Raw genomic sequence first — 568,979 nt, 5'->3', positions numbered from 1 at the left:
GACAGCAGTGAAAAAGCCGAAGCCCAAGTCTACAGGTTCCTGGGAGAATGTGTCACAGGGCAGCATCCTGGGAATCGCACTACAATATCCTGCTAGGGGCGATGGGGAGAGCACCCAGAGGACCCTGAGTCCTGTCTCCCTCATCATCTGTGGAGCATCCTAGCCTCACACTCCCCCGAGGTTGGTGGGCCGGGATGACGGATGCAAAGCTCAGAGAGGGGCAAAAGAGATAGCAGATGGGGAGCAGTCTAGCCCAGATACAAATTCCTGAAAGTAGATGAAATAAGCCATGAAATTCCAAAATCACCCAGCCAAGATCCCAAGGATTGGGGTCATTTTTAACTCGCCCCCTCCTTCCCAAAGCACGGATTAGTCACAGGTCTCTGGGAGACTACTCCTTGCCCGTTTGAATGAGTCTCAAATTTGCCTTTTCATTCTAACCTTTGGAATTATTAAACTATTATTGAGAGATGGATACCAGATGATGAGTTGATGTTATGTTTATATTTCCAAATATAAATTTCACAGAGGCAAACAGATGGGAAAGGATTTCAGTTAGCTACTTTTTTTTTTTTTTTGTAAATGGACTTATTTCATTAAAAGTTAACTCTTTCCATCTCTTCCAACCTCTCCCCTTTCTGTCTCTCTTCCTGTCCCTCCTCTGTCACCCCTCTGTCCCAGGGTCCTTCTTTCCCCAGAGTCTGGAGCCAGACCCCCTCCTGGGCAGAGCAGCTTTACCAGAATAGCTGACAGGGACCAAAGGTGGGTCCTCTTTCTCTTTCCCCTTTATTCCCCCTTCTTCCCTACACATGGCCTGACATTAAGCAGAAAGTAATTTCTGTGCTACAGCTGGAGACAGAATCTCAGCTCAGGTGAGCTGCCCTATGGTTGCCATCTGATGAGAGCCAGTTACACCCTTCTCCTGGCCTGTTTTTTCAGCTGAGGCACCACACAGTGGGTTGAATGGGTCCTTGTTGCTCATGAATGGGAGAAATATTTGTAGGGAAATAATGACCCAGTAACAGCCGTACCATCATTTCTAGGCAATTTCATGGTAAGTGGCCCTTTGGAGTAGGCTGGTGCTAGAAGCTACCATGCCCTCGTTTCCTGCTTCATGGCTCCTGCTGGGTCCCTGCAGGGTCTAGTCCGCTCTGAACAAAGTGACCAGAAGGCCCAAGTTGGACAAAATCTGTGCATTTCTCATCCCATTTTCTTTCCGCCACCTTGGCTTATTTTTATGCTCCTTTTCTTTGTAAAATAACCTTTGTCTGCTTATTATCATTACCACAAGGAATAACACACAGTTCAGGACCTCGGTTGCCTATAGTCTTGAGGGGAGGTGGACTTGTGTGACTTGTTGATCCAGGTCTCCTCCAAATAACATCATTCAACCCACTGTCTTATGTCACAGTCAGGATTCCTCCAGATGTAAGGGACAGAGACTCCATCTAAGCTGGCCAAAGCAAAGATACTCATCATCGCACTGAGAGCATCTAGGACTAGGCTGTCTTCAGAGAAGACTTGATCTGGCTTCTCAAAAATGTTCCTAGGACCAGGTTTCTCTTTCTGTAACTTTCAACTCTACTTCTGTGTTGGTTCTGTTTTCAGACATGCTTCCTTCCTCAGTTGGCAGTAAGCACAGTAGCTCCAGCTTCATACCCAGCCATACTCACCTCCCTCTCTCCAGAAATCTGAGAGAAATCCCACTCTGTTCTCTGGGCTCTACTTGGACCTTATGTTTATCCCTGAACCAATCATTGTGGTCAGGGGGAGGAGTTGCTTTGATTGGCTGGATCTGGGTTATATGCTCTATCTGGAGCTGTGGATTAAGTGTGAGGGGAAAAGCTATAACTTCAAATGAAAATTCATTCATTAGCAAAAAAAGAAGGGGGGGATGGGAAGCAAAAAGTGAGCGCTTACTACATGTTTGAGGGATTGTCTCATATTTGCTCTTGGGTCAATTTGAGCTGCAGCCTACTTCTCTAACCTTGCCCCAACTCTTGACCTGGACCTTCTTTGCTGCTGGTCATTGTCAGAAACTCTAGGATGGCTGGTCTTTGTCCTTTGTTGCCCAAAGCTCTATTGAGTAAAGACTTTTTGTGTATAGCAGCTTTTCACTGAGGATTTGGGGACCAGGGGATGGTATGCGCAGTGTTATAAGAAGCTTTCAGAGATTGCAGATTCTCAGATTTGAGGGTGTATCAGAATAACCTGGAAGTCTTGTTAAATCAGAGATTGCCGGACCCCACTTCCAGAGTGTAAACAAAAATATGTTGAGTTCCTGTGTGTTAGGCACTGAGGCTACAGTGGTGGCCTGCTCCAAAATTTCTCTAGCTTTGCACTGCAAAGCAATTTGATTCCTTGTTGCCCAAACTTTTCTCATCTCAGTTCTATCCAGGGGGCCCTCACTCTTCATTGCCAGAGAAGCCCAGGAAGTCACTTTCCTCAACAAAAGAATCAATTTGTACTCTCTGGTGGAGGTCAACTGATGCAAACTGCAGCCAGCTTCTGTGATAATATTTTATTTATTTGCCTGTGGCATTGGCAAACAGGAATGTTGGGAAGTACGGTGCTGGAGGTATTCATTAGGCATAGCTTCAGAGGCATGAGAAAGGGAGTAGCGTCTACTAGGAAGGGCTGTCCTACTCCAGTCTAAGCATAGTGGAAAGAGAGTGACTTTACCTCCAGACCTATTAGCTGTGGGACCTGAGAGCATCACTCATCTACCGTGAGTTTCCAATCCCTTATCCACAAAATTGAGAGAATAATACTGTGTTTACTATAGGATTGTAGTGAAGATGAAATGAGACCCCAGAAGATTTATTTATACCTTTTTCTCTCTACCACCAATCTGTCCCCAAGTCCTGTCAGTTTTACCTCCTGAATGCCTCAAATCCTTTTATGTCTACTTCTACCATCACCTCCACTGTGGTTCTGTCCATTGTCCTGTCTCTCCATGACAATAGCTGTCTTCTAAGTGATCTTCCAGCATTCATTTCTGGCCCCTCCAGTCCATTCTCTATAGCAGGCTGAGTAGATTTTAAGATATGCCCCAGACAACTGGTGACAAAGATCAAATATCTACTTGAACAAACTTTAGTCAGGCTACCCTGAGCCCTCTCCCTCCCTCCCAGCCTTGCTGGGCCTGCATGACCAGTTTTAACAATAATTCTGTTGCGTCAGTTTAGGATAATATCATGCAAGATATCTAATCCTGTTCTTCATCCCCTTTCTTTGATGTAAAGGTTCCTTGGCCTACCTTTAGCAAGAATCCTGTTAAGTCATATTAGCAAGAATCCCCCTATCCTCAATGTGTCCTTTTAGAAATTTTCCTTCCACTGACTCTGCTTGTTGGCTACAAATCTCCATTTGTCCATTTGAATTTGGAGTTGAACCTGATCTTTCTCCCCTATTGCTCCAGCCGTCACACTCATGGCAATAGTTCTGAATAAAATCTTCCTTGCTGTTTCAACAAGTATCAGGATAATTTTTTCTTTAATGCTGGCTGCTTTTAGACTCTGTTCCTTGGAGTCTTTGCTGATATTCTTCTGTTTTCTTGGGCTGCTCTTTCTCCCCTCTCTCTAAAGCCTGCGCATCCCTCAGATCTCACCTTCCTTGTCACTTTCTCAGGAGACTTTCCTCAACCCAGTAGAATGCATAGGTTCCAGTATATTGCCTTCTTAGCATTGGTTATGATTTGTAATTATGTGTTTGTGTAATTATGTTGATTAACGTGGCTCTATATAACCCTTTTGTATGCTCCTTGAGGGTAGAGAGATCGTGTCTGTTTTGCTCATGATTCTTATCTCTAGCCCTTTAACACAGTATCTGGCACATAGTAGGTGTTCCATAAATGTTTGTTATTGAAAGAATGAATGAAAGAATACAAGAAAGTGCACAGTATAAAAAAGGTGCTCTATAAATCATTTTTCCTAGTCTCCAGCCATGGTGATCATTGTGAGCACTGTTTTGGGAGACAGAATCTTCAGTGGCCTATTTCAATCTACTGCAAGCCTTCCTGGGGGGAAACCCTGGGTCATACCCTTGGAGGTGCCAGGGAAGTTGAGAGAGTTTAGGTGGCCCTCCTGAAACCCCCCCTTATGATTTACTCCTCAGTGTCTGGAACAGTGCCTGGACCTGGTGAACTCAGATAAATGATCTTGGAATTGACCCACCTACTGACCTGTTCCGGTAGTTCCCAGAATACTGATAATCCCCTTGGGACAAATGGTCTTTTGGATGGGTGTTCATGGAGCTGGCACTAGTTCTCATTCTGCCCTGGTGGCTGCTGGCCTACCAAAAGATGCCCTGTTGGAGATAAAATTCATGAGGGGCTTTACTAGGTGCCTAGTACTATAAAACAGGGAAATAACAATATAAACTCAGAAAGATTTCCTAACTATTTCTATTACTGCTATCTGTTTTCCTGTAGTATTTCTTGGTAGAACCAGGGGCAGGGGTAGCAGGGAGGGAGAAGATACAGCAAGAAAACAGGGAACTAGGTGTCTGTTCCAGGACCTGAGCCCACTTCTACCTCCTTCCATTTTCTCCCTTCCCTTAGTGTCAAGCTTTTGGAGACTACTTCCTGCCCCCCATCCTTGCCTTCCACCCTCTCCTCATCTCTTTGTGCTTTTATCCCTGCCAGGACTGTGCAACTGCTCTCCTAAGGTTTCCAATGACCGTCTTATTTGTGAATCATGCAGATGTGTCTGGGCCCTAACTTGTGCTCCCTAAATATTTGAACACTGTTCTCCTTTTCTTCCTCTTTCTCTTGGTAGCTATGATGGCACCTTGCTCTTTTGGCTGGTCTCTTGCCTCTCCTCATTCTGTTTTTTTTTTACTTGTATCTATGTTTCTCCCAGACAAAAACTCTTTGCCTGCTTCATGGTTGTATACAGTCTGTGACATAGTGTCTGCATGCAGTAGGCATGAATATTTGTTAAATGAAAGAACAAGTGATTTCCTAAAGCTTTGTCATAACTAGACTACCAAAGAGATTAAGAATAAGAACACTGAAGACTGCCTCAGTTCAAATCCTGGCTCAGACACTGACTATCTGTGTGACCTTGTCCAAGGTACTTAACCTCTCTATGCCCTGATTTCATTACAGTATTTAAAAACTGTTTCTTGCCTCATAGGATTGCTTTGAAGGTTAAGTAAGTTAATGTTCATATACCTGACATAAAGCAGGTGAGTAAATGCCATATAAACAGAGTAACTTATTCTACTCCTGTTTTTTCTTTTTAAGATTTTATTTATTTATTTATTTATTTATTTATTTATTTGAGACACAGAGAGAGGCAGAGATATAGGTAGAGGGAGAAGCAGGCTCCCCATGGGGAGGCTGATGCAGGACTTGATCTCAGGGCCCCAGGATCACGCCCTGAGTTGAAGGCAGATGCTCAACCACTGAGCCACTCAGGCGTCCCACTTATTCTACTTTATGACCAAACATAGATAATCGGTCCGTCAAGCATCTAAGTCTTGATTTCATCTCGGGTTGTGATCTCAGGATCATGAGATTAAGCCCTGTGTCTCATTCCACACACAGTGTGGAGTCTGCTTGAGATTCTTTCCCTCTACCCTTCCCTTACTCTCTATCTCAAAAAAAAAAAAAAAAAAAAGATTACATCAAGGCAAGAGATGTAAAAGCCTGTCCTTGGCAAACAGGGACATATGGTCACCATACATGTAAGGACTCATTAAGTAAATAGGTAATCTTTACATCTTTGTTGATTTTGTGATTCCTGTTCATTGTTTTTAGAGCAAGAGAGGAGCAGAGGGAGAGGAAAAGAGAGAATCTTAAGTGAGCTCCATGCCCAGCATGGAGCCCCATGCAGGGCATGACCTCACGATCTTGAGACCATGACCTGAACCAAAATCAAGAGTCAGACACTTATCAACTGAGCCACCCAGGTGCCCCTTTCTTGTTCATTTTTTCTAGTGTTTAACAATAAAGTCTTCCAACCGTAAAAGCCTATGTGCTTATCTTTAGGGACAATAGAGAAAAAGGAAGCATAGGGGAGACTGTGTCATAAGGGATACAGTTGGTAGGACAGCATCAAAGAAACAGAAATGAATTGGGCTGTGGGTGGGTGTAGGAAAAAAGGGGAGTCTTCCCATATCCCCCTGAAGCAGTGGGCTTGACAGATGGAAGGTGCATGTGGTTTTCTTTCTTTTTTTTTTTTTTTTTGCATGTGGTTTTCTTATAGGTGGTATGATTTCCAAGGGTCCAGCCTTCCCTGGATCCTTGTCCGTGGGAAGTATGTGTGAGCACAGCCTCTGCGGATCCTCCTTGACATGCAGTTGCTGTCTGCTCATGACATTTGCTGTTTTCTCTCAAATTGTTTCAGAAACATGTGGTTCCATTTGCTTCCCCAACAGGGAGTGTTTTTTCATTACCTTAAAGTAGTTGTTTTTATGAACTGGGATAAATACCTGGTGGGCAGGAGTTTTATCTCATGGTCATTCCAATTTGAATTCCATTATTTCTCTTGCTTACCTGGGGAGGGGAAAAATATACTTTCTAAACACAGTTTTCCTTTTTCTGATTTCCCAGACAGATGTGCCATTGGATAATAGCACCTCTACAGCTGGTTGCATCTGCCTAGAATACCAGTGGCAGGAGGTTCTGGTGGTGACCATGGTGCTCCAGGGGTGGGAGAAGCATCACTCCTTATCTTGAAATACTGAATGAAGCCTGTCAGTCTGGGAAGGTGCCATTCAGAGATGTGTACCATCTCCTTGCTCATGCCCTTTTCTTCTGGGGTGGGAGCAGAGGTGGTAGTGGGGAGAAGGAAAAGATAAGAGAATGAACTAACATTTAGCAGTACTTCCTATGTGCCAGGCAGGTATCCTTTTTCATTTAAGTCTCAGAATAACCTTAGCATATAGATATTTGTCTTTCTAGTTCATAGATAAGAAAGGTAGGATTCAAAGAGTAAAAATAATGCACTAAAGATATATCAGTGGTAGACAGCAATTTGAATCTGCTTCTATATGATTCCAAACCCCATGTCTTTTATATTATGTCTCCGAAGTCCTGAGAAGGGTGAGAATTTGCTCAGTATCACACAGCCAGCCTATGAGCAGGTTATGTCTTTCTAGCCTCCCAAAGCGAGGGAGAAGCAGGGCTAGACAAAACATGTTGGTTATACTCTTAATTAACATAGGAGAGGGAAGGAGACTTGAAGAAGTTTTTGTCATGATTCCATCTTTTGTTCATTCAACAAATATATATATATATATATATATATATATATATATATATATATATATATATATAATGCTTACTAAGTGTTAGGCACAGAATAACAACTTATATGAAGAATGTAGTAGAAAAGTCAGGCTTGACATTATGTGCAGGAATTGAGCTCAGTTTTGGATGTGTTGAATTTAAGATAAGGTTTTTCATTAGGCCTTTGTATATATCTGCCTGGGGAAAATGTGGAAGGAATGTAGATATCAGGGGTGCCTGGGTGATTCAGTTGGTTGTGTTCAATTCATGATTTCAGCTCATGTCATGATCTTGGGGTCATGAGATCAAGCCCCACTGTTGGCTGTGCATTCTGTGTAGAGTCTGTTTGAGATTCCCTCTCTCCGTCTCTGCTTCTTCCTCCACTCTCTTTCTCTAAAAAAAAGAAAAGAAAAAAGAAATTTAGATTTGAGATTGATCTTCAAGTAGTTGGTGGTTATACCATTAGCAATGAGTGAAATAATTCAGGTTATATGAAAGAGAAGAACATTAAGAAAATAATATCAGGTAATCCCTATGTTTCAAAGGGCAAACAAAATGAAGAGTCTATAGTATAGAGAAGGTTAGGAAGGGACTGTCCAGGCATATAGACAGAGAAGTGGGAAAGAGTGATGAATTTAGTTAGATTTTTTCCCACTTCTTATTTAAAAATCAACCTATTGTGGTGTAATTTACATACAACTGGCACACCCATTTTGAGTGTATAGCTTTTAGACAGATGCCACCATCAGATGTTACCACCTCAGCAGCCGGCAGGCAGTTATGGTTAAGTTTTGACAAATATATAAAATACATACAAATATACACAGTCTAGATATAGAACATTTCCATCGTATTAAAGTTCCCTTATGCCCCTCCCCTGTTATACCCATGCACTGCCTGCTCTAGGCCACCACTGATCTTGTTTCTAACCCCATAGATTAGTTTTACTTATTCTAGAATTTCATATCAATGAAATCGCCCAATACATAGTCTTTCGTATTTTGCTTTGTCAATGTCATTGCATGGTTCAGTAGCTTGTTCCTTTTTATTTCTTGGTAAAATTTCACTGAATGAATATACCACAAGTAGTTTATTCACTCATCTGTTGATGGACATATGTGCTATTTCTAGTTTAAGACTATTATGAATGGAGCTTCTGTGAACATTTTGTGTATATGTTTTTTTCATTTTTCTTGGTAAATTTCTAGGAGTGGAATTGGTTGGTCAAATATTAAGTGTATATTTAAGAGAAACTGCCTAACCTCTTTCCAAAGTGGTTATACCATTTTACACTCTCATCAGTAATATATGAGATTTCCAGATACTCTATATTCTCACCATACTTGATATAATTACCATTTTAAAATTTCAGTCATTCTAGTAGGTATGTGGTTGTATCTAATTCTGGTTTTATTTTATTTATTTATTTTTTAAAAAAGATTTTATTTATTCATGAGAGACACACAGAGAGACACAGAGACATAAGCAGAGGGAGAAACAGGCTCCCTGCAGGGAGCCTGATATGAGACTCCATCCCAGGACCTGGGGATCATGACCTGAGCCAAAGGCAGATGCTCAACCACTGAGCCACGCAGGTGCCCCCTAATTCTAATTTTAATTTGCATATATCTGTTGTATCAATCTGATGATTTTTTTAATAAATTAATTTTTTATTGGTGTTCAATTTACCAACATACAGAATAACACCCAGTGCTCATCCCGTCAAGTGCCCCCTCAGTGCCTGTCACCCATTCACCCCCACCCCCCGCCCTCCTCCCCTTTCACCACTCAATCTGATGATTGAATATATTGTTGTATACTTGTTGCCATTCTTTGAGTCTATTTAGTTCCATTTGTGTATATGTCCATCCTTATTGCAATATCATATTGTATTGATTATTGTATTTGTCGTAATCTTGTAATAAATCTTTAAGTTAAGTTACATAAGTTATTTTTTTTTTCAAAATGGTTTTGACCATTCAAGGTCCCTTGAACTTCCACATACATTTTTGTTTTCTTGTCTTTTCTTTTTTTTTTTTTAAGATTTTATATATTTGAGAGAGAGAGAGACAGTGTGCTAGCATGAGTGGGGGGAGGAGCAGAGGGAAAGGAGTAGAGGGAGAGGGAGAAGCAGGCTCCTTCCTGAGTGGGGAGGTTGACATCGGGCTCGATTCTAGGACTCCAGGATCATGGCCTGAACTAAAAGCAGATGCTTAACTGACTAAGCCACCCATGTGCACCCCTGTTTTTTTGTTTTTTGTTTTTATTGTAGGCTCCATGCCTAGTGTGGAGCCTAATGTGGGGCTTGAACCTAAGACCCTGAGATCAAGACCTGAGCTGACATCAAGAGTCGTACCTTAACTGACTGAGACGCCCAGGTGTCCCCACATAAATTTTAAGATTTAAGCTTGTCAATGTGTACAAAATAGACTGCTAGGATTTTTGCTATAACTATGCTGGGAAGAGTTACTTTGGGAAGAGTTGACATCTTAATAATATTCTGTATTCCCATCTATTTTTTTAAGGTGTTTAAACATTTCTTTCACCTTGGGGCACCTGGGTGGCTTAGTTGGTTGAGGGGCTGACTCTTTTTTTTTAATAATAAATTTATTTTTTTATTGGTGTTCAATTTGCCAACATACAGAATAATACCCAGTGCTCATCCCGTCAAGTGCCCCCCTCAGTTGGGGCTGACTCTTGATTTCAGCCTGGGTTGTGAACACAAGTGCCAAGTTGAGCTCCACACTGGGCATGGAGCCTACTTAAAAAAAATTCTCTCACTAATGTTTTCTAGTTTTATCACATACGTTTTCCATATTTCGTTAAATTTATTCCTAAGTATTTTATATTTTGATGCACTTTTATTATGTGCCTTTGTTTTTCATGTTTCTTGCTTGGAGTTTCTTCTGTGAACTTAAAATTTTCATAAAATTTGGAAAAATTTTTGTCATTATTTCTTCAAATATTTCTTATGACTTCTCTTCTTTCCTTTAGGATCCACTTGTACATATTATAATAGGTTATTTGAAATTATCTCACAGCTCATTAATGATCTGGTCATTTTTTTTTCCCCCAGATGCTCAATCTTTCCTTTACTTTCTTGACTATATAGAATATATATTTTTTAACAAAGATTTATTTATTTTTTAGAGAGAAACAGAGAGCGAGTATGGCAGGAGTAGGGCCAGAGGGAGAGGGAGAGAATCCCAAGCAGATTCCCTGCTGAGTGCAGGGCTTGATCTCATGACCCTGAGATCATGATCTGGACTAAAATCAAGAGTTAGATGCTTAACCAGTTGAGCCACCCAAGTACCCCTGGAATATAGTTTTAATTACTTATCTTTGTTTTTTGATTCTATCATGTCATTTCCAGGTCAGTTTTGATTGATTGTATTTTTTTCTTCATTATAGATTATATTTTACTGCTTATCTGCATGTCTTGTGGTTCTTTTTTTGTCTTGTGATTTTGGCCTGAATTCCAGACATTATTCATTTTACCTTGGATGCTGGATATTTTTATATTCCTATAAATATACTTGAGTATTGTTCTTGGACATAGTTAAGTTACTTGGAAACTGGTCCTTTTGAGGTTTGCTTTCTAAATCATGGCCAGAACTGCTTATTGTTTTAGGCCAATTGCCCCCTACTTGAATATCCTTCTGAATACTCTACCTAATAACCGATAAATTATGAGGTTTTCAAGGTTTGTTGGTAGGCAAACACTGAGGATCTTCCCCTTTACTCCTTTCAGGTATTTTTTTTCCTTCGGCTTTGGATATTTTCCTCACTTCAGTGTGCGATCAGCACTCAAGTTGAAGACTCGAGAGAGAGAGAGAGAGAGAGAGCCTCTGCAGCTCTCTAGAGTTCTCTCTGTGTGCAACTCTTTCATCTCTAATGCCCTTCCATGTGAACTCTAGCTGACTTGGCCTCTTTGGACTACCGGCATGATCTTCTAAACCAAGGGGGACTTTTTGGCTCTGGCTGGGTTGCCATAGGGCTCCTCTTGCTTGTTTCCTCTCTCTTAGGGATCACTGCTTGTGCTCCCTGATAGCTAAGGTCTGAAAACTATTATTTCATATATTTTGTCTGTTGTTTTAGTTGTTTCAGGTAGGAGAGTAAATTTTGTCCCTGTTATACACAATCATGTCATCTGTAAATACAGAAAGTTTTCTTTCTTCCTTTGCATCCTGTATATGTGTTATCTCTTTCCCCCAACACCCCCTCCCCTTACCTTATTGTTGTGTTAGGAACTCTATTATAATCTTAAGTAGAGCTGGAAAAAGCAAACTGTCTTGCCTTGATCTTGATCTTGAGAAAGGAAAGAATTCAGTCTTTTATCATTAAGTATAATGGTAGCTCTAAGTTTTTTGTAGGTGTTTTTTTGGGCCCCAAATTTTTCTTCTATTCCTAGTTTACTAAGAGCCTCATAATGAATGGATGTTGAATTTTATGAAATGATTTTTCTGCATCAGTTGAGATGATAACTTTTTCTCCTTTATTCTCTTAATGTGGTAAATTACAGTGATCAATTATCACTAAATCAATCTTGCAGTCCTGAGATAAACTCTACTTGATCATGATGTATTATCCCCTTAAAAGTTTCATATATATATATATCCCCATAAAAGTTTCAATATATATATTCCATTTACTAATATATTTTTTAAAGATTTTATTTATTTATTCATGAGAGACACACAGAGAGAGAGAGAGAGAGGCAGAGACACAGGCAGGGGGAGAAGCAGGCTCCATGCAGGGAGCCCAATGCCGGATTCAATCCTGGATTCTCTCATGAATAAATAAATAAAATCTTAAAAAACGAAAAATACTCTATCTACTGGGGTGCCTGGGTGGCTCAGTGGTTGAGCATTTGCCTTTGGCTCAGGTCGTGATCCTGGAGTCCTGGGATTGAGTCCTGCATCAGGCTCCCACAGGGAGCCTGCTTCTCCCTTTGCTTATATTTCTGCCTCTGTCTGTGTCTCTCATGAATAAATAAATAAAATCTTTTAAAAAATTCAATGTACTTAATAAAGGGCTATTCAGATTTTCTGTTTCTTATGCGACAGCCTTGGTAATTTGTCTTTCAAGGAATTTGTATACTTCATATCTCCTCCTCCCCAGCTTTATTGAAGTGTAATTGACAAATAAAATGATAAGATATTTAAATAATCTCTTTTTAATATTAATAGAATTTGTAGTGGTTTCTTCTATTATTCTTGATTCTAGCAATTTGTGCTTTTCTTTTTTCTTGTTTTTTTTTTAATTTTTATTTTATTTATTTATGATAGGCACACAGAGAGAGAGAGGGGCAGAGACATAGGCAGAGGGAGAAGCAGGCTCCATGCATCGGGAGCCCGATGTGGGATTTGATCCTGGGTCTCCAGGATCAAGCCCTGGGCCAAAGGCAGGCGCCAAACCGCTGCGCCACCCAGGGATCCCTTTTTTCTTGTTTTTATCTATGTACAGATTAGTTAGCTTTGGCTGCATTGCCAAGTCCTACAAACTCAATGACTTACACCACTTATTTATTGCATATTTATGGCTTTGTGACTAGGTTCTAACAGCTCAGATCTGGGCTGTGGATTGTATTCAGTCTGCTCCATGTGTTTTTTATTCTGGGGCTTAGGCTGGTAGAGAAGTGGTGACTATGGGCATCCACTTCACATGGCTGAGGGGTGGAGTGCAAAGGGCAGCGAAAAAGTCTTTTTTTTTTTTGGAACTGACCACATTGTTAGTTCAATTTATGTGTCATTGACCAATACAAGTCTTGTAGCCAAGCCCAAAGTAAAGTGGGGAAGAGAAGTATGCTCTGCCCACAGCGACCCATGGCAAGCAGGAAGAGAAGAAAATTTTGAGCAAATAATACATTCTGCCGAAGGAATGTCACAGAATCCAAGGAAAGAGAGTAATTATCAGGGTAAAGTGCTTAAATGTCAAATAAAAAAGATAAGAATACCAATTATTCTTTGAATTTCATTAATTAGTTTGGTTATAGACATTTTTGTGAATAGTGGTAGTCAGAGCCAGGTTAAAAGAGAAACAGAAGTCACAAGAAAATAGAAGAAAGAAAACAATTAGTGAACAATTAGTTTCTACATTTTCTAGAAACTTAGCTTAAAAGGAAATGACGAAAATATTGTCATACCTAGTGAGGAATATAGAACCTGGAGATGTGTGAGGTGTTTAATTGCTAATACTTGCACACGCTTAGAGGCTGAGTGAAAGAGGCTGGTAAAGAAAGGAGAATGGAAGATATCAGTATGTCAGTTATTACTGTATTGCCTCTCTACTCCAAATATACCCTGCACTGCCTGCTCTGTGGTAGTAGAACTAGACCCTGCACAAAATTTCTTTTTTGCCAACCGGCACAATGTTAAACTTTGTTAATAAAGGGTGCTGAAGGGACACTGGGAGAAAAGAGCTTTTCTTCTTGGTTTCCATGTGCTTCTCTTGACAGGCCCCTGCAGCTAAACAACAGCAGTGTATGGTGGCCAGCTGCAAGTGTGGCAACGAGCCACACACGGTGGCCAGCAGCACATGCCCCTCTCTGGGGACAGCTTCTCTCAGCATACCAGACTGTGGCTTCCTTACAGGTGTTTTCCCAGCAAGCACCTGACCGAGGATGCCCTTTGGTACCCCAGATAGCTTTCTGGGCGGTGTGTGGTGGCCTCAGCAAGTTCTGCAGCACAGGCTCTCTATGTAGATAGATGGCTTCTTTGGGTTCCCAGAGGGGGGCTTCTTGCTGAGTTCTATTGGCCCACTATCTCAGTCAGCCCATATGTCATCCCTTTGGAACATAGGTTAGGCCCCTAGGGGCTGGGGCCTTTCCCCGATTTATTTCTTTTCTGGATACTCTGTTTCAGCCACAGAGGTGGAGATTGCTCCCCATATTGGGCAATGTGTCTTTTATAGAGTTCTCTCTTTCCTTTTGGAAGGCAATTCCCTGGCATAATTAATAATTATACTAAAATTTACCTGATCAAATGAGGGTGTGGTTTCTGTCTCCTGAGTAGACTGACTAATACACCAATAAAAGAAGGGAATAGAAATGTCAGAGATGGAGAGGACACAGGTGGAAAGGCTGACTCTGAACAGGGAGTGCAACATCCTTCAAGCCTGGAGACTGTAGGAGGGATTCATGATGGGTAATCTGATTATATTTATGAGAAAAGGGGGGATGAGAAGCTGAGGGAGTTCCTGGCTTCGATTTTCTCAGTGAAGTGGGAGGAAGGCTATCTGATGAGGGGTTGAGGAGAATAAGGCAGGTTTGTAATAGCCCTTGATGAATTGCAAAAGACTAATTTGTGCTGGAGTATACAGTTTTCTCTACCAGGACTCGAAAATCCAGCCTTAAAAGCAGGGCAGGCAACTGTAGAACTGACTCAGGGTCAGAACTTCCCAGAAATTGTGCGTGGAAGGAAAAAGGAGCAAAGGTATTGAGGAGGCTAAAGAGAAATCAACCAAGTTATTGGCCGGAGGTCAAGCTTGGATATAGGAGGATCAAGCCCTGGTGTTGAGGGGGAGGGAAGAGAAACTGTAAGGCCATAACAGGATGAAAGGGCTGGAACTCAATAAGGTCAAGGAGGGAAGAAGTAGGAGGAATAGAAAAGAGTTGGCAAGATTCTGGTCCAAGTGGGATGTTGAAGTTTAATTTGGGAGAGGTGGAGCTGTGCTAGTAATGGTCCAGTTGCAGCCTTGAAAAGTAGAGTACGTTATTTGAAGTGATCAGGACAAAGTTGGGGGAGGCTTGGGTGCCAGATGGTTTGGCCTCAGCAATTTGTTTCAGGATGGTGGTGGGAGTTAATGTAGCAGTGAGTAGGGAGAGACCCCATCTGGTGGGGGCCCGGGTCGATGATAGCAGCAGGTGAGGGCAATGAGGCATGCAGCTTGAGCAGGGCTTTAACTGAGAGTAGAAAAGTGATAGCACGGCCCTGGCAAGGGATGCTGGGAGACTGCTGACTCCAGGTGCACCCTTCTTGGCTGGAAGAAACTGGAACTCGTGGGAGGAAGAGCTGCCTCCCTGCAAGAAGGCTGCAAGGAAAGCAGTGTCCTTGGGGTAAGGCCAAGGTTTAGTTACAGTGAGGAGGAGGATATAGTGAGAGTTCTTGGACGGTGTTGTGAATGTAGCACTTGTTTGTAGTGGAATGAGGGCTACCAAGAGCATAGCGGAAATCTTTCAAAAGGAAAACAGCGGCACGAAGTGGGAGAGGACGAGGGTGTTAAATGGTCCAGGAAAGGGACTCAAAATACAACAACTGAATTGTCATACTTGTATCACAGTACATGGTAGGCACATCAGAAGTGCTCAATTAATATATCTGAGTAATTGAATTAATCAATGAATAAATAAAGTCTCTTTCTTTTTTTTTTCTTTTTGCATTGTTTACTTTGGTTCTCAGGGATTTGGCTTCTCCACTTGTTTACTGGGAATGCTGCTGCTTTTATTCCCCTAGTTCTGAAGTTTATAGCAGTTCCCTCTCCAAAGCCCCAATCTTTTCCATCTGGCGGAGTGGGTGTCTTATTATTCCATCCCATTTCACCCTAGGAGGGTAGGGAAAGTCAGGGTTGAATCTTCTTCAGGCTGCAACTTGGAAGAAATGAGTTCAGAGAGCAAAGTGTTCATCCACTATTAAAGATTAAAATTTACAGTAAGACAGGGAATGAAATAGCTGTGCTCCCCTCCCCCGCAACCCATTCCAGCCTGTTCCTGCCCCCTCCCCCCAAGCAGCCCCAAAAAGGTGCATGGGGGACCCCTGGAGAGCAGCTGTCCAATGCAGGCTGTGGATGGCCAGGCTCTGCACAAGGCAGCCTCCAGCAGGTGGGGGTGTGGAGTTACAGAAGGCTGGCAGTCTTGCGTGGACCAGGAAGGCAGAGATGCCTTGTGGCTGCAACCTTCTCATTTGGACTCGGGCTGGAGCAGCTCTTCAGAGGAATGAGGGTTTTGGAGTTGCACACACAAGCTTGGGAGATGGCTCTGCTACCCCCTCATTTCCTAGTAATCACTCCATGTTGCCTCGGTAGAGGGGCAGAAAGCAACAGGAGAGAGGTACTCTCTGCCTCTTTTACCTCTTTGTCCTCAAGCTCTGAGTCCTGAGGTCTTGATGGTGGGGATGTAACCTAATGGGGAATGCACAAGGTTTGTGGTTTCTACGTCCCAGTGGCTCCACATTCCAGCTGTGCACATAGGTACTTCCAGACCTCTTTGAGTGGGTGATTAAGGTGTCTGCCCACCTTCTTCTTAAGCTTTTGTCCTGAAATATAGGTGAAAGCCTTGGAAGGCTGAAGGCTGTACAAATACGTATTTATTATTAATGATTAATGGGTAGTTAGGAGCAAAAATATATTCCTTGATCTATTCCAGAGGAGGAAAGAGGAACTCTAGGGAAGGTATGGGCAGAAGACGTTCCTATTTGCAGAAGTGCTGACTTTCTGACTATGTGTTTTAATCTTTGTGAGGTCGTAGAGCCGAGAGGTAAGAATGCCAATTTGCCACAGAACACTGGAGTAGGGTGCAAACACTCGGAAAACAGAGACCACAAAAATAAACTTCCATCTGTTAAGCGTCTACTATATTCCAGACACATTACATGTGTTGTTTGGTTATTTAATTTTAAAAAAAGATTTTATTTACTTATTTGAGAGAGAGAGAGACTGGAAAAGAGAGAGAGAAAGAGGGAAGGAGAGAACATGAGCAGGGGGAGGGGCAGGGGAGACAGAGAGGCAGACTCCTCACTGAGCAGGGAGCCCAGCATAGGGCTGGATTCCCGGACCCTGGGATCCCATGACCTGAGCCGAAGGCAGATGCTCAACCAACTGAGCCACCCAGGTGTCCTATATGTGTTGTTTAATATAATCATCACAACAGTTCGATAGGATAGGTGTAGTTACCTATCTACCTAGAAATGGAACCTTAGAATCTAGGAGGTTAAGTACTAGCAGAGAGTTACCCTGATAAAAAGCAGTGGCAGGACTTGAACCCAGGCCTATTTGGCTCTAAACCCCAGGCCTTTCCTGCTGTAATGTATGGACTTCTCCTTGATTAAACCTCCAAAAACCTTTCTAAGGACCTGTCCTAAGCTAGTTACTTAAGAACCACTCAGGGAACTTGCTGAAATGCATATTCTTTTTTTCTTTTAAGATTTATTTATTTATTTTAGAAAAGAGGGGAGGGGCAGGGGAGAGGGAGAGAGAATCTTAAGCAGACTCTGTGCTGAGCATGGAGCCCAACTTGGGGCTTGATCTCATCACCCTGAGATCACAACCTGAGCCCAAATCAAGAGTTGGCCACATAACTGAATGAACTCTAGGGGGGGCAACATTGGTAGCTGAATCCCAAGGCAGCTCTGCATATCTCTTGGACATTTCGCCTGATTCTAGTCCTCATCTATCTACCATGTTGGCTGGGGCAGGGGGGGAACACAAGTGGACTCTAATCCTTTGCCATCAGCCTCTTCTGCTCCTCCTGCCCCTCCCATTCGTACACTGTAATTCCCAATAGTTGCAATCTGATAGTGGTGGCGGACATGGTGGCGGTGGGGATGTTGACTGCATTCGTAGTGTCTGGGTAGGCCAAGCCAAATGCCCCCATTATACCGGAAATGAAGAGATTTCAACTGTACGAACAAAGTGGCAGAGCCATAAATCACTTACTCACTGACTTGCTCGCTCATTCTTTTAACCTCTCTTGAACACATTCTCTGTGCCAAGCACCGGGTGAGCCACTGGAGAACTAGAAGTTTTTGAAAAGGTCCCTAAATATATAAACACTGCCTTAGAGGAAACTCTCAAACTAATTACTAACATTTATCAAGCACTTTTGATGGGTCAGACACTGATTTAAGTGCTTTTTATGTATTACCATATTTAATCATTTAAATTAACTCTATTAGGCAGGTACTATTTTACTTGTCATTTCAAAGATGAGGAAATTGAGGCACATGGAGGTTAAGTAACCTGTTCAAGGTCACCCAGCTATGAAATGAAGTGAAATCAGAGCCCAGGCAAATCTAGCTCTAGAGTCTACACGACAGTACTTCTTAGACTAGAGGAGAGACAGCTAAACACATAATTATAATGCAATGTGATGAGTACTCGCTAGAACTACTGGGAGCTTTTGACATTATTGAAGGGCAAGGCCCAAAGCCTTTTCAGATTTCCAATCCTGTTAATGCCACTGTAGTATATAACTTCTCCCCCATAAAATGCTGTAAAGTACAACTAAGATTTTTAAGTGATGCTTCCAGATTCTTAATAAAAGATTAAAGTAATTTATAAAGCTATTTTCTGGCTAAGAACCATCCCTTTCTTGGACTGCTTCACTCACTCAACATTTATATCACAAGCTGATAGCTTTTCTTTGGGCAGTACATTCTTCAAAAAAAAAAAAAAAGTTTTTATAACAAGTAGAGGCCAACCAAGTCAGGTTGCTTTAGGAAGGCTTGGAGGTGCGTGAGGGCTCAGCTCACTCATGGTCTCAGCTACTCTTCTGTGGGTACCTCACAGCAAGCGGAATCAAGTGTATGCTTCAGGAAAATGACAAATCACTGCAAGTTTGTACGTTTGGGATCCTTTGGGAACTGCTGAAACTACCAATCTTACATCCTCGAGTGCTCAGGGGATATTGACTGGAGTCCCAGGAGCTAGCAGAGTTAGTTAGCCTAACTCTGCTTGGAAAAGACAAGGAAAGCCTCAAGGGGTAAATCAGAGTTGAGTGGGGCTTGAGAGATGCATTGACATTCATCAGGCTGGCCAAGGAAGGGTATTCTAGTAAATAAAGGAAGGATTAGTTTCAAGGATCTGGGGGGAAGGGTCAGCTATCTGGGCCTTTGAGGATTTTTCTTGAGGGTAGAATCAAAGTGGGACTTTTCTACTTCGTGGAATATTGTAATAAGAAGTTGTACCTTCTCTCATGAGTGTTTTCTCTCTTTCAAGCTTTATTAAGGTATAATTCGCATACAATAAACCACACATAAAGTTTACAAATTTTATAAGTTTTAAACATATTTGTGAAGCCCTTGCCACAGTCAAGATAGTGAACATATCCATCACTCCTAGAAGTTTCCTTGTGATTCTTTGTACTCCTTCTTTCCCACCCTTTCTTGCCTCTTCTGCTCCCTGCCTTCAGCAACTACTGATCTGCTGTCACTATAGGTCAGTTTGTATTTTCTAGAATTTTCTATAAATGAAATCATACAAAATGTGCTTTTTTTTTTTACATGTAGTTCTTTCACTTCTTTCACTTAGCATAATTACTTTGAGATTCATCTATATTATGTGTACAAGACTTCATTCATTTATGTAATACTCCATTGTATGGGGACATCTAGGGGCTCAGATGGTTAAGCATCTGCCTTTGGCTCAGGTCGTGATCCCAGGTCCTGAGATCAAGGCCTGCATTGGGCTCCTTGCTCAGTGGGGAGTCTGCTTCTCCCTCTCCCTCTGCCCCTCCCCTACTTTGTGCTTTCACTCTCTCAAATAAATAAAATCTTTTAAAAAATACTTCATTATACAGATGTCTCACCATTTATTTTTCCATTCTGCTAATAATGGGTGTGTGGGTTGTTTCCAGTTTTTGACTATTACAAGTTAAGTTGCTATAAGCATTCTTATATGAGTCTTTTATGGACTTATTCTGTCTTTTCTTTTGGGCAAATATCTTGTAATATGGTAGGAATATGTTTACTAAAAAAACCCAAAAAAACCCCCCAAAAAACCCACAAAACCCTGCCAGTTTCCTAAATGGTTGAACCATGAAAGTTACACTTGTTCCACATCCTCGCCAACACTTGTATGGCCATCTTTTGAATTTTATAAATTCTAATAGACATGTAGTGGTACCTCATTGTGGTTTTAAAATTGCATTTCTCTAATGACTAATTATGTTGAGATCTTCTCATGTACTATTTATTTTCCATCTGTTTTCTTTGTTGAAATGTCTGCTCAGATCATTAGCCCACTTAAAAAATTGGTTGCTTGCAATGTTAAGTTTTTAGAGTCTGTTATGTATTCTGGACACAAGTCTTCTATCAGATACATGTTTCACAAAGAGTTTCTCCAAGTGTATGGCTTGTTATTTCATTCTCTTAACAGTGTCTTTCATAGAACAAAAACGCTAATTTTGATGAAGTTCAGTTTATCAACTTGTTTTCCTGTATGGATTGTGATTTTAGTGCCATGTCTAAGAAACATTTGCTTGACCCAAGTTCACAGAAGTCTTCTATGTTTTCTTTTAGAAGTCTTAGGTTTTTTTTTTTTTAATTGAGATATAGCTCGCCTACTCTTTAAAAGTGCACATTTCAGTGTTTTTTAGAATATTCACAGTTATGCAACCATCACCAGTATCTAATTCTGGAACATTTTCATCACCTCCTCAAAAAACCCTGTACCCAGGAGGCAGCCATTCTCCATTTCTCCCTCCTTCCAGACCCTGGCAACCACTGCTCTACTTTCTGTCTCGACGGATTTGTCTATTCTGGATATTTCACATAAAATTGAATCATAGAATATATGGCCTTCTGTGTATAACTTATTCATTTAGCATAATGTTCTCAAAGTTCATCCAGGTGGAAGCATTTATTAGTACTTCAATCCATTTTGTGGTTGAGTAATATTCCATTGTATGGGTATACTCTATCTGGGTTATCTATTCATCAATTGATGGACTTTGGATTCTTTACATTTTTTGGCTCTTATGAATAATGCTGGTATGAACATTCGAGAATGAGGTGTTGTATGGATATATGTTTTCAAGTCTCTTGGGTATATAGCCTAGGGGGTGGAATTACTGAGTTATATGGTAACTCTATGTTTAAACTTTCTGAGGAACTGCCAGACTGTTTTCCAAGGCAGCTGTGGTATTTTACATTCATACCAGCAATACATGAAAGTTCTAATTTCTCCACATCCTCTCCAATACTTTGTTATTGTTGTTGTTGTTGTTTTTCTTTTTTCTTTTTTAAGTATAATCATCCTAGTGGGTGCAAAGTAGTATGCCATTTTGGCTTTGATTTTTATTTTCTTAATGACTAATGTTTTTGAACATCTTTTCATGTGTATATTGACTATTTTCTTCAGAGAAATGTCTATTCAGATTCTTTGCCCATTTTTAACTGGCTTATTGGTTTTTTAAAGAGATTTTTTAATTTATTTCACAGACAGAAAGCAAGAGAGTACAAGAGGTGGGGGTACGGCAGAGGGAGGGGGAGAGGCAAGCTCTCTGCTGAGCAGGGATCCCGACATAGGGCTCTACCCCAGGAACCTGGGATCATGACCTGATCCAAAGGCAGACATTCAATTGACTGAGCCACCAAGGCACCTGGGTTACTATTATTTTTATTGAGTTATAAGAGTTCTTTATTTTTCTGGATACTGGTCTCTTATGACATATATGATTAGTAAATAGCCCATTTTGTAGATTGTCTTTTCACTTAGTGGGGAAGGTCGAGGTTTTCACCATTAAGTATGACCTTAGCTGTAGGTTGTGTAGATATTCTTTAACAAGTTGAGGAAGTTCCTCTATTCATAGATTACTAAGAATTTTCATTGTGAATTAGTGTTGGATTTTGTCAAATGCGTTTTCTGTGTCTATAGATATGATCATGTGATTTTTCTTTTTCAGCCTATTGATGTAATGGATTACATTAATTGATTTTTAAATGTTGAACCAAGTTTGTATACTTAGGACAAATCCCACTTGGTCATGTGCGTGATTTTTTAAATACACTGTTGGATTTGATTTGCTAATATTTTTTTGAGGATATACTTCAAAGTTTTTAATTTTGATGAATTACAATTTGTGTATTTTTTTCTCTTTTTGTTTGTATTCATTTACTTTTTAAACAAAACACATGAATCATCAAGTATTCTCATTAAGGACAACATATAACAAAACCCTATATCTCAATTTCATGTTATAGCAGTATAACAGGTAGAATTGACATGAGACAATGAGGGCGACTGTTAGCCACTGACTTTGAGCATCGAGCACCTACTACTCCAGGAAAGTAACTCTTCAGGAATTCCTCTAATTCTTGAGTCTTGAGTAGCTTTCCTCCAGAAGGGGTGAAGAGACAGCTGCCAAAAGGAAGTTACTCTCTGGGCAGTAAATGTTGCTTCAAGGGTGAGTGAGAGTGAGGATTAAAGGATCAGGATAAGAAGGAACTTTGGAGTCAGATTGTTGAGCATCCCAGCTGGGTTTTTGGGACCAGATGCTGAATGAAATTAGGAGCACAAAAGGAGATTAATATCTGTGAAAGGAAGAGCAGGAAGCAAGGCTGGCCAGGAGGAGATCTTAACCCACCATACAGACCTGACCAAACCTCTGCTAGTCCCAGACGGTGCTCTGGAGCAAAATTGCTTGTTAGAACAGCTCATGTCAGTGGGAAAGGGCCAGGCCTGTGTCCCACAATCTTGCTCAGCCATTGGCTGGGGTCACTGCCGTGAAGAGCATAACAGCGACTTGAAAGCTGACAGGTCCCTCTGAAGGAATTAATTGCTGGAGGCAACTAGAACCAACACTTTTTGGGGGCAGTAGAGCAGGGAGTCCTATACTGAAGGGGTGACAGTAAGTATCCATGTATGCCATACATACAGATCTGAGGTTCAAATCCCAGCAATGTGTGCCCCCAGGCAAGCACTCTGACTCAATTTCCTCATCACCCTTGCAGGGTTGTGGGAGGTTTAAAGAATATAAGGGTGAACAGAGTGCCTGATGCAGTATGGGCACTTCATAAGTTCTCTCCCTCTCCCCCAGATGGTAACTAGCCAAGGGCACATCCTGTTCCATGGACCTGTTCCCACTCTGCGGTTTATAAACTTTGTTTTTTCTCATTTTCCACTAGGAGATCAAGCCCCTGTGACAGTTTCCTGACTCTCTGGACTCCCTGCCTCTGTGTCCAGGGCCTGACTTATTCCTCTCCTGCCTTTCTCAGGCTGGAAACTCAAAGACCTCCATGGTTGTGGGCTCTGTCATGCGGGGACCCCTGGATGATGTTAGCATGAGGTGGGGGTAATGCTTCCTGGAATGCACCAGAAGCAAGCACTTTGCACCATCTCTTCCAGCTGTCCACGAGTGCACTTTACTGAGGATTCTGTAAGAGGAAACCATCGTGTTCCTCTTTCTAAGTGCCTCGTTAGAAGCCTGAGGACAGGCTCCCCCTGCCTCACTTAAGGCGTCTACCTGGGAGGTGAGGCTGCGTCTGCATGGGAAAGAGACTTATCCTGGGAGGGCTGCTCCCCTTAATCGGGGTACCCTGACTTTAGGGACACAGGTCTTCCGGGTCCGGTTACTTTCCATGTGTCTGTAACTGGGCCCAGTTTACTGGGGAGTCTCTACTCTTTGGAGGATAAACACAGAGCAGTTTTATGTCTTCCAGTAACTGCCCCCGGCTACGCTGTGCCAGATCTCTCTTTCCTGCTGGGGAGCAGCTCCCTTAACGACGTCTTGGTCAGCTTCCATAACTTTCCAGCCACTTTCCGTTACTACAACAGTCTCGTTCCGGTAATTAAGGCTCAAGCTTTTACATTTTAAAAACTTCCATTGCACACTTGCTTCAGAGCTCTTCACCCCCCTCCTCTCCAGCTAGTGCTGGGCCCGGGCTGCATGGGATTATTGATGGGAAGGGGCCTGGCTTGAAGGCAGTCCACCCACCTCCTCCTGGAGGACTTAGCATCTCAGCTTGAGGCTGGGAGGTGGGATGGGGAGAAGGGGCCTCTGTGTGTGACTTACGAGGGTACAGGAGGTGTCTCATGTCCTTTACCTCTTCCTGGTTCTTCCAAATTCTGTTAGCTGCCAGCGGGGTCCCCTGGCTCCCTCCAAGGCTGAGGACCGCCCTCCCCTGAGCCTGCCACCTCCCAGCCATACCTCCCTTTGTCCTCACCAGTGGTACAGGTTTCCACTGACTCCATCCTCTGGCCTAGGCACCCAATTTGCATTCAGCAGGAACCTGGGCAGAGCTTCAGCTCCTACCTTTGAGCAGACTTCTGTGCATCTTCACGTGGAGCCACAGGGCCTGCTGGAGTAGCTGCGGCCTTCGAGGGTCACACAGACCTGAAACAGGAGAGCTGCCCCCGTTTTCCCCACTCGTGCTGTGCCAAGTCCCTTGGAGCCCTGCTGGGTGGGCCACTTCTGTGAGCCTCCTGCTTTCAGAACCTCCAGGCCTGCGGAGGGTACTAGGCTTTCCGTTCAAGTATAATCCCAGACCTCAGGTACAAATGTCAATGTTCTGCTTTTCTCTCCCTCTGTGGTGGGTGTGGGGCAGAAACGGGTGCTCAGTGGCTGTCCCAGGCTTCCAGGATCTTTGACAAGGGCTCTGTGCCTGTGAGGCATTGTGGGGTTAGTGTGCCCTCTTTCCCTTGCATCAGGGCAGGTAGGCACCCTGCCTGCCTTCACCACACTGGGAGGGAGGCCTAGCCTCCGGTTGATTTGAGGCTCCTTAACTGTGCGTGGAGGAGGTTGGCTCCACCTGCTGGTGGCTTGCTGGTCGCTCTCGGGGGTGATCTGGCTCCTCTCTGGATCTTCAAGTCTAGGTGGGAAGACAGGTGAGGATTTGCCCCATTGTGTACCAGAATATCTTGTCTCTTCTCTAAACTTTGTCAAAGTTGTTCTTCCTCCTGGGAGGATTCCTTGGTTAAATCCCACGCCTCTCCTGGGTCCTCCCTCAGCACTCGGCCAGTTCACACACATGTGAGCCACTGGGGTTTAATTCATGTCTTGACCAGTTTTCATGTGTCACAGGGGTAGTCGGTGTTCACTGAGCTCTTGACATGTGCCATCTCCTGTTCCAGGCATGTCCCAGCCTTTATCTTGTTCAGCCATCAGGCCACCATCCAAGGAGTTTAGTGCTGTTATTGTGCCCACTTTACAGATGAGAAGACTCAACAAACACGTTAAATAGCTTCTCTAAGATTTATGGCCAGAAAGTGATGTCAACAGGCAATCGAAACTCCAAGCTCAAGCCTCTAGATACTCCATTCTGCCTGCTGGGTTTGATACGATTCCACCTTCCTTACCCTTCCTCACCCCCAAAGCCCTAAAGTGAGTACTTGCAAACCAGTGTGAAGTAATTCTGGAGTAAGTTGGTTTGGACGAACAGAATCCTCCCAGTGGGGCTGGTTTGAGAGCCGAAGCAGCTGTGGGGAGGCTGTGATTGAGTCGTAAGAAGGCCGAGCTCTGTGTTCCTGCTGAATGGTCAGAAGGTGAAGCATTTCATCACAGTCCTCCTCGAACACTTGTAGATTAATTTGTTCCTGGGGAGGCCTGGGGTCTTGGTCACATATCCAGGAGAGTTCACCTGAGCATTTCTTTCCACCTGGAAAATGAGACTCGCTGTTGTCTGTGGAGCACATTTCCTTCCGTTGTCTCCTGGCTGCTTGTAACCACTCTGAATAGAAAGGTATTATCATCACCCTCATTTTATGGGCAAGAAAACTGGGGCACAGATGTGAGAGGCTTGCCTGAGGTTACACAGCTTCTAGGCACTGAAACTGGGACCCGGAAGTGAATCTCCTGTGTCGGTTCTGTCACACTGCAGGTTGATACTTGGTGCCCTACACCCAATGCCCTCGAGCTCCTGCCCCCTTGTTGTAGGCCCTGCTCACCATGGGTCTTTCCTTCCCTCCCCATTAGCCATGTCCATGCCCCTTGCTCCTATCTCTTCTAACCTCCTCTCACTGGCCTCACCCTAACCCTCCCTGCCTCTCCCAGGGCCTGGAAGCACCTCTTTAGGTAGGGGGACCCGGTCCTGAAACCTCTGATTGAGACCCCCAGCCCCTAGAGGGGCTGCTCACTGCCTTTATCGGCCCTGGTTGCAGTGGATGTTATTTATTGTCAGAGAAATGTGTCTCCAAATAAAACAGAAAATGAACAAATAACCACAGTGACAGAGCTGTAAAGAAACCCTGCCGGCTTGCTCACTTGAAGAAAAACCTGCACAACTAATTAACCCGGGCAGGCCTCCGTGGTGTTTGGAAACAAGCTTGGAATTAATACTGCCCTTCTCAGCTGCTGGAGCCAGCCTCTAAATCTTTACTGGGCAGTAGAAAGAGAGAGACACAGAGAGTTCTAGAGACAGACAGAGACCAAGATGGACGTGGGGACAGAAAATCAGAGCAAGATAAGTACAGTTATTCATCTGCCTCCATACCCATATAGATCATCTTAGCTAGACTTTGGAGGCTAGTAAGACAGACAGACACACTGCATTTCTTCTTAAAGTATGAGGTAAGAGGAGAAAATAGAGCCTTTGTCTAGCTCAGAGCACATCTTGTTTCTAGACCACCGAAGTCAGAAATCAGAAGCTTCTGGGCTGGATGGGGCTTATGAGCGGTCATCTGATTCAGTGGTTTTAGTTATTTTTAGCAGCAAAACCCTTTTTTGAAATGAAGTCACCCACAGAAGTGCCATTTGTAAAGCCGCTAAAAGCAGAGCAGGCCATTGGAGTTTGTGGCCTCTAGCTGCCCCCGCTCCTACTCTCCACAGGGCCCTCAGGACTCTGGAGAGACCTCTGGGAAACTAAAGCTGCCTTAGCCTCTATGTGGCAGAGCTCTGGAATGTCCCTGGTTCTTCACTGGATTTAGGTTTAGCCTGATTTGAAGTCACCAGAATGGACAGTATGGCAGGGAAGAGCCACCTGGTGAAGGAGGTGGGTGACGCAATGGGACCTCTACTCTCTTGCCCATGAACCTGTTGGGTTCTTGAACTCTGATGTTTCCTTTCCCCCAGGGACCTTTGTTGCCAGGAGCTGGGGAATTGGCTTGTAGAATTAACTTTGTGAGTCATTACCTGACCCCGATTTGGCCTCAGGGAGGCTCTGTATAACTCCACGTGGAGTTCAGGAAGGGGAACCAAGAGTATGAGATGGATGCCTCCTTTCTCAAGAATACAGATGGCAGCCAGAGGGGACTTCCCAAGAGACCATTCAGGGATGCGCTGTAGGGATGACTGGTGATGTATAGGGAAATTGTACTTCATATATATTTTTTTTTTCCCTCATTGAGGAAGGAGAGGCCATGGCCTTAGGCTGGAAACCATCCATTCAGGTGTCTCTGTGGGGGTTTGTTTGGTTTTCTCTATGGGGTTTGCCACTTGTTTCTGGAGGTCTCAGCATTAAGAGGGGAAAACCCCCACGGCCAGGTGGAAGATGCCTTCCTTGGAGTCAGTAGTGGGTGAGGGAGAAGGATGAGACAGTGAGACTGGGCACTGTGTTTGGAGCCTTCCCATCTCCAATTAACCCTGAGTGCCCTTGGCTCAGGCCTAGACAACAAGGGGGCACAGTAAGGAGGAGAAAACACAAATCAAGAAGTAATGCTTTTTTTGAAGGAGAAATTATAAATTGCAATTTAATCACATAATCACTTTGACACTCTCAAGCAAGCTAATTTCTTCCCTTGCCTCATTTCATCCACTCGGTGAGATGAATCTTAATGAATAATGTCCTATGAATATTTAATTTTTGATCAATTTGAATTTTCTCTAGCATACCTGCTAGAGACATAAATCAGCTCCTATTTTACCCAGCAGAGTGAATTTGGATAGCGGTCTGGGTGGATCTCTGTCCATGGCCACAGAAGTGGTTTGCCTGAAGGCTTGGGGTTCTGGTTTACTACCATCTCAATATCATGATTTGATGTTTCTGGATGCCTTCCCTAAGCTGGGTTCTCTATACCACCCTACTAGCAGATGCCTGAAGCCAGTGACTGTCCAAGCACACAAGATGGATCTGCAAATGACTTTCTACAGGCGCTCCCTCTTGTACTATCCTTTTTCTTCAGACACTTAAAAGAAGCCTCCCTCCTGATACTGACTTTATCCTTCCTGGCCCTCAGGGACAAGTGTTATCATTCAAAAGACAGATATCTAGAGAGGCGACATTAGGAGAAGTATCATTCTCAGCTGTTTGGGAAGGCTTCTTTCACGAGATAATACTTGATAATTGTATGGTGCTTTATAGTTTGCAAAGTGACTTCGTGTGCATCTTTTCTTTTCATGTGTTAACACATCCCTGTGTTTAACCTCTCTTTTCTAACTGTGAGGTGAGGGAATGGGGCTGGGGAGAGATCTTTCTTATCGGGTCAGAAGGATAAGTACAGGATTCACATCCCGGAAAGACTGCTAAGTTAAAAACCAGAAAAATGGGTCCAAACTGAGCTGTCTACACAAAGGAAAGATTGAGTATTTGGGACTGGAATCTGGAAGAAGCAAGAGGAGTATCCTTAACAGGCAAGCTGGAGGTGGGCTCAATAATGAATCAATGACAGTGATGGCACTTTTTGAGGAAATAAGTGCTCAAGGGGATAAGTAACATGTTTGAAATGTATTTTGAATGTATATCCATATCCTGAAAATTTTGTTTTCCTTAAGCTCTCCACCCAAGAAAGCAATGAGTTTCAGTGCTTCAGGAAGGGCAGGAACCACCTAGAACAAAGAGGTCATTGTTTAGCTTTAAATCTCAGTGACCACTTCCTGTCTTTGAGTCCATTAGGACCAAATAGTCTTAAAAGTAAGGTTTCATATACAAGGAATACAAATTTATCTTTTAATTGTCAATATTTGCTTCTATTGCACTATGAGGTTGTGCTCTCTGGTCCCTCTGAGAAGACCCTGAAGAAGGAGAAGATCCCATGCCTATGATGTGGCCCTTTGTGGTAGTTTAAAAATAGGTCCACAAGGGATCCCTGGGTGGTGCAGCGGTTTGGCGCCTGCCTTTGGCCCAGGGCGCGATCCTGGAGACCCGGGATAGAGTCCCACATCGGGCTCCCTGCATGGAGCCTGCTTCTCCCTCTGCCTGTGTCTCTGCCTCTCCCTCTCTCTCTCTGTGACTATCATAAATAAATAAAAATAAAAAAAAATATGTCCACAAATGCTTTCATACTCTCCTTAGGAAGTAGAGCCTAATTCCTCTCCATGTGAGTGAGGACTGGTCTTGGGGACTTATTTCTAACAAATGGAATAAAGTGAAAATAACGATGTGTGAGTTTTCGGAGAGTAGGTCATAAAAGACATTATGTCTTTCTCCTTGCTCTTCTCTCAGAGCAATTACTTGCTCTGAGAGAAGCCAGCTTCCATGTTGTGACCATACTCAAGTAGTCTATGGAGAGGTCTATGTTGTGAGGATCTGAAGCCTTCTGCCAATAGTCATGAAAGTGAGCCATCTTGGAAGTAGATCTCCAATTTACAACGTGAAACTGAAGTGCAGTCAAGCCTTCAGTGACTGCAATTCCTGCTGACATCTTGATTGCCATTTCAAAAAAGACCCTTAAGCAGACCACCCAGCTAAGCCATTTTAGCTTTTTGACCTACAGAAACTGTAAGATAATAAATATTTGTTGCTTTAAGCCCCAGTTTTGAAGTAATTTGTTACAAAGCAATACATAAAAATGTATCCTTTATCTGAGTCTGGAAAGGGTAAGAGGAATCTTCATAGGTTTTATTGAATCGGATCTGGGCACCAGAGCTGTTGTGGTTCCTACCATGGCAGGCACACTGGAGCATCTGCTGAAGCCCTGACTTTGGAGAAGGCTGAGATAGCTAGCAGTGTTAGGAGATGAGGTAGTGGTAGCAATGGCTGGGACTATCCATTGAGCATTGACTGGGTAGGGGAGGCAAGTAGGGCCAAGCAAATCTGGGGAGACTCATATACTGGGTCTAATACACTGGATTCCTGTTCCTTAGTTCTACACTTCCCAATAGGATAAAGTCTCCAGAAGCACAATTAAGCATATTATATGGAAATAGAGCTACAAATGTTTTGCTTATCTTGATGATAGTGTGAATAGAATGGAGACAATTGTTTTTGTTAAAATAATAAATTCCCATTGCAAAAATATGAAAACAATAAGGAAAAAGACAAAAGCAAGCATCACCTAACAATCCTGATCCAGAGAGAAATCTGTTATATAACTTAATTTTTCACACCCATTCCTTATGTTGACATTTTCCCTTGCCAATAAATATAATTATACTTATCTTTCCATCATATATAATGGACTAGATGTTCCATGAAACTCCTTCAGGGACAGTATGCCCCAAGTGATGGAATATATATATTTCCTCCCCCTTTAAAAATGCATGAATCCATGGCTGAATTGGCACAAAATAAAGGGAATTTCTTAGAGATTAAAAATAACAACAAAAAACCCCCACCCCATAAAATCCTAAAAGCCAAACCCCCAAGACCCCTGAGTCTAAAAGAGTGAAGTATAGAACTAGTTTTTGTCTTGAAGCTTATTTGGGATTTAATAGGTAATATGGGCCATATACATGACAGATGGGAGTTGGAGCCCAGAGCCCAAGCAGACTGGATTCTCACACAAAGCTGGGATCCCAGAAGGGTGAAACTCCCAGTAGGTGAAATAAAAACAAAACAAAACAAAGCAAAAACCCCCCACATTCCACAGAAAAAGATGGTTGGTGAAGAAATTTGCTTGTCATCCTTGATGCTAATGGAAAGAAAGAAAAAAAATGAAGATAAATGTTTTCTTGGAGAAACCTGAATTCATTCAGAGCCCCGTGTTGAAAATTTGAAGTGTCTTGGATTGGTGAGATACCCAGGGCTTGAAAAGAACATATTTTAAAACTTGGCTTCAGAGAATTCCACAGAAAAAGTTACAAGGGGGATGGAATTCACAATCAACATTCAATAGACACATGAGGAAATAAACTATCCTGAATGAGACTCAGTATAAACAACAAATTCCTTGAAGACTATAATGACCTGTATATATTCAATTTAGAGTATGAAGTACATATATTTAATATTTTATGAAATAAGAGTATTGGAAGTATAATGAGGGACCAAAAGGCTATCAGGATAACCTAATCAATGTAAAAGAGAACAAACTACAACTTTTAGAAAATAAAAATATGTAATCATTAAAATGAACAACTCAATGGATGTGATAAATTAGATACAGCTGGAGCAAGAATTAGTGATCTGGAAGTTTCTCTGAAGAATGACCTAGAATATAATAGACAAAGAGATGAAAGAGATAGGAGATATAAGGGACAGAGTGAGGAAATACAACATGCATTTAATTGAAATCCCAAAGGATGGGCCGAGAGAATGGAAGTATTAAAAAAGATAATGACCAAAAAATTTCCAATACTGATGAGACACACCACTTCTTAGTTTCAACAAGCTCAGTGAGTCCAAAACAGGATAAAGGCCAAGAAGCCCCCATTTTGTAGAAAAATAGGAGAACACTGGTGACAAAGAGAGAATCCTAAAAATAGAGAGAAAAGATAGATTACCTACAAAGTAATGAGCATTTGACCCATGGCTTATTTTTCAACAGCGTCTACAGAAGCCAGAAGACTATGGAATGATAACTTTGAAGGGCTAAGTGGAAATATGCTATAGTTCTACCCACAATGAAATGATCTCTTAAACCTGAAGGCAAAATAAAGACAATTAAAAAATTGTCTTAAGAACAAAAGTGATACAACTGACTACCAAGACACACTTACTGAAGGAACTTCCACAGATATATATCAGGAAGAAGAAAAATGATCCCTGTAGGTTTGAAGCACAAGAATGAATGGTGGAAACATAAAATGGAAAATGCATAAATAAATATTGATTACATACAATAATAATAGCAATCTAACTTGTTGGGTGAAAAATCAAGTTAGAACTAAAATCATGGACAGAAGAGTGCAAATTGATCATATGTGGATAGAAATTGAAAGTAGGAAAAATGCAACTTTCCCTTTGTTTAAGGGATACATACATGTGTGATAAAATGACGAAAGAAAGGAAAGGAAAGGAATAATTAGCACAAAATTTGGGATAGTGGGTTACTGAAGGTGGATTAGATAGGGCATGTAGGAGGCTCTGAAGATGTTGTGAATATCCTACTGCCTTTTTTCCCTTTTTTTTTTGGAGGCAGTTAAGAATACTATGTACATTTATTTCAACAAACTTTTTTCTTTGAGTATTGTTGACATGTGGTGTTACAGTGGTTTCAGGCATATTACATGACTTTCATTTCTTAAGATAGGTGTTGGATATTTGGCAGTATATTTTTTGTTATCATTCTTTATTTTTTTATTTTTATTTTTATTTTTTTAAAATTTTTATTTATTTATTTATGATAGTCACAGAGAGAGAGAGAGAGAGAGAGAGAGAGGCAGAGACACAGGCACAGGGAGAAGAAGCAGGCCCCATGCACCAGGAGCCCGACGTGGGATTCGACCCCGGGTCTCCAGGATCGCGCCCTGGGCCAAAGGCAGGTGCTAAACCGCTGCACCACCCAGGGATCCCCTTTATTTTTTTTTAAAGATTTTATTTATTTATTTATGAGAGACACGGAGAGAGAAAGGCAGAGACACAGGCTGAGGGAGAAGCAGGCTCCCCGCAAGGACCCCAATGTGAGACTTGATCCTGGATCCCAGGATCATGCCCTGATGCTTAACCGCTGACCACCCAGGCCCCTTATCATAATTCTTTAAATGTAAATATCTATTATACATAAGTTTTGGAATAATTGTAAATTATGTTGTGATGACCATTGTTCTAATATGTCTCTTTTCATGCACCTTAAGGCAAATTCCTGGAAAGGAGGTTTTGAGGAAAAAGGTGAGTACAGCAAGTTTTCTTTGAAACTTCTTGCCGATTACTCCTCCTGACTCCCCTGCAAAAGGGTGCACCAACTTATACTTCTACCAGCCTTTGCATAAAGGGCCCATTTCCCCACACCCTAGGGTCACCACTTTCTGTGCCCTTTTTAAAAAATACACTCTTATCATCTATGTCAGCATGGTGATCTGAGTGTCTCTAATGAGATCGGATTGGGATGAAGAGTTTATGAAGTCGGTGGAAACGTAATCCCATTTTATAGATAATGCAATTGAGAATCAGTGAGGTTGAGCGACTTGTGCAGGCTCATGCTGTGAGCCAGGCTCCAGACTGCATGCTCAGTTCAGTGATCCTTTTACTACCTCTCACTGGCAGTCCAACTCCATGGAGCAGTCTGGTGCTTTGCACAAAAGTATTCCCGAGTTCAATCAAGCTAGGAGAGAAGGCAGGAAGAATGTGCTTTGTGGGGTGCTCATGGAGACAGCAGAGTAGGGCTAGGGGAGAGGAATTGTCAGCATTCCTTTTTTTTTTTTTTTTTTTTTAAGATTTTACTTATTTGAGAGAGAGAGTGCGTGCATGTGCACAAGCAGGCAGACAGGCAAAAGGAGAGGGAGGAGCAGGCTCCCCAAGCGGGAAGCCCAACATGGGGCTCCATCCCAGGACCCCAGGATTCTGACCTGAGCTGAAAGCAGATGCTTAACCGACTGAGCCATCCAGGCGCCCCAATTGTCAGCATTTCTAGCTTCAAATTGGAGGCCCACTGCCCTCCTTGGTCCTTGCTCCTTAAGCCCCTGATTATAAACTTTGGAGACAGAGGGCTGGAGGCCTATTTAATCAGCCCAGTGTCTGGCACATGGAAAATGCTCACTAAATATTTGCTGGCTCTTGAATAAACTGTGGTTGATATTTTTGTCACAAAATGTGGAGAGAGGCCTGTCCCTTTGGCTCAACCAAGCTTTCTTTCTCGCATGAGGTGAGTCTGAGCCAGGGCAGAAAAAGGGACGAGTTGACCTTCCAAGGTCCCTTCCTGCTGGAAAGACGCGGATTGGCAGCCAGCAGTGCTGCAGTGAGCCATCCCCACCCCCAGCTCCCTCCAAGGTGCCTTGGCTCCAAGTGATTAGCAGGGAGATTGGCAGGCGGTAGTGGCAACGGGAGTTTAATGTTCTGGAAACCCTGTCTTTTTCTCTTTCTCGGAGGTTTTCCCTGGTGAGACAGGGAAAGGTTTTGCAGCTTAACAGGCAGTTAGGGATGGGGCCTGGGAGTTTTGCCATCGGAGACTGGAATTTATCACCGTGACCCCAAGCCCAGGCAAGGCTGCATTTGTGGGGGAGAAGTGGCAGACTTGGGGTAGGGGACTGCTGTCCTGCTCTGGGGGCATTGTCCTGTTATAGCATTGAGACCCTGCCATGACCCTGAGATCTGACCAGCTCTCCATCCCTGGGGCCCACTCAGCCCAAGGCAGGCCAGGGTACTTTTGGCTCATGGCTTCTGGTTACAGCAAATGGGATCACTTGGTCCTGCTGCTCTAAGCTGGTAGCTAACATCCCCTGGTGGGGCCTAAGTCCTTGTGGCCATTAAAGAGGACTTGGTGTAAATCCAAGAGCCGACAGGCCTGTGTCAACACCCTGCCTCAGTTCTTTCATACAAGCTGGTTGATACTGGGGAAGCATATCTTCCTAGGACCCTCCCTGGTTTTCATCTGAAAATAGGAGCAACAATAACTGTCCTTAATAATAAAATGAAAATGAAATGGGGATGCCTGGGTGGCTCAGTGATTGAGCGCCTGCTTTTGGCTCAGGGCATGGAGTCCTGGGATCGAGTCCCGCATTGGGCTTCCTGCATGGAGCCTGCTTCTCCCTCTGCCTGTGTCTCTGCTTCTCTCTGTGTGTCTCTCATGAATAAATAAAATAAAAAAAATCTTTAAAAAATAATAAAATGAAATGAAGTGGCATATACACGTGGCGAGCACGCTTCCTGCACCCTAGAGAGGCGGGCGAGAGGAGTGGTAAAGATCACAGCTTGGAATCCGATTTTCTGGGGTCAAAGCTGACCGACAACTCCTAGCTGTGGGAACTAGATCAAGTACCTTAGGCTCTCTCTGCCTCAGTTCCTTGCCCTGTAAGAGGGGGATGATGATGACACACCCTTCTAGGATCCCTGTGATAATTAGATGAGTGGACAGACACAAGACATTAAGTTCTCCTGGCATGTAGTAAGCACAATACAAATTGTCTATTTTGACCAAGTCCCCTTCTCCTCCCCCCTCCCCCTTCCTTCCTGTCCCCATGTTGTTTGCTAGGCTATAAGATCTGATTAGTGTCTTGGTTTTCTGATCTCTAATGGGTGCTTCTTGGAGTCACCCTTCTTGTCTGGGGCCCAAGCAGCTGACCCAGTCTCACCATATCCTTCTATTCAGGATTGGAGGCTGTTCCTGGTTTCCTTTCATTCTTTCCTAGCCAGTGCTGCCAGGCTCCCAGCAGGCCCCAAGGCTAAGTCCATCCAGGAGACAGTGGGGTCTCCCTGAGTTGGCTTTTGTCTCTCACGGCGCAGGGGCAGGCAAGGACCAAGAGCTTTCTGGTCTTCAGTCCATCTTTCCATCCATACACTTGTCCTTGCTAAGTATAGGAATCATTTCCAGGGACCTCATGTTTTTGCAAGGCAGCCCACCTCATTGCTGAAGAGCTCTAATGAATAACAACAAAACACATAATAATAATAGCAACTTTCATCTATTGAGTCTTACTATGAGTCTTACCATATGTCAGGTTGCTATACATACATCATCTCTAATTTTTACAGAAACCCGGAAGATTAGGCTTTATTATCTGCATTTTACAGATGTGGAAAATGAGGCCTAGAGCAGTGATTTGCTATGAGGTGCAGCCTGGAGGTAAACGTGGTTTGCTTACATTCAAAGTCAGCGCTGTGCCACCTGCACGGAACTGCTGTAATGGGCTGGATCTGCCTGTCTCTTTTGTCGCTGGAGGAGGCAATACACAATCTGTCTTTCCTCTTGCACATGTTTGCCTTTAATATATTTGAGAAAGCTGTCATTTCATTTTTAAGTTTCATCTTCAGGCTCAATATCTTCGACTATTTGTTAGATCATATGGCATTGTTTCTGGGCATCTCAACATCTTGGCTTTCCTCTTGTGGACATGCTTGGTTGTCAACGTCTTCATGATGTGTTGTATTCTATGTCCCAGACTCAGAGCTTTAGGTATTATGAGTCTCTTTTTGGCAAGGTACTGCTTTGATTTAAGAGCACAGGCTTTGCAGTCAGGCTGCCCCAGGTTCAAACACTGGCTCTGCCCCATTTCTCAGCTGTGGGATTGTGGCAGATTGTAGTTTCCAAAGGTGGTTGCCACGACATGTGGTGCTTGTTGTGCCATACGCATGTTCATCTGGCAATGCAACAACACTCTTCTCATTGAGTGGTGGTGTCCATGCTCCTTCCCCTTGAAACTGGGCAGAACTCTGTGACCGCCATGACCAGTACAACATGGTAGAAAGGCACTGTGTGGCTTGGGAGGCTAGGTCATTAAAATGCCACGCACTTTCATCTGTTCTCTTTGGAACTCAGTCCATTCTCTGAAGAAGCTCCAACTGACCCAAGTGGAAAGACCACGTGGAGAGGCCACATGCAAGTATTTTGGCTAATAGCCCAGTTGAAGTCCCAGCCTATATATAGCCAGCATCAACCACTGGACATGTACCTGTTGGGAAGAGACTTTAGGATGACTCTATCCATCCCTAGCCACCATCTGCCTGCAGCCTCATGAGTGTCCTCAAGCAAGTGTCACCCAGGTGAGCCCTGTCAACCCCCAGAATAAAATTACTGTTGGAAGACACTAAGTTTAGGGGTGACTCATTATGTGGCAACAAGCAGAATGGTGATCTTTAGCTTCATTCAATCTCCCTCGGCTTTAGTTTCTTCTATTTGTGAAATGAGGACCATGAAATCGACCTTAGGGGATTAGCATGAGAATTGAAAGACAATGGATTTAAAATATTTAGCACGTGCTTGCCGCATAATAACTGGGCAACAAATAATTACTTATGATTAATGATGTCATGAGTGAGACAGAAAAAGGGGACCTGACTGAAATCTGAGAACCAGGGAGAGAGAGAAGATTGGGGAACTTGCAATGGGGCAACCTCGAGAGAAGAAGGGAGTCAAGGTTCCGAATGACCAGTGAGTGGTGACAAGATACAGGCAGCATGTGGCGTGGAGGAGACCAGCTCAGTGTGGGAGGCTTTCCTCCTGGGCATGCACAGTATGTGTGAAACAGCAGCATTAAGACTGGAGGTGAGAGGCAAGACCTTGGTGGCACCTGGAGCTGGTTGCTGGGAGGATGTGGGCAGGACGCAGAAACCTTTCCCTGAATGACTGAGCAGAGTTGGGGATTTGCCCCACAGCAAACCTCAACGGGGACAAAGGCTTATGGGAGTATCTCAGACATTTGAGGTCACAGATGGCAAAGTCAATAGGCTGACAAGGTGGGGCGCCAGGGAGGATGCTGGTTAAAGTCATGTGCACAGTGTTTTTGCAGCTTGGGCCCCCTGCATCAGAGGGGCGGACAGGTACAGCCTGCTAGAGCAAGTGTCTGAAAGATTCAGGCAGCCGCAAACTCTTAAATCTTAAAAAGCAAAACTAACCTCCAACCCCTGGAAAGCCCACCACTGCAAAACCCCATACTCTACCCCCACAAAGAGTACATATGCTAGTTGAAAAATTATATAAGAAGCAAAAAGAGCAAAATAAAAATTGCCCACATTCTTACAGCCCAGAGATGACCTCGGTTTGCATATTGGTGTGCACGTCGCCTCCCAGTCGGTGTACCAAAGTAGAACCATACTGTGCATTGGTTGGCAACTTGTTTTTATCACCTGATGATGTGCCCTGGACAGCTTTCCACGTCAAGAAACATGCATCCGCAGTTTTGAGCTTCTCAAATTGGGGACATGTAGCAGTCTGCTGGGGGTTCTAGGAAGCCGCAGGAAAACTGTGGTTCATCACTCTAGGGCATCGCTTTTACTCAGTGATACATCACTTAAATATTATTTTTACATTAAAACAAACCCAGATACAGCATGGAGGAGAGTACAACATTTGCATGGATTTTTAGAAGCTACAAGACTTCAAAGAATTATCCTGCTTGCCTCATTTTTCTGCACCACCGTTTTTATGGCAGATGGCATTAATTTATGAGGATCAGTTGAATGAGCTGAGGAAGGGGAGGGAGAAGTGATGTGACAAATTCAGGGGCAATAGGGCTCCCAAGGCCCTTCCTCGAGGCACTTGCCTGATAGGCAGTGAGATGATCGTAGCCATGTGGGTATCTTCATCTCATGGCTTGGACTCTAGAGCCTGGGTCTGAGTGGATGGCCTAATTTCAATCTATATGACCCCTAACCTCCCCTTCCTGACCTGATGAGAAGTTGAAAGCTGGGGTACATCAGGGTAGGGATAATGTGGCTATATGTGACATGGTCCTCAGAACCAACCCAACAACTTCAGATGGGGTCTGAACTGTGTGCAACTCTGCTATTTCTGTCTCAGCTTTGCTATTAACAAATTAATGCGATCATAGACAATTTCTTTAACCTCTCTCTGCTTCAGTTTTGTTGTCATCCATAAACTAGTGATAAAAGTAGCATCTCATAGGGTTGTTCAGGGCATTAAATGAGTAAAGCACGATACTTGGAATATCACTTGGGACATAGTAAGTGCTCAATATATGCTCATCATTATTATTATGTAATCTATGATTGCATAAGCTTCTCATGGTAAATGTGTCCCACTCTGGTTTCAGAGTGAGCTTGTGCCTAATTAAAACTCTTGGGTCTTTTTCACTGGACTTGTTTTTTTTTTTTTTTTTTTTTTTAAAGATTTTATTTATTTATTCATGATAGTCACAGAGAGAGAGAGAGGCAGAGACACAGGCAGAGGGAGAAGCAGGCTCCATGCACCGGGAGCCCGACGTGGGATTCGATCCCGGGTCTCCAGGATCGCGCCCTGGGCCAAAGGCAGGCGCCAAACCGCTGCGCCACCCAGGGATCCCTCACTGGACTTGTTATCAAGCTTGTATTCTCGGCACCATTATTAGTTTTTAATTACACAGCTTATTGATGTTCATTTTCTTGATTCTGGCCTATTGTTGTCTCCCCTGGTAGTTACCTAACAACTAAGTCATCCTTTCCAAAAGCCTGGCTTTTGGGTTCTAATGACATTTATAATTTTATCATCCCATTTTACAGATGACAAAATTGAGGGAAGATAATTCTTTTTTTTTTTTTTTTTTTTTTTTTTTTTTTGAGGGAAGATAATTCTTATCGAGTGTGTCCTTTGTGCCAGACATTGGGATAGCTGCTTTGCATAGAGCATCTCAGTTAATCTCCAGAACAATCTACAGATGTGGAATTTATTATTCATTTTAACAGATGCAGAAAATGCAGCTCAGAATGGTTAGGCAGGTTGCCCAACGTTACCCGGTTGGTTCAGGTTTTTCCCCTAGATCATCAGTGTTTTGGGTCCTCTGTAAATTTGAACAATATGCTTCTATTCAAGCTGTTGAAGTTTATAGGACAAAGCTAAGGACAGAGACAAATCACTGGAGAATCTCTTCTAGGTAGATCTATAACTCTCATGTCAATTCCTGAATCAATACTCTTTGTTTAGGATCCTTCAATCACTGAAATTGGAATCAGTTACTGCTATTGGAAACTGAGGTCTAGAGCTTCTTAAGAAGTCATAAGGAAACCTCCTTCCATCACATCTTTAAAGGAAGGGCCCTCATTGTCTTGGCAATTTCCTTGTCCTCTCTCAGCTGGAGTCTGGATGCTTATTATAGAGTCACGTGTCCCAAATCAATCCCAGAACATGTTCCTTTTCAAGCTTAGTGTGAGCAGCTTTCTGGAGCATCCTGGAAACAGTATCTACCTGTATTTACCCTTGCTGTGATTAAAGCTGACAGCTGGAACACCAGGAGCCAGATTGTAGGCATAGGATGGCTGACGAGAGGGAAGAGGATCAATAGCAGTTACTCAACCCAAAGAAACCAGCTCCTTCTTCCCTACTCTCAGTGTAGACTTTTTTTTAAAATAATAAATTTATTTTTTATTGGTGTTCAATTTGCCAACATACAGAATAACACCCAGTGCTCATCCCATCAAGTGCCCCCCTCAGTGCCCATCACCCATTCACCCCCACCCCCCTCCCTCCTCCCCTTCCACCACCCCTAGTTCATTTCCCAGAGTTAGGAGTCTTCATATTCTGTCTCCCTTTCCGATATTTCCTACCCATTTCTTCTCCCTTCCCTTCTATTCCCTCTCACTATTATTTATATTCCCCAAATGAATGAGACCATATAATGTTTGTCCTTCTCCGATTGACTTATTTCACTCAGCATAATACCTTCCAGTTCCATCCACGTTGAAGCAAATGGTGGGGATTTGTTGTTTCTAATGGCTGAGGAATATTCCATTGTATACATAAACCACATCTTCTTTATCCATTCATCTTTCGAGGGACACCGAGGCTCCTTCCACAGTTTGGCTTTTGTGGACATTGCTGCTAGAAACATCGGGGTGCAGGTGTCCTGGCGTTTCATTGCATCTGCATCTTTGGGGTAAATCCCCCAGTGCAATTGCTGGGTCATAGGCAGGTCTATTTTTAGCTCTTTGAACCTCCACGCAGTTTTCCAGAGTGGCTGTACCAGTTCACATTCCCACCAACAGTGTAAGAGGGTTCCCTTTTCTCTGCATCCTCTCCAACATTTGTGGTTTCCTGCCTTGTTAATTTTCCCCATTCGCACTGGTGTGAGGTGGGATCTCATTGTGGTTTGGATTTGTATTTCCTTGATGGCAAGTGATGCAGAGCATTTTCCCATGTGCATGTTGGCCATGTCTATGTCTTCCTCTGTGAGATTTCTCTTCATGTCTTTTGCCCATTTCATGATTGGATTGTTTGTTTCTTTGCTGTTGAGTTTAATAAGTTCTTTATAGATCTTGGAAACTAGCCCTTTATCTGATACGTCATTTGCAAATATCTTCTCCCATCCTGTAGGGTGTCTTTCAGTTTTGTTGACTGTATCCTTTGCTGTGCAAAAGCTTCTTATCTTGATGAAGTCCCAATAGTTCATTTTTGCTTTTGTTTCTTTTGCCTTCGTGGATGTATCTTGCAAGAAGTTACTGTGGCCGAGTTCAAAAAGGGTGTTGCCTGTGTTCTCCTCTAGGATTTTGATGGAATTTTGTCTCACATTTAGATCTTTCATCCATTTTGAGTTTATCTTTGTGTATGGTGAAAGAGAGTGGTCTAGTTTAATTCTTCTGCATGTGGATGTCCAATTTCCCCAGCACCATTTATTGAAGAGACTGTCTTTCTTCCAGTGGATAGTCTTTCCTTCTTTATCGAATATTAGTTGACCATAAAGTTCAGGGTCCACTTCTGGGTTCTCTATTCTGTTCCATTGATGTATGTGTCTTTTTTTGTGCCAGTACCACATTGTCTTGATGACCACAGCTTTGTAGTACAACCTGAAATCTGGCATTGTGATGCCCCCAGATATGGTTTTCTTTTTTAAAATTCCCCTGGCTATTCGGGGTCTTTTCTGATTCCACACAAATCTTAAAATAATTTGTTCTAACTCTCTGAAGAAAGTCCATAGTATTTTGATAGGGATTGCATTAAACATGTAAATTGCCCTGGGTAACATTGACATTTTCACAATATTAATTCTGCCAATCCATGAGCATGGAATATTTTTCCATCTCTTTGTGTCTTCCTCAATTTCTTTCAGAAGTGTTCTGTAGTTTTTAGGGTATAGATCCTTTACCTCTTTAGTTAGGTTTATTCCCAGGTATCTTATGCTTTTGGGTGCAATTGTAAATGGGATTGACTCCTTAATTTCTCTTTCTTCAGTCTCATTGTTAGTGTATAGAAATGCTACTGACTTCTGGGCATTGATTTTGTATCCTGCCACACTGCCAAATTGCTGTATGAGTTCTAGCAATCTTAGGGTGGAGGGTTTTGGGTTTTCTATGTACAGTATCATGTCATCGGCGAAGAGGGAGAGTTTGGCTTCTTCTTTGCCAATTTGAATGCCTTTAATGTCTTTTTGTTGTCTGATTGCTGAGGCTAGGACTTCCAGTACTATCTTGAATAGCAGTGGTGAGAGTGGACATCCCTGTCTTGTTCCTGATCTTAGGGGAAAGGCTCCCAGTGCTTCCCCATTGAGAATTATATTTGCTGTGGGTTTTTCGTAGATGGCTTTTTTTTTTTTTTTTTTAAGGTAGATGGCTTTTAAGATGTTGAGGAATGTTCCGTCTATCCCTACACTCTGAAGAGTTTTGATCAGGAATGGATGCTGTATTTTGTCAAATGCTTTCTCTGCATCTATTGAGAGGATCCTATGGTTCTTGGTTTTTCTCTTGCTGATATGATGAATCACATTGATTGTTTTACGAGTGTTGAACCAGCCTTGTGTCCCGGGAATACATCTACTTGGTCATGGTGAATAATTTTCTTAATGTACTGTTGGATCCTATTGGCTAGTATCTTGTTGAGAATTTTGCATCCACGTTCATCAGGGATATTGGTCTATAATTCTCCTTTTTGGTGGGATCTTTGGTTTTGGATTTAAGGTGATGCTGGCCTCATAGAACGAATTTGGAAGTACTCCATCTCTTTCTATCTTTCCAAACAGCTTTAGTAGAATAGGTATGGTTTCTTCTTTAAACGTTTGATAGAATTCCCCAGGGAAGCCATCTGGCCCTGGACTTTTGTGTCTTGGGAGGTTTTTGACGACTGCTTCAATTTCCTCCCTGGTTATTGGCCTGTTCAGGTTTTCTATTTCTTCCTGATCCAGTTTTGGTAATTTGTGGCTTTCCAGAAATGTGTCCATTTCTTCTAGATTGCCTAATTTATTGGCGTATAGCTGTTCATAATATGCTTTTAAAATCGTTTGTATTTCCTTGGTGTTGGTAGTGATCTTTCCTTTCTCATTCATGATTTTATTAATTTGAGTCTTCTCTCTCTTCTTTTTAATAAGGCTGGCTAATGGTTTATCTATCTTATTAATTCTTTCAAAGAACCAACTCCTGGTTTTGTTGATCTGTTCCACAGTTCTTTTGGTCTCGATTTCGTTGAGTTCTGCTCGAATCTTTATTAACTCTCTTCTTCTGCTGGGTGTAGGATATATTTGCTGTTTTTTCTCTAGCTCCTTTAGGTGTAAGGTTAGCTTTTGTATTTGAGTTCTTTCCAGTGTTTGGAGGGATGCTTGTATTGTGATGTATTTCCCCTCAGGACTGCTTTTGCTGCATCCCAAAGATTTTGAACAGTTGTATCTTCATTCTCATTAGTTTCCATGAATCTTTTTAATTCTTCCTTAATTTCCTGGTTGACCCTTTCATCTTTTAGCAAGATGGTCCTTAACCTCCATGTGTTTGAGGTCCTTCCAAACTTCTTGTTGTGATTTAGTTCTAATTTCAAGGCATTATGGCCTGAGAATATGCAGGGCACAATCCCAATCTTTTGGTATTGGTTAAGACCTGATTTGTGGCCCAGTGTATGGTCTATTCTGGAGAAAGTTCCATGTGCACTTGAGAAGAATGTGTATTCAGTTGAGTTTGGATGTAAAGTTCTGTAGATATCTGTGAAATCCATCTGGTCCAGGGTATCATTTAAGCTCTTGTTTCTTTGGAGATGTTGTGTTTAGAAGACCTATCGAGTGTAGAAAGTGCTAGATTGAAGTCACCAAGTATAAGTGCATTATTATCTAAGTATGTCTTAACTTTGGTTATTAATTGATATATTTGGCAGCTCCCACATTTGGGGCATATGTATTGATGATTGTTAAGTCCTCCTGTTGGATAGATCATTTAAGTATGATATAGTGTCCCTCTTCATCTCTCACGACAGTCTTCGGGGTAAATTTTAGCTTATCTGATATAAGGATGGCTACCCCTGCTTTCTTTTGAGGACCATTTGAATGGTAAATGGTTCTCCAACCTTTTATTTTCAGGCTGTAGCTGTCCTTCTCTCTAAAATGAGTCTCTTGTAGACAGCAAATTGATGGGTCCTGCTTTTTTTTTTTTTTCTGCTTTTTTATCCAGTCTGACACCCTGTGCCTTTTGATGGGGTCATTAAGCCCATTCACGTTCAGAGTTGAAACTATTGAAAGATATGAGTTTAGTGTCATCATGATATGTATTCAGTCCCTGTTTTTGTGGATTGTTCCATTGGACTTCTTCTTAAAGGGGAATTTTGAGAGTCCCCCTTAAAATTTCTTGAAGAGCTGGTTTGGAGGTCACATATTCTTTCAGTTCCTGCCTGTCTTGGAAGCTCTTTATCTCTCCTTCCATTTTGAATGAGAGCCTTGCTGGATAAAGTATTCTTGGTTGCATGTTCTTCTCATTTAGAACCCTGAATATATCCTGCCGGCCCTTTCTGGCCTGCCAGGTCTCTGTGGAGATGTCTGCTGTTACCCTAATACTCCTCCCCATAAAAGTCAGGGATTTCTTGTCTCTTGCTGTTTTAAGGATCTTCTCTTTATCTTTGGAATTTGCAAGCTTAACTATTAAATGTCGAGGTGTTGAATGGTTTTTATTGATTTTAGGGGGGATCTCTCTATTTCCTGGATCTGAATACTTATTTCCCTTCCCAGATTAGGAAAGTTTTCAGCTATGATTTGTTCAAATACATATTCTGGACCTCTGTCCCTTTTGGCGCCCTTGGGAACCCCAATTAAATGTATGTTTTTCTTCCTCAGACTGTCATTTATTTCCCTTAATCTATCCTTATGGTCTTTTAATTGTTTGTATCTTTTTTCCTCAGTTTCCCTCTTTGCCATCAACTTGTCTTCTATGTCACTCACTCGTTCTTCCACCTCGCTAACCCTCATCGTTAGGACTTCTAGTTTGGATTGCATCTCATTCAATTGATTTTTAATTTCTGCCTGATTGGATCTAAATTCTGCAGTCATGAAGTCTCTTGAGTCCTTTATGCTTTTTTCTAGAGCCACCAGTAGCTGTATAATAGTGCTTCTGAATTGGCTTTCTGACATTGAATTGTAATCCAAATTTTGTAACTCTGTGGGAGAGAGGACTGTTTCTGATTCTTTCTTTTGAGGTGAGGTTTTCCTTCTAGTCATTTTGCTCAGTGCAGAGTGGCCAAAAACAAGTTGTATTGGGAAAAGGAGAAAAAGAGAGGAGAGAAAGAAGGAAAGAAAAGAGAAAAAGAAAAAAGAAAAAAGGAAGAAAAAAAAGAGAGAAGAGAAAGAGAAAGAAAAAGAAAAAGAAAAAGAAAGAAAGGAAAAAAGGGGTGGGGGAAGCAAACAGAAATAAAAACAAAAAACAAACAAACAAAACACACACACACACACACACACACACACACAAAAACACGGGGGAGTATCCTCAGATTCTGTATACTGTAAGTCCCTGGACTTCCCCTGGAACTTTCCAGTGCTGCTTGGTCAATAACTTGTTTTTCCCCTGTCCGTCTAGCTGGTCTTCTGGGGGAGGGGCCTGCTGTGCTGATATTCAGGTGTTAGCAGTGGGGGGAGCTGCTCTGCCCCCTGCCTGGTGCAGGGCTCAGTGGGGGTTGTTTACCCCGTGAGGCCCCAGAAGGAACAACCACGGTGGCGGCGGCAGCTCTGCAGCCCTGGAGTCAGCTCCCGCAGTGACTATGGAGCTCTCCGTCTGTAGGGGCCTGGATGCTCTGGGGGCGGGGCCGCTGATCTGCTCAGCTCGGGGCAGGAGCGTCCTTGCTGTCCTGGGCCCTCCCGGCCTCTGCCTGTCCCAGGGTGAGGCTGGATCCTGGGCTGTGTCCCAGCGCCCTGTGCTCCCGGCCTGCGCTGGTGGATTTGCGCTCCCGCCACTCAGCCCCCTCCGCAGAGCCGCCACCCGAGCCCCTCCGAGCTCCTACGGGTCCCGCCGTGCGGGCTGCAGCCCTTTAGGGAGCTCGGCCGTGAGGTGTAGCGCACTCTCCCCAGGGTGCAGGTCCCTGTTAGTGTCCCCGGGAGCCTGAGGGCATCCCCGCCCTCCTGGGTCCTGCTCTAACTCCCTGCGAGCCCCTTTCCACCCGGGAAGGTTGGTGCAGCTCCTGCTTCTCCAGGACCGGGCTCTCCTGTCCTGGGGGCACTTGCCCCGGCCTTAGCCTGGCTCCTCGCGGGGCCCCTCCCCCTTGGATGCCTTTTGTTTCTTTATTTCTTCCCCGCCCCCCCCCCCCACCTTCCTACCTTGATAGAAGCATGAACTCTTCTCACTGTAGCATTCCAGCTGGTCTCTCTCTCTCTTTTTTTTTTAATATTTTATTTTTATTTTATTTTATTTTTTTATTGGTGTTCAATTTACTAACATATAGAATAACCCCCAGTGCCCGTCACCCATTCACTCCCACCCCCCCCCCCCCCCCGCCCTCCTCGCCTTCTACCACCTCTAGTTCTTTTCCCAGAGTTAGCAGTCTTTACGTTCTGTCTCCCTTTCTGATATTTCCCACACATTTCTTCTCCCTTCCCTTATATTCCCTTTCACTATTATTTATATTCCCCAATGAATGAGAACATATAATGTTTGTCCTTCTCCGACTGACTTACTTCACTCACCAGCTGGTCTCTCTTTAAATCTCAGGCCGAATTCATAGATTTTCAGGATGGTTTGAAGGTTATCTAGGTAATTTGGTGGGGACAGGTGATTTGGGGACCCTACTTTTCTGCAATCTTGCCCCTCCCTCCACCCTCAGTGTAGACTTGACAGGAGAATAGTTAAGTCAAAAGAAGAGGAGGGGGATTTGTCCAGTGAAAATTTCTTCCAGGATGGTCTCTGCTCCATTTTGAGTAGAAAGAAGCAGTGGGGTAGGTGGTGGCATGGAGGCTGTGCCCATGGGTTCTGGGGCTCTGCCTGGGGGCCCAGGGGCCGTGGCATGAATTGTGCTTTTCTCTAGGCACTAGTGATGAGGAAATAGCATGGTCTACATCCTGGATACCCTGATGAACCCTCTGGTCCACATCCATTGGAGAAACCTCGAGAAGAATGAGGGAAGGGGAGTTGGGAGGGTACCCCTAATCCCTGCCCAGAGAATGAGGGGTCCCCAAACTCCCCCATTCCCATCTCGGTGGCTTCACTGAGGCAGACACAGTACAGAGGAACGTTTGGACCTGGAATAACCTTGATCTTTGACCTCTTCCATTTGAACCTCCTGGATGTGGGACAAGTAGGGTAGCAACCCTGTGTTTTCCGTTTCTGTCCTTCGCATAGCTGCTCAAATCCCTCCAGGTCTCCTCTTCCACTGAGAAGAAAATCTAAAGTGCCTGCCATGAACCCTAGGACCCTGCATACTTTGGCCTCTGCCTTGCTCCAGCCTTCCTGCCCACAGCAGCCTCCATGCTGTGTTGTGAACATGCTCCTGCCTCAGGGTCTTCACACTTTCTGTTCCCTCTCTCTTAGGATTACCAGATTTAGCAACTGAGAATGCAGGGTGCCCTGTTAACATTGAATTTCAGATAAACAATGAATCATTTTTAGTTAAGTATGCCCTGCATGAAATTTGTTTATCTGAATTTCAAATGTGGCGGGGCATCTTGTACTTTATTGGGCAATCCTAGGAGCTCTCTGGAATGCTGTGCCATCAGATACTTCCTTCAGGCCTGCTCACGTTCCCAGAGACCTTGCCTTTCTGTTCCATGTAACTGTAGCATCCCCATCAATCCATTCTTGTGTCCCACTTCATCTCCCCCAAAGCTCTGACCATTATCTGGTGTGATGTTGTTTATTTATTCATTTGTCTGTTGACTTTGCATCTCCCAGGCACAGGCAAGCTCCATGAAAGCAGGAATGTATGTCTTCACCCTAGTCTCTTCAGTCTCTTGGCTCAATGGAGCTCCATAATCACTTGCTGAGTGATTCAGTGATGTCTTATCTTGGCTCACCCTTTGTGGCCCTGTTGACCTTTCTGATCTCATTTTAGGCCACTCTCCTCCCCGTGGGGCACTGGCCACACTGGCCTTCTCTTTGGTCCTCAGACTTGCCAAGCCCATTCCTGCCTCAGGCCTTGGGACCTGCTCCTAGACTCAAGCCTTCTCTGCTGTCTGGATGGCTGTTCCTTCTCTACTCGAGGACTCAGAGAGGACTTCCCTGACTTCTCCTTGCAAAGTAGCCCTCTGATCCTACACTTTCATTCCCACGACTATGCTTTATTTCCTTTAAAACTCTTTTTTTTTTTTTAATATTTTATTTATTTATTCATGAGAATACACAGAGAGGAGAGAGAGAGGCAGAGACACAGGCAGAGAGAAGCAGGCTCCATGCAGGGAGCCTGATGTGGGACTCGATCCCGGGTCTCCAGGATCACGCCCTGAGCTGTAGGCGGCGCTAAACCGCTGAGCCACTGGGGCTGCCCCCCTTTAAAACTCTTATTGTTCTAGGAAATTGTGTGTTGAGTGATCGGTTGGTTTCTGTCTTGTGTCTCCAGCACACAAGAAGGTCAGCTCTGTAGAGACGTCAGCTATGTGTGACTCATCTATCCCTGTGTCCCCAGCACCCAGCCTCATGCCTGGCATATAACATGGACCATAAATATATATTGACTGGGTGAGTGAAGAAGTGACTTTGGAGAGGGCAATATACCCTGCCTTGCAGGAGCGTTGGGAACTGCAGTGATGGGTAGGACGAGACCAGGAACCAGCCTGAGAGGGTTTCCTCCAGGAACCTGGAGTGTGCTTCCTGCCACCATGACTGCTTGTGTTTGGCTGGCCCAACTGATCAGGGGTAAGGAAGTCTAAAGGGAGTCTATTTAGCTTTCTGCTTGTTGGTGGTTGCTGGTTCTCTCAGCCTTGGTGGCAATTAGAAGAGACCATATCCTTCCCACTGGAAGGTCTCTTTCAGGCTCAGAGAAGAGAGTGTCTCCTCCGGGCATTTTCCTTTCTTCCTTTGCCACTTGCTGTAGATGGTGACCAGGCCCAAGGGGATGGTGATATCCTGGTGACCTTGGAGGCTGCTGTGGAAGCTGGCAGCCTGGGTCCCTGAATGGTGGAGGAGGACCCTAACATCCTCCCTGGGCTGTCACATGAGAAGGAAGCTGGCTCCTTGTGTTTTCAATCACTGAACTTTGGGGGTTGTTACCAAAGCGTAGCCTAGCTAATTAATACATGGTTGTAGCCACTGTGTCTACTGTATACAAAGTGCTTGATGCATCTATTGTTGTTGAGCTCCCTGGTGAGGGAGATGTTTATTCCTGCAAGTGGAACAGAATTGTATTAATTAACTAAACAGAACCAGCTGTCTTCCCTGATTTGCGTGGATAGTGCTCCTGTCTGCAAGGTCATCAAATTCCCTCTGTCTGGGTTTAGCAGGGACAAACATGTCAAGTGTTGTCCCTTGAGGCACAAGCAAAAAAGAATTGGCGGAAAAAAATTTGCAAGTGTCCCTGTAGTCATGCAAAGGCAGCTTATAATGGTCTCCCACTCCCTCTGCATTGCCCTGAAGACACCTCGGAGGTGGATGCTATGGCTGCACCTATAAAAAAAAGATCCCCATGTCGAAGCCGAGGACTCTTGATGAAAATTCTCAGCATGTTTGTTGCTGGATCTTCCTGGATGAACTGTTTTCTTTTTTGATGGGTGCCTCCACTTTCAGACTGGTTTTCCAGCTCTTCTGTGTTGAATGACCCTTGGAATTTCTTTAGCCTGAGGTTTAGATGCACACTCTTAACTCAGTTTTCTTGAAGAGTTTTTGCATAAGGCTTGACAGTTTTCTTCATGTAGAGCTTTCATCTCCCCTTACAATGGACCTTGATCTTGCCTCTACTGCTATTACTACATGCAGGTGTAGACAAATCCTTCTTTCTGTAGTTCAACCCAGAATGATTGTGGGTTTTTTTCTCCGAGAAATTTTGCTTTGACATTAAGGAAACAAGTAAATTTAAGAACATAGACCATAACAAGTTTAGAGACTATTGGTTTCCTGGTGGGCACAACTTACAGTCTCCCAGTTCAGAGATGAATCACCCAACATCTATTTATTGGGCTCCTATGAGGCATTGCACAGGGCACAGGGCATTCAATGAAGAGTGTGCAGATTTTGGCCTCAAAGAACTCTTGGTACATACAAGCACCAAATGTTTTACAATGTAACATGATAAATGCAATATTGGAGAGACATAGCAGGTGGGATTTTTCAACACAATTAAAGAAGCCCCAAATTCCTTCCTCTACTAGTGCCATCTGGGGAGAACTGCCCCCAAATCTCCCTTTCCAGTTTTGGGGCACCACATTTTCTTTGCCATGCATTGCAGGAGAGAAGAGATTGCAGAAGGAGTTATTGTCTCTTGTACCAAAGGCAGCCTTACATGTTAGATTTTAGGGACAGTCCTTCATTTATGTATTATTATCTTTTCAAATAAATATGATTTGGCCAATGCATAACTCCATGTGACTTAATCTGCATACCTTTATAGGGCTTTGCTTATAAACAAATATAATAAATCAGAAAAAAAATCCCTTGAGTAGACTATAGCCTCCTTTCCAATTTGGAAAATATGGCTGCTTCTTTAAGGGAACAACGGGTGGAAAGTAGCCCCTACCCTGGATATCAGCTTGCTTCTGAGGAATCTGTGCCTCGTGCTGTATCTAGCAGTTCCCAAAGTGCTTGGACTTCAGGTCCCCTTGGGAAGAGCACCGGGTGTTCTCATTCATCAATGTTCCTCCTACAGGAGCAGGAAGGAGCCCTAGTCAACTCCAGAAGGCACACTTCCCTTCAGAGAACCTTACTGAAAACACCAGTCTTTGCTTTCTTGATCCAACTCTGGGCCAAAGGAAAGATCAGAGAAAGAGAAACAAAAGGCCCTGGGGATGGAGGAAGGGAGGAGGTGAAGGTGGGGTGACACTGTGGGGTGACACCGCAGAGGATGGCTGCTGCCCTTGTGTTTTCGTGTGGGCAAGTGGGTTCATGAAAGTCACAGAGCAAAAGAAGTGGTGTTCCCCTCTGTGTTGGCTTCTGGCATTATCTGTCTCTGATTCTGCTACTGAGTCTGTCTTCTTCTTTCTTTTTTTAAAGATTTTATTTCTGAGAAAGAGAGAGAGAGAGAGAGATAATGAGCATGTGCATGAGTCAGGGGAGGAGCAGAGGGAGAGGGAGAGGTAAACTCCTTGCTGAACGGGGAACCTGACTCTGGTCTTGATCCTAGGACCCTGAGATCATGACCTGAGCAGAAGTCTGATGCTTAACCAACTGAGCCACCCAGGCAGCCCCCCCCCCACCCCTTATTCTGGCTCCCAGTAGCTTCTTGGAGGGAACTATAGATGATTTGTGCTGGGGAAGGTAGATGCTCCCCATGGATCTCCTTTATTCCTGAACTAGAGTCCCCTAGGAATAGATTCTAAAAATTTGCTCTCAACCACATGTGAGGATGGGAAGGAAAAAGAATCGGCAGTAAGTTATCCCCCCCATTCTATTCTGATAGGGACACTGAGAAGGCCTCTCCCCCTGGTACCCCTCCTCCATCTACAGACACAAGCCCCAGTGGAAACACCTGGGTTTAGAGCATAGGCTCTGGACTTGCATTTTAAGCCTGCTGCTTAACAGTGAAGGGCTTCACTTTTCAGATATCTGTTTTCCTCCTCTGTGTAATGAAAATGTGTAAACCATGTCTCTGAATAGCAGAGTGTTGTGTCAAGTGGTGGCTCATGAAGTGAGGTAGGTGACAGAGTGAGTAAAAATCTGGGGATCCTCTCCAGACCAGGCCAGTCTTCCGGGTCTCCCATCTTCCCCGGGGCCCTAGAAGTAAACCAGGTATGGGGAGACCTTCTGCACCCCTTATGGGATTCTCCCTCTCTTCTATGGGAGTCTTGCCTCCAAATCTCCATTCCCTGTTCACATCTATGCAGACACTCCTCTCTGACTTTGGTGCATTGTCCACCTGGTCTGTTAGGATATTCCTGACTTGTGGCCCACTATGGCCACTGCTTATGCTTTGTGACTTGCTCTGAGTGTCTGAGAAAAGCAATCTCCTGCTACTCTGTGTTCCTGTAGTGCTTTGTAGGGGCCTCTGCTGTTGTCTGATCAAGTCTAGTTCCAGCTGTTTCCTGCATTCCTGTCTTTCTCATTAGACTGTGAGCTCTTACAAGTCAAGGGCCATATTTTCTGACTCAGAGCCAAAAACATAGGTTTGCTTCAGTGTCTTCATTTTCATGGTTGAGTTTTAAAGGGCTCAGAGAGGAGGGCTTGATGCCACTCCCGTGGTACAGAGGAAGGGTGGGTTGGGAGTGAGTGGGAAGGAGATAGCAGTAATGTCTCTCTGGCTTTTCAAATACCTGGAGGTAAGGAGAGGAAGTGGCATGGGAGCCCCCTGGGTCACGCTTAAGGCTCTGTAACTTGCTCAGCAACATGCATCCACAGGAGGGAGGGATTCTCCGTGAGATGAATAATGGACTGGAGCTAGAAGACTTGGATTCAGATTCCACTTCTGTTCATTTACTGATGGTGGCATTGGCCATGTCAACCATTCTGAGCCTTTGTGTCCTGCTCTGGGGAAAAAAAATCTACTTGCATCATGGTTTCATAGCAAAAATGGTGCGCTGTTTACCAAATCCTGTCTCCTTTCCTCCTTAGCTTCTTTCCTCCCTTGGAAGTATATGGGGCCATGTTGACTGAGTTCTGACCCTGGGTGTGGGTGGAACCAATATTTCCACATGCAGGCCAGACTCACAGAAACTTCTTGCATGATCATGCATACTCCTTTTCCCTGTCTGAGCTCCAGAAGTGAAGGGCTTGGAGGTTTGAGGGCCTAGCAATCCACAGGATGAAAGAGGTCTGGGCCCCCAATGTCTATGCAGGAGGGAGTTTCCCCTCCTCTCTGCCATCTGCATGGAACAGTAATGAGAATGAGAAATACTTTCATTATGTTGAAGCCACTGAAATTTTGGGATCATGCATTATGGCGGTTAGTGTACTTTTTGACAAGGTGTAAACTGACCAAAGTTCTGCAGAAACCTAATGTTATCATGGCTTTTATTCTAGAAAGGCTTTTGAAAACATGGCTTGGGACATCCCCCCAGGCTTTATATGGTCCTTGTCTCTTCTGAAGGATAGAGAGGGACCAAGGGAGACTCTTGGAAAATATCGAATGGTCTAACTGCATGTTGGTGTGCATGCCTGGGTGCCCAGACTCTGTCCTGGAAGGGGAGTCCTGATTGACTATCACCCTTGGAGGAGCAGGTCCATCTCAGAATAGACTCTGGGCTGCAGTGGCCAGCACAAGGGCTGTCATGTGAGCCTGGGGCCAGCTGGCTGAGTGTTAGCTGCCTGAGGGCTGAGCACTCCAGAGCTAAAAAAAGGAGGTGAATTGAGTCCATTGTCAACAAGCTCCTGAAGACCTTGTTGACCTCGTGAGCCACCCAGAACCCTGTTCCCTTCCTACGTGCCTACACTGGATTCTTAACCATGGTCTTCTAATCTGGCCCAGGAGAGGCCTGATACTCCTGATACACTCTGTAGACGTTGACTTGTCCTATAATCTAGGCAGGTGTAGTGAGGTGTAATATGGATGGGAGCAGACAGTCTCCAGAGCTATTTCTGCAAGAAAGACATGAATAATCAAGGAGCCACACTCCTGACTTACAGAAAGGAGAAGGAAGGGAAAAGGATGGGACTCGCTTTATTGATTACTAGTCTTGGGACAGACACTTTATCTGCATTACCTCTTTGAATCCTTACAGTAGCTCTGAGATAGGGATCATTTTTCCCTCTGTTACAGATGGAGAAACTGAGGCACAGGGAAGTAGAGTAAGCTTCCCAGGATCGTACAGCTAGTAATTATTAGAGGCAGCATTCAAACACCAGTCTCTCTGACAGAGCTGTGCCCTTGACACTGCTCCCTGCAGCCTTCCCAGCAGGGTTGAGTACAGTCCTGTCTTCCAGGTCGGGCTGAGACAAGGGACCCATGGTTCTGTTCTGGGTTTCCTCATGATGTTGGCCCTTCTCACTAGCACGTCTGCCTCCTGAGATTGGGAGAAACTCCTTTCTGTGAGCTTGTGAGGCTTCTGATCAATGGGTAGAAGCTGCCAGGAAAAGGGAATGGGGAGGGGGACGATGGGTGTTGGGGAGGAAGAAGGGGAGAAAGGGTGAGGGGAGAGGAAGAAAAGGAGGGGAGGAAGAAGCTGAGAAAAGCAACCATGGAAAGGAAGGGAAGGGCAAAGGGAAGGAGGTAGAGATGGCCTCCCTGCAGGTTTTCATCTTGGGTTGGGTGTTCTTATCATGGGGGGAGGGTGGCAGACTGCCCGGGGGTGTCTGGGTGTCTTTCAGTGCCTGACAGTCTATGAGGACTTGGTCCTTCTTCAGTACCGATCTGGTTTTCAGGTTGGCCTGCCCCAGGCATTGAGAACAGTTTCAACTATTTTCAGTTGAGCAATTGATCATTGAAAACCTAGCCCCCAGTGAGTCCCCTCTGGGAGCTGCACGAGCCATGTGTTCGACTCCAACCTATTTCTTGGGGTGTGTGCAGGATGTGTCAAGGAGAACACACTAGATGCACCTGACCTGGGAGACTGGTTACGGATGGAAACTACCAAGTGGTTTCTAGCATCTCTGCTGGGCCATTTAGACCGCTGCCCTGAGCGACGCCCTGCATAAAGCTCTATTTGTCTTTTTCCACCTGTCATTCCATTAACACTTGCATCTAACACCCCAGACTCTCATCAGCAGCCAGCACCACTTCTTTGGTCCTGACTGGGAGGTAACAATGCATCAATGCATTCAAAAGCAGGTTGCTTCTCAGTGGCAGGCCTTTGGCTTGGGGGAGCTCTGGGCTGGGTGGGGGAACAGCTGGAGTCCTCCCCAGCTCCCCATGCAGCAGCCTCTCTGCCAGCTTTCCCAGAGTCTATCCATGGGGCTGAGTTCCAGGGAAGGCAGTGAGGGCTCTGACTAGTGGCTGGTGGAGAAGATGCACTTTCTTTCTTTATTAAAAATATTATTTATTTATTTATTTATTTATTTATTTATTTATTTATTCATGAGAGACACAGAGAGAGGCAGAGACAGAAGCAGGCTCCCTGCAGGGAGCCCAATGCAGGACTCGATCCCAGGACCCAGGGATCATGACCTGAGCCCAAGGCAGACGCTCAGCCACTGAGCCCCCTGGGTGTCCTGAAGATGCACTGTCTGTATTTTCCTCAGACTCAGAGTGAAGTAAGAGTGAGCAGTGGCTGAGTCTCAGGTGGTGACCTGAAGATGAGCTTGGGTGCTGACATCAGAGAGGGAAAAAATCCTCAGGCAGAGTCTCATTAAGCCTTCTTACATGAGAATTCCCCTGTTGTGGAAAATTGAGATTCTTCATGGTGTTTTGAAGTTAATCTGTTAGAACCACTTGTTTATTTTACTTTCAAAATACCATCCCCTCCCTTTTTGAACAGAAAGTAATGGCTTTAATTCTGTCCCTAATTTTGAGAGGCTCTGCTGAGTCTTTTTCACCGGTTGAATTATAACAAGACCAGTGAGGTCATAGTCCGTGGATTAATTATAGTGAGGCTGGTGAGAAAATTTTACCTCCTTTGATAAACCCAGCTCAGCGACTTTAAGTGAACAATTTTCTACAGCAAACGTTGCAACACACGTTGTGTCCTTTAGCATACTTTAACAGGCTCCTGATTATAAGCCAACCGTCCTTAGAACTCTTACATGGTTCAATATTATAGGAAAGTTCTTCACCTTTTTTCATAGAGAGACTGAGATGGAGATTCAATTTTGTGATGACAAGATACACAGAAAGTATGAATTTAACCTACATTTTGTATCTGATATGTAAACACCTTCTAACCTTTTTCACATAAGCCCAGGCTCATGCTAACCCTAGTTTTGCATCCACAAAGCACTCGAGTCAATAGCTTCTGGACTTGATGGTTTTTTTTCATTAGGTGCCATTTAATCAAAGCTGAATAAAAGGCTTTGGGCTTATTTGTTTTATATATATATAACAAATATATATAATCTATATATGTAAATATATATTTATATAATATATATTTATATAATATATAAATATATATATATTTGTTGTATGTATTTGGTAAGCAAGCTACTCTGGCATAGAATGGGGTACAATTGGAAAAAAACTGGAAGGAAGACAAGTAGTGAGGCAGCTGTCTTCAGATTTGATCCTCTCCTGTGTACCCCCTGAGACCTTATGAATACAGAGGCCCCCCTTGCAAGGGAGCAAAGCCTGGAGACCATGGAAGTGTAGCATCCTAGAACAAGAAGGGGCAGTATGGTGGTCTTTGCTTGATCCTTGTCTGGTATGTGATTTTGTCTGAACCGTATTCTAGTGGAACTCCCTATGAGTATAGCACCCACCCTGGGGCCTGGTACACAGTAGGTACTAAATAAATATCAAACGATTAGATGGATCAGTAGTAGGCAGTCCCTCTGGGTAGAGGCAGAACCACTATATCCCACACTGCCTGTGTTGTCTGGGCCCTAGAGAATGGATCTCTTCCCTCCTTTTATGTGGATTTTCTACTTGTAACCAGCTATGACTCTTGCCAATTGGTGCCCTCCCTGTGTGCTCTGGGCCCAGAACATGGATCGACAGTGGGACAAGTAGGAGCAGGCTGCTCCCAAATCCTCCAGGCTGATTATTCTGAAGGTGGAGCAGTAGCTGGATGACAGGCTGGATAGACTCTAGCTGTGATCTGTTGGCCATTTCTTAGACTGAAGAGCTCAAAGCATTGTCCTCTACCGTTGCTTCCATGTGTCCTCCTGATGGCCCAGGGAAAGGCAAGAAAGTTCGATTTCCTGAGACCAAGAGTTGGCAAACTTTTCCTGTAAAGAACCATATAGCAAACATTTTAAGTTGTGTGGGCCGTGATGTGTGTCACGACCGCTCAATTCTGCCATTGTAGTGCCATTGCAGCATGAAAGCAGATGTGATTGGTAAACAGATGAGTGTGGTTGTGTTCTCATAAAGCTTTATTCAGATTTATCCATGGGCCATATCTCACTCTAGACTGCAAGGTCCACAAAGCAGGGAGTGTATCTGTTTTGTCTTGAGAGGGACTGTACTGTCGTGCTTAAGAGCATCGTCTGGGATCAGACAGTCTGGGTTCAAATTCTGTTCTGCTACCTCCTAGCTGAATGACCATGGGCAAGTTGCTTAATTTCTCTGTACCTCAGTGTCTCATCTGTAAAACGAGGCTAATAAGAGTGTCTACCTCACTCTACCTCACTGGGCTATTGTGAGAATGAAATGAGATGACGTATGCAAAGTGCTTAGAATAGTGCCCCCACACAAGCAGCCATTATCAGTGGGGTCTCCGATGCTTATCCCAGTGTCTGGCACAGTGAAGTTGCTCAATACATATTTAGGTCATGAACCTGAGGCTCAGAAGGGAAAAACATCTTGTGTGATGTCTCAGAGTGACGTGGGAGTGGCACCACGTCATGAAGCCCCATGGCTGACTCCCAGATTTCCATCCTGTTTTCTGGAAGTCTTCAGTGGCATGACACATTCTTGTCACGAAGACTTCGGATTAGTTACAGTCTCACCATTCTCTCTGGGACATTTTTTTTATAGGCTCATTACCTTCACTCTCCTAACCCTGTAAACCATCTTCCCTGAGTGACGAGGGCTAGGGAGAAAACTTCCACTTCTAGGGTGTTCTGTGTGGTATATGTGTGTCTCTGCTTTCCCAAGGTCTGACACAGTAGTGGCGACAGGGAGGTAGGATGAGGTCTGGGTGATGGCATGGTAAAGAGAACAGAGAGGTGCGTGGTACAAGAAGGGGAAGCCTCACACTACGCTGAGGGCTTGCTGTCTCACCTGTTTTGCCTCCCAAATTGTCTGGACTGGGGGTTCTGGGTGAGGACTTCCACTTGTGAAATGATGGATTTCGCACCCTAGTTAGCATTCAGGGGCTCACCAGCTTCACACCTTAGTAGCTGGTGATGGTCTCCCCACCCCCTGCCATCTCAGTTGCTGTCTGTTCAATACCCCCATCCCTCTCCTCAGCCATCACAGCCAGAGGGAGGAAAAGTGAGGTGGAGGCCCCTCTCTTCCCCTAGAGGCTGGCCTTTCCTGGGCCTGAGTACACTGGGGAAGCCTCAGGCAGCTGACAGATCAGGGAAAGGTGAGGCAAGGGAAGCTGCCAAGGGAAGAACTCAGTTTTGCAGGGCAGTGGGATCTATTTCTAGAGGTGAAAATGTGTGAATGCTCAGCACCCAAGGGAGGGGCTTGGGTGAGCTCATGGAGGCTGCATGAGAATGTCGCTGGGAGAAACTCTCCCAGGGAGGACTCCCCAGTATGCGGCGCAGGCCCCTGTGCCCACTCTTGGCACCCATGAAGGCACAGGCCCTCCGTCTCTCCACTGTAGACGTGCCTGCTCACTCGCCCCAGGTAGGGGCTCAGAGAAACACCCTGTCCTTGCAGTCCCCTGCATCAGGTGTTAACAAGGTTCCCTGCTCTCTCTTCTCTGCAGGGAGCTGACCCACCCTCACTCTCAGAGGTCACCAAAAATGGGCCAGGGAGCAAACTGACTCATTATAGTTGGGCCGTAGTTTGTCCATTCTCCTGGCAGCCGAATGTTTCCACATACAGGGAGGCCTACTGGCCAAATGTCTCCCTTGTGATCTTCTTAAAAACTTTGTACCCTTGGGATCCCTGGGTGGCGCAGCGGTTTGGCGCCTGCCTTTGGCCCAGGGCGCGATCCTGGAGACCCGGGATCGAATCCCACATCAGGCTCCTGGTGCATGGAGCCTGCTTCTCCCTCTGCCTGTGTCTCTGCCTCTCTCTCTCTCTCTCTCTATGTGACTATCATAAATAAATAAAAATTAAAAAAAAAAAAAAAAAAAAACTTTGTACCCTTAATGTGTCACTTGCCTCACCCTGGTCCCAGGCCTCCTCCTGCGTAAACCTGCGTAATGAAGGTGCCATGCAGCAAAATGCCAGCTGAGCAGCTGGAAGGCCATGGGGACGTGTGGAGCAGGACTGCCACAAGGGGGGAGGGCGGACAGCTCTTTTGCTTTGGTTTGGGGTTGCATGAGGTCAGTGTGACCAGGGCCAGCTGACCTCCCCAAGATCTGGCCACTATTACTTCTTTGATTCTTCCCTAGATCTCAAAAGAGCAATGCATTGGCAAAGGAAGAGCCTATAGTGGGGAGTGGGGCTTTGAAGATAGGGACTATGAATTTGGGGTTTGCTGGAAAAAGAAAATGACTTTATTTTGCTCCTGGGTGCCCTGACAGCTTGACTGTTAGCTCTTTAGGTCTCTCTGTTCTCCGCTGCCAGCAGAGCCTCTCAGTAGGAGGTCACTAGACGTCATATGGGCTTCAGAAGTCAGTGAACTCCTGGGCACATAGCATGTGCTTCTGGGTGTTTGTGTATTTTCTTGGGGAGAGGCCTGAGCTGTGGTCAGATTTTCAGAGACATTAGTGGTATTAATGGAGTTAAGAAGCACTGATTATTTGTCCATTGAAGCAGAAAATTGTTCTGGGGAAGTTTGCTGGGGGAGTTCCTTATCTAAGGACACAGTGTTGTCATTGAAGATGAGTGGACATAAGGGACAGAAGCCAGGGGACTCATTCGAGCCATCTGGCTTATATCCCTGGGCCTCAGGAGAACTTTCACTGTGGGGTATCTGAGAGTTCTTGTGACACTCACCTTTCCCTAAATGTATATTAGTTTTATCCTTTGTCTCTTTGTTGCAAAAACAAAACAAAAAAACATCAGTCCACGTCAAGAGAATGAGAAAAGAAGCCACAGACTGGGAGAAAAACACTGGCCAAAGACACATTTGATAAGGACTGTTACTCAAAATATACACAGAACTTGGAAAATTCAATGATCAGAAAATGAACAACCTGATTAAAAAAACAGGTAAAAGACCTGGACAGATAAATTACCAAAGACAGAGGCAAACAGGCATACGAAAGATGCTCCTCACCACACGTCATCAGGGAAGTGCAAGTGAAAACAACTGCGAGATAGGACTTCACGCCCATTAGAGTGGCCAAAACTCAGGACACCGACAGCACCAAATGCTGGCGAGGACGAAGAGCAGCGGGAGCTCCCATTCATTGCTGGTGAGAAGGCGAAATGCCACAGACACTTTGGAAGACACTTTGACAGTTCTTACAGAATTAAACACGCTCTTGCTATTCAGGCCGGCAATCGTGCTCCTTGGTCTTTGCCCAAAAGAACCGAAAACTCGTGTCCACACGGAAACCTGCTCACAGATGTTTATAGCAGCTCTATGAACAGCTGCCGGAAGCTTGGAAGCAACCGAGCTGTCCTCCCTGAGGTGAGTGGGTACATAGGCCGGGGCACATCCAGGCAACGGAATGTCGTTCGGGGCTAAGGAGAAGCGAGCTACCAGGCCATGGGAGGGCATGGAGGAAACTAGAGTGCTTGTTACTAAGTGAAAGAGCCAATCTGAAAAGGCTGCATACTGTGTGATTCCAACTCTATGACATTCTGGAAGAGGCGAAGCTGTAGAGACAGTGAAAAGATCAGTGGTCGCCAGGAATTAGGGGAGCAGCTTTTCAAGGCTGCATATTTTCCTAAGGGATGGGATGCGTGGGGTGGAAGCAGAGGTTCTGTGCTGTCCTCAGGTGGGTTGGGGTCCCCAGGGGGAGATCTGTGACCACAGGTAGCGAGCGGTGGGCCTTTTCTTCCCTGCAGAGGGAGAGTGGAAAGACAGGAAGGGGGACTGGCCCAGGACAGCGCTGTATGAGATTGCAGAGACTAGCAAGGGGCCCCTAGAATAACAGCAGGGTGCCTTGCTACCAATCGAGGGCTTTCCTCACGACAGGTGCTTTGCTACATGCCATATAGATATTGCGTATCTGGGACTTACAGCCTTGTGGTAGTCAGCGCTGATACAAAAGATATTCAAAAACTGGTATGACATGGGCATTGCCCCAATGGAATAGAAGTGGCTGGAACGGCGACAGGAGGCCCCTGTGTGCTAGACACTGAGCCTTTAGTTGCTGGATTGGGAGGAGGTCTGGGCCATCCTGGGAAGGGGCCAAGATCATGGTGGGGAGAACACTTGGACAGTTTTGGGGGAGGCTCGACCAGGGGTTCCTAACTTTAGCCTGCTTTGGAATCACCTGGAAGGCTTGTGAAAACGTAGATTACCAGGGCCCATCTCTGGATTTTCTGATTCAGTAGGCCTGCAGGGGAGCCCGGGACATGTGTTTCTCATAAGTGCCCAGGCGACACGGATGCTGCTCGTCTAGAAACTGCACTTTTAAGAACCACTGCTCTTTACCAAATATTTCAGTTTTTTTTGTTTATTTATTTTTATTTTTTAAATTTTTAAAAATTATTTATTTATTTATTTATTATTTATTTATTTATTTAAAAAAGATTTTATTTATTTATGCATGAGAGACACATTGAGAGGCAGAGGGAGAAGAAGGCTCCCTGTGGGGAGCCTGATGTGGGACTCGAGCCCAGATCTCAGGATCATGCCTTCTGCTGAAGGCTGACACTCAACCATTGAGCCCCCCAGGCGCCCCCCAAATATTTCAGTATTTTAATACCTAGCACAGCTATAGCTAACTACCAGGCCTGGGGAGGGGGGTGGCAGGGATGAGAATTAGTCTCACCTCCCTTTACAGATGGGCAGACAAAGGCTTGGAGGTGTGATCCTATGACCTGTGGATGACGTGGCAGCCCTGACTCCAGGGTGCCCCACTCCAAAGAGTGGGCTCCCTTCCCAATTCTGCAGGGTCAGCATCCTCAGGGCAAGCAGCAGGCCGGGCAAGAGGCAGGCTGGAGCTGGAGCCAGAAGCTTGTCGGGCCCACCCTCCAGGGGCCTGGGCATGCCCTCCACCAGCCCCGGGCAGCCTGGTGCTCTCTTCCCCAGGGCCCCAGCTTCCCTGGCAGCAGCTGTGGAGTCAAGGAATTACACTAAGCTGTGATGCCTCCTTGCAAGCCTGTTCCAGGACGGCTGTGACGGCCTCCAGAGAAGGCAACAGGCACGTGGTGTGCAGGCAACAGCCTCCCGAGCCCCTGCTCAGCACAGCAGCTGCTCAGAGGTAGCGTGGGCTGTAGCGGCTCCGGGAGAGCCCATTAGGAGCCACAACACTGTGAAAAGCACAGCAGAAACGCCCCATTAAATCTGATGGGGGACTGCTTAACAATGGGACCTGCCCCAGGACTCCTAGCTCTGCTCCAGCTGACCCAGTCTCCAGTCTCCAGCTGACCCAGCTCTCCCTCGCCACCCCTGCAGTGCCTTCCCAAAGGAGCTTTGGGCCTGAGCACCTGGGGGACTCCGGCTACAGCTGGCAGGAGTATGGCTGGGAGGCAGTGGTGAGAGTCCGGGGAGTGGGGAGCAGGGGAACCAGGTGTGCTGTTTGATGTGGGTCATGATGTTGATGGTGATGCAGGGTCCTCTGAGCAAGATAGGCCTTGGCTCCAGATCTGGCACTTCAGAGGGTCCCACTCTGGCCCTCTTCTAGTGGTAACCCTTCCCAAAGGGCAAGGAGTCCTGTGTGATTCCTGGGATCTGGGAACCTGGAATTCCTGTCCGAACGGCCCCAAGCTGACTTTCAGGGCCGGTGGCCATGCCAGGATACCCTTTGAAGATGGCCTGTGTCATTGCGGGTGTGGACAGGGCTTGGACATGTGGGCTGGTGGTCCGTGTGTGTATGTGTGTGTGTGTGTGTGTGTGTGTGTGTGAGGCCCCTGAGGGGTGAGACAGGACCCAGTGTGGGCCGAGGTAGAACCAGCCTGGGGCCAGAAGTCACCCCTCCCCATAGCTCCGTGGCCAGAGCAGAACTCCAAGGAGACTGAGAATTTGAGTGGTAACTTTCCAGGCTCACGATGGTGCCATTGTCAAGGATGGAGTATGTTGTCTCTCACAGTTGTCAGCTTGGTTCCTAATGTTTAAGTCTTGCTCTCGGCCCTGGGAATGTGAGGGGGGCCCAAGCCAAGGTGGCGATGGGAGCAGGCTCCGGAGGCCTCCCTGAAGTAGGATGAGCACTGCTTTCAGCCACTAGACATAGCATGAGGGATGGGGCGGATGTGGACAGCACTCTGAGCTCATCATCTCATGAGTGTGATGAAGACAAGGGTGCTGGCAGGCTGCCAGGAGCCCAGGGAAGGGCTGAGTGGATGACCCCCATCCCTGGACCTTCGACTGTGGCCTTGACCTCGCTCTTGACTCACTAGTCTCCTCCCTTATAATCTGGTACTTTTGTGTCCTCCTCATTCTCCCCTGTGTGGCCCCCACACCCACCCCGCGCACTGGTACCATAAGTAGCATGGTGATGTTCAGAGGGAACAGGCCACCATCCTGAGGGTCCCCTGCCATCACAGAGACCTCTGTTGGACTTGGTGGGCTTAAGAGTCGTGCTGCTGGAGGATTTATTTAGGAGATGAGGGAGGCAGGAGAGTCCACATCTGTGATTTCCAAAGGGGCTCGCAGCGGGCAAACAGGGAAGGAGAGCAGGGAGCACAACTAGGCCTTTCTGCTTCTGTCAGAGACCAGATGTTCCTTTAGAGGACTTCTCTGGATGGCGATCTCTCTCTGCATCTCTCCTGTCTATCTCTCTATGGCTCTCTGTCTCTGTCTCACCTCTCTGTCTCTCTTTGGAGCCAGATATGGAGTTTTAACATATTTAAATACACATTTAATATATTTAAAAGGTAATACATGGCCTACTGTATTCTAGGCTGCATGCCGTGCTAGCACCTTATTTATTCCTCCTGAGAGCCCCGTGAAGCCCTATCCCCATCTTATCAGTGGGGAAAACCGAGACTTTCCAAATTGAAGCAGCCAGCAGAAGGTCACATAGCTCACAAACTGTGGAGTTGGGCCCTATGTCCATGCACTTGATTTTGAGTTTTCTGTGTCTGTGCTGTTTCCACTGAAGGAGGATTATCCCTAGGTGCTTTCTTATTTTTTATTTTTTTCCATCAGAAACTTGGTGCTTTTTTTTTTTATTCTTCTTCTCAATCAGGAAAGAGAAATGCTGCCTCAAGTGTTTGTTTATCTCTCTCCAGCAGCGCTCCCAGGGGTCCTGGGCCTGGCTCCGACAGCGGTGGGAGCCACACACCGCTCTTGCCCCGCCGCCTGCACACGTGGGGGCCCATCTGCTCCAGCGTCTCGGCGCCCCCCCCCCCCCCCCAGGCTGCTGTCTGCCGCCTGGGTGTGCCCGGCAGTCAGGCTGCACAGGCCTCCTTTGACAAAGTGACAGAAGCTGTAAAAACAGCTGTTTGACATCCCCTGCTGCTTTTTCAAACCAAACAACCAACAAAGAGATTGAATGAAATGCAGAAAATACCCTGTTTTCATGTGGATGAAGATATTTTTACTTGGAGAACATTTGTTTTTCCTCTGCCTTGCTCTCTTCCCTATTTATCCACAGGCTCATTTCCCTTCTTCCCTACTCCTTGCCTCTATCCTTTCCTTCTTCCTTCCCTCCCTACCTTCTCCCTTCCTTTTTTCCTTCCATTAAAAAAACAAATCTAACTGCTTCTATTTCTGTGTCTTTTTTTTTTCCATCTAATTTTTCTTCTCTCCAAGGACAGTCTTTAACTATTTCTCTTTGTTCTTCATTTTTCACATTGCCTGTGACTTGTCTGTTAATCCACCTCTCAGCTTTGGGTACACAGCTTCTCCACATGTACTGTCATATGAATTTCAGTGTTAGTTTTATGCCATCCCAGGTGTCTTTAGTTAATCCAAGGTGAAGGAAGGGGACTCTAGAACAAAATGAACCCACCTCTTTCACCCCCACACCATCTTTTAACTTAGATAAATGAAAGTATGCGTAAAAGCACAGGGGGTCCAGCAGCAAGGGGCAGCCCCCTCCTGCCACTTCCAGGGTCTCCACCTCCAGGAAGCAGGCGAGTGACTCTCATTGTTAGTCTTTACCTTTGGGACCGTGGTCCCCACTATGGGTCCCTCATGTTTCAAATGTACAAGTCCTGTCCAACCAGCTGCTCTTTTGCACAAATTCTCTTTCCTTCCAGTGAGAGGAATTCCAGATTTCAAGGTACCTGCAAGCAGAAATAAGTAAACCACAAGCACTCAGCTGAGGCCTCAAATGTAGCTTGACCACGCTTTAACTGAAGAGACAAACCTTTACACCCTGTGGCCAACCTTGGTCCTTGGAATCACTGGGCCCTTCTTCTGGATTCCAGGTCTTTCCTCGTAAGCAGGTTTTCTGCCCTTCTGGAGTCCTTTCAGATTCCCTTGGACATTTTCTCCTATGTCCATGGTGTCTGTTAAATTCCCCCAGGGCCATGTTCCCCAACCCTCGTCCCCCTTGTTCTCTTCAGTTGTTAGCTTCCTGGTGGCCCATTGTAATGTATTCTCTGTGCCTCCTCATCCATTGTTCTAGATTTCTAAGAAATTTCCTTTCTCCTCTCCTTTTTTACTCCTTATTATCCTAACCATGAAGCTCCCATGGTTCATCTCAGAATTGGCATTCTGGAGTTACCTAGGTCACTGTGTGCATAAGATGGCTTTGAGTCTGCAATGGAGCATAGATACCCAGAGTTGTCTAGAAGGATGGTCGTAGACACCTGGTGGGCATGCATCTTAGTCCTGTGGATTCCTTACCCTGTGGGGATGGGCATCACCAGGAGGAGAAGTGGGCGTCAGGGAGCTCTAAACTGGCCAATGGCAGAGGCCTGGTTATCCTGGTTTAGGGCTGGGACTGTATATACCTCCTACTGAACCCAGAAATTTGATTTACCCTACATCTATCACTCTGGGATTTGCTGACTTCCTATTCCGGGAGACGTGCCTGTCGGGAGAAGTCAGGGGCAGAACCTTGACCAAAGTGGGATGGAAGACCTGCAAACTTTCTTTTATCACCTTTCTGATTCCAGCCAAGAATGTGTCATGTTTCCAAAACACACTCAGCAACAATGTGTTAGGTCTATTCTAGTTTCTGCATTGATTCACAGTGAATAAAAATTAAGTTGGTACTAAATTTTACGGACTCTTAAAAAAAAAGTTTCTCCTTTTTGAGCTTTAACTAGACAGTGCCTGTGGGAGCCAAAGGCCACTTTTAATTAGCATCTTACTACTGCAGAGAGAGGAACCCTGATAATTGCCCAACACCCCACATCGCGACCTTCCCTTACCCTGCAACATGCCTCCAAGTATCCATCTTTTAGGGCTCCCTTCAAGATTCATTTTCATTATAAAGCCATCCCTAGCCTCACTTCTCTGACTTTCCCGTTGTGTGCCCAAATATGACGTCACCCACCTGCACCCCTATCCCTGGTTGCCTGGTGTTTAGTGATGACCTTTCCATGAATACATTCTTTCTTGCTGGTAGGTTCTCCAGATCAGTAACTTGAGGGTAGGCAAAACGTCTCAAGTGGTTCTCACCAATCATGTGACTTTCCTATTTTAATGGGCTCCCAGGTATGAACGAAGGAGACGTGGGAGGTAGAGAGCTAAGAAGTGGTTACTCATATCACTTCCATGGTGTGGAGGGAGACGGTCTCTGGGGTGATGGTTCTCAAGCTTTAGTGATCCTCAGACTCACGGAGTAGCTTGTAGAAAGTGCAGATGCCCAGCTGTATTGCTCCAGGGTCCCTCAACTCCACCCCCGGGGGATTCTGATACAGCCCAAGATTGCAGCCAACTCTCCCAGGCCATGACTTGGAGAACCGAGTCCAGAGACAGGAAATACCACATAAGTTTTTAAAAATTGTTTCTCTTTTCTTTTCTTTTCTAAGAAAAAGAAGTTTCCAAATGAACGTTGAGAAAATAAAAATGAATTACGTTCTGAGAACATAGCCAGAGACACACACGTACCAATATCAGTTGTAACTAACAAAAATACTTGTAAATGTCAGATGCAAAATTGGCTATTTAATTCGAGCTGGTAGGCTTGATTCATTAATAATTAATCCTAGGTTTATCTTCAGCTCTGGCCTGTTTGCATTTGACCTTCCTACGTGTCTTCCAGATCTCTATTGTTTCTATAGCTTTGCTCATTAACTTGGACTTTTACAGTCCTGAGGAAGGCACTCTGACTCCCTGGGTCAGGCTTCCTCACTTTGGGCTTCCGGCACCCTGTCCTGCTTTCCTCCTGCTGTCTGAGTGCCTGTCTTGACATGTAGGACTATCCTCTCACTCTTACTGCTTTATTCAGGGCATAAGAGGCAGAATTAAACATTTTAAATGGTATCATAATTCTTACAGTTATTTAAAAATCCAAAGTATAACGTAAACCAATACTGTATGGCTTATTCCGCCTCCCAATTGACTTAAAATAGCCTTTAAATGTTGGAGATAAGATTAGAAAGCCATCATCTGAAAGGGGAAAAAAAGAGGATGAGTTCAGAATACACATAACTAACCTGCTCTGAGTTTGTCAATGTATTTCCAGCCAGTTTAGACAAATTTGAAAATCTCAAGAAACAAGGATGTCTCCCACGTCTTCCCAAATTAAAATGTGATGTGAAGAAAAGTCATATAATTAATTGTAACATGTTTAAGATGATGTTGTCAAACAGGAGGTTGGGTACTGTCTTGAGTCCAGATAAAAAGGAAGGAACCCCAAATAAAACTTTTCTCAGCACCTGCACCTGCACCTGCTATCCCATGTCCTTTGTAGGCATGTTCTTAGAATAGAGAAGGGATATATTCAAATAGAGCATATATTCCAGAATAGGACAACATTTCTAATAGAAAATTTCAAATTTCAGTTCTAACCTTGGCTTCTTAGCCTGGCCCGGTGGGACTTAATCGGTTTATATTTTGTCTCAGATTTCCTGTTCCTTACTAGTAACTTCTTTTCTGAGACTGGCCTTTGAAACTAGTCTCAACTTAAAAAGTTGAATTCATAGAAATAGGGAGTAGAGGAGTGGTGGTTGCCAGGGGCTGGGAAGTGGGGAAAACAGGGAGAGGTTGGTCAAAGGGTATCAACTTCCAGTTGGAAGATGAATACATTCTGAGGATCTAAGGTAGAGCGTGGTGACTACAGCTGTATCCTTGAAATTTGCTGTGTGAATAGATCTTTAGCATTCTCACCAGGAAAGAGGGAAAAAAGGAACTATGGGAGGTGGTGGATGTGTTCATTAACTTGGTCGTGAGAATCATTTCACGACGTATACACATCAATCATTGTGGTATACATTTTATTTATTCATTTATTTATTTATTTAATAATAAATTTATTTTTTATTGGTGTTCAATTTGCCAACATACAGAATAACACCCAGTGCTCATCCCGTCAAGTGCCCCCCTCAGTGCCCGTCACCCATTCACCCCCACCCCCCGCCCTCTTCCCCTTCCACCACCCCTAGTTCGTTTCCCAGAGTTAGGAGTCTTTACGTTCTGTCTCCCTTTTTGATATTTTGTGTTATACATTTTAAATACATTGCAACTTTATTTGTTAATGGCACCTCACTGAAGTTTGTGCCCTCAGAAGTAGAACTTCAGTATCTCCTAAGATCTTCAGCTGCCTTCTCTCTGTTCCTCACTCACCATGTGAAGATGCCTTCCTTGGAGTCTCTCTCTCTCTTTCTTTTTAAAGATTTATTTATTTATTTATGACAGACATAGAGGCAGAGACACAGGAGGATGGAGAAGCAGGCTCCATGCTGGGAGCCCGACGTGGGACTCGATCCCGGGACTCCAGAATCACGCTCTGGGCCAAAGGCAGGCGCTAAACCGCTGAGCCACCCAGGGATTCCCATCCTTGGAGTCTCTTGACAAGAAGGCAGGGTGGACAGCTTCTTTTTTTTTTTTTTCAGTTCCAGAAATGCAAACGTATTGAGAGCTGAAAATGTCCTTGTGCCCCCCAAGCAGGGTTACTTGAAGACCCCCATTTGGAAGCAGGTGTTGACCACAGCTCAGGACGAACAGCCATCTACTGATCTCTGTACCATCAGTCATTACCGGTTTACAGACACTGAGGAACTTGTATGTCTAATCAGAAGAAGAGAAGCAAAGGGGACACTGCCAGACAGATAATAAAATAATAGCAAGTAGCATGTCTAAGGTCACACAGCTAGTAAATAGCATAACTGAGATTCTAACTCTGTCTGATTTTTGACCAGTATGTTGTACTCTCTTCTGTGTAGTGCAGAGCAGAGAAGCCGACTTCAGGTTGTGACAAGCCAGGGATTAACCGCTCTGGACGCTGGGTTTAGGACACCGTGACCAATCTAGGCCCTGAGGGACGCTGGGCTGCTGCTGCTGCTGCTGCTGCAACACTCCTTGTCTGGCCAGCTTGGGTCCTAAAACCCAAGGAGGCTTGAGGCCACAGCTGGAGGACAGTGCCTGGGGCCAATCTAGGAAGGATACGAGCTGGCAGCCTCTTCATTCCTTCACTTCGCTTTAACTTTGTCCATAGCAGTTGCTTCTTCCATGTGTGTAATTTGATTGACTAAAATGAGAGTTCGAAATCCCAGGACAATGCGGAAATGTCTATAAAGCAGGGTCTGAGGGATGACAGTAGAAGAGGAGGAGGCACACTAGGGGACTCGTCTTGAAGCTATTTTTGTGCAGCAAGTCCTGGCTTTACTTCAAGATGGTCTGTCTGGGGTAGCTTGAGGGTTGATGGACATTAGGGGAGACTAAATTTCTTCCCTTGAGCCATTCCCTGGTGGGACACTGGTGTGAGCTGGAAGCGGTTGTTTTGAACGTGTTAGCAAGTTCAGCTATATCCGTGAGTGAGCAGTGTGATGGTGTCCTTGTGTCCTGAGAAACACAGAACAATCAGAGTCCTGGTGCTTGCCTTCTGAGAAGGGCACGGCTAGCATGTCTGAAATCTCTACCCAGCTGGAGAATCAAACAGGGGGAGCTTGGGAATCTGCACTCAGGGATGGGAATGTGCTTAGTGATCAAGAGTGGATAAAATTCCATTAGAGGTAAATGTTGTCAGACAGCAGGCTGGAAAGATATATTTTAAGCTGAGAAATTACTTAATAAATTCAGACCAACACTCTGTGACATTTCCCACAAGACTTTAATGCTGTTTACAAATTCCAGAGAACACCCTGAGTCGTTTCTGGCATGGGCTTATGATTTATTTCAAAGGAAAATGGGACCAGAGTGTGTGGGTTTGTGTTTAATGTGAAAAGGGATTTGGAGATGAAAAGTCAACTGGCATGAAAGATTGCAGGGCAAATGCAAAGTAGCAGAGCAAGTGGGTGGCCTTGGAGCATGTAATAGGGTATTGAGAAAGGAAGGGGCCTCTCACCATTCCAGCGCTAACCAAATAGTTCCATTCGCACAGGCCAATAATGCATTTAAAGAGGATGAGTTAGGAGGCGATGCTAGATCCAGGGTTTCAGAAGCACTTCAGTCCAAAGACGTTCACATCAAGCACAGGCAGAGCTTCTGCCCCAGGGAGGAGGCCAGTTACGGTTCAGTATCCACAAAAGTCAACATTTAGAGGACATGCCCTTCATCTGCAGTAAGATGGGTTTCAGTGAGACCGAAGGAAGGTGTTCCTAGAGAAAACACAACCTTAGTCTTATAGACTAAGAGCATGAAGGGAGATCTGGGGGCAAAATTTTCACATCTGATACTCTGAGTCTCTTGGAAACAGAGGGATGGATTAGGTGACCTTGTGGTTGAATCTTCATGTGGTACAGAGACCACATGGGGGTTGGGGAAGGGGACATATCCCCAGTGAACCATGGGAGTGGTTCAGGGAATAGTGAGTTCAAGAGCTAGGGGATGAGGGAGGCAGCAATGTGGGGCCAGATTGGCAGGATGGGACAAAGTGAAGAAGGATCTTCTCTTTTCCTTTCTGCCTCTCCCCATTTCCCCAGGAAGCTCCCAGTCCCATTCATCTTGCTTGCCATGGTGTATGTGGTTTGAATGGGAAACGAGGACAATGACATTCCCCATCTCTCTTGAAAAAAAAATGACATTCCATTTGGTTTTGGAAAATACACAATATTCCACTTATAAAATATTCAATCACTGTCATTAATCCTCCTGGCTGGGCTGGCCCTGGCCCACTTCGGCTTGTGCTGTAGACTTTGGCTGTGGCCACAGGCCCAGGAACCTCTCAGGTTTCTCTGTGTGGAAAATATAATTAGAGGAGTGAGTGTCCTCTGTTCCTTTGAGCCTGAGCTCTCTAGAGCAGGGGTCTGGGTCTGCTGGGGCTTGTAGAGCAATCTCTAGGTTTATAGGCAAAGGGCTCCCATTGACCCTCAGCCTCCGTGATAGGCTGAAAATTTATAGAGAAGTTCTAGGCCTCCACAAGTTAATTCCTCTTAATGCAACCAAGGGCACCAGCTCCAAAAGTTCTAGCCCACTGTCCAAAGCTCAAATGCCATAAGAGGTTGGCAATTCTCTTCCCTGTCCTGTGCTGGCCTGACTGTTCTTTTTTCTTCCTATTCAAGCTTATCTCTCTCCCCTTCCTCTTCTCCTGTCTTTTCCTATTGTTTCAGTTTTATGTATTTATTTATTAAATCACAGAATCCCAAAATGTCAGAACTAGAAGAAGCTTTGGGAACCACCTTGTCCTGTCCCTTTCTTTGGTGGGGGAGAAAACTCAGGCCCAGAAAGGGGACGTTAGCAGATGTTTTCCCCAAAGTGGTGAAGCACCCACTGCTTCTGGGCTCATGGGCTGTGAAGCACTGCTCGCCATGCTGCCCATGGCCTGGTTTCTCGAGGATTCTCCTGACAGGCTCACACTCAGATGACAAACCGAAGCCCCAGGATGGGGGCCAGGTGGCAGAGGGTCATTCAGTTCTAGCTCCCATGACAATGTTTTCTATGTATCACTGTGCTCTCTGCTAAAGGAATCTTCTTGCCCAAGCCTCATTTTCCTGCCCAGACTCTTAGATCTCTGCGTGTTCGTTTCTTGTGCTTCCAGGGTTCTCCTGGCTTCAGATCTCTGGCTGTCCTAGGATACAACCTCTAAGATCTCCTCTAGGATCCTACTTTCTACTCTGGGCTGAGGGCTCTGTGCTTTTGCCCCTCCCAGCCCCTGGGACACCCTCTTCTCTCCCCACTCACTCTACCTGCCTGAGACATTGCTCAAACTCTGCCAGAGTTCCAGATTGACCTGGATTTGGTGTTTGGCGAATGTTCCTTGCAAGTTTTTTTGGGAGGGAGCTTCAAGCTTTGAAGAGTAGGAAGATTCATCTCTGGGGGGGAAACCAGCTGCCAGGTAAGGGTGGCACTTTGGTCTACCTGACTGTCCTCTGAGCCTAAGCCCTGAGCCCAAGGGAAAAAAACATGGCAATTTCTTGCTGCTGGAATGTTCCATTTGCTGCTGGAGAGACTGTCTGGCCCAGATTGGGAGGAATCTGTGGGTAACTGTCTTTAGTACTCAGCTGCTGGCACCAGACTCCAGCTAAGGGTGGGGATGTGTCCCTTGGGGCAGGCTAGACAGATATCCTGGTGCTCACCCTCTCCCTACTCTTTCAACATCAGGTCCCTCCAAAGTCTACCCAGGCCCAGGGATTGGGGCCAGCCCAGAATCACAGAGTTGGGAGGCCTTACACCTTATCAATTCCTTCATGGCTAGATAAGGAAACTGAAGTCACCCCAAGTCCTGCAATTCGTTGGCGATACAGCCAGAGAACAAGTGAGGGCCTCTGCTCTCCAGGATATAAGGGGTCATTGGCAGCATTACATCCATATTGTTTCCCAACATCTCCCAGATGTCAGTGGAAATCACCTCATCATCCAGGGTGAAGAGGTTCCTGTACAGTGCTCTGAGACCAGACATCTCAGTCCTACTTGGTTGTGGTATTGCTTGGAGGGGTGCTGAAGGACTGGACAGATACTGGCCTCAGTGATCTGGGCTCCGGACCTGCACTGCCATGACCTTTCTGGGGTAGCTCTTTCCCTTTCTCTATTTCTGGATCTCCATTACCACAAGGGTATGAATAAGAAATGGTCAGTTATACCACAGTGGCTAGAAATTACAAAGTTTTTTCAGTTATGAAAAGGAAAGTTGCTTTTTCTTTTGCCTGCCTATAAAGTTGCTTGGGGATGAGGAAGGGGAGGGGGTGGCTTGGAGGGGTGAAGGGCCTGCCCCCAGTGTTCCTGATATTTGTCTGGTTCTGTTTTTCTTCTGTTCCTTTTGGCATTGTAATTCCATGATTCTAAAATGAAACATTCTGTTTGCCAATAACCTTTCTAATGAAGGGGTTGACCTAGTGGCCCCAAGCAAAAAATAAATCATAGAAGCTGTTTGACTCTGCATCTGTTGGAGGAGAGTGGCTGGAATCCATGATCCACTTGGGTTTCTTCAACTGAAGTGGCCCACCTGCCAGCAGGCCTCCCTCAAGGCCTGGTCAGCCAGCCCCTGGAGAGTCACATGTCATTTCAAAACATTCCAACAGGAATAAAGCTAAAGCTAAATAAGCCATAGCAGCTGGGACATAGCTTTTCTCTTCTCACAGAAAGATGATAGTCTGTCCTGGCTTTGTACTCATATAGTGGGCAGCAGCCTCTTAAAACATCCCTCCATCTCCAAGATTTCCCTAAATGATGAAGGGGACAATCCATGTGATCTTGCTAACAAGGGCTATGGATTGGTAGAATGAGGGCAGAGCCAGACCTTCCACAACAAACATTTTCCTTCTGGAAGCAGCCCTTGTCCTAACATTGGCTCTGGGCTTCCTGTGATGCCTGTTCATAAATGATTCAGGCCCCACTTTTTGCAGAGCATTAAAGCTCTCTCTCTCCTACCATCGCTAAGGAGCAAAAACAGCAGCCCGATGCTGGGATTTAATACCCAGTAGAGCTTTCAGGTTCAAGAATAATAAGCCAGCACCGTAAACAGCCACACAAATCCCACACGCAGCCAGTGATGGTTGCCTGCTTGGCCAGGGCTTGGGGGAGGTGGAGGAGAGGAGAGAAAGTGGGGCTCTGGACCCATTTGGGGGCTTCTTGGGGAAGGGTATCATGCTCTTTTCAGGGGTGCAGTGGAGAGGGTGGCCTTGCTAGGCTCCTGAGAAGCAGTTATCTTGTTCTCTGAGAAACTAGGACCTGCTGATCTGATCACTTCTCTGGAAGGCCAGATACTTCCCCAGGACTGGTGGCCCCAAGGCCAGGCCACTGAGGACCTTTGTTACTATTCCACTTCTCCCTGTTTGAGGGGGAAGCAGTGTGAGTTCTTCTAGGCCTGGACAGATGCTCCCACTGCCCACAAGGAGGCCCAAATCCTGTCTCCCTGGCTCCTGCTAGTCTGCAGGGCTGGCTCGGAACTTGCTGACTGAGCTCAAGTCACATAGCTTTTGAATACCACAGCTGGACATAGAAGATGGGTGTCCCGCATCTTTTATAGTCCAGTGGCTGAATGCAGAGTCCGGCCACCATTTAGCAGGTGGGAGACAGGCTCTTAGCCTTCCTGCACTTCAGTCTCATCATCCAAGCAGGGATAGGTGGAAGTACTCACTTCTAAAGTTGTGGTGAGGATTGCAGGAGACGAATGTGTGTTGGGAGCTTAGAACAGGGTTCCTGGCACACAGTAAGCACCCAATAAGTTCTGAGTGTTGTTATCATGGCTCAATGCAATGCAATGCAGCAGATGTTTAATGAGCACACCTATGATGTGTCTCTGGACCAGACATTGTATTAGGTGCTTCCCTGTGTATTCCTCTTCTGCACCCCCACGGTGCCTTGAAAGGTATTAGGCATAAAGCAGCTGAACAGTAAATGCTTTCTGATTGATTTCTGCCATATGGGTTGGGGGCGGGTCCCCAAAGAGCTCTTCTGTCTGTCATTGAGAATGTCCTATTCGCCAGTCTTTCTTTTCCTCTCTGCTGCACTTGATTTTGGAAGAACCAACGGGTACATGATGGGACAGAAACTTGGTTCTGAGACCCAGGTGACCTGGGGGGGGCGGGGTCTGTGTTAGGTTCTACATGAACTTTGATCTGATTAGGTTACTTCCATCTTTGGGCCTCAGAAGGTTGGCTTTGAGGACATCTCAGGTCCCTTACATGCTTTGATTCCTAGGGAGGGTGAGTGGCAAGAGAGGGGAGACCTTGCCATCCTGCTGAACTTCTAGCACTTGGATCTCACTTTGGAGCTCGGCTTCTGTTTTAATATATTTTCAGCTGGAAGGTAGTGGAAGTGGATATAGGAAACTATTTGTTGTATGGGTAATGTCTCTACTCCTAACCAGGGCTGAGCCTGTGCTGGCTGCACTCAGCAATGACCCCTTTCCTTTTGTAACCCCAGCCCAAGTCAAGGAAGGATTCTGTGAATATATGTGTGTATTTGTGTGTGAACTTATGGAAAAGTCTGTTTCTGAGTTGGCCATTGACCTTTGGCTACAACTATTGGAAGGGAAGACACTACCAGTTTGTTCAGGGCTTCTAATTTAAACTTTACTGAAGTTTTAAAATTGATCAGTTTGTTGGATTGCCTTGCTGGGACCCTGCTATGTGTGTGTGTGGGGGGGTAGTGGTGGAAGGAGCAGTCAAACTATATGCTTTGTCTTGGCAAATCGAGGGATGCAGCCTAGCTCAGTCCTGGAAGTTGGGTGGAAAAATCAGGGCAGAAAGGGATGTTGCTGAGGTGAGAGGGGTGGAGGGGACTCTTCATCCTAGACTTTCCCTTCCGATGTGTTGCCGTAGAGAGAAGAAGCAGAGCCAAAGCAAAGCTCTCCAGGAATTAGTTGTGAGACCCTTCAGGGGCAATCTTTACCCAGAAGACAGGTGTTGGAATCACATGACAAGACAGGGAGGGCATTCCAAGTCTTTCTTGGAATTTGGGATACACTGTGTGACCTAATTTCTCCTCCAGCTCCTTTGGGAATTAGTGATTTTCAGTTCTCCTGGAGATACTTCTTACAGAAAAGAGATCTGCTCTGACTCTTTGAATTAGCTGCTACTAAATCTGAGGTTGAAAAGAGAGTGGAATACTCTGGCCAAGAGTCAGAGAAGAACATGGAAAGAGAAGGGGTGGGGGAACCCTCCTACTTTTCTCTGAGGGGAGGAGTAGCTGGAGGGGGGGGCAGCTGGGCCCTCTTACCTCCTCAGCCTGGATGTGCACTTCCTTCTAAGACCATATATCCCAAAGGGTGCACAGAAAGACACTGCTTTTAAGAGGTGCCTTGCACTTGCCGTAAACATGCTAAGGAGTTGGCAGGGCAAAGTCCCACAGGGGAGGTCTGTGAGGGGGGCTCTCATTGGGATCCTGATGTTCTGTCACATGTCTGGAGTCCACCTTGTCCCAGCAGGTGGGGCCTGGGATGCGAGCCTTCCTTTTGCCCTTTGCAGGGACTCTAGGACTGCAAAAGTTAGACGGAGGACAGTGAAATCCGAGAAATTTGTGAGTAGGCGAAGGGAGCTGGGGCTGGAGCATTTAGAGCAGCTGACCCAGGGTGCATTCTGAGCCAACCAGAGGAACGGTCAGCTCCAAGGCTAGGCTGTAGCCCCAGAGAAGCTTCTCTTCTCTGGGAAGCCTTCCAGAGGCCCTTAGCTTGTCTCCCTCTCGCCCCGCCTTGTACAGCCACACATCCCCCATCTCAGTCCTTACCATGTTATATGGAAATGACTTGTTGGCACCTTGTCTCCCTGTCTAGGTGGTGGTGTCCTTGAGGAGCCCTGTCTCCCTTCTGTGCTTCTGTGCCTGGCAGGTCTCAGGGGTGCAATAAATGTTGCTTAGTTAATCAGACTAAGAGTACCGGCATGTAGCAGGCACAGCACAAACCCGGCTTCCTTCCATTCTGCACATTGGCATGGTTGGCTTTTGACCTTGAGCACAAACATTGCTCATGTGAAGATGTGAGCCCTTCCAGCCCATGCCAGCTTCCACCTGCTCCTGCCAGCCCACGCAATCCCCCAGCCTGTGCTCAGGGACTGGGTGCTGCCATGGGATGGCCTAGCAGCCGAGCATACCTATGATCCAAGTATAAAATCTAAGGCCTAGAGAGACGGTTGGGGGCCATCCACTCTGGGATGCTGTCCCTGCAGCCGTGCCCCCTCATTACCATGCATCGCAGAGAGTTGGCCGTGGAGTCCCGCTCTCCAGCACCCTTCCTCTTGCAAACCCGGGCTTACATGGAGCAAGGCAGAGCTACTAGGCTAAGAAATTATCTCTGCTTCCTGCCAAGGAAGGAAGGCAGGAGCAGGAGTTCTTCCTTGGGGGCAAATTATTTAATCACTCCCCTTTCCCCTTGAATCAATGCAACTAATGAACATCTTTGCCTCTTCCTCCTTTCCTGTCTGCCCTCCCCTTCTCCCATCAGCCTCTTATTATTCACATTCATTTCTTCTTCTTGCTTTTGCCTGCATCCTCAGTGACCTCACCTAGGGAGGGCTGGTCCACATGGCAAGCCTGCGCTTCTTTTCCTCTGCTCCACTTCTGTCCCCGACCCTTGCCTCTTCCCACTCTGCACCATCAGCCTGTTCTGGGCTGATCTCAGCTTCTGAGTGCTGGAAAGGCCAAGGACCTGTGAGTGTCACCTGAGGAAAGGCCCTTGCACTGCCTCTGAGAGGGAGCAGTCAGAACCAGGAGGCAGGGCCGGGCGGAGGGAGAGGGGAACAGCAGAGTCATTTGTCATGGCTAAATGGGAATTTATTGCTATAATCCCAGGGCTAGAGAAAAGCTTCAGCAAGGCTGGCAAAGGGAACAGGAGCTTCAACAATTGCTCGAAAAATAAGCTACATCCCCAGTCAACCTATTGGCTGATGGTTCTTACTTCCAAGGTATAGTAACGCTGGGTCCCCTGGCAGCTCTGGGGCTTGGGTACCCTGAGGTCAGACGGCATGAAGAACCCGGGTGCCCCTGCAACCGCTGTTCTTTGACAGCCCTGCAGATTTTTGCTCTGGGTGGTTGCCGGCCTTGGGTCCAAATAGGAGTTCTTCTGCTTGCTTTCTTCCCGTCCTGTGAGACTGGGGCGAACCCTCCCTTGACACTGTGCTTACTGACAGCTCAATCCACAAACCTGGCTTACTAAGCACCTTGCTCTTCCTTTGGTACTGTAGGTGATGCAAAAGAGGATGGTGTGTCCCCACCCCTCAAACTGCTTGTCATCTAGTTGAGGAGAGAAGTCTAGCACAAGGACTGGGGCTATGTGCTGAGTATGCACAAACAGGGATTTGGAGAAGAGAGAGCTCTGGGTGAGCAAGCAGTCAACCAGTCAACTCGCTTTCCTTAAGTAGGTACAACAATTTACAAAGTATACAAAAATTCACCTCATTTTCGCATTTTAACTCTTTTTAAAAAAATTTAAAAAAATTTTATTTGAGAGAGAGAGAGAGATCACAGAGAGAGAGGGGGAAGGAGAAGCAAACTCACAGCTGAGTGGAGATCCCGATGCAAGACTTGACCCCAGGACCCCGAGATCTTGACTTGAACTAAGGGCAGATGCTTAATCGACTGAGCCACCCAGGCACCCCCGGCATTTTTAAGTTTACGCCATCAATCATTATTTCACCATATGAAAGGTGGGGCCAATCACGGCTGAGAAAATTTAAGCTATGAAGTGACTTGAACACCTCTCTTCTGGCTTCGGGTTCTCTACTCCTCTCATTACACTCTGTCAAGGATTTAGAGACGGGGGAGAAGGCTCAAGGTAAATAGGATCTAGCTTAGTGAAGAGTAAAGGAAATGAAAATTCAAGGAGGAGAAATAATGCGAGCAGGAAGTACGCTTGGCACGTAGCAGAGGCTTTAGGGTGTCACATGAATGAATAAACATACAAATGAATTCAAGAATGCCCCACAAGTGGGGACAGCGAGGCGATGGAGAGGGGAGCAGCAAAGTCAGTTGTCATGGCCAAGTGGAAATCTATTGCTGCAATGCCAGGACTAGAGAAAGTTTCACTAGGGTGCAACATGTGTGCGGGTGGCAGGACAGTGAGGGAGCAGGGTGGGTGAGCTGGTGTGGGGTGGTTAGGTCATGGACGGAGGGCTGGGGGTCAGGCGGAGGAGTTTGGCTTGATGTGAGAGGCCCAGAGAAAGCCACTGCATTCTGGAAGAAGGGCATCTCCCCTGGAGGCAAGAGAGCTGTGCTCTGTATATTCCACGCCCAGCAGCACAGCCCACCCAAGTGTGCAGCAGCACGGAGGGCAGAGTCCCTCACCGAATTACAGGATGATGGCCTGGGCCCAGGTCTGTAGCTTCTGGACCTTGGGCAGTTCTAACAACTGCTCTAAACTTCAGCTTCTCTGCTCCTTCAGAGCTCAGCTGACACATTACTTCCCTGATATTCTGATTAAGTCAGGCCTTCTGTCACAGATTTTCAGGGCAACCTCTATTTGTCCCTTGTGGCACCTGTCACCACTCTAACTAGTTGTCTAATGTCTGTGGGTCCAGGACAGGGGCTGTGCCTGTCGTGTTCAGTGTTGAATCCCTAGCTCCGAGCATGGAACTGGGAATGGTTCTGAAGAAATACTGGCTTAATGAATGAATGGATTTGTCAGATGGGGGTAGTAACATGAACTCGCAGAGCAATTAGGGGGTCAGAGGTCGTCTCATAAATTCTTTGTAAAGCAGGAGATAAACGGGAGAGATGATTGTCATTTGGGACCTGGATAAAGATCATGCCGTGAGTCAGGCGCAGGGGTGGGGACAGGGGTGAGGCTCAGTGCCAGCCATCCAGGGTGATGTCGGGGAGAGGGGTACAGAATGCCAGGGATATTTGGAAGAGAGAGGGACAAAGCTCAGGGCTCGGCTCTCCAGACATAGAATGAAGGAGAGGAAAGAACTCTTGAAGTTTCCAGCCAGAGAGATTCAGGGAATGAAAACTGTCCCTTAAGGCAATGGCGAGGCAAGCCAGGCGAGGCCCCCCCACCGCACTTTCTCTAGGGCCCTGTTGGCTTCCCGCAGCATCTCTCCAGAGTCTTGTCTGTCTTCCCTTCCTGCCCTATCTCTGGTTCTTTATAACTGGGTGTTTCTGTGTCTCCATTCACAGTTTTAGTCTTTGGCTCCTCCCTGCCTCTGACCCCAGCCAGCACCTTCTCTTCTTGATTTTTCTTCCTCTGCCTTTAGATCCCTTTGGCCCTCCCTGTCTTCACTGCTATTCTCTACTTACTGCCTTTCTCCACCATCCTGGATGCTACCTGGGACCTTCCAGGTGGGTCAAGAGTGACATTGTGGATTTCTCAGATTTCTTGTGGTTGCTCCCTCAGCCTGTCCAGCCACCTGATTCAGTCTCCCCTCAGTTCTTCCTGCCTGAATTCCGAGACGAGGCAGGCACCTTCTGATGGGTGAAACAGGCCCCAACACGGACAAGCTCTTGGTCTCTTGTATCCTTTTCAAAGTTTTCCCTTTCCACATGGAGCAAGCCCAAGGATCTCCCACCGCTGGGACTCAGCCCGTCCCTCCTCCCCTTAGAATGCCCTGTGTCCCCTTATCTGCTCTTGCCTCCCTCCTTCCTCCTAACCTGATAATGAGGCAAATATCTCACTTTCTCTTTGTGCCTTCATTTAACGCCCTGTACATTTGTCCTCATATCAAATGCCTGTCTAGAGAACTGTCAGGAGACTTGGCCCCAGCTGGTGTCACCCTCTGTCGGTCCAACCCAGTGTCATACAAAAGTAGGCTCCTCATAAACACTTTTTTCCCCCTTAGGATTAAGAATCTTTCTCTCTTTAAAATTTTTTTTTTATTGGACTTCAATTTGCCAACATATAGCATAACACCCAGTGCTCATCCCGCCAAGCGCCCCCCCTCAGTGCCCATCACCCAGTCACCCCAACCCCCTGCTCACCTCCCCTTCCACTACCCCTTGTTCATTTCCTGGAGTTAGGTGTCTCTCATGTTTTGTCACCCTCACTGATATTTTCACTTATTTTCTCTCCTTTCCCCTTTATTCCCTCTCACTATTTTTTATATTCCCCAAATGAATGAGACCATATAATGTGTGTCCTTCTCCGATTGACTCATTTCACTCAGCATAATACCCTCCAGTTCCACCCACGTTGAAGCAAATGGTGGGTATTTGTCGTTTCTAATGGCTGAGGAATATTCCATTGTATACATAGACCACAGCTTCTTTATCCATCCGTCTTTCGATGGACACCGAGGCTCCTTCCACAGTTTGGCTATTGTGGACATTGCTGCTGGAAACATCGGGGCGCAGGTGTCCCGGCGTTTCACTGCATCTGTATCTTTGGGGTAAATCCCCAGCAGTGCAAACACTTTTTTCATGATGTTGCTGATGTGGGTGATGATAAGTAAGATGAGTCCTGGCAATGTTTCCGGAACCATGCCTGGCACATAATAGGTATTCAATAACCATTAGTAGATTCTTAATCTGAATGATAATGTTAATTGCTTCTCTAGACTCCTTTTGTGAATACAAATAATGGAAACCGACTCAGAGGAGCTTAAGGTAGAAGGAGACTGGTTCTTTCTTTTTTTTTTTTTTTAAAGATTTTATTTATTTATTAATGAGAGACAGAGAGAGAGAGAGAGGCAGAGACACAGGCAGAGGGAGAAGCAGGCTCCACGCAGGGAGCCTGACGTGGGACTCGATCCTGGGTCTCCAGGCCCTGGGGTGAAGGCAGTGCTAAACCTCTGAGCCACCTGGGCTGCCCAGGAGACTGGTTCTACGGGGTGTAGATGATCCTAGACCCTTGCAAGGGTGAGACATGTACCTGGGCTTCGTTGGAGCCAAGGAGGCAGGAGCTGAAGAACTGTGAAGGTCATCCAGCTAGATGGTCTCATCTCTCCCTGGGCCACTATTCTCTTCTCTTTCCCTGAGATGAGTTTCCTCCGCCCTTCTGCACAGATGGCAGGATAGGGCCACCCTGTCTTGGCATTAGTCATCTCTCTAAGCTCCAGGGCCACCAACCTGTGGTCCAGTCCTTCATGCTCATGTTTGTAGAAGAGGAATGTGATCATCCCAGTGAGGTTAAGCCCCCCTGACCCCTTGGCTGTGGACGGAAGCAGGATCACATTCCACAAACAGGCACAGAAATGCTTCCGTCCAGAGTGACAGGAGCGCTTCTCAAAGGGATGGTATGTGTTGGTGAGGGGTGATGGTGGTGATGGAGATAGGGCCCAAACATCTCTTGCATGAAAGAGAGAAAGAATGAAGTCAGATCTGATATACCCATGTCTATCAACCTGAGCTCTCACAGCCAACTACCTCGGACTTGTGTGTCTCAGTTGGGGGCCACTCCATGAAGCTGAGCCCCCAAATGGTTGCCGGATGCGGCTCATCCAAAGTGAGAAAGGCAGCACCAGAGCATACCTGGATGCTTCACTCCGGAGGACCTTTAGGTCCGGTCTGCTGTGTCTGCCCTCCACTCATTTCCTGTCTACTCCCAGGAAGGGAGATTTATAAACCTAGCCAAGCCTGAGTGGCAGCCCCTTCACAGAAGCTGATTACACAGGCTAAAGCTCTTCAGCTCCTGGAGAAGATAAAGAGAGGCATCGTCCCACCCTGGCTGTGGCGATGGATGAGTTTGACCTTCTGCAAATGATTACTTTGGTTCAGATAAGGAGCCCAAGTGGCTGGCAGACCAGCAGATTCCTATAATCTCTTTCCTAAGATTTGAGCTTAAACAACTTCAATCACCCTCTGCATCACCCCCCACCTCTTGCAATATCTACTTTGTGATCTCCTCTGAGAAGAGACAAATGTTTGGGCTTTTTGGCAGGTTCCGGATGCTCTGGAAGCACTGGATGCTGGGAAAAAGCAAAGTCCACCTAGCAATGGAGTTTTGTGGTTAAGAATTCAGGCCTGGGATCCCTGAGTGGCTCAGCAGTTTAGTGCTTGCCTTCGGCCCAGGACATAATCCTGGAGTCCCAGGATCGAGTCCTGCATCAGATTCCCTGTATGGAGCCTACTTCTCCCTCTGTGTGTGCCTCTGCCTCTCTCTCTCTCTCTCATGAATAAATAAATAAAATCTTAAAAAAAAAAAAAGAATTCAGGCCTGGCATAGACAGAGCAGGGTTGGCATCCTGGTTGGTTGCCCAATTGTTAGTATTTTCATGATTATCTTTTAAATTTATATTTAAAAAAGTCACGGGCAATCTAAGGACCATGTGGATCTCTTTACATTTATTTTATAGTCTAGTTTTTTTAAAAAAACATTTTATTTATTTATTCATGAGAGACACACAGAGAGAGGAAGAGACATAGGCAGAGGGGGAAGCAGGCTCTATGCAGGAAGCCTTATGTGGGACTTGATCCCAGGACCCAGGATCACGCCGAGCTGAAAGCAGATGCTCAACCACTGAGCCATCCAGGTGCCTCTGGTTTTGTTTTTCTTCTGAATTATATTTTGAGGGAATGTCATAATCTTTTCAGTGCCTTGGGCCTTTAAATTCTGGCTCCTTCATTTATTAAATGTTACCTGCATCAAGTAAGTAAATAGACTACTTGTATATCAATCCCATGGGGTTATTTCTGAGGATAAAATAGAATAATCCATGTGAGCCCCTAGCCCAGCTCCTGGAACATAATAAGCACCCTTTAAATTATAGCTATTGTATGATATATATGTATATATTTACATATATATGTGTATATATATCATGTAATATATATATATATATATATATATATCCAACAGCAACGACATGGGTGGAGCTAGAGAGTACAATGCTAAGTGAAATAAGTCAGTCACAGAAAGACAAATACCATATGATTTCACTCATATGTGGAACTTAAGAAACAAAACAAATGAACAAAGGGAAAAGAGAGAGAGAGAGAGAGGTAAACCACAGAACAGACTCTTAACCATTGAGAACAAGCTGATGGTTATCAGGAGTGAGGGGGGTGGAGGGTAGGTGAGATAGGCCATGAAGATTAAAGAGGGCACTTGTGATGAGCACCAGGTGACGTATGGACGTATGGAATCACCATACTGTACTCCTGAAACTAATATAACACAGTATGTCAATTAACTGCAATTAAAATAAAAACTTAAAAACAAATACAAATAAATTGTGATTATTATCACTGTTTCATAAAGTGACCATCAGCTCTGAGAAGTGTTTTTAAAAATATGGGCTTGAAGTTGGCGGTATCCTGATGAGAATGACTGTGGGTGTGGCCCATGCGGGCCGTGCCCCAGGCTCGTCCTGAAGAACTGTTGCTTGGTAGAGAGTACCAGACATTTGGGGGGTGGGGAGTCAGGCTGGGGCAGTAGAAGCAGGGATGGGGGGCCATCCTGCTTTTTATTTTCTTTATTGCTTTTTATTTATTACATATCCTGCTGAAGTATTTTCCCAATACTTCAACATCTAGAAAAGTATGCTGACAATCAAGCCCTAACATCTTATATCCCCCTTGGACTGAACCTTTCCTACACAACTTCTCTCATCGTTTTAGGATTCAGATGGTACATGTCATTCCATCTATTCCCCTGTGGTCCTCTGGACCTGGCTTGAGATTTAGGAATCTCTTTGTTGGAGTTGGAATTTCCTCCCTCATTCGTCATCATTTGGTTCTTGTTTTACTCTGTCAAGGAAGTTATTTCTCAAATCTACCCTAAGGACTGGGGTTCTCTGTGTGTCTCCTGAGATTATAGGGTATTGGAAAGCATTCTAGATTCTTTGCTACCTCTTGATAAGGGAATTGTTTGATTGACTGATTCATCCATCTATTTATTCATTCACTCATTCATTCATTCAGCTATTTTTGAGCATTTACAAGATCTGGGCTCTGTGCCAGGTAATGGGCTTTCATGAGACACCTAATCTACCCTGACCCATTGAGCAGCTGCCAGGAAAGGAGGTCTGACACTGAAATCTTTCCTCCCTAGGTGGGAACGTTGGTGTTCCCGTTCCTCTTCATTCTTGTTCCTAAAGTCACTGGCTGACTCTTTAATTGAATAGTTTGCGCACAGAGTAAATTTTCTTAATATTTTCAGTGCCTGCCTGGCTTTTCCGGCAGAGGATAGTATCCGTTTGTGTGCTAATCGGCTTTCCAGGATCATCCACATTCTCCAGCTTCTCAAATGAAACTTGACCTGGACCCTCTTGGGTAAATAGGATCCTGGAATTTGCATAAATGATTAAATCTGGCCTTTTAAATTGGGCCAGGGTGCTTCCCTCTGGCTCTGTGCCCCCTCCTTGTGGGGAGTGGCGCTATGACCCAGGGAAGGGTCGGGTCTTTGCCCCCAGGCTGGTGGGAGCGGGCACAGGGTGGTCAGAAGTTAGCTGGTGTAGAGCTCTGACTTTAGAGCTCAATCCCAGCTCTGCCATTGTGAGCTATAAAGCCGGGGCGGGTTTCCAGAATTCATGCTCACTCATCTCGTCCATAAGATGGGGCTTGTAGCTTTAAATTGTGTAAGAATGAAAGCAGGGAATGCAGGTAAAGCAATGAAAACGGTGTTTGAGCCAGAGAAGAGAGCACTTGGTAAGTGAAGACAACAGCCACAGCAGTTGCTACTTTCGCGGAGGAGGAGGCAGGGGCGGCCTGGAAACTGCACTAGGGTCTTGGGGTTTGTTGGCAGGTCCAGGGAGGTAGCCACCTCCCGCTGCAGGTGGGAAGGAAGGAAGGAAGGAAAAGCTGCGTTTATTAAGACAGCCACAGGCCTGGGTGTGTTCTGCGCTTTCTCACCTGACTTGCACACCTCCCCGAGGCCTTAGGCATTGCAGTCTCCCCTGAGCCAGAAGGAGCCTGCCCTGCACCGGACCCTGTAGCTTGCTCCAGGGCCACACGGCCAGGAAGCAGGGGGCGGCAGTGACCAGCTGCTTATACGCCAGCAGAAGAAACAAGAAGGGTAGCTACATTGGTGGCCTCTTTGGGTTTTGGCCCCACACACGTATCATCTGCCTCCACTGCCCAAGGTGTTAGTCCCCAAGTTTACAGGTAAGGACAAAAGGCTCTGGAAAGCAGAGGGCCTGGTGGATGGCAGGACAGGAGCGAGGTTGGATCTGCCTGCTAGGCTGCAGCTCCCTCCCGAGTGGCTGGAATTGCGCTGCTCTGCTGCGAGTGGCCTCTGTGACCTTGGGCAGGTCACTTGACTCATGTACACTGCAGCCTCCTTTCCTGTACAAGACGACAGCCACCCTGCTGTCTCTTAGAGCTGCCGGGAGGCTCAAACGATGTAAAGGATGTGAGAGGTCTTTATAAACTGGAAAGCTCTAGACTTGGAGGGGTTATTATCCTCACTCCACAGAACCTCCCACAGGCCGCCTTTCATCCGCCCCCCCCCGCCCCCCACTGCCTCGTGCTGTCGCCTGGCTTCGGTGCTTCCCAAGCCTGCAGGATCGGCTTGCTGCCTCCTGGTACCAGAGGGGAAGGTCCTCCTACCCCTACAGTCCCAGCACCTCCCCTCAGGCTCTCAGAGCACCTGGGACGGCTGAGGCTTGAGCAGGTGTCTCCAGCCCTCGGGGGCCGTGCTCGAGCAGCCTCTGCCCTCTCGGGCCTGTGAACCCCTTCCCAGGCTGGGGATCTGCTGTGCTCCCCAGAGGTCCTCGTCCCCAGTGGACAACAGACTTCCATCTAGTAGCTTCCCCGCCTGAGGCTCTCAGACTTTCCATTTTCAATTGCTTTCAATTGAAGGCTCAGAGGAAACAATCTCCCACGGGTTAGAGACTCCTTTTAACTGGGTTCCTGCAGCCTCCTCTCTCAATCTCTCTCTCTCTCTCTTTCTCTCCTCTTGCCACCCTTGCCCTTCTTAATCTGAGAAATAGGCCTCTCCCCGCTCGTCCTCAATGTGACTGCATCCAGTAGCTGGGGGTTCACTTAACCCTTCTTTTTTTTTTTTTTTTTTTTATTGGAGTTCAATTTGCCAACATATAGCATAACACCCAGTGCTCATCCCACCGAGTGCCCCCCTCAGTGCCCGTCACCCAGTCACCCCAACCCCCTGCCCACCTCCCTTTCCATCACCCCTTGTTCGTTTCTCAGAGTTAGGAGTCTCTCATGTTCTGTCTTAATCCTTCTAATTGGATTGTCTCCCTTGGGACACCTGACGGCACAGCCGTGAAAGCCTGTCACCATGACCTTGTCCACCCTGTCATCCCTCAGAGGAACATGGAGGGCAGAGTGGTAGCGTTTACTCAGGGGCTCTTGGTGGGTCAGCCCCTTCCATCCCTGGGGGATCTCAGTGGGATGTGGTGGCAAGGGTAGGGAGGTGGAGCAGCAGAGGTGGTCAGATTTTTCTCGTTTGATAAGATCCGATTCACTGAGTGCAAGCCTCATTCCAAAGTGACCAAAGGGAGAAATGGGACACTTGGCCACACTCCTCTCGTTCTGGAATATTCTATGTACGATGACTATCCGGAGGCACAAGCCTGGGATAAAATGATCCTGGGAGTTTACCTTCCCCTGAAACTGTTTTGTGCTTGTCTGAGTCCAGTTTCTAAGCTGGGGAGAGGTTCCTAGGTACCTCGCAGGTTTTTGGCACTCGGGATACGTTAAACACCTGTTATTGTCAGCTGGAGCACAAAGCTGCATGACATTCCACTCTCCTACCTGCGCCCGTGATCAAAAAGATGAAGCAAATGAGATGCTCTTCCCCTTGCCCAGGGATGACCTCGTGGCCACGAGCGGTGTCATCGCCATCTCTCTAAAACGGATGGGAGACCAATGTTACTGGAGGAGTGAAGAGTTTGCTGTTCAGGCTCAGTTGCAAATGTGACAGTGAGACATTTCCAGAACCGAAGCCTTCTTTCTTGCTGCCTCCAGGGTGGGAGGCTGATTCCCTACCCAGGGTGGGGAAGGCAGAAGAAGTTTCCTTCAGCTTTTTGAAAAAAAGGATCGGGCTCTGCCATGGCCCCTGCTCCTCCAGACCACGAGCGGGTCAGTGGGGCGAGCACAGAGGAAGCTCCCGCCCGCCCTGGGGCTGTAGGGGCACAGCCTGCTGCAGGACCTCATTCCAGTTGGCTCACTTATTTATACGTAAAGCGGAGAGCTTTGGGGGGTGGGACTGTTGGTGGCAGGTTTGCCTCTCCCCTTGTCTCCAGTAACCGAGGGCTGGGTATACACTTGCCTACCCGACATCGTGAGATAAAAGCCCGCAGTTAAGGAGGATGGTCTGGTGAGTATGCCCTGCCTCAGCCTCCTTTACCCCTGAGCACATATTTTGTCCCCCCTCCCCACCCCCGCCCAACGAGGCCAGTGAAATATTCCAGCAGCCCCTACAGTCCTCTCCCTTGGGGAGTTCTGGCCAACACATCCTCCCTACCTTCTTATACCTCCAGAGATGTTTTAATTCTCTTTATGGTCAGTGTCTGGGGGGCGGGGAGGGGGCGCCTGGCCAACCCGCCCTTGATTCTGCTCAGACCACAGATTTCTCACCTGGCTGGGTCCGCTCAGGAATTCTAACCCCTGTATTGTAGGCCCTGACTCCCGTCTTCCCTCCCGAGACTAGTGCCAACCTGTTTGTAGCCCTGGTTTGTTCTGACCCTCCTCTTCCATGCCCTGAACCCAAGAAGAGCCATCCTTGTCCTGCTCTCTTGGCCCTGGCCTCCCAGGTTCCCAGGAAGGTTTAAGCTTTGTTGTCCTATTCAGATTGCTCTTCTTCCTGCCACTGAGGACCCCGTGTAGCCAGGGTGCGCTGCGGGCCTTGATGGAGTGGGGCTGGGCTGGGCGGGGGTGGGGTGGGGTGGGCGCTGCCTTCCCAAGGGCTGGTGCTCTGCTGCCCCCTGGGGGCGTGCATGCCACAGGCTAACCCGTGAGACCTGGAGTTTCCACATCCAGGGTAAACCAAAGGCGGGCTCTGCAGTCAACGTTATTCTTTACACACGTCCCTAGCCTCCCCCCACACCCCCTTCTGCTGCTGCTGCTTCTGAGCCCACAGATGTTTCCTCCAGCAGAGCCCCTGCAGAAGCCAGGTGAGACAGTCGTGGCTCTCCTTCCAGCTCAGAGGTGGGGTCTAGGGACACAAGGCTGGTTCCTTCCGACCTGCCAGATCCTTTTGTCTAGGGAGAAAGCAATCGTTGTAGATTTGCTCCAGGCTGGGCTCCGCTAGAACAAACACACATGTGCATATTAACACCCACATGCCAAAAATTCGATTTCGGCAAACAACCAGACCCTGCTAATTAAAATGTCTAATCCATTTAAATGAATGCAACAATTAACTAACCAGACCGTAATTGTGTGATTTGAATACTCGTCCTTTTCATTCCCATCTAGCTGGCAGGAAGACTTATTTCCTGGGTGGGGTCCAAACCCCATGATCTTTGAAATGAATTTCATTTCTGGGCTTCCCTCTACAGAGCACCTCACCCCTCACGCCTCACCCGTCACCTCACCTAGCGACGCTGGCCCCTACTGTCAGGAAGCTTGGGCCTAGTGGCTTACTTCTGTGTTAAACCCTGCTGATGGAGAGACATCTCGGGTCAGATTTATCCTTTCCCTGGAATGCTCCCTGTCTGCAAGTGCCTCTCCTGGAATTTCTGCTGGGGATGGGAAGATTTGGGGCTGTGATAGTCTCTGCAGTTTCCAGTTTCCTGTTAGCGTCAGGGCCAGAGAGAAAAAGAGAGAGAGAGAATCAAAGAGACAAAAAGAGACTTAGCGGCCGAGGCACAGGAAAAGAGAGAAGGACATCCTTTGCCCACACAATTTGAGGATACAAAAGATAAACATCAGAGACATATTGTGCCATCACCTGCATGTAGACCTAAGGGCTCCCACCTGCCATGTGTCCCTGGTCTGCTCTTCACTTCCTGACTTGCATCTTGAAACATTTATTGAGTGTGTACATGTAAGGCCCCTAGGTGGTCGCTGGAAAGAGATAAAACAGGAACATAAATAAGTATAAATAAACAGAGGAGGTACCATGAGAGAGGTAGGCAGCAACACTGCAGCCGTGGCCCAGAATGGCCACCTGGAAGGGCATGGAGGGTTGTGGTGCACACCTGGACGGAAGCAGGGGCCAGGGCACCTGAAGAGGTATTTGTATAGCACGAGTGCTGTTTTTACTGCGATTCCGGGGACAGACCTAGATTTTTAGGGGCTTGAAGCCTTTAGTGATGGAAAGGTTATTTAAGGAAAACAAAACAAAACAAAACAAAATTGTGAATAAGGAATTAGTCATAAAATCAAATATTTATTTCAAATAAGAAAATAGATCATAGTAAATTGTATATTTTAAAAGCTGACAATACCACAAACACCACAAGCCCCAGAAAAATAACGGAGTCAAAAAAATGGATTAGCTGCCTGGCATACCTCTTACAGTACTTTCTCCATGCATTTTTTTTTTTTTTTTTGGTTGCATAGTCTTTGATGCTCCTTCATATGACAACAGTTTTCAAGTGTGGGTTTTTAAAAGAGAGAATAAAGAGAGGATCCTGTCTTTCTTCTGACCCAGAGGATCAAAATTTGTCATAAATGCTAGTTGGGATTCATAACACAAGGCCACACACACACATGTGCTTGTTTCTGAGTTAATGCTACAGGTCAGTGCAGCACAACTTTGGAATTGGGATAAATTCAGTGTGAGGAGGCACGAGCACATTTACCACACCTTGGCCATCTGGCTCTGCCCCCATGTCATGGCGCTGTGACTTGGCGCAGTGGCTGGAAAGCGTACTCCCTGACTCTTTTCTAAGCAGTAACTTAATTAAATGTAAGACTGTGAACTAGTCAAATGTAACTAACCCAACTGAAAGCTTTCCCAGTTCAATGCGGCCCGAGCTGGATGCCATGGCCACTCTGGCACCATTGCGGTGAAGGGCTGTGTAATGAAGGGAGGCTGGAATGGAAAGAGATAACGCGTTTGACATTTGAGTTAAAATATATTACTTTAGAAAGTTTCATCAAAACATAAGATCATGTAAATACATTGCCAGGGTCTCTCCTGGAGCCTCTAGGGGTCTAAGAAGTGAAGGGCCTTGATACGTAAGGCTGCATTGTTTTATCATAAAGTTATCCCTGCTTAGATTACTAACTTATTTAGGAAAGTGATGGAAATTGCTAGAAATATTCATCGTTCCCTGCTTACCTGTCAGGGCTGAAGAGAGAAAGTGTTGCACAGTCATGAAGGGTACACATTTTGGAGTTGGTGGTTCTGGGTTCAAGTTCTGATCCTGCAGTTGAGGAGTTCTGTGACCTCGGGCAAACCACCTACACCCCAGCTTTCTCATTTGGAAAAAAGAGGTAAGAGTAGAATTGACATGCTGGATAAATGTGACAAGGCCTGTAAAGCATGGGATAGCCATTGGTCACACTGGCTGGTTTTTATTTTTCAGAAGGAGGAGAGGTACCTTCCAGCTTCTGGGATGGCAGAGTGAGGGTGCATGGGAGAGTTCCCTAAAGGAGGGACATCTGAGTGGAGCCTTAAAGTTCTGGGACCAAAACATTTGAAATGGGGATGCACATTACCCTGGAAACGTGTCCAGTTTGGCTGGAGTACAGGTGAGTTTTACAATGGGGGCTGAGAGGGGCCAGAGATGCTAGACTTTATTTCCCACAGTTTGACACGATCAGATCTATGATTCTGAAACACACTGCATGCGGAGAATGAGACCTGTGGAACTTGTTGAGACAGTCCAAGCAGGACGTGGAGGACTGAACCGGGTGGTGTTGGAGGTTCCCACGCGCAGATACACAGCTGCATGGACCCATGAACACATCAAGCATAGCAGGCCCCGTGATGATGGCAGGGTGAGCCCAAACATCTCCGAATCATTTATCCTGCTCTCTGCTGGGGCTCAACAAAGAGGAGACCAGACTGGCAGGGCTGTTGCTGGTGCTAGATGGAAGCTGTGCCCTTTCAGGCATGCGCCACACCCTTGCATGACAGAAGCCTGCTCTCTGGGCCTGGAGGGTCACTGCTAGCGCTGGCTGCAGCTGGCTGACTTGTCTTCACATCTGAGTAGGCTCTTTCTGGGAGCTGGTGGGAGCTGCCAGTGAGCGCTGCCTTCCAGCAGGCTGATGGGCAGTGCAATTTATTTTATGCTGAAATGACATCCTGACAACAACACCTCTCGCAGAGGACAATTTGGTCTCTGTAATTGCTAGCCTGGAGGCAGGGAGAGCGGTCCCTCTCACCTCTCAACACCTGCCAGAGGAGCACGGATAGCATCAATAGGTCCTTTTGGAAAAGGAGACTCAGAGCCCCCTCTCTTATCCACCAGCCTGGAGCCTCAACCAGCAATCTTGTGTGGTGGCTCTTCCATACAGGCAAGCAGTCAGGGGCCCAAGCATTAGCCAGCCCGGAAGTGGCATTTTGCCCAAAGGTTTCTACCTCATTTGGATCTAGCACTGTTCTGGAAGTCTTTGCCCATTGATTCAGAAGACTGTTGCAAACCCGATAAATCATTAATGGTCATTCTTACACATCCATTTGCAAGATCCAGAAAATGGAGGCACAGCTTGCTTCAGATCAGGCAAAATGGAATTTATTTATTTATTTATTATTTTTTTTATTTATTTGATTTTTATTTTTTTATAATAAATTTATTATTTATTGGTGTTCAATTTACCAACATACAGAATAACACCCAGTGCTCATCCCGTCAAGTGCCCCCCTCAGTGCCCGTCACCCAGTCACCCCCACCCCCTGCCCTCCTGCCCTTCCACCACCCCTAGTTTGTTTCCCAGAGTTAGGAGTCTTTATGTTCTGTCTCCCTTTCTGATATTTCCCACACATTTCTTCTCCCTTCCCTTATATTCCCTTTCACTATTATTTATATTCCCCAAATGAATGAGAACATATAATGTTTGTCCTTCTCTGATTGACTTACTTCACTCAGCATAATACCCTCCAGTTCCATCCACGTTGAAGCAAATGGTGGGTATTTGTCATTTCTAACGGCTGAGGAATATTCCATTGTATACATACACCACATCTTCGTTATCCATTCATCTTTTGATGGGCACCAAGGCTCCTTCCACAGTTTGACTATTGTGGACATTGCTGCTAGAAATATCGGGGTGCAGGTGTCCCGGCATTTCATTGCATCTGTATCTTTGGGGTAAATCCCCAGCAGTGCAATTGCTGGGTCGTAAGGCAGGTCTATTTTTTTTAACTCTTTGAGGAACCTCCACACAGTTTTCCAGAGTGGCTGCACCAGTTCACATTCCCACCTGTTGGTGCAGGAGGGTTCCCCTTTCTTCACATCCTCTCCAACATTTGTGGTTTCCTGCCTTGCTAATTTTCCCCATTCGCACTGGTGTGAGGTGGGATCTCATTGTGGTTTGGATTTGTATTTCCCTGATGGCAAGTGATGCAGAGCATTTTCTCATGTGCTTGTTGGCCATGTCTATGTCTTCCTCTGTGAGATTTCTCTTCATGTCTTTTGCCCATTTCATGATTGGATTGTTTGTTTCTTTGCTGTTGAGTTTAATAAGTTCTTTATAGATCTTGGAAACTAACCCTTTATCTGATACGTCATTTGCAAGTATCTTCTCCCATTCTGTAGGTTGTCTTTGAGTTTTGTTGACTGTATCCTTTGCTGTGCAGAAGCTTCTTATCTTGATGAAGTCCCAATAGTTCATTTTTGCTTTTGTTTCTTTTGTCTTCGTGGATGTATCTTGCAAGAAGTTACTGTGGCTGAGTTCAAAAAGGGTGTTGCCTGTGTTCTCCTCTAGGATTTTGATGGAATCTTGTCTCACATTTAGATCTTTCATCCCCAAAATGGAATTTAGATTATAGATTACACTTCTCACAAGAAACCCGCCTCCTCTCATTTGCCTATATTTGTATCTTTATCCCAGTTGCCTGCCACCTAATATAGTTTTTGGCATATCGGTTAGTATTAATTTGCTGACTGATTGCATTCTGAGATGAATAATAATTTGGACCAGGTAATTTAATTTCTATTATTTTATTATGGGAAGGAGGAGAGAAGGCTAGTATATGTCTTCATTCATCCCACAGATATTTACTGAGTGCTCACCGTGTTCTAGGCACCATACTATGTACAGGACATAGAACAGCAAACAGGCAACAGCTCCTGCCTCAAGGAGCTATGGTTTCATGGAAGATATATAAGTACTTAACACACCACTTTTGGGGAAGTAACTTGTGCTATGGGAACACATTCTGTGAGCACTTAACCCAGACAAAGGGTGCAGGGTGTGGTGGTCAGGGAAGGCTTAGCAGAGATCTTGATGTCTCTCTCACTTGGGACCTGAGGGAAGTGTGGGAGTCAGTCAGTCAGGTGAACAGGTAGTAGAGAGATGCAGATGAGACAAGTCCATGGTCCATGGCACTATGGAGCAGATGCTGGTCTAGAAGAAAAGTTGGCCAAAGAGAAGAGGTAATTGTAATAGTGTGTAAATCTTGGGATTGGGAGAAAGACAGTATTTAAGGAAGCTTTCATCACGTAAGTGTTTCTGGAGCAAACAACTGAACTGACTCCACGTAGCTCAAGATGAAGACCATCATGGTTTCTCACAGAATCAAAGGAAAACCTGTACAACCAGGGTGGTTCCAGGGTGCTCACTAGCAGAGCCTCCTCGATCTTGTTGGCATGACAATGAATGCTACAAGCTCCAAACCCCAGGTCTCCACGTGCTGCTCTTCAACTTCAGGGGAGGGAAACTCTGATTGGCCAGATTGGGTCAGGTGTCTCTACCTTTGGACCAATCAGGCATGGGCAGGGAAGGGGAGGATGGGTAGACATGGTCAATTTTACCTTGACCCTGCGATGCCTACATTCAGTTCTGTTTTTTGTTTTGTTTTGTTTATTGCAAATAGGGATGGAGGACATTTCACTAAGAGAAGGTGCAGCAGCAAAGTAGGAAATTTAGGAAGGTTTCCTAATGTATCCACTTTACTGGGATGGGAAAGGTCTGGTATTTATTTGCACAGGCCATGGGTTTCTTTTTTTCCACGCCTGCTATCTCCACTCATGAATGGATCTCACACAACCAGCTCTAGGACCTTTAGACTCTGGTATGTCCTTCAGTGTCTCTGACAAATTCGAGGAATCTGGAGTCCCGAGAATTTTCCAAGGCTATGACTTAAGGGCTTGGGGTAGGGCGTTCAGGGACAGAAAGGTATTTTGGAAGTGTGGGGCCGTAGAGAAACTCTGTAGACAACTGGGGAGACGGGTTATAGAGAAATGTGCTTCTTTCCTAAGTCTAATTTGGGTTTATCCAAGTGAATAATTTCTCAGGCAGCCAGGAGGAGCCGCAGGTCCCATGAGACCAGGGCTGCTCAGAATTCAAGCTGTAGTTCTGACAGCTTCAACTTGGAATCAAGCTCAGCATTCCGGCCTATGAGATCCTTCACTTGCTTCACTCTCTCCTCTAGGTCCAGGGCAGGATTCCCAGAGGCTGAGAACATTGCTCTGCTGTGTCTTTGCAGACTCGTGTAAGGGGCAGATGAGTATTTAGCCACTTACACCCTCTTTACCTGCTTACCAGGCAAATTGCTGAATACACCCTGGCCAGGGAGTAAGAAGGAGTCAGACTCTGAACAAACATCTTTGCTTGGAGAGGACTCCATCCAGCCCCTTCCTCCTGGTGTCCTGGGCTATGGACCAGTCTCATCTAATCCTCTTCTCACCTCTTCACCTGGCTAACTGCCTTACTTCCCAAGAGCACTTGGCCAGTTGGGTGGGCAATTGTTCTCAGCCTCATAGACAACCGACCTAGAAGGCTTCTCCAATATCTGTTAGTGCATCCTTTAATTTTATAGAAAAGGAAGTTGTGCCCAGAGAGGGGATGAGACTTGCCCAAGGTCAATCAGATATTATGTAACAGAACTGGGGCCAGAACTAAGACCTCTCAAAGCCATTTGAGCTATCACTTATGTTGCTTCTCACACCTCACCCTTCTGAATGTGCTGAGACCCCAGAGCCAGATTTCCCTCTTGCTGTCAATTTCCCTAAGGGTCAGAGTTGTTCTCAAGTCAGCTCCAGGGGTAAGGAATAACTCTTGAACTTACCTCTCTTCCATAAAGCATTTGTCCTTGGATAAGGACATCTTGGGTCCAAGAGTCAGACCCAGGCTTTGGTAAGAAAGGATCACTTAATCCAAGGACATGCATGCTTCTTAGAGATTTATCACCAATTTACAAAGCCCCTAGTTCCAGGCTCTGATTGGCCCTGAGAACAAGTATCCTGTTAGCAGAAGACCCCTCATCATCTCTAAACTACAGGAGAGAGCAAAAGGAACTGAACTGGGTGACAGGGTGGTAGTGGTGGTGGGGGTGGTTAGACCACTTGTCAGCTTGCAGACTTTGTGCTCTGGACAATTTTATATGGACAGGGTGATGACAGCAGTGGTCCAGACCCCTAGAGATCTTCTAGTCATCCAGGGATGTTGTGATATATTCAAGGCCAGAAGTTTTGCCTGCCTATCAGAGCCAACAGCCCTTTCAGATGAGAGAAGATGTGAGCCGATCAACTTTTTCCCTTTTCTTTCAGGTACAGCTTCTTCAGGACTTGAAATGCCAATGTCACAGCTCAAGAAATAATGATTTTATTACTTCTTTGGAGAGTGGTATGATATTTTTCTCTTTTTTTGGTAGAGGGGAAGGAGGAATGATCAAAAGGAGAGAGAAAAGACTTTTGGAACTATTTTAGAATAAAAATCTTAAAAAAAAAAAAAAAAAGGGATGCCTGGGTGGCTTAGCGGGTTTAGCACCTGCCTTCGGCCCAGGGCGTGATCTTGGAGTCCTAGAATCGAGTCCCATGTTGGGAGCCTGCTTCTCCCTCTGCCTGTGTCTCTGCGCCTCTTTCTCTCTCTCTCTCTCTCTCTCTCTGTGTGTGTTTCTTATGAATAAATAAATGAAAACCTAAAAAAAAAAAGAAACTATTTTAGTTGGTGCATTTTGTGTGTGTGTGCATGCATGTGTCTGTGTGTGGCCATGTGTGTGTGCTTACTCGAAGGCAGCTCAGGATGAACAGCAACCTTCAATATCCAGAGCTATACCTTGCTTAATCTTCACTGGTAGATTCTGGGTATTTGGTAAATAGAGCATCTCTCAGGCATGGTGTTAAGCCCCACTTGAGGGCCAAACTGGGTATCTCTTTACTGTAGTAACAAATATGACAATGATTTACTAGAGGGAAAAATGACAAAATCCAATCCTTCCTGAAAAAGATTATAGCTCACAGGTACTGGGCAAGTACTCAATGGTACACATTCTTATAAGCCCTACACACACTAAGGATTCACTCATTTAATCCTTCTCTTGATTCTGGGTAGGTAATTTTGTTTTCTTCATTGTATGAATCACGAAGAAACCAAGGCACTGAGGGGTTAGGTAACTTGTCCAAGTCACACTGGTGGCAAGAGGTGGAACCAGGAATTAAACTCTGCTGTTTGGTTCCAGGTCCTTCCTAGCTCTTAGCTGTCATATGATATTACTACTACTACTACTACTACTACTACTACTACTTTTCTTTCTCGTTCTTCTTTTCTTTCTTCTTTTTTTGATACTTCTCCTTAAGGCCCATGTCTGAATAATTGTTCTGATACTTACTGCTATAGAATCTGAAATCTGTGCGGTTAACTCAATATCTATTTGGGGATGACTGTCAGGGAGAAGACTGCCCTAGATACATCTCAAACCACCACCCAACTATGCTGTTTCTAGGAGATTTGACCACTACTACTAGCCACCCACTTGCCTCCCCCAAAGTCTATAAAATACAGGTCATTCTCACTTGCAGATAGGTCATGACTAATTCAGTGCTAGTTTCCCTCCACACCAGTCCACACTGTGCAGTGGCCCTGGCAAAGCTGAACAGTCTCCGGTGATGGGGACCTTACTGTCTCACATAGCTGCTCTTTGCATCTTTGGATAATTGTGATCCAATTGTGTGTTGAGGATGGGGGCTGGCATCTGCCTTACTGAGGCTCCTGTCCACTGGTGGAACACATCTGGGCCCTCAACCACAAGCAACCTTTTAAAAATTTGAAACAAGCACTACCTATACCCAGAATCTTCTCTTTCCCACATGACACCTTCTCATTTTCTCCTATGACAGAGCTACAGGACCAACCTAGCCTCTCAATAGCTTGTCCACATTCCTGTTAATGAATCACTGAGATGCAGCCTGGTAAGAACAAAGCATAGCAGGGTAGTCCCTCCCCTCCTTGCAGAGATTCAATTAAAGAAGCTTCAGGTGAGAGTCACTTCATCCCAGGCTACTTAAAGGGCTTATGACTGATAATCTCAGGCATCAGAGGAAGTATTTGCAGTTTCACACTGGATTCATTTGAAGATCTTTAAAAAATACTAGAAACTCTTATTTAATTGGTCTGATAATGCTGCTTAGGTATTAGGATTTTTAAAAGTCTCCAGATATTCTAGCGTATGGCCAAGATTGAAAACCTGGTCTTACTAAGGCCATGCTGGAATGTAATTTTTATGAGAACAAGGACTTGGTCTCTCTGGTTTCCTGCTATGTTCCCAGCAACAACAAAGGTGTCTGGCACATAGAAGATCTTGTTCAGGAAGCATTTGTTGATGAATGAGTGAATCCTTTGCACGTTGCTGAATGTTTGCTTATCATTTCATCAATTGTCCCCGATAAAGTGATGATTGAAGAGCATTGAGAGAACTATCTCTGCCTTGGACAGTGAGGGATGGAGTTCGCTGTGTCTGGTTCCCAGCCAACACGCAGTTAAAATTGTCTAAGTAGGACAGAACAAAGCTTGCTGGCACATGGAAAGGGCTCTTGGGTCAGTGAGCTCTTGTGAAGGAGGCTGGGTTGAGAATATGGTGACAACTCAGTGTTTAATTAACATGGCTCTAGAGGGATCTGGAGCAGGATTTAATGGAGACTAATATTACCCATAGACTGGGGAAAGCATCAGCTCAGATCAAAGGGAGCATCTGGAGACATGGAATAAGGCCTTATTGAGAAGAAGTAGGCAAGAGATCTTGTTTCACTGGCTGGGGATTTTGTGAAGCATTTGAGACATCTGAACTCTGAAAGACACGGCGAGTGCCTGCTGTCAGGTTGCCACTGTGCCGAAGGGTCTGGGGCTCTCCCTGCATACAGGATGCTGCCTCCTTGGAGACATGAGGGAGCTCATCCCCACCCTCCCCTTCCAACTTATGTTCAGGGTGAGCATATGGAGGTTCCCAGGGGGAAGAACCCATGTAGAGGGAAGGACACTGAATACAAGAAGAAGGAGGCTAAACTGAGAACATGAGTGTGATAGGGGCACTGGGTTCAGGAGTCATGGAGTAGGAAGGATCTGGTAAGGAGGAGCTTTCTGATGGGCAGGAATTGTGTGAATATTATAAAGAAAGGAAGGGATGTGTATAGATAGAGAGGACTTGAATGTGTGTTTAAGGTGGGTAAGATGGAAGGTTCAGAGCTTTCTTTTGGTAACAGGGAGGTAAACTGATAAAGTGTACCTTATCTCATTTAATCCTCACAATTCCCCTAAAAGGTAGAGAGTTTCAACCCTACTTTATAGATGAGCATGCTGAGTCTCACAGAGAATAAGTGACTTGCCAATAGTCACCAAACCAAGTAAGTGGAGACTTGGATTGCCTGTCTCTGAAGCTTTAGTTTGCAGAGGAAAAACATAGATGGATGGAGAGGGCTCAAAATTCAAATCTCAATGTTTAAAGAAGCTAGTTTATATTGATATAAGTAATATAGTATAATTGATGTAATATGAGTAATATCTTCCTTCTAATTTCCCAATCTATGTAGAAAAAACAGACTATCAGGAGGCTGTGAATTATATGCAGGTATGAATCACCTTCTAAGTTCTTGCCTTCCAGGCTCCCTTAAGATGGGACACTCCTCTCAACAGTTAGGACAAATCCTCCCAAAGCTGAAGGACTGGGACAGAGATTCCAGGGTATTAGTATCCCAGTCCCCTTCCTCTCCTTCCATCTGGAATGTGAAGCATTATAGGCAATTATTATAGTAGAGAGAGCCCAGGTCCAGGAGACATGACATCTAAACTCAAGGCTCGCCTCTGCCATTGTCTCTGCTGCACTTTTCCCTCTCTCTTCTGGTTGAGAGAGTCCCTCTTTCCTGTAGGGTACTCATACTAAGTGGTTTTTATGGAGCTGTGCCATGGCCATTGTCTGTAAGGGTCCCTATAATTCGGAGCTGCTGCTGACTGTCTTTCCAATCAAGTGTAGAGAAGAAGAGAGAATTCTGACAGGGGCACCTGAGTGGCTCAGTTGGTTGGGTATCTGCTTTGGGCTCAGGTCATGATCCTGGAATCCTGGGACTGAGTCCCATGTCGGGCTCCCTGCTCAATGGAGAGTCTGCTTCTCCCTATCCCTCTGCCCCTCCTATCTGCTTGAGCTCTCTCTCTCTTTCTCTCAAATAAATAAATATTCTTAAAAAAAAAAATAGAATTCTGACAATCATGCTTGAGCACCTGGATCCTGCTGTGCTGGATTCTGTAAATTTCTGTCATGAGATTCCATGAACACCAGATTTTCTGCAAAGATAGCCCCAGCAACCTCTTCCGTCTCTGTGTGCATGTTTCTTTGCAGCGTAATGTTGTCTCCTGTTATAGACAGAGTCTATTTGCCCTCTCTTTGAGTCTGGGTTGGCTTTGTAGCTTGTTTGGGCCAATGGAATGTGGCAGAGTGCTTTCCAAGCTTTGGTCTTAAGTGGCCCTGCACCTTCAGCTCTCAACCTTCTCAAACCTTGAGACTATTGTGCTGTGAATAAGCCTGGTCTAGCTCCTAGAGCATGAGAAAACGCACAGAGAGGCCCAGCCAACCCAGCCATCTCAGCAGAGCCCAGGCCAGCCTGCCAGCTGAATGAAGCTGCAGTGAGTGGCGGAAGAACCACCTACTAACTCACAGAGTTATGAGAAATGATGAATTGTTATTGTTTTAAGTCACTACATTGGGGAGTGGTTTGTTATGCAAAAATAGATATCTGATTCATGAAAATACAGTCACCAGCTCGTTATGTGACTTGTGCATCAATTGTAGTTTTTTATTTCATGTAAAGCAAAATTAGCTTTTGCTAATTTGATCTGTATAATAATTTATCTAAAAGATATTGGGCCATCAGGAGGGCTGAAGTATCAAGATCAAAGCTACTCAGCCAGAAATGTACTCTTAAATTAGATACCCTCCATCAGGATCCCTGACATGGCTGTGCCAGGAGGTCAATTGTACCAGTAATACCAGAGGGAACATCCCTTACTACCTGCTGGTTTCTTTGTATCATTAGCTCCTGATTCAAAGTCCAGAGTGGGTGCTTCTGATAGATCAACTCTAGGTCACGCATCTATATCCAGGCTATGGGGAGTCTGGGAAACTAAGTGTCTGTTATTTCCGCTGTTACAATGGGAGGCAGACTCATAAGAAGGTGGATTTTTCCAAATGTAGGAAGTGGTCCAAAAAGAATGACCTATGTCCTTTACAGTTCACCTCTTTTCCAGATCAACGTACACTCTTCTTTCTATATTTGTACTTCTAAAAGAAAAAGACCCTAAGGTAATTCCGGTATTGCTTTACCCCAAACAGCTTATTTCCTCCCCAAATTCTCATCAGATAGTATGCCCAGCTTCAAGCTAAGGATCCCTATAAAGAAGATATGGTCCATATATACAATGGAATATTTCTCACCCATCAGAAAGGATAAATATCGACCATTTACATTGATGTGGATGGAACTGGAGGGTATTATGCTGAGTGAAGTAAGTCAATCAAAGAAAGACATAGGATTTCACTCATACGTGGAATATAAAAACATACTTTAGTTTTGCTTGATATCTATTGCTCCACTAGCACTGGCATGAATTTGCATTAATATTATGTAATTTACAGAATAAATTGTGAACCTGATCACAACAAACATACACTATATGAAAAAGTGGGGGGGAAGGGTGAAGAAAAGAAAGTCACATAAGTTAAAATGTATAAATATGTGCATAATACAACATAGAAGATGATTCACATAGATACTTCTAGCCTTGCTTGTACTATAGTTGAAATTCAGTTTCTTTATGGATTGTATTTAAATTTTCCTCCTGCATTAACTTGCCCATGTTTCTTTTTGTTTTCATTCAGTACTCAGTCCAAGTTCTTAAATATTGGTAGGGGATGCAAATATTCATTTTTTTGAGGGATTTTATCCTTAAGTGGTTTTTTAAGTGGTTTTTATATGCACTGAGTTGCAACGATTTGTCCAGCAATCTATATTACTATTGCAAATAGAAGTACCGTAAGTTGCCTTATGGTATCTCTTGTGTTCAATTCATACTTCTTCCAGACTCAATGTGTTACAGCAATATTATTTCCCTTTGATGATCTAGAGCAAGTACTCTAAGCAACATAGTAATCCCATTTTTTTAGCCTGTTCATTCAGAGGGATTAAGAACCACAAATGGCTAAGTTAGAGCCTCAAATTTCAATTCAGTGAGCTATTTGTAGTTTCCTGGTAGGCATGTTCTTCTTTGGATGCTAAAATTTATTTCTTTTTCTTTTTAAAATTTAAATTCAATTTGTCAACATATAACACCCAGTGCTCATCATATCACGTGCCCTCCTTAATGCCTGTCACCCCATGCCCCCCATCTCCCCTTCAGCAACCCTCAGTTTGTTTCCCAGAATTAAGAATCTCTCATGGTTTGCTTTCTCTTGATTTTTCCCCATTAAGTTTCCCTTCCTTTCCTTATGGTCCTTTCCCTATTTTTTATATTCCACCTAGGAGTGAAACCATATGTCTCTCTTTGATTGACTTACTTCACTCAGCATAATACCCTCCAGTTCCATCCACATCAATGTAAATGGTCGATATTTATCCTTTCTGATGGCTGAGGAATATTCCATTGTATATATATGGACCATATCTTCTTTATCCAGTCATCTGTTGAAGGGCATCTCAGCTCCCTCCACAGTCTGGCTATTGTGGACATTGCTGCTGTGAACATTGGGGTGTGCCACTGTTTTCCAGAGTGGCTGCACCCACTTGTATTCCCACCAACATTATAAGAGGGTTCCCCTTTCTCCACATCCTTGCTAGCATTTGCTGTTTCTTGTCTTGTTAACCTTAGCCATTCTCACCAGTGTAAAGTGGCATCTCATGTGGTTTTGATTTGTATTTCCCTGATGGCAAGTGATGCAGAGCATTTTCTCATGTGTCTGTTGGCCATGTGTATGTCTTCTTTGGAGAAATGCCTGTTCAAGTCTCCTTCCCATTTCTTGACTGGACTGTTTGTTTTTCTGGATGTTGAGTTTGATAAATTCTTTATAGATCTTGGGTACCAGCCCTTTATCTGATATGTCATTTGCAAATATCTTCTCCCATCTGTAGGTTGCTTTTAGTTTTCTTGACTATTTACTTTGCTGTGCAGAAGTTTGCTTTTTTTTTCATCTTGATAAAGTCCCAAGAGTTCATTTTTGCTTTTGTTTCTCTTGCCTTTAGAGATGTGTCTTGCAAGAAGTTGCTGCAGCTGAGGTAAAAAAGGCTGCTGCCTGTGTTCTCCTCTAGGATTTTTTTTTAAAGATTTTTATTTTATTTATTCATGAGAGACAGAGAGAGAGAGAGAGAGAGAGAGAGAGGCAGAAACACAGGCAGAGGGAAAAGTAGGCTCCATGCAAGGAACCCGATGCGGGACTCGATCCCGGGACTCCAGCATCACACCCTGGGCCGAAGGCAGACACTAAACCGCTGAGCCACCCAGGGATCCCCTCCTCTAGGATTTTGATGGATTCCTGTCTCACATTTAGGTCTTTCATCCATTTTGAGTGTATCTTTGTGTCTGGTGTAAGAGAATGGTCTAGTGTCATTCTTTTGCATGTGGCTGTCTGATTTTCCCAATGACATTTATTAAAGAGACTGTCCTTTTTCCTGTGGATATTCTTTCCTACTTTGTTGAAGATTAGTTGACCATAGAGTTGAGGGTCCATTTCTGGGTTCTCTATTCTGTTCCATTGATCTGTGTGTCTGTTTTTGTGCCAATACCATACTGTCTTGATGATCACTGCCTTGTAATATAGTTTGAAGTCAGGCATTGTGTTGCCCCCATCTTTGTTTCCCCCTCCAACATTTGCCTGGCTATTTGGGGTCTTTTCTGGTTCTGCTCAAATCTTAGGATTATTTGTTCCAACTCTGAAAATTGTTTATAGTATTTTGATAGGTATTGCATTGAATGTGTAGATTGCTCTAAGTAACAGAGACATTTTCACAATATTTGTTCTTCTAATCCATGAGCATGGAATGTTTTTCCATCTCTTCATGTCTTCCTCAATTTCTTTCATGAGTGTTCTATAGTTTTTAGATCACAGATCCTTTACCTCTTTGGTTAGGTTTATTCCTAGGTATCTTATAGTTTTTTGGTACAATTGTAAATGGGATTGCTTCCTTAATTTCTCTTTCTTCAATCTCATTGTTAGTGTATAGGAATGCCATTGATTTCTGGGCATTGATTTTGTATCCTGCCACATTGCTGAATTGCTATATTAGTTTTAGCAATTTTGGGGTGGAGTCTTTTGGGTTTTCTAGGATGCTAAAATTTCTAAGTATGCAATACCTGGAGTCATAAAGATTGGAAGCATAAACTTAGCTAACATATTTAGTGTGATAGTGCCATCCCCACATCCACCCCCTTGGTTTTTAGACTTATGATTTCTAGGCATGTAAGAAGTATGTTGCCTCATCCTGTATACTTCATGGCACCTCAGCTATGCAAGTGAGTTGAGTGAGGAGTAGCATATATTAGGAACAGGCATATTAGGAATATAACTTCACAAAACTCACTTGTACCATTAAGACTTTTTTGAGCCTGGTCATGCTTATATCATTTCCATAGATAACAGTGTGTTGGTGGGCCTGCCTGATTTATAGTTGGGTGGTTTAGGTAACATCCAGTCCAGTTCAGGGTTGGTAGCTCAGGTTGCATGATTATCTGGTGTCTAGTGGCCATGCATTCAACGAAGGCCTAGTAGCAAGCTAAGAGATGTTTCTTAAAAGGATAATAGTAACTTTACAAAGTTCCTAATAGGACCTTGCTTTCTCCAAAACCTCAAGGACCTATTCCATAATTCTAGCCCTGCTTCAAATGCCATACAACATCTTGATCTTCCAAAGACACCTCAAGTAGCATTAAATCTTGCAAATGATAGGGACCAACTAAAGAGATGCTTACATTGCAACCTGAACTAATTAGAGAACGTTTTCTTCCTCTGAACTCTATTAGAAGCTTGTAGCCTTCTGGTCTCCTGGCAAATGAACTGGAGCAGTAGTCAAAATGTAATATATGTTGCTTCTAAAATGCAAAGAGACATTTGAAATATTATGCCAGTTTTCTTGATTTTAAGAGGAACATGGTAGGAAAACTTGTCTTCTTTTATTTTAGAGGAAATAACTGTAGTCCACCTTCTCCCCTATAATAGAAGTCACCTATAATTTCACATTTTTCCCCTCATATCTCTGGTATATATGTATCTCACTAGGGCATCTAGTGAACCATTACTTCTTGCTGTTCATATCCTGTCATGTCAACATTCCTGTGGATGTATGATGATCAAGTTCTCAGGAAACTAATTTGTGGTACATGTCTGAGGGTCAGCAAACTCCTACAGCCAGATTGTGTTGAGGCTTGTCCTGACCAGGTGAACTTCAGGTGTTCTATGCTTAAGAAGAGAGAAAAATATATTTGCTGGATAGTATGTTGTTTTGTTTCAGTAGAAAGACTACATCTGAAGGTCTGATTATAACTAGAACTACCATTTGATTGTTTATAATTATTCATGGCCATTTGTGAAGGTCCAGCTGTCTTCTGAATTGGCCAAACTGGCCAGTTAAATTGGAATGTAAGAGAAATCACTACCTCTGCATCTTTCAGATATTTAAGGGTAATACTAAATCTCTGTGAATATTTTATCGAGGAAAGCTTGCATTTTATTTACCATTTGGCAGTGGGAGGAAACTCCAGGTGATTCTATTTGACTCTTCTCAACCAGGAGCCTTCATTCCCTTGCCTCTAGTAAAAGAACCTGTGTGAGGGTGCTGCTGGTCACTCAATATGTCTATTCTAGCCATCTGCTCAGGAACTGGGTAAATGATCAAGGGTTTGGGCTTGAGGTCCCAGTAGGCCTACCATGAGGTAGACTTAGGTAAAACTCCATTTATTGCCTGTCACCCATTGGTACCTGCTCTGACACCACAATAGTGTTGTGGTGAATAGTGAATCTTCAGATTTTGCTATTCTCATAGAGCCAAGCCAGTGTCTAGTAATCTTGGAAGGAATTCTAGGTATTTCCCTTTCCCTAGTATACAGATCCTCTGGAGCTGGTTGCAGGGCAGTTTGGGATCTTTTCTGGGGAAAAGATTTATAGTTATTATAACTGCAGGTTTCTTACTCAAGGGTACTTAGCTTCCCCTTCATACATGGAAAACTGAATCTGTGAACTGACTTAGGTATGAGGATTGGGTGAGGGACCACATAGCATTAGGATATTAGGTTTCAGTAATGGAAAATCTTGACTGGCTTAAACAATAAAAAGATACATCTCATATAATGAGAAGTCTGAAGGCATGGTTGGTTAATTCAACAGCTCAAAATGTCATTAAGGACTTGGATTCTTTACATTTCTTTGCTCTGCCCTTCTCAGCATATTGGTTTATTTCCCTTCATGGCTGCAAGTTGTCTGCCACCCTGGCTGCCAGAACCATATACATCAGGTAATGTTTAAGAGAAGAGGGACCCTTCCTTATAATTTGTTTTTTGGAGTAAGGAATCTGCTTTCAGAAACCTCAGACTTCTGTTAGAAAGGAGGAAGCAGGGTGATTCATAAAAGGGTGTTGGGTGAGATATTAACAAGTTTTGCTATAGAGTGCAACTCTCATCATGATGGCATAAGTCAAGCCTCCATTTATTAAGTCTGTCAAATCAAAATAAGGACCTTATTGGTGTGTCCATCTCTGTTTCTTTTGGGATACCATAAGCTGCCATATAATGATCCCTATGGGTCAGACTATTCTGATTATTGGGCTGACCAGCTGCCTATTGTGATAGCCAAACTCACTATGGCTGGCAATTAGTGCTGTTCCCAAGCCTGTGTTGCTTATGACATCCAATCCAATTGAAATTGTGCATCTCATTTCCAACTACAGCTTTTCTCCATCAGTATCCTTAGCTGACATAACAACTGCTCTGGCTTTTCATAAAGATGCTGGCACTCCCTTAACAATGTATTTACCATTGTCTTGACAAAAGAAGAGTGTTTTCAGTTCTCTTGGGAGGCATAGTTAGGAGATGAGTAAACAATCATAATAAATATACTCCAACATTCCTATCTTCCTTGGTCTTCAAATTTACTCCAAGTTATACCTTGTAATTTCTGGCATCTCAACTACATTTAGTATGGAACACAAATGAGTCCAGGTTTCTGTCAACCTACCCAGCAAACAGTTAAACTGACTTCTAGATGCTGAAGCTAGTACATCAAATGCAGAGTCACTGGCAGATGCCACCATATCAGTAAACTCAGCTGACCTAAAATTATAGTTTTCCCTTGTTGGTGTAGCACTTTTAGAATCTACTCTCCAGGTTTCTGCTAATATCAATGATCAAAGACACATACTTTTGTCTGTAGTGTTTTCCCTTCATATATTAGATGTGGACTTCATCCCCTTTCCCTGCCTTCCCCCTACCCTGTCCCAGGGACATGTTGAGATCTAACTATAGTTGTTGGTGTGGAGACAATGAGGGGAAGAGGGGGTTGAGGATAGAGAGAACTAACTGGGTTCCCCTTGCAAAGTAACACCCTCATGTTAGATCATTGGGATTTTTAAATAAGGAAGAAGTAGATAGATGAGAAGAAAAGGAGGGGCTGCTTTGGCTGACAAGAGAGATAAGAATCAATGAAGTTTAGAAATTCAATGCTCTCTGAGTTATCTGAATCTTCCCATAAATCTCTGTTTCAATTCCCAAGTCTACCTGCTTTCTGATCAATGTTCTAATTTTCACCAAAGCAATAATGCAAGGCTGCAAATTCAATTAATCTTGTAATTCAACAACCTGCAGGATAAAACTTTGAGCTTGATTTTTGTCTATTTCAATATTGTGGCTGTGAACAAAAGAGATTATTCTAGTATAGTCATAGAAAATCCTTGGTTTTCATTTTTTTTGTCTTGGACTGAGAACTTAGGAATTTTGGGTTTTTTTTTTGTTGTTGTTCTTTCTTTTAAAAAAATTCACCTAACACTATTAGAAGTAAGCATTTCATCTTCAGATCTTGAATTTCTCATGCTTTTGATTTTTAATTTTATTTATTTATTTATTTATTTATTTATTTATTTATTTATTTAGAGGTTTGCAGTTTTATTAAGAAAACAAAAACATAACCCATACAAAAAGGAGAGTTCTGTTCCTATGATGGCACGCAGTGTGGGCATGGGGGGGAGGGGCTCTGAGTCCTCCAACAGCCCTGCCCGAGTCTCTGCGCCAGCTAGGAGTCCTGCTGCTGGATGAAGGGGTTGGGGATGGCCACCATGCCGTCCTGTGGGCAGATGAGCAGCACGGATGTGTCTGAACCGAGACCAAAAGATTGGGATCGTCCCCTGCGTATTCTCAGACCATATGCCTTGAAATTAGAACTAAATCACAACAAGAAGTTTGGAAGGACTTCAAACACGTGGAGGTTAAGGACCATCTTGCTAATTTTATTTTTTTTTAAAGATTTTATTTATTCATGAGAGACACAGAGAGAGGGAGAGGCAGAGACATAGGCAGAGGGAGAAGCAGGCTCCATGCAGGGAGCCCGATGTGGGCCTTGATTCCAGGACCTCGGGAATCACGACCTGAGCCAAAGGTAGACGCTGAAACACAGAGCCACTCAGGTGCCCTTCTCATGCTCCTTATATTGTTCTTTTTATATCCTAAACCTTGACTTCAATAGGTATAGGTGACTACAGAAAAAAACATAATGGTTTTCTCTATTGTTTACCATGTTTTGGGAGAGTCACACCTCTTAATCCTAGCTAAATTTTCACTACAATCAATCCTGAGCATGCCCCAGACCATCCCTGATTCCTGCTAATTTCTGAAGGGTCTGTTTCTACCCAACTCTTGGTACCATTTTTGACATTAGCCAAGGTTTTTACTTGCAAACAACAGAAAGAGACCATGGCTAAGTCAGGGAGGAAAAAAAAGGTTGATGAAAAGGATATTGGATAGTTCACTGAATCATTATAATCATTGTTATAAAACAATGTCCAAAATCATGTCTTTAGGGCTAAAATCTTTTTCTGTCCCCTTTCCATTGAATCACTATCCCACAATCATTATATCATGATATGGAGCAGGAGAGTCTGGTTGGCAAAAGATTAGGTCAAGTGCCTATGCCCTTGGCTACAAAAGAAGCATAGGGAGTAATAATCTGGCATTTTAACTTCTATAGTGGGAGATGGGCTCTACACCCTGCCTAGACTCTGAGGGCCAGAAATTCCCCCAATAAAAGAAGGAACTGGATTGCTAAACAGCCCGAGCAAATGGTAAATGTCAGTTAGCTCCCACTGAGTCACTCTTTTCTGTGTGTGTCAGTTTCTTCATCTGTAGAAGAAAGGATTTGGCATAGATGGTCCTAAAGGTTGCTCCAGGATCTATCATTCTGTGGCGTGGACATTCCCCTTTGTCCTCTGTGGAGTAGGAAATCCCAGATCAGACTGTTCCAGTGAAAGGCAATGAGTCCTTGTACTACTCTAGTCACAGGTGGGAGGGGGTGGGGACAGAGGGTTGTTGGCTTGAGACGGGCTGTCTGAGGAGGTGAAGGCCATGTTATGCCCAAGATTGTGAATCTGAGAAACCATCAAGGAGCCGACACCGATGCAAGCTCGAGTTTGGGTCCAAGTATACAGGACACAGCGGAACAGGGACTTGGATCCCGAAGTGGGTTACAGCTGGGTTTTTTATGGGCTGGTCTAGGGGATTTTCAGAAGGGGGGAGGAATTTCTCAAGTTCTGTTTACACTCTGATATGGGGCTTAAGGGCATTGAGCTCTGTTCTCATTCTAATATGGGACTTTCTACCATGGGCCTGGGCTCTGTTGTCTTTCTGATATGGGATTACCTGCCCGAGGACATTGAGGACATTCTGCAGTTTTTCCCCCGTAAAGTTCAGCTCTTATTCACAGGGGCCTATCTTAAGATGGCTATACTTGTGCTAATGCTAAACTTGAGGTGGAATGGCCTTGATTTTTCTCAGCCTCCACAGGCCCCACTCCCAGGCTCCTGGCAGCTGTGAGGCTGAGCCCTCTTGCAGCTGTGTTTGCAGCAGGTTTACACTGGTGCAGAAAATAGAAGCAGTGTCAGGCCAGGACTGTGAGTGATCCAGAGAACAAAGTCATTTTTCAAGACACTGCCCTGTTTGAACACTGGGTGTTGAGGTGACAGATTTTGTAGACACAGTATAGGAAAAAAATCCACTACCTTGAGTGATTTTGAAGCCTCTAGGAATATTTGGCGAGGGTGAACAGTTGGTTTCCTGCATTTTCTCTTTAATCAATTGCTTCTTTAAGAAGTGGCTGTGTGAAGGCAGAGTGCTGTGTATTTCCTACCCCCTCCCTTTGGCTCCCTTTCCAGCGCGCTGATTTTTCAATACGAAAAGGCAAAACTTTCTCCACAATCCCCGAAATGGTGCCTGCATATTAAAAATACACCAGCGTTCTTTGCTGTTTGCCTGCGGATTTGTTTCATTTCATACCTCACTGAAGGCTTCTCTCTGTTCAGAACGCGCTGTACCCAGTTGGGGGGGTGGGACTTGAGAGAGCATCCCTTGTTTTCTTAGCAAACTCTGAGAAGTGTTGAAATTGAAGTTTGAGCTTTGAGTGAACAGAAACCTGAGGACTTGAGGAGGAATTTTAATTGCCTGGAGCTTTGATTCTGGCCTAGCCTACACCTGAGGGTGGAATCCATGAGTCGCTTCCCAAAAGCTGGGCACTGGGGTACAGGGGCTGAATGACCACCACCTTCGTGCCCATGTCCAGCTGGGGTGCAGATGCACATCTGGGCCACCTAAACACGTGGGGCAGAGATCTGCATAATTGAATATGAGACCCCACAGCAGAAACCACACCATTTCCCATTACATCTGTTTATCACCTCTAGTAAGTTAAACTGTGTCCCCACCCCCACCCGCCCCTAAAATTTATATTCACCCAGAACTTCATAATGTGACCTTACTTGGAAATAGAATCTTCGCAGATATAATTAGGGATTAAGGATCCAATCATTTCAGATGAAATCATGCTGGAGTTAGGGTGGGCATGAAATCCAGTGACTGGTGTCCTTACTAGAAGAGGGGGGATGCAGAGAGACAGAAAACGGCTGTGTCAAGTTGGAAGCAGAGATTGTAGTGATGAGCCTGCAAGTCAGGGGATGTCGAGGATTGCTGGCAGCCATCCATGTCTGGAAGAGAGGCACAGAACAGTCCTCCCTTGAAGCCTCCAGGAGGAACCAAACCTGCTTGCATCTCAATTTTTGGATCTCAGGCTTCCCATACTGTGAGTGAAGAAATTTCTGCTATTTTAAGCCCCTTGTTGGAGGTGATTTGTGATGGTGGCCCTAAGAAGTCCATGTTTAACCTATTGAATGTCCCTTGCCATTTGCCCTTGGCGCATAATATCCTGCAAAACTTCTCTCTCAGTTTCAGTTCCCATGTCATATCCTTAGTGAGCTTCCCTGAATTTTTTTTTTTGAATTTTATTTATTTATTCATGAGAGACACACAGAGAGAGAGGCAGAGACACAGGCAGAGGGAGAAGCGGGCTCCCTGTGGGGAGCCCGATGCGGGACTGGATCCCGGGACCGCGGGATTGTGTCCTTAGCTGAGGGCAGATGCTCGACCGCTGAGCCACCCAGCCCCCCCACCCAAATCTTCATTAAAAATTCCCCACTTCCTTCTGTGCTTCCACAGCCCCAGCACTACCTTCGTTCCCTCTCGAGGCTCAGCGATTGTACCAGCCAGCCTGTCCCCCCAGCCTTGACCATGGGCGGGTCTCCGCATCTCCATCTCCATAATGCCCGGCAGGGTGACATCGTGAACACTTGCAGGTGCGCATGGAGGCCAGATGGACGGGAGCGGTGGGGGCGTCCTCTGAGGGAGGGCGGCGGTGCTCCCACTGCTGCTAGCCTTCTGGAGAGGGGCAGCTCATCCCTGTGATCCTTCTCTCCCTCCCCTGTGTGCTCTCCTGCCCTTCTGATGTCACCTTTGTCCTCCCCGGAGGGCAGGACACTTAGCTGCCTGCCCGGAACACCTTGCTGCCTGTGTGTTAGTGGCTAACCTTGCTGCCCCCTGCTCCTGGTTTGAGGCCAGGCTCTTTCCAGGGTCATCCATACTCATGAGGGACACAAGCCTCTCGCTGAGGGAGTGTGTGTGTGTGTGTGTGTGTGTGTGTATTGGGGGTAGGTGGAAGCATGACCTACTGGCTCAACCAAGAACAGAGAGATGGAAGGTAGGAAGGACGACATAGGCCACCCCTGGGGAGGGGGCGGTCTAGGTTGGCTGTCTCTCCCTCTGTATTATGCCCCCGCTTCCTCCCCCATCTCAACTCCATTCCTACCAATCACCAACTGATCTGGATCATTGGGTAGAAGGAAAACTCTTTGTCCTCGTTGGGTTATTGTGTTTTATTGTTGTTGTTACTGCAAGACAAAATCCCGGGAATTTGGCAGAATTAAGCCAGTGTCTCTTCTTTACATTTTTAAACAAAACAAAGAAAGGGAAGGAGAGGTTGTGTTCAGAAAGTGAGATGGTGAGAGCAGTGGCACCTGTGTGAGCCGAACTGCCCGGGTGCCCCCGGGATGCTGTGGTCTCCCCTGCAGTGGTGACCTGAGGCCTCGGGTGGGCCCACGAAGAGTTTGGCCAGAGTGGCTGAGCACATGACAGGGCCGGGGAGAGCCAGCGGTCCTCTCCAGTGCTGGAGACTGTGTATCCTCACAGAGTGCTCTCCACCAGCGTACCCCAGGGACCTCGCCACCCGCGGATGCTGGGGAAGTGGCTGAGGGTGGCAGTGACCCGCCAGGACCATGAGGATTCCAGCTCTGAGGCCACACAGTCTGAGGCTGAGGATGTTTTATGAGGGAGGCTTTAATTCCCTGATTCCAGCTCCCTCTGGACTCTCTGGAAGGTTCTGGTCATTTTATTTCATTTCTAAATCACCAGATTGTCCTTCTCCTTGAGCAAATGGTCCTGGGACTTAAAGGGAGCCACTTTGGTGGAGCCATTAATCACTGAAGCCTGGCGGGGTCTTGCGGGGAGCTCTTCTCGCCTTGCCTCTTCCGCCTCATGCATGTTCTCTTGCCCTTGACCTGTCCTGTTCCATCATGAGAGACACAAAGAGGATTTCACTCTGAGAGGGGACCAGGACTCATGTGGACAAGGCTTTTGGGGGGAGGGACAGACTGAGGGAAAGACTGGCTCGACCAGTCCTGCATTCATTTGTTTACTCATTCTCTATTGAGTACATGCCTCGGACCCGGCTCTGTCTATGTGGGAATAGCCCTGAACAACATACACATGAATCTGCCCTCAAGGTGCTTGTGTTCTCGTTTCAGCCAGATCCAGACAGTTGTGCTGAACAGAGGCAGAGAGTGAGGCAGGGGGTTGCACGCCGGGTGGCCACACATAGGAGTCTTCATCACTGGACACCCCTGCCTCTCCGAGGGGTGGCCTGGGGCTTGGAGGATGTTGCTAAACGTCTATCACTTTACCTCTACTTTTTCCTCTACTCGAAGTCAGTTGGGTGAGGATGAGGCTGGAAGGCAGCATGAGCAATTACACCTGTCTGTGTCGGCAGGTCACAGGGAAAGGGGACCCAGGGCTGGAGGGAAATGTGAGTGTGCGTGTTTTATCTGTGTGACAGGGACAGATCCTTCAGAGCAATGGGAAGCCTTTTTATTTTAGCATTTGTTTTCTCTGGTCTGAGGTTCCCACTAGATGTGGAAGATTCTGGTTGGATTAGAGAGGTGGAATCCTCTGCCAAGTGAGCTCTGAGACCAAGTTCCTGGATAAGGGTGACTGCATTTGCCTTATCTGTTAGAGAGGGCCAGGGACCAGTCTCACCCAGCCTCGAGGGGGCAGACTGGGAGAGCTGCCCAGAAATGGGAGGAGACTAAGGGAGGTCAGGAGGGTGGGCCTGGGGGCAGGGGGTTTCGCCTATCCCTGGGGTGGGAGGAGGCTGATGGAGCCACGGATATGGAGTCAGAAAGGACTCATCCCTAAGTGGGCTTAGGGGTCTGGCTCCCCCGCATCCACCTTCTCGGGGGGGCCGGTGTGCCCAGCCCCTCACCATCAAGCAGCAGCCCAATGAGGTGTCATTGGGACTGGCGGGGGGAGTCTCAGGCCAAGGGGATGAAGCAGGAGCTGCCAGGCTGTGGGGCCTGAGGGACCACCCCAGAGCGACCACTGGAGTGGCAAGGCTACAGGTCAGGGGTCTTTAGGGAGACTGCACCCCTTGTCTGAACCCCAGGGACCCCTGCCTGGCAATCTGACGATGGCAGCATCTGCTGGAGCTGCTGCATGGCCGTCTCAGATCTGGGCGGGAGCCCCTCTGCAAACAAGCTCCTGGACTCCTCGACTCCGAAAAAAGGGCCTGGATATGATCTGTGATCTGCAGCCTTAAAAAGAAAAAAAAGGGGAGAGGGATCCCTGGGTGGCTCAGCAGTTTAGCGTCTGCCTTTGGCCCAGGGCGTGTTCCTGGAGTCCCCAGATCCAGTCCTGCATCGGGCTCCCTGCATGGAGCCTGCTTCTCCCTCTGCCTGTGTCTCTGCCTCTCTCTCTGTCTCTGTGTCTCTCATGAATAAATAAATAAAAAATCTTAAAAAAAAAAAAAAAAAGAAGCTGTGGCCACTCACACCGCTGTCTTCCTTCTCTCTTATTTTAGCCACCCCCAAATCCCCAGTACTGCCGATTCTGGGGCATTTTGAAGCTCCTGTGGTATAAATCAGGTTGGTTTTCAGCTTCCCTCACGACGCGCAGTAAGCTGGATGTCTCGAGTCTGTCAAGTTCATTATCCTTTGCCCATCCACTTTGCCGCTTCCAAAATTTTATTGCTGTTTTCTCCTTTCCCATTCTGCCTTGCCCTTGTGGGTTTATGCCTCTGTAAACAATCCCGTTGTGGTACTTCAGTGGAGTGTGGGGAGAAAGTGAAATTAGATGTGTGCACTCAGTTTACCACTTTTGCCAGGAAAATCAGGCCATTTACTTTTATAATTTAAAGAAACACCTTTTCAGTTTCCTGTGGTGGCAAGGCTTCAGTTGCGTGGTGCAGGCTGCGTGCTAGCAGAGAAGAGCTGCTCGTGGCCCTGTCTTGATGGTCCATTGGTCACTGTCCCGGGCCCAGCATCTTCTCCCCGTCCTGATACTGCCCCCGTCAATCACTTTCCTTCCACTTGTCGTACTTCATCATTTTCCCTAGTCCTCTGTGTCACTTTTTCCACTTAAATGGCCTTGGGCCCTCGTCAAGATACTTCCAATCCATCAAGAAAAGAGAAAAAAGAAAAAACATTGTTTTTTTTTTTTTTTTTTAACTTGGCACCTAGGTAGGCTCTATGGGTATGGGAATAGGATTTTCTGAATCCCAAATTGGGATTTTTTTTGTTATGGTCCCACATGAAAAAGATTGTTTGGCTGATATAGTTTAAACATGAAAGTTTTCAAAATTCAAGGGTCACCAGGACAGAATGCTTGAAATCTGATTTGTCCCATACATTCTGGGATGTTGTCATTGCATCTTGGGGGAAAAGTGAGGAAACCTTTATTTCTCCAGGGGCATTTGGTCCAATTACATTGGGAAGATGGAAATACTTCCAAAAACAATACCAGGTACTTTGACCATGGCCAAGTAAGTAATAGGAAGTGCCCCCAGAAACTTGAGAAAAGGGAAATTCTGGATGTGTGGGGCTGGTCAAAAAGGGGAAGGCTTCCAGAAGACATGTTTTAAGGATGGGCCTGAAAAACTGCCCAGAGATGTCCCAAGCCGGTTCTGTGGTGAAGAACTTGGGAGTGGGCCTGAGGAAAGCATGGTCTTGTTGTCAACTCTTCCTCTATCACCTTTCCCCTCCATCAGTCACCTCTGCCATCAGACTGTGTGGGCCTAAGGGTAATTCCTCCTCAACCTTAAAACTTTGTCTCATTTGGGATTAGGCTTAGCTATAAGTAGCAGAGATTCAAAATAACTATGGTTAAAAAATGAGAGTTATTTCTTTCTTACTTAGCAAGAGTCCATAGGGATATAGTTTAGGTCTGGTAGGGAGATTCTCTTCTATGAAATCCTCAGTGATGTGGGTTCTTTCCAGCCCTCTGTGGTTCTCATCCCAGTGGACCAAGATGGAGGTTAGTGCTTCAGCCATCACATCCGCATTCCAGGCAGGAGTAGAATAGAGAAGGATAGAATAAAGAAGAACGAGGAACAAAGGAGGATTACAAGCCATCTTGTAAGGGAGGTTCCCCGAAGCTGCTACATGTCACTTTTGTTTCTGTCTGTTAGGCAGAATCTAGTCAAGTGCAAAATACATTGGTATCTACAGCCTTTATTCTTCGTAGCCAGTTGTCACTATGGAAGAGGGGATACTGGAACAACTAGGGATCGTGGCTACACTGTCATCACCCATTGCTCTCAGTCCGCATTTGGCCACTTCGTCCATTTGTCATTCTGTCTTTAGTGCTTTCCTCCATCCATTCATCTTTTTCTACATGGCCACCATCACTCAGAACCGATGGGGGGTCAGAGCTGCAAGAAAACGAAAAGTCTGGTCTCCTTGTAGAGTTGAAGAAATGAAGGTCAGGGAAGGACCATGACTTTGTCTAAGGTCAGTCACACTGCTGAGCAGTTGCAGAATCGTCCTCAGATCACCAACAGAAACATATTTCCAGATGGAACTGCAGGAGCAAGATGGAAATAAAATGCTCCAAGCCAATCAGTTAGCCAGGGATGCCTTCCGGGCGGGGTGAGGACTGGAATGATTGTGGAGAATGAGAAAGTGACCCAGAAGGGAGGAGAACATTCATGAGAGGAAATGGCCTAGACAAAGCCAGAGTCAAGTTAGAGCACTTGTTGGAGCCTGTGAGCTTGAACAAAATGGAGGGTATGTTGTCAGCTACCACGAAAAATTAAATGGTGACTTGAGATATGGGGTAGTTGAACATTGGCTGGCTGGATTTTGAACTGTACCCAAGAGCTTGGAATCACTAAAGAAATAACGACCATTTCAGGCTTTTAGGCTTAGCGGAACCTGGTTCAGTACCATCTCCATCCACCTGTCTCTGCCCTGTCACAGTTTCCTTCTCCCCGTTTTAATGTCTTGTTTGTTTCCTCTCTCGCCTCTGGCAGCAGCTTTAATGCCTACAAAGTATTTCCTGTAATCCTCTTAATAACTACTGATGGGTTTCCAACTCTGAACCCGAACACATCTCCAATCTCCACACCTCTGAGATTCATGTTCTCTTAGCCTCCTTCCTGTACTTTAGGGAAACAGAGTCCAGGCTGGTTTTTCCCTGCCCGGGTACCCAAGATGGTGGTGGACATGGAGGAAGCTGGATAGTTGCCCAGTCCTCTACGAAGGGGCTCGAGACACGTGCTCACTCCAAAGCTCCTGTGGACCAAGAGCCTGTCCTGCTCCCTTGAAATCCACCAGCTCTGAAGTTTATGATGAATTCCCTGTCCCTACTCCCAAAGGTAGCTGCCACGGAGACAGGTTAAAAGCCTGTATTTATGGCAAGTGACACTTTCTGAACAAGATGTTGATTAAGGAGCACGTTGGGTTCTTACTGTTCCACAAGCTCCAGAGGCTGAGCAGTGAATGTGAAGACTGTGCATGGGTCAGGGCACCAACAGTTGCCTAAGCCTGGAGGCTGTTGGGGTGGCTGGGGTCAAGGGGACCTTACAGGGCTGTGCCGAAGTTTGCTCATACTGGCGGATGGTTAAATGTCCAGGAATATTACAAGCTGCTGGTTACATTGTTGGTTGCTTGAAACTGGCCACAGTGGGAGTATTTGCACCTCCAAAATGGGCAGACACTATGAATTGGGGTTGTAGGTCCTCCTCCTCTGTGAGAGAACTGGTTTACTGGCACTCCACTGGGTTACCCTTGCTTGGGGCACTTTGTAGGGAGGGTGGCAGCTGTGTGAGATCCTTGAGGCTTTGCCAGGGTTCTGGCCAGACTGGAGAGATTTCTGATCTGGTTGGGAAGAATTGTTCCACCTGGGGGTGGGAGGCTGATATTGGAAGAGGAGCAGAAAAGTGAATTAATTTTTTTCTTTTTAAAAAATTTTTTGCTTTTTTTGATTTTTAATATATTTTTATGGAAGTTCAATTTGCCAACATATAGTATGACACCCAGTGCTCATCCTGTCAACTGCCCTCATCAGTGCCCGTCACCCAGTCAGGAAAAGTAAATTAAAATAAACTTCATTGTGCCAAGTGAGGCAGAGCTGTGGCTGAGTTTCTTACCTAGTTCAGAACCCGGACAGTGGGCAAATGCATCACAGTGACTTTGTTTCTTCACCGTGAAAAAAATTAGTTTGCATATTCTTCGCAGTCAGCACATTCCTCTCTTGGTTATCTAATCTACTAACATCTTTGCTTCCTTAATGCTCATTTTCTTTGCAAACTCAAAGAGTAGCTTTGTAATCACAAACCCCAATATATATATGTCTAAACATGTTTTGACTACTGTTTAACAGCAGGCTGACAGCTGTGTAGCTCCTGCCAACATGCATAGTGCTGCAAAGGGCTGAATCATGTCCAGTTATCAGTGTGAACCAGAAGAAGAAAATATCTAATGCGTGGAGCAAATACTCAAATGCATCTGGTCAGCCTCGCCTTTTGCTGGCTGAAGACCCTTCTTTTTTTATTATTTATTTATTTATTTATTATTATATTTTTTATTTTTAAAGATTTTATTTATTTATTCATGAGGGACACACAGAGAGAGACGGAGACAGAAGCAGGTTCCTTGCAGGGAGCCCAGTGCAGGACTCAATCCCAGGACTCCAGGATCACTCCCTGAGCCGAATGAAGCCCCTCCTTATGAGCATGAGGTGAAAGTCACTTCTGCACCCTCAAGTGAATGTCTTGGCTTTAATTGAACATTAAGTCATAGGGGGCCTCTTGAGTTAACACAGGGCATTAAGATCAAGCACTGCAGACTATTTTCGATGTATAGCTATTACAGTGCACACTCAAACACACAGAGAGAACATAGATCCTCACAGACACGTGGAGGGAAGCCCTGGAGAGTCAGTATAGGAGAGAACCACCCAGAGCTATGAGTCTAACTGCTGAAAACAGACCCAAGGAAAGTAATGTAATTGCCATTAACCAGAGAGAATGGCCCAGCTGATGGATGCCAGTGACGTGTGAAGGCTTGATAATCGCCTGTTCATCCTGGGATGAATGTGATGCTCTCGTTCCTCTGCAAAGTATTTATTTGCACGAGATTAGATTTGACTGGGGAATGCTTCTCCCTTTTTTAAATTATTAACGTCTAATAAAAGGTTATAGCCAAATTCCCTGACAACCTCACATGTGAAAATAAAACCATCATTTTTATGCAGCTGCCATGCATTTTCCCTTCACAATTGAGGGATTCAGAAAAAGGGAAAAAAGAATAGGGGGTATAGTCAGCTCACAGAGGGTGTTTCTTTCTGCATTGGCATCCTCCCCCTTGGGGGTTTGTTCTTTTTTTGGCAGGGGGCTTTCTACTTTCCAGCCTTTCTCCATTTATAAACACAGGATTATGGCTCTTTCCCATCGTGTTCATCTCAGAGCTTGTCCCCACGTTCAGTCAGGGCTGCCATTGTGGTTAATTCTGAAGGAGGGGCCTTTGGATGGAGATGAGTTTGTGGTTTGGAGGCAGTGTGTCAATCAGCCAGTCTGTCAGTCAGTCAACAAGTCTTTATTTATCTCAGTGGGTGCAGAGCTGCCTATTAGGTGGTTGGGACATGTGGTCTCCTTGCCTGCAGTTTCTCCCCCTCACACCATCCTACGCACAACTGTCTCATTAACTCTTTCTCAGACACAGTTCTGATCCTGTTGAACTCTTGCTCAAACACTCTTGGTGGGTCCCCGTTTCCTTCAGGGAAAAATAAATCCGTGCAGCTTAGCCTACCATTCTGGGGTACCCATTGTCAGAGCTTTAACTTGCCTCTGGTAAGCTTCTTCCACCCCGACACTCTGACAGTACTTTATTCATACCTCCTTTCTGGCATGTCCATTTTTACCTTGTCATTCAGCAATTCATGAGGCAGAAGGGAAGTGAGGAGCATAGAATCCCAGCTTTGCTCCTTACCACTTATGTCAACTCTCTGAGTCTCAATTCCTTCACACCTAAAATGGAGAGAATTTTAATACCTATTTTGTGGATAACTGCAAAGATTAAATGGCTTAATTTAGATCAAGTACCTGAAATATGGTCCGGTACATAGTAAGTACCACGGAAATGTTAACTGTTATTATTTGAAAAAAATATATATACATGTATATTATTTTGCAATGGCTTGGAATTCAGTAAAATTTATCTACACATGAGGTGAGACTGTTTCTAACTCTAAAAGTCTGTAATAACAAGGCAGACATATAGAATTTAATATTTACGCGGTATTCCTTCATCCATGATTCGATTTCACCAATATTCACTGAGAGAACCTCATATAACAAGCAGTGTCTCATTTTAATTCTTGACATAACTATTATGTTCTCCATCTTCAAACATGAAATACTGAAATACAGAGAGGTTCAAGGATATTCTCAGGGAAACTCAGCTTGGATGGACTGGAACCAGAGTCTTCCGACTTCAACCACATCTAGTTTTTACTGCTGCTCTCAGTCTCTGATTCATTAAGAAGACCTATGTTTCTAATTCTGAGACATCTGGATCCCCAAGGAAGGATCCTCTTCCTTGCCACAGTGGTCAGCAAGGACCTGGTGCATCCTGAGAACCTTAATCACTTTCCATAAACACAGACCCATGATCTCAGATCTTACAGAGTGAAAATTTAGACTTAGACTAAAGTCTATAAGGAACTATGGTGGGCTGTGTATGGCCAATTTGCTCTTCAACTCATTGCCAGGAACATTGTAGGCCAGATTTTTCTGTTTCTTCCTCCCAGGTGGCAAAAGAACGCATAAACTCCAGGAACACTCTCAGTCTTCTCTAGGAGTCTAATGAAAATTAATTAGGGAGGCATATCTACTGCAGAAATCCCCAAACAAAACAATGATGTATTGTCTAATCATGCATGTCAAAGCCAAATAGAAATGTTTTGGAATCATTAGCAATTTTGAATGATCTGACCCACTCCTCTCCTCCACTTAGTTTGGAAATAGAGCATGTGGTTTTCTAGGTGTTCAGCCCTCAACTCCCAAATGCATTTACTTTTGCCTTATAGGATACCCTTCCCCCACCATTGTCTGTCCAGGTATTGGTTTGGGATGTCTCTGCCTGATGCATGTACTCCACAGTGTGGCTTATGTCAGTGTGCTTGATGCAACATGGAAGTTCCTGGAAGGCAGAGCCTGTATTCCTGTAATTCTTTCTGTAAGTGGCCCAGCACAGTGCCAACTGAAGTATGGGACTTAAAGCTTTGATGGTGATGGCAATTAGCATGTCTTTGTCTGGAGCAAATTAAATTTTCTCAATTATTCAGGCCTGGACTCCTAAGGTTTTGATGATCTGGGTTCTTGTTCAGATCCCAAACTCATTAGTTGTGTGTCTCAGTCAGGGTCCTGGCAAGAAACAGTAGGCACATTCAAAAGTCAATGAACAAGGTTTAAAGAAAGAGTATGTACAGGTTTAAGGTAAAACAACCAGAGAGGATGAAGCACTGCGAGGCCAGCAACAGCAGGGAAACTGCTACCTGCCTCAGAACCTGGAGAGGACTGTAACTATTACTGGGGAGAGGGCTACCGGGTAGCGCCAATGGCTGTAAGACAGAGGAATATAGCCACTGCCAAACCATGAACAGAATATGGTTTGCTCATAAAATCCCAGTTTCTTTCTTCTCCCACCCTCTGTTTTCTTACCATTTCTTCTCATTGGCCCAAACTAATAGAAAGCCAGAGGGTAGGGAGCCTACTGATGCAGTCCCCAGGTGAAGAGTGGATCTGGGGTGAGTGGGGAAAAAAACTGACACTATCCAGTCCACCGTGCAACCTTAGATAAGTTCCTTAAAGATTCTTTGACTCTCAGTTTTTAATTTGTAAAATAAGGATAATTATCTTACCTAGCCATAGGGCTGTTGAATGTAAGAACCATGAGGCATTATACAAATGGTTGGGGTTGTGATCATTTTTTAAACTTGCTTAGCTGGCTTTTATTTCATTGGTATGCATCCATTTGACCAAAGACAGGCCATGGGGGATATACATCCAAAGAAAAGAGAAGGCTCTAGCTGGCCCACCCAGCGGGCCAGGGGTCGTGGAAGGACCCAGGCCTTTCCATGCTGTTGTCTCCATAGAGTAGGACAGAAATCTCAAATTTGTTCTTGATTCATAGTGAAGTGATCTTTTTTTCTGACTGCAATTTTTTCAGGTTTATGGAGCACATAAAGACCTACAAAGGCAGCCTTTTGATGTAGTTATGCAGCTATAAACTTATACAGCTGTAATAATTGCATTTTAATGATTTCTTTATATTGCCAAAATTGGTAGAGTTAATGATCATGTCAACTGGATGAAGAAAAGAATGCTCTTTGCAGCCAATCCCCTTTTTATCCTCTCAGGCTCTCTTGAGCATATAGAAAGTTTACCACTCAGTCAGGATGTTTCCTGACTCCCCTCTATCCACAGCTAATGGACCCTCAATTGATAACCACGGAACCTCCCAAGTTCTTCTTGGAAAGGCGTCCATTTGATACATATATTTAGTTTGCCCTTGTTTCGTGAGCAAACTTCCTCACCTCTCTCTCCAAAAGGAGCCAGGCTGGCACATTGTCTATTCCTCTTCCTCTGGCTGCTATAGTTTCTCTGCACAGTAGTTTTCCACTTCAGGCTTCATTACTGGAGAAAGATCTGGGAAATAAAAGGGTTTGGGGCTGCTGTGTGCACGTGTGCCTTTTATTTAATCATGTCCCAAGTGCTGAGAAAAAAGTCCCTCTGAGATCAGAGCTGGATGAAAGATCCTGATTTTAGCTGGAGGGGAAAGGGGGAGCTAAAAATCAGCTTCACTGAAAATTCTCATAAAATGTGCAAAATCCTGAAACTGAAAGTTCTGCAGTGCAGAGGCACTCCCATGCAATGTAAACAGGGTCAGTTAGAGCCTCTTGGAGCTGGGCTGAGGTGGGGGCCACTGTCAGTCAAGCTAATGTTGGGCTTGGGATGGGGGTGGAGGGAACTGACCCTCAAAATAGAGATCGCTTTGGGCAAGACTAGAAAATAAATAATCCCCTTCCTCCCACCTTTCCCATCTGCTTCTGGCAAAGAGGAAAAGGAAGCCAGTTAACCGCCTCCTTGGTTTGACGTGTAGTGCTGAAATTCTGGACAGCTCCCCTGGGGCGGGTTGTTGGGGGGTGGCTGTCGACTTGATTATTCGTGAAAGTGATGGTGGTGGTGGTGGGGTCAGTAAGTGGGGTCACAAAAGAGGCTGTGAGGAGGAAGTGAGGGGTGAGTATTTTGAGCAGAGCATAACCAAAGCTGGTTGATGGTCAATAAATAACTATTGACCGACTTGATCATTTAAATTGGTTTTGCAATGAGTCAGTGCCAACAGACTTCCTCATTGCCTTATGTTTTGTTGAGGCTGATCTGAAAAGGAGATTTCATGCCCTGAACACTCACCAACAAATGGTGCAGAGAAGAATCAAGGGAGCAGTCAGTGTGGCAGGGGAGGCCAGCCTGGTATGAAACATTTGCCAGAGCAGTTTTATAAAATGGTAAGTCCTTGAGAATACCTGAGAGTTGGCTGCAAAATGGCTCTGGATAGGGAGAGAATCTCTCCCATTCCAAGAGCTATCCACACAAAGACCTTATTTCTGTATCCTCCCCTCTCCCCTACCTCCTCCTGCAGAGATATGAAGGGATAAAAATCCTCCAGGCAGATTTGCCTCTGGCCTCCAACTTTGAATTGGGCTGTGAGGAAGAAGAATAGAATGAAGGAAAGACTCTTGTCATGAGCATTTTGGCCTTAGTTTGAGTCTGAATAATTTATTCCTAGAAGTATAACTTAGGAAGACTTCTATTTCCACCCTGGAAATAGCTCTTCCTTTATTCCACCTGAAATAACATCTGAAAACAGCAGGGTCAATGTGCAGCTTTAGGAAGTTAGCACTTCATGACTAGAGGTTTACCAGGTGATATTGTACCTTGGTGTGAATTGATCCAATTTTTAAATTCTGACAATAACGTGAGATCAGCAACATTGGAAGAGGAAGAAGCTGATACAGAGAAATGGTAAGGATGGACAAAATTTGGTAGCCTTGGAGCACTTGTTTTTGGAGGAAATCTTAGAGGAGGATTTCTTTTTTTCTTGAGGATAAGGATAAGAGTGCCAGGAGGTGAAGGAACTAAAGAGATGCTTCATCTATCTACTTTGGCGATTTTCTTTTTTTTTTTTTTTTAAGATTTATTTATTCATTCAGAGAGAGCGAGAGAGAGGCAGAGACACAGGCAGAGGAAGAAGCAGGCCCCATGCCGGAAGCCCGACGTGGGACTCAATCCCGGGTCTTCAGGATCTCACACCCCAAGCCGCAGGCAGTGCTAAACCTCTGCGCCACCAGGGCTGCCCCTACTTTGGCAATTTTCATCATTCCAGGTCAGTGATAGCCCCCTTTCCTCAAGTGAACTCTGGTTACTCTGTTACTCTTCATATGACATATTGCATTCTGATTTGTCAGTAAGCAGGTTCATCCCATATGTTACAGCAATATGACCAAGGGTTAGGGTACAGTTAGAGGGTTCTAGGTTACAGATGTGGACAACTGATTGACCATAAAACAAATAACATTGTGGTATTGAGCTTCATGGTTTTCACAAAAATCTGTGAAGAAGACAGGAGAGGACCAGGAATCTAAGGCTCATGGAAGGGTGCCAACTCTCCTGTGGACACTCAGTGCTTAAGTGGTGGAGCCAAGAATTTGGATGCTCAGTACTCTCCTATACCACAGTGTCAATAGTTGAGATGGAAATACCTCTCTTATTGAACATCTTTCAGTATAATCTTGCTTATCAGGGGAATGAACAAAGTGGCTTTGGAAGTACTCTGTCTCTGTGTTGTTAATTATTCAAGGCAATATACTCAGAAGGACGCAGAATTCTGAGAATGTAATTGTTGAAAATCCCCAAGAACCCCACACACTATAGTTGTTTGGCCACTCAGGTTCTTTCCAGTTCAGAACTGTAGCCATTAGGCTACTTCTTCAAGTATACATGACTGAGAATCAATGGTGATGAGGTCCCTTCCATTATATTTCCCTCACTTTGCAGAGCCTCAGGCATAATAAATGTGGTGAAAATGCATGCCAGATGAAAATTAGGACTATCTCTACTAATACACCTTCTTCCCTTAACCTCTGCCAATATAGGAAGAGGTCTAAAAATAAAGTGAAGGAATGGGTGACTTAATTCAGATATAAACTTGAGAAAGTCTCCCTCTCTTTGTGTGCTTTTCTAGCTGCTGGTTCTTTTTTGGCTTGCCTTGTGGCCATACAGCTATTCTAAACCCCTGGTCATTCCTATGAGTCTCTTGGAAGTAGTTTTCTTGAAATGTACTTCTTGATTTTCACAAAATTAGAAAGTCCTCATTAAGTTATACCAACATTCATCTATCCAGTCAGGCATCTATCTTTCTGTCCATCCAACAGATACTCAGTACTCACTCAGAAAATCAGTGTGTCAGGTGCAGTGAGAGACCCAAAGGCATATAAAATACAGTCTTTGTATTAGTTAGGGTCCAAGCCAAAAAATAGAAAGACCACCTTAAATATTTACAATAGAGAGAGTTTAGTATAAGAAACTGATGACAGTAGAATTGAAAAGCCAAACAGGAGATGGTATGACAACACAGAAATTAGTAACACTTAGAAGATACTACTGGTTCTAGGCTGGAGAGACAAAGGTGTATGATATGTTACCAGAGCCCAGGTATTGGGTCACACTAGAAGGAAGCTGGAACCATGGTGAATATGTTCAGTAGGAGCTTGAACCAGGGTGGATGTGTCTAGTGGGAGCTAGAGTCATGGAAGAGTCACAGTTATGGCAGAGGTACTACTGAAAGCAAAGAGGAAAAGGGAGAGATCCTTTGGCTTCTCCCTTCCTATTGTCCTCCACTCTCAATTGGCTGAACCCAGCCAGAAGCCTAGAAGATGCAACCTTAAGGGGCCAATTTTCCTTTCCTATACAGAATAGAGCAAAAGAAGGGTGAGGAATGAATCTAAGGTGAGGGGAGGAAGGGTGAGGAAGTGTGAGAAATGGGTAAATGGATGTAGTACCAGCACAGCCTCAGGACTGAGGTGTGGGGAAGGAGAGTCCAGGATCTATTTCACTCAGACTCTAGTTAAATGTCTGATTTTATTTTTTATTTTTTTTTAATTTATTTTTTATTGGTGTTCAATTTACTAACATACAGAATAACACCCAGTGCCCGTCACCCATTCACTCCCACCCCCCGCCCTCCTCCCCTTCTACCACCCCTAGTTCGTTTCCCAGAGTTAGCAGTCTTTACGTTCTGTTTTAGAATGAATTTAAGAAGGAAACTAGAACTTTGGTAAAATATCCTAGTGATTCTTTTAGGAATCTAGTAAAAGACGGAATACTTTTCCCAAAATTACTGCTTTGTAGAAGGACTAACTGTGATTAGGGACATTTGGGTCAAATGTAAATACATCATCCTGGTGCCTCTTTGACCAGCAAATGGTTGTTTATGATGCCAAATCATCAGTTAGTGTTCCAAGCTCCATGCATTCCCCATTCCAGTCAAACCAAATAAGTCATGCTCTTTCACATCATCTTGCCTTGGCTAGAGCTGTTCCCTCTGCCTGAAGAGTTCTTGTCTCTCTTTTCTACTTGGAGAATTCTTACACCTCCTTTGGTAACCAGCTGAAATGTCACATCTTTTGTGAAGATACCTTGTATCCTACCTCTCCGTTCCCTGCCCCCAGCGTTTTCTTCATATCTCCGTTATTGCACCTGAAATAATAATGTGTATTGGTGGTTAAGTTGTTTGTATGTCTGTCTCTTCCATTAGTCAATAATTCATGGGGTACAGGGGCAAAATCTTAATTATTGCCCATCCACACACAAGTAAAGCACAACATCTGGCACAAAATCATCAATAAATATTAGTTGAGAGATTGAGTGTATTATTGCATATGTCCAAAAGCATATAGATAGATAAATAAAACATCTGTTCTCTGAAAGCCTCAACCTCCTGCTCCTCCCCCCAGGGGTGATAGTTATCAATTATTGAAGTGACTGGAATGGTTGACTAACTGTATCTCCAGCCCTGGCTTTCCCCTGCATGAGAACATAGATATCCCTTTGCAAAGAAGTCCCTAGAGGAGTTGAGTCTGAGGACTGTGAACAGCTATTGGAGCTTTTATTTTTTGATGTTTTATAAATGTGTCTTCTCAGCCCAGCCCAGCCCAACACGACAAGGGAGAGCTCTTGTCTGTTTTGAACAACTCAGACAGCTTTTATAGCTTGATCATTTGAGTGAATTTCTAGATATAGAAAACAGGATCTTTTCTCCCTTCCTCCTTCATATTTTATCCTTTATTTTTGTCTGCCAAGTGAAAGGCCTCTGCCCTGCACCTAGCCATGTCTAGACCTTTGAGGTCTTGGCCTGGTCTAGGGAAAAAACACTATCAGGTTGTTTCTATCAGGGCACCTGACCCTCTTTCTTAGCTTACTTTCCTTTTTTTTTTTTTTTAGCTTATTGACTGACTCAGGCTACTCCATGGCTCCCATGACTGAGGGGGCAGTGGGTCTGGTTAGGAACTTCCTGTTGTTCAGGTAAAATGATAATATCAACAAGGGCTAATATTTTTCCTCTTATATGTACCAATCTTTTCCTTTTTCATCTTTGATATTTCCCCAGGTATTTCTGTAGAACTAAAAGGTAACCATCAGCTCCTTTATGGTGAACAAAGTGAGGCCAGGACATAGTTGGAGGTAGTGGGCAAAACCTGAAGTTGAGCTGGGGGTCCTGAGTCCCAGCCCTCAATGTCACCTGAGTCTATGGAGAAGATAAAAATATATACAGAGTGGTCTCAGGTACTATCAGGTGAGAAACTGGGTTCTTGACACGAGACTGTTGAGGGCACCTTATGTCAGCTGGTGACAGTGGGGGGGCTGGGGTCCCTCTGAGGTTTCTGCTAAGCTCCCCCAATCCCCTGTACTTCCTCTTGCCTGCCAGTGAGAGAAGAAGATGAGCAGTGAAGGGAATATTTTCTTTGGGACCAACAGCAGAATTTCAATGAATTTTGGTCTCATTTGCTTTTGTGGCCTCAAGCAAATTACTTAATCTATCTAAAAGTTGGATTTCTTACCTGTAAAGGAAGAAAATTTCTGCCTAAAGGCTGTCTTGAGGATTAAATGAGGTGGGGAGTTTAGCCATGTGCTTGGCACATAGTAAATACCCAACTGAAAGTATTTATGACTATAAAGAATTTTTAAAAGATTTTTTATTTATTTATTCATGACAGACACACACACAGAGGCAGAGACACAGGCAGAGGGAGAAGCAGGCTCCATACAGGGAGCCTGATGTGGGACTCAATCCCAGATCTCCAGGATCACACCCCGGGTAGAAGGCGGTGCTAAACTGCTGGGCCACCAGGGCTGCCCTATAAAGATTTTTATTACACAGGCCTACTCTACTCCCTCTTACTCGTCCCTTGCCTGGCCCTCAGATTTAGGGCTGGGCTGTCCTCTTGGCCATCCTAGGCCTCTCAAGGGAAGGGAAGCCTCTTCTGAGCCCAAATCCACAGATTTCTTCCTGTGTTTTCACTCTCAGCTCCTCTCTTATGTGTTCCCAGTTCCCACATGCAGGGAGATACCCTTCTAAAGAGGTTAGAAGGAGAAGGTCTCAGGGATGAAGAGGGGGAGGGGGGGTCAGATGAGCTCTGTGAACAATGGCAAGTGAGGGGCAAGGGCTGATCTAATCCAAAGGAAGGAGAAGCCCAGGATCCACCCTTTGGAAATCACTGTGTGTATGGGGTAGGGAGTGAGGGGAGCAGTAGTTAGGATGCTACATGGTATTTTCCAGTTAACTTGAATCCAGCAATTGCACTACTAGGTATTTAGTCAAAGAATACAAAAATACTAATTTGAAGGGATGCATGTACCTGATGTTTATAGCCTCATTATCAACATTAGCCAATTATGGAAATAGCCCAAGTGTCCATCAACTAGTGAATGGGTAAAGATGATGTGGTATATATTCAATGGAATATTACTCAGCCATCAAAAAGAATGAAATCTTGCCCTCTGCAGCAACTTGAATGGAACTAGAGAGTATAATGCTAAGTGAAACAAGTTAGTAAAAAGACCAATACCTATTATTTCACTCATGGTGGAATTTATTTTTTTAATGATTTTTTTTAATTTTTATTTATTTATGATAGTCAGAGAGAGAGAGAGAGGCAGAGACACAAGCAGAGGGAGAAGCAGGCTCCATGCACCGGGAGCCCGACATGGGATTCGATCCCGGGTCTCCAGGATCGCGCCCTGGGCCAAAGGCAGGCGCCAAACCGCTGCGCCACCCAGGGATCCCCATGGTGGAATTTAATAGACAAACCAAATGAGCAAAGGGAGAAAAAAATAGAGAGAGGCAAACCAAGAAACAGATTCTTAACTATGGAGAATAAACTGATGGTTTCCAGAGGGGTGGTAGGTGGGGGGTGGGTGAAATGGGTGATGAAGATTAAGGAGGGCACTTACTGTGATGCACACCAGGTGATGTAAAAAAGTACTGAATCACTAAATTGTACACCTGAAGCTGATATTACACTGTATCTTAACTATACTGGAATTTAAATAAAAACTTGGTCGTATCCTGTCTTTCTGCCCAGCATGAAGCATTGGGCCTGACATCAGAGCCTCTTCTCCCTATGTCACCCTAGCCCCAGCATGTGCCAATCAGTTCTGCTTCTCATGTCACGAATTCGCCTCACTTATGCCTTATTAGAAATCTACCTCACACTCTAATGTTTTCAAGAGTACTTGCCCTGCCTAGTGTCTGGCTCGTCGTAGGATCCCAGGCACTGGCTCATTGTTGTTCTCTCACACTGGGGGGTTCAAGGTGGTAGTGGTTGCCCTCCCTTCATGCAATTTCCTGGGCAGGACTCCCAGATTTAGGACTTACTCTTTTGTCCCAATACCCCTCTTTGCTTTTATTCCTGGGGTGGTTGGAGCTGATCTTTGCTTCTGAGTAGGGCTGACTTTCGCCACTGTCAGGGAAGATTGGATATGTTTGCTTACAGACGTTTTCAGGCCATTTAATGAATGGGTCCATGTAAATATGGGTGGCAAATGGCTGGTGGGGAAGTGGGGAGGAGACAGAGGGCCATTTCCTCACCCTCACTGAAAGGTTTGGAGATTCCTGCAGACATGAATTCTCCTCCTTTTTCTATTTTGGTCCTCAACTTCCCTTTCTCACAGTCATTTCCTCTTTCCTCCTCTACTTCCTGCAATGACTGGGTGGCTCTCAAAATATCAGTTGTCTTCAGGGATGTCTGCAGCTGGAGGAGACTTGCTTCTTATGAGCTCTGGACCGTGCTCTTGCAGGTTACTACAGATGTAGTAACCAGGATACCCCTGATCTATTGTTTTGACCCAGGTGCCAGCCAGGGTCAGGGGAAATGGCAGGGTTGCCCCTTGAAGGGCTGGGTGGAGCCACATATTTGCAAGCTGAAGGCTCATGTTCCAGGGAGCTGGTGCACTGGTCCTCTGGGAATGAGGTGACAGAGGTGTCAGGTTTGGGGCTGTATTTATATTGGCAATGGATATGGTTGGGGTAAGTCACAGGCTGACCCATTACATGGCAGTGTCCACAGTTCCCCAATGTCATGCTGCTCAAGATACACTAACATCCTTTGTCTTTTTATAATGCTGCATATTTCACTGCAAGAGATATTCAGCAAGTGATGAGAACTCACCTGTCAGTCCACCCCACTCTAGAAAGATCCAAGTTATCAGTCTATTTCTAAATATATTGGACCCCTCTCTTCATCATGCCCTCAAAATTTGTGTTAATCTAACTAGAGCCATGGCCCATAGGAAGCTTCCACTAAAATTTAATTTGAAATTCAACTCAAATCCATCCAGGATTAAAAATCTGAGTCTGTGAGCAAGACCCTGCAGTGAACTTGCATCTTGTCTGGGCCCATGAAGGAAGGCAGATTACAATAGAACAAAAGAGTGGATCCCACTGGGCCCAGACACTCTTTGGTCTGGGATACTCTTAATAGTTCAGGACTTGAGCCACATCTTGGGACCCAGGGTGACCCTACAGTCTTGGATAGACCCTGGGTTAGACCTATCCACCAGATAGGGCTGGTCCAAAGGAAAGAGTTGCTGTGACTAAGTACCTGAGTAGTAAGTAGGGAGTCATGGCCCAAGGGAGCAGTTAGCATGAGTAAGGGTATGGGACCAGGGAGGAGGCAGGTCTGATGAGGGGCATCCTGACAGGTGAGCTTAGCAGTCAAGCAAGGAATCTAGCTCATGTGATTCTTGGAGGTCAGATAAGCGTGCTGTTGTCATTAAGTACATTTTCTCCATACTGTTTTTTAATGGCATTTATTTATAATATTCTTCTCTCAAAGTCGATCTCATATGGCTTTATTGTATGGATGCTACTAAAATAATTCTTGAGCTTTCAGTCATTGATGTAAAATGAACAATATAAAGTAAGGCTGCAAAACTCCTGTAAATAGATACGCCGAACCAGAATTCTACGTTCCTGCAATCTTAATTTTGATACAATTTCACACTTACAGAAAAGTTGTTATCTTTTTGCCCCATTTGCTCTATTTTGCAATCAGGTACTTTTGAAAGCAGGAGGCAACACTGTAGCCATCCGGCTTGGGGAAGGGGTGCCAGTCTTAAGAGGACGTGCAACCACAGGTGTGGTGGCCCTGGAGAGATAGGGGACAGACCCAGTCAACAGAGCTTCAGAAAATATGCTCAAGTGGCCCCTGAAGCAATCTTCCAGAGGAACTGGGCTGCATAAAGCCCAGTTTGGCCACTTCTGTTGTGTCATTCTGGGTCAGCTGCTGAGCCTCTAGGAACCACCCTTCCCTCCTTGGCAAATGGGGAAATTCATGTCTACTTCAGATTTCCTGTGAGGATGGAATGAGCTTTTGTGTGGAAAGTATTTTACAGGGTTTGACATATAGTTAGTGCCCCATAAGTGGCAGTTTTTAGTAATCATGATGATGATGATGATGATGATGATTACAGTAAGAGGAATATCTCCTGAGGTTGAAGTTTGGAGTCAGAGGCCTAGTCCAGCTGGACTCCACGGGTGAGGCCAGCTGTGGGGCCTGCAGTGGCAGGGAGGGAGTGCATGGACCTACATCCCAGGCAGGACTCATGCTTCCCTGGGCATCATCGGGGGACTGCTAGCCTGGAGAGGACCGAGTGAGGGATTCTTCTGCATGAGAAACTGAGTTCCTCTGGTAAAACTCCGGGGGTTGGGCATCTTGGGTAAGGAGAGATGAGAACTGACAGCAGAGGATGCCCCTCCCTTGACCTGGGGAAGTATGAATGGAATCTTTGAGATGCCGGAAGCCCTCCTACATGGTAAGTTCAAAGAACAGAAAGTGTCTCACTTCTCTGAGGATTCCAAACAGACTTTGCAAAAATGTAATTAAGTTCCAAGTCCCTGGAAATCAATCATGCTCCCAGGAACTAATACCTTGGCTTGTTGATTAGAAGTGAGGGGAGCCAGGGGCAATTACTCTCTGATGAGGGAATTTCTTCACTCAGAGATCCAAGGGCTCAGAAAGCCAAGGCCAGGGAGCTGGGGGCTTGGGAGGGGTAGAGGTGACAGGCAGCTACTGGGTTACACATGACCTGTTTCTTTGGGCTGAAGTTCTCCATTGGCTGTAAAGTCCACCTCCTGATCTGCACTTGAGTCTCAGGAGCTTCTCTTCATACTGGGGGAAGCTGAGCAGAAAACATGACTGGGTCCCAGGGCTCAAGGAGGCCATCAGTCATGGCTTAGGCCATTCTCCTACTGCCAGGCAGAGTGAGGTCAAGTGGGAAGATGGGGTACCTGCTGGTTAGCCACCCTTGCACGGAGGTTCCAAGATTCTCAGCTCTGCTCTGGGCACTGGGCCTGGTGCTTTCTCCCAAGTGTTGATGAGCTTCCTCCTGGAAGGAAGTAACACTGACCAGGATGTCAGGAACCCTGGGGCCCGGCTAGAGTTATACCTCTCACCAGCTCCGTGACTGGAGCAGCGAGCCCTCTGGCCTGAGTTCAGCCCCTGTGGAATCAGACCACGCAATCTATAAGGTCCCCCCAGCTTGCACCCCCATCTCCCAGACTCCCTGTTGCAAGAGAGGTAATGAAGTGCAGCCTGGTGGGTGAGAGGCAGGGTGGATACAGGGAGGAAAGGAGGAGAGGGAGCATAGGGAGATAGTTTAGACACAGAAGGGATGATGGATGAGAGGTGGAGGATGGTGCACAGCTTTGTCTGCTGACAAAGCAACACTGGCTCTGCTCCTGAGAAGTGTGGAGGGCTTCGAGGACCGTGGTGGGGGGCCTGATTCAGCCCAGCTGGGTTTCTCCCAAACTAGACAACCAGGCCCAGTTGGCAGTCCAGTCTCAGTTCTCCAATACCCTGGCCAGCTTAGCGCATGGTCCTGGGCACACATAGGGGCTGAGGATGGAGGAGGCTGGGGGCAGCCAGAAAGTCTTTCAGAAGTACCCGTCTCAGTGTCTTTCCCTCCATGTGTGCTCCAGACTCACAGACTCCCAGCCCAGTGAGTGACAGCAGCCGGGCAGCCCAAGGCAGGGAGGGGCTGAGGGTCGGAGGCGACACCGACCCCGGTGTCATTGAAGCCTCCACCTATGAGCCGAAGGCCTGCTCTCCGGGCCGGAACCTGGAGGGGAGGGCACGGCCCTGAGCTCCTGTGAGAAAGCAACTGGAGACACTTTCGAGTCCTTGTTATAAAAATGTAGAAAGAAAAATAATTCCTTCTACCTTGATGGCTGTCATTTCCAGCTTGGCCTTCACCAGGCAGGATGCAGAGACAGCAGCCCCCACGTCTGATAGTTCTCTTTCAGGGGCTTCCCACAAAACCATTGGCTAGAAATTCCCCCCCTCACAGGCCAAGTAGCTGGAGGTGTCCTGCTGGAATGGCTGGCCCAGAGGAGCAACTTTGGAATAATATGGACTTGGGTGCAAATTCCAGATCATCTCCTTATTAGCAGAGTGACTTAAAGCTGGAGACTCATTTTCTTCCTCTGTTAAATGGGGGCAAAAAGAAATCTTCCTCATAAAGGCTGTGAGGATTAAAGGGATCATCCACGGAAGGAGCTTTGCACAGCACCTAGTTCATGCTGCTGTTACTACTACTACTACATTGTTATGGTTATTAAAGTTCCTGTCAGAGCCAGGCCTAAAATCCAGTTCACCTTTACTGTAGGACAGGTGTCATCTGGAAACTTCATCTTGACCGGATTGAGTTGCTCCGGGTTCCCTGGCCTGGTTGGGGTCCTCCAGAGGCAGGGCATTGGCTAACATGAATGTTGTGGTTTCAAGCTCCGGAACAGCTCTGCTGGTGTCTGTCCTCACACCATCTACCAGTAGATGGTAGACAGTGTCTGCCCCCGCTGCTTCCATTTCCCTTCTTCTCAGACCCTTACCTAAGAGGCCTAAAGGTCTTCTGACCGCCTTTGCCTCAAAGGGCAGCTCCAGGAATGGAGTCCCTGGGCCTTGAGCTTCCCTCTCCACACCCAGGGCTTCTCTCCTGCCCTGGTGTTTGGACTGCACCATCAGGGGCTGTTTGCTTTCCCAAACCCAGCTGCTAATGGCTAATTTTCCATGAATCATAATCGCTTTACCCCATTAGGCAGGATAATTAAGATTGGATGGGGGCCTGTTTGCTCAGCATACAGAGAGGTGCCGGTGGCTGTCCCGGGCTCTCCCCCAGTGCCACCCACAGCTTCAGCTGCCTCCTCCCCTGACACCTGGGTCATCCAGACTCTGGGATGGGCTGCACGTCCACAGCCCCTGGGCGGGGCCTTCAGGTAATTCCGCTGGACGTCACCGAGCCCTGGTTGCAGGAGACGAGCTGCCTGTGCGCCAGGGTCTGCGCTATGCACATGACATTTAGTCCTCCCAACAGCCTGACAGTGTCACTGCTCTTATGAATCCCAATTTGCAGATGAGAAAGCCAAGGCCGTAGGAGGTTAATAAAGTGCTCAAAGTCACACTGAGGAGGAACCAGAGCCAGGATTTGAATTCTGGCAGCCTGCTCCAGAGCCTAGGTTCTTCCCTGCCTCTCCCTGGTCCGTGTGTGGAAAGGACACACGGTTTTCCTTCTTTCCCACTTTCTTCTCCATTCTCCCGCATTGTATTTTTATTTAGAGACCCAGGCAGAGGAAGCCCGGGTGGCTCAGCAGTTTAGCGCCGCCTTGAGCCCAGGGCGTGATCCTGGAGACCCGGGATTGAGTCCTATGTCGGACTCCCTGCATGGAGCCTGCTTCTCCCTCTGCCTGTGTCTCTGCCTCGCTCTCTCTGTATCTCATGAATAAATAAATAAAATCTTAAAAATAAAAAAGAAAGAAACACCCAGGCAGCTCCCGCATTGCAGGCCATGGCGCTGGAATCTTGGTTGGCAATGAGCAGAAGGTTACAGATCCCCTGGCTTTCTGGCTACAGATCCCCTGAAGACAATTAAGTGCAGAGAACTCAAAATGTGGAAGGAAAAAGAATCCTGCATCATGAAACCAAATAGAAATCATTCAAGGTGTCTGTTGTTTTTGGATTATCCAGGAGTGTGGATAATCAAGAGTTGGTTGTATTTTTATGCACAATTTAATCTGCAGCTTCCAAACAACTACTGCAGTACAATTTTGGACAACAAATTAGTTTCAGATGAAGGACTCTTGCTCCTGCTTGAAAAACATTCTTCATTTCAAATTATTCTAGCTGCCAGCCATGGGGGCTGACAAGAAAGTAGAGAATTAAGCTGTTGATCCAAATCTGGGCTCTCCATTGTCAGTCATTTGCTCATCACAGATCTTCCCCTTCAGAGGACGTCCTGAAGGAGGTGGGAGAGGAGCTGGCCCAGCATTATGGCGGGCTTCAAAGCTCTGTGAGAGCCTTCCTTGCACCCTGCTGGAGGTCTTTTGCTTCTTTGACAAGCCCTCAGCCGATCCTAGGAATGGGGCCAGCTCCAAGGGGCCTGTGAGCGGCTGGGATGGAGCCGTAGCTTGTCCTCAGGGCCAAGCTCCCTGGCAGGAGACCACACTGGGAGGGCACGGCTGCCTGCTGCAGTCTCCTCATCCCCCTGGCAGCCGGCCGCAACCAGTGGAAGGTGTGCAGCTACACTTGTGAACACAGCCTAACATACAGAGATGAGTCACTATGCTGCACACCTGGAGATCACGTAACAGTGTTTATCAACCACAATAATAAAAAAATTAAAACCATGAAACAATAGACAAAAAGAAAGCGGAAGGTACAGTGGCATACCCTGCAAGGCAGGCTGGGTGCCAGTGTTCTGTGGACCTGGTCTGATTTAAGTATCTCTGTTACATTACCAGAAGAGGGTACACCTGCCTTACAGGTGGGGAGACTGAGGTGTGCAGAGGTTGCCACTTTTCTGGGGCCGCATGACTCACAAGTGATCTTCTAGGGATTGGAACTCTGACCCTGTGCCAGAATCAGTGTTCTTTCACTTATTCTGGGCTACCACTTGCTGTTTAGACCTGCCATTTGGTCTCCATTTGGAAGGGAAGGGCTTCCTTTAGATCTAGCTCCAGGCAAAATTGGAATTCCTCCTTTCCTGAATTGGACTTCCACATGAAGTCCCACATCACAGGTGTCCCTTAGCTTCCTAGAAGGGAAGGAAATCACATCAGAAATGTTACAGAACCATCTTCAAAAGAAGATGAAATCGGCCGTGTGACTTTGAAGTGTGGAGTTATGGTTCTATTGTTTTGCGGTAGTACAAAAAAAAATCTCAAAACTTCCATCAAATTAGAAAATCCAAAGAAGAAAGAGTGTTTTGGTGTTAGTTGGCAGATCACCTTCAATACTAGCACATCTACCCAGTTGGCACTCTGCCCTTCTGCCCATGGGGACTTATTCTTTCACAATAGCAAACATCATAATAGCAAACACATGTAGCACTCACAGTGTGTCAGGAACTCTTCTAGGCGCCTTTGCTTCAGAGCTTACTTGGCCTCTACAAGAAGCATACGAGGTAAGCATATCATCCCCACTTTATAGATGAGGAACGTCAAACACAGAGCGGCCAGGTAGCTTGTTCAAGGACATGCAGGAAGTAAGAGGCAAAAGTGGGATTTGAACTTGGGAGGGCTGGTTCCAGAAATTGCTCTTAATCATGCCCATATAGACTCTTCCACAGTTTTGCATCGCTCAGTGCACACATTCCTTACTCTTCCTTTGGCAGTGTGCTCTGCTGCATGCGGTACTTCTGCTGTGATCTCTTGCTTGGTTCTCTGGGCCCCTAGGAGTCATGCGAGGTCTGCCCTCAGTGTCTCTCCCCGGAGACAGCTCGTGCATTGATGGAGCTCCATAGCACTGGAGGCCTTGGTTTTTCCTTCTCGCTGCATGGGGCCCAGTGCTGCATTTTGCAAGAATCTTGCATATTTGCTTCTCCACTCAGGAGGAACATTTGCTTATTTGATAAATGCATATTGGCTGTACACTCTGTGCTGGCACCAGCCTAAGTGCTGAGAAGTGTGGGAGCAACAGAAAGCCCACTGGGGAACTCTCCCTCTGTTCCACCCTCCACCCAACTCCATCCTTACCCACGAGGCAAGGACAACTGAAGATTCCAAGAAGCCTTGGATGGAAAAGCCATCACACCAGGGCTGCCAAGAAGGGGTGTGGGAAGGGGAGAGCAGTGGGACAGTCCAGATAATGACCCTCAGGCCTTTTGATGAAAAGAGCCCCAGCTCTGGTCAGATACTGTGCTCCTAGAGGGTGGGCTCCAAATCGAAATCATTTCTGGCTCCCCCTCTTGTGTCTGACGCAAAGTAGATCTTGAGGAAATGCATTTTGGTGGTGGTGGTGGTGGTGGTTTTTAGCTTTATTTGGAGTACAATCGACATATAATATTTCATTAGTTTCAGTGTAGAACATGGTGATTTGACAATTCTATACGTTATGAAATGCTCGCCCAGATGTGGTTGGCATCTGTCGCCACGCAGAGTAGTAATTCCTGTTTGGATGGGCAAAGCCGCACCATGGCCATTGTTTGGTGCTGGTTACAGGGAGGGGTGTCCAGGATTTCTCAGTGAGGCTGGGGCTTGTGTCAGCGAGAGTCCCCAAGAGAAAACGAATTTATTCCAGGTGGCTCTAAAGGGGACGTTTTACAGAGGTGTGGGCAGGGCGAAGGGAAGAAACAGAATGGTGAGGCCGCCTAAGGCTGGAGAGACCAGGTGGACGGAGCCGTGCCCCCTGGGAAACTGTGTGAAGGGGACCACCCTGGTGGAGCCACAGTCAGGCCAGGGGTTGGAGCTAGACCCTCGGCCCTCGGGCCAGCAGGGAGCCGGGAGGACACGCCCCCCACATCTCTCAGCTCTCAGTTCCCTCTTTCCTTACAAAGTCCGCCAGCACCTCCCATGGGCACACCTGCTGGGAGCAGGGAGGGAGCTTGGGCGACGCAGTCCCGGGGCCAGCCTTCTGGGGCCCAGCAGAGCAGAAAACCATGTGGAGCAGAGCATGGTCCTTCCTGTCCCTGCCCACTAGCTTCTTTCTCCCTTGCAGGAGCCAGATGCTTGTGCGGGAGGAGCAGCCAAGCACCTGATGAGGGGCAGCTGTGCTCTGGCTCTCGCTCGCTCCCCCTCCTTTCCTCCACCTCTCCTATCTCACTCCTTTTCTCTCTTTCTCCATGTAGAGGCCCCGCTTGTCCTTGGCTGCTTTTAGGCATCCGGACTGCTTGCCTTCTCCTCCCTGCCCTCCACTCCATCCTTCCTCCCGCCGGAAGAACCTTAGCTGCTGGGTGGGCCGCCCAGAGCCAGTGGCTGCCCCTGAGCCCAGGTGGGAGGCCGCTGCAGGGAGGCAGTGTAACTGCATGCTCAGGCCCTGCGGCTTCGCGTCCCATTCCCCCATAGCAAGTCCCCAGAGCTTCTCTGGGAAGCAGGTAGCCCGCAGTGCAGCCCTGCCCCCTGGATCCTGGCCCTGCCTGTTCCCTGCGAGAAGCAGGAAAACTGACAGTCCTGTGTGTCTACACTTTGCTCCGAGATTTTTTTAAGGATGGAGTCAGGGTAAGGACTGTGGCCCTGAGGCTGGTGTGGCTGGCCCCGGCTCTAACAGCAGACTGGGAGCAGAAGACCCCTGCGCTCCTGCGGCCAGCTCAGCGGGCTCACAAATGCCTTGCTTCTTGCTCATTCAGTGAATGCTCTTCGGGGGCCCAGCTACATGCCTGGCCTGGGCTAGGAGTCAGAGATGGCTGGTGCTCGTGACCGTCAGGGTCGCTGGCTGGCTCCTATGGTGCAGTCTGCCCACCTGGCTCCAGTCCTGTGCGATCCAGGCAAGCTCTTCCATTGTCAGGTGAGGGCCGCGTGGGCCACCTGCCACATTTTGTGATGTGGACAAATAGGGGGAGGGGCGTATTTCCTGGAACTCTTGTTACTGTGGACGAGCCACCTCGTGTCTCCCTCAAATTTCTCTATCTGGGTGGAAGGCACACCCAGCAACCTTTCCTCTGAGGGGTCACGGCTGTCACAGCCCACGTGCTCCTAATGCAGCTGGCAGGGGTGATGCCCCGCCTCCCTGCAGGCACGTGACCTTGGTTGACCAATCGGGGCGCCCCATCCCTCCAGCACGATTCGTCTACAGGTGGGCCGGGAACCCCACGATGATCAGTGGGTCCCCCCCAACCTGCCCTCCTTAGTTTTCTCCATTTCAGTGACAATTCCATCCTTCCGGCTGCTCCGAGAAGGGATTTGGGGTCCTTTTTGACACTCTCTGTCAGTCCACGTACACCAAGGCCTTTCAACACACCTCCCACATCCTACCGGCGCCTCCAGTGTAGCCCAAGCCCCCGTGGTCTCGCCCAGGTGTTAACCGCAGTTTCCTCATTGGTAGCATCGTGGCAGTTCTCGCCTCCTGCAGTCAGGCCTCAGCACAGCAGCCAGAATTAGGCTCTTAAGGTGTAAGTCAGAGAGTGTCATTACTCTGTCCCAAGCCTTTCGGTGACAGCCTATTTCTCTCTATAAAGCCATACATTAAGTGTCCCTCCAACCCTTCAGTGACAACCGATTTCTCTCTCTCCGAGGCCATCCATGAAATGTCCCTTCCTCTTGTTATTTATCAGACCCAGGCCTCACTACTGTCCTCTTGATCACTCTGCCCTAGTGATTCTGGCCCCTTTCCTGTTTCTCCACTGTGCCAGGCACCCCTCTTCTCTGGACCTCAGCTGACATGCTCTCCCTTCAGGCGTTTGCCTTGCTCACTGTCCTGCCTCCTTCAGATCAAGGGCCACATTCTCAGTGAGGCCACCTCTGGCCCTCCCTCCAGCTTGATGACAAACCACCTGGTGCTCCTAGTCTCCTCCCATTTCCTCTGCAATTATCACCATATACTTCACCTACTTATCTTGTCATTTTTTATTTCTCCCCACCCTCCTTCCAAAAGAGTATCTATTCCAAAGGGCATGAGATTTACATTTGTTTTATTTGTGGCCATGCCCCTGAGCCTGATGGTAATAGGCATTGACTAAATCCCTGTTAAATGAGTACATAGACTTGATATATTGGTCCTGGGAGGAGGGTGTCTCCCCCTCTGCATGGTTGGCCCTTAGAATACAGGCTTGGTGCTGTTCCCTCTCCCACCACGTGGAGAGAGCCTCCCTGGGAGTGTGGCCCACATGCACAAAGGGCAGAGGTGAAGACACCAAGTCCTGAAGACACTATTTGAGTCCTTGGATGCAGCCATGTCTCCACCAGATGCAGCCCACTCCTGCCTGGGCTTCCCAGTTCCCTGGAACCTCCTCTTTGGCTTGGCTAGTTTGAGAGAGGGTTGATCATTTGCAACAGAACAAACCCTGAACAAGAAAGTCTGGCTCCTGGGGACTGTGCTGACTTGGCCAAGTGGAATGGCGAGCTGGTCATAGAGGTGAGTACTGGTGTTTGTTCTACTGAGTTCCCTCTGCCAGATAGGCAAGGCACAGTATTCCAACTAGGAGAGAAATCTGAGCATAGGAGCTGTGTTTCCCCTGCTCTGCCCCTTGCAGACCTACTGAAGCAGACCTTGTCTACCTGGGACTCAGGGCCATATGGGAAAGATGATTCAGACTGGTAGTCCCCACCTGATTCCAGACCTCCTCAGATCACTGTAAGTGGCATCAGGAAAGGGGTGACCTAGGCACTTGAAATGGATTTGACCATGGTATCTGAAACCCTAGGCCAGAATCTTGGCTCTGCCGTTTACCTTGGGCAAGTCTCCATGTCCCTGTGGCCTCCATTTCCATCTGTAAAGTGAGAAGGTTGAAATAAATTCCTCTTAAAGTTCCTTTCAGCATGACCCTCAGTGGGGGCAGTAGAACATTATGGTTAAGTATGCAGATTCTGGGGTCAGACCGCCTGAGGTCAGTAGAGCTGAGTTCTACTTACTAGTTCTATTTACTAGTAGAACTCAGTTCTACTTACTGTAACGCCTCACCTCTGAGCCTCATATTAAAATGGGAATAGGGATACCTGGGTGGACTCTTGATTTTGGCTTAAGTCATGGTGTCAAGGGCATGGGATCAAGCCCTGTGTCAGGTTCCATACTCAGCTCGGAGTCTGCTTGAGATTCTCTCTCCTTCTATCTCTACCACGCCCCCCTCCACGCCCTGCTTGTATGTGCAGGTGTGCACTCTCTCTCCCTCTCTCTCTAAATAAATAAATAAAATCTTAATAAAAATAAAAACAAAAATGGGAATCATCATAGTACCTACCTCATGGGGTGAAGAACTAAATGAGTAGAACATATAGTTCTAGGTACATACTAAGTCTTCAGAAATATTCGCTGCTATATTATTATTATTTACCATTTTGCTATTCTTGGAAAGATTTTGCCTGAATCCTGAAGTGATTTCTGCTCTCATCTTTAAGGTTGACCCCCTCCAAAGGCAGGGCCCTCCCCCCAGGTTTGTAGCTGCCATGCTTGTTCGTGAGCAAGGACCATGCTCTCTCTCCTTCTGCAGAGACCAGAGGCAGCAAAAGTGCCTCAAGGGCCAGGAGTCAGCTTCCCCTTCTAACTGGAGGCTGGGGCTGACATCACTCACTTAATTTGGAGAATTTCCACAGCACTTTTAGCATATTTTGCTTGGGCTAGCTTATTTACGCCAACCGTATATCTTATCATTGTCATAAATTTTTATTCCTATGGACGTGTCTAAACTTATCGGTTGAAATAACATAATTTACATGCTGCTTAGTATGCAGATTAGGTTAATATGTTTCTGTAAATTCACCACCAGGCCTGTGCCTCACCCTCTCCCTCCAGGACTTCAACCTGATTTGAATATTGCACTTGATTGTGAGGGGGGCAGTGGGGTGACACACCTGAGTCACAAGCCACCCCTAGACAGCTGAGCACCTCACTGCCTGTGCCCACAGCTCGCATGGCATATAGCTTCTCCCAGCGGAGGCCTCCCTCCTTGTGTATTGCTCTTGCAGACACTCCATGTGAAAGTTTAGGAGCCATCAGGAACCAGGTGCACTCTTTTCTATCTTAGGCTGCATCCTGAGACAAGAATGTCAGTGCCAGTGAGACCAAGGGGTGATGAGCCTAGGAAGCACTGGCAGGTACAGAGGAAAGAAGCTGATGCCAGGTGTTATTGGGCAGGTTACCACTGTAGGCAAGCAGGCTCAGTCCGCTGAGACTGTTGGAGATGGTTTTGAACATGTCTCAGACTTGTCCCACAAAAGGGAGAGGGAGCAGCGGTACTGGCCTTGGCTGACAGCTGTTTCCAGAGGCAATGATTCCAGTGCAGCTGGCCTGCTCTATGTGCAGGTCAAGAGAAGCTTTCAGGGAGAGTGGTAGGTACCCACCGAAGAACACTATTGGCTTTTACCTGAATAATGAGGGTCAGTGAGGGGTACAGTTTTGTTCAGTTTCGTGCTCAATAAGTGCCTGTTGAGTGGATGACTGTAAGGCTGGTCAAGTTTCTCCCATGAGCCTCTAATAGCCTTCTGGATCTCACTACTTTCCATGGTCTAGAGAGATCATCCCCAGCAGGTGATGGGGAGTCAGAGTCTCTGCTTTAGAACAAGGACCCATCAAGCTGTTTGCCATGATGCTTTGGCTACTTCTCTGACTTAGTAGAATCTGTGATTCTCTCTGGCTTTGCTATTGTCTGGAGACCTTTAAAGACATTCTGTTGCTCTACTCCCAGATTCTGATTCAATTGGTATAGGGTGTGCCTATGACATGGGTAGTTTTAAAGATCATTGGAGGATTCTAAAGCATACCTGGAGGTTGAGAACTATAATTCTATGCTCCTGCTTTAACTAACTCTTGTTTACTGGGACTTAAAGTCAGCTCTTTTGTCAAACCCCAAAGAAAATTAATTTTTTTTCCAAAGAAAATTCTTAAGTCATATGCAGATGTTTGAAAAATACCACCAATTAGAAGAGAATATTTGGCATAGTATTATATTTAATAGAAGCAACCAAATGGAATATCATGCAGCCAGAATAAATGATTTTGTAGCTAGTATAGTAACCCAGAAAAAGGCCTCTGAGAGACAATTCGGTTAAAAAAAGCAGAATGCCAACTTGTGTCTACATTATAAGTGGAACTATGTAGAATTATGCATGCATATAAATAAAGCACCACAGGGCACCAAAGAAAAATGAGAGCGCTTGCTGTATTAGTTTAATAGGATAGTAGATGATGCTTCTTTTTGAATCTTTTCTTGTAGTAAGCGACAGAAACAAAAAAAATTGGCAGTGTTGCTCCAAGCACACAGCCAGATCCCCTGACTCTCTGGGAGGGTTCCTTAGGCTTTTTTTTTTTTTTTTTTTTTACCATCTCTGTGATGCTGGAATCAACCTCTGGACTTGTTGGAGAACCTCTTCTTTGCCTATTAAGTGCTTACCATATGCCTGAACGATGCTACTGCAGGCTGGGGGATATATAAATCAGCCATTGCTCTGCAGGCACTCACTGTAAAGAGGGAGAAACTGACATAAGAACAAACATTCCAACAATTTTAAGACAATGTCAAGAGTATGATAATAGTGGTATGAACAAAGTTCTGCATAAGCTCAGATAAATTTGCTTCAAAGCAACCTAGGAAGGTAGAAAAGAGGGAATGACATTTGATCTTGGTCTTGAAGTATAAGTAGGAGTTTGCCAGGTGGACAACAGATGGGTGTAGGGTGGGGTGGGGAGGAACAGGAATTCCAAACAATGTATAGGGAGGGGCAAAGACTTACAAAAGCATAGAATGTTTAGCAAATGCAAATAGCTAGGTTTAAGGTGGAACCTATTCATTTATCAATTTATTCAACAAGTAATAATTGAATATTTTTTGTTTCAAACACTGGGCCAGGTAGACATTGGGGGCACCAAGATTATCAGTGTTAGCTCTGCCTCAAACACTGATCATAATAACAGCAGATATTTTTTGAATGCTTATTATGCATTAACTTACATATTCCTCCTAACAGTTGTATGAGTGGGCACCACTCTTATTTCCTTTACAAATGATGAAATTGAAACGGAGAGAGTTTCAAGGACTTGTCCATGGCCACACATTTATCACACAGTGTAGCTCCTGGCACTTACAGTCCAGCAGAAGAAACAAAGAGGCATGATTACAAAGCAGGGTGATGAGTCTAGGATGGAAACAGAGGGGGGCCTGGAAGAGGTCAAGGAAGACTTTTGGGAGAAGGGAACTGCTGAGCCCTGGCGGATGTGGCAGACGTGGAATGTGGAGGTGTGGGGAAGAAAGAAATAGGCCTTATGACAATAGATGATAGAGCTGGTAAGGTTGGTTGGGGTCACTTTATGAAAAGTGCTTGAACACCCTGCTAGGGAGCTGAGACTTCATTCTATAAGCAATGGCGACCTAACAAGCCTCTTTGTTCTCTTGTTAATCAGGAGGCTGAGTCACTTCGGGAATGATTCAGCCACACCAACCATGAACTCTCAATGACTTGGGCTAATGAGGAGAAAAATGGCATGGATGATCTAAAAATAATGGACAACAGCATGAACCTCAGCCTGCTATGGAGGGCGCCAGGTCACGATGTGCTGCCCTGGGGGAAGCAGCTGATTTGCTTCATTCCTTAAAGCCCTTATGATGGCTTATGTTAAATCTGCTCATTCTGGAGAGCACCTGTGGCCATTATGCCAGTCTCAGTATCACAGGGGGCTGAGAGAAGAAACTCCCTCTAGCTAACAGTAGATAGAGCCCTGCATATGCTGGTGTTCGCCACTACCTCATTGCTAGGACATCCATGGGGATCTGGAAGGGTGGAAGTGAGTTCACTGTCCCTCCAGGGGTTGAGATTGCTGGGATGGCTGGATCAGAGAGAAGCTTAGAAAAGCTCTGGCTTTGGAAGGGAGGGTGCTGAGTGATTTAATGCTGCAAGCTGCCTGGAACAGCCAATTGAAAAAGCTATAAAAGTCAGAGCAGCACAGGAAGCATTGACCCTGAGACCACATACCTGGAGGGGAGATTTTTTCCACACTTTGTATTGTGATAATGCAGAGGTATTCTGTGAGTAGAATCCAGGGGGCCATCAAGTCTATGTTCAGGTGGCTGTAAAGGAAGGGGTTTTGATCCTGCCCTGAGAAAGCTGCCTTGGGGCCCAGGCAGAGAGCACATTACTGCATTAGAACCTTCAGTAGTTAAGAGAAAGTTCTTGGTTGAATTGAGAAAGGGACCTATAAATATTGTAGCATCCTGACTAGCTGTGCTTCCTTTTGTGCTAGATACAGGCCTGGAAGCATAGGCCCAGACCACGTGAGGTGGAGACCTAGCTCTGCTGCTAACTTAGGGAGTCACATCATCTCTGCACCATTTCCTTCACTGTGAAGTGAGAGGGTCACGTTGAATGACATCTCAGCCTCCCCCACTCTCAATGGTCTCTCCCTTGAGGATGCCATTTTGTGGATAGAGAAATGAGAGACTATTAATATAGGCCACAAAAGTGCAAATTTGCTCACAACAGAGAGTTTCAGAGAGCTGGGGTGCCCAGGAAGGTTGGAATGGTCTTCCCTGGGTGGGAGGAATAAGGAGCTATATTGTCTACAGAGGATTTTAAGGCAATTAACGAGAACAAGGAGAAGTTAATCTGAGTTTTGTGGTTGCCATGCACCGACAATTCCAAGTAATGTCAGTGATAAAGTACTCCTCCTCACCGGGGTGGACCAGTCCCACCACATACCCCTCTTTCGTATGCCACTGGTTAGCTGTAGAGTTCTCTGTGTTCTTTCAATTTCTCTGACCGCAGAAGGAGAGAATCTTGCCAAGGTGTTAACTCTTCTGTTCCTACCTAGTAGCACTGATCTGTGTCTGGTAAAGAAGAGTGATGAGTTACTCTGGCTCACCCTTTTAGCAAGGCGGGTGTGCTCCATACAGTAGTGGCATTTGTCTACAGGGCTGGCATGGTACCAAGGAAGCGGGGACAATGAAAATGGAGAGACCGGAACACGGAGTAAGCTGTGGAATGGGTTGGGTGTATGGCTTAGGAAGACAAGTCCTGAATATGTGGGCTGTGGACAGTGTGGGGACAGCTCCTTGAAGGACAGGTCAGGCTGGACTTGTGGTGCCTGAGAACAGAGCCCAGGTGCATCTCCATTTTGGTCTCTTAGATCCTTGGCACTTAGGCCCTTTCCTGGAGATTTTTCTTTGGTACGTTTCAGATGGATTTCCTAGAAATGACCTGTTCTGCATTCCTCAGGTCACACCACCCACCATCTTTCTTTGGATTGGATTTCCTCCCCACCCCATCCTGGTGTCTGGAACATGAAAGGACTCTGGCCAAGGTGGGGACTTGCATGTCGTGCATGATGCCCACCCTTCTGCAGCTGTGGTCCTCATGGTGCTCGACCTTCTGCATGATGGCGTTGCTTCGGGATGTGTCCACACTTTAGAAGGAGACCTTCTTGAGAACAGTAGAATGATCTGTATATATTCTCTGGGAGCTGAATGGTCTTCTCTGGAGAGGACCAGAGGGGTCCCCAGAAAACTCTCAGTGTGGTAGGGAGTGGGGGCTGGAGAAGGGATGTGGAACCTAAAGGGAGAGATCTTTGCCACATGAAATAAGAAGTTGTTGCTTTGTTTTTGTTTTGTTTGTTTGCAAAGGGAGAGCCCAGTTAGAAGCAACTACATTTACAACCAACCCAACCCAATCCAAACCAATCCATGAGGATCAAGTTCTGGTTTCTCACAGATTTGCAATTTTCTAAATTTTGTCTTTTACCTACCTACTGGACATGTGTTCCCACTTGCTAATTGTTATCCCAAGATGGTTCCTTTATTCTGGCAGGAACAGAAAAAGGAAGGGACAGCTTTCACTGTCCCTTTGTTTTATTTCTTTGGCCCTTTCTTTCCTGGTGATGAAAGCCACATGTGCTTACTATAGACAGTTTAGGAAATGAATATTCCAGATAGAAATAACCACTTCCAAGGCGGAATAAGATGGCAGAAGAGTAGGGTCCCCAAGTCACCTGTCCCCACCAACTTACCTAGATAACTTTCAAATCATCCTGAAAACCTACGAATTCGGCCTGAGATTTAAAGAGAGAACAGCTGGAATGCTACAGTGAGAAGAGTTTGCGCTTCTATCAAGGTAGGAAGACGGAAAAAGATAAAGAAATAAAAAAGCTTTAAAAAAAAAAAAAAAAAAAAAAAAAAAAAAAAGGGATCCCTGGGTGGCGCAGCGGTTTGGCGCCTGCCTTTGGCCCAGGGCGCGATCCTGCAGACCCGGGATCGAATCCCATGTCGGGCTCCCGGTGCATGGAGCCTGCTTCTCCCTCTGCCTGTGTCTCTGCCTCTCTCTCTCTCTGTGACTATCATAAATAAATAAAAATTAAAAAAAAAAAAAAAAAAAAGAAATAAAAAAGCATCCAGTGGGGAGGGGCTCCCGCAAGGAGCCGGGCTAAGGGGGGGCGGTGAGAGCCCCCAGGACAGGAAAGCCCAGGCCCGGAGAAGCAGGAGCTTCACCAACCTTCACGGAGGCGCTGCAGGGAGCTCGGGCAGGATCCCAGGAGGGGCGAGCATGCCCTCAGGCTCCCAGGGGCACTAACAGAGGAAGTGCGCCCCGGGGGAGAGTGCTCCACACCCCGCAGCCCAGCTCCCTAAAGGGCTTCAGCGGATGTCCTGCAGGGCCTGGGAGCAGCTCCGCGGCAGCTCCGCGCGGACTGGGCTGCGCGGCCCGAGAGCGGGATTCCAGAGGCGCATGCCCCGGAGCCCAGGGTGCTGGGGGACACAGCCCGGGATCCGGTGCTCCCCCCGGGACAGGCGGAGGCTGGGAGGACATAGGGCAGCGAGGATGCTCCTGCCGCCGGGCAGCCCCGAGCTGTGCAGATCTGCGCCTCCCTCCCCGGAGCATCCAGGCCCCTGCAGACTGGGAGCTGCGGTAGTTACTGCGGGAGCTGACTCCAGGGCTGGAGAGCTGGCTGCCGCCACTGTTGTTCCTCCTTGTGTCACCTTGTACCTGGGAATGAACAGGGGCCTCACAGGATAAACAGCTCCCACTGAGCCCTGCACCTGGTAGGGGGCTGGGCAGCTCCGCCAGGTGCACACACCTGAGAATCAGCACAGCAGGCCCCTCCCCCAGAAGACCAGCTAGAAGGACAGGGGAAAAGCAAGTTATTGACCAAGCAGCACTGGAAAGTTCCAGGGGAAGTCGAGGGATTTACAGTATATAGAATCAGAGGATGCTCCCCCTTGTTTTTTGTTTTCTGTTTGTTCCCCGACCTCTTCCCCCCCCCCCCCTTTTTTCTCTTTTATTCCTTTTTCCAGTACAACTTGTTTTTGGCCACTCTGCACTGAGCAAAATGACTAGAAGGAAAGCTCACCACAAAAGAAAGAATCAGAAACAGTCCTCTCTCCCACAGAGTTACAAAATTTGGATTACAATTCAATGTCAGAAAGCCAATTCAGAAGCACAATTATAAAGCTACTGGTGGCTCTAGAAAAAAGCATAAAGGATTCAAGAGACTTCATGACTGCGGAATTTAGATCTAATCAGGCCGAAATTAAAAATCAATTAAATGAGATGCAATCCAAACTGGATGTCCTAATGACGGGGGTTAATGAGGTAGAAGAACGAGTGAGTGACATGGAAGACAAGTTGATGGCAAGGAAGGAAACTGAGGAAAAAAGAGAAAAACAATGAAAAGATCATGAGGATAGGTTAAGGGAAATAAATGACAGCCTCAGAAGGAAAAATCTACGTTTAATTGGGGTTCCTGAGGGCGCCGAAAGGGTCAGAGGTCCAGAAAGTGTATTTGAACAAATCATAGCTGAGAACTTCCCTAACTTGGGGAGGGAAACAGGCATTCAGATCCAGGAGATAGAGAGATCTCCCCCTAAAATCAATAAAAACCTCTAAACACCTTGACATTTAATAGTGAAACTTGCAAATTCCAAAGATAAAGAGAAGATCCTTAAAGCAGCAAGAGACAAGAAATCCATAACCTTTACGGAAGAAGTATTAGGATAATAGCAGACCTCTCCACAGAGACCTGGCAGGCCAGAAAGGGCTGGCAAGATATATTCAGGGTCCTAAATGAGAAGAGCTTGCAGCCAAGAATACTTTATCCAGCAAGGCTCTCGTTCAAAATAGAGAGATAAAGAGCTTCCAAGATAGTCAGAAACTGAAAGAATATGTGACCACAAAACAGGCTCTGCAAGAAATATTGGGGGGGCCCTGTAAAAGAAAGAAGAAGTCCAAGGAAACAATCCACAAAACAGGGACTGAATAGGTATTACGATGACACTAAATTCATCTTTCAATAGTAACTCTGAGCGTGAATGGGCTTAATGACCCCATCAAAAGGTGCAGGGTTTCAGACTGGATAAAAAGCAAGACCCATCTATTTCCTGTTTACAAGAGACTCATTTTAGACATAAGGACACCTACAGACTGAAAATAAAAGGTTGGAGAACCATTTACCATTCAAATGGTCCTCAAAAGAAAGCAGGGGTAGCCATCCTTATATCAGATAAATTAAAGTTTATCCCAAAGACTGTAGTAAGAGGAACACTATATCATACTTAAAGGATCTATCCAACAAGAGGACCTAACAATCATGAATATTTATGCCCTGAATGTGGGAGCTGCCAAGTGTATCGAACAATTAATAACCAAAGTTAAGACATACTTAGATAATAATACACTTATACTTGGTGACCTGAATATAGCACTTTCTACAATTGACAGGTCTTCTAAGCACAGTATCTCCAAAGAAACAAGAGCTTTAAATGATACACTGGCCCAGATGGATTTCACAGGTACTTACAGAGCTTTATGTCCAAACGCAACTGAATACACATTCTTCTCAAGTGCACATGGAACTTTATGCAGAATAGACCACACACTGGGTCACAAATCAGGTCTTAACCAATACCAAAAGATTGGGATCGTCCCCTGCATATTTTCAGACCATAATGCTTTGAAACTAGAACTAAATCACAACAAGAAGTTTGGAAGGACCTCAAACACGTGGAGGTTAAGGACCGTCCTGCTAAAAGATGAAAGGGTCAACCAGGAAATTAAGGAAGAATTAAAAAGATTCATGGAAACTAATGAGAATGAAAATACAACCGTTCAAAATCTTTGGGATACAGCAAAAGCAGTCCTGAGGGGGAAATACATCGCAATACAAGCATCCATCCAAACACTGGAAAGAACTCAAATACAAAAGCTAACCTTGCACCTAAAGGAGCTAGAGAAAAAACAGCAAATAGATCCTACACCCAGCAGGAGAAAAGAATTAATAAAGATTCTAGCAGAACTCAATGAAATAGAGACCAGAAGAACTGTGGAACAGATTAACAAAACCAGGAGTTGGTTTTTTGAAATAATTAATAAGATAGATAAACCATTAGCCAGCATTATTAAAAAGAAGAGACAAAAGACTCAAATTAATAAAATCATGAATGAGAAAGGAGAGATCACTACCAATACCATGGAAATACAAATGATTTTTAAAACTTATTATGAGCAGCTATACGCCAATAAATTAGGCAATCTAGAAGAAATGGCCGCATTTCTGGAAAACCACAAACTACCAAAACTGGAACAGGAAGAAATAGAAAACCTGAACAGGCCAATAACCAGGGAGGAAATTGAAGCAGTCATCAAAACCTCCCAAAACACAAAAGTCTAGGGCCAGATGGCTTCCCAGGGGAATTCTATCAAACGTTTAAAGAAGAAACCATACCTATTCTACTAAAGCTGTTCAGAAAGATAGAAAGAGATGGAGTACTTCCAAACTCGTTCTATGAGGCCAGCATCACCTTAATTCCAAAACCAGACAAAGACCCCACCAAAACGGAGAATTATAGACCAATATCCCTGATGAACATGGATGCAAAAATTCTCAACAAGATACAAGCCAATAGGATCCAACAATACATTAAGAAGATTATTCACCATGACCAAGTGGGATTTATCCCCGGGATGCAAGGCTGGTTCAACACTCGTAAAACAATCAATGTGATTGATCATATCAGCAAGAGAAAAAACAAGAACCCTAGGATCCTCTCAATAGATGCCAGAAAGCATTTGACAAAATACAGCATCCATTCTTGATCAAAACTCTTCAGGGTGTAGGGATAGAGGGAACATTCCTCAGCATCTTAAAAGCCATCTACAAAAAGCCCACAGCAAATATCATTCTCAATGGGGAAACACAGGGAGACTTTCCCCTAAGATCAGGAACGAGACAGGGATGTCCACTCTCACCCCTGCTATTCAACATAGTACTGGAAGTCCTAGCCTCAGCAGTCAGGCAACAAAAAGAAATAAAAGGCATTCAAATTGGCAAAGAAGAAATCAAACTCTCCCTGTGCAGATGACATGATACTGTACCTAGAAAACCCAACAGACTCCACCCCAAGATTGCTAGAACTCATACAGCAATTTGGCAGTGTGGCAGGATACAAAATCAATGCCCAGAAGTCAGTGGCATTTCTATACACTAACAACGAGACTGAAGAAAGAGAAATTAAGGAGTCAATCCCACTTACAACTGCACCCAAAAGCATAAGATACCTAGGGATAAACCTAACCAAAGATGTAAAGGATCTATACCCTAAAAACTACAGAACACTTCTGAAAGAAATCGAGGAAGACACAAAGAGATGGAAAAATATTCCATGCTCATGTATTGGCAGAATTAATATTGTGAAAATGTCAACGTTACCCAGGGCAATTTAAACATTTAATGCAATCCCTATCAAAATACCATGGGCTTTTTTCAGAGAGTTGGAACAAATCATCTTAAGATTTGTGTGGAATCAGAAAAGACCTGAATAGCCAGGGGAATTTTAAAAAAGAAAACCATATCTGGGGGCATCACAATGCCAGATTTCAGGTTGTACTACAAAGCTGTGGTCATCAAGACAGTGTGGTACTGGCACAAAAACACACACATAGATCAATGGAACAGAATAGAGAATCCAGGAGTGGACCCTCAACTTTATGGTCAACTAATATTCAACAAAGCAGGATAGACTATCCACTGGAAAAAGGACAGTCTTTTCAATAAATGATGCTGGGGAAGATGGACATCCACATGCAGAAGAATTAAACTAGACCATTCTCTTACACCATACACAAAGATAAACTCAAAATGGATGAAAGGTCTAAATGTGACACAAGATTCCATCCAAATCCTAGAGGAGAACACAGGCGACACCCTTTTTGAACTTGGCCACAGTAACTTCTTGCAAGATACATCCATGGAGGCAAGAGAAACAAAAGCAAAAATGAATTATTGGGACTTACTCAAGATAAGAAGCTTCTGCACAGCAAAGGATACAGTCAACAAAACTCAAAGACAACCTACAGGATGGGAGAGGATATTTGCAAATGACGTATCAGATAAAGGGCTGGTCTCCAAGATCTCTAAAGAACTTATTAAACTCAACAGCAAAGAAACAAACAATCCAGTCATGAAATGGACAAAAGACATGAACAGAAATCTCACAGAGGAAGACATAGACATGGCCAACATGCACATGAGAAAATGCTCCACATCACTGGCCATTAGGGAAATTCAAATCAAAACCACAATGAGGGATCCCTGGGTGGCGCAGCGGTTTAGCGCCTGCCTTTGGCCCAGGGCGTGATCCTGGAGACCCGGGATCGAATCCCACCTCAGTCTCCCGGTGCATGGAGCCTGCTTCTCCCTCTGCCTATGTCTCTGCCTCTCTCTCTTTGTGTGTGTGACTATCATAAATAAATAAAAATAAAAAAAAAACACAATGAGATCCCACCTCACATCAGTGAGAATGGGGAAAATCAACAAGGCAGGAAACCACAAATGTTGGAGAGGATATGGAGAAAGGGGAACCCTCTTGCACGTTGGTGGGAATGTGAACTGGTGCAGCCACTCTGGAAAACTGTGTGGAGGTTCCTCAAAGAGTTAAAAATAGAACTGCCCAAGGACCCAGCAATTGCACTGCTGGGGATTTACCCCAAAGATACAGATGCAGTGAAACGCCAGGATCCTTGTACCCCGATGTTTCTAGCAGCAATGTCCACAATAGCCAAACTGTGGAAGGAGCCTTGGTGTCCATCGAAAGATGAATGGATAAAGGAGATGTGGTTTATGTATACAATGGAATATTACTCAGCCATTAGAAATGACAAATACCCACCATTTGCTTCCATGTGGAGGGACCTGGAGGGTATTATGCTGAGTGAAATAAGTCAATCGGAAAATGATTAAATGATTATATGGTTTCATTCATTTGGGGAATATAAAAATTAGTGAAAGGGAATAAAGGGAAAGGAGAGAAAATGAGTGACAATATCAGTGAGGGTGACAAAACATGAAAGACTCCTAACTCTGGGCAATGAACAAGCGGTAGTGGAAAGGGAGGTGGGCGGGGGTTAGGGTAACTGGATAATGGGCACTGAGGGGGGCACTTGGCAGGATGAGCATTGGGTGTTATGTGATATGTTGGCAAATTGAACTCTAATAATAAAAAAATAAAATAAATGCAATGGAAACTAAAAAAATAAAATAAAATAAAATAAAATAACCACTTCCTGTGAATCCCATCACCAGAGATGACATTGTCAGCCTGCTGCTGTAGTTTCAAAAGTTCTGTTTGTGGGGGCATGCTTGCTCTGTCAAATTCAGGCTTTTACTGGAGGCCCCTGTGGCTCTGGCCGTCTCTGGACCTGTTGGAAGGGAGGTTTACCATTCTGGTCCAAGCTCTGCCCCAGCCCAGAAGAAGCTGGTGTCTCTTCCTCAGCTGATTCCCTGAGGGTCTGGGATGTTGTGCTTGTTCTGCTTCCCTGGCCTCTGTACTTTAGCCTCTGGAGCTGTGTCCTTCCATTTCCTCAAATGCTTTTCCTGGCTTACAGTTGGCAATCTTCACATACAATACAAAATTTCTTCATTTCACGCTCATTTTATCCACAGATATAGATTTAAAACAGCACACAGTATTATCATGTTGTGGTGGATATTTACAATTTCTTTGGGCTGCTTAGCAAGCAATACTCACATTTCAGTTTTAGAGCCCACACCCCCACCCCACTGGCAGACCACTTTCTCTGGTCAGACCACTCAGTGGCTCTGACCACTGTCTCCTTCCCAGCCTAGGGATGAGCAGGAAGCCAGACTATGATGTTGCTTCAGTGGCTCTCCTACGTACTACTGTCTTTCATGTTTACTCTTGAGGGAGCCATGCTAAGGATCTAGGAACAGTTCAGACCTTAGTTATAGTGTTGGCAGAGCCTTTGAGATTTGGCACTTAGCCATGTTGGTTTTGAGCATCCCTAGGTTTCAGTGGCCGGTGGTGGCAGAGATGCTGTTCTGCCCGGTGAGGTCTACAGAGTGACCTGGGTCATTTCTGCTGGCCATCCTGGGTTTTGGACATCTGACGGAGCCTGGTTCCCCAGTTTTTTTGCTTCTGTGAGTTATGATATTCTTCTAAAATAATTCATTTTCTCTTAACATTAGCCAGACTGCTTATAACAAAGAACCATAACTTACACCATTGGATTTTTGTCTTAAAGATTTAAATGCTACTTAGTACCTCGCAACATACTAATTTGAATTTCTGTTATTTGTTACCTCTGCTTCCCCTGGCCACATAAGTGGGGGAGAGAGAGGGGAAGAGGGATGGAGGGCATGAAAATAAAATTGTACTAGTGTTTCCCTGGTTCTACCCTTAGGTGCAGTAGTAGGAGAACTCCAATCATTCCTTCCAAGAAGGTCCTCCACAATGTATGCTAGGCTCCTCACTGCCTGGCACTCATCTCCGCATCTCCTCTGTGTCTATCCTGGAGGCCTCTGGGGGCTCTTGCAATTCTTTTTCCTTCCATTCCCATCTGTCTTTGAGCTGCCTGACTTCCTCAAACCATGTTCACTAAGCAGCTATTCAGACTGGTTCTTCTCTTTGAGGAAACTTAGCTATTTCTGCTACTGTCCTGAGCTATAATCTGGACCTCAGGAATGGCCATGCACTCAGGGGTAACCTCATGGGCAAGTGCCATTGACAATCTCATTCTGGAGCCTAGGTTTTTCTTCTTTTCCCTCCAGGTCTGCTCGTCTCCAGGGAAATTATTTTTGAGTCTCATGATCTTCTCTCAGGTCACACCCCATATGATCTGGCCCAGCGCCATGGAGAGAGAAGGCTAAGAAAGGTGTGATGAGGAACCACATCTGTGTGCTGCATTGGAGCTAAGGAGACAGCAGGAGATAAGCAGACAGGCCCACACAGATGCTGCAGAAAAGCCAGTCCATGTTAAGGATGATGGCCCAGAAAGATCCTGCTTCAGGCCAGAGTGGGAGCAACAATATATTTTCTTCAAAGCTTGTGGGTCTTATAAGATCTCTAGGAACTCAAAAACCGGCAGACAGAGAAGCAGTGTCCTCAACACTTAGTGAAGGTTTGAGCCAAGAGTGCAGAAATGAATAGCTCTGGGTTGGGGGTGCGGGTGGGAGGTGTGGCATGGAACTAGGACAGATAGATTTTTTTTTTCTCAAACCATATCTGTATTCTAGGTATTCCAAGTCTAAATAGTCCATGGTTAAGAAAGTTTGGGAATTATGGAATTCTAAATCTCTCTTTTGGAGATTTATGATTCATTTTACCATATTAAAGGTTCTGAGCTGAGTGGCCAAAGGGTGTCTCTCCTTCTATGGTTGCGCCCCCCCACCCTAGCACCCTATGATCTGAAATTTTCTGAAATGGTACAAATCCAACCATTTCACTTTTAGTACATTATACAATGTGCCATATCATTTTATAGACCTTAGCAAATTAAATAACATTATTTTTGCTCTGCTCAAAAAAAAAAAAAGGTTCTGAGTCCTATAATTACAAACAAAACAAAAATCTGTTTAGCAGGAAAATAAATAAGATAATCTAGGTAGAAGACATTTTCTTTTCTCTTTTTAATTACCTGTTTCAATTTGATGAGTATTTAGAGGCAGCCAGCTAAGTCATAAAATTGTTTTTTTAAAATTCTGATTATCTTATAATTCTAAAAGAGTGCATATAATGCGTACAGGTGGCTTTAAAATAGTGCTAAAATATCCTACAAAACAGAATATTACCAATCCTTCTAAAGCATGGCCGTGTCCCCCTCCTGGTTCATATTTCCTCTCCTTTATCCAGAAGTAACTCCAACTAGAATTTGATCGCTTTTGTATGTATCCACAAATAATATATCCTTTAGTCTCACCTGTTTGAAATATCGCACCAATTTGGAATCATTCTTTTTATAACCTTCTGTAATCTATGCTGATGTGTTCTATAATTAATTCATTTTCATAGTCATGCAATATTTCACAAGCTATGTATCCATTTCCATAGAACATTTGGGGGTATTTCCATTTTTTTTTCTTTTTTGTTACTAAAAACAACACTGTTGTGACCTTTGTCTTACTTTCCCCTGTGGGTATGAGCAAGTTTCTCTACCATATGTCCCTCAGTGTGGGTATTACTAGGTCAAAGGAGGAATGTGTGCCATTGACTTTCCTAGAAACTCTTTTCCAGAGTGGTTGTACCCATTTACACTCTGCTATTTACATATTAAGTAGCATTTGTATTTCAGAAGTTTTATTTGTTTACAATCTGGTGGGTGTAAAACACCTTATTTTAGTTTTATTTGCATTTCCTGTATTTGCCACTCAAACGCCCCCTATTCCAATCTTCTCACATGCATGCGTGACCTGGGAGACAGGTACCATCACAGTTAAAGTCCGTGTGTTGTGAGTTATTACATAGCCTTTGTAACTGAAAGATAAAGATACACATTATATAATTCACAGTTCTTCATTATAGACATTCCACTTAGTGGAAAAGGAGTTTGGGGGTGGACTATTAAAGCAAACATAGTTCATACAGGAAGCCTGGAGGACCAAGCTCAGGGAAAGGGCCAGAAGCCAGGAAAGACCAGTAGGAAACACAGAATGATTCACCCCCACAGGACCTGTCTGGTTATGAATCACTGCTGTTTACACAGGCCACTGCTGCCCAGGGATGTGCAAAGCTAATGCTGCCCCTGGAGTTCCAACAACTCAATTTCTTCTCTATTTTATGTCAGCAAATTTTGGCATATCAAATTCATTTATTATAAACCATCGCTGAGTTCAGATTTCAGTCAATCAAGCAAATTGTTAGAGACATTCCTACCTACTAAAGCAAATGCATTAAACACAGATTCTCGGCTAAGCGTGCTTGTATTGATAAATTCTGTCTTATTTAAAGTCATATACTGTCCTCAGAATACACACTCATACATTATTTCCTCGGCTTCCTGTAAATGAGCAAAACATGCAAGTCTCTGGTGTGTATAAGCTATGACCTCTTGCACGAAATTTTTATTGAGATCTACTCCTAGTTATGAATCTGGAAATAAGAAGTATGTGTGGGGTAAGTTCTAAGGAGCACAAGAACCCCTTGAAAGGCAACTGTCTCAGGTGAGGTTATTGCAAGGTTGTCTGGTCTCCTTGGGCAAGAGATAAGCAAGCAAGGGAGGCTCAGGGGATGTTAAGTGGTTTAATTTCTTAGATTCTTCCAAGCCCACCAAAATGTTTCTGTTCAGAATCTCAGGATTTACTCCTTTGTATAGTCAAGTCCTGATTTTTACATAGGAGAACTGGCAAAGCTATGAATTAAACTTGTATTGTCATTCTGCAACAGGCACAATGACATTTAGAATCTTATTTTCAGCCGTATCTGCTCTGTGGCTATAAGGATTAGGAGATAATTTTAGATCCGCCATAGACACTCTCTAGTTCTCTGACCATGGCTTATGCTGAAAATTTAAATCTTTAAATTTATCATTTTCTTTGTGTAAGCTCTCCAGTGTCATCAGAAATAGCTAGCTTTCTGGTGGTTCTTTCCCTGGCTTTAGATAGCTTCCTCACCGTGTATACTGATCAGTACTCTTTTGAATGCTGGAGAGAGGGAGGCCTGTAGATCTCTGGAGTTCTCTGTGTAGCATTCTCTTCTTTGGTCCCCTGTCCCGCTAATTCCATCTGCATTGACCTGCTTGGTCTTCCAGCTTTACCTTCTGACCTCAGGGCTAATTCTTTGGGTTGGCCTGGATGCTCTTTCCCTGTGCTATATACAGCATGGAAACTCGAGTCAGTGAGCGTAGGTGATTGTAGACTTCGTCTCCTTTGTTTCCCTTGTCTCAGGGTCCCTGTCCTTTGTTATATGATGTGCAGTCTCTTGGCAACGTTGTTTTTCTTGCAGTTTGTCATTTTGGGGTTGTTTTTGGTAAGATGGTAAATCTAGTCCCTGTTACTCCATCTTGATTGGGAGAGGAAAGCTGCCAGCTTTATTTTGGTTGTCGTTTTCACCACTTTCCATCTCTCTGTATGCTCATATTAGATTTTATTTCTTCATCTAGTCCAATAGTCTTTATATTTCCCTTTTTACTGGACAATATAGTTTATTTACACTTAATGTTATTACTGACATAAGTTAATTCAAACTTACCATTTATTTTATGCTTCCTATTTTCCTCCAATATTGTTTTTTTCTCTCTCCATTTTTTACTTTCTTTTGGATTGGATTTTTAAAAACTTTATATTTTCAATCTCCACAAATTTGGACATTATACATTCTACTTCTATTATCTGAATGATCACTCTTAAAATTATAATGTGTGTCCTTACTCTGTCAAGGTACAATGTTAGTAACTTCATGCTTTCTTTTTATTTTTCATTTTTGATAAACAGTTATTTCATATTCTGTCCAATATCTGAATTCTTTATAGGTTTAATTTATGTAGTTAGATTGTGAGATCATGCTCATTAGAGCTTAATTGTGAAAGTTCTCTGAGCCTAGGTTTAATACATATTACTCTGGAGAGAATTTACATTTGGTATACTCAATATGGGATTATGATTGATCAGAGACCTCTTTAAATTTTTGGATTTTTAAAAGACTTTTCAGATAGAGTGAATTCCACTTATTCTCCATGAGTTGGTGTGTCAAGGGAGACCTTTTTTAAAGAATTTCTTTCTTTAGTCAGTCTCAAGACTCTGACAGGCAAACTTCCTTTTGTCTCCCTTTGCGGGGTTATTTTTCCTGGTTTAACTTTTCTTTTCTTTTTTTTTTTAATTTTTATTTATTTATGATAGTCACACAGAGAGAGGCAGAGACACAGGCAGAGGGAGAAGCAGGCTCCATGCACCGGGAGCCTGACGTGGGATTCGATCCCGGGTCTCCAGGATCGCGCCCTGGGCCAAAGGCAGGCGCTAAACCGCTGTGCCACCCAGGGATCCCTGGTTTAACTTTTCAAGAAGGGGATCAGTTTGTCAGGGGCTCCAATTAATCCAAGGGTCTCAGATTTACCCTCACGCTTTATGCAGGCCGAGGTCTTTCTCCAGGGAAGCTTCATTATAAAGGAAGCTCCAGGTAGCTGGGATAACCAGCCGTCCTCAGGGCAGGTGGCTTCTTAACACTCACCTCTCTGAGTTGGTGTTTTTGTCTCCTTTGTGGCTTATGAGGATTTTTTTTTTTTTTTTGTATTGTCATGTCACTTCTGCTATGCATTATACATTTAAAAAGATATTTAGAAATATTTCATACAGTCTTCTTGGTTTCTTTGTAGCTGATGGTTCCTTAAGATATCTCATCTGAAATATTGCCATAAATAGAAAACAGAGTCTTCATTTTATTTCCTACTCAACTTCTAATATCCCCCAGAATACTTTCCTGTTGACAGATGCTGTGCTCTGGCAAGCTAGATTTTAGTTCAGTTTAAGGAGGAACTTTTTGAATGTCAAGAAGATGAAGTATGCCAAGGAGGTGATAAGTTCCCTGGAGGTTTTAAAGTACAGACATGATCCTTTAATTGGTCATTTTGGAGAGCAATTTATGTACCATGGACAGAAGAATGGAGAGATAAAAATTGTTAAAACTCACAATTCTTTCATACTGGTAGTAGTCCTGACGGTGGTAGGTAACAGATAATGGTGGTGGTAATAGTGGTAGAAACTACTAACTAATGAGTATCTATTGGATATGTGGCATACATTATGCTGGAAACTTATATGAATTGTTGTCTCCTTTTTACCTTATAACAATCTTATTGTGGTAGGTATTATTATCCCTAATGTACAGAAGGGGAAAGTGAGGTCGTAAAAAAATTAATTTCCTAAGGTCACATGTTAAATGATTCAGCCAGGGATAAATTTTGAGTCAGTTGGCTTCAAAGCCAAGGTGTTTTCCTCAATATCATGCTGTGGATGGTCCCTGCAATAGGACAGTAGAGAGGGATAAGGCTGTCATAACCACCTCCCAGGGGTAGTTGTGCAAATTCTTTCCTGCTCTAGCTTTAAGCTTGTCCATATTTTTCGGCTTAATTCCCCACCATTCAGATTTTCAATTGCTGTTTGAAAGGGAGAATTATATACAACCCCCAAATCAATTTTGGCTAAAAAAGAAGAGCTTCCAAGTACATGCCACTAGGGGATCACATAATGGCATCACTTTGATTTTTACTGCAAATGCTTAGGGATAAACACGGTAGTAAATATGCTATCCTGTTTAGCAATTTAAATATTCTCAGCAAGCTCATTAGGTCCTGTCACATCCACACATACGGCTGCTCCTTGTGTGGGAGTGATACTCCCAACCCGACAACCTGTTCTTCCCAAAGACAGATGTTACTGGATAAGGGCTTGGTGGATGCTCCTCACCCTGGAGAAGAATGTTGAGAGGCAACCCTTTGAAGAGTTATGGATAGTGCCATCGCAGTAAAGAGCCTGACTTTATTTCTGATACTTGACTGCTGACAACTTCTTAAAGCCTGCTTGCCTTTCTCTTTCTGTCCCATATCTGGACAAGCTTATGAGAAAACCCCTCAAGCCTGGGCCCTCACCCCAGTCCCATCTCATAATCACCATAAAACCCCAACCCGCTTGTCCTTGTCCTTCATTTTTCTCTTTCAATCATTTTGGCCTTTTAGAAGGCTATCTTGGTCTTCCCAGAGAGTCTCACTATGTAAGCAATGAAACTTTTTATATTCTTTTTGCCTGTGTGTATATAGCGTCATCGATCTTGACACCTAGAACTGAATTTTGTGTAAGGATATTTATTCTCTGTGGGGTGATCACAGTACTTGGGAAGGGGAATATTGAACAAAAAATGACAAGGACCTGGGTCTTGGATGCTTGACTGTCTGTGCCAGCCACTGATAACTCTGCAGTGTTCCTGAAAGCAAGATATAGAGAGGGCAAAATTAAGCAAATGCCCCAGTTTTATCACTACAAGGCTTTGGTACCAAACCCCTGTATGGTCCTCTAGTCACATGTACAACTCCTTTTGCCTAGATTGGAGGTAGCTTAGTACCAAGAATAAAGACAGATTGATTTTCTGAGACTCTTCCTCCAGAAATCATACTCAAATATCCCCATCAATTTATTGAGAGGATATTGGCCAGCAAAAAGTAGCTTGATATGATATTCATCTCATGCCTACAACTTTTCTTCTCCTCTGCCCTTTCAGGATGTGGGAACTCTTAGGCCCAAGTATATTCTGAGACCATGTATTAATCTGGGATTATTGGAAATGAGAGAGGGTGTGGAAAAAGGGGAGAAATGGATGAGCATTTTCAAGCAAGAGCTTGGCACTGACCTCCTTAACTATCTGGTCTCCTGGGAAGAGAGAGTGGTGGTGATGGAGGAAGGGTTGGAGGGGGTGGAGAGAGAGAAAAGGAGCAGGAGGAAGAGGAGGAAAAGAGAACAGAAGAGAGAAGAGAGGAGAGAGAAGGTTGAACAGAACCCTAGACTATGACATCAGAATGAAAGTCCTTGACTGTGTACAGTCCCAAGCAGTCCTCCTTCTGGTGTTAAAAAGATGGATGGTAGACATAGGGACAGGATGCATTACCTAGTACACAGTAAATGAGTGGGACTTTTCTAAATTCCATCATGCCAGAATGATAAGCTTATGAAATTAGAGAAAGTAAATTTTAGGATAGTTTTATTTATTCCTTTCTAGTCTGGATGCCTTTTTGTTTATTTTTCCTTTTTAAAAAAATGATTTTAGGGATCCCTGGGTGGCGCAGCGGTTTAGCGCCTGCCTTTGGCCCAGGGCGTGATCCTGGTAGACCCAGGATCGAATCCCACGTCGGGCTTCCGGTGCTTGGAGCCTGCTTCTCCCTCTGCCTATGTCTCTGCCTCTCTCTCTCTCTCTCTCTGTGACTATCATAAAAAAATAAAAAAAAAAAAATTAAAAAAAAAATGATTTTATTTATTCATGAGAGACACACACAGAGAGGCAGAGACACAGGCAGAGGGAGAAGCAGGCTCCTGGAGGGGAGCCCGATGTGGAACTCGATCCTGGGACTCTGGGGCTATGCCTTGGGCCAAAGGCAGATGCTCAACCACTGAGCCACTCAGGCGTCCCTTATTTATTTTTCCTAATTGCACCTTGATACTAGCTTCAGTACAATGTTGAATAGGAGTAAGGAGAGCAGACATTCTAGCCTTGTTCCTGATCTTAGGAGAAAAGCATTCAGTTTTTCAATGTTTAATATTATGTTAGCTCTTGGCTTCCCATATATTCCCATCCTTTACGAGGCTGAGAAAGTTCCCTTCTATTCTAATTTTACATAAATTTTGTATCCTGAAGGAGTATTTTAAATTTTGGCAAATGATGTTTCTATAACTTTTGAGATAATTCTATGATTTTTTAATAGACTGTTGGTGTGATTATACTGATTTTTTAATTTCTTTTAGTTTTTCAAGATTTTGTTTATTTATTCATGAGAGAGACACACAGAGAGAAGCAGAGACGTAGACAGAGGGAGAAACAGACTCCATGCAGGGAGCCCGACGTGGGACTCAATCCCGGGACTCCAGGATCACACGCTAAACTGCTGAGCCAACCAGGGATCCCCTACTGATTGATTGTTGTTGTTTTTTTTTTTAACTGATTGATTTTTAATGTTAAACTGATTTTACAATTCTGGGGATAAACTCCACTTGGTTATGATGTGTTGGTCTTTTTATATATTGCTGGATTCAATTTGCTTAAATTTTGTTAAGGATTTTTGCATTTATATTCATGTTGGAAAGTAGTTTGTACTTAGTTTTCTTTGAATAACCAATTGGTTTTGGGATGAGGGTAATGCTGGAGTCAGAATGAGTTGAGAGTGTCCCCTCAATTTTTATTTTGTGCAAGAGTTTATGCAAAATAGGTATTATAAGTTTTAAAAAAATTTTTTGGGAGATTTCACCAGTAAAATTATTCATGCCCAGAGTTTTCTTTATGGAGAGGGTTTTACAAACAAATTTCTTTCATATAGGCAGAACTATTCAAGCTATTTATTCCTGAACAAGTTTTGATAACCTGTATCTTTAAAGGAATTTACCCATTTTATCTAAGTTGTAGTTATTGGCATAATTTTTCATAATATTTTCTTTTTAATGTCTGTAAGATCTGTAGTTATGTCCCTTCTCTCATTCCTGATATGGGCAATTTGTTCTCTCTTTCCCTTCCCCCCATCAGTCTGCCTGGGTTATCATTTTTATTGATATTTTTAAAAATGTTTATCCTTAAAAAATATTTTATTTATTTATTTGAGAGAGAGGAAGAGTATGAGCAGAGGGAGGGGCAGAGGGAGAGGGAGAAGCAGACTCCTTGCTGAGCAGAGAGCATGATACGGGGCTGAATTCCAGGATCCTGGGATCATGACCTGAACCGAAGGCAGATGCTTAGCTGACTGAGTCACCCAGGCACCCACTTTTATTAATATTTTAAAATAAACCTTTAGTTTTGTTGTTTTTCTCCATTTTTTTTGAAGATTTATTTATTTGAGGCAGGGAGGGGCAGAGGGAGAGGGAGAGAGAGTCTTAAGCAGACTCCGTGCTGACTGCAGAGTCCATCATAGGGCTCAATCTTATGACCCCAAGATCATGACCTGAGGCAGAACCAAGAGTTGGACACTTAACTAACTGCACCAACCCAAGTGCCCCTTTCTCTCATATTTTTCTGTTTTGCATTTCATTGATTTCTGTTATCTTTATTATTTATTTCTTAATGCTTACTTTAGATTTTATTTTTCTAGTTTCTTAAAGTGGAAGCTTAGGTCATTGATTTTAAACCATCCTATTCTTTAATACAAGGTTTTCTATGCTAAGAATTACCCTTCATGCCCTGCTTTAGTTTCAAAAAAAGAAATTTTGATATATTGTGTTTTCATTTTTCTCAGGGAAAATATTTTCTGATTTCCCTTGTGATTTATTCTTTGGCTTATAGGTTGTTTAGAAGTGAGTTGTTTAGTTTCCAAATATTTGGTTATTTTCCATATATCTTTCTGTTGTTGATATCTACTTTAATTCTCATTGTGGTCAGAGAACGTTCTTCACCCTGCCCAAGAAGTGAACTAGCCAACAGTCTCTGTGCGTGGGCAGGAGGCACTAAGGAACTCATCATTGTGTTCAGAGAAGCAAAGCCCCACAGGGAAAAGTTGTTGGCCCTAGCCTGTCTTTAGGTGAAGGCATGAAGCAATAGGGAGATGCTATAATCTATAGGCAAATCTCTAACATTTTCCTCCCCTTGCTTCCAATGAAACAAAAAGTTTTCCTTAAAGGTAAGAGACTAAGTCAACTTTTCCCACAGCACCTGGCAAATTGTGTTTAGCTGAGAGTGTGGCATTCAGCCAGAACTTCTGAATATAAATATGCCAGTCATTTTCTCCCCATGCCATCTTATTGTCAGAAAACCTGCCCATCCACAGCCTGGAAGGGGTGGCTCTAATTATCATGTATCTCTCTATATATAATAATCTGGTTGTGCTAATGTAGTCACCTGGCCCTAGCTGAGCTAATAAATAGCTCTTTGCAGGGAATATGGAATGGACTACATAGATGGAACCATTAATATAAGGGAGCCGAGCTGCAAGATTTCTCTTAGTGGTGGTGGTGGGACAAGGCCACCATTTCAGGGCATTCAGGACAGACCATGCAAAAGGGGTGAAGGAGTACAGAAACTGGTCTGGATAGAGAGAAAGATGGGGAAAATAACATGGAAGATTTGGGAGACATGAGGTTTGGGGTGGAGAAAGGATGGAGAATGAGAACACATCAACTCCCCATTTCCTATAAGGCCCATTGTCATTTTTTAAAAACAATTCTATTGTGTGATATTCCCCTGGGTCCTTAAAATAAATTCCAATATATTCAAGTTAGCTAAAATGAACGTCTCTTCCTTGCAACCAAAATGCCCCTAAAACATCTGGTTTACTTAGCTTCTTTAACTCCAGTATGATGGCTGGAATAATTAGCCTGAACTACCGGCCCCTTCTTCAGAAACTGGCTGGGAAGAGTCCCCTGTGAGACAAAGACCAGCTTCTACTGGAACTCGTGTTTGGTTGATAATGATTCATGGTGTCAATTAGGAAATGTGACTGTGGCTGTTGCTGCTTACGTTCTGGTCTCCTCATGTTTGTCTGGTCTCACAAGGCAGCTGGCATCAGGAATTGCCAATGGCTTTGAGGACTGCAGCAATGTCTCCCTGCTCCCTGGTTATAGTTCTGGAAGGGCCATTAATTTCCTCTAGGGTAATGCCTGAATCTCACACTGCAGTGCTTAAGGAGCCAGAGAGTAGTCACCTAACATGAGGATAAAAATGTAGAAAATATGCTCAGCATCCCTTGAGTCAGATTTAACTTTAATGCTCTTTATCCCAGGTGGTTCCCATTAATTTGCATGTATTTATTGAGCATCTACTGTGCATCAATTATCTCATCTCTCTGTTCCCTATTTGCTCCTCTTCTGACTGTTATTTCTTAATTTACGTTCCAAGAACCTTTTCTTCTCCAATACTCCCTTGGGTTACTGACTCATTTCTCTGTTTTATTGCTGAACTTTCTCAAAGAGCCATCCAGTTGCTATCTCTACTTCCTTAACCTTTTCACTAACTCCATATCTCTGTGCCATCTATCTTCTCCTTTCCCCAAGATACAATTTGGTTCTCTGAATTTCCCTGTATCATCACAACAAATGCTTTTCTTAAGTTAGCTGAAGTGATTTTCAGTTCCTTATATATAAACAGTTTCTAAAACATTCTCATTTCCTCAGTTTAACTCTCTGACCTCTATATGACAGCTGGTGTAATCTGATTCAGGGTATCTTCTCTTCAAGCATCCAAAGGACTGGAGATATCTCTGGCAAAGACCCAGGAGACCTAGGAAAATCCAAATCTTCCTAGCCTTAGCCACATCTCTGTTGATGTTCATGAAGTGGCTGTGCACACACAGCAAATGGAAAACCATGAGCCCCTGTGTTATTGGTTGGGCTAAGGCTTAATACCTTACCATAGGAATTTTTGGTAAAATCAGTTGGAACTTGAAGCTTAAGCTCCAGCTCAAGGAGAATCTATCTGCAACCTGTCTTCAAGCTTGAGTAGGCAGTGGTTCAGTTACTGATCCTGAAACTGGAAGCAGAAGAGAGGATCAGCCAGAGGCTTGAAATCTGACAGTGAGATCAGCATTTAATTGATTTTCTGCTGGCAGACCTTACTTCCCATAGAATGATTAGAGTGAATTACTTATAAAAATTATTTTTCTTTAGGATGTGGAGACTTACTGGTAGGTAATGTGGAGGAACATAATTAATCCCTTAACAAAATTTGATGTTCACTACCTATTAACCTTAGCCCATTTGTAGTATGCACACAGCTGTATCAAACCCTTTATTTGCATTTCACTTACTGTTGCCCCAATCAAATAATTTTTCTCAAAGTAATTTGGTATATAATTGTTATGCTATTAATTCACAAAACTGTTATATTGTTCATTCATTCAGCAAATATTTATTAAGCCAGGCAGTAGAGATGAAAAGTGAATCCTTAAGGCAACATCCCTAGTCTAAGGAGCTCACAGTTTATGAGTTAGAGGAGAAGGTGGGAAACAACAGATTTAGAAGCAGGTAAGCACCATGAGGTGTTTGTGAAAGAAGTCTCAATAAGTAGACAAGGAGAGAACAAAGGAGAGAGGCTCAGAGAGGCTGGGTCCACTTCCTGGTTCCCCCTTTCTTGTTCATCTGCAGCCCAGTAAAGTCTCTTTTGACTTTGTCAGTCAAAATCAGGGCCGTTTTGGCTGAGCTCCCCAGCCTTTTATGTTTGTTTGTTTATGTTTAACAAACAGCCCCTGATAACAGTGCTGGAAAGGTCCAAGAAGACATTTGGTTAATCTCCCAATTTTAGGAGTTGGAGGCCCAGAGGGAGAAAGGCATTTGTTCAGTGTGACCAGCTAGCCAGTATCACAGCAGGCCTAGAACAGAGCATTGACCAAATCCTGCACTGTCTGTATTGAAGTACTGCGCTGTCTGTATTGATCTTAAAGATCTCCTAGTTCAACCCCCTCAGCTATAGGATAGGGAAACAGTACCACCCAAGGAACAACTAGATCAAAGTCACAGAGTTGGTCAAAGACAGGACCTAGATCCCTGGCCTCCCAGCCCAGTCACCCTCTCACTGATGCACCTGCCCCAGGCATCCTCACATCCAGCTTGAGAATCTCCAGTTGCTTTCTGGAAGACATGTCCCATAGTCTCCAGCTAAAGATAGGCTCTTCACTGGCCATAGTAGTATTTCCTGGCATTTTATTTCCAGACTTCTCTCTCTACTCTCCTTTGGGTGTCAAGTCCCCTGGTCAAATCCTGGAGCTCTTGTCCTTCTCTGCTCTCCAACTAGTAAGCTTTCTATAGCTTCCCGCTTCTCTTGATCTTGACCATGTCCTCCTTAGTTTGATCTAGTTAGATTCTCTAGTCAGCTTCCCTCACCCCTTGGCTGCTTCCCCTCCAACCCCCATTTCTCAGACAGTCAGTCCCTGCCTTTCCAGTAGCAACTTCTTCCCTAGACATGGTCATTAGCCCCTTCCAGGTCCTCTGAACTTGTTCTGTGATACAGAGCCTCTGGTGGGCTGGTCAAGCCTATGTATCCTTTCTCACAGTAATGCTACTTTATTTTATTTTATTCACTTTTTAAATTTTTGCCATGATTCATAATTTAATGGCCATGCTTGTCTTGGTCTCTTATTTCTGCTGCTTATGAGATCACTGCTCTGGGGTCAGGGTTTTCTGCTCAAAGGCATGGATATGCAGGAGCCTTTCTGCTGAGCACATGTTCACCAGCCCATGGTTCTGAAGCAGTGTCTTCACCTTGAACTTGGCTGAACCATCAGAACTTGGAGTGGGGCATGCAACAGTTGAGAGTAGTGTCCTCTGCTTCCATGGATACTGCCTCCAGGTCCCACTGAAGTTTCTCCTGAAGGTACTTGATTCTGTTCCATTCCATCAGCCCAGCTAGATGGAACCCCAGCTCTAGCCCCAGTGATTTTAAATGTATTAACCAAAATACATAGAACAAGAAAGGAAATCCATTATTTTGAAAAACATGTAAACATTTATCAAAACATAAAAAACCCAAATTTGTGATGTAGGAATATATGTACTTTTTTGGCCAATGTGTTAAATGATAAGATCTGATGGTGAGTCCAATGACTTTCATAACGTTGAAGTAGTGTTAAGCACAAATGATATAGCAAGATGTCTCTAACAGTTGTAATGTGGTATGAAATCATCTGTACTCTTCATTATGGACAAATTCACAGGTATATACTGCTGTAATTTGTTGCCTACATTCATAATTGAATGCTAAATTTGTTAGAATTTAGTAAAAAATGAAGACATAATATTTTTCTCATACAAGTTCATGGATCCCCTGAGTATTTATGCACAAACCCATTGGCCATTGTGGACTTTAGGTCAAGAAATCCTGTCCTAGATGATCCCATGGCTTCAAATGCTGTGTAGATATTGCCTAAATTTCTATCCCCAGACCGCAATATCACTTTGGATGTCTCATAGAAACCCATAAAACTTCACATGTCAAAAAATAAATTTTTGATCTTATCCCCCCCCAAACAGCTTCTCATTTTTTTTCTCCTTTCAATAAATATCATCTCTGTCCTCCTGGAATTCATTCTCTACACTTTATTTTTCACTTTACTTCTATTTATAAATCATTCCATTATACGTTTACTCACCAAATATTTAGTCAGCACTTACTATATGTCAACCAGTGTTATGGGCATTGGGATTCAGCAATGTTTAAGGTGACTTGTTGCTCTCATGGACTTATAAGACATTGTTGCGAGGCATGGTCAATAAATAAGAGAATATAGTGGGTATGGTATATGACATATTAGGTATCAATAAGTGACTTAAGATATTATACTTCCAAAATGTTTCTTTGGTTCTGCTGCTTCTTTCCATATCCACTACCATCCCTTCAGTCTCAGCCACTTTAGATTCTTGCTTGCAATAGTTTCCTAACTATAGTCTGTTAGGACTATAGTCTGCCAGGCCTGTTCTGGTCCATTCTTTTTCACTGTATAGCAGCCAAAGTGAGGAAGGGCCATGTCCTTCCATTGCTGAAACCCTTCAGTGACTTTCTACCACACTTAGAATAAATCAGACTCCTCACCTGGAGGGTCCTGTGTGATCAGGCCCTCAGCTACCCATTTTCTTCCTCTCTTACCAATTCCCCACCAGTTCTGTTTGACCCTCCTCACCTTGCAGTTCATTACAGGCATCAGTTTCCTGCCTCAGGACCTTTGTCTGGCTTTAAGCCCGGCTGGCTCCAAATCACCTTTCAGATCTTAAACTAGTTCATCTTTATCCAAGATGCCACCTCCTTAGAGAGCCCGTTCCTAGCCCCTCAATCTCAATTAGGTTTCTCTCTCATTCTTTCTTAGAGCAACTTTTTTTCCTTTATATACCAAGCCACTAGTTATATTATTTCATATATATTCAAGTGTTTCTTTGATATCTCTTTCTTCCACTACATCAGAAGTTTCAAGAAAGCAAGAATCTTGTCTATTTTGCTCACCAGCTGCATAATAGTTCCTGGCATATCGTTAGTGCTTAACAAATGTGTAGCTGTTGAATGAGTTATGAATTACTATACATTCATCTCTGACATCTGCCCCTAAACTCATCACATATTCCAGGTTCATGCTTCCTCTTTTATCCATGGGCATATTAAAAGCTCTATCTATACTTAAATAATCCCCAACCTAATCAGATACAGTTATTCTCAAATTCATATATCCATCCATCCATTCAACCACTTAACCATTATTTATTGAGCACCTTCTAATTGCAAGGCATCATGCCAGGCAGTATATAAGATTGAAAGATGAATAAGACATGGTCCTTATCCTTAAGATATTTGCCACCTAGAAGAGGATTTAAGAAGTTGCCCAATAGTCATAGTGGAAATATAGATGCTTTGTCACATGGTCAGCATAGTCAGTCACCACTGACAAAGGTGTAAAAAAGGTAGATAATTCTTCCAACTAAAGATTTCCGGAAATCTCTCATGGAGAAAGTGGCATATGAGCTGGATCTTGAAAGATGGGCAGGATTAGATAACAAAAGGTGATAAAGGAGGCATCCCAGATGAAGTAAACTTACTGTACATATAGTAAATAACATGCAGAAGTAGAAAAACACAAGTGCGTCATGGGATCTATGAGTGGTCTATAGCCTACCTTACCTGCAGGGAAGCTATGGAAGGCAAGGATGGGGTGTGTGACTTTTTTTTTTTTCATTTTGTTCTTTATTTGATACCTAATGGGGAGTCAGCAAAGATTATTGGACAGAATAATAAAATATGCATTAGGAGGGAGCACTGGAAAGACCTAATTGCCTGTGTGATTTTAAGTTAGGTTGATTTTCCTTATTCAACTAAAAGATAAACAAAACACGGGGGCAGGAAGAGTGCAGGGAAGAAAGATACCTGTGTGGTTAGAGTGGATGGGGAAATCCTTGTGGAGCAAGTAGGACATCCCTTTGCCTTCCACCTGGGACAGTAATTCATTGACATTAAAGGAACCAAACTCAAAGTTCAATAGCCACACTTGTCCTTAGACTGAGGGGCATGGACTCCACAGCTGTATTAGTCTGCTTAGGCTGCCATAACAAAATACCACCAACTGGGTGGCTTAAACAACAGAAACTTACTTTCTCCTAATTCTGGAGGCTGGGAAGTTCAAGATCAAGGTGCTGAGTGATTGCTTCCTGGTGATCATCCTGGCTTGCAGACAGCAACTTCATACTGTCTTTCCTTGGTGCATGTACATGGAGGGAGAAAGACCTGTCTCTCTTATAAGAGAGTCTGCCAATCCTAAGACCCTAAGTTTATAACCTAATCTAAGTTTAAGTACTTTCTAAAAGTTCAAATTCCAAGTACAGTCATACTGGGAATTTAGGGCTTCAAAATATGAATTTTAGGGGTACATAATTCAGTCCATAGTATGGAGCAAATCAGCCCTCACATCCTTTAGAATCAAAGACCATGCAGTCTTCTAATTCAGTGATTTTCAAGTTATATTTCAAGGAGAACTAGACATTTCAAATAGCACCTTCTGGGGACCCCTCTAAAGGGACAAAAGATAAGTAGATTCTACCCATTTTATATATTGGGCCTCCACATAGGATTTCCTCTAAAGGAAGGGTTATTCTGCTAAAAGAATATTAAAAACATTTGGTCTAGTTTGATGACTTCATTTTACCAGAGGAAGAGAGGATCTTCTGATTATTCAGAAAAATAAAGAGACTTGCTCACAGTCACGTGACAAGGTAGAGACAAATTCTAGTAGCCAATAAGCACAACTAGAACTCTGAACATGGACTCCTTGTCCAGTGTTTTGTCCATGTCCCTTATAGATTCCTCCAGGTTCAAGAGGAGAAGCCATGGATGTCCTCATTGTAGGCATGACTAATAGTATAGAATGGTTGCTTACTGAAGATCCTGTCCAGAAAACTACAGAGGTCACTGATCTTTTATCTCTTCTTCCCTCCCTACTTGGTCTGCATGCCCAGGTTTGTATAATGACAGGAATTATAGACTATTAAATAATTTAGATGTTTTTCCTAAACAAGTGTGCCCAGAAAATTTTTGCCATAGATGTCTAAGTGTTGCTCTAATTTGAATCAGTCAGCCACACACAGAAGAATCAGAAGAGGTAAATGGTTTCCTCTCTGGAGATGGGAGAGACAAATCCTTGCCATATAGGGAGAGATTGATGTACTGAAGTTTGTCAGATCAGCTCTAATCCTTCAAGGAGCCAAAGACCCATAATGAAGACAAAGATCAAAGCTTTTGAGGCAAAGGAAGAACCTATCCAGGCTCCTTCTGAGCTCAGAATGCCCAGACTTGGGATGCAAAAGTCATTTTTGTAGAAAAAAGAATTGATTTTAAAAAATCTATTTCTCTTGTGGCTAAAGAAGAGCGTGAGAGGGTGGCAGAGAGCTCCATGCATGACTCCTCTTGGTCCCTGGAGTAAAGGCCCCTCACTTTGCCTTATCCACAAAGATGTATTAACCAAAGCTGCTTGCTGCCACTTTAAGATACAGGCCATCCAGATAGCCAAATGCTTTCCCTTGGACCATATCCCTTTTATTATTCACACATCATCCTTCAGGTTATAGCTTAAATGTTTCTATCTTCTCAGAAAGACATTTCCTGACCACTCTGCCTCCCCCATTATTATTCTCAACATGAAGCTTTTCCTCTCCTTCAGAGCACTTAACCCAAGGTATAATTATATATTTATATGTTTGGCATTTGCCTTTCCCAGACTCTAAGCTCCACTTGGGCTGTGATAAACATCAGTGTATTATGGGTGCTTGATCAGTGTCTGGCACATCATAAGCACTCAGTGAATATTTATTGAATGAACAAGTGGTTTATTTCTACTAATGTGGAAGTTTTGTTGTTTTGTTTTGTTGAGGACCAACTGCCTGTATCTTTATGTTACATTCAATAATCTTGGTAACTGTGGATTTTCAGCCTAGAGCCAAGAAAATGAAGGAGTGTGAGAAATGATTTTAGTCTGTCATTGTTCAATGAAAGATCAGATCTTGAATGGAACTTTCTGTGACAATTTCATTCATTTAGTCTTTCAGCAAATGTTTATTGATCAAGTACTATATGATTTGCACTGTAAAAGTGCAAGCATATAGCATGAATGAGATAGAAACAGTCTCTGACCTAATGCAGCAGATAGAAAAAAAGTCAACAAAAATGAGCAAGATTGTTGAGAGCATAAGCAGGATGGTGAGCTGAGGAATGATGAGGGAAACTACATTGAGAAGTGGCTGAAAAAGTCTGCTCTATACCAAAGCCTGGGTGTTGAGAATGCACTAGCCATGCAAAACAGACAGAGGGAACAGCAAATTCAAGAGTCTGAAGGTGGGGATTGGCCTAGCATGTTGAAGGGACAGAAAGGGAGACAAGGATGGCCAGAGTACAGTAAGCAAGGAGGAGCATGGACTGAAATAAGATTGGCCACGAAGAGCTCCAAAAACCATAATTGGTTTAGATTTTATAATAAGAGCAACAGGAAGCCTTTGGAAGTTTTTAAACAGAGGAGTGGCATGCTTCGGTTTACATTTTAGAAAGAGTGTAGATTGGACTAGAGAAGGGCAAGATAGATCCAAAGAGACAAGTGAGTCTATTGCAGTAGTTAAAGCAGAGATGGGTGCTTGACCTTGGGTGATGGCAGTAGGAATGAAGAGAAGTGGGCGCGAGATTTATTTGGAGGTAGAAGTGACAGGTCTCAGTGATGAACTGCGGATGGGAGAGAGGGAGAAATTGAGGATGATTCTACTATGACAAATAGCCTTTTCCTTGAAATCATGCATCTTTTCAATTTGCTACTGACTTGACCCACCCTGATTTTCATCATTATAAACCATTAAGACTTTCACTATTCCCTCCTTGACATCACTTAAGCTCCATATTTAGTATCTTAATTCAGTAATGTACAATCTGTATGGCTCATATCTTGATCTTCACAGCTCATTGAATCTCTTTAAAAGGTCTGCAACACACATGAATTAAACATGGTGGACAAAGTGAGAGAAACTCTAAGTGGTAGACATCCCTGCTCTCTTAGCCACTTGTTCTGAGCAGAATCCAGGTGGAGTTCCTGACTGAAAGGCAATGCTGATGGTCACTGTCTCAGCAAGTATTTTCAGGAAAGTTGGGGAAAGTCAAGTGTCTTAATGAGAAAAGGATATGGGGAAATGAAAGAGGGAGAAAGAGACAAAGTCTCAAATACCAGGGCTGCCAATTAAGCATCTTGACCAACTTGAGATACTGGGCCAAATGAGATGACCAGTACTTCCTTAAGCCCAGCAGTGTTTGCGTGCAGACACAGAGCCAAAGAAGAAGGGAAAGATGGAGCTGGGTAGGGAGAAATGAAGCTGGTAATGAGAATAACAGTGGCCACTATTTACTCAAGTCTTACTGTTTGTCATGCAACATGCTAAGACCTTCAGGCAATTTGTACTGTTTAATCCTCACAACCACCCCTTTAAGGATGATCTCCATTTTACAGATAAAAAAACCCCTGAGACTCAAGGAGGTTTAGGTAACTTCCTTACAAATAACAAATAACTGATAGAGTAAGGATTTAAACCCAGATTGGTGTGACTGCAAAGCCTGTGTGTACTTACTACACTACCTTTTTAAACAGAGAAACACTAGATGGAAGGCAGAGGAGGGACAGATGGAGAGAGGGAGAAAGAGCCTAGGAGAACAAATGCACTTGATCTTGCAAAAAAGTAGTTGACTAAAATGAAGGAGAATCTAACCTGAAGGAAAAAAAGTAGATTAGTATATGACATGAGAGTGGATCAAATCTTATGAAATTTCTAGAGATGGATATGGTGTGTTAGCAGCCTCCCACTCTATTTCCCTGCTGGCTATAGGCTCATAATTTCTGCCTTTATTGCTGTTTCTGCTCCCAGCCATGAAACTCTCTATTTTGAGAAGAGCCAATAGCCCCTGACTTCCCTGATCCAGACCAAAGCCTACCCTGAGAATGGAGGGGTTGGGGAAGAGAGCTGTATGAACCTTGATTCCTGAGTGAAGGAAATTCATGCTAGATGAAAGACCCCAAAGGAGAAGACCCCTCTAATTAGCTGAGATTTATAATGTGGCACAAAAACTGCTCATATTAGATTTTGTTTTCCCTGCTCTTGCTCCAGGTTTTCAAAGAAATTCCATTAGTATCCTTGTGGCTCCTGGATCCAGAGGACATTCCAGGAAAAAGCTATTTTACTATTCAAAGAAAGAAGATTGGAATAATTAAAAACTCATATCATCTGCATCTATGTCTTGGGTACACTGCACTTGGTCTATTTAAAAAAAATATTTTATTTATTTATTTAACAGAGATTGAGAGAGAGAGGGAGAACAAACAGGGGGAGTGGCAGGAGAGAGGGAGAGAAGTAGGCTCCCTGCTCAGCCCATGTGGGGCTCTATGCCAGAACCCCGGCATCATGACCTAAGCCAAAAGCAGATGCTTAACCAACTGAGCCACCCAGGTGCCCCTGCGCTCAATCTATTAACAAGTATTTATTGAGACCCAACTAGATGGCATTTTATTGATTAGTCTATTGTATAATCATTAGTACAATTATATTGATGTACCACACCCTGTACTAGATAACAGAGCTATACAAATGAAAATGACAGATATAGATCCTGTCCTCATAAAGCTTAGAGTAGATAGATATTGAATAAGAAATAAGTTGTAAGTGCACTTATAGTACAGGGGATATATAAGTATTCTGATATTCTAGCATCAGACCTCAGTTTGTGCCTTTAAGCAGCTCTTTGACCTTCGGTGAATAATTTTTAATCACAGTGAGCTTTAGTTTCTTCATCTGCAAAATGAAGACCATTCATTCATGCAATACATATTTATTGAACAGTTCTAAAATTACTTTAGCCAAAATGACAAGAAAAGACCTTGCCGCAGATGGTGTTTAAGCCGGGTTCTGAAGACCTCTAATGTGAAGGTATCAGTCATGTAGAGGTTGGTGGTGGGGGAAGGTATTTCAGAAGAAGGGAATGTGCTTGCAAAGGCTGTGAAGTAGGATTGAGCATAACCCCATCCGACATGACTAACAGAGTACTATGAACTGCTAATATGAGAGTGATTTATTATTGTTTTGTCCTCAACATTTTTAGATATGGTTATTATCTGAATCTCAATCCCTACCTAAATGAGTTTCCTTTATAACTATTGAGGGAACATCTGGAATATTTAGAGAATATAAAATGGTGGCTAGCCAAGTGCCAAGTGGTGAGACTCAGAAAGAATGTGGAGGATTAGGGGGTGGGGCAGTGTAGGAGGGATAGGTGCATCCTCTTTGTCATGGAGTTAGATACACAAATGGTGAGTGTGATCTGGGGTAGAGATGCCCCAAGCAATGGAAATCATGGATGCTGAGCTGTAATCTGCAGCCTCACCTTTCTCTATTTTTAAACCTGGTGGAAAGGCCATATTGTTGCAATGGTTTGGTCTCCCTCTGGAGCCACTGGCCTTGGGAAGAGCCCTTGTGGGGCAATAGGGGAGCAGAGACTGGATCTGGAAAGAAGTATGAGGGAGAAAGAGAAGAATCGAGAGGGCCAAAGGAGCCCTAAGTAAATAGGAGTTGGCCCAAGTGGTTAGACTTGTCATCATTAGAACCCAAGCTTTCTCTGCTTCCTGCCTTCCCCAAAGCTCTCAGACTGTAGATAACATGGTTCACAGACCTAGCCGTTTAATTCTGGCTTCATTTCAACTCCAAGATTTGATTTTTTGCTATAATCTATATTGGGGACCATATGGGCATCTCATGCCCACAAACAAATAAATACAAATGAAAACAAATCAGCTGAAAATATGTTCTCTCTGTCCCTTGCAGGCTGAGCCCTGGTGGCAACAACTGCAGAGGAGGTGAAGGGGCCCCCACACAGCTGCCCAACTGGCTGTCCCCAAGATCCTGACACAGTGGCATCTTGAATTACACTGACACTTCTTTTGAAGGCACCTCCTCCACCCAAAGTGGCTTTCTCACTTCTGGGAGGAGGCCAGAAAGCTGCAGTCTTTGTTGCCATATCAGGGATTTAAGCTTATCTCAAGAATGTTGAGAGTTTCCCCTTCCAGCAGCATGTGGCTCAATTGCCTGGGGAGGAAGTAGCAGATCCTTCTCATTTCCATTAGAACAGAACCTCTGTGGTAGATGCAGTGGCCCTGTCTTTGGTGAGTGAAGTTGTGCAGAGAGGGGGAGGAGGCAGGTTTAAGGTTAATAAATGAACTGTTAGTTCTCAGTAAAGAAAATCTCAATTCACAGATGAGCCAAGGTAGGAGGGAACCTTCCTGACATAGATTAGACATAAAAACAGACAATTCAGGTAAGAGTGGAATCAGATTTCCTACAAAACTGTAATTGGAGAACTGTTTACTTATTCATGTTATTGCCTGGATTCAAAGAGATGACTTTGAAATTAACCCACACTACTTAAGGAGCACCTACTACTTGTCAAGTACTCTTCATGCTAAGTTTCTTTTGCTAGGGTTATGCTGTTTTTTCCTCTAGAGCATGATTAGCAAACTATAGCCCTTGGGCCTAAACCAGCTACCTATGTTGTTAATAAAGTTTTATTGAAATCCAGTCATGCCCATTCATTTGCCTGTTATTTATACCTGTTTTCACACTGCACTGGTGGAGTTGAGTTGTGTGGCCAGGACTGAATGGCCTGCAGAATGGAAAATAATTATGATTTTGCCTTTTACAGAAAAATTTGCTGTTTGCTTTCAAGGTTTTTTTAAAATTTATTTATTTCTTCATGAGAGAAAAGAGAGAGAGAGGCAGAGACATAGACAGAGGGAGAAGCAGGTTCCCTGTAGGGAGCCTGATGTGAGACTCGATCCTGGGACCCTGGGGTCACAACCTGAGCTGAAGGCAGATGTTCCACCACTGAGCCACCCATGTGTCCTTCAAGTTTTATATTCTGACAAAGAATTTTCCAGTGAGATGATAGATGGGGAGTGGTGGGAAGGAAGGGAGAAGGGAAGTGATATGTGTTGGATGAAACATTGGCATAGTAGTTCAGGACATAAGTCCTGGAGCCAAACATACCTGGGTTCAAATTCCAGCTCTGTCAACTATTAGCTGTGGGTTTGGGGCATGTACCTCAGATTTCACATCTGTGAAATGACTCTGACAATTGTAGTTATCTCATAGGGTGGTTATCAGGATTGGGGTGGTTAATGTAAGCACTGCCTAATGCAAAATGAATGCTCCACAGAGAGAAGCTATTATTTTTATTACTAATCCTATGGTCCAGGCAGTAGGCTAAACATGTCATGTATGTTGGCTCAGTTAATCATTGCACCTTTCTATGAGGTGGGTATCATCCTTTCTACTCTACAGGGAGGGATCTGTAGCATAGAATGCTGCTTTGGGTCACAGGACTCATGGATGGCAAAGTAGTTGGTGTGAACCTACATCTTGTGGGTACCTCAGGAAGCAAAATGAGGGAATAGCTGGGGAGACAGGTAGGGGTTGGGGAGAGACAAACCACCCTTCAGCTTTTACTATCGTCAGTTCCAGCTCCTGGAGGAAACCAAGAAGATGCTTCCTGAATAGGTGCAGAGATGCTTCTCAGGGGGTGAGGGCAGAGTGCACCCCCTCAACCTATGAAGGAAATAGGTCTCTGAGTATTTCCTTTTGAGAAACTGAGCAGTCACGGCCAGAGCTCTGGAAACCCTTGTGTCAGGGAGTTGACAATGTCTGCTCTGGGATATGGGATGGAATTGCAAAGTTTCCTCCATTTCCTGTCACCCTCACCTTTAATGTCTACCCACAGCTTTCTCATGTCATCCTGGGACCGGAAGTGCTTAGGTTGGGAGGTGGAGGGCAGAGCTGAAATGAGGATGATGTCTGACAATCACAATAGAATAGAGCCAGGGAGGGGAGGGTGGTGAAGCTACCAGATGGTATCTTGAAGCCAAATCATACATATTTTAAAGCAAACTCCAGAAGCTTTATTCGGTTACCTGGGTCTATTGATGTCACTTGGACTGGATCAATATATCTTCCCAGAGAATTCAGAGGAGAAAAATCTATGTGGGGTCTGTTCTGTAGGGAGAGCATGTTGGTGGCAGAGTGACAGCTCCGTGACAAGAGTACTGAGTACTCAGGAACTGATGTTCATGCCATCTCCCTGGCAGGAGCTTGCCCCTACCCTCCAGATGGGGCAAGTGGTATGAGTGGAGAGAGTAAACAAGTGGAGGCTGTCATACATTCACACACAAAAGGATCCAGCATTTATTGTACTCCTGTGGTATGTCAGGTTGCACACTGGACACTACATCAGGACTGTGCTTAGGGGACAGGCTTGGATTTGCTTTGCCTATGGAGTAGGCTCTGAGAGAGACCCCACTGCCATGGACACTGGCACAGCAGGAGTGTGTAGCTCACTCCTTCATCTGCTGCCTTGGTGATGCTTTGTGGGAGGATGGCCAGGATGTATTGCTTCTCTAGAACCAGCCCCTCACCCATTCCTGGGGTACACAAGGTGACCATGCCTGAAGCTTGAGTCACGGGGGTTGTTCAGTCTCACATTATTTTCTTCTGTCTGCTTGTTCTTCATGTTCTGTTTGTTTGTTTTTTTCCCCCCTTTTGTTTTGTTTATGTATCCACAAATGGGAGGGCTTCATTAAGCTAATTAAAAAGGCACAAGGGAAAAAGCATGACAGAAAATCACTTGGGCTTTCCTAAGTGACACAGAGGATGCACAGGCTCTGCTGTCCTTTCCCTGTCTGAGCTGCTTCTGGTCCTGTGACTGTAGGGTAGAGGTTGGGGGTGGTGGAGAGGCAGCAGGAAGGGAAATGAAGACCTTTCTCAAGTAGCTGAGCTAAAGCCGAGACTGTCTGGCCCTATGGCAGTCACCACAACCCCACACTCTTCCTCCTCCTCCTCCTCCTCTTCGTTCTTCACACCATATCCTAGTAAGCCACAAAACTTACAGTCTCAATTGCTGGTGTGCTTTTGGAGAAGCATGGTCATGTAGAGCTGCTGCTTCAGGACCTTCCTAAAGGGGGATGGCATAGATTCCTTGACCAAGGAATGCACACCTGGGCATTTGGATAGGTCTTTCTTTCTTCTATGTAGTTCATATCCTTCTTGTTGCTCAAGGCCATAGATCTCTTGGAGGGGAAGAACGGATATTTGGCATCATGTTAATTGATCTTGCTTGGAAACAACTCTGGAGGGCTTCTCCAGCCTGAGAATATCCTCCATTCCTCATATGACTTTGTCTCACAGTAGTTTATGGTTTATTTTGCAACCTCATATAAACGCAGAACTCTGTATTGGATCCTGTGTTCTTGTTTTGGGACATCTGGAGGCAGGGAGAGTGTGGGCTCAGGGCTGACATGGAGACGTTATCCTGCCTCTTGGTGGCTGAGGACATTCACGTATTTTCTTTCAATTTAAGGCTCCTCCTGGAGAGAATGACCACTCCTTGACTTCCAATCTTTCCCTCCCACCTGCCTTTAGAGCACCAACTCCCCAGTATTTGACTCCAGGGGAAGGCAGTTTCTGGAGTTCCTCTCCATCCATGAAGCAGCTTATACCTTCTCCAGGCCTATGCAAGCCAGACTGCCAGAGAACTGCTCCCAGCATGATTGATTAGTTAAAATATGGCAAGTCCAAGACTCAAAATCCTCAGCCTGTCTTGGTGGTTGAGAGAGAGAGAGAGAGAGAGAAAATATCTGAAATATAAATTGCTTTGTGCTCTTTAAAATAAAATATTCAAACATTGGGTGTTACAGTATAATTCTTTTTCAACATTTTATGATTTTATTATGGAAAATCTAAAACATACATTAAAATTGAAGGAATTTTACAGTGAACACCTATATATCCACTACTCAGATTCTATATTTAGCACTGTACTATACTTGTCTCATCAAATTATCTATCTCTCCATTCTACTATCTATTCATCAAACCATTTTGGTTCCTACCCGAGCTCCCAGACCAAGTGAATCAGGAACTCCAGAGGTGGGCCCAACAATCTACATTGTAACAAACCTGATGGTTCTGATGCTTGTTCAAATTTAAAAACCACTTAAACTTTTTGATGCATTTCAAAATAAATTGGAGATATTGGTACACTTCCTCTTAAATACTTTATTCAATAAATATTTATTGAGCACTTACCAGGTGCAAGGTACTATTCTTAATGCTAGGGATATATTTTCTCAGAGCCTGATAGACTCAAGATAACTATCATTAAGTTGAGAGAGACAGTAGGCAGGAGGAAAGAGAAGAGGGAAGGAGGGAGAGAGAGGCATGTGAGCAGGAAGGTAAGTAAGCAACGCAGAGTTGAAAACTTTTCATGTGATTATTGACACATGTAACTGGCTAGTAATGGACTAGAAGCAAATAGAACAGAGAAGCCTGCTAAGTTTTTTAGGGACTTGTGCTATTAAGAGATTTCACAGTGTTTGCCCAGTAAGATTTAGGAATTTGTTGCAGATGAGGGATTGCGGTGCATCTTTTATCCTTTCCTTTTCACTGGGAATGATTACTGCAGTTACATGGTCTTGTTCTATCGCTGCGTGTGGCACAGGGGCTGCTCTCCAAGGTACTGACTGACCCAGCATGAAGCAACCCTAACTGATGGGTAGACATTTGGGGCTCCTGGGCAAAATTTCAGAAATAACCTCCTTGCACTTTCTAAAATATCAACTGCTTTCCTTATTCCATCAATATAAGAAGGAAAAGGAAAGAGAGAGGGAACAAGAGAGTGAGAGCCCCAAAGTGTGTTTCATGGTGCTTTTTTGTTGCTTCACACTGAGTCAAGCAAATAATTAGACCTAGGTAAACAGAATTATCAGAGTCAGTGAGTAGCGTTCCTCTAAATTTAAAGGGTTTAGCTGAATCGATTTTGATATGTAACTGACACTTTGTGACACTTTAGAACAGTGATTCTTATGATTCTTAAAGTGTGATCTCTGGATTAATGGCATCAACACTACCTAGGAACCAGCTATAAATGCAAATTCTCAGTCCTTACCCCAGACCAACTGAACCAGAAACTCTGGAAGTGGACCCCAAATATCTGTGTTTTAAACCCTCCAGGTAATTTTGGTGCTTGCTAAAGTTTCAGAACCTCTGTATTTAGACCAGTTGTTTTCAAAGTTGGCTGCACATTAGAATAACCTGGAGCTTTGTAAAATATTGAAGCCAGGTCCCATCCCCACCCTCCAAAAATTGAATCAGATTTTGTGGGAATGATGTTCAGGCTTTACTGTGTTTAAAATTTCCACAGGTGGGGTGCCTGGTTGGCTCAGTCAGTAGAGCATGCAACTCTCAATCTCAGGGTCATGAGTTCAAGCCCCATGTTGGGCATAGAGCCAACTTAAAAAAAATAATAAAAATTTAAAACTTACACAGGTGATTCTAATTTATAGCCAGTGTTAGATCATTGCCTTAAAAGTTTAGAGAACACATAGAGGTAGCTGCTGAGTCAATAGGAAATGACAACTCCCAACACTATGACTTCTAGCTATCAGTTTTATGTTTCTGGGCCCTGAGGCCTTTCTGGGTTTCCTTGAAGACAAACTAGGCCATCATAGTCACACAAATACATCTCATTGATATGAAGTAAGAGAATACTAACGACATTTGCATAACATTGATATAAAGGTGGAGTTTTACTACTTTTGATTATAAGACCTAACCTGTGGCATTATTTAGATTAACACTGTCATATTATAGCCCTTTGTTGAGGTCGTCACATTTTGATTGGTCTCTGATTTTCCCTCCCCACTGTCCTCCTTGATTTCCTGATTCTGGATGGAATCACAGGGAGTCACAGTCATGTAGAATAGAAATCATGAAAACAAAAGAAGCAGAAACTTTTCTAAGCCATCTTGAGTAGTGAGAATGGGGAGCTCTCAATACATTATCTCTCGCATCTCTTGTGGTAGATGAAGATAGTGGGACAGGCTGAAAAGAAGAAAAGATAGTATGTACAGCTGTGGTTTATAAACTGTAAAGTATTCTAGAAACTTAAGGCAGTATTATGTTTTTCTTCTTAAATTAATAATTATGCAGGTGGGCATCATTGTAGTGTGGTCTGGTTTTAGAGGTATCTTAATATGGTACATTGAATGAATCATCTTAGTAGCATTTCTGCAAAAACAGAGTTTGGGATTTCTGTGGACTCAGTTGAAGGTTTAATATGTGAGAATAATCAGGGCTTCATCTCCTAGTCTCTTCTCTGAGTTTTATAAAATGACCCAGTTCTGAGGCCCTATAATACCTTATCAGATTACATCTATTTTTAAGGACACCATAAAATGGTATCTTAGAAGGAATTAGGACAGGATGGGGCCATTTTGGGGGCAATACAGCTAAAATGCCTTTCATCTGTCTTATTTGTTTTTCCCTTAAGTCCCAGAGACACTTTTAATCAATGTTTTAGAAACTGGATGTCATTTGAAGAAGTTAAGATTTCAATCATAGCAGGAGTGATGTTGGAAAAAAATTTTAAATAAATTCACTTCATTTCACTTTGAACAGATGCCAAAATGTATCTCTTCATTCTAGAGTAAAGCTATTTGAAAGACGTTGAAAACAAACTCCTTTCCAAAGTTTCTTCTAGTCTCCATGCTATTCCCCTGCATTATTTACCATGATGAACACCCAAAATAGCATTAGTCTGGCAAATATAGGGCATGGGACAGGAGCTGGAGTTGGGAAAGTAATTACCCAACCCATCATGGAAGCTGTGCCTGAGTTAGAAAAGAAAGTTGAGCTCCTTCAACTTTGGGCATCATTCAAATTGGAAGGGATTTCAGATCATTTAATCTTATAGGCTTTGGATCACTTAGAAGAAGTTAGATGCTAGCTTGGCAGTATAATAATTTTTTCTGCACTACTGCAGAATGCAATGGAGAGAGAAGGTGATAGAGGCAGTATAGATGATATCAAATATTGATTTTTTTTTTAAAGATTGGTTCTTGACATCATTGTGAAAAAAGATTTTGTCCTTTCCATTATCCTTATTCCATGCTTTTTGTTCCCTTTTTGTATCCTCTATCCCGGGGCCAGGAGTACAATGAGGCAAGCATGGTGCCTAGGGTAAAAAATGTAAGGAAGAATCACTCACCCACACACCCAGCATTTACATACTAGTGGCCCTGTGTTTCTTCCCTATCATATCATCAGGAAAACCATCTGATAAACTAATTTATGACAGTGTTGGAAGCATACTGAACTACTCACTCTCAAGAATATGTGTGTGTCTAAAGTGGAATTTCTGGAAAGGCAATATTTCACCTAAAGAAAGGTCCTTTTCAGTCTTAGCTTATAAACAAAAAATTTGAAATCAAAATCTTGATTATCAGATTATTGACAATAATCAACAGGTGAATCAATAAAGAAAATGTTATATAAAATAGAATATTATTCAGCCTTAAAAAATGAAGGAAACCCTGCCATTTAGGACCACATGAATGGGGGATATTATGCTAAGACAAAGCAGGATAAATACTACATGATACTACTCATTCAAGGAATCTTAAATAGTCAAATTTATAGAAGCAGGGATTGGAATAGTGGTTACCAGGGGATGGGAGGAGGGGGAAATGGGAAGGTATTAATTAGATAGTATCAAAGTTCAGTTACCCAATATTCAGATTCATAAGTTCTAGAGACATATTGTACAGTGCCTACAGTAACAACACTATATTCTTAAAAATTTAGTAAGAGGGTAGATCTTACAATAAGTGTTCTTTTCACAAAATAAATAAAGAAGGCTGGAAGAAACTTTTGAAGGTGATGGATATGTATATGGCATAGATCATGGTGATAGTTTCATGAGTTTATGCTTTTCTCCAAGCTCATCCAGTTGTATACATTAAATATGTATAGCTTATTGCATGTCATTCATGCCTATTTAATATAATATGGAACAATAAGGGATTCCATTGACTAAAGGGAAGAATTCATGGAGGTAATGGAAGATGAAGTTGAAAAGAAATGTTGGGGTCAAATTATGAAGGGCTCTGAATAAAGGCTTCAGGTCCTGGAGATTATTACAACTGAGTTGAGAGTGTTTGATCTGAGGAAGATGGGAAAGGTCCCATTCACCTGTATGCTTTCCTTTGGCCCATTAGAGTTTAACTCGAGTTTCCCATTAGAGATGAACACATTCATAATAACATGTCCTGAGGGTTGGACAGCCCCTGAACATAAGTATTTATTTACACTTTAGTTTAAACTAAACTGGTGCAAACTAGTAACCTAGTTTAGCATAAACAGGTAACCTTGTGTAAACTAGTAACCTAGTTTAATGTAATCTAGTGTAAAATAGTAAATTAGTTTAGTGTAACCTGGCAACATAGCATAAACTAATAACCTAGTTTAGGGTGGCTTAGTAACATAGCACAAACTAGTAACCTAGTTTAGAGTAATCTAGTAACCTAGCATAAACTAATGAATTAGCTAGGGTAACCTAATAACCTAGCATAAACTAGTAAGCTAGTATAGCATAAACTAGTAAATTAGTGTGAATTAGTTACCTAATAAACTAGTAAACCAGTGTAAAATAAACTAGTTTACTAGGCAAATGGCCATGTTCCTTGTAATAACTCTTGAAAATGAGGCATTTGGGGTTATATTTATAGAAGGAGGCACTGTCCTTTTATAAATATGGATAAAGAATGGCAGACTTTAAGAGCATTCTCCAGTATGATACTTGGGCAGCAGACTATGATCAAAAAAGAAAATGGTAACAACACAGGAGGTAACCATGAGATAATGGACATCAATGATGATAACTTATAATTCATAAATCAATTTTACTTCCATTATTTCATTTTATCCTCATAACGGCTTCAAGAGGGAGCTGAGACAGTGATTACTTTTATAACAAGCATAGTGAACTTCTCAGACTTTCATGCCCTGAAGATCACCAGGTCTCTGCCAGAACTCAAGCATTCTTTTTGCCACCCTGCAAAACTCACCTATTTCACACTCTTCCAAAGGCCAGTCCTTCAGGGATTTAAAACTTCGGTTCTTCTATTAAATGCTATCATATTTTTGAGATTGTGACTCTTGAAGCCATGAACATTGACAGATCTGTGAGTGACAAAATCAAGGCAGATCAGCTTGTCCTAGTCTTGACCTTCCATCTTTGAATTTCTATATATGTTCCATTTGTCAGATTTTGAGAATAAATGGAGTAGAAAAAAGGAATATGAGTAGTTATAGAGGTTGAAAAAGTATTATTGTTTTATGTAAAATATGGAATATTTATTATTATGATTATTGTTTAGACATGCTTAGGCACTTACAGGGAGAGGACTGAGCCAAACCATTGTGAGTTTGTATTGTGCAGTTATTTTTCTTTTTAAGAATTTATTTATTAATGAGAGACACAGAGAGAGGCAGAGACATAGACAGAGGCAGAGAGAGAAGCAGGCTCCATGCATTGAGCCCGACTCAATCCCAACTCAATCCAGGATCATGCCCTGGGCTGAAGGCAGACGCTTAACTGCTGAGCCACCCAGGCGTCCCTATTGTGCAGTTATTAATACTGCATGATTGATATGCTCATTACACCTAAACCTTGGGCAACTAATTTCCTACTAATTTCCCAATTTCCACTTTATTTTTCTTCCCACAGAGACTCTTGCTTCCTGGGTCTGGAACCTGGAGCTGGAAACAAATGCTTGGGGACCTTACTGCACCCCCAAGGGAGATGTCTGGTAGCCTGGAGTTGGTGTGGCAGAAAAGAAGGCCCTTTGTTAGACTCATCCTTGGACTCTGGGAGGCAGAGAGGGAGGGACCTGCCAACATAGAGCCAAACAGTAACTCACCTATACAGTAATGTAGTTGACAGCACTTGTGCCTTGTTATCTCACCAAGTCTTCAGGACAACCTGAAGAGGCAAGCAGGGCAGACAGCACTGTGAGGACACTGGGGCTGAGAGAAACAAAGTGCGTCTCCTGAAGTTACCTGGCTGGAGAGCATTGAGGCTGGTATATGACCTCAGAGCACACAAGGCTAGATCCAGTGTTTTAGCTATATCACCCTGCTTTCTAGGAAATGGAAATTTTCCATACTTAGAGACCACTCTTGTAAATTTCAACTGCCATGACCATTTCTATTTAAAACATTGGTGGGGTGAACCCTTAGTTCTAAGCTTGAAGACCCAGGTCTGGTGTCACCATGTCCAGAAGCTCTTCTTAATTTCAACCTCTCAGCTTGGATTTAGGTACCTTTCCACTGGGCATCTTTACCTCAATGATAGCATTTACTACTTTTTTGTTTACTTATGACTTGTTTGCTTATTTGGTCTCAGCTGCTAAGATGTGAGTTACTCTGGATATGGGTCTTATTCATTGGCTCTCCAGGTGCCTAAAATATAGTTGGTGGGCTTTGAACTGAATGTCTTTGCCTGAATTCTTTGTCTCTGCATGGAGTTAGTGTCTTTCTTTCTCTCTTGACATTTTCATGTCTCCTACTCCCTACTCTCTGGAAAGGATCTTACACTCTCCTCACCCTGAGATATGAGTGATTGAGAAGCTGATGCAGAATTCTTCCTTGTGGTATCTACATTTTAATAATCAACTGGCACCACCATTGTAGAATTTTCAGCATGGGAAATCCTGGTGGTATTGTCTCATTGTGTGGAGAGAAGGCTGCTGTTCCTTGATATACCACTGCAATGCAAAGTGACCAGGTAAAGGGAGAAGGGCCTGTCTGTGAGACCATTGGTCTCTCATCTGTGAGAGCATGTGACTGCACCTGTTGGAACATGATGTGTGTGTCTGTGTGAGTATATGCATACATTTGTATACCCTTGAGCTCCTAAAACCAGAGAAAAAGAGAGTATGAAACATATACAGTCTATTTCTTCCCAGAGACAGAGCCAGCGAAGGAAAGACCTGAGAGGGAAGAAGACTAATATAGTTGGAGCTGGTCACCTTCTTCTGTCTCCTCATCCTCTGTCCCTTCTCCCTTCTGATACATCTGGGAAGATGGGCCAGTACTTGTGTCTGTCTGGAATATAGCAATGCCTTAATCAGATCACCATTAGGCTCTTGAGTGGGTTACCAAACTTGTACAGTATAGATGGCAACATGGGCACAGAGCAGGCTGGAGGATGGGACTGAGATAGAATCAAGGGCAGAGAACACAGCATGCCATTTGTCTACTCTCTAAAACACCATGAAATTTTAATGCCCACAAATGTGTGCTCAGGTCACTCATTCAGAGGTCATTCTTTGAGTCACAGGCACATTTCTTCATCATTGGTTCAACAACCATTTGGTGCATGCCTCCTCCCTACCAGATTCTGGGCAGGATGCTACATGGGGTAGATGGCCCCAAACCCCTCCCAGGACATCATTGGCACCTCCCTTTCTGACACTGTTCTCAGCTTTGTTTAAATTATAAGCTTCCAAGGGCAGGATCTAGATTCTTTTTTTTTTTTTTTTAATTTAAGTTCGATTTGGCAACATATAACAACCAGTGCTTATCCCATCAAGTGCCCTCTTCAGTGCCTGTCACCCAGTCACCCATCCCAACTTCTGCAACTTCCCCTTCTGCAACCTTTTGTTTGTTTCCCAGAGTCAGGAGTTTCTTGTGGTCTGTCTTCCTCTTTAATTTTTCCCCACTCAGTTTCCCTTCTCTCCTTTATAGTTCATCTCACTATTTCTTATATTCCACGTATGAGTGAAACAATATGATGATTGTTTCTCTGATTGACTTATTTCACTCACCATTATACCCTCCAGTTCCATCCGCATAGAAGCAAATGGTCGGTATTCTTTCTTTCTGATGGCCATTGTGTATATAGACCACATCTTCTTTATCCATTCATCTTTCGATGGACACCGAGGCTCCTTCCACAGTTTGGCTATTGTGGACATTGCTGCTATGAACATTGGGGTGCAGGTGTCCTGTTGTTTCACTGCATCTGTATCTTTGGGATAAATCCTCAGCAGTGCAATTGCTGGGACGTAGGGCAGATCTATTTTTAACTCTTTGAGGAACCTCCACACTGTTTTCCAGAGTGGCTGCACCAGTTCACAGTCCCACCAACAGTGCAAGAGGGTTTCCCTTTCTCCGCATCCTCTCCAACATTTGTTGTTTCCTGTCTTGTTAATTTTCACCATTCTCACTGGTGTGAGGTGGTATCTCATTGTGGTTCTGATTTGTATTTCGGATCTAGATTCAAATCATCTCTGCCTCTCTCCAAATATCTTGTACTATACTTTGCCCATAGGTCTTAGACACACATTTCTTGAACAAGTAAATAAGTAAATTAATGAATGGCTTGCAAGATATGACCTCTACATTTAAGAAGTTGACAATCTATTAAGGTAGAAAATAATAAAAGACTTCCAGGATCTCTTCCAATTTTGTGATTATGTTTTTATGAAATATCTGTGATATAATGCAGAATGTAACACATTGCATATGTATATTATCACAGGAAGAAGAAACTTGGCTTTAGATTCAACCCACTATTCAGTATCAGCTCTTCATCCAATAGCATCCCAGGCACTTCTGAATTATTGCCTCACTTCATCTTGACAATACTCTTATTCAGAATGCAATATGGCTTAATGATAACAGTAGATACTGTTTATCAAGAATTGCTCTGTGCGGCTTCCTGCATGGAGCCAACTTCTCCCTCTATGTCTCTGCCTCCCTCTCTCTGTGTCTCTCATGAATAAATAAATAAAATCTTAAAAAAAAAAAAAAAGAATTGCTCTGTGCCAGGCACTATGCTAAACTCTGTGTATGAATGATCTCATTTAATCCCCACAACAAGCCTATAACTAGGATATTATTTTTCTATTTTAGTGGAAACAGAGGCCAATGGGGAATAAACAACATGTCCAAGAGACATGGAGTTAGTTCCTGGCTGCCCTGGGGCTTGAATCCCATCTGTTTGATATCAGCATTTGGACTTTTAATCACTTTGGTTGGGATGCATAGGGCTCTGGGGACACATCATGTCTTTGATGCCCAGCCCATCACTTTGTAGCTGTGTGATCTTGGGAAGCTCAGGCTCTCTGAGCTGCAATTCCCTCATTGGTAAAGCAGGAATAGTAACCACTACCTTAGGAGATTGCTTTCAGGATTCAGTGAGATAATATATGTACATGTCTGTCACATAGTAGGTGTCAATGCCTGTTAGTCCTTGTCTTTTAAAAAATAAGGTAACTTAAAAAATGGACCGGCAAAGCACTTGTCCTTCAAACCCATCCTGTTGCATCACTGTTCCCTGCCCCTGGCCAGATTCTATAGGTTTTTCAGTCACTTTCAGATATTAGAAGTTTTATTTTCAGGTATTAAAAAGGCCAGGTGGATCTAAATCAATACTTTCATTTCACATCCAATTTAAGCTTTTCTCTTTCTTCCCAACTTGGGACCTCTCTGTGTGCTCGTTAGTCAGCAGTGGAGTGAGGGTGGGTGTTTATTTCTTTAAGCTCCTCTTCCATCCCATCCCAACTACTGGCCTTGCCTAGCACTCCTTCAGGGCTGGATGGAAGAGGCATAGAAGGAAGGGCACATTGGTTTCTATTGGCATTGCTGTAATACGGTAACAAGGTCCTCTGTGTTCTCTTTGGGTGCCCAAATGCTGGCCCTTTCCCTTCTGAGGTGCTTCTATGGGTTATTTAAAATATTTTCCTCATAATCCTCCAACAACTAGAGTCTCTGGATGCCTCTCATTTCCTTCTCCAACATCACCTACCAACCTTTCTGCTGGGGTCTCTTTATCCAGCAGGCAGTCCTCTAGGGCAGGTCCATCTCAGGACAGCTCTTGTCCAGCTCCTGCTGCAACATTCAGTTATCCCAGGGAGAGTTCCACCAGATGCAGAATGCTCAGACTTTCTCCACTGGCAGTCAGCCTGCCCCTGGCCTTCCAACTTTCCAGGTGAGGATCAGATACCAGTCTCCAATCTTCATGCATCTCAAGCTCCCCAGGATACAGTTCAGATTCTCCAGAAACTCATGCCCTTTGCTCCAGTCTCATGGAGGGGCACAGGGCCCCTTCCTAGTCCATCTGGCTTCCAGTGAATATCCTCAATTAGCCTTCACCCTTTTCTTGTGTATGAGATTGAGGTGGGTGGTGGGGTGTAGGTCCCACATTGAATATCCTTTTTTCCTGGTAAGCCTTACAGATGAGATGCATCTAAGCACCCTTTTTTAGAATGTCTACACAGTAAATTGTCATTTTTCTCAGCTTTAGGACCTCAGCCCAAACTCTAAGATGATAAAAAAATTCAATAATGTACTGTTACAATTCTCTCACTCTCCTATGTACAGTGCATGTAGTTTTCAAAGTCAAATGGTAACACAAGGGGAATAACAGAAAGGGGCAGTTGCCTCTCCTTTCCATCCTGTCTCTTTGGCTCTTTTCCCAAAAGCAACTGTTTCCAACTTTTTCTGCTATTTATTTTGATCATCATGTCCTTGCTTCTAAATGACACACATTTATAAAAATCATTTCAGGAATTATCCATTGTCTTCCTCATGCCAGAGAAAGGAATTTAAATCTTTCACTATCCGCTCCCCCCCACCAATATTTCCTTTTCTCTGCCTTCCTAATATAGTTCTCTAACATTTTTTTATTAAACAATATATCTGTTGTTCCTATGTAAATGTTAACATTTAAGTCACATATTGTACTGATTATATTTCTGCTCTTGAATAACTTTTTTGTTTTCCTTGGAATCTATCTCTACTCATTTTAGTTGTTTGCTTGATGTGTGATATGTGAATACTTCCAACTCCTTGACAAAACGATAACTCTTCTCCACAAAGTTGAACACATGAGGTCATCTGTCTCTTCTGGGTTTGGGGGGGGAAAACCATCCACAGGAGCCTTCAGCTATTCTGTTCTCTCTGCTCTGGATGCTCCCTGGGACCCCACTACACTGCTATCATCTTGGGATTTTCCTTCACTATCATCATGCCTTTCAACTCTGGTAGATAGTGATTTGATATCTTTCTCTTCCATGGCTTATATTTTATTTTCATTTTGGTTTCATGTATCTTCAGGAGCTTCCTGAGAAACGTTCATGGTAGATAATTTTTTTTTTCAGACCGTGTTGGAAATGTTAGAATAAGAAAGTTTGACTGGGTATTAAACTGTAGGTTAGAAGACATTTTTTTTTTCCTCTCAGAACTTTAAAGGTATTGGCTTGTTGTTTCCTAGCTTCCAACATTTTCAATGATAAATCTAATACTATTTTCATATCTGATTTTTAAAATGTCTATTTCTCCCCTGTGGTTCTTCTCTTATCTTTGTTATCCTGAAATTTCACAATCATGCGTCTTAATATGGCTCCTTTATTTTAAAAATATTTTTAATTTTTATTTTAAATTAAGGTATAATTGACATGTAGCATTTTATTCATTTTATGTCAACATATGGCTCTTTTAGAATTTGTTATGAGAGGTATGCTGTAAGTACTCTCATTCTTTCTCTGGTATTTTTATTAGCTGGATATTGGACCTCTAATTGATCCCCATCCCCCCACCCCTTGTTTTTTTAAAAAGTTTCCATCTCAACTTCTTGTTTTACCATCTGGAAGGTATCTTCACCTTTTTCCTTTTCAGTAGTCTATTAAGATTTTTTTATTTATGCTTTGATATTTTTAATTTATAAAAATTCTTTTATTGTACTCTGTCATTTTTTATAGTACTCTGCTTTTGTTCCATGGATGAAATATCTTCTGTTTTAGGAAATTACATTAAAAATTTTTTATCTTATTTTTTACATTGCTTCCTTTAAATTTACTGTTTTTATTTGTTTCTTTGGATTCTGTCTTCTTAGTATTTAGATATTCAGTTAATTTGTCTTTTCAGGTGAAAAGTCCTGCCTTCAAGTGCGCCCAAATCTGAAGGGTTTGGGCTTCCTCGATGAATAAACTTGGCTTACACAGGGCGGTAGAAATGTAGTTTCATGGCATCTTAGACCGGGAATGGTTCTGGGGCTCTGGATCACTTCTATAGACTTTTGAATATCCTTCTGGCGTACTCCCCCCATACACACCTGCTTCCAGAGCTACCTGGAGGCTGCCTATTCTTGGGTCTTTTGGTGGTTTTGTGCTGGTGTCTCAACTTTATTTCCTCAGAAATGCAGCCTTTATGTGCCGTATTTTATTAGGCAGTGCAATTACAGGGATACAGAAATGAGGAGAAATGGGGGTAAAGCAGGGAAAGAGGGGGAGCCTATGCAAAAGTGTATTACTGTGCTGGCCCCCACTTGGTTCAAGAGCAACTAATTCCTTAATCTTACAGGACTGGCTTTCAAATATGAACAAATGTGCTTTGGTACAATCTATCTGAGGTTAGGGAAAGAGAATAATTTATCCCCTAGTCCCTTGCTCCTACTGGCCAAAAGTTTACTTCATAGGAAGTTAGCTTTCTTGTTGTTCTGAGTCATTTAGAATGGGCACTGAACAAGCCCCATAGTGTCAGCAGGAGAGTTCTAGGGCAACAGCATGAGGAGTGCAGTGCAGATGTGAGATCAGGGGCTGCTGGATTGTCTTGGCATGAATTTGCTTGGGTCCCATGCACAGGCAGTCATACCCATTGGATGGAGAGGAACACATGGCAAAAGGCAAGGCCAATGCACACAAATAAGAGACATTGGATACAAGTGGGGATTAGCTCACCCCTCATTGGATTCCTTACCACAAGAATTTACATTTCCAAGAGCTCTGAAATCAGCTCTTTCCTATCTATATTCCAGTTTCTAAAATTATGGTGATATTTTTCATTTGCTCTGATCTCTACTTCCATGGTTTTCGTCCATGTGAATTTATACTTAAAAAATATATTTTTTTAGTCATTTAAAAAATTTTGAGTTTTGATGGGGCTCCTGGGTGGCTCAGTTAGTTAAGCAACTGCCTTCAGCTCAGGTCATGATCCTGGAGTCCTGGGATGGAGGACTTGGGCTCTCTGCACAGTGGGGAGCCTGCTTCTCCCTCTGCCCCTTTACCCCACTTGTGCTCTCTCTCTCTCAAATAAATAAATATTTTTTTTTTAAAAAGAAATTTTGAGTTTTGAGAACAAACCTGTATGTTTATTCTGTCATGAATCAATGTCCATCGTTACGTATGTGGAATGATTTATAGGGGCACCTTGGTCTCTTCTCCACTCCTCCATTTACTCTGACACTCAAAGTTCCATATAGTATGAAAGTAATCCTTTCGTCTATGAGTTTTCTTGATCAGCAGCTCCCTTATAGAAGGGAGGATCTCTTTAAGAGATGGGAGAGGATGCTAGAAGGCATTCTGAGACAGTGTACCTTAGCTAGATCTCAGGGTCCCATATGATTTCCATGGGAGAAAATGGGATGTGGGGGCAGGTAAGACTTTCTAGGCATAATGAAGAGTAAGGAGTAAAGATGGAGAAGTGGGAAGGAGCACAGTGTGTTCAGAGACTGGCAAGTAGCTTTGATTGACTGGTATTTGGGGTTTTGTAGGATATAGAGTTGGAAAGTGTGCTTTCTGAAGCCCTTGGATGCCAGGTTAAGGAATTGGGACTTGGTTATGTATGCAGTATGAGTGTTTGAGCAGTGAGTGATCCAATCCTATCAATGCTTTGTGAGGATTAACCCATCTGTTGGGCTGGGATGCCAAGGAAGGAAGATCCAGAAACTGTGCACAACTTGAGGAATGTTGTGAAGAATTGGAAGAGAAATTGGGGGACAGACCTGGAAGATCCCCAAAGAGGCATTAAAGTTTTGCCAACCAGTGCTAACACTCAGGGCTAGACTGCACATGCTCCCTTCATATGGCCAACTGTTTCTCATCCTTCAAAAGTCACTTCAATGGTCACATATTCCAGGGTGCTTTCCCTAGGCTGAGTCAGGGGTCCCTCTTGGGCACTGCCATAGTCCCTAGGTTTGGATCCACCTAACACTTCTTATGTTATTCTGTAAGAATTTAACTTGTCTGAAATCTCTTTGTGCACAAGGTGTCTGCTTTATTTAACTGTGTGTCCTCAGAGATTAGCACAGAGTTTTGCCTACAGCAAATGCTCAATAAATGCTTGTTGAATTAATGAGTAAGTCTAGGGGTGCCCTGTTAAATTGTATTTGCAGACTTTGTCTGGCAATGGTCAGCAACCTGTGAGGAGAAGCAGAGGAAGAAGACAGAGGAGTTAGGCCAAGATCAAGGAGCTGGCATGGTGGTTCTGAGAATAGCAAGGCATCAAAGGTCTAGGATGTTGGTGATGAGGGCTGTAGGCAGCACCAAAATACTCTCAATAGGGTATCACTTCACAAATGTCAGAATGGCTAGTATCAAAAAGACAAAGAAATAACAAGTATTAATGATAATGTGAAGAAAAGAGAACCCTCATACACTATTGGTGGGAGTGCAAATCGGTGTAGCCATTGTGGAAAACAGTATGGAGGTTTCTCAAAAAATTAAAAATAGCAACACTGTATGATCCAGAAATTCCACTTCTGGATATTTATCCAAAGAAAATGAAAACACTAATTCAAAAATATATATGCACCCTTATTGAACAATGACAAAGTTATGGAAAGAACCTAAGTGTCCATCAATGGATGAATGATAAAGAAAATGTGGTACGTATATACAAGGAATACTACTAAGCCATAAAAAAGAATGAAATTTTGCTATTTGCAACAATATGAATGAAACTTGGGGGGTATTATGCTAAATGGAATAAGTCAGACAGAGAAGGACAAATGCAGTATGACTTCACTTATATATGGATTCTAAAAGACAAAACAACCAATCATCAAAACAAAACTTACAGATACAGAGAATAGATTGGTGGTTGCCAGAAGGGAGAAGGTGGGAGAAATGGGTGAAGGAGCATAAGAGGTACAAACTTCAAGTTATAAAATAAGTCATGATGTAACATAAAGCATGGTGACTATAGTCAAAAGCATTGCATTGCAAATATGGAATTTGCTAAGAAAGTAAATCTTAAAAGTTCTCATCACAAGGGGTGCCTGGGTGGCTCAGTGGTTGAGCATCTGCCTTTGGCTCAGGTCATAATCCAGTGTCCTGAGATCAAGTCCTACATTGGCCTCCCCACAGGGAGCCTGCTTCTCCCTCTGCCTGTGTCTCTGCCTCTCTCTGTGTCTCTCTTGAATAAATAAATAAAATCTTTAAAAAAGTTCTCATCACAAGAAAAACATTTTTTTTGTAATTTTGCATGGTGACAGATGGTAACTAGACTTATTATGGTGACCACTTCATGGTGTATACAAATCTCCAGTCATTATGTTGTACACCTGAAACTAATGTAACGTATGCCAATTATACTTCAATAAGAAAATAAACTTCATAGAACTCAGGATGGATCAAGAAGTATCCCTTGGAAACAAATGATAGCTGTAGTTATCAATTGCATTTATTGATCACAAGGGAGTATTTCTATTTCTTGTGCTATGAGCCTCATGGCAATCATCTGAGGTATGAAGGACTTGTGTTATTACACTCATTCTGCAGTGAATCCTTTGAGACTCAATTGACAGAGGGATACTAAATTCCAGAGGCAGAACTCAAACTCATGCATCCAGCCTCTCATCCCAGGCTGTTTCAGCTTCGACACACACACTCCTGACACACATACACTTGGCAGATGCATGAATGAGCACACACAAGCTTGCACTCACTTGTAGAAGTGCACCCAGAAACGTAGACCCTAAAACTGGAGGCTGTAACAGTGAAGTTCATTGTGGGTCTTCCAAAAACTCATATCTCTAGGGCTATCAGGCTGCATAAGCTGCCAGAAAAGGAGGGGGAAGAAAATCAAAGAATCTCTTTGACAGCTCCCATTAAGTGAAATATGAGGTGAGACAGAACGAAATAAAATTGAGAATGAAACGACAGGGTTTTTCTATCTGACCGAAAACATTTGAAAGCCATTGGTCTGATTGCTACCCATTCATCACCTGCCTCAGCTGGTGCAGACCCTCTCTGCAGGTCCCTTCTTCATGCTCACCAGGGAGAAAATATCTTTTGAAAAGGGGATGCCCCTGCCAAGTCAGCTCAGAAAAGCACTTCATGTTGTGGGGAGACTTCAGGCCTCCTAGATGCACTAACTTCCCATCTCCTAGCACTGAGGTCTTATTTCAGCATGCCCTGTTCCCAGAACATCTCCTCTTTCTAGTTCCTATTTCCTACACAGTCTCTACATTCCCAGAGAAATCTTCATTCCCAGCATGTCCCCCCATTCTAGAATATTCAATAATCAGCAGCAGTCCATTCCTTAGATCACCTTCATTTCCAGATCATCCCAAATTCCCATTTCTCCCCTTCTTAACTCAGGCTCGCAGGACAGTCCTTCAGCCTCAGAATCTAGAACTCAATTCAAGGAGCACAGCATGGAGCTCCCAGGTTACTCTCCCTGTCCCTTGTCCATTGGAGTGGAGCCCTGGTTTGTAGGGACTTTGGTGAATTTCCTAGTAACCACAGCCTCTTCTCCCAAGCCAGTCTCCTCCCTTTGCCTCACTTGCCCTTAGGTGAGTGAGAACTACAGAGTAGTTTGCAGAACTAGGGTACAAGGAACTCTAAGGTCAATGAGAATTAAAAAAAAAAAATTATTGTTAGAAGAAATATATTTATTTATTTTTTTCTATAAATTTATTTTTTATTGGTATTCAATTGGTCAATGAGAATTAAAACAAGTCCAAGCAAGTCAGCTCACGCCTCACGGAGGGCTTTCCAGCTCTTCTCTAATGCTTTATTTCAGTGTGAGCCTATGAAGAGGCTTGATATGCATTCTCTGTCTTCTCCACCCCCTGCCTGCCTGTTAGGGACAGGAGGCATCGGCACTTCCCACTAGGGCTAGAGAGGGGAATTGACTTCCCTGCCTCCAGCTTCACATTTCAATCCATGCTTTTCCTATCAATTCTAATCTGCTTCCTGGCACCATTTTTGTTCCACTGATTAGCAACTAAAAAAACCCATACTGGACCTATAGATCCCCTTCCATGTATCACTAAATAGTCACTCTTCCCTCTCCTGTACTTACTATCAAAGGACTAGCTGTTACCCTCCTCTCTTGTGCGCTAGACCTAGGGATCTAACTTGGAGGGTAATAACTCTTATCTTTGAGGGTTGAGAGAATGTATGTGAAAGTGCTGAGCTTGTGACACCCTGAGACCTGTCTTCCAGTCACCCCACTGGCTGTTTGTGCCAGCCCCACCCCAGCCAGGGGGATCCCTGCCTTCAACACTTGGCTTGATCTCTCCCCTTGTTGGGATATTCCTCTAGGTTTTCAAGATGCACAAAATAGTCAGTATGAGAATAAAGAGAACATGATAGGAGTTGGACTGTAAGAAAAGGACTCATCATCCTTCATGACCATTGTTTTTTTTAAATATTAAATCATTTATTGATTACACATAATGGATGATACACAAGCTTTAATCCCATATATAATTTTATCTGATACCATAATTCAATTTAGATATATTGCATAGGATGTGCCGACAATCATAATAACCAAATAAACTCCAGGACTTTGCTTGGATGACCCTTTTAATGGTGAACTCCAGGTCACAACACATTAACTGTCAGTTCAACCACACCAAGGTTTGTGGTTTCTGTGCCCAAGTAGGTTGCAAATAAATTTCGAATGGAACCTGGCATCACCCTGAAGGAATTCTAACTTCACACTGTTGGGGTAGTTTACCAAGATGGCTTCAGAGTACACTAACTTTACACAGCACATTTAAAAAAAGACACATTTATTCAGTGTCATGATCAGACTATTACATTTAGCAATCAACAGCATGGGTGCAAAAAAAAAGATTTACATTAAAACCCTTTGTTGGAATGCTTTACACTTTCCACAGAACAGAAACTAAAATAACCTGTTATACAATTAGTCACAAATACAATCCTCGAGTTTTTTGCCCATACACATGAGTATTGTCTAAAACATATCTTCTTTGTAGCAGCTAGGCCCTGCCACCGCTGTGCTTGGCTGAGTTCACAGATCTGTTGTAACCTGTAACTTCCCTGTCACTTCTCTGGCCCTCCTCTCCTGCTAAGCTTTGTTTCCTGGCAGTAATTAAAACCTTCTGCCACTGCCACAGCTGCTGCTGCTGGAACCGCCATAGCCACCTTGGTTTCGTGGTTTGGCAAAGTATTGGCCTCCACCACCATAGGGGCCAGAGCTTCTGCCTCCAAAATTTCCTCCTTTCATGGGTCCAAAATTTGAAGATTGATTGTTGTAATTGCCAAAATCGTTATAGCTTCCGCCACCTCCAAAGTTGCTTCCGTCATTACCAAATCCATTTTAGCCATCCCCACTGCCACCGACCGTATCTAACAGCACCTCGACTGCCACTGAAGCCACCTTGACCACTGAAGTTCCCTCCACGACCAAAGTTGTCATTCCCACCAAAACCACCTCCACGACCACCACCAAAGTTTCCAGAACCACTTCGTCCTCTTTGGCTGGACCAAGCACTAGCCATCTCTTGCTTCGATAGGGCTTTCCTTACTTCACAGTTGTGGCCATTCACAGTATGTATTTTTGAATGACAATCTTGTCTACAGAGTCGTGGTCGTCAAAGGTCACAAAAGCAAAACCTCTCTTTTTGCCACTGCCTTGGTCAGTCATGATCTCAATCACTTCAATTTTCCCATACTGTTCAAAATAACCTCTTGGGTGATGTTCTTCTGTGTCTTCTTTAATGCCACCAACAAAAATCTTTTTCACAGTTCAGTGGGCACCAGGTCTTGAGAATCTTCTCTTGAGACAGCCCTCTTTGGTTCCACGACTCTTCCATCCACCTTGTGTGGCCTTGCATTCATGGCTGCATCCACCTCCTTCACGGTGGCCTACGTGAGAACCCAAAGCCTCTGGAGCGCCTGGTGTTGGGGTCTCTCATTACCACACAGTCCGTAAGCGTCCCCCATTGCTCAAAATGGCTCCTCAGACTCTCATTGGTTGTTTCAAAGCTCAAACCTCCGATGAAGAGCTTCTGCAGCTGCTCAGGCTCTTTGGGAGACTCTGACTTAGACGGGACGGCGGTGGGAGGGGAGACTTTAACAATGTTAACTTGGCGGTTTCCAGGGGCAGAAAGGAGTAATCTAACAAACGTCCTTCATGTTCATTGTTAGGACAAAGGTTCATTCCCTCGTTGAACAAATATTAATTGAGCACTTACTGCAGCCTGGCAGTGAGCAGGATGCTCATAGGAACTGTTTGGTATAATCCTGTTCACAAGACAATCCTGAGTCGTCAAGATTTCCCAGTTTGTCAGCCTGACAGTTAAGACTATTTTCTTCCTATCCGTATAAACTCATTTTCTTTCCTTTTTTTTTTTTTTAAAGATTTTATTTATTTATTCATGAGAGAGAGAGAGATAAAGGCAGAGACACACAGGCAGAGGGAGAAGCAGGCTCCAGGCAGGGAGCCCGACCTGGGACTCGATCCCAGGTCTCCAGGATCATACCCCAGGCTGAAGGTGGCGCTAAACCGCTGAGCCACCCGGGCTGCCCTAAACTCATTTTCTTCTCAATTCAGAGGTTCACTTTTCTCTATCCAGTAATACACACAATCCTATAAATGGCCCCCTGCTTCACCTCCAAAGCCTAATTTCTGAGCAGCAGAGAGAAAAGCAAAGCTGCCACCAACTGAAACCTCCACACTGAAAACCCATTCCTTGTAAGCTCTTGTTCAGGGATTCTCTAGAAGGCTGGGTGGTGGGTGCTTTCCACCGGGGCCACCAGATTTGCATGCTCTCCGAAGGCAGGAAGAAAAGAGGGAAGGAAGAAGGGTAGGAAGGAAGAAGGGAAGGAAGGAGGGAAGGAAGAGGGAAGGAAGGAAGGAAAGGGGACTTTTATTCCTGACCCAGGCTGGGCTGTTGCTAGATCTCTCTCCACTCTCTTAATTATAATTCTATAATAAATTTTCCAGGGCATGAAGGTGCTCAGAGCACTTGGCTTTGCTTTTCTATAATAGTGTTTCATTTATCTTTCCTGTCTGAGGTGAGTATCTGTTGATCCAAGTTGATAACAATAGGGGAGCTGTTATTGATATGGTGAAGGGTGCGTCATCCATCCAGATGCTTGGGAGCTTAGTCTTGGGGACAGCTCCTGGACGATGGGGAGGAAAGAACCAAGTGGACGGTGTGGGTGATGGGTTGGGTGGAATTCTTAGTTACTCAGTCCATTAGCTGTGGCCACAACCCTTGGCGCCTGTCACTTTCCATTTGTTTTCCCTTTGTCTCTAGTCAATTCATATTACTCTGCCTCCCTATCCAAGCGTGATGTTACCTGGTACCATTCCAATTCCAAACCTGCCTGCATATTAATCTTGACAATGCACCTGTGGTTTCACTCATTCATACTTCAGCTGCTAATCCAAACGGTGCCATCTGTGCGAGGTATTGGCTCGTTTGTATCCAAAAAAAAGGGTTTGGAGCAAGGCACACACTTCCATTGACCACTGGCTGTGAGCAGTTCATTAGGTAATTGATATGCAGGTGAGGGAGGCCACAAAATCGGTGCTATGGGTCATGGGACTTTTACCTTTTGTGGCTACGAGGCTCCTCAGTTACCCTAAGGGAAGTGTGTCTGTGTGTATTTTCTCATTCGGGCATGTTTTCCAAGTGCTCGCCTTGTGCCAGGGAGGTATTCAGAGAAGACATGGATCTGGCACCTGCCAGATCAAGCCAAAGAAGCCCCGGGTATGCCCAGGCACCTGCTGCTGAACTCCGGTCCCCCGGGCTCTGGGGGTGGTAGCCAGGGACCGGCTCAGTGCCGTGCATACTCTGCAGCCCCACGGCCCCTGTGACCCAGTCTGTGGCCTGCCACATGCTCCCCAGTGGCTGATGGGCCTGCAGACCCCTGGTGTCTGCCTGTGCTTTCCCCTCCACCTCTTGCCTTCACCCCTGCCCAGCTGGAGCCACGCAGCTGCAGACCCCAGGGTTCTCAAAGCCCCTGCCCTGCTGCTTGCAGTCTGCAGGCTCAGCAAGGCTGCATTGTGAGAAGTGTATTTTTAGCTGCCCTAGGCCCCATACCTATTTTTAGCACCCAGCAGAGGGCTGTGGCTTGGCAGTGCTCCATGGGAGGGCTGGCCATAGGCTCCTGACCCGCAGGCTGCTCTGCCGAGTTGGCTTAGCTTCAGGTGGGATTACTCGCAGTAGTAAATTCTGGGTTTTGGAGCTTAGGCTTCACCAAGGTGGTGGTGCTCACCATTCAGGAGAGTTCGTTTCCCTGCCCAGGATTTGAAACCCTCTGATGTCATAATGCTCCAAGTCTGAGGAATGAAAGAGGAGGCCAGGCTAGCAGGAAATATTGAAGGGCCAAGAAGAGGGACAACGGGAGACATGAAGACCCAGACAGAAAGAGACCCAGAGGACCCAGAGGACCCAGAGGACCCAGAGGAGAGGGAGGGGGAAACACAGAGACAAACTGACAAAGACCGAAGCAGAGGAGGGTTTGGTGAGGGCTATGTGGGGACAGAGACACAGGCCAAAGGGTGGCAACAGAAAAAGAGAGCGATGAGGACAGACGACGCAGTCCCAACAGCTCAGGCTTGTGGATCCAGGCAAGGGGTGCTGTTCTGAAGTCCTTGGACTCATGCCGCCTGTCGGGGTTCACACCCGCAATACCAAGGCTGTTGTGATCATGTTTCGGGGGCCCCAAATGGTTAAGCAACTGGCCGGGGATTGCTCGGAAGGTGCCGTGCAGCCAGGCCCCAGGCCATGCCTGACCTCAGGGAGCCCAGCTCAGTCAGTACGTCCCTTGGGTGGGACAGGCGGGAGCAGATGAGGATGGAGGACTGAAGGGTGCCCACATCACTGTCACAGTGGGCTGAGCACCTGGAGGCCCATACCTGGTCCTTTCCCGGGGACAGTGGCTCTCTGAAATGGGGGCCATCCATCCAGGGGTTGGGGCTGAATTACAGCACCTCCCCCAAGCGTGTGTCACATGGACAGGGTCCCTGTGCTACTGCCGAGGCTGCCCGCAGGCTTCCTGATGCCATGACCACAGCCCAGCCCTTTCCCTCTGTGGAATCCCACCGCCCACTGTGGCGTTAAGGTCAAGGAACCGTCAGTTTCTCTGAGGACAGAGGTCGAGGCTCAGGACAGAGTGACATTATCGCTTTGGATTGTCATTCACACCCTGACCTAACACTGCCCACTACTCTTCTCTGGAACCGGGTGGTTTCTCAGCCCCCGCCAAGGGTACAGATGATAAATACCGTGCATGGACAAGAATTATTCTTGTTAATGATCTCCACCTCAGAAAACCTCAGCCCCTGATGGAGACCCAGTTCATATTCCTACATTTGTTGAGACTTCAAACAACAGAAGCAACAAGAAAGCCATTTCCAACAACAAGGGCCTGCCTGTGTAGACAGCAATCATAAGTCATTCTTCCATTCCTGGTTTCTGCCCTCCCCGCCCCTGCACAGTCAGCTATCCCCGTAAATCTCCTGAGCAGGTAGAGATTTATACAGGAGCCTGTCTGTGGGGCCCCTGGCGACCTCTGACACCTTCAGGAAGAGAACCGTAGGAATCACTATATTTTATTACGTATATTTATTATGTTATATTATATTATATTCTTAAATCAGAATATATGGATAGGCAGGTTGGTGCTTCGTGGTATACTGTCATCGGGGAGGCAGAGAGTGGAGACCTGACTGTCCACGGATTGGAAGGCATGTTGGAAAAGGGGGAACATGGGGATCATTTGTGAGGTCTGTTGGGCTGGCAAAACAACTCTGTCACTTATTGCTATGGTGGGGCCTTTTGTAGGATCGCTGCCACTGTGAAGAGGTGCAGATGCCTTCTAGAACACCTGCCTTTAGGGATGTGATAGAGTGCATGGAGAGGCAGGAACTGTGAATTCATCGGCACAGTGAACAAGTTATTGAAATAGTAAATCACTTCCATACTAGTGGGTTGGTAAATAGTACAAGTGGTTGAGACCAGAAGCATCTGTGTGATGTTGCTTGGGGATGTGGCCAGATTAGTGGGTAATGAGGTCTGGGAACAGAGGATAGCAAATATAGGGGACTCCCAGCAGCTGCTGAGCAAACTGAGATTGTGGGGGTGTACTGAACTCCTCCTCCAGAGGGGCCCGGCATCAATGGGACACTGGAACAGGTGCAGGGTGGCCAGGGTTAGTGGCAGCCTTGTCAGGGGGCCCCGGGACAAGCGTCTGAACCTGGCCACATGGAAGCCCTGGCATCAGATGCATACGCAGCCAGGGTGTGACTTCTGCAGAGAGCTCCCAACAGGGACCTGACAAGCAGTTGAACAGGAAAATCGTGGGAAGAGTTTGATCTAGCCCCTATAGCTAATCATAGGCAGAGAGGTTCTCCACATAGCCAGGGAGGATGCCCCAAACAGAAGATCACGCTGACAATTTTCAAAACACTTGTATCAAGCGGTAGGCAGTTTTAGTTAGAGGACAACAGGGAATAGATTTAAAATGTTTAAGTTTCTATATTAACTTATGTGTTGATTTATATTATTAAACGTTCTGAAGGCTACCCTTGCCCAGATACATAGACACAGCCTCGGTACTCTGAGCTGCAAGAGCCAGCAGGCCACTGGGAATGGGGGCGGGGGTACAGGCAGTCACAGTTCCAGGGGCTGTGGAAGGTCTGCGGGAACACTCTGGAGCAGGACACTGTGTGCCTGGGGCACGAGGGAGCAGGCACTTGACCCAGGACACCTCCCCACTCTCAGAACATTGGGACCCTTGGGGCCTGCCAGCGACTGTGCCAGACACTTGGCCCTCAAGGGCCCTTTGCCATCTGAGAGGGCAGAGCCGTCTCTGGATGCCCGCAAGGCTGGGACGCTTGGAGAGCGCGGGTGCCGCCACAGCCCCCGGAAAGGAGAAACGGGAAGACGGAGTAATTAATAGTTTCTTGTGGCTGATTCCTGACGCGACCGCGAGGTTGATGGTGCCGCAGTCTATTACCGACTTCATTACATTTATTTGCCTGCCAGGTGCCTGCCCTTTCTCTTGTCCGATCCTGTCATGGATAAATACTCCGGTGGCTCAGCTGGTCCCCCCTCGTCCCACTGCCGTGCACAGAGGGCTGGTGGAGGACCCCTGAGCAGGAGCTGTGGTCTGGCCCCGGTGAGCCAGCAGGGACAACAAGCCGGGTGGTCCTTCCCAGGCTGCCTTTCCCACCAGCACTGTGAGATGGCACTCAAAGCAGAATTCAAGGGGGCTTTCGCATACCTGTGGGGTTTTGCCTTAAATCCAAAGTGAACTAGATCATGGGGGCTGAAGACTGACTCCAGGCCTGGGAGATGGTGGAGCAAGCAATATATCATGACAATCATGAAATTGCAGACTTGGAAAGGATCAGAGAGGTCGCTTCCTCTGGCCACCCCTCCAAACCTCGAGTCCCTTCTGCACAAGACATTGCCAAGACTACACTTGGACTCCTCCGGTGACAGGGAACTCATTACTCCAGAGGCAGCTCATTCCATCCTCCGACAGCTCTGACTAAGTCCAAAATCTGTTCCCTTTCACTTCAAACTTGTAGTCTCAGTACTTTCGATTGAGCCAATAAGTTAAAAAAAACTAAAAACTGATTGATCGTCCATAAATTTCATCATATATTTGAAGAGAAAGATTTTGTTGTCACTGAAGTTTTCTCTTAAGTCTGGCTAAACGTCCTCAACTTCTTCAACAATTCTTCAGATGATGTAAATTATGTCTCTTTAAATCTGTCGCTCCCAGAATTGACCAGATACTGCAAGTGCAAAGCAGGGCGGGGCTACCACCTCCCTTGTGTTCAACATCATGCTTCTAATAATCAGATCAGCTATTAGGTCAGCCACATTACTTGGTTAATGAGCCTTTTTGAGACTTACATGTAGGCCAATAATAAATAATACACTGTAAGATGTGCCAATTTATGGAGCCAGGAAATACCCTAATGACATTGGTAAGGATGGTATTGTACGTAACAGATACTGATGGCAGACAAACAAACCCCAGAAAGCTCTGCCAATTTAACTAGGAGATTGTGGCACAGTAAACTGACCACTGACCCCACTGAAAAAATTTTCAATGATTTTTAAAACATATTAATTAATTCATCAATTGATCATGTTTAAGAGAATGATTTTAAGAGTGTGTTGAATCTGTTGAAACCAAAAATAACAGGTAACTTGCTTACTATCAGGACAATCTCCCAAATAATAAGCTATTAAACGCATTTTAACATACAATAATTGTGCATAGAATAACAAAGCAATTAATTAACATTTAATGTAATTCATAGTAAATTAGATAGTGAGACTTATTAAATGTCAATTAGCCATATTAACCACTGACACCAAAGTTATTCAACATGCTAATGCTAATTAATTTCTTATTTCTTTCAAGCTTAATGACAACAAAAATGTGCCTTACATATTTAGAGATTCTTAAAGTCACCAGCCTGGCAACAATGAGGATGGCTGTCTGCGTGGAAGTTTGGGAAAAGAGATTGGAGAACGGTACAAAGGGTTGTATTCTGGGTGGTCCCAGGGACCCGTGAGGGAATAGGAGGGTTATGAAGAGAAAGGGGCAGAGACTGAATATGCCTTGATGAGTAGCTTTCTGCTAGGGCAAAGCCCACTCTCCATGGGGCCCTCTGAGAGCTCCCGTGAAATAATAAGCACAGGGCCATGCTCTAGAGATGCAAAAGAGCGTGGCACTGTCCCCACCTCCAAAGGCTTACGGAATAGCTCAGCAGTGAGGAAAGTGCTAGGGTAGAGAAAGGCATGAGGTCGGTATAGGCACATGGAAAAGACAGTAAATCCAGTCAGCATAGGGTCACGCCAAGGTGATGATGCACACATTCAGATAAGAAGAATGGGTAGGCATCAAGCTGACCAACTAAACGTCTTTTAGGCAGAAGAAACAGCTTGTAGCATAGCCTGCATGGGAAAGCCAGCAAGTGGTGTGATGGAGAGTGTGGAGGGAGGAGGAGGAAGAGAGGGTTGGATATTGAGAGGAGAGAATGCAGAGGTGAGCAGGGAATAGATTATCAAAGGGCCTCGAAAGTCTTGGTAAAGGGTGGGACACCGCTTGGTAAGGGTCTTGGTAAGGGGTGGGACACACATATGTTCGTGTGCCTTCACCAAAGTGACTGAGGGCCCCCAACTCAGTTCTGGATTCTGGACTGACAGTTGTAGTTGGTTGGCAGGATTTGGCCGTCAGCACAATGAGTAGAGGGATTCTTCCAGAATTTGTGGCCCTTCTTCATGTAAGGAAATGGTCTTCAGGAGGCCCATCTGTTAGAGGTGTCTTGGATGACCAAAACACGCTCATAGGAAAGGTGTAGGAAAAGACTAGGGCACACTGTATGAGAACAACACACGAACTTTGATGCAAGTCTTGGATCTTCTATTTACAGACTGTGACACTGGGCCAATTTCTTAAGCTCTTCCTTATCTGTAAAATAGGAGACTGGGCAAGGCTATTAACTGAGCAAGATTAGATGTATGTAAGTGCCAGGCCTGTGGCAGTAATACACCAGTAGCTGTTAGTTTTCTGCTCCATAACCCTCTAACATTCAGAAATCACACGATATAAACATCAATAGTTATCTACATTCGTAACAGGAAAACTGTACAATCGCATCTTCAAATAGTTGAAGACAATAATTCTTCATGACAGGCTCTCCAGATCCTTACTATGCTGAGTGTCTTCTTCTGAATAATTTCTAGATGGTAATTGCTCCTTCCAAAATAGTCTTGGCTGGAACTGGACCAAGGTCTGGATGGAATCTGAGCAGCCCAGAGCACAGCTGGGCTGTCACAGCCTATGTTCCAGGTCCCATAAACCTTCTGAACAGCTACATCTGACTGGAGGTTCACACAGACTTTGGTCAAGTTTAACAGTCTCCCTCACCGTCCCTCCCCCACCTCCACATCTTGCTCATTTAACCTACCAAACTGCCAGGTCTTGGGGAGAGGCTCAATCTTGTTTAGTCCTGGCTACAGCTCAACACCATCACACAGTATTGGGATCTGATGTAAATGTGGTCAATGTGGTGTAGTGCAAAGAGAATCTGTCTTGGAATCAGTTGGATCTGGGTTCAAAGAACGTCGACTTTGAAATCCACTGGGAATGAAACCACAGGCAATTCAGGTAACATCTCTGAACCTTAGCTTTGCCGTCTGTAAAATAATAACAGTAGGGTTGTTGTGAGAATGAAAAGGTTCTGGATGGAAAATGTCTGGCACAAGTAGGCATTTGAGAAGTCTTTATCTTTCTCTGTACTCTGCCCTGGGCTCTGGGATACAAAGATAAGCGAAACAGGCCTGATTTTTAAAATGTACACAGTGATAGAAGAAGAAGAGAATTGTGGGTTTGACATATAAGTTCTCAGCATCTGATGAACAAATGAATATTTCTTCCATCAATTCAGATATACCAAATCTTATACTTACACAATTAATTTTGAAGAAATCTCAAAGCGGGACATTACTATTTATCTGGTTAAATTGATCTAATTGTTTTTAACCATTGTTCCAGCCCATTAGAATATTTTTAGAGCCTTTATTCTATCACAAAATATATTATATATTGTACTCAGCTTTGTGTCACTTGAAGGTCTGGTGTCTCATCTCATGTATTGACAAACATGATGCCCAGGATGGCATAGAGACACCTGTGAGACACCTGTGGCAGCCCACTAGTGACTTCCCTCCAGGGTGTTCCTCTGTGCCTAGGATATCTAGGCATTGAAAAAGCTCCTGAAATAAAACTCTACAGATGTTGACAGAAGTCACTTGGGTGGGGGGCGGGGGGGGGGCAGCCTGGTGTGGGGCCAAGCAGCCATAACTCCTTTGAAGCAGTGACAGCTCTTAGTCAGCATCCTGGTTAAACCATGAGTCAAAGGGGCCAAACATGTGACACTCCATCCCCATCAACTTGCAGAGCACTCTGAATTCTTCTTCCTCTTCTGATCTACCTGCTACACTCCTTCCAGAGGGATCCATGATTTAATTGGCTGTAATATTTACCTGTTTAAAACCCTTCTGGGGTGAGTTGCTTGAAACATGAACTCCAAGCTCCTGAGCACAGTACAAAGTCCCTCCTCCATGGTTTAGCTCTTGTGTATTTCTTGACCCTTTCTCCTGACACCCCATTCTTCATAATCCAAGCTTTAAATATTTTTTTAAATTTTATTTATTTATGATAGTCACAGAGAGAGACAGAGAGAGAGAGAGAGGCAGAGACATAGGCAGAGGGAGAAGCAGGCTCCATGCAGGGAGCCTGACGTGGGATTCGACCCTGGGTCTCCAGGATCGCGCCCTGGGCCAAAGGCAGGCGCTAAACCGCTGCGCCACCCAGGGATCCCGATCCAAGCTTTAAATATCCTTAATTAGTCCTACTCACCAGCATATATCTCAATATTCCACCGCCGTACTTTTGCTCACACCATTCTTTGTGTAGGGGATACCTTCCCCTCTTCCTGCCCCCTCTGCCTTGTCTATGCTTCTCGATCTTCCAGATCAGAGATCAGCTCCTTTGTCCTACAGCCTGCATCCAGGACTGATTAGGGGGCCCTTCTGGGCTCTCCTAGACTCCTAAGCATAATCTATTACCGAATCACTTAGTACAGAGACGCTGATCATTTGTCCAACTAGACTCATGGCACCTTGAGTGGAAAGATCAAATATTGGTTATCAGAGAATTGCCAGCCGTATCTGAGGACCTGATATATGGTCAACATGCAATAAAAGATCATTAAAGCAGTGTGTGTGTGTGTGTGTGTGTGTGTATTCTCAGAGCATTTCTACTAAGTCCTAATGACTTCCCTAAGAGTTAGAATAGAGAGCATTTTTAGGTAGAAACTGAGGCTAGGTCTGTCAGGTGGGATTTGAGTCTAACTTGACTTATCAGCCCATAACTTCTACCAATAGCAGCAGAGCCTTCATGTGTCTATAACATCTAGACCAAATATATTTGTGGCCCTGGCTTTCCTCGGAAAACTCAGGCATTGTTTTGTAGAGAGAAGTCGAATTTATCCCAGGATATAAACGACAAATCACTGAGCTTATCTCTGGCAAGGGTGTTCCCACCCCAATGGAGTGTTCCTGGTGACCCTCTGCTTGATTCTACTGGAACACATCGTTATTGGTAAGATTTCAAACATTCCAGCAACTGGCACAAGAAGGACCAATGAGAAATGACTGAGAGAAATTCTGGGTAGTCTCAAGGCACTGGTCACATGCTAGGTCTCAAGGTCAGGAACACATTGGAGGACTGACAAGGGGGGTGTAAAGGATGAACAGGCTGAAGGAGAGAACCCTCATATATGGCCTTTGAGAGCAGAATCAAAGGTTACACCTGCCACCTGACAGGCTTACAGAGAAGCTGGGCTACAGACGCAAACTCACACCTGTTCGATCTAGCATGTACCTCCATCTCTTAAGGATACTGAGCATAAATAACTGTCCCTCTCTGGAACGACGGTGCCAGAAATCTCTCATGCTGACAGAATATTTATGAGGTGGCTTCTTGGATCTTCAAGGCAGACTTTGAGCTCAAGTTCTTTCCCATGGCAGAACTTTTGATTATGGCCTGGGGCTACATCCAGCTTTGTCACTGGAGGCAGCTGTAGTCCTTTTCGTCCCCTGGTTTCCTGTCAACAAGGAACAGGAGGCCGCCTGGGGACAGCTGGCCATCATCTTCTTGTAGGAAGCAGAGTTCAGGGCCTGTGGACCCCCAGCCAAGAAAGTGCAAATGCTCAGCTTTGTTTGGAGGGTGCCCAGCAGAAATGGAGTCTGCAAGAGAGCTAGGCAAAGAGAACACAGGACAAAGCCATGTATGGATGATCCAAAACCAAGGGAATGATATGGGACATTACGTATCTTCAGGCTGGCACAGGCTCCTCAGAGACTGGCTCTAAGGTGAAGACAGATTGTGGAGAAAAGCTTCCCTGCCCTCCATCTCTGCTCCCCATATCCATGAACTTAGTGGTTGCCCAACTCTCTGGTCTCCTATGAAGTGAGTCATCTTCAGGTGTCATAATTCAGGTGTTAATCTGCTGAATTTGTCCCAGCAGGAGGCATTGCTGGGAACTTAAAAGATACGCCAGCAGCACACAGGGAGGCAGCTGGAGTGGGAGCTTCCCATAGTCAGCCTTCGGCCTTGCTCCCCACCCTCTGAGCTAACTGTCAGAGACTATGCCCTCCCTGTATACCTGTTCCCCCCTGTCTTGGCTCAGCCCTTTATGGCTGCCTTCCTCTCCTGGCTCCTGCCACCACCCCCAAAACCTGAAAATGGATGGGGGCTTCCTGGTCAGAACCCGGAGAGCTCCAAGCCCAGCCAGCTTCTTTATAAGGTCAACTGCTTCTGCTTCTGGGTTGGCATTCCTACTTCATGGGGTTCCTAGACTGTGCCTTTGCTACCTCCTGCCCCTGCTTATCAAGGCACAGGGTGAGGGTTTCCTTTGTTCCCCACTCCTAGTTAGAAGGGGCCCATGGGGCCCAGGAAGCAGTGGCATTTCACAGTTAAGGAAAGAATCTTCCATCTTGTTTGTGTTTATTCATTCCCTCTCTCTCACTATTTACTGCCTCACTCTGCCTTTGTTTCCCTGATAAGCATGGTTCACAACCTCTAGATTCTTCCAGTCATAGGCTGAGTGTGAAATGTACTGATATGGTTTTGGAAGGGATGGGAAGATGTGGAGGGTACAGTCATGGCTTGACCTGTTGAAACACTCCCCAGGGACCTGACAAATGGGTGAGTGACCCTGATTCCTTCTTAAGGGCCCCTCCCTTAAGTTCACATAATCCCAAAGCAAAGCATGTGGCACCTCCTAAGTTGGGAACACATGTGTGGATATAGAAAGATGTTAAGGAGAGGGAAGGAAAAGTGGTAGTGAGACAAGGATTTCCAGGACGCAGTGGGTCTAACTGAAAATGCCTTTGGGCAAGTGGAGGAATGAGAAGGAATGTTGGGGGATCCCTGGGTGGCGCAGCGGTTTGGCGCCTGTCTTTGGCTCAGGGCACGATCCTGGAGACCCAGGATCGAATCCCACGTCAGGCTCCCGGTGCATGGAGCCTGCTTCTCCCTCTGCTTGTGTCTCTGCCTCTCTCTCTCTCTCTCTCTGTGTGACTATCATAAATAAATAAATAAATAAATTAAAAAAAAAAAAAAAAAAGAGAAGGAATGTTGGTGGGCAGGGGGCAACGGAGACCTGAGCCCTTGGGATGCTATTACTGGTCCTGGTCTTGCCTAATATTTATTGGCCCCCCTCAGCTGGGGCTCCAGAGCCTAAGACATAGAGAGAGAGAGAGAGAGAGGCAGAGACACAAGAGGAGGGAGAAGCAGGCTCCATGCCGGGAGCCCGACATGGAACTTGATCCCAGGACCCCAGGATCGTGCCCTGGGCCAAAGGCAGGCGCTAAACCACTGAGCCACCCAGGGATCCCCCCTACTGTTACCTTCTGATAAACAGTGCAGTCTTTCTCATCTAGTTTGTGATATAATTGATAACCTACTGGTTTCAGGTGTGCAACCTAATGATTTGATGTATGTATAACAAAATGGTTAGACAACAAATTAACAATCATTACCATAATGTCTTTTCTTTTTTTTACACTAATCTTTGCGTTCTTACTTTTATTTTTGAAAAGATTCCCGAAAAGAGGTAAAGGATGTGTGTGAGGCAGGATCAGCCAAAGCCTCTGCTGTTGTTGATGGCTACCTGAAGGGCTTCTTCCACTCTTTCCATCGTAGGATATTTAGGAAGGTAGAGGACACTAATACAGGTCTGTGCTCTTATGGGATCTTTTTCATTCACATTTTCAGGACAGCAGAATGTTATTTTCATGTTCTTTAAGCCTTTAACTTGAATTCTGTCAGTTCCTGTAAGAAACACAAGGAACTTTTTCTTTTCCTCCAAAGTCAACTTGTGTAAAGCCTTCCAAAACATCACTATGGTGAGATGTTAATTACCATATCCTTCTTCATAATGTGCATTCTTTTCAAATGTTTCCCAGTCATAATCTGTATTTCCAATAACCACATCCTTTAGTTCTTCGGGATGGAAAAATTCAATACTATCCTTGTCACACACTTTGTAAAATCCTCTTTGAAATTCCTCATAAACTGCCTTCACAGAGATGTTGAAGATGTAATTCACATACTTAGAAACATAGTCTCTCTTGTTGGTCTGGTCAACAATGATGCCACTTCCATTAGGGATTAAGTCTACATCATTTTTGTCCCAGTGCACATTAAAATAGATTAAAAATACTTCTCCAAAGTCATCACCTTCATCATCCAGAAGTGTCTGCAAACTCTTTCCCAAAACAGGACTAAGTTCTTTTAAGTCTTCCAGTGATGGAGTCCGGTCCAAAAGTTTCTTAAACAGGGCAAGTGGGAAAGGGATGTTGGCAACATTGAAATTGATTAAGGAAAATCCACACAGAACACCAAAGAAGAAGTATCTCTTCTCAAATTTAGGTGTGACGGGAAACCACATGTAGGAAGCATCCTCAGGGTATGTGAACATCCCATATTCTGGCCGGGTCATCTCCTCAAACACACAGTGGAAAAACTCTACCTTGACTCCTCCAGAGTCATGTCCAATTTCTTCACTAAATGATACCATTAACTCCCTCCTTAGATCTTCATTCTCAAATTGATTTAGGTGATTCAAAACATCCTCAATCAAGTGACTCCTTCTGACTGTTAGATTAAAAGTGGGCAGCAAAGCTAATTCGGACCCTCCTTGTTCCATAATTCCAGCCAACCGCATGCAAGCTCTAAATTTCTTCTCCTGTATTTTTAAAAGTGAATCTGCATACAGTAGTTTGATTTTTGACAGAATATTAAAGATAAATGTAAAATGACTGAATATGACAGGATACTGAGTGCCAACTGAAGTGTCCATACTTACGGAGTTAAACTTTCCAAGAGGATCTTCTATATGCATCCCCATAAAAATCAAGCCAGTGCGTAAGCTCGTTTACTTTGAAAGTATTTTCAGGCAGTTGACACTTAGCCTGGTTTACCCTATACAGCTTTTTTATTTTTATTTTTATTTTTTTTAATTTTTTTTTCCCTATACAGCTTTTTCAGTATTTCTAAGAGAGCCTTAACATGATAATTGTTCTCAGAGCTTTCAGTCCAGTCATGCAGCTGAGCAGTGACGGCTCTTTTAAACATCTGGACCGGCCTGATGAATGCAGCTTCCTGCAGAGAGGCCCAGTACTCCTCCAGAACCCCTAAAGATTGGTCACTCATTGCACAAATAGCCTCTGCAAACGGAACCACCAGGTTCTCCCAGTTGTTACGTTCGGGTAAATCCTTACACATGCTCACCACCCAGTATCTCCCATAATCCTCACAAGGACCACTGAGGAAGGCACCATTATGCCTACTGGCTGAGGGCTCAGCTCAAGAGGGGAGGAATGGAGGTGGTCTTAAGAAATAGGGTGATGATAACAAGCCTCCTACCTGTGTGCACACTTTGAGGTTCACAAGGCACTTTCATATCTTCTTCTTTCATACTCATGACCACTGTGGGAGACAGGAAAGGAGTGGCCATGCTCCTTTTACAGACCTCACATGCTTTTCTCAAATGCCCACTGTTGGATGCAGGGGAGGAGTTGCTTCTCTCTGGATCTGTGGTTTAGAGGGTGTTCTCCGCAGAGTAGACAGGGTAAACCCTATAGCAGAGAATCAGAGAGCGCAGGGCCTGAAACCTCAGACTGCTGCTGGGGCCTCATGTCCCCAAGAAGCCTGGGAACTTGAAGGAGTTCGTGTATTGAAACGAAGGTGTGGAAATAGAGCCCTCACATCCCTTCTAGCAGCGACGGCCTGAGATCCTGAGCAGACCTAGAAGATAAAGTGCTTCACCAGAGGAACCTTGGCTGGTAGTGGCTGTGGGAGGACGTGAGTGACAGCCTTTGGAACTTGGTGCAATATTTCTCCCACTGTGCCATGCTGTTCCCTGAATGGTTGGGGGTCATTTTACCGGACAAGGCCTCATGTCCTTTGGATAGTGATTTTTTTTATCTTTATAGGGCCAGCTTTAGTTACTCTGCTCTTTCCTTTATTCCTTCTTCTCCTTATCTGCTGCAACTGCCTCCATAGGCATACAGAGTCCTGGTGATGATCCAGCTGGCCTCAAGCCCTTTCTAGGCTGCCCCAGCAGGCATCCTTCCCAGGCAGGCTGTGGGGCCCTGGTCCTGAGAGAACTCACAGATGCTGGCACTGTGACCCAGGGCCAACCCATGGACAGCCCCAGTCAATACTGGAATCCGAGTGTGGGTCTTAAAGAAGGACTCGCTTCTGCCAGCCCTGCCTCCCCCCCTCCACTGCTAGTAAGCCTCACGACTGGAGCTTTCAGGGTCTTACAGATGCACATTCACTATGGTCAGAGATTTCTAAAGGATTTTCTTGCTTTGTGTTTGTTTCTGCTTATCATTACTGGGTTTTAAGACTCCAGATGTCTTCAGGGCTCAACCCTTGATTGTAAGTGGGAGCAAAGTAAAAATGAGCCCAAGTACTTGGGGAGGACAGGTGGCAATTAAAGATTAAGATGAGTAAATGGGGAAAACAGACACCATACCCTCTTGCCAGGACAAAATTAAACATCTGCCTTGCCAGATGACTCTTGCGGTGTCCCAGAGAAGAGGGAGCAGAGCAGGCCGGAGAGGGGATGCTTTGTTATTAATAGTACTTCTCTAATGGTTTCCAGTGAATTCTCAGGGCTTTTCAGGAAGGCAATCTACAAATTGTGATAATCACATTCTTGCTTTTCAATAGTTACTACTTTTATCTACCTTGGTAAAATTTTTAACATTTCAGTGACTGTTTCCGTATCTGTAGAATGGGCATGATAATGGTACACCCCAAATGGTACCAACAACCAAAGGGCTATTATGTGAATTAAGTGAAAACCCAAGAAGCACTGGAAGCAGTGCCTGGAGTATACTGAGTGTGCAATAAAATTTTAGTTATTTTTGTTATTATTCGGACATCATGTCTTATTTAATCAGGTAGGGCTATCCAAGCAGCAATAAATAATAGTGGAACTTTCACTTTGTTTCTGAAACAAACAGGGGCTCCATCTAATCAATCAACTATTATGTTGACTATTAGCATGAGTAAATCTATTACTGGATCTCCCTTGGGTCTGTCTTCCATCCTCTGGAGCACATGTGACTAACCAAGGCCTCCTGTGTCCTCACCACCTCTTGCTCATATGGACTAGTCAGCATGATGTCATTCACGTAATGGATCGATGTGATGTTCTGTGGGATGACCAGATGTTTCAGTTCTCCTTAGACTAGATTATGACAGAAGGTAGTAGAGCAAAATAGCCGAGGGGCAAACCTGAAAATGAAATGAATGTAATCTGTTCCATGTGAGCGTGAACTGTTTTTGGTTAGGACGGAAAAGAATACATTTGTCAAGTCAGGGGGAGCACACTGTGTGCCTGAGATGCTACATTTGACATGGCAGCGGGGACTGGGACTCCCGCTTGGTTGAGACTGTGGGAGTCCATAGTCATGCTCCAGAATATATCCAGTTTCTACGGGAGTCAGACTAGAGAACTACATAAAGATACGAAAGGGACTTCCAGCCCCTGTTTGGCCAAAAAGGGGATAATCATAGACTTCCACTTAGTCTTTCTGTGATGTTAGCTTTTGCCCCACAGGCCAAGGACCCACTGTGGTGTTTACATCAACTGCTGGTCACACCAATCCTGATTATACATTAGAGAACAGGGAAATGACCACAGTTGGGTCCACAGACCCAGTGGACGGCTAGAAGCAGACTTTGATCAGGCCACAGTTATTACCCGGCTCCTCCGTGCCCCCACTCTTACAGGAAGCAGGAGGAAGGTGTAGGTCTGGGTGTCAATGTTAACTTGGACCTAGTGTCCGATAGTCCTCAAAATGGGTATTTATCTTTTTCCAGTGTGCAGATACTCAAGTGACGTCTGTGGATCCCTTTGGGGAGCCTTTACAGCATATACCTGCCATAGTGATTCAGGTTCCTTCGTCCTGGGGACCCAGCCATCATCAGAAGATTTCCAGATCTGAAAATAGGCTCTGCAAGGGATCATGACTTTTTATTGGAGCAACTGACCTCCTTCTCCTGATAATATATTCTTGCCTTCTTCTGACTGCATATTTTAAGCAGAGCCCTTATTGGCTGCCCATCTGTTTTGCCCTGAGGAACACCGTATTCTGTTAACCATCTCCATAATTCTCTACAGGTCAGGATCTCTTGGCTGTCACCCTGACTTTGCCAGTCATTACAGTAATTGCAACTTTCTGGCTTCTGGTAGTTAAAGGCTGTCGCCTGACTGCTATTGCTAGGATTGAGCATACTGGGAGGGCATCATCCTCATTGCCAATCAGCCAAGCTCTGTCACCATGTCTCCTACCATTAACCCTGGCCTGCAGAGAAGCCACAGCTGAACTGGAGTGATTCAGGCACCCTCTCATCAGTGCCCTCCCGATGGCCTGAGCCTCCCAAGTCACATAATCCTTAACTGGGTCTTCTGGCCTCACTTCCCTAAGCCTTTTATCCTTGTCCCCATCTGCCACAGCAATTTATGCATTTCAAATTTGCTCAGCATGGGCCTTCACTTTTCTCTAAGCTTCTAAGATCCACCCTGGTAGATAGTTCGTCCATTTCCTGGAGTCCTTACAAGGGTGCTAAATTTTATTTTATAAGAGAGTGTCCCAAAGTTAATGAATCCTGGTTTATCAAGTCCTGGGTCCTCTTGAACATGTATCCTACAAATGCAGTCCTGTGGGTACTTCCTTGGCTCATGACTGAATGCGTTAGCTAATTCTTATAGCTGCTTCAGAATGCAATCTCTTTCTTCCCCTTTTGGGTTCAGCTCTTCCCTAGTTTGTCATGCTGAGATTTGCCCCTAGTTATCAAAATGGCAGCTAGAAGGAGGTAGGGACAGCTCCTGAAGTGTTGCCCTGTTTCCTTGTATGAGAGAGGCCTCTGCAGTATCTTTCCATGTGGACCAAGTCCCAGCTCTTAATAGGGAAAGGTCTAGGGGAGGCTGCAGGACACAGTCCTCTCAGGTCTCCACCCAGATGCCCCATCCCATTTTTTAGGATCTTAGGTTTTTCTAGTAAGGGCCTTAACCTGAGCATAACAGAATCCCCTTGGCTGAGCCATTAAATCATTTCAGTGTTGAAAGCTCCATGACTCTCACTATGAGATACCAGGTTGTGTCTACTCTTCCACTGCAAGAGATAAAGGGGCCCTATCAAAAAAAAAAAGGTCCTGGTTTTCAAACTTAATAGTAAGTTGCACAGATGCGTTGTATGCTGCTCTAGGACATCAATGCAGCTTTGTATTAACCAGCCAAACCCATTGTCCTTGTATGTTTTGTTCCCCATACCCTTTAAATACTGGGATGTTCCCTCCCCCAGAATGTTTTCCCAAGTCACCACTGTAAAATTTTTATCAACAAAACCACTGACTTGTGCCAGGGACTTACCCATGGCTCAGCTACCACCCAACAGGATCCTCCCTTCCCGTGAGCAGAGAATGATCCAATCTCTGAGCCCCATCTCTGCCCCAGTTCTCTTAGGCGACTTTTGGAATCAGCTGCATCATTTGGGTGCCAAAACAGGCTGAGAAGTCCAAGAGGTTAATTGGAGGTATGCCCGTGAAAGGCAGAGACCTAAAGTCAGCAGGGAAATCCAAACCAAGATGCATAGCTGACACCATAAAACAGGGCGGGAAGGAGGCAGATTGGCTGAGAAGAGCCTGGGACTGCGCGGCCACTCCGACAGACTTGGCCAGTGCAGTGGGAGATCCAGTGCACATTGTTCCTGAAGGAGCCCCACGCTGGGCAGAAATGGCCAAGCCTGGGCACTCCCTCTGTGCTGAATGACCAGCTGCTCACTGCCCAGGGAGAGCTTGACCTTGGCTCAGACACTGAAGCAGCCTGCAGGTGCTATACCGGAAGGCTGTCGTCTGCTCTCAGGGGTGCCCCCCAGCTACCACAACTATGACTTAACAAAATCCCCAATTCGTCTCTGTGAATATGGAAGCAGACATGTGCATAAAGATCTACAAATAGGGGCATCTGACTCTTGGCTTCAGCTCAGGTCACGATCTCAGGGTTGTGAGTTTGAGCCCCACTACTCCCCCCAAACCCCGACTGTGGGGCTCTGGCCTAGGAGGGAGTCTGCTTGAGAGTCTCTCTCTTCCTCTCCCTCTGCTTCTACCCCTGTTCTCACATGCCCCCTTTCTCTAAAATAAGATACATAAATAAAATCTTTAAAAGAAAGGATCTGCAAATATACCACCAGGTACACAACAGAAGTTACCTCTCAGGGATGGAGTAATAGTGGGAGAGATGAAGGAAACACTTTCACATTTTATTCCATATATTTCTGTCTCGATTTAATTTTTATAATAATTTATTCTCCTAATAATAACTTGTGCGATGAAAAATAAATATAAACGTAACCTCTGGGGCCCTTTAAATCCTTTTTCTTAAATTCAGCTTTCACTTGTATTAACATCTCTCCTTTGCTTTTTTTAATTGGCACTTACTGGACATATCTTCACCAACCCTTTTACTTTTAATCTTTCTGAGCTGTTTTGTTTGAGGTATTTCTCTTGAGTTTAAATATTTTAAAGATTTATTTATTTATTTGAGAGGTGGGGAGGATAAGAAAAGGGAGGAAAGGGCAGAAGAAGAGAGACAATCCTGAGGTAGACTCCCTGCCTCGTGTGGAGCCTGACCCTGAGATCATGACTGGAGTGGAAACCAAGAGTCAGCAGTTTAATGACTAAGCCACCCAGGCACCCTGAGTTTAAATATTTTAAATTCAACTTGAGATGTTTTTGTCTTTTGAAAGCAATTTTTTAAATCTATGTATTTCTATTTTGGTGACATCTATCATTTTGTTTTATGCTACAGCACTTAGGCTCCTGTTTGTCCACAACAGAAATAGAACCTAACATAGCAGAAAAGGTACATATTGTCCTGACTGGGAAGATCAGGAACAGGCTTGGAGGACAAGCAGGAACTATGGAAGGTAGGACAGAGCTGAGATCATGAGGGCATGCCCCGGGGACATGCAAGGACACTGCAGCTGGACCTTTCTTACTGCCACCCCCAAACTGCCCTGTTTCTGGTCACTTTGACTGCATAGCCATTGCATGGCTGCCATTGCTGTAGAAACTTTGTGCCACTCCTCAACTTTCAGAGCCACAGATGGGAGCATCAGACTGGCTGAGCCCAAGATTCAAGGCTGGCTGATACCAGGGAGAGAGGGATCTGACACCTCAGCTTTTAACCTAGGAGCCAGAGCCCAGCCAGATGCTGAGCAGTCAGGAAAAACGAACATCCACCGTGTATGCATTAGTTGTTTATGACTTCTTTTCCTCTCTTTTGGTATTCTTTATTTTCCCCTTTGCTTTTAAAAAAAAAAAATCATCTCTGGTGTCTAAGAGCATAGGTACCACGTTGAATACTCTTATTAAATTTCTGAAAATTATCTTTTAATTTTTTTTTTTTTTACTTTTTACTTTTGCATTTCACTGAATGTTTTGAGTCAACAACAAAACTAAGTTTGGGTGCCCCCTGTTTAAGACTAAAGTTCTAACAATCTTACTCTTTCCCCCATTCATTTCACCATGCCTGCCATGGTCATCTTTATTCCTCTTGCTATCATCTCTTTGCCCTTGCATTCTGGGAGAAATTCTGGGAGTTTCTCAAATTTGTCCTTCTAATTACTGACTCTGCTTTCTACTAGGGAAAAAAATTCTTTTTACTACCTCCAAGGTATATTATATTTTCATTACTTTACTGTGTAGTGATTTCTGTTCAAAATTTCTGTTCTGTGCAAAATGTCAGATCATTTCTGGAACTTTTCCTCTGGGTCCTGTAGTATATCATTTTCAGAGATGTAGAAGCAGAGTGACTAAATGTTTGGTTGTGGCACAAATATTTGGATATGGCAATGGTAGCTTTTAATTTTCTGTCCCATTGAAAAGATCATTAAGTCTTATATAATTACAAATTAAATGTAGTCCTAAATCATTAATTTTCTTTCACAAATGGCTTAATGTACATTTGATAGTTTTATCACATTTCTAACAGAAAAATAATGGATCTACTTTTGCCTTGTCCTCCCCACCCTGCACCTGGGTCTCAGAGCTCTGCATGTGTTCACCAGCATGCCTTTATGTGTCTTCTGGATGATGTTCCTTTTTTCTTGTACCTTGGGCTCCCTATCAGACATGCACTCCTGCTCACCTTGAGCAAAGCAAGGTCTTTCAAACAGTTTATATCATCTCCACTTTGTAAGTGTATCAGACTATCAGTCTACATTCTATAACAAATAACTCCAAAATATCAGTTTAACATAATAAAAAATCATTTTTCACCCACCTCCCAGTATTGGTTTTGGGAAGTAGGGCAAAGGGCTAGTTCCCCTACTCCCATTTCATGTCTCCACCCTCCTCTATACTTTTAGGACCCTCTCTTTTCAATTGGAGGATAGAGAAAGTGCACAGAGGATTGTACTTGGGAGGTTTATATGAGCCAGTCCTGGAGGTAGCCCAATCACTGCTCATATTCCACTGACCAAAACTCAGGCATGTGGGTGCACCCAACTGTAAGGAAGGCTGTAAAATACAGTCTATCTTTGGGTCCAGGAAGAAGTGAGGAGCACCAGCAGGCTCTGCCACATGAGGCAAAGTCCCCATGTGTTGTGAGATTAAACTCAGAAAGGGTTTTTCATTCCCATTCTGCTTGTCTCTTAGAAAACAGAGATTCCCTTCAGGTCCTGCCATTCAGTCATCCATCAGGCTTCATTTTCAACGTTATTAATTTTCATCATTATCTATTTCATTTTATTTTATATTAAAGATTGGTTTATTTATTTATTTATTTTACAGAGAGCAGAGGAATGAGGCAGAGGGAGAGGGAGAGGCTTAAGCAGATTCCCCACTGAAAGTGGAGCCCAACTCCGGGCTCAATCTCATGACCCCGAGATCACAACTTGAGCCAAAACCAAGAGTCAGATATTCAACTGTGCCATCCAGGTACCTCTCTGTGGGTATTTTAGTGGGCAAGTTGATAAAGACTTCATTGGGAAATGTTAGTCAGGTACAGTTTTAAACTGGAATGTTGCCTTGAATCCTTCTTGGTAGATGTTTTATTTTATGTTGTTTTGTTTTGGACCTAAATGAAGGACTATACATTTATTTCCCTTAAGGTTCATTTTGTTATGGGTAGACCATCACTTGAACCTGTAAAGAGTTCTTTGTTTCATAATACTATCCCCATGGATAACATTGGAGTTCCCTCAGGAGATTTCTATTCATATACCCAGATCATTCTTTTTTGGGCAGATGGAGGTGAGAGAGTGAGGTAGAGGGGGCTGGTCTCTCTTACATGTCTTAGTGACAGATTGACAAAAGTGTGGTAGCTCCTCCGCCTTATAACTCAGCTAGCCCCTGCCCTTTCCTGCAGAGTTCGTTTGCTTGGTGACATTGCTAAAAGACTGGGAAGAAAGAAGGAGCCCCAGACAAGGAAAGAAGCATGAGAATATTGGTCACTGTGCCATTAAAGACCAGACTGCATCCCATCTCCCTCCTTCTTTCTACCCCTGGCTGCTCCAAGGTCAAGTTGTTGAGAGTATTTATTCATCTCTGCTTAGATGGGAAAGACCTGATAGGCTCTGGTTGGACAATGAGTCCTCACCTGATAGGCTCACCTGGTCCTATCAGGTCCTCACCTGATAGGTTCTGGTTGGACAATGAGTGCATTTAACTTGGAAAGCCAGGGCTAGATATGATGGCTAATTCTATGTGTCAACTTGGTTTGGCTGTGGAACCTGGATATTTAGTCAAATACTGGCTTAAAGGTTTCAGTGAAGGTACTTTCTGGATGAGATTAACACTTCAACATTAGACTGTGGGTAAAGCTGATGATCCTCCATAATGTGCTAAGTCTCATCTAATCAGTTGAAGGTCTTAAGAGGAAAAAGATTAACTTTTTCCCTAAGGAAGAAGGAATTCCATGAGCAGACTGCCTTTGGATTCTAGCTACATCAAATTCTTCTCTGGGTCTCTAGCCTGCTGGTCAACCCTGCACACTTTGGACTTCTCAGCTTCCATGATCACATGAGCCAACTCCTCAGTCTTTCTCTCTCATCTATCTATCCAACTATCATCTGTCTATCTATCTGTCATCTATCTATCTCTTATTGGTTCTGTTTCTTGGAGACAAAGATGAGTCCTGTTTTTCTTTAAATCTCCCATGGCCCAACCTTCTCCTCCTCATTTGTGTTATCACCCTGAACCTTTGTGATGTGTCAGAAATTGCAGAGTGTTTATATCCATTATATAATTTATTCTTCACAATAGTCCTATGAGATAGATATTATTATTATCCTCATTCTGCAGATAAGGAAATTGTGGTGCAGGGAGGAAAGATGATTTGCCCAAGGTCATGTAGCTACTGAGTAAAAAAATAATTTTCGGGATCCCTGGGTGGCGCAGCGGTTTAGCGCCTGCCTTTGGCCCAGGGCGCGATCCTGGATACCCGGGATCGAATCCCACGTCGGGCTCCCGGTGCATGGAGCCTGCTTCTCCCTCTGCCTATGTCTCTGCCTCTCTCTCTCTCTGTATGACTATAATAAATAAATAAAAATTAAAAAAAAATAATAATTTTCAAACTTGAAATGTATAACTCCAAAGCCCTCATTAAATAATCACAACACTGTAATATCTATTAGAAACCCTATTGCATAGGAATTATACAAATCAAAATTTAACATGCAGTGACCTCTAGAAGCTGAATGTCCATCAGGGTCACAGGTTTGGAAAACATCATGGACACAGAGAAGCTAATGTAGCTAAGGGTAAAGAGCAGTCTATGGAGTTGGTCAGATCTGGGGTCAAGTTCCCGCTTTATTACATTTACTGTCTGTATGAACGTGGGCAACTTTCTTAACCTCCATGTTCTCAGCTTCTTCTTTGGTAAAATGGAAACAACACTACTTACCATGATTTATTGAGGATTTATTGAGATAAAGTAAGCAAAATACATGTTTTTAGTAATCAGTGAATAACTTCTAAATAAACAAAAGCTATTTTTTTTAAAAGGACAGTTGAAACATGGAAAGCAAAAGCCATAGATGGACAAAACTAAATTGCCAGGAACACAATGTCCATATCTGCTTCTGCTTTTGAGGTTTATGGTCAGTGACTCACTCAATTTGCTTGCTGCCAGATTTTCAGCAGTGCCTAGATGAGCACCAAGGCAAGAGAGAGGAAGCAGCAGTCAGACAAAGTTGTTTTGACTCTTCAAGTGGTAGTGTTCTTGGTACTATATTGTCACTTTGTCCTAAAGTCTGGCTCTAAAGTCACATTCTAGATAACCCTCTCATTGCCTCATGCTTTATAGCTTTGACTCTCAATGAAAGGAGGGGAAGAAAACATCTCTGAAAAGTCGGTGTTTCCTGTTGCTGTAAATCTTTGGGGAGACCTATAAGAAGGATGATCTAGAGGATAGATGAATGACCCCTAAAAGACCTATCTGCTGAAGGGCGATAATGTTTTTTGCACTATCAAAGACCTTACTAAAGGATTCTAAACACTTGACTTCATTAAAATCTCACCACCAATTTTACTCTATCCTGGAGCTGCTAATGAAGAAGAAGAGTCATTTGCCAACTTGAACCAATGTAAACTACCCTGGCTCCCCCTGGAGAAGATGCACGTGGCTGTGTCAGCTGGGTTGCCTTACTGAAGATCCAGTCTCATAATCAAAATCTCTGTAATTCAGTCTCAATTACTCCATGGTGTCCCACCACATCAGCCAGCTGCAAAGATAGCCCTGCATTTGGTGAATTACCCATTTCTCTCCAAAGAATCACACTAAAAGAATTTGACTCCATTTACCATATGTTGCTTTTTTCTTTTTTCCTGAGAAGTGATTTCCAAATGGTACCTACTCCTTTCTCCTGCAGCCCTGAGGACCCAGTCAGAGACCAAAGAGGAAAACACTGGCAGAAATCTCCATGTTTATAGATGAAAATCTTTGCACCTGAGTAAGTATCTCAGTGACCAGAATAGGGTTGGGGTGGGAATATTCACCTCATTCCCTGACCTGTGAGTAATCTATTAAGTGTCTGGAGATTTTGAACTTTGGCTGATTTCTTTGGGTTGGTGGCTCTTCCAAAAGGACAGGACCATAATTTTAGCTTTGATAGGCAGTGGTGGACATTAAGTGTATTTTTTGTTTGTTTGTTGTTTTCCCAAAGGTGTTGGAGAGCAGCCAAGACTAGGGTCTTAGGAAAACCTTAAGAATTTCTTTTTCCTCTCTCAACCTGACTGGTTTCACCAAAAGGTCAGGAGTATATCAGATCTACAGCTGGATACAGCATGCTCCCCACCAACACCCCCCAGCCCCCCAAAAGCCATAGAATATATTAGGCCAAGTTTAGCTAGTAGATCTCAAGGGAAGAAGCATGCACTAGGACTCAGAGGTACTGAGTGAGTTTCAGACCCTATCTATAAAATGGGGAAGGCTATAGTGGCCTCACAGAATTGTGAGGAAGAAATGAGATACACTTTGTGAAATGTGCTTTGTAAATGCTAACATACTTAACAAATACGGGTTATTTTTGGTTAAAATGAAATATTGGACCAAAGCTTTATTTGCTATACTCCTCATCATCTCTTGATCCAGGCGCTTAGGGCAAATCTCTTGGCCCTAACGTCAAATGTCAGAAAAGGTCCCCATTGTGCTCTGTGACTTGCAAAACAAATTCTTCAAGTAAAAAGGAAAAAAAAAAAAAAAAGGAAAAAAAAGCATTCTTTTTCTGTATCCAGAGTCTGCATGGAGAACAGTGATAAATCCAATTAGTAGATGTATAAAGCTTTTTCAGTTTAAAAATAAATTTTTAAGATTTTTTTTTACGTGTGCCTCACAATAATACTTGGAAGGTGCTTTAAGACAGCGACATGCCTATTTGATAAACAAGGAGGTAGGACTCAGAATCATGCAGCATTTAAGTGATATATCCAGGACCTGAATGCAAGTCTTCTCACCACACATCCCAGTCTTGCTGGTACTGTCCCCCAGACTATACTGAACAGAAGGGTTTGCACGAATCAGTCCCACTGTGTCAGGAAAATCACCTGGAGAGCTCATAACTAATGTTTTCCTACCCAAGAGTCACATTAAAAGGTAAACAAATTCTATTCTCAGGGAACTTACATCAAATATACAAGACTAGGTTCTATCCAACAAGGGTCTCCATAAAACTATGGTCTCAGATTATATTTGTTGTTGATGGTGATGATTATCACTGTGTTGGAAAAGGAACTGGATAAAGTTAGGGCCTTTCTGGAGGAAGTGGCCCTTCAAATTTAAGAAGAGTGGGTAAAGTGACAAATACTCTGTAATACAGGTTGACTAAGATTCAAAGGAAGGGACTGAGAGTAGAGACAAAACAGCATGTGTTTACCTGCTCTACAGCCTATGGATTTTTCTATTCCTCTCTACGTGTAACATAAACTTGAAATAGACCCAATAACTATAAGCTAATATTTACATAATGTGCTAGTACATAATGTGCTTGCAAAGCACTTTGATTTTTTATTATTTTCCAAAATTTAATCTTCATGGCAATTTTGCCAAGTAGTATCTTCATCTGGGTTTCCAGAAATCTGAGATGAAGGTTTATGCAATACTAATTTATTAGGTCATGCAAGTGCAGGGAGCAGGAGTGAGGGAAAATGGGAGCTAACCAGGGAAAGAGTGAATACCAATATATGGCTGCATTACTGGGCTGTCCCTGCTGCATGTGACTGATTGATTTCATGGTGCAGCTCTCCGAGAAGCTACATAAATTATATCTTAGGATCGTCAATCTGGAAAGAAATGGGAGTCTATCCACTGATTCCTTTCTCCTCTAAAATTTTCCCCTTGAAGCATTATTCACCCACACTTTTGGGTTTCAAAGGTGAGGGTGCCAAGCAGGAACCTACAGCATGCTAAGTCTTGAGGACAACTAGAAAACCCTGTGACAAGAGGCAAGCTGCTCTAGGTGCAGGCATAAGTTGAGATACTGTAGGGTAGCATTTACTTGAAGTCAGTAAAACCTCATGCAGAGCTGGTTATCACAGTAAGGACTGAAAGAAGAGACAGGAGATAAGACCCCAGAGGATCTGGAGTGGTACATGCAGGGTATCTGATACAGTCCACCCATTGTGCTGCTCAGCTCATTCATTCCTGTCTGGCTGCCATTATACAATACAGAGCCACACTCAGGGCCATCCCTGAAGGGGGCCATGCTGTGGCAGTGGTGTTTTTTCAGTTGGCTCCAAACTATTGTGTTGAATCATCTGTGAACTTGGCTGTTCTTTCCTCCTCCATCAGCTGTTATAAGGAAAACCCCCATGACGCCACAGGTTTGAGCTGAGGAAAGGACATCTGTGCATTAGAGGTAGGTGACAAGGAACTCTGGACCACACATCCATGTGATTTATTTAGGCCTTTTGAGCCTACTTGGGCCTGATCCCTAAAAACCTAATTTCTGTTAGACAACTGATTGTTAACTGTGCTCACCCAACTTCATGTCTTGGTGGATATGATCCTTTTCAGTTCATGATGGGTAATTCAGATCCCATAATTACTTGGTATTCCATGGTCAGGCATTTGGTTTCTGCTAGGACCCAGTAGCTTACCAGGGGCTATTTTTTAAATAAAGTTTCCTTGCTGCAAACTTCTGGCCTTTTTTCAGAACCTTAGGTTCAGCACTTTAATGCTTCTATTGAAGCTTGCCGACACAACCTTGTCCACATGGATAGCGGATCTGCTGAGTCATATACCCCCCTGGCAGGGAGGTTATTCTGCCACTGGGGTTGCTGCAGAGCTCTCTAGTTGCTGGCCCTATTTGAAACTGGCAGCCTGCTGAGTCATTTGAAATTTTGGTTAGAGCATTATTCCCTAGTGTAGCATATTCTATCCTAAAAGCCAAAGAAGTCTATCAACACTGTGCCTTTTTCTTAATGATAGGAGGTGCAAAAGTGCAGTAACTTGACCTTTATCTTAGAGGGAATGTCCTGATATGCCCTAAACTATTGGACTCATAAAACTTTACCAATAGGTCAGGCCTTTGAATCTTCCTGTGGTTTATCCCTTACCTTTTAGTATGCTCATGTCTTACCAGGCATCTAGAGTAGTTGCCCCTTCCTGCTCTGTGAGTCCAGATAGTAAGATATCATTAATAATGGAGCATAATACTGTTCTGTGGAATTTTATGATGATCAAGATCTCAGTGGGTTATACTGTGATGGAGAGTTAACATAGCCCTGGAGAAAGACAACTAATGCATATTGCTGTCTCCATCATATGCAGATAACTGATTTCATCCTCTTATTGATAGGGATTGAGAACTAAGTTTTTGCCAGTGCAATAGCTGCATAGCAAGTGCCAAAGGCTGTGTTAGTCTGCCTCAATAAAGACATCAGATCCAGCACAGCGACTATGACAGGAGCTGCCACTTACTTATGCACCACCATCAAAGGCCTATATTCACCTATTTTTTTCAGGGACCACCCTGGTTCATTAAATGAAGATATGATGAGCCCATTGCCCTGACAGCTTTTAAATCTTGGTTGAAGGTGTTAACCTCTGAATTTCTCTTAGACTATTCCTCTGATTACTATTTAGGTCAGTGCAGAAGGTGGGGAGTCAGTCAATTTCATAGGCTTTCACTTGGCCATTACTAGCACAATGACCCTTACTTAATAGCCAGGGAATCATTGGGAGGACTCTGCCAGCTTCTAAGTACATCTTTTTTTTTCCCCTTTTATTTTATTTTTTATTTTTTTAATAATAAATTTATTTTTTATTGGTGTTCAATTTGCCAACATACAGAATAACACCCAGTGCTCATCCCATCAAGTGCCCACCTCAGTGCCCGTCACCCAGTCACCCCCACCCCCCACCCACCTCCCCTTCCACCACCCAGTTCGTTTCCCAGAGTTAGGAGTCTTCCATGTTCTGTCTCCCTTTCTGATATTTCCTACTTATTTTTTCTCCTTTCCCCTTTATTCCCTTTCACTATTATTTATATTCCCCAAATGAATGAGACCATACAATGTTTGTCCTTCTCCGATTGAGCTTCTAAGTACATCTTTCCAATCATACTCTTAGAGGCCAGGGATCTAGTCATAGAGTGGGTCTGCAGCCATAGGGGACCTATTGTGAGATGGACTAGAGCCAGGATTATCTTTATTACCAGGCCTCCATGAATTCTCCTTCTAATTAGGACTATAATGATATTTCAGGTGCGATGAGTCGGTGTAAGAACCCATATAGAAAAATTCTTAAGAAGTCAGAATATTTCCCTTCCCCTGGTGCACACATACCCTAGAAAAGAGCCACATGTTCTTACTGGGAAGGCTCAGAGGAATATCCGCCATATATACTTGAGCTGGCATTGAGGGTCCTTACTTTAGGAGACCCAGTCTCATTTTCAATCAGTGGGCTGTGTCTGCATACTGTCTTTGATCAAAAATTAAGTAGGGACCATGATTTTCCATTTTGGTGTCTGGATGATTGCCAGCAGTCTTCTGCTCAACAACCCTTGAACATTTTTTTTTTTTTTTTTTTTAGCACATAAGTTAAGAAATACTATACAGAACTCTAGGAGCACAGCCATTGCCTGGTGGTGTGCTGCAGTCAGCTCATATCAGTTCACAAGAACAAATTGTGCATATCTCTTCCCAACCTGATGTTGAATGAAGTCAGAATGATAGCTTGAAAATGATCATTATAGGAATACTTGCACCATGGAAATTGGCAAATGTTAAGGTAAGGTTTGTCTATTTTTTTCAGAGAGCTGCTCATTAAACATTTATCAATCTTTTACCACCATTGCCAGAGATCCCTAATGTTCAAAGCACCCCGATTTCTACTCTGGCCTCACTACCCATTACAATAATTACATCCACCATGCCTCTGATGGTTAAGTGCGGCCCCCTAGCCTTCACCTTTCCTTTATCCTATCAAATCCATTGATGCTAGGAATTGGGTTTCATAGGTTCTGTGGCAGTTCTCCCATCAGCTATTTCAGCTCACAGAGGAAAGTCACCACCATTAAATTTCTCAAAGATGCTAGTGCATGTCTCATCTGAGTGTTCCTTACTGCCTTAGTGAAAGGGCTCTCCTCTGGGCCATCCTGGAGGACATGGTTAGGAGGTAGATTCTCAGGTTTGATAAAGTACATCCATTCATATCCCTGCTTTCTTGGTCTTTTCTTCAATATCACATGAAGGAAATTCTAAGACCTCCACCTAATTCACTGTAGATGAAGTGAAGATGAAGTGTAGATGAAGATCATTATTACGTCTGAGTCAAGAAGTCATCCCAACAGATTGTGCAGTTGGGCTCTGTCCTTTTCAGAATATAGTGAAGATCATCTAAGTCAAAAAATATTTCATATTTAGTCTATTTGCTGCCCTCCCACCAAGATCCATTTCTACACACTTTATCCTGTTTGTTGCCTGTAATTCCTTCAGCCTATAAGTGACCTCCTCCCAGACCAGAGACTGTACTTCACTGCTTGATCTGTGTTTCAGTGTGATCCTGGTGATTTCCCTGGAGGTTTGAAAGATAGCTGAAGATTTTGAAGAGAAGAGTCATCTTGCAAAGCATCATCCTTGTCTCCAGGCAAGAAGAGTTTACTCTTCCCCAGCAGTGAAATTAGAGGGCTCAAGATTCTCAGGCTTATCCACTCAAAAGCCCCCAATAGGTTTCATGACCCCTTTCTTTTCCTGCCTGAGTCTTGACTCTAATGTAAGAGAGTAGAGGTTGGACATGTATTCTTCTTGACAGTTATAGCACCAGTACAATGAGATCCTGGGCTTTATACTCAGTATCATGTGTCCTGAAGCTTTAGGAGATGAGAGTCTCCCTAAAGCTACCTTGCAGGGCCTCTAGCTTTCACATTATGCTTTGACTTGGTAATTAGCTTCCCCAATCCTATCATTTTCTTTATTGTCAAGGTTTCCAAGGTAGTGAACAAAAGCAAGGTCACTCCACCTAATTATCAATGCTCATATACCTTTTAAGTACCACAGCCATCATATTCAGTGTCTCATCCTACACATCATCTCAAAATAAAATAAAATCTTAGTGTTTTTATACCATTATAGGCTATAGGCTATCACCACCTTCCCCACTATTGGCAACAGGAGCAATTGTCATCAGATCGAGTGATCTACCTTCAAAATCCCATTCTGGGGAGTCTGCTTTCTAGGATCTGCCTTCTATTCTGGGTACCAGCTGTCTTAGCCTGGGTTAAGAAAACAGAAATTGAAAACAGGAAATAGAGACTGATGAAAAGTTTCATGTGCTTTTGCTTTGTTAGAAAGTACAATCCTAGGGAGCAGGAATGAGATCAAAGGGGTGAAGCAGGGAACAGAATGGTTACTGTGAGGCTGTGTCATCAGATCATTTATGCATTATGCCAAGCTCAGTATTTGATACATGGGAAGCTCTTGAATAAAGTTAATTCCCACCCCTTTCCAGCTGCTTTTAAATGTAACTGATTACTAGACTGCACAAGATCATCCTTCAAGAAGTTATGTAGACAACATCTTAACAACATTCATCCAGGGATATACCTGGGGAAGAACTTTCCCATGGATACCAACTTCTGTTTTTCCCTTAGGGGTACTTACTCCCCTACAATTCTGGGTTGCATATGTGTGTGTACTGAGCAGGGTCCTGAGATGTTTCACACCATAATGTCAACACGAGACCCCTAAGATAGGAGGCCATATTTGTGAAAGAGGGAGGCAAGGCACCATCAGGTCATGTCTGTGTGAAGTCATGCAGAGTTCATGTAAAGCTGGAGGCTTCTTTGGCAGATGAGATAAGAGACAGGTAAGGCCACGTGGTGCCTATGAGTGTCTGATACAAGTAGGCAGACTAGACTATCAGATCCTTGAAGGCAGAGACCATGTCTTTACTCATCTCAGAATATCATGTTACCTAACATGATTTCTGGTACTGGGTTTTATTGATCAGTAAATATCTGTTAATGTCAACTAAATGACTGGTGTTCTTTTCCTCATTTTTCCAGTTGTACTGTATATAATTGACATACATCACTGTATAGGTGTAAGGTGTACAGCATAAATGGTTTGACTTAAATATTGTGAAATGATTGCAATAAGTTTAGTTAGCATCCATCAGCTCATATGGATACAATAAAATGAAAAAGCAAAGAAAAGGAAAACACATTTTTCCTTGCGATGAGAATTTTTTTCATCTTATAGATGCAGAAAACAAGGCTCAGGTGGGGCTGCCCACTTCTCTGAACCCAGCACACCTGGCAAATAGGGGCATGGAGGCATGAATTCCAGATTTCCTCATACTGAGCTGAAGGTAATCAGCTTTCAATCTGTCCCTCAGTGGCTATTCTTTGGGGGATAGAATACCATTCATTTTTTTTCAAGTCAGCTCCTCCTGGAACTCCACTTATGCAACTCAAATAAGCATCAGAAGGTAAATTGGCAACCAGCCATTGTTTCACACACTGATTTCCAAAAGCACAAGACTGTCCCAATCGTAAGAACTGATAGCAAACACAATGAACTTTAGCTCAGTGCCTACAAACCAAGGAAGCCCTGAGATGACTGTTTATGTGACCTCCAAACAGGGTGGTCTACAGGGGGTTGCTGACTTTGTGCCCCTCCCTCACCACCTTTTGGATACCTGGCTGATCTCTTTTTCTTCTCTTTGCAGGTGGCCAAACCACAGACTCCTCCCTCTTCTTCCTGGCCTCATGAGCATTAATCAACTTCAACCTTCCCCAAGACCTGGTCAAGGAGAAGCAGCAACCTTCTTAGTAAACTCAAACTGTCATTGGAGTTGAAAAATGAGTCCACAGAGGCTTGAATCATCCAAACTTCCCAGCTTGCTGAGTGCAGGGAAGGAAAGAGGACACGAGTCAGGGAGATAGTACCCCCCAGGACAGGTCTCTGTGGATGGAGCAGGGGAGGCTGCTGTCTTCTACTTTCTCCTTCCTCCTTCATCCCCTTAGCGTTCCCCTTGTGACAGCACCATGCAGTAGAATGAGGCTATTTAACTGTCTTTCTCTAGCAAGATGATTTGGTATATGATCTATGTTGCAACACACTTCTCTTTGCAGCAAGTGATATTTGAATGGTGTTTTCCAAGTTGGATTGCACAGTACCATGAGTAGAAACATTTTCCAAAGCCCCCACTTTCTTCTCCTGTTTTGGGAGCTACATCCTGTGTAGATGCCCAGCAGATTCCATTTTGCCCACTCACTGGTCCCCTCCACTTGTATGAAATCTCCATCAGATAATGGGCTTTTACTCCTGTAACCCACATGATAGTTACAGGTTAAATATTTGCATACAGGTACAGCATGCAAGATCACATTACAATATTTGGAATCTATACTTGCAACTATTTAAATGACCAGGATGCTGACTAACCTCTCTCGACATACCTTCCTATCTTCAATCCCTAAAGCCCTTTCACCAAGTAGCTGATACTAATCACTGCTTTTTAAAGAGTTTTTGAAGGGTAGGGCAGGGTGCAAAGTGTTTTACAGATAGTATGTCATTTCATCCTACTCAGTAGGTTGTTTTTTATCAGTTACAAGAAGACATTTAAAACCCAGAGAGGCTGAATGATTTTGTGCTATGTCGTTTACTCAGTAAGTGGCAAGATCAAACTTGAATTCAAGTCTGCAGATCTTGTATCCCATTCCCTTTCCACACCACAACTCTTAGCTTTTAGACAAATTAATAAATGAACAAATAGTAATTGAGCACCTGCCATGTGCCAGGCTCTGAGCTAGGAACTTCACAGAGTATTCTCATCCACCTGAAGACAATCTTGTTTCTTGTTTTATAGGGGAAGAAAATGAAGTCCTGGTTTGTCAGCTATGGACAGACCTGGGATTTGAATTCTGTTTGACTATAAGACTTTTCTTTCTTTCTCTCTATCCCTCCCCTGCCTCCATCCCTTCCTTCCCCAATTAATCTGTATCAATTTTGCTAAGGTTAGAATCTCATCTTACCCTTCTTAACATAACAGATCATTTATGCATTATACCGAGCTCAGTATTTGACACATGGGAAGCTCTTGAATAAAGTTAATTCCCACCCCTCTCCACCCTCAAATCACCTAAAGAACTTCTATCACACTTCCGTTCCTTGGTGAGTAGAAAGGGACAGCTCTTTTTTAGCTATGCTGGGGGTAGAGATTCTGTCTCTCCAGCTTGGTTGGTGTTTCCTTCTGCCCAGAGAGCTGTGCCTTGCAGATGGTCTAGTTTGACCCTTTCAGGGACACCTAGGAGAATTGAGGCACCCTGTCAGCACTGGGGCTCCTTTCTGTTAGTTTCTTTTTCTTTTTTTTTTCTGTTAGTTTCTAAAGAATTAATGAAAAGGGAAATTTTGCAAGATCCTAACACAGGCTTTGTTTTCCCTTCTTTCTTGTTTTGTAAAGGAAGGCCCCTGCTGGCTTTTTAAGCCCAAGGAAAACTTAACAAACACTTGCTGCAAACCACCTTGCTGCCCCCCCCCCCCCCCCCCCGCATTATATAGCCTCCCCCACTTCGGAGATTTGCCTTCCAATCCCTGCAAAGGAGCAGCAGAGGAGGTAGGATATGGAGTCTCATTAAGTTTCTTTGCTGTGCCAGTCGTCTTTCCCAGAGAGGGATTGTAATGCTCTCTTTGTAATACTCAGCCCCTCTCACAAGTTGGCAGCTTCTTTCTCTTAACTTATATTCTTGGCTAAGAATGTGTTCAAAGGGATTTTAGAAAAGCCTCCCCAAATACCTGTTTACTGACTTTCTGAGAGCATTTCTGAGATGGCACAAGGATGTGGCGGCTCTGAAGTTGGCTTCCTTTTGCTAATGAGTCTCAGGCTGAGCGCTCCCTGGCACTCAGCAATGCGGATGAGGAGGGCACCTCTGCACCACTTCCTTTGCTCTGGACTAACCCTCACTCTCTGTCCTGTCCTGTCCCCACTGGAACTGGCGGTGTCTGCTCAAGCCTGAGGCCAGGTGCTTCCCCTGAGAGTCCTGCTTAGCTCGGGATGCAGTGTGTATCTTCACACTCAACTTTGGAGCCTCAAGAGCTCTTTGTCTCATCCGCAGGTCATTTCTGACTTGCCACTCCCCCAGGTCTGGTACTATTTTATATATCTTTGAAATAAGAGCATGATGAGGTCTTTTCTAGTGTAGGTCTCTTGAGTTCTAAGATCGCTCTATATTGATGAATTTTATGATGTCAAGTGTTGGACCCTATTCTTGGGATTTCCCCTGGAATAATAAAATAATATAGCTCAGGTACCGTTCCAAGTGCTTCATTCATTTAATCCTATAATTGCCCTGTGAAGTAGGTACTATTATTTTTCTATATTTAAGATAAAGAAGCTGAGACACCAAGAGATTAAGTTACTCTCCCAGTGCCACTTAAACTAGGAAATGGTAGAGTTAGGATTATAATCTGGTCTCTCTCATACTCCTAACCATGCATTAAACTTCTCTGAGCAAGTGGGCACCTGAGGTTAAACTGAACAGCAGACCCTGTACAACCCTCTCTTCTCTCCCATCAAAATCCTCAGTTCTCCTCACTCCCATTGCAGTTTCCTCCAGACCAGAGCAACTCCCTGTACAGTCACAACCATACTACTCCCTCTGCCATTCTATATTTGCTCACCTGCCATCTCTATCCTTGAATCCCTTCCTCCTCTACCCCAATTGAAATCCCACCTTACTTTCCTTTCAAAATCATTCTTCAGTCTTATTTATCCCAGGAAGATACCCTTGTCTTACCCAATTCTTCACATCTCCTGATTCAATTTCATTTACGGCTCTCCTTGGGGTGAGAGTCGGGGTGGAATACACTGAAAATTTCTATGTAGATGACACTGGAGTTCTCACATAGAGAATCTTGATCCAAGGTGGAATATTCTCCTTAAGGTCCCAGGAGTCTATTTTTCTGTCACCTCATTCACTGTGTCATTTTGCTGAGCAGGGCACTGCATTAGGGTCGTGGGAGGCTAAGATAATAAGGTGCAGTCTTTGTCCTAGACGTACTTGCAGACTAGTATTGGGTTGATAGCATATGTACATAAATAATTGCTGTACAAAGAAGTGAGTGGTCAGTGTCTCAATAGAAACATCAAGTGATTCAGGGTCCTAAGATGGGAGAGATCACTTAGCTGATAACAGGGAAGGAAGGCCTGTTATTCAAATGCCATTTGGCATTTGAATTTGACGTTGAGGGATATGCTCATTTTGCAGACAAGGTTTCAAGGCTAAGGGGCAATATAAAAATAGCAATGCATCAGGAATATTTGGGATTGGATAAAGGAATCTGTGTGAAGTAAACATGAGAAATGAGACCGGAAATTAAATTGTGGTCAAAATGGAAAGAATCTTACATATTAGAGAGTATATTTAAAAAATATCATAGCTTTCAGAGAATAAAGAGTTGAGTTTAAATAGTGCATGCAATCGGGAGCCTTTGTAGGTTTTTAAAGTGGAGAGGGAAATTAATAACAATTAACTCTGATAGCCATGTATAAGAGTTGAGGTGCTACATAGCTGTTATAGAGACCAACAGGCCTTTGTAGAAACAGAAGAAAAGGTTATGGCAGTAGGAATGGACAGGAAAGGATGAACGTGAGAGATATTTCATTGGTGGATTAAATGAGATTTTATATCTGACTAGATGAAAAAATGGAAGAAGTAAAAATGAATTTAGGACAATAACAGAAATAAGAAAGTAGGGGGAAATGTGGATTTTGGTAGATGGGGCGAAGGAGAAGACTGATAAGGAGATCAGTTGGGACACGTTGGGTTTGAAGAGCTGAAAGTTCCTTTGGTGAAGTTGTTAGTATGCTATTTGGCATTTGGAGAAGTTGGAGCAGCATAGGTCTGGTGGTCCCTGGCAGAGAGAAGTACTCAGAGCCATTAAGAATTTGAGTCTCTGCTGCTACCTCCTACCCAAGCCAAGGGCAGGTTTGCCCATGTACAGATATTTCCTGATTTTCTTCTCATTCAGGCAAAAGCCCACTTGGTCCACAAGCATGACTGTCTTGGGTTTCTGCCTCAATTTAAAAATGTATCTTTTCTTCCCAGGGCAAGCCTGACCTTTCTGCCGCAATCCTGGACCACAGGGGAAGAAGCTCTGGATGGGGATACCAATACCTGGCCTTTCTTCCAGCTCTCATTCACATTATTTTTCTTAACCTTACTAACAGATCGATTTTTCAATGTGTTAGAAAGAAAGAAAATGCTTCTCCAAACTCCTTTCTATTCATTAACTAAATCCAGAACCCCTGCCCCTTCATCAGAAAAGTTTAGAATCAGGAACATCCACTTGCCTCTCCATGGACATTGCTGATCCTGACACTGATTAGAATGAGTGAGAGCCTTCCTCTTTGAGCTGTTGTCCCATAATAAAGCAAATGTTGTATGGATTTTCCAAACATGCTCAGTTTTGAGTAAATCTTTAACAAGTGTGCATCCTTGCTGAGTACTACTCATTCCTCTACATTTGTACAAGAGTCTTTCTACATTTTTGGCACCTTTGAGGAGCGTCAATGAATTGTCTACAAGTTGAGGAGAAACCAGGATGGGAAAGAAAGAAGAAGGATAGAAGAAAAAAACTTACTTATTTTCCTTTCACAGTAACATTTGAGAATTAGTCATCATCCATGAGGAACACTCACAGATATGAGTTCTCTTGATCCTCAATCCATGAGGAAAAAATATCAGTTTAGTCCAAAAGCATTTACTGAGCCAGGCAATCAAAAGCTCAGAAAACATAAAAGCAAATAAGACACCAAATGAGATCCATAAAGAGCTCATATTCTCAGTAGGGAAGACAGATATGTAAAAAAAGGTAGGATCCCAGGACATACATAAAATAGTCCAAGTATGTACAAGGTCTAGAACCAGAGCAAAGACTCATCTCTAGGTGGAGTCCATAGAGGATGGGGTTCTCAGTAAGATTTGAAAACAGAAAAGAAAAATTAGAGGAAATTCCAGGCAGAAGACACAGAACTGCAAAGCTATATAACAGCATGATATGGTTACAGGATTATGAGGAGTCTTATCTTGCTGGGGAAAAGTTCAGTGGAAATGCTTCAGGATAGGTAAGAAGCGGATGTGGTCTACATAGGAGCTAACTATAATCCCACAAAGAACCTTGTAGACCACTAAATAGCTTGACTTTTTCCTAAAGGTTAAAAAAGACAGCAAAAGATTCTTTAAAAGAACCTAAATTTACATGTGTAGGCTCTAGAAGAAAAATATAAGTTCAGTTTGGGACATATTAAATTTGAAACTCCTATCTAAATTAGTTAAATTTAGATATATGTAAACTGAAATAGCCAATAAGAACATATAGGATTGGAACCAAGGGGATGGTTTGGAGAGGAGATACAGATGGGGGAATCGTCACATAGTGTAGCTAAAGCCGGAGTAGAGGATGAGATCCCCCAAGGAGACTATGTGGAGTCAAAGACAGAGCTCAGGACAGCACCTGGGGAATATTAGCATTCAAAGGGTCGCTGAGAAAGGTAGAGAAAGAGAGGCCCATGGGAGAGATCAGAAAGAGATGTCCTAAATATTAGAGGATGATATAGATAGAGTGGGGTCAGGAAAGTCCAGGCATATTCCAAGAAAAGGTAGGGTCCTCAGAGTTGGCTGTAGAGAGGTCAAGCAAATTATGGACTGGAAAGAGTCCCCTGGATTTATACAATGTAAGAATCTATCAGTGGAAGAATCAGTCTCAGGAGAGGACAGGTGGGTGAAAGCCCAACTGAAAGATGAGAACATGGAGGTAACAATTGAACTCTACTTTTTAAAAACCATAATTGTGAAGAGAGACGGAGATGGGGGAAACATTGAATCAAAGGGAGTTATTATTTAAGATATGAGAGACTTGAACATGTCATGTTTGTGCAACCACAGGAAGGAGCCATTCTGAAAAGATAAGAGGAAAATACGAGAAAGAGGAGCTAGCTGAAGGAACAAGTTTCCGGGTCCCCAAGACAGCAAGAGAATGTGGGTTAGCATAAGACCCAGAGCACAAAAGTTATGGCCTTAGGCAGGAGGAAGGGCAGGTCTTCTTCCTAAAGAGGTGGAAAAGGGGGAAGGACATTAACAAGACAAGTAGTGGAAGTGGAGGGAGAAACAAGAAAGAAAATGAAATCGATTGTTTTGAGGCTAACAGGAGCTGATGGGTGAAATCACATTACAACTTTTTAAAAAAATATTTGATTTATTTATTCATGAGACACACACACACACACACACACAGAGAGAGAGAGAGAGAGAGAGAGAGGCAGAGACACGGCAGAGGGAGAAGCAGGCTCCATGTAGGGAGCCCAATGTGGGACTCGATCCCAGGACCCCAGGATCATACCCTGGGCCAAAGGCACGTGCCAAACTGCTGAGCCACCCAGGGATCCCATATTACAACGTTTTGACCCAGCATCACTGTGGGAAATCTCTGTACAACAAAAGCAGCCCAAGCTCTGGCTAGTAGCCCACACATATGACAAAGCCAAATCCTGTGGTCAAAGAATATGGATAATTCTTGGAGGTGGCATTACGAAGATATTTCCAATAATGGAAAAGTGCTTCAAAAGGAAAGCACAGAAGGCTTCCAAGTAGAAGCTGGTTTGGCAATTACTGTGTAGGTGGATGCATCTCCTGACTCCTCCCTGATCTCCTGTAGGGCTTAGTTAAAAACTAACCCTGGTTAAACATGCTCCCCAAAACCCAGTTGGCACAATCAGACACTTCATGGATGGATAATAGAAAGTATCCCACCACACACTGCAGCTGATCCTTGGCCTTGACACACTTCCCATTCCCAGTGTAGGCCCTATCCAGAGATCAAGTCTGCAAATACTGAGCAATGAATTAAGCACAACCAGAGGATGTCTCAATTTATATTGATTTCCTTCCCCAAAAGTAAGGGGGGTTCTGAATCCTCCTGAAAACTAACTGTACCAATTCCAAGCAAGGGTGAAGTTAGTTTGACTTTACTGCCCTTTGTTTCTCTTTCTTTTTTCTTTCTTTTCTTCTTCCTTCCTTCTTTCTTTCTTTCTTTCTTTCTTTCTTTCTTTCTTTCTTTCTTCTCCTTCTCCTTCCTTTCTTTCTTTCTTTCTTTCTTTCTTTTTTCTTTCTTTCTTTCTTTCTTTCTTTCTTTCTTTCTTTCTTTCTTCTTCTCCTTCTCCTTTCTTTCTTTCTTTCTTTCTTTCTTTCTTTCTTTCTTTCTTTCTTTCTTCTTTTCTTTTCTTTTTTGGCAGCTAGACTCTTTTCTCCTTCAGGCATGACACCTCCTGATCTCTACCCTTCACCTGCTGTAAAAACTCACTTTCGGTATAGAATCTGAAATTTCATGTGGTCATTCACACCTTAGTATAAACATAAGGGACTCTGTTTACTCTCTAGAAGGCATGGTCACACAAAGACTTTTAATTATAATAAAAGCTTTGATCTCTGTTAGAAGTGTTGCACTTAAAGAAGCAGGAGAGAGATGGCTTTGGAGACTGAACCTTTCTTAGCACATAAGCACTCTTCTATGTTTATCCCTGATTTTGCATGTATCTGTGGCTTCTACCTGTAGTGGGGCAAATGGAGGTCACTGGGGTCACCATACCCCGGTGTAAACCATGAAGACTCAGGCTCTGTGACCACTGCCCTTGTTCTAACCTCTTAAATCTTCCAGAACTAGGACAGGGCACTCAGGTCCTCCTCTGGGGTGACAGCCCAGCAGTGGCCAAAACTTTTGAAGATTTTTCTCTCTGGCATCCTGCTAGTTTTCCTTCTTAGTGCTTTGTCAACAGAAAATGGATATAATATAGCATAAATACTGGGACACAAAGGTAGCAAAAAAAGCATCATGTTATTGCCTTCTCCCAAACCCTGATGACCACAACTCGTCTGTCCCCTTATGGAAGTTAGTGCAGTTGGGTGCTCTTGCTCTTTAACAGTACCCAAGCATCTCTGGATGCCTGCGATTCAGGCGCGTTTGGGCAGTGGCTTTGTGTAGGCTATTTCACTCAAGCTTCATCTTCAGGAAAACAACTATGTCTTAGGAAAGTCCTATATCTCTAACCTTGTTCCATGCAAAGGAACCTGTATAGCAAAGGATGAAAAATTGGAGCTGACACCATATGGATTATTTACATGGATAAAATCCCATCAGGTTGCTCATGATATACCACAAATGCTTGCCATTCTGCTGCTCTGGTCCTAGAAAAGCCAATTGCACTTACCGCAGTAATCAGTTGCCCCTGAGAACATGGCTCCTTTAAATTTTCAGACTATATTGAAAAGAGCTCTGGGTCCAGCCCCTGGGATGTTGTGAGTCAGCATCCCTAGGATAAAGGTTTCACCAAACATCAGAAGTAGAATCTTGGTTAAACCGAAACTACTTCACTCCTAAATATTACTTATCTCTCTGTCCCTAAAAGGGACTCTGGCACTAGGAAAGCCAAGGATGATAGGGAGCTTGTGCCCAAAGCAGGGAACTGAGGAAAAGACACTCACAGCAACATTTATTGAGTATTTTTTTCCTGTTTATATAAGCAACATAAGTGATATATGCCCACTAAGGAAATTTTGGAAATGAAGAAAGGCATAAAGAAGAAAATTAAAATTACTCATCATTCCATCTACCCAAAATATTATGGTGTACTTCCTACCAAGCCCTTTGTATTTTTTACGAAAAGGGAGCATATCACATACAGTTTTAATGACCTGATTTTTGCACTTTACATATTATCATGAATGCAGCTAGTTTGATTAGAAAGTCTCAAATTCTTCAAGGTATGAGCAGAATATTTTTATTTTTCCAATCATTGTTGCTACCGTGCTATGTCAAATTTCCTCCTCCCACTGGAGAGAAGACTCCCTTGACAACAGCTCAATCTGATTCTATAACTTTCAGTCATATCCAATTATTAAAACAGTTTCATTTTGGTCATTAAGCCTACTATTCCTCATTTAAAAAATTTCAATCTCATATTTGACTGATTCAAATCTCTCTTCAGATCTCCTATCCCTGAGTGGGAAAAATCAGAGAGGGACAGAGCATGAGAGACTCCTAACTCTGGGTAATGAGCAAGGGGTAGTGGAAGGGGAGGTGAATGGGGGGATGGGGTGACTGGTTGATGGGCACTGAGGGGGGCACATGACAGGATGAGCACTGGGGGTTATACTGGATGTTGGCAAATCCAACTCCAATAAAAAAATATACAAAAAAAAACAAAACAAAACAACAGATCTCCTATCCGCAAGTCCAGGGACTGGCTAGACTTGCAGTTTGTACTGGAAAGGACAAGACGGGGCAGAGGGTTTGGCTGTTTCTCTTGCATCCCCTCTCTCTTCCCTACCCTGGCCCCTCCTATATAGGGATGTGCAAGGAAGAAAAGGGAAAAGAAATACCTCTTTTTGTGACTGCCAGTGGGAAATTGCTGCCCCTTCCTGTTGGTTGACATCACTATTCTAGATCTTTGTCATTGGGTCCATATTGATGACAGGGGACTCAACAAGTCTTATTGATGAGGCACCTGTCCCCATGGAACTCCTTTCTACAAATTCAGCATACCTACCATGCTTATATGCCTCCCATGGTCTTCCACGTGGGGCCTAAATGTCTGGAGGGCACTCAGGGAGATCATCCTTGACCCCTCATCAGTTGGCCGTACCATCATACTTCCCTTTGCCCCCAGCACTCTCCTCCCAGCACAGCAGAACCTAAGAACCAGCTGTCAGACCCTCCTTCTTGTATATGCCCTCAACACTTATAAAGCATCCTCGTGAGAAGCCCCCTTTCAGCTCAAAGATGATGATAAAGTTGCATTTCTCCATTTCTTCTTTCATGGGCAGATAAACAGAGAATAAACTCTTCACAAACACTGTACTCCTTAAAAAGGTGACTTTATTTTATATCTCCATGATAAAAAGCCAACAAATCAGTTCTACTTTTCTCAAAATGTAATTGTTTTATTTTCAATGGCTCTCTGTTTCTGCTGTAAACTGCACTATTCTCAAGGCTCAATCAGGACCATCCTATTACAGTCTCACTTTGCAACATCTTTTCAGAGCTGTGTTTCAGTCCATCATATGGATTTCAATATTGTTAAAAATGTCATTGCCTCTATTTTTATATTATAAACAATACTGTAATGAACATTTTTGCTCTTATTTCATATAATTTTCTTAGGATTATAGCTAACAATTAATTAAGCACATATTGTGTGCTGGTATTTTGTTAAGGACTGTTCAAGCATTATCTTATTTTGCCCTCATAGGATATAAGTACCATCGCTAGATTGATAGACATACAGAGTTCATTCATTGATGCAATAATAGTACCGAGCTCCTACAAATGTCAGGCACTGTTCCCAGTGTTCTCATTCATTTCTACCTGCCCTGACAATGATGTGCTGCATCAGCCCTGAAATTTGCCACGTGGTAGTAGTGGCTGCATGAAAGCAGAGGAGGGCAACCTCCCCACACAGACTAAACAAATCCTTAGGATGCCCACACATTGGGCTCAGGCCCCAGGTGCTCCCTTTTTTTTCCAAGAATAGAGTAAAAAGTACAGGCTATGTCAAAAGTCATCAGGACAAGGACCAGGATCTCCTTGTGTTGTGTCAAGGCCCTTGAAGGGTCAGAGAAGTATAAGCATCCTCCAAGGTTCTGGAAATAGCAGCAGTTGCTATGCATGCACAAAAAAAGGATTAATGATCCTGGGTCTGGTCATCATCCAATCTTCCAAAGGGCCAGCAGGACAGATTGTTGGATAGAGATAGAGCTTTATTTTTAGATAGAGACCAGGAGAGTTTTATCTTCCAATCACTGTTTAAGTGAAGAAGGAAACTGAGTTTTGGAATTTCTCTCCTTTCTCCTGTCCCTAGGACAAGATGATATAAGGCTCTAAAAGTAGCATTCACATCACCTGAGGTGTGACCCATACTTCCTGGGGCATGGGGCATGGGAAAGGTCCCCTAGGGCATCTGAGCTCTTGGAGCCTGGTTAGTATCAGGTTGATCACAGGTGTGGCAGGGGAGAGACAGAGTGGGAGGAATGGAATATGTCCCTGATGCTTTGGGTGATCTCTCCTTCTGAGCTACCCAATACCAATGGAAAGAAGCAGGATTGGGATAAAAGGCAGATGTCACAGTGGTTAACGACTTGGGCATATAGTCGTGTGACTCAAGTTTGAATCTCAGTCCCCCTCTGCCTACCACTTAGACTTGGATGTGGCTCTAAGCAAGAGAAAGCAAAATGATCGCGGGTTAATAGGGGTGAATTTTTCTGCACCAGAGGGAGGCAGTGCAAGGTTGATGAGCCTTCTCAGGAGTGTCCTATGGGGCTCAGATTCCTTTCATCTTCCTGATGCAGTTTTCATTCTTGGGCTTGCAGACTTGATGCTGCAGCTCCAGCCTTCATGTCCATGTTTCTGGCAGGAAGAACAGATGAGGGGCATGTCTCTTTAGCAAATGCATCTGGGAGACTTACCCAGGAACTTTGATTTACACCTCATGGGCCAGACTCTCTCATTTCAAGGGAAAAAGTAGGAAAGACAACATTCTAGCCTTCTACTTTTGTAGAGGAAGGCAAAGGTTGTAAATGTCTTCTTATCTGTGTGACCTATAGAATCAATTCTGTTCACGCATCTGTAAAACAGGGATGATGTTGCCTACCTCATGGGGTTCTTTTGAGGGATTAATTGAGATAATGTGTGATAAGTCCATAGTCCCTGGCATGTCACAAGCTCTCTACAAACTTTTTCAAAAAAAGAAATAGTATGCTAGACCTTTGTTCATAGAGCATGGAGAGAAAGAAATATAAAATTCAGAATAGCATCACAGCCTCTCACTGTAGAATTTCTTACCTAGCTGAGAACTCAGCTGAAGTCTGGGAATTTGTATTGATAACATCTCCTGATGACAGCTGGCAGGGTTCAAGAGGCTACCAGCAATCTTGATCCTCCAGCAGTGATAGTTACTCAACATGGAAAGAATATTTAAGAATGCACTCTATTTGGCATGATGTTTGTGACGATCTGCCTTCCTGTCATAATTGTGTCCTGGAAGGGCTGTGGGCAAAGAGAAATTTGGTTAATGCCTTCAGATGGGAATTGGTGGGTCTGCATATGTGGCCTTGCTCTGCCACGTACTATCATTGTGACCTTGGGGTGAAGTTTGCAGGATTTCAGTTTATCCATCTATCATTTGGGGATAAGACAACTCTTGCCCACCTCAGATTTTGGAGAGCAAATGGCAAAATACATATTTTTAAAAAGGCTTTATAAAATGTAGGTGTACAAATAAAATGCCAGCTTTCAAACATGGGGGTGGCAGGCATGTGTTGAAGAAGGGTGGGGAGCCTTGGTGGCTGTCATCTGTGAGAGACTCTCTTCTGCATTAATACGTCCATCGGGAGCAGTACAACCACTCCCATTTACTCTTGATGTGGGGACCTGGGCCCACAACAGGCAAAATACCCAGTGGATGGTCTGTGTCCTCCTGCTCCTCCCAAGCTGTGACCACCCCTGCCGCGAGGACACTTAGGCTCTCCACCTCTTTGCAGCCATCAGACCCAGCTCCGGGCGCCCCCCGAGAGGACAAGATGCTTACAGTGCAGGCAGGAAAAGTCCACTGTTGAGCTCCAGCACATGCTGGTCACTATACTGGGTACTCTGTACCTTTTATGTAGTTTAGGTTTTAATACCGGCTTTTCAGATGCATATTATATATATAAATGAACCTCAAAAAAGTTAAGCAGCTCACCCATGGTTACACAGCTGGTGAGCGGATGGAGAAGGTGTGACATCTAGCTCTTTAGCCAAAGAGATCATAGAACATCAACTGGAGGACGGTTTGCCCAGTGGCATCATTTTAGAGATGATGGCTCTAAGGGGTGGAGCAGTGAGGTGACTTGCCCAAGGTCACACGATGGTGTCAACAGGACTCACCCCGGATGGCAGATCTCCGAATGGACACACTGAGCCTTTCCCTGCTGGGCGGATGTGCAGCTCTGCTGCTGGCGTCTCAGGCCCCTGCCGCAGGGTGGGAACGTGGTATCAGGCTGTTGGGGTCGCTTCTCTGGCTGAGACCAGACCTGGAGGCTCTGCAGCAGGGGGTACGGCTCCCACCCAACTGAATATTGACAGAGCCTCTTCTGCTTCCCTTGAAAAATCATCTTGGAGAGGCCCCTAGCAGCCTGGCTTCAGCTCTCTGTGAGGATCTGGGGGGAGGAGGTGGAGAGAGGGGAACAGAAGAGAAATGGAAAGCGGGAGAGAGCAAAACAAGGCAACGGAAAAAAATCGATGCCTCATTGCAAGCAGGTGGGAGCTGCGGTTGTGATGAATATTTACCGAGCAGTGGTCTAATGATTTTAGAAATGTTTTTCCGACTGTACTGAGCGCTTGTGGGATTGTTTTTCAAGAAATAAAATACATTAAAGCTCAGTCATTAAGAGCTTAGAGGAGGAGGGAGCGCAGGCTCCAAGCCCATTAGCACACCCTGTAGTTAAGTAAGGGCCTCATTCCTAATGCATTTTTAATTTATTCTGTTTTGTAAAATCAAACTTTAAACTGCTCCTTGTACCATCAAATCTGCAGGCATCTCCCGAGCCCGTCCCCAGCAGCAGAGCTCTAGTGAGCTGCGGGGTGGTCACAGCTGAGCCCACGTCCAAGCACCCTCCAGCCCTGAGCTTCTGGGTTGTTCCGCCCAGCTCGGCTCCTTGGGGGAGCCCTGCCCTGTCCCCCAGCCCCAGGGCGATGGCCACTGGACCCAGGAGGGCTTCAGGTGGAAGCTAGAGCCTGTGTTTCTTTTGCAGAAAATCTATAGGCATAGGAAGAAAGTGAGGCACAGAGGCAGGGATTCACCTTTTCTGAGAACTTGGGAATCCCGGGAGAGCCTCCCTCCCCGAAGTTAGAGACAGGGGCCTGCACCGCGCGGGCATGAGATGCAGTAGCTCCTGTGATCCTCTCCTCAGTGCTTGGGGAATGGGCATTCACTTCCTGTCACACAGATGGGAGAACACGGCTGAGCATGGCCGGGCCACTTGTTCAGGGATAGGCAGTCTGATAACAGACGACAGGGAGGCTGCCTACAGAGCCAGGCTGAGGGGAGACTGGAGAAGGGACCGTAAGATGGCCTACAAGGGTCCTGCTCCAGAGCGAATCTGGACCTGGATCTAACACTTGCTTTGCCTTCTAAAGATGGGAAGCTTCTTGCCTAAGGTGCAGCTTGCCAAGGTGATCCAGGCTCTCCTTTCTATCCTCATTCCCTATCTAGTCTCGTTCTATAAATCTGCCCCCTTGGGGCCCCTGGGTGGCTCAGTGGTTGAGCGTCTGCCTTTGGCCCAGGGCGTTATCCTGGAGTCCTGAGATTGAGTCCCACGTTGGGCTGCCCACATGGAGCCAGCTTCTCCCTCTGCCTGTGTCTCGGCCTCTGTCTCTGTGTCTCTCATGAATAAATAAATAAAATCTTTAAAAAAAAATCTGCCCCCTCTTTCCTTTCTCTGCTCCAACATTTCCTTATTAGAGAGCTCTTCCCCGACTTGCACACAAAAGAGCCTCCCCTGCTCCCTGCACCCCGCCCCCTCCAAGGATCTCTGTCCCTTTATCCTGCTGCAGGTTTCTCCATGGCACTTTTTTCACCAGACATATCATATTTCTACTTGTTTATTTACTAAGTTGCAGTCTCCCCTAGGAGACTGTAAGCTCTGCATGGGCAAGGATTTCACCTTTTTGGTTTCATTCAGAATAGTGTCTGGCATATAGTAGCTGCTCAGTACATAATTGCTGAATGAATAGATGAACTTCCTAACTCTGGGACCTGTCTCCCACTAACTCTGATTGCCTGGTGGTGACAGTAACTGATCTGTATGGCTTGAGAAAGTCGTGCAGGAAATTGCTATTTCTAAGGAAAAACACTCCGAAAGTAGAGTTATAGATTCTCTGGATCTACAAGACACCTCAAAGATTGCTCAAACCAATTCTCTCATTTTAGGGATGAGTAAGCCACCCAGAGAGGAAAAGTGATGAGCCCAAAGTCACACAGCTTGTCAGCTTAGGTCTTGATAAGCCTGATTGGATTCTCTTTTCACACACCAGGCAAGCCATTGCCGAGGTCGAGACCCTGATGTCTGATGGTTCCTGAGGCATTTTTGGAGATCTGTGCATCTTCCCCTTTGTGGAAAGCCTGGATCAGTTCTACAGTCAAGCTAGGTTATCCGTTAGGGCAGGTGAGGGGCTGAAGCCCTTGCTGCACCAGGCAGAGAGAGCCCAGCTGTGTGGCTGAATGCTTGTTTCTCAGGTCTGCTTGCTAACCCCCCTAAGGGAGCCCACATGCTGGGCTGGCTGTGACCCCCCCCAAGGCAGCCCACATGCCAGGCTGGCTGGTGCAGCAGGAAGCCACCTCCTTGGCCTGGCACCTGAGGCTCAGGGAAGGACCCCTTACTCCATACCTGATTTTCCACAAAGCCTGAACATCCTCTAACACAATGCCAAGCTTGTGATAACCATGATGAGAGAAAGGCAAGTTTTCTGGGACAGGGAGGACCGCCCTGACCTGAAGCCACTCAAAGGGATGAATGACTGGTAGGAGATCACACACCAATTCCTTAGGAAGTGGCAGGTAAGCACGTTGGTGGTGCAGGGGTGGTAGGACGCTTCTCTCCCACTGTGTCTCTGCTGCACACTCCAGGCCTGCAGTGTTCTCTCTTCCTGCCTCCCCAGGTAGAGTCACTGCTCTGTGTCCTATCCCCACCTTTGGCTCCTGACTTGGGGACTGGGAGATGTCTGATTACTTCACAGAAGTCACTTCTCTGGGAAGAGATTTCTGGATTTGCAATGAACCATGAGGAAAAACACCTTTTTTTTTTTTTTTTTAAACTGTATTTATTTATTCATGAGAGACACACAGAGAGAGGCAGAGGGAGAAGCAGGCTCCCTGCGGGGAGCCCGATGCAGGACTTGATCCCTGGACCCCAGCATCTCGACCTGAGCCGAGGGCAGATGCTCAACCACTGAGTCCCCCAGGAGCCCAAGGAAAAAACACCTTTGTTAAATATCTGCCTGTATCCATTATGGCAGCTGCTTTTATGCGGTTTTTCAACCACAGAGGATGGAAGAGATGATCGCCATGAATGGGTGAGCAGCCCTAGCTTCAGAATGGTACAGACACTTGAGCTGGTGGACACACACCCGGTCAATCCCGGCCGCTCTGACCATTGAGCAAAAGGACTGCTTTTTGGACCAAAGTGACTGCACATCACACTCAGTGGGTGGTGCGCTGGCCGAGCAGAGCCGCCCCATCTTGGGGACGTCCCTCTGGGAACCGTCCCGGTGACTATCCTTCAAGTCCCCTGAGAGGAGCCCTGCTAAGCAAATCCTCTGAAGCACAAGCAGTTCCTGTGCCCAGCTTGCTTCTGTCGTGGTGATTCATGAAGCCAGCTTAGGGTCCAATATAACTGCCCTCCAATCTGGGGAAGATGCGTACTAATGGGTCAGATGACCAGGTCTAACTTAATTGTGTTTTTAATCTTTATTACTGGAGAGAAGGCAGTGGACAGGCCCTCAGGGATTCTTGTCCACACACCAGGAAATGAACACCAGCCTCGGCAGGGCCAAGTCTGGTGCCTGCTGGCTGCCATCTCCCTCTCTGGTGCCACCTGGACTTTTCTCCTGGGTTAGTGCAAGAAGCCTCCTCCTCACCTTTTGTGAAAAAAATCTTTCTATTTCTCTTGATAGCCTTACCCCTCCTCTACCTTTGGTATTTTTCAGCTTGGCTCTCACTTTATTTTCAGGACACCGATACCAACAAATCACTTTTTCTGATTTCCATGGCAACCTGCTGCACACAAGTTTATTGAGAAAATAACCCACAAGTGCATAATGTTGGTGGTAATTGGGTGGGGGGAATGGCTCCACTGGGAGCTGGGCAGGCCAGCTGGGTAAGGCAGGCTTTTAGAAAGTTAGGCCCTGGGCTCAGGAATAGCCTTATAAGTTCAATCACTTTGCCAGAGGAGGAAAATCATAAATTTGGGGAAATGCAGGGATAGTAGAGACAACTGGGGCAGAATAACTAAAGGATATAGTATAAGAATGAGCTGAGAAGTGCTGAGGTCTGGTGGGGAGAAGGTATGAGAGGCTGGGGTACTCAATGAGATCAAAAAGAAAGTTCTTGATGAACCCAGCTCAAACTGGGAAGCAATAATAGAACACCCAGGTCCGGTAAGTCCATCTCTAAATCAGCTTATCTGTTTCCTGCCTCTGTGTGACATTACCTGTAACTCCGCATAGCCAGCCAGATTCCCCTCTATCCTGAGAGAGTACTGAGGATGGGAATTTCCTGGGATCACAAGAAACTATCTGGTGTTTTTCATGAGGAAATGAAGGCCCACACAGATAAAGTGATTTGTATTTTATTTTATTTTATTTTATTTTATTTTTTTTTTAATTTTTATTTATTTATGATAGTCACACAGAGAGAGAGAGAGAGAGAGGCAGAGACACAGGCAGAAGGAGAAGCAGGCTCCATGCACCGGGAGCCCGACGTGGGATTCGATCCCGGGTCTCCAGGATCGCGCCCTGGGCCAAAGGCAGGCGCCAAACCGCTGCGCCACCCAGGGATCCCGTGATTTGTATTTTAAAGAACTTTCCTGTGGCAAAGATGGATCTGGAGTCTGGATTTCTGAACTTTAAGTTCAGATACATTTAATAAATGCATCCACCCACTCACCTATCCATCCATCCATCCACCATCCAACAATCTTTTCCTAAACTTAAAGAGCTAGAGATCTAATGTACCCTGAACCAAGATTAGATGGTTGTTTTATAACCGGCACTAAATTACATTCATAATCTCCTGGCCACTTACTCAGTATGAGCCCAGGGAACCTTCCAAAAGGACCTTCTCTCCATAAAAGGGTGGATGAATAACCAAATGTGATGTGTCCATATTATGGAATATTACTTGAATGGAGTACTGACGTGTGCTACGATAACAAGGAATCTCGAAGGCATTATACTAAGTGAAATAAGACACAAAAGATCATATATTGTACCACTCTGTTTATATGAAATATCCAGAATAGGTAAATCCATAGAGATAGATGCAGATTGATGATTGCCAGGGGCTGATGGGAGGGGACAATGGGAAGTGGTTGTTTAGTGGTTACAGAGTTTTCTTTTGGGTGATAAAAGACATTTTGGAACTTGATATAGAAGGTGATTGCACAACATTGTGAATATACTGACTGCCACTGAAGCATCCACTTTAAAATGGTAAATTTTAAGTGAATTTTACCTCTATAAAAAAAAAGGACTTTCCTTCAAGTCCTGGAGTGGGGTGGAGGGTAGGAGAAGGGAGTGCATCCACCAGGCCATAACCAGAAAGCTCCGGGCCTCATGAATGGATGGATTTTCCTACAGAAAGAGCACCCTAAAATTAGAAAGGTCTGTCTAAGGAGTCTTGACACCTATGGGCCCCATGGCCCCTAGCTGGAGGATTTGGTGGGCTGTTCCCATCAAGGGGCAGGGCTCCCTCTGCAGCCTCACCAATTGAGCTAAGTGAGGAGAGGCCACAGACCTTGAATTTAAATTCAGAAATCCGAATTTTAAAACTCTCAACAGCTTTCGTTGCTGTCACTACTTTTAATAGATTTTTATCTCTTATGCAGTCAATTATTATCATTGTCACCAGCACATGGGGGAAATTTCAACATGCCTGTTAAAAATGTCAAGTTTATTAGACACTCCCTCAAAGCTTAGTTAATTTTGTTGTTTTGTTCTTTCCTCCCCCTTAATTTAATTTAATTTATTTATTTCTTGGTTGTGCATGCATGGTTTGTCCAAACATACGGACTAGGTTTTCTCCACTGGTTTTAAAATACTTTAATTCTGCAGGGGCTTGTCCCTGGAAGGAGTGCAAGGGTACAGGGCAGTGTCTCCCTGCATGGAGGGGATGGAGGGGAGGGCATATCTCTGGTTCTGCCCAGGATGCCACCTGCTGGGCCTACCTCTGGAGAGAACTGTTTTTCTCTCTCTAGTCAATATGAACTGTAAGACTCTTGGCCTTGGGATTTGGATTTCCATTTTCTTTCTATTTGGGAGAAATTACTTCCCTTTGCTGACAAATTATCTTCTCAAGAGAATTCAAATGGGTCATTATTGACTTTGGACTTCCAAAGAGGCTCTCTGTTTAATGTCTACATTCACACTCATTTTGGATGGTGACAGTGACTTCTTCCTCATTCTCCTTGCTTTTCCTGGTACGGAGGGGTTTTTTTGCTGTTCATTTTGTTTTGTTTTGTTTTACAAACAAAAACATCAAAAACAACAACAACAACAACAAAACCCTGAGAGTGAAGAGACTCAAGAAATGCTGTTTCTTCTTGCTTTGGTTTAAATGCCAAAGGGAGTATTAAATACTTCTGGAACCCAGATGACCAGCCAGGCTAGTGCAGCCACAGAAGAAGGTCTGTTCGTTGGTCAGCTGCCACACCTGTAACCACGTTACCAGCCAAGGTCAGAGAGACCTGGGGGTGCACCAGGCACCTCCCTCTCAAGGCACTTAACATCTGCCCTGTGCAGAGTCAATAGTTCTGAAAGTGCTTGGCATCCTGCAGGAGCCACACAATCTGTACTGCACTGGTGTGGAGGATCAAACTCTCAAGACAAGCTTTTGGAGAGGAAATTGGTGACTTTAAGATGATTCATGAAATGCCAATTCTCTAGTTTGGAAAAATATTTGGAGATCATGATTTCCCTTCTATTGTGTGTGTGCATGTGTTCGTTCTAATGTTCTTTTCTCCTATCTTAAGTTAGAGGCATAGATAATTTATTTTCAACATTTTTTTCTGCTCTAACATAAGTTTCAAAGCTATAAACTCCACTCTGATTGCTATGTTAGCTGCATCCTACAAGTTTTGATATGCAATATTCTTGTTATCAATCATCTCTAAAATTATATTATTATTATGATTTTTATTTGACCGATTAATTGCTTAGAAAAGTGTTTACATTTTTTAAATGTGTGGTTTCCCTTTTTGTCAGTAATTTCCAACTTAATTGCATAACTGTCAGAAAATGTGTTCTCATAAAACTAGTATTTCTTGAGACTTGCTTATGGCCTAGAAACTCATCAATTTTATTATAAATAGTACATAGGTGCTTGAAAGGAGTGTATTCCCCATTTAGTGGATGCAATATTCTGTATGTGTCCATTAGATCAATCTTTTAATTGTGCTGTTTCAGCCTTACTAATCATTTTGTTTCCTGGATGTATGAATTACCTCAGGAAGTATGCCAAAATCTCATGCTTTATGATGAATTTGTCAATATCTGCTAGCAATTTCATCAAGCTTATATTTATTATGATTATTGATGTATGTAGATTTATTTCCACCATTTTATTTTGTGTTTTCTCTTTTTCAGTTTCTCATTTTTTCATCTTTCTTGCCATTTTTTGGATTGATTACAGTGGCTATTTATTTTCCCTGCTATTCTATTCTTGTGGTTTTTGTGTCTTACACTGATTATTTAGGTTCATGTGCTATTTTTTTGTCTTTTATCATTTACTTATTTAAACTTTACCTTTTTCAGAGCAATTTAAAGTTCACAGCAAAACTGAGGGGAAGGTAGAGGTTTCCTATCAACCCACAGCCCCCATACATGCTCAGCTTCCTCCATTACCAACATCCCCCACCAGAGTGGTACATTTGCTATAACTGATGAACCTATGTTGGCATATAATCACCCAAAGTCCATAGTTTACACAACAGTTCATTCTTGGTGTTGTACCTTGTATGGGTTTAGACTAACGTATAGTGACCTGAGTCCATCATTAATTAGATTGAAGCACTTTTAATATTATTATTTTTCCATTTTTACCTCTATGACTTTGAAAACTATGTCTTATGTGTTCATTCTTTAAGGAGATACCCTAAACATTACTTAGATTTTGAGGTTATGTTATCAAATGTAAACAAGTTTAGAATTCTTATATTTTCCCAGTGGTTTCAAGCTACCACTGTGTAGCAATCTTCTTTATATCCAGTTAATGCTTTGCTTTACAATTCACTTAATTTGATATTAATATAACCACTTCTGCATACTTATAGTTAATACTTGCTTGGTGTATTTTTTTTTATGTTTTTACTATCAATATTTGTGTCCTTATAAACACATTTTACTTGGGTTAAAAAATCTAGTATGGCAATCTTTTCCTTTTAATTTTTTATTTTTTTAAGATTTTATTTATTTATTCATGAGACACACACACACACACACACACACACACACACACAGAGGCAGAGACACAAGCAGAGGGAGAAGCAGGCTCCATGCAGGGAGCCTGAAGTGGGACTCTATCCCGGGTCTCCAGGATCACACCCTGGGCTGAAGGTGGCGCTAAACCGCTGAGCCACCCGGGCTGCCCAATCTTTTCCTTTTAACTGGAGAGTTTATGAATTTATATTTATTGTGATTGAGATTATATTTAGATTTCTACCACTTTACTTTGTAGTGTATATTTGTCCCACGTTCTCTGTTTCTTATTTTTAGTTCTTTCTTGCTATCTTTTGGACTGATGGAAGTCCTTTATTATGTTATCATTCTTCCATTTTTTCCTCTACTAGTTTGAAAATGTTTTATATATTTATTCCTTTAGTGGTTGCCCTAGATACTTTAACATGCAGATTTAACAATGTTTAAAATCAGTCAGTATCTTTATCTTCTTCTCCCCAAATGTAAGAGCCTTAGAATGCTCCACCTTTCATCTCTCTTTTTCCAGCTAATACACTATTTTTGCCTAGCATTTTGAGTTGTAGCTATCTGTAACTTCACAATGTAGACATTATTACTGCTCCTGCTGTATTTGGCACATGTTTATTTGGATTGATCCACATATTTCCAAAATAGTATTTCATCATTTCTTCTTCATCCTAGACATCCCATCTGGTATCATTTTCCCCCTGTCTGATGTACATGCTTTAGAATTCCTGTTAGTGGAATTTTGCTCTCGTTTTCAAAAGATTATTTCATTGGGTGTGGAATTCAAGTCATTCTTTCAGAATATTGAAGGTATTATTCAGTTTTTTCTGGCCATCGCTGTTGCTGTTGAAAAGCCAACTCCCAGTCTAATTATGATTCCTTTAAATGTGAGTTTTAAAAATTAAAGGATAGCATATTTTTTACTTTAAAGTGCATGAATCATAAATGTACAGACTGCTGAATTTTTACAAAGTGAATACACTCATGTAATTATTACTGGGTTGTGTAAAATGAAAATAAAACCTTAAAAGCCCTCTAGAAGCCTCCCTTGATCATTATCCACTTCTCCAAAGGTAAGTGCTGTTATGCTGTCTGTCTTCACAGATTGGTTTTGTCTATTTCTGATTTGGTGCTCTCTCTCTCTCTCTCTCTCTCTCTCTCTCTCTCTTTGGTGTTTTGCAGACTCACATTGCTTTGCCTACATGAAAATTTCATTTTATGCATTCTGTTTGGCATTTGTTGGGACTCCTGGAACTGAGGTTTGGTATCCCTTAACAGTTCTGGAAAACCTTTAGCCATTAACTCTCTCACCATTGCCTCTTCCTTGTTTCTTTATTCCACTCTATTGCATAAATTTATAATCTCTTGCCCTAACCTTAATTTCATACTGTTTATGTCTTAGTTTCCCAGGACTACATTCTAAATCTTTCAGTTCACCAATTCCTCCTTCAGCTGTGTTGAATCTACTATTTAGCTGTCCATCAAGTTTTTAATTTAAATTATATTTTCCATTGAAGTTCTCTTTGTTCCCATTTCAAACATGCTTGGTCATTTGTTATAGTCTTTTCTTCTTCTTTTTTTTTTTTGGGCTTATTATCTTTTTTTAAACATATGAAACATATATAACATTTAAACACACTTGTATTATATTCCATGTCTGATAATGTTAATGCCTGAAGTATTTAGAGTTCTGATACCATTACCAATTATTTCTGCTGGATTTCACTCATAGCACTTTGTTTCCTTGTGTCTTTTATAGTTTTTGATGATAATTTCATGTTCTTCATCTGGAGAAATTCTGAGGCTTCAGGTGAAATTGCATTCTTCCAGAGAAAATTTGTGTTGGTATCTACCAGGGACTAGAGAGCTCTACCTACCCAGTGCCATTTGAAAGTGAATTTTCTGTCTGAAAATTTGGACTACAAATTTAAATAAAAGGTCATGAATCTCAAGGGACAATCTTTCTCTCTCCTCCCCAAATCAAGTGAAAACTTAAAGTTTCCTTGTTTTTCCCTTCTGCATAATGGGTTTATTTTATTTTTAAAATATTTTTTATTTTAGAATAGTTTTATATTTATAGAAAAGTTTCAGAAATAAGTCAAAGCTCTTACGTACTCTGTACTCAGTTTCCCCCATTGTAAACATCTATTTTATGATAGGTAGATTTGTCAAAATTAATGAACCCATATTGATAGATTATTATGTACTAAAGTCCATGTTTCATTCATATGTCTTTAGTTTTTACCTTATTTCCTCTTTCCGTCCCAGGCTCCTATCCAGTATATTGTATTAATCATTATGTGTCCTTAGTCTCCTCTTGGCTGTGACAGTTTCTTAGACTCCTTTTTGATAACCTTAACCATTTTGAAAAGTACTGATCAGGTATTTTGTAGAATGTTCCTCTACTGGGATTTGTCTGATGTTCTTCTCATAATTAGACTGGAGTTATGGGTTTGGAGGAAGAAGGCTGCAGAGGGTCTTATTTTTCATTCATTCTTTCACTGAGGTCCCCAGCCCTTTGCGGTCTCACTTTCATGCAGTCTTCTTCATTAGATTGCCCATGATGGGTGAGCCCTAGGCTGTATCTCCTGATTCCTGAATCCTCAGCAGTCACCAAGACAGAAGCTTTAAGTCTCCAGGGCGTGGCAGATATCCTGGTTTAGGCTCTTGCTTACCTCCCAGGATGTTGACTTTCACTTTATTTTTGGCATCTGCAGTTTCCTACTATTTTAGAAATTCACACAGGCAGGTGTTCTTATAGAACTTATCTTGCTTTTATGTTGTTTGTACTGGGAGTTGTTCAGGAGATTGTCCTGCTAGAGGTGAAAGCAAGAGAGGGGTGTCTGGCCCTCATTTAAAGTGCCAGCCTTGGGACGCCTAGGTGGCTCAGCAGTTGAGTGTCTGCCTTCAGCTCGGGTCATGATCCTGGAGTCCCGAGACTGAGTCCCACATCAGGCTCCCTGTAGGGAGCCTGTTTCTCCTTCAGCCTGTGTCTCTGCCTCTCTCTGTGTCTCCCATGAATAAATAAATAAAATCTTAAAAAAAAAAAAGTGCCAGCCTTATGTCTCACTACATCTCACCTCCCATTTATTCATACATGAATATGTCCTGAGCACTTATTATGGGCTCAGCCCTTTGTTAAGCACCGGAAAACAATTGCTATTCAGCTTCTGTTTGTACTCAGCTTACAGTCTGGTGGGGAAACAGCATGTGCTAGAGTGGCACATGCAGTAGCCAAGAAGACGATGTGGGTGGAGCACAGGGAGAGAGGCAGAGGATCCTGAGAGGGGAGGCCAGGATAGTAGGAAGGGATCAGGCTAGGGAAGCCGGGTTGGCCAGGCTAAAAATGTTAGATTTCATACATTTTAACATTAACATTCATGCTGGGAAGCCACTCAAGGTATTTAGATCCTGAAGTGACAATGATCCAAGGGGCTTTTTAGGACTCCCCTACTGCTAAACCAGTAAGCATCAGCCTAGTTTGGAGGTGACCCCTGCATCCCACCCTATCAGCCTTAATATAGAAGAGATGTGGGTCCAGGCAGCAGCCTCTTACCCCCAAGCACTGTTCTCCTGCAGGCCACCTGAGAGGGGAAGTCTGGCTTCTCCATGTGAGCTCTCCAGCTTTACTGACAGCCCCACAACCCTGCCCACTACCATCCAGCAGAGCAAGCTTGGATTTCTCAATCTCTAGAGCCCTGCCTGGCTGACGCAGCCCGAAGTTGGGATGGCAATATATTTAGACTGAGACTGAACTGCTTTTGCACCCTGATTTTGCCACATGTGGTCTTGAGCAAACCTCTTTGAGCTTGAGTTGCCTATTAGAAAACAGATAATAATAGCACCCTACAGGCTAGCACTGAATGTCAAATGAATAAACACATATGGAGAATGTGGTATAGAATAAATGCTCAATCCATGCCGCCTTGCTTTCCCGCCGTCAGGCTTTGAGCCTCCCGGGCTTTCTTGGTGCATCTGCTGTCTGAGCTTCCCTTCTCTTGCAGACCTGACTGGCAGTGGGGGCCAAGGGACTGTGGGCTCAGAAGAGGAAGGAAACAGCCACCCATTCTGTTATCTCTTCTTCTTCCTCCTGGAGGCATGCTAGGGTGGGGGCATGTGAAACCACCCCTCCCAAGGGCACTTTTAGTCATCCGAAGATCATGTAAATGCTGGCATGGGCTCCGAAGACCAAATGAGGCTTTTGGAGCAGGAGAGGCAGAGGGCCACCAGGTCTCCTGAGAGGGTCCTGGGTTGAGGACTTCCTAACTTTTGAAAGGGAGCTGCTGGGGCCCTGCCTCCTCTCCTACCTCCCACCTCATGGGGGCCCTGAGATGGCTCCCAGGCTCCTCCCCTAGGGAGCACAGCCTCTGCCTCTGAAACCTACAACCATTTTTGCATCCAGGCATATTCCCTGTAGGCCACCCCCACACCCAGCCAAGCCCAGTGGCTGAGCCCAGGGGAGATGGTGAGGCAGATCTGTTCCTGGGGGCTAGGTGACTCCTCTTTCAGCTCCTTTTAGCTCAAGGATCTCCCTGGGGCTTTGCCAAACCATCCAGAGTTGGCAGTCCCCCGAAACTCCCTTCTACTTCTCTGAGGTCAGATTTGCATTACCATCTGACAGGTCTCCCTGCCTCCCCAATTCACCTCCTCCTCCCACCATGGCTTTCTTTCACATGGGCATTTTTCCTAACAAAATCCTTGCCTTTAATCTTGGGGGATGCAGACTAACACCCTACGTGTCCGTTGGCCAGCAGTACCCTGTTAATGCTGTGTCTAAACCCACTCCTCTTTAAATACACCTTGGCCTCACTGCAGTGCTGGGCCTGGAGGAGGGCTCCAACGGGGTGAATGAGGAGATGACATCTTCTAGAGTCTTTGCAGGGAGTCTCATCCAGAAAACAAAGTAGAAGGATGTTTCTCTAGCATGTCCACACCTCACTTACCTTTGATAAATGATGTTTCAGCTGTTTAGAAATGTTAATTCCTACAGCACCCAAGTCTCTAAGGGTCCAAAGAAAAACATAAGCAAACCTATTTTGGCCTATGTTACCTCATTTAAGATGTGAGACAAAGTATGTTAGGAAATGAAATAACTCGATGAGTGTGTGTGTCAAAATTACCATAAAGGTGTCATGTAGGCATTAATTGAGAATAATTCCATATTCCCAGTCGTGAACCCCCAAGGAGCCTCCTGCTGTGGTCCTTTCAGAGAGAGAACTAATAGGTTGAGCCTAGAAGCTGTCAGGAGGTTGATGTGGGTGTGGGGCAAGCTCTTCCAGGAAGGAAGGCAGAGATGCTCTTGGAGGGAGGGCAGAGCTTTGGGGGTTTGAGTCTGGATACAGAGTTGGCAGCCCCAGCTTCCATGTCCCCAGCTCCTGTGCTGTGTGCAGCAGCCCACAGATGTGTGGGTAACACCTGGCTCAAAGCCATCCACCCTGAGTCCCCCGAACCTTTGGCTTAAAGTGCTGCAGGCTGCCCCAGCTCACTACCTGGGGCTGCACAAAAAGGGCCAAACTCTTTTTGGTGTTGTGGTTTTCTTGTGTCTGATTTTCTCCAACATTCAGCTCTCAGATCCTTGGTAGCCAGAGTCATCACTCAAAGGCTCAGCACCATGACTCCTTTGGAGCAGCTCACAGCAGAGAGACAGTCAGGTGGGCAAGCCAAAACCCACTGCAAAACCTCCCCTAGTGTGTCTCTGGGTTGACACTGCTCCCACTGACCCCCTATTCTGCATTTCAGAAACCTAGAGGAAACTTGACTATCACAAATGAGAATGTTATTTGGTCTCATGAGCTGTATTTTTTATTCTTCCAGCTTTGTGTTGTAATTAATTGTCTGGTGAATCCTTGGACGGGTATGACATTCAGATCTGTTTAGACTAATGAATTGTTTGCGAATGATAGAGTTGCATCTGGTTTAATGAGTGGATCCTGTCCTAAAAGAGTCTGACGATGGACGTTTGATTCTCCAGCAGGGAGACAGGTGCTGACAGCCTTCCCTGTCTGTTTTCACTTTTGCTCCTGGCACTTGGGCCCCGTGCCAAAGCCCAGGAAGCTCAGTGATGAAGTCAGGCATCAGGTACTTGTGGGAAAGAAACTTTGCCTTCTAGTCAGCACCCTTGCCCTTAGGGCTAAAGGGAATCCCTCTCTCTCCTGCAGTAACCCGGACCTGCGGATGGGCGACACGCTGGCTGTGCTTCTCAATGTTGAGATTCCATCAGGAACTTAAGTGCAAGAGCCCATTGCTACTTAATGAAATAGGACTGCCCTAAAAAGTTACACATAAATCTGATTGTGTTCAGAGGGAGAGATGGGCAGATTCAGTCAAATTGGATTTTGTATGTACTAGAGGCTCTGAGTGTTTGGGAGGACCCGAGAATGATGCTTAGAAGAGAGGAATCTTTGGGAGGAAAAAGAAGCCAACCCTGAAAATTCGACTTAGTTCATTTATTCACTCCTTCGATCACAAAGTGAAGCTTTGTTAGGCACCCACTATGCGCTCGACCTTGTGCCAGTGGCTATATATTTTTTTTGAGACGGGGAATTTGGTGAAGCCTGAGTCACAGCAACCTACATTCATACCCGGCACAGGCATCGGTCAGGACAGACCATGGCACTGCCTTCGAGCTGGACCGGCTCATTCCCCTCCTGGCTATGCCCGTGCTGCTGAGTTCTGGAACTATCTGTGCCTGCTCCCGAAGTCCGGTGGAGCCATGTCCCTCTCCTTCTTCTGACATCACCTTGCCCTTACGATAAGAATGACATGAGCAACACCCAGACGCGGAGTGTCAGGCTGGCTTTGATTCGAGAAGGAAGCCACTGTGCCACGAGGAGTGGACAGTCATCCCGAGCACAGAGGGCGGGAGGCTTGCCTTCCTTTGAAAGGCACAATCTTTCCTTTCATCCTCAGAAGAGGCTCGCCTCCAACTTCCCCACCAGCCACTTCTCCTCACCACCTCCTCGCTTTCTCCTGCTGCCTCTGACCGTGGCTCCAGGAAAAATGAAGAGTCTCTAAGGTCAATTGACTGTGGCCGTGGCGCAAGCAAATGACAGGGATGCCACTTCTGCATTAGGGCTGTCGCAGGGGCGGGAGGCTGCGGGCGAGCGGCGTGCACGGTGCACGGGGGGCCTGTGTTAAGCTGTGACAACTGCTCCGAGCCGCCCACAGCAGATGGATTTCCGCTCCGCTTTAAGTTCCAGCCACCAGCCATGCCTGGGCCACATGCATCAGCGGGAGACGACTCTGCTGCTTCACCAGCTGGCCTAATGGGTGCCTCCCCGCTTGTCACACCTCGGCCTGATTAAGTTGTATATAAAGAGAAATGTTTTTGCCATAAATATCTGCCAGGGATTTCAGTCAGGTTCCAGGGCCACCATTGCTGAGTCATGGTTCTGTTCTTTTCGATTAATGAAGCTTGCATGGGCCGCGGGGACGGGGTTTGCAGAGAGCAATACATTGCTTTCAGGAGCACCGGGAGGAGGGAACGATAGAAACGGAAACGCCAGCAATCGGGTGGGAGCTTTCCAGGCTTAGCTGGGAATCTGGGGACAGGTCCAAGGTCCCTGATCTCTCCAGGCCTTATTCCAGGGCTGCGTGAGTTTCCTCTTGGCACTGGGAAGGGATTGAAAGGGATACAAGCCACAGTGGGAACACTGCTTGGCTTTGGTCCTCTCCAGCCTCGTCCTGCACTGGCCAAGCCACTGAGGGTCAATGGTCCACGCCTGGCCCAGTGGGGCGGTGTCCAGAAGGAAGCAAGAGGCCTGGGGTCAGGGAGCACGGTGCTACGTGCTCACAGGATTTTAAGACCTCTCTTAGCATGTGTGTGTGTCAGTCCCTCTACCATGTACTTAATCCTCTCAAGGACCCAGTGAGGTTGGTGTTACAATTTCCACTTTACAGGTGTGCAAAGGGAAGCAATGAAGGGGTGGAATTAGCTGACGGGGCCACATTTGCCCTCAGCAGCCTGCCCCAGAGCTGTGCCTTGGTCCTCTACGTGATACTGTCCAGCTTCCTAGGAACACATGCAGCTCAACTGTGTGCAGGGTCCGTTATGTGGTGTGGAAGCTGAAGATAAGTAGGTGTGGCTCCTGCCTCAAAGGAATTGATGATGCAGTTGGGGGCCAGGAAAACACACCTGCAAAATGGCTCAAGAAGAATGAAAGAGGATGACCTTAAAGTCAAAGCAAACAAACCAACAAAAGAAATGATATGCATAGATGAGCATCTCTGTTCTCAGAAAGCAAACAGGCATGTTCTTCTCTAGCTCCAGCCTTAGTTGTCGGCTATAAGAAGGCTGTGGTTGGCACTGTGGCAAGGGAAGGGGGTTTGCACGGACTCTGTGATCAGAATGATTGTGCAACTGACTCAGGGGGGCTTCCTGGGTGTGGCATCTTGTTAAGCCTTAAAACTCTGCTAGATACGGATGGCAGTAGGAAAAGGGAGGGTAAGCTCACTGTCAACTCTTGCTAGGCTCTCCCAGGAGCCAAGAGGAAGCCGTAGACCAGCCCACTGAGGGGCAATGGTCCACGCCTGGCCCAGTGGAGGCTCCTCTGACAGTGTTGGCAACAAGACTTCAGGAGGGGGAAGGACCCCATCTAACTGCTCATTGACTGTGACAGGATGTCTGGTCGATGCGTGTTATGTTCTGGCCACAGACAATAGAAGCTGAGCATTTTGACTCAGGGTGAAACATTCTATGCTGACAGAGGGGGAGAAGATGAAATGAGTAAACTTTCTAAGAAACCAATTAACACAGAGACAGTTCATACTGTTGTCCTAATCCAGACGGAAGGCACTGAAGGACACACGGCTCAGAGACAGCCCATCAGGACACAAAGTGGACCAGTTTAATCATCTTTCTCTGGCAGATAATGAAGTTGTTTCATTTTATTTTGTTTTATATCATGTTGGGCTTCCCAGGTCCAGTGAGTAAAGGGCTGGCATTTTGCCAGAGAGAGAGAGAGAGAGAGAGAGGAGGGAACTGGTCTCTGGAAGCACTGAGGCTTCTTCTCCCCACACCTGGCCTTCGTCATCCTGGTTTAGAGAATCTATGACAAGAGGGGCCCCTGGGTTGCTCAACAGTTGAGCATCTGCCTTTGGCTCAGGTCATGACCCAGGGTCCTAGGATTGAGTCCCCCATCTGTCAGGCTCCTCACAGGGAACCTGTTTCTCTCTCTGCCTATGTTTCTGCCCGTGTCTCTCATGAATAAATAAATAAAATCCTAAAAAAAAAAATCTTCAGTAAGAAATTTGTGGTGGGAAAGGAAGGTAGGAGTGGGTTTACACAGTCTTCAAGGAGAACATCGAGGTGAAGAGCAGCGCATGGCCTTGCTCCCAATTGGCAAGAAAGGAAGTGACTTGCTTTCTCATCGAATCACACCCTCCCTGGATGCAGGGTCTCCTCAGACATCCTGACCCAATTGTGGAAGGCACTGTGGGAAGGCAAGTGACCCTGTCTGTCTCCCAGGAGGGGCCCCCGAGGCCCAGACTTTGGGAACTGGTCCCATCACTCTCTCACTTCCCAAGCCCTTGAGCTGTGCAGCCTCAGATAGCCACTGTCCCCCTGGTTGGTCGTACATCCTGCCACGGGGCCCGGCCAGGCATGCTGTTGTACCCCAGCACCTCTGCAACCCTGTAGCCCTGAGCCTCTGCTTCATCATCAGGAAACTGGGACATATAGATCTCTCAGGTTGCCAGGAGGATTCTGTGAGATAGTGAGCTATGCTGTGCAGGGGCCCATGGCCAACGCTCATGACCACCAAGTTGTTTAGGAAATGACCTTGAGTCTGCCTGGCAACACCTGCCTCCCAACGAATTCCCCTGCCTGCAGACTCCCTGATGCCAATGCCAGACTGACCTTCCAAACCCCCACTTTTGTCCTTGTGCTTACAGGGCCACAGTCCCTACTGAATGCCTGTGAGGACAAGTCCAAACTCCCAGCCTGGCTCCTGCACACCCTACCTCCCTCCTTTCCCTCCGATAGTCACACCTTTGAGGCTGTTGTGTGTGCAGCTGGCTTGTTGACCGCTCTCCTCTCACACTAGCCTCTTCTTGAGAGTCAAGGGAAGCAGTTAATGCTGTAGGTACTCAATTTGTATTGAATATGTTGAAAATGATAATGAGAAAAAGAGATAACATGTGTCCCGAATTTTACATTCAATAGTATATCTGCATACACGTGTGCATGTAGATGCATATAGATACAGGCAGCCGCGTAAACTATCATACCTAGCAGAAAGGATAACAGTTACTGAGCATCTGTCGGGTGCCGGTGACTGGGCAGGATATGAATCTAAAATAGAAGGACGTCAGGCTTTGTGACAGGTCCAGATGTTTCAGGGTCAGCACTTTTTCCTGGTACCTCCCACCATCTCCCACACATGAAAACATCTGGTCCCGTGGGTTTGGCTCGCCCCGCTTGCTCACACAAAACGCAGATGCCTAGACACACACGGTTGCACACAGAGGCTCATGTGCACAGAGTTAATGCTGCATAGACTCCACAGAGGGGTGGAGGTTCCATGCGGACTGCCCTCTCGGACTGGATTTTGACTCCTTGAAACTTCGCATCTATTACCCTTCACAGGCCACCAGGCAGTTTGCAATGCAACACACAGTTGCTTTCCATTTGCCCTGATTCCTTGGCCCACATCCCCATCATGGTCATTGGGCCATGGTCTCCTTGGTTCAGAAACCCCTCACTTTGTCTTCCTTTCTAATCTCCCCACCACCCCCCGCCTCCAGGTCCCTGGCTCTTTCACCCTGGCATCTCCAGTGGTCAGGGTCAGGAGGAGCTAGGCTTGGCATTCACAGCCTCTGTTCCCCATCCACTCACCCACAGGCCTGACAGTGCTGGTTTGGATGGTAGCCATCAGGTACAAAGGGAATCTGCTCAGGAGTCCATGGGACATGCAATCTTGGGCAATTCAGGAAGAGAGGGCAAGAATGATGTAGGGTGGGCTGACCCTTAGTGCAACACTTCTGTACTCCTAGGGGACTCACCAGTGTGAGGCGTGGGGTGGGAGGGAGGGCTATAGCCTTAGCAATTGTGCCGGGGGTGGGTCTGTGTTGTGCCACGGTGGTAAACCTCCAGCACAATGTAACCAAGGGTCAAGAATGCTGCATCAGAGCAAGTTAGAGAACAGAAACCTGGCAGGGAGCCAGAGGGACTTGATGGTGACCTTGGGCCTGTCACTTAACCTCTCTGAGCTTCTGTAAAGTTAAGTACTCCCCAAGGCTGCTATAAGGAAATGCATGTGAGAGACCAGAGCTCAGCACCTGGCACCCAGCAGCCACTCAGAAATGTTTGTTGGTACTTTCTGTGATCCTTACCCCGACCACATCATGAAGTTGTGATGAGGATCAAAAGGAGGGCTCTGTAAACTGCAAAATGTATATAAATGGGTGGGACTTCTATGTCAGCCCAGAGGTCTGCAAACTTTTTCTGTGAAGAACCAGACAGTAAATATCTTAGACATCGTGGGCCATACAGGCGATATGTAAATGAATGGGAATGATGTCCACCAATAAAACTTTATTTACAAAGCAAGCAGCAGGCCTGCCTTAGGCTGCAGGCCACTTTACAGGGCTGTGTTAGGAGATGGGGTGGGGATAGGGTTCCCTCAGGCTCAGTGATGGAGGCTTGCTCCTCAGCTCTCTCTTATAGCATGGGCAATGTTTGATATGGATCCACTGGGAACCCCAATCCACAGGATCCACAGTGCTCAACAGAAAACATGAGACCAGGAAAGGAACCCAAGAGTGACCTTGCACCCACCACTCTGGCACCTTGTGAGTCTGTGGAGCAGGGCCCAGCAGGGACTCTACAGGACTAAAGGGTTACCAAGATGCCCCATAGGGGCCTGGAGCAGGGCTTCATGGTCAGATGCCCTGAAACAAAGTGGATGAAGAAAATAAGGCAAGGATCTGGGTGCAACCCAGTCTATCTGCTGTTTTCCCTCTTGTGATTGAGAAATTTTTCTCTGCTATACCAAGACAAGTACTAAGGGGCAACTGAAGCTAAAGATTGGACAGCGACAGGGAGCAGCGGAGACTGAGGTCACCCAGATAAGTAAATACCTCACGTAAAGGGCTGTGGGAAGCTGCTACTCAGTTCCCACTGGATGCTGCCTCCTAGGAACTGGAGACTACTAATAAAAGATCTTCCTTTTTTTTTTTTTTTTTTCCCAGGACAAGCTATATATCCAGATTTTCTTGCAAAATCTTCTGATTTTGAATGCTGGGCCCATTAAAATAAACAACCTACAAGACCAAAGAAAATAGATCTAGAACATCTAAGGAGATAATTCTGCACTCCTAACTTTCTAGATGTCTAGAAACAAAACCTTTGAAGCCTGCTTTATGGAATGCTGGGCTGTGCCAGGAAAGGTTTCTAGGGGCAAAGCCAGGGGATGTTCTATATCCAGGCTTCTTAGCCTTGGCATTATTGATATTTTGAGCCAGGTAACTCTGTGTCATTGGGGACTTCCCTGTGCATCGTGGGACGTTTTGATGTATCCCAGACCTCTACCTATGAATGCCAGTAGCATCTCTCCTCCCCAAGTAGTGACAACCAAAAGTGTGGTCCAGACATTGCCTAATATCCCCCGAGGGGCAAATTCGCCAGGATTGAGAAGCACTGGGTTGACCCCTCTGGAGACAGATGGGAACAGGAAGGCAGGAAGAGACAGCTTTGAGTTGCAGGCCTGCCAAGCCGTAGCACTTCAGCAGCAATTAGTGGGCAAATGTTTCTAAATTAGCAAATTTTAATTTAGACTTAAATCTCCATTATTGTCCGAGGCTTGGGGAAAATTGGTGACCATTTAAATTACTAATTGGAACCTGCTGCAAATCAGTAGAGGGTGAAAAGCAGGAATGGTCCCGGTAATGAACTGGGCTGGAATGATTGGGGCAGAGGGGCGGTAAGGTGGGGCGACAGTGGGCAATAGATGGATGATGAGCCACGGCTGGCTGGGATAGGGAGTCCTGCCACAGGGGATCCAAGGACTGTGCTGTGGGAGCCACAGAAGTGGGGATCCTGGTGAGACCCAAGTGTTTTCAGGCTGAGAAGGCCCAGAGCAGGAGCCCAACTGAGTTCCATGGGGACCATGACCCAGAAGGGACAGACACAGGTAGGACAGACTCCTGCAAACAAGGAGGAAGGGTTCTCAAAGCCATAGATGCTTTCCTGAAGCATTCAGACACCTTGGTGCCCCCATGCTTTACAAAAACCACTCGAGTGGGTGAACAGGTTCCCTCTCATTAAGACCCAGAAAACCACAGTCAGTGCAAACAGTTCCTCAGACCAAATACTCAAAGATGTTGAACATCTTTAGGTTGGACTCTGCCTACGGGTGCTGGAGGCCTAGAAACACAGAGGAAGGGGTGCAGGGATTTGAGGGGCAGATGCACTAGTGGAGGCTTTCAGGGCCCTGGGGGCCGAGGGGCTGGCCTGCAGGACAGTGAGAAGGAGGAAGGGACTGAGGTTTCCCGGAGGATAAGGCGAGCTCTGAGGGAAGTCCTGAGGGGATCTGGATGGAAGAGCAGGCAGCTGGGGGAGGGCAGCTCTGTCTCCTGCCTCCTCTGAATTTGGATCCTAAGTGATGTGCTGGTAGATTGGGGTTTCTCTTTTAGAGTTGCATACATGCACACTCGAGGTCAAAAGAATACAGTTTAGCTGGCTATGCTAGACAAGTCCCTAAGGCCCTGGCCACTGGCTTCCCGGGGCCTCCCAGGGAGGGGAGCCAGGGACTGTTGGAGCCCTGGCCCTGTTGCTTGGGCCTCAGCAACTAGAGTTGCCCATAGCAGGGAAGTGAAAGCCCACATTCCAGCCCTCTGAGCAGGCAGGACAGGGAGCAGCAGTACCATTTCCTGCATAAAAAAGAGACACAGAGAAGTCATGACTCACTCTAGGCCATTCAACCGGGAAGCTTGGATAGAACCCAAGGGTGCTGACTCCTCTTGGGTCCTGTGCATATTCCATGTTGCTTGGTTTAAGGGCCCAGAGGCTGTGGACGCAGAGCTAATGAGATGAGCAGAGCTGGAGCCTGAGCTCAAGGTTGGACTGGACTGGGGGCCCTGTGGTCTGCCTGGGACACCCCAAAAAGAGGACACGAACGGTGCTCTGTATCTCAGACAGGCCCCGCAGCCACCGGCCACCCACCCCAGCCTCCACCACGTGCTTGCTGACCTTATTTCCCTCTGACAAGGCACGCATGGTCTTCAATAATGCAGGCCCCCACCTAACACAGAAGAGGCCTGTCACCCAAAAATAACTTGAAAAGCACACAGAGGGAAGCAGATAAGCATTCAAAATCATTTATTTATAGCACGGAGCACAAAGCCATCAAAGAGACTACAGGCAAGCGACAGCCTCAGCACCCCTTGGGGGGCAGCAGGGCGCCTCTCCCAGCCCACTGAGTTGCCTCAGAAATGTGCCTTCTGGATCTGGCCCTTCTGGGTGGGTCTGCAAAGAATTAAAAGACAGGGTGAGATACAGGGCGAGGAGGGGAGAGAGGGAGCGAATACCATGACCTCTGTCGGGTATTAGATTACAGAGCTCCAATAGGAGCTGCATGAGGTCCCTAGGGTTGGAGGGGTTTATGCAGCGGCTGGGGCTTCATCATGACCATGCTGGTAGCACCCCTGCCTGGGCTGGGTGGTTTGGGTGGATCAGTGCTTTCTACCTCTGGCTGCAGCTGAGTGAGAGAAGTGTCTGCTGGCTCCTGCCCTGTTTCTGTTGAGCAGACACCTATGGCCCAAGACCCCTCTCTGCCCACTCTTTCCTCCTGAGCTGCATCCCTTGGGTCCACAGCATAGAAGTCATTATGCAGTCTGGATCGGACACCGTGCACTCGACAACCTCTAAATCCCCTTCCCACTCTGAGTCTGTGTTCTAGAATATTCCAGCCCAGCACTATAGTCTTCAGAAAAGAAACATCAAATAGCTGTGTTGCATAAACAATTATTTCAAAGGAACAAAAGGAATGAAAAGCCAGAGAATTTCAGACTCGAATAACATAATTATTATTCAGAAATTTCCATAATAAAGGTGCTGTTATAGCTCTAAATGTGTATTTGGTTAACTTAAAACCTAAAATAATATACTGGCTGATCAAAACTGACAACACCAAAGCTAAATGTCACTGAATCCAGAACAATACATAAAATCAAACGCAAAGCAACAAGATTCTATCTAGATGGGCCAAGTGAATGCAGCCTGGTTCTCGGCCACAGATGGCCAGCAAACGCTTGCAAGGCTGGTGGACCAGCTGAAGGCTGAGACAGACCATCCACGGGCTTCTGCACCACTCAACCCCCGGTTCCTGCCCTCACTGGAGATGATTGCTGCCGATTGCAATCAAGGTGGAACCAATAGTAGTTTGTGAAGGCGACTGTGATCCCTAATTGATCAATCACGTCACATCCAATTTACTCCAGGAAAACTTGCAAAGTGAGGCGGCTTCACTCTGCCAGGATCCACACGGTATGTCTGTGCCGTAGCCTGCCGGAGAGCGGGTCTGTGGCAAAGACTACCTGTGTGGCCTACAGTGTGCCAAGGAAGACCACAAGAGTAGAACAGGGAGCAGAAATAGCCTTGGCACAGAACCCAATTAGGTTACTCTTTTTTTCTTTTTCCTGCGTTAAGAAAAAAATAACTTGCTTTGAGATTATTTCAAACTTAGCTGCCAAGTTGTAAGTACAGTACAAAGGATTCTTCTTTCGTATCCATTCACCCAGATTCCCTCATTGTTAATATTTCATTGCATTTTCTTTCCCCCATTTATGTGTTTGTATGCTGATTTATCTATCTGTGTTTGGTATACCCATTATTACTAGTCTTTTTTCTGAACCATTTGAAACCAAGCTGCAGACATGATACTGTATTGCTTCCAGATACCCCAGCATGTATTTCCCCCAAACCAGGTTGCTCTCCACATAACCATCATACAACCCTACAAATCAGAAAATCTGCGTGTGTACAATATCATCATCTGACCCACAAACTCCATTCAGATTCCACCAGCTGTCCCGACAACTCCTTCCTCTCTGGTGCAGGTTGCCAACACAGACCTGGCACTGTGTTCACTTGTATACTATATTAAGGTAGTTTCTGAATCTTCCCAACTTTTACATCCTTGACTATTCTGAAGAGTAAGGGCTTTATATTCCCTAGGATGTCCCTTAATCTAAGTGGCCTGATGTTTCTTCCTGGTAGAGCTAGATCAGGCTTTCCTGGCAGGAATACTGCAGAAGTGATCCCACACTTCCCTCAGTGCATCACACCACTTGGTGTCCATCTGTCTCAATGCTGGTTGACTCTCTGGTCATGTCGCCAACTTCTCCACCATAAAGTCACCATTTTCCCCTTTGAAATTTAGTGGTATTATATATGATGCTAATACCCTGTTCCTCATATAACCTCTGCCCACCAGCCTGAACCTCCATTGATGGCTCCAGTCTGAATCAAACACCGCTAAGATGGCTGCCAAATGGCTGTTTTCTATTTCCCCTATCCCACCCTCATTTATTTGACATCATGCTCTAAAGAAGAGCTTTTCCTCCTCTCATATTTGTCTGTTGATTTATTATTTTTTATATCAGCACGAACTTAACCAATCCTATCTTGCTCAATAGATTGTATCTCTCACCATTATTAGTTGTCTTTATGCTAAAACTGCCCCAGATGTAGCCAGTGAGAACTTCAAGGTGACTCCTGTGTCATTTTGATGTGTTTTGATCCCTCTTTGGGGACCTCCCTACTTTCTGGCACAAAATAGGCTCCAGGATCATCTTGTACTTTCCCTGTCTTGGCCTGGAATCAACTGTTACTCTAGGGAGTACTGGTTCTTTTTTAGTGGTGGATGACATTTAGAGACCAAGATCTGAGCATGTGGTGTGCTCATTGCTGCTGTGTTGGCATTACTTCTGGGCCTGCTCAGTAGCACGTATGTACATGCTCTGTACATATATGCACACCCCTCTGTAACTATTTGTTTATTTGTATATAAAAAGCATGAATTCATATAATTCCTCTGATTCCAATCCAAACCTTAGAGTTCACTCTAGCCTCCTCCCTTTCCATGCTTGTTAGTGCCCTCTGCAAAAGAAAGCAATCTGGTTCTCCTCATCTTTTTTTTTTTTAAGATTGATTTATTTGAGAGAGAGAGAAAGAATATGAGCAGGGGGAGGGGCAGAGGGAGAAGGGAAGAGAGAGAATAGTAAGCAGACCCCATGCTGAACTTGGGGCTCGATTTCACAACCCTGAGATCAGGATCTGAGCCAGATCGACAGTCAGATGCTTAACTAACTGAACCAGTCACCCCTCCTTCTCTTTAAGGTACATATAATGTACTTATATGCTCAACCAGTTTACTTGTTTACTTGATGGAGCCCATATTTAAAGATGGGCTCCATCTCTTCTGCCTGCTACTACACCTAGCCCACTCCTAGTTACTTTATATCCTTGGGTGTCAGAGGGGACTCTGCCCAAGGTGCCTCTTCATGATGTCCCTCTGTTCCCATCCCCACCCTCATCACCATGTGTTAGGCCCACCTCTAACTATTCTGTTTGGGGAAGGGAAGGGACAGTGGGAAATGCTGATTGTGCCTTTAAACTTGCTTAATATTTGAGCTTGCCAAGCCTTGTATATCTTACTGTTTACAAAGCCCGTTTGTATACATTGTGTCACCTAATCCCATTTCATAGATGAGGAAACAAACAAAAAAATCTCAACAGTTAAATGACTATGGTGCACAATTTGTAGATGGCTGAATCCAAACCTAAAATCTCTAGTTCATTCTACATAACAGGAGAGACCATCACACATAACATACTCTCAAGTCCTAGAGCACATGGCATCAACTTATCTTTGTCACCTCTTCCACAGTATGGATCGCCTGTTTCATTTGGCTTTTTTCCCCTATCAAGCAATCTTGGCATTGGTGGTTTGTACAGAATACTGAGGGTAGGTAATGGATGTAACCAGAGAAATCATGAAAGGGAAAAAGAAAAGCTAAGTGTAGCAGTTGTGCCCTGAGGTGAACCCCAGTGTACCTGTCCACCCCCGCCCCTTGAGTGTAAGCAAGACCTATGATCTGCTTCTAGCCAACATAATGTGGCAAAGGTGATGGGATGTCACTCCCATGATTACATCATTGCATTATATAAAACTCACTCATAGCAGACGTGGGTGATAGACTCTCCCGCTAGCCTTGGGGAAGGAAGCTGCCATGCTGTGAGGCTGTGGGAAGATCATGTGCCAGGAGCTATAGGCAGCTTCCAGGAGCTGAGAGCAAGCCCCGATGAGAGCCAGCAAGAAAGCAGGGACTTCAGTCTTTTATCTACTAGGCACTGAAATCTCTCACGTGAGTGTGGAAAAGGATTCCATGCTTTAGAAAGGCACGAAGCCCAGCTGCCACCTTGACTTCAGCCTTGTGAGAAACTGAGCATTTATATAAACATTTCTATGTCTATATGGTATAAATAGTCTCTATGTTTTCTATATTTCTATGGTACATACCAGTTTGTAGTATAATTTGTTATGAGCGATAGAAAATGAATACATTAGCCACTTCTCTCTGGATGTGCATGATAAGATGCAATTATATACTTTATGGTTTCAATGGTGGGGTTATATAGATTTGTGCACATGCTGCTGGGTAAACGTGTTCCAAATGTGTCTGCAGGATGAGAATGCTAATTTATTTGCCCAGATATGTGTCAATGTTGCTCTGGGAATAGGATCTTTTAGATTTTACAGTATAATCACTCAAATGTGTTTTTATGTACCTCATAATTTGGAGGGGTAGTATAGTGTGGTAGTTAAGAGCATAAATTGTGGAACCAGATGGACTGGGTTCAAGTCCCAGCTCAGTTACTTCCTGACTGTGGTTCTCTTGCTGTGTAGTAAACTACCCTAAAACTTAATGACTACAAATGACAGATATTTTATTTGCTTATAATTCTATGAATCAGAATTTGGGTGGAGCTCAGCTTGATGGTTGTGTTCTAGGAGCTGCTAACTGGGGTCATTCAACTGGCTAGGCTGGGTCAGAAGGTCCTGAAAAGCTTCACACATATGTCTGGCACTTCAATGCTCTTCCAGTGGTAGTTCTCTCTACTGGTGGTGAGTTTTAGCTTCCTCACGGCATGGTGGTCTCTGAGTGGTTGGAATTCTAACATGGCAGCTGACTTCATGAGAGAATGCTCCAAGAGGTCAAAAGTGAAAGCCTCAGATTTCTTAAAGCCTAAACTCAGGTATTACCATTGCATCTCATTCTTTAGGTCAAAGCCACTCACAGGAGTGGGTGTGGGGGAATAGACCCCACCTTTCCTTTGGGTGAGTTATAGTGCATTTGTAGCCATCTTTAAGCCATCACAATTTGGTTAAGCAAATCATTTTACCCTTTTCCAGAAATAATAATAGTATCTACTTCATAAACTTGCAGTAATTAAACGATTTAATATAGCAAGTGCTTATCAAAGTGCCTGGACATTGTAACTGCTATATAAGTGCTTGTTATCATTACTAAGTTTATATTAAAAGCATAGATATCAAAACAAAAATAGACATATGTACTATATAACACTAAAAAGCCTCTACACAACAAAGCAAACAACTTAAAAAAGGCAACCTACAGAATGGGAGAAAATATTTGCAAACCATATATCTGATAAGGGGTTAATTTCGAAAATATACAAGGAGCTCCTACAGCTCAATAGCAACAACAACAACAACAACAAAGACAAAACAAAGAAACACAAATAACCCAACTAAAAAGTGGGCAAAAGACTTAGACATTTTTTTCCAAAGAAGATGTGTAAGTGCAACACGTATATGAAAAGATACTCAATATCATCAATTATCAAGGAAATGCAAATCAAAACTACCATGAGATACCATCTCACACCTATTTGATGGCTAATATTAAAAAAAAGATGCCAAGTGTTGATGAGGTTGTGGAGAGATTGGAACCCTTGTATAATGTTGATGAGAATGTAAAGAGTGTAGCAGCCATGGAAAACAGTATGGAGATTTCACAAGAAATTAAAAATGGCATTTTCATATGATTCAGCAATCCCACTTCAGGGTATATATTGAAAAGAATTGAAATCAGATAATTTCTTTGAGATAGCTGCACCCTCATGTTCACTGCAGTATTATTCACAATGGCCAAGATATGGAAACAACCCAAGTGTCCATTGATAGATAAATGGATAAAGAAAATTTGGTATATACATGCAATGGAGTGCCATTCAGCCTTTAAATAGAAGGAAATCCTGACTTTTGCAACAACATGCATATGCCTGGAAGGCATTATGCTAAGTGAAATATGCTGATCACAGAAGAACATACATTGCATGATTTCACTAATATGAAGTATCTAAACTCACAGAGTCAGAGAATATAACCATGGTCGTCAGGGGTTGGAGTGAGGTGAAAACGAGGTGTTTTCAGTGGGTATGCAGTTCCAGTTGTGCTAAATGAAGAAGTTCTAGAAATCTGCTGTATAACGTGGTGCCTATAGTTGACTATATGGTAATGTGCACTTTAAGATTTAAGAGGATAGGTCTCACGTTAAGTATTCTTCACATACACACGCAACCAAAAGGACACAAGGAAACCAGAAGGTATTAGATATGTCTTTAGATATGTCTTTTCCCTTGACTGTTGTGATGGTGTCATTGGAGTTTGCATATGTCCAAACTCATACAGTTGTACAAATTAAATGTGTGCAGCTCTTTGCATATCAATTATACCTCGATAAAACTTTTAAAAATAGATTTATTTTTTTACCTTTTTAAAAAAGATTTTATTTATTTATTCATCAGAGACACACACACACACACACACAGAGAGAGAGAGAGAGGCAGAGACACAGGCAGAGGGAGAAGCAGGCTCCATGCTGGGAGCCGATGTGGGACTCGATCCCAGGTCTCCAGGATCCCGCCCTGGGCCGAAGGGAGGCGCTAAACTGCTGAGCCACCCAGGCGTCCCTAAAAATAGATTTAAATAAAACTGATTTCCCATTCTGGATCGTGATCCTGGAAAGCAGGTATTGTGCTTAATACATCTTTACTCTTCACAGCCCTTGCTTGGGTGGCACTTTGGATATGTTAGCTCAAACTATATGAAACGGGCTGATATTTGATAATTTTGACATATGAGGATGACATTTTATATGTCTCAACATCACAGTATGTACTTGATAAATGTTTATTGAATGAATGATAAGGACTTGGTATTTATTTGAAACTTTTATACCTAATCAGTGAAATCAACCAATTTTAGCCTGGGTCTCTTTTTTGAAAGCCAGACTTCTATATCCAACTGCCTTCCTGACATTTCCTGTTGGGTGTCTAACGGGCATCTCCAGCTCTGTGTGTCTGAAATGAAATTCTCACCCTAGTGACCATTTTCCCCCCTTTCTTCTGCATCTTGCTCGTCTCAATAAACGGCATCAGTATTCTAGTAAGAAATGTAAGGATATTCTTTGATTTCTCTCTTCTTCACAACCAACTCCTGAGCAAGTCTGGTTGGGCTTCTTTCTTTCTTTTTCTTTTTTTTTTTAAGATTTATTTTATTTAGTCATGAGAGACACAGAGAGAGACAGGCAGAGATATAGACAGAAGGAGGAGCAGGCTCCCTGCAGGGAGCCTGATGTAGGACTCCATCCCAGGACCCTGGAATCAGGGCCTGAGCCAAAGGCAGATGCTCAACCACTGAGCCACCCACGTGCCCCTGGTTGGGCTTCTTTCAAAGAACACCTGGAGTCTGGCGCTGTGAGTGAGTTCTATGCTGGTCCGAGGCTCTGTTGTTTCTCACCTGGTCTCCCTAGTCATCCCTCTGATTCCATCCCCAACCTCCTAGAGTCTATTCTATACTCAGCACCCCAGGTGAGGTTTAAAAATGAAAATCAGGCCATCACACTCCTCTCTCATGACCTGGGGCTGACCATGTCTCCCATCTCCTCTCCTATATACTCCCTCTCTTCCAGTCCTTTCTGTCACACTGGTTTTCTGCTGTTTTTTTTTTTTTTTTTTTTTTTTTTTTTTTTTTTTTTTTTTTAACATGCCAGCTCATTCTCTCCCTGGGCCCTCCTGCCTGGAACACTCTTGCTTCAGATACTGACATGGCTAATCATTCACTTCCTTCATGTCTCTAGCATGACATCCAACTCTCACCTCCCAGAGAGACACCTCTGTACCCCCAATAGCCTCCCAGACTGGAGTGGAAGAGAGTGAGACTTGTCCCTGACTTGATCATCATTTCCCATGTGGTATCCACTCAATAAATAGTGAATGAATTTAAAAATTGGAAAACAGAACAGAGACATGGACAGCTGGGACTAAGGACAAAGGAGGGATGGAGGAAACATTTCAAAAGGTATTGATCTATGATATCCAAAACTGACATATTTTTAACCAGGAGAAAAATAGAACTAGTAAGTCCTGTGGCAGCATGGAGGAGGGTGCTCTTGGAAAGCTTCACGGCAGAGGTGGCATTTGGGAGACATGGCATTTTATGGTTCCACAGCAAGTAAGTAACTGGGAATTCTAATTCAGGCAGTCTGAGCCCATAGCCCTTGCTCTTAGACAGTGGGTGAAACGGAAAATGGGGGTGGGCTGGGCTGGAGGCCCAGCTTTGGCTGTGCTTGAGCCGGGCAGGAGGGTACAGAAGACTGCCCAGGGCCCCCAGGGAGCTACCTTGCAGTGTTTCATCCCCCTGACTGTTTGAAGATGAATGAGTACAAACACTCACCATGCTCGCCCCTAATGTAAGAAGGCTGCTCAGGCCAATAGTGTTGGATCTGTTCTATGACTTCAAGCTCTGGATCATCATTTTTAAAAATCACCTATTTTTAAAAAGAAGAAATGAATTTGTTCGGTTTTATTTCCCATATTTGGATAATATACAGAAGCCACTTAGAGCTTAATATTAACACTCTACATCAATGTCGGCCGTGCTCTCAGCGGCGCATGTCACATTTCAGCCATCTGCAGACTCTAAATGTTAGACTCTAAATGTTAACTTGGTTCCTCCTCAGCAGCAGAAGCCGGAAAATTCAACAAGAAGCCCCTGCGCCTTCAGCTCAGAATTTTCAGCAAGAAGATGAGTCTCAGGGCCATCTGTTTGGAAGGCTATCTGAGAACCTGTCCCCACCCCCGTCACCCTGTGCAGCTACAGACGTTAGACCCAAAGCTTGGCAAACACCAGTGATGTGTCTCATTTAATCCCCCGGACATGCCAGTACCCACCAGAACTGTCTGGAGGGTGAAGAGGTGGTCTCAAGGATCTTCAGGTCAGCTGACACCTCATGCTCCCAACCATGCTGCCAATGCTGGTTATTGCACCCTGTCTTCTGTCCTGCTTTCCTGGTTCCTCTGTCTCTCTGTCTCTCTAGCACCTGCTGCCTTAAGGGGCCCATCTTGCCTACTGCCCACTCTTCCCCCACTTTGCTCTCTCTGGCACTGCTCACCCTGATCTGGACCTTTCTGGTCTCTTCTGTTACTGTTTTTTTTTTTTTTTTTTTTTAATTAAGGTGTAATTTACCTACAGTGAAGTATGCAAATCTTCCTGGATGGCTCAGTGCCTTTTGATATAGGTCCATAGCCATGAAACCACTGCCCAGATCAAGATATAGAATCTCTAGCATACCAGCAGGCTCTTTGGGGTCTCTTCCCTCACTAACTGGGTGACCACTGTTCTGATTTGCATCACCTTCCTTAAATTTCCTCTCCATGAAATCATGCCCAGATGCATCTCTAGCTCCTCAGCCATGGTGCTGTGGAAAGGAAGAAATGTACAGGAAGGTGGCCCGGTGGACCTCCTCGCGCTAACTCACACCATCTTGGCCCCTTCTTGGAGGCCTTCAGTGCAAAGGGACTTTGTGTCTGGCATTTCCCTGCTCCACACTGGCCCGGCTCTGGGGTGTTTCTGAAACGGTGCCCATCCCTGGTCCTCTGTGCACTGGGTCCTGCTCTGGGAGAGGTCCTACTACATCCTTAAACAAGCCCTCCAGATCCCTGCTCATTCCAGGTGGCCTCAGCTTTCCTTCTATGTTACCATAGACTATCAGGTATAAAAACAACCTAAAATATCTTCCTGTCTACTTTTTAAAAATCAGAAATTAAGAATCACACAGTGGCTCAGCAGAGGCTTGAAATCAGGCCTACTATCCCCATCCTGTGCTCTTTCTTCCCCCCTTCCTCACCCTTCCCCAGCACTTTCTGCTGATCTCCAGGGTGTATCTCCCACCAAGGCCAGCATAGCTGGTGTAGGGACCTACCCTGAGGTGGGGCCCAGGAATGACACATGCCCCTGATCAAAATCCTACATTGCCTTCTTATCCCCGAAATCTGGGGTTGTTTTCACTGGGATGTGGCCTTCACACCACAGTGAGAAAGCAGACTCAGATGCAAACATCCCTGGGATAAGAGACACATTAACTTCACACCGTTTGCAAATGATAGCCTTTCATTCGTTTATTTTCCCAGTGAAGGCTTATAAGGCTTCCTTACTTGAATCGTTACTTGAAGTAGGTTTGGAAAGGATGAGAGGGGTGAACCCAGGGGCCCTGGGGCCTGGGAAAGCAGAGATAACACCATGAAAGGGGAAAGGATGCAGACAGCATCCACTGAAAATTCTTCCAAACTCCCAGAGTGGGAGTTTCCCCCAGCCTCCTGCAGCCCCCCATGATCTGGGTCAGTGTCCTAGAGAACATGTAGATCCAGGGATGTCCCCAGACAGATGAGGCCTGGGGGCTAAGGGAGAGGCACCCAGCACAGAGCTGCCCTCCACTCAGTACCTCTCCTCCTCTCTGTGGTCCGGGGTCTCCTGGTGATGGGAGAAGCTATCTTGCCACCCAGGAGCTGCCATCTGTTTTCTTTTTTCTTTTTTTTTTTTTAAAGATTTTATTATTTATTCATGAGAGACACACAAGGAGAGAGAGAGAGAGAGAGAGAGAGAGAGAGAGGGAGGCAGAGATACAGGCAGAGGGAGATGCAGGCTCCACGCAGGGAGCCCGATGTGGGACTCAATTCCAGGACTCCAGGATCACACCCCAGGCCAAAGGCAGGCACTAAACCACTGAGCCACCCAGGAATCCCCAAGGAGCTGCCATCTGATAGGAGAGGAAGAACTCTTGCACAAGAGTGAGCAACTTTGGGCTGGCTAGAAGTAAGCACCTTACATGCAGGTGCACATAGCACAGGCAGCAGAGCCTGAGATACTCGGGCTAATTTGCTCACGACAGGCCCAAGCATGTATGGGAGCCACAGGTTAGGAAAGATTTGAAGGAGAGATTTCATCCTGCCCTCATTGGTATTGAGGCCGGGGACGGGTCTGATCCAGCTCTCTCCTGCTCACAGACAGGGCTGCCAGAGAGAACTCCCGTCTCTGACTGATTCCCCACAAGGTAGCATGGGCCGAAATCAGGTGTGACTCCACTCTCTTGTCTCTCCAGTGGCTTTCCGGTTGCCATTCTACCCCACCTTCACCACCCTGCTCTACTGCCCAGCGGAGTCCTTGGTGGAAGCTTTGTCTAGCTACACCTATTCTGATGGCTCCCAATTCACAAAGGCATCTCGAGTCATTGCTTGTCCTTCATCGGCTACTAAGACACACTCGGTGAGAATACAATGTGAAGTGCTCACCTACCGTCCGTTCTCAGATCCTGTGGCCAGAAGGAGGTAGAACCGAGACTTGAAGTGCTGCCTCTGATTCTGAATCCAGAGATGTTTCCTAGGATGAAGAAGTTGGGGCTTTGGTGAGCAGTGACTCTGAACCTAGGGCTTGGGGCCCCACTAATGCCAAGACCCTGCCTCCCTGTGGGGCAGCCTAAGTTTCATCTCCAGTCATGTACCAGGCTCTTTGGGCATTCTCTGTCTCAGCCAAGCTGCTGGACTGTGAGAAGGGAGCCTGAGGGGGTGAAAGCCAGCAAAGGAGGGTTGAAGTTTTGTTGCAGGGAAGGGGAATTGGGGGGCTGAGCAGAGAGATGGTAACAAGGGATGCCTGGGAAGTTTCGGCATATGATGCCCAGTGTCATCCCCTCTGCCTCTCAACAAACCTCTGGGGGAAAAGACTAAGTTGTCCATCAATGTTTTCCGGAGGTATGATGCATGCGTGTGTCTGTGTGTGTGTGCGGTGCAAAACCCACTGACACTGGCCTCCTGCAAGAGCTACAGATGAGCAGGGTGGCCAGAGGAGGTCCAGGAGGTTTCTCATGTGAGGCTGGCAGCATAGCCTGCCCCCTGCCATGATCCTGCCTAGGCTCAGAGTGCCATCCTATCCTACCTAGGATTTGGGCAAGTCACCTGCCTGTGAGCTCACCCCTTGGGACAGCATCTGAACACTCTTCTGGAGGTTTCAAGGTGAGATGCTGCCTTGGTTACCTTCCTAGAAGTTAACCAGGAAGATGTCCAGAAGCACTTGCAAATACATATTTTTAAAAAGAGACAGAGCCTGCCACAGAGAGGAGGAAGATGGCTAAGAACTCCTGGACTCAGCTGCGGTGATTTCCCATCAGCTTTGAAAGTGGGGAGGAAGAAAGGAGGATTTTTTTCACCCTCCTTTCTCCAATAAGCCCTGGAACCACTCAGAGTTTGAGTATTGAGTATCCTTATTGAGTTTGAGTATCCTTATTGACTCCATCTGCTAGAAAGGAGGTGGGGTGGGGAGAGAGAAAAAGGAGTGGGAGTCAGGCTCCAGGGCCAGGCTGGAGGGGCGGTGAGTTGGAGGGATGCCCAGGTCCTGTTTGTCTTCTCTCCGCCTTGGCCACAGGCCAGAGAGGACACTCGTGGAGATGGGGCACTTGAAAGAAAGTCCTGGAGCCAAGAGCTTCAAACAATTGCTGAAAAAAGGAAACCAGTTTTAATTATCCCCAAATTAGGGGGTTTCTTTGTATTTTTATGTCTATTCTTAGTCCTGGAAACAAAAAAAAAGTTTTGTACAAAATGCAGAAGTGAGTTAAGGTTCTGTAGAAATGGGAGTGTGTGGGGGGGAATCCTCAACACCACCTGGAGGGAGCTACCTCTCCCGAGGTCATGCTCTCTGGAGTGTGATCCCCCAGCCAATGACTGATGAAGGTGAAGTGAGAAGCCCAGAGAAGGACATCTCATCTCCAGAGCTCCCTTCAGGGTCAGCCAAGGCTATCATGGGCATGGACCAAGGACCGAATTCTCCCTCTGCCTACTCTTGCCATGGTGTTGATCCCAATGGCCCTCTTCATTACGCATCCTACAAGCTGAACTCCTCTTGAGTCTGCTTCCCAGAAAGCCTCCCCAGCCACAGAAGACCATCAGGACATGTGTAATAAGTGCAAGAAAGGAAGTAAACAGGCTGTGTGATGGAGAGTGACTGCAAGGGGGGGGCCAGAGTGGGGCTGGGGGTCTGCTGTAAGGGAGATGGCCGGGTGGACATCTAGGCTGACACCAGAGAAGAAGTTGGTCTTGAGAAGAGCTGAAGCACATGCTCTCCATGCAGAGGGGACAGTTAGAGACTCCAAGCATCAAAGGGCCTGATATGTGCTTGTGTCTCCCTAGGTGAGAATAAGGACCAGGTGGGTGATGGAGAGCCCTGGAGCAGGCAGGACCTGGGAGAAGAGACTTAAAGGTGAATTAGTTATTTCCAGGCATGAAAGAGGTTCCCCCTCTTTGGACCGTCCTAGTCCAAGGGACACCATAGGCAAAGGCACAGAATGAGAAGAATCCACTATGGCTGGAAGGTGAGAGTGGTTGGTGGGAAGGCAGGGAAAGGGGGTGGAAAGATACATTGACGTCAGGGTTCATGATGGCCAGCTCTGTGTGTGGGTGAGGTGTGGGGAGTGTTTTGAGAAGAAAGCAGAGAGCTGTGCTGAGGTGGGACTGGTGAGGAGGAGAGACTGGCACCTGGGAGACCAGTTGGAGGGCCCAGCAAGAGTCTAGGCCGAAGTCAGTGAAAGCTAGTCTAGAACTATGGCATGGGGCATGACAAAGGAAACCAATTTTTGGATTGAGGGCAATTCATACACACACACACACACACACACACACACACACACACACACAAGCTTTCGGGAAGGATTCAGAGAGATGGTGATAAAAGAGCAGAGAACTACTACTGATGGGTCCAGAGGCAGAAGAGAATGGTATCAAGTGTGGGGGATGAGCCTGGACAAGGGGGTCCTCATCTGAAGTGGAAGGCGAGGGGAGCATGTACAGGAAGAGGCAGATGTGCCTTGAGGCCAAAGGACTGCAGTCATGGGAAGTTTGCCTTTGATGGTCTCAGCCTCGGCAGTGAGGTAGGAGATGAGGTCACTTGCTGAGTCCCAGCCAGCAAATGTGTTTGTTCAGGACAGACACCTATTCAGAGCAGCATAAGTGCAAGTGGGGATTTTTTGGGAGGCAAGCAAGTATCCCCAGATGAATAGGCCAAGAAAAACAGTGGGGCCTTTTGGGGATGCTCTCCATCTCTCCAGGGCCATGCCAAGTCCCATCTATACTTCTGTTTGTGCACCTGCCTCTCTCTCTGACCCTCTCTGAGAGCCTGCATTTATTGAAGCATGGCATCCAACGTGGGCAGATCAGATCCTCTATGTCCCAGGTGCTAATTCTCAGAAGATGGGATCTAACTGGTTCTCAACCTTGGACAGGTAACCACCTGTAGTCCAATCAGAGGTGATCAGGGTTTGGGGGTTTCTGAATCCAGGAAGGATGCTAGAGTCAAAGTGGTGGAGGATGGACGTGGCAATAAAGGGCCCCAAGAAAGAGTGTCACAGATTTAAAGCTGCCAGCATGCTCCCTGCCAAAGTACCATCAACCAGCCCTCTGAGCCAACTGAGGATGGAAAACCTTAATTCCTGACGGAGCTCGTCAGCATGGATGTGAGATTTTCTTGAGCTTTCAGAAGACTGGGAGCAGAAGTGGAAAAACTCTTGCCATTCAATTGTCTCACAGTTGGAGGGACTTGGTAGGTAAAGGGCAGGAAGGCTAAGTGGGCAAGGGACATGGGTTGGTGACAGGGTAGATGAAACGGTCTTACCAGGGCTGGGGTGGGGGGAGACACCATGGTGGGGGATGGGTAGGCTGAGGAGATAGGGAGCAGTCAATGCCCGGCATCAGGGAAAGGGTAAAGAATAGGTCTGGGGAGTACAGGAGGCAGGATAGAGGTCAGCTAGGCTTGACTTACTGTCAGGACCACTGAGGCCTTTTCTCCCACTCTTCACTGACCGTACTTATTCTCCGCTTTAGACATGGGACCAATTTGCTGGGTTCCCCCCACTTTCTTTGATAAAGATAATTGACACATCCTTGGATCCAGTTAAAGGATTCTTCTGGGCACTGTGCAGCACGAGGAGAGAGCAACAAGATCATCACCACCTTGTAATGCCTGCAGAAGCCTGGAGTCAGTCTGTCACCTGGAGAATCAGTGTCTTCCCTGCCCTCATCCCATCAAGGGGAGCTTACACATGTCCATGTTTGATGGCCCTCACCTTCTCCATCTGGCTGACACCGACTCTCTCGTTCTGTCCCGTAGAACTCTCCTGCTGAAGGGAGGCCAAACGCATGGAGGCTGCAGTATCCAGAGCAGTGGAGGCTGGCAGAGCTCCTGGAGGGAGAGGCTGGCACTGGGCTCCTCTGTCAGCCTCCATGCTCCTTTGAGAAGTGGAGGGGGACTTGAGGTGGACAGAAAGGGCAAACACGACCAGCTCTGGAATTCCACGTTCCAGAAATTTTGGAGACAGGAAGGTCTGGGTTTTCCTCTAGTAGACTCTAAGCTCTCTGATGACAGAGCCTGTGTCTGACACATTCACCTCTTAGTCCCTGGCAGTGGGCTCATGCCTGCCCACGTCAGGGAACAAATGAATGGAGCCCTGTCTCTTGGATCATGGTGTAGTCAGTGGCAGAGCTGCCTGGAAACAGGTGGGCTCACTCGGGGAGCCGCCAGTCCTTTCCCCACCCGCTGCACTCAGGCTGAGAAAAGCTTTGTAGACACAGGGTCTGCTCTGGAGGCTGGACCTCCTGGGGTAAAACTCTGTGTCACCAGTCCAGAGTGTCTTCTCCACCTTGACCCAGAGGACACGCTCTTGGAAGGAGTATTTGCGAGAAGCTTGCTCTGTATTGGGTTTCAATGAGGAGCAGCAGCCTAAGTCCAACTGGGACAAACTGGACCCACTTTGGGAAGATTAGCACTTACTGAGTTAAAGTTCTGGTGTTTTCCATCCCCTCATTCATCACTTGTTCATTTAACAATTTTACTGAGCATCTTCTGTATTCAGGATATTAGGAAAACCACGAGCAAGATACAAGGAGCTCTTGGTAAGGTCTGGAGACTTATTTGGAGGCAAATTAGAAACTCACTCAAGACTAGATAAAACAGGGACACCCAGGTGGCTCAGCGGTTGAGCGTCTGCCTTTGGCTCAGGTCATGTTCCCGGGGTCCTGGGATTGAGTCCCACATTGGGCTCCCTGCAGGGAGCCTGCTTCTCCCTCTGCCTGTGTCTCTGCCTCTCTCTGTGTCTCTCATGAATAAATAAATAAAATCTTAAAAAAAAGGACTAGACAAAACAATAAAGAGGGATTTGCTGGAATGATGCAGGCACAACCTATGGTAGCTGAGGACAAAAAAACCACGACTGACACTTGGACCTGCAGAGTCAGACTCCAGGTGTTTCCAAGGCTTTGATGTCTTCTCTCCCAGGCCTGTGTGGTCTGGTTCAGCACTGCATAGCAGTAAGTGGCTGTCCCAGCTCTGCCCTTGAGGACTCTCCAGTTCCTAACCCCAACACCAACCCTTTCAGCCTTTGGGCTTAGATGCCCACATCTAGTCCAATCAACTCTGGCCTAGGAGGGAAAGGACTGGTGGTTCAAAGAACAGATGAAGCGCTGGCAGGGGGAGGGCAAGGAGGTGGGGAGGGAATCTACCTCCCCTCTCGTTCTTTAAGTAAACCCGTGAGAATGGGTGGAGCTCCTCTGCTGAGCCCTGCCCACTCCCCTGGCCTACTGCCTAAACCAGGCAATGGCCCTGAGAAGGAAGCCCCATCAATACAGAATGAGGCCTCTTCCTCCTGCTTTCCAGCCTAGGGAATCGTTCCATAATTAAGAGGGAAAATGATGAATGTAGACATGGGCAAGTCCCCATACTTCATCCTTACTGCCATTGAATTAACAGTGTAACACATCATGTTTTATTATAACTTTCTAATAATTACAGTTATTACTGAATTCATGTATATGGAAAAGGCAGAAATATGATCACTGTATTAATTTGTGAGGCCTTTCAATGGGATTTATTGAGCAATAAGTGAATTCCAACCACTTGGCATGAAACAGAAGCCTTTCCTCAGCACAGGACACCGTTAGCTATTGTGATACTCTAACAGCTCACTTCATATGGGACAGGCAGTCTCTGTCTCAATTATTTTCTCCTTCTCCAGGCAGTCTGCCCTGATTCAGAGGGTTGTGTTTAGAACTTCCCTCTTCATAGTACAGCTAAAACCCACACTCCCCTGGCATGTCTCAGAAGTCATAAATGTCAGCCCAAATGTTGAGATTAACCTTTTCCATCTGCATAGAGCTTCCACACATCTCCTTCCGTCTGAACGTGATCACAGACATGATCCTTCTGTTTGAAAGGTCAAAGGAAAAAATCTTCTGAAAATGGAGATATACCAGGGCCAACAATAGACTTTGCTCTTGGAGGCTCTTGTCATGGGGAGGGAGTGGCAAATTGATTTAATGCTAAAACCTAGGCCATTTTAAAGAAATGATCAAGCCCTTGGCGATAACCACATGCATTCAAGGAAAGCCTGTGGGCATCTGCTGGTTAGGGGTCTGGAAACGAGCAGTAAAGGAGAGGCAGAAGCAGGCGTGGGGATAGGGGACTGCCTAAATCTGCTCAGAGGGAAGAAGACTTAGCAGAACTGAGATGACCATCAGCGAGAGAGCACTTGGAAGGGCTCTTTTGTGTAGCTGAAGACAGACCAGTTCTCTGGGCTCGAGAAGAAGGAGCGGAAGGGCAAGACCTGGGATTGAAGGAGGAGACACAGTGGCAGGTTTTGTTTGTCCCAGGGCACAGCATTGAGGTGGGGAGAGCTGCCCAGCAGCCAGCAGGACAGCCTGGGTAGTGTTGGGCTTCCTGAAGCTTGGGAGGCTGATCCATCAGTTCATTCAACTCGTGCTTACCTAGTGTTCACTTTGTATAGGCAGCTGGGACAACCCCATCCTCTGACAGCTCACCGGCAGGTGGGGGAGTCAGGGAATAAACAAGTAAGCAACCACCAAAAGTTTGGTGACATAGAACAGTCTACAGAAGAAGGGGAAGAGAGAGACAATGGGAAAGAAGGGAGAAGAAAAACAAGGGCCGTATAGATACTAAGTGCTATGGGTTAACACATCCCCTTCGGTCCTCAGGCCTGCACAGGCAGATGTTAATTGCCTCCATTTTCATATATGAAGAAACCAAGGTTCAGGAACATTTAGTTGGTCGTCTAAAGTCATCAGATCGGCACAGCGCTCTGAGCACCTGCTTTGTCAATGACCCCACTGGGAGTGGGGTGCAAGTGGGTCAAGATGGTGCAGGACAACGGAGAACATTCTCCTGTGGGGGTAGTTTGGGCCACGAGGCTCAACAGCTCACAGATGAAAGGGTGGCGAGGGAATTTTAAGATAAGGAAGATCAATGCCCACCAAAAGTATGGACTCCCCTCTGCAATGCCTTTGCGGAGCAATCACGTAACCGCTGTGCATGCATCTCCTTGGATGGGGTTTGCTCTCTCTGCAGGGCCAGCCCATCTTTGGACAGCGTTCACAGGTAGAATGTCCTTTCTTACATCAGATCCACCCGTCTCACCTTGGAACACTCCCAGCGTGCTGGGGCCCTCTTCTGTGTAGGCTCTCTTTCCAGAGGATTTCAAAATCAAAAAAACCTATAGAATCCAAAAGAATGACTCAACTCTGTTGGTATAATTTCAGGCTCAAGTCCCTTTCGGGTTTACTATTTTGCAGTTTAAAGATAGAGGAAGCAGAGAACCCCTCACCTCACCCTGTGTAGACTATCCACTGTTCTGCTGAGTGGGATCATGGAGCTATCCCTTCTCTGCGAGGCCAGGGGACCCCCCACAGCCCAGCATCTGCCCCAAGGTTGTCTGGTTCCCCACAAATGCTGCTCCCATTGCCACTATGTCAGCTGCCTGCTGGAACTCATGGTTCTCCCTTCCAATCATAGCCCAATTACCACTGGGCTCTGATTAGCAGGTGACTGGTGGGAGGGCTCCCCCTTTTGTTGTGCATGGTGCTGGACAGTGGTGAATACCCGCTCTGACTCCTACCCCATCCACACTGCTAAATCCCTTCCTGCTGTAAATCCCTCTTCCAACAAGGGAAACAGGGCCACACACAGCCTTGAGGGCATCAAGCTGCAGGCCTGCCACCTTGCTGGAGTGATGCCCTTCCAAAGCTCCTCAATAATCATGTAAAAGAAAGAGCATGAGCCTAGGGTCCCGGGATCTGGCTTCTGTTCTTTCTCTCTCACTACCAAGCTATGTGATTTGGGACAAGTCTCTGCCCTCTCTGATTCTCAGGTCTTTCAACTTTAAAATCACGGAGTCACTAAATCAGTCACCAAATGATCCCAGAGATGATGCTTTCTATGCTTGAACATTTTAGGATTCCTGGCGCATGCTGGGAGTATGCAGAGGTCAGACTTGAGGCCTGTGTTGCAGAGCCTCAGAATGTCCCTCACACATCAGCAGGAGCTCAGATGTGATGACCTCTAGGTTTCCTCCAGTTCTAGAAGTCTGTGAGTCACCCCCCAACCCCCCACCCACCCAGAGCACTGAGGAGCAACAGAATGCCTGGCCCCTGGGCAGAGGCCTAGGCCTTGTTCTACTGTCTGCAGCACTCAATCCGGTAGCATCGACTCACGGGGGGTTGGGAGGGTCAAGGTAACCACAGGGGGCATTTCTGAAGGCACCTACCACCAGGTGCTGGTGGCTTTGCTTGCTGTGAGTCTGGTGGTGGTGGTGGTGGTGGTAGTGGTAGAACCAGGGTATTTGGAAACATCAGAGAAATAACAGCCACAGTTATCACTGAGTGTCTGTGACAGGTGTGCCGAGGGCTTTACTAAATCTTTCACAGAAGTTTCTTTATTTACAGAGAGCCCCAAGCCAGACCTTCAGGATGCCAGTATTGCTTGTTTCTTCTTCCCGAGGCCAGTTGCAGAAATGTGTTGAGTTTATAAAAATTCATTCAACTGGACACTTAGGACATGAGACTTTTCTCTATATAGTCAACAACAACAACAACAACAACATATTTTTTTTAAAGTTCCTTTATATATAATACTCGCTGCTACAAGCAATGCATGTGGTGCTATTGTCACTTTCCCCGAGATGACCTTGAGGCATACAAAGGTTCAGGAGCAGAAACGTGTGGGAAATATCAGAAAGGGAGACAGAACATAAAGACTCCTGACTCTGGCAAACGAACTAGGGGTGGTGGAAGGGGAGGAGGGCCGGGCGTGGGGGTGACTGGGTGGCGGGCACTGAGGGGGGCACTTGATGGGATGAGCACTGGGTGTTATTCTGTATGTTGACAAATTGAACACCAATAAAAAATAAATTTATTATAAAAAAAAAAAACAAAGGTTCAGGAGCTTGTCCAAAGCACAAGGCTGGACAGCCGTAGCACCGAGGTTCTGCAGCTGCAGGCGCGATCCAGCTGGCTTCAGAGTTAGTTCCCTCCCTACATCCCCGGGACAGTAAGCCAGAGGGTGGTTTCCACAAGGGCCCCTTGTACACCTTTGCACACAACAAGCTGAAACAGGAGGGCTGCGCCTAGATATTGGGGGCAGGGATGGGAACGGATGGTTGCAAAGATTAACAAGCACAACTCTGTCCTCAAAGAAGCTTCCAGTTCCTTGGGGGAGACAGATAGGGCACAATCTTGCAAGACAGTGCATGCAGGGATGGGGGGGGTGCCAAGTACCAGCCAGGTGTGGAAGCCATCAGCCTCGGAGTGTTGGGTGCTCCAAATAGGAGCTGTCCTCACAGCCCCCAGGCGGGGGAGGCCGGATCTGGGGCTAGTTTCCCTTGGGCCCCTTTCTGCCCAGGGCTGTGGCCGAGGCGGCCGGTGGGCCCAGCATCCCTGCTGGCGTCACAGGGTGGCATGACTGGATTAATTAGGCTTTATTAATAGGCGAGCACTTCATGAATTGTAATTAAGCAGACATGCATCTGGTGGCAGTGGTGGCTGAGGGTGGGAAGGAGTGATTCCAGGAGGCTTCGAGGCACCATTAAATACGGGCGCTCCGGCGAGTGTACATGCGCCACAGCCCGTCGTGGAGGCTGCCCCGTTACAGTGTCCTGGTGTCTGAGGGCCTGTTTATTCAGTAAGCTTGTCTTGAGCTTCCTGTGTGCTCTACTCTCCGGGTGACACACAATTGTGGGTGAGTGTGTGGAGGGAAGAATGGGCCAAGTGTCCGGCTCTCCCAAGAAGCAAGGAGGTGCTAAGGGTGCTCTAGGGGTAGGCACAGAAGTTAGAGGCAACAGTCACATACAAGGGCTACCCTTGAGACACTGAACGTCACCTTGCAAAACATGCACACACACACACACACACACACAATCATATCACACTCTTGCTCTCTGTCACTGTCTCTTGTTCTGTTTCTCTCTCTCTCAGTCTTCGGCTGAGCAAGGCAAGAGGCCTTTTTTGTTTCAAGGGGCTGCAAGGCACACGCTGGGGGGCAGCTGACGAGGCAGGGACCGACACAGGTAGAGCAGCTCCAAAACCCCACACAGGGAGATGGAGCAGACAGGTCGCTCAGCAGAGACAGGGGCCTGGAACCAAATGTTTAGACAGTAGATGGCATGTTTAGCTTAGGGGAAAATGGAGTGCAGAATGATGAGTGGGCTATGGAAAAAGAGGTCTGAACGGTGAGACCTTCCTCTGTCGCAGCATCCCGGCCAGCATGACAGATGTGGAGGATAAACTTCCATCTGGCCCCCTCTAAATCCACCCTGACTCTCCATTTGGCCTCAGAAATACCCAGAATCACTTCTTTTGCCTTTTGGAAATCTAGGATTTTCAGACTTACTTCCTGTTGGCCTCTGTGTATCCCATGACATGGCCAGATGAGGCTGACCCTGGGCTCTTCCGTGCACCCGCATCCTGGGCCTTGCTTACAATGTTCCTGCATCCTCAGATGCCCCCGGCACTCTCCACCTATTCAAGCTGCTCACCTAAGAAAGCTCCACACATATGTAATCCCCTGGGAGAGCCTTCCCCGAAACCACCTGTCAGAATTAGCTACAGGCAGTTTCTTCTGCTCTCCTGGGCTGTAAAGGGAAGAACCTGGAGTCAAAGGCATGGGTTCAAGTCTCAGCCCCACTCTCTTTGGGCAGCAGGCCATGTGATGGCTCTCAACCTCGGTTTTCTCATCTGCAAAATGGGAAAGAGGGTAACACCTTCCTGGCAGGGGTTGCAGATGAACTGATGACTCATTGGATTTAGCCCTCTGAGCCCACCCATGCTGTTGCAAATGGCAGATTTCATCCTTTTCATGGCTGAGTAGTATTCCACTATATACACACCACATCTCTCTCTCTTTTTTTTTAAGATTTTATTTATTTATTCATGAGAGACACAAAGAGAGAGAGGCAGAGATACAGGCAGAGGGAGAAGCAGGCTCATTGCAGGAAGCCTGATGTGGGACTCGATCCGGGTCTCCAGGATCAGGCCCTGGGCTGAAGGTGGTGCTAAACTGCTGAGCCACCTGGGCCACCCTATACACCACATCTTTACCCATTCATTTATGGAGAGGCCCTTAGGTTGCTTCCACATGTTGGCTATTGTAAATGAGGCTGCAATAAATGTTCTTTTCAAATTAGTGCTTTCATTTTTCTTGGGCAAATACCCAATAATTCCAATTACTAAATCACACGGTAGTACTATTTTTAATTCTTGGAGGAACCCCCATGCTGTTTTCCATAGTGATTGCGCCGATTTACATTCCCACCAGAGACAGATACCATATAATCTCACACGTTGTTTGAAAGTTTTAGATTATTTGACTCTACAAGACAAAGCAATATGAAAAAGTAAACAAGAAGCAGAACACAGACTCAAATACAGAGTATAAACTGGTGGTTGCCAGAGGGGGAGAGGGTTGGGAAGGATGAATGAAATCGGCAAAGGGGACTGAGAGGTAGGAACTTCCAGTAATAAAATAAATAAGCCACGGGGATGAAGAGTACAGCACAGGGAATATAGTCAATAATACTATAATAACTTTGTACGGTGACAGATGGTGACCACACTTACCATGGTGAGCACTGCTATCATGGAAAAATGTGGATTCACTATGTTGCACACCTAAAGCTGACATAACATTGCGTGTCAACTATACTTAATTAAAATATATAAAGGAATAAATGACAACACTAAGAAAAGAAGATTCAATGAGTTTAGGTTCAACACCTTTTACGTTATGAAGTGCATGTCAATATGAGAGTTTGCTTCATGTTTTGTGTTAGCTGCTGTCTGTTTGATTTGATGGGAAGTCCCAGGTCTTATTTCTTATGTCCCCAGTGCAGACCACCCGTTCAGTGAATGGATTGATGAATGAATGAGGTAGAAGTTCACTGTTTAAGTTGGTGGGTGGGGCCAGCAGGGTCTTAGAGGACTGTGTTAGCCAAGCAGTAACCCCAGGCAGGGACACTGAGAGGTGAAATGTTGGCGGGGAGGAGGGTACGAAGTGTGTGCCAACATCAAAGGCCAGCATGTTTTAATTGGTATAATTAATGATGGCACCAACTGGCTCATTACCTGATGGAATTAATGGAGATCATTTGTCTCTCTGCTGCAGCCTTTTGGTATGAAGGAGGCTGTCGGGGATGTGGGGAGATAGCATGCGCTCTCTGTCCTGAGGAAGGATCCCTGGGCCTCCACTTGGTCAGCCAGCCCTCCAGAAGTCTCCCTCTGTTTCTCCCCTCAGCATCCCCTTGCTGGGGCCCATGCTATAACCTAGCTGCTCTTCACCTCAGACTAAACACTTGGGGCCTAACCACAGCTATGTGCAGGGTTCCCCACAGCTGTGGGACCCCTCTATCTGTCCCCTCAACTCCCCTTTTCTTCCTCCCTAACCCTTGACCAAGGCCACACCGATCCCATCATTACCCTGGGCTTGTCACATCCACACAGCCCTCCAGTAGCTCTTAGGACCCATCGTAAGAGGAGCTAGTCTTCTGCTGCTAAGGCTGACTCAGGGACAAGCTCAAGACAAAGCAATTAGGTTCAGTGACATCAGGTCCCACTTGGAGACACACAGACTGCCTTTTCCCCTCCATCATTGCCTCGGTTCTGAGTGCTTCTCCCTTTTGGCTGTAAAGAGTTACCTTCTGCAGCTGGAATCTTGAATCCTACCCTCCTTATCCGGGAGAAGAGTCAGAGCACCTCGGCTCAGCTCCTTTCTGCGTAGCCCAGAACACACACGCTGGGCAAAAGAAAATCCTGCCTAGAATCTCTCAGCCTCTGGAGCTTATGGTTGTGTGCAGCCATTTGCAAGGAGATGCTGAAACTCCTGACTTCTTCAAGGGAATGTGATGGGCAGAGAGGGACAGAGATCCCTATGGGGGAACCAGGCAAAGTCCTTTAAATTACCCTACAAGAGGTATCCAACCGGTCCTGCATATTTCAAGCGATACAGGGTCAGCCATCCAGAAAGGAATGTCTACCACAGTGCTCAGCCCCAATACTGTGATCATAAAACTATGGAGTAGACTTAATTCTGGCATATTTCAGGGCACACTTATAGACCAAGAACATTGTGCACATGGATAGGTCTCTGAAGCTAACCTTTTGACTGTGTGTGTTGATTTACATCTGAATGCATGTTAGTGTGACATACATGTGTGCTCTCTGACGTTCTGTGGGTCTGTCTGTGCCATGGGTATATCTGTGTGCAGGGACGGGCAGTGTGGGCCGCTGGGTGTGACACGTCTTTCTGTGTTCGTGAGTATAGGTCAATCCATCCAGGAATGGAGCGTCCTCCACTAGGGAGTATAGTAGTACTGTAGTAACATCTACACTAGAGTATCCATTAACACTTCATAGCGTCACAAGTCTGGGATCCCGGTAAACACCAGGAATAGTATTTGAGGGCAGAGGTAGCCAAGGAGTACATTTGTGTCATTTGTGTGTCTGCTTACGAAAGGGTTGAGAAGGGGATACTGTGGTGATCATCGGGGTTGTCCCTGTGGATCATTTCATGCATGAAATGTGGAAGACCTGGAGCCTGTAAGTGCCAGAGCAGCCTCAGGAGAGGACAGAGGCACTGTGTGTGTGTGCACATGAGTGTGCGTGTGTGTTATAATGATCAGGGCTACCATATTGCCCAGCTCCAGAGGCACTGCTTGCTGTGTCTTCTATGGCATTCCAGGAGACACTACTCACACCAGACACAGTCATCCTCCTGGAGCCAGTGTTGCCAGCCCAGGCCCTTTTTTGCTGTAGCTTTAAGCCGAGGCAGGGCCAAGAGAAGGCCCAACACATTCCCAGTGGCTGAGAGTGGCTCCCCAGGGTGTGGGAGCACAGCCAGAAACCAAGTCCTCTTCCTTTGGAGGGTTGCAGTGACTTGTATTAAAAAAAAAAAAAAAAGGAAAGGAAAGGAAAGGAAAGGAAACAAAAGAAAAAAAGAATAGAAAAGGAAAAAGAAAAGGCTCTTTCTGCTCAATGGGGAAAGAAATCAGATGGAAAGGAGGAGGAATAGGGGGAAAATTTTTTTTAACTGATTTTTTGCTTTGGAAAGGTCAGCGGTGAAAACTTGCTTCCTTGCCAACACAAAGCTGGTGCTAGTGCTCAGCAGCCTTCTTGTGATCCATACAACATTGATCACCTCATAAAATGCTGTTGAGGCAGTGGGTTTGGAGGGGTGGCGCTGGAAGGAGGAGTGTTCACCACTAGCTCTATGCCCACCAGGGATCTGCTCTCGGCTGAGCCCCATGCTGCCTCAGCCCACCCACCGCCCTGTAGGAGCCAAAGACCACCCTCTCCTCATCTCCAGGGGCACAGCTCTGTGGACAGTTGTCCTTGATTATTTTTTTTAAAGATTTTATTTATTTATTTATGAAAGACACAGAGAGAGAGAGGCAGAGACACAGGCAGAGGGAGAAGCAGGCCCCTGCAGGGAACCTGATGTGGGACTCAATCCTAGGACCCTGGGGTCACATCCTGGGCCAAAGGCAGACAGTCATTGGGCCACCCAGGTGTCCTTGTACTGCTTATATTTGTGAACTTGGGAGCTCCCTTCCTTGAGCAACCTGGGGCCCCATAGTTGGGCCACCCCCCCCTCGCTCCTGAGGCTTAGGCCTCTGCAGAATAGTCTACATGGCACAAGCAGCCCCTAGGAAGTGTGGGAATCCCAGAGGGAGAGGTGAGCATTTTACCATTAGTCAATGGAGTCACCTGAGTATTTTGTCCTCTGTCTGTGAGACCTGGAGGTGGACCGGAGGGAGGGAGAAGCTGGGGGGGTGGGTAGGCAGCAGTGACCTTCACTTGAGACTCCTCTGTGCATACACTTGGCCTGCACATGGGCCAGCTGGTAAACCCCTGGCACCCTGCAAGTGCTGCACAGCTTTGACTTCTTCAGCTTGCCCTGGCCATAAGGCACAGCGCAGACCGTCCACAGGCTTGGGGGTGTGCGGGGCAGGAAAGGGGGACAGTGCCACTTTCAAAGAACGGCAGACGCTGTTAACATGTCAGTCCAATTATGGTAATGTGCTGGGGTAATTGGCCCTCCAAGGGCGAAGGGGATGCACACGAGTACAGTAATTGCAGGTTCATTTTGCTCTGCATTCTTTATCCTGCTTTGGTGACTAATTATTAGTATTTAGCAAGTGGATATTGTCATCTTCAAAGCAGGTGCAGCTGTGGCTGGGGCGCGGGAGCTGAGGCCAGCTAAAGGTCAGCTTCTGCTTGGGGATAATTAATTTGTCTTTTATGGATCTGAAATGTGCTCCAAACTTGCCTCTTCTTTTTTGCTTCCAAACAAACAAACAAACAAACAAACCAAAGGGAGGAATAGTATACTTTGTGGTTTATTTCAGTATAGTTTCCATTAAAAGGCCAGAATTGACAGGTAGGGATAAAGGCCTGGAGGGGGTCTTGGACCTCACTCTCTCTAGACAAAGAGCCAGAAATTCATCCCCCAGGCAGGAACCACATGAAAGGGAAGTCAAATGGTCTGCAGCGACCGTCAACAGGTGAATACAATCTATGTGCTCTTGATGTCACTTACATTTTGGACACTGGGACACTCTGTTCCTAAAAAGACTAACATACTAGAATTCCAAAAGGAAGAGGAATAATACTAGCGAGGAGCCGTTGAGTGCCTACTGTGTGTCAGGTGCTCATTTTACCTGTGCACATAAACTACTCAATCGGTTTAACAGCAACCCTAGGATGTAGGTGCTCTTCTTGTCCCCATTTTACATGTGAGAGAGTAAAGCTCAGATATCTGGAATCCGTTACTCCCAGATAAAGTAGCAGCTGACAGTCAGGTGCTTAGTAAAGCCCCTTTACGGGGTGTGGTGCTAGGCTGAGCTGAGTTCTCTGGCCTGCCAAGGGAGCACCCCCTAACTTTGCTTTCATGGAGGACCAAGGGCCTGGGCATTTTTATCCAGGGGCATAATACTTGGTCAAATTTTATCAGAGACATAGTAGAAATCCACACAGATACAAATGGAAGGGAAGTGACCCCAGCCTAAGCTCTGCCCCTGCCCTGAACCTCCTCGATGACCCTGGCCTGCAGAGCCCTTTCTCAGGGGTCTCATCCCCACTAGGACACTGGCTCAGATTCCCAACCATCCTCATGAGCTCTGTCGCACTATGCTCTGGTCTCAGCACACCTGTTTGCCTCTCCCACAAGAACCCAAATGCATGTAGGTCCGGGAACTGGCCCCACCTCTGTGCTCTCACTGCTCCTGGGACCCTCAGTTCTGTCCTGGGCACATTGTAGAGATTCGATAACTCCTGAGGTGAATCAAACTGGGCGGCAGAAGCAGACAAGGCTCCCCTTCTGACAGTTTCCTTGGTGGAGGAAAATGCCTCATTTTTTATGTTGGCTGGGCAAGCAGGATACTTGAGGAGAAGCAGGTGTGGCCCTTTCCTCTGCACACATTGAGTCCAGTAGCGTGTATTACACACCTTGGGGAGTTTCTTATCACCCACCTGCCTCGCCAAATGGAATTCCAGTCGTATCCTGAGAAGAGCCTGGCAAGGGGAGAGAAGCACATAAGGAGAGACTTACAGGGGATGGGAATAGCTCCTGGAGGAGCTCAGACTTGTGTTTGGCACTTGCTGCTGTGGCAGGGCAACAAAATTTTGTTCTGTGGTTTTGCTGCAGCCTACATATTGATGCAGCCAAATGAATTCCCCTCTTTGCAACCTGACCTCCTTCTTACTGTGAAATGATCTCATTTCAAGGCTAACCACAAGAGGTTTGGCTGGGCACCTGGCATGCCGTGTGCCTGGCATTTGCAAATCTTCATACAACGTGCAATTTTTTTAAGACAGTAAATAAACCTTGTCCAGAGAAATCTTGGAAAGGTCTGTTTCCAGCCATGAGGTGAAAAGAAAAGCGATCGCTCTCTCCACCCTCACAACTATTATCTGCCTCTCTTCTCGAATGTTAAGGCTTAAGTCGCTTTTAATTTTAGATCAGGAACAATCTGATTTGGGGCCAAGGTCTTTTTTCACTGTCCTTCAAAATGTACTAAGCTGTGGTGTTTTTCCACCTCTAGCCTGCTCTTTTTCAGTTTCTTGAGTGCCCAAAGCTGAAGCCCCAACCAAAAATCTGACTACAGCCAGTATGCAGTGAGGCTACACCCTGCAAAAAGCAGCCCCCTCCTGCCCGCAGCCCAAAGTCCAGTAGGTATAAGAAGAGAGACAGAGACAGATGATGTATCATCTGCCCAGGTTTGGGGGATGCACATGGCATCCTTGGCAAGGTGTGGCAAGGTCCACACACTCACCCAGGCAATGGCCAGCCAGTAGGCAGAGTACCCAAAAGCTTAGGCCACTGCTTCCCACTTCTTCCCAGCCTGATCCCTCTGTGTTTCTCTTTCCCCAGATTCCTATCACAACCACAGAAAAGAACAGACCCTTATGACTGGGCTGTCCCCTGGTCAAGGCCACCTTGCTCCCCATCTCTGATGCCATCAGCAGACCCTGAGACATACGGGGCATTCCTTCCAGGCCCTGCAGAGGGCCCGGCATGGAGAAGGCCCATCTACCTGCTGGGGGTTCTGCGTCCAGCACGTAACTCTATCCAGGATGAGCTCTGCAGACCTGGGGGGAGTGGAGACATGTAAGACCCATTTCCCTAAACTGACTCCACCTTCTTGGGGGCAACAGCATGCAGCCCCCTGGAGAGGACATTAAGCTTTTGATGTTGTTCCTTTGAGGTCTTCCCTACCTCAGATCTGATTCTAGATTTCGACCCGCTCTACATGTTCCCATCTGCGGTTCCTAGGCCAAGTCCCAAGACATGACCACAGGGGCTCCTGGTCAGCAGCACGATCTGGGCGCTGTCTTGGCCTCTTGTGCTGGATGGAACCTTCTCAGTCACAGAACACTCTCTGGATAAAAGCCTAAAAGTTGGGTAAAAACCTACTGACATTTTTGTGGGAAGCCTCATGTTCTCTCTGCAGGCCTCTGACAAAAGGAATGTGCTGGGCTGAGGGAGGAGGCAAGGTTAATAGGGAGGATGGAAATGAGAAGAGTTTAACTGTAAGCCGCTGCTGGGCCCCTCGGGATCCCAGGATCTGCAAAGCCTAAGAAAGTGACAAAATATTTATGTTTTTCACTTCCCTCAGCCGCAGCCTTTCTTGGGAATATCTGACAAGGTTGTTGGTGAACAAGCGTATCCAGTGTGCAGCCAGGCAGGCTGGCAAGGTGCTAAAGAGAACAGTGACAATAACAGCTGATAGAGCAGCCTCCTCTTCCACGGGTGCCAGGTGCCCACAGAGGGGGACTCAGGCCCTGGAGAGAGACAGAGGCCTCCAGGCTGCATTATTGAGATGCCCTGAGCCCAGCCTGAGTGTTGCTTGTTGGGGTAGGGAAGCGGGGATGGCCAGGATGGGATGTAAGGGCAGGAGGTTTGCTTTCCTGAAAACCTGGCCCTGTTTGTTGGGAGTCAATGCGGTTGTGTCTTTGGAGGGACCTCAGGAGCTCAGTAACTTGCCTTGTTTCTATAAGCGGTTTAAGTTTCAAACCACAGGGGACCCCTTGCCCCAGTGCCTCACGTGTGTGCTGGCCCTGGCCCTCCCACGAAGACATCGTGGGCACTGAGACCTGGTAATGTTCCTCCATCCTGATCTTCATTTGAACTGAGGTGTCAACCCACGGACGCCCCTTCCTCTTTTCATCAAGCTTTGACAGACTCAACATGGGAAGGGCACTGGGATAAAAGGGACATGGAACATTTTCTCCCTTCCATCCCCAGACACATGATTGTAGGGGAGTAGGGGAGTTGCTGTCTGCTGTGGTAGGGTCTCCCCTTCTGTGTTACGGGGCTGTGCTTTCAATGATTAGGTGCCTCCAGCCAATATTCTACCTTCCAAAAAACATCTTCCCTGTCAACAGCTTTGGTTAGGACACTTTAAATGCTCGTGTGGCTTTAGGAAGCAAATTCAAAGCTCTTCCCTAGGCTACAAGGCTCTTTCTTGAGATTCATCTTAAAAAAAAAAAAAATCTTTGGGCTCTTCTCTCCACCTATGTCTGGGCCCACCCCTTCTTTCCTTCTTTGCTGTGAGCTTCCGAAGTCCCCAATATAGTCTTTACACTCTTTACCTTTTGGCTTTCCAAAGGAGAATGTTTCTTTCATTCATTCAACAAATATTTACTGAGAGCCTTCTACATAGCCGTCCGTGGAATAGTCAGTCGGTTGTTGCTACAATAACACCACCTAAGAAACTACCCTACAGTCTGGGTGGCCGTCAACGACAAACATTTGTGTTCCTTGCTTGCAGATCTGCAGACTGGCTCAGAAAGCTCTTCTTTGGGGCTCAGGACTGGGTTCATACCTGTTATACAGGTCCTCACCCTAGGTCTCAGGAAGCAGAAACAAGAGCTATGCACGAAGACTCTTCCCATGGCAGGAAGAAGCAGCTCCAAAAAATCAAGCCAACCTGCGCAGGTCAGATGTAGTATGTACTTCATGTCAGTAGCCAAAGCAAGTCGCGAAGGCTAGTTGGAAGTTAGTGAGGAGGGAAGAATCCTCCGCTTCTAATTAAGCCATGGCAAGTGCAGGAGAAGGAGTAATTGTGAACGCGTAATACAACATAATACAGAACTGTGTCCACCTGCATAAGTTTCAGAGTCTAACATGGGAGGCAGGTATTAACCATGCAAAGAAGAAAGTTAGCATAGAATAAGCTGGGACATGCATTATAAAGAAAATGAATAACACAAGGGATCAGATCTAGTGGCCCAGAAGTCTTCTGTGAGGTGGTGGCATTGAAGCTGAGGTCTGAAGGATGAAAGGGAACCTGGTAGGCAGACAGAGGATGAAGAACTTTCCAGCCAGTGGGCAAGACTTGTGCAAAAGCCCTGAGGCAGCAGCAGTGTCAGTGTGGTTGAAGAACTAGGATAAGATCCAGTGTGGCTGGAAGGAAGGTGAAAACAGTGCAAGCTAAGATTGAAGGTACCTGGGGCCAGACAGGCAGGGCCCCCACTGGTCACTGCTCTCCCCCAAATCTACCAACTATTGCTATTTATTCAGTGCTGCTAAAGAAAAAAATAACACAACCACCACTTCCTTGAAGCCTCCTTAGGTTGATCAATGTGAGGTTGCTTTTTGTTTTTATTTAGAAAAAATAAAAACAAAACCAAAAACTAACAAGACAAAAAAAAAAAAAAATCCTTCAGTCTGTGTGTTGCAGAGGCTTGTGCTGGGCCCAGACTGGAAAAGTCTGGGGAGCTGGTGAAGACTCATGCCCTGAACACATGAAGATCACAGGAGTCTCCTGGGAAAACCATCCTATAGGAATGAGAGCCTGCCAGGTGGTGCTTGATAACGGTATAAGAAGGTAAATCTCCAGGAGCGCCTGGGTGGCACAGTTGGTTAAGTGTCTGGCTTTTGATTTCAGCTCAGGTCCTGGTCTCAGGGTCATGAGATCGAGCCCCATGTAAGGCTCCATGCTCAGCGGGGAGTCTGCTTGAGATTCTCTCTCGCCCTTTCCCTCTGGTTCTCACTCTTGTGTGCAAACCCCCCCCCAAAAATAAATAAATAAAATATTTAAATTTTAAAAAAAAGAAGGTAAATTTCTGAACACAGCTTTTTAGGTGGACTTCAGATCTTCCTCCAGCACAAGGGGAATTTTTTGGACTGGTGGGAAAATCTTCATCCCCCAATTAGGGTGGTGTCACACAGGTTCATCATTTGTCAAGACTTGGATTATTGGACTAGATTACCTAAAGTGGATACATTTTACTGTATGTAAATCATATCTCAATGAAGTTGGATTGAAAAGTAGAAGACAAAGCAAAACTAAAAACAAATAATATATGTACATATCTTAAACATACTCCTATTTACATAAACATATATAAATATGTCAAATAAGATGTGTGAAGTATGTAAAAATCTGATCCTGGCCCACCTCCATGTTTTCCTGTGAAAAGAGAGGAAACTTTCAGTGCACCCTAAGAAGTGAGAGTGTAAGCACTTTGCTTCCCTGATTCTAGAAACAGAAAAGGGGAAGGGAGATGCTCTCCCATCTTGCCTCAGGGCATCTCCAGAACTGAAGACTGACGCTGGTGTGAGTACCAGTGTGGCAGCTGGGGACCTGGCAGCAGTTGGGTGGCCTTGCCCAGCAGACGTAATGGTGGTATCCAGCAGTATGCAGATGTGTGTGGTGCAGAGGGGTGTGCACTAGTCCAGGAGAGCCCATGAGAAAGGGCAGCATTCACGGCAATCCGATAGAAGTAGGATGCCAGCTACAGTGGAAGTGATCTTACATTTTCTAGTAGCCACGTTAAAATAAGTAAAACAGTAATAATGCCAAACCCAGGTAGAATTAATTCATAATTAATTTACAATTTATTTGTAGTGAATTTAACTATCTCTACAACAGCATTTCAATACGTAATCAGTATGACAGAGATATGGCTGTGCTACTTTACATTTTTTGTACTCAAGCTTCAAAAGCCACTGTGTATTTACAGTGCAGCACATCTCAGTTTGGACTAGCTGCATGCCAAGTGCCCTCTAGCCACCTTCTGGACAGCATAGATTTATGGAAATAGCACCTAGGTGATCAGAGTAATTGTGACTACGTGAGGGCTCTTCCCATGCTGACCCACTCAAGACAAAAGCCAGCGAGGCCGAGCCTCCAGCAATACCACGGAGTAAGTTTCTGCAGTGGGCTGAGGTCCCTGGTGGGCAGGTAAAGGTGACAACCTAAGAAATCTGAGCTATCACTGTGACCGAGACTTGGATCTGTGGGCTAGGAAGGCTCAGGAAGCTCAGGTTACATATGTATCTTTAAAAGTCACATTCTAGTGACTTAAATGGGCTTTTAATTCTGAGCATCACACAAAAACCATCAGTTGTATCTTGCCAACTGATTGTGATCTTTGTGCTTCAGTTTACCTGTATCATGAATGCTGTGCTCTAGCACCTCTTTCTCATTCAAGCCAATTGTAATTCTTTCTTGTTCCATCTGTTTATTCCTCCCATCCTAATCCAGCTAGCAGAGTAGAATATTTTAATTCTTTTTATTTATTTATGATAGTCATACAGAGAGAGAGAGAGAGAGGCAGAGAGACATAGGCAGAGGGAGAAGCAGGCTCCATGCACCGGGAGCCTGACGTGGGACTCGATCCCAGGTCTCCAGGATCGCGCCCTGGGCCAAAGGTAGGTGCCAAACCGCTGTGCCACCCAGGGATCCCCAAGAGTAGAATATTTTAAAGCTTGTTTCTATAATTTGTACTATAAAAGGTTGGTATACTGAATTATTGTTTCCAACTGCCCTATCCTCCCCTTCTCCCTCATCCAGGACAACAGGTGTCACCTGTGGGAGAATCCCTTGCAAAACCACAAAGCACTGCACAGCTTAGAGGGGATTAAAACAGTCATACATCAGCACTCACTATTGATCATATGAGTCCCATCTACACAGCTTAGAACAGGGCCTGGCACAGAATAAGCTCTCACAAAGTGTTGGCTGCTAAGTTCTTGGAGTACCCCAGCAACTGAGGCACTCAGTTCAGTGGGCATTTAGTGGGGGTCTGCTCTATGCCAGGCCTTGTCCCAGATGCTTGGGAACAACAGGTAACAAATTAGATCCCTAACCTCAGAGAGCCTACATCCTAGCTCGGAAGATAGACAGGGAACAGCAAATATCACAAACATGTAGATTGTGCTGAATGCTAAAAAGGTAAGTACCACTGTTGGAAAGACAAAATTGACCAGGTTAAGGGGGTTGGAAGGATAATGTGGGGGCAGGGGCCTTATAGAATAAGGTGCTTGCTAGTCAGTCTTCACTGAGAAGGCATGAGCTGAGCAGAGGCTCACATAGGTAGGGGCACTTGACTAGAGTGAGAAGCCAGTAGAAAAGCCTTCAGGGAGGGCTGGTGTGTCTGAGGGACAGCAATGGGGCTGGCGTGCCGGGCATGGGGCCAGAATGATGATCAATAGGAAAGGAAATCAGAGACTTCACAAAGGGATAAGGAGTCCTTTGGGCTGGTGTGAGGACTTGAGCTTTCACCCTGAGGAATGGGAGGCCACTACAGGGCTTGGAGCTAAGGGGTGACAGGCCCACATTTCCATTGTACATTGTACGTAGATCACATTGGCTGCTGTGCTGGGAACAGACTGTGGGGGAGGGAGGCAGGAGTAGGAGCAAGACCAGTGAGGAGGGTATTGCAATAATTCAGGCAAGAAATGGTGGTGGCTCAGAACAGGGGCTGGCAGTGGAGGGGCAGGAAGCATCACCATAGAGACCTGCCCCCAAGGCTGTGTGTCCTATCTCCAACTGTGACTGCCTCACAGGCAGACAGGAGGCTTCCCACATCTTTGTGCCCCTTCCCTTGGTAATAACTATTAGTCATTCAGTTGACATCTAAATCAAGTTTGAGGGGCAGCTGCAAGGGAGTCCTAGAGAAAGCTTCTTGGTTACATTCAAATTACCAACAAATCTCAAGCAGAAACAAATATATCTGCAATGGAAGTGTTAATGAACCAAGTAAAACTTTGGAGAAAGGACATCACAGGTTTTCAGTAGAAAAGTATAATTCAGTGAGGAATGGGGCCGGAGGGGAAGGGAGGGGAGGGGGGAGAGAGAAGGAGAAGAAGGAGGGAGAAAGAGACAGACCAGAGAACACAGTTCATGTATTATGCTTCTTTAGCCCAGTAAAGAAATACTCTGCCCACACCTGACAAAAGCCTTACGTCCAAAAGTTGTGTCGACATGGTGTCAGGGAGGAAGAAATTTCCTGTGCCTTTCTAAGTTTCTTCTTAGCTGAACTGACAACTGAATTGACGTGAGACAGATTAACAGAAGAAAATCAAATTTAATTTTGTATGTGTGGGGAATCCACACAGACATGGAAATCCAAAGATAGGCAAAATGAGATGTAGATCCCTCTGAGCTAAGAAGAGGAGCAGGAATCCAGGCATATGAAGAGGAGGAAGGCCATTAGCAGAACTGTGAGAGACATTCTAAAGACAAAATTTTCCCTGTTTTGCACATAGGCTTCTCAGGTAAAATGGAATCTCGGTTCACAGCTCTCTTCCTGATGCAAGTCCTCTACCTAAATTCTTTTTAGGCACTTGAGGGAGAGGTCAAAGTTTTCTCCCGAGTCTTTTGGGCCCTGGTTGTTTCCAGCTCAAAATAATCTACATGCCACTGTGGCTCATCTTGGGGTGGCCTGCCCTCGGCCTCAATAATGACAGTGTTCAACCAGGTGAAATCGTAAACTGGGAAAAAGAAGTCAGAGTGAGCTGGAAGAGACCTTTTATTCAAGCCTAAGGGAAAGAGATCCAGTAAGATTAAAATTTAGAGTTAAGCATTAATAAAGGTAATATATTATACTTAGTTTACTAGTACTTTTTCAAAGTAACAATTTAAAGTCTTAAAGTTTACTTTTTAAGACACTCTATCACTTCCTAATGTTATCAAAAGTTTTTTTAAAAAACAGGGAGTTTTATCTCAAGGGAAGAGAAAAAAGCATGGTTGTGGCATAGGGAAAAGAATAAATGTTGAAATCAGATTTCTGGAATTTTAGCTCTGTTCTGTCATCAGTGCTCTGTGTAACCTCAGGCAAGTCATTTCAATTCTCTGAGCCTCAGTTTTCTCTTCTGTGAAATGAACGGACAAGATTAAATGGTTTTCTCTGGCCCTAACATTGAGTGCATTCTTAATTGAGTGGAGAATGCATTTTTTCTTCTTGATTAACATCTCTAATGGGCTCCCTGACAGTGTGAAAGCTGAGGTCAAGTCTTAAGCAAGGCATCCCTTATCTACAGGTCATAGATCCTGACGAAGGGCAAACAACGCATCACCCTGAGAGCTGGATTTGCAAACTGAACCCACAACGTGGCAGTGAGTGGCCCAACTCAAATGGGTAAGGAGTCGAACACAGACCCTGGCTACATCACAGCTCAGGTGAGCTTGGCCTTTGCCTCTCCCTGGAACGTTTTATGTCTCACCATTTAAATATTCAATAAGTGTTGGTGAAGACCTGGCCTGGGACACAGAATATGGGACTTAAAATATGCCATCAAAGCCTGTCTTCAAGCTTTGATAGCATATTTTAAGTCCCATATTCTGTCAACTGTCAGCGTCACTAACTGAGCACACACAGGTGCCAAGCCATGTGCTGCATGCCAAGACCCGGCCGTGAGCAAAGACTAATGCAATCCCTGCCTGGTGATACTCACCGTCCAATGGGGGAAAGCAGACATTAAACAACAGCTATGAATAATTTATTCCAAGATTCTGAGCATGCAGAGTGCTGTAAAAAGAAATTCCGGAACCACAGAAGCATTTAGTAAGGTGCCTAATTTAGTCCCCTAGGCTGGAGAAGTGATATTTAAGATGACCCTCAAGGATGAGTTGGAGTTAGATGAAGAGAGAAAAGAATATTCTGAATGGTGAGAACAGCGTGAGGAGGAGGGAATAGGACCCCTCTCTTGGACTGCCATCTCATCATGCCCCTGTGTTTACCTCAGGTTCCAACTGGGATTTAGAGGGATAAGGGCATTCATTCATATGTTCATTCATTCATTCACTCACATACAGGTACTATGTTCCTGTTATGTGCCAAGAAACAGTGACGAACAAGCAGACCCTCTCCAAAAAGACTCTGCTTTAATGGAATTTACATTCTAGTGGAGAAGACAGACAAATGTGTAAGTAAAATACGATGGTGATAGGTATGGAGAAGAATAAAGTGTGTCTGCTCTGGGAGTAGAGAGCGAGGTGTTATATAGGAGGAGGTCAGGGAAGGCCTCAGTGGAAAGATCTAGAAAAGTGGAGGAGGTGAATCTTGTCATCCTCAGGGAAAAAACATTCCCTGCAGACAGAACAGCACTTGCAAAGGCCTTGAGCTGGGAGTGCACCTAACAGCCTTGAGGAAAAGCAAGGAGACCAGAGGGCCAAAGCAATGTGAGCAAGTGATGGTACGAGGCCATGGATTCTGGATATATTTTGAAGGTAGAACCTGTAAGATTCGCTCATCGATTGGATGTGGGGCATCAAAGCAAGAGACAGCAAAGAGGAAACCAAGGTTTCTGATCTGAGTGTCTGGCAAAATGGAGTCTCCACTTACCCAGATGGGACAAATGGTAGGAGGAGCAGGTTTAACAGGAGAAATCAGGAGTTTGTTTGGGGACAGGCTATGTGTGGGACCCCCCCACCCCCACCATGGACATCCAGAGGGGAGGAGAGGGGAAGGTTCAAGAAGAGGCTCAGCAGGAGGCACCAATAACGTGGGAAGGAAAGTTAAGAGACTAAATCCTAAGAGTTGTCTTTACAAGAAAGACATCTTTTTTCCTTTTTCTCTTTCTTTCCTTTTTATCATACCTGTAGGAGTAGATGGATGGTAGCTGAACCCACTGTGGTCATCGCTTCACAGTGTTGCATGAGTCCAACTGCCATGTTGCATGCCTTAAACTGACACAGTAATGTGCACCAATTATTCACCAATAAAACTGGGGTAAGAGTAATGTAGGAGTTGTCCAAAATTTAGAGCCAGGAGAATAGATGGGGTCACCTATGGAGTGAGGGTAGGTTGGAGAAGAGAGGGGTCACTGGTGGCCTCCAACACTGAGGAAGAACCTGAAAAGGAAGCTGTGCTCAAAGTTATCTTGAGGGAGTCAGTATTACTCTTTACCAGCTTTTCCCTAATCCCCCTGCCCTGTAGCCTCCTCCACACTCAGTGCCTGCTGTGTGCACACACACACGTGCACATGCACACTTTCATGTACACTAACATAATTGCGGGCCTCCCGGAGCTCTATGCCTTTGACAGGGGCTGGAAGAGTGTGGACCATCTTCCCCAGCCTCGCTGCAGGAGGGACAGGTTGGGACAGGGACCAGGAAAGCTATGTTCCCGAAGGTCAGCACCCTGCACTGTTATTTTGGAATTCCCTTCATATTGTTGATTCTACTGATCACTGATAATGCCCACCCCATGGGAGAATGAATGAGAGAAGAGATTTCCTATGTACGTTTGTAGCAATATAAACTCGAAAAGTAGTGCTTGATTTTTGAAAAACAGACAAACAAAAACCAAACCATAGGACCCTCATACCAAAGGAATGAATGAGTCATTTCATCCATGCTTCTGCCTCTGGGGACACCTGATCCTGTCCCAGGTGACAAGGTTTTTGTCGACTCTCCTCCTGGGATCTCAAAGAGCGGTCAGGCAGGAGAGTTCTGGTGGTCCTGACCCTCTGCCCCATGCCAGCCATTGGCCATAGACTTGGCCATCTTCACTTTTATGCAGTTCTTTCCATGGGTTAAGGCCAATTTCTCTTGTCTTGTCATTTCATATAAAGAGCCTATCGAACGGTGGCTAGCGATTCAGTCATCCTCCCACTGGCTGTCCACAGTGGAAGATCATATAGGACATTACTTGCTCTCCTGTCTCCAGTGTCCTCAGGTTCCAGCAGCACACGAAGTGGATAGATTAAAGGGTCACTGGCAATTTTATCCCTAGTGATTTGCTGAAGGGTGAGGACTGCCCAGTGTAACAGCCAATGGGGCCATTCCTTGAGAAAGCTGGGGAGGACTAGAAAGAGGAGGTGGGCCATCCCTCTGTGAAGAAGCCACAAAAGCAAGTGCTCCAAATGAACCCCAGAGACTGGAGAAACCAAATTGATGCAATCTATTATTAGAAGAAAGTCAGACACAGCAAAAATGAGCAGCGAGGGAGCCCAGATGCTAAAATGTCTCCTCCTTTGATGTCCCATTAGAGCCCCCATTTTGTATAACCGCCGTGTGTCTATACGGCAGGGATTCTGGGAGCTGGGAACAGCTGACAGAGGTGTCAATAAGCCAATTTGTGGCTTGCTAGAGAGCCACACTTGTTTATCGGCATTTAATGAGACAAGACATTGATGTTAACATGGTGGGAGGGAAGTTGCCTGGACCAATAGTATCCCTTGCTGAAAATTAATTTAAACCCTTTTCTCTGTGCCAGAAGTGATAGAGGTAATTCATTACCAAAGTGTTGAAATGCCACTGAAAATGAGCTAGGGTAATGGGGAAGAGTCATCAGCAGCTGAACAAAATCCCAATTTAGCTTTCTTTTGGTAACCTCTTGTGAATGAGAGGTCGTGAAATAATATGCTTTATGGTGGGGAATAAAACAACAGGGTTTCTTTAACTTGGGTGATGGGGAGGGGTGCGGGGCTGAGAGGCAAAAGTCGCTTGCACAGAGTTTTGGGAAACCAGAAAGCTGCTGTCTCCAGAGCTGAGCTCACAGCCACTCTGTCCTGACGGAAACCAAACAGTCTGTGTTTCAGACCTGCTGGCTGGAAGAATCCAGGGTCTTGGCAAAGCCAAGCTTTTTGATCAATATTCTGCAAAATCGTTGTTGGGAGCATTTACAGCGTTTGTGCTCCGCACCAGGTTGGCACAGCATCACTCATCTCTGTGGTCCCCACGTCTCATTTAGCACTCACTGTGGTGCCTGACCTGGAGATGGAAGTGGTTTCTGTTTCCCACTCCTTGCAGTGTATTTCTTCTGCCGCTTTATTTTCCCAGGAAGATTCCAAGCATGAAAACTCTAACTCATCAGAACCTAACCACAACCAAGACTGAAGTAATCATCTGGCTCCATGCGAATTCTTCCCATTCTTTACCTACCGCTTTCCACCCAGGAGAAGATGGAGAGGCAGTCACAAGGCCAAGCTACTCCGGGCTGACAGGGTCCTCGTCAGAGTCCCCATCACCTCATCTGTTTTCCCCCAAAGCCCGCTGGGCTTCCAGGCGGAAGGCTCTGAACCCAGCTTGAGCAGACTAGGGGAGGGGAGAGGGGCTCTCCTGCAGAGCTTCCAGGGGTGGAGCCTGATTCTAAGGTCTGGCTGCTGTCTGCAGGCTTGTGTCACCAACCCAGATTTGTCACCCCTTCCTCTCCATGCCCTATGCTTTGTGATTTTGCAGTCCTCCCCATGATGGAGTGCAGCGTATTTCCCCACTTGTTAACTTTGTCTTTTGATAATGTGACAGTTCTGAGCCTAGGTTTTAAGAGGCCTTGTGTGTGTCTGCCCACCTCCAGGTGCCTCTACCCTCTCCACTGACCCAGGAGGAGGCTGAGAGGTACATGGTGCAAAGCTGCATCCCAACTGTCCAGCCAAGTCTGGCCAAGATCAGCTGGTTACAGGTGACCCACAAACCAATGAACTCAAAAAGTTCTTACTACTGTATACCACTGAATCCAAAATTGGAGTGGTCTGATATGGTATGCAGCAATTGCAATTGGTAATGGCCCATTTACAACCAGGAAAGAGATCCATGTATACAAGTAGACCAATCCTCTGGAGGGAAGGGCTGAGGAATTATCTAAAAATCATCTAAAATTAAGAGTCGGGTAGGTTTCCCAAGTGTATGCCCTTCTTAGAGTGGAGGGCCACTGCCCAGGGACCAAGGCCTCTCTCTGCCTCCGCCACCTGGGCCACCAGTTGAAAGCCTTCATTTCACATGGCAAAGCCCTGATGAGACATTCCCCATCTCTTTTCTCATCCTCCTGGCCTCTAAAAAAAGAAAAAAAAAAATCAAAACCACCACCATCTATCTGTTAGGGACTCTCTTCAAACAATGGTTTTTGAACCTGCCTTAGACTCCTTATAGCATTCGTGATCGGGACAGGCTCCCGTGTGAATACTTCCGTGGGCCAAGGGCCAGAGACATGGGAGACTCCTCATTTAGGGGGCAGTCAGCTGCCGGGAGATCCTGTTTTTTTTTGTGCCACACAGGCCAGCATCCCCACTGGCCCCAGAGGGGCCAAAGCTTTCATAATGTGAGCACAGGTCCCAGCAGCTTAGATGTGAGCTGTTTGGGGATAAATAACTGGATTATTCATTCTTCTGTTCATGAAAGGCCAGTGGTCTGACGTTTCTACTGGTCATGGTTGGCATATAGAACAGAGCCTCATTTTTCCTGCTGTTCATATAAATGGACTCACCCTGCCCAGACTCCCTGCTGTAAATGTGTGATTAAAGGATTATAAAGGTGATGGAAATAGTAATCACGTCTGTTTTTAGACAGAGCCTTCCCTCGAGGGGCCCCAAATGGCTGTGTTCTTATTCATATCTGCGAGGAAAGGGAACCTAAGGGGTACTTTTACAGATGGGCCAACAGACCCCCAGAAAGGGTCAGATAGCAATGCCCCCAGGGAACTCAGCTCATCAGTGTCCAGCTTTGATCGTGGGTGGGGGAGGGGCGGTCGCTGTCAACACAGTGTAGAGCCTGCAGACAACCTGACAGCCACAGCCCTGGGTCACTCGGACTGAGCTTGGAATTGGGACTTCTGGAGAGGAAGGACCCAGGAGAGCGAGGCAGGGCCCCGGCGCCGAGGAGCTGGGGGTGGGCAGGGTACCAAGGGAGTGGAGCCTGGCACTAGAACCAGGCTGAAGTCCCCCTGCCGCTGAGTCAAACAGGGAACAGCCAGATCAGCCAGTACCAAGTCACCAAAATCACCCGTTACACTCATCCTCTGGAAATCGAAGTCTGGTTCCAGCAACCAGCTCAGGAGTGATGTGCTCTGGGAGGCAGGTGAGGGAGGTGTGGGGCAGGACACAAAGGGAGGTGTGGGGCAGGACTCAAAGTCCATTTCATTCAAGTTTCAGAAGGTCACAGGGGCCTGGGGTCACCCCCAACTGAAAGCTGCGTTCCCTATAGAACCCACGAATAGAGCAAGTTGGGTGCCAGGACAGGGCTGGGGTTCCAGCCCCCACCACACCGCTGCCCTGCTGCAGGATTTAAGGGAGCAGCCTACTCTGGCCTGGCTTCAGGTTCCCCAACCCCAGAAGAGGCCAGTATCCCCAACTGCCTCCCTCCCACCCTTGTTATGAAGAATACACGGAACAGCACGGAAGCAAGGTGTTGTCAGTATTAGCACTGCCCTGACATGGGTAGTGCCTCCACTCTCAGTGGAATTTCCTGAGGCTAATTTGCCAGTTTGAGGACTTAATCAGTCCTTTTACTCCTTTTCCCTAATTCCCCAGTCCTGGACACTTCCTTTTCCAGAACCCCCTAGCAGGGGCTACAGTTGTCTTAGAAACTTGTGCAATAAGGAGCCATACATAGCACGTGAGAAAGGGTGGGAGAGCTCTGGGTCATCTGATGATCTGATTTAGTTTATTTATTTATTTATTTTTTTAATTTTTATTTATTTATGATAGTCACAGAGAGAGAAAGAGAGAGGCAGAGACACAGGCAGAGGGAGAAGCAGGCTCCATGCACCGGGAGCCCGACGTGGGATTCAATCCCGGGTCTCCAGGATCGCGCCCTGGGCCAAAGGCAGGCGCCAAACCGCTGCGCCACCCAGGGATCCCGATCTGATTTAGTTTAGAGACATGAGCACTAATGCACACATGGGAGATGTTCTGTATTCCAGGTCACACACCTAGTTAATGGCTGGGCCAGAAAGCACAGTCAGGCACAGAGTGCCACATCACTTCATGTTCATCTCTACAATTATTCCAACCATAGCATGCTTTCACAAAGCCATCCACGTTGCTACTTATCAACGACTTTATGAGGTTTGGGATGGGAAATAATGCGGGTTGAAGAAAAAGGAAGTCACAGCTAATGTCACAGAGGACATTTTTAAATGATCTCATGTCACCTTAAATGCCTCCTCTTCCAGGAAGCCAACACTAATGAGGGGTCCTTCCCATGTTCTCACGGTATCCCCTTATATGTTGTCCTTACCCTGTGTGCTAAACCAAAAGTACTTCTTCACTTGTCTCTCCTTCTAGAGGAGATGGGCCTAAGGATACGTTCTATAGCTTTCCTAAAGTAGAATCCACAGTATTTCACATTTAGTATATGAAGCTGAAGATTTCATTATAGCTCAGAAGTCATGGTGATGTTTCTTAGGTATTCCCGATTTCTTTGGGTCCACGGGCCCCAAGGGTCTTGGGCTGAGAACCGAAAATACAAAACAAAACAAAACAGAAAAACCCCTTAGTTTTCATCCCAGTTGCATTATTTACAGTCTCTATGATTTTGGCCAAGTCACTTACCCTCTTTAAACCCCAGATTTGTCATCTCTAAAAAATGGGCTGTCTATGGAAAGCAATTAGTCGACAGCCATCAAATTTACAAATGGACAGAGCCTTTGACCAGACAATTCCACTTCTGGAAATTTATCTTCTGAAAACTCGCATATCCTGCAGATACACTTGCCCACAAGTTATTTGCTGCAGCATTACTCGTAAAAGTTAAAGGTTGGAAAGACTTAATGTGGGCTTGGTGAATAAACTAGTTTATATCACAGAATACTACGTCGCCACAGAAAGAATGATGTAGGTCTGTATATACTTATATCAAATAATCTCCAAAATATGTTATTGGGTGAAAGGATTCAAGATGCATAACAGTGTGTAAAGCAGACTTTCCATTTGTGTATAGGAGGGAAAGACTATATACAATTTGCTTGTATTTGCATAAAATATCTCCGGAAGGTTTCTCAGGGAACCAGTGATTCTTGGTTGCACCAAGGGAGAAGATGTGGATGGCTGTGGGCGGAGAAGAGGGGCTTTCCACTGCACAGACTTTAGGACCATTTGAATCTCAAACAATGTAAAAATAAATATCTTAAAAGAACGCAAAAAGAAAGAAAAATGAATAAAGTTCCCACCCACTCATGCTTCTGTTATGGGAAGCATATGTGATAATGTCTATGAAGGTAGATGTCAGCTGCAGGGTCTGTCATGGGGAAGGGGGCGATCTCTTGCTGTTCCTAGGCCCCCAGCCACCCCTAGTCTCTAAACTTGAAGTGGATAGCTGTTTTCCAACCAAGATCCTGTCCCAGTCACCCGTAGCAGATTCACAGCATAGCTGTCCAGGACTATTTACATAAAATATTTCTACTCTTCATCACCAGAGCTCTCTGCTGAGGCCTAGAGGGGCAAGGCTCTTCCAGGAGAGTCTAGGACTGAAGACTGAAGCCCCATCACACCAAGGTCTGTGGTTAGCTAGCCTGCAGGACTCACCCTTCTTCTAATACTGAGCAAACCCACGTGGGCCTTACAGCTTCACCATATATGCAGGTTGTGGTGACATGGAGCCCAGGGGACACAGGAAATATTGTTCCCAGAGCTGAAGCAGTTTCTTTGTCTCCTTTATATGCATACTAGCTTCTAAGGTTTCATTGCTTCGGCATCAGGAGGGAGAATCCACCTTAGGGAAGATAACTCTGAGCTACTATGAGGGCTCACTTTATTTCGAGTTAACTAACTGACTTGATATGAAAACAACCACTGACTCTAAATCCCTTCCCCAGTGACACCTGGAATCACCATTTGCCACTTATGCATTAAACATTGTCATCAACGTGCAGCTCTTCTCTTTAAATTTAAATGTTTCTGGCGAGGGTAATATCATTGGAAAAATTAGCTTAGAAGTACATTCATTCATTGGTTCGATTTATTATTGAGAGTTTATTCATGCCAGGCATGAACTCTACCTAGCTGGGCACATGGACAAGTAAGACAATCACTGACCTTAACAATAAATATCATAGCGATGATGACGATGATGGCTAACACTTTCTGGGTGTCGCTCATGTGGCAAAGGTACTCTTCTCATCTCTTTGTTTTAGGGTTTGTTTTTTTTTTCAAGATTTTAAAATTTATTTTAGAGGAGGAAGAGACAGAGAGAACAAGCAGGGGGAGGGGCAGAGGGAGAGAGAATCTCCAGCTCACTCCCCGTTGAGTGCAGAGCACGGACGACCCAGGCCTCAATCCCACGACCCTGAGACCGTGACTTGAGCCAAAACTAAGTGTCGGCCCCTGAGCTGACTGCACCCCCTCATGTTCCCTCTTCTCACCTCTCTGTATGCATTTGTGTCGGGTCCCTGTAACACATGTGCGGCAAGTAATGTTAATCTCTGTTTGCTGGATGGGGAAACTGAGGCACAGAGATGTTAAGTAACTTGTCCAAGATCACGCAGTGGCTAAGTGAGCTGACATATGCACTTTTTTCCCTAACGGATACATTTTATAGAAGAAGCAAGTAGCCAGGAGTTGAGGGCCTGTGGTGTGCAGGGAGGAGCAATGATCCAGGATGACATCCCAGGCCATCCTCAGGTAATTCCTGCCCTGGCAACGCTAGGAAGATCTCAAGGCTACAAAAGACTTAAGGAGACCAGAGAGCAATAAGTGGAAGGGACCCCAGCAACGGTGACTGGTACGTCCAGTAACACAGAAGAGGCCACAATAAAGAAAAGTTCTGGGCTGGGTCAAGATCCTCGGAGTTGCAAAGAAAGTAACAAGAGGCCTGGGGGCCCTCAACCCAGAGAGCAAGGGACACAAGAGAAATCAATCTTGCCTTTGGCTGCACTGTGGGAGTTGAGTGAACTCGCCAGGAAGGACAAAGGATCCAGCCCCCTGAGGAGTCAGCCAAATGGGGAAGCAACACAGAAATGGCCTCCCAAATCCTGCATCATGCTCCAAGGTCGAACTCAGCCAAGTTATAGGGAATTGGGAGCATGAGGCCTCGGGCCCAGCTGAGTGCCCGGGTCTCCTCCTAAGTGGCTCTGAGTGGAAGTGACGTCCAGGCCACAGACACAGCCCAGCACAGAGCAGAGTTCACTTGGGGGCGGGGCACTTCTCCTGCTTGCTCCCTCCGCGAGCACATTTCTGCATGTCCTCCCTCCTGAAAGTGCCCCCCAGGACAAGGAAGGGAGCCCTGGATGACAAATTCCTTCCCTTTCTAAGTTTCCTGTGAGTTCTCCAGGTTAAGCGAAAGCCAGCCTCCCTCCCTCCAGGCTGGATCTTCTAGGAATGGGGAGTCTAGAAGGATGGAGTCAGGGAGAGCCTGGGGATTGCAACTCAAACAGACTCGCTGGTCACCAGGTCACAATCAGAACCAGGTCGGTCTATGGCACTCATTTGGGGTCTGGGTGTGGAGCAGGGAGGAGGAGCTTCAGTCTATCCTAGAAGAAAATGAAGCCAGTTTTTTTTTTCCTCCCTGATTAGCATTTTTATTGCGTCCCTCCTATTTGCTCTGCTGTCCATAATTAAATACTGCCCATGGTGTCTCGTCTATCTTTGTAATGTTCTCTTGGACACCGATGAATTGGATTTTCTTTATGGACTCGCTCCACTGATAGAAAATAAGACTCAAGTTCTGAGCCTCCCCTGGCGGGGTGGGTCAGCCCACATGGGGCTGGGGTTGTCTAGTATTGAGGTCAGGAGCCTCCGCAGACTATCTCAGAGGCTGTGATCTGAGATCTTGGAAGGAAAATGAAAAAAGCACCGGGTCTCCTTGTCCTCAGAGCAGCTCCTGTGAGAGATGCCCCGGGCTATAAGGCAGCTGCCTTTTCGGTGCAGGGAAGGGGGTGGGGGAAGGCCTGAGGCCCAGTGGCTGGCAATGACTCCAGTTCAGGAGGGAAGGATGGGCAGACGTATGAGGCTCTCGAGGAGGGAGGCTGGACTTTTGGCTGGGAGTCCAGTGGGTTCTGAGGCTGGTTCTAGCCCCGTACTCCCCTCTGCCTAACTCACCCTCATCCCTTCATGTGACCCATAGTCACAATCTTCAGGCCACACTCCTCTCATCTCGTCAAATTCCAAGCCCTCTTTGGCTGCCCATCTCTTGCCAGCCCTCAGGCTCCCTCTCCCCCTTCCTGTGTCCCGAGTAGAACCCACCCTATTTCCAAGAAGCTGTCTTATCTTCTCCACCTTTACCTGCCCCGCTGCTCTTTCACCAAAGCCTGGCTTTCTCTCTTTGTGTCCAACTTGGGCCACGCTGGAGAGTGGATGAATTTGCATCTGAACCTCCTCAGGTGGAGGCTTATCAATCTAGACCTTAGATTCGGTGCTTCTCAAAAGACGGTCCCTGGACCAGCAGCAGCAGCAATCTGTGCTGCGGAGCTTGTTAGAGGTGCCGGTGCCCAGGCTCGGCCCCCTACCTAGGGGGTCGGAACTCTGGTCTGTGGCCCCAGCATCTTGCTTTGACGAGCCTGCCTACTGCACGTGTGGGTTTGGGAGCCACTGCTCTAGACAGCTGTCCCACAACTTTCTCTCAGCAGCACCCTGTGCACACCACCTGCGTACTGCCTTCTCCTGCCATCCATGGACTCCAGGTCACCCCTGGCCTCCCCGGAGGACGCTGGCTGCCCTGCCTCAGACCACTCCCCGAGGAGTGCTGTTGGCCTCCCCCCGTGTCTCTGCTCCTTGCCTTCTCCCTGGACAACGTCATCTTTGTTCTCAAAGTCAGCTGTCACCTCTGTGCTGGCGACCCCCACATGCCCATTTCTAACAGCAGCTCCGTCTCAGGTGCTAGCAATGTACCTCCTTCTGTGTGGCAGCCTTTGCCTTGGCTTTCCCCTACCCAGCTGCACTGGGCTCCTTGTTTCGACCAGTCCCCGCCCTGCCTCTCCTCTGTGCTCCTCTGACCCGCTCCCTTCAGCTGCTGTCCCTCCCTCCTGCACAACCTTCTCCACAAATTCTGGGGGCCCCCTTCTTGGCTGGCCCGTGGTCACTGCTAACTCAGCACCCTAGTCCAGCGCCCCCGCTGTCGCCCACCATCTCCCCCTTCTACCCTCTCTTCTCGCTGCTGCCGGAGGGTCTTTGCTAAAACATAGCTTTTGCCGTGACGGAACCCCATGGCCTTCAGGATGGGACCCCAGCTGGGCTTTCTGTCATCTGGCCTTTCCTGCTGGGGTTCTCGTGGTCGTCCTGGCTTGGCTGCTGCTCCCACCACTACACTTGCTGCTCATTCTCATATTTCACACTTCGGTGAACTTGCGCACGCTCTTGTCGTTGCACAGAAGGGCTTTCTGTCTTGAGAATTCTTTCTCAGTCTTGAACATGCAATTCAGTGCCCCTGCCTTGGGCGCACTCTTCCCAGCAGCCCCTCCCTCTCCTCCCCACTCTGGGCCCCCAGAATGCACTGCTCTTGCCCTTTTATAGGATGTACCCTTTGTAGTGTTCATTTGTCACGCCCCCTAGGTCGGGAGCCCCTCAGAAGTGTCTGCTGTGCCTTGGTCACCATTGCTGTCCCAGTACAGAGGGCAGAGTATGATTCCCAGCACGCCGAAGGAGCTGTATACACCCTCCTTTTGCTCACTTTGCTTGGCTATTACTTGAAAGACCAAGCCCTGCACACATACAATCACCCATCATCTTCTGTGACCTTCTTTGCCTCACCCCCTACCACCCAAGCCCAGTGCTGGTGGTCTGAGGGAGGAGGGCCTATCACTCTCACACAATCTTCAGGCAGCTCTCTGATGGCTTCTACCCTTGGCATTCACCTTACATGTCAATGTCTCTTGTGCATTAGCATGGTGGAGAAAACAAGCACGAGGTATCCCTCGGGTCCTGCCTGGGGATGGTCCCCTTCCCCTTGCAGCTCAGCCTCATGACACTCCCTCTGACAGAGAAAGGAGAAAAGAGGAATTTCCCACAATGCTAACCTACTGGCCATTCTCCTGATATCTCATACTGGCAGCCACATGGACATGTGCTGTGGCCCTGGGTTCTGAGCTGCTTCCAGAGAGACCCCTGTGTCCAGAGACAAGCAGCAGGGCCTAGAATATAGCTGGCTCCTGGTGGGTGTTTGTTGAATGAATAACAAAATGCTGAGGAACAGAAGATCCTCTCAGAGTGCCCCTACTTGCCTCATGTTGCCTCTCCTTGCCTTTATGGCCTAACTAAGTCTCTGCCGAGAGGAGCCAGGCAGCAAAGAGGAAGATGGAGAGGGTCTTGGAAGGAACAATTTTTCCATGATTCTCTCCTCTGCTTCTGAAGAGGATCTCTGGATCAGGAAAAGTACGCTGGCTCCCCAGGCCACCGAGCCCTCCTCCTTCTTGCCCTCAGCCCCAGGCTTGTGCCCTTCCAGACTACAGGCAAAGGGAGGTAGACAGATAGCATGGATACAACTTTAAGTGAATTCAATTACTATAGCAACCAAAACCACCAGAACGGAGATCAGGCTCCAGACAGCAGTGATCCAGGCATCTAAGAGAGGCAGTGATCCAAAGGCCATCACTCTGAGACTAGGGGCTGGGTGTGGGGTGGAAGAGGCGCACCTCTGCTCAGCAGGTGCTCTGTACTCAGCACCCCCAACCCCCTTCACCTGTACTTTCTGGGATTCCCAGGGCTCTAACCTGTCGAAGAGCAGATACCCATCCCTTCCTAGAGCTGGAAAGGCCTAGAAAAGGTGTGGGAGTTAAAGCAATGAGCAGGGGTTGCTGGCCTCTCATTCTTTCCTGTGTCCTTCCATGGACGGCAGGGTACTGGTCTGCTTTCTGCAACCTCTCTGCAGAGTGGCCTTTAAGAGCAGGAGCTCTGGGGCAGACTGTTTGGTTTCAAATTCCAGTTCTGCTCGTGATCTTGAGCAAGTTGATGAATGTTTCTTGGCCTTGGTTTTTCTCATCTGATAGATGGTGATCTGTTTCCTTAGAGTGCTATAAGGGCTTAAAAATAAGAATGGATACAAGGCCTCAGCACAACAGTCTGCATATACGAAATGCCAGGCAAGAGTCCGTTGTCACTGTGTCACTGCTCTCATTATTAATTCCATGATGATGATGATGATGATGGTGATGGTGATGGTGATGATGATGGTGATGATGATGCGGATGGTGTTGGTAATGGTGATGATGATGGTGATGATGGCAACTCCAGCCCCCCTGACCCTTGTCTATTTCTCTGCTATGAGCACCACCTTTGACAGGTAGAGGGGCTCAGCCTGAGTGGGGAGGCAGAGAAGATTCCCAGGAGGCTGACAAGCTGGGTCATGGTAGTCAGTCCCCTCCTACTCCAGAAGCCCATCAGAATCCCAGGGGGATTGCACAGCCCACCCAGCAAAAGACTGAAGGCCTTGCTTTCTGGGGGCTTCATCTGGACCTGCCAACTGGGGTCAGCATGGAGAATCTTATTTGCCCCAAAGATGTTAAACAAATCTGTGATCCTCAGCACCCCCAAAAGTTTTTGCTTTTCCTAAGGGGGGAACATTCATCTCTAAAATGGGGATCAAAATAAAGGATGATTTATTAGAACTGCTCCAATGATAGACCAGCTCATGTAGAACTGAGGGCAAATGGAGGCACAGACTTTGCTACTCCCATCTCCTGTGTGTGTGTGTGTGTGTGTGTGTGTGTGTGTGCCTGTATGGGCTTCACTTCTCAGGCAGCATATGAGTACATGGAGGGCACAGGTGATCCTCTTTAAGGATGTGAAGAACTTGGGACCTGGGTTGGAGATGGTGGGTCTGGTTTACCTACAAGGGCTGTGGGGCTGTGCTCATTCCTTCCAGAAACAGTTTCTGAACACTGGTGATGGTCAGATGTTGTCCAGCTGCCAGGGAAGCCGAGATGAATAAGATTCAGGAGTTGAGCTTGGAGGTGAAGGAAGAGCTCAGAGCAACATACCACGAGGTGCCATTTGACAGGGGGAAGTGTGGTGAGGATGCTCGGGGCAGTGGGGCTGCATGTCAGAGAGGACCAGCATCTGTACTGGGCTGGAAGAAGGAACACATTTTGCCCAGTGGAGAAGGAGGAAGGACTCTGCAGGCAGAGAGAACAGCAGGTGCAAAGAGGGAGTGTGAAAGGGTCTGGTGTGTCTGGGGGAGGTGAGAAGTTTAGGGATGCTGAAGCGCATGCACGCCTGCGTGTGTGTGCCTGAATGTGCCTGAGTGTCGGGGACAATAAGGGGATGGGGACAAGCATGGCAGGGGGATGAGACCCAACAGTCAATTTCTCCTCTTGTCTCCCAAGATGTCAGTAGCTCTGGAAGCCTCGAGCTATTGTGGCCTGCTATGCTGAGATGGCGTCAGCCTTATTTTGAAAATTCACTCCCCTACAACCAAAGGAACTGTGAGCTTCTTTTAAGGAAATGCCAGCCTGTTTCTGAAGGTTTGCATTGCTCACCGGTCTTGGATGTCCCCAGCTGACAGCTTCCTCCAGCCCAGCATAAACAGCTCTGTCTTGAAAGAGCCCCTGGAGAGAACCGTGACCAGCCTTCCCTCCTCGCAGGGCTGCACCTGCACCCCCAGATGGGTGGGCTTTGCAGTCCCCAGTCCTAGATATGTATGTCCCCGTGGCCAGACAGCATGGCCTGACCTGGGACCCTCTTCTGTGGTTCCATGCCCAAGCAGCCAAGAGTCATGATGATTTTTCCCTCCAACCTATTTCTTCTGTGCTCCCTTTTGCCCATCCACCCCTGCTGCCCTAGCAGAGGCTTTTATCTGTCTCCTGGAATACCACAATAGCCTGCTAATTGGTCTCCCTGCTTCCCATCTGGTCCTCCTCAAATCCATCCTCCACACCACTGGGCCAGAGTGGGTTTTTCTAACATAGATCTGCCTGCACCATGCAACTGCCCAGAGCCTCCCGGTGGCTCTTCGTGGTCTGTGGGGCAGAGTCCAGCTCCGTGACCTGGCTTCTCCCCCCGAACCCCTGCCGTGCCATAACTCCAGCCTTGCATCCCTGGCACACACTGAGCTTATTCCTATCCTGATGTCTCTGCCTCTTGATGTGCCCTTCATCCCCTCAGTCACTGTTATTTGTCTGCTTCCTTGTCCTCTTTCTAGACTCAGCTCAGGTGTTATCGCCCCCAGAACATCTTCCCCGACACCACGGGCTGGACCAAGTGCCTCCTCCTTGTGCTCCTCTGGCTCTCCAGGCACAGCCCTGTCAGGCATCCTAGCTCCGTCACTATGTAGCTATGTGATGCTTGTCTCCAATACTTCATCGGAAATGGGATTAAAAATAGATCTACCTCATGAGATTGTTTTGAGAATTTGTAAATCTAGCTTCCCTTCCCTGCTTGGGCTTTACTGACCCCCAGAAGAGGTCTGGCAAGCCTAAACATGAGTGCAGAGCACACATCCAGTGTCTGTCTTACTCGTGAAGCTCTGAGCTCTAAAGAAGGCAGGGCCCATGTCTATCTTGTTCACCACCATATGCCCAGCACAGCAATTAGTGCACATTCAATAAGTATGTGTTAAGTGAACGAATGGTTTAATGAGGGCTTATTGAACTAGTGTTAGTGGATGAATACCTATCAGTTCAATTACAATGTTTACTGAATGCCAAGCTCTGGGCTAGGGCGCCCCTGTTAGTATTCAGGTGGGACCAAGATGCAGTGAGACAAGATGTACCTGGAGCAGACACTTCAATCCACCTCGAAGTAGTATTTAAGGAGATGGAAGTGAAAAGAATCTTCCTAGGGAAAAACAACCCATCACTGCCCCCTCCCCAGGCCTCTCGTTCCCACAAGCAGCGCTGCAGCTCACTGAGAAGGCTGTACTGTGTTTCCTCTCATGCACCCCAGGAACCCTAGGCAAAGAGGGAGCCACAAACATGGAGCCTGTATTTGCAAAACTGACTGAGGCATTAGTTAGGATGGCCCGTGCTTACCACTTCAAGGATGCCAGCCCACCTGGGTGGGGAAGCACCCCAGAGAGCCTGGGGAGGGTATTCACTCTCATCAGCAAGAACGCGAAATTTACTGACTTCTTTTAGGGTGTGCTTGCTTCCCCGGCTGAGCCTAGCCATCTCCGTTCTTTATGACCCTGGACATGATTTAACACATACACTTAAAAAATGGAAGAACTGCTTCCTAAATTTTCAGTAAATGTATTGTTCAATAGATTTGATTTACTAGTTACAAACCATAGAAGAGTCACCATGGCAATGTATTGTGATGTGGCCTCTGGAGTTGGAGTCCGCTGCCTCTATCTGCTCTGATCCCCATAAAAATAATCCAGTGAGGTGAAGACCCATGGTGGTGCATCTTGGCACCGGCTTGGACTGTGACTGCCACACCCCAGTCTGCATATCAGGCCCCCCTTTTAGGGGATGAGACTGTGGCAGGTGGGCGAGGGGAGCATGTTCCACAGATTTGGTGGCATCTCTTCTGAGTGGCTGGTTGGGATCAATAAGCAGAGGTCTCTCAGCATCGCCACTTGTGAGAGACTTACAGGGCTCCACTGGTCTCCCTGGTGACTCTGTAGAGGAATCAAAAGGATGGAAAACCTTTATGCGCTTATGTTTGTGTGTGTGTGTGTGTGTGTGTGTGTGCATGTTGACAGGAGGGAGTTTCATAATTTAGAGAGATTCAGAAGTGTCAATCTCTTGGAAAGAAGTTCTACAGGACAGTCTCTACTGATGCCTAAAGCAGCTGAAGCACTTCCTTCCCATTCCCAGAGGAAACCTGGAAGTACAGAAAGTCCTATGGCTGCAAGTCAGGGCCAGGAGGTAGCAGATGGAGTGAGGGGACAGTCCCAGGCTGAGAGGCAGTCAGGCCTCCCTGGGAAGTGTTTCCAAGCTTAGAAGGACAAGTAGGCATAGCTAGGCAGAGGGGGGAGGAGGGATAGAGTTCTTGTGGAAGGAACAGCCTGAGTGAACACTCCTGAGTGTCCTGGGCATTCAGAGAACTGCAGCACTTTCCACATGGCAGAAACCCAGACTTAAGGGCTCCAGGAGCAGAAAAGTGGGGAAACAGAAGAAGTGAAGATTTGATAACAACACGAGACATGTAAGTAAGATATGTCTACTTAACTGTGAGGGCGATGGGGATTTAGGGGATTTACAGAAGGGCAATGTGGTTGGATTTGTGTTTTGAAAAGATGACTCTGGCCATGGGAAATGGACTGGTGCGCTTGGCCTCCTTGCTGGGACTTCTAGTTCTTGAAGACTCCCTGCCTATCTGGAGCAGTGACCAGGAAGCATAGCCCTAGGTCCTCTGCCCAGGTGCTGAGGTGAGAACGAGATGTGGCTCCTGCTCTCAGGAGACATGGTCCAGCGAAGCAGGTAGGGCTCATTCTGTCAGAGGAAGTTGTGTCAAAGCCTGTGGCCCTGAGTTCAGGAGGGCCACCCGGCTGGGGAGTTAACGGGAGGAGGCAGGCACAAAGACCCCCAGTCGGGGTGAGAGGTAACGGAAGGAAAAATCCTTACTCTATGGTCAAGGTTTTCCAGTGGGGACTAGGAATGGAATCAGGCAATAGACTACAGGAGGAAAAAGCCCCAAAGTTTTATTAATAATAAACTTGAAGCCTGAAGAAATGACCAAGGCAGACAGTCTATTTTGCAGACAGAGACAACAAATCTGTGAGGAATTAATTGACAGGATAAAGGAAACAGATGTTTGGGAGCCTTAATTAGTAAGGAATTCTAAGTGGAATTTGGACTGAGGTAGTAGATTAGTAAAAAAGTCACAAGATTTGTTTCTCTAGCTTTCTTGCCTTTCAAGTTCCTGTCTCTGACGATAAAAATGTCCTTTTACCTCTGAGCAGTACGGGGAGGGTAGCTTTTATATGTGAGGTTTATTTCTTGCTTTTAGGGGGACAGCAGAAGTTCTGAGTGTCCTCACGTTGGCTGCTCCCCAAGTAGAGCAATGCAAAATACTCCGTATTACACGTGGTACATTTTAGGTGACCTGCCCTTGGCTGTGCGAGGGGAAGGGCCTCTTATGCCTGAGGACTACCCTCTGTCCTCTCATGAGCTGCACTCCCAGCTTTTCTGTGGGGGTTTGGGGAGAGGTACATTGCAAATGTCAGGTCTACATAAGACAGACTATCTAACGAAACTTTCTGTGGGGACAGGAATGTTCTCTCTCTGTACCATCCAATGTGGTGGGCATTTAGTCACACGGGGCTACTGAATACTCAAATGTATCCAGTGTCATTAAGAAACAGATTTTTAAATTTTAATTTTTATAGCCCTCCATGGTTAGTGGCTACCATATCAGAGAGCACCAATCAAAGATGTGAGGTCCTTGCAGACAGTTCTATCAAATGCTGAGCATGTAGGATATTCTTATTTCTTGTGCCTGGAGGCAGTGTGGTGTAGGGCAAGACTTTGAACACTGGCTTCATCAGACGTAGGGTTTAAATCCTATCGAGGCTCACTACTTTAACACACATCACCCATATTTCAGTGGCTTAACAGAATAAAAGTTGTTTTTTTCACTCATTTCATAGTCCATTGAAGGTGAGGGGAAGTCTCTGTTCCTCATAGTGATCCAGGCTCCTTCCTTCTTGTGGCTCTATCCTCTGCTAGCTCCTCGAAATTCTCTCCATTTAGCCAGCATATGGAGAGAGAAAGACAGCATGTAGGATTGCCCTGGATATTTTTCTAGGGGACTGGCTTATATTACCTTGGCCAGAACTCAGTCACATGGCCAAACCTAACTGCAAGGGAGCCTGGGAAATGTAATCTAGCCATGCCCAGGAAAGAGGAACTAAGCTTGATTAGCATCTCATCAGGTTCTGCCACAGGTGTCTATTAGCTGTGTGACCTTGGGCTTAATTTTCTTATCTGTAAAATGGATAATGAGAATTGGTAAAGAGTAAACAAAATAACCCCTGTGAAAAATGCTGAGGTCAGTTGGGATTTATGGCTATGATTTCCACCTCTTAATTTGGGTCTCACTTCAGTTACTGAGGAGTAGCTCAGTTGATGCCCAAAAGCTTGTGCATGGCAGCACCTCTGTATGCCATTCTATGTATGCCCCTTTCTCCCCAAGGAGCAGGACAGACTTTGGACAGAATTTATTAAGCCCTTGAGCTTGCCTAACTCAGAGACTAACCCTGGGGCACGGATGCAGGTATTGGTCAAGTCTTCTTGGCATCTTTGGAGGAAGGTAGGAAGGTAGGAAGAATTATATTTCATCTGTAAGTGAAATTTGCTTCAAAATTATTGCGGGATGAGGGTGAATAGGGGTATAGATAAAACATGATTGGTCTTAAGTTGGCACTTGTCAGAGCTAAGTGATGGGTTCATGGGGGGGGCATGTCACACAATGATCTCTTCTTGTGTATGTTTATAAATTTCCACACTAAAGAATTTTTTGAGGACCATGAGGATCCTTTTTAAACAACATTTGCAGAGAAGTCCAGAAACTTCATATGACATTGCGGTATGGGGACAAAAGCTGGACTGTCATTGTTTATTTTTCTCACCAAAGCAATGAATGATTTTGCAGCTGGGTCTCCCATAAACCCAGTGAGGCAGAAATACCCAACCCCGCTCTTAAGCTCTGAAGGAAAAAAATGCATTTGAGTATGAGTATCATAAATGTGCAGAGCTGGAGGGGACTTGGGATGCATGAGCCATGTCTGTTTACCAAGAGAAGGTTCATATAAAGAGTTGGTACACAAATCCCCTTATTAGAACACTTTTGCAAAATCTGGAAACTTGACTTTCTAGCTTCAGAACGCCGAGATAGAATACAGAAATACTGCGTTGTTTACAGTTGCATTAATAGGGCCGGTATCATGAGTGGACAGTGAGTCTGTGGAGTTGGGAGGAGCCTCCTGTCCTTCTCCCCACCACCACCCACAAACATCCCTCATTATTCTGATGGACATCTGAAATCCCACCGACTCTCTTTCATTGCCTTGATTTAAGGCTGTATCCTATTAAAAAGTGAATACTGTATCTCTGGGCAGGGTAGTCACACTTTAGTTTAAATGGTTTTATCAGGTTTTGCTGAGGAGGAGGGAATGGAGGTACACAGGCATGTGAAGCTCAGGGCTGCACAAATGCGGTGCCACAGATTGCAGAGGAGCCAATAGATAACAGGGTCTGGGGACAAAGTTTTCTGATTCCACACATTTTCTAAGGTCTCGGTATGAACAATAACTACATGGGAAGAACTTGAGTGACCTGTCTAATCTTCACAAACAAGCACTGTACTCGGCTGTGCCCAAGACTTAAAAGCTAGTTTTAAACACATGTAAATGCGGTTATATATAATATTATGGCAACAGCCAACAGTTTTATTTGTAACTGCACGAGATGTTATATACATTGTTTAAGTCAATCCTCGGTAGTCCTATGAGTGGATACCATCATTATGGTCCACTTAATAGGTGAGGGAACCGAGGATCAGAGAAGTAGAGTGATTTGCCCAAAGTCACACAGCTCGTTAGAATCAAGATTTGAAGCCAGGTCTGTCCTGAGGCCATGTCCTCATCACTAAGTCTTCACTGTTCCAGGTTTGCTGATAAGGTTTTCAGACAATTTTCTAATTAAAACCCAGCAAGTTTTGGTCTTGGCCTCTCCTTGAGCCAAGCCAGAGTTTTGGTTAATGGGGTTTGACAAGCCCCCAGGCCACTTCTTACAGTGAGTCTCATCACAGCTACAGACAACCAGATACCATTCCCATCTTCCGGCAGCAGCCTGGCTCTTCCCGAGGAGGTGCTATTCCTCCAGAACAGAAGAAAAGAGTTCTCTGAAAACCAATCTGGTTCAAGAGAACACTGGCCAAGTCTCTGCAGGCAGCATTGACCGAGGCTCACTTTGTAGATTCTAAAAGGCTGGAGAAGGGGGGCTTTGGGGCTCTTTTCATCTAGGATCAACCAAATATTGAATACCCTGAACCTCTCTCTCTGTCCTCACACCAGTGCTAAAGATCAATTAAGACCTGGAGGCTGACCAGTTGACAGATTGATCACATATTCTCAGTGACACACAGTCAAGGGAGCCACACGAATGAAAGTAAAAATAATCCTAATGTAAATGTATTGAGTCTCTGCAATGTGCCAGGCATTGAGCTAGCATATTCGGAGATGGTGAAGACATAGTCCCTGCCTTAAACGGCCTAAAGCTAGAGCAGGACACCGTCTTGCAAACAACTAAGGAAATGTGAGATGATCATGTTTGCCCAAGTGGGCAACCACTAGCTCCTCCTGGGGTGTCAGGGCGTACTTTACCAGTAAGTCTTAGGTGATCTTTGGGCTGGGTACTGAAGGTACCTGGCTGAGTGGATGTTCGCTAGCAAGATGGGAGGAAATAAGAAGTTGTGGAAGGCATTTCTGGAGGACAGAAATGTACAAATGTACAGCATGTACAAAGGCACGAGGGGGTGAAAGGACATGATTTGGTGTGGAAACAGAGGAAAGGTCTATGTGCCGGAAAGAGAGGTGTGTGAGTGGAAGGAGGGAAGACCAGAAAGGAAATGAGGGGAGGTGTCATGGTCAGAAGAGGGCATTTTAGAGGAAATGATCTATTGCAGAAGGTTGAAGGAGGCTGGCAAGATGACAGGGTGTACATAGACAGAGATGCCCAGGAGATGGGGGTGGAGAGGATTATCAGCACCTGAACGAGCTTGAAACCAGAGGCTTCCATCAACTCCTTAGGGAAAAGGGCAGACAGAGAAGTCAAGAACAAGGAGACATCAGTCTCCAAGCAAACGGAACCACCAGAGAAGAAAAGAGTCATAGCACACCCAGGGGCCGCACCTTCAGCCTCCCCTGCCCTCATTCAAATGGGCTCCACCAAGAACCTGAGCAAATGATTTGGGTGTTTTCCTTCCTTCCAGTGGCTAGTATTTGCTTCTCAGACTTGCTCTTCCCTCCCCCCCCCACCACTTCTTCTCTTCTCCCCTTTCCTTCACCCAGTCTCTTACTCTTGCTTGATGAGCAGCGAGCCCCCCTACTATGGCTATGACTCCCCAGGATCTGCCTGGATTGGAGCAGGTGTCAGGCTGGTGAAGTTCTGGAAAGCCTGACTTTTGAAAGATCCACTGGAGCCTACCAATTTTGATGACTTCTCATTTGTCACCACCGCTCTAAGCATTTTGACTAAGGAAATGGCACCCAGGCAACTAACTACTGGCCTCCCTAATGGGGTTAGGGTTGCAGGAAGTGTGGGTTTCCCTCACTCCCTTGGGAAGGGACCAGGGGCGTCTGATGGTTGTGAGTTCAGCCATCTGGTCCACCAATGTTGGCTAGCACAGGCTGGCCCAGCCAAACAATGTGGACTCCTGCCCAGCAAGTGAACCCCTGACCTTCTGGGCCTGGGGAAAAGCTCCTTAGCATTTACAATGCCACCACCTGCTTCACCTTGGAAAAGGAAAGAAAGCCTAGGCAGCACAAGCTTTGAAATTCCTCAACTGCACCCTGAAAAAAGACTCAGAGGGTACAACTCCAGCCTGGATGCACTGAACACTTGCCCCCATGCCCAGCCTGCGATGCCAAGCACTGGAGAGGCCAACAGAGCCAGGTCAGGAGTGTCCTTTTAGGGCAGATCTTATCTGATTGAGGGGGCCACTCTATTCTCAGAAGAGCAAATGACCAGCAGCCTTGGGGAATGGAGAAAGGGAGGGTTCAGAGTTTCCCTCTAAGTGTGTGTCCTAGGATATGTCCCTATGCATCAACCGCCTTCAGTTTTCCCATTGATAGAATGGGTTTATTTATGGCTATGATTTCCATGTCTCAATTTGGGTTTCACTTCAGTTACTAAAGAATAGCTCAGTTGATGCCCAAAAGCTTGTGCATGGCAGCACCTCTGCATGCATGGCCAGAACCATGGGACTCAAGAAGAATCTTCCTGTGTGCACAGCTTAGGAAGGACACACAGACACAGAGAACAGTCATTCACGGGAGCATCGTCTTCATATAGAAAAGATAGCTTGAAAGACACTCGGTGCACCCTCTCACTAGCTAGCTCACGTTCTCACACACACACACACCTATGTATGCACGCACGTGCGTGCGTGTGCGCATACACACACGGTGAGGGCCAGCAGAGTGACTGAACACACGCCTTAGCTGTGCTGGTGGCAAGGGAAGGAAATCTAGTGCCCTGGCAGCTCCTGACTTTCAGTTCCTATTTAAAATGTCTGAATTGGGAGCATGGACAAGCTCCCAAATTAGCTTTTTAAATAGAAGCTGAGAGTTAAAAGAAAGGCGGCCGTGTCATGGGGGAAAAGCAAGTGAAAATCCCGGCCAGGCCAGGCCAGAGGCAGAGAGGGGGAAAAGGGAGGCCAGGCAGTGCTGGGAAGATGCGAAGGAGGGTGGCAGCCGGTGGGTGGGTCAGCATCTCCAGGGGCTCCTCCAGCTGCAGGAGTCACGGAGCTTCCCATCTGCCCATCTCTTGCTCTCTTATGTTTTCCAGGTCACCTGCTTGTGAGAAGGGCAGGTAAATAAAAACCATACTGGCCTAGACTAGAAATTCAAGTCTTTTCATATTTCCCTCTAGATCCTCTGGAGAGCTACTTCTCTTGAATGATGGGCTGGAAACCTAGGAGGAACAGGGCCGGGTGTGGGGGGTGCAGGTGGGAGGGGAGCCTACGAATCAGTGTCCTGTCCTCAAATAGGACTTAGAAGGTGTGGGAGAGGTCAGTTGACCTCTCTGGAAGAGGAAGGATGCCCCCAGCTAAGGGTTCCAGGAAGCCTCTGCTTGGGGCAGACCCAGCCCTGAAAGCTGGCTGACAGATGCAAAACAAAGGTGGGAACGTACGAGAATTCAGACGCAGACAGAAATAAAATAGGAGGTTTTAACTCTCCCCAGTGGGCCAAAGGGTGGAAGACTGAAGGAAAATGCCCCTCCCTGGAACCCCCTCCCCCCAGAGTCTGGGGCCCTCCCAGGGGTCCTAGCAACGGAGGCTTGTAGTTGGCGAAAATTAGCTCTTCCCTAGAGGGAAGGGAGGAGGATGGTGGGAGCAGTGCCAGGGCCTTCCCTGAATTCTTCCCCAGTCTGCCAGGGAGTGGCAGTGTTGTTAATCATTATTACTGTGTGCAAATCCCACCGGCTCTGGGACTCCCGGCAAATGCTGATGGGATCCCACGCCCACTCTTGAAGGGCCAATTGTACACCTTTCAGACTGACACACGGAGGGGGGCTTTGGGGAGAGTGGGAGGGAGGAGTGAAAGAGGGGCTCCAGCTTCCGGGGGCCCACAGCGGCCTAGCCCGCGACGACGGGCCCTGACCCCTTACCCTGGAACAGGGCTGGAGGTCCTCGCCAGCCTGAGGCCCCCCGCCCGATTCAGCGAGGCTCTCCCGCGCCTTCACCGCGCACTTCGCTCTCCCCTGGCCGTCTGTCTCGGGCACACCCTCTCCACACTCAGAGCTGCGATCGCTCGAGCCCGAGCCCGTGTGCTGGGCCAGCCGAGGCACGGAGCCGCCTGGCTTCCCGGGGGGCGGGCCGAGATCCCGGGGTCCTAGTACCGCGGCCGCAGACCAGGGGGAGCCGGAGCCACCCGTCTGCACGGACCGCGCGGGCTGAAGGATCAGCGCGCCACGGCCCGAGGGCGGGAGGCTGCCCCCCCCCCTCCGGGCCCCATCCGCGGGTCCTGTGGCCACATGCCGACCGCCTGCTCTCCAGCCTGGGCCGGAGCGCCGGGCACTGCGGCTCCGTGGGCTTTGGGGAGGGACCGAAGGGCCGATGGGGCGGGCTCAGGCTGAGGCTTCATCCTACGTCCGGACTCTCGGACCTGGATGCTGGGAGCACGTGGTGGGGCGGGAAGGTGAATCCCTACCTTTGGGTCTCGCCCCTCGCGCCCCGGGAGGACAGCGTCTCTTACGCGGGATGAGGGTAGTGGGAGCCCCCTTGGGGTCTGCAGCCCCGGCACCTGGGGGCACGCGGAGCCGGGAGCCGGGGCGCCGAGAAGCTTGCGCGGAGTTGGCTCCGCCTCGCCAGGTGGCGGGGCTCGGCCGCAAGCAAGAGATGGTGTCGCGTGGACAGTCGGTGAGAAGGAGACACCCAGCTAGCTCCACAGCACCCCCCAACGCGCGCGCACACCCTGGCGCTCCGGGCCGCCTCTCCCCGGGCCCCCGCAATACGCCCCCAGCTCGCACTCGCGCCCCCCGGGGCTCCGCCCCCAGCCCAAGCCGAGCTCACCTTGCCGCGCTCACCCCCGCGCCCGCCCGCGCCGGCACGCGCCGCCACCTCCAGGCACACCCTAGGATTCCTCCACTCGCCCGCGGAGACGCACCAGGCTCTGCCCGTCTCCCCGCCCCCCGCGCGCGCGCCCCTCCACACACACACACACACACACACACGCGCGCACACCCTCGCGCGGGGAGTCACACGCCCTCGCCCCGGGCACTCTCCCGCGGCGAGCCTCCAGGTCCTCCTCCTCTCTGCCTCCGCTGCCTGGCGGCCCGCGCTCTCGGGCCTGGCCTGGAGCCGCCCGGCGGGCGGGGAGCGGCGGGGAGCGGCGGGGAGCGGCGGGGAGCGGAGGGCGCAGCCTCGCCGCCGCCCCCGGACCTCCCCTGCACCCCGCCCACGCCGCGCCCCGGCGCCTCCCGCTCGGGGGAAGGGACCTCGCCAGGCAGCCCGGGGCCCGCCGGGCTCCGCTCCGCGCGGCGCCGGCGGCGGCGGGGGCAGGGCGCGAGCGAGGCAGCCCGCGAGCCCGCGAGCCGGGCGGCGGGGAGGGGACGCGCCGCGGAGCCGGGGCCGGAGCTGCGGCGCAGGAGGGAGGGAGGGGGGAGGGAGGGCCCCAGGGCCCCACGGCCCCACGGAGCGAGGGACGCACGGACGGACCGAGCCAGGGAGGGAGCGAGCGAGACCTCGCCGGCGAGCGGCGGCTGCTGGGCGCTTCCCCGCGCTGCTGGGCGCTCGGCGCCTCCGCGGCCCCGGCTCCGGCTCCGGCTCCGGCCGCAGCTGCCTCGCGCGCGGGTGCGGGGCCCGCCACTCGCTCCGCCGAAGGTAAGAGGGACGCGACCGAGCCTCCTGGAGCGGGAAGCGCACGGAGCGCCGCTCCCACGCCTGTTGCTCCAGCTGCCCACGCGGCGCCCTCCCACTCCTGCGCCCGGGCGGGTGGGCGCTGGGGCGCCGGAAGGACTGCGGGTGGGGCCGGCGCCGCGGGGAGCAGGCAGCCGGCCGGGGGCGTCGGTTCCCTCCCGCGGGCTGTGCAGCCGCCTGGGGCCGGGGCCGGGCCGCGCGGCGACGCGGGGCTTGGGTGGGGTGCGAGCCTCGCGCTCCTTCCACTGGCCTGCCCTCCGCGGGGTGCCGCGGGCAGCCCGGACCTGGCGGCAGGTGGCGACGGCTCGCTGGCACCCCCACCCCGTTGAGGGGCACCGGAGACATGGCTGAGGGCGGACGCCGGGAGCAGTTCGGGGCGCTCCGCGAAGTTCTCCAGCCCGGAGGCCGGGGGCCTGCACGGCGGGTCCTGCCCCAGCCCCAGCCCGCTGCCACCGCGTGAGCTCCCGGAAAGGTCTCCCGGGGAAGCCTGGGCCGCTGAGGCCCCGGGGAGGGGGCCCGAAAGAGTCCCTTTGGCGAGGTGTTGACACCCACCGGGGCTGGGGCGCCGAGGGGACCGGGCCGAGGAGTTACCTGGAAAGACTAAACTCCTGCACCTGCTTAGCGTTGACGTTTGGACCAAGTCCAAGGGGTTCTGCTTTTACCCTGGACAGCCTGGCATGTCAGCAACAGGCTGAGCTTCGGAACCTGGGATCCTGAAGCCAAGACAGGGCTCGATTGTATTTCGGAAGAAAGACTGCCCGAACTTTCTGATAATCCTGTTTGTAAGAAGGGGCTGGGATTCCTATACGGTGCATGTGGGTATCGTGCGTGAATGTGCCGGATGGTTAAATGTATGCCGTGTTTACCCTTAGTTCAAGGAAACCTGGATATTTAACGTCTGTAGAAAGGACGTGCAGGAATTCAGTGCCAAGCGAGTGTACATCTCCCCGTGAGGACATGTTGGCACACAGAGGGCAATTGATGTGCTTATTTTTCCCTGTCGCTACTTGAAGGCAACAAAATGCGAGTCCACAAGGGACCCCCAGGAAAAGAAAGATTAGCAGCTTGTTTCCTTTGCTGGAGTTCATGAAAGTGCCCTGGCCAGCCTAGGAGTGGCACTGTGGGAGAAGAGGATCTGTGTGTGTGTGTGTGCGTGCGTGCCAGGCCTGCACCCCAAAGATCCCCAGCCTTGCATCCTGTCAGTTGCATGTCTGTCCACCCAAACCCTGTGGGCACTTGAGAAGCCCTGCCACCCCCACCCCATTGTCAGGACCCTCCCCTTCCCCCCGGGACCAGCCCCATTCCGGGCTAAGCACAATTGTGGAAGGAAAAAGTTTCCAGAGACTCTCCACACCCAGCACTCCGCTGAGGTCGTTGAAGGTCAGACCTTGGTGACATGATACTTTTGCTGCCCTGTGCCTGGGCTCAGGTTAGGTGTCAGCCCCCAGGACAGGCCTTCTGGTCACTCTGCTGACTTTCGGCCCTCTCCCTCCAAAATTGAAGCTGTTTAATAGGGCTGACTTCTTACAGCAGGAGAAGATGCATTCCCTCCTCTTCTAGGGTTTTTTGCCTTTGTCATTTTAGCACTCACCTGTTCTAAATGGCACTTCCCCAGCCTCCCCCCACCCCCATCTTTCCCACTGTCAAACTCTTCTGCCAAAAGCAAAAATAGCTTCAGATTTTTCATTTGTAAGGCGTCCACGTCCTAGTAAAACCTTGGCATTTGAGGCGTGTGCAGTGCCATTGGCTGGAAATGGGGCCGCACTCTTGTGCCTGTTGCAGGAATTCATACCCAGGTCTGCTTCAGGAGATGTTGATCCCTGTCGGGGGCAAGCGCTGCCATGAGAGCTGTGGAGAATCCCTGCTTAAGCCAGGTCATGTCTGCAGGGTTGTGTGCAGGCTGCTATGGCCCTGGGCATGGTATCAGGCAGGGAAACTTTTCTTCCCCTTTCAAACCCTATCACCCCTCCTACACACACACACACACAGAGAGAGAGAGAGAGAGAGACAGAGAGAGACAGAGAGAGAGAGGGAAAGTAGTGGTGGGGCAATTGTTCCTTTTGAGGTACGTTTTACCAGGAGAACCAGGCTTGAGCCTCTGGAGACAGCCTGGCTTTTGCTTGGCCTTCTTTAGGAAGACTGCCCTGGATTGGTTTGGCCTTGGGACTGGAAGCATTTAGGTAGGTAGAGGATTGTTTTTCCTTCCCTGACTCTCAATCATTCATCCAAAAGCAGTATCTGTAATACTCATTGCCCTTGAGCAGAGGAGCTTGGTCTGAGGTGGAAAGGGTAAAGTGGTGGAATCAGCTTGGCAGGGGTTGGGCCGGCCACGGAGGCTTGGGAGTCAGGGTACAGCAGCCCTGGAAGATTGGAAGGGGAATGGCATTGCCCTCTCAGGGTGCAGAGATGCGGAACTAGCCTAAGCAGGTGCTAACAAGGTACCTCCGGGCTCAGCACTCTCTGATCTTCCTCCTTGCTGCTCTAACCCTCTCGAGGTCCTGCCCCTCTGAACTCCAACCTGGGATAAAGCAAAGATGTCAAGGGTCAGAGGTCCAGGGCCCCATGTCCAGGAACCTGGCCCCCTTTACCCTGCAGGGAGTAGGCCAGGGGTTCTATGGGCGGACCCCGCCTCTGCCAGCTTTGAGTTCTGAGCAGTGCGGGCTGCACACCCTGTTCTGGGCACCAGCCTCATCAGGAATTCCCAGAACTGCCTCTTGTTGAGATGAGGCTTGGGCTAAGTCTGTCCCCACAGCAGCAAACCCAGACGCTATACTTCCTGCTTTGCATGGGCAACTGTTAGGAGGAGGTCTCAGTGAGACCCAAGCCATAGCCTTGATGGCCTGGATCCTAATGGAATCCTTTGAGCCACAGGCCTCCCTGTCACTTCCTTGTCTAGCTCTCTCATTTTACAGATGTGGATTCTGAGGCCAATGATGGCTTGCTCTAGCAAGTTCAGGAAAGAGTTGGAACTGGAATGCAAGGCTTCCTGACCTCATGCTTTTCACTGCCTGGGCCGGCGTAGGGGGAGTCTCTGCATCCTGCTCTCTTCTATGAGGAATATAAATATCTACCTACACATAGGTCAGGAGAGCCTTTTGGTAGTGACTCAGTCAGAGGTCTGTTTGAAAATCATCAGCTCCTATGTCCATGGGATTCCGTCACTTTGAAGGACTCTTTCTGAGTCCCTGCTCCCTCCCTGAAACTTATAGGCAGAAATGTCCAAGTCATAGAGTTTTCTGTAGGGATAAATTAAATTGTTGCTGTAAAAGTGCCTAACACAGTGCCCAGAGCATTGCCAGCACTCAGTAAATGTTAACTGAATGTGAATTGGAATTATCTGTGACCGATGCTTACGTTGCTGGCTTGCTTGCCAGACTTCCCTTGCTCCTCGGAAAACCCAGCTCAGAGTGTGTTAAGGGACTGCAGATCCTCCTGGTGGCCCAGAGGAAGTATGGGAGTTATCAGGGTAAATTTCTTGAAAAAGATATAAAATGCACAGGATATGCTCCCAAATCCATCAGTGGCATGTGGATCACCCACTGTCGCGGATGAACAATCCCCCTGTTCTTGTGCCATAATCAGGAGCTCATCAGGCTTGTGCTGTATTTCTGTTCTCTGAGTGATGACATTTATAGGGAATGTCATTGTCATTCCTGTTGTCTTTTGCGGCATCTGAATCACCCTCCCTTTATGAGGGAGCAGAGGCACCTGTGAGTATTCTCCGTAGAATGCAGATTAGGAAACTGAGGCAGAGGTGGGCTCTGTGCAAAAGCCCGACTGGGAGCACAGTGAGTGAGAGGCACTTCGGTTGGGTTCTTCTGATTCTGATCTGTCCGTGGGGTTCACTGTTGGGAGAGAGGACGTCTACCCTTGAGACCCCCCCTTAACGGGGCATGGAGTAAAATCGGTGGAATGCAAGTGGCATCTACAAAATCTGGGTTCCCAGGCTGAGAACCTCCTTATGCATACTGTGCTGCTTCCTGGGCTGTCATGTAAAACTTGAGGTCTCATGGCCTTTAGCCTTAAGGCACTTCCTATGGGAGGGGGAAACGGGGCTGTACCCTTCACCTCCACGTGGAGACAGAGACAGCCTGGGCTTAAATCTCTCTGCCTTCAGCCAGTTGTTCAAACTCTTCGTTAATCTTCTTCATCTGCAAAATGGGGACGACAGTGGTGTCTACCCCCTGGGCTTGCCAGCAGGGTTGGCCGAGATGGTCCATGGATGCCTGCGGTACGGTGCCTGGCACACAGTCAGCCCTCTGTTGACACCAGCTGCTGTCCCTCTATGGACTGGAAGACCTAGGAAAGTCAGGAAGCATATGCTTCAGGGCACTTCAGGGCACAGGTAGAGGGGTCAGGCTGCCTGAGGTGAGATCTCCAGTCCCTCCCTTTCTGACCTCAGACTGCCAACTCCTAGGCTTCCTCCTAGGTTGCCGTGAGGGTGACATGACATGATCCGTGGGAGACCGTGCAGTGCCTGGTGCCGATGAACCGCACGATGAATGTTAGTGACGGGGATTATTAGACATGTAGAAAGTGTCTTGTGATCCAGCCCAGAGGGCGATAGGTGCTGAGAAGGGGGCAAAATGCCGTGAGCCCAAAGAAGGAGGGAATTTCAAGGTGACGAGAAAAGGGGGCATTGCAGAGACGCTGAGGAACGGGGATGGGGGGCGATCAGGAGGGCTGGAGGAGAAGGAGATTCCCTGCAGAAGGAAGCATGTCCAGGAACAGAGCCCTGCATGGTCCCCTCATGAGCCACTCTGCTCTTGCTGCTGAGGCTGGTAGGGGTGCATGGGCACGGGCTGCAACTGTCCACCAGGATCCGTTGGTGGCAATGCTGGCCTGCCGGGCCACAGAGCTCGGACCTGATTCTGTAGGTTGTGGGACTGAGCACCAGAGCACTGGGCCGTAGGGAGAGGGCCCTGAGCAGAAAGGCTTTCTGGGGACCAGGAGCAATGGGTGGGACGCGAGGTGAACAGGCTGGTGGGAAAGAGGGCAGTCAGAGCTATCGTCTCATTATTTGGCAACTCCTTGGGTGAAGCAATGAGGAAGATGGCCAAAGGGACGGGTCTGGGGTGAGGGAAGCTGTGAACAAAAGGTTGACTGATGGGCAAGGAGGCGGGTTCGGTTTGACCTTGTCCGGCTTCAGAGGCATCCAGGTGGGAAAGTCCAGTGGCAGCTCAGGAGCGAGATGAGGTAGAGGTCTGAAAGCCTCGAGGGGTGGGTAGGCAAAGGAAGGAAGCCGGTTTATAGGGAAGGATGAAGACCAAATCCCATTTACCAGACAAACCTCTGCCTCATTCAGTGAAACATACCGTCAAGCCAACTGAACTCCTGGGGGTCCAAATGATTCTGAGTTAGGATTGGTTCCATGTGCCAGTTTAGGATTAGTGAAAATGAGTGTGTCAACCCCAAACAATTTCCTGGTGCTGTTACGTGTGTTTCTGTGTCACCACATGTCTTCCCACAGATGGTAACACATTTGGGGATTCAGAGTCATTTCAGTATCATCCTTAAAAAGCCAGATTTGGGAAGGTAAATCTGTTTCTCAAAGCCCAAAATAATTCTCCGAGCCATTGTTCCCCAGCAAACATGCAGGTGACGGGGAGGTGTGTCCACGATGTGGTTCGGAGACTGTCAGGGGAAGGGACAAGGTGGCCCCGGGCCTGGAGGAACCTCCAGGGGGTGGAGTGGGGCAGGGTGAAAGGGGCTGGCAGGGAAGGAGCGTCGTTACATAACCCAAGGGAGCGATGGATGGTGGGCAGATGGAGACGGGAGGCGAGGAATCTGGAGATGGCAGAGTGTGGATCGGCTTCCTCTGGGAAGCAGAGGGACAGCACAGGGAGGCAGGTGAACCAGTAGCCCAAGACCCGCTTTCCAGGGCGGGCAAGGAACCCTGCCTGGCGTCACAGCCTCTTGTCCTGGCCCCGAGGGGCACGAATGGGTGCCAGGCTGCCAGGGGTCCCGGAGAGTGTCACCCTACCAGGGACTTGGGGAATAGGACTCCGGGCCCACCATCTTCACCTGCTGTCTCCGAGAACCTTCCGGATGGGGCAGGCCCAGCCTCTGCTCACCAGTGAGGAGCAGACACTGTGTTTACCCACTCTCCCTCACCCAGCCCCCATCCCTGATTACTCTGGTGGGTGAAGAGTGAAATAAAAATTAGCGTGTTTATCCCACTTTTAAATTCATTTAATGAGAACTCATTTACCCTCTCCCGATTTAAATTCGTAATAACGCCGTAACCTTTCGGAGCTGATTATTGCCCGCACCTTCCCACCCCTTCCTCCGAAAAGGCCCTTCCTTCCCACGCTCCCGAGCCCTCGCGGGACCCGACGGTGTGCCGGGCCGTCCACAGCACCTGGTGGCGCCAGCCCGCCCTACTGCCCTGCGCGTCGGGAGCGGCAGCCGGGGCCGCCCCCCAGCAGGGCCCGGGTTTGTCCACCGGCCCTGGACGCCCTTGCCGAGCCGCCGCGTGGCTGCCCTTCCCTTCATCCTGTTGGCTCTGCGGGCGGGAGCAGCCGGGCGCTCACCGGGGTCTCCGCTCTCCCCTTTTGTCTTCCCAGGAGTCCGGAAGCCAGCTCCACGCCGGCGCCAGGCCGGGCAGGGGGACGCAGCATGGCAGCGGGGGTGGCGGCCTGGCTGCCCTTCGCGCGGGCGGCGGCCATCGGGTGGATGCCGGTGGCCAACTGCCCCATGCCCCTCGCCCCCGCCGACAAGAGCAAACGGCAGGATGAACTGATCGTCCTCAACGTGAGCGGCCGGAGGTTCCAGACCTGGCGGACCACGCTGGAGCGCTACCCCGACACGCTGCTGGGCAGCACGGAGAAGGAGTTCTTCTTCAACGAGGACACCAAGGAGTACTTCTTCGACCGGGACCCGGAGGTGTTCCGCTGCGTCCTCAACTTCTACCGCACGGGGAAGCTGCACTACCCTCGCTACGAGTGCATCTCGGCCTACGACGAGGAGCTGGCCTTCTACGGCATCCTGCCCGAGATCATCGGCGACTGCTGCTACGAGGAGTACAAGGACCGCAAGAGGGAGAACGCCGAGCGGCTCATGGACGACAACGACTCAGAGAACAACCAGGAGTCCATGCCCTCACTCAGCTTCCGCCAGACCATGTGGCGCGCCTTCGAGAACCCGCACACCAGCACGCTAGCCCTGGTCTTCTACTATGTGACGGGCTTCTTCATCGCCGTGTCAGTCATCACCAACGTGGTGGAGACGGTGCCGTGTGGCACGGTGCCCGGGAGCAAGGAGCTGCCGTGCGGAGAGCGCTACTCGGTGGCCTTCTTCTGCCTAGACACGGCCTGTGTCATGATCTTCACCGTGGAGTACCTGCTCCGGCTCTTCGCAGCACCCAGCCGCTACCGCTTCATCCGCAGTGTCATGAGCATCATCGACGTGGTGGCCATCATGCCCTACTACATCGGCCTGGTCATGACCAACAACGAAGACGTGTCCGGAGCCTTTGTCACCCTCCGGGTCTTCCGCGTCTTCAGGATCTTCAAGTTCTCGCGCCACTCCCAGGGCTTGCGGATCCTGGGCTACACGCTCAAGAGCTGTGCCTCCGAACTTGGCTTCCTCCTCTTCTCCCTCACCATGGCCATCATCATCTTTGCCACTGTGATGTTTTATGCCGAGAAGGGCTCCTCCGCCAGCAAGTTCACCAGCATCCCTGCCTCTTTTTGGTACACCATTGTCACCATGACCACCCTGGGGTGAGTCTGTGCTGGTGGATGGAAGGACGGAGGTCATGTGGGAGGGAGACTCGGGATGGTTGGGATCCAGCGGAGGAGGATGGAGTTGCCTGTCCAAGCTGCAGGAGCAAGGGCAGTCACCTCATCAGAGAGAGGGAGGCACACCAGGGATGTGTTTGCGGGCGGTAGCTTGCTCTGAACTGAGTTTTCTTTTGGGGAGGGGGTGGTGGGACATGCATTTTATAAAACGTGGAAAATTAAGCCACTACTTGTCTTTCCGGCCATGCCTCCTGTGCGTGTGTGGGGTGCAGTGAGTGGTGACTACTGCCTTCGTGTACACATCTGTGCTTGTGAAGGGCTGCCCCCAGGTGGCACAGGGGCCTGGGCAGCAGGTGGGAGGGCAGAAATACTGAGCAGTTCAGCGCGCGTCCTCAGGAAGGGACCCATTTCCATTAACGGGAGACACCGAGAACACCCCCTGTGGATCCTTCTTGTGTTTCTTGTCCATAATGTATCTGCAGGCTATTTCTCTTTTGCTTGACTCCTCTTCACTGCCACACATGCTCTTGGGGTCAGTATCTTTGAGCAGACTTTCTCTAAGTGACTCTGAACTTGGGTTTTCTGCACAGCGGGCCACCCGGCTTGTTTTTTCTTGCTGGAGGAGGAGCAGCCTGGCTTTCCCGGCCTGCCTCTGTGATTGAGTGACCTGGCCTACCTGGGTGACCGTGAGATGGTCTAAATGCATCATGTGGTCAGGCACAGAAGCAGCAGCGGCCTCGCAGGGAGGGGGAGGCCCTCGGTGCGGCGACAGGTGACTCCATCTCTTCCACCTTCCCCGAGGTCCCTTCTCTGGCTGAGGTCACAGAAATGTATTTATGGTGCTGGTGTGCGAAGCTTTCCATCAGAGGAAGGGGCCCAGGAAGCAGATTGCAATCTTCACCCTAACAGGATTAGGGCCCACGAAGGCAGCTGTGTGGAGACGCGTGCTTCTCAGGGGCCTCTGCTTCGGCCGCCGTTGGAAGTCATTGAGGCTAATGCAAAATCCCTTTACAATTCACATGCTGGGTCTGTATTTGCTTAGGCCAGGAAGCGTTATATTGCTGATGGAGAATTCATGAGGCTTTTTATTTGGTCTTTGACAATTGGGTTGGTGGTGTCCTGGTGATTCAACTTTTTTCCTGGCTGACACCCTGTGGTGCTGGTGTCAGTTTTTCCATAGTGCTGTGTGTGCTTCTTGGGGATGATTGAGCAGGTGATGGGACCTTTTAAGATGATTACATTTGTCATTGTGCCACATTGGGGGGGAGGGGAGCAAGGGGTGTCACCGCCACATTTGGTGGGGGCGTTCCCTTTGCCCTTCGGCTGTCTGACACAGGCAATCCTGCCCCTTCCTGTCTTTCCAACACACACACAGTTGTCCGAATAGCCACACACACCCGGGGTGGGTGAGAACGTCTTGTCATTTGGGCTTGTCTCTGGACGTAGACAGCAGATGTGGGCCTCTTGGCACAGTGGGATATTTAAGGACAGAAGGGTCTAGGAGCTGACCACCGTGTCAGGAGGAGAAGGATCACCTTGGCCCCTTTGAGACTGACCCTGCACATGCCTTCACTTTCCTGAAGGGGACCTCCCCCTGGCTAGGACGTCTGGCCATGCTTCCAATGTGGCTGTGACTATCCCGTGCCCTTTGATGGGACTCAGGACACCAGAGCGATGCCTCAGGACTGCAGTGTGGATAAAACAGGATAGACGGATGGATGTCAGAGTTCAAATGAGATCATTTCAGAGGAGACTGCTGGAAATTCCAGGGGCGGCCTATTACTTTTCATTATTAGCGTAAGAGCATGCATGTGTCTACTATGTGTTAGCAATGTGCCAGGCGTTTTGCATATATTATCCACCTAAGTTTTCGCCACAGCCCTGTGAGGTAGGAAAAATGCCATACGACCTTGCAGATGCAGAAGGCAAGGCTGAGAGAGGTCAAGGATATTTCTGTGGTCGCGCAGCTGGTAAGGTAAGCTGATTTTCCAGTGCCCATCTGCAGCGCCCCTTCCCCGTTCCTTCACCACCCCGCAGGTCCCCATACCCTTGGGGCCGTGGGGAGAAAGCAGACCTCCAGGGTTACTTCTTTTGTACTGTAGCCTCGGGGTGTTGATTTATTCTACTCATATCACTCCTTAGCATCAGCAGGGTGGGTGCTACAGCCACTGTCCTAGGCACACAGGGAGTTTGTGAACAAAACACTTCTACCTGGCTGGTCTAAATGCTGCCTTTGAAGTGAGTGGCAGCACTTCTGGTGAAATCCACTGTTTCACTGTCGCTGCAGAGACCACTGATCTCCTTTAGCAGTTACCCTGTAGGTCAAGGGGCCAGGGGACTGGCAGTTTCGGCCTTGTACTTGCTTTATGAGGGGTGAGTGGGGGATGGCTGGGAGCAAGAGGGCTCTGCGGGAGAGGATGGAAAGGGCATCTCCATGAAGAGTGGCTTGCCTCCCCCTACGGGTGGCCCCATGGGCTCCTCGCCCTGCTCCTCCCCAGGCAGCAAAACGTCTAGCCTCTGGGAGGGGAAATGAATGAGCAAGAGAAGAGCCTTCTTCTGGCAGGGTCTTCCTTAACCTCAGATAAGTCATGAGACAGCAGCTCAGTCCTCCCCTCCACCCTGGCTGGTGTGGTCCAATGCTGGATGGGGCTACTTTGACCCTGACCTGAGTTGGCTGGAGCCATGGCAGGCTCGTTGCATGGCTGTGCATGGCAGGGGCGCGGTTGAATGCTTTCTAAAGGATCTGTCAGTGTGAATGGGCACCTTTTCCATTTGCCAGGGCTGATAGTGTGTTCAGGTCCTCTTTCTAGGGTGGACCTGAGATCCATTCTCTGTCCCAGTCCCGGACCCCAGGGGGCAGAGGAGGTCAGCCTTCAGCCAGTGTCTGGTCCGCTCCCTGAGACACTCTACAGCATCTATTCCAGAGGCCATGGTGGGAGTCTTCTTGCCCTCTTCTGGAGTCTTTCCCAACTCGGCCCTGGAAACTTCTCCCCCCTCCACTGGCTGGTTCCTGTCCTAAAAATACTCACATAGGCCAGTTGTAGGCCTCAGCCATTCTCGGAAGCCATTCTTGCTCTGACTTGTCGCTGGCGTCTGAGCCCTCAGGTGGCTGTAGGATACCGAGGGCCACTTTCCTGCCACTTTCCACGTTCTGTCCAGCTTCTTCCAGCAGCTCCCAGCAGACCCTTAGTTTGTCCTGTCTGCAGACCCTCCCTGCCCTGAGCCTGCCCTGGTTTCAGTCTGCAGGAAGCTGTCTCCAGCTCCTCTGCAGCAGAGAGCTGACTCACAGGTCGTGGGGCCGGGCCGAGGGCCCACAAGCCAGGCGGCGTTCATACCACCTCACTTTGGTTCCCATCGCTGCCTGCTTTCCTAGGACTCACAGATGAGTTACTCAGGTGTCCTCCAGGGAGGAATCTTCTGGAACCAATTATTGCTGTTTATTTAATATCTCAAAATACCTTAAGCACACCGAACAATAATGGCCCAACTGCCTCCTTGGGTCATGGATGGCTTACCCACGCCACCTCCTGTGCTAGTGGGGAAGACCCACATGCCAGCCCGTGTTTCCCTTGTGTCCCCTCAACGGTGGAGCTCCCACAAGCTCCTGTTCATAATTGCTGCTATAAATAACATCCTCCATTATCTCAGCTAACAGAGGAAGGGGTAACACAGAGCTCCCAAGGTTAGAAAAGACCAACATACCTAGTCGTGAAGGTGCTCCAGGTCGTAGACTTTTCAAAGCAGATTTTCCTTCTTAATTTTGTTTGACTTTGTCTGGCATCATGATTGGCTTAGACTGTCTGAGTCAGTCTGTGGGTGAGGCTCCGGTGCAGCGTGGAGAAGGGAGCCTCCCAAGCAAGCACCCACCAGAACCATCGAGGGCTGATGCCAAGACTGGAGAGGATGAGGCTCTCTTGCCAACTTGGGGAGGGGGATTGGGGCTGGGGAAGGGCACAGAGCAGCACCGCTTCTGGTAAGATGGCCTGCTGCTGCTGGGTCAGCTGGCTTATGTAATTGAGATTGGCAGCCTATCTGTCACCTCATGCCCTGAGATGAGAGAGCTTTTGACAGTGTCCAAAAATCACTTTAATGAAAACAGAATCGATTTCTACTTCTTCCAAGCATGAAGCAGCCTCCAGGTGATTTGCATTTCCCTTTCAAACATAATCCTGGAAGGGGGCTGCCTGACGTTCTGAGAGCCTGAGAGCCAGGCCTGGACAATCAATGCAGGCACATCACAGAGTAGGGCATTTTGTCAGGCTGCCCCCCCACCCCCCACCCTGGGGCCCGAAGTGGAGCCACTCTGGGATCTGGTTAACCCTTCAATTCCCCAAATTCTGGCTGTACCTTCATTCACTGCCTCTGGGGCCCACCAGCCCTCCTCCCAACTCCCACATGCCTTGGCCTGGGACACCAGCCAACCATGCCTGCTTGGATAGTGCCGTGTCCTGGCTCATGGGGATCTGGCTGGGACACACTTATGGGAATGAAAGACCCCCAGGTCTTCTCTTGACTTGACACTTCTTAACCAACAGTTCTCTGGTGCTGCACCTTCTAAGAGAAGATACAGACCCACATCCCAACAAGGAGGCTCGCATTCATTCAACATTTATTCAGCGCCTACTGTGCGCCAGGCCCTGTGAAAACAAAGTGCCCAGATTGCGTATCAGCCCAGTGTGAAGTCCAGACAGAATGAATAGAACGAGATTCACTTCTCTTCCTTTGAACCAAAACAAGAGATGGTGGGAAGAGCAGTAAACCAAGCATCAGAAAAAGAGGCCTTACTCATAATCTTCCCGCCATGCCAGAGACAACCCCTTACGCTGCTCTGTGTCTGGCTAACTCCCATCATCCTTCATAACTCAGCCCCACACCACCTCCTCCAGGAGGTCTTCCTGCCCACCCCTGGTACCAGGGTGTACTAAGTGCCCCTCCTCTTGCTTCTTGTTGCAGCCCTTATGTACCTCTGTCTTGTCAGTTGCCATATTTTATTAACTTGATCTGCTCATGTGTCTTTCTCCCAGGATGTGAGCTCTTCAAGGGTGGGTCTCTAATCCAGAGATTGTTATATGATCTGTGTCTAAGTCAGGGTCTTACTAGACATCTGTCCGACTAAATAGTGTCACTGCCTCCATTTACCTATCTTCAGTTTTCTCTTGCTGATCATCTCCTGGCCATTTTAAGAACCAATGGAAGTGCCATCCAAATGCTAGCTATATGGCCATGTCAGACAAATATCCATTCGTGGGCAGGGTGGAGAGGGGGAGGCCAAGCAGGGCATTCTCTAGTTCTGACCTCAGCCTGAGCATGGTGGGGCCTTTCTTGCATGAGAAGTCTAAACCCTTGTCCTTCACTATTTTTGGCTACTTGGCCATCCTTCCCACTGCAGACTTTGGGGCCAGGGAGGAGCAGGAAGGGAGCCAGAGATACGCACCCCTGGCCATGAAATTTTCCCCCATTCAATTTTTTTATGTGACAAATATTTATCGAGTAGCCACCAGGCATTGGAAATATGGCAGCAAAGGAAATAATCTCTGATCTTTTTTTTTTTTTAATAATCTCTGATCTTGTGGAGCTTACATTCTAGTGGAGGAGCCCTGATAGTAAAGAGATCAACAAATGTATTTACATTCCAGGAGGCAGCAGTTCATGCTACAGAGAAAAATCGTGCATGGTGGGATAAGCAGGGAGCATTGAGTGCGGGAAGGTAGTGGTGCAGGGGAGAGCTGGTATTTTATGTCAGGAGCTCATGTGGTAGCTTAGGGAAGAGCATTCCAGGCCAAGAGAACAACAAATGCAAAGGCCATCAGGCAGGGAGGCCTTGGTGAGCTATTCTTGGAATAGCTACAAGGTCCTAATGGTCAAGCCGCAGAAGCAAGGACCAGGTAAAGGAGGTAATGGGGAAAGCAGCTCATGCAGGGCTCTTGTGATCAAAGACTTGGCCCTTTGCCTTTTTCTGTGCCTGAAATGGGAAGCCACTGGAGAACTTCGAGTTGGTCTCACTTAAGTCTGTAGAGGCTCACTCTGGCTGCTGGGTAGTGAATCCTTCGTAGGGAGGAGCTACCATCACAGTCTCGGCTATGGATGATGGTCGCTGGGCCGAGGGTGCTGGCAGTGAAGAGGGGAGAACTGAGAGACTGTGCATGTATTTGAAGGCAGGGCTAACAGGAAGCCATGCTGGTCTTGCTTCTCCCATGCCAGCACTGGAGTGTTTACCAGCTCCCAGAGCAAGGACTGGCCCAGGATGACATGGTCCCAAACACCTCCTCCATCCCTGGGAGAAGTGTTTCACAAGAAGAGGCCTCTTGCAAGAGGATGGTGACTCTAAGGCCTAGGGCAGTGAGACCCCAGTGTGGATTGAGCGGACATCAGAGCACAAATTGAAAAGTGGATGACTGAAAGCCTGGTTGGGCTGCCCCTAAGCAGGAACATCTGTACCTGAATTGGGGTTTTCTTTCTTTCTTTTTTAAAAGTATGTTTGTATGTATTTATTTATTTATTGCATGTGAATGGGGGGGGGGACGGGGGGCGGACAGAGGGAGAGGGAAAGAATCTCCAGCAGACTCCACACTGAGCACAGAGCCTGACGTGGGGCTCGACCTCATGATCCTGAGATCACGGCCTGAGCTGAAACCGAGAGTCAGAGCTTAACCGGCTGAGCCACCCAGGTGCCCCTGGGGTTTCCTTTCAACACAGGCAGCATGTGGCGGGCACCTGCCAAGGGCTGGGCACTCTGCTCACCAGCACAGGGCACAGTCTTGGCTCAGAAAGGGAGACAGAGGCCACTCGAAAAGTCAAGTGTCTGTGATAGCAGCTGAGACAGAGGGGTGGGCAGGGTGTCAGGGCTGCAGGTTGGGGAGAGAGATGCGCACGGGTGGGTAGGAGACGTTGGGTGTTTCACACCAGAACCATTACTTTAGATTGGTCTTCCAGGCCAGCAAGTCAAATCGCTGCAATTTCTGGGAGAGGATTTTCTGGCTGGTGCCCATTTCACAGCTCTCCTCCCAAATCTCTCAAAATCAATCTCAATCTCAATCCCTCTCTCTCTCTCTCTCTCTCTCTCTCACACACACACACACACACACACACACTCTCTCTCTCTCTGTTTGGCTTTGTGTGGATTTCCCTCTTTAAACACACTCGTAAATACAAACATGATTCTTCCTGAGAAGCAGCAATTATTCTGCCTGAAAATAGTAAATAAAAGTGGCCTGGCCCTCTCTCTCCTCAGGGAAGGCCTGGAACCTCTCAGGAACTTCTAGAGTCCTCGTGCCTCTCCCGTCCAGGAGGGAGCTCCTGCCTGGGCCACACAGGGCTCTGACCCCATGTGGTCATGGTTGGGAGCTTCCCCCTCCTCTTCCCATCTCTCTGGGGCAGAGAGAGGAGCAGAGACTTTGCTGAGAGGCTCCCAGCCTGTCCTTGGGCAGGTGGTCCTGAACACAAGCAGCTCCTTCCAAGAAGCTGATACTGTACTCATATCTTACATGTTCATCCTCTGGTGATATCCAAGCAGTTTTGCTTTTCTGGAAGTAGAGACCAGCCCCCTACCAGCTCCTTTGGTAGGGATGTTCTGTGGTGACCTCAGGCCAACGTCTAACGGGGATTTGTTTGTGACAGGAAGGAAGGTGTTACCTTGGTGCCTGGGAGTGCCCAAAGATCTTGGCCAGAAGGCTTGGATTCTGCAGCCTCTGGGCTGAGTCCAGGGCTCGTGCCCCCATCCAGTGTTTCCCAGGCCAGAACCGAGGCTTCTCGTCCCCGGCCCCCACCTCCCTCTGCCCAGAGCCATGCAGACATCGGGTGATTGGGAAGGTAGGGGCCTGGGAGGGGAGATAACTCAGCCTTTGCTGACCATGACCGGGTGGAGGGAGATTGCATCTAGCTCATGTAATCATATTCTGGGTGTCAGGACTGGAATGAGTGTCATTAAACTGAATCAGAAAAATCGTTTTAATATAACTGCCACCTCACACGCAAGCTAGTTGATGGAGAGATGGATGAGGTTGGGGACGCCTCCTTTGTAATGTGATGCCATAAAATCCCATCACCTTCATTATTTCCCACGGAGCCAACGCATCATAATACCCATGAGCAGCAGAACAGCTTGAATTTAATATACAGAAAGTCCAATCAAACAATAAATGGATGGAACTATATAAAGAAACCATTTTCTAGGAGGTTGGCTCCATTCTCTGGGATTCAGCTCCCTGACACATGAAATGTTCATCAATTTTCCCCAATGAATGCAGCTGCGGAATCACCCCATGTGATATTTGGTTGCCTCAGAAGTGGAAGAGGGGAACTTGCCCCCCTATATTATCTGGCCATCAGTGCAGAATTGCAAATCTCATTTTCTTTGATTTGCATCCAGCAGTTCCTGGTGGCACTGCGAAGCACCATCCTAATGCCAGTGAGACTGGAAGCACAGCCCTTGTCCATCCCAGAACCTTCTTCAGCCCCAGGGACTGACCCCAGACTGAGCCAGCTGCTGGGGTTGGGGGGGATGTCTCTGCCCTTGCAGTTGTCTGCGAGACACGGGCCAAAGCCCCCGCTGTGCATACACGTGCCAAGTAACCGTGATGCCGTGACCATCCAATCTCCGCCCCGAGGTCGCATAGGGCAGATGGTCCATCCTGGACTGGACCCCCCACACACACACAAGCAAGGCCTCTCTGTGTCTCCTTCCAGCCGTTGTCCGTAGCCAGCTATCAGGACTGCAGAGACAGATGCCACCCTGATTGGCCACATAGACTCACGAAGGCGAGTCAGCTCCCCGACGCTGTATAGTACATGTCCAAGACCGATGGCAGTGATGCTTTTACACTTCGGGGGCGGGGGGGGGGGATTCTCTCTGGCGTTACGGTTCCCATGTTACAGATAACTTAGAGGTCACCACGATTACAGGCTTATAGCTGCTGAGAAATATTAGTTTATTCTTACTTTTTCCTGGTCATGCATACTTAAGCAGAGAAAGAAAAAAAATAGGGGAGTTTTAAAAACTGAATGATATTAAAACCACAGATGGCATAGATCTTGATTCAGTTGAACAAATATCATTCCTAGTGTTTGTGATGCACCCTGTTAGTTGGTCCTGGGGAGATAGAAATAAATAAGCCCCTGATCCCATCCCCAAGAAGTTGACAATGCAGCGGGGGATTTGAGCGTATTTATGAGCAGATGAGGGAGGATGGAGCGTGTTCTGGAGCGATCAGGAAGTGTTTGGCACAGAATAAACGCTTAATAAATATTTGCTGATGAATGAATGATCAGCTGCACGGAAAAGGTGACATTTCAACTCGTCCGGCCACAGTGGGTAGGATTTTGAGATGTGGAAATGGGAAATCCAAGTAAATTGCAAAAGGGCACAGTGTTTGGGAGCTTAACCAGAAGGCGGCTTTGCTGGTGTTTAGGGCATGTGAGGGGAAGGGCTAGAGATAAGCAGGAACAAAAGGCTTGCTGGAGGCCAGGGGACCTTATGTATTAGGCCAAGGCATTGGTTTGGTAGGTGTCAGGGAGCCACAAAGGGTGTCCCAGCGTTGTAGTGATTAGGAGGACTTATTTGGAGCTGTCCTCTGGACGAATGTTAAGAGAGGGCCCTTGCCCATGGTGCGGGCCACCAGCAGACCAATCTGGGAAAGAGGCGAGGGAGGCCCAATGCAGGACGGTCACGGTCACGGTGGCAAGGGACAGGAAGAGGTCGAATGGAAAGACATCCGGGAGAAGAGAAGTGTAAACAAGCTCTAGAATCATGAGCCTGGGTGATGGGAGCTGGGGAGACAGCCAGTGTCAGAGGAGGAATAGTCTGGTAGGAGGGTGGGGGAAAGGAAGAGACCATAAACTTGGCCTTGGACCCTGGGTACTTGCAGCTGACCCTGGGTAGCCTTGAGGCAGCCAGCAGGGAGGTGGGAGGGTGGGTGTGGAGCTTGACTCGGAGAAAGGAGCTCGGGAGGCAGCTTTGGGCTGGGCTGAGGCAGGGAGTGGGCATTACCAAGGACCAAGGAAAAGCCTCGGGAAGGCAACAGGACAGGCCCCAGGTCTCCGGCACTGTGTGTCCTCCCAGGACGCTGGTGCCCCCATGATGAGCCTCGTGGGCACACTGAGGGTATTCCCTGTCATGCCACATCTCTGCTTGGGCCAGAGGGTTGTATCGGCTTTCTGAGTCAAACGAGGTTTCCTTTTAGTCTCCTGCGATGCTAATTAAATAAACAGCTCTGACCCAGGAAGGCAGAATTGGTTTATGGGCTTTGCTTAAAAAAAAAAATAATAATAATAATAAAAGAACCTCACATTGCCTTGTGGGTAGGATAGATTGGGCCTGAGGGTCACAGGGCGGCTGGCATCTGTGCCCGCCTAGGATGGCGCTAACTTGTCCTTCCAGCACCAGGCACCTGAGCAGGGCCTCCGGGGACTTAGGTGCCGCCACTGCCCCTCGTTCTCATCTTGGCCTTTGTGAGGAATGCTGGACGTGCTGTTGGCATCGCCGGGAGCCTCCTTGGGCCTGTCCCCTCTCGAGGCATCTCTTGGGCCTGAGGCGAGGTGATGGTCAGTGACTCAGCAGGTGTGCAGCGCACTGTGGTTGACCTGAGGGGTGACCTGAGTCTCAGCAAGACTCTGACCTGGTTGACCTGGGGGTGATGAAGAGAAAACGGGGCGAGAACTTAAACCCCGGGGAGGGGGTGTTAGGGTCCCATTCTACAGCTGGGGAGACTGAGGTGCTGATCATATAGGGACCTCGCCCCATCTCCTCCCCTGTACTGGCGTCACTGGGTTCAGCCCCAAGTCTTCCGACTTCTTCAGGGTCAACTGCTTCCCACAGAGCATCGGCCCAGCGACAGAGATGCTTTGTGTACACAGAGCTCAGGTTCTGCACTCAGCAAGGCGCGAGGTATGGGCAGAGGGTGGCGCGAGGGGAAGCTGGAGGAGCAGCAGTGAGAGCCAGCTTCTAGGAGGAGGTGGCATTTCAGCCGGCCCTTGAGCTGTTGCAGTGGGAGAGTTCCGCGTGCTGACCCCTTCGGTTGGTCACTCGACAAATACGGTGGGTGCGCTGCCCGTGCCGGACCACGTGCTGGCGGCCGAGGAGGCTGCGCCGGACAAGCCCTCTGGGGCCAGCATCGCCACCGGGCAGCGGACCACAAAATGAATGTATGAGGTTGAAGTAGAAGCTGAGAAGAAAGAGAAGGCTGGCGGGGGGGGCGCGGATTGGGCCGCCGGGTTGACACGAGGAGTCACGGCCCAGGGGAACAGTCCCTTGGCCTCTCTCGAGTGGAGGAGCCGCTTGCACCTGGTGAGGAGCCAGGAGAGGCCTGACAGAAACGATCACCCAGTAGCTGTGCTTGAGTCTCGTTGGGGTCGCTGTGCCCACCAGGTGGTGGGGCCATTTGCCGTCCTCTCTGGAGCGGGGGAGGAGAGGCAGGCTCACCATGGGTGCGAGGGACCACTGACCCCACCCCCGGAAACAACAGTAACAACAATAACAGTACTAGCTTCTAGAATCCAGCTTTGACCATGTCCCAGGTACTGTGCAAGATAGAAGTTATTTTTTAAAAGATTTTATTTATTTATTCATGAGAGACACAGTGAGAGAGAGAGGCAGAGACAGAGGCCCAGGGAGAAGCAGGCTTCATGTGGGAAGCCTGATTTGGGATTCAATCCCAGAACCCCGGAATTATGACCTGAGCCAAAGGCAGGCACTCAACCACTGAGCCACCCAGGCATCCCTAGATAGAAGTTACTCATAGCATTTCTTCATTGAACTCCCTGTTAGCCATAGGAGCCGTAGATCGTTGTCTGTGTCTTAAGGCTGAGGGGACGCAGGGCCTGCTCTGAGCCCCCCTCAGTCACCAAGGAGCTAGGGTTCCCAAGGGCACTGGTCCGATCTGCAGGGCCTGTGTCCCTCACGACCACATGTCCCTCGGGGAGGCCACAGGGAGAAGCCTCCTTCCACAGCCTCCATCTCTGGTGGAGGGAGGAAGACACAGCGTCCCCAGTGTGGACCGTGCCTGGACCGGTGACGCTCGGGCCTGTTGGCAGAGGTCGTGAGGGTAAGGAGCAGACACAGGATGGTGGAGGACAGATCAGAGTCACTGGGGATGGGGTGGGGGAACCAGGCCAGTGGGGATCACAGACACATGACTGCAGGTGACAGGTGGGGACGGGGCCGCCAACAGGCCCAGTGATGGTGAACAGGAAGGAGAGATGGGGAATGTCAGTATAATAGTAGAATCTGTGCAAGAAAAAAAAAAACAACGAGGACGTGCAGAAGTGGTAAATGTGCACGTACTACATGAATGTCACAGGGAGATGTCTTTTAGAATGAAGTCTGAAAATCTCGCTCCGTCTTCCCCTCTGGAGCGATTCTGGTCCCAGGTGCTGTGTCCTCTGGGTGGTCCGGGTGTTGGCGGCACCCCGCCCCCTCGTGTGCAGGCCTGGGCGTCACAGCCCATCACAGTCACCGGCTCCTCCTGGTGCCCTGGAGACACAGCAGGGAGTGGGGGGGGCAGGCGCACAGTCTGGGGACCCTGGGAAGCAGCTTTGCTGGGGAGCCCGGGGACACAGCGCGGCAACAGAGCGCAGGCCAACCGTCCTGCACGTCCCTGGGCTCCAGGCCCCCCACGGCGATGTGTGGCCTGAGGATCTGGGGACTGGGGAAGGGGTGGGCGGGGGCCACTCGAGGAGGCTCCTGAGGGTGGCCCCACCATCACTGGAGTTCCTCGCACCCGTGCTCCCTGGGGAATCACAGCAGCGGGTGGCAAGTGTTCATGAGCTGGGACGCTCACCCTGCCCTCCGCCAGCCTCCTGATGGCCAGTGTTGGACCCCTTCTGCCTTATTCATGCCATTTCCACATGACACATGAAGAAGAGTAGTTTGCCATATGTGACCCGATATTCGTTTTTTTTTTTCCTTCTTCCCTGGCCTGTTTCTCTTCTGCCTGCAGAAGCTGCTAGAAGTTCTCCCCGGAGTTTTATATCTTGAGGGCTTGTGTCTTTGGAGCCAAAGTCCCCTCGTCTCCCCCTCCTCCCTCCCCTCTCCAGCAGAAACTCCTCTCTGGACTAGCAAAAGGGCATTGTGTCGATTAATAAAACATTTTCCCGCAGTCCAGTTGCCAGGCTCAGAGTTTGGTCAGGGCTTTGAGATGATGAAGCGTCATGCTCACCCCCCACCCCACACACTGTGTTTGACTTTCTTAATATTTCCATGTAAGGTCATCTTCTCATCCGAAGAGCAGAGGCTGCTGCGTTCATGCTCAGAGTTAGGTGCTTGATGCCTGGGCTGGCCCAGTGGGTTGACCAAATCCTTTGGTTGGGGCAGGGGGCCTCCCTAGGACAATGGAAGGACCACTGGATTAGGAGCCAGGGGACATGGGTCATGGGGCCGGTTTGGGCAGGCTATGTGACTTTGGGCAAGCTACTTTCTCCCTCTGGTCCTCAGCATCTTCTTCTGAATGATGAGGAGTTGAATTTTAGTGCATTTTCACCTCCTAGACAGTTCCACAAGGTGCATGCCTCTCACTCTTAGAAGGAAAACTGATCTTTAGTTCCAGTTAGCCTGGAGAAACCCCCCCCCCGCCCCCGCCCCTGCCACCGTCTGGCGTGGATGGTGGGGGCCCTGGAGACCTTCCTGTTTCCCTTTCTTCACCTCCAAAAAGGAGTAAGTTTAAAAAGTTCCTGGCCAAAGTGACCCCAGAAAAGCAAGTGTGCAGTGGAGCCTGGGAGGTCCAAGCTCCAGTTGGAAACTTCCCCAGAAAGCTCCAGGGTGCCTGGTGGTGAGTTAGGATGACGTGCATGGTCAAGGTCCGTAGCCCGCAGCCACACAGTGCTGGGTTTGGAGAGAGCGGGGGAATTGTGAGTTGGGCCCCAGGGCTTCTCTGCACGGGCCAATGAGGGGAAGGCATAAGATGTGGGACCATCAGACAGCTGCTTGAACTGTACAAGTCTTGTGTGTACAAAGAGTCTCGCTGCCATCCCCTTGCAGGGCTGGAACCCCCTCAACAGCTTCCCTGGCACATGGCAACAGGTCTGCCTGAACCTTCAGAGATAGACGTTTACCCTTTTGACTACAGCTCATTCCATTTTGGAGACAGTCAGTGATCACCACCCTTCTCTGTGTATTGAAACCTAGCCTGCTTTCTCTGCGCCCCAGAAGGGTGGGGGCTTTTAGAACCCAGAAGGTTCTATTAAGAAAACCGTTCTGCAAGACAATTATAATTATGGTTGGCAAGAAGACGTTGGGACACCTGTCCTGGCACAGCCTCAGGGTGACCCAGGCTCAACCCTGGCAGATCCAAGCCCTTCAAGGAACGGAAGCCTCACCGGTGAAAAGAACTCTAAACCAGACCCTTTGGAGTGAGTACTCCCCAAGGGCCTGTGCAGCATGGATGGGTAGATTCTGGGGCCAGAGGAGCCCCCCTTCCACTGTCTCCCGTCCCCCCCATCTCTAGCTTGCTTTTCTTCCCGTTATCCTGTGGGTCTGGAAATGAGCCTGCCTTCTCCACTCCCATTACTTTATTACAGGAGCTCCCCATGGGAACACAGGGAAACCTATATATTGCTATTAGCATTTGTGTGGGCAGCATGGCTTACATTACCTTGAGGTATTTGAATGAAACCAACCATTTAATGATCACAGAGGACTGGGGAGAGGGTGAGCAACGTGTGGGCTCTCTGGCTGTGAGCATCTTGTGGGCTTTCTTTCCAATGTGCAAGAGAAGGCAAGAACTAAGAAGCGGGCAGCAGGTGGTGGCAGTGAAGGGGAAGCTTGGCAGAAATGGGCCAGGTTAGTGAGTCTTCTCCTGGGGGTGCTCTGTGCCTTCTGTCACCACCATCTGAAAGCCTGGTAAACAGTCCCATCTGCATAGGTAGCCCTTGCTCCTCCAAGGCAGGCACTATGGTCCCAGACCCCAGCTCCCAGCAGAGTGCCTGGCACGCAGAAGGGGCTCAGTTGTCAGGTTGTGGCCCATCCCTTACTTGTCATGCCCTGCCTGGTCACTTCAGACACAGCGAGGAGCACCTGCACACCTGTCGTCAAAGGAAATGACAGAGAAACCTTTAAACCAAGTAGGACAGGATGATGAGCCAGGTGCAAGGTCTATGCATTCCAGAGCATGAGGTGGGGGAAGATGTGCCCCAATTTGGGGTGAGGCACATAGTTCTGGGCCATTTCCTATCCAGATAGGGCAGGGCCACAGAGATCGACAGATCCGTTCCACCTGCAGCTGCCACGGAAGAGATAGAACCTGTGTGTATGCTGCACGAGGAAGTTGGCTTGGAGAGCTGGAAAAGGAAAGTGTTCCAGACAAAATGAAAAAGTTGGAAGACAGCTCAGAAACAGGCACCCTGCTCATGATGCGTGCATGATGAGTGTGTGTATATGAAGGCCTCCTGGCAAGGGTGGGGAGGGAGTTCTCAGTGTAGCCCTAGGCTGTTGCTGGCCTGGGCAACCGCTCGGTCTTGTGCTCTTTCTGCCATCTGGAGTGCCTCCATTCCTGGAAGCTTGGCTTAGGAGAGGTGACTCTTCTCCCCTGGCAGAAGCGTCATCCTGAGCCACGACTCAGGCTTCCTGCACTCACATGGACCCCTCACCCACCCACCCTTTGTTCCCAGAGACTAACTCTGTACCTGGAGAACTCAGAGACTTGATGGGGATCTTGTCTTTATGGATTTGACTACTATGGGGACCTCACGTAAATGAAGATGTGAGATCTTTTACTTTAAAAAATTATGAGCTATATCAAACATACAAAGAAAAAAAATCCTGCCATCTTTCAGGCAGCATCTGTAAAACTCCCCTCTGCCCACAGACATGAGTGCCTTTCATTGGTGTGGCGGGATTATTTAATGAAACTCATGTTATAGGATAAGAGCAACTTTATTTTAAATGTTGGGGGGGTGGGCGGCTTGTGTAGATAAAAAGGTATGTGTGTTCTGTTGTAAAAAAAAAAAAAAAGTTAAGAATCTTTTTTTGTGTGTGTTGTTTAAAATTAAACCAGAGAGACCAGAGACCAGTTTGTCTAAAATTAAACCCAAACCAGAAAGATTCAGTAGTCTTTGAATTTGTAGTCCTGTCGACACAAAAATGCGTTGGGAGTGGAGGTGGAAACCGGAAGCCTCCGACTGCAGATGGCTATTTGAATCCGCTATTGTTGGGTTTCCTTTATTCATTCAACAAACATGGCTGTCCTGCTGACCAGGTGTGCCTTGCTCTTCAAGTGATGAAAAGGTGAGGTCACCAGGCAGAGAAAGGGAATCAGATGAACTTCAAGGACACCTGGAATTAGGCTCCTTGGCAGAGTTAAGGACTCCGCACTTTTTTTTTTTAATTTTTATTTATTTATGATAGTCACACAGAGAGAGAGGCAGAGACACAGGCAGAGGGAGAAGCAGGCTCCATGCAGGGAGCCCGACGTGGGACTCGATCCCGGGTCTCCAGGATCGCGCCCTGGGCCAAAGGCAGGCGCTAAACCGCTGCGCCCCCCAGGGCTCCCGGGACTCCGCACTTTGGGTGATGCCGGCCGGGTGAAGAAAGCAGCTCTCTCTGGTGGCCTGGCACCGAGGGATCCCCTCTCTGCGGCTAGCTGCCCCTCCGGGGGGGCGGGGGGCATGGCAAGGGCATGACAGTAGTAGCTCCACCCCGGCGGGGCGTGGCAAGGACCTGATGGGGACCTTAGCATCTCCACCTCCAGGCCTCGTAAGAGCAGGAGTCCATTCTCTCCTTTCTGTTCTTGTTTGTAAACCTCCTCATAACAGCTAAAATTCCAATATAAACCTCTCAGTTCTGTCCAAAAGGGTCTCTCCCCCAAGAATTTGTGCTTCCTTCTCAGCTCCAAGTTTGATGGTCTTTATGGTTCCTTTAGGTAGCTCTGTGCTCCTCAGTCTGGTCCCCTGGCCACGACTTTGACCTTGCTCCTTTGGGGCTGGCCTGCCCAGCGGCTCTGCCGCGCCCACCTCCCCCGCCACCCTGGGGCTGAGGAGATCTGTACCTCTCCGCAGGCCTGTACCAGTTCTTGGCCACCTGTGCACCATAGCCCACAGATTGGAAAATCTAGAATCCTTGGTTTTACATCTACCCACCTGGCACTCTCAAGGTCCCAGCTGGGCCACCTTGGTGCCAGTCTGCTGTGGCCCAGCACCATGTGCCAAGCCAGGGAAGACAGCAGAATCCTAAAGTTCAGTACTGCGGTCCAGGCAGAGTCTTGGCCCCTCTGGCCTCCCTGCCCAGCCCTGGCCAGGAGCCCAGGCAGCCATAATGGCACCTAAGTGCCTGTTTCCCTCCTTCTGCTGAATTGCAATAGAGTCATAACCAGAAGGCAATTCAGAGATGCTGACTGTGGGGTGGGATTAAGGAGTGAGGTAAGGGATGAGTCCTCTTCTCTCTTTTTGTGGAGGACTGATTGCCCCCTGACCTCCGAGATAGTGCCTCAAAGAGGGCAGTCAGATGATTGAAAGGAAGCTGAGGATTTGCTTAGGCAGGAAAACTTTCAAAAGAGAAAACAAATCCTATGTATATGTGTGTGTGTCAGTGCAGTAGCAGCAGAGACGGTACAGCCTGCCTGGGTTCCTCTCAGCCCCACAAGGCCATTTGGCTGTCAGGTTCCCTGTAACCTTCTCTGCATCCTCAAGGTTCCCTGTCAGGCAGGCTTACCTGAGGTCCAGTCTCTGTCCCTGGTGATAGGGCCCATTCACCACCTCACGTTAGCCCTCCGTGGAGCTGGAGGTCAGCTAGCAGCCCCTTTGCTCGGAATGACTCTGACAGTTGGGACCTGGGAAGGGCTGTCTATTCTAATCATAATGATGGGAGGCCCTTTGTGTAGCGGGCCAGGCAGTATTCTAAGCCCTCTGCAGTTAATTAACTGGGTTTTCACAACAGCCCTGTCAAGTAGGTGTTATTATTCTCCTCCCTATATAGATGAGGCACGGAGAGATTAAATCACTCGTCAAAGTTACTCATTCCGTGGCAAAGTAGGACTTCTGGCTCCCACCGCCACTGACCACTACACTAGATTGTCGCTGTGGTGTTCATGATAATCTTCATCACTTCCTTTGTGGGACTCCATATCAGTTCCCTTATATTGTATGACCAACCACACCAGAAAACTAGAGGCTTAAACCATAAACATTGATTATTTCTCATGACTCTGTGGGTTGGCTGGGCAGTTCTCTGGGCCTGGGCCGGCTCAGCTGACCTCTCTGGTTAGCTGTGGCTCAACTGGGGATGGATGGTCTAGGATGGCCTTGCGCACCTGGTGGCTGGCTGGAGCAATGGAGATGGATGACCTGGCTCTTGTCCCTTATCATCTAGTGGACTAGCCCGGATCCTTCAACTGGTGGCAGGTTACCGAGGTCCCAAGAGCTAAAAGAGAGGTCAGCCCCAAAACACAAGCATTTTTCACCCTCCCCCCTGCTGTGTCACATTTGCTAATGTCCCGACAACCAAAGCACATCATGTGTGCAAGCCCAGATTCAAGGGGTAGAGAAATCGATTCTGCCTTTTGATGGGAGGAACCTCAATGTCATATTACACAGGGATGTGAATACAAAAGGATGAGAAGAATTGGTGGGCATGTTTACAACCTGCCACGGGGTCATTAGTGTGGGCTATGTGGACTCAACTTTGTAGTGGGTGATAAACTGAGATGTATTGACAGGCTGGAGGATGGTCCACAAGGACCTTAGCCTGGTCAAATGCCCAAGTTGTTTTCATGATACCAACACAGAGGCCGTGGCTTCAAGTCCCTAACTGTGGGATGTAATGGAGTGGTGCAGCTGTTTTGATCGGGGTTGAAGAAGGCAGTGAAGAGGGTAGGTTTCCCTCTCTGGTGACATGCCAGCTTTCTCCCATCCTGAGCCCAAAGGAAGGAAGCCATAGGCTTGTTCATTCCTGAAAACTGTGAATTGCTGCTGGAGGTGGGGCCTGGCTCCTCCAAGGAGGCCCCTGCTGGGGAGAGCGAGTTCAAAAGAGCGTGGACTCCAAAAACAGACCTGAGTTCCATCCCACTCTCTGCCACTCTCTCACTGCATGACCCAACAGCAGGCTGTCTGAAGACCACAGTTCTCTTGGTAGATAAAGATTGCTGTTAGGGTTAGAAACGATGCTGCTTAGGAAGCGCCTAGTCCAGTGCCTGGCCACGTGAATGCCCAGTGTGAGGGCTTGGAGGGCTCCTTTGCCCTTGCACGTGGGCGAGGGTACCCAGAAGAACAGCACTGTCACTGGTAAATAACTCTTGGCTCGCCCGGGAATACCAGATGGTGTGCCAACAACGCGGGCCAGGGAGACTCAGGGCAGGGGGAACGGAAGCGGGACACTAGCTGCGCCAGGGCTCAGCTCCGTGGGTACCACTCATACAGGCCAAGAGGTTGAGCCCCCCAGTGTCTTCGAAACAAGAAAACTGAGATGACAGCCCCCATATCAGGCAGGCAAGCAGCCAAGGTCAGACGGGAGCCCAGATCACTTTATTTCCTGCCAGTGCTCTTCCCTCCATGCCATGAGATCTTCTAATGTCTTCCTTCAGCCTCCCTAAAAACACCCAGTTCCCTCGGTTATTATGTGGTTCCCATGCCTCGATGCAGCACAGGGGAGGGGGAGAGGAGATGCACCATAGGGCAAAGGGTGGCCATGAGGAGGGAGCTTGGTAACTGCTGACAGCTGCCAAGGAGACAGGCCTTTGCAGAGGCACTGAGCAGAGGTCAGGCCTGGCTTTCAGACAGGAGACAAGAGAGAGAGCCATCGCCATCAAACCAACCTCCACCCTCCTCTTGCTCAGAGCTGCCTGGAGTGAATAAGGAAAACAAGTATTTATCAGGGACTTGGTCAGGAAATTGGACACATTCAACAAAGACCAGGAAATATCATGCCAACTGGGTCTGATGGGGGGAGGGGGAGCCATGACCGGGCCACTTGGAGCACAATGGCCTCCTTGGCATCAGTGTTTGCTTTCTGAGGGACAGCCGAGGATGCCCACTGCATATGTGATGAATGCAGGGGGACAGGCCTCTGCAGCCAGCCAGAAACCTGGCCATCAGCTCCTGGCTGGAGGACCAGGGAGCAGCAAAGTAGGTTGGACTGTAGCTCAGGTCCCTGGGCAGAGAGAGCCTCCCCCATCCCCACCAGCATCACCTCCTTCCTCCTGAGGACAAGAGGGAGCCTGGTTTCCTGGGCAGATGCTCCGGGGCTCTAGCAGGAGGAGGTGGGGCACAATCTAGGGGCCTTCCCTGGTGTGGAAGCCAGCATATGGATGGGGCTCCCCCAGTCACTTGCTACCCCCGCCCCAGCCTGGGCCCCAGGCTCCCTTCGGGCTCCTCATTAAGAAATAGAAAGACGAGTGCCCATGAGAAGGTGCTCTGGAAACAGCCTGTTCTATTCACTCCCCTGTGCCTGGGGACCTATGCTCATTCCCATCTTAATGCAAGAGGGGGTTTCAGAGAAAGCCTCTCCCCTGCAGTTAGGCACTCTACATCCCTAGCTGTGTCTGTCCAGTCAAGCCTCTCCCCCTGCCTCTGCCTGGGGCTTTGACAGGGGTGTCCCCCCAGCCCACCTCAGCCCTACCTTTCCCCAGGAACCTTCCAGCATTTGGGCCCTGACTACTTTCTGGGAGAGGGGTGTCCATGCTTTTGGGGATCCTCTTGGACTTGACCAGTCCTGTGGGGAGGGGAGGGAGGACGTGGTCCCGGCTGGTCTCTGTCTCCTGTGGTGTCACTGCTCAGTGGCAGACCCAGTTTGTCCACGCGGAGGGTGATGGGGGCTGCAAGCGGTGGCTCAGTGGGGCTTTATCAAATGCTCTGAGGATCAGCATCCTCAGCCAAAAAGGGATCTTGAGCTTTGGGGTATTTTCTCTGGGCCCAGATATCAAGCCCTGAATGTTTGTGGACAGGTGGGACCCTGGTGGATGTGTGGGGCCTTTTGGGACGTCAGCTCTAGCAGAGGGGGCAGGTGCTGGTGGTGGGGTGTGCGGTAGTTTGGCCCGGGTGGGTGAGGCAGAGGCGGCCAGGGCTCAGGGGCCCTCTGACCGCGGGGCTCTTGCACAGCCGGCTGCAGCTGCCCCTCGGCACTCTGGGGAAGGAGCTCCTTCTTGGTGCCCTACTTGGTACTCACTACAGGCCGTGGAGCACCTGGCAGGCACTGCAGCGGCACAGAAGAGGCTTCTGTTTGTGTGCTGCTGCTTGCTGATCTCTTGGGTTTGCCCCACTTCCTGGCAGCGGGCAGGACACAACATAGATGTTCCCACCCCTGCTGGACCCGGAGCAGGAGCCAGTGAGCAAAGTGAAAGTGCCTACAACTCGGGTCATGGGGGCCTGGAAGCTTCCAAGCCCTGTGAGCCTTTAGGAGTGAGAGAGCCCTTGCTTGGTGCAGGTGGCAAGTAGAGGGTAGGGTGAGGCACCTGGAGCAAGGGAACAAACAGACAGACCCAGGGTGGCGGCCGGGCGGGGGGAGTGTGCACCCCGGGGTTCTTGAGAGGTGGAGCGCGTACACACGGAGTGAGACCTCCACCTCTGCTTCTCTGCTTACAGCTGCCTTTTGCTCCTGAAAAGAAGCCTTCATCCCTTGAGTAATTATAGCAGAGAAGGCTGAGGTTTCACGGAGGGTTTGCAGGAGCTGGGGGCACATGCAGGGGCTTCTGGAGAGCAGGCAGGCCGCCCCCCGCTGGCCGCCTCCCTTGATGTGCAGAGTTGCAGAACCCGGGGCCAGGAGCACCACACGTTCTGTGTGTGGGCAAGTGGGCAGAGTCCAGCTCCCGGAGCTCCTGCACCATCACTCTTCTTAACTGTCCCTGCAGTCTGGCTGCCTCGGCAAGCGAGGGAGCGAGCGTGTGAGTGTGTTTCCGTCCCCTATCTGTAGGGATCTGTCATTGGGTGATAAAATAGAACATGATGAGTGTCATTCTAAAGCAATTACAACAAGATGCATAATGGCAGAGCTGGGGAACGTGGCACATAGCCTCGGGCGGCCGCCACAGGCTGAAAACTCATCAGAAGACTCTGTGTCCCCCCTCCTGCACCACCTGTGAAAAACCAGATTGATGGCTTCGTGGGGAGCAAGGAGAGGCCATCAGAGCCCCCCGCCACCCACCAGGTGGACGCTGCAGCTCTGGGTGGGGCTCAGGGCTGATATGCCGCTGACTGCCCGCCGGGCCAGCGGAGGGGGCCTGCCCACTCCAGAGGCTGCAGGAGGACGGGGAGCCACAGGAGCACCCTCCAAGTCCCTAGCTGAGCCGCCCAAGCCTGGGAGCTTCAGGGGGCTGTGAGGAACACAAGGAGTAGAGGCTAAATGGTGCTTTGATGTCACCCGTGCTGATTCTCCTGGTCTCCTCGTTCCCTCACGCAGCCCCAGCCGCCTCCTGCTCCCGCCCCCTGCTCCCCCAGTGGCTGTGCAGACAGCAGATTGCTAAGTGGAGTTTGCAGGGCCCCCGGTCGGCTGTGTTTGCCAGCAACCAGCTTTCCCTACTCTTCCCAGGGAATGGCCCGGCTCCTAGGCCTGAGGCTCTCTCCTACCCTGATCTCAGCTCAGAGATCCACAGGGGAGTGGGCGAACCGTGGGACTCTGCAGGGGAGGGCACAGCCTGCTCAGGTCAGGTGGATGCCTTTCTGGAAGCCGGATCTGGGACCTCTCAGTGTCACACACTTAGGATGAAAATATCTCTCCGCCTCAGCCTGACTGCCTGTGCCCGTGTATGTGTTTCTGTGCATGTACGTCGGGTGATTTGGGGATGGCCTGTCTCTGGGTTGCTAGGTCATTGGGCAGAGCTCCCAGGGACTCAAGGGTTCTTAACCAGGTCCTTATCCTGCTATACCCTGATTTGGAATGGGAAACAGGCAGCCTGCTCTGCCCAGGATGTCCCCGGGCCTGTATTCCTGATCTCAACTGAGAGTGTTTATTTATTTATTTATTTATTTATTTATTTATTTATTTGAGAGACAAAGAGAGAGAGAGAGAGAGAGCGCGCACTTGTGCAAGCAGAGGGAGGGGCGGTGGGAGAGAGAATCCTGTGGCAGCCTCCCTGCTGAGCACAGAGCCCTACACTGGGCTCGATCCCACAACCCTGAGATCACAACCTGAGCCAAAATCAAGAGCCAGACATTCAACCAACTGAGCCACCCAGGCGACTCTCAGTTGAGAGTCGTTTCCTTCCTTGTGTTCACCCACTGACCCACCCTAGCAGGGAATGGCAAGCCTGTCTCATGATGGGCCAGGGGTGGTGGATGTTTTAGGCTTCGTGGGTCACCCCTTCTCTATTGCAACTACTCACCTCTGTTGTTGTAGCGCAAAAGCAGCCACAGACAATAGGAAAATGAACGAGCTTGGCTGTGTCCTACTTTTATTTATGAAAACACAAGATGGGATAGATCTGCTCCAGGAGCAGAGTTTCCTAAAGAGTGGTGGGCCCCAGGATGCGCCCTCTGCAGACAACCTCTTTTTTGGGAGCCCAATCAACGTCTTGCTTTAAAATGACAACTTAGCCTCAGCTCTTCATGCTCCCTCCTTGGTGCTTACGCGCACGTACCCACTTTTTACTTAGCATCATACAGGTCCTTGCCGAACTTGGAGCTGAAAAGGGCATTCTGCTCCACTCACTTGTTTTTAAGGTGAAGAGGACGAAGGCAGGGAGAAGCTAAGCTACTGGACCGGGTCCATGCTGCTCGTTGGCAGCAGAGGAGGGATCGTGCAGAGCCCGGCAACTTGAGGCCAGACCTTTCCTGTCTACCCCGCTGCCGGGTCCCAGCCCGTCATGTCTCTCACATGGGGCCGAGCCGAGCACCGAGAAGCCACAGCCTGGGCCAAACAGCAGTATTGTGTGTATGTTTGGTGACTCTGGGAACAAGTCCTGGAGGAAGATCTTTGTTGCTTTTTTGGAAGCAAGTGCGATGGGCATCAAGTGGGGGAAGTAGGGACGTCTCCTGGTGCTTTTTTCCATAGCACAGTCCTGTGTTGAGCAGAGGGAGCTTTGCAATCACCGTGTGCTTTGTTCTGTAGACCCTCTCCTCCCCTCCCCTCTCCCCACCCCCTTATTATGACCCTGCAGTTCAGGCCCCGGCCCCTCCCCTAACCTCTCCTAGAGCACTGAACGCAGCAAGGCAAGAGTGGTTATGCCTTCTCTAAGAGGAGAAGGAAGAAGACCAAACACTGGTTGTGAGTCTGCTTCTCCTCTGGGGACTCCTCGCCGGATCCTCACTGCTGGTGTAACAGGAAGGGGTCCAGGCAGGACAGGGAGGGCAGACGGTGTCCTCATTGCACAGAGACGGGAGAGCTCAGAGCCTGGGGGTCCTGCCTCCCGAGGTCTCGTTCTGGTCCCCCCTCCGGAAGCCAAGTGACCCGGTAATCAACCATGGCTTCTGCTGGCAGGGCTGTGGGGGGTGGGGAGTGGGGGCAGGGAAATGAGTCGGACCCCCAGCCTGCTGTTGGGCTGCACCTGTCCTTGAAATCAGGAATGCTGCGTGTCAGGAAGAGAAAAGTGGGACTCGAGAGCCCAGGCCAGGCCTGGAAAGGCTCCCGGAGGATGCTGAGCTCAGAGCCCAGACCCTCCAATCAATAGGGCATGGCTATTTATAGCATCAGCCCGGGAGAAACTTAATTATGATCAAAAGGAGCTATTTAATACCATGCATGCTGAAGACGCAACCTCTTGTCAGGGGAAATTCATCAGCAGCTGCCGTGGGCTTCTGCCCCTCAGGCTGCGGGACAGGGGGGCTCCAGCAGGAACTGGGCAGCGGCCACTGACACTGCCGGTGACACTGGCACCCCCACACTGTGGGCCAGCCTGTGCTGCTCTCCCGGGGCACTGGGAACCCGAGGGCGAGGGCCCCCATGCCAGCAAGGCAGGAGGAAGGGTCAGGGTGCAGGGGCTCCTCCTGAAAGCGATCCCCAACCATCCTGGCCCACGAGCATGCCCTCCCTTCCCGGATCCTGCAGCACTTGCAAATCCCTGCTGCATTTTCCATGCTCAGTTTGGGACTCGGTAGCCACCTTCCAGCTGGGTGAGCTTCAGTGCCAATTGCCTGACCTGTACGCTGGAGGTCGAAGTAGCGCCCCCTCCAGAGGATTAGGATGAGTTACCACCCGCTGATTCAGTTGGAACGGAGCCTGGCACGTGGGTGCCAGGAGCTCTTACCACCACCACCACCACCTCCACAACCACCACCACCACCACCTCCACCACCACCACCTCCACCACCACCACCTCCACCACCACCACCACCTCCACCACCACCACCTCTACCACCACCACCTCCACCACCACCACCACCACCTCCACCACCACCACCAGCACCACCACCACCTCTACCACCACCACCTCCACCACCACCACCACCACCTCCACCACCACCACCAGCACCACCACCACCTCCACCACCACCACCACCACCTCCACCACTACCACCTCTACCACCACCACCTCCACCACCACCACCACCACCTCCACCACCACCACCACCACCACTTCCACCACCACCACCTCCACCACCACCACCACCACCTCCACAACCACCACCACCACCACCTCCACCACCACCACCTCCACCACCACCACCTCCACCACCACCACCTCTACCACCACCACCTCCACCACCACCACCACCACCTCCACCACCACCACCAGCACCACCACCACCTCTACCACCACCACCTCCACCACCACCACCACCACCTCCACCACCACCACCAGCACCACCACCACCTCCACCACCACCACCACCACCTCCACCACTACCACCTCTACCACCACCACCTCCACCACCACCACCAGCACCACCACCACCTCTACCACCACCACCTCCACCACCACCACCACCACCTCCACCACCACCACCACCACCTCCACCACCACCACCAGCACAACCACCACCTCCACCGCCACCACCTCCACCGCCACCACCACCACCTCCACCACCACCACCTCTACCACCACCACCTCCACCACCACCACCACCACCTCCACCACTACCACCTCTACCACCACCACCTCCACCACCACCACCACCACCTCCACCACTACCACCTCTACCACCACCACCTCCACCACCACCACCACCACCTCCACCACTACCACCTCTACCACCACCACCTCCACCACCACCTCCACCACCACCACCACCACCTCCACCACTACCACCTCTACCACCACCACCTCCACCACCACCTCCACCACCACCACCACCACCTCCACCACCACCACCACCACCTCCACCACCACCACCAGCACAACCACCACCTCCACCTCCACCACCACCACCACCCAGCACCAACACAACCACCACCACCACCATTTTGTCTTCCAGGCCAGATCGTGTGTCTCGAGGGCAGAAACAGCCTGTACCTTTGACTAGAGGTGACCTTCCCTGGTGACTAGCACTGTGCTAGCCCTGGAGAGGGCAAGGAGATTAATGAATGTTGGCTACCTAGCTCACCTGATTCAAATGCTAAAGGAATTCACACACTCACTGATTCCTTCATTAACTTCCTCCTCAAACCTTGGTTCAGCCCTCGTGTATCAGGCCTGGACCCAGCAGGGAAGAGAGGGGAAGCAGTGAACACAGTCGAGCTCTCTTGAGCTGCCTGTTGCCTGGTGAGGGAGAACCCATGGAGCTGGCTCATTCCAGAGAGGTGTGAGAGCTCCTCAGGGAACAGGGCCCGGATCCTGCAGGGGTAGAGACATGGGGTACTTATCCTCCAGGCAATGCCCCAGGGGCTTCTCGGAGCAGGTGGTACTCAGAGGGGGGACTGAAAGATCCCAGCAGGACGTGGAGGGAGAGGAGAGCTTCTGCGGGGAGGCAAGAGTGTGTGCACAGTAAGGCCTGGAGCTCTGAAAGCCAGTGCTCCCATCTCTCGGGAGAATCTGGACAGAACATCTGCAGGTGCCTCAGCTCAGTCATGGGCCTCGGAAGACCTGTTTCCTCTGTGGAAAAACCAAAGGAAATGGCTCAAAAGGTGGGTTTAGACTAGAAGCCCAGAAGTGATGGAGGAATTCTGAAGGAAAGAGCTGAGGGAGGAGTCGGGCCTCCCACTTGTGACAAACATGGAAAATTACAGAGATTCTCATCGTGGTGATGACCTGCCCTGCAGAAAGCTGTCAGAGGATGGTTAGAGCCTGGGCTCTGGAACCTGGGTGGCCCCCCAGCTCTGGTACTTCAGGAGATGGCTAGATGGTGAGCGGGCAGGTCCTCATAGGATGAGGAGGCAGCCTTACTGTCATCTTCCGCTGTCCCTGTGCATGTGTTCAGCGGCGCCAGCTCTTCTGCTGGTGCCAAGTCCCATGACTTCTCAGGTCATTTTTAGGGTCAGCCTCAATTCCATAACTTCTATGTCCAGCCCAGTCCAATAACTGCAGCTTTATTTTATTTTTTTTAAGATTTTATTTATTTATTCATGAGAGACACAGAGAGAGAGAGAGACAGAGACACAGGCAGAGGGAGAAGCAGGCTCCATGCCAGGAGCCTGATGTGGGACTCCATCCCGGGACTCCGGGATCACAACCTGAGCTGAAGGCAGATGCTCAACCACTGAGCCTCCAGGGGCCACGTAACTGCAGCTTTAAACTCCATGTAACGTGAAGACATCTCCTGTCCCCTGGCCCCGTGGCCGCAGGTAGAAACAGCATGGAGGGCATGGTTGCCTTCTTTCTCTTTCCCTTCTGTACCCAACAGGGTCCTGCAAGTGGCTGTCAGCAGCTGGGAAGATAAGGGGGTCCTATAAAAGGACTATTTCCAAAGGTGGCGGCAGGCCTAGGAGAGCGGAGAGCCCAAGGGCCTGCACATACCAGAGGAAGGAGAAGCTACTAGAAGCAAGAGAAGGGAACTATCTGGGCAGAGCCCCTGGAGGGGCTCCGGTCTTTGGAAGAGGGGGACAGCAGCCCGCAGAGACCCCCTAGCAGGGGAAGCAGAAGGAGGCCATCCTCCAGGCTTGGAAGTCCATGGTGGCTTCTGTTAGAGGGCATGGAGGCCAAGAAGGGGCAGATGGTGCATCTAGAGGGATGTCCTGGGGCCTGTCTCCCTCTGCTCCAGCTTGGATGAGGAAGGGAGGCCAGGAGGGCAGGTGTGGTGTTTGCACCCGACTTCTCTTTTGGACCAAACCTTTTGTCTTTAGAGTTGATCATTGTTTGTGATTGCATGTTTCCTTCAGCTGTGTTCTCCCTGGCAGGCAGAGAGGAGGGGGAGGAAAAGAGGGCGGAAGCCTCCCAAAGGTAGCCTCAACCTCTACTTTTGTGCATTATTCTCAGAATAAATTTGCTTCAAAAAAAAAGCACACATGTGGAGCTTCTCCCCTAGAGGGCACGTTGCAGACCCTTGGCCCACTCCGTTTCAGGGAAGCCCCAGCAGTTACTCCAATGTGTGTGGTGCCCTCTTCCAGCTTGGGGGGCGTTCAGCAACTTGCCCCGAGCACTGGACAGCCCCCCCCAACCATTCCCAGCAGGCCCCCCACCCTCCAGGCAGGCTTTTCCCACGTCGGTTCACCCCGGTGCATCTGCCCGAGAACCTGGGAGTGTGAGGCCCCTTTTCCTTCACCCTGTTCCTTGTAGACTATCCAGGCAAGGACCAGAAACCCATTTTTCAGGTCTCCAGGTGCAGGGGACCCATGGTAAGCCCTCTGAGAGGTCTCCCCATAGCCCCTCGCTCTGGGCTTGACCTGATGGAGGGGCACTCACAGCTCCCCTCACACCAGGGACCCCTCCCGGACGCTCTTCCAGGCTCCAACCACCCTCTCCTTCTCTTCAACACTGATGAGCATGGTCAGGTGGACAGCCCAGGTCCCATGTCGAGGCCTTCCAGCTCACTGGAGAGTGTGGTAGCCATGGAGGTGGAGCCTTGCCGGAACCTGAGAGTAAAGACATCCATCCACCCTCCAGCTGTGTGATGTTGAGTAAGTTAGTTAGCCTCTCTGTGCCTCAGTTCCTCCTCTAGACAGTGGGGATGACAGTACCTCATCAGGTTTCATGAGGATGTAGTGTGTTTCCTCCTGTACAGCCTTTAGGTGATGCCTGGAATATAGTAAGTGCTCAATAAAATGCAGTTGCGGGCTTTTACTTTCTTTCTCGTGTGGTTATGAAATGATTTGCAGAGAGGGTCTCCAGCAAGAGGAGGAGCTGAGGGAAGGAAACAGCAGAGCCTCCTCCTTCGTCCCCTCTCTCCTGCTGGCCTCCCACACCTTGTGAGGGAGCTTTGGAGGCACTGGGCCCCTTGCCAAGCAGAGGAGGCAAGCATGGAGGTTTCTGGGTTTTCTCCTATTTAGTGTTGGGTCTGATGTTGGGCAGGCTTCCGCCCAGCACTCTGTGTCTCTTCTGGGAAGGAGTGAGCTTCCTCCCCGCCCTGCACGTGGGAATGGGAGACTCAACGGGGATGTTCTCTGCTTTTCCAGCCACCTTGGCTGAGAGAGGAATGGCAGCCAAGCCTAGAAACTCCTTACCCCGTATCAGGATGCCAAGAGATGCAAGCTGTGAGGCAAGACGGTGAGGTGTGGGCGGGGGGGGGGGGGTGTCACCCTGTTGGGGCTGCAGCAGGCCCCAAAGTCCCCTGAGCCTTCCATGGGTTTTCCCTCTCTTCTCAGTCCCTGTGCTGGACAGGGAGAGACAGAGGGCATGTGGGTTTGCGGAGGGGCTTCCAGGGGCAGGGCGGAGGACCCCACTGAAGCACAGCCCCAGCCACACTGAAGCAGGCAAGGACCTCCCAGGAGGCTGCAGGAGGCCAAGGGCTCCCCATCCTGGCCCCGGCTGCCTCCCCGGCTGGGGTCCAGCCAGTGCCCATGCCTCATTAGCTCTCAGGAGTGTCCAGAGTGTGCTCTCGGGAGGCGCCCCGATTCCCAAGCTGCGCCCCCAGGGATTGCAGTACCCCCCTGCTCAGCAGTGTTTTGTCAGTAGTCTCAGTGTCTCATGGGACGTCTGTGCCTTGTGGCCTTCATGCTGTTCCTAGGCCTTGACACACTCCCTCTTACCTGCCCAATGCCTGCTGGCTCTATGGAGGCGCTTGTGCCCCTGTAAGAGGTTTTCTGAACTCTCTCTGCTGCTGCTGCTGCTGCCTGGTTCCCCCACCCACAACCTTGGCTGCTCCTGTGGAGCTCTGCCCCAGGTCCCTGTTCAAGAGCATCCCATCCTTGAGGGACCTTCCAGACTACCCTACCCACAGGAACCTAACTGCAGCCCTGCCTCATTAATCATCTGGTACTCATTATCCCAAAACATGAGTCTATAGACTTGAGCACATTTGGCCCCCTTATTTCTGGGAATGTGAATTCTGCAAAGGCAGGGACTTTGTTTTGTCCTCCATTGTGTCTTTAGCACCTTGGCCAGTGCCTGGCACATGGAAGGCATGCCATGTTTGTTGAATGAATGAATCGATGAGTATATGAATGAATGAATGAATGAATGAATGCCCTGCTCCTCAACCCTCAGGCACACCCACACTTACGGGTGGTCAACAAGCGCCATCTTATCCACCCCACCCATGCAGCCCCGGTCATGCATGTATCTACTGCCCTCCCGATTATAAGTGATTCCCAAATCTAAAGACATTGGTACTCGTGACTGTACCATTGCAGAAGCTGGCGGATCGTAAGTGGGGGATGCCTGGAGCGTGGGCAGAGCAGCGCAGGGGAAAGTCTTGTGGACCCGAGACTCCGACCGGCTGACTTGAGTCCCATCTGTGCCATTCAGCAGTTGTGCGACCTTGGGCCCATGGTTGTCAATAGTGGATGTGTGCACAGCATCTGGGGTGGCGCCTGCACATAGTAGGTGGTCGATAAACACTCGCCATCATGACTGTGGGTCTTCCCTGAGCGGCGGTGATTGGGCAGGAAAGCCATCTCAAGCTGTCCTGTCTCTAGGCCAGAGACTTGGGGTCCTCCTTGCCCCCTACTCTTGCTGCCTCTGAGCTCCCTGCCAGCCAGCTGGGTCACCCATCCCCTCACACAGTCTCAGAGAAGAGCCTTTCCTCACGGCTGCTGAGGGCTGAAGGCTGGGGCCTTCTCTCCTGCCTCGGTCTTGGCCCTGCTGCTGTCATATGCTCCCTTAAGACTCCCCTTCCCCCCACCTGCTTTCCAAGTCTCATTCTCTCCCCCTGCTGCTTTGCACTCTTCTGTGCCCCCCCCCAACATCCCTCCAGTCAATAATTCATCGACTTAGCACTTTTAAAGCACCTGCTGGGCACCAGGCACAGTGCTGGGGGGTGGGTCCTGGGGCGAGCCTGATGAAGCACCTGTCCTGAGGCGGCTTGCAGGGGGAGGAGGGGGCGCAGACGGGCCCAGTGATCCAGTACAGGGAGTAAGTGTGGTGGCAGGGGTGGTCAGAGGGTGGTGTTGTCAAACAGCGGGTTACCAGCCCATTAGTGGGTCATGAAATTAACTTAGTGGGTCACGATCAGCATTAAAAAAAAAAAAATTAAATGGAGCAGAATAGAAATAACACAGAATGATATTATGGGATCACACTCATCAGAAGGGAAAAATGTTTCCTTAAAACTGTTGTTTCCATATAAATTTCGGGGTGTGTGTGGTATCTTATGTGAAATGTATTTCCTATTTGGGGTTACAGTAGAAATGTTTAGAAAACACTAACATCGGGTACACTGGAGTGTCCGTCCTTGGGAATCAGGAAGAGCTTCTTGGAAATAATGACATCTGCAAAAGACATGAAATATTAATAGAAGCTCACGAACAGAAGGGTAGAAAGAGCAGAGCCTGGTCCAGGTTGAGGAAATCACCTGAACGAGCCCCGGGATGGGAGGAGGAAGCAGAGAGCAAAGGAACAAAACCGCAATTACTTTCTAATTGCTTCACAAAGAAAACAAGTGTATGCCCACCTCCCTGCCGGTTCTCTGAGGGTCCTGTCCCTTCCCCAAGACGCCCCTTCCTTGTTTCCCTGAGGCGGGTTGTCTGTGTTTCCTGGCCCAGCCTCCAAGACTGAGTAGCCTGAGGATCCAGTCCTTGATGGTTCTGCTTCTTGTGTTTCTGTTGCGTTTTAGAATTTATAGTTCAAAAAAAATAAAAAATAAAAGAATTTACAGTTCATTTTGTTTTTTTTTAATTTTATAAATTTTTTAAAAAATTTTTACTTATTTCTGATAGTCACACAGAGAGAGAGAGAGAGAGGCAGAGACATAGGCAGAGGGAGAAGCAGGCTCCATGCACCGGGAGCCCGATGTGGGATTCGATCCCGGGTCTCCAGGATCGCGCCCTGGGCCAAAGGCGGGTGCCAAACCGCTGCGCCACCCAGGGATCCCCTACAGTTCATTTTGACCCACGGTGTCTCCCTTGAGGAGGTCCCAGTGGCCATGCAGGGTTGGCGAGAAGGGCCATATTATGTCCATTTTGCAGAAGGGAAACTGAGGCACTGGGAGGTCCAGGACAGGCCCAGGTTCACCCAGTTGTAACGATCACCAGATTTTCCATCGTGCAGACAAAAGTGGTTTTGTTTATATCATGTTGGACCTTGAACGTATGATGCTCATAAGGGTCCTTCACCCAGTCCCTTCCAAGGTGAGGCCCTTCGTGCATCACCCCAGTACTGGACCCACAGCGTGAGACCCAGGGGTGCTTGCTGTGTCTTCCTGCCTAGGCTGCAAGGTGACATCAGGCTCCAAGGAAGGGATCTCCAGATACCAAGCCCTTCTGCTTTCACCTTCCTTTCTGCTGGCTCCTCCCGCTGCAGCCTTCCAGAAACCCCTTCCCTGCACTTCCTCCCGCCCTCAGCATCCTCCCTCCTGTCCCAGCTCCTGCAGCAGCGGCTGGGAGGCCGCGTCCCAGAGGAGAGGTACCTGCTTGCTGAGGAAGGAGACCCAAGGGACCCTGGCCACAGACATCGGCTAATTTGTCTGAGGGTTTTTCAGCCTCCCTGGGGAGATGCCCTGCACAGCTAGGATGCAAACTCTCCTCCAGCCCTAGGGGAAAATACAATAAGTAGAAGAACTAGCAGAATAGCCCGACATGCTGTGGGGAGGGGAGGAGATAAATCCTGCCCTTAAGCATGGGCCTGAGCCCCGAGCCCCTCCCTGGCACCTCCCAGGGCTGCTGCCCCCCTCGGGAGGCTGGCTCTCTGCCCTGGTGAGTCACGGGCTCGGCAGCGAGTGATCTGTTTGCTACTAAGCACTTGTCTGTGGCTGCTTTTCCAGGAGCCAGAGCCGTTTACAGATGGGAACAGTACTCATCTGTGGCAGGGGAGCCCGTGCCCGGCACCAGTCCAGTGCCCTGAATCAGAGGGTTCCGTGGAGCCTGGGAGGCCAGGGCACAGCCAGGGGCTCAGGTAATCCCATGGTCCAGGGGCGTGGTGGAGCGACCTCCCCCAACAGGTGGACGGGGCTTGCCTTGGTGGCCCCTGTCCTCGGGCACGCTGGGAGCTCACACAGCATTTGTGGGAGAAATGAGTGGCGGCCCGGCACGGTTCCTCAGAGGCCAGGCTGTGTCCCTCCCTGCCTGTTTACCTGGCACCGCTGGAGGGACGTGTGCATGCCCAAGACGAGTGTGACAAAGCAAAACACAGTAACACAGGCAAACACACCCAACACCCATCAGATTCCAAGTCTTTCCTGCCCAGGATTTTGCAGACTCCTGCGGCCATTCTTCAACAGCTGGCGTGCCTTAGGTGATCTGCTGACCACGCTGACCAGGCTCGCGTGGCGTCCTTCCTGCCCCGGCATCCCCCCCTGCAGCCCCAGGCACGTGAGGGGAAGCCCCAGGGACGCCCCTTCCAATAACACCCAAGTGCTGACCCAGCGTTGTCTCAGGAGCACGTGGTGTTGTGCATCCGAAGCTGGGCTTTGGGTCCTAGTCTTGCCGGTGACTCGCTGTGGGACTCCTGGCCAGTCCCTTAAACGGAGTCTTAACTTCCTCTGCTTAGAATAACAAGGGTCTAAAGAGCACAGGACTCACACGAGAATCGAGACCACATTCGAGAAAGTGTATTCTAGACCTCCAAGTGCTGAGCACGTCTGTTGCTTCCCGTGGCTCACCCCTCCTGCTAACAGGGGAGCCCTGGGAGGGCAGGGGCCTCAGGTTTGCACCGCTGCCCCCAGCACCTGGAACCATGCGTGACATGCTGTGATCGCTCAAATGATGAGTGACTCGGTCTGTCCAGAAAACAGAATCTGGGCACATCCCTCACGCATCTGTGGCGCAGCCCACCCGCCCTCGGGGGGAAGTGACACATCCACAATGTGCCGTCGTATTGCAGGGTCTACCGGTCCCTGACTCAGGCAACCTCCCTACATGCTTGTTGATGGGCCGCTGGGTGTGGGACTTGGCCAGTCACCACGACCCCCTGGCCTGGCCTGGTACAGGCCCCTGGGCGGCTCGCTTCCCCTGCCAGGCAGTGCACACACACAGCCCAGGGTGACAGATGCAGACGAGCCCTCTGCAAACACGAGAGAAGCATGGCCTTCTGCGCCTAGTCCCTCGGTGTTTAGCACTCATGTGCCAGCCTGTGCAGGAGCATCACAGGAGGAGGCACTGGTCCCTGTCCTCTGAGGTTAGGTAAGGAGCCAGTGGGCCCCAGAGATGCTGGGGAGTGAGCTGCAGGCCTGGGCTGAGGCCTGTGCACAGACATCTGGCTGCCTTCCTCCAGGAAGGTGAGAAAACCCAGACAGCATCTCCCCATCTTGTGTCCTCAGCAAGTACTACGGAGGCACCAACTGCTCCCAGACTTGTGTGCAGAGCACAGGGTGTGTGCACAGGTGGCTTCCACTTCCACTATTCAGTCCTCCACTTGAACACTGGCTCCAACCTGGGGTTGTGGAACCTGTCCTGACCATCCCCGTGCACCCTGCTCCTCTCCCTCTGTCTCTCTCTCACACACACACATGCACACACACACTGGATGCTACCAGTCCCTTTCTCTCTTGTGTCCCCCACAAGCAGGGCCCACTGCACTTCCCGTAACACTTGGTTGCACTTCCTGACACTGTGAGGCAGCCAAGCTGATGATTTGTTAAGAGTATCAGCTGCCATGTATTGAGCATCTACTGTGTGCCGTGGGCCCAGGGCTGTGCACGTTAGCACTGTTTAATCCTCACAACCCCCAGGGGCTGCATGGTGCTCCCCCCTCTTCCCAGATGAGCAGCTAGGCTTGGCCGAGATCACAGGCCAGGCAGTAAAGTGGTGAAGCCAGGATGTGAGCCCAGCCTCTCTGACACCCGGGTCCATGCTCCCTGGGTTGCTTGCAAGTGTGGAGAAAGACTGCATGCCGTGGCCTTGCTGCTCCCTCCCTGCTGTGGGCATCGAACAGTGCAGGAGGGCACTTTATGATTCCCCATCAGTGCTCATGGCCCAGGATCTTGGGATTCCAGGTGCCCCCCTGCAGAAACAAGCAGCTGCTGGGCTCCTTGACCACCCAAACCCACTGAAATGTGGCCCTTGGAGCCTCAAGGTTCTGAGAAAGTGAGGAGGGGCAAGGTTGAGACCTGGCTGAGGCCTGGGTGATTTCTGCACAGTCTTCTCAGGTCAGCCAGGCAGTGCCGAGCTCCTCATTCCACCCGGGCTCCACACCCAGCATTGGGACCCCCCCAGCCAGGACGTGGGGATACTTTGAACCTTGTCTGAGCATCTGTGGGCTCGTCTGTGAATCAAGATTGTTGTAAGGATGGAAGGGGGGCTGATCCCAGACATGAGTCTCTCAGCACTACGCCTAGAATGGGCAAGCTCATGTTGTGGGGGCCCTCCGGGGGCTTCCTCTAAGGGTGTGGCTGCAATGCCTGTATTTGTTCCCACTTCCCTCCTCTGGGAGTGTAGTCACGCTCAGGGGTGGATTCACAGGGTCAAGAGGGAACATCTACCCAGCTCCTCGTATGTGCCAGGCACCACAGGGGACACACAGGGGCCCGTGAGCCAGCGTCGCTGCAGTGGAGGTGCGACGAGGCACGTGGGCAGATCCGTCACAGGGCAGCCCAGCACGCACCCTCCTGCAGGCTGCAGGAGGCCCAAGGGGCTGGGCCACCTTGTGTCAGGACCAGCGCAGGCTGGGCCTACCCCCAGGAGGTCTCCTGTGGGGACCGACGGATAGAGGGTGTGGTGCCCCCCAGGAAGGGCCTCCTCAGGGCCCAGTAGACTGCTCTCCCACAGCCCCTGATTAAGGGCACCATTGACTTCTTGATTGGGTCCTAACCTTTCATCAATTGAGGATGGAATGACGATGGCACAGACTGAGCCATGCAGCCACTGGAGGCTCTGAGTGGGCATTGGGCTGTGCCCCCCACAGGTCCCAGGCCCCCCACAGCCAGGCCTCCCGCTGGGTCTCCAGGAGGGACCTAGGAACCTAGGCCTCACCCTGCTTCCCCTGCCATCTACCCTCTGCCTGCAGAGGCAGCCCTGATTGGATTCTAATGCAGTTCCCCCTCCTCCTTTGTATTTACATAATAATAAGTCTAATAAATAGTTGTCTAGAAGATGGATGATGCCCCGTCTTTATGTTTTCCTGACAGATTTAGTCCTTTATGAAACTCGCCAAAGCAGAGGCTTTTCTGAAGCTAATGAAAGGTAATCACTGTGAGGCCCCAGCTGGGTTTAGCTGGGCAACATTGGAAAGAGCAGGAAACTTGGAGTCAGAGTTTCTGGATTTGCATCCCCCGTGTGTGGCTCTTGGGTGGGCTGAACTCCCCTGTACCCCGGACTGAGTGGTGCCATTCCGCCTAAGTCGCAGGGCAGGATGACAGCACTTGTTGAGCCTGGTGTGCCCCTGGCTGTCCTGGAGGCTCCGATGGCCCCTCGCTCTCACCAGCCTCTTCCTCAGGGCTCTGTTCCATCTGGGGGCCCACAGGAGGCAAGGGCAGGGGGCACCCTGTGCAGATACAACTCCCCTCCTGAGACAAAGGGAAAAGGCATCACCCGTCCTAGAGTGAGTGTTGGACTCTGCGGTTCCAGCCCCAGCTCGGCTCCTGTCTTACTTGATGTGCGACTGCAGACAAGCCGTGCACCCTCTCTGGGCCTCAGCCTCTGCCCTGGAGCAATGGGGGCATTCTGGATGCTTCCCTGCCTCCAGTCCAAGGGGCAGAGGAGAGTCGAACGGTGCTGCGTTGGGGGAGGCTGGGGTTTACCTGTGGGCAGGGAGGTTGGGAGGAGACACGTGGAACCACACGGAGGCGGGGCCCCTTGCTGTTTGCTGCCTGCTCTCACTGGGGTGCAGCCGGGCTGGGCTCCTCTGCTGCAGCTGAGATTCCTCTGGGCCCCAGCTTCTCATCTCTCCCTCCTCCCAAAGAACAGCCTCCCCTGCAGCCAGCCCGAGGCGTGATTCCTGGTATCCCTGTGCCCCCACGGCCCTCCCTCTCCTGGGTGCCCCTCCTCAGGGCCCCTCCCCTGCTCAGACCTCTCCTCCTGCAGCCTCCCCCTGGGCTCCTCCTCCCCTCTTCCCTGGCCTGGGGGACGGGACGTGGTCTGCCCCGTGCCTTCATGGCTTCAGCACTCCGCTCCCTTTCCTGCCTTGGTTTCTCCCTGGTGGGCACCACCTTATGCCTGAATTTGGGCTTAGCTGAAAACAGAGACTTGGGAGCCACTCCCTGAAGGTGGCGACCTAGCTGGAGGGTGAGCGAGACATGGTTGGAGAAAGGCCAGCAAGTGGTGCTGGTGAGCTCAGCCCATGGGGACCCGTCCAATGCGGGGACACTGGAGCTGTCCCCCCGCCCCTGAGCCCGGAGCCCAGAGCACTGGATACCTGCCTCCTCTGGGCTGTGCCTCTGTGCGTGCGGAAGGTCCCCTGCCCCCCCCCCCGCCCCCAACACACAGCTTCAGAGGAAACCCTGAGACAGCAAAGCAGAGCAACCCAAGGCTGCACCCGTTGTGGACTCGGCATCACACGCAGTGTGCCAATGGGATGGGGGGCGGCCCGCCGTCCTCCGCACGCTTTGACCCACTACTCAATGCTGTTCTTACTCATCTTACCATCTGTCTTTCTCTCCCAACCTCACACACGCATAAGCTTCTTGAGTTCGTGGATCCGTATCTGTAGGACCGCTGCTGTGCCCAGAACTGTGTCTGGTGTGTAGTAGATGCTCAGTGTATCCAGGTCAGGGTGAATGGGCAGGTGAGGAACAATAGTGCATGTAAGATCTTAGCTAGAAGCCCAGCATGGCGAGCATCCAGTGACACCGCTGCCAGGACCGAGTTGAGTGAACGTGGCGATGCCTCCTGTGGTCCGGGTGGGCAGAGGGCAGCCGCGTCTCTCCCGCACCTCTGAGTCCCAAGGGCGGTGAGCTGACACCTGCAGGGGCCAAGGCACAGTGAGAGGTGAGGCTCATCGGCAGTTGGTCCAGACTCTGCTCTGGACACCCCATGAACACATGCCCCCTGACAGGCCGACGGAGGGGCTCTTGGGTCCTGCCCCAGGAACTCTTGTCTTTGCTACTGTGTGTCAGAGGAAAGCCATTTCCTGTGTTGAAGGCATTTCTGTTCTGCCATTGGAAGCTCAAAGACTGTTCCGGTGGCAATCAGGGAGCCTGTTTGCCCACAGGCCCTTCTTCCTGGAGCCAGGGCTTGGGTCCCCAGATCTGCCCCCCGAATCTCGTGGGACCGACGAGATTGTCTGTTGGGGATTAGGACGCCACTTGTTCTCGTTCTTGTTGACATTTCACACGGTATTAAATGAACCTCCCCAGAAGGAGTGGGAGAGAAGTTTATTTTAGTGGGAGAGGAAAAGTAGTGTGTACTCTGGGGTCAGACGAGGCCCTGATTGATTGATTGATTGATTGATTTCTGTGATTAAAAACTGGAGTCGACAGGGCCCCTGGACTGCTCAGGAGTTGAGCGTTGCCTTTTGGCTCAGGGGGTGATCCCGGGGTCCTGGGATTGAGTCCCGCATTGGGACTGCTTCTCCCTCTGCCTGTGTCTCTGCCTCTCTCTCTCTCTCTCATAAATAAAATCTTTAAAAAAAACTGGAGTCGATCTAGAACCAGGCCTGCTCAGCCCCCTAAGCTGGCCAAGGGCTTGGGCTCAGGTAGGGCTGCATCATCTGGCACAGAGGACCAGGTAGCCCTACTCTGTGTAGGGGCAGCTAGGGCAGGAGAGCCTAGACGGGTCCCCACGGACAGCAGGTGCCAGGCCCCTGCTCTTCCCTACACTGAGATTTTTGATTCTTAACTACTCCCTCCGGTGAGGGGCAGAGCCCACAGCAGCAGGTGCCTGCCTTCCTGGGTGCCTGGAGTCAGCAAGAGGAGGTGCACAAGTGTCAGGTGTGATGAGCAAGGTTGGTTAGCAGGTCAGTAGCAACCCTGCTCTTCCTTTCATCCATAAAATAGCTGTAGATGTAGCTCTTCTGAGTTACACTGGTCAGAACAGGGTACCTTCCCTCCTCCCCCCCCCTTCAACCTTCCTGCTTTCCTGCGAAAATTTTTCATTGAGCACCTACTCCACGCTCTTCCGAGAAGCAGAGAGCAACAGTAAATAGGCAAACGCAGTTCCTACTATGATGGGACTTACTGGAAGAAGGGGATATAAAGCATTTGGTCACAAGGGCTCAGAAACTGGACTGTACATTGCTAACCCCAGGGTTCATGTGGATGGGGCCGAGATGGAAGTAAAAACAGAAACTAATATCTGGGTACTGACCTCCTAGGTGAGGCGTGCAGCTGGCTATCACCAACACCCTCCACCCCCACCCCCACCCCCACCCCCGCTGATTTCTTACTCTTCCTCAGGTGAGTACGAAAAATTGAAGGACCCATGGGCAATGCTGTGCAGGAGGATTCAAAGCTTTTGAAGCTGCCTTTAGAGGAGGTCGTGGTTGAGGCCTTGTGGGGGGCAGGCGGTCAGGAAAGGATCCCTGGAGGAGGGCCTACTTGGCCTGACATATTTAATGCAAGGGTCTTGCTTAGATGCAAATTATGATTCTGGAGGTCGGAGGACAGGGGTCCTGCCTTTTTATTTTTTCAAGATGTTATTTATTTATTTGAGAGAGAGAGAGAGAGAGAGGGAGAGAGAGAGCATGAGTGGGATGGGGAGGGGAAGTGGAGGAGGAGAGAGGGAGAAGCAACCTCCCTGAGGGGCGTCTGATGGACGCCAGGATCATGACCTGAGCTGAAGACAGATGCTCCACCACTGAGGCTCGGGACCCCTGACTTCTGCTTTCTAATAAGCCCCCTGGTGATGTTAGTTGTACTGTTCTGCAGACCACACTCTGAGTAGCCAGAATGTAAAGAATGGCATCACCTGGACAGAAGAGGTATAGAAATGGCACTGGGATCTCTGGGGGCAGGCCCCCCCTCTCAGGCTCTGGGCCGCCCCCCCTGGGGCTGGGGTGGGCCCCACCCTCAGGTTTTGGGCCCTACCCTTAGGCTCTGGGCCCTTGGGACTGGGACAGGGGGCCCCCACTCTTCCCACAGGCAGCATCTCTGCCCCGTCCCCTGTTCCTTAACTCGGGGACACTGTTGGCAGCACAGGGAAGTGCCAGAGCCCTCCTGACTGGGCTGCCTGGCCAGCTTCATCACCTTGCCTCTCCCATTTCCGCCTGGGGCACTTTCCCGTGTGGCTCCATGTGATGGCTAGAAAGGCAGGGTCCAGGCCCAGCTGCTCCTCTATCCTTACCGGTAGCACAGTCCGGAACAAGTGAATCTCTCAGAGCCTCATTTCCTTCGTTTGTAAAATGGGAGGAAATGAAGCATCAAATGAGTTAATACTCGGCACGGTTCTGGGCATATAGTGAGCCCCTGACAAATGCCGTGTGCACATGTGGACAAACACACACACGTACGCACTTGCCTAACCGCCTACCCGTCCTGCTTTGGGAAGCTAGCAGGGAACCCACCGGCCCCATCCCAGTGCTGCTGGGGCTCCCTTCACCCAGGTCCTCATCCCACACAGAGTAATGCCAAAGCCCTCCACTGGCTGCACCGTCCCCACTTCTGGGTGTCCTTGGTGTTCCCGGCCCCTCGGCCTCCTACCTCGTGAAGGTGCACCTGCCTCAGGGCTTTCATGATGGCTGCGCCTTCTCCATGGCCCAGCCTTCTTCCCAGTCCTGCCCACATGCCCACCTGTCAGGGAGATCCTCCCTTAGTGTGAAAGCCACCCCTCTCTCCCCTTGCCCGGCACTGGTGTTCACAGCCCTCGCCACAGTCCAACGTGTGTCTTATTGATTTGGTGGTTCTCGGAGTCTCCAAGAGGGCGGGCACTGCTCTGTTTTGTTTACTGTTGCATCTTGGCTCCCAGCCTGGCACGAAGAATGTGCTTAGTAAAGAATTTGTTAAGTTGGGACACCTGAGGGGCTCAGCAGTTGAGCGTTGAGCATCTGCCTTTGGTTCAAGGCTCAAACCCCAGGGTCCAGGATCCAGTCCCACGTCAGGCTCCCTGCATGGAGCCTGCTTCTTCCTTTGCCTGTGTCTCTGCTTCTCTCTCTCTCTCTCTCTGTGTATCTTTCATGAATAAATAAATAAAATATTTTAAAAAAGAATCTGTTAAGTCAAGGATTAAGGGGAGCTTTCTTGTTCTTACTTCAACTAGGATCACATGTGGCAGGAGACAGCCATTGAACCCGTGTTGAGTAAAAATGAAAGAGCTAACACCCTCCCTGACTCAGCTGCGACCCTGCCTGAAGCGGGTCACTTTCTTTCAGCCCCACCTTCTGTGGTTCCTGGTGTTTTAGTTCAGCGGTGGTTGGCTCAGCGTGGTAGTTTGTGTCAGGCGTACAACACAGTGATTCTGCAGGATCGATTGGGAAAGACAGAGCGGGCGGCGGGCCAGGCTGGGCAGGGGCCGGGGCGGGGCGGGGGTGGGCACAGGCTGGGTGGGCACAGGGCGGGCAGGGGCCAGGGGGTACAGGCTGGGTGGGGACCAGGGGGGCACAGGCCTGGCAGGGGCCGGGAGTGGGGGACAGGCTGGGTGGGTACAGAGGGGCACAGGCCAGGGGGGCACAGGCCGGGGGGGCACAGGCTGGCGGGGATGGGGGGGCACGGGCCAGGGGGCACAGGCTGGGTGGGGCCGGGGGGTTGCCCCAGTCCTCTCTGCAGCCCCTCATCACAGCTCCCCTGCTTGCCTACGTGCTCCTGCCCAGGGCGGGGCAACCAGGCCGGTCCATTTCCAGCTGGAGGCTGACCCCGAGGCAGGAGCCCTTGCTTCTTCTTGAATGTTCCTGGGAGCTGAGCTGCAGGGGTTGCCTCACCCTGTTGTGCCCTCAGATGTTCCGTTGCCCATCCTGCCTTCCGCCTCTGGGCACAGACATGCTCTCCTGAGAGAGAAAGGTGCGGAGAGGAACGGACACTGGTGTGGGCAGCCAGCAGCCTATGTGGAGAGCTGTGGGGATCCCGATGGTGCAGTAGGCATCCTGCTCCTCCTCTCAGTAAGACCCGCTCCTCCTCAGTAAGTCTTCATGGGCCAGGCCTGCAGGTGTCCTGAGTCTGGTAACCGGGGGCAGGGCTGGGGGTGGCCAGGCACCAGCAGGCCGGGGTAACGTCAACGGTTCCTGGAGGGCCTGTTGGGGGTGGCCGTGGGGGTCACAGCATTGGTGCCTGGGTCGGGAGTGTCCCGAGTATCTGGGAACTCAAATGCGCCACGCCCTCGGCTCATCCCCTCACCCTAAACCTGTGCCTGATCCCCTGGCTCCTTACCCGGGCCGATGGCCCCCCAGCCCCTGGAGTGGGCCCTCCTGGGACGTCCAGGCAGCTCCCTCTGCCTCCCCTGCACCTGGACCCCTCAGCGTCCACTGGCCGTTGCACTCTCTCATGGGGCCAACATGCTCCCTCCCTTCCGCAGCCTCCTGAGTGCGGACCCCACCCCACCCCACCCCTGCCCCTGCCCCTGCCCCTGCGCAACCATCAGTGATGAGACACAAGCACACACAGAGGGATCCCACGTAGCAGGAGCTGGCCCAGAACTGGGTAGGTGAGAAGGCCCATGGGGTCTAGTGAGGACACAGTGACCTGAACCATGCGGACGATCCTCTGATTGAAGCCCCGTGTGGAGCAGCAGGTCCGAGAGGGCCTTGCAAGGACTCCAGTCAATGCAGGCAGGGGCAGGGGTGCTCCTGGAGTGACACTAAAGCTGGCCCTGAAGGGCACATGGGCCTCAAGCCGCGGCCGCATGGGGAGCTGCCTGGGCAAGCAGCCGGGGCCATGCCTCCTGTCTGGCTGCCCCGGGCTCACCAGCCGCAGCCCTGGCCTGGTGATGCTAACCTAACTGGCACCTGTGCCTTTGCTCTTGCTGTTCCCTCCCTACAGTGGCTTCTCTGCCATCTTCCCCCAGCCACCATAGTCATTCTTCAACACTCAGACCCCTCCTCCAGGAAGCCCACTGGATCTTCCTGTTCAGCATCACAGTCACACCTACCCAGTCATCTTTTGATCCATTCAGGGCTCTGCTTCCTCCCTCACTCTTCCCAGTGACCCCCTTGCCTACCAAGGACTGGCGTGTAACAGGGACTTGCCCACCATGATTAACCCAAGCAGCCTGAACTGAAAGGACATGCCCAGGCTTCTGGAAAGTACTCACTAGCCCAGCCACTCAGGTTCCCGTCCCCATACTGACAGCTCCCCCCGTGGCACAGCCGTTCTGCAGACCTGGGCTCCCCCCCATCTCCTTATCAAAACACCAGCTGTGCAGAGTCAGTCTGTGCATGCGTGTGAGTGTACATGCCTGTGTGTGTGTACAATCAGCAAATGCACGGAAAGCACAATTTATCAGGGCGAGATGTTTCCATGCTTTCTGCATGAATTATATAGAGCAGGCCTGTGCTGCGCATTTTGCTATTTTTATAAGGCAGTTTTGCAGAGTTTATTTTCCTTTAGCACATTTGTTGGGATAATTACACTGGGGGCACGTGTGTGTATGTGTAACTGAAAAGTGGTTTGGGGGTGTCCTGTGCCAAGGGTGGGAGTACTGTTCCTCCCTGGGGACTAGAATGAGTTCAGGATTCCAGGAGGACATGCTCACACTCTGGATCCGCAGCCAGGGCGGCTGGACCCTCAGCCCCCCCTCCACACACCTACATGGGCTGAGTTTGCAGCAAAGAGGCCGTCCTGTTCCTCTGCCAAAACCGATTGCTAACCCTGTGAGGGACCGCACAGTGCCTGGCCATGTAAGTGCCAGCGGGAGATGGAGGTGACTGCCATCCTCCTCGTTGTCCCCATTAGTATTGTCGCTGTTTTAATCATGACTTAGTATTCCATTACTACTATCACCAGTTGTATCACTTAGAAGTCTCTGCTCGTATCCATTATGCTGAAGATCTGCATCTCCCACGGGGCAAGGATGTGTTTGTCTTCTCTCTGAGCAATTACAACCAAATAAAGACAAGATATTAAAATGATCTCATTTGTGTAGAGACCTCTCTACATAAATGAGTAAAAGCAGGCAGTTCAATCATCTGGGAGTAAGGGGAGCACGTGGTTGCACCAGGAACATGAAAGCCCAGGGTAGGGGCTCTAGAGTCAGCTTGGAAATCTCTCTGCAGTCGCGCCAGAGAACACGAGGTAGGTCAGCTAGGACCAGGCTGATGAAGTATCTAAAGGACGTTGCTATGAGGCAACTCAGTGTATAAAGGACTCCCATTGGCGTGGACCCTAGGAACGGCGTTTCCCTGAAGGGCCTTCTTGCGAATTTGAGAATCTACTCAAAAGTCCAAGTCTTGTGTTGAGGTACATGCTCGGTATTACGTACGCGTGGAGAGTGGGTGGATCTGGCTTTGAGTCCGCTGACCCTCCACGGGGTTCCCTCGTGAAGTCAAGAGGTGACACGTACCAGCCAATTGACCTGGATGAACAAACAAAAATAAGAATAGCTGGCAGTTACTGAGTGCGCATTGCCTACCAAGCATTGGATGCTCCACGGGCGCCAACTCGTTGAGCAATCACAACGGCCCAATGGATTAGGTGTCTGTACGCTGTGGATGAGGATGTGAGAGCTGAAGCAACTGCCCAATTCAGCAGCTGCAAGTGACCAGACCTAGGACACAGACCCGGAGTTCAGAGGCTGTGCATGCAACTCTGTCTCTGCCTGCGGTGTCCACACAGGCAAAGAGGCAGGTGCGTGCACGCAGGCAGACACATAACACACACATATACACACATGATAATGCGTGTGCCACATGCATTTACACACACATGTTGATGTGCACACATCTGGGCAGATATACGTTCCACTCTCTTTCTAAAACTGATACCGGCGTTTCTAGAACACACACAAGGCCAGCAGGGTGGTGGCCTGGGATTAACGCACAGATTCCCCATGGGTTGGACGACTGTGTTCACCTGGTCTGTCTAGGCCTCCGAGGCCTAGGGCCCAGCTCCTCACCTGGTTTCCCTGATCCTGATGCTCATAAGTCACTCTGATCCCTTGGCAGGCACTGGGTTCTAAGGAACATGTCCTTGGGCTGAGCCACACCCCCCAACCAGGCTGTGCCTTCGACCGAGCTTTCCCTCACCAGGCCCGAGGTGAAATGGGTATGGGGGCTGGGCAGCAGCAGGTGAACTTGGGCGGCATCAGAAAATAGCCCTCCTTCCCCTGCCCTTCACATCCTGGCCATCTAGCAGTGGCCCGATTACATGGCTGGAAAGCACTGGTTACGTGAAGGCAGCTGTGACTGTGGTAGGCTCTCGCCAGTAGGAAAGACGACACCCGCCTGGGGAAGGCGGCACCATCGAGGCCCAGGGCACCACCCGCTGGTCTCCAGGTGTGCGGAGAGGGGCGCGGGTGTACGGGGAGGGCCGCAGGTGTGTGAAGATGGGCACGGTGTGTGGGCAGGGGCACAGTGTGCGGGGAGCCCGAGGAGCCCCCAGCCGTCTCTCCGCACACCCAAGCTTAAGGACTTAGCAGCTGGCTCCCAGGACCCGCCAGGGCAGTCTGGGTCTGGAACCTGCTTCTCCCTCCTCTTCCCTCCTCTTCCCTCTTCCGCCCTCCCCGGTTCTCCTCCTTGGCCCTCCTTGGCCCTCGGGTAGGCACAGTGCCAGGTCTCCATGGCCGCGGGAGGGTGATCCGCAGCCGATCTGGTCCTGGGCAGACCCCACACACCCAGGGGCACGTGGCTCCGAATAAAAACTCATCTTTGTAGCTGCCCTCAAATGTAGATAGTCAAGGGGTGAAGCTGCCTCTAGAAGCAGCAGAACACCAGCACCAAAGAGAAAGGGATTTGGGTGAGTTGTACTTCTCCAGTGACCTGACAAGTGGGAGTTGTCTGTGCTTTTTTTTTTTTTTTTAAGATTTTATTTATTTGAGAGAGAGAGAGGAGCAGATGGAGAGGGGAGGCAGAGACTCTCAAGCCAACTCACACTGAGTGCAGATCCCCTGACCCCAGGGGCTCCATCCCACGACCCTGAGATCACTACCTGAGCTGAACCCAAGAGTCGGACACTTAACCAGCTGAGCCATCAGGCACCCCATATAGTAAAAGTCACCAAAGGTCAATGAGTATGATCCTGGAGTGCTTCCTGGAGGAGGAGATGAACAAGCAGGGTCAGGAACACCCATCAGCTTTGAAAGGTGAACCTTGACCCCCCTGCCACTCTTGACTTGGGGGGGCTTCTCCACCCCCCCCAGAAGTCCTCACAGCAGCACCCCCTCTGCCAGCATCCCGAGCTCCTGTCCACAGCGCCCTGCAGTGGCTCTAAATGGGCAGCTTGCAAGGAAGCCTAGGAAGTCGTCTTCTGGGCTCCACCCTCCCTTGGCTCCTTGACCAACTCGGTTCAGGGTATGCCACTGTGGAATGGGACCCCAGTGCCTGTGACCCCAGGGCGGCCCCGTGCCCCACAGTCCTCGCCGTCCTGCCACAACGCACCACATTCTCGTTAAATCTCCAGGCCAGGGGCACCTGGGTGACTCAGCCGTTGAGCGTCTGCCTTTGGTTCAGGTTGTGATCCCCGAATCCGGGGATCGATTTCCGTATCGGGCTCCTCGCAAAGAGCCTGCTTCTCCCTCTGCCTATGTCTCTGCCTCTCTTTCTGTGTCTCTCATGAATAAGTAAATACAATCTTTGGGGGGAAAAAAGGTATTCTAGGTATTCCCAGGGCCATGTGCCTCCCCACTCACCTGCACTCCCCGCTCCCTCCACCCCCTCCACCTATCCCAATGTCTTAAGGGTCTAGCTTATCCCTCCCGCAATTCCTTTTTCACAAGGTGCAAGACACCTGTGTGCTTTCTTCTGTTCCTTTCCTCCTTGGGTGACTAGTGGTGTACGGTGCGTACTCGGCTCTCTGCCTTTTAGGACACAGGGTCCCAACAACTTACAGTCTGTTCAGGGGGAACTTGGAAAGCGTTCAGCATCCTTCATCACAGAGGCAGGAGCTGGGGTGCGTCCCCGATCAAGAGCCCCCTCCCCGTAATACACTCGTCCTGTAGTTGAAAGTGATGCACACTGAAGAGGGCATGTGATGAGAAGAGTATGGGGTGTTATACTCTGTTGGCAAACCAAATTTAAATAAAAACAAATGTAAAAAATTATTTTTTTTAAATGGAGAAAAAAAAAGCAAGTGAAATGAGCTGGGGGTCTCCCAACCTGTCCTGCCCACGGAGCTGAGCAGCCTGGGTCTGTGCCCTCGGGGGCCTCCTCCGCGACATGTCCAGATGGCCTCAACTAGGTCCCACTCTACCTTTGCTATCCTTATAGGGCGGAGAGAGACCAGAATCCCCATGTTGCTGGGAGGAGAAATGGAGGCTAGACAAGGTGGTTTTTTTTTTTTTAAGATTTATTTATTTATTTATTTATTTATTTATTTATTTATTTATTTATGAGAGAGAGAGAGAGAGAGACAGGCAGAGGGAGAAGCAGGCTCTATGCGACACGGGACTCGATCCCAGGACTCCAGGATCGCGCCCTGGGACAAAAGCAGACGCTAAACCACTGAGCCACCCAGGGATCCCCCTACACAAGGTTTTTAAGTTGTTTTTACCCAGTCACGTGATGATTCGGTGCAGTCAAGCCAAGAGCCCAGTTTTCTTTGTTACACTCTGGTGCAGTCAGGTGCTCTGTGGAGAATGGAGAGCCCACAGGTGGACGGGACCCAGGAGCACCTCACCCATGGACGGGCTGGCTGGCTCCTTGGCTTATCTGCTCCGCTGCCGTTGCAGTTACCCATGGTCCCAAGATCCACACAGCAGCACCCTGCCTTCCTGCAGCAGATAGCTTTCCCATCCGCCGGATGAAGAACGCCAGCTTATAGGTCTTCTTGACACCGAAGTCCCCTTCCCCTGGGAGTGTTTGAGTTCAGCAGTTGAACGAGGCAGAGAACAACGTGACCATCTTTGGGGGCCCCTGCCGCCCCAGGGCTCTTTAGATGCTAACACGAGGAGCTTTCCTATGTGTCACCACCTCTGTTTCAAGCTGATTCGCTGTGAATCCAAAAACCAGGCCCAACACAACTTACTGTTTAAAAAAAAAAAATCCAAAAAATAGTGAATTGCATCAAATCACGTCGCTTTGTCCCGCATTCCGGCAGCCTTTCTAAATCTGCCTACCTAATTAGCTTCTTCTCCTAACCCAAAATATGATTAAATCTGTATTAAAAATATCTATGCAGAGTCGGATCAGACACACCTGAGCATTTTCTAAATTTAGCAAAGGACAATAGGCCCTGGGTTACTTTAATTGGGTGTGAGATTGCTGCAGGAATACATTTTAAATTGCGTAGCAGAGGATGGGGGGAGCATACTGGGGCCCGTTCATAACTGCCCTCCCTCCCAATTTATCTCAGAGCTGAATGAACAGTGCGAGGCCGTTGGAGGAGGGTGCAGGCAGGAAAGGGTGTCCCCATCCTCTGTTCTTCGTTCATCAGCTCAGGCTCCGCTGAGCCCCGGAGCACACAGAGCCTGGCTCTGGGGCCCGGATGGGGGGCAGGCAGCAGCAGGGTGGGCCTAGCTCTGCGGGGAGGGCCAGCGGAGGGCTACAGCAGTGCCTTCCTCCTCATCTTGCCTCCCGGGGACCCCGCCCACCCCTCTGCCCTCTGGAGCTTGTGGGCAGCGGTGCTCGCTATAGCTGAGAAGTAGCTCCGGGTTCAGGACGGGCCTAGGACAGTTGAAAAGGAATTATTTCAACTGGAGGCATCTCCACAGCACCCTGTGTGTCCCCATGCTGAAAGATGAAGCGGTGCCGCCCTCGTAACCGTGATGATGTCCACCTCCAGCCCCAACCATCTGGAGGTACCGAGGTGGGCTTCTTCCAAAGGGCTCAAATGACTTCCCTGATTGCACCTGTCACCCTTTATATCAGGGAAGAAGGAGGCCTGGGCGTCCCAGCACCTGGAAACCGCTGGGTACATTCAGTTTTGCTCAGTGGGAACCTGGTTACTAGATGTGGGCTGAGGGGAGGGGGTGCTGCCCACCTCAAACCAGGAGGAAGCCTGACTGCAGGGACCGGAGGTGGGCAAGGTCCAGGAGGGCTGGCTGGCATGAGGGTGCCCTGGGGGCTCTCTACTCCCTGCTGGAATTTTTACACCAGGTGCTAGCAACTGATTTCCAATTTGCAAAGCAAAACAAATTTGCATTAATCGGAAAAATCCACAGGAAAGACTGGGTTTTAGTGCAGCTGCTCGAACCATTGAGATTCCACATGGACAGGGGCCTCTGTTAATCCTGATGCCTTCGCAGGCTTGCTGTAGCTCCTTTGGAAAGGTCCCTGACTGCTGAGCGGGGATTTCCTCGCCAGGTCCCAGTCCAGGCTGCCTTGGTCCACCCGCACACGGGAGGGCAGGGAGCTGGAGGTAGGAGGGGCTCGCACATCCCATGGCCCACCTGCCACAGTGACATAGCTCCCAGCAAGCACATTAGAAGGAACGTTACACACTCTGCGTGGAGCTGTCTGAGGCTCTGAGGCCAGGGCACCTGGGATGCCTGCCAGCTAGACTCGGCCCTGTTCTGACGGCACCATCACTCCTGGCTGACCCCCACCCACTGTCCACCCTGCCTTGCTCCACCCCACACCCCCCCCCCCCCCCGCATACAGAGGGTGACAGCTCATCTTGCCTCCTTATGTGGTGGATCTGTCCCCAGACCACTTGTACTGGGCCTTCTGAAGCCATAAAGGGGTGAACCCCATAGTCTGGGGTCTCCCTCCCTGCTCCCCACGGAGTGTCATCGGGTGTTGACCAGCCATGTTTCCTGTGCGGAGGGGAGGGGGCACCTGGAGAGGGCTCTCTTGGAGATGTTTAAGAGCAGACATCTCAGCCAGCTGGGGCTCCAGGGAGCAGGGGAGCCCCATCCCAGGGCCCTTTCCTATGCATCACGACCCTGACCTGCTCTGGGCCCTCTCTTTAATTGAGTGGTTGTCAGGCTCCATGTGACTGCTGCTATTCTGGTCACCCGGGGATTTGGCAGCGAAGAAAGTAGACTGAGACTCCTACTTTCAGGCGGCGTGTGTTCTAGCCGGGCTTGGTAATGCAGATGCACATGCACAGCCTGCCAGTGCCGTGTGGGCACACTGAAGTAGATCAAGGGGCTGGGGAGTGGCAGTGGCCTGGTGGTTTCTCCAGGGTGGGCGGGGCAGGCCCCTTGGGCAGTTACACAACTGGTTGCAGTTACGCAACCACAGGAAGCAAGGGGAGCCGAGCAGGTGTCTGGAAGGAGGAGCATTCCAGACAGTGGGAGCTGAGGTACAAGCGGGAGCAGGCCAAGGACGCCCAAGGGATGCCAGGGAGGCCAGTGTGGCTGGTCAGGGGGAAGGGGTGAGGTCAGGAGGGTTCGAGGGACTAGGTCTCATAGAGCCTCAGAGGCCGCCAGGGGCCAGGCCCTGTGTTCTGGCCCCAGCCTTTCTCCTGTAGCACTTAACAGTCACAGTGCGATGATTTCTTGTTCATCGTTTGCTTTTCTGGTGAACTTTGGCTCCCCTGGAGCAAGGGGTATCACTGACAGCTGCAGCTCTGGGGCGTAGCACAGTGCCTGGCATATAGTAAGGGCGCGGGGAATGTTAGGTGGACAGGCAGACGAATGGATGGATGGGGGGATGGATAAATGGAAGAAAGGAGACTGAGCGGGAAGAAAAAAGAGAGACAGGATGCCTAGATGGCCCAATGGTGGTGCGTCTGCCTCAGGTCATGTTCCCGGGGTCCTGGGATGGAGTCCCACATCGGGTTCCCTGCAGGGAGCCTGCTTCTCCCTCTGCCTGTCTCTGCCTCTCTCTCTCTCTGTCTCTCATGAATAAATGGATAAAAATTAAAAAAAAAAAAAAGAAGAAGAAGCTTTACATCAAGTAAAGAGTCAGCCTGGCCCTGGATCTGTGCACTGATGTCACCAGCTGCATGGCTGTAGACACATCACTTTCCCTCTCTGGGCTTCAGAGCCCTTGGCTGGAAACTGGGGAGATGATGATATCAGATTGTCTCCACCCCACATGAGGACTACGAGGACCACATAGAGAAGTGGATGGAAACCACTTAGCAGAAGAAACAGCCTGTAATAAGCACTCACTAGATGCCGTTTAACACTGTGTGGGTGGAGACAGGTGAAGGAGTGAAAGGGGTGGGGAGTTGCAGGGTCGGGAAAGAAAGGACCAAAGTGGAAGAAAGAGACCAGGCATCTCCCAGCGGGAGCACTTCTTAGAGCAGGCCAGCTTCCAATGATGGGAACAAATGGAGTGTTTGACCAAAGCGATGACCTGGCAGAGAGGTGTCCCTTGTAGCCTGTGTCGGTCTCAAGCAATAGGCTGGAGTCCCAAGATGCTGCTTCTATTCCCAGGGCCGCTTCCTCCCAGAGTAGCAGAGGGAGGTCCACATGGTGGGCCCTTGTCTCAGCCTGGCCTGGTTTGGCCAGGAAAGCCACTTCCCCTTCCTGCCTCAGTTTCCTTGTTTTGGGAGAATGAGACAGGTGGACTGCATGGCCTCCCAGGTGCCCCTGGGGCTCCCCTTGTGTCTCTCTGTGGGCAGGACCTCTAAGGCAACAGAGAGGTCAGGCTCTGGCTGCACACATCTGTACCAGGTCCCTGGAACTGCCCTTCCTGGCTATGAGAGCCTGGAAGTGTCACCTGCCTCCACTTTAATAGCAGGGAGCCCTGAGGTTTAAAGGGTACACTGTGTTTGCAGTGCTTACTGCTGCCTGGGGTCCATACACCATTGCCCAATAAACTGTAGCCTCTGTGTGTCCTCCTACTGCTACTCTGCCATCACAGAGCAGTGTGACCTACCCTGGTGGCTCCTGCCCCCAACTCAGTTTAGGGAGCCACACACCATGCAGATTAATCACACCCAAAACATTTGGTATTGAAGTTAAGTAAAATTCACGGCAGAGTTACTTACCCTGGTGCATTCGTAATGGTATGCATAATTGTCTCTGAGCTGCACAATAATTAGACATAAATGGTAAGCTAGGCATGTAAATGAAAATAATTAGTATATGTAATAATTAGGCAAAGAAGGCATTTTTGTGTCAGCTGAGAGGAGGGAAGAGGGAGGACCCGGGACTCAGGGGGAAGGATGCTGGGGCCCATCCTCCTCTCCCCACAAGAGAGGCCTGGCCCTTTCCCAGGTCACGTCAGGGCCAGACCCCATGGGCCACCCTGCCCCGCGTCCGCAGGGCATGTCTCCAGCTGTAGGTCCCAGAGAAGAAAGAATGTGCCCCCCACCCCTGCCACTGCGTCCCGGGCATCTCCGCGTGCTCAGGATGGGAAGGGACCCTCGTTGCTATCAGGATGGTCAGCCCCTGAAACAGTGACACTGGCACATGGGCTTCCTCGATCTCCACCTGCTGAGTGAGCACCTGCGTGGGGCACATGCCTCTGCAGGAGATGCTAGCCACGGAGGAGCAGTGGGTAGGGAGATCTGAGGGGCAGAGGAAAGGGTGCTGGCCCGGGACTCAGCAGGCCTTTGGAGGTCCTTGAACCAAGCAGCTGGGACTGTTTGGACACCAGACTGGCTGAGCTTGACTTCCCAGGCAGTGAGCTGTTCTGTGCCTCAGTTTCCCACCCTGCGAGTTAGAGACAGACTGTAATAAGGATTAGTGCGTTCATGCGGTGAGTACGTGGAGGGCACTTAGCTCAGTGCGCAGCACACGGTCACACTCAGTAAAGCTGTTCATTAGGCATTTTCACGGCCCTTTCTGTTGAGTGTCTGGGCCTCGTGGAGCCTACATACTTGCTCCTCTGCAGCTTAGCGGCACACGGGGGGTGGGGGGCAGAGAACAGGAGCTGGAGGAGGCAGGTCTGGCCAGAGAGCCCCAGTGGGGAGCCAGGACAGGGCTCAGGGGCTGCTCCGTCCTCCCTCCACTGACCAGGCACACGTTTTTGCCTGCCAGGCTCTGAGCGTGCTGGGCTGTGTTCCGAGAGTCAGCGGCATGGCAAGGAGTAGGACCGTCAAGGCCCCTGCGAGGGAGCTTACAGTACAGTGATGGGGCGGGGGGGAGGGGGGTTAGTAACCATGAATAAAGCATTTGGTGATGTTAGTGCTCAGCGGTAACAGTGACGTGGAGAGAGGGCAGAGGAGAAAGCCAGGGCGGGGGGCAGGGGACCCACGGGGGCTTGGGACCCACAGGGGCCCAGGGACCGTCGGAAGGTCACAGACTTCTTGCATCTCAGTGTGTGTGTGTAGATGCTTACCCTGTGGTTTTTCTGGGAAGAACTTTTATTTATTTATTTTTATTTTTTAAAGATTTTACTTATTTATTCATGAGACAGAGAGAGAGAGACAAAGAGAGAGAGGCAGAGACACAGGCAGAGGGAGAAGCAGGCTCTCTGCAAGGAGCCCCATGTGGGACTCGATCCCAGGACCCTGGGGCCGTGCCCCAAACTAAAGGCAGATGCTCAACTGCTGAGACACCCAGGTGTCCTCTGGGATGAAGTTCTAGATCCCAGGCCAGCTCCCACTGCCCACCCAGGGAGCTGCATGTGGGAATGTGCTGTGCCGTCCAGTGTTTGACAGAAAGAAAACAATGAAATGACCTGCCCAAGGTCACATAGCTGATAATCTGCTAAGTGTTGGGCAGATACATTTCTAAATGACAACTGCTAACACTTGGGAGTTGCTGCCTGGTGAAAGACGCCATCCTAAGGACACCATCATATGTTTTCCACTCCTTGTGAGGCACGTGTTCCTATCCCATTTTGTAGATGAAGAAACTGCGGCCCAGAGAGATTAAATGACCTTCCCAGAGTCACGCTGCTAGAACTCAGGTGTGCTTTGTGTCTGACTCCCGAGCCTGCCCTGTTAACCAATAAAATTGCTGGTCAGAAGAAGCCACCGCGGTGTCTCCAAAGTTACATGAGGAATTTGAGTGAGCAATGCAGTGGACGGATGAGGGTACAGGCCCTGAATTCATATTCCTGGGGTTTAGATCCTGGCCTCGGCACTCCTAGCCAAGGGAGAGTGAGCAGGTCTCACAACCTCTGGTGCTTCATCCGTGGGGACAGTACCAGTGATCTGCTGTACTGACCTTACGGAGGGACTGAGTTGACCCTTATGAGCAATTAGCACATTGCCTGGCACAGACAAGCACCCTATGTGTAAGCTACTGTTATCACGGAACGTAGGCATGACTTGCACCCAGACCCCCTGCCAGGGGCTCATCTACCTGACCTGCTAGAGCCAGTGCAGAGCCAGGGCAAGGCCAGTGTGGCCTGGCAGGACCTAGAGCCGGGTGGGCCCTGGACTATGATCGGCAGCACCCACTATAGAGCACGGGGCCTCTTGCCTGTCCCTCCTCACATGAGCATATGACTCAGACCCCTGACTTGAAGTGGGCCACTCACTATGAAGGCAGACATGACCTCAACCTCCAAGGAAACCTATAAACACGGCCAGAGCCAAGGCCTGTGTGCAGTTGGGTTAACCCAGCTCAGTGTCTGGCGTGACTTGGGCACGCATGCTGGGGCTGCCGAACGCCAGTGCTGGGGACGTGGCTCACACAGCCTCTGCCAGTGGCAAGGGGTGTGGGCAGCCCTGGGAGCGGGGGCCCGGCCGGCTGGCCCTTTCCTGCTCTACCCAGTTCCCCACCAATCAGTTGACCATTGAGGTCAAGGAGACGTCTGATGTGAGGTCCGACGCATCACGTGACGCCTGAGCAGCAGCACACTGGGCCCTGGACTCATAGGGTGGCCCAAATGTGGAGACAAGCAGTGGAGGCCTTGGTTCCAAGAAATCCGACCCGGCTGCAGGGATCCTGCCTCAGAAGTGCTACTCGCTGAGCGCACCGACACACAGGGTCCGGCTCATGTCCCTCAAGGCAGCGGTCAGGAAGGAGGATGCTCCTGTCCCTCTCAGGGACACCGCGGGAAGCAGTGTGTTTTCCCCTGCAGGGAAGTTTAAGAGTCAGGTGCAAGGAGCCCGTGTCTGGAGGGAGGACAGGTCAGGCTGTTACCTCTCAAGTGCCTCCTGTCCTGAAATAGCCCGGAGCTGCGGCAGCCGGAGGTCTCTGCTCTTCCGAAAACTGAGACGGCCTGAGGGCACCCGCATCCCGGTTGTCCACACTGGCAGAGTCCTCGCAGGGCGGCGGCCTCCCGGCTCACGGGGCCCTTGACCTCTCCGCTGGGTCGGCCATTCTGCGAGGCGACCCCAGGGCTGGGCTCCCCTGAGGGACAAGGTGGCTCGTCTCCTACGCATGTCAGCAGCCAGAAGAGAGGAGCTCCCGTGCCTGGAGGGCGCCTGGAAACGCTTTGGATGAGCGGGGCAGGCTGGTGAACCCTGGGCTCCCCCACTCTTTACTGAGTGTCCAGCAGGGTCCGAGGTTCCCTGGAACCTTCCGTGATTCCTGAACATCACGTCTGTTGCTTTATCATAGCACGTAGCACACGCGGTTGTCATTATTTGTTTATGAGTCCAGAACCTTCTCTTCTAGGCTGCAAACCCTCACTCAGTGGCTGACACAGGTGCCTGCTGCATGTTGTAGATGGGATGTGACCAAAGGGAGGGAGGGAAACATGGTGGTGGTGCCTGTGGGGCGTCTCCTGTGACTGCTGAGCCAAGGAGAGAGGCCTGCTTAGGGCCCTGCTCATGGTCCTCACCTCCTGGGCCACGAGCTGCAGCCCCTCTGCTGAGGAGCTTACGGCCTCTGTGGACGTAGCAAGACCCCTCCCGGTTTTTCACTGACATAGAAACATGTGCTGCTTCCTGAGCTGGAGGCACAGGAATTCACTTCCAAGATGTTGACCTGGTGTTATGACGCTGGAGATTAGGATCCCAGAGACGAGAGCGCAAAGGTTACGAGAGTGTGGGGGCACACACGCACACGTCCGGGTCTCGGCCTGGAAGCCTCAGTGAAGAGGCCTCTGACGCTCATTGGAGAACCAGAGGAAGAGATTTGGGGGAGTGTGGGGCCCAGGAAGAATTCTGGAAGAGTATGGGACGCTTTGGGGGCACTTGTCGGCGTTTCAGACCCAGCCCTATGTGGTAAAATCAGACAGCAGTGACCTGCCAAACTAGGGAAGCCCCTGTAAGCCGCTATGGAGGGTTTACAAGGTGTTGGGCTCTGTGGAGCCTCATGCACCCCCAGCCAGCCCGTGAGCCCACCCCTCCATCCACCAGAGTGGTTCTCAGGGCTGCGGCTGGGCCGGGGGCCCAGGAGTCCTGCAGGGTATGCCTCGGGGTGGCGGGGCCATACAGGGCTCTCTGTGGCCATGTAGTCCAACCCCTTCATTTTGGGGGTATCAGAGGTCAGGCTGCTTGAGCATCGTTACTCAGCAATGAGGGCAGAGTTGGCGCAGAAGCAGGCCCTGTAGCTCATGTCCAGTGTGTGTTCAGGGCCGTCGGGGAAGGTCACACCTAGTGCGTGCAGCTTTGTCACCCCAGGCGTGAGCCTCCAGAGCAGAATCTTGTCTGCTTCACTGACAGAGGAGACTCCCAGGAAACCTCAATCGGACACTCTACTTTGCTACCTTATCGAATCCTCCTATGAAGCAAGGACCGTTCTTCTGCACGTGTGGACACCGTGACCCAGAGAGGTCAAGCACCTCACCTCAAGGTGCATAGCCGCCAACTGCTAGGAACAGGTCTGACCTCTCAGCCAGGGCACCCAGCAGGGTTCCAGCCCATGCCCCGCGTGTGGGGCAGTGATCCAGGCCCTTCCTAAGTTAACTCCTTTCACAACCTAGGAGATGAATCCATTATTATGCCTTTTAAAGGCGCGGAGAGGGACGCCTGGGTGGCTCAGCGGTTAAGTGTCTGCCTTCTGGCCCAGCACGTGATCCTGGAGTCCTGGGATCGAGTCCCACATCGGGCTCCCTGCGTGGAGCCTGCTTCTCCCTCTGCCTGTGTCTCTGCCTCTCTCTCTCTCTCTCTCTCTCTCTTTCTCTGTGTGTGTCTCTCATAATAAATAAATAAAACTTTAAAAAAATAAATAAAGGCACAGAGAGCATAAGTATGTTTCCCAAAATCACACAACCAGTGGAGAGCTGGGCCTGGATTGGCACCTCAGCCTTCTGACTCAGAAGAACACACCCTTAATACGATTCCACACGCACGTGGTAGATGTTACTGAGTGAATGAACGGAACCTGCTCCTGGTGGGCCTTCACGCACATTCCTAGTATGTGGCGTGCTAAGCGTCCCTCCTCTGCCGACCGTGACCACGTCACCTTCTCCTCAAAACACAAACTGGGAACCACTTAGCGGCGTTGGAACTGGCTAGAGTCTCAGTTTCACCTCACATTCCAGGCAGAGCTTCGGGCGGTTCCTCTGCCCATCTGCCTTCCCTTCCTGCTGCCACGGCCGCCCGTCATGAACTAGGCGTGCTGCCTGTGGCCACGGGTTCGTCATGGCATCGCCTCCTTTGTGCTCATCTTGGACAAGCCAGGCCTGCTGGAAGCGCTCTTGGGCTTCACAGCAATAAACAGGTGAAGACAGAAATGTGCACAGAGTGAAATTTTCAGCCGCCTGGAAAAAAGAACACCCATGGCTGTCGCAGCGACTTCAAGTATTTTAAACAACGATTGCTTTACTCACACGGGCCCTCTCACTATCATCTCCACCGTAGCGCCTTATATTTAGGCGCCCGTGTTATCCCCCCAGGATCGCAGCACCCTGGCTTAGCCTGTTGATCCTCCTAACAGCTCTGGGTGCGGGGAGGCCAGGATGCCTTTTCTGCTCAAATGTGAGAAGGAAAGTCAGGTCTGAAAATAAGTAGTGACTGTTCCACTCCGAGGCTTGGGACAAATCAGGGTGGATGGTGCCGGGCGGGGTGGGGCCAGGAATGTCACCGGGAATAGTCAGGGAATTTGTACTCTGCACCTGTACTCTGCCTTTATTCCCAAGCTGTGTCACCTGGGGCAGGCCACCTCCTTCTCTGGGCCTCGGTCAAGTGAGGGGTCAGGACCAAGACGATTTCTGAATCAGGATGTGGCAGCTGAGAGGACTCAAGAGCACTTTACTCAGAAACCAGGGCTTGCATTCTAAGTGTGCCATCTCCCACCTGTGTGGCCGTGGACAGTGTTCTGTGCTTCCCTCACCAAAGTCCGGGTTCAAAGCGGTGAAACAGAGAAGGAATGTAGTGACCAGGCGATGAAGAGTGAAAAAGCTGGACTGGGGGTGGGGAAGTCAGGGGGTCAGCAGGAAGCTCCTGCTGCTGGGGGAAGGCCGTATCAGAGGAGCCCGTCTGGTGGTGTCAGTTAGCAGAAGGGGCCTCCTGATGGCTTGTGTGAGGGAAGCGCCACTGAGCCTCCCCCACCAGGCCCCCACCCATGCCTCCAACTGGCTGAACCCTGCTGGAAGCTAGTGGATGTGTGAACCCAGGAAATGTAGCACGTGGAAGGCTCGGGTGCAGTGCCAAGAGGTGTGAGACCAGCAGTCTCTCTTGTCTGAGCTTCTTCATCTGTAAGATGGGGTGGTAACCTTGCCTATCCCCTCTTGTCATTGAGGGGATTATATGGGGTAAGGCACGGGTTCCTGGCCTGATGTGCGTGAGCATCACCGAACCGTAAGAACTCTTCATTACGAGTATCCCCTGAGCCTTTCCCGGGTAACTGGCTCAAAGCGCCTGAGTGTGTTGAGTGTCATGCTTCTCACAGGTAGACAGTGTGTTCTCAGGACCAAGTGAGAAGGGACCTGTCACTCGTTCCACAAACCACAGAGACAACTAACTAGCAGATAAGGCACTAGTTCTGCAGGGTGGACCTGTGCAGATGATGTGGCCCAGGCATAGACTGCAGATTAGACCATAGTTTTGGAGTCAAATAGTTTTTAAAACTAGTTGCAAGATTAAGGGTTTCGCTTAAAGAGACGTAGTCTGGAGTTCACATGCACACCCCCCCCCCCCCGCCCCACTCCTACTTCTCCTTCTCTTCAATCCTCTCTTTCTCTTCAATCCTCTCCTTCAATCCACACAGCCCCTAACTTCTCTGCCTTATCATGACTCCGGCTTCGTGAGCTCTGAGCAAGGAGGGTGCTTTGGGCCTGAGTTGTCTCGGTGCCTCCCTTCCCTCTTGTGCAGGCCATTCTGTGTCTCCCTGGAGACCTGCTTTCTGCCTTTGGCCTTCTGGAGCTGCTCCGGGCTCTGAGCTGCACCTTGTTGCTTTTCCAGCCATCGGGCAGTTGAGGCTCCAGCAGGAGAACTGAGGCTGAGAAGGAGAGAGACTGGGGTATTTCCTCCCCGTCTTCCTCACTGCCCTGGACCCTGCTCGTGATGAGCACTCCTGCCAGGCAGCACTGGCCCCCTCACTAAGGCTCTTGGGGGTCCCTCTCCTGCCCCCTCAGTAGCGGGCTGCTGACGGCCTCTGGCCACCACATGACCCCAGGTGTCTGAGCATCCCTTAGTGGCCCGCTGGGTCCTGCCCCACCTCTGCCAATGGTCCTTCCATCGGAACCTCTGGACCTTCTGAGGTAGGCCCTATTAGCTGCCCGACCCTGACCCAAACCCTGTAAAGAATAAGCTCTGCGGGATCCCTGGGTGGCGCAGCGGTTTGGCGCCTGCCTTTGGCCCAGGGCGCAATCCTGGAGATCCGGGATCGAATCCCATGTCAGGCTCCCGGTGCATGGAGCCTGCTTCTCCCTCTGCCTGTGTCTCTGCCTCTCTCTCTCTCACTGTGTGCCTATCATGAATAAATAAAAAAAAAAAAAAAAAAAGAATAAGCTCTGGGAGGAGGTGTTGTCGTCCAGTGGCAGGTAGGAGGACCTTTATGCCAAGTCCGGTGGAACTTTTCCAGCTGTAGCCTCCGGGAAGTTACTCAGCCCATCCGGGTTTCTTTCCTCAATCGGTTTACAGAATTCAGAATAAGAAGAGAGAGAGGAAGATGGTAAGAGACAAGAATCCCCGCACCATGGGGTCATTCTGGAGGCTGAACCAGAAACAAATGAGACAACAGCAGGGCATTAGTAGGAACCTGATTGTGGTGGCTTGCCTTGTCCCTCTGGGGCCGGGTCTGTCTGTCTCCCACACTCCCCCCTGCTGTGTGTGCCAACAGAGGGCCTGCTGGGAGCCAGCACAGACGTACAAGGTTGGGGATGAGGGAGCTGAGACAGGAGGATGCTTTGCAGAGCGTCCCTCTTGGGGCCAGGAGAAGGCCTAGGTCACAGGCAGTGGCTACCCCCGACGGACGGGGGTCCAGGGTTAGACATGCCAGGGTGGCCCCACCTGGCCCCAGGACGCACGCACACGCACCCAGCCGCTGTGGTGTGAGAGATGGACCTTCAACATGAGTGTGGGGCCGACCAGGCAGAGGGGACGCTCCTGCAGGATGTATCAGGCCCGAGGGGGCCCATGGGGGCCGCCCCTGCAGCTCACAAGCAGCCTGCGGTGTTCAGCAATAGAGACTGCTTCAGAAACAGGGGAGACGAGGAGGAAGCGCCCAGCTCGGGAGGCTCAGGTCCCAGCCTTACATGCAGTCCACATGCCATTTTGCTTTGTCACTGCCCTGCTATTTTTAGAAGCCACTGGCGTATCTAGGAAACCAGAATCTGTTGACTGTGTCTCCTCGGTGTGGGGGAGTGTGGCTGTTTACAGAGATGTGGGACGACTTTGTGAGGTCAACTGTGGGAGCGCGGCCTCTCCTCCCAGGTCAGGGCTCCCCTGGGTTAGGGTTCCCCCGGGGTCAAGGCTCCCCCAGTTCAGGGCTGCCCCCAGGTCAGGATTCCCCCAGGTCAAGGCTCTCCCCCAGGTCAGGGCTCCCCAGGGTCAGGTCTCCTTCTAGGTCAGGGTTCCCCTGGGTCAGGGCTGCCCCCGGGTCAGGGCTCCCCAGGGTCAGGCCTCCTTCTGGGTCAGGGCTCCCCCGGGGTCATGGCTCCCCTGGGTCAGGGTTCCCCCACATCAGGGCTCCCCCTGGGTCAGGGCTGCCCCTGAGTCAGGGTTCCTCCGGGTCAAGGCTCTCCCAGATCAGGGCTGTCCTGGGTCAGGTTTCCCCAGGGTCAGGGCTCACCTGCTGTGTGCCACACGGCTACACCCCCCACCCCCACTGGGTCCATCTGGCCTGGTCAGCTGTGAGGCCAGTGTCTGGGGGACCTCCCCAGATGAAGCCTCGGTCGGGGTGGAGGTGTCATGCAGCTCCAGCTGGAGGCCCGTGGTGTCGTCTGCCATACCCACCCCCCCACCCCCCCAGTCCCCAAGGCATCAGGTGAGCATTGCCCCAGGGGCCCGGGGGCAGAGCTTCCTTCGCCCCTGGTCCCAAAGAGGGACAAGAGGTCAAGAGGAGAAGAGGGGCTGCAGTAGCAGTCAGAACGCTGGAACATTCCCCCCTTCCCTTCATCCTGCCTGGCTCCCCCCAGGGCAGTGTCGTTCATCCCGACACCACCTGGCATCCGGAGACTAGCGGCACGTGTCCCCAGTCAAGTCCTCAAGGCCCAGACAGGCCATCTCGGGGGGGCGGGGGCACCAGCTGGTTAATCCTTAGGCTGAGGGGCCTCCACCGCAGATTTGCCAGGAGAACTTTAACCACAGGATTCTGTTTTTGTTACTGTGTGGATTTGCCCAGCCTGCTGCAGGGACGGCGTCGTATCAGGATCATGACCACTTTGTTACAGGACAAAATGAGGCAAAACCCAGACCCTTGACTCTGACCTTCCAGACCTTATCTGATGAGACCCTACGTCCTCCCCAAACCCATCTCCTGTCAGGCTGCCTATGCCGTGATGGGATTTGGGTATTTTATGTCTCAGTCTTCTGGGAATCTACCAAATACGGGGGTGGAACCACCCCTTGAAAGCAAGGGCGGAAATCCCCAAGGCTCTCAGCCCACCATGCTGTGGTATGGCTCACTTGTGTTCTGGACCAGCCTTCTCAAGAACGTCCTCACCCAGATTCGTCAAAGTTCAGATTCCCCTCTACGGCCGGGCATAGGTGGCGGGAGGTGGCACCCCCTGTGTGGGTGGACAGGAGGGATGGGGCAGTGGTAAGCACAGTGGTCCAGGCAGGAGACCTCAAGACGAGCTCTGTGCTGCTGCCTTTCTCCAAGGCCAGCCTGCGGTTTTCCACAGCCCCTCCTCCAGCCAGGCCAGGCCTCTGTTACACAGCCTCAGTCTTGTTCTGTAGTCATCTGAGCTCAGAACGATAGTGAACACTTACTGAGCATTTATTATGTGCCAAGAACTATTCTGTCTGCAGGAATTAACTCAATCATTGTGACTTCTACATAGATGAACATGGGGTCTGAGAAGAACAGTGCTGTGTCTTCATTCCCGGTCTGAGGACTCACGCACGGCCTTCCTTTCCTACCTGACTACATGAGCCAGGGCCTCCAGTGCCATGGTGAATGGAAATGGGAAAAGCAGGCATCCTTGTCTTGTCACCAGTCCAGGAGCAGCGAGTCTTCTTCAGTTAAGCACAAGGCTACCTGTAGGGTTTTTATAGATGCCCCTATCCAGTTGAGGAGGTCTGCTGAGAGTTTTCTCTTGATCATAAATGGGCATCATACTTGTTAAAAGTTCTTTATACATCTGTTGACATAATCATATGGACTTCCCTTTTGTGGTCTGTTAATGTGATGAATTACACTGAGGATTTTATATAGAATTATTCCTTCCCTAAACGTTTAGTAGAATTTATCAGGGAAACTTGTACCTTGTTTATAACGTTCTCTTCTCTTTTTGAGTTGTGGTGTCGTCTGCAGTGAAGTGTAGTCTTTCGTGCCTCCTATTTGTGATTTTGTCTTTTTTTCTTTCCTGATTGTCTGAGAGTTTTCCAATTATACTCATTTTTTTTTAAAGAACAAGCTTTTGGTTTCATTGAGTCTCTTTGCTTTTGTTTTCTATTTCATTGATTTATGCTCTTTTCTTTATTGTTTCTTTCCTTTTGCTTACTTTGCTTTTAATTCTTTTCCCCTAGTCTCTTACAGTTGAAGCTTTAGATCATTGACTTAATACTACTTTTTAGTATAAACGTTTAATGCCGTAAATCTCTCTTGAAGGATTGTTTTAGCTATTACATACTGCTAAGTTTGGTATGTCATGTTTATTCATTTTCAGTTCAGAATATCTTTTTATTTTCTTTGTGACTTTTTCTTTGACCCTTGGGTTATTTAGAATTGCACTGTTTAATTTCCTAATATTTAAGGATATTTCAGATATCTTTTTAAAAAATTTTTAGTTTAGGGGCACCTGGGTGGCTCAGCAGTTGAGTGTCTGCCTTTGGTTCAGGGTGTGATCCCGGTGTCCTGGGATTGAGTCTCACATCAGGCTCCCCACAGGGAACCTGCTTCTCCCTCTGCCCGTGTCTTTGCCTTTCTCTGTGTGTCTCTCATGAATAAATAAGTAAAATCTTTAAATTTTTTTCTAGTTTAATTACTATTGTGGTCAAACAGAAGACTTTGTATTATTTCAATCCACTACAATATATTAAGACAAGAGTATGATTTATCTTGGTAAGTGACTTATATGTACCAGAAGACAATTTTTTGGGTGGAGTTTTGTAATTATGTCAATTGATCAAAAAAGTTGATGGGTTTGTTTGGGTTTTTTACATTCCTGCTGATTTTTAGTCTGCCTTTTCTATCAATTACTGAGAAAAGAATGTTCAAATTTCCAACTATAGCTGTGGATTTGTTTATTTCTCCTTTCATTTACATTAGTTTTTGCTTCTATCATGTCATGTATTTTGAAGCTCTATTCATAGGTGCACATACATTTAGGGTTGAAATGTCCTTTTGCTGAATTTATTCCTGTATTATAAAATGTCTCTCTTTACCCTAGTAATTAGTCCTCATTTTGGAGTCTACTTTGATGTAGTAACTCCAGTTTTGTTTTGATCAGTGTTTGCTTGGTCTATCTTTTTTCCAGTCCTTTACTTTTACTCTCTCTGTGTCTGGGGATCCCTGGGTGGCTCAGTGGTTTGGTGCCTGCCTTCGGCCCAGGGTGTGATCCTGGAGACCCAGGATCAAGTCCCACATCAGGCTCCCTGCATGGAGACTGCTTCTCCCTCTGCCTGTCTCTCTGCCTCTCTTTCTCTCTGTGTCTTTCATAAATAAATAAATAAAATCTTTTAAAAAAATCTATCTGTGTCTTCATATTTAAAGTGTGTTATGAGGCACCTGTATGGCTCAGTCAGTTGAGCACCCGACTCTTGGTTTTGGCTTGGGTCATGATCCCAGAGTCATGGGATTAGGCCCTATGTTTGCTCCACACTCAGTGGGGAGTCTGCTTCTCTCTCTTTCCCTTTGTCCATCCCCTTGCTTGTGATCTCTCTCTCTCTCTCTCTCTTTCAAATAAGTGGATAAATCTTTTTATATATATATGTATATATATATGTGTGTGTGTGTGTGTCTTTTAGAGGCAGCATATAGCTAGATCTTGATTTTTTAAAAATCAAATATGACAGTACTTTTTAGTCAAAGTTTTTAGTTTTTTAGTCAAAACTTTTAGTCAAAGTTTTTGGACCATTTATAATTAATGTAATCATTGATATGGTTGAGTTTAAGTCTACTGTCTTGCTGTTGCTTTTATAATTCTTCCATTTGTCCTTTATTCCTGTTTTTTCTTCCTCTGCCTTATCATGTATCAATTATTTTTGTGCTTCCATTTCCTTGATATTGCTGGCTTATTAATACTTCTCATATTTTTAGTGATTAACCTATTTTATTGTAAACATAAACATGTTTTACTGATTTTAATACATCATAGTTTATCTTAAAATACTATACTACTTCATATGTGGTGTAAAGAGTCTTAGGCTGTGTATTCTATTTTCTGACTCCTTTCCGTTGTTATATATAGTTGTCATGCATTTTATTTCCACATTTTCTAAACTCCACAATACAGTAAAAACTTTTCTCTAAAGAGTAAACATTTTTAAAGAGATTTCAAAAGTAGTAAAAATGTGTCTCAATTTACCCACATAGCTATTATTCCTAGTGCTTTTCATTCCTTTGTGCAGTTCCAGATTTTCATCATTTTCTTTTATCTAGAGAACTTCCTGTAACATTTTCTTAGGCAAGACTGCCAGTGATGAATTAGCTCAGCTTTAATTTGAAAAAGGAATATTCTGCTTTCATTTTGAAAGATACTTTTGCTGGTTATAGAATTCTAGATTGACAGTTTTTCCTCTCAGTGGTTAAGGTTGTCACTGTGTTCTAGTTTGCATATTTTATGATAAGAGGACTGCCACTTTGCCTTTGTCCTTTAGAAATGTCCTTTTTCCACTGGCTGTTTTTAAGGTTTTTAAGATGTCTCTTCCTCTCTCTCTCTGCCTCTCTCTCTCTCTCTCTCTTTTGAAGGGGGGGCAGAGGAAAGGGAGAGAAAAAATCTCAAGCAGGCTCCACATCCAGTGCAGAGCCTGATGCAGGGCTCACTCTCACGACCCTGCCATCGTGACCTGAGCCAAAATCAATAGTCAGACACCTAACTGACTGAACCATCCAGGTGCCCCATAAGGTTTCTGGTTTTCAGAAACTTGGTTATGATGTGCCTTTGTGTCAGTGAGCCTCTTGCATCAGTAGGTTTATAGGTTTTGCCAGTTTAAAAAAAAAATTTTATGATTTCTTCAGATATGGTTTTCTGTCCTCCCTTGGGGGGGGGGGTGTCCTCCAATTATACATATGTTAGATTACTTGATGTCATCCTACAGCTCACTAACATGTTTGTTTTTTCAGTCCTTTTGCTCTCTTCTCTGTATTTTGGATATTTTCTATTGCTATATCTCCAAACTCACTGACCTTTCATCTGTCATGTCTGGTCCCCTGCTAATCTCATTCATTATATTTTCCATTTTAGTTACTATATTTCTTTTTCATTCTTAGAAGTTTCATTTGGGTCGTTATATTTCCAGCCTCATTATACTCATATTTTCTTCCACATTCCTGAGCATATCCAGTATATTTGTTATAGTAGTTTCAATATTCTTGAATGCTAATTGTGTCATCTCTATCAATCTGAGTCATTTTCTGAGGATTAATTTTTCTCTCCATCATTGGTCACTTTTTTCTGTGGTTGTTTTTTGTTTTTGTTTTTGTTTTGTTTTGTTTTTGTTACTTTGTTGCGTGACTTTTTTTTTTTCTTAAAAAGTGTTAGACTTTGTCCTGGCATATAGTTACTGGGGATCAGTTTAATCCTTTCAGTGCCTACTTTTTTGCTTTCTTAGGGTGAATTGGAAGCTGCCTTTTAGCACCACTACTAAGATACTCTCTTTCTGAGGACACTTCCTGATGCATTTATTATAGGATATATTCACCCTGGCTTGTGGGAACATGAACTCTTCCCAGCCCCATTAAAACTCTGAAAATTGTCTGGCCTGCTGCTTTGTGGTGGTTCTTTCCCCAGCCTCATGGAGTTTAATTCCTTGTATGTCTGTATCCATATTCAGCCAAAGATTTAAGGATATTCCTTTCAGGGGCACCTGGGTGGCTCAGTGGTTGAATGTCTGCCTTCGGCTCAGGTCGTGACCCGGGGTCCTGGGATTGAGCACCATGTTGGGCTCCCTACTCAGCGGGGTGTCTGCTTCTCCCTCTCTCTTTTCCCCCATCTTGTGCTGTCTCTCTCTCAAATAAATAAAAATCTTTTAAAAAAAGGATATCCTTTTTAGATATCCAGAGCTCTTTCTGATATTCTGTCTAGAACATTCTAGCTGACTCTGTCTCCCTAAACTCCAAAAGGGTGGCCTCTGTGTTCTCCTTCCCTGTGCTGCAGCCTGGAAAATGAGTCTAGGCAGTAAGGTGGACAAATTGTGGGCCCCCCTATACCTTATTTGATTCCTTTCTCTCAGGAACACAATCTTGTCCTCCTGTTGCCCAAAGCCTGGAGTTATTTGTTTCATATATTTTATATGATTTTGCAGTTGTTTCAGACAAGAGGAGAAATGTAGTCACTCTGTCATGGCTGGAAGCTGTCATAGCTGAAAGCAGAAGCAGCAGTATATATACTTTCATTATGCTTATTTTAAAGATGAGGAAACTGAGGCACAGAGATTAAGCAGCCTGCCCCAGAAAACATTATTCTTAGGTGGCAGAGTCCAGGTTTGACTTCTGGTCAGCAGTCTCCACTTAACTATCAGCTCCTTGAGGTTTGCCTGTCGTGTTCCCTGCTATATCCTCGGCACCTAGGGCAGCACCTGGTACCCGGCACTGGTACTCAGTAAACACTGTTGAATAAATAATTGATTAACCAATCTGGAATTAAACAGAGCTCTTCTGGGAAGGAGAGAGAGGGTACTCAGCATTTCTTATAATGCACCCCCATGTTTTATACAATCCACCTTAATGGTCCATGCTGATTAGCAAGTCCTGGGATCTCCAGGCCCCAACATATTTCTTTACCTACCCCTGCACACACCTCAAAGATATTCCTATGTACAAGCAGCAGCTGCCACTTTCTAGTACCAAATCAGCTGTCTGGCTCCCACATTGAAACATATCATTTTAATCATGCACTTTCAAGCCAGGAAGCCAATTTGCATTACAAAAGTCAAAAAATGTTCCCCAGTGGCGGCCATGCAAAAAACTTGGCTTCTTTTTTACTTTTTTCTAGCGTGGAAGTTCTGGACAAGTAGGAGCTCATCTTGATCTGAGTCAGTGCCACACAGAAAGAAGGCAGGGGAGACAACAAGTCATCTGGCACAGCATACCTCCCTCCAAACCTCCCTGTTTCCTACCCTGCATTTTGGGGGGATGGTGGAGGAAAGGAAGCCAAAATTCTCTCAGTCGTCCCCTTATCCAGAACCATAGGTCTGTTTCAGATGATGGCAGAGCAATTGATTGAAAATTATATGCCTATTTTCACATCCGCATAATTTTGCATTTTTACTTAATGGCCAAATCAACTCATTTGGATTCTCTTGCTCTGTCTCTTCCCTCCTGCTTTGGATGGATCATAAAGGTCTGGCTCAGCCTGGAAAAAATGGGCCATTTCTTCTGGTCTTGTTTCTATGGGGCAGATTGAGCTCTTTTGGGGAGACTTCTGGGCTCATCCTGGTCCAGCTTCCCAGAATTCAGTCCTTTGCTCCACACCCCACTGCACTGTGGCCTGGATGATATCTTCATCAGCTGAGGTCCATGCCCAGCTGAGGTCTGTGGAGGAAGTGGAGGAGTCAGAGACTGGTTGTCAGGAAGGTTTCAAGCAGACAGGCTGTTGGGCCGCCCTGCAGACAAGTGTCTCTCTGGGGACTAAGCTGCTGTCACTGTGGGTAATTGAATTCCTGCTCCCCAGCAGGACAAGTTCTGGTAACCTTTAGGATTAATTGCTCTCGCCGACCTCAGCTGCCTCCTCTGGCTGGCTGTCTTCCCCAGGCTTGATCAGAAAGCCCCAGGGGCTCAATGTCGGACACTGTGTGTTGGGACAAGAGTGTGAAGTGGGGACTTTTTGATCTGAGCCTTGAGAGATTTCCCACAAACACTTGCAGAGGCACCCCTGGATGATGCTGGGCTTCACTTTTAAGACAAGATCCATTTTATGCCATAGACCTTCCATAGGTGAGGCTAAAGGAACTCTAGTTGATAGTGATCTGAAGTGAAAAACCATTAGAAAGAAGAATGCCAAGCTGTCAACCTCCTCTCTTGCCAAGAGAGTGGCAGTGGCTGTCTCCCACAGTGGGATAAAGAGGGTTTAGGAGTATCTTATGGCAAAAGGCTATGGCTGTGGCTCATGGGCCACTGAAAAGTCATCCTTACTGTGTTGTTCACCAGAACATAGCATCTAAGGTAGAGAGACGGGAAGACACTGCCATGGTGCCATCTCCAACAGTGCAGAGCTGCATGACTACTCGCATTCCCGATGGCTAATATCCATTGTGTCCTTTGCATGATGTAGGCACCTGGCAGATGCATTACTTCATTTAATCCACGCACCAGCCCGAAGAAGGGTGAGGTGTCATGATCCCCACCTCATAAAGGATAAAATGGGTGGAGAGATGTTAACAGTGAGGGGCAGAGCACTGCTACCTGGAAGACCCTTCAAAGCACGATGAGTCTGCTGCCGGGCCAGACCTTCTCTTGCTCCTGTCCTCTGAGGTCTTGGCGGTAGAACTTTTCCATTTCTTTCTGGGTTTGGGCAAGGGGTTGGCAGCGACCACGGCGACACTGAGGTTTCCTCCTCTTCCCCACATCTCGGCAGAGTTTGAAAGTTTTAGCCTCCGTGGATCTTTCAGAGGAACCACGTGGTGGTTGCAACACTGGAAGGCCTTTTGCTTTCCCTGTTTCCATTGGCTAGCCGTAGCTGCCCCCTCCTGCTGATCAATAGTCCGTCAATGAGCAGATAGACACGCAGGTGGACTCTGTGCTTCAGTTGGATGGGGCAGGGAACCCCCACCGTGCCCATGAATCGGGTCCTCCCACACTGACCTTCATTTTGCGGGCTCTGGCACTTTGCACTGAACAGTGTGTCATTAGGAGACTTTCCTGGAAAGCCTGATTGGCCACTCCGTTGGTTTCCCGGGCCACCTCCCCTCCCCCCAGATGGCAGTGGACGTTGCCATGACAATGTAACTGGAAGCAATCGCACCTATTGTGGGGCAGGGATGTTGACTTGCCAGAGAGAGCTGTGTGGGGCTGGGGAGAGGATGAGAGAAACATCGACCTCCTTGTGCCCAGAGGAAAGGAAATTAATTCAGAATTGAGGAGCCTGCCTTCCAAATTTGAAGTCCCAACCCAATGACTATGGAAACTTTATTTATACTCACCAGGTCACATTATTTTCTCCTGACACAGTCTTACCTAAATAAATAAACACATAAATACATAAGAGGGCACAGGACCAAGGCTTTTGACTCAGTTTGAACCAAAACTTCGCCTCAGAGATGAGAGAGACCTTGTTAATCTAGTATTTTTTTTTCTTTCCTGTCTTCCTTCCTTCCTCTACTTTCCTTCAACACACAACAGCACGACCTCTAAAAAGTTGAGGAAAACAATGTGTGGCATTTCCAGGATAACCCAGGAGAGGAGCTCTGATTTATTTTTGAGGCAAAAAAATAAAAAATAAAAAGGCATTCAATTAAGCCAAAGAAAGATTCAAACAAATCGATTGTCAGATTGGAAAGCACTGAAACATGGGAGCAGGGTGAAACCAGATGGATGTTGGGAAAGCTGCTTAGGAGGCAGAAAGGAGACTCTCTGGGCAGGGAGGGAGCACCAGCCTCAGAGCCAGAGGGCCTGAGTCTCAGTTGCGCTGTGACCCCAGCATGAGTGAGGGAAAACCTTCTAGTCAGACTCACAGCAGGGTCTGTTCCTGTTCCTGGCCCTGACACTTACAGGTGTAAGCGTGGGCAAGCGACCTAGCATTTCTTTGCCGTTGGCTGGCTGGCAGAGGATTACATGAGCTAACTCAGAACATTCTCTAAGCATTAGCTGTTATTTTTACTGTGCCCCTTGAACAAGCTCCTTTACCCCTCTGAGCCTCAATTTACGCTCTAGTGAAATGAGGATTCTGTTGACCTCACAAGCAAACATTTGTGAGGATTAAAGAAGCTACTGTGTAGGAGAGGGCCCAGCTGCCACCTTCCAGACATACAGTGAGTGCTAAATAAATGTCATTCAAATCTCAACCTATTACTCTAAAGGCAGAAGGAAGTAGAGAGGATCCCAAGATTCTCAGCCATCCATTCTTCTGTGCCACCCCACACAGAATATACCTTCAAAGTGCCTCTGTCAGACAAGTCTTCATTTTCTCCTCCTCAACCATCAAATATTTGCAGAGGGCTGAACTTGGCTAGGTGCTGTGGAGAATCCCAAAGTGCAGGATGCTTTGCAGGAGGACAAGGGGAAAACAAAGCAGGTAAAACAATGATGTCTACACAACGAACTGCAGAATCTCTTGCACCCTAACTGTGTTGGGCCCATAACAGGTATTCTATGAATATTTGTTGAATGAATGAATGAATGAATGTCAAGTAGAAAGACCAGGAGATGCTACAACTGGGGCTGGGAACATTATTTATAGAGGGCCTGAGTCCATTGGGTGCTAGAATGGTTATGCAGATGGGCAGAGGGGTTGGCGTGTGAGCAGGCCTTTGGAGTATTGATATAACACTTGCACCTGCTTGTCTTCATCGGGGCTCTGCTTCTCAGTGCCTGGTCCTCAGACGGCAGAGACCCAAAGCTCTCCCTCCCAGTCCACTGGCCTGCCTTCAGCCCTGTTAGGTGCCACTTATCCACAGTGATATGCACATAGGAGGACTTCAAAGGGCATGTGGTAGTTAGCTATTGCTGTGTAACAAAGTACCCCAACACTTAAAACCAGAAACATTTACTATCTCACAGATTCTGTGGGTCAAGAATCCAGGATGGCTTCTCCAGTTGGATGCCTCTGGCTCAAGGACTATCATGTGATTGCAGTTAAGATGTCACCCAGAGCTCAGTCATCTGAAGACTTGACTCCTGAGGTCATTGGCCTATCTCTGTCCATCACCATGTGGCCTATCTCTTGACATGGCAGCTGGCTTCCCCCAGGAAACTGACCTGAGAGAGAGAGAGAGAGAGAAGAGAGAGAGAGCCCAGGATGGGCACTCCAGTCTTCTGATAGTCTTGGAAGTGAGATTCCTGTCACTTTTGCCTCTTTTTAATAGTTAGAAGCAAGTCTTTAAGTGAAGCCCACACCCAAGACCACCAATCAAAAAGGAAAACCACAGTGCATTGGATGCAGAGTCCTTTCCCCTGGGTTATTTTGCATATGCACAAAGCAAATGCGGCCTTCTATGCCTTCGGGGCCTGAGAACAACACCTGGGATTTCCTATGCACAAGCCACTGTTCCCTTGTGGTGATCAGTTCAGTTCATCCATCTTTATGGAGCACTCAAAGTGTGGCAGACCATGATGGGTGGCTGAACACAGGGACAGGAGCCCAGTGTGGGCAGGTATAGACCAGAGAGGGAATGAGGGCAGAGATGTCATCTCATAGAGGGAACTCTGAACCCCCGCTGAAGGACACGATGTTAGCCGGCAGTGGGGAGTGGGTGTTACAATTGGCCGGGACAGTGAAAGTAGTTCAGGGGGAGAAAGGTTGTAGGAGTGTGGGAGACTCAGGAGCGTGGAAAGCCCTGGACATGGCAGCACCTCAGTTAAGACAGCAGCGGCTTCTCTAGTTCCCTTTGGATCCACCTCCATGGCCTGGTCAGACCGGACTCAGAAATAGATTCTCTGTTCACAGGTTGATCTAGAATAAGGAAGGCGTGAACAATCATAACCTCATCCCCCAATTCCAACAGCGAGGACGGAGGGATTGTTTCCGAGCCAGGGTTGGGCAGAGAAGCAAGGTGCAGGAAGCAGCGTCCCAAGAGAGAACCAGGCCAAGGCTAGGGCAACATTCAAAATTCAAGTCACTAGTTTGGTTCAATGAGACAAGAAAGATCTATGATTGTTTAGTTTTAAATAGTATAGTGATAACGCCAGGTATCACAAGCCATGAATAGATGACCAACTGCCAATAACTGGTCCTGACACAGGTCACATAAGATCAGAGAGGATGAGGCTTGTTTCCAGAGCAGTCTAGACAAGGTGGTGTCCTAAACAGACCTTACTCCTGGGTGGGATGTGCTGTGTCACAGGCAGGTGTATCTGCCATCACCCCCGAGGCTAGGGGTCGGAGGAACTGAGAGGGTGGGCGCTCCGTACCCCCACATGCCCTCAGAGCAGGGAGTTCCCTATGTCTCTCTCTGCCCACTTTCCTAGCCTGATAGCTCTCTCTTCAAATTTAGGAGTCCAAGAAAGGAAAGTCAGCCTCCTCTCCGTGCGCCATCCATTCAAGTACAGCGCTCCCGTGGGTACTTCTGGGCCCACAGCCCCCATAACAAACACCCAGCTTGGAAGTGAGGAGCTCTGAAAGAGGCAGGACTCTTAGATTCCCTCCGGTTCTCTAGTCTGCTGGGTACATGCCTGCCGACAACTCATGCCCTTCTCAGAGCCATGGGGGTCCTCATCCGTACAATGAAGAGGCCTGGAAGAGTCAGCTGCTGGCTCCAGGTCAGAGTGAGACCCAGGAGCCTTCGCCGAAGAATCCCCCAGGTGTCTCTGATGCCACAGGTTCAGAGTCCAGAGCTGGGGGTACCATCGGGTGCCTCACTCACCATCACAGTAGGAATATTGGGTGTGTCCATCTGTCACTTGACTGGGGGTCCTCGGGAAAGGCAGGAACCTCTCCCCCTTCCCTGTGATGCAGAGTTCTGGCCTCTGCCCCCAGGGCTGTGACCATCAGCTGAAAGGCTGGTACAGATGGTATTGCTGCTTCTGTTATTTGCCTGCTGCCTGAGGGTTCTGGCTCTACGCTTCCACATTAGGGCATCCTGTCTGTGCCTCTTGGGGTGCAGCACCCAGCACCCCATGCTACATGCTCACAGATGCCTGATCAAGGGGTGTGGATGGCGATAATGAGGACCGGGGCCTGTTCTGGTGCGTGCCTCAGAAATCCACTGAAAGAACAAGACCACGCAGTTTCTAAATCAGTCATTTGGGCTGGGTGAGCATGAAAGGCTCTGATGAGCCGGGACTGATTCATCCATTCTCGGCGTTCAGGGAGGCACGTGGAAGAGGTCCCCAAGAACGCCGTGGACTTCCGGCATGAATAACACCGCCTGCCTCCCCCTTCTTCGCCCACGGGGCCATGCCCTCTGCAGGTGGCCTGGACGCAAAGCCCGGGGCGGCCAGGGCCGGGGACAGGTCCACAAGGGCAGGCTGAGCGCATGTCCCCACAGCGGAGCCCCTGTCCTCCCCGCGCTGGATTATGTGAGGTCGCCATGGTGACTTCCTGTCCCTCCCCCACCCCCCATGTCAGGGCTCTGTCAGAGCTGATCTGTGGCAGGTGCAGACAAGAGTCTCTAAGCAGGGGCGGCTGTCACACAGGCCACCGCTGCCGCCAAGCATGGCATTGATCTCGCCTCTGCCCGTGCCCAGAGGAGAGGCAGGCTGGGGGAGGAGGGAGCCCTCTCTATATTTAGCTCCTGCCCTGGTACATCCCAGTGGACAGCTTCGAACGAGGCTACCTTGCAGCCCAGCACAGGAAGGCTTAACATCCCTCAATTAGGCACACTCCCCAGAGGCAGTGTTTCACCCATTGAGAAGGTGAAAAAAAATAGGTAAAAAGGAAAGTGAGGGAGAACAACGCAGCCAAGCTGATCTGTGGCCATAAGGGGAACGTGCCCCTGCACAGCACTTTCACCCACCCATACCCCCACCCCTGGGCCTCCAGGATAGCCGAGGGGGCTGCCCAGGCAGGCGTCAGGAAGTGCAACAGAAGCATCGGAGACCTGGCCTCCCTGGATTGTTGAGCAGTTTGGTCCCTGAGACACATCCAGAGCAGGAGTGTCTCCAGGGGCACTGAGTGTTGGCCCCAGGGTCCTAGACTGTGACCATGCTCTGGGGCTCCACATGTGGAAGTGGGCACAGGAGGGACTTGGGTCACTGGGAACCCAGGTTAATGGTCTGATGACCTGGGATGTGCTCCGCACCTCCAGCCTCCTTCCCGCAAAGCCCTCAAAGAAATGTGAGAGACGCAGCATGCCAGGGAGCTGGGGAGCCGGGGACTGACAAATGGTTTCCGTGCTTGAATTCACCAGGTAATTGCATGTCCTTGGCTTTGCCTCTACTGTCCAGCCCTTTGGCCTAGCCTCTCCCATGGCCTAGACTGATCTCTCGCAGCCCTGGGCTCGTGGATAGGCCAGCACAGGACAGATTGAGGTGCCCGAGACCCGAGGAATGCAGGCATGAACAGAAGACACAGGGACAGACACAGGGAGGCTTCTGCGAATGATCCTACTATGAACTTGGCCGGGGTGGGGGGCGAGGGGGCCAAGGGGGACTTGTGGCACCAAGTGAAGGTGGGGTCCCCCGGCTCAGGCTTTGTCCCCCTCCCCAGCTAGTCTGTGTGGGGCACCATCTAGCAGGCCTGGCCCTCTTCGGGGATGTCAGTGGTGCCAGGGGAAGCACCAGGCTCCAAGTTCGTTGTCATTGTTCAAATTTTGCTCAACTGTGGCAATAGATGCAAATGACCCTGATGCTCAAGGAGCAAGTTAAAAGACCAGGAATGGATGCCTCTGCTCTGTAGTGTCACTCTGGGCCTTGGAAAATAGTGGTCCTCCCTGCACTGGGGCCGGCTCAGGAACCACCAAACAGGCAGCACATCCAGGGTGCTGGGCTTTATGGCGGCTGGGACATCTGGAACCTCCTCCCTCCCGCACAGCATTCATGTTGTGGGACCCTCCTCCTCCCCCCACCCCCTGCATGGCCTTTTCTGCCTGCTTACCTGGCAGTAGTAAGTAGGCACCAAGGACATAGCCAGGCAAGGAAACTGGCACATGCCCCGTGTTCCCCCTGGCCTGATGGTCACCAGGCTCTCAGAGACGGCGAGCCAGGCGGGGTGTGTGTCACAGACCGCTGCCAAGGAGCACGAGATCCCCCCACCCCCGGTCTGGGCGGCCTGGTCCTGTTCCAGAACATACTGGGTAAAAGATTCCTTCTGGCCATCAGGGTCTGTTTCTCAGATTTTTCAGCCTATGCTCATGTCTATACATTAGCACTTATACAGGCATGTGAATATATTTACTGTGTATTTGTATGTCTGTACGTGTAAATAATCTCTTTAAAAATATATATTAATAGCAAAGCACTATACTGCTCTCTAAAGTGTGTTGACTTTAGAAATGGACAGAGAAAGAAAGGAAGATGATCATGTTATTTGCCGAGCACTAGTAGATCCCAGGGGCATGTTAGGTGCTTGACACCAGTGTATGGAATTTATGTCCCATGACAACCTTGAAGCGTTAACGCCCATTTTGCAGATGGGAAAACTAAGGATCAGAGAGGTTAAACTTGTCCAGGGACATACTGCTGGGACAGGGCTGGCATAGCTCAGACTTGAATGCAAAGGACCTTTTGGCCTCAGAGTGAGGAAGCCATAGCCATGAATCACACGTAGCCTTTTCCTTGGGGGCATTGGTGCCACATGCCTCGTGCTTACGGAGTGGTGAGGAGACAGAGGTAGGAGTAGAACCGGCTCACCTCGGCATGGGGTGCATGCGGGAGGGGCCTGTGTCAGCTGCACTTCCTGCCTCCCATCCACCCTCGCCTGTGTCCCACGGTGCCTCTCTTCCACCTAATCGCTGTGTGTTGCTACAGGGTCTGGTGGACATGCAAGGCAGGTGCTACCGGGAGCAGGTGTTTCATGAGGTCACATGCTCCCACCTGCTGTTTCTCCATCCCTTTAATCCTTAAACCTTAGATTCCTTGACGTGTAGACGAAGTGCCCACTTAGTAGATGGTCTGAAGCCTGGGCTCACTCTGGGACCAGCCTCCCCGACACCGCTGATCTGTGTCCTGTGCTGTCTGGGGCCTGCGGGCCATGCACTGGGAGCAGGGATGCACCACCCCTCATTCACCTGCCGTGTCCAACAGGCTCAAGCAGCTCCATGCTTTAGAAACTCAAGCACTGGCCTGAGCGTCGGGATACACAAGACCCTGCTCAGCCTTGCCAGTGCGAGATGGAGCAGCCTGGGGTCCCTGTCCACTGCTGTGGGCTCTGTCCTCACTCGATGGTCTCTCAGTTCCCTTCCAGCACCGGTGCTGTAGGGTTCTTGTGGGACACAGGGCTCCTGGGGACCTGGACGTCAGGCCAGGGGGGACAGGCTGCTCTCAGGACAGTCTGATTTTCCAGTGTCGCGCAGCAGGGCGAGGTCAGGCTTGGGGGCCGGGCGAGAGGTTTTGCTGGGTCTTCAGAAGCGCCTCCCCAGGGAAGAGGAGGCTTCCCCGCCCCACACAGAGGTAGGCTCTGCATTCCGTGCTCTGTTTCAGCATTTATGGTCCTGGCCCATTTTTAGGAGTTCTCACTCTCAGGCCTGAGAGCCACTCCTCTAATTCACGGTGTTTATCTCCCTGCCCCAGTGCCTCGCTGGGGGTCCGCCGCTGCACAGCAGGTGAGCTGTGATCATTTGCTCAGGACCTAGATGACAGTTTTGCACTGGGCTCCGGAATCCCATGTGAGTCTCTGGCTTGAGCCAGATGGCATTTCTGCTAACGACCGTTGGCCTGGCCTTTCTGAGGAGACAGCAACTCCGTCAGGAGGGTGGGCAGCTCGACTCCCTTCTCCTGGATCTAGCGGAGGAGCTCACCCATTCGGGGCATAAAGAGGTCCTCAGTGTGAACCTGTGAACATACTCGGAATGGCACACAGCACAGCACCGTTTGGCCTCCAGGGGCAAGAGCTCAGATCCTTCGGGTGCGTCACTATTCAGGTGTAATTACCCGACTTGGTATCGGTTCTGAGAACTGGTCAGACTAAATGCGAAGGTCCTGCTTCTGCGAAACAGCTACGGCAATAATGCTTCCTGTCGAATGCTGACCATGTGACCCCGTGGCAGTGAGCTGCTTTGCGACCGCTCGCCTCCCCTAGCACGGGAACAATCACGTCCACCCGGGCAGCTGGCAGGTGTTGGGCACTCCCTGTTTGGGAGGCAGGGCTGTCAGTAGCATACAAGGTAGACACTTCTATTCCCGCCGTTACAGGTGAGGAAATGGACTCGTCTCTGGGTCACTTCCAGTGGTCACAAAGCCCCTAAGCGGCAAGGCTGCATCTAAATCTCCTTGTCTTCCCTATGTCAGGGAAATGGTGCCCTCCCTGCCTGCTCAGGGTCATAGCTGGCTTCAGGGTGCAGGTTGTGTTAGGCTCCTGTGGACACTGGGAGTACCTCGTGCACTGGGGCGTTTGCAGGTAAACAGTCACCAGCAGTCCTGGACGTCCTCTCTGCACAGTGGGGGAAGGCACTGGGGCGATGGGCCTGCACTGCTCAGACGGAGTCACCCAGGCTTTCAGGGGAAGTAAAGATTTCTTTCTTGCCAGAGGGGATCCAGGGGAGCGAAGGAGGGAGGGAGGGTCTCCAGAGAGAGGCCCAGGGCCCTACGAGTGAGGTAACCAGCAGACCCGCCAACGGCCCTGATTGTCCTCTGCTCTGGGCCCATCGGACAGAGTCTCTGGGAGACCGTGTGTGGGTGTGGTGGTCCCCGGGGCTCCTGGGGGCCCGCGATGAGTCCCAGTCCGCTCTTCCCTCTCTGCCCCCAGGGTGTGCCCACGTGTACCCCTATGTAGTCAGGTGGCTGTTGTGTCCCGCAACTCCAGTCCTCTCTCCCCCTTTGCCAACACCCTGCACTCACACACACACGTGTTCATACCCACACTCACGTGCACACACGTGTGCTCACACACATCCTGAGGGGAAATCAGCTCTACAGGGTGAACGGGATTCACACTCCCACTGGGTTGGACCCACTGTGGTTGGCAAGAGAGCGGCAGGCTGCAGGAGCGGGTCAGGGTGCACAGTTGTGGGGAGCTTCGTAGACCTTTGTGCAGACACATCGCTCCCGTCACCAGGAGCCGGGGCACAGGCCCAGGGCCACCAATCTCCCTCACCGCAGGCCCAGCCTGGCCCCAGAAGCAGAACATAAAAGCTTTTTTAGACAGAAGTTCACCAGCAAAAAGGGAGGGAGACAGAGGATGGCAGGGGAGCAGGGTAACGTTTGCAGGGGCCTCCTGTGGCCTCAGCCCAGGCTTTGCCCAGTCCTCAGGAAGCCAGCTGCAGGGTCAGTGGGTATCCTTGTTCTGCAGGTGACACAAGCCGAGACTCACAGCAGTTTCGTTGGAACAGTGATAAGCTAGGGGTTGGGCCAAACGCAGGGAGAATCTGAGCAAAGGGTGGACAGTGACCCTGGCACATGCACATCACTGGCTCAGAGCCCCTGGTGCTGTAAGCACCCTACTGTTGGAGGCTCGGAAGAGGGGGAGACCCTTCTACCCCCACCCCTGGGGGAGGGACAGGATCGTGCCGCCGCCCCTCTGGGTCTAGTGACACAGCCAGTGTCCCAGGTCACAGAGGAAGGAATAGCTGAACTGGCAGGGCCCCTGGCACATACCAGGCCTTAAGCAGAGGAGCCGAGGGATCACGTCGTCAGGCTGGTGGTCCCGCAGCCACATGTGGGGCGTGTGGCTCCTGGGAGGCTCCTGTGCCCCTGCTCTGACCTCTGCTTCTGGCTGTCACCTCAGCTTAGACCTCATCTCCCCGGGGAAGCCATCCCGACCCCCACACCGTGGTTTCTGCTCTTCTGTCCCCCATCCCCTCCCCCAGGACTCCAAGCTCCTGGAAGGCAAGACCCAGACTCTGTTTCCAGTTAAAGCCCCACACCCAGTAATAATAACTGAGTGAAAACGGTGCCCCCAACTCAAGCTGTCCACAGTGAGCACTCACCTCAAGTCACCTACCTGGTGCCAGACCCCAGGGATCCAGGGAGGAAGGGAGTCCTGGTCCTCAGGAGCCCGCAGTCAGGAGCCGCTTCCTGGGCTCACCTCCTAAGGATACCCAGGGCCAGGGAAGGATGCCCAGGCTGGGTAGGGACAGAGGTTATGTTTTATGGAAGGAGGGCTGCATTTGGAGACAGGGTGACCCCTGAGGTCCCAGGGCCTTTGGGGATCAAAGGCAAGTTTGGAAATGTAAGTGTTTTCTCTTTTACAAGTGATCTGTGTTTATCCACCTTCAGATTCCTTGTGGAAACAAGGTGCTCAGTGCATTCCTCTGTTCCGACCCGGGTCTGGCGGCTGGGACCAAACGTCCTTTACTTTGCTGTTCCCTCCCCATCTGTCTACACCCCTAAGCCCACAGCCACACCTACACCCAACCTCCCTCGCCTGCATTGGGACGGTCTAGCCCCTGCTGCACCCAGACACCCACACGTGGGCCGATGTGCCCTCGCCTCCCCTAGCGCACCGCCCCAGCCTCCATGGTCCCGCATGTACTGGCACACATGTACCCAGCTCCACACACTCCCGCCCTGTACTCCCAGGTTCCCCCTACATTCATGTGGACACACACATGACACCACTGTGTCCCACACACACGACTAGAGGCAAAGTCTGAGAGGTCACTTGGACTGAAGTTTGGTCAGTTTTCTGGAGGGAACAAACCGTGGAAGGCAGGGAGGACCCCCCACCCAATGTCCCCAGGCTGTGGGGACCACCAAGAAGTGGGCAGCCAGGCCCCAAGGCTGGGAGTTCAGTGCCATGCAGTTGTCCTATTGTCACAGCTGAGGAGCTGGCAACCCCCAGGAAACCCCACAAACCTCAAATGTTAGCAGGAATTTAAGACACCTGAGGAGACCCTGGGCCAGGTAAATGCTAAGCAGGGGCCCTCACCAGCGTGCACACCTTTGCTTCATGGCATGTGTGCTCTGGCCGGCCAGCTTGCTCAGTGCTGGGGAAGCAACAGCACCTGAGAAAGACCCCAACGCCCTCAGGAGTTCCACCATCGGCTCATAGGAGCGGTGTCTTAATAACCGTCACTAACAAGGGCACCAGGTGGCTCAGTCGGTTAAGCATCCAACTCTTGATTTTGGCTCAGGTCATGATCTCAGGGCCATGAGATCAACCCCACATCGGGCTCCAAGCTGGGTGTGTGGCCTGCTTAAGATTCTCTCCATCTCCCTCTGCCCCTCCGCACCCACACACACCCTCTCTCTGAAACAAAACAAAACAGAAAAAGGTTTTTAAAATAGTAGTTCCTGAGCTTTGCAGTGTGCCAGGAACCTCCTGCACCATACACACACCTTAATGCATCTAGTCCCAGTAGCGACCCCATGAGGAAGGCACTGCTAGTTCCCCCACTTTCCAGAAGGTCAAACCGAGGCACACGGAGACTATGTGACTTGCCCAGCACTTAACAGCTGATAAACGGAGCCAGGATGTGAAACTGGGCAGCCCGGGATCCCATGCTCCTGAAGGGTAAGCTACCTCCTGTCCTGAGAGTCTGCAGAATGCTTTAAGCATGCTCACTCCAGCCCACCTGAACCCACCAGATGGCCTCGGACCTGGTCCTAGTTCCTCCCATTTTACACAGAAGGAAATGGAGATGCATTGGTGTATCCTCTACTGACAGCTGACCAGAGACTGCAACTCTAGCCCAGCTCTGTGACGTCGGATGGCACTGCACATCCTCTGTCCATACCAGGCCCAGTCACTGGCTCCTTCTGGGCCTCAGTTTCCGTATCTGTAAAACAATAAACAACCCTGCCTGGTGTCCCTCCTGTCCTCCCTCCAGACCTCCCTCCTATCCTTTCTCCTGGTCTCCCAGAGTATGGAGCGTGGTGTCGTGTGTAAATCAGGAAGTAAGGCCAGTTGAGATCTGCTGGGTGAAGAGCGAGGAGCAGGCCCCTCCGGTGCCTCCGTCATGGTTTCAGCACATTCACCTCAGAAGTCTGGGAGGCAGGGGACCCTGGAGCCTGCTGGTCAGGTCAGCCTCTGCTCTGCCCAGCGGCAGCTGCACTCCCTGGCGGTCACTTCACCTCTCTGAGCCTCTGCTCCGCCCGCGGCCCGGGGACTGCTCACCAGGCTGTGGGGGAGGGAATGAAGGGCACCTTCCTGGTGGTCCCTGAAAATTACCCGCACTGTATACTTTTTTTTCAAAAATTTTTAAAGATTATATTTATTTATTCATGAGAAACACAGAGAGAGGCAGAGACACAGGGAGAGGGAGAAGCAGGCTCCATGCAGGGAACCCGATGCAGGACTCGATCCCGGGACCCCGAGTGGTCACGACCTGAGCCAAAGGCAGACGCTCGACCACTGAGCCACCCAGCGGCTCCATTTTTTTTCCTTATTTTCTTTTTTAAAGATTTTATTTATTTATTCATGAGAGACACACACACACACACAGAGGCAGAGACACAGGCAGAGGGAGAAGCAGAGGGAGAAGCAGGCTCCATGCAGGGAGCCCGACGGGGGACTCGATCCCGGGACTCCAGGCTCACGCCCTGGGCTGAAGGCGGCGCTAAACCATGAGCCACCGGAGCTGCCTTGTATCCATATTTTAAGTAGGCTCCACATTCAGCTTGGCACCCAGTGTGGGGCTTGCAGTCCCCCCCCTGAGACCGAGACCTGAGCTGAGCCCCGCAGCCGACTCCTGACCCCCTGAGCCCCCAGCTCCGTATTTGTGCCCTCAGCCCCGGAAGCGCCTGCACCTACACGGTGGCACCACTGCTCCCCAACTCCCTCCTGGCATCCAGCCAGGCCTTCTTGGAAGAAATGCATCTGCAGCTTGCCGTGGCACAGGCGGGGCACTGGCTGTCTCCTTGGCCCTGGGGGTTGAGGCGCAGCCTCCCCGGGGCCCTGCAGCCAGGTCACTGGCAGCTCCTGACTCACCGCGCCACCCACCAGTAAGCTGGGAAGGTGAGTGCTTTAGGGAACGTGCCAGTTTGCTATCAGGGCCTGATCACTGGAACGCAGCTCCCCGGGGAAGGGAAAATGAGAAATATGACTAAACTGTCCTCCCACGCGGGCTGTCATTAAAACGGTGCTTGGTATGTCACAGATATTTTTGCTTCGTCTCCAAATAATTTGTTCTTCCAACTTAACATTTTTTTCTTAATTTAATTTTTATTACCCCGTCCTCCACCTCCCTGTCGGTAGGCACTTTGCTGTGAGAGGCCAAGGGAAGGCGCTTGCCTGTCCTCCCTGTCCTGGCCCTGAGTGTAAAGGCCAAGGGGACAACCCCCACCCCCACCCCTGGCAGGCTGACGCAGATTCCTCCCCCCTCCTCCCCTCTTCCCCTCCTCCCTTCTGCCTTCCTCCTCCTTCTCTCCATCTCCCACCCCACCCCTGCCTGTCCTCCTCCTCCTGCTGCTCCACACAGTCCCTGAACTGGGGTGTCCAAGGCCCACCACGGCCCGTGCAGGCCCTGCTGCTGAGGCAGCGTCTCTTCAGGTAATTATTTCATCTGGCTTAGGGTCTACACTGCTAACTATGGCTCACGCGTGAGGGACGGGTTCCCAAGACAAGGGACAGAACCCATGGAGAGGCTAACACAGGTGGGGTGCACGCTGGGGCAAGAGGAGCACTTGTCGAATGTTCCAGGTGCCTTTTAGGAGGGACTCTATGCATGGAGCCTCCTTAAAAGCTTAGGAATGTTAACACTATCACCCCTGCATCCACCCCATACACACAGGCCTTATTTTCCAGCCTCACCACCTTAAAGGCCCAAGCTTCTGGTGGGGGCCTCGCCACACCTCTGAGCCCTGCTGCTGCCTCCATCTCTCTGAACACCTCCTGGGGGTCTTTTCCTCACAGTCCCTGGCAAACGCCTCATCCTCCTTCAAGCACCAACATGTCACTGTCTCTGCCAAGGATCCCCAGACCCCAGCTCCCCCTCCTCAGCCTCCTGCCTCGGGGGATCCAGGCTCCCTGCCCAGAGCTGCCCCATGGTCTCCTCACTGTGTGGTCATGACCCACTCACCTGCCTGTCTCCCCTGTGGGACTTTGAGCCCCCAGAGGGCAGGGACTGTCCTCCTGCACCATCATCCTGTGTGTGCTCTGCCCAGAGCAGCTACTCAGCCAACTTCTATGGACAGAGGACCTTCCCTCTCAGTCATCACTTCAGCTAAAAGCCAAGTGGGGCACTTGATGGGATGAGCACTGGTGTTATGCTATATGTTGGCAAATTGAACTCCAATAAAAAAATTAATAAATTAATTTAAAATAAAATAAAATAAAATAAAAGCCGAGTGGTCTAACCACATTTGCAAACCCAAGGCTGCTCGCCGTTCAGGATCAACCTCGAGCAAAACATACCTCCTCCAGGACATCTCTAATTTGGAAGGATACTTGGCTGCGTCCCCTCCACATGAGGTCTCCCTGTTTCAGTTCCATGCCCCCCAGAATGTGGTTTCCAGCAGATCTCCTGACCTACTTCTCTTTTGTCCATTAATTGGCTCAGTAGATAGTTACTGTTGAGTTTTGGCTGAAATGTCAGAGATGCTGACCCTGAATGCCATGCCGAGGGCCCCCACTGACCCCCCTGCTGTTGGTGTCTGAGTTGCATTATAGCATCTTTCACTCATATGGGTGTGGATTTATTTATTTTACAATCTTCCCCAGTACGATGCAGGTTCCAGGAAGCAGGGCCTGGCCTGGCCTGTCTCACACACAACTGCCTCCTGAGTGTCCGGGGTAGTGCCTGGCATGTGCTGGGCCCTAGGGATCATCCTGCAAGCAAATGACTCTTGAGCTTTTCCTGCATATGAATCACTGCTATCAGCAGTGGCCCTTCCCTTCAGAGAGCATGATGTCTGCCTGAGGCCTGCAGACCTCACGGAGCCTTGGGTAGCTGCCCCACAGGCCAGGGCTGTGCCCAGTAGGTGATGGATAGGTGCTGTCGGCACCAGAGGAGAGTCGGGCGGGGGGGGGGGGGGCTGAGCAGCAGGGCAGGCTTCCTGGAGGGCATGGGGACAGGGGCCAGCTCCGGACACTCCCCAGCCAGGCCTTTGCTGTCCACAAGCCCATACTCACCTCCTCATGACATGTCACCAACTGTTTGCTCTCTCAATTCCAGGCGCTCCTTCAGGAGGGTTGTTCCCAGCCCGCGTGCTCTGGGCTGCGGGACCCTGACTGAACTTCCATCTCTTAGGAGATTCATCACACAGCTTTGGGGTAGTCTTTTAGGACCTCTCCCACCCTGCGGCGCATGTACGCGCACACACACACGCACGCACACGTGCACATACACACACAACGTTGGCTACATAAAGGGAAGGGTGGTGTGTGATTCACCCTCAGTTCCCTGGAACCTAATACAGTTCCTGGAACACAGTAGATGCTCAGAAAGTTTGCATAGAATAGATGAAGATGGGGGCTTGTTACTTTCCCTGATGGGCAGGGAGGTCCTTAAGTACAGGGACCAAGTCACTCATTTATTTGGCACCTGTTTGCAGGTCTCGCCCTGTGCAGGCAGTGTTCTGGGCTCTGGGTACAACCATCAACAACACAGACACAACCCTCTGCATGTCAGGAGCTCACATCCTGGCTGGGGTACAGGCGAGACAGGGTATGTGAGCAGAGTGGTGTGTCTGATGGTGATCAGCGTAATGGGGATGGCAGAGCCGAGAGGGGAGGGAGTGTTGGGGGCACCACATCAGCGGGGCAGCCGGGATGGTGGTGCCCATGGGGGCTGAGGGCCCGGGTGCAGGACTCCAGCACGTCTGCCCATCTCTTCCAAGCACTGACTCTCTTCCTAGCAGAGGCCCTTCCCATCAGCTTCACACACCCCGTTGTTTCCTCTTCCCTGACCGATGTCCTTCCTTCCCACCCCCCCCCCGCCCCACCACCACCTCCTGACGCCCAACAGACCTTCTTGGCTTCTCTTTGCCGTAAAATTCCTTGAAGAAATGTTCTGGTGCACCTGTCCCCATCCCCTTTCTTCTTCTCTGCCCTTTCTAACCTGACAGGCACTGCCCATATTGCCCACGTGCCCGGCACCTTCCAGGCACTCATGGACTAACCCTCCTCACGGCCCCATGATGGGGGTGGCCTCAGAGTTGAAGATGGAAGCAAAGTGGGGTGCTGGGGGCTCACTGGCTGGGCATCTGCCTTGGGCTTAGGTAGATCCCGCGGTCCCTGGATGGAGCTCCACCCACAACAGCCCCCTGCCCAGCAGGGAGCCTGCTTCCCCCTCTCCCTCTACTGCTCCCCCTATTTCTGTGCTCATTCTCTCTCTCTCTCTCTCTCTCTTTCTCTTTCTTTCTGACAAATAACTTTTTAAAACCTTTAAAAAAATGGAAGCAAAGAGGTAAAAGAACTTGCCCACAGTCACACAGCTAGGAAAGCAAAGCAGGATGTAAACCCTGGCCGGTGGGGACCCAGACCTTCACTCCCATCACTGCACAGCTCAGCCTCTCCGGGCCACACCCCCTGACGCCCACGGCCCCTTCCTGGAAAATCCAGAGGAGCTCACCCATGGCTCCCCTGTGGCCAGACCCCATGCCAGCCCCTGCCCATCCCCTTCCCGCCAGCTGGGCAGCACTTAGCACAGCCAGCCACTCCCTCGTCCTCCACATGCCTTCGTCCCCTGGCTCTGGGGGACACTGTGCCCACCTGGTCCTGCCACCCTCCCTTTCCCTCCCCATCCAGCCCCTTTGCTGGCTTCTCTGCCGGCCTCTCCCTCCCCACCCCGGGATGGGGACAGCCCAGAGCTGGGTCCTTCAGCCTTTCTTCCATCCGCACCTGCTCCCTGGCCCTTTTGCCAGCTCTCCTGGCTTCTGATGCTCTGCATGCCCATTCCCACATCTGTCCTTCCCTCACAGACCTCCTTCCAACCTGTGTCTATCTGAGTTCTTCCCACATCTGCTTCAAACCCCACAGGCATCCCAGAGCCAACATGTCCAAACTGAACTGGTTCCTATCCCCACTGTGTGTGGCCCCAGCCTGCTTAACCCCTATTCCTTGTGCCCTTGGGTGCTCAAGCCCAGAGCCTCGGAGGTGCCCTGAACCCTTCTGCTTGCCTCCCAGCCCACCTTCCATCGGTCAAGGGCTCCTGCTAACTCTCCCTTCGGAGGAGCGCGTGTGGCACCTGACTGCTCCTCACACCTCCACTCCCACCACTGATGTGAGCCATCATCCCCTCTGCCTTCCTGGAACATCCTCCTGAGGGGCTCCCACTTGCCTCCTTGATCTCTAATCTACTCTCATAACGGCAGCCAACGTGACCCGGTTACAACTTTGGTTATAGCATGGTTTTCTCCCATCAGGGCCCTCTGATGGCTGTCCCTTTCGTCCAGAGGCAAAGCCTAGGTCTTCATGGTGTCCTCTGTTCGGGCTCCTAGGGCCTCTCTGAAGTCCTGGCCTCTTCCTGTCCATGCCTCAATACCCCAGGAATACTCCCATCCTAGGACTTTGCTCTTGGCTCTTCCCATTGCCTGGAACCATCACCCACAGATGCCTCATGGCCGACTCCTCCAGATGTCACCCTCCAGGTGGTGTCAACCTGGCCTGCCAGGCTTCCCACTCCCCCGTGCTCTGTGTTGTCCTCCATGGTCTTTTCACCTTCTACCATACCGTGTGCAGTGTTATCCTAAACACCGGGAGAGACCCTGACAGACCAATGCTCTGTAGGTGCCTACGGAGTGCTTACGTGAGTGAGGGCGATGCAGGTGGGGGGGGAGGTTGAGGCCTGGGTTGTTCATACCGCCCATGGGACAGCCCCACTGATGGAGCTACAGCATCTCCCCCTCCATACTTCAGGTAGCCTCCTGTGATGCATGGGGTGACCTGGGTGACCTGGCCAGGTTGAGCAGCAGGGTGCCAAGCAGAGCCCCAGCAGCCACACCACACCGCCTCCGTCCACCCAGAGGGGCCCCTGATGTTGAGGTGGACTTGCAGCCCGGCTCTGCGTGCCTCCTGCTGCTGGGGGAGCCACGGCAGGAAATAGTCGTGAGTCAGCAAGTCAGCAAGGCTGCTGTCAGGGAGGGACTGGGGTGGGGGGAGGTATTGCTTTGGGACTTGAGACAGCTGGAGGGCGTCCCTGTCACCTGCAGCCCATCACCCTGACCCCAGGGCTCCCTGCTTGCCTGCCGGCTGGTGTCACCCCCCCTTCTCTCCAAGGTGCACTTGCCTCTTCCCGAGGCTGCATCCCTCTTCTCCCCAGAGCCCCCCCACCCCCAAGCTTTCTGTCTTTCTGTCTTTGGGTTTCTCTGTACCTGAGTCTCTGTGTCACCTTCTGTGTTTTCCACTGCATTCCGCCTTTCCCCATGTCCGTTTTGCTCTCTCCGAATCCGCCCCTTCCTTGCCTGGAACCACCATTGTCCTCCCAGTCTGGCTGCTTCTCTTGGCCTCTGGCCTTTGGAGGCCACAGCCTGGCCAGTGGGCGTCCCCCATCTCTCCCCTCTCAGCCCCCGGCACGGGTTTCCACCCGAGACGATTCTGGTTGGTAAAAGCCAGCGGTTAGGCTAGAGCTGGCTCTCTGGTCCAGCCACATGGGGGGACCCTGTCCCAGCCCCACGGCCTCGGCTTGCCTGGTGCCCCACGGTCTCTGACAGGACCTGGGACTCTTCTGGTGAGAACCAGGGTGACCCTGTGCTACTTTTCTGAGGCCCCTGTGTGAACAGGTTCCCTGGGCAAGTCTTCCCTGGACTATAAATTCTCCCTGTAGCTCCTTCCCTCGGGCCCGAACTTTCTATTCCGGGATACTCCGAAGTGATTGCTTCTCATGGAAAGCCCTGCCTGCCTCTCTCTTTTCCAGCCAACATTTTCCAACAACTTTTTAAAACTGAGCACCAGCCTGTGCTTTCTTTGCCTTGGTTCAGCCAGTTTTAAACCTGGTGCACTTGCCAGGTTCCACTCTTCCTTTTTCCACCCAGTCAGTGTTCACCTCTGCTCCTCCACAGTAGATGAACCGTGGGACACAACGAGGGGTCCTTTCCTTTGCAGGGCTTGTTTTGCTTGGAAATAGTGTTAAGGACTCGAAGGCAGAGAGCAGGTCCTTCTGGGGCCCCAGGTGAGGCTGAGAACGGGTTAGGTGGTTTCGTCTTTCCTCTCCCCCACCCTCTCTCTAGTACAACCACTGCTTGATTGTCTATTCTTGTCCTTCTCCTTGGAAAGACATCCTTTCCATCGTCCCACTGGCCAGAGGGCATCTGCTGGAAGCTTGTTCACACTCACATGGGGTCATGTCCATGGAGGGGCTTCCTGAATTGTGGGACAGACTCACTCACTGTCACGGCCTCCGCGGACGGGAGGGCAGCTCCCCAGGGCCTGGCAGTGTTCCCCATATGCTCCCTCTCCTCTGGCTTCTGACTGACGCCACCCTCACCAAAACCTCCAGTTTTGCTCCCAGATAAACATGAGCAGGAGCCCATTTGCCTCTCTTTCCGTATGCCTTACTCACTCCCTGGCCTTCTCACACGCCCGGAGCTTATCTTCCTAGAGGACTGTTAGGTGTGAGAAGCCTCTGGTGCATGTTGTGGGAGTTCCCTCATCATGCTGTGGGCAAGCAGCACTTCCACGGCTACCTTTTGGTGGTAGGCTCGCTGGCCGAGAATAGACATCGGAGTTCCACAGGGGCACCAGGTACAGATTGTGTCACCTCGGGCACGTTTCCTTAACCTTGAGAAGTTTCCATGTTTCCTTTTCTTAAAAGGAAAATGAAAAAAAAAAAAAAAAAACAGCTTTTCAGAATGTTGTGAAAAGTAAGGGAGATTATGCGGGGAAAGTGCTTATCATAGTGCCTGATGCTTTGTAAGTGCTCAGAGAGTGTTAGCTATTTTGTTATTCTCCTACAAGGCGGCCTTTGCATGGTTCTGAAAGGAAATTGGCCTCCCAGTAAGTTGAAGAGGGCTTACCTCCAGGGCCCGGAGCTATGTATTCAAAGGGTACCTAATCCCTCCTGCACAGGACAACTCTTCAGATGTGTGAGGGCAGCTTTCCTGTCCCTTGTAAATTATCTCTCAACTAATTGAAGTATCCGTGGTTTCGTCACCTATTCCTTATACTTTTCATGATCGGCAGGCCCCTCGCCATCTGGGTCACTGTCCTTTGTTCACACTTATCAATGCGCTTCCAAAAACACAGCCTAGAGGAGCGAAGGCTTGGCTCCGAATCTGGTCTGAGTTGCCCAGGGTACAAATGGGACCTTTTTGGCCTCGATCTGGATGCTGCCAACGGTCAAAGCCTTCATCCGAGTCTGTCGGGTGTTTGTTAATTGGTTGATTTAGTCGCCAGTGACCAAGTAGAGACTCCTGATTTTCACACAGACCTCTCAAGTCCATCATACATGCCAAGCTAATCTTTTGAACTAAGGCAGGAAGGATGTGCCTGTTCCGTTGCACTGTATTTATTTTGGCCCCAAATGTAGGTCAAAAATCTCTCTTTGGTTTCACTAATTGAAGAGCTGATGCGCTTCCATATTTAGAAGTCAAATAATGTAACAAGGTAAACCGTGAAGGGATCCCAGGCCACCTCCCCCCAAGACCCCACTCTCCCCACAGGGTAGTGACCACAGGTCCAGTGTCTCATGTCCCCTCCTGGGGCTTCTCCACACAGGTACAAGCCAACACCTATGTGGGGTCTTGTGTATCACCTGCTTCCTACACAAATGGCAGCTGCCCAAAAGCTTTGCCTTTCTCACCTAAGAATGTGAGAGACCCTTTCAAATCTCCTGTTGTTTATCCGACACAGCTTGATGTCCACCCGATTTATGATATTTATACACAAAGTAAGCATGTCGTCAGGGTCTTCATCTGTGTTGCTGATAGAACCGTGGGGCACCCGGAGGCCTGTCACTGTGGACATGCCCATCCCTAAACCAACCCTGCCGTGCACAGTATTTCACCAGTTTCTGTGCCACTAAATGGGCTGGTTCTCAGCTCATTTTGCTCCTTCTTAGAGATAATGTGCAGTGTGTCAAATACCTCACTAAAGAGACAGGTACGCAGGAGCTTCTTGATTTATCCGTCTACAGCAGTGGTTCTCAACCAGAGATTTTCCCCGAGGGGACATTTGGCCACGTCTAGAGACATTCTCGATTGTCATACCTGAGTGTATTGAGAGTGGGGGTGCCACCACCAGCATCTAGAGGGTCGAAGGTACAAGATGCAGCTAAACAGCCTGCCCCACCAGCAAGCCCCTCTGTCTCCACCCACACACGCAACAAAGAATCATCGGGTGTACATGTCAACGATACCAAGGTGGAGAAAGCCTGACGTGGGACCTTGCCAAGATGAAAACACTCTTACAGATTAACTTGGTGCTACCTGAGCTGAATTAATCCTGTTGGTTCCTAATAATCACCATTTTTCAAAAGTTACATGAACGTACAACTTTTCTTTGGCAGGAGAGAATCCTCTGACTGAATGAAAAATCATCTAGACTCTCTGGTCCCTGGATTTGGGAAATGTTCCTCTTGTGGGGAAACAAGCTCCTCCGGGGTGCCCTGCTCCATGGAGGTAGCTCAGCGTGGGAGACGCCTTTCTAAGGTTTTCTCTCCTTTTTCCGGGTCTGCTCGCATTCCTGGAGAGGACTTCAGTTCTGGCCTCTCTCCCTGCAGTACCCTCCCCCCACCCCGCCCCGGCCAGGGATGGCTCAGCATCTCCAGAAAGTGAGGGAGTCTTACAGAAATGTCACCTACAAGGGACAGATGCAGGAGAGTAGTTCCCCTCCCTCTTCATATGTGCCTATTTCCCACAGAAAGATGTGTCAGTGTCCTCAGATAGACGTCACAAAGCCCTGGACAAATGGGAGGAGAAGAAAAGCACATCCCACATCACGTTAGACATCTGTCTAAAGAGAATTAAGCTGGAGCCTTCAAGAAGGAGCTGCTGGTGTCAGTGGAGCCCAGAGCCCTGGCTTCCCCTAGAAGACCGTGGTGACCAGGGCTCCCAGCCAGGCATGGTCCATCTCCCTCTTCACTGAGCTCCCAGTGTATCCCAAATGCTATTAGGGTCCTCTTCATTCAGGGATAAATGAAATGCGGACCCAGCTCTGGAAGAGCTTGCAAGATGCAGTCTATGTGGTGGGAAGGCGTGAGCTTGGGACAGATCAGCATCCGAATCCCAGGGAGATGGTGAGGTTGTGCTAACCCAACACCGGGTTAATGCCCGAAGTACCCACTTCTCTGTAAGAATGGGAATGGCCGTAGCGCGCTCCTGGGTGGACACACGAAGTGAGAGTGAGCTCGTGAGACACCCCTTGAGCATGGTGAGAGGTCCATGCAGTAGCTATCGCTCAGTGCTCTGATATCCTTGTGCAGATTTTCAACACGGAATCTGATAAGCGCCAAATAAAGGCACAAACGAAGGACGGCGGACACACAAAGGAAATGTCACTGAAGCAGTCAAAGCATTTTTGGACAACGGTGAACTTGGAGTTGTTGCCAGGCTGGGCTTGGAATCAGTCCCTGCCGGGTCACTCAGTAGCTGCATCGCTGCGGATGCTTCGTGCCTCGCCGACGACCTCTGTGTTCCTGCCTGTAAAACAGAGATGACAGGACCTGCCCAGAGAGCAGGAAATTAAGTCCGTGGTTATTGAGAGTCCGCGGTGGAGCTTCAATCAGGGAGACTTCTCGAAATAGGTGGCATTTGAGCCCAGCCCTGAGGGCTGAGGAAGGCGTTCATGAGGGCAAATCAGACCAAGCGCTAAGAAAGCAGGGAATCCCGAATGTCGGTGGAAGCGTCCAGGAACTCCGAGCAGGAGTTCTGGGTACCAGACGGACGTCGGCGCAGGTGGCGTCTCTGAGCCTCCAGGTCTTCATCTGCCAACAGAGGCGAGTCTTTGGGGACATAGTGCATGAGAGCACCTGGCTGGGCAGTCACTGGTGGCCCACGGCTGGGCTCCTTCCTGGCGCCGGAAGGCCAGGTGGGCTCGCTGCCGTCAGACCAGCTGTCTGGGCACAGGAAGCCATTACCAGCTTTTGGGAGAAGTGACATGATCTCAACTATTCCAGGCTAACACTTGGCAAGCGTGGAGGGAGGACGGTGAGGAGGGCACCTGGAAGCGAGGAGACCCGTTGGCCCAGGGACCTGGGCTACTGCTCAGGTCTTATCCTTCCTTTGCCGCGGACGTTGTGGCAGCCAACAGAGACTCAGGGGGCCCAGGCCACAGCCGGCCCGGGCCCAGACCCAGAGGGGAGTTTGCAGCTCTGTCCGCCCCCTGGACTCTCCCACCCCCCTCACCAGCTCCCCATGACAGCTGCGGCTCCCACCCCCGTCCCTGTTTGGAGCAGTGATTAATACAGGTTTAAAATAATCTTTGTCTTCTCCCTTTGTCCGCCCCCAGCACAGCCGCCACTCGCCTCCCATCCCCCACTCCGCTGGCTGCACCCCAGACACCAGCCTCTGGGCAGCTTGGAAGGGTCCTGCCTGCCACCCCCTGTACTCCAGACCCAGAGCAGATACCAGAGCTTCACCTGCAGACCCTTTGTTGGCTCGGGACCCCTAAGCGATGTGCTTTGCAGGGGTGCTGGGCCGGGACGGGGAGACACTGGCAAGACCCGATCTGTCCTTGCTGACACTGACCTCCAGGGGCCCAGCAACCCTGCCTGGCAGACGCACAAACTGGTTGCAGAAGGCTCGGCATCACTCCAGTGTGGAGGGCTAGTCAGTTCTTCTAAGCTTAGGCAGGGCACCTCCCGCCTCAGTTTCCCCATTGGTCCTCCAGCTTTTCTTTTCCTTCCCAAAGAACTTTTTTTTTCATTTATTCATGGATACTTGTCAGTGGAGGGCACAGGTAATGTCATCTCATTAAACCGATGAAGAGAAGCAAAGCTCAAAGAGGACAGGTAGCTTCCCCTAAGGTCAGAGATAGAAGCAGAGGGCAGGGGACGGTTCCAAACGCAGCAGCTGTCTACCCTGGAGAGGCCACCTGCCTTCCTCCATTCAGAGCTGCTGGGTCTCCATTCATATCTCCTCAGTACATCGGGCACTAGTTACGCTCCTTGCTCTCCTCCTCTGCCTGGAATAAAGTCCACATGGTCTGAAACTTAGCAGATGGGAGCCCCTTCCGAGCTATGTGACGCCGAGGCCAGCATGGTGCTGCTGTCAGGCCCAAGCCCTGTGTGTGAAGATTCAGGGAAGGACTTGTGGATATGGATAAGGCAAACAGGACAATGGGTCAGATGGGAATCACTAAGATGTGGAGTTACAGGGTAAGGTAGTTCAAAGGAATGCAAAGATAGGGAGCGCACCTCCCATTCTTTTACAGAGAAGGAAGGGGAGGCCCAGAGAGGGGGAGGCAGCACCCAGAGCCACACAGCCTGGCTCACTGGGCTCACTGCCCTGCCCACCCCAGAGGCTGCCCTGGCCTGCCCCTCTGTTGCACGAGGTGTAGGTGCTGCTGCCAGAGCCTTTCCCTCCTGGTGTCCTTGGAGGTGACAAGGCATAAAGAGAATTTGTTTCCCCGCACCCAGCCCCCTGCGCACAGTAGCCAGAGTCCAGGAGGGGAGGAGTGTGGTTAGGAAAGAAGGTCACATGTCGGGTGATAGGGGACACCGCCCCAGAGTCACACCTAAGAAGTGGGAGGAGCAAAGCCACAGGGAGGCGGCTGGTGGAGCATGAGCAATGCCACATTGGGCAGGAGCTCGCTTGGTTGCCGGGCTGGACTGTGCACCCAAGAACACTAGAGGCACTTTCTCCGCTCAGTATGCTGGGAGAGAGCCCATGAGCTCACGCCCGTGCCCAGACAGAGTTGACAAATGCCAAGTTAATCCCAGATTGCTCGCTTGGGATTAAAAAAAAAGATGGAGGTGGGAAAATGTGTCACTTTGGGTAGGAAAGGGAGACAGGAGTGTGTTTGATGGCCTGGATGGAGTCCGGCTAAATTTAATTTATTTAATGTTCTTGACAGAGACCTGGAGGGGGCCGTTCCTCTGTCTAAACAGTGACACATGGGACTCTGGGGCTGGGAGACAGAGCTACTTGCAGCTGCCTCTTAGAGGAAAAGCAAGGAGAGGGGCCCCATTAGGGGATGGAGCAGAAGATCCGGGAGCACAGGGCCAGTGCAGCCAGAGGCCGGGGGTGACGAGGCCCGAGGCCAACCGAGAGCTCCCTTTATTAAAAAAATAACAGTTCATTCTTTACATTTGGAATAAAAACCTGTTGTAATTACCTAGCAGTGGGAAGGCAATTTCCAAGCAGCTTTATTGTTCTGCTCCCCAACCAAATGTGCAGCGAAACATCCACCCGGGAATAGCAGGAGCGAAGACACACGGCAGTAACTATGATATTTAAATGTTTCCACAGTAGAAATTTCAATAAGGTTTAAATGAGCCATAAGTTGATTTCTCTCCGGATTATTTTTTTCCCTTCTCCTCCTTATTACTTAAGGCGTTGTGCTCCTGCACGGTACTTAGGTGGCACTAGCAAAGACGTCCTAGCAGGAAGCTTCAAAGTGTTAGGTTACCATTCGGAGTGCCCCTCTCCTAATCCATGCTCCTAATCCAGAGGCGATGGGCACCTTCCCTCCACCCAGGACGCCAGCCGGGTGAGCCCAATTCCACGGGGTATTACCTTAGAGCCCTAGAGGTGCCAGCCGCCCAGGCTGGCTGAACTCTGCTCAGAACCCCATCAGTCACACCTCCTGGTGTAGAAGCTGCCAATTCATAATCCAGTGAGAGTAAATAAGCCTCTGTAACTCACTTTATAAGTCCTCGATGATCAAGACCGTGTCTAGTATGCCCCTGCCGAGTCTAGGCTGGGTTGCCATCCTAGCAGTGGGTAATGCCTGAAATCGGAATGTTTCTCATCTCTCTATTTTTGGCATATGTGTAAATTCCTTGAATACCAGGCAAGTTCTAGGCTTAAAGGGGGATATGAAGAAGAGTGAAATATTCAACCAACCTCTACATATGCCATAATGGCTAAAATGTGTACAGCACTACTACAGGACAGCCACTGTGCAACATTGTCCACATGCACACACATACATATACATTAGTTCATTTGATCCTCACAACAACCCTAAGAGTGGTTACCACTATCATCAGCCTATTTCTTAGATGAGGAAAGCTGAGGTATAAGGATCTTAAGTAACTTGCCCAAGATCTCCTAGGTGGTCAGTCTCAGAGTTGGGATAGCCCCAGACGGTCGAGCCCAAGCCCAGTGCTGAGCCTCTCTACCGTGCTGCCTCTCCAGCCTACCCCTGGAGTCGCCTACTCAAGTCTTCATTGCAGAAACATTGACTTGCCTTAGAATGAAAGTATTTGAGATCTTCTGGATGAGCCAACACTGGAATAAATGAGTGGGCAAGCCTGTGGTGATACTTTCCTCTGAGACTTTGAGGGGCTACAGAGACTACGTGTCTGGATAAGAGCCCCTCCTCCTGGTGGCACAAAACTAGCAAAGACAGCCCCTGTTGGAGGCAATCATTGTCTTCTCCAGACTTCTACTTACAACTGGACACCAAAGCAGTCTTCTCTCTGCAAGGCTGAGATAAAGCATGTCCAAACTTTCACACCATATGGTTCCTTTCAGCCCTTGCAGCACACACAGAGCTGGGAAAGAATGAAGAGCTCTGAGCACGGGCTTTAATTTCAAGCTTTGAAAACCAGGCCATATCTAGGAATATTTGGCTGGAAAAGTGCCTTCATGCTGAGTTTTCTGCTCCAGGCTGCATTTCTGGGACCATTAGGGTAATCCCTAGAAACTGAGAGGCAAGAATGTAAATGCATTGAGTCAAAACCATCCTTTGCACTCCGAAATCCGAAATCCGACCCACCAAGCTCCAAGCCAGGTCCCCACCAATGAATATTTACTCAGGATTTTCCAGAGACACAAAACCAATAGGATACATATAGATATCTTATAAGGAGTTGGCTCATACAGTTATGGAGGCTGCGAGTCCCAAAACCTGCAGTCTTCAAGCTGAAAGCCCAGAAGAGCTGAAGTCTGAGTCTGAAGGCCTGAGGATCAGGAGAGTTAACCGTAAGCTCAAGAAGAGCCGATGTTTTGGTTCAAGTCTGAAGGCCCAATTCAAATAGGCAGGAAGAGTTTTCCTATAATTTCCAGGAGGGTAGCCCTTTTACTCTATTCAAGTCTTCAACTGATTGGGTAAGGGCAATCACCTTGGGCAGAGGGTGGGGGTGTGCGGTGCAATCTGCTTTCTCAGTCTGCCATTCAGAGGTGACTCTCATCCAAAAATACTTTCATAGACCCACCCAGAATAACGTTTGACCAAGGGTCTGGGCTCCTCCTGCCCCAGTCAAGTTGACACATAAAATTAGCCTGGGTGTAGTCAGTCCCTCATTCTCTACCCCTTGCCGTCCAACTGATGTTCTAGGAAGCAGGAATGTGGGGGGAGTGCTTGGAGCATCCCATTGGCTCCCCTGATGACACTGTCCTTTCAGTTGGCTTCCTGCCTCTGTTGTGTTTGGCAGCCAGCTGCGCAGGTTCAAGCTCCAGCCCGTAACTGTGGGAGTGCCTCTCTCCGCCTCTTACACCCTTCCCTTCCTCCCCAGACACCACACTACCAGGATCAATGGAGCGGAGTTGCCAGGGATGGGGGAAGCATCCACATGTGGGTTCTGCCTGGGGTGTCAGCCCTACACACCCTGGACAAGAGGGAGCTAAAGTTGAAGCAGAGTCCCCATGCCTCCCCTTGGCTCCATGATTGAGCTTGTGCTGACTAGAAGGCCTGGGTCTTACTAGACATCGTAAGGCCATATTGTGGCTGGCAGGAGGGAAGTGCACTTCACACTCTGGGCTCAGGAAAGAGACAGGAAGAGGTTTCCTGTACATGCATCTCCACCTGCTAGGCTGAAGGTTGGCGGTGGCAGCAAGCCAGAGGAGATAGGACCGACTTCTCTTTCCAGTAACCCGTGATGGCAATGAGGTTCATCTGGGGGCTCCTGGCACAGGCACACCTCATCGTGCCTCTCCCAGCTGCGTGACCTAGGGCAAGTCCTTTCAACCGGCCATGTCTTTGCTTCCTCGTTTGAAAAAATGAGAAGAATACTCCATATTCTTACTCCATAGCATTGTTCTTGTGAAGACTAGATGAATTTGTGTGTATTTAAATGGCTTTTCAAAATGCCTGGCACACGGTAAGGCCTCCCCAGGATGTTAGCAATTATTAATATCCAGCAGCCTCCTTTTGCTTCCTGAGATTCGGGGATGCAGTTTTCTGCTCATGGAATACACACAGCCAATTTCAATTCCTCAGCTGCCCCCCACCCCCCGCCCACCCCACCACCAAATGAGGTGTGCTCTGGGGAAATGAGCTTACTCAAGAGGACGGCCCTTTGAATCATCAAAAGGATGATTCTTTCCCTCTGCCCTGAAGACTTGTCATGAGACTGGGAGGGTCCACGGCCATGGGCCTGGTGGTTTGCTGAGTACCGCACGCCACGCTCCGTTATCACACAGCTCCAGCACAGATAACTGGCAAATGGCTGTGGATCCCTGGTACACAAGGTAGAACCGTATCCGCTAACCCCTGGTCCCGCACTCCCTCCTTGGCACGGTCTTCCTTGGGTCTTCCTCACTCCCTTGGAGCACATCAAAAGCAAAGGCTCCTCTCCTTCCCTAAGGCAGCTCAGAGTCTTGTCCCTGCACCCCCATCCCCAGGCCCCACCCCACTTTTAAAGTGTGTGCACCCAGATGGGTACCCAAGAACTGAGTGTATGGGGGCCCTGGTTTGATGGAGTTTCAAGCGTTTTGGAGGCAGGCAGATTTAAGACCCAGAGGATCCTCACCTCCTGCCCTCTGGAGATCACGGGTTCAGGAGTCCCTGCCCCTTTTCCGTGATTTTGCTCTCCAGGGTTTCAGTTTCCTGTGGTCGGATATGGTCCAAAGGCAGGTGAGCATCCTTCTGATGCGTCATCCTCAGAAGTCAGTACTAGCCTCATCCTACATCACCATGCCCCTGTCATTCACCTCACCTCTCCTCACGTAGGTATTTTATCATCTCCCATTGTCACAAGGCGAAGGGTGACTATAGGACAATAAGATATTTTGAGAGAGAGAGACTGCATTCATGTAATTTATTGTCCACTGTTATAATTGTCCTGTTCCATCCCGTTATTGTTGTTCATCTCTCACCATGCCCAGTTTATAAATTAAACTTTATTAAACGAAGACAACTGGTGAGTCCAGCACAGAGTCGGAACTTTCCTCAGTGCATCTGAGTGACTGAGGGGACAAATGAACAATAGGATCCTACAGATCAGGTGGATGTGGAGCTTTCCTCCCCGGAGATAGAAGGATGGTGAGGATCCTCCAGGGAGGCCTGGCTCTACATACGAGCCGGGCCAGGGAGTGAGTTTCGTCAACTTTATCTCCTCCCTCACTTCTGGGCATGAGACACAGAGTCACATCTTACTTCCTCTTTCTCTGCAATTCCCTTTGCTCTTCTTCCTCCCCTTTCCTTGTCTTGTCTGCTTCGGGAACAGCATGGTCAAAAGAGGCAGAGCAAAATCTGTCTCTTCCCCACCCTCCAGGTGTCTGAAAATAGTCTGTAATCCCAAACCACTTTTCCCCGGCCTCAGAAGAAGTCCAGTTTTAGAGCAGAGTGAACCTGCCTGGTTTTGTTTCCCTTGGGCACAAAACAAGTCAGGAGCAGGAGTCCAGGCAATGGGTCACTCGGGAACATCAGCTCGGTGGATCTCACCTGTGGGCCGGCAACCTGGCCAAAGGATAAAGCAGCAGGCAGGCAACCAGGAGCTGGTCGAGCAGTGCACTTCCTTGGCATGTGTGTTTCCGATCTTTGCTGCCATGTCCAGTGCCTACATCAGAGCCCAGCAGGCAGGGAAGCTCACCAGCCCTGTTTTCCTGCTCTCTCCGTGCACATCTATCAGCCACAGTTTCACGTGGAACGGGGCTGCGAGGAACTTCAAGACTGAGATTATTACATTTTGTACATTACGCTCCTGCCAGAGCTAAAAATACCCTCCTGTTGGTTGCTAAGTGCAGGTCTAATGGTTCTCCTTAGAGGAAAGAATGGGATTCTAGTTCCTCTGAATCCAAAGTCTCCATGTCCAGGGAAATGCAGATGTGGAAATTGCTGGAGCTGACCCTGGAGCACCCCTGGGGGAGGAGGATCGAGGGGCAGGCTGAGAGTTCACTCCCCTGAGCTCAGGGAATGTCTCCAGGGACTGGACCCGCAGAGGTTGTGGGTCCCTGGGGGGAATACAGAAGGGACTGTGGCTTCCATGGGGACTTCTCCGTGGTGTGCAGAGCACCTCCCCCTGGACTCTGGCTTTCTGAATTTCCATTCTTGGCAGTGTCCCTCTTACTTGCACCCAAGAGCTAGTCCCCACAGGAGCACCGACAGTGTAGATACTTTAAAAGGGAAGAGACTGATTTAGGGAAATCCTGCAGGATCTTCCCAATAGCTGACCTGCCTTCCTGGAGACCTGGAAATGGGTCTAGTCTATTTCTTGCTTGATAAATTAGCACCAGACTCACCCAGCATGCAGCCACTCGACGCTGCTGCCTCCTCTCACCTGGCACAATACTCCCTTGGACTACAGACAAAACATTGGTTTCTTTTTTAACCAATACATTAGAACTCCTAACTCCAAGGAGGATTTAGGATTTGGATTGAGCTCCCCTGAGAGGCTGTCTTGGGGATCCACACATTGTAGCTGTCACCAGCTCCTAAGCACCGCTTCCAAGCCCTTCCTTTGGAAGCATATCCCAGGCCACGACAGCCCTCATTACCCCTCTGGAACTGGACTGTCCTCTCAGGACACTTGGTTCCTGCTCCGGAGGCTGTTGTCATGATATCGTCCTCCTGATTCTCTTGGACATGGACATCCACATGAAGTTGCCTTTCCTGGCGCAGGCTGATGAAAGGCCCTGGAGGTGAGTGTGAGCAGTTGTTTGGGTGGCAAGGGAAGCTGGCCCGGAGCAAGGTGTTTGAAGCAATGTCTCAGCAGCTCACAATGGAGAGGCCCTGGGGGCTAGTTAGATGTCATTGTGCCCGTGTGACTGTTAGTGTCTGCCAAGCAGAGAGCTGTGCGCTCAGAAGAAGGAAAGGTACATGTGTCATTGTTGGGGGTATCAGTTTTCTCTTGCTCATTTTGTTCAGGGGAGCACAGATGAGCTCACCCTTGCTTGGGCAATGCTCATAAATGCAAAGTTCATCCTTTCTTGGAAAAAAAAAAAAAAGGAGGAGGAAATGGGACAACAATTCTTTATGAGTAAGAACTATAAGATCGCACTTGACTCAAAGCACTTGGCTCTGAAATGTTTTCTGCTCTCCCTTAAAATCAATCCTCCTTTCCCCAGATGGAGCTCTGTCCCCTTGGTAGAAGACAGGCACTTTAAAGAATGGGCAAGAAGCTCCAAAGGCAATTCTCCCCCCAAAAAAAGAACTTCCAGAGGAGTCTTCAGCAAAGCAGCAGCTCAGTCCCGAGGTGATTGTTTTGAAAGAACAACACACCTGAATATGTGTGTGTTCTTGGGTGTTTACCCTCATGGCTGGCATCGCCTTCTCATTGGTTCACTCTGACGGGGTGAGCAGTGGGGTGATTAATTCAAAACGGTGGGTAACCCAAAAGCTCACTGTTGTTTGACTTCAAATGTAGGATAGGATATGTAGATATTGTACATATCTTGCAGCATGTTTGCCCACCTAATTATGTTTTGCTTCCACCGCATGGAAATGAGCTGGCTGGCTACGAGTGCACACCAATTAATGGCTGGGTCAGGCTGCTTGGAAGCTCTGTAGGTATGTGGAGCAATGGGGAAAATCTCATAGGATTTCATATTTTCTACAGGCTGCTCACCCAGTGCGTAATCCACCTGGGTATAATCGAGTGTTGGCTGCAATCGGCTTCATTAGCAGCCCAAAAATTAAACCTGCCCCCTCATCCCCGCCCCCGGCCAGTCATTCTTCGTTCTCCCCTGCTTATGCCAGATATTTCGTGAATCTTGAGTACCAGAGGCTGCCAAGCAGGCAGCTTTGCCTCGGTGGCAAGGGGACTAATCTATATTCACATATTAACCATACTTCCCGGTGCATTTCAATAACTTGGAAATGGGCATTTAGCAGCTGGGAAGGGGAAGGCATGGTAAGTGCTCAAAACAAGGCTATAATAAGCATCTGCTTAAAAGAGACCCTCTCCAGCCAGATGCCCGGGGCCTGATTGGGGCCCTGGGCTGAGGCTGCAGCTGCACATTAACATACACTTAGTCTGTCTTTCCAGGTGGAGGGAGCAGCATTTCGTTCCCTGTAGAATGGATCGGACCCAAGCAGGCAGTCTCTTCTTCATAAAGTTGAGTTTCCAAGCCAGATTCCATTCTGCCCACAGGCCCCTGCCCCCATGCAGGGCTACTGGGTTAAGACTCTTTCCTTGTGATGTCTTCACACAGTGATTACCGCCACCTGCCACACCACATGTGTCATGTCCCAAGGCCACGTTGGTACCTAGTCGAGCAGTGGCCAGGCTTGTAGGCCTGAGGAGAGCATGTGCCACCTGCCCTGGCCGGATGTGTCTCCTTGAGGCAATGTCTGTTCTTGCCTGGGGGCCCTCACCCCTTGCACCCCGACCCCAGCCCCAGCACACACACAACTCCCGGCAGACGACACTGTTCTTTCAAGGCAGGACAGGCTGGGACACTGCACGAGGCGATGGTGTCAGTGGTGGATGTTCAGGACTGGACCAGCGTTCTCACCTGAAGCATCTTGAGGCCCTGGGAGCCAAGGAGGCATGAGCCAGAGCCCACTGAGGAAACTGATCCTTGGGGAGAGGTGGGGGGTGGCAGTGGAAACCTGGCACATCTTCAGGTCCAAAGGATCAGAGGCAGGAAAAAATCTGGGCTGTAGAACCAGGAGCTGGGAGTTGAGACAAGCATCAAAGCAAAAGTAGTGCCTGACACTGTACCTGGCCCAGAGAAAGGCCCAGCTGTGTTTGTCAAAGGAATAAACAAGTGAATGGTAGGGGAAGAGGATTCACAGTGGTCATATCATTCTGAGAAGCATGGAGGCATCCGCCTTTGGTGAGTGTGTTCAGTGGGTGCATGGGGCTGCACAGTCCCATGTTAAGAGCCTGACCTGCACCTGGTAATGAATTGCTGTCTCTGTCACAAGGATCCTAGCTCGGAGTTCACTCTCTACATGAGTCGATGGTGGATCGCCCAACACGAGGATTCCTTATGTCCCATTGTCTCCCACCTTCATATCCCTTAGCTCACCCTAAAATTTTGCTCCCTAATCATAAAAAAATACCCTTCCCCCTTCAAAAAAAAAAAAAAAAAAAGCAGCAGCACTTCCCACAGCCCTCGTGTTTCTGTGCGTGTCTTTCTGGAAGAGTCTGCACACCAGCATTTCCCGAAGCGTGCCTTGTAGGACATCGTTCCATAGAATGATAATGGTAGGCAGCCTTGCAGGGCCAATAAATTCTCAAAACATTAATTAAACAAAATTAAACAAGTCTCTTCAATGCCGGCCTCCTGGGTCTCATCTGCATTCTTAAAGGGGGAAATGCCAAGTTTACTTGACCTCAGAGTCCTTCCCTGTGCCCTTCTTGAAGGACTAGGGTTAGGCTGAACCTGCTCTGGAAATCTAGCCTTTCCCTTTCTTCTTACTCTCCTCATTGCCCTGGGTCCCTGATCTGTAAAGTAGGGTCATGAATAGGACTTACCTTGGAGAGTCATCACAGAGATCAAATGAATTAGTGCAGGTAATGTGTTTAGAAAGTGCCTGGCAGTAAGCATCAGACACATGGCTCTATTGTTCTTAATTATTATCTTTGTGATGATTATTTTTGGCTTTTTAAAATTTATTTATTCATGAGAGACACAGAGAGAGGCAGAGACACAGGCAGAGGGAGAAGCAGGCTCCCCATGGGGAGCCCAATGTGGGACTGAATCCCAGGACCCTGGGATTACAGTATGAGCCGAAGGCATATGCTCAACCACTAAGCCACTCAGGCTTCCCTATTTCTGGCATTTTAAATTCTGGCTCCGCCTTCACCACTGTGCCAAGCTCGCCCCCTGACAGTCACTGGTCACTCCTCAGCCCCCAGACCCAGCAGCATCTCTTGTTTTTCTCCCATTGGCCTCTGGGCAACATCTGCTGTGCAGTCTCCCACTCCCTCATGCTTCACCCTTACTCCTTGGTCTTCTCTTCACCTCCTCTCTCCTCCCGCCCTTGTTGCTCCCCAAAGGCTTTTTGGTCTTCTGCTTCCTCGTTTCCTCTGCTTAATGAATGGAGGTCTTCCCCAAGAACCGTTCTTTGGCTTCTCCTGGCTCTTCTTCCACATTCTTGGCTTAGGAAACCCTATCCAATGTCCAGGTGTCCTCTGCTAACCTTGGTGAAGGCAGGTGGTGCTCATCTCGCATCCCCAGCTTCTCTCCTGACCTGAACTCTGTGCTGTCCTCCTGTCAAGCCTTCATTCTGATGGCCCTTCCAACTCATTTTGTCCAGAGTTGCACTCACAGCTGGACCCCTTGGACTTTGCTCTTTCTTTCATGTTCCCCATTTCTCCTGGTGACACACTTGTCCTCTCTGCCAACCAAGTCTGACACCACCCACCCCACACCACCCACCCCACCCCACCCCACCCCACCAGGTCCTACCACTCATGTTACTGTCTGGCTGCAGACTCTTGTCTGCATTTTCTCTGCCTTTTCTGTAATTCACTCCTTGACAATCTTTCACTGCCTTGGCCATCACAGCAACTTCTTAACTGATGCCTCAAACACAGGCCATTTGACACTGTGCTTCTGGAATCCTCTTCTAAAAGTCATTCTCAGCATCCCCCATCCTGCTTTAAACATTCCCTTGCTCCCTACCACCTACAGAACAAAGTTGAGCCTCAGGTTCCTTTACAGTGGAGTATCGGCCTCTTTCTGATCTTACCCTCATGAGTGCCCCTCACAAAGCCATCTCGGCAACCCACCAGGCCTCTCACATATGCCCTCCACGTCCTGTTCCCCAACCTCCCCCCCTCCCCAGGCATCTCAACTGCTACTTTTTGCAGCCACAGTTGCTCCCGTTACAGGTTACATGTTTCTCTTCCACTCTCCTCTACTGGGGGTCACATTTCTTCAGGACAAGATCCATGCCTGACTCATGTATTTCCCATCCCACATACTTTGCACAGCTTAGTAGCTCCACAGATATTTGTTAAATGAATGAATAAATTGACGGATGGATGATTGGATGGGTGGATAGGCGGTTGGATGGAGGCCACCTCTTTCCTCTTTTTGTGTTTTTTTTTTCTTTCTGTCTTTCACTAAGTGCAATTTCATGGAGCATCTTAGACCAATGACTCTGTAGCACTGTATACCCTCTGGCCCTCATCCCTGATCTTGGAGTCAGTGCTCCTCCTCCCCTGATCAAAGCCCTCTCAAATAGGCGACCCAGCTGAAAGCTCTCTGAGCTGTGTCTGCCCTCACTTTTCCCCTCCCTAGCTCTTGAATGCCTGATGCTCATGTCTTCAAAATGGTCCTGACACCAGCCAGCCCTTTAATTAAGGCCATGAGCCTTTATTATCTCTAGTAATTTCCTTTAGTGTCAAAGTGACCATCTATCCTCTTAATTTGGCTTCAGTCTGACTCTGTGGCAGAATGACTCTAGGGCCCAGCATCAGGACAAAGGGACTCAAAGTCATACTGGTGCTTTTCTGTGTCCACCATGCCCAGGGCGCCTCCACCAGGATTCCCATAGCTGAGAATCCTCATAGCGAAGCCTGTGCCCATGGCCAGCTAGGAAACTGTAAATGGTTATTTGTGAGATGGGTGAATTTAGTGTCTGGGGGGTGGGGATGAAATAATAAAAGGGACTTCTGTGAACTTGCCTGTTAGAGTTTGAAATTCCCACAGATACTGAAGAGTTATAAAACACTAGTAATTGAGAGAAGATGCTCAGGGGGCAAGATCCAGGTATTTGAGTGTTCAGGGTCCCATCAGGAAGGAAGAAGCCTCCCTAGGCATTTCAAACAGAGGAGATTCAGTACAGGGGATAGTTATACACCTGTTGGAGAGCTGGAAAAAGCAGGGGAAACATTGGAGTAACCCAGTGATCCTAAATGCAGAAACAGCCACCGTCCCTGGCACTTGGAGAACAGGAGAACCTGGAGTTCCAAGGAGCTGGCACTCAGGCCTCCGAGGAGATGCTGACACCTGTCTGCCTCTGGTCCTCAAGGGTGCAGGGAGGCTGGTTCTGGGATGCCCAGAAGAGTTGGCAGCTGGAGCCGAGAGCCACTGTTAGAGCTACATTGACAGAAACAGGGGGGAAAAAAAAGGAAAGCAGTCCCCTCCTTCCTTCCTCCTGTTTTCCAATCTCCTTGTGATGCCTGCTGTCAGCAAAACCTGAAGAGAGCCAATTACCAAGGAAGCCATGGATTCAGCTTAGAGAAAGGACAGAAAATGGATGGAGCTGTAGCAGCAGATAAGTCACCTGCACAACTATTTGCAAGCTCCACATCCTTGGGCGAGTGGCTCATCTTCTCTGTGCCTTGGTTTTCTCATCTGGAAAATGCTAGTAACCATCATGCCTGCTGCATATGGTTTATGTGGCATTTAAATGAGCTAACACTTAGAGAGCTCGTAGAGCAGTGCTTGGTACATAGTGAATGCTCCAGGAATCTTACCCATTATTACTCTGCCTACATGTATCTCAGTTAATCACTTTGCCTCCCATCTAATACTATGTATAATACAGTTATCCTCAATATTGATTTTTTTTATTTTATTTATTTATTCATGAGAGACACACAGAGAGAGGCAGAGACACAGGCAGAGGGAGAAGCAGGCTCCATGCAGGGGGCCCGATGCAGGGCTTGATCCTGGACCCTGGAGTCAGCCCCAAGCCAGAGGCAGATGCTTAACTGCTGAGCTACTCAGGTGTCCTGATACTGATTTTATATACGCACTTTATTTCAGCACCTGACTGTGTGTGTGTGTGTGTGTGTGTGTGTGTTCATTTTTTTGGGAGGCAGTTCACCCACATACATAAAGTTTATCAGATGTGAATTCCAAACTTAGATCCACCGCTTCCTGGCTATATGTTAGTCTCTATGAATCCCAATGTCCTCATCTGTAAAAACAAGCTAACACTGCCTCCTTTCAGTGTTGTTCAAGGAGATGATTCTCATGGAACTGTCTGCCCTGGGGTCTGGGACACAGTGCCTAGGCTGGTTTCATTCCTCCCTTCCTGAATGAGCACAGTGGGCCATGCTTTGCTTGGAGCTTTGAGCATCAAGCTCTCTTTTTGCTGTCCAGGCCACCCAATGCCATGTGCAAATAGGCACTCACCAGGACCGTCGCATACATTATGGGCAGGGATAAGGAGAGCTCTAGGAGCAGCCCAGGACACAATTTGGCCTAGCCACATTTAAGCTCTGGTCCCATCTCTGCCACTTGACCACCCAGTGATCTTTGTTCGCTTTCTGTATTAGCTTCTGTTTCTGTTTTCAATCTGTAAGCAGGGACCACAAGATCCCTGGAGGAATATGTGGGCCGGTGTGTGTAAAGCGGCCACAGCCCCAGCTCACTGGGAGGAGCAAGGGACAGGGTCATGCAGTGAGGAGGAGAGAGCTCAGGCTGGCAGCCACACTGGGAACAAAGGTTGAGAGGAAGCCCTCACCTAGCACCCCTGGGAGCCTGGAGGCCAGGACTGGAAGCTCATAGAATTCAGTTTCTGTTGGATAATTCTAGCAGCTTATAAATTCCTGAGTCTCACTTTTAAAGACTCGGAAGTCTATGAATGTTAAGCAGACTTTTCGAGAGAAAATACTATAGCAAGGAAAGGGAAAGAAGTGTTGTGATTTTAGTCCAGTGCTGCTGGTGTCTGGGGTGAGAGGGCCCATGGGTAGAATGGGTGGCTTATGGAAGGGGGCCAGCATGCGGCTTTGGTCTTGGCTTCAAATCCTGACTCCCTACTTAACGTTTGTATGGCCCTAGGATAAAACCGTCTGAATTCCCTGGCCTCAGGCCCCTCAACTATACTATAAGAATGATATAGCAAAGGATATTACAGCATTTAAATAAAATAACATGTATGCTGTACTTGAGCAGAATACTTGGCATACAGTGAGCACTCAATAAATGGTAGCTATTGTTATAATCGGCCACTTAAAAATAGTAACAGTGGCCACTTAGAGTTTCGTGGGCCAGGCACTCTGCCAAGTGCTTTGCAGGCCTTCTTTCGTTGATACCGTGTAACAGCCCACTGAATTAGAAGCTAAGGTTCTCCCTGTTTGACTGATGAGCCTGGTTTGGGGCAGTGAGCAGCTTCCTCAAGGTCACACAGTTTGTGTATATGTTGGAGCTGGAATTGGAACCAAGATCTGATACCATAGCCTATGCTCTCACCCACTAAAACAGTGTCTTACATAATGCTAGGATTTTCAGGCGAGTTTTCTTCAAAGTTTCATACAAAATGTCCACAGTTCTCTTGTATACCTTTATCAAGGTGCCTGCAATGTTTTCACCAGAGAATCAGAGTTTTTAAAGATTCTCACTCTCAGAAGCACATATTACCCCCAGGACAGGGGGATTTAGTCTCAAAACCTAATACATTAGCAAAATCCACTTTTTTTTTTTTTAAAGATTTTATCCATTTATTCATGAGAGACACAGAAAGAGTCTACAGACAAACAGGCAGAGGGAGAAGCAGGCTCCCTGCGGGGAGCTCGATGTGGGACCTGGGATCATAAGCTCAGCCAAAGGTGGACAGTCAACCACTGAGCCACCCAGATGCCCCAGCAAGATCCACTTTCTAATCTAATACTTTTGAGTGCACAGACCCCATCCCTCCCTGTAGCCCACTGCTTGGGAATGGTGGTGAGAGATATTCCCATGGGGGAAGGGGTGCTCAGAAAGGATCCTGAGGCAGGCTTCCATTCCAGTTTTGGTCTCACCCAGTTATGACGCAGGATGGGGATGCTTTGCATATTCAGATAATATCCAAAACATGTTGATCTTAGAAATCCCTCTAAGACAGTTTTCTGTTTTTAGTAAATCCTAATGTAAGCCCTCCAGCTCCTAAAAGGGCTATATTTAGTTCTATCCAGATCAACAGAGGTATTGAACACCTGCCTGATGCCAGACTCTAGACCAAGCTATCTAACATGTCTTAACTCAGTAGATTTTCTGGCTAGAGGTGTGCCTAGAAGTTGAAGAGCAAGAGGGTGCTTGATAGGATGTTGGAAGCAGCCATCAGCTGCATGCTTCCTCTGGGCCCAGCATTGTTCTCGCATCTTTAACTTGTATCAATCCATTAGCAACTGCTACTCTCCCCTTGCTCCAGATGAAGGAACAGGGGCACAGAGCACAGAGAAGTTAAGTAGCTTATCCAAAGTCATACAGTTGAGTAGACTTTAAAGCAGTAAAATTTTATTTTTTAAAAAATAAATGCACATAGGAATCTTTCCATGATGTGCATTTAAAAGATTGCAGTGTCCTTCAAAGGGCTTCCTTGGGAGGCTGCATACTTAATTCAATGGTGCAGGTGTTGCTGATAGGTTGTAGAATGCCTCTCTGGAAACAGCCATTAGAGCCCATTGAGGAATTAAATAGTAAAGTCAACTTTAGTATATTAGAGTCACACCTTGATTTTGACCCAAAATAGCGCTGCTCAGCTTCTCAGCTACAGTGTGTGTGTGTTTTAAGAAAAAACAAAATCCGAGAAACAGCACAGAAAAACAAAATGATATTCTCTCAATTTTGCTGTGAACCAAAAACTGGTCTAAAAATGTCTATTAAAAGAATTTTTAAAATAAAATGGTTAAAAATATTGTATTTCAAAAATAACTTATACCCTCAAAATGAAGAATTTTTATAATTGAAAACATATATATATAAGTGTTTTTTGAAGAAATTGAAAAAAAAAAGGAGTGTTTTAAATAATAGCAACTTAACTGGTTCTGGTTAGAATGGCTAGAATCTCTATTATGAAGGATTCTCTTTTAGACACATCATTTCTGTGATATTTTAAAGGTACCAATTTACAGGAACACTCAAATTCTTCAGGACCCTGACCCTGTTTGCCCAGACATGCATTGTCCTAGGAGGACACATCCCTAATAAATTCTACACTAACTCCTTTTCTCTTCTTCTCTTCTCTTCTCTTCTCTTCTCTTCTCTTCTCTTCTCTTCTCTTCTCTTCTCTTCTCCTTTGGCTGGCATTTAAATGGAGCCAGAGACCAGTTCTCTCCCTCCTTTCTTGCACTTGTTAAAAGATTCTAAGTACAAAGTAAGATAGGTTCAGTCAAGACCCGTTCCTGGTTTGGTTTGAGTAACCGAAGGTAAGACATTGGCAGTTCTTTTAGTTACTGCGCTAGAAGTTATTATATGATTAAATGAGATGATATGTGTGAAAGCAGGTAGCAGAGGATCTGGCATATACAGTAGGAACTCGGCGACTGTAGTAAGGAAGGGTCCTGGTGAACGTAACAGGTTGAGGTCATAGTGGTCACCACCTCCACCTTGCAGTGCCTTGCAGTTCAGCACCACAGCCAAGGACACTTAGAGACCAGGATGAACTGTGGGGTTCAGGCTGCCCTGAGAGACCACAGTCACCACCCTCTGTCTGTCTCCTGTTTCTCCCAGTTCTTGTCTCCTGTCTCCTCCTACTTCCACTGCCCCTTATCTGTCTACAGTTTCACATTGCGCTTCTCTTGTATGTGAGCATTCCCTCTGATCGTATTTATCTTCTATGTCTCTCCCTGCTTTTGCTTCCCTCCCTTTCCCTTCCCCTTCCTCCCCTCCACTCCCATAAACAGACAAACATGCACGCTATCCTATTACTCCTTGGAGAAATCCCTTCCTTCCTTCTCTGAGGTCAGGGCTGAGGACTGCAGTGAGTCATTTGGAGGGCACGGTCTGGAGAGCTGCTTGACCTTGCTGAGGCAGGAGGTCCACCTGAGACACCCTCCAAGGTACCAGGAACTGTTCCCAGGGCATGGAGGCAAATGCAGCAGCAGTCGTGGGATGGTTGTAGTCTGGAGAGAAGGGGGACATTAGACAAATATTTTCAGGCTACTGGGAAGGACGACTGGGTAGGTACAAGGAAGCTCTCTATTTGTTCATTTTTATTTAGCTCTTAAAGAATCTTGTGTCCTAACATGACCATCAGAATTTACACTTCACCAAAACACAAAATAAATGAAAAATAAATGAAGGTGTCCCACCCCTAAATTTTGTTCTTAAGAAAGGAAGATTCTGGGGCACCTGGGTGGCTCAGTCAGTTAACCGTCAGACTCTTTATTTCAGCTCAGGTCATGATCTCAGGGTCTTGAGATCAAGCCCCTTGTTGGGCTCCATGCTAAACAGGGAGTCTGCATGGGATTCTCTCTCTTTCTCCTTTTGTCTCTCCCCCTACTCTAAAATCAATCGAAAGAAAGAAAGAAAGAAAGAAAGAAAGAAAGAAAGAAAGAAAGAAAGAAGAAAGAAAAAGGAAGGAAGGAAGGAAGGAAGATTCCTACTTGTGGTTTCCCTCACACCAAGATCCTTTCCCCGAGCAGAAGGCAGAGGCCACCCCAAGACAGAAATATTAGGGGTGTACTCACTCTTCCCCCAGAGTTGGGTATTTAAGCCTGATGAGTGTACTGTTTCTCAGCGCTTATCATTGAGTGCCACATGGGATTGAGATAAGGATGTGTATCCTTCTCCTTCTCCCCAGTCCTGGCCATATAGACACCCACACACTGTACCACACCGGACCCCCACACTAGCCATTCTCAGTATGTTCTCAGCAAGTTCCGAAATGGTACTTGTTCTGTAGAATCCTGTTCCTCCTCTTCCATCCCCGTGTCAGTCAAGGTTTTACCTCATCACCCAAGGCTCCGGGTCACCCCAGACTCCTTTCTTTTTCCCTGACCCACCCCTAATTCCAATCATCAAGTCCATTCATGCCTACCTCCTCAATAGCTCTCAGATCCATCTCCACTGCCCATCCCCTCTACCACTTTTTAGTGAAACTGCTCACCATTTCTCCCCTGGATTATTTCAGTTGCCTTTCAGATGGTCTCCCTGCTTCCTGCCTCATTCACCTCCCAGTCCAACCTGCATTTTTTTTTTCAAACACACAATTTGATTCTGTTGCTGCCCTACTTAAAATCCGTTAGATGTCTCCCCACTGCATGCAGAATCAAGTCCAAGGTCTTCATCATGACATGCTGTGGCCTCCCTGAGCTCCCTGCGACCTGCCTCTCTAACTTCGTTGCCCACTACTTGCCCTCGCAACCCTCCTCCAAATAAATGACCATTCTAGAAGCACAATGGTATTTAATACCTCCATCTGTTTGCATCTGATGCTACTTCTCCTTAGACTGTCCTGTCCTTCCCCCTCATCCTCCCAGTAGGCTCCCATTCATCCTTCAGACACAGTTTGAGCATCAATTCCTTGGTGAAGACTTCCTGCTTCCCCAAATTTGCCTTTGTATCCCCACCTTAATGACTGATTTAAACTCATTTCTTCCATCTAGACCATGAGCTGGTTTTATCTATTTCTGCTTTCCAAATACAAGATAGTCAGTGTCTGACCCATAAATGGTAAAAAAGAGATATCTGATGAAAGAATGAGCTTGTAATTAGGCCGTCTGAGTAACCTTGAACATATCACATCACCTTTCTGAGACTTAATTTTCTTTGTCTATAAAATGAAGATAGTGATGCCTACCTTGCAAAGTTGTATGAATTTTATGAAATAAAATATGCAAGGCACCTAGCCCTTCCCAGCCCAGTATAGCAACTCAGTAAATGTAGTTTCCATATACTTCTTCTTCATTCTTCTCTTTGCCATAATTCTAATAAAAATAGGTAAGGCAAAAGAGAAATCCCAAAGGCCTCATGCCAATGTGCCTGGAAGGGGTCAGTCACCTACAGCTCATCTGGTAGGAACAGTGGTCTCACACCTCAACATCTCATGTCACCCAAGACCAGGCAGCCCCTGGTCAGTGTTTAGTTAGGGTTAACTAACAGTTACACATGAGAACCAACCCTAAGCCAGGTGCTCTTCCATGACCTCACCTGTAATAATTCAACTTCACGGTGCTCCTGTTGAGGGTGGTCTGTTACTGTACCCGTTCTACAGATGAGGAAGCCGAGACAAGTGAGGTTGGGGTCATCTAGCAAGTAAACTGTCGTAGAGTAAGGACTGAACTCAAGTATTATGACTTCAGAGAGTCTTTTCTGAATTCCTACACAGTTCTGTCCAACACTGATTGGGGACGTTGTGAGAGGTAACAGCCCCAGATCCAGGAAAGAGCAGATCCCTTGGCTTCTGAGACTTGGTGATACAATTTGCAGGCTCACCGGAAGAGAACTGAGGGCAAGCACCTAGTTCCTATTGAAGTATTGTAGTTCCTATTGAAGAATTGTCATGATCATTCATTGATACATTGTTTCTTTCTTTTTTTAAAGTTTTTTTTTTTTTTTTTTTGAGAGAGAGAGAGAGAAAGTTCACACACACGTGCACAAAAAGCAAAGGGCGGCGGGGGGGGGGGGGGAGGGTGAAAGGATCTCAATAGGCTCCATACTGAGCACAGAGCCCTACTCAATACCATGCCCCCAAGATCATGACCGGAGCTGAAACCAAGAGTCGGATGCTTAACCAACTGGGCCACCCAGGCACCCTTAACTGATAAATCTTGTTAAGCAGGTGGAGGCTCTCCAAATTCTCAAGGGTTTGGGGCACTAGCATTCAGCCCAGGGGCCAGTCACCTGTTTTTTTGTTTTTTGTTTTTTTTTTCTAAATAAAGTTTTATGGGAATGTGGCTACGCTCATTCGTGTATGTTTTGTCCGTGGCTGCTTCCTAGCACAGTGGCAGAGCTGAGGGGTTGTGACAGAGACCTTGTTGCTCGCAAGACTAAAATACTTACTATCTGGCCTTTTATAAAAAAAGGTTTGCCTTTTTTCAATGAGTAGTACTTTCAGCCAGCACTCACTGGTTGAAGCAGGCTGGGAAAGTCCTGAGGGTCCCAGCCACCTGCAGGTCTCCGGGAGCCACTCCCTTCCCAGCCAGGGCCACAGGGAAATGCATCATCTCCTCCGGGGGTCTGCAGCCCAGGGCGAGAGCAGGGGGCCTGTTCCTAAGGTGCTGGTCTGTAAACCGTCTTTAGATTTAATTCCTTCTGCTGGTTAGGGGGTCACTGGCAGGACCTGAGCCACAGGAGCCCAAAAAAAGTGGCGAAACAGTGCAGTCAAGACAAATCTTCTGCCCCCATGGAAGCTGCCGGAGGCGGGCAGCTGATGGATGGCAGAGGGAGAGTTTCTCCGTTGCCGTCTAATCTGTGCCTGGGAAATAAATTGCTCTTGTCACTGGTGTCTGCCCCGGCCCTGCAAGTCCCTCTTCCCTGCAGAGCCCTCCCTGCACCCCACCCTGCTCCACCAGCCTGGAAATGCTGCCTCGGGAAGTGAGGAAGGAGAAGCCAGGGGAGGAACAGGAGGAATGTCATGTGAGCTGCCTGAAGCCTGCAAGGGCAGTTCTGCCGTGGACCTGCGACAAGCCTTGGGGCCTCCGTTTTCTTACCTGTAAAATAAGAAGGCTCCTAGAGTGGTATCAGGAATCTTATTAGTCCATTTTCATGAGACTGCCCAAGGGAGGGGAAGGAAGGGGTTTGCACAGCCGAAGTCTGAAGGATCCCCAAATCTGAACATCGAGGGCCTCCATGTGCCCAAACATCTAAGCCTGAAGTTAGAGCACATCTTCTTTGGAACCTGGGGGTAGACTCGAGTTATTTGGCATTTGTCCCAGGACCTTGGAAAGTCCAGGAAAGTCTCCCCTCGGAAATGCTCCCTTTCTCTTTTTAAAGGACATTTTTCCTAGGGCACCTGGGGGACTCAGTGGTTGTGCATCTGCCTTTGGCTCAGGGCATGACCCCGGTGTTCTGGGATCGAGTCCCACATCGGGCTCCCCATGAGGAGCCTGCTTCCCCCTCTGCCTGTGTCTCTGCCTCTCTCTCCGTGTCTCTCATGAATAAATACATAAAATCTTAAAAAAAAAGGCATCCCTCCCAAATTGTTATCTGTGCCTCTGTGCCACCTACTTCTCTCCCCCACCCCCTCTCATTCTCTCTCATTCTCACTCTCCCCTTCCTCCCCTGCTTCTGCCTCTGGGCTTTTCAAGAGGCAGCCTCTACTCGCCACCATCTAGGAGCTGCCGGGTTCATCGTGTGGGCCCCTTTGGAAGGGGAACATGATGACACAGGCCCTGCCAGACAGCTCCTGCATGAGAGAGGACTCCCTCTGGGAGCAAAAGGGAAACTCCATGACTGGGGCCTGAATCTTCTCAGACATGTCCTGTCAATAATCCAGGAAGATGGAGACAGACGCTGGCTGAGATCTTGGCCCAAAGTTTTCTCTGGGTGGGCTGACAGCCGACACCCAATCAATCCAGGAAGGCTTGAAGGAGGAGGTGATATTTTACAGCTAGCTGGATGAGGAAGGCTGGTTCATCTGTCACAGGGCAAGGACAGAGAAGGGGTCATCTCCCTGCTGAGACAGACATAATCGCAGGCTCATCCTTGGAAGTAAACTGGATCTGTCACTACGATTTCACAGCTGCACTCAAGGGTGGGTAGGGCTGGAGGGGGGTCGCAGCGAGGAGCGCCCATTAGCAGTGCGGATAGGGCTAGATCCCACCCCAGGGAGGTGGGGTGGGAAGCCGAGGAGCTGAGGCTGCACTCCAGAATCTTCCCCCACCCCAAACGCCTCTCCACCCCAGGGGCTGGGTGCGCCGTATTGCTGTTTTTATCCATGGTGCAGCTGTCCGCGGCTTTCATTAGCCACCTAACAAGTATTAATCAAGCACCTAAGCCATTAGACGCGAGTCAGACGGGAGACAAATACCAGCTTCAACATTTATTAGTCGTGCGGTCTTGCTTAAGCGGCTTATTTCCTCTGAGCTGCTGTCTCTTCCTCTGTTGAACAGAATTCACAGTAGCTACTTCTGAAGGCTTCTGCGTGGCTTACGTGAGACAGTGTATGCAGAGTATCTTTTAGAGCATCGGAATGAAATGGATGCGTTTATTTACTCACAAAATACATCTTAGGGGCTCTCCGTGTTCTGGGCGTTGTGCAGAGAACCGCTGTCGGCAGCACATAGGACACGGCACTTAGGGTAACTCGCGCTGCAGCGCTAGCAGGACAGCACCGAGGAGTCTCCTCCGGACCATCCCGGATTGTCCTTAGGGGTGGCAGTGGCGGGGGGGCTCCCTTGGAAACTGCAGAGGCTTCGTCCCCAGAGGCACTGGGGTGGGGAAAGGCTGGGATCCGAGGGCCCGGGAGTTGGAAACTCCAAATTCTCGTTTTATTAAGCAGTACCTGCCTCCCAGGACCGTTGTGAGGCCTAACTGCCTTCATGCCTGTGAAGCGCCAAGGACGGGAGTGGGCACATGGTGAAGCCTTGATACCTATGAGTCTCTACCATGTCAGCTGGGCCCCGCCTTGGAAGCAAAGGGCTCTGAGATGGGGTGATTGCCTGGCTCTCCATTTCCACTGAGGAGTGACATTGGAGCATGCCAGATGTGGGGTAGACACGGAGCAGTCCTTCCTAACTGGCTCCCGTGAATTCTCTATTCTGCGGCTTCTGGAAATCACTGTCTGGCCTCATACAATCCCCAGAGGTAAAGGGAGGCAAATATTTCCAAGCAAATTCCTGGCATTTTTTCCCTTGCCAGGTGGGGGCCCAATGCCATTCAGGGTCTCCCCAGAGGTTCCAGCTGGGCTCAGGGACAGGATGAAGCGCACATCTGCAGGGTCTCATGGGTCATCCTCTCCATCCACTTCCCTCCCGTCAGCATGCACCCCAAGCCATCCCCTGGTGCCCTGAGGCCTCTGCTTTCCTTAGATAAGGTAATACTGAGCTGCTCACAAGGTGATCTGGGCAGGCTGTGTGGGGGAGAGTCTGGGGAGAAGAAGGGCTCCAAAGATCAGCACTACAGCTGCTGCCGGAATGTGTCTCCTCAGAGATTTCCAGCGCGGCATCAGCTCAGCAGGACCTCGTGGGGTGTGCCAGGAACATGGGATCTTCCAGAAGCTGAGAGAGCCAGGAAGCGTTTGTGAACAGGAGATGGACTGGAGCCATTTGGGTTTCTTTGAGAGTCACTCTGGCTGCTGGAGGGAGGAAGGGAGACCAGTGTTGGGCTGCTGTCACAGAAGGCAGCACTGGCCAGGTGACACGTGGGCAGAGACCTGAATGAAGTCAGCCGAGCGTCTGTGCCAGGCAAGAGAGAGGAGTGGGAGCACTGGCCCCAAAATAGGAGGATGCCTTGCTCGATGAAGGACTGGCCAGGGAGCCAATGTGTCTGGGGCAGGACCAGCCAGGGGAAGGGAGCCAACACTGAGATCAGAGAGGCAGTGGGGGATGGGGCCAAGGAAGTCCTGGTAGTGGACTGACCAACCATCCCCAATCTGCACAGGACCAAGGGGTGTTCTGGGATGCGGGACCCTCCGCGCTAAAATCAACAGAACCAACCAAGCCATCACAACAACCCCGTGCTTGGGACCCGTAATACTTTTAGGAGCCCACGAGCATGTTTTCATTTTAATTTTTTTCTTAATCAGAAGAAAAAAATGAATATGATAATAATGAATAATAAATCCAGCCTGGATTCTATTCATCTTTATACTAATGCAGTGGTTAAGTAGACTCTTTAATTTTTTTTAATTATTTATTTATTTATGATAGTCACAGAGAGAGAGAGAGAGAGGCAGAGACACAGGCAGAGGGAGAAGCAGGCTCCATGCACCGGGAGCCCGACGTGGGATTCGATCCCGGGTCTCCCGGATCACGCCCTGGGCCAAAGGCAGGCGCCAAACCGCTGCGCCACCCAGGGATCCCGACTCTTTAATTTTTTAAAAAAGATTATTTATTTATTTATTCATGAGAGACACAGAGAGAGACAAAGACACTGGGAGAGGGAGAAGCAGGCTCCATGCAGGGAGCCCGATGTAGGACTAGATCCCCAGACCTGGGTCACGCCCTGAGCTGAAAACAGATGCTCAACCATTGAGCCCCCCGGGCGTCCCTGCTTTTTAGTTTTTTTATGGAGGAAGAAGACTATGAAGGCAGAGAGGGCCCACAGAAATCACAATGTAGCCCTGCAAACCACGATAGTTTGTCACCCTATTGGATAGGCCTTTGGAGGCACCTTGGCTCCAGGTTGGTTGAACTTACCCCCATTTGCAGAAAAGAAAACTGATACCATGAAGGCTCAACGTAAAGCTGGGTAGTGGGTTGGCCTATCTAAAAATGGCAAGGGAGAAGGGGTTGGATGGAGTCAAGAATATTCTAGCACTGGAGTTGACAAGACTTGATGGTCATGTCCATGTGCACTGTGGGATGGGGAGGGGTGAGGAGATGAGGGAGGCGTGACTCTCAGTTCACCAACTCAGCAGGCATGTGTTTGATGGCGCCTTTCTATATGACGAGCACCTGGCAGCCCATGTGTGATCTTGAGCAGGAATGTACCTCTTCTGAGCATCAGTTTCTTATCCCCAAAAGTTACCACAAGGCGTCGTTGTAAGAATCAAAAGATTTTTTTTTAAGTGACCCAAACAAGAGTATGTGGTGCATAGTAGGTGCTCATAAATATGAGTGGAACCTTCTCAAAGGCCCGGCATCATTCATTCATTCATTATATACTCAGTGAATAGTTTCTTACACTTCCTTCATGGAACTTGTATTCCAATGGGGGAGACGGACAGTAAAGAAATGAGAATCATGGATTATGGGGATGTACACATGCTATTAGGAAAAATCGTGCAAGAAGGTGGGGAGTCACAAAGACCCCTTGGGGCAGGTGGCTAGAAAGAGCCCCCCAGAGAAGGCCTGCATGCACCGGTAAGCCCCCTAGAGTTGGGGGCCTTGCACTGAGATGGGGGCGGGCTTGGGGCTGCTCCGGGCACCACCGTGGAGCAGAGCAGAGGCAGCTGGCGCCCTGGAGCCCCGGGCCCAGTGTGGCACCTGTCAGAGGCCTCGGTTTGCACTGTTCCTCCCACCGAGAGCTGCCAGCAAGGCCCCCTCGCCAGAAGTGATGAGTATTTACCACTCTGTGCTCTACTGCTGGCACAAGGAGCTGAGCCAGGAGAGGAGGAACAGCTCCACAAGATGTGTGCGCAGGAACTCTTCTTCTGTGTCCCCACCTCTGGGGTCAGCAGAACTGGCCTCATGCCCCCAGCGAGCAGATGAAGGACAGTGCAGGCCTGAGCCTCTCCCCCAGGGGTGGCACGGGGCGTGCAACAGCCCCCAACCACCACCACCGGGCATGGCATCTGTAAAATGGGATGACGTTGGTGACAGGGACAGTGCAGAGCGGCTGGGAGACATTCACAGAGGGGTGGGTGCGCACAGTGCTTTGTGGACTGTAGGACATCACACGGATGCTCATTTACGGTTCGGTGAGGAGCCCACAGGAGGAGGTGTAGGGTGCGCACCTGGGAGCCGTGGGAAGGAAGCCAGGGCCCAAGCCCCAGCTGAGCCTCTGACCAGCCAGGTCACACAGGCAGTGCTTTGGGTGCCTCTGGGCCCTAATTCCTGACTCTCTGCAGCAGAGGTGTCCCTGACCCTGACACGGATGAAGGCATGTGCCAAGGGGGAAGGTGTAGTAATAGCCCATGGCAACCACAAGCAGAGATGCCTGTGTCACAAGGGGAGGTCTGTCTTCTTAGTCTTCACACCACTGCCCAGAAAGCCAGGCTCTGCCCAGTAGCAACAGTCAGGGCTTCACCCTTTCCATGCCCTTGTGCCCTCTTCTCCTGCCTCTGAGCTCACAGAGGCCCTACTAAGCACCAGGGCCAAGGAGGAGAGGTGCATATGGCCAGGCCATCTTCTTGGTGTCTGCATCATCTTCGAGTGTCCTGAAAATACATCTGGCTGTGGATGCCAGACTCCGTGAATAAAAACAGAGGGAAATGAATAATGGTTTTTCAGTATAAGTGTGTCCCCAAGTGCATGGGACATACTTATACTAAAAAATCAATCAAGTTTATCTGAAATCCAAACTTAATCGGGCGTCCTGGATTTCATCTGGCAACACTAGTCCACGCTGAGGAGGCTCGTAGAGAGAGTCAGCTGCCTGACGTCTGCTCTGACAAGTGCTGTGCTCTGAGTGGTACCAATGGTCAGCTGTGACCTTCTGAGAGCCGTGAGCTGTCCTCTGATACAGGGAACATCCGAGGGCCTCTTGTTCCCACAGACCCCTCCTGTACCTTTCCACTCAAAGAGCCTTCAAACACTAATCCACCCAGCGAACACTGAGCAACATCTTACCTTTTACTAGTCACTCTCCTTTTTTTTTAAAGATTGTATTAATTTACTCCTGAGAGACACACAGAGAGAGGCAGAGACACAGGCAGAGGGAGAAGCAGGCTCCCTATGGGGAGCCCAATGTGGGACTGGATCCCGGGACCCTGGGGTCATGCCCTGAGGCAGGCACTCCACTGCTGAGCACCCCCCAGGGGCCCACTAGTCACTCTCCTGAGCCGTGGAGTTAAGTGGTGAGCAGCAAACAAGCCCAGGCTCCTCTCCCATAACCATCACATTTGAAGCAAATACCACACGTTAGTCCCTGTGTCAAGCACTCTGGAAGCTGTGTCATATGATCCTTGCAAAAACCAAAGAGGGTGGAAGTTTACAGATGAGGGACCCTGAGGTTTACTGAGTCACTTGTTTACTCAGTCTCCAAGTACTTATTGGGTACCTAGTAGGCACTGGGTGCTGTTCTGGGCACAACGGTGAACAAAATGGATAAGCATCCCTGCCTCGGGGAGTTTGCACTGGAACGGGCAACAGGGGGAAGGGAGACAGGCCTAGACAGAGCACAGTCCAAGGAAAAGGAAATGGAGCCTCAGGTTCCCGAGCGCCGGTGGCAGTTGTGAGCCAGAGGCGGATACGGGAAAGATGCAGGGGAAGGGACCATAAGGAAAGGAGGGAAACTCAGTGGGGAAATCAGAGAAGGAGACAAACCCTGAGAGATCCTGACTCTGGGAGACAAAGGGCCGCAGAGGGGAGGCGGGTGGGGGACAGGGTGATGGGCACCAAGGGGGCACGTTGATGGGACGAGCACTGGTGTTACACTGTATGTTAGCAGATTGAATCTAAACGAAATTTTTAAAAATCATTTTAAAAAACCAATTGAGGGTAGTCCAGGGGAGGCCCCTGACGCGAGGACACTGGAGCACAGATGCACAGAACGTGGGGCGGGAGAGGCCAATGAGGCTCTGACTCCAGCAGAGGGTCCCTAACCACTCTGCGCTTCTGCCCAGCAGACCCTCGGCTGAGGCTCTGCTCCCTGCCCGTTCCTTTCACACACATGATTTCTTTTTCATCCCCACATCGGAACATCCCGGAAGGTAGGTCCTATTATGAACCTTTTCCAGAGAGGAAAAATAAAATGACTCAAAAAGGTGGGATGTTGTGCCTGAGATGCCAATGCTGGGCTTCAGCATCCCGGTCCATCTGTGTCCTGGGAAGCTCTCAGCTCGCACTGGCTGGTGGGCCCTGCACATGTCATCTCCCTCCCTGGGCCTCAATGTCCCACCTGGAAAGTGGAGCTAACAGCATCATCCACCTCCCAGCACTGCAGGGTGAGCCCATCCTACGTGCAAAGAGCCAGGCTCAGCACATTGGTGCTGTTACTGTTATTCTAAGAATACTGTCGTGCTCACTGCATCCCCCTGGAGGGCTGGGGTTAAGCAGAGGGCGGGCCAGGTCCTGGGGAAGAAGGACAAGGAATTGGCACAAATGCCCTCAGGACAAAGGCAGAAAGGGTACTGGGGCATGAAGCCCACCTGCACTGGGGCAGAGGCCCAGAAGCCGTGTCCCCAGACACACTAGGCAGGGGAAGTGAGGGTGCTGTCTGTCAGGTGCTTAGGCATTGATGAAGATGCTATTCTTAGTATTCAGGCAATTTGGGCTCCTCTATTTTTTTTTATAATAAATTTATTTTTTATTGGTGTTCAATTTGCCAACATACAGAATAACACCCAGTGCTCATCCCGTCAAGTGCCCACCTCAGTGCCCGCCACCCAGTCACCCCCACCCCCCACCCTCCTCCCCTTCCATCACCCCTAGTTCGTTTCCCAGAGTTAGGAGTCTTCCATGTTCTGTCTCCCTTTCGGATATTTCCTACCCACTTCTTCTCCCTTCCCTTATATTCCCTTTCACTATTATTTATATTCCCCAAATGAATGAGAACATATAATGTTTGTCCTTCTCCGATTGACTTATTTCACTCAGCATAATACCCTCCAATTCCATCCACGTCGAAGCAAAAGGTGGGTATTTGTCATTTCTAATGGCTGAGGAATATTCCATTGTATGCATAAACCACGTCTTCTTTATCCATTCATCTTTCGATGGACACCGAGGCTCCTTCCACAGTTTGGCTATTGTGGACATTGCTGCTAGAAACATCGGGGTGCAGGTGCCCCGGCGTTTCATTGCATCTGTATCTTTGGGGTAAATCCCCAACAGTGCAATTGCTGGGTCGTTGGGCAGGTATATTTTTAACTGTTTGAGGAACCTCCACACAGTTTTCCAGAGTGGCTGCACCAGTTCACATTCCCACCAACAGTGCAGGAGGGTTCCCTTTTCTCCGCATCCTCTCCAACATTTGTGGTTTCCTGCCTTGTTAATTTGCCCCATTCTCACTGGTGTGAGGTGGGATCTCATTGTGGTTTTGATTTGTATTTCCCTGATGGCAAGTGATGCAGAGCATTTTCTCATGTGCATGTTGGCCATGTCTATGTCTTCCTCTGTGAGATTTCTCTTCATGTCTTTTGCCCATTTCATGATTGGATTGTTTGTTTCTTTGGTGTTGAGTTTAAGAAGTTCTTTATAGATCTTGGAAACTAGCCCTTTATCTGATACGTCATTTGCAAGTATCTTCTCCCATTCTGTAGGTTGTCTTTGAGTTTTGTTGACTGTTTCCTTTGCTGTGCAAAAGCTTCTTATCTTGATGAAGTCCCAATAGTTCATTTTTGCTTTTGTTTCTTTTGCCTTTGTGGATGTATCTTGCAAGAAGTTACTGTGGCCGAGTTCAAAAAGGGTGTTGCCTGTGTTCTTCTCTAGGATTCTGATGGAATCTTGTCTCACATTTAGATCTTTCATCCATTTTGAGTTTATCTTTGTGTCTGGTGCAAGAGAGTGGTCTAGTTTCATTCTTCTGCATGTGGATGTCCAATTTTCCCAGCACCATTTATTGACGAGACTGTCTTTCTTCCAGTGGAGAGTCTTTCCTCCTTTATCGAATATTAGTTGGCCATAAGGTTCAGGGTCCACTTCTGGATTCTCTATTCTGTTCCACTGATCTATGTGTCTGTTTTTGTGCCAGTACCACACTGTCTTGATGACCACAGCTTTGTAGTACACCCTGAAATCTGGCATTGTGATGCCCCCAGACATGGTTTTCTTTTTAAAATTTCCCTGGCTACTCGGGGTCTTTTCTGATTCCACACAAATCTTAAAATAATTTGTTCTAACTCTCTGAAGAAAGTCCATGGTATTTTGATAGGGATTGCATTAAACGTGTAAATTGCCCTGGGTAACATTGACATTTTCACAATATTAATTCTGCCAATCCATGAGCATGGAATATTTTTCCATCTCTTTGTGTCTTCCTCAATTTCTTTCAGGAGTGTTCTGTAGTTTTTAGGGTATAGATCCTTTACCTCTTTGGTGAGGTGTATTCCTAGGTATCTTATGCTTTTGGGTGCAATTGTAAATGAGATTGACTCCTTAATTTCTCTTTCTTTAGTCTCATTGTTAGTGTATAGAAATGCCACTGACTTCTGGGCATGATTTTGTATCCTGCCACACTGCCAAATTGCTGTATGAGTTCTAGCAATCTTGGGGTGGAGGCTTTTGGGTTTTCTATGCAGAGTATCACGTCATTGGCAAAGAGGGAGAGTTTGACTTCTTCTTTGCCAATTTGAATGCCTTTAACGTCTTTTTGTTGTCTGAGTGCTGAGGCTAGGACTTCCAGTACTATGTTGAATAGCAGTGGTGAGAGTGGACATAATTTGGGCTCCTCTAATCAGGGAGTAAGGAACAGGCCAACCGAGGGTGCCAGGGGATTGGAAATTCTATGCAGACCTGTTAGGACTGGACCAGGAAAGATGACATTGTCCGGCAGAGTGAGTTGGAGGAGAAGCAGGTATTTGCCAGCCCTGCAGAGGAGAGGGCAAGAGAAATTGCTAAGATAGAGCAGGAGGGAACCCGGTGATGTGGGTGATGAGATAGCGCTGAGGTCCTTGGGATGGTTCCCTGGAGAGAACACGGGCTCTCCTTTGCCTTCAGAAAGGCTCAAACTGAGTCAGGCTGAAGGTTCAGTGGCTGCTGTGAGGCAGGTGTGATGGAAGCACAAGAGCCCAGGAGTAGGGGACTGGGGCTGGGACCAGGGATCCTGTAACAAGGGGCTGGAGCACTGGATAGGACCCTGGTTCCTGATGGAACGACCCCAAGGGACCAGGGAGAAGCCAAATCACAGAAGAAAGGGGTTCAAGCAGGAAACTGGGCCACCACGTTCTCAAGAGAACCCACAAACCAGGAGAGCTAGGTGAGCCAGTCCCAGCTGGGCTACAGGGCATCTTTCTGGGAATTAGAGAGGGTGCCCTCCCCCCGACACAGCTCCCAGACTGCAGCCCCACAGCCAGGACCTTGGGCCTGAGCTCCTAGGTGGATGACCTTGCACTCCTCCACTTCCTCCTGCCTAGAAATGGCATTGCTTCCAGAGCTCGGCCTGGACTGCCCACACAGATGACACCTCCCACAGGGGAGAGATTCCAGGCCTGGCCAAACCTGAAGCTACAGGTGCTCCTGCCAAGGAACTCCAGGGGCCCTCACGTTGGAGGGGAGGGAGGCGGAGAGCTGGGCGGAGACCTTGAGCCAGGTCCTGGGCCGGCCCTTCTCCTCCACTGCCCGGGGTGCCAGGTGCTGGGTGCCACCTCCGGGTCTAGCAGCAGGGCCAGTGCCTGGCCGATCACAGCTTCAAATACAAGGCGGGAGGCTCAACCCACCGAGGGGAGGGGAGAGGAGGTACGTGCCATGCCACCATGCCGAGAGCCCTTGAAGGTGTTTCAGTGATGTCCCAGCAAGCGCCCCCTTCAGGAGGTCTGCCCCCCCATAGTCGGTGTTCAGGCCAGACCACCTGGACCCTGGGCTCCAAGCACCACCTGCACCTGGACACTAGGTGGAGCACAGGTGTGCCTGGTGGCCTGCGGTGGCCACTGCCTTCAGGAGAGGCTTAGGGAAAGGAGAAGTGGGGCGGAGGATGCAGTGGACACCAGAACTGGAAACTGGGAGGCAGGGGAAAGGAGCCGGAAGGCTAAAGGACACCCTGGCAGCCTCTGAGGGGGGTGCAGCCAGTGCTTTCTGTAGGAGGACCTGCGGCACACACAGCATCCTGGTGCACTTACCTGGCTCCCGTCACTCACTGTCACACTGGGCTCCCCAGGGAGGGGCTCCCGCATCTCACAGCCAGGGACAGAGCCACACCTGCTAGCGCAGCCCCTACAACAGTCTGCATGAAGCTCCCCGCCCTGTAAGTGTTCAGGGAACGGAGGCCAGCGTTCCTGAGGCTTCCAGGCTCTGTGTGGGTGCCTGTGACCCTCTTTTGCAGCTGTACCTACAGGCCCCTGAGAGTCCCCCTGGGCAGAGCCACATCCAGGGAGAAGAGGGCAGGAGGGCAGGAGGGCAGGGGGCAGCACAGAGCTATGGCCACGGGCAGACTGGGCTTCTTGGAGCACACAAAGTGTCACAGACCTCACCTCACCCCGTCCACCTGTAACTACACCCTTCCTGGGATACCCGGGGACCCTGGGGCAGGAACCCGAGGAATCTACAGAGCTCCGGCCGAGGCTCAGATAGGGTCTGTGTGCCCGGGACCCGTGCCCTCAGCCCCCTGTCCTGCAGCTGACAGCACCCCAGGCCAGGACATGGACTCACCAAGCAGGGGCTCTGCACAGGCCACCGGAAACCAGGGGTGCCTGGCTCTGGACTCTGTAGCCCTCGGTGCCTAGAACCCATCATTGCTCCCAGGACACATGTGGCACTTGAAAGGCATAGGATGGTATAGGGAGCTCAGCCCCTGTGCTCCCACCCACAGGGCCTGGGGGTTCGTGGGGGAGGGAGCCCCTGCAAGGACTTTCTCAAAGGCACAGTGGGGCCTTGGGGCTCAGTCTAGGTGCATCGTGTGAGCTTCTTCTTGACTAACTTTACCTCCAACTTTCCCCTCTGCACGTCCCGGGGACCCTGCCTTGTTGGACAGAAGCTAGAGGACTCTTCCTTCTGTCCTCCGTCCCCAACCACTGCGAACAATTAAGCCCAAGACAGCCATTAGCTGGCACTGAAGGGCCTGTATTGATTAAGGATAATTATATTTACTCTTCAGCAGTGCGAGGCCTGGTAGGAATATTTTTTGTTAATTTGCTGTTGCTCATTCTCAGGAATAGAGACTGATAGGCCAGCACTCACCTAGATCTCCCTACACATGTGTACATGCACAGGCACACACATGCACACACGCACGCACACGCATGCACATGTGTACGTGCATGTCTTCGTTGTCACTGAATTATTATATGTGTTCATCTAAGGTCCATGGTATCCTGGGCCGTCCTTTCTACAGCTATTTTTTTAGAAGATGTTATTTATTTATTCATGAGAGACACAGAGAGAGAGGCAGAGACACAGGCAGAGGAAGAAGCAGGCTCCCTGCAGGGAGCCAGATGTGGGACTTGATTCCAGGACCCCGGGATCATGCCCTGAGCCAAAGGCAGATGCTCAACTGCTGAGCCACCCAGATGTCTCCTTCATGCAGCTTTTATTCCAGAAAAGAACATGGAAATGGTTGAAGGAGGCTCCTTTTCTTTTGGCTGTTTTTATCTGGGGTGAGAGGCACAGAGGAGCCCAAATTGTAGCAAAACATGAATACACACACTGACACACACACACTCATGCACTGTTGTCCACCCCCCATACACATATCTTTAAAAACCTGTATTCTCGTAGCAAGGGACATATAGGGTCTCCTCTCTCTCTCTCTCTCTCTCTCTCTCTCTCCCTTTCTCTCTGCAATATAAAACCCACACCCTGTGAGAAGACAGCCCTGTGTCATCCGCCCGCCCAGTGTGTGCTGGGAGGCGTTCTTCTGTTCTTCCTCCCTCCATCGCTCTGGCCCCTCACCCTGCCCCCCTGGTGACACAGCTCACTCATTCTTGGTGTTTTATTTTGGCTCGAATGTGACCCTGCCTCCTCAAGTTGCAGATGCCGTCCTTCGCCGGGGGAAGCATTCCCGGCTGGGGCCAAAGCTCTGCGCAGAGAGGCCACATGTGCCCGCAGGTGGCCTGCAGTCTGGCAAGGGAGAAGGGAAAGCACAGGCCCGGCCATGCCGCTGCCTTGTTCCCCAGGGCGAAGACCATTGCTGTGATTCCGTGTCCCCAGTCATAAAATCTAAGATGACAGTAGCAGCCGCGTGGCAGAGCTGTGGCCACAGGCAGACAGCACACAAGGCCCTGGGTGTGTGCTCGGCCACCTGGCCTGTGCTGGATGCATGTCTGCTATGTGCCAGGTCCTGCCCCGCATGTTCCTCTTGAGGGACCTTGGGGGACAGGAGGTGTGAGGAGGCCCACTTGCCACCCGGGCCACAGGCCACCTGTAAGCAGAGCTTCGACCCCAGGTGCCTGGCTCCCTTGTCTGGGTGCTCCCGCTGTGCTGCTGGCCCCGGACACTGGCCCCCGCCCTTTCAGCAGCAGCACAGAGTGTCACAGGCGCTCAGAGGGAAGGCACCTTATATAACCCAGGGATGAATCCGGGAAGAGCTCCTGAAAGAGGACAAGTGGCTTCTTGCGGGAGGGCCAACTGCATGTCCAGAGGCCCAGAGGGAAGGGAACTCAGTGTATCCAAGGAACAGCAAATATCTCAGTCTGAGCGGATGGTGGTCGGGGTGGCCATATATCCCCGCCTGCGTGGGACTGGCCTGGTTCACACTGTCGGCCGGCTAAGCTGTAAACAGCATCATGTTCACTCTCAGACAACCCCAGTCAGGACGACAAATTCTGTGGTCACCATTACGGTAGCATATTAGTGCCGGGGGAGTGAAAACAGGGCTTTGCTCACCCAACCAACGTCGCGGATTTTACACTGAAGGTCATGGAGACCCACTGAGGGATGAATTACAGGGAGCGAGGCTAAAGCCAGCAGACCTTTAGGATCAGTGGTCCAGGGGCAATGATGCTGGACTGTTAAGGAAGAAGAATCCACGGGGCATGGGCTCCGGTGCCAGGCTCTAGGGTCCAATTATTAACTAGATGACCTTGGGTGCATCATTTCCTCTCTCTGCATCTGTTTCTTTGCTTCTGAATAGGGTCTCATGACAGCACCCCCCTGGCAGGGTGGCTATGAGCATCACGCAGACTTTACATATGAGGCATTTGTGAGCAGTGACAGGTCAGGGATGACGTGGTCCCTGGCTTAGGTCCCTGAGACGGAAGCCGTCCTTGGAAACAAGAGGAGGTGTGAGGGGGGAAGACCCAGGAAGGGAAGGTCCATTCAGGACATGCTGGATTTGAGGTGTCAGAGGTGACAGGACATACCTGGTGGGCTGCCAGGGGTGCCAAGGCAGGTCCAGGGCCGAAGGCTCCATCTCTGGCATCATCCCCTACTGGATGGATCAGGGAAGAAACACTGGGAACCTGTGGGAGCAAGAGCTTCAGGTCACTGATGGAGGAGAGGGGTCCACGAAAGCACTGGAGGCATGATCAGAAAAGCAGGAGAAAAACCAGGAGAGAATCGTCTCCCAGAAGCCAGGGGAGAGCTGAATTTCAGCCCGGGGGCAGTTTTCAGCAGTGGCACGTCCCACAGCAAGGCTGCCAAATCGGGGACAGACAGTGGCTTTCTGATTGATGCCTGGAGGCCATCGGTGGCCTTGGTGGCACATCTTGCTGTAGATGGCAGGGGCCATGGTAGGGATGGAAGACAAGGAGGGGAGGCAGTGATTGTGAATCTCCCCCCCACACACACTTTTTAATGTATTTTTTTCATGAGAGACACACACAGAGAGAGGCAGAGACACAGGCAGAGGGAGAAGCAGGCTCCATGCAGGGAGCCCGATGCGGGACTCGATCCCTAGATCCAGGATCACGCGCTGAGCCAAGGCAAATGCTCAACCTCTGAGCCCTATGAGCCCCTTTTAAGAAGATCAGCTGCAAAGAGAAAGCCCCTCGGGCAGGGTGCTGCGGGTGGTGCAGGGAGGGGCGGGGCGGCGGGGCCGCAGGGGTGCCGCAGGGGTGCGGCCAGGGTGGTGCTCTTCAAGAAGTGAAGCCCGGACCTGGGGCAGCAGCAGAGCCAGAGGCTGAAGATGCCCGGTAAGGCGGGGCTGATGGGACGTGGTCCTGGCAGAGGCGCAGGGAGGTGCGGTGTTGGCAGCATTAGGTGCCACGAGGAAGGCTGGCCCCCGTGGGGACCGGGAGGGGAGACAAGGCTGAGTGGGGACGCAGGGAACCCTGGGGGGTGCGCTGAGCAGAACACACCGCTGGCACCACTGTCGCGGACCTCGGAGGCCAGACTTGCAACTCAGGGAGCCACGGGGGTGAGGAGGCTGGAGGGAGGGAGCACGTGTTAAAGAGCCACGCAGGGAAGGATCGAGGAGTTTCCGGGGCGGGGAGGGCTGGCCGAGGCAGTGAGGGGCTGGGGGAAGGGCTGTCATCAGGGCGGCCCTTGGGGTGATGGGGCGGGGAGCAGGGTGCGGGCCCGAGGGAGATGAAGTGATGTGGTTTCCAGCTAGCGGGGAGGTGATGAACGCTGGACGGGACGGAAGGATGAAGCAGCGTCTAGCTAAGCCTCAGGGAAGCAGGAGGCATTTTAAAAATTTGACAACAGGAATAACTCTGAAGCGGCCTTGGCTGTCAAGGACAGGCCTCCCTGCCTCCTAAAAAAGTGAGCATCTTCTCCCAGAGAGGTCCGTGAGGATGTGCTGAGCCCCAGACGCCATCCGGTCAGGGCCTTGCCTTGTGGCCCCGCCACCTGCACATTTAATGAGTCATTTAGCAACTTTGGCTGCTTGAGAGGGAGCAGAAGAATGAGCCTTGCTCGCATTCCAGGGCATTGGCACCCATACCCATTTCTTGCTGTGCCCCCCCCCCCCCAGCAGGGCCGGCTCAGCCTCTGCGTTGGGCTGCTTCTCTTCTCAGGAGCCGTGTGGGGGCCCAGAAGGCAGAGAAGGGGCAAGACGGGGTGTTTTCTGCGCTCATTGGTCCAGAGAGCCCAAGGCCCCAGGGAATGGGAGAGCTGCCCACCCTCCCAGCGCCACACGCACAGCCTATGCTGATGCCCAGGTAGGGTGGCCACAGCACAGTGCACACGCACCAGGGTTGTGGTAGCTCTGGGCGCCATCGCCATGTGCAGCCAAAGGAGCAGGGGTCACCATCCCACGGGGGAACAGGCCAAACTGAGGGGCACAGGCTTTTTCCAACCACAGGTGTAGTTTCTCTGTTGGACGTTACTTTGCATCTGTCACTGTTTGCTCCCTGACCTCCTTGCCAGGCCCCCATGGCCTGAGGAGACAACCCTGGGCTGCAGGGCAGAAGGTGCTCTGCTGGCTCCCGAAGGCAGAATGAAGCAAGACGCCTACCCAGGCAAGGCCCCCCTGTCCCCAGCGGCCACTTCAGCTCCCACCGACGGATTGGGAACAGACGGGCTTTATTTTTAGCTCCCCTGTGGGCCCCTGAGCCCTGCCCCAATTTCTGAAAGTGGACAGCTTGGGGCCTATGCCATCTGGCCATAGTGGAGAGGCTGGGAAGCCGTATCTCCTGCACTCATGATGAAAAGCCAGGGGAACAGCCCTCGGCACATCCAAATTTTCCAGGCCAGGAAATCTGTGTACTGGGGCCTCCAATGGGACCAGAGTCTTCTAAAACTACAGTGTTCAGCCCCACGCCCGGGCCTCTGGCTCAGGCAGGGCCTGCAGAGGGTCCGGCTGTGGGAGCCCCAACCTCCAGGGCCTGCTCTCCTTCCCAGGCCCCAGCTACCATTTTTCTGAGCTCAGCTTGAGCTCCCATAGGAGCTCCTCTATGACTCAGAGGGCAAAGGGCACTGGGGGTTATGGGAGAAGCTCCCCATTGAGCTCATCCCAGACGAGGTAACGAAGAGCATCATGTATTCATTCACTCAGTGAAGGGGGAGCTCAGGCCTGTACGCATGCTCGGGATGCCAGGAGTGAAGAGAACACAGTCTTGGCCCCCCAGATGCACCCACAGCTGGTCAGCGGGACTGCGGGACCCCAGGGCTGGAAGTGGAGGAGCAGGGCAGTGTGGCGGGCAGAGGTGCCTCCTCTTCCTGAGCTGAATCCTCAGGGCTACAGTTCCTCCCGGCTTCTTCTGTGCTTGGCAGGGCCCCCTGGTTCATCCTACCCACCGCACACCCTCAGCCTGTACCCACCACTGACCTGAGAGGGCACCTGTCAGACCAACAGTCATCCAGATGGCTGACAGTGGGTGTTACTCACCCTGCAGAGAGTCTTGGCATCACCTGGCTGCTCCGTGGAGCCTGCTGTGGCCACTGCCCATCAGGGGCTGAGTGAGGACCCTCCTTGGAATCATTCCCTGCCCTCCTCTCCAGTTACCCAGGCCCCAGTCCTTCCAGGCTCAGCTGGGCCCTTGGCTGCCTGGATCCCTCTCAATGGCATTTCCTCCCTGGTAGGAGCCTTGCTAGATCTCCCCATGGACAGTGGCACCCGCCTCCCCGCTCCTGGGCTTGGGCATCTGGAGGAGGCCCTCGCTGCCCCCAGGGCTACTCTGAGAGGAACACTCAGACTAGGCGACTGGACCAAGGGACAGTTGTGTGGTCAGGGGAGCCCCTCAGGGCAGGTGGAGCGTCTACATAGCTGAGGCCCATTCAGAGCTCCGCACTGACTCGCCATCACCATGGCCTTCCTTCTGCTGGAGCCCACATCCCCCATGGATGCCCAGCTCAGCAAGAGCAACCCTGACTCCAGGACACACAGGCCCCTCTCTGGCTGGCACTTGGAAGCCAGGCCGTTGCCTGTATGGCTCCCAGGAGCCTTGCTTCCCACCTGCCCTTCTTCCTTCCAGAGTGTGTTTCCACGTGGCCATGCCTGGTGTGCTCCAGCCTAGATGCAGGAGCTGAGAGTCAGGACTTGTTGGAAATGGCACATCTTGGCGAGAGCCATCTGCACCCATCACCCAGCCCCAGGGCACGCTGGGCACAGTCCCCTGCCACCCTCACCATTTGAGAGCAAACTTCTCTGCTTTTTCTTCTCTCCTAAAGGGCCCCAAACAAGCAGAGACTGATGTAAGACTGTAAAGTGAGAAGAGTGGGTACCCGGGGGAGGACAGGCGCCACACATCAGGAGGGTTGGGGAGCCAGCCCAGGGGTGTAGTCTTGCCAGTGACGCTGCAGCCACACACCGTTGTCTCATTTAAGCTTCACATCAGCCCCATGAGCTGAGTATTGTCATCACTGTTAGAGGAAGGCAGAGACCCCCAGAGAACTGAACTTGCCCAGAGTCATGTGGGGAGTCCATTGAACACCCCAACCCTAGGAAAAGGACTTTTCTGGAAAGGGTGCCAGGAAGCCTGAGGAGTGGCACTCGAGTCCAGAGCAGTGGGCTCTCTGCTTCCTGCCCACTAGCAGAGTGGGGGACAGGCCCACCGGGCATCTCGCGGGCCCTCCTCCTGTGGAATAGAGCTCGGCCCCACGTGTGCAGCAGTCATGACGGCTCTGACTGCACAGGGACAAGGGAGCACCCCATGCCGGGGAGGCGCCTACAGGTCCAAGGCCCGTGACCCCAAGGGGACGGCCCAGATGAGGGATTTGAGTGGGGATGTGTCACGAGCTGCCTTTCAGATGGGCCCGGGAACGATGCCCCAGCAAGCACAGGAAGGAAAGGAACGGTGACAGGGCCACTAGCTAATTAAACAACTGCAGTATCATTCTGCTAAAAGCAGGAGAGCGGATACATTTTTTACTTGACCCGCTAATAATTTCATTCCTTAAAAGGTAGAACAGGCAAACAGGGGACCTGAGTCTAGGCTAAGCTGCTGGTTCTGCCCGCGGCAGGGACTCTGATTTGTTCACTGCCGACCACTCTGCCTAGGGCAGCACCTAGCACACTACAGTTGCACAAGCACTCGCCGGGGGAGTGAAAAGAACAGGGATGAGGGCAGCCCGGGAGCTCCAGCGGTCAGCGCAGGACATGATCCTGGAGACCCAGGATCGCGTCCCACGTCGGGCTCCCTGCATGGAGCCTGCTCCTCCCTCTGCCTGTGTCTCTGCCTCTCTCTGTGTCTCTCTCATGAATAAATAAATAAAATCTTCAAAAAAAAAAAAAAAAAAAAGGAACAGGGATGAGACCCCGGAAGGAGCCACATCAGCTTAGCTCGATGGTAGCCAGGGAAGACAAGCCTGGCATTTTCAGGCGTGTGTGTGAGGTTTTATAAATGGAGACTCAAAAAAGCTCAATGGAACAGTGAGTTAGTTTAGTTCCAGGGCCAAAAGGGAACACTGCTCCGAGGGCCAGGGGATTATAAAAATGAAATATCTCTGTTACAGTCACAAGGCATCTCCAAGAGAAAAAGGGAGGCATCCAAAACAATGACTCAGAGGTGTGTGAGTGAGGGGGTGGGTAATAAATCACTGAGGATCTAATGCAACTATAGACCCTTTCTCTCAGGCAAGGGGGTGGGAAACACATCTCTACAACATTTTGTGTATGATTTGGGAGGGATTGGAGACGTCATGTTAAGGAGATCTGACATAAAGGGACCAGCAAGGGTGCAGAGACTACTTCTGAGGGGTTCCCACTTGGAAAGGATGGGGCACATCAGAGAATGGAAGGGTGTCGTAACAAGGAGGGTACCCGAGGGTACCACAGCCCGCAAGAACCATGTCTGAAAGTCTAAGGCCAGAATAAACATGTTCTCAAAAATCCAGACAGCAAAAAGGCATCTTGGGTATTTCTGTAGTTACTGTTGCTGAGAGCAAGGATTTGGGAATCAGACACCACCACCACCATCACCACCCCCTGCCACCCTGGTTCGAATCTCAGCTTCGTGACAGCACGCCAGCTCTTCATCCACAACGAGCCTCAGGTTCGTTACCTGTAAAATGGGAGTGATGCCTATTCTCAAAGTGTTATTGTGAATAATACGCTTGATAATACCCACCAAGTGCTTGGCCTAGTGCTTGGCACATTTAATATAAAACATATTCACCGTCTGTATTATTATCATTATTCTCTGTCTGTAACGCCCTTGTCTCCTGTTCTGTCAAACCCTTCCACAAAGGTTAGCTTTTAGTGGTTTTGTTATTTTTAAGTAATGCCTGAAGTAGGAAAATGAACAAGAAAAAGGATTGCTCCTTGGGGAAGATGATGTAATATTAACTTTGTTCAAAAGGAACAGCTAACCAAAGGGATTCAGGGTGTGGCTGAAGGGCAGGCAGGGAATACAGCTCATGAGCCCCCGTGGAGAACTGTGCCTCTGGACAAGACAGAGAAAGGAGAACACCTGCCCCTGGTTTTGCTTCCATTTTGTCACAGAGGGAATAGTTTTTGATCTGACGTGTCAAGAAGGTATATCTATCATCTTAAATGAGGTCAAGACTCTACAGCCAGATGCCTGACAGCCCAAGATTGAAAGCATTTGCAGATACAGTGGCACAAACATTGCTTGTAATTGTTGAGAGACAACATGGAACAGAGGAGATGCTCAAAGACGGGAACCAGCTCACTTTTCGAAAAGCAAGATTCCAGAAGCTCTGGATTGAGCCGCCTGGTATCACACTGATGAAGTTCTAAACAGATGCAGCGGTAAATAGATTGTTGGTGTGCACTGAGAAAATAGATGGATGCCCAGGAGCTGGCAGAGGATGGCTGAAAATAAATCCTGCAAAATTAAAATGATTTTTTTACTATTTTTTTTCGAGGATATTAGAACATGATTTGATTTTGGGAAAACATTTAATGAAGTGCCTCCTTATCATATTGTGGGTAGAATGGAGAAGTGAGATCTGGACACGAGTGCAGTGATGATATGACTTCAGCAATGTCCCTCAGAACCCCCGTTGTTCCCACCAGTGTCAAGAGAATCTCTGTAAAGTGGTCTGTCCAGTGTTTGCGTAGGTGACACAGAAGTCGTGCTCATAGGCACACAGACACCACCTACCCAGGAAAGTTAAATTACCAGAGGGTCACAGTATCAGGACACAAACGGGTCCCCAGCCCCCAAAATTGCCTTAAAATGGGCTTACTCTGAACGCTGTCAGGGAGACATGCGGAAGAATTGCAACTGGTTTTGAAGATATCCCGCCATCAGGGATAGCTCCTCACCCCTTAAGTGCAGAATGTACCTCGTGACTTCCTCCCAAGTAGTACCACGTGGCAAGGAGTGGGGTCGGTCACCATGACCTCACGGCTGAGGAACCTGACAAGCCCACCTGAGCCCAGTGACTGAGGTTGTCTCCAACAGGGACGAGTCATGTTGAGGGCATGATATCAGACCTTGACACGACGTGCTGACCGCGGCACTTTGTCTCACTGGTCCTCCTCCCTGAAACCTATAACCCCTATCTTATTATGGGAAAAATGTTAGACCATTTCCAATTGAGGACATCCTATAAAATACCTGGCGAGAGCTTTTCAGAATTGTCCAGGTCATCAAAAAAAGTTCCAAGATACTAGAGGAGCCTAAGGAGATATGACAACTCAGTGTAAGGTGAGGTCCTGGATGAGATCTTAGGTAAAAACGAAGGAAATCTGAATACAGTATGGTCTTTGCACAATAACATATTCGGAGTGGCTCGTTAATTGTGGGAAAATGTAGCACACTTGCATGTAAGACATTAGTAAGAGGGGAACCCTGGTGTGGAACTTGCTGTACTATCTTCACAGTTTTTCTGTAAACCTCCAACTATTCTGAAATTTTAAAAAAACATTTATTTTAAAAACATAATGGATGTAAGTGTAAACTCCTGCTTTTAACATAAAAAAAATGACTTACACTTTAAGTGTTTCTTGGGGGATGTCCAAATTCAATGTAGCTTATGAGAAAGGCGTCTAAGACTTTCAAGCAACCACATCTCCATCTCTGGTGCGGGGCAGCGTGGCAGTGAGAGGCAGCGGGACCTGCTGCTGCCCTCAGAACCCCCCAAACACACACACACTGGGCAGCCTGGCAGCGCCCTGCTCCCCAGACCCAGGGAGAAGACTCCACCCTGGAGCCCAGACTTCTGGGTTCAAGCCCAGGCCCTACTCCATTCTAGCTACAGGAACCTCATCGATTGACTTCACCTCCTGACCCTCAGTTTCCCCATCTGCCAAATGGGCAAATAATGGCAACTCCCTCGTAGAGCCATTGGCAGAGCAAAGCCCCTGGCCCGTGACGGCTACTCAGTAAGTGGATCTCTGCGGTTAACAGAGGCCCAACCAGGGCAGAGCAGGCCCTGCCCCTTATTTTTTTAGGGGACGCTTTATTTCAGAAGGGCATTCAGTATCTCGGGGAACAGCATGAGCTGAAGGAGTTATGGGAAGCTCATGGATCTACCTTGGAGGAAACACCGGACCAGGGAAACTACTGCTTCCATGCAGAGTAGAAGCCGCAGACTGAAGTCACAGTTTTGGTGATTAATGTACTGAAACCCGAAGCGTGTCTCTCAGCCTGCCTGGGTCTGTGCTTCTGGATCTTCCAGGTACAGAGAAGGATGCCTTTTGGTCAATTTTGCAGGATGACCCAGAGGATAAAATGAGTTAGTAAACAAGGAAGCGCCCTGATTGTAAAGCAACTGTTGTTGCTTGTTAGTAAGTACACATTTTGTTAAAACTACCTTAAATGTGTAGTTCTCATCGTGCCATTGACAGAGGTGGGTCAAGAGGCCAAGGCACTGCTGTTTGAAATGCTTAATTTTCTAACTGCAAACCCATGGGGGGCACATCAAGAACACTTAGGGGTTGGAATCTTGTTTGGTGACCTCACCGAGATGTAGAGGCTGGGCTGGAGACCGTGAATGCACAGGCCTTGGACAATGACCCAACTTCTGCGGACCTGCTGTCCTCCCCTGTAAGATGGAGGTGATCATGTCACCCCCGCGAGGCTGCCCGTGGTTACATGCATGCAGGGTGGGCCCACAGTAGGGCTGCAGTGGGTGGTGGCTGCGGCTGTAATCTACAGCCCCTCTGCTCTGGGGAAGTGGTGCTGTTCTGAGAACCCCATTGCTCTGACCTGTCGTGTGGAGTGGTCACTACCCTTGGGGCTCCGGGGCCAGTGGGGAAGAGTCCGCCCCCATGGAGATGAACCACGTAGCACAGGGAGACAGCATAGAGAACGAGGAACAGGGTCTGTGTCAGCGGGGTGCAGAATGAGAAGAATAAGTCATCCCAGATGCTTCAAAACCACCTTTTAGGGGCACCTGCGGGGCTCAGCGGTTGAGTCTTCGACCCAGGGCGTGACCCCAGGGTCCTGGGATCAAGTCCCACAACGGGCTCCCTGTGGGGGAGCCTGCTTCTCCCTCTGCCTCTGACTCTGCCTCTCCCTGTGTCTCTCGTGAATAAATAAATAAAACCCCCTTTTAGGGTGATCTAACACTCAAGGAAGTTCTGGGTAAAACTCAGAGTCCAGAGGAAATCAGACAACTGGGAAGGAGGGGAACTGGGTTCGTGAGAAAGGTGAGGGGTCATTGCAAAACTCCCCAGCGGCAGTGACTATGGCACGGAAGGCAACATGGGGAGAAGGCAGGTGGCCCATACTGGCAGCGCCCGCTCCCAGAGGCAGCGCCACGACGGGACACAGCCATCTCGTCCTTCAGGACCCATGGGGACCTGGCTCATATCTCAGAAGCCCAGAAGTCTCCGACCAGCATCCACACGTGTGAATGTCAGCGTCTCTCAGGGCATGAAGCCACATGTTCTGCCCACATCTCCTTACACCAAAGATTTCCAAAGAGGTTACCACACGCCTTTGGAGAAAAACAACAACAATTGTATTAACAATTTTTACAGAGCCTGGAGGTACCACAGATGGTGACAGATGGATTTGCATTTACACAAAATGACACAGACGCTGATTCTCTGAATACTTTTGATAAAATCAACAACAGCTGAAGTGGACCACCCCTCCCACCACCTAACCACCACCAAACCACAGAGCCAGTGCTCCGTGGGTGCTGAGTGTGGGAAGGTCAGGAGTTAAAGTCTTATAGGGTTTGGCTGACCCCTTCACAGCCCCCCAGCCAGCACAACCTTCACCTCAGCAGGCTGCTTTGGTAGGTGATGAGTCTGTAGTTTCTTGGAGAAACAGCTCCCAGCTTACCCCTGAGGTGGCCCCAGCACCCTCTCAGCCACCAGGATGCAAGCTGCTACCTGTCCATCTAGGTTGGTAAAACCCCACTGGATGCAGACGACTGGGCTTATCTGTGCTCAGAACAGGGCCGCGCATTTAAGGAAAACTAATGACAAACCAAGCACGTCTGCAGTTGGGCAGCCTGGGGTGTTGGAGGCCTGGACCATGTCCTGCTAGAGTAGCAGCCTGCTGCTTGTCTCAAATACCTACAGAGTTGTCATAGAAAAGATAGGACGGGCACCTGGGGGCTCAGAGGTTGAGTGTCTGCCTTTGGCTCAAGGTGTGACTCCGGGGTCCTGGGATCGAGTCCCGCATCGGGCTTCCTGCAGGGAGCCTGCTTCTCCCTCTACCTGTGTCTCTGCCTCTCTCTGTGTCTCTCATGAATAAATAAATAAAAATCTTAAAAAAAAAAAAAAAGAAGATGAGATAAACTTGCTCTAAGGATCCTCAGAAGGCAGAGTTAAAATCCAGGCTGGGGACAAGCAGACTTTGGCTGGATCCCAAGGAAGACTGTCTCCTTATTGGTGCCTCTGATGATCTGATTGTGAGGAAAAGGAAATCCTTCTTCGTGATGGCAAGGGTTCAAAGACTGGGTTACCACTTGTCAAGGTTGCCGTTGAGGGGCTCCACTTCGGACGGGGGATTGGCTGAGAAGATCCCTAAATCCCTTTCCACACCTCTGAGGATGTGTTCCCGTGTTCTCGGTCAGCAGACAGAGCAGAAAGTGAGGATCATGGCTTTGCTGGAAAGAGCTGAGGCTCATATGGAGGGCTGAGAGGAAATCCTCAAGTTTAGTGAGTCTCGAGCTCTGGTTTTAAGCTCTTATGGTTTGTTTTTCAAGCTCTTCTTAACAGAAGGAGCAGAAAGTCTGAGTCTGAGCTACAGGATTTGGCTTCTGTTTGGATGTTTAAAGACACCTGCTCTCCATGGAAAACTCTCTCCAAACTCCGGTAGGCATCAGTGGCTACTTCCATCCCTTGAGCAGTATCCTCTCTTCCAACTTCAAGGTGGTCCCAGGAACAGGGCAAGAGCCAGATGGATATGCTCAGCCCCCTCCACATCCAAAGCCTTGATCTGGTCCCATATGAAATGACAGAATGGATAAATGGAACCAGGCCACCTAAGGGGCCATCTCAAGTGACTCGGGGCCCTACTTCCACCTTATCAAAGAGGCCTCCATATCTGTGGGTAACCAATCCTCCTCATCCTCATAGCCTGTGAACCCTGGGTCCCGCACCTGTACCCTAGACAGTCTGTTTCTCTCCTGAAAGAAGCCCTGGTCAGTGCCACCTCTTGTTGGTCTGTCTTTGCTCTTTCTTTTTCAGCTTCTTTCACCTGATGAGTCTGTCCTTGTAAAGGTTTCACCCACTGCTGCCCAGTATGCTCTTCCCTGCACATCTACCTGTGCCCCATTCTCAGCTGTACATCTAAGGAGCTGCTCCCACCCCGCCCCGAATTCAGAAATTGATAGAGAAACCAGTATCTAGAGACTCCCTAGCCTCTGTGTATGGGCAGCAGAAGGCAGGTGACCGTGCCAGGCATCAGTCCTGCTGCCATTTGGACAGTGTTCCCCTTAATTTGTTCTTCATCTTTCATCCAAAACTTTTGCCTGGCTTGCTGCTCTTACCTTGACCTGTCTGAATTTCTTATTTTGAGCATGATTCAAAGGAACAGAGGACTTGTTACAGGCTTGAAGTATAATTTCAGGCAGGTCGCCTTTTCTCCTGGGCCTCAGGAACCACCAATGCTCCTATGGGACACATTAGGAAAGGCCATTCCCTTAGGATACATCGGGTGCTGCCAAGACAGGTGCAAGAGTTCCCAGCTGCTTGCAGGAAAGGGAAAGGTCTGCACTCATCATCCCAGGTTTCCAGCATCTGTCAAGATCCAAGTGTAAACTAGGCACCATAACTTGGGTCCTCATACCTCTAGCAAGTCTGTTTGACACCTCTGCAGAGTAGAGGATGGATTAGACGTGGTGTCAAACGGCGGGCCTGTTAATGTGCAAAGCACAGAGGTGTCAAAACTGGCAAAAAGCAAAGCCTCCATTTCTTCTCAATCTCCTTAAAAACGAAAGAATGTAGATGCTTGGCTGTCACCAAGAACCAGGGACCAGGGCCAGGTTGGCAAAACTGCCTGCGTGTGGTCCTCCTGTTTTCCTGGCTCTCTCCTACCCCCTTGCCTCCCACCTGCCCCTGAAACTGTAATTACGTCCTGGACCCAGTATGATGCCTGTTTGCTGGTGGCAAGCGGAAAGAGGGAGGAGAGGTGGCATCCATTAGAAATACAAAAGCCCATCAACCTTCGCAGCAGCCATGGGGAACAGACTGGCTGTTTTTAGTTAAAAAGACATCTTGGTGGGAAGATTTACCAAAGATGTATTTATACCATTAGAGCTACACCTCCCTGCGGCCTAGTTATCTCCAGTGCCACATTCGTCATTCTGCCACTGGGTTCCGGGGGGTTTGGGCGGCAGAGGTGGGTGGGGGGCCTCTATCTGGATTGAAGCTTGAGATATGAGATGGAGAAGTTACAGGTCTAAATAAAAAGCAGAACCTGGGATGCCCTCCCTGGGCTGGGCCTGGAAATAGTCTTAGCCACCCTACACTTTGAGGAAGGGGGTGAGGTTGGAGGCTTTTTTCAGAAAAGAGTTCAGGGATTCCAAGAATGAAGAAATACAAAATTATAGAAAAGATGATTGGAGAATTGCGTGTTTATTAAAGATGCTATTGATTGACAAAACCCTCCCTTGGAAGCTCCTGTGGAACTCAGTAGGTCGCCAGAAAGAGAACAACAACAACAACAACAAAATCACCAGATCTGGTCCAAAGTGTCACTCGCCATCCCGGACTTGTGGCAGAGTTAAAAGCCTCTTTATGTCCATGTGCTTTGCACACGCATGTTTGGGACTGTGCAAACAGGCGAGGCATGTGTGCGCTCACCTTTAAAGACGCCTGTTGGGGCCCCTGGGTGACTCCTGGTTGAGCGTCTGCCTTCAGCTCCGGGTGTGACCCTGGGGTTCCTAGGATCACTTCCCGTGTGGGGCTCTCCACAAGGAGCCTGCTCCTCCCTCTCTGAGCCTGTGTCTCTGCCTCTCTCTCTCCATGCCTCTCATGAATAAATAAATAAAATCTTAAAAAGAAGAAGAAAGAAGGGAAGAAAGACCGACTTGTCATTGGCTTACTGACCATTAGCCAGAGGGGTACAGAGCCAGTGTGAAGGAAGGCAGAGCTTGCCGAATCTGTGCCTTTGGCTCCCTGATACCCTCTGAGTAGGGGGAGACCTGTGTTGTGGGTGTCAGGATGGGAGGTGAGGTTACAGGAGAGTCTTCACAGTGTCGACAGTCCCAGGTAGGTGGGATTCTGTGCACGGTGCCATCTATGTTCTTTGTTCTGGAATATAAAGCAAGGACACATCCTAAACCCTGTGCTCCAGGAGGCTACAGCCTTGTCGAAGAAAAAACTCCGAGGTAGTGCCACTCACACACCCAGCACTTCCCACCCCTGACTGCAAGGGGTCTCCTAGAGAGAGAGACAGAGTTTTAAAAATACATATTCCTGGAGCCTGTGACTCAGAATCCCTGGAGATGGGCAGGACTCGGAGAGCAGGTGCATTTTCACTGCCCTGAAGGTGATGCTCGTGGAGCCAGCCCAGCAGCATCTGTGGACCTACACTTGGGAGAACTAATTCTGGGGCAGTCGGGGACTTTCTGGAGTTGGGGAGACAGTTGGACAGCAAAGGGGACATTAGAAGGGGCAGGCAGGGAAAGGTTAGGAGAGGCAAACGAAGAAGTAGAAGTGATTTGGGGCCTTTGGGGCAGGAGACTTGAGACTGCCTGAAGAGAGAAACTCATGTCCCTCCCTCCATCTTTTACTTTCCATCTTCTCTGAGGATGAAAGAGGGGGTTAGCACAGAAACATGAAAGCAGAGTGAGTACAGCCAGCCTCCGAGGCCAGCAGGAGTGCTGCCTGAGTCCATCCACTGCAAATTTCTCTGAAGTCCTACTTAATTATAAAATCCATGCAAACCATGCTTACTTAAATATTTTTCAAAAAGCCATGTTTTCACCCATCTTCTTGTTTAACAGAGTAGTTTTTCAACCTTTCTGGTCTCGAAAAAATCATCAAGGACCCCAAAGAGCTTTACATTACATGGGGTACATACAGCATTAGAAGTTAAAGTTGGTGTCTTTAGAGGATTTAAAAACATGTATCCATTCATTCCTGTTAAGATAATAAACCCATTGCATGTTGACATAAATTTCATGGAAAATGGCCGTGTTTTCCAAAATAAAACTAGTGAGAAGAGTGGCATGGTTTTGCATTTTTGCAAATATCTCCGGCTCTGGCTTAATAGAAGGCAGCCAGGTTCTCATATCTGCATCTGCAGTCAATCTGTGGTTATGTGCGGCCTTAGTGGAGGCAGATGAAGAAAACCCAGACCCACACAGAAGGCCAGGCCCCAGGTGGGACAAGCAGGGCATCCACGAAACAGAACTTAGGGTGGCCTCCTCTCGGAGGGTCATGGCAGCACAGGGTCAGCCCTGAGAGTGAGGCCTCCACAGCTTCCGAGTTCTGGAGCCTGGCTCGTCCTACTATCTGGGCAACACAGATATCAGTACTTCAATGGCCTCATCAAGTCAGGAGGGATAATGTTTCTTGATATCGCCCCCAAATATGACAAGCAGGGGGTTGGTCTCACTGTGGAACCACAGCAATGTACTTTTTATGTCATATTTGCATTAAAATCCATTAGTCATTCTTGCAATTTGAAGGGATCTTTTACCCACATTCACTGACCCTTGGAAAGGGTCTTAGGACTCACAGGGCTGCACAGACCATACTTGGAAAATTGCTGGCCTACGAAACTGCCTAAACTGAAAGGGGGTTGTCGTCCCAGGAACAGAGGCAGAGATACAAGGTAATAAGCCAACATATCAGGGGCCAGACCTGACCTGTTCCACTAAGAAGCTGGCCTAATCTGCAAAGCTGTGAGGAGCCTCGCAAGAGTCTTAAGCAAGGGAATGATGGGACCAGATTTGGATCCTTACATTAGTTCATTCCTTTGTCCAACTGATATTTATGGGGCTCCTGTCATCCCTAGCCCTGGGGATGACAGTGAACAGAGATTTTCTGCCTTTGTGGAGATTACATGGAACCTCCATGGAGTATAAATTCTGGTAAAAAGCAGAAAATAGATAAATAGGGGCACCTGGGTGGCTCAGTCGGTTAAGCATCTGCTTTCAGTTTAGGTCATGGTCCTGGGATCCTGGGGTTGAGCCCCATCTCAGACTCTCTGCTCAGCAGGGCGCCTGCTTCTCCCTCTCCCTCTGCCTCTGCTCCCCACCTTGTGCTTGCTGTCTCTCAAATAAATAAAATCTTAAATAAATAAGTAAAAAAGAACATACGGACCTACCATGCTGGCAGTAGAGACTGGGCTGGCAGAGATTTAGGCTGAGGGAGGAGGGTACACACTCTGGTAATGACGGTCCAGGGTCTGATGGTGACCCGGTGGCCGGGGGGTAGCCAGGAGGAAGCTTGGGAAGGGCCAAAGCAACATTAAGGATGCAGTGGGCCAGTTCCTGGGGGGGGGGGGGGTGCCTGGGGTGGTGCCCAGTTGCCACCTCGGACAGGTGGCAGGGGCAGCGTCCCATGACACAGCACACCCACAGGGAGAAGCCTTTGGCACAGAAGAACAGTCAGCTCGGTTAGCAACATGTTGGGTTGGGGTGCCTGGGCCATTCGGGCGGGGGTGTCCAGCAAGTGGCTGGACTGGATGGGTCCAGTTTCCAGGACAGAGGACTGGACCGTGGGTGGAGACGTCGGAGTCATCACTTCTTGGGGTGCTGAGTGGACGACGTCCCTAGGGAGCATGCACAGTGCAGAGGGAGGTCCATGCAGGGACACGCACACCCAGCCCCTTGTATCTGCCCTGAATGCACCATGCCAGATGTCAGCTATGTCTCTCCCCCAAGGACCATCCTACACCTTAGCTCCTGAAGCAGGAACTGCAGCGCAGCCAACCCGGAGGTGCGGTGTCACCCCGCCCTCGCCGACTACCGCGATCAGGGCGGCCCGGCTCGCTGCCTTGCGTTCCGCAGCCCCAGACCATCTGCACTGCTGCACTCTGTTCTGCAAGAAGCCCCCTGGCGGCACCCCTGCCATTCTCGCCCAAACCCATCTACCCAGAGAACTGCACTTGCAGGCTTCGGGCTCCCCTTCAGCCACGTGCAGCCATGTGCCGTCAGAGGCGGTGGTCGTCTCCCTCTGCCCCTGACAGCCTCCTGACACGTGATGCTGCAGGGCGACGGCTCACTCCGGTGGCTTTGTCCAGCAACAGCAGAGGACACCAGTCTGCCCGACACCAGAGCTAGAGGCGCTCCGGGCTGCACTGTTAGGCTGCAAGGGTCCCAAAGTTCAAAGGCAGACGGAAGGCAGGGCCTCACTTCCAGGTGCCTCCTTTGTTCAACAGAGTCCCCAGCTGAGGCTGGGTGGCCAGGGCAGTGTCAGCAGCAATGAGCAAAGCCGAGCACCCAGACAGAGGACAGAAAGCTGAGCGGGGTTGGTGGGTGGGCTCCCCCCAGGCCCCAGCACACGGCCCGCAGCTGGGGACAGGTCTCAGAGCTGCCCTCAGGCAACAGGGAACAGATGTTCTCTGGGGAGAACCGAGGGCCATGTCTTCGCGACCTTCCAAGCCGAGGGCTTGTCACAGCAGCAGCGCACAGACAGCACTGGGGGTTCACTCTGGGCAGACAGTGAGGGAGCCTCGCAGCCAGGACAGGCTCAGCGTCATTGCTAAAGGGAGAGGAAGCCGAAGACTAGAAAGGTGGTCTTTTCCTACGCAGACGAGAGCAGTCCCGAGCCAAAAGCCGAGACAAAAAGCCATCAAGTAAGACCCTTGTGACGCACGACCGCTACAGGTAGACGCAAGCAAAGGCTGGGCCCCATTTCTGTTCACAAGCCCCAGGGACACGACAGGAGTGCCAGGCCCTGTGAGGGACGGAAGAGGGCGCGGCCAGCTCTTGCCACCAGCACGGAATGCAGCCCGGAGCCGGAGAGCGTGGCTGCACCGAGACGGAGAGAGCGCCACGTCCCGTCCCGGCCATGGGCTGGGCCCAGCTGCCCCTGCTGAGGGGGACCCGGCCCGCGTGCCCCTGGCAGCCCCCGCGCAGGATGCAGGCCCCCTCCAGGAGCCCTCAGCAGGCCCCAGTTCTCATTAATGAAAAGGAGATGGAACAGAGCAACCTGGAAACTGCAGGTGTTTCTCCTTCTGTCTCTCTGTCCCAGGGCCCTGGAGAAAGGATGGCAGCTGGGCCCCTGGAGCCCCTGGAGCCTCTGGAGCCCCGTGTCCCCTTCCCCTGCGCAGCCCTGGCTGATCATGAGGGTGTCCTGGAGCAGGAGGAAGAGAGGAGAGAGATGACGCCAACACCACCCGCCTGGGGGAGGGGGCAGCGGGGACAACAGAGAGAGACTCTGGGGTCGGCAGGCTCTGCTAGCTAAGGTCGAACTCTCTGAGCCTGTTTCCTCGCAGATAAAATGGGCACAATAATGGCAGTGCCTGGCCAGACCGCGTGCTCACTGCAGGGTAGCTGAGGTCCCTGTGATGTCCTGTCCCCACCCTCCATAGGCCCACGCGGCCTACTGCCTACCACGCGGCTTAGGCAGGTATTGGAAGTCTGTGTCTTGGGGGTCCCGGGGGCCCCTGGGTAGCGCCCTGCTTCCTGTGCAACGTGGGTTCCTGCTGTGTGACCCCACTGAGGGTCACGGGGCACAGAGGCACCACTCGGTCTCCCCTCTCCCCCTGGGGCACCTCCCCACTTCCTGCCCCCTCCCTCCGGGAACCCCCTGCTCACCTGCGTGCACGTCTGGTCTCTTAACAGCATGTCCTATGGAGCGCACGTCCCCCAGCTCTCAACACAAGGGGGCAGATTACCCGGCCCGTGCCTTCGTGTTTTCATCTGACCACTGGCAGTAGTAACAGTGCCAGCTCCACGGGGTTGTTGGAGATGAAACCAGGTGATGCCCGCGAGGCGGTCAGAACAGTGGCTGACGGGTGTATCCTGAGTGGTTGTTCAGTGTTAGGGTGTTAGGGAGTCCCCATCTCCTGCGAGGAGGGATCTGTTCTGAGTTGCCGCTGTCCTGGGAAACCCTGAGTGAGTTCTTCAGACTTTATGAACACGTTAGCATAACAAACCACCTGTGACTGACCTTCTGACCCAAACAAACATTAACAAGATAGAGGTAAAAAGCCCCTGATCCACACCTGAGGGCTTGAAGCCTGAATGTCTCCATGTGGCCGGGATAAGGGGATAAGGGGCAGCGCAGGGGGGACGCTGCTCTCAAAGCTGGAGCTTGCTGCATGCCAGCAGACGCATATCCTAGATTTTAAAGTTAGAAAGTTTTTATGGCCCCATGGCTGCAAACTCCAGAAGAAGACATAGCTCACAAGGTACAAGTGACTCTAAAAATGAAATTATAGCGATAAAAAAAATCACATATAATCTCAACTAGGAAGAAAATGGGGCATCTAAAGAAATCAATGTGGCTACCTGGGAAACATCTAATGAACTCTGATTTTAAAAGACAGACTGGGAAAAAATATATTTGCAGCAACTATTGGATAAATTGTTAATATCTTTAACATAGCAAGAGCTAGTATAAATCAAAAATAAAACCCCCGAGGCACAATGGGAAAATGAGCCAAGGATATGATCGACAATTCCCTGAAGAAAAATAAAGCCAGTTTTCCAAAAAGATGGAAATTCTTCAATATTACTAGTAAGTGAAACAAAAAAATCAAATGGCTAGATCACTACTCTTGCCTTGTAAATGAGCCAATTTACAAAAATTGGTTTTTGTTTTGATTTTTAATGAATCTGAATAAATCTGGTAAAGGTGCAGCATATGGTCCCACTGCAGGTGAGGTATAGCACTCACCTGCAGAGAGTCGCTTCTTACTAGCTCTAGCCTAAGGAACTAGCACTAGTTCAGAAATACTGTTATCAATAATGTTATTTGTACAAGGAAGAGTCAGATATAATCAACCTACAGCATGATGTGTTTACGATGAGTACATGATAGTCTGGGAAGGAGCAGGAGACGAACTCGCCTGGTTAATATGTTAGTAACTATGATTTAAAAAAAAATAATGACCAATAAGAATACAGAGTACGAACGGCGGTATCTCCAGGTGATGGAATGACGGAGATGTAGCTCCTTCTGTGTTTCTGCTCAGCGGCCAGGTTTTCTGCAGTGAGTGTGCATTACTTTTATTATGGAAAAAAATAAACTTTATGTGAAAGTGCTGGAGACCTCACATAGTTGAAGCCAACTCTGATAGTCCAGGGTGATCATGTGGCCCGAGGTTGGGGGACCTTAGAGCAGGGCGTGGGGCAGGCTGTGGGCTACGCTGCATCCTCAGGAGGAGCAGGCCTCATGGTCGTGTTCATGGGGCAGGTGCGCTCCCGGGAGCCCATGCGGAGTTGGCGGGAACGCCTGTGTGCAGCAGCCGGGGTGCATCCAAGTGAGGACCAACTGGAGCCCCTGGGGCTGGGACACCGGTGATCCCAGCGTTGCCCGCTGCTCCCCAAGCTGTGGGGCCTGGGCCTCCGGTGACCCTCAGAACCAGGCTGAGTGAAGCTTGATGTGACGTGAGTGGTGCACGCACGTGCAAGTTTTTTAAGCTCTTTGTTTTCCGGTTCCTTCCATCTTTCCAGCTGTACCAAGGAGGAAGTCTTAGGGTGGCGCTCCAGGGTCTCTGACACCCTGATAAGCTGGACTGCTTTCCCTTCTGATGGGCGGGAGCAAGCTCCGGGTTGGGTGCCTTGCATGGGCAGCAGCCTCTGGCTGTGATTCCATCATGCAGGGGGCACGTGGGCATCCGGAACCGCTGGAGCAGGACGCATGAGGGCAGCACGGCAAACACCGATTCCGGGACCTCGGGCCCCAGAACACGGTGGGGCGGCAGTGGCGGTGTCCCGGCTGCGCAAGCCCCGTGTCTCCCTCGGCTGGGGACCCGGCCTGGAGCCGCCTCCTCAACACGAGCATCCCTCCGCCTTCCTCGAAGCAGCGGGTTTACCCTGCTCTGTTCTTTGCTGGGAGTGCTGCTTTCTTACCTGGTTTTGTTGTTCGTCGTCAGGCTTTGTGTTTTTGGTGCCTGGAGGAAGACATGGGATCACGTGCTCAGCATACCTAAAAATGTCTTTAGTTTGTCTCTGCACTTTTCCTGAAAAGCCAGCATCTTCTACCGCCTTCCCCAGGGGCCACGCCACTCTCTGGCGCCAGGCTTTGCCTCTTTACCACTAAAGCTCCTGCCTTCAGCTCAGGACACGATCCCAGGGCCCTGGGATGGGTCCCGGGTTTGGCTCCCTGCTCAGTGGGGAGCCTGCTTCTCCCTCTGCCTCTGCCCTTCCTTCCCCCACCCCCTTGCTCATGCTTGTGCTGTCTCTGTCTCAAATAAATAAATAAAATTTTTTTAAAAAAATAGCAAAAAAGCCTTAGGATGGCAGGATACACAGCCTTGCCTGCTTAGAATTAAGCAAACCTCACAACTTGTCCCACACATCTCTCCACCCCACTCCACACCCTGCCAAGCCCCTGAGACACTCCTCAGGATCTCTGAGGAGAGCTCACCACCTCCCCCGCCCCCTCCCACCACTTCTGTGGTGTCATCCATAGCTCAGCCACCTCGCTGGGTCCCACCACCTTCACCCTGGGGCCGATTGGCAGCTGCAATTTACAAACCATGTGCCTTGCATGAGGGGCTAGGTCTTGGCTTTCCTGGCTCTACAATGGAAGCAAAGCCTCCCCCACAGGCTTGCTGTGCCTTTTAGATGGGATGACATAAAATTCTTAGCACAAAGTGTGTGTTCAAGTGATCTGAGTTCTTTTCCTTTCTTCACTTCTCCTATTTCCATGTCTGATTATGAAAAGATTGCTTCCACAAAAATGAGACAGAGACTCCCATGTGATCCAGCAATTCCATTTCTGGGTATATATTCAAAAGAATGGAAAGCAGGGATGCAAACAGATGTTTAAGCACCCATATTCGGAGCAAGCTCTATATTCACAGCAGCCAAAAGGTGAAAGCAACACAAATGTCCACCAACAGATGAATGTGTAGACAAAATATGGTGTATCTGTGCAATGGAATCATATTCAGCTGCACGTGAGGAGGAAATCCTCGCATGTGGCCTGACATGGGTGGATGGTGAAGACTTGGTGCAAAGGGACATTCACAGACACAAAGGACAAATATTATATGGTCCCACTTATGGGAGGTACCAACATCGTCATGTCAGAGGCAGAAAGTGGAAGCGCGGTTGCTAAAGGCTGAGGCGAGCAGGGACTGGGGGGCTGTTGTTCAATGGGTAGAGTTTCAGTCTGGGAAGATAAACCAGTCCTGGAGATGGATGGCGATGATGGTTGCACAGCATTGTTGAGGTACTTATCCCATTGAGCAGTGCACCTAAAAATGGCTAAACCGGAAGATTTTTATGTAGTGTATGTTTTACCACAATAAAAAAAAAAATCGTTTATATAACAAAAAATATATATAATCCATCACAGCTCATTGTCAAGGGCATAGAGAGACCCAGCAGGCATTAAGGAAAACCTCAGACAAAGCATTGCTTATAATCCCTGAAAAGAAGTCTTGCCACTCCATTGTGGGAGGCAGGATAAGCAGCACAGGAAATGAAACCCACTTCTCAATCTGTACAGCGTCCACACGCCCACCCAGCCCTCAGAGCTAACTGTGCTCACCATCGTCCTTCCGAACAGCAGTGGGGCTGCAGGATGCCCCAGCTCCCAAGGAGAGCTCCCCAGACCCCCTTCCAAGAGTGGCAGGAGCTCACTGCCCACTGACAGAGAGAACCGGAGCACAAGGTGAGCAGGCACCCGGCTGCTGGCGCTACAGTGGGACAGGCCAGCCAGACCTCCAGCCACCAGTGGGGGAGGGAAGGCACACCTCTGGGTGCTTCCAGAAAGTGTCCCGAGCCCCACATGCTCCCAGCTGCCTTCTGGGAAACCCGAAACCCAGAGCAACCCTGAGGCCCAGGGCCAACCGGAGCTGGCCACCCTGGGCTTCTTGAGTAGGGAGGTAGCCAGGTAGATCACCTGAGTCCTCCCCCTGCCCCGCACCACCACAGCCCCAGGACGTTGTAAATGGCTTTAGGAGAGTGCGCCGAGAAACCTGCGCGTGCTTTCAAGGGCCTGGGCCGGGCCGACCTCACACTGCCAGTCAGCTGTAAGCTAACTGCCCTCTCTGGGCCTACAACTCCCATCAATAGAATGTTAAGTCTGTTCCAGCTCCTGGGACCTCTGCAGGCAGAGAATGGAGAGCTCCGTTCCATGGCTCAGGCCTTTCCTAGGTACCTGCCCCATGAAGACCATGCTCCAGCCTGAGGAGGGTAATGAGAAGGATAAAAACAGGTGTAAAAACAGTTTCCTAGGCCTGTGGTAATAAAGTACCACCAACTGGGTGGCTTAGAACCACAGGAATCCATTGTCTTATGGTTCTGGAGGCTCAAAGTTAGCCATCAAGGTTATAGGATGGACTCCTCTTCAGAGACTCTCAGGGAGAACCCTCTCCCTGGCTCTGTCCAGCTTCTGATGGTTGCCATCAGTCCTCCACTTGTAGACCAGTTACTTCGATCTCCATCACCTTCCCTCTGTGTGTCTGTGTCCAAATTCCACCCCCCCTCTTTGGGGCACCTGGGTAGCTCAGTCAGTTAAGGGTCTGACTCTTGATCTCATGGTAATGAATTCAGGCCCCAAATTGGGCTCCACACTGGGCATGGAGCCTACTTTAAAAAAAAAAAAAAAAATTCGCCTTTTTAAAAGATTCCAGTCATTGGGTTAGGAGCCACACTAATGCAGTGTATCGCCATCTTAATGAAGTCCATAAAGACTATTCCCAATAATGTCACATTCACAGTTTCAGGGGGTTCAGAGTTTGATAGATCTTTCCAGGGGACACAACTCAACCCGAGAAGCTTTGAAACGTAAAAGTGAGTCAATGTAGCAAAGGAGAATGAGCAAAAATTTTAGAGCCAGTTTGGGTTGGTCTTACCCTCTTCGTGCCCAGTGTCCTCAACTATAAAATAAGATAACTACCCAGCTTGCAAGGTATGATATATGCAAAGAACTGGCATGTAGTAGGCACTCAGAAGTAGTAACTAGCACTTTTAAAACTATTGTCATCCTTCTGCTGTTATTATTTGAATTGCATAGATGTATGCAACCCTGGAGGGGATGACATCAGGTTGTGGGAAACAGTGCTAGTTTAATGAAAGAGAGGATGTTTGAAGCAGGCCTGGGAAAGATGGATAGGGTTCTGACAGGTGGAACCTGCAGGGGAGGGAATTCCAGAAAGTGTGAGTTACATAAACAAGCCTTGGAAGCAGAAAAGTATAAAGCATTTTGGAGAAGAGCTCCAAGTTCCATTTGGCTGGAATATTGGGAAATGAATAAAGAGTAATGGTAATTAAGGTTGTAAAGTAGCATTTGGACCACAGAACATGAGGAGTTTGCACTTAATTCATAGTCAATGGGGAGCCAATGAACGTTTTTTTGGAAAGAGTGACACGATTAAACCGGCATTTAAGAAAATGAATCTGGCTGCAGTGTGCAGGATCAGAGCACTCTGGAGCAGGGAGGAGCCAGGGGAGACCCTGTGGGAAGTGAGAGCTTCCCTGATCCTGGCTAACAGCTGAAGGCGGCTTGTGCAAAGTGCCCTGGCCCCAGTCATGGCTTAGTGTGGCCACACTGGACAAGTCAGGTACCCTTTCTGGTCACGGTGACCCACGGTGAAATAAGGCAGACGAAGAAAAGTGAATACTGCATGGAATCACTTCTACGTGGAATCTGTTTTCTTTAAGTCACACTATGGAAACAGAGTAGGAAAGTGGTTGCCAGGGGCTGAGATGGGTGAAGGTAATAGGGAGAGGCTGGTAAAAGGGTACAGACTTGCCGTTATAAGGTGAATAAGATGTGCGGATCTAATGTAACACACGGTGACTCTACAGGCCTTCTTCAACTCATGATGGGCTGACATCCCAATAAGCCATCGTCAAGTTGAAAATATCATAAGTCAAGAAGGTATGTAATACCCGCAACCCACAGAACATCACTCCCTAGCCCAGCGCGCCTTCATGTGCTCGGAACACATACTATAGCATCCACTGGGGCAGAATCCTCTAACACAGCCTACTGTACAGTAAGGGCACGTATCTCATGCAGTTTGTTGGCTGCTGGACCGGAAGTGAGAAACACAAGGGCCGTGTGGGTACAGAACGGTTGTCTACCGATGGTTTACCCTGGCGATCACAAGGCTACCTGGGAGCTGCCCGCACCTGGCATCTCGAGAGGGTCGTATCCTGTATCACTGGGGAGGGATCCCAATTCAACACTGGGAGTACAGTTTCTACTGAATGCTTGTTGCTTTCCCACTATCATAAAGTCAAAAAAAATCATTAAGTCAAATCAACTGGAGCCAGAGACTGGCAATAGTTAATCGCACTGCATTGTACAGTTGGAATTTGCTAAGAGGGTCAGACTTAAGTGTTCTCACTAACAAATGAATGAATGGATGGATGGATGGATGAATAAGTGAGTGAGATGATAAATGTGTTAATTAACTAGTGCACAGGCATATCAAATCATCACAGTATACACTTTAAATACATGAACGATTTTGTCAATGGACCTCAATAAAGTGAAATTATTAAAAAAAAAAAAAAAGTACAGGGCTGGCCAGTGATGGGCAGTAGGGGAGCTTCAAGGCCCTTCACGAGGAGGGTGTGCTCAGTGTCTGAAGACAGCATCAGGGCCCCTGAGCCGAGGGCACCTGGTGGTGTGGACAAGTGAGGCTTTGCCCAGAGCTGTGTCCCACCCGCCCCCCTGGGAGGCAGAGCCGAGGCTGCTCAAGAGTGCAGAGCAGAGCAGTCTTAACTACTGTGCAGTAGCTGAACCGTCACCTGACCTCACTTTAGAGTTCTGTGAATATTTATGAGTGAGCTCTTGCTTAATGAAGAGGGGAACAGAGACATTAATGAGCTTTTTCTCTCCCAGTTGAGCTCGGGGATTTTTTTGTTTTGTTTTGTTTCATATCTCTGCTCTGAATTCCAGCCGTGCCGCACTGTCTCCCTCCTGCTTCCTTGGGGCGAGAGGCCTGCGGTGCACCGGGTGCACTCGCAGCTGGGCGGAATCGAAGCACACGAAAGTAGAGAGGGGCATGTGTGTGCTTGTGTGTGCACATGTGAGCACCTGCAGGTGAGAGGCTGTGTGTGCACGTGTGTGAGCCCTCCGGAAAGCAAAGAAGACCTGTCTGGGTCCAAACGTGAGCTGGAAGTTGCTTCTCCTCTTGCACTGAGCCTCTCGGAGATGAGACAAAAAATAAGACCGAATAGCAGTGTGACGCTGGGCCCCCTCTGGGCCTTGTGTCCCGGGGGCCTCTCCAGGGTGGCCTCACTGTGGGACCGGGCCTGAGGCTTACACTCCTGCCCACATGTGCCTAGGAGGGCCCTGCAGATGGCAAAGCCCAGACCTGCCCCGTTGCCCTGGAAGAGAATGTGAGGAGGCTTCTTGGAACTACCCGCCCGGGGTAGGGGGCAAGAAGGCAAATGTAGGGGGATGATACAGGTGACAACCTGCACCCAGGAAGCTTGGAGAAAGTCATGGTCCCTCGCTTACTCCTGTCCCCCTGGGGGCTCAGCCCAGTCTCTGAGGGACATGAAAAGGCCCAGTGATTGCATAACTGATAGATCAATAAGAGGAAAGAGGAGAGGCCATGGGAAAGGTGGAGATCCCTCCCTGGTAAAATATCAGGTTGCCCTTCCCTGGCCTCCCCTCGGCCTCCCTGCCACTGGGCACTCTGCAGCTCTTCCTGCCTGACCCGCACCTGCTTTCGGCCTCCCATCTGACGTTAGTCACGTGACCCCTCGGGCCACGTTTGGCCCAAGCCAATGGGCATTTGTTCCCCTCCTGGAAGGGAAGAAGGGCAAGGTCTCCGGTCCCCCTCGGTCCTCCCAGCCCTGGTCCTGTCCCACCTCTACCCAGAGGCCACCTCTCCCCAAAGCTCCCCACCCCAACTGCTTCTTCTGTAGCACCTTCCACTGCCTGGAAGCCCCCAGCCCAAGAGAAAGGCTCAGGAGGCCCATCCCTGGACACCAGCTGGCAAGACAATTGCTGATAACTACATGTGCGTATGTACAAATGCACACCCATGCACATGCCCGGAGGACCAGCTCACACCTGGTATCAAGCTAATCTGTCAGCCCCCATGCAGTTACCAGATGCTCAAGAACTACAAAGAGAAAAAAAAAAAAAAAAACTGGATTGCAGTGTAAGAGCCAGCTTCATCACAGCCCTTTACGAGCACTCTTTACTACTCACCTCCTATCACACGCGTGCGCGGCGGCTCTTTTGCTCACCGCTGATGTGGGACATGGTTTTTATTGTAGGTGTCATTTGATTATAACCCAAAACCTTGCATCCATACACTCTGCTTCCTGCCATTCGTGTAGTGTTGTGATCTGCACCCTGCTTGTCTCATCAAGTTCACTTTTATGGGAAATGGGAAGCATGCTCTTTTTTCATTGAAAAATACAGATAACCAGAAGAAAGAAAATGCACAGGGGAGAAGAAAGAAAGTAGCTAGGATTTTGGACCACCCAAACCCAATCGTATTCACATGTTTGCATTTTCATGTTCACCCCTGGATGTCCCCTGTGTCTAATCTAATTGGCTGACACCCAAGTGCAAGTCATTGGAGTCAGTATCGTGCGTGCACCGTAACAAACAGCACGGTGGGGACATTTTCACATGTGTACTTGAGGAAAGTCATGGAGTGGCCTGCGCGGGGAATGGCTGAGCGCCTGGTCTCAGACACTCTTGAACCTCCTGATGGATATTGCCAAGTCCATTTCCCTGGCAGTATGTGAGGGTCACCATCACAACACGTCCTCTTCAGGACTCTTCTCCCATTTTTCCTCCGATTTTTGCTAATTTGATGGGCTAAAAATGATGATACATCCTTGCTGCCTAATTCACGGTTTTTCATTTATATTGAGTTTGGGTGTTTTTCCATGTGCGTACTGACTAGAAGCGATGTTCACGACATCAGAAGTCAGGACAAAACATTGATCTGTACATGAATGTTTGCATAGGGTATGGGAATGTACTGTGAGAGAGAGAGAGAGAGAGATTTTGCAGCCTGCACAACCATCTCAGAGATCAGATGTTCCTGTTTGTACGTTTGTAGGTGTGGGTGTGTGTAGTGGTGACGTGAGGTTATTTTCACTTTCCTGTGGAAGACAGGGAGGTGAAGAAGGAAAACAGCGAGCTCTGGAAGCTTTCAGGCTCAGCTTCCCTGTTACCCAGTGAGTAGCTGTGTGACTTGGGTCAGTTACTTCTCCTCTTTTGTGGTCCTTGTTTCATTATCTGTAAAACAGATGACAGAGTCATGGAGAGGTTTACATGAAGCAACAAGGATGCAATAGAGGCCCCTCCACGGACTCCCCTGGTCTCCCTCCAGTTCAGGGTGTACAGAGGGTGCGTGTTCGCTGAGGGAGACCCGCTTGGGGGTGGCCTCCCGGGAGCCATGCCAGCCCCTTCTGTGCCCTCCTGTCACTAGCAAAGAGCCCGGCCCACCCTTCAGGTTCTGCAGATGTGGACTAAGTGGACCTCTGTGTGAGGCATGTGGGCTTCTCTCCTTGAAATAAGAAGTCTGAGCTGATTCCACTGCAGCCATCTCCTCTTCCTCGGGTACTTGAGGGCACGCCAGGTCTGGGGTTGACCCTTCTCTACCTGGCATGTTCAGCTCCCATCGTGAGTAAGATAAGATAAATAAGCATGTGCCTAAGACAGCAAGGATAGGCAGATAACCCTGAGGGGAGAGGCAGCTGCCATCCGGGCCCCCCAGGCCGTGTCCCCTCCACCAGCAGGACCCCGGAGAGAAACTGGGGCTGTGTCAGCGTTTGGCTCCTGCCCCAACCTCCAAGTCCCCAAAGCAGGTGCGTATCCCAGCAGCAGGGGCTTCTCCCGTAACCAGTCCTCTGCAAGCGCTCCTTGAACCAGATTAATCTGCGTGATAAGAGAATCTGAAGGTGACAGAGCCCTCTCATTTCCTCATGGCTCAGCCAACCCCTTGTGCAGCAGCCGCCGTGCGTGGGACTCATGCTGGTTGAAGTCAGACAGGGTTCCAGCCCCGGAGACACACCGTGTCCCAGGCACAGAGACAGCCACCCAGGGCCTGAGTCCCCTTGTCCCAGCAGGGGCCTGTGGCACCTTCCCGGGCCCTCCCAGGAGACTCGGGGCACCCCTCCAGGTCCCGTTGGAGTTTATTGCTGCCTGGGCAGCGGTGCTTCTAGAGCCATGCTGTGCTGTTCTGGGTGTATGTCAGGCTCCTCTGCCGTGAGCCGTGCTGTGAAGCTTGGGGTGTATGCCGGGCTCCTCTGCCATGAGCCCTGCCGTGCTGCCCGGATCCGGACACCGGGCTCCTCTGCAGCTGGCACCTCCCCGGGGTCCATTCAGCACCTGGCATGTGGCACAGCTGTGCAAGTGCCTGCCCGTGTGTCTCTAACACGGGGCCCCGGGAAGACAGGCCTGTCTCCTTTGTTCATCTCTGCACGGCGTCAGACCGACTCTGGGGCCCAGCACCTCGTAAGTGCTCTTCATTTGGTGAGTGACAGGTGCTTGCGGCAAAGCTGTGAAAGATCAGAGGCTCACGGGGTGGGGGGCAGTGAGCGGACAGGGTGGATCCCCCACAACAGAGGTAGAGGGCGTGTGGGAGGCTTTCTGCGCGCTGCCTGGCAAGGGGTGAGCACTCAGTGTTGCTGTGGAGCAGGTCACCGAAGGCTTCAGAGCCTCCCATAAAATGGGAGAGAAACCCAACAGGCGCAGGATTCCTGTAGGGGAAGCCTGCCTGGCTCCTACTGCGTCTCAGTTAGCGTCAGCTAAACCGTGCAGCCCCCTCGGACCCCTGGTGCAGGTGCCGGGCCTCCATGGCCGGGAAGGCCTAGGATGTGAGAGCCTCAGGCTGCCCACCGCTGGCCGCAGACGGCCGCCCCTCTCACCCCGGCGTCCCGGACACAGATGGCACCTTGCACAGGAGCAATGATGTGAATACGCTCAGGAGGTCCAACCTGGGAGACCCGATGCCCCAGTCCAGGGAGAAAGGGAAGCTCGGCCTTGGCTCTGATGCTCAGCCTCCTCGTTATCGTGGCTCCTTTCCGACTCTTCATGTAATTTTTAGAAATACATCATTTTCTAAAGGTAAATTAAATTGGATTGGATTGGATTCATTGGAGGGACTGTAGTCTGTTAGGGCTGGGGTGAGAACTGCTGGCCTCTAGTCATCAGTGGGGTTTGGAGGGTGATCTGGGACCCCGTGACTCCTGCATGAGCTCTTCCCCACCCCACCCCAGGGGCCTTCAGCTGAGTTCCCCCGCACACCGCTCTTCCCGAGAAGGCTCCCCAGGGCCCAGGGTTACTTCAGCCACATGGCAGGTGCTGCTTCCTTCACCAAGGAGGCTGACCCAGCTGCCCCAGGCACAAGGCCTTAGGCACCACCAGGCACCTGACCATGTCCGGGTGGGGGTGAGCCTCGCCAGGCTGCTGGGGGAACACCTCTCTGGAAGCCCCCAGTGGCCAAGAAAGAGAAACCCAAGGCAGGAGGGTGAAGGCCTGTGTGCCAGCCTGTGACCATCAGCCAGTGCGATGGTGCTTCGGTGTAGACACTGGGTGATGCAGGACTGGGTCTGAGGCCTGGTTCTACTGCTCTTAAGCTGGTGACTTCAATGAAGTCATTAAACAAATGAGTCCTAGTGTCACCATCTGTGAAATGGGGGTGAGCAGAGAACCTGCTTGGTCAAGCCCTTGTGCAGATTAAAATTCAAAATGTCCAAGTGAAGGAAGAGCTCCATAGTACATGGCATACAGTAAGCACTTAATACATGTGCAGTTCCCTTATTATTATTGGCTGCCTGCTTGGTGCAGGGCCCCTGCCCTGGCTGGCCCTGGGAGAAGGCCACAATGCAGTCTGATAGCCTCTTCACACTGACCCTCAGCACCGAAGCCCTTGGGCTGCTCCATCCTGGGCAGAGGTGGGTGCCCAGGGACCGTGCTGTCCTCTCTAGTGCAGGGGGGTACATGGGGCCACTGGGCATGGGGCCAAAACCGACTGAGCAGCTTGCATAGGGGCAAGACACACCCCTAGGGGTGGAAAGCCAGCTCGGCCCCTCCAGCACCCAGGGAGCCAGGAGGCCGGTCCTGCTCTCCCTCCCCCACCCCCAACCCGCTGTCATTGGTGTGGGGCCTTCCCCGCCCAGCACAGCGGCCGCTCGTCCAGAGTTTACCAGGCACCAGCCCAGCAGGAGCATCTCCCCACCCAGGATCAACATCAGTCTCAGGAAAGAAAGTCAGAGACACTGCCTCACGTAACCCTGCAGGTGGCAGTGCCCACGTCGCACAGTGCCACCTCCCCTGTGCTGGGCCGAGGGACAGGCAAGTGGGGAAAAAGGGGAAGGGACATCAGAGTCCCCAGCCTCTAGGCCCCGGACTCTCAGAGGAGAATTCCGGCGCCTTCACCAATTCCCAGTGATCAGTATCTCTGTAGAGGCGGGACAGCCCGGAGGGCACACAAGGCAGCGTCCACACAAGACCAGAGACACAGGTTGGAGCCCCGCACACTGGCTTGCCCTCCCACCTTCATCTCCCACCCTCCACTGGGCCCCATGCCCAGGCAGGGCAAGGGTGACACGGGACATATCACCTAAGGTTCACACATTCAGGGCATTACCTGAGCACCTGCTGTATGCCAGGCACTGTCGGGGCAGCCCCGACAGTCGGGTTTGAGCAGCAAACAGGAAACATACCAGCTCCTGTATTAAACAGCCTTTTCTGGCTTTGCCCGAATTCCTGGACGTCCTCTGTCCCCTTGAGAGCGTCCCCAGGCCACGGTCAGTAGAACGGGGTTTGTGGTAAACGCCCGGCCTCAACTGGGTGTGCTGCGGCCCCACTCGGAGAGCTCGGCTCCTCCTTTCTTCCTGTGTGCTAGTGACACAGGGGTCACCTCGACGATGGAGCCAAGAGGGGGTAAAGCAGACACTCCCCTTGCAGGAGAGTCGCAGACTCAAGCTGCCCCCTGGGTAGCACCACCAGCTCCCTGCTCCCCCGCCAGCTCCTGCGCAGTTCAAGTCTGCTTCCACTAGTCAGTTTGATGGTGGCGTGGGGAGGGGGAGCCTGCCCCCGGGGCCCAGGCAGCCGGGAGGTGACAGGCAGAGGCCAGAGGGCGTGCACATGGGAGACCAGTTATGTTAAGTCCCAGCTCCCAGCTTGCCTCTTTTCACTGCTGCCGCCACCCTTCAGAGCGAAGGCCCCAATTTGTTAGACCCCGGGGAGTGTCCACACACGCACCAGAAGAGCCCCAGACTCGAGCCCAGTGTCACTCTCACGTTCAGCCGATTAGGGGAGCGTCGCTTTGCCTTTTCTGTCACTGAGGCCTTGGGCCGACAGCCGCACACCAGTTGCTGAGGTACTGGGAGGTCACCCCCCCCTCCGCAGAGATGTCTGCAAGAAACACTGCTTCTGCTGTTGGCTCTGGGGCCACCTTGAAGCGTTTTCTCCCTTCCTGGGCTCGGCTAATTGGCTGTACCTCATCACTGGGAAGAGAAGGGGATGGTCCTCAGGCACCTGCCTTCGCTCCAGCCCAGACGGACGCCTGTCACTCTGTGTCTGGCGTGGATCATTGGCTGTTGAGCGTGGGTCCTTCCTCTGCCCCCATGGGTCCCAGGCCCCCGGGGGCCACTCTCTTCAAGGTACTTGGAGTCAGCATGAGGGACCTACCCTCCCCCAGCGACATAAAGGGCCCTTTTCTCAGACAGGGATGAACTAGTCACCTGGCCCAGGATCCCAGCCTCAAACCAGAAGAAGGGGAGAAGGAGAGGTTTGGCCGGAGACACCGCAGCCCCCTGTTCACTAAAGACAGAGCCACAGATCGATTTCGAAGGCCCCCCCCACAGACCCCGGGGCTACCTGGCGATCGGCGCAGAGGGGCAGACAGCCGCTCATCCCTCCCTGGCTCAGGAATTTCCTGTCCACGCTGGCAATGCGGGACCAGGAAGCAGCTTTTACTTGAAATTTCCGGTGCTGCCGTGGGAGCCCGGGGGGACTATGGGAAACCATTCTGGCCAGACCAGATACCAGGGAGTGAATGCAGGGAGCCCGGGAGCCGGCAGGGCACACAAGGTCTCCTCCCAGGGCCCATGTCTTCCCTGAGCCGTGGACGTCCGGGGCGCAGCTGGGGACCCTGTCTTGATCAATTGCGAGTCCCCTGCTCTCCCCAGTGCCCGATTCACAAAGGCCATCAACCTGTATTGTTTAAACTGAGAGGCCTGCCCCTGTTCTTGGCCCCACGATTAGATGGGTGCGTGTGGGTGTGTGAACACATACACACACTCAGCCCACAAAGGAAATGTGATGCCATTTATTCCAAGCCCGGAAAAATATTTTTCAGCTATTGAAACACAATAGGTGAGGCCAGGGCATTGGATTCTGTGGTCCCCTCAGGCTCTCACTAACCCAAACACAACGTCTCTCCTTGTGGCCTCCACAGAGCACCTCCCTGGCCGTCACCCCACCTGCTGTGGCAGCCTGGCACCCACACCCAAGCTCCTGCGCGGTTCCCCACCAGCCTTCCCCAAACGCAACCCAGCCCAGCATCTTTCTCCTACTCCCCCAGAGCCAGTCCCAGCCCTTCCTCCTCGCACTTCAAGCCCATGCAAGGGGAGACAGCCATTGGCCCTGGTTCTGCCTGCTTCTGTCCTTGAGGTCAGGGATCTGACATGACCCAGATCAGGGATGGAGGATAGGACTGTTCAGGCACCCGTATCTCTCTAGCTCCAGCATTTGGAAATGAACAGCAGACACTAAGGCCAATAAGAATCTCTGGCAAGACCAGCTTATAAATTTCAAAGGCCCTGGACAGAGACACCTGGGTGGCTCAGGTCGTGATCCCAGGATTGAGTCCACATCGGGGTCCCCACAGGGAGCCTACTTCTCCCTCTGCCTGTGTCCCTGCCTCTCTCTGAGTGTCTCTCATGAATAAATAAAATCTTTAAAAAAAAAAAAAAAAAGGCCCTGGACAGCTGGGGGCTGCAGGACAGAAGGACTGCTCACAGAGCTGACGTTGTCCTCATTGAGGTTGGCGATTTCATTGGTCTCATTAATGACGATCCATAGCCCCTCCCGTTCACCAGGGTGGCTCATCAGAATCTCCGGAATGGCCTTAGACCAGAAGACGTCCTGGAAGAGGAAAGCAGGACTTAGGAGAGCCTGTGCGTGTCCCTCGTTGACCCTGAACCTGGAAGCATTCATAGCATTTCTTGGGGGATGTTGCTTCAATCTGTTGCTGATAGGGGAATGGATTCAGGGAGCAGACTGTGCTCTGGAATCCATGAGACTCCTCCTCCTTGGAACAGTACCTGCAGGAAGGAAGTCCTTGCATCCATACGTCATCGTGGCAAAGGGGAGGAAGGGACCAGGAAACTGTTGACCAACGGACATAGCTTTGGGTGTGACTCTGATTCTTGCATCCATTGATCCCAAGAAATAAATGATTCCTGTCAACATGAATGAGCAAGTACAAAGATGCTGAGGAAGTTCGGTATAATGGAGTGATGGATGTCAGGCCAGATGAATCAAAAAAGATTTCCTGAAATAAGAAACATTTTTAGTACTTGAAAGAAGAAAAGGAAAGAACTGAACATCATCAAGCTCCGACATCTGTATGTCAGGCTCAGAACAAAGCATAGGTACTTCCTCATTCGTTCTGCATGCTGTGTTCTGGATGATTCCTTCCAGCTTGCAGAGCAATGATTTTCTCTTCAGCTCTGCTTCATATATCTACACTGAACTCCATCAAGTCCTTAGTTTTGGTTGTTGTGGGGTTTTCAGTTCTACAATTTCTATTTCAGTTCCTTCAAAATTGCTATATCTGCTTTTTAGCTTCCATGCCCTGGCGAAATTCTCCAGCTTGCTTTTATTTCTTTGAAGTGTAAATGTAGCTGTCTACGGGTGATGATCCCAGTATGTCCAGGGTAAAGGCATCTCTTTGCTATCTGTTATTCTTCTGGTTCTCCCTCATGGTGTCTCCTTCCTCTGCGTTCTTTGACTCTGTGCGGATGGTGTGTTTCAACATCGTTTGAAGGAATAACCTGTAGCTCAGGATGAGAGTGTTCGTCCTGAAAAGAGGATTCTAGTTTGCTTCTTCTAGACACTCGGCAGTGCTGTTAGCCCAGGACCACCTTAATCTGAATTCCTGGACCCAAATTCAAGGCCACGTGTCCATGGGAGGGAATATCTATTTTCAGTTTATCTTTACCCTGAAGGTGAAGCCCTGCAGGACTCCAACTTTGAAAGAGAGGGGGAGTATTTATTCAGACTTCCCACCTGAGAAGGGAGAGGGGGCTCTGCACAATCCGCAGTTCATTTTTGTCACTGTGACTTCTGGATTCATTTCTTTCAAAGACAAGGGTGGCGTCAAGTACTGGGCTCACGTCTCTAAATGCTCACTGCCTTAGAGATTATGGCCCTGGGCTTCCTCATTGATGATCTGGGATGTTTGTTGTATCTCATCCAGCTTTTTTATTTGTCCCCAGCAGAACAGTTTGTTCAAATTGTTTAACTTTCTGTTCCTGGAAACAGATGTCCCTTCTCTCATTCTTTTTTATGGTGATCAGATGAGGTGAGCAGGTATGAACATTCCCACTTTACAGATAAGAGAGTGAGGATTGGAAATGGCCCAAGTCAAGTGGTCCCCAAGTGGAGGACACAAGAGTTGAATCAAGACTGTTCTGGGGGCACCTGGATGACTCAGCGGTGGAGCATCTGCCTTTGGCTCAGGGCATGACCCCGGGGTCTGGGATCGAGTCCCACATCAGACTCACTGCAGGGAGCCTGCTTCTCCCTCTGCCTGTGTCTCTGCCTCTCTCTCTGTGTCTCTCATGAATGAAGAAATAAAATCTTTAAAATAAATAAATAAAAGGTTGTTGTGCATCCTAGGCTCATAGTTTCCCCACTCCTTCACACTTGAGAATGGAAAAGAGGAAAAGGAAAACTATTTAAAATGTCCATGAGAGGTTCAGAGGGAACAGGGAGCCAGGCAGTGAGCTCCACGAGCAGCTGCATCCACAGAGCAGAGCTTCTGTCGGAAGAAAAATCCCCAAGTGGAAATGGCAGGTGCTCCTCACTGGAGTGGAGCTCCCTGTGCCCCCTCGGGTGATCCAGTTCCTGGGGAGACAGCTGCTCCCCACAGAGCTAGAGTGCACAGCATGCAGGTGAGCATCCAGGTTGGAGCAGATGTGTCCCCAGAAAGAATGCCAAATTGGGGGGGTGGGCAGCTTGCCCAGTGGAAGGACCTGGAAGGAAAGCCAGCGGGAGGATTTCAGATCAGGCCTGATGGGAATTCCACAGTGCTTGCCCCCTCACCTCCCTTGCCTCCTTCTACTCCTCCTGCTGCCAGGAAGTCACCCAGCAGCCTTTCCAGAACACTTCAGTCCCAGGCCTCTGAAACAACAGACACATTCTGTGATTGCTTCTCCCCCTGTCCCCCCTCTCCCCGACCCCCCCTCCACCCAGCCAGTTGCTGTGATTCAGTCTGCAGCAGCAGGGGGAATTCAGGACAGCGCCCCCAAGCCGAGCAAGCAGTGGACCCTCTGCATCCCTGCCCTCCCAGCTATAGGCTGGCTCTCAAGTAAAGTTTGCTTTCTCCCTAAAGTGTAAGGGCCTCTGCTGAGCCAGGCTCTTCAAAGGCAGTGGATTTATGCTCCTTGAGGCCTTTCCTTTTGCACTTGGTAATGTTTCTAAGATGGATTTTTGCACCCTCCACCCAGGAGGCTCATTAACACACAGAGGGTGTGTGGCTGGGTGCGGTGGGGACCCGGCAGCGGGGGGACAGGGAGGGTGGAGTCAGAAGCCAGTCAGGGCAGATGTAGGAGCCCCGGGGACCAAGCCCGGCTCTGGAAGATTCCCCCCTCCCCCGTGGAGGCTGATGTTTCATCAAGATTAATAGTCAATTGAGTCATTTTTAAAGGGGCCTTTTGATGAAAGAGAAAGCACATAAATAAACCCTGCCTGTCACTTAGGCTGTCCTTTTCCGTGTGCCCCTCAGTTCTGCTTTGTAGCCAAGAAGCCTTCTGCCCTTTCGCTGATGCACCATCAGCCTGCATCAGGTCACCCGTCCCAGCAGCCGTGTGCATGGCCCTCGAGGGGCCATGGTGGACATGCAGGGCAGGTGGGGCCGGGTGGCCTGGGCTATGTGTTCTGGGCCCAGCATCCTTCCGAAGAAGTTCCCTGCAAGGTAGGTGGTGACAGCAGGGTCACAAGGTGCCTCCTTGTGCCTGGCCCTGCACCGGGCCTGCTCTCAAGGACAAAGTTCATGATGCTGCCGAAGGGACCATTTCCTGCAGGAAGATGTTCTCTTGCTTTTACAACCGGTGCAGTGGGGGTGGGGGGGGAAGCTCAGGGGCTCAGTCACTGGCCCCAGGTTGCACAGCCACAGAGAGAAGCAGGTTCCTAATGCCAAGTCCAAGTTCTCAGCGTGACGGCACCTTCTCCCATGCCTGGGCCTGCCAGGGAGGGAGCACGAGGCAGGTGTGCGACAGTGACCCCCAGCACAGGCCGCATGAATCGGGGAGCCGCGGCATGACCCGGGAGCTCAAGGAGGGCTGTCTGCCAGCAGAGGGAAACACAGTCTGTGGCTCCCACTGCCGAGCCGGGACTTACAGGTACAAGTTTTGGGTAAACTGACAATGCAAAGAGCCCAACCACGACCTGGGGTGTGTCATGCAGAAGGCGACTGAGCGCCTGGGTCTAGCTGGTGGTGACTTGTTAGAGTTACATAATCCTAACTAGTTCTATGTGGGTGTCTGATAGAGTCTACATATACATGATGCCTAGAAACCACGTATGAAACTAGTTATAATGGGCCCCTGGGTGGCTCAGTGCTCGAGCATCTGCCTTTGGCTCAGGGTGTGACCCCAGGATCCTGGGATTGAGTCCCACATCGGGCTCCCCACACAGAGCCTGCTTCTCCCTCTGCCTCTCTGTGTCTCTCGTGAATAAACAAAGAAAATATTTTTTTAAAAAACCTAGTTATAACAAAGCTCACTCACAGTTTATAAAGACCTTTAATAAGCGGGACTTGTTAACAGCCCTGTGAGGCAGCTCATTTGCTGTGCCACGTTCTCGATGAGTAAACTGAGGCCGCTTGCAGTTGCCTGAGGTCTTAGCTCAGTAGGAAGAGCAAGGACTGAGGCAAATGTCTGTCTGACCCAGAGCCTGGACAAGGGAGGGCCCCAGAGGGTGGGGGGGGGCACCGTGGGGACGACTCCGGTGCCACCTTGAGCCTCGGTGGCCGTGGGAACCAAATGCAGCTGTGATACAGTGAGAGGTCACAAGGAGACCATCTCCCGGTCCTGAGAGGGTGCGGGCGCTGGGCCAGCAGCCAGCACTGGAGCGTGCAGTGGCAGGGAGGGCTGCTGGAGCTGACTTTGTTTACCCTCCAGGCAGTGACCCGCAAGGCTGAGTGGGGATGCCTGGGGGCCATGTACGGGGCCCACGGACTGCAGTTCAGAGCCCCTCAACCCACGGGGCCTGCTACCCAGACTGCCCTTGGCCCTGCAGCTCTGGTCCCTTGCCCACCTCCCCTCCTGCCCGCCGTGACCTCCGCTGCCCCAGCCCAAGCCTCGCAGGGAAGAGGGGTACCGAAGAGGCAGGGGGCCCTTCAAAGGACATGCATGTGGACACTCAGGACTTGGGCTGCCAGGTGGATCTGCTTGACTGCCCACCGGCCTTGCTTCTGCCTCCGACTCCGGCCTCCATGGGCTTCGGCCTCAAGGCTCCATTCGCTTTGGCTGTGACACCTGGCCACACCCCTGCCTCCGCCTCCCAGACCTTCCGGGCCCTTCCGTGTGTCCCCAGCCCCCAGCCATGACCCCTGCAGTCTGTGGCCTCCCTGGCCTGGCTGCCCCTGCCCGCCTCATGGTGGAGACGGCTCCTCCTGCCCCAGAAGTGCTTGCAGGCCCGGGCAGCAGAAGGCCGAGGGGCTGCCCTGGGGAGCAGGGCTGCGGGAAGGGACATATGGACAAGGAGATGCAGATGGTGCAGGCCCGCAGAACAAGGCCTCCGAGGGCTCCCCGGGCTGGAGCAGACAAATGTGCTGCTCCTTGGGGCTCTCTCATCAACCTGTAGCGCTGAGAGTGTAGAGGGGGTAAACAGGGACAAGTGTCCCAGGGGCTGCCACTGGAGAGAGCAGCTCAGCAAGACTCCTTTCCCAGAAGAGCACGCCAGTCAAGACTGGCTGCAGGGAGACGCATGGTCCACAGGCACCCCAGGCCCAGGGCCGGGCCACTCAGGGCTGAAGGGCTCTGGGGTCTCAGGGCCCCAGGCCTCCCACTTCTTCTGAAGGCTGAATGGCCTCACAGATCACACTTGGAGCATGCCGTTTAGGGCCCAGGGCCCAGCGGGGGTGTGTGTAGGAGGTCTAGCTGGCTGGCTGGCTGGCTGCTGGTCCCTGTCCCATCATAGCTCTGGTTCACTCCTTATTTTGCCACCTGCTTCTCCCCTCTGTACTCACCCATACCCACGTGTCCTTCCCGGGGCCATGAGAGCAAAAGGCTCTGTGGGGGCGGGGAGAAGCAGGCTGCCTTCAGCTTGGGCATGTTACTGCGGTGGTGGCCTCTGATGACATGGCCCTTGCAGACAGCTCGTGGCCTTCCTGGACCTGCTACCTGGCCCAGTATGGATGGACACGGGTCTGAGGCTTTGGGACCAGATGAGCACGTGGGGATCTCCAAGGAGGAGGTCTGCTCCAGGGCCTCACCCAGGAAGGCCAGCCTGTTCATTGCCGTCATAATTAAACTCAGCATTAAATCTTTTCACTTCTAGAAACTTCATGTGGTTCTTTTTCACGTGTACCTGATGACTTATTTCCTGTAGTGTCCTCTTGCAGGCTCCTCTTTGCAATTCTCTCCTTTATTCGGTAAAACCATATCATACATGACTCTTCTATGTCCATCGGTTTCAGTGTCTCAAGTTCTTGGCGTGTGGGTGGATGGTCTCCAAATCTATCGTCGGTTTTTCCTGTTGACTCTGCATTCATGGTTGCTTGCTTCTTCACGTGTGGTTGTTGTTGTTGTTGTTGTTTTAAGCAAACTCATATCTACAGGATCTTAACCTGTCAGAACCCTGAAGGCCAGGGTTAAGGGGGTTTTCCCCCTGTCAGGTCTTAAATCTGGCTTTCCCAGAAGCCGGGTGACTCGACCATGTTGAGAGCATCTGAGTCCACGTGTGGGCCTGGCTTCTCCTGAAGACTCTGAGAGTCCCTTTCTGCTGTTGGTGCAAAGGGTCAGTTTGCAGTGACGGGTCATCGGTGAGCAGTTGCGGTAGGCCAGTGGCCTCAGAGCAGCAGTGTTCCTCCCTCTGCTGACAGCTCCCTCCTCCCCACTGTGATATCCCCCTGTGGTTTGTCTCTTTTTATTGGGGGTAAGATGTATTTCCGCTGCCACACGTGAACCCAGCAGCTCATCAAAGGCTGTATTTTATTCAGAATGTGGATGTTTTGCAGCAGAAGGGTTCCCTGATCATCTCATCTGCTGGAGTCAGCAGTTCCATTGCTAAATCTGTTTATGGTTCGCTCACTCGTTCAACAGACCCTGAGTGCACATCCTGTGCCAGGCTTGGTTCCAGGTGCTGAGGATCCAGCCTCTCCCCTCCTGGAGCTTGCAGTCTGATCCCAGAAGAAGCCAGCCCCAGGGCCATCTTCAGTCTGTGGGACACACACCAGAGTAGCCGCTCTCTCTCCTACTCACTCTGAATTATCACGTCCCTACTGTGCATCATGTACCGTGCCAGGCACCAGGGACGCAGAGACGGACAGCCCCATGCTCAGGCTGCACTCGTCGAAATGGGGCACACAGCCATTTCGGGGGGTGGGTGTTTCTGCAGAGAAGAGTAAGTGGAGGTGGAAAGAGGAGTGAGTGATGCTCTGTTTTGGGGAGGGGGCTGCTAAGGGAGGTGACATGTGAACGGCATCTAGGAAGATGAGTAGTTGTTGTCTGGGGAAGGAGAGAGAGGATCCTTTCCAGCAACGGGAAGAGCCTGGTGAACGACGTGTGGTCACAGAGGGGCCCGAGGCGCTGGCTAGGGTAGAAGGCAGGAGGAAGGGATGGTGGGAGCTTGGCTGGAGACTCACACGGCTTGCCCTGTCTCCCAGGCCCAAGGCTCCCCAGGTTCTTCCCTCTATTCACCCTCACCCTGAGGCCAGTGACCAAGTCCAGCAAGTCATGATTCCTCAATGCTACATCTCTGTCCCCTCCCTCCCTGCCTGGACCAGCTCCATAGCCTCTTAACTGGTCGCCCTCACCTCTGCTGTCATCTCCATCCAGCGCCTCCTCCACCTGCCTTCAGGGTGATCTTCCAAAGATGAACGTCTGATCACATCATGTCCCCCACTTACCGTCCTTCACCGGTTCCCACGGCCTTTGGGAGAAAGCTCAGAGTCCTTGGATTAACGCAGAAGGACCTTCTGCGACTGCTCCTCTAGCCTCATCCCCCATCTGCCCCTTCCTGCAGCCAGTAATGTCTCGGGTTCCTTGGGTAAGCCCTATGCTTCCCAGCTCAAGAAGTCAGCTGGGGCCACCACCTCCAGGAGGTCCTCTGGCCAACCCACCCTCCAGCCCCCTCCCCAGCCTGATTGAGAGCCACTTCTTTCTTGCGCACACTGGAGCCCGTGTGTACGCTTCTCGTAGCATTATGACATGGAAGCTCCGTCAAGATTTACTTGTCTGTCCTCTCTGAGACTGTAAGCTCAGGGCGCGTGTGGGCAGGACATGCCTGTCTGTTTAGCTCTGTATCCCCAGGCATCCAGCAAAGTGAGGGACACAAGCGGGTGTTTGATTAATCCAATCAATCCAGAGGGACAGAGGTGGAAATGTGTGGGCCCGTCCAGGTTAGGGTGCTGTGTGCGGCGTAAACAATGCCCAGGTATTTCTCTGAGCCATTCAGACAGGCTCTGCCACCTGATATCCGATCTTGGTGTCTCAGTTTCCTCCTAGGTACAAGGGCTGCTCTGAGGCTGCTTGCTGTGGCTCTGATGTTCTGTGAATCTGCAGATCTGTGACCTGTGCAGAGAGGATGGTTCAGAGCAGTGATTCTCTAAGTGTGTTCCCCAGATGGCACCATGGGTGTCACTGAGACGTGGTTAGAATACCTGTTCGGGGGTCACACTCCAGACCTACAGAATCAGAAAGCTAAGGGGAGAGCCCAGTAGTCTGTTCTAACCAGCCTTCCAGGTCATTCTGATGCACGTTCAAGTTTGGGGAACTGTGGTTGAGAATAGCTTTGTTACCCAGCACAACTGCTATGGAGGGACAGGACGTGGAAAGCATTGCCACAGACTCCCAGGGGCCAAGACCCTGCAGCCATGACCAGCTGTGACCCTGCACTACAGGCCAACCACACCACTGACCTGGAAGGCTCATGCATCCCCTTTTCCCCAGATTCTGCGCTGGTGGAAGCCAGAAACATGTCTCTTCGCACCTCTGTCCCTTCCTGTAGTGGGACACAGAGAAAGAGGGATACTCTGAAGCCACATGAGACTCACTTGGAGCGCAGGCTTGGCCAAGCAGGTGACCCCGTGCATGCTACTCGGCCTCTCCCAGCTGCACTTTCCTCAAAAATGAGGCTAATGATGCCTCGTAAGGTTGTCAGGAAGATAGAATGGTGCACATGGATGTCATAAAAATAGACTATTGGTGAATTGTTACCGTGGTTGTTAGGCCATCCTGCTCTGAGCCTCAGTTCTCCCCTGTGGGTCCACCCCAGGTGGAGTTTTCAGAGGAAACTTAAGGTTCCAAATGCGAACCCATCCTTTGGCTCTTGGCTCACCACTGCGGCCACCTTGCGGGTGAACTCAGGAGAGTGCCTGGCTGCGGGGACACGACCAGAGACGTGGGTTGATTTGGGGGGTTGGGGATGGATGGAGAGGCATGCAGTAGAAAGGAAAAGTGCTCTGAGGTTCTCATTGGACCTTCCAAGTCCCCCTCCTCAAGAATCGACAGCACAGGGCTAAAGTCATTGGTAGGTTTCAGCTAGGCCGCTGCCCTGGATGCCGTCAGCACTGAGGCCCTTGCTCTCTAACCAGACTTCCGCCTGCCATGATGGCTTCTCAGGGACCATGGCTTTGGGCCATAAGGACTAGTCATTGTGTGCAGAGATTGGGAATGTCAGAGACCTGGTTCCTCTGCTGACAAGCCAAGTGACCTTGGGTGTATTAGTCACTCTGTGCTTCAGTTTCCTCACCAGGAACATAAGGATAATAATCGTATCTATTTCTTAGGGTTGCTGGAGGGAGCAAATGAGGTCAAGTCTTCACAGTACCTGACATGATATAAGACAAAAACAAAAACAAAACAAAACAAAAAAACCGACAGCAATCCTGCTCCATGGGAGGGGACCTGGACATGCAAAGAGGCTGACCAGATGTCTGTCAAGGGATGAACACACCAGGCAAGCTGGGGTTTTAGTGTGTGTGCTCCGGGGTGGTCTGCCATTGTCCTTTGCTCTGGACAAGGAAAGTCTCTGGAACTTGCCATGGTGCCCAGCCTGCTCAAGGAGGCCTTCCCCAGCCTGAACCCGCCCACCAGGGCTGCTCTCATCCCCCATCCGCATCCCCAATCCCAGGGGTCCAGAGCAGAAGAGGAATAAGGTGGGTGCAGGAGTGGGTGTGGCGCTGAGGTGCTAATGTCCCCCTGGCGGAAACTCATCAAGGACGTGTCTCCTTGACGGAGCTCCAGAAGCTGGGCCCTGAGTGGACAGTGTCTGGCCTCCAGGAACGAAGGGACTCCCCGCCAGATACATGGCCTCGCCCCTGCCTGAGAGGCAGGCAGAATCAGAGCAGGAGCTGGGCTCGCACTTATCTCTCAGCACCTGGAGGAGGAAGTGGAGGCAGCAATTAATTGTACAAGGCGGGTGGTTTGTGCAGCTTAAGTTCAGATAAAAAGTTTAATTATCCCTAAACCCTAATACAAATTAATTAGTCTCCCATATTAGGAGGGTAAGCTCCCCTGCTCTTGCCGCAGCCCAGACATCACTGCAGACTACTGAGAGGTACCGGGTCCCTGAGCCCCCACCCCGCCCCCCATGGGGTCAGAGGCAGGCAGCTGCCTCACTGTGGCCCCAGGTGAGGTCTGGGTATGAGTCCTAAGTCTGGGGTGAGCGCCCTAGCTCCTCTGTCCCCGGGGGTCACCTCCAGGAGGGGCTTCCTAGTCCCTCCCCTTCCTCCACTTTCAGAGCCAGGATGAGGGCTGGGGGAAGGGAGTCCTTATTTGCAAGAGACAAGGAAGACAAAAAGGAAATAAGGCTAAGGCTTGAAATTTTTTTTTTTTCTAGGCCATGACATTTTCTTTTTTTGTTGTTTTCTCACGCCTTTCTTGGCTTGAAAATCCACAAGGAAAATAGGCCATACATGCCATTAGAACTTAGAGAATCCCTGTCAGCTCCTGCACCTCGGGGCCCCTACCCAGGTGGGACCCAGGAGGCCCTGGGCCAAGGCCACTGGCCATCGCTGTCCCTGTGATCATAATTAGCTGCCATTTAATGAGTGTTTAGTGTGTAACAAGCGTGTAGTCTTTGCAACACCGCAAGGTATGTTTTATTCATTGACTCACACATTCCACCAACATTTATTAAAGTTTGAGCTGGGGAAGGACGTGCTTGGATGTGCATTTTAAGAATGTGGTTCTTTAAAAAAAAAAGAAGAAGAAGAAGAAGAAGAATGTGGTTCTTTGTAAATTAAAAGGGAACAGGAGTGGAAGTGAGAAGTCCAGTTGGGAGGCTTTTACTGATGTCTGGTCTAGAAGCCCCCGTGGTCTAGGCCCTGGATTTGTTTAATAAACATCAATAAGATTCTTCCTTATGTGCCAGAATTGAGCATGTTCCAAATAGGACCTCACTAATCCCTCACAACAACCCAGTGAAGTGTAGGTACTGATATTTTATCAGTCCCAGGAACCGTGGTAAAGAAGTTCAGTGATGTGCTCAAAGTCACCCAGCTAACAGGTGACAGAACCAGGATTTACTGTGGGTCCACACTTTTAACGGCCACTCGGGACCACTGCCGCTGCAGCAGCAGAGCTGGAGAAGTGGATAGGCTCCGGCTGGCTCCCAGAGCCCTTCCCCAAGGTATCCTCGCCCCATCCACCCGCTCCCCCCCCCCAAAGGAGCCCAATGTGAAGGAGAGAACAGGACAATGGGGAAAGACCGCCCTGGGCTTGATTCCAACCAGTTCTGCCCCTTAGTCCTTGAGGACCTTGGACACTTCACTGTCTCCTCTGGACATGGGCTCCACATCCCTCAGGAGCATTGACTAATGGGGTTGCTGTGAGACCCACAGGTACAGAGAAAGTTCCCAGCACAGGCTCCAGTGCATTATCCCATCCATCCTTCCATTCCCCATCCCTCTGCATCAGGCCAATGTTCCCCATCCTTTGATTGTGTCTTCTATGAGAGGATTTCCAGGCAATTCACCATCCCAACTTCCCTTCTCTGGACATGATCCCGTTCATCAATGTCCTCCTGAATGTATAGTGCCCAGAACTGCACACAGCAACCTAGAAGCGATGTGTCCCAAGGGGCAAGTACAAACATCTACTCCCTCTTTCTGGACACTGTTCTCCCATCAATCCGGCCTACGGTGGCGTTAGCTTTTTAGCAGCTGCATTACGCCAGTGGCTGCGTTGAAGGTAAATTTCCCTGGTGATTTTTAACACGGATGACTTTTAAGCTGGTTTTTTCCCATCATCTATACAAGTCGTTGGTTATTTGAATCAAAGTGCTGGTGTTGTCATTCATCTTTGTTAAAATTAATCTGGCTGGTTTCACCTGTGATTACATGTTAAAATCCCTTTGACTCCGAAAGACCTCAATTCATAGTCATGCTGTCATTTGGAAATTTGAAGAGCTTGCTTAAAAATAATCAGCCGCAGACAGAGAAAGGCAGACACTGCGTGATTTCACTGACATGTGGAATCTAAAAAACAAAATAAATGAGCAAACAAAACACAACAGAAACAGACTCGTAAATAAAGGAAACTAACTGTTGATTACCAGAATATCCAACAGATGAAGTAGGTGGGATAGATGAAGGGGATTAAGATGCATAAACTTCCAGTTATGAAATAAATAAGTCACAGGGATGTAACGTTCAGCATAGAGAATGGTCAGTATCATAAGAACTTTGTCCGGTGTCAGATGTAACCACACTTATCATGGGGGTCGTTGTGTAATGTCCAAAACTACTGAATCTCTATGATGCATGCCTGAAACTATAGGATATTGTGTGTCAGCTGTACTTCAGTGAAGGAACTTAATTTTAAAATAAAATCATCAGCAGTCCCCTGATCAACACCATCATGGTCGTCATTATTACCATGGGATCCGAGTAGAAGAAGGTTTAAACAAAAGCAATAATTTGTTGGTGTGCTGAGTCAAAAAGAAGGACCTATTGGCTAAGGTGAAGGTGAAGCCAGTCCTCGGAATTAGTGCAGGAATTTGGACTCCCTCAGACTCCCTTCCCCTTTTCTCACCTTTTCTTTTTTTTAAAGATCTTATTTATTTATTCATGAGAGACCCAGAGAGAGAGGCAGAGACACAGGCAGAGGGAGAAGCAGGCTCCCTGCGGGGAGCCCAATGTGGGGCTCGATCCCGGACCCTGGGCCAAAGGCAGACGCTCAGCCCTGAGCCCCCGGGCACCTCTCACCTCTTTCAACATGTCAGCCTGCTCCTTCTCTGACTACAGCCTGGCTTCTTCCTGCGGCAGGACACTTGGCTGCCAAGAGCTCCAGAGATTTACTCGTCACAGTGTCAACCCTCTTAGAAGAGACTGGTCTCGTCTCAAAGGTGAGACTCCAGGGAAGGGAAGAAGTTGCCCGGTATCAGTAGCCAGAGGGAGAAATGCAAATCAAAGCCACAGTGAGATGCCACTTCACACCCACTAGGATGGCTAGAATGAAAAGACAAATAGTAACAAGTGTCGGTGAACATATGGAGAAAGTGGAGCCCTTAATTTAGTGCTGGTGGGAACGTAAAGTGGTGCAGCCGCTTTAGAAAACAGTTTGACAGTCCCCCACACTGTTAGACATGCAGCTACCACATGACTCCTAGAGAAGTGAAAACACACTTCCGCACAAAAACCTGTACACAAATCTTCAGGGCAGCACTGATTCATAACAGCTCCAGAGCAGAAACAACCCAAATGTTCCTCAACTGATGAGGGCAGAAGCAAAATGCGGGACGTCCATACGATGGGATATCGTCCAGTGATGAGAATGGCTGGACTAGTGACCCTGCCAAGACGGGGATGAACCTTGCAGCCACAGCACAGCAGGCCAAGTGAAGGAAGCAGACACAGCAGGCCACGTATTCTACAATTCCATCCATGCGGAACGTCCAAGAGAAGGAAATCTACCCAGAGAGCAGTTTGGTAGTGGCTTGGGGCTGAGGGGCGGGGGTGGGATGATCCCCCACTGCTACCGGATATGACGGGGGTTTTGGAGGGAAGAGGTGATAAAAATGGTCTAAAATTAGACTGTCATGATGGCAGCACAACTCCGTAAATACACTAAAAAAGTACTGAGTGGAAGGCACCTGGGGGGCTCCGTCAGTTACGTGCCTGCCTTTGGCTCAGGTCGTGATCCCCGGGCCCTGCGCTCAAGGCCCCGTGTCAGGCCCCCTGCTCAGCATGGAGCCTGATTCTCCCTCTCCCTCTGCTCCAACCTCCTCACTCGTGTGCTCTCCCTCTCAAATAAATAAGTAAAATCTTTTAACAAAATACTGAATTGTAGGATTTAAATGGGTGAATTATATGATATATAAGTTATATGTCAGTAAAGCTGTTAACAGATGAACCCAGGAGAGGAGATCACTGACCTCGTGTGAGTCAGATGCCTCGTTCTGAAACCTGGGAACTGTGCCCGGTGGGAGCAGGGGTATAGGAGAGCGTTTGCAGGGAAACAGCAGCTCCTCTGGGAACCAGCTCCTCTGGACGGAGGTTATGTCCTAGTGGGGTGGGGGGCACAGTTCCTAGACAGGAGCCTGGAGTGGGCAAAACAAGAGGTGCCCACCGTGCTGGCTATTTATAGAGAATTTACATTCACCAGAGACAACACTTGGTGCCTTTTCTGAATCCTCTCCTGAATGATTATAACAACCCTGTGGGTTAGGTATATAAAACCCATGTTATGTTGGTAGAGGCTCCCCTTAAATAACTTTCCCAAGGTCGTTTAACCAGTAAGTAATGTGGGGCCAGGGATCAAACTGGGCCCGGGCTCAGTCTCCTCTCAATCATTAGGCCATGCTGCCTCCCTCTGGCTTCATGTAAGTTCTTGACAAATTCTGGAACACACGCTGGAGACCGAGCTTGCAATCCATTCCTTATTTCCCCTCTCACCAAAAGGAGACCCTTTCCACACAGAAGCCAGGAGCTTCCTTCGCGGGCACGGGGCTGCCCAGGTCATCTTTAGGAGATGACGGGAGACCGGTGTCTTGTTCTTCCCCTACTGACGGCGCTGTCGTCCATACCCAGCCCTCCTCCCCGTCGGGGCTTTGAGGACCTGGGGCAGGAACACAGCTTGCGAACATCACCATGCAGCCGTCTCCCAAACCACCAGCCAGCGAACCCTCTAAAACAAAAAATAAGGTGACTGGCTGGTGAGCAACATGGCTTATTTTCCAAGTGTTCGCAAGCTGTCCACTCAATGTCTGCTCTCAAATCCTGCCAGCAGTGTGATGGTAGAGCTGATGGTCTGTGGCTTCTTAGATTTCTTCTCCCTCGTCTTCAAAAATATCAATGCAGCATTTCGGCCTCCAGTGTCTCAGTATTTCTGTGCCATGTCCCGACTTCTCAACCAGGCAGTGCTCAGGAGCTGAGCTGTCCTGCTTGCTCTCTGTCATATGTCACCAGGAGCACACGTAGCTCCACTCCTCGCTCTTTTTTCCCAGGGGTAAAGCCACCTTGCCATGTCCTTAGCATTTTTCACCAGCCTCCACCACCCCAACATGTAGCCTTTTGGACAGCGTGCTTACATACGCCTGCCATACTTCACTTCCTCCGTGGCCATGAGCTCGACGCCCACCTTTCAGTCATATCCTTGAAAGTCCCAGCTACTGTGATTCGCCTCTAGGGACAACCTCCTTTTCTTCATCATTGGGATTAGTTGAATGTGGGACCATCAGCTATGTTTGTAGAGTTTCCCAGCAACAGAGACCACGGTGTCCAGGACGCCTGGGCCAAAGCAATGGTGCGTATTATTTATGGACCTGCACACGTCACAATAGGATAATGGTCTGGGTTACTCGTTCTGTCTCCATTTAACAGACAAGGAGGCTGAGGCCCAAAGTCACATTGCCCCAACATCATGCAGTGATTTGATGGTGAGCTGGTTGGGGCTTGACGCCAATTTGCTGGAGTCCAGAAGCCAGGCTCTCCAGAGCACCACTGGAGGCCCCTCCTGAGCAGCACAGCAGAGAGGAGAACCTAACACCAGCAATCCCACAAAGAGCTGCCTCACTCAGGTTTAGTGCCGGTGGCGCAGTAGAGATGGTGTGAGCCGGGCCAGAGGGCCAAGACTGAGGGAGAAGGAAGAGCGTTTGCAAAAGAGGAGCCTATTCACAGGGTGTCCGGAGGCCTCAGTGAGGGAGGTCACTCATCCATTCACCAGACACATGTCAACAGCTGGCATATCGTCCACAGGGCCCGTAGGTGCTTAGGAGATGAGGATGGCACCCTCCCCACCCCGGAAAAGATTTGCCCTATCCCCTCCAGCTCTTCTCTGCATCCTCAGGACACCTGGGTCCCCTCAGGACAAGTGACCGTGAGTCTCGCTGTCTCAGTGGCAGCACTTTCTGGTCCTCCTCCACCTGCTTCTGCTCCACACATGGTGTTTCTGGCTTCAGCCAAAGGAGTCATCACAGCTCTTTGCCCAAGAGCTTTAATTTATTAATTTATTAATAATGAAGAGGCTAATATGTAACCGCTGTGGAGAGTCCCTTATGGATTGGAGGAAAGAGGCTCTGGCCTGCCTGCCCGGGACTGAGCACCAGCTGGGGGCACCTACGGGGCGTGAAGTACTTGGGAGCTCTGAAGAGCCAGAGCTGTCCCAGCACTTTTGTGGCTTAAGGGGCCGAGTCAGGGGGTGCTTGGTTGCCCTCTGAGATGGTAAGGTTGGTATAAAACTGACAAAAGCAAGAAGAATGGGTTTTAATCGCAGCCTGTCCCCCAACACGGGCAGTCCACCTGCTGTGTGCCTCTCTTTCTGCGTCTGCACGGTGGGGAGGACACAGCCCACACGGTTCGTGGAGCTCGTGGGAGGTAAGCATGCACAAGTGCTTCTTGCATAGTAAATCCCCATGCGAACAGAGCATGGCCTTTTGGTTGTGTTTGTGGACACAAATGCGATCATGCTGCTCTTCTTCCTAATACTCATCCGTGGCTGCTCATTGCACTCAGCACACAACCCACACTCCGTGTGGTGGCCTCGGCCTCCTCTTATATGATGACCCTCCACCCCCAGCAGCAGGTCTGCAGGCATTCCGAGAGCAGACCATGCTCCCTCCAGCCTCAGGGCCTCTGTGTCTGTGTTCCCTCTGCCTAGCACACTCTTCCCCAAGCGTGGCACGACTTTTAGATCTCAGCTGACCTGTCGGCTCCTCAGAGCTCCCTGGTGACACTGCCTCCTCCTGGCACAACCCCTGTATCTCTTCTTTTTTAGACATAATGACAAGTGAACGTTTTGATGTGTTCCCCTTCTTGTTTATGGTCATCCCCTTGTAGGTTGTTGCCTCTGAGAACATGGGGATCTTGTCTGTTTTGTTCACTCTCAGGTCACAGTAGGCACATAATAGGCACTTGAAACAACTGTTGGATGGATGGATGAATGGATGGGTAGATGGGTGGGTGGATGGGTGATTGGGTGGGTGGGTGGATGGGTGATTGGGTGGAAGGGTGGGTGGATGGGTGGATAGATGAGTAGATGGATGGATGGATGGATGGATGGATGAGTGATGGGCAGGGAAGCCTGGCTTGTTTCCCAAGTGACCCCCCTTCTTCCTCTCTCTCTCTCTCTCTCTCTCTCTCTCTCTCTCTCTCTTAGATATGGAGATATGGTGCCTAAGACAATTGCAGGGAAGATTTTTGGCTCCATCTGCTCCCTGAGTGGCGTCTTGGTCATTGCCCTGCCAGTCCCTGTGATCGTGTCCAACTTCAGCCGGATTTACCACCAGAATCAGAGAGCCGATAAACGCAGGGCACAGAAGGTAAGCCTCAGCTGGGAGTCTGGGTGGCAGCACAGACAGGGGCCCGGCCCACTGCTTTATGCCTGTGCCGCTGAGACAGTCAGGTCGCCAGGCCTGGGCTTCCCCGGGCCGATCCCGACACAGATGACCTCTTCCTTTGGAAGGTAAGGCAGCTTCATGTCCCTTCCTACCCACCATGTCCTGCACTCCAGCCCCGAGCCCCGGGCAGCCACCACGTGCAACAAATCCTCAATCATCCATGAGCTGACTGCCTCCCTCCTGCATGTTCTATGCGATTTCCTTGAGCCCCAGCTTCCCCTTTCAAGATCTCAGCCACCGACACTTGGTGTCCTGGACCCTTGGTCTCCCTGCCAGGAACTTCCTGGGGCACAGAGTAGCTCTCCAGTACCCCATGCCAGCCTACACAGAACCTATGGACAAAACAGGAATTGGCTGAGAAGAAAAGCAAGTGCTCTGAAAGGAGGATATTCTGAGGTCGCTGAGTTCCAGGACAAATGGCAGGACAGGCTTCAGCCACCTCAGGGTGGCCAACACTACTTAAGGAGGCAGGGCAGGTGAATGCGCCGGTTCGCCCATGGAGTGAGGACAAATGTCGGCTCAGGTGCTTTTTTTAGGGCCTCTGGCTCATGAAGCTTCTTGGGTGGAGACTTTTACCAGATTCCCATCAGGCAAGGGGAGGACCCATCAGGTTTTCCATTTCTCTTTTGATCTGGGCTGAAACGGGTGCCCCTTCAGCACCAGCTCAGCCTCCAGGGGGTGCAGTAGAGCCTTTCTGGGCACAGTGGATGTTGGCGGAAGCCTCGTTGAAAGAGTCATTTATAAGGGCCTGAGATTCATGTCCTTATTTTGTTCTTTCGTTCATTCAGTCCACAAACATTTCCTGTACCTACAGTGCATCAGGCCCTGTGCGTGCAGCTGCTTGTTCCCCCCGCCCCATGAGCCCTGCTCCCAGTCCCCCAGTTGCAGGGGAAACACCAAGTAGCAGGGCTTCCTTGACGCATCAGAGGGATCCAGAACCTCAGAATATATCTGCATATGCTGTCTGGAACCAAGTCACAGAGTTCATGAAGGTCAGCTCTGAAACATGGGTGATTATATAGAACACTTGATAATACACAGGGTGCAATCACAGAGTGAGCTCAGGTGGTTCCCCATCCACAGGGGCCCACCCTTTGACTCACCTTGACCTGGGATGTTGCCAGCCTGCCTTGGGCTGATCTGCTGGCTCTGTTCTGTCCTCTCCATCCCCTTCCACATCTGTTTCCTACCTCTTCACCCAAACTGCAGGCCTCCCCCGGCCCCGCACCCCCTGCTAGCCATCCCAGAAATAGGACTCTTACCTTGCTCCCTGTTCAGGCCAGCAGGCAGGTACAAACACTATCTAACCTCACTATACCACCTCAAGGAAGGGCCAGGGGGAGCCTGGGATCTGCATCCCCAATCAAGGATCATGAGGGCCGGGGGTCCTAGAGCAACCCCACCCCCACCTCCCAGGGGTGGGCCTGGTGCAGGTGTCTGGGTCCAGTGGGTGAGGGCCAGCGGGATCCCAGCTCACAGGCTAGCCCACTGCTGTGCCCAGGCCGGCCAGGCGCTAAATAGCTCCTGCAAGCCACTTTCCCCTCAGTGCCCACACCCTTACCTGCCTCCTAGAGCATCCCAGCCCCTGCTGTTCATCCCCCGGAGAGGTGGGGAGAGTGGTCATCTCCAACAGGACATTCCAAAGCTCACCCTGTGTGACTACATGCGGAAGGATCAGCCCCGCTGTACCCCTCCTGTGGCTGTCAAGGATGCCGCTCCCTCCTGGCTCCCTCCCGACCACCTTCCCTCTCCCTTTGAAATCAGAGTAAATGTTCAGTGTTTGCACCTCCCTGGATACATTTCTCCTCAAGGTTGCTGGCTCTGTCTCTTTCACCTTGGGCTTCTTACAAGAGGAAAAAAAAAAAAGAAAAGAAAAGAAAACAAGAATCCTGCCTTGCTTCCCACACTGAGTGTCACTGAGAATCAAGGAAGGCAGGTATAGGGGACTCAGTGGTGGAGACGAGACAGGACAGGCAGGAGGTCAGTGAAGCTGAGAGCTCTCAGCCCAGACCACATGCTCAGATAAGCTCCCTGCCTCAACTGTGAAGCAAATGCTTAAAAAGTTGTCATCCTTTCCCGTCATGACTCGCTTCCTTGAGGGTGTTATTAAAACACACTCCATGGCCACTTGCTTGGGAAACTTGGTTCTCAAAGCCAAGTGAACTGAAGATCAAGTAAGGAGGTCTAGGGAGCCTGGTGGCCCAGTCCATTAAGTGTCTGCTTTCACTCAGGTCATGTTCCCGGGGCCCTGGGGTCGAGCCCCACACTGGGCTCCCTGCTCATGGAGGAGCCTGCCGCTCCTCTGCTTGTGCTGTCAAATAAATAAATAAAATCTTAAAAAAAAAAAAGTGAGGAGGCCTGGCAGTAGACAAAAAGGGGAACATTTGAGTGGGTGGCTTTTTTAGTGATTTTTATCGAGCTAAGCATCGATTCACATGGAAGTTCTAAGATCATCACCGGCAGTATGTGGATGTTGATACGATCCACGAATCTGTTCAGACTTTCCCAGTTTCCTTGTACTTGCATGTGTGAGTGTGTGTGAGTCTGATACAGCTTTATCACCCATGCCGGTTCACGCATCCATCACCTTGGCCAAAGGGCTGAACTGTGCAGCACCATGAAGATCCCTCCTCCTACCTCTACCCCATCCCGAACCCCTGGCAACCACTTTTCTATCCTCTGTTTACATAATGTTTTCATTTCAAAAATGTAACATAAATGGTTTCATATGTTAGGTAACCTTTGGAGACTGGTTGGTTTTTTGCCTTTTTTTAAAATTTTTTTTATTTCACGTAATTCTTGGAGATGCAACCAGGTTGTGTGTGCCAATAGTCCATTCCTTTTCCTTGCTGGACATGGATGTATCACACGCCACGGGGCTATAAGAACTACTTTTTTTGGTTATTATAAGTAAAGCTGCTGTGAATATTCATAAATAGGCTCTTGTGTGAACATGACTCTTAATTTCTCTGGAACAAACGCCCAAGAGTGCAATCGTCCATGTTCTCCTGTGGCTTTTCCACATCTCCCTCTTTTTCCTTCTTCTGCGTCTCCCAGGACAGGGGAGGCTAAAGCTCACAGCCCAGACTGCCGGGAACTGTAGCCAGAGCAGCAGCATCCTCCTTCCAGACTTCTCCTCCAACCCTGGAATCGCCATCCTGGCTAAAGTTGCAACTGCCTGGGCCTCGCTCATCCAGTTTAGAAACTTGCCTGACAGGCGCTGACATTAAGGGAAGGGGGAGAGGGCCTTAAGGAGGCAGCATTTGGCCTGAAGATAGGGAGAGCTGAGCAGAAGCCCGTCCAGGCCACTGCCTTGCCCTGGAGAAGCTACTTCCTCTCGTATCTTCCATTTTCTTGTCTTGAGAAGCACCTAGGTGGTGGCCACATTCTCTTTTAACCTCTCACATCATGCTTATGGCCAGTGGGAGAGGGAGAAGCCGAGCAGCCCACACGGGGATGAGCCCACGACCAGGGCCATATTAATGGATTTCTGACCAGCAGTGAAGGCTCATCCTCCTTCCTGGCTCCTCACCAGCCTGTCATAGCACCTGCTCCGTGCACAGCTGTGTGTCAGACTCCGAAGATAAAAAGACATGTCAGCCAGACTCTGGCTCTCAGGAGCTCAAAGCCAAACAAGAAATCCTCAGCAAACTTCATGTGCTGGGTATGGTCCTGTAAAAACAATAGCAAAGCTCTCTACCCTGTGTGGGCAATGATTAAACAGCGTTGTGCATTTGATGTGACACTCTGTTGCTGTAATAGAGCCCAGGGTGAGATAAGATTAAAATAAGTGCCACAAAGGAGAACAGAAGAATCTTTCATCTCCAGAAAGCAATGAAGACAGACCCCAGATATGAGAGAGGTCTGGCTCTAAGTGGCGCAATCAAATTATATAAGGCTGTAATGAGCTTGAACAATTGGATTTCCATACGTGGCTCTCAACGCCGGTCCTCAGCCGAGGCAGTAACAGTCCTGTCCCTGAATGAGGAGCCATGAGCCTGAAGGCAGACGTGTGGCGGGCGGAGGGGGTCGCTGTCCCGGGCCAGATGGAGGTTCCAGGCAGAGGGAGGGGAGGACCGACAGGGCTGGTCCACGGTCTTTCCCTGCTGGATGCTCGCTCCGTTCTCACCAGCCAGAGAAGGCTCGTCCTCGGGTCTACAGGCAGACGGAGCTGCCGACCCCACGCCCCGGCCTCCTGCGGGTATTCGGAGGCCAGGAAAGGCAGTGGCGCTGTCCCGGCGGGGACCCTCCGTGCCTGGATCTGACTCCCCGGCCCCCTTTCAGCACCCAAACCAGCCCAGCAGGCTGCTTGGAAGGGCCCTTTCCATGCCGGGGACAAGCAGGCAAGGGATGGGAACCGCCACACTTTGCCAAGGACTCTCGTCCTGCTCATGGTCCGTGCCGAAGTCACGGGGACCTTCACGGACACAGCAGGAGGGACTCTGTGCCCCAGGATGGGTGGGCTCTTCTGCTCCCAGCGGCGAGGACCTCAGGCTGCCTCTGGGTCTGCAGGACTCCAGATTCTGGCAGCATTTTTCTTTTAACCAGCAGAAACCCTCTGCCCATCCATCCCCGTCTCCTGCACAGACCCTTCCCTCCTGGACCTCCCTCGGTGGTTGTGCTGCCGTCACCGTGACACCCACCCTGGCTGTTAGGCGGAGGAGAGCGGCCAGCACACTGTGTGCGGCCTCCCCTGCCTCTGCAAGCAAGACACTGCCCCGGCCCCGAGCTACCGTGTGGCCTTGCAGGGCGTCAGCTCAGGGCTTCCCAGGCTGGAGCCGGGAGGGCTCTCAGTCGTCCTTGTGAAAGCTGGAGGGGTATATGAGAATGCGTCCCACACTCCCCCCACAACACACACACCTCCCCACCCCCACCGTGTCACACATGCGTGTACCTGCTCTCATTCCATAGACACGCGTGATGAGCACATACATGCATTGGTCCATCCGTGCTGGAATCCACTCCCCAAAGCAGACATGCAGTTGTAAATACATTTATTGATTTAAAAATTACAAGGCATTGGGGATACTTCCATGAACAAAGCTGAAACTCCCCCCATCAAGGAGTTTATGTGCTAGGGCACAGTGGCAAGGTGCCTGAAACCATTTACTCCCTTAGTGATAAGTATCAAGGGAAAAATGGAAAGAAGGGAAGAATTTAAGAAGTGTGGGATGCTTGGGGGGCTCAGGGGTTGGGCATCTGCCTTCAACTCATGTCGTGATCCCGGGTCCTGGGTTCAAGTTCCACATCGGGCTCCCTGCTCAGTGGGGAGTCTGCATCTCCCTCTGCAGCTCCCCATGCTTGTGCTTGCTGTCTTACGCGCTCTCTCTCTCTCTCTCTGTCAAATAAATCTTCTTTCTAAAAAAAGAATTTAAGAATATTGAAGGGCACAGATGCACATCCTTGCTTTTCTAATTAACTGATGTATGGGCGCCTGCTGGATACAGGACTGCACTGGGCCCTGGGGAGTGTCGGGAGAGCTGTGAACACATTTTCCTTTCTAGAGCTGGCGGTTTGGTTAGAGACAAGAAATTCCCTAGTGCAATAGTGAATAGGTAAAGGTCATGAAGCTTTGGGAGGAAAGAGGGCTTTAATGCGTGGTATTTCTGCTGCTGGGATGGCACCGAGGCTGGAGACATGAGTGGAAACCCCTGGGAACTCTGAGCAGGGCCAGGCTGCACCAGGTGGGTCCACAGAGGCCCAGACCCAGTCCCAGGGTCCGTAAACAGAGGCCCGTGGGGCTGGGAAGGAGCCTCCTTGTCCCCTTCACAGGCATCACCTGGGAATGTTGCTGCTCCGGGACTGCCTGCTGTCACCACTGGCTTTGCCAGACTTGCGTCTGGTCCCTCAGCCTCGCTCATGCTCTTTTCTCTGCCGATCACAGAAGGCCCGCCTTGCCAGGATCCGCGTGGCCAAGACAGGCAGCTCCAATGCCTATCTGCACAGCAAGCGCAACGGACTCCTCACGGAGGCACTGGAGCTGATGGTAGGCACCTGAGGGCCTGGCAGTGGGAATGGAGGGGGATAGGCTGCTCTCCTCTTTCTGGGGGCACCACCACCTCAGATGCCCAGTGTGAACCCAAAGAAAGACACGTGTCCAGACCTTCTCTGGGGGGCAGCCCTCCACGACCCTCCCATTGGATTGTCACCATCACACCTGACCCCACTGAAGACCCAGGGCTCCCAGCCCAAAAGCTGGTGTGCTCTCCAGTGACCCTAAAACTGGGCTCACCATGAGTCCTCTGGTGCTCTCCTGCCTCCTGTGGAGAAGTGAAGGACATGGGGGAAGACAGGAAGAGCCACCAGCACTATCCCCAGCCTCTTCCTTTCCTACTAGGGCACCCCAGAGGAGGAGCACATGGGCAAGACCACTTCGCTCATTGAGAGCCAGCACCACCATCTGCTACACTGCCTGGAGAAAACCACTGTGAGTCCCAACCACTGCACCCCTTCTCACCCCTAACCCCCGCCTCCTCTCTGAGGGCCAGAGCCCACAGAGTGAGGACTCTGCACTCACATCCTCACCCTGGGCCCAGGCTGCAGAAGTCATTGTCTCCATCTCCAATACAAAAAGTAGGAAGGAGGTCTCGGGAGGAAGGCCCCACAGATGAGGTCACAGTCACCCGGGGAGGAGGCCAACACAGGAGATGGTGCCCCCTCCACAGGCCCTCGAGCCCATTTCGTAGTCACTACTGCAAGCTGAGGGCTCTGCCTCTCAGTTCTTCAGTCCAGTTGAGCCTTACTCCTCAAAACTTGGGCTGGACTTATCCTAGATTGCCGCAGAGCTTCTGGTCCTCTCTCTGGGGCTAGGCCAAGGCAACTTGTGGGTCCCTTTTGCTCCCTACATCACTCCTTAGACAGAAGGCAGTGAGTGAAGGAGGGGGTGCCTGTATTTCTATAACCAGGGATCTGATCAACTCCAGTCTCTCTCACTCACCCTAGGGCCCAAGGGAGCCCAGATTCTGCAAGATATATTATTAAGATCGAGCCATGGTTTAGGATGCTGTAGCTGGAATGTGGCATGTTGCCTGTGCCCCCACAAAGAGACAGAAAGGAAGGGCAGTGGGGCCAACTCTGGACCCTTGGCAAAAAAGCTTGAGAGATAGTAGGGAAGAGGAGAGAGACATCAGGTGGACAACCCAAGAGAGACAAAGTGCAGTTCCTTGTTCCTTTCTAGGCCTGCCCTCCCCAAAGAGCCCACAGTCAAGGCTCAGCACCCATTCTACTGAATGTCCCATATTTTGGGACAGGGGGGATAGATGGCAGATGATTCTTTATATGAGCCAAATGTGGACACTATATGGCGGTTGGACCCAAAGAGGGCTTCCAAAATGGGAAGGTACTCAAAACCCTCGTTGCCAAGATTTGTCAAATCTGTCTCACTGTCAAGAACTGTACATGTGCATCTAGAACTTCTCTCCAAGACCCAGAGCTTGCCAACGGGATAGGCCTGGACCCAACTGCCCTTCCCAACTTGCATGTGCTGGGTGCAATGTGTCAACTGAAAGGATCTGGGTAAAAATGTGTGGATTTGAAGGTCTGGAACATTGGCCTTGAAGAGCTGAGATGTTGGGGATGGAGGGATGGAATGCTGGCACTGACAGGGAGGAATGCTGAACTGAGGGAGTGAATGTTGGACCGTGGGGCCAGGGAGCTGGGATTCAAGAGATGGAATGCCGGGTTTCAGGGAAGGGTTGATGGCAGAGAAGGAGAATGTTGGGATGGAAGGAGTGAATGTGGGGTCTCAACAGGGTCCTGTTGGAGCAAGGGGTGGAATGTCGGGACAAAGGAGGGAGAATGCGGAGAGCAAGGGGTAGAATGTGGGACTCTAGGTGGAATGCTGGGCTGGGGGGACTGAATGTCAGAATGGAGCTTGGGAATGCTGGAATGTACAATCAATGGTGTTTTTATCTTCTGTTGGCATGTTGTCCTGTAGGGGTTGTCCTATCTTGTGGATGATCCCCTGTTATCTGTACGAACCTCCACCATCAAGGTATAACTTTTTAAAAATTCAATTGATGTTTTCCTCTCTGATTCTCCTGAGTCTGTGGATTCTCCTCTTTTCACCCCCGGGTCTGGTTCTCTGCATGTGCTGTCAGTTCTTCTGGGGCTTTTCCTACCTCTCCTGCTGCACCCAGTAGCAGCTCAGGCTTTGGGGGCTCTGTGCTAAACTACCCAACTGCTTCTCCCAAGGGCTTGGAGAGGGCGGCGGAACAAGGTGCCCACCTTGGTGCCCCGTGAGTGTCCATGTGCCACTTCCTCAGCCCCGCGGGGACGCCTGGTACTGGCTGCCAGGGCTGGTCGGTCTCTCTCTCTCTCTCTCTCTCTCTCTCTCCCTCCCCCCTCTATTTTCATGCTACTTCTCTCTGGACTTTCTTTTCACACTGGTGGCCTCAGCCAGACCATTAATGCCATAGGTTTTTAGTCACCTTGACCAAACAGCCATCTTTCCATTATTCTGGGTTCAGTACCAGGAGACCTCCGCATTCCTTCCTATGTGTACATCTGACTCGGGGACTCCTGTGCCTCTGGATATATTAAGGATCCATATCCTGTGGTCAGGTGGGAGAAAACAAACCTCAATGATCATAACCCTACAGTCTGACCCCAGCCTTCAAGAGCAGGGCTCTTTCACTTCTGTGAATAATCCAGTGCCTTTCAAAGCTTATATTTCACACTTCCCCAAGATTCATAAGGATCTCACCCCTTAAGTCCAACGTAGCACTGAAGACATAGAGTACCCTCGCCCCCAAGTCAGCCCCTCCTTACGCTGCCACCTCCCACCTCCGGGAGATCCTGTGCAAAGTCAGTCGAGTGGGCTTCTAGTTCTGAGGAAGCAGCCCTTAAATGCCTCCAGGCCCTCTGTATCAGCTCAAAGCCACAGCAGGAGCGTATATCCCATCAGGATTTAATGGCTACAGTCCCCACCATTCAACCCGATGGCCAGGGCTGCCGATAGGAATCTTTTTCTTTCCGCATTTGATGCCCGTGGGACATCGCCCCTCCCGTATGCTTATCTGTGCTCCAGGCAGCTGGGTGTCCTCCTCCCAAGGCCCAGACAGACAGGCAGCCACACAGAGCACGGGGGCTCATCCCCCTCCTTGCCATACCCTTTTCCTACCCCTTCTCCTTCTGCTTCCCACAGAACCACGAGTTCATAGATGAGCAGATGTTTGAGCAGAACTGCATGGAGAGCTCGATGCAGAACTACCCATCCACAAGAAGTCCTTCGCTGTCCAGTCACCCGGGCCTCACGACCACCTGCTGCTCCCGTCGTAGCAAGAAGACCACACACCTGCCCAACTCCAACCTGCCAGCCACTCGCCTGCGCAGCATGCAAGAGCTCAGCACCATCCACATCCAGGGCAGTGAGCAGCCCTCCCTCACGACCAGGTGGGTGGCTTCTATCCCCATCGTTCCCCAAGGCTTGAGTCGTGCCAGTCCCAGAAGGGAACAGCCTCAGCCTTGGGAGAACTGCTAGCCCTCCCTCCCCACTCATGTGAGGCATGAGCCTCCTCCACCTTCCTTCCCATCCTTGCAAGTTAACCCAGAGGCCCTTCTTATGCTTGGGAGGATGCTGAAGCGGGTTTAGGCCCAAGGTAGGGTTAGAGACCAGAAACAGTAACTGGAAAAAAAAGAAAAAAAATGAAACAAAGAAAACCTGTCCCGGTGCATAGAATGGATGTTTTCTCAGGGAAACAGTTTTCACAGTTGTATTAGACATGACTTATCCCAGGCTGATCTTGGACCACAGACTGACCTTTTTCCTCCTTTCTCCACTTATACTTAGGCCACTTCCCACGACCTCCAATGAGTCGCAAGGAATTCAGGGAAAACAAAAGTCAAATGCCACAAATGATAGGTAAACAGTCTATGAGCAAGGTAAAAACGGATACTCTGAATTCCAAAGCTCCGTGTAACTTGCCTTTGCAATTGTTAGAATTACTAATTAGAAGGGAGAGCTCCGGGATGACTAGCAAAAGCAGAGACAGAGGGCCGCAGGAGCTCGCCCTGGTTGCCATGAGCTAGACCTGCGGAGGTCGAGGGTGCGCTGGGACAATGGCAGGAAGAACCGTCACCAACTCACTCTTTTTTTATCCCAGTCGCTCCAGCCTTAATTTGAAAGCAGACGACGGACTGAGACCAAACTGCAAAACATCCCAGATCACTACAGCCATCATCAGCATCCCCACCCCCCCAGCTCTAACCCCAGAGGGGGAAAGTCGGCCAGCCCCCGCCAGCCCCGGCCCCAACACGAACATTCCTTCCATAGCCAGCAATGTTGTCAAGGTCTCTGCCTTGTAAACCATTGGACAGAGGGCCAGTGCAGGGAGTGAGGGTGAAGGGGGCTGGCCTGCAGGTGGGCAGCCACCGGCACCACTCCCCCACCTTCCCCACTCTCTCTGCCTGCCCTGTCACACCCCTAGCACTGACAGCTTGTGCCTGGAAGGAAAAAGGAGGTGGCAAAGGGGCACCTGAGGTTCACCGCTGCTGGCGGGGACATGGACAACGGCCGGGCCCTGTGATCCTGCACCTCGCTGGGGCCAGAGGAAGGGAGGGTAGTAAGGGACGGGGTGGCAGTGGGTGATATGGAGGCAGCGTGCCAGGGCAGGGCCTGGAAGGGGGGGTTGCCTCAGACCCAAGAACAGCTGTTTTTGGAGACCCTGGTGAGGAAAATACAAGATCAAGGGCAGCACAGGGGCCGAGTTGTCACATGCAAAACAGGAAGAAAATATAACACTGTGTATTTAAGCACCTTTTTCAAGGCTCTTAATGGATAATATTTATTCATGGGAAAAGGTGGAAAACAAAACACCAACGGATTTTTGTGAAATATTTTTCTCCATGGACCCAATACCTTTGAACCAAAACAATGCATTTTGTGAAGGTTTTTTTTTTCTCCTTTTATAGAAGAAGCTTTTAAGCTAAGAAGTCAGTTATTGCTGAGTTCTCTCTCCATCCCCCAGGTGGGTGAGGTCACGTGAGCCTGGGCCCCCACTGCCCAGCTGACCTGCACAGAGCTGCCATCTGACCACATGGCAACACTTCCCTCCATCTGTCCTTTGTCTCTGTACCTCTCTGCTTCGCCCCCTGGCTGTTTTTCTCTGTGTCCTGCCATCCGTCTTCACATGGACCCCAGTGATCCTGAGACAAGTTAGTAGAGCCTCCTCCAGTTCCAGGCACCTGCAGGCTCGTGCCTGGGAGTTATATCTGTGTGAACACAGCTGTGGAGAGGAAAGAATAAAGTTTAGGGATGAGGGAAGTCCACTATGCCGAGCAGAGCGCTTCCCTTGTGGTTGGAACCAGTGGTGTTTGCAGTTTCCGTTTCTGGGGGGGAAAGGGAAGGACTAGATTTTTCACACTGGGATCTTGACACGGGAGAGGGGCCAATCCCTAGGAGGCACGGTTGGGTCTGTGTGTGCCAGTGAGGAGAGAGCGGAAGGACCGGGCTCATGGCTGCAGTTGGCCCTGGAGCACCTTGCTATGTACCCTTCTTTCGGGACTCACCACAAAACCCACCCAGAACTCTGCCAAGAGGCCCCATAAGCAGCTTCCTGCAGAAAGGGTAAGCTTCTGGCTCACCTTGCGACAGAGGTAACGCCCATCCAGAGGCTGCAGAAGATTCGGCTTGTGTGCTTCGTGAAGGACGCTCCACAGCGTGAAAGCAAGTAAGCCATTCTAGATGATTCTTACCTGATCTGAAAAGTGTTTGAGGTCTGAAGAGTCTTCAGGCCCAGTGCCCTGAAGGTTCCTGGAGTGGAGAATGAAGCCTGATCACCTCCATGCAAGGGAGGGAGTGGAATGTTCCTTCTGGAGAAGCTCGGAGGCCTGAGGCTAGTGAGGAGCCCTTCCCACGCTCCGTGGCTGTCCGCCCAGCTTGGGCTCCGGGGCACGCAAGCCCCTTACCCGGAGGCCGGCAGTCTCACCGCAGGCGCCAACCGCCACCCACACGACTGCCTGGACGCGTCTCCCTAGTCAGGAGCCTGCGAATACCTTCGGTGGGCTTCCCTGTGAGCCCGGCCGTGTCGACCTGTGGACAGGGAAGGTCAGTGGTCCCGCGGGCATCTAACCAGAAGGCGTGCAGGTGGGCAGGTGGGCAGGTGGGCAGGTGGGCAGGTGGGCAGACGACTCGGCGCCTTTGCCTCTATCTCGCGCTGTCCTCGCTGAGCACTCACTGCCTCCTTCCTCTGGGTCTGGCCTCAGGGACTCCCCCAACATGAGGATGGGTGGTCTGGTCCGTGAGCAGAGGAATATATGTGTACACAACCACACACACCCTCACACCCACTCACACACCACACACACCCTCACACACACACCACACACACACACTCACACCCTACACACTCACCACACACACACCACACATACCCTCACACACCCACACCCACTCACACCTACCCACACACTACACCCTCATACCCACTCACACCCCACACACCCACACCCTCACACACCACACACACACCCTCACACTCACTCACACCCTACACAGACACCACACACACATACACTCATACCCACACACCCTCTCACACACACACACACACACACACACACACACACACACACCAAACAACAATCTAAAAACATACCCGAGAACAGGTACTTAAATCCTTCACTTCGTACACATGCCCCCTTAGGGAAGGCAAAAGACTGGGTGGGGCCCCTACAGACATGAGGCAAAGGACTAGAAACAGAACATTTCCTTTGAAAGAATGGTAATGGAATGAAGTTAGGAGTCTCAAAGTACCTAAGTTTGCATCATAAAAACTGAGGAAGGTGAGGGGTAAAGAGGGAAATAGGAACGTGGTCACATATACATACAAACTGCGGGTGTTTGAAGACAGACCATCACAGGGTTAGAATAATGACAGCATCCAACCCAGGATCCGTCCAATTGTGCACCAAGGGAACGTATTTATGCTTTCCACAAAAATTAATGAACAGATTTTTAAAATCATGTCCCAAATTTCTCATTTTTTGGCTCTAATGACCCGCTTTGTATTTCTTGAATTTCATTTCTAAATCCCACATTAAGCCAGTTCCTAAGACTTTAGGCTATCCCCTTCACCTCCATCCCCCCAATGTAGCCTTAGCCAAGGATAAGCGGCCCAGCCCACCTCTGGTCCAAGAGATGTCAACCCCGGAAAATGGTTCATCTACGCAACAGAGTACGGAACTTTTGTAAGTCAACAAAAAGGCCTAAGTGTGCTGAATCAGCTTAACAAATCTAACCTGTTGGCCAGTGACCAGGAAGAACCAGGATGTCAGAGTCTTCTAGAGGTAATGGCTTTCTGGGGCAATGACTCTTGAGCTTTCATAGTTTCTGAACCACTTGAGCATAACAGAAGATTCCCAAAAACATTTATCCCATTTGATACCACTCAGCACTAGAGAGCATTTAAAAAATAATCATTATAGGCTACATTCAAATGAATGGAAACTTAGAAAATATACTATGAAGAGTATATATCAGAACTAGAAGGGATCAGGGAATATCTAATTGACTTTACAGTGTAGAAAGTTGAGGCCCAGGGAAATCAAGTGAGTTGCTCAAGGTCATGCAGTCGTTAATGTCCTCGCTGGGACCTAGCTAGGGACTGTTAGTCTAATGCTTTTTCCACTGCACTGGCTGCCTCTCAGTGCAATGATGCCTCAGAGAAGACCCATCAAAGAATACGGGCTGTAACTGGAGACATAGTCTTAGGTAAATGTCAATAGGACTTGGACACAGCCCCGGGGAACCATTTGACTGTGGTAACACAAACCATCCTTTTGAAACCATCATTCCCTGGGTAGAACTAGCTGTGGACTATCAAGTCTGTCCAAAAAAAAGGTGAACCAGTGAACAGTTTTCATTCAGCCAAATGGTACCTCTTCCTCATGAAGAGAGAGCTAAAACACTTCCAAGCATACTTCTAGGATCCCTTTGATCCTTGCTACAACCTAGAATGGTAGGGGGTCAAGTGATTAAGTCCTTAATTCACAGGGAAAACAGGTGGCAAGAAGCTCAGTGACTTATCCAAGCTCACATGGCAAGTTAGCAGCAGAAGCATTATTGCAATCCAGGGTTTACACACCTTGTCCTGAGATGTTTCTCCTCCGAGTCACGTTGCACTACTCTGGGGCTGGCCTCTATTTTTAATACTTGGATTTCCAGGGTGGTGATTAGGGGGAGGAAGCATTCCATTCAGAACCACCATGAACCAGGACCTCCAGAAGCAGCCTCTGTACTATTTTGCCTTCATCCCCTATTCTCTTCATGTGTCGAGTTCAGGACAACCTGCACAGAAGCCAGTTTGAAAGACTGGATATTCTCAATGACACTTGAACACATTAACCCACAATCACACAGGAGTTTCAGGTCAGCAAGTAGAAAAGTGAAACTAAGAGAAACAAAGAATTTGAATGGAAATTAAAGTGGACGGTTAATGCCGATCTCCGATTAACAAGTCACTCTGTGGATGTGCTGAGGAGCTTGCAAGTTACAATTTCTGCAGTTCAGGATCATGTCACTTATCAGAATATAGTAGGAAAGGTGTACACTGAAACACGTGCCTAGAGTTTTTCGTCATTTTCTTAACTTTGCAGAGGTAGTGGTTGAACTTGAGCTAAAGTTAGATTCTGAGGTTATTGATGAAGTCTGGCGGTCCAGGCTCCCTCTCTACAATCATCAGGTAACTACAAGGCAGAAAGATCCCAATGCTGTTAATCTAAGACAATGTTAGTTTCCCTTCTAAACTAGTTGGCATGGTAACCATGACAAATGGGAACCTGAAAGACTTTCATTCTCCCTGATTTCCTTATGAAATCTCATCATTTGCAAAGCTTTAAAGTGACTGGATGAAGGAAAAGCATTTTTATGACCCATGACCCTTGGAGCCCAAATAGCATCATGAAAAGAAAGTGGCTATCAGGAAAAGAAAGAGTTTTAAAGGGGTTCTTTTTGAGTCTTGTTTTCTATTCAGAATGTTCTATGTTTTTCTCATCAAGTGTGGGAATGACATTTATCTTAGCAGGTTATTTAACTACACTGGATGATGTCACTCTGAACCAGTGTATGACACTGACCCAAGTCCTGGGGGGCTCCTTGGACCAATAGACTATTTTACAAACCTGGGAGGTGGGAGGGATGGTATATTTTTGATAACCAGACATTCCAATGTAATGTTTTCCTTAGAGGTCACCCCCCTCCGTTAATGTTATCGTGAAAAACATCAAGTGTGTTCTTTTCTATTTTCATATAATAAGTGGGCTTTGCTTACCAACATCTCAATGGCAAAGAAGAAATACTGTAAAAAAAAAAAATACTGCAGGAATATAAACATGTGAAAACTTTCTATGGAAAAAAAAAAAAAAAACTCGAGTTTCCTGTCGTCTTCTTTTGAAAACTGTAGTGCATATGTTAAAACGTATTATCATTTACAGTACCGAGTCGTGTGCCACTGCTGTACCTGATGTATCCGATCTGGATTAAACAGACTACGTGCCACAAACCCACAAGTGATCACGAATGTTTATTTTCCTACCACTTCTGCTATCCACTAGAAAATAAGGGAGATGTCCACAGACAGGCTGTCCTATGGAAGAAAACCCACAGTGCTTCTGCAGGGTGCCTTGGGCTGGCCTCATGGCTCTCCCCCAGCCTGGAGCACTGTTCTCACCGGCTTGTGTGCTTTAGTCAGGGATCTCAGTTGGCAAGTACTGGCTTGCTTTTGTCAACAGCCCTGTTTTGAGCCTCAGCCCTGTGTTGCTGAAAGGAGAGCTACAGTTACGTTATCAGTCCAGGTTCTGCTGAGAATTCCTTTATCTCAACCGGGGTCTTAAACTAAAAAGAAAAAACGGCTGTGTGGAGTACAGCTGGGAGCTCTGGAATTAGATGATGGAGGCTCACATTTAGGTTCCGTTGCTTACTTGCATGACTTCTCATCAGGTATTTTTCTCTCACCTTTGGTGTATTTCCCCTTAAGAATGGGGGTACTGGATTAGGTAGGTGTCTTGACGATTGGCTCTAACCTTAGTAATGCTGATTTAGGTAGCGTAACAGGCATTTTCGTATTCCACCATAATGTGAACAACACACAACCCCAACAACAACGAGAAGCCTTTTAATCTCCCCAAACCACAACCTAATCAATGGAGACCATAATAGAAGGGGAACACCAAGGCTAGCTCAGAGGCCTATGAAATTCAGATGCTCAAATCTTTATCACCCACTAGGTGTCACTAGGGATCCGTAGCTCACAGAATCGAGAGCCCAGGAACTGGAAACCAGGTGTGCACTGAGCAATGCATGTCAAATAGTGTAATTCCTGCTCAATTATCTTTAGTATTTGAGGGTTTAGTATAAACCCTCGTTTTTAAAAGGTATGGCTGCAATACTTAAACTACTTTAGAAAATGTTACTAAATTACCCCCAAATAATTTTCCTAAGTCAGAATTATCCACAGCAGCAGGTTTTTTTTTTCTCTTGTGTGTGTGTGTGTGTGTGTGTGTGTGTGTGTGTGTGTAATAACCCATTTATTTTTTCCGTATTTTTTTTTTGGAGTTCAATTTCCAAAAATATAGCATATCACCCAGTGCTCATCCCGACAAGTGCCCCCCTCAGTGCCCGTCACCCAGTCACACCAACCCCCCCGCCCACCTCCCTTTCCACTACCCCTTGTTCCTTTCCCAGAGTTAGGAGTCTCTCATGATCTGTCACCCTCACTGATATTTCCCACTCATTTTTTCTTTCTCTTTTATTCCCTTTCACTATATTTTATATTCCCCAAATGAATGAGACCATATAATGTGTGTCCTTCTCCGATTGACTCATTTCACTCAGCATAATACCCTCCAGTTCCACCCACGTTGAAGCAAATGGTGGGTACTTGTCGTTTCTAATGGCTGAGGAATATTCCATTGGATACATAAACCACATCTTCTTTATCCACTCATCTTTCAGTGGACACCAAGGCTCCTTCCACAGTTGGGCTATTGTGGACATTGAGCAGCAGGTTTCCTAAAGATTTCTCTACATGTTAATACTGCTAGCCTGATTTAAGTTACAGCTTAACTTGAATAGTTGTAGTCAGCATATTAGTTAGTACTCTGGAATTCAGACATTAAACCAATTCACACTAGCCTTTATCCAAATCACCTGAATTTATAAAGGCTCTATGTATTCATGAAATGATTATTCTTCTAACTAGTTAGTATTTTCTCTTATTAGTCATGTATTAATTAAATCTTAGAAACTGAAAGGAAGCCTAAAAATCTTCTAGTCTTAACTCCCTCATTTAACTGAGAAAACTGGACCCTAAAAGGTCATATGACAGGTGCAAGATGAAGGAGGCAACAGTCTCCACTAGGACGAATGCTCTTTTGCACTACACCACAAAGCATTCAAAACAAGTGAAATTTACGTAAAACCTGTGGTTTCTAACAGGCTGTGGAGACACGCAGGCACCTTGACTGCCAATTCTAAAGTCTTCCATGTAATCATGCACAAACAGCAGCAGGTTCCTTCCACAGCCACCACTAACACAGCATCCTTTGGGAAGGGAATGGCTGAAATTTTCCAAGTGAATGCTTATGGAAAATGAAGCAATCATTATTTTCCTGTGTTATGAGCATTCTCACCTCCAGCTTATTTTTCTATTAAAAAAAAAAAAAGCAAAACAAGACAAACCTCAGAGAATCCGATTAATTTCAAGACTAATGGGCAACCTCATCTCTAATTAAGATGCAACAGTATCCTAATTAAAATCCCCTAGCAATGACAGACTGTGAACTTGGCTGTACTGTGGGGGAAAGGGTAGAAGAAAAGAGGTAAGTTCAGTTAGTTAGCAATGACAGGATCTTATCAAAATGTGTAATTAAAGTCTCTACCTCTTAATGACATGCTGGACCTAATTATGGATTTTCTATTTACAGTGTTAATTTATTCTAACTTGGCAATACATGCACAGCATAGACACATGTAAGCAAAGCCTACCAATGCCCAACCCAGATGACGAATCCAAATTGGGTTCATGGTGGTGGCATGTGTTGGATAGTAAATGACAATGGCTGTGCACGTTTGCTTACAGCCCTGGGAGAATTGTTTGTACTTCTCTACCTAGATAAGTACGCACACAGGAAAGAAGAGCTTTCCTTTTTATTTATTTTAAGATTTTACTTATTTCATGAGACACACAGAGAGAAAGAGAGGCAGAGGGAGAAGCAGGCTCCACGCAGAGGGAGCCCACCGTGGGATGAGATCCCGGGTCTCCAGGATCAGGCCTTGGGCTGAAGGCGACACTAAACCGCTAAGCCACCCAGGCTGCCAAGAGCTTTTCTTTTAAAAAGTAAATACATTTCTATGAGGGGATTCTCTCACTACAAATCCAGTTCACAAAAAGGTTTGGGTACCCAATGCATACTCCTGAAAGGATTGCCACAGAAAAGCAACGAATAATGTGTATAGTTGTCCCCCCTTATCCACAGAGAGTATGTTCTAAGATGCCCCGTGGATGCTGGAAACTGCGGATGGTACCAAACTCTGTATGTACTGTTTCTCTCCTATACATGCACAGTAAGGGAGTAGCAATAATACAACATACTAGAAGTTATGTTAGCTAAATGTGGTCTTTCAAAATCTTATTGTACTGCACTCACCTTTCTTCTTGTGATGATGTGAGCTACTGCTGGTCTGATGGTACATCAAATGGATGGTCTGCTTCTGGACCACAGATGCAGGGCAGGGGTGGGGGTGGGGGGGGTAGTTGAAATCATAGAAAGTAAAATCTCAGATAAAGGGGGAACTGCTGTAATTTCAATTACATTTTTTTTTCTAAATTGTAATTTATAGATGCCCCATCTAAGAAAAATGGGATGCTCCCCACTAGGGGTCATTAAAAGCAAAAACTAGGGGAAATTTTAAAATGAAAGCATTACAAGAACTAGGGGGAAATTTCCGGAAGACCTAAGATTAGGACACCATGTGGGAACAGCTTGAACAGAATGAGTTCCAACTTCCTAAAAAAACTTAAGACAAAGAGCTAGAACTTTCTCTTAGCCTCCCAGCAGAGTAGGGCAGTTCTTTTTTTTTTTTTTTTTTTTTTTTTTTTTTTTTAGAGTAGGGCAGTTCTTAATCTGAGTTCCATACATGAATGTTAGCGGTCATAATGAACGCCTTAGAATTACATATACAATTGTTTACAGAATGGAAATTTTTCTGGTACAAATCTATAGCTTTCATCAGACTCCTAAAAGGATCCAAGAACCAACAGAGTAAGAGTTAGTCCTTTTCTTGAGAAACAAAAATAAGACAGCCACTGATGCTCCGGAGCTATTTAATATACAGTAAAAAACAGCTTTCACAATCTTAAAAACAAAAGACATTCAAATGATCAACAATAAACATTTTGCATTTTTACTGGTAACAAATATTTTTAATGGAAGCAAAGAACATGAAAGCAAGTACCTTTGGGAAATGTCTGAAGCAGTATTTATTCCTTCCTGACGAAACATAAAAAGCGAAGGGATTTTCTGAGCTACCATGCTACAAATTTCTAAAAGAACATACCTCTATGGAAATACGAAATACAGTGCAAGCCTTTTGTCAAGAACTCCACAGCATAAACTAACGTTATTTTTTAAATCTCAGCTGTTTTTATTTTTTCAAGTAAGCAGTGGTGTAAGTCTTTTTAAATGTTTCTTTTTCAAATGGCTTACAGAAAATGGCATCCTGGAACCTTTAGCTCTACGTCCCCAAATTTTTTTTCAAGAATTTGATCCGTGAAAAATTTAAGAAAAAAAAAAAAAAGAAGAAAATATACCTGGTCAGGTAGGTCAAGACAATCTGAAAAATAGATGTGTCCCAGCAGGAAGCCTCAAGACTTCAAATTCCTCAAAAATGCCACTCTACTCTAGGACAAGGAGGTTGGCTAACTAAAGGAATCGCTCACTGGTGATGTGGATGGTCTGAGGTCCTGCCTGTCTGTAATCAATGGTTGCCGCGCATCATTTCTTGTAGATAAATTGTATTCATGTGATAAGCCGCCATCCAGCCTGGATGCCTCTGAGCATTCCAGTAATACGACTGAGAGGCAGCAGTGTAATACTCCTGCCACGCCCTGTAGTAAGCCCTCCAGTATTCCTCATAATCCTGATAGGCGTCAGAAAAACCTGGATGCGTCTCCCCACAGCAGTCATACCAACCATCTTCCTGGGGCTCAGCCTGCGCTCGATAGGAAGACCACGGGGGAGGGTTTCTCCGGCTCTGCTTAGCTCTCTGGTTAGCCCCCTCTTTATGCCTTGCCTTCGTTTGGGTTTCAGGTGATTCTTGACACTCTGCAGGATTAGGGGTGTCGTTTCCATTCAGAGGTTGTTCCAAAGATGTATGGCCATCCATAGGCGTGGACTCTGAGTCTTTCAGCTGAGTATCTGAAGAGCCTTCAAAGTACGACTTATTTCCTTTGCTCTGGGAGGAAGTCCTCGAGCTGTAAGAATCACTGTCACTCTCAGAGTCTCCAGACTGGCTACTGCTTGCCAGCATCAGCACTTTCTCCTCAGGAACTTTACTGCTTACCAAACCATTCTGAGGATTCACAGTCTGATCCCCAGGACCTGTGTAATGCCTGATGATTTCCACAGGTCTCTCTAACCCCTCATTAATATAATGTTCATAATCCTCTACCAATTCTATAAAAGTCAAAGAGTATGGCAGATGGATTTTAAAGGAAGACAGACAAGGAATTTTGGGGAGTGACACAGGTAACACTTCTTTGACCTGGTGCTCACTGGCAGAGCTCTCAGCAGGGATCTGAACAGAATTCTTCACTTGCTCTTCCAACTGTATGTCACAGCCCCACTCGCTTGGAGACGCTGCTTTTTCTATGATTCCACACTCTGAGTGGCTTTTTGCAGGAAGCTTTTGTTTGGTATTATTTTTTGATTTGACTAATAATGCAGACACAGAAGTATTTCTAGATGAAGCCACGTGGTTACCATGAGCTTTCTGAGTTTGAAAGTTTCTCTCCATTTTTTGAATCTGCTTTTTTAAGGGCTGGGTAGGTACACTTGCTAAGCCATATGTATGCATAGCAGCTTTAACCTCCACGTCCCAATCCAAACATTCCTCCATTAGACCAGGAAGAATGGGATCTACATAACAAGAACAAAAAGAATTTTAAAATTTTGAGCTGTTCTAGACCAGGAACTTTTGAATGACTTCTTATGCTTTCCAGAGTCAAATAAGGTTAAGAAACAAAACATACTAATAATATACTAAGAGCTTAAGAATTACATTATACTTGTATTTTAAAAGACTTAAACAATCCTTGCAGTAAAGAAATATGCCCCCAGGCATGCCTGGGTGGCTCAGAGGTTGAGTCCAGGGATCCAGTCCCACCCACATGGGGCTCCCTGCAGGGAGCCTGCTTCTTCCTTTCCCTGTGTCTGTCTGTCTGTCTGTCTCTCTCTCTCTCTCTGTCTCTCATGAATAAATAAATAAAATCTTTTAAAAAAGAAAAGAAATATGCCCCCAAATATGCAGGACACATCCCATACCCACAGCAGTATCTCCCTGGACCTCCTGCTCAAAAAGAGCTCATGCAAGGAGTAAGGTCCATGCCTGCAGCAATTCTCCCATCTCTGCCCTTCTCGCTCTCCCCAGTGCCTCCCTTTTATCTGACTACCACCGACATCAAAACAAGATACTAGAAAATGGACTGTGCTCCCCCCAAAGCTTATCAGCTGGGAAACATTACAACTGCAGCTCTGCACCCAAGTAAACCAGCCACCCTATGCTCCCGACAGGGAGAAATCACTGCCCCCAACAGTGGGGAAAAACCTCTATTAGGGGTAAGTTAGAGGACTGTAAAAATATTGATGGTCTCAATGGCACTTGTAAGTTCTAAAACATTTGCTGGCTCCAGCTCTCTAAATTTCCTATTCCATCCAGGTGGGATGACTTACTCCTCCTGCAAACTCAGACCTTCCCAAAGTGTGATCAGTTTTCCTTAGGAAGACAAAACATACAGAGCCTCTGATTTACATGGATCTGGCCCATCTGTGGCTGCTGTCAGTGCTCCATGTACACGTACCCCTACCTAATCCCTCTGATCTGGACTCTTCAGCTGGGGCTCCTGACCTAGCTGAACAGACCGACCCTCTGATGAGAACTCTGATTCCCACTAAGGTGAGATCCCTTGCTTGCCTACACCTCTCCCACTCCTGCCCCAGGTACTTCATTGGAACAGTCTATTGCCGTACAAGTTCTCAGTCCAATATAAATCCAACACCATGAATATACTTTTCTCATGATTTCAGGGCTCTGTTAACATCACATAAAGATCAAAATATGTCATTTTCCAGTATCCAAAAGGCAAACTTAATTTTTATCACTAGATGCTATAACACTGAATCCTACCAAAGTCTTAACCCTCTTGTACCAATTTTCAATTTATTTTTTCTACATTATAATCATTTGATAGGTTACCAACAGACTTACACATATAATTAACATACTGTAATGTCTTAAAACAACAGAGAACCTAAAAACCATTTCTAAAAACAAATTTAGAAAATCAGGACACAAGCTTAGAGCAACTGAAGAAATCTGTGAAAATCGAAACTCACAAAATGAGTTATTACAAAGCCAGAGCTACTAGAATCCACAGAATTGGAGCTACTAACTACTAGCTGATCAGAGCTACTAGAATCCACCTTTGTAAAATAAAAGATGAACCCTGTGCCAGACCTGTGTTTAATCTAGCTTTATAAAAATCACTAAATGAGTTATATATTAATTGGTAAAATATTCAATGCTACATTTATTCAATAACTACATATCCCATATTCTAGATCACGTATATATTGTATATTTATATATATATTCACACATATGTACATATACACATGTATACTTACACACTAACAATGCAAACCACATTTCTACACAATTTTTTTTTTAATTTTCAAGAGATCATTAATAGTTTGAGACGTGCAGTTTCTAAGGTGGCACTTAAAAAAATCAACTTGACAAATGACTCACTAAAATCAAAAGAAAACATTTCAGGGACTCCTGGCTGGCTCAGTTGAAGAACATACAACTCCTGACCTCAGGGTCATGAGTTCGAGCCCCATGTTGGTATGGAGATTGCTTAAATAAATAAATACTTTTTTTAAAAAAAGAAGAGAAAGAAAACTCTTCAAATTTTTTAAAATAGCATTCAAATTAAAGACACTACTCCTTCCTCGTGGTGACAATGGAGAATATGGCTAGAATTACCTCTCATAGCAACAAAAGTATTAAACATATGCCCCATTATTTAAAAGAATAAAATGAAAACTGCAAGTTTACAAACTGAAATATAGAGCTAACATAGTACTTAAATATTTTTCATGTGCCAAGAGTTAGCTTGCAATCTTTGCTGCTTATGAGCTGTAAGAGCTTAGGCAAATTACTTAACTTCTCAATGCCTCAATACATTCATTCACAAAAAGTCAGTAATAATAGCACACACTTCACAGGATCGTGGCGAGAATTAAAAACGTTAATATACTGAATGGGACCAAACATATCCTAAGTACTCTGTGTCAGCAATTATTTTTAAGAGGCCTATCGCCAATATGATTATTCTTTTGACAGCAAAATGAAACAGACAGGGACGCCTGGGTGGCTCAGCGGTTGAGTGTCTGCCTTCAGCTCAGGGAGTGATCCAGAGTTCCAAAATCAAGTCCCACATCGGGCTCCCTACAGGGAAACTGCTTCTCCCTCCGCCTGTGTCTCTGCCTCCCTCATGTGTGTCTCTCATGAATAAGTAAAATCTTTAAAAAAAAAAAAGGGAAACAGACAAAATATACCTGGTAAAGGCAGAAGATTGATGTTACATTTCTGGGCAATTTTCATCATCACGCTTTCTTCTTCTCCCCGACAACAGTAGGTCACTGTCAACCCCAAAGTACCTAAAAGCACAGAGGGCATGTTATGTAGTAGATCAGTTTCACGTAAGTGACACTCCACCTGTCACATTTGCATTTCTTCCTCCTAAAGAAAGCAGCCAAACTTTTTTTCTTTTTTTTTTTTTTAATTTTTTTTTTTAATTTTTTTTTACCAAAACGACCAGCTCTGCCAATCCGATGCATGTATGTCTCCCAATCCAATGGTACATCCAGATTTACTACCAGGTTCACCTTCTCAGCATCAATTCCACGGGAAGTCTTGGATTGAAGAAGACAGTAAGTACTTGCATTAACTGCCACACAGGCACCAACACACACTCAATTATTCTAGTATAACCAAGAGCCAACTTAAGAACATGAGGATATTTAAGAGCAAAAAAAAAAATTAATTAATTTCTAAGGACGAGTTTCAAGAATAAAGATGAAAATATAAAACTTTGAAGAAAGCAAATTCCCCTACTAGAAAGATAATTCCCTTCTGATGTTCTTATCAGACACACCTATGTAAAATAAAAGATGAACCCTGTGCCTCTGATAACAGAGCCCAAGTCAAGATGGATTAGTCACTCAAACTGAACAGGAAATTTACCAAATCGGTGGAAATGAGGACTCTGCAATGAAAATGTTTCAGTTTGGCCATAGCATCAAGACGCTGATTCTGATTCATGTTGCCTAAAAAGACCCAAAGAGAAAGTCATATAAAAGCAACCTAATAAATATTTACCAAATCCACAAAAAAACAGAAATCATAACTATCGTTCTCAAGCTTTAAAAATACACCAACCCAAGTTAATTCTATCCTCATATGCAAATCAAGGTTAAGACCTAAAGTCAGAATCTTTTAAAATCTGGTTAGGCTGTCAGCTTGAAATTCAAGTATTAATTTTAAACGATGACTGGGTTATGCTTGCAGATTTAACACTATATCCGCAAAGTTACATATGAAGTAGAATAACTCTTAGGAAAATAAAATTGCTATAATCAGCTGTTTATAAATTTAGTTTTGAAGTGTAATCTATAGTCAAAATATTAGAAAAGTCTTCCCTGTACCCCATGATATATAATGACCAAACTAAGGCTAACAGGTTACAAACTAAGATATCAATGAAAACTCTAAAAAGGAGCTCTCTGATCAAAAATTTCTTTATATCTTTCATTCCTACTAGGTCAGCAGTAAATATTTAGCTTTGTGTCAAAAAATGAATCATCTGGGCAGCCCTGGTGGCACAGCGGTTTAGCACCGCCTGCAGCCCGGGGTGTGATCCTGGAAACCCAGGATCGAGTCCCGCATCGGGCTCCCTGCATGGAGCCTGCTTCTCCCTCTGCCTGTGTCTCTGCCTCTCTCTCTGTCTCTATGAATGAATAAATAAAATCTTAAAAAAAAAAAAAAAAAGAATCATCTTGGGGCGCCTGGCTGGCTCAGTGGGAAGAGCATGTGACTCTTTACCTCAGAGTTGTGAGCTGAGCTCTACATTAGATGTAGAATTCACTTAAAAATAAAATCTTAAAAAAAAAAAAAAAAAGTTACAGGACTTCAAAACAGTTAATTCGGTAGCAATTCTTAGCATTTTTACAATGATTATGTAAGGTAGCAAAGTATTTTTCTCTGAAGATGACAAATTTTATAAAATTATTAAGTTCTTCACCGACATTCATTCCAATTTTCTAATTTCGTATTACATACCAAGTTGCCTCTTGAACAAGGATATCGATATGTGATCTCTCAATGAAAATTCACCTCCAATTTCCTTTACTCTGAAGACTCAGTGCAACCTCACACTCACAAGACAACTCACGAAGTAGTTATTTCTTCCTCCTGACGCTGGACATGCTTCAAGTCAGAACACTAAACAAAGACTAAAAGTAAGAGAGGAGCTTACCTGAAATGCACTCAGCAGGAAAGCCTTTAGCAGAAAGGATATCTGCCAAGTGTTGTGCTCTATGAAAAATAACATAGAGGGTTATCATTTTATAGATATGGCCCTACACCTTTTATTTCACAAATTCTCCAGGTGACCTCTTAAGGTACATACCTGCTGTGCAAATTAGAAAAGACTAAGGCTTGATTAAATGGAATTCTGCTGAATAGTTCCTGTAAATGCTGAGCCTTCTCCTCAAAAATCTTATGGGCCAAAGGGTATGAATTGACAATTTTGTAATACTGCTTCAAACCTACAAAGAAGAGTCTTCTGTTAAAACAAATATATTTGCTATATCCTAATAGCAAATATGAAAGCACCAGCCAATGAGACAAGGGAAAGCTCCAGAAAAATCACAAACCAGTAATGTAAGTATCCAATATCTCTTCTCACCTATGAGACTCGGATCACTGGAATTTAGTCTTACAAAAGTGGGATCTCTCATGTACTTTGTCAAAGCATTAGCCAAAAATTCAGGGTAGGTAGCTGATACTGCCAACATCTGTTTACTAGCAGGCAAGGAAGAATAAATCCAGCTGCAAAACAGAAGAAAAACACACACCAGGGAAACCAATCACAGTAATTACCACCTGGAAAAGCTAAAGAGAGACACTTTAGGATACACTTTTAATAGTCAAGCAAGTTATTTTTCTTACTTTATTTGCTCCTGGAAGCTGCCTTCTTCTAAAAGCTTATCTGCTTCATCAAGAATAAAGAGACGTATACTGCCTGGGTTCAAGTAGTCAAGTTCTATCAGTTGTTTAATTCTGCCTAAATTCCAGAAGAAAAGCATACTGAATTATTCAAGATGCACTGAATATGTACAAATCTTGGTCAATGTTGTTACTCAACTTACTCACAGGTTATGCTGCTGACCTTCTTAACCTGACCCTCATTATTATGCATTCAAACTGAATCACAAAGCAGAAATTGTGAGTTCTGATCTTGCCTAAATCCATTATTTTTCCCTCATATTTCACCACCAATTAGTATGGATCATAAACACTGTTCCCATCAAAAGACTTGAATGCAAAAGCCCTGCATACTAAATTCTGATTTGAGTGATTCACAACTGAATGATTAATACAGAAAAAATCCCAATCCATGGCTTAAAAAGGCTTCCTGAAAATCATCTCATTCCCCTTCTTCTGAGAAGCCAATTTCATACATGTGCTTAAACATCCTTAGGAATGGAGATCTCATAATTTCTGTTGGTAATCCCAATTCTGTTGGTAGTCACATGTTTGTATCTCACTGGTCTAAGCCTCTTCATTTTATAATTCTCAAAATAATTCTCATAGTTATCGGAGATGCCCATATTCTTATATTAATTACATTACTTATATTAAAAGTGTTCAGTTCTTAAGGAACCCTAATTACGAACAGGGTGATATCTTACCAGGAGAGCCAACGGCAATATGACACTTTTTAAGCCTGGTTTTGTCTTGTGATAATGGAGTCCCTCCAATAAAGACATGACACTCTAAGCCTTCCATTTTTATTCCAATAGCAGTAATAACAGAATGTATCTGTACAGCAATTTCTCTTGTAGGAGCCAAGATCAAAATCTAAAAAAGCATAAGATATATAAACCTTTAACAAGTCACAGGAGTAGATACGTATGATTGGCACATTCATACTACAGTGAGCTATCTTTCATTTAAGCAATTGTTTTAAATGATGAGTTTTTACTGACAAGGGAAACTAATCCGTTCACTCACCTATGTATTCATTCAACAAATATTAAGCAAGAACCTATTATATGTACTAAGAAACAAATAGGTTGCTGTGAACAGTCAACAATACACAGTCCTTGCTTTCCTCGTGGCACTTTCATTCTATGTAAGAAGACAAACAATAAAAAAAACATACATAAATCATGACATACAATGAAAAGTGCTATAAAGAAAAATCAAACGGGAAAAGAGAGAGAAGTGACAAAGAAGGGAGTTGTTTTGAATGGGCCAATGAAGGAAGGCCACTAAGGAAGTAACATTAGGGACCTAAGTGTACGCTGCAGAGTAGAGCTAGCTGTGTGACATCTGGGGAACTGTTTTTAGGAAGAGGACACAGCAAATGAAAAGGCCTATGACAGTAATGTTTTTGATGTGCCTGAGGAACAGCAAGGAGGCCCATGTCACTGGACCAAATCAGGGTCAGATATCTAGGTCCATGAAAGAGAGCCTTGAGACTAAGGTAACTAACTATGGGAGGACAAGGTGAAACTACATGTTCTCAGCTACGAGAAGAAGAAGAAAAGAAAAAAAAAACCTAGGGAGAAAATATGCCAAAACAATTCACAGCAGTTTCTGGGTACATGAGATTATGTGTTGTTTTCTGGTACTTCTTTGCTTTCCTGAATTCTCCAACTTTCAAAAATGACTATGTATTACTCTGAGAACACAAAAGATCTGAAGTTCAAAAATACAAATTTGGTTTATGGAACTTATTCGGGATTTTAGCATTTCACCTACTGCCAAATTGTCAGAAGCCAGAATCTCAACTACATCTCAAATTCACAAGTAGAACAGCTTAGGCCTTTGGGAAGCAAAAGGGCTTCCTATGGGCACAACCCAGGATTTGGTAGATATAGAGGAATGCGGATATGCTGGCATACTGTTTATACATAACACGGGCTCAACAAAACTTTGTTAAAGAAAGGATCCCCAAACCTAAGTCTCTTACTAATTTGGGCAGACCATCTTTAGACCTACTCCAAGAAAACCTAGAAATGGGAGACCAATAGGGTATACTCACAGAGCTCTAAGAATCACCTGCAGTTACCAGCAGCAATAGCCAGCGCACCGTCTTCTCATCAGTCAGGCCAAATACTAAATCTTACCACAATCGGGTCAGCAAGTAAAAGAATAAAGAAACCCTACCTGTATTCTCAGGTAATGCAAAAACTGACACACGTGGCAGACATAATCTATTAGAGATGCAGTGACAGAAATTCCCAAACATGAAGGATGCAGTGATAGAAATTCCCAAACACTAACGACGGAACCCTGGTCACTGTCCACACCACCACCATCCAATAGCTTTAATGTCTCCTTAACTTCTAGACCTTTCATTTGCTTGACTCAAGCATTCATCAAATCCATCTGTCTCTCAGGAGCTACTGGTATTGCATCCGACCCCGTGATAAAGTCCACATAACAGGGACGCCTGGGTGGCTCAGTTGTTGAGCATCTTGCATCTGGTAATCGCAGCCCCTAGGAGGCCCCCTGCATGGAGCCTGCTTCTCCCTCTGCCTGTGTCTCTGCCTCTCTGTGTGTGTCTCATGAATAAATAAAATCTTAAACACACACACACACATCCACATAACATGACCTCCTTTGGGTCCTCCAAATCATACTCACCTGGGTACTTTGGTTTTCGAGGACGAGAGAGTCCAAAGCAATGGTAGAGAACACACAGGTTTTCCCAGTGCCAGACTTGGCTTGAACAATTAAATCTGAGGGGGGGAAAAAAAACAAAAGAAAATAGATCACAAGGTAGCACGGGACTAAAGAAGCTTGGATACCAACACGAAATCACACAACCGGAGGTGTCTCCAGGGATCACCTGGTTGGCACCTTCGTTCTTAGCTAACTCTTAAATAAATAAATAAATATAAATAAATATAAATAAATATAAATATAAAATATAAATAAATAAATATAAATATAAATAAATATAAATAAATATAAATAAACAAATAAAATATAAGTAAATATAAATAAATAAAAATAAATAAAAATAAATATAAATAAATATAAATAAGTATAAATATAAATAAAAATAAATATAAATAAGTATAAATATAAATAAAAATAAATAAAAATAAATAAAAATATAAATAAATATAAATAAATATAAGTAAATATAAATAAATAAATAAAATATAAAAAATATAAATATAAGTAAATATAAATAAAAATAAATATAAATAAATAAAAATATAAATAAATATAAATATAAATAAATATAAAAATAAATAAATATAAATATAAATAAATATAAATAAATATAAGTAAATATAAATAAATAAATAAAATATAAAAAATATAAATATAAGTAAATATAAATAAATATAAATATAAATAAATAAAAATATAAATAAATATAAATATAAATAAATATAAATATAAATAAATATAAATATAAATAAATATAAATATAAATAAATAAAAATATAAATAAATATAAATATAAATATAAATAAATAAAAATAAAAATAAATAAAAATAAATAAAAATAAATATAAATAAGTATAAATAAGTATAAATAAGTATAAATAATAAATCAATCAATCAATCAATCAATCACACACACACACACACACACGAATACAGCCTCAGGGCACGTCCGGAGGCGGGCCTCGGCCCTGAACCTCCCGGTCCCTGCGAAGGGGCCGCCGCCACCTCCCGCCCGAACGCCGCCCTCGGCCCGGCCTCCTCCGCCCTCACCGAGCCCGCAGCGCCCCAGCGGGATGGCCTTGAGCTGCACCGGCGAGGGCCGCTCGAAGCCGGCCGCCCGCAGCCCGTCCAGCACCGGCCGCGACAGCAGCAGCGACTCGAAGTCGGCCGGCTCGGCCAGCAGCACGTCCCCGGTGCGAGCCCGCGGGCCGCCGACGTCGTGAGCCGTCCGCAGGCTCCGCGCCGGCCCGGGAGCCGCCTCCGAGGCCGCGAGCGGGGGGTCCACGCGCCCCGCCGGCCCCGCCGCCGCTAACGCCGCGGGCGCTTCAAACGCCGCCGCCATCGCCGCCGCGCCGCCGGGTCTCGCGGCGCCGCCGGGTCTCGCGGTACTTGAGGCGGGGGCGGGGAGCCCGCGGACGGGAACGCGGAAAACTTTATTGGCAGCCCTCGCGGGAGACAGCGGGGCCGGCAGTCGGCTGGGCGGTGCGCGCGGGGCACACCCCGCCCCCGGGCCGCCGAGCCCTCCCCGCCCGCGCAGGGCGCCCGAGCGCCGCCTGGGGGTCCGGGTCGGGTCCGGTCCGGCCGCTGTCGACTCGGGGCGGCTCCAGCACCCTGTGCCCTGGCCCCGGCGGGGCACCCGGCTCCCCGAGCGACCCCGCCACCTGCCACCTCCCAAACCCGGAGCGGGCCCCGGAGCCCCCTGACCGCAGCCCTGCGCCTCCAGCTGCGCCTCCACCTGCCCCCGCGCACCCCGCGCGCCCTCCCCGGGGGCCACCGACGGTCCGCAGCCTCCCCTTCCCGGGGAGGTCTCTGCTCAGCGCCTTCCCGAGGAGCCCACGCCTCACCTGCAGCACCGCGATCTGTGCTTTTTTTTTTTTTTTTTTTAATTTAAATGTGATTAGCCAGCCTGCAAGTGCATCATTCGTTTCAGATGTGGGGTTCGGCAATTCATTCGCTGCAGATAATACCCAGTGCTCACCGCATCACCCCATTACCCCCCCCCCGCAGCGCCCCCCAGTCTGTTTCCTAGAGCTAAGTCCCTCAGGCTTTGGCTCCCTCTGGTTTTCTGTCCCTTCCCCCATGACCATTGCACGCTTCCTTATACTCCACATAGGAGTGGAACCACGTAATCGTCCTCCTCTCAGCATAATACGGTCCCGGTCCAGCCACGTCACTGCATCTTCACTCCAGCAGAGTCAACAGTGTCACGTCGGCCTCACGCGCACAGCATAGGGATTCGACCACCTGCGCATGACTCGGCTCATCACGATCACGCTCCAATCTCTATCACCCGTTTCACCCCTCCCTGTTAGTGTTCTCTAACAGAACTACCCCACCCCCTCCACTCGCCCACCTTTCCCACTACTCTCTGTCTCTTGTTCTGCTTTATTTTTCTCCATGGCACCTACCCCTACCCTAAGACTGTTTATTGTCTGTATCCCCCACTCTACTAGGACAGGAACTTGTCTGGCTCTCTCCTGTGTTCCTAATGGGGACAAAATCAGACCTCAAAACATAGGAAGTGCTCAACATTTATTGAACAAACAAGCTCCTGTGACCAAGTCTTAGACAGAATTCCAAATTTAAATATTTCCGGAACCTAATCTTTTTTTTTTTTTTTAATAGGGATTAGATTTTTTTTTTTTTTTAGGTTTTTTTATTTATTTATTTATTCATGACAGACAGAGAAAGAGAGAGAGAGAGAGAGGCAGAGACATAGGCAGAGGGAGAAGCAGGCTCCATGCAGGGAGCCCAATGTAGGACACAATCCCGGGACTCCAGGATCACGCCCTGGGCCAATGGCAGGCGCTAAACCGCTGAGCCACCCAGGGATCCCTCTGGAACCTAATCTTATTCACAATTCCAAACCTAAAGATATTCAGCATCCAACTCCCAACTTTTTCTTTTGTCCTTATATCATTCTGGTCCTTCTCTCTCACCCTATTCTCACACATGTGCACACACCCAGATCCCAAATGATATAGGAGGGGCAAGGCAACCCCACTGGAAAGAGGTCCCAAGGATGAATTTTGCTTAGAAATTTAGAAAAAAAGGGATCCCTGAGTGGCTCAGTGGTTGAACGTCTGTATTTGGCTTAGGGCATGGTCCTGGGGTCCTGGGATGGAGTCCCGCATCGGGCTCCCTATAGGGAGCCTGCTTCTCCCTCTGCCTGTGTCTCTGCCTCTCTGTGTCTCTCATGAATAAATAAAATCTTAAAAAAAAAAAAAAGAAATCTAGAAAATGCAGAAAATGTCAACTGTCCATGTGAAGCAGCGGGTGGGGGGGTGGACCTGCCAGGAGCAGGCACTGAAGTTTCCAGGCTTCCCCATAGTATCCCCACCTCTTTCATTCACCTAACTCCCAAATCCCAAACCTGGGAATTATTCTAGACTCCACTACCTACCGCCCCTCTCCTTTTCTAAGTATAACCTGAGGGCAGATAATTTGGCCTCCACATATTTCATTCCTCTCTTCTCTCCATGGCATGTGTCCTATTTTAAAGCCCCTTTATCATCCTAGCTGTTGAAACAACCTTCTGAATGGTACCCCTGCCTGATTTCTTCTCTCTCCCAACCATTCAGCCCACGGGTGCTGGAGTAATCTTTCTTCAGTGCGATTCTTAGATTGTTTGGGTCCAGCTGCAGATCCCATTCCTTTTAACAACCTTCTTTATTTCCCATGCCAGACCTCCACTCACTCTATGATAACTCCAGTCTCACTCTTGCTGTGTTCTATTTACTTATTTGTGTGTCTGTCCCTCACTATGAGCTTCTGGATGGGAAAGGATGGGAATTTTGACACTCTAGGCTCGCCAGCCCAGCACATGCCCTTGATGGGCCTAATAAACATTGAGTCTTGCTCAGAAGTCTTCACTGGGTATCCATGCACACAGCAGTAGTTCTGTAGGACTCACACCAATCACTTATGAAGAATCCAGCTCTCATCCCAAAAGCAACAAAAAGATTGCTCTTGCAGAAAAGACCATTTACAGTTTTATAGGTATCCTGGGATTGTGTCTGTTGTTTGTGATGTTTCACAGACACAAATATTGCAGTAATGTTACCAGGAAGAAATTGTACTGCTTCAGTGAAAAACACAAATCAATAAAGTGCTTTCCTCAGTAGTGAAAAATGTTAATAATGCTGTTGGCTGTAACTTTTAGTGCCATAAAGATGAAATCCAAAGGTAAGAGACCATTCAACAACTAGTTAAGGTTTCACAGCAACAAGTCAGACTGTTGTGTGCCTCCCGGCCTCCCCCAGGGTAAAATCACACTGGGACCCCAGCCTTTTCTTATGCTGGTCCGTCTACGTGGGAGGCCTTTCCTCACCTCTGTACCTGGGAGTTAGAGAAGGGAAAGATTCCTATGTACTGAGAAGCAAAAAAAAAAAAAAAAAAAACAAAACAAAAACAAAACACATAGACTCAGGGTAGATGCTGAGATTCTAATGGTCCCATATGATCATTTCACAGTAAAGTTTCCTATACCAGAGGGGAGGGAAATGATGGTGAATAAAAGCATGGACCTAAGGTGGCCCACCCTGAGTGTGAGGATCCATGGGAAAATGTAGAAAGGAAAAGCACTACAGTTTTTTTTTTTTAATTGTATTTATTCATGAAAGACAGACAGAGAGAGGCAAAGACACAGGCAGAAGGAGAAGCAGGCTCCCTGCAGGGGACCCCAGACCCCAGGATTATACCCTGAGCTGAAGGCAGACACTCGACTGCTGAGACCCCGGGCAGCCCTGCACTACCGTTTTGTTTTGTTTTAATTTTTATTTATTTATGATAGTTACAGAGAGAGAGAGAGAGAGAGAGAGGCAGAGAGAGAAGCAGGCTCCATGCACCGGGAGCCTGACGTGGGATTCGATCCCGGGTCTCCAGGATCGCGCCCTGGGCCAAAGGCAGGCGCTAAACCGCTGCGTCACCCAGGGGTCCCTGCACTACCGTTCTTATGGCTACTTCTCATTGGACCCTCAAAGCAACAAAGGGTAGGCCATACTGCATTCAACCACAAACATCTCTTTATTCTTTCTTTGACAAACATCCTCACACCTAATGTGAATCAGCTAAACAAGGGAGACACAGAAATGGGATGGAATAATCAGAGCCTGGCCCTCGAGGAGAAACATACAGGCTGACAGGTGGCCTTGATCAAGGAGGAAACACACAGGTAGCACAAGATGGCTGTAAAATCATTGCAATACTCACATTTTTCAGGGCTTTCGGTGAAGTGTGGCTGTCATGTGGGAGAAAGTGGGAATTTATGAGAAATTAAGGAAAATGCCTTTTACTATTCCAAGAGCAGTAGCTTGCTTTATGCCCTCCTCATCTCCACCCAAAATGAAAGCGTGCCTTAAAGCATGCACCTAACTATGAGAAAAGCTCCATGAGCAGATCGTTCCTCACCCAATCCTTGGAGTCTAGTACTTGTGCCAAAACAGCACCAGGGAGGCAAAGCTCAACTCCTGTGAAGTACCAGGGCTTCACTTTCTGAGCTGATCCTTCAGGATAGAGAAGGAGTGCATCAGGCAGTGGGGGTGGAAGGAGAGTTCACCAAGCAGACAAATCAGAGATATTCTGGGCAAAGTGAACAGTTTGTGCAAAGGCGTGGAAGCATGAGAAACTGTAATAGTTTAGGGAAGCCACGAGCTTTAGTGTGAACGGAGGCAAGTAAGGCAGCAGGTACCAGGAAATGAGTCTGCAGAGATATATCGGTCCCGCATCACGGAGGGCCTTGTCCGCTGCCACAGGAATAGAGATGGAGTGTGCTGTGCTCTCCCGTGCACAGGGCCCTGTTATGTAACAGGACAAATGCGGCTGGAAATGTGGATGAGGCTCTAGTCATGGCCAAGCTGAGGAGTTTGCATCTACAGCATCTACATTTGGGATCTGATTTGAGGCAGGTCACTGCAGGACCCATTTCACATGCTGCCTCTTACACCCGACGGCACCTAGGTGTGCTAGGTGACGGCTCTCCAAGCCCCAGGGCACACTGCTTATCCTGCAGACCGATGAAGCACCTGTTTCCTCACTCTCTCCCTCCTGGACGAGGGGGACCTTTCTTCCCGATGTTCCTCCATTGGTCTGTTCAGTGGATTAGCGCCATCAATAAACTTGGAGTGTATCAACTCACAATATCTGGCCTCCTGGACAGAATCTATTGCTTCATGACCTACTCAATCCCACGTAGCTACCTTCCAACATGGAGAATGACTATTTTTACTTATGCCCCTTGGCGTAAGGAGTGACCATATATTCGGTACCTTTTCTTAAAAAATTGATTATTTATTTATTTAATTCACGAGAGACACACACAGAGAGAGAGAGAGAGAGAGAGAGAGAGAGGTGGAGACCAGGCAGAGGGAGAAGCAGGCTCCACGCAGGGAGCCCAATGTGGGACTTGATCCCCGGGCTCCAGGATCATGCCCTGGGCTGAAGGCAGGTGCTAAACTGTGCTATCCCTGCCACCCAGGGATCCCCTATTCAGTACTTTTTAAGACAGGAATTAGGAGGTAGGGAAGCAGCAAGGGCCCAGTCCCTGCGCCGTGCACCCCGCTCACCCACTTCCCGCCACAGGCATTTGCCTGGCAGGCTTTCGAGAAAGAATCCCAGGTCTGCCTCCCTCTCTACAGACCCAGACCCCCTCTGTCCAAGCCCCGCATTGATTAATTGCCCCTTTTAGTACCACAGCCTCAGTCTTTAGGAAGGCAGCACGTTTGCTCTTCTCCTTGTGAGAACGGGGCCCAATTCATTCTTGTCCAGGCAGCATAATAAATAACCTGCCCCTGTTGGCAAGGAGTTTATTAGAGACTGATGGGACATTTAACAATAAGTGGGGTCCTGTGATTTATTAGGTAGGGAGGCTCATTGCGTCTCCAAAGACTAGGAATGTGGAATTTAATTGATAAAGCAGCTGTCAGCAACAATGAGATGCACTCAATAGAATATGCATTTGAGGGATTCTCTTTGGAGCTGTCAGGAAGGGCTTCCGCTAATCATATTCAGCTCCTGCGGGTGGGGGTGTCTGCTGGATATGTGCGGGAGACAAATGGCAGGGAGGGGACTCTGCAAGAGGCCTGGGGAGGGAGGCACCTGTCAGTTGCCCAGCCCAACGGAAGAATGTGACACAAATGAGCACAAAGAAGTGGGATTCCCGTCACTCTGAGTGAGGATCCCCTTCAAGAGGCCCTGGCCCCTCTCCTGTGAACTGCTCCAGACAACAAGAGGCACTGAGGGCCCACTTCCTGGAAAAGCGGGGAAATCCCAAGGGTAAAGTGGCCAGAAGAGAGATTGGTTCTGGAATTCTAAACTCCCCAAGCCCTGAGATTTCTGGACCAGACCTCCCACCTTGACCCTCCCCACCAGTGACCCTCAGGTATGCAACACACTGCCTCGCACCACCGTTTCCCACCTGCCCCCACTCTTTTCCACGCAGCCTCCCTAAAACCCCTGCTCAGGGGGCAGCTCTTCCTGTCACTGCCACTCTCAAGCCAAGAACAGAGCCTCAAAAACTTGGATGGAGACTCGCCTTTTGTTTTTGTTGCTGTCCCCCAGCTCTGGGTCCCCCCACCAGAATCCAGGGCTGAGAACCTGGAAATAAACGCCTGTGGTGCCACGTGTGCACACAGCTACCTTCCCCCCTTGGGGCACCCTCCACCTCATTTCCTGACAATAAGGGGGACTGGTTTTCTCTCCGTGGAGGGCACAGCTCTGTCCTCAGGCAGTCTCGAGCCTTCTCAAGGCAGATCTGCTTGAATTTTCTTACGTCCCCACCTCCACTCCTCTGGCTGTTGCTCAGCCTTAAACAAAGCCACTTAAGGCCCAGGAGGGGCTTTCTTAGGCTGGGCTGCTTCCCTCCTTTGATCCTTGGCATCTATTCTTAGGTCCCAGGAGACCAGTCTGCCTCCTTGTTCCCTTCAGGGAGAGAAAGGGAGGGGAAGCAGTAGACAGGGAAGAAGTAATTGTCACTGTCTCATCTGAGCCTCAGGGGTGACACTGAGGGACCTCGGAGCAGAATGGATACAGCAACTGGTTTGATTAAATCAAACCTCTCCTGCAACCTTGTTAAATTAAACTGACAGGCTGAGAGCAGCCAAGGGAGGGCAGAGGGATCATCACCTCCGGTGGGGGCAGAGGAGGCCTGGAGCCGAGGCTGCTGAGATCAGATGGCGGCGGCGGCCGGCTGCCCTTTCCCTTGTTTGCTGACTACAGATAGGGGATGAATTTATGGATGCGAGATGCTGAAGTACCCATGGAGCACAGGCTGCCGGGCTGACGCAGGGGCAGGCGGCTGCCTCCCCAGAGGCTCCACAAATTGCCTTGGCACTCTGGCCTCCCATTTGGAACCGTGCTGGTGACATTTCAAAGGGCCTCTGCACATCTAACCTTTACAACAGGACAGGAACCGAGGGAGTGTCTGCCCCTCTTTACGGTCAGAGAGACTGAGGCACGGAGAGATTACAGGGCCAAGCAGGGTCAGGCGGAGACGGGCAGCAGGGCCAGTCCAGGAACCTACCGCGGCCGGCCCATCGCCTCCAGCACAGCGCCCGGGATCCAGGCCCCAGGATGCCGTTTCTCCTCCCGACCCCAGGAGACGCGAAAGCCACGCAGCGAGCTCCGCAGGCCACCGTGTGATGCCGGCTCCCAAGTGGCTGGTGAAGCCCACCTGCCAGGCACACGGCCCTTCCATCACACTCATGTCACCCTCCCACATGCCCGAAGCCTCCCAGGCCCCTTCCACTTCCCCCCCCTTACAATTCGGGGGCAGGGGCTGGGACCGGGAGACCATTAGCCACACCAGCCGCAGCAGCGTCGTCGGAAAGTAACACTGACACCCGCTGGCTCCTCACCCGTCACCCGTTCCTCACCTGCCAAAGCTAATTTTCCACTCGCCGGTGGATGAGAGCTCATTTCAGTGTCTGAGTTCCGCCCCTACACACACACACACACACACACACACATTCACACTCATCTATGGCTGCACAGTGCCCTTGTGCACAGAGTGCGGCCTTGGCCATAATGCCCCCATTTCCACCTCGGGCACATGCCAACCACGTGTTCATCAACATGTCCAGCCCTCCCCAATCTCTGTTTCCATAAGGAGGACCCAGGATGGGGATGCCAGTGACGCTGGTGCACACTGATTGCCAGCAGGCACCGCAGGGGCACCCTGCAACCACTGCCGCCACGGAGGACTCGGGGTGAGGGTCGGCACCTGGGGTAACATTTGCTTGATGAGGACGTTCCTTGTCGCCATCACCCACTGGCAGAGTATGTATGTACCACGCCAGGTCGGCATCACCCTGCTCTGTGTCTCTGCTTCCCGAGGAACTCCGATTCCCCCCCTGACCTGAGAAAGCTAGGAAACGGCGGGCAGACAGGCAGGTCGGAGGTACTTAGACAAATATCCAGCCCTCTCAACTCATGCCTGCTGCTGTCACCGGCCCCACGCAAAGCCAACGTCTCCAGTCTACTAGGGCAACTCATTCAGATTTCTGTGCTGCGCTTTCCTGACCTGCAAGTCATACGCTTGGGCCAGAAATGCAGACTTTGGTCAGAGTTTTAAAACTTTAAAGATCACAGAGGTGAAAACTGAGACCCAAAGAGGTTGAATTACTTGTGTGAGGCCCTGGGGCAAGGCGGTGGAGTGACAGAGAGGGAGAGCATGGGTTCTGCGGCAGGAGCCAGAGCCTCCCGGTGACCCTAGGGGAGTTTTGGCTCCTCAGCTCCTTCCTCAACTGCAGAATAGAGGCAACAGTAGCCTCTGCCTCTGAGGCTTTGAGAAGAATAGCTGAGCACCTGATACACTCCATAGATGTTAGCAAGCCCTATTTTTACTGCCAGCCTGGAGGTTCGGACACACATGTCTTAACTTCTGGTCTCCCCATGAGGTCATGGTCCCCTGATTCTCCATAAGGTCATCCTCAGCTCCAAAAACTCTATGATTCCAAGTCAGAAAGATGAAAATGCAAGCTATTTCCAAAATGCTCCAGGCAGAGACACAAAAAACCATTTAGGGGATTCATTATTCACTCTCCAATGCTTCAGTCACTTCCTATGGGTGATGATTCATGGGGAATAATCACAGCTAAGAAAATCTGTCCAAAGGCGGGAGGAGGGGGCATTAAAAACCCACACCCCTTTGCTCGTTCAGTGCCTCCTCTTTAAAATGCATCTTCATTTGTGAAGTGATGACATGTGTCTCCTGGCCTCATTGCCATTCCACTTTGGGCCTCGAAGCTTTCTCTTGGTGTAGACTGCAGCTGCTGGGAGCCATTGCCCACCCACACCCCACAGGACCCAAGGGAGAGCATCTTCCTCTCTGGTCAGGCAGAAGCCCTTCCAGCAGCGGCCGTCACCCCAGCCCAGGCTGCCCTCAGGGTCTCCGGCCACAGCCCAGGGCCACCATCTGATCAGGGCCAGGACAGCTCTCTGGCCCCTGCAGAAGACCTGAAGCCAAAGCCTCTTAGGAGCCAGTCTGGTGCAGTAAGCCATCCCTGACATGTGCCCTCTTTTTCTCCCTGCCCCATGGCCTAGGAGGAGAAGCAGGTAGCCTTCCTTCTTATCTTGCTAACAAGTCTCTCCCTGGCAGGCTGCCAAGCTCTGGATTTGCCCACAGCTACCAGAAGCTGGCAGGGAGAGGAGCGTGCGCTCTGAGCAGCCAGCCACAGTAGGTAAGGCCACGGGGATGGGACCGGCACTGGGCCTCCAGGGAGTCAGCTGGGGCAGAATGTCCCCAGGGGAGTCCTGAGAATGGGTCCCTCTCCTTTTCCCTGCAATCTGCGCCTACCAGGGCCAGTCTGCACAAATTGTATAAGCATTTCCCTTAGCTGTGCCCTGACATTCTTTAGGTGTTCTTTGCAGTTGAAAAATATTTGCTTTTCCAGTAAATGTGTGTAAAATGGAAATATTCGCTTCCCGAGTAGCAATGAGACCATTGCTTAGGCACCAGAAGCATGAGACCCATAGCTACAAATAATTCCAGGTACGGCTCGGTAGCAGCCCGCACTTAGCCTGGTCTAGATAATGATTCGTTGTTTGGGCTGCTCTAACTTTGCACAAGGCGGTTCCCTCTGAGTTGTTCAGGGGAGACTGCACATTCATACATGGAGCTTTCCCAAAGTCACAGACTGCTACTTCTTCCTCCAACACCTTCCTTCCATGCCCTCTGAACATATTTTAGCATCTGCACCACTGATGGCCTGGTCTTGCAGGCCAGTGACTGGACAGAAATGGAGGCTGAGAGTGGTGCCTGGGCTGGCACGATGTGGACGGTGGGGTTTGCAGATGGGGAGCCTAATGCCCTCATGGGCTGTAGCACCTCTGGTAGCCCAGCCCAGGGCACATCTTTCCTCTTCCAGCAGCATGGGTAGTAGAAAAGAGGGAACTGGGAGCTCTTGTTCCTTCTATCACCATACAGAACAATCTCCTTGAGCCTCAGCTGCTCTGTCTGTAAGTGGGGAAAACAGCACTCCGTGTTTAAAGACATGAAAGCTGGGACGCCCAGGTGGCTCAGTGGTTGAGTGTCTGCCTTTGTTCGGCTCAGGTCGTGATCTCTGGGTCCTGGGATGGAGCCCCATGTCAGGCTCCCTGCTCAGACAGGGTTCTGCTTCTCCCTCTCCCTCTGATCCACCCCCCTGCTTGTTCTCTCTCTCTCTCTCTCTCTCTCTCTCTCCTCTCTCTCTCTCAAATAGATAAAATCCAAAGTGAATCTTTCCTTTGGAACCCAGAGACCTCCCAGCATATAAGCCATGTGGTCCCTCTGCCATTTCCCCTGGAATTAGGATTGTGGGAGACAGAGGAGCCCAGGGCCCCGTCTGAGGTGGATGGAGGATTAAAGCTAGGAGTTAGAGCCTTCTGAGAGTAGCTAGGCCTCACTCCAGTGCTGTCCCCGCCATCCTGCTGTGTGCACTCTCAGACACGTAGTCTCTGCTCAGCACCTGCAGACCTGCCTGCCAGGCAAGGTCCTCTGCCTGGGGAGACACAGCTCAGCAGTGACATCTGAACACATTCCAATGGCACATGTTTATCTCTAGGGTCAGCCTTTCCTGTTGGTGCTCTGGAGGTGTGGAGGAGCGGGGAGGAGGCTGGGGATGGCTGCTGGCAGGCACGGGAGGTGGAGGCAGGAGGGTAGTGGGGGTGTGGACCTCCCTCTTGGAAGGCCTATGTTTGATGAAGCTTCCAGACTGCATGTGGCCACATGTGTCTCTCCTCATGTCAGTGTGAGCTCCTCGGCTCTTCTGCTGCCAGTGGAGATGGGCACTGCTTCGCCCAGGGATACACCTTCCAGAGCTGGCAGGGACGCCATGGGTGGGGACCTCCAGGTGGGGGCCACAGGAAATAGAGCCAGTAGAGCAGCAGTGTTTCCATTGTTTAGTTTAGGATGCGAGCTCTGTTGGGACACAACTGGTTCTGCCTCTCCCTTTGAGCTCAGTCGTTGGTGCCAGGACCTCCAGGCTTTGGCACTGGGACAAAGGGGGCCACCCTCCCTGACTGGGCTGGGCAAACCCCATGAGTTTGATACCCTTAAGACACCATTTCCAGAAGCTTTACCCTCTCCCTCAGGACAAGTACTCGCCACACAGGAATCCCCACCAGCAGAGGGCAAATGCTGAGCTGCCTTCCAGAGGGTTCCACCCCAGCTCTGGATTGCTTTGAGAAAAGTGTGTTTGCAGCCAATGTCAGAGATAATCTCATCCTCCCTCCAGGCTGACTTTTGGGGGACAGTAGAGAGGAGGTTGAACTATTTGATTCTTCTTCAGCAAGAATGAATGTCCCCCATCCCCTGTCCTCAGCCTAGGAATATCTACTCATGTTTATATAACTATGGCAACAGGCTTTATTCTCTACCACTTAAGCCCTTAAAAAAAAAAAAAAAGAGAAAGAAAGAAAGAAAGAAAGAAAGAAAGAAAGAAAGAAAGAAAGAAAGAAGAAAGAAAGAAGAAAGAAAGAAAAAAGAAAGAAAGAAAAATGGGAAGCAGTCCTTTTTCCTGCTGCCTTCTGCTCTGCCCAGAAGACAGAGCTACCTCTTCAGAAGTAAGGTGACACACAGCCCCATGCACGCTGGTGCAGTGTCAGCCTTCTCAAGGGCGAGTTTGCAATGGCCCAACATTGTGAAAGGACTTAAGGGTTTGACACCCATTTTCTTCCAGAATCCTGTGGGAACCACAAAGTAATAGACCTCTGACTTGCCTGGGACCTCTCTTTGGAGCACTGCACTGAGATTATGGTCATCAATTTTTTTTTTCTTTCCATCTCCTGACCTTAAAAGTAGATGGGTTTTGTAATGTGTAAAATTGTTGTATCACTGTGTCATACACCTGAAACTGGGATATTATGTCAACTATACTTTATTTTTTTTAATTTTTATTTATTCATGAGATAGAGAAAGAGAGAGAGAGAGAGAGAGAGAGGCAGAGACACAGGCAGAGGGAGAAGCAGGCTCCATGCACCGGGAGCCCGACGTGGGATTTGATCCCGGGTCTCCAGGATCGCGCCCTGGGCCAAAGGCAGGTGCTAAACCGCTGCGCCACACAGGGATCCCATACTTTAATTAAAAATAGGATTTTTTTTTAAGTGGATGGAATGCAATCTGGCTGTGCTAACAATATATCCTTTATCTCTGAGATGGGATTCCTCTTGTCCTGACTACTGCAAAGATCATTGTCAAAACAGCGTTTTGCAGGGAGTATAAAAGTGTCAGGCTCACATGGGTTTACCTATAAGCAAGGGAAGCTGAGGCCAGTAAAAGGAAAGCATTTGTGCATGTTGGGCTGTGCTGTCAGCAGGTTAGGGGTGCTAACCACTCAGCCTAAGGTTCTTACCAGGAGATCAGCCTGCGTGCATCTCTTGGAGTTTGAACTGTGGCCATGCAAGAGGATTCCAGTCCCGGAGCTCTCAGGGGTGGAGAAGCTGGGGTTTACACCTGCCACTAAAGACTACTTCAACCACAGACCCACAAATGTTTCTTGGCTGCCTTCTTCTCTGCCACTGTGCTGGGTGCTGAGCTCTAACAGTGGGCAAGGCCCACAGGGGTGGGGAACCCTTTTGTGGTGTTTCTCTCAGTATAAGAGAATGTGTGGGTTATATAGTGGCCAGATCCCCCTTTCAATCAGAATCCTGGGAGATTCAACTCCAGAAATGGTTCAGTCAGTCTGGGCACCTCAGCTCCATCCTTGAGGCTGGGTTCCACTGTGAACACACCTGGGGTCGCACAGAAAGGCACCCACCCCCCTGGGGATCTCGGGCCCCCAAGTGCGAGGAAGCCGGCGGGCTGGGTCTTGCACGGAGCCCAGAGGACCCGCGGGCCCGATCGCCCGGTAACCTACTGCCCCGGAGAGCAGGAGGACCTGAAATGTCAGGCTTCGTAGCTCGGAACGCCAGAGAAGATTCTCAGCTCCATCCTGCGGCCCTCGGGTTGTCTGACGGACGAGGCCGCCGCCGGATCCTGAGCAGGGAGAGCGAAAGGAGCGCGGGTCCCCGGGCTGGGCAAGAGGCCACGGAGACGCAGGCCTCAGACTGAATTCTGACCCGCCTGCGCCTCTTCTTTCTTTTCTCCATCCTTCGGGTACCGCTGTTGCTGCTTCGTCCTAAGGGGGGGGGGGGGACTCAGGAAGAGGCCCAAAGACACGGGCAAGGAAGGTCCCCTGTACCCAGGGACCCGGGGTGATGGGGAGGCATCGAATGGACTCTGCAGGCTCCCTTCTGAAGATGCTCACTGGTGTCCTTCCTGCCTCTCCTGCCGTTCGGCAGCAAGCGGGAGGGGCTCTCTGCTGACCGCAGCGCCTGCATTTTCGGCCCCTTCTTCCCGCATCTGCACGGTTCGGTCGCGGAGACCACAGACTCCACCTGGGGCGAGCCTTCTTCCTTAGTTACCTTGAAACCACAGGTCGCTAATTGGTCTAATTACTCGGGGGTTGTGCCGCAGCGCCCCCTGCGGGCCGGGGCGGGAGGCGCGGCGTCTGGACGCCCGGAGGGGACCCGCCCTCGCCCCGCGGAGGGACCCCCCAGGCGCGCCCGCCCGCAGCTCCCGCCCGCGGTCCAGGCGGTTCCGCCGAATGGAATCGGAGCAACTTCGAGTCCCCCCAGTCCCCGAGCAAGAGTCGGGCTCCGTGAGCCTGGAAAGGGAAGTATTGGGAGGAGAAGGGCCGATTCCTCCCTTTCCGCCCGCCCTGCTGGAGCAGCTCCCGCCCCATTACCCCGTTTCCTGCGCGCAGAACCACTGCCCGAGGTCAGTTGGTTTGTCCCCGCTCGTCCCGTCCGTCCCCTCCCTTACCGCGCGCGTGTTCTGGGCCGGGGGTCTCCGTCCCGACCCGCGTCTCCAGCCTCACCCCCCGCGCGGAGCCAGCGGAGCCCACCGGGGTTCTGCGCCGGGGCGGGCGGCCCGGGCGGCGGCTCCTCGGCCCCACGCTGAGGCCGGGCTGCGGGACCCGCGCTCGCAGACTCCGGCCCGCTGCGGGGTTCGGGGCGGCTGACGGGCGGCTCGGGTGGAGGATGCTCCTTTTCTGGTCGGAGTTTGGAGACAGGGTTGAGACGAGGCCCGGGAACGCGTCCCCCTCGGCGCACGGGGATCACGCGCGCTGCGGGGCCGTCGGTGCAGCCCCGAGCCCCGAGCCCCCCGCCCCGCCCCGCCCGCCCCCGGAGCCGCGGCCCCAGCCGCGCGCCCCCCCGCCTCGGGGTCCCCGCGCCGCGCCCCGCCCGCGCCCCCCGCGCGTCCGTCTCATTGGCTGCAGGCGTCCCCCCTGAATTCTCATAGGCTGCCCCACTTTTCCTCCGCCCCCCGCACGGACCGCGCGCAGCCAGCGCCGGCGGAGCCGCTCCGAGTCGGGCCGGGGCGCGGGGCGCGGGGCGCGGGGCGCGGGGCGATGGACTGCTACCTGCGCCGCCTCAAGCAGGAGCTGGTGAGAGCGCGGCGGGCCGGCCGGGGCGGGGAGGGCGGGGCGGGGCGGGCCGGGGAGGGGGGACGGCTGCGCCCCGACGGCACCTGGCCGCGCCGGGCCGAGGGGCGGGGGCCGCGAGGAGACTCGCAGCCGAGGGTTGCGGGAGGCGCCCAGAGCAGGCGGCGAGATGCGGGGCGCCCCGAGGACGGACGCTGCCGGGGCCCGCTGGCCGGCGGGGAGCCCCCGGGCCTGGCAGAGCCGGCGCGGCCGCGGGGGCAGGCGGCGGGCGGGGGCCGGGGCGCGTCCAGCAGGGAGGGGCCGCGGCTGCAGGGCCGGGGGAGGCCCGCGCGGGAGGAGGGCGCCGCGGGGCGGGGGCGGGGAGCCCAGCCCGGCCCCGGGGTCGCCCGAGTGAGGGGAGGGGCGCCCCAGCCCTGCCAGGCGGCCTCGCACCAACTTCGTGGACCCTCCAGCCCCGCACACACACCTGCCACCTGGTCCCTGCGCCCACCCGAATTCACGCGTGGGCGCCCCAAGACCTCGCCCCCACCCCTCTCCCCCAGTCGACCCCCTCCCGTGATTTTGCCTCTGCCTCTTTTTGTTCCTTTAGTTTCCCTCCTCGCTATTCTCCCCCAGTCTGTCTTCCCACTTTCCAGAGCCGGGCGCACCCAGCCCCAGCCCCAGCCCCAGCCCCAGCCCCAGCAGCAGACCTGGCTGCAGATTCCATGACAGCCTCTCCCCCCTGCAGGCTCTGTCCTCCTCCTCTCACCACCACAGAACTTGGCAGCTGTAGAGGGGCCAGTCTGGGGGTGGGGGCCGGGCAGCTTGCAGAGCAGGTGTCCTCCCGAGCTCCCTGGTCAAGGCCCGCAGGCACTTGTCCTGTCTGTTCCACTGCAGACTCTGCCTTCTCAGGGCAAAGGTCACTTCTCGGGGACTTCCTCCCCAATCCCTTTTTGCGGTGACTCTCAGATGGGAAAGTTACTCAGAGAAGTGCAGCTTCAGTGAGGGATGGAGGAGTCTCCACCAGGTCCCGTCCCCTGCTAGGGCCCCTGCTAGTTTTCCCGCAGTTCCCATGCTGGTTTGGGGATGGTCAGCCCAGCACCCCCCGCCCCAACTCTGACTCTTCCCATTCATTTGTCCACTACCAGAAAGAAAAGTCAAGGTCATCACAGATAATGTCTGAAGTCCAAGGCCCATGCTGAAAAAAGAATCTAATAGAGTCCTCTTTTTATGCTTGGAATCTGGGACCACACCACCCACCTCAGGATCTGCTTTAATAGAGGGTTTGTGGGTGTTCCTGGCATAGGCTTGAATTTTAAAATCCTACTGATTTGCATTTTTTATAGCACCCTAGGTGGGAGGGGTTGAGGGGAGGAAGACAGTCTGTGGATGCCAGGAGAATAAAAAAGGCAAATAGGAATCTGCACAGAACTGAGCTCCAGGTCTTGATTTGCACCCTCTCCTGCCAAGGACTTGAGCCCCCGTCCCCAGGAGAAGGAAGGGGAGAGGCTGAAGTCACCGAGTTCCCCATTAGCTTTCATTTGGCCCTTTGTCTGAGCAGTTTCAGCCTTTGACTCTTTTGGAGAGGAAGCCAAATGCCTGGCCTGAGGCCCAGAATGACACTCAGATGGGAGATCTCGGCACCCTCGCCTCCCCCACTCCCGGGTGCTCCGCCTCCTCCCCAGTGCCAGGCTGCCCAGAAATAAGACAGAGCAAGTGACGGGAATTAGAGTCTCCTTTGCTCCCCAACACCTCAGCCTAGTGCTTAGGTAGCGGAACCGAATCTCAGTGCCTCGGTTTTCCTTGGTGGGATGAAGAGGAAAGTAGAGCTTTGAGTTAGTTAGCCCAGGCTCAGCCCTTTGGCTTCTCTGAAGGCTGTGGGGATTGACTTCGGTGCAGCTCGTTTGTGACTAGAGTGGGAAGATTTTTTTTTTTTTTGGTTGGGGGGGGGTGGGCGGTTGGGAAGATTTTATTCAGAACTCAGGCCTGCAATGGGGTGGGAAAGGCATACTGTGTGTCATGAGCTTGTGAGGGTGGGGGCAGGCAGTGGGGCCCGCGTGTTATCCCAGGTAGAGGAGGACTCCGTTGACGGCTTTGCCTCAAGTTAGTATGTGCTCAGGAGTGGCATTCGTGATACCAGTCAGGGTCCACGTTCATTTATGCCGCTAAATCCCTTCCAGATGCCTGCGTTCTACAGATAACCGGGTTAACCCGCTGGAAAAGGAAACATTAACAGGTTGTGAAATTATTTTTGTGAAGGGTATTCTGTGTCTCCCTCCTGCATCCTGGCCCCATCCTTGGCCCAGAAAATCTAGTCAAGGAGTGTGGGTTCCTGAAAACCAAAGTAGCAGAATTCCTCAATTTCTCGGAGCCGACAATGTGCACTGTAACAAGTGAGCACTGTGGGGTGGCTAAGGGTTTGGGGATCCTGGCTCAGTTAGGCTGGTGTCTAGAGAACCTTCCCCCTGCCTGGAAGGGGACAGGGATCCATTTTAGGGATGACACATGGCAGGAGAGTAGTAAGGGCTGACACACTTCCTCATTAGGAGGGGGTCAGGGCTTAACAGCTCAGCAGGGAGCATCTCTCTCTCCCCTCCAGCCGCCAGAGGGGCCCTGCATGAACACAAGGCCTTGGGACCAGCTGTTCTTACACACTGCTCCCTTGAGGGCTTCCAACAAATGGGGTAGACACAGGAACACAGAAGCCACAGCTGTAAGATGCTCATAGGGTGTTCCTCATGAGTCAGTGTCAGTGTGGAGCACATAGAGCGTGTAAAGGCCGAGTGATAGGGGCTCATGAAGTCTATCCAGGCCGGGAGGGCTTCCTTGAGGAGGAGGAGGTTGATGGAGGCCAGCTTCTGTAAGGCCTGTCCCAGCTGACTGACGCATGATGAGGCAGCAGAGGGACTTCTCTGGGGGTCAGAGATGGTCCTTGTAGGACAATTTGGTATTCCTAGAAGGCGTTTATCTAGCCAGGAATGGCCACAAGTTCAGGAGGTTCTGACCTGCGGAGGAGGACAAGGACCTAGAAGCAAGATAAGGACAAAAGAAGGTGATAGAAGAGATACAGGAGGAGCAGCCCTCAGCTCTGGAGACCAAAGAGCAGATTTCCTGTGGCAGAAAACAGCTTTAGCCAAGGATCTCCTAATGTGGCCTCCTTTGGTGTTTAGAGCTAAGGGGAGGAACGGGGTGGGGCTAGTGAGGGAGGAGTGTGGGCGTGGGACTTGGGGGCAGGCCAGCTTGAACTCAGCCCCTGGCTCTGTGTCACCTAGGCAGATCACTTAAGCCCCCTGTGTGAGGGGGGCTTTTCTCATCTGTAAAATGGGATTTTTAATTTTTAAAAAAAATTTATTAATTTATTTGGCAGAGAGAGAAAGCGCATGAGAGCAAACACAAGTAGGCAGAGCAGCAGGAGAGGGAGAGGGGGCAGCAGGCTCCCTGCCAAGCAGGGGACGTGGGGCTCCATCCCAGGGCCCTGGCATTGTGACCTGAGCCAAAGGCAGACGCTTCACCATTTGAGCCCCAGGCCCCCCTAAAATGGGGTTTATTTATTTTTTATTTTTTTTAAAGATTTTATTTATTCATGAGAGACAGAGATAGAGAGAGAGAGAGGCAGAGATACAGGCAGAGGGAGAGGCAGGCTCCATGCAGGGAGCCCGACGTGGGACTCGATCCGGGGTCTCCAGGATCACGCCCTGGGCTGAAGGCAGGCACTAAACCGCTGAGCCACCAGGGCTGCCCTAAAATGGGGTTTTAAACGCACCCACTTTACGCAGCCAGTGTGAAGATGAAATGGCAGCTGTCCATTCTCAGTGCACAACAGAGGGCCCATTGTGTCTTAGGCACACAGCACACTCCTGACAGGTCCATCGCACTGGCGTGCACGAGTCACTCATTCCAGGACACATGAATGGAGTTCATCTGATGTTTAAAGCACCTGACCGGACGTGAGCACTTGGTCACAAATATACACAGACAGGAATCCTGCCTTCAGGGAACTCGCTGTCCAGTGGGGGAGGTAATAAAAATACCACCTGTTGATGTCGACACTCCCCGATACGCCAAGCATATAATGGGCCGTGTCATTTACTTGCCAGAGCAACTGGAAGAAGCTGTACTTCCAGTATTCCCATTCTATAAAGGAGACATGGGGGGTCAAGTGACTTGGCCAAGGTCGTAGCCGGTGAGACAGAGCCAGACTTCAAACCTAGCCAGTGACCGCAGAACTTACCAGCACATGTAAGCATGAGCCCCGCACAGAAGTAGGGGGTGTGGGCTACGTGAAAGGCCAGGCACAGTGCTGTGAGAAGGGAGAGATGATGTCCAGCCAGGGGATCAGGGAAAACTCTGGGGAGAGGTAGCGTTTGAGCTTGACCTTGAGGGATAAGCGGAGAAGTGAATGGGAGGAAAATAGCATTCCAGGCAGATAATGAAGCAACAGGAGCAATGGGCAGAGATGGAAGTAGTGGGGCCCTGGAGGGCCGTGTGGCGGGGATGCTGGGAGACTGCCGCAGTTCGGCTGAGGACATGGGCCTGTGCGGAGATGTTGGTGAGCATCGGGGCTGGGAGAGGTGCTGAGAGCAGCCCATGGGGACCTTGGGTGCTGTGCAAGAGCCTGCCCTTCTCTGTAGCATTGTGAGGAACCTGCTGAGAGGTGTGCCCTGGTGTCTCAGAGGTGCAGGGGGAGTTGGGGGGGGGAGCAGGGCGGGGGAGGATGAGGCTGCAGGATGAGCTATGTGGTTATGACAGAGCTCACACAGGGGACTGTGACGGCCTGGAGCAGAGAGTAGAGGAGGAAGATGACCCTGCAGGTCTGCATCAGATGGCCCGCAGAGGACAGGAGCTGACGCCGGCTGCTGGTTGGGGGAGGCCAGCTCCTTGCGGGACAGGACTGGCCCCCTCCAGTGGCTGCCCCTTGCCCCAGCATATGCCCCCCCATAGATCTTCCAGTCAGGAGCTGGCTCATCCGTTGCACACTTCCTTCTTTCTTTACCCTCCACCCTCCTCCAGCTCTTGGCACAGTTGCTGCTTTACCTTCCTGTCGCACGTTGCAGCCAAGAGCAGGGCACCCTGAAGGTCCCCATTCACTGGACAGGAGAACAGGCCAATTGGCAGAAGCAGGGCTTTTCCCATTTCCGGCCCTGAACCTCCTAGTGGCGTCCAGAGGGGCTGAAGGAACTGTGTGGGGGTCTTGTGAGTCACGGGGCGGCGGGGGGAGCGAGGCAGGGCATGCTCCAGGGCCACGGGCGAGGCCGGAGCCTGTGTCAAAGGATTCTGGCGGAGCCGAGAGGGCGTGAGATGGATGGTTGGACGGCACAGCTGGGGTACCCATCGGGGACCTAGGAGAGGCTCAGGAAGGTTGCTGGGGATGCTGGCATCCCACTCCCACCCTCTGCCCCCCCCCATTGCCCACAGGCCAGGCGAGTGCCCAGGTGACGGCGCTGTACGTGGGCAGCTGCAGCTGACCCCACCACCTCTGGAGGGCACAGGGCTGCAGGTGTGGGGTGGGGGATCTGCTTTCTGGCGGCATCTTCCCCTTTGGCTCCAAACAGACACGTCCTTCCTCCTCCATGTGATTCAGGGGAGAGGCGCTGTCGGTGGAAAGCAACCGAATTGGGTGTTGACCCTCCAAGGCTCCACGCTCCTCCTCCCTCCCACTCCAGGATAACTGCGCTTTCCACTTTGCCATAGCATTGACTATCCTGGTCTCTTCTCACAACAGCCTGGTGAGGCCGAGAAGCCACATCCTGATGACCTGGAATACCCATTGGCCTGTCTGTGGGGCTGGCTTGGGGTCCCAGTCTTCCCACCAATACACCTTGGGGCCCGGGCAATAGATCTGTCTTTCTGCTGGAGGCGCCCAGGTGATGTCAAGTGATCATCAGATGACAAACTTGGAGTTTTAGATAGTTACGTTCTGTTTATGGCAAGTATATGCATTTCATATAAGTTCCTACCCCAATACATTTGTTTATACCAGCAGTTAGCTTTACACGAAACATTAAGTAGGAATATGTAGGTCATACATAGGGTGAAAATGGCAAAGGAAGTCTAGGGAAGGGTGCTGAGGAAGAAAACCCACTTCTCAGAGCCTGTTCCTTCCTTCCTTCCTTCCTTCCTTCCTTCCTTCCTTCTTTCCTTCTTTCCTTTCCTTCTTTCTTTCTTTCTTTCTTTCTTTCTTTCTTTCTTTCTTTCTTTCTTTCTTTCTTTCTTTCTAAGATTATATTTATTTATTCATGAGAGACACACACACACACACACAGAGAGGCAGAGGGAGAAGCAGGCTCCCTGTGGGGAGCCCAATATGGGACTCAATCCCAGAACCCAGGATCACACCCTGAGCCAAGGCAG

General features: G+C 48.4%; 3 protein-coding genes, 9 long non-coding RNA genes and 2 pseudogenes across 22 annotated transcripts in view; 7 read left to right on the top strand and 7 right to left on the bottom strand.

Moving 5' to 3' along the window:
• Positions 1-90,583: 90,583 nt before the first annotated feature.
• LOC144324580 (uncharacterized) lies at positions 90,584-96,250 on the top strand. Its single transcript, XR_013390028.1, has 3 exons — positions 90,584-90,725; positions 90,818-90,983; positions 95,948-96,250. It is a non-coding gene; the product is annotated as an uncharacterized LOC144324580 (long non-coding RNA).
• A 63,171-nt stretch (positions 96,251-159,421) lies between these two features.
• Positions 159,422-163,278, top strand: LOC144324773 (uncharacterized). Its single transcript, XR_013390202.1, has 2 exons — positions 159,422-162,246; positions 163,023-163,278. It is a non-coding gene; the product is annotated as an uncharacterized LOC144324773 (long non-coding RNA).
• A 5,045-nt stretch (positions 163,279-168,323) lies between these two features.
• On the bottom strand, positions 168,324-168,585 carry LOC144281396 (bolA-like protein 2 pseudogene; annotated as a pseudogene).
• A 14,024-nt stretch (positions 168,586-182,609) lies between these two features.
• On the bottom strand, positions 182,610-205,330 carry LOC144324772 (uncharacterized). The gene is made up of 4 exons (XR_013390201.1): positions 202,218-205,330; positions 187,039-187,100; positions 186,184-186,361; positions 182,610-183,160 (listed from the first exon to the last, which is right to left on the bottom strand). It is a non-coding gene; the product is annotated as an uncharacterized LOC144324772 (long non-coding RNA).
• A 7,457-nt stretch (positions 205,331-212,787) lies between these two features.
• On the bottom strand, positions 212,788-214,735 carry LOC144281392 (E3 ISG15--protein ligase HERC5 pseudogene; annotated as a pseudogene).
• Positions 214,736-217,132: 2,397 nt separating this feature from the next.
• Positions 217,133-230,888, top strand: LOC144324579 (uncharacterized). 2 transcript variants are annotated; one of them, XR_013390026.1, is made up of 7 exons: positions 217,133-217,417; positions 220,106-220,223; positions 222,091-222,237; positions 225,171-225,251; positions 227,588-227,654; positions 229,832-230,029; positions 230,797-230,888. It is a non-coding gene; the product is annotated as an uncharacterized LOC144324579 (long non-coding RNA). The 2 variants fall into 2 exon arrangements; XR_013390027.1 differs by lacking the exons at positions 217,133-217,417; positions 220,106-220,223; positions 222,091-222,237 and adding an exon at positions 222,703-222,817.
• A 1,610-nt stretch (positions 230,889-232,498) lies between these two features.
• LOC144324578 (uncharacterized) lies at positions 232,499-237,700 on the top strand. Of its 2 annotated transcripts, none has more exons than XR_013390024.1 (3): positions 232,499-232,609; positions 232,970-233,201; positions 237,351-237,700. It is a non-coding gene; the product is annotated as an uncharacterized LOC144324578 (long non-coding RNA). The 2 variants fall into 2 exon arrangements; XR_013390023.1 differs by having other exon boundaries at positions 232,970-234,859.
• Positions 237,701-268,831: 31,131 nt separating this feature from the next.
• LOC144324576 (uncharacterized) lies at positions 268,832-330,937 on the bottom strand. The gene is made up of 4 exons (XR_013390020.1): positions 330,825-330,937; positions 280,191-280,274; positions 277,293-277,386; positions 268,832-268,993 (listed from the first exon to the last, which is right to left on the bottom strand). It is a non-coding gene; the product is annotated as an uncharacterized LOC144324576 (long non-coding RNA).
• LOC144324577 (uncharacterized) lies at positions 272,751-310,235 on the top strand. 2 transcript variants are annotated; one of them, XR_013390022.1, is made up of 4 exons: positions 272,751-272,895; positions 305,040-305,178; positions 305,815-305,924; positions 308,785-310,235. It is a non-coding gene; the product is annotated as an uncharacterized LOC144324577 (long non-coding RNA). The 2 variants fall into 2 exon arrangements; XR_013390021.1 differs by having other exon boundaries at positions 272,751-272,964.
• Positions 330,938-331,521: 584 nt separating the features above from the next.
• On the top strand, positions 331,522-533,000 carry KCND3 (potassium voltage-gated channel subfamily D member 3). 4 transcript variants are annotated; one of them, XM_077916085.1, is made up of 9 exons: positions 331,523-331,634; positions 338,237-339,394; positions 517,253-517,415; positions 523,378-523,479; positions 523,831-523,920; positions 525,430-525,486; positions 526,639-526,886; positions 527,284-527,355; positions 527,597-533,000. In XM_077916085.1, the coding sequence occupies exons 2-9, from the start codon at positions 338,289-338,291 to the stop codon at positions 527,796-527,798; spliced, it is 2,040 nt and encodes a 679-aa protein (XP_077772211.1). In that variant the 5' UTR covers positions 331,523-331,634; positions 338,237-338,288; the 3' UTR covers positions 527,799-533,000. The 4 variants fall into 4 exon arrangements, with proteins under 4 accessions (XP_077772212.1, XP_077772211.1, XP_077772214.1 ...); XM_077916086.1 differs by lacking the exon at positions 525,430-525,486 and having other exon boundaries at positions 331,522-331,634; XM_077916087.1 differs by lacking the exon at positions 527,284-527,355 and having other exon boundaries at positions 331,526-331,634.
• On the bottom strand, positions 522,471-534,077 carry LOC144324771 (uncharacterized). Of its 4 annotated transcripts, none has more exons than XR_013390200.1 (4): positions 529,077-534,077; positions 528,569-528,718; positions 523,273-526,045; positions 522,471-522,851 (listed from the first exon to the last, which is right to left on the bottom strand). It is a non-coding gene; the product is annotated as an uncharacterized LOC144324771 (long non-coding RNA). The 4 variants fall into 4 exon arrangements; XR_013390198.1 differs by having other exon boundaries at positions 525,923-526,045; XR_013390199.1 differs by lacking the exon at positions 523,273-526,045 and having other exon boundaries at positions 529,077-529,245; positions 529,488-534,077.
• A 2,721-nt stretch (positions 534,078-536,798) lies between these two features.
• On the bottom strand, positions 536,799-548,092 carry DDX20 (DEAD-box helicase 20). The gene is made up of 11 exons (XM_077916084.1): positions 547,801-548,092; positions 546,712-546,806; positions 544,749-544,917; positions 544,006-544,120; positions 543,743-543,885; positions 543,464-543,602; positions 543,311-543,369; positions 542,020-542,102; positions 541,583-541,688; positions 541,332-541,433; positions 536,799-538,628 (listed from the first exon to the last, which is right to left on the bottom strand). The coding sequence occupies exons 1-11, from the start codon at positions 548,090-548,092 to the stop codon at positions 537,469-537,471; spliced, it is 2,463 nt and encodes an 820-aa protein (XP_077772210.1). The 3' UTR covers positions 536,799-537,468.
• Positions 548,093-560,084: 11,992 nt separating this feature from the next.
• Positions 560,085-562,284, bottom strand: LOC144324766 (uncharacterized). The gene is made up of 3 exons (XR_013390193.1): positions 562,028-562,284; positions 561,471-561,627; positions 560,085-561,341 (listed from the first exon to the last, which is right to left on the bottom strand). It is a non-coding gene; the product is annotated as an uncharacterized LOC144324766 (long non-coding RNA).
• A 253-nt stretch (positions 562,285-562,537) lies between these two features.
• INKA2 (inka box actin regulator 2) overlaps positions 562,538-568,979 on the top strand; it is an 11,803-nt gene continuing 5,361 nt past the window's right edge. Inside the window, exon 1 of one of the 2 annotated variants that reach the window (XM_077916079.1) lies at positions 562,538-562,652. In XM_077916079.1, the coding sequence (XP_077772205.1) occupies positions 562,617-562,652 (36 nt within the window). In that variant the 5' untranslated portion in view covers positions 562,538-562,616. The remainder of the gene's footprint in view (positions 562,653-568,979) is intronic. The other variant, XM_077916078.1, reaches the window with a different exon arrangement.

The sequence above is a fragment of the Canis aureus genome, chromosome 12 (genome assembly GCF_053574225.1).
Source record: "Canis aureus isolate CA01 chromosome 12, VMU_Caureus_v.1.0, whole genome shotgun sequence".
Taxonomy (NCBI): domain Eukaryota; kingdom Metazoa; phylum Chordata; class Mammalia; order Carnivora; family Canidae; genus Canis; species Canis aureus.
This window is presented reverse-complemented; position numbering and strand designations above follow the sequence as displayed.

What these genes read in the sequence shown, in the direction of transcription:
- DDX20 (XM_077916084.1), bottom strand. Translation starts at nt 548,092, where the DNA reads ATGGCGGCGGCGTTTGAAGCGCCCGCGGCGTTAGCGGCGGCGGGGCCG. An exon ending in TCGAAAACCAAAGTACCCAG is followed by an intron (nt 544,918 to 546,711) that starts GTGAGTATGATT and finishes ATGCTTTTTTAG; the next exon opens with ATTTTGATCTTGGCTCCTAC. An exon ending in CAATCTTCTGCCTTTACCAG is followed by an intron (nt 538,629 to 541,331) that starts GTATATTTTGTC and finishes CTTGTTATGTAG; the next exon opens with ATCCCATTCTTCCTGGTCTA.
- KCND3 (XM_077916085.1), top strand. Translation starts at nt 338,289, where the DNA reads ATGGCAGCGGGGGTGGCGGCCTGGCTGCCCTTCGCGCGGGCGGCGGCC. An exon ending in ATAAACGCAGGGCACAGAAG is followed by an intron (nt 517,416 to 523,377) that starts GTAAGCCTCAGC and finishes TGCCGATCACAG; the next exon opens with AAGGCCCGCCTTGCCAGGAT. An exon ending in CAGCCCTCCCTCACGACCAG is followed by an intron (nt 526,887 to 527,283) that starts GTGGGTGGCTTC and finishes ACTTATACTTAG; the next exon opens with GCCACTTCCCACGACCTCCA.